General features: G+C 36.4%; 2 protein-coding genes, 2 non-coding genes and 1 pseudogene across 5 annotated transcripts in view; 4 read left to right on the forward strand and 1 right to left on the reverse strand.

The window, feature by feature from the left end:
- The window catches only part of CRB1 (crumbs cell polarity complex component 1), a 312,251-nt gene extending 253,674 nt beyond the window's left edge, over positions 1-58,577 (forward strand). The window contains exons 7-12 of the mRNA XM_044003104.1: positions 2,946-3,493; positions 5,655-5,820; positions 9,559-10,465; positions 14,515-14,643; positions 17,796-17,922; positions 57,769-58,577. Coding sequence (XP_043859039.1) covers positions 2,946-3,493; positions 5,655-5,820; positions 9,559-10,465; positions 14,515-14,643; positions 17,796-17,922; positions 57,769-57,984 — 2,093 coding nt within the window. The 3' untranslated portion in view covers positions 57,985-58,577. The remainder of the gene's footprint in view (positions 1-2,945; positions 3,494-5,654; positions 5,821-9,558; positions 10,466-14,514; positions 14,644-17,795; positions 17,923-57,768) is intronic.
- A 45,893-nt stretch (positions 58,578-104,470) lies between these two features.
- On the reverse strand, positions 104,471-432,314 carry DENND1B (DENN domain containing 1B). Of its 2 annotated transcripts, XM_043962752.1 has the most exons (23): positions 432,126-432,314; positions 429,373-429,437; positions 351,946-351,989; positions 314,713-314,762; positions 299,223-299,342; positions 263,040-263,109; positions 257,477-257,557; positions 233,564-233,623; positions 231,883-231,936; positions 227,633-227,743; positions 206,507-206,607; positions 191,274-191,319; positions 185,536-185,637; positions 172,946-173,071; positions 164,127-164,228; positions 139,895-139,985; positions 135,200-135,240; positions 134,433-134,501; positions 132,565-132,621; positions 131,603-131,710; positions 113,148-113,227; positions 111,652-111,868; positions 104,471-110,895 (listed from the first exon to the last, which is right to left on the reverse strand). In XM_043962752.1, exons 1-23 carry the CDS (start codon positions 432,140-432,142, stop codon positions 110,350-110,352), a joined length of 2,358 nt encoding a protein of 785 aa, XP_043818687.1. In that variant the 5' UTR covers positions 432,143-432,314; the 3' UTR covers positions 104,471-110,349. The 2 variants fall into 2 exon arrangements, with proteins under 2 accessions (XP_043818687.1, XP_043818688.1); XM_043962753.1 differs by lacking the exon at positions 233,564-233,623.
- Positions 230,978-231,084, forward strand: LOC122726873. The gene has a single exon (XR_006352866.1). It is a non-coding gene; the product is annotated as a U6 spliceosomal RNA (small nuclear RNA).
- Positions 270,379-270,841, forward strand: LOC122753386 (annotated as a pseudogene).
- Positions 432,315-499,766: 67,452 nt separating the features above from the next.
- Positions 499,767-499,870, forward strand: LOC122726924. Its single transcript, XR_006352915.1, has one exon. It is a non-coding gene; the product is annotated as a U6 spliceosomal RNA (small nuclear RNA).
- The last annotated feature ends 55,547 nt before the right edge of the window (positions 499,871-555,417 follow it).

The raw sequence follows: 555,417 nt of genomic DNA on the forward strand, positions 1-555,417 counted from the left end.
TCTCTTTAGAAGCAGTGATTTTAGACTTTATGGGGCCATCCCTAACCCAATAGGGCCATCAAGATCTATATAGTTGACCACTGTTTTCTGAGCCTCTTTAAAGATAGTTCAGGAGAATTCATTCATTTTCAGATAAGACATCTGAAGCTCCTGAATTTTCTTTATATTCAACCACTGTGTTTGAAAGGAAGCCTGGAATAGCTTTGGGCTCAGAATCAGATGCAGTACCTGCTCGGTCACTACCCGTGAATCTTTGGGGAAACACACTGAGTCCCTCTAGGCTTCCATCTTACAAGTCTCAGCAACACTTTACCCACAAAATCAGTGCTTCCTCCTCCCCTTTGGAAGCTGCCCCTGGCTTCTTAGGGTCAGGGTAGTGGCCCAACTTGAGAACCTCCCCCCCCAACCGTGTTCTCCCAATTTGCACCTGAGGGTCCAGAGAATTCTCCACAGGCTTCACCTTTCTTGTACCCTTCAGCCATGAAAACATCCCTGTTCTAAGACCCCAAGGTCCTGTGTGATGACATCCTAATTAGAGTTTGAGCTCTTTGAGAGTAGAGACTGTTTTGGGGTGGGTTTTTTTGCCCTTTTTTCATATCTCCAGCTCTGAGCACAGTGCCTGGCACATAATCAATGCTTAATAAATGCTAGTTGTGGGGCAGCTAGGTGGCACAATAGATAAAGCACTGGCCCTGGATTCAGGAGGACCTGGGTTCAAGTCTAGCCTCAGACACTTGACACCGTGTGACCCTTGGCAAGTCACTTAACCCTCATTGCCCCACCAAAAAACCACAACAAAACAAAACATCCGAGTTGGCTGACTAGCTCGCTAGTCCTATTAGGCAATTCAAAATAAGGTGTTAATGTTGGAGCATGGTTGAATTGTCTTACCTTTCCTGGGTAACATTTGCATTTTTACATGGGCCTTCAGTGTCTTAGCTCAAAGGCCTGAGTCGTGTGGGAACTTCATGTAGTATTCAGGGTCAACAAGATATGGAGGTCTTCTGCTGCCTCAAAAGTCACATCACACAGACACCTCTCATTGCCTATAGAATGGTGGAGAAGCCCAGGAAAGCTTCCTAAGGGGGGAAAAAACCTGCTACGTCGTCTCTCTTCTAATTTGTTTCTGGAAAATGTTGCTGCAGGCATCCTAAGGTGATGGGCAAAGACCCCTGCCACCCCTGAGGTTGAGTGTTTCTGTGCCAACCCTCAAATCCCTGAAGCTCCAAGAGCCAACTTGTCTTAATAAAGATATTCTTTCCTATAAAAATACTGCAATGTATTTGGCGTTGTTGCCCTTCTCAAAGAGGTTATTTCATCTAACAATATGCTTTGAAAGCTACCCGTGGTTGCCTCAAGCAGGTGGTCTCCAAATGCAGATTCAAAATGCCTTCCCTGTAGAAAATCAAACTAGTGCTCTGGAAACGGAGCCTTTTAGGCAGGTGGTTTTCAAAACCAGATGACGGCTTAAACAGGTTTACTGCCGTTCAGTTATAAGAGAAATGATCCAGATCTTTGTCCAAATTTTGACTAGAGCATAAGAGATTTCCCCAATTTGGAAAAAGGGCATATTTTTTTAAAAAAATAGCAATTCAATTTGAATAACATTCATGAAATACTAGCATTGTGATAGGTGCTAGGAGACCCTGGGAAAGTCACTTCTTGGGGCCTTCGTTTCCACAACTGTAAAATGAGAGGTTGAACTACATGACCTTTAAGATCCCTTTTCGCTCCAAACCTGTGATCACATGAAATACAAAGGCCAATAAGACACAATTCCTACCCTCATGGAGTTTTGATTAAATAGGCAAGACAAGACACATATAACATGGACATTATTGTTGTTTGTTCTTCATTCTTGAAAAGGACTGTGGCATTAGAGTGATGTCATGACTTGCAATGAATTGGATTTAAGTGAGGGAGGGCTGTGCAAGGTCACCAACCTCACTCTCTCCTCCAGGGCCATCTGGGTCCAGTGGAAAGATATACATCAGGATGACTGGAGATGGCCCTGGATGTTTAAGGCTAGTAAGTGCCTGGGGGGAGATTTGAATTTAGGTCATCCAAACTTCAAGGCCAGTGCTCTATCCTCTGTGCCACTAGATGCCCCTCATTTTGCATATGGGAAAGCTGAGGCCCAGAGAGGTGATATAGTCTGATCAAAGTCAAACGACTAGTAAGTGGCAAAACCAGGATTCAAACTATCATCTTCTAACTTTAATTGCAATATGACACTCAGCTTTCCCATATTCAAAATGAGGGTGGTGAACTAGATGATCCTTTATTCCCATTCCATCTTAAGAGTCATGAAATCAATATTGAGTAAGAACATTATTTTAATACTTGGCTGGGATTTCATTTGCATTGAGAATACCTGATGAAGAAAGCAGATCAGCACCTGCTATGTATTCGCTTAGAGAATTGTCTCAAGCTCTGAGAGTTAGGGGAACTTCTCGGGACCATATATATAGCCAATGTGTGTTAGAGGTTGGATTTGAACCCAGGCCTTTCTGTCTCTGAGACCAGCTCCTCTATGGCATGCAGCCTCTCTAAAAAACAGCATTAGCTCTTTTAAAATAATAATGAAATAATAATAGTAATAAGAGTTGGCATTTAGGTCATGCTTTAAGGCTTGCAAAGTGCTTTAAAAATGTCATCTTATTTGCTACTCACAGTAACCCTGGGAGGTAGGTGCTATTATTATCCCCATTTTTACAGATCAGGAAAACTGAGGCAGAGAAAGGGACTTGTACAGGGCCACACAGCTAGAGTCTGAGGCCAGAGTTGATCTCAACTCTTCCTAAATCCAGATCTATTGCTCTAACCACTATACTACCCAGCTGCCAACTATTATTTTCTTCTCCCATCCATTCTTTTTTTACCCAAGTCCTAAGATGTTTCTTTGTTTCTCTTCCTCTATCCCCATTGTCCCCAAATTCCTCAAGAGTATACAGCTGGCAGATTTGGACAGGATGACTCCACAGGCTATGCTCTCTTCAGACTTGAAAACAACCAAGAGGATATCATCACTCTCTCAATGTTTGTCCGAACCCGCAAGTCGTCTGGCTTTCTCCTAGCCTTGAAGAACAGTACTTTCCATTTTATTAACGTTTGGTTGGAACATGGAAGACCAGCGCTATTGACTCCAACTTCTCCCAAGTTAATTGGAAGAACTCTTCTAAACGATGGAAACAGTCACTTGATATCTTTGAAAATGGAACCAAATAAAATCCACCTCTACCAGTCTTCCCAAAACCTAGGATATGTTTCTATTCCCCCAAGGAAAATTCAAAGTGGAGACCTTCTCTACATTGGAGGCCTACCAGATAAAAAAGAAACTGAATTCCGGGGCGGGTACTTCAAAGGATGTATCCAGGACATAAGATTAAATAGTCATAGACTGGAGTTATTCCCACTTACAAAAGGAAGTTCGCTTCTCAATCAGACTCTTGTCAATGTGACACCTGGCTGCACTGGGGATAACCTTTGCAAGGTAGGATTTTCCATAGTACCAACCCTTACAGTAAAGGTTGACACATCCATTTTGATTTGTTGTTGTTGTTCAGTCATTTCAGTCCTGTTCAATTCTTTGTGTCCCCATTTGGGGTTTTCTTGGCAAAGATACTGGAGTGGTTTGCCATTTCCTTCTCCAACTCATTTTACAGAGTAGGAAAATGAAAGCAAACAGTTAAGTAACTTGCCCAGGTCACACAGCTAGTAAGTGTCTGAGGCTGGATTTGAACTCAGATCTTCCTGACAGCTCCTGATAGAGCTCCTTGCTCTATCCATCCATTTTGATACTGCTTATGTAAAGTTCTGATGTATATCGAGGATGCTACAAACATATCATTGGTAAAGCCCAAGCTGTAAGTTGTTTTATTTTTTTTTCCACTACTGGTAATCTCTGGCATGGCCCTCTGGTAACCAACAACAAACTAGTGCAAGGTATTTAACTGGCTAGGATTAAGGATTTCAGAAAACTCACCATGGAACAAACATCATTTTGAACTTATTTAGCACCATGCACCAATCACATGTGATGACAGGCCACCAAAACAAAAGACTAAAAAGACTAAAACCCTAACAGCAACCACCTCTCTTCCCAGAGGAGTCAGCGAACTATGGTCCATAGACCAAATCCAGCTGACCTGCTTTTGGAGGGGGAGTGACCTAAGGATTTTTTTAATATTTTTAAATAAAGTTTTATTGTATTTACATTTTTTTTGGTGAGGCAAGTGGGGGCTAAGTGACTTGCCCAGGGTCATACAGCTAGTAAGTGTTAAGTGTCTGAGGCCGGATTTGAACTCAGGTACTCCTTACTCCAGGGCCAGAGCTCTATCCATTGTGCCACCTAGCTGCCCCCGTATTTACATTTTTAAGCCATTTTAGCTCTATGGCCATGCTGAAACAAAGTGATAGGTTGGATTTGAACCTCAAGTAGTAGCTTACAATGCCTAGATAAGAAATAGGGACACGATTCATGATTTCATTAGTATAAGAAACTCCCAGGTGAGGAAACCCCTTCTCCCAATGCAAGTCAGCATCCTCTCTGCAATTTATAGAGAGCTGCCTGGAATACTAACAGGCAAATGACTTGCTCAGGATCACACAGACAGTACACGTCAGCAGCTAGACTTGAATCCAGATCTTCCTGGTTTCAAAGTAGGCATTGTATCCACTACAGCACACTGTCTTCTTAAGACTGTGAGAGGGATTTCTTTCCTAAGCTCTTATTGCCATTTTATGGGTTTAATTAAGTCAACATTGGTACTGAAGCAACCAAACAAACCGCACCCACTAGAAAGTTCATATTTCTGAAAAAGTCAGCTAGGAAATGAGTTGGAAGGAAAGTAGTTATTTTATATTACTGCATTTTCCTATGAACATTCATGAAATATTATTTTACAAACCAAGTTATTTTTCTACTACTGTGCTCCTGAAGAGAAGCAGGGTGGAGTGGCAATAGAAAGGGTTGGTTGGAATCAGGACAACCTAAGGGTCAAGGCCTGGCTCTGACTAGGTTTGTGACCATGGACAAGTCACTTAACACTTCAGAGCCCCCAGAAACTCTCCAAGATAAGGAGGCATCATACCAGGGGCTTCTCTACATTGATAAAACCACAACTCTAAACAATAGCAACAACAACAAAGAGAAATGTTCCATAGGCTTACCAGACCCCTCCCTCCCCCCAAATTATATAAACCTGTCTATTGAGTATGGAGTGCCACAGATAAAACTTTTAAAAGGCACTTACATACATGTGGAATCACTAAAACTCCCATTTCATTGGAAATGCTTTGGAAGCACTATCTAAAACTAATATGGTAGTTACCATGTCTCCTGATTGGGAAGGTTCCCCCTCATGGAAAAGCCTTTTGGAATGCACCAAAAGACACTCAATAAAGTCACCCTTGCTCCTTTGACATCTAAACACACACACACACACACACACACAAATGAGGAAAAATCCTTGAAAATGTTGAGCATGTCAGCCCCAGCTTTTCTTCTTTTTCTTAGCACAGAGCAGATCTGGGAAAGGATAAGGTGCAGGGGGGAAGAGAGAAACAGGTACTTTTTATATAAGTAGTCTTACTTGCTTCCATTCCACCTCTATCTGATAATATTATTTTTGCTTTTCATTTCTTTCTTCTAGTACAACCCTTGCCACAATGGAGGTGTTTGCTATTCCATCTGGGATGACTTCACCTGCTCGTGTCCCCCAAACACAGCAGGAAAAGCCTGTGAGGAAGTCAAGTGGTGTGAACTCAGCCCATGCCCACTTGAATCCCAATGTCAGCTGGTACCACGAGGCTATGATTGTAGGTATAATTAAAAGATACCATCTTCTCTAATTAACTGTAAAGAGACAGCCACATGGAAAATACTGCAGATCAAATTACCTGCCTGCTCAAAAACGAGGTGCCCCAATTTGAGTACTAGGAAAAGAGTCTTGAGTTAATCCCAAAGCCCCTTTTCTCCTTCCTGCTTCTTTCAAGATCCTGCTAACTTCAAGTGGAAGTCAGATGGTCCCCTTCTTTGGCTGCCTCTCCTGTCTCTTGATAATCCTGATGAGATGTGGAGCAATCCTAGTTCTAACTCTTCTGATGAATGAAGGCAATCAATCTTCTGTATTTTGCAGCTCCCCCAAGTAAAATGCAGCCCAGGAAGCCCTAGGCTACAATCTCCCTGCATTACTGGGGAAAAGTGATCCTGGAGTCTGAAAGATTTCTCACCCCACCTTTAACCCCATTAGATAAATATAATGGAGTTTTGAGACTAGGAGGAGGTATAGCCAAGGGATTAAGAGGGATAGCTAGCATTCTCTGAACCCTTCCTGCTTCTATTGAGTAGCCCCTGTGCCTGAAGAATAAAATGGAACTCAATTCTGCCACTTACTACAGGTGCGACCTTGGTTAAGTTTCTTTTTGGGGGGGGGCAATGAGAGTTAATTGACTTGCTCAGGGTCACACAGCTAGTAAGTGTCAAGTGACTGAGGCTGGATTTGAACCTCCTGAATCCAGGGCCAGTGCTTTATCCACTGTGCCACCTAGCTGTCCCCTTGGTTAAGTTTCTTAACCTCTATTGGCCTCAGTTTCCTCATACATAAAATAAATTTGTCAGTTAATGAGTATTTATTATCTATATTACTATCTATGTGCCAGGCACTGTGCTAAGGATACAGAGAGGAAGGCAAACTAAGGGAGAAAAGCAAGAGAACCTCATAGGTCCATTCTTAGTTCTAGAGCTATTTAATACCATAGTCCCAGTTTTGCTGCCCCATTTTCTGGACAGATCCATGTCACACCACTTCCTCTCCTGCCTCCCCCCCCCCACTGCCTGCCATTGTATGAATGAGAAAATTAATGCTCAGAGTTAATTCAACTTTACCAAGATGGCTCTGGTAGTCAGGAGCAGAGTAAGACTCAGACTCAGGACTCTTACTTCCATGCCACTGCTGCCTCTCTTAATTATTATTATTATTATTATTATTATTATTATTACTAATAATAATAATAATACATCCTAATCTCTGCTTTTGAGAAACAGTGTTCTAAAGCTCATTCCAAACCTGGGTTTCTACCTCTGCTTGGGGCCTATCCCAGGATAAAAATTTAGTTTGCTTTGGGCTCATTTGGGAAGTAATGCTTATACTCACCAACAAATGGGATGAGGCTAAAGATTAAAACAGGTTTCTCTGAAGTAACATTTCTCTTAATTTATTCATTGGGCTATGTCTGTCTGGTTCAGGCTATAAAATAGTCTGGCTATCACCCTGCCAGTGCTTCAGTAAACTGCTTCTCTTACCCTGTAGCAAGAGGGTTAATTTGAGGATGTTCTCTTTCATTTTGGAATGAATGCTATTGGTATCTTGGTTCTCTTTTCTTAAGTGAAACATCTTAATGATAAAACTTAAGTCCCTAATCCCAACAGCATGTTACAGAAAATCCAAGTCTCTCTAATGTTATCTTTGCAAAAAGCACAAGATTTCTGAGACTGAAAGCCCCAAACTAATGACCATCATTCAGCCCATATCATTTCTCCCTGTTCCTCTCACCCACTAAAGTGGAATGCAGAAAGCCACCTAAGATTCAGGTAATGCAATCCCCAGAAAAAATGCCCTTTGAAAATAGAGGTTTGGTTGGTGTTTGGGGTTCTTTCCCATTGATAGTTAAGGAGGGTCAACATATGTAAAATGTGAGAGAAACAGCTAAAATGTCTGGATGTCAACTAGACAAAAATGTCTAAGTCAAAAGGTTTTATATATAGCTTAACTCGGAGAAGAGAGAGAATGTAATTGGAGAGATATGATGCCATTTTCCTTTGAGAGAAGTGAAGGGGTCACTTAGAGCAAATGCTAGAGTTCACTTTTTCTACTTTCTAAGATCAAATTGTACAAGATGTTATGATCCAATCATTGTAGGCTTTTTAAAAAATTAAACTACATTGAGATTAGGTCTAATAGTTCAGTTCATATACCACCATGGATTTGATTCACCCATTGTAATTTTATTCAGGCTCTAATGTATATTTCCTTAATTTTAAACCAGAGATTTTTAAAGCATGAAGTTGTGAGACAAACAATCAAAGGATTTTCTGTGAGGGGAGTGATTTGTAAACTATGAGACAAGGGTTGCAGCTGGAGAGTCAGGGGCAGAGTCAGCAAGACCTGAGTTCAAGGACCACCCCAGGCAGATGTTGGTTGTGTGAGCCAGCTCCTAACTCAGCCCAAGTGCCCCAGGCTGCTCTAGAAGATTACAAGTGGTAGAACAGATGCCATTCTAAATTGGCTATAATGGCTACGTTATAGCCATCCCACCTCCACTGCAACAAAGCTATTGTTATTATGATAAACTCAATGTGTGCCAAGTGGCTTGAATAAGAAGGAAAAACATGCCATGGAAGACTGTATCTGATAAGAGGAGTTCGTAGAATCACAGATTTAGACATAAAGGAGACCTCAAAGGTCATCTTAAGAAGCCAACCTCACATTTTAGAAACAAGGAAACTGAGGTCCTCAGAACTGGACACTTGTCTGCAGTCACACATGGATGAAGTAGCATGGGTACCCAGGTCCTCTGACGACCATGAGCATTGTGGTTATTACCCAAATCATGGGTTGTGATCATGACATTTTCAAAAGTGCTAGTTTCTGACTGAACTTTAAAATGAATCATTCATTTACTGCCAGAAATATTGGGGGAATTTTTTTTGTAGTCTTCCTCTGACTGGACAATCTCCTCAGCAGGTATCATGTGATGTCCAGTAGTCTCTACTCCTCCCTGTATAATATCCACCCAGGGCTGTGCTGCAGCCAGCCCAAACCATCTCTTGATAGATTGTTAAGTTTCAGCAGTATTTATACCTCATTACAAATCAGTATGCGATTGTTTTGTTGATTGGACTCAAGAAAGTAATAGAAAAATGTAATAATAATGAAGATAAAACAGGTGTTTGGGGGTTACTTTTTCTGAGAGCTACTGTTAAACATTTACCAGCACACCCCTCAGTCTCTTCCAAATGCAGGTACCTTTGTGCCCTTGCCTAGGAATGGTTTCTTTTAAGTGCAAAAAGCCCTAGTTATGGTTCTATAAAATGAAGACAATCCATTTTGTTGCATTGAGCTGTAGTGCACAAAACTAGAGTTCTAATAAATACCACAGTACTTGGAGGACTTCATAATAATTCCTGGGATTTCATTCCTTTTCTACTTAAAATTAAAAAACAAGCAAACAATACAAAATGGTCGTCAAGGTAACAATCAGAGGTATAAACCATGAGTTTCTTTTGTAAGTTATTTGTATTCCTATCACAGGGCTTGTACATTTAGGGCTCAATGAGACCTTAGAAGTCATCTAATCCAATTCTTTCATTTTAAATATAATAAAAAGGGAGTGTTGAGACTTTAAGTGAATTGCCTAAGATCAAAAAGTATTAGGACAGCTGGATTTGAACTCAAGATCCTATGACTTTCCATTATATGATGCTTAATGACTCCTTCTTGATTAATTGACTGAAAAAACCTAGATCATCTCACTGGTATCATTTTCTCTCCTTAGGTATTGCCAATGCCATGTTCAGTGGGCAGGAGAGTGCCCTATTTTTCAGAAGCAATGGAAAGATCACAAGGGAACTCACCAATGTTACATTTGGCTTTCGAACCAGGGACTCCGATGTCATCTTGCTGTATGCAGAGAAAGAACCAGAATTTATTACTATAAGCATTCAGAATTCTAGATTAGTATTTCAACTACAAAGTGGCAATAGCTTTTATATGCTAAGCCTGAGGAGCATGCAGCCAGTGAGTGATGGAATATGGCACCAGGTGTTTCTTTCCATGACGGAACCGTCGGCCCAGTCCTCTCGATGGCGAATGGAGGTAGATGACCAAACAACCACTGTGACGAGCCTAGTAGCCACTGGAAACCTCAACTTTCTAAAGGAAGACACGAATATTTATCTGGGTGATAAGCCTTTTGACAATCTGGATGGTCTTCGAGGATGTCTGAGCTCAGTAGAAATCGGTGGCATTTATCTCTCTTACTTTGAAAATGCTGATGGCCACAATAAAAAGCCCCAGGAAGAGCAATTTCTCAAAATATCTACAAATCCAGTGGTCACCGGCTGTTCTCAGGTAGATGCCTGCAATTCTAATCCCTGTTTGCATAATGGAAACTGTGAAGACTTCTATAACTCTTATGGCTGTGTGTGTCCCATGGGGTGGACAGGGACACACTGTGAAATCAACATTGACGAATGTTTTTCCAAACCTTGTATCCATGGCAACTGCTCTGATAGGATTGCAGGCTACACTTGCAGGTGTAATCCTGGCTACACCGGTGTGAATTGTGAAACAAACATTGATGACTGCGAGAACCACCAGTGTGCCAATGGAGCTACTTGCATTGATGGCATCAATGGCTATTCCTGTTTGTGTTCTGGTAACTATACAGGCAAATTGTGCAGGTAAGTACTTCCACTGGAGGACCCTTTGGCTTTAGAACATACTTTACTCCTTTCTTTTTTAGAATGAGAAAACTTGAATACCTGGGGCATACAATGGCTTCCTCACTTGGTTATGACTTCAACCAAACTACCAAGGAAGAATATGTCTCTAGTTATCTTTATTAGGCTATGAGAACTCATCAACAAGAGTCCAGAAGGTCTTCTAGCATTGAGGCACCTAGAATATCTCTCCACATCAAAATTGACTCCCAGGATATCAGGAAAACTAGGAAAAACATGCTCCCTGTAACAAGAGCTGGAGAGAAGGGATTCATAAAAGTATTTCTCAGCTTACCTAGAATATTAGAAAAACCTGAAGAAACCCCTAGGCCAAAATTCAATACTGGTAATAACCTCCAAGTCAATTCATCAGGCATTTATTAAGTTCCAACTATATGCCAAAAGCGGTGCTAAACTGTAGGAATACAAAGAAAGGTAAAAACAAAACAAAAACGCTTCATTTTTTTTGGTATTTTATATACATGGTCTAAGAATGACTTTTTTCCCAAAAAAATATATATTGCTTCAAGATTTCCATTCAAGGAAATCATTATTATCTCCTAGGTTTTACATGTTTTAAAATGTCTGAAGTAGTAAAGGTATCTGTTTTTTTATTTATTGAGTATTTACAATATTTAAAGAGGAGGGATAAGATATTCCTTGCCCTCAAGAAACTTACAATCTATTTCTATGTTTTGGCTCATATTTGAAAATAAATCTATTTTTAAATGGGCACACCAAAATGCCCAAATGGATTATACTTATTTATAATCAACCACAGCAATGGCCCTTTCATGGGAGCTATTTCATTCTCCCTGTCTCTCTTAACAGGCTGTAAAGGTAGCATAAGATATAATAAGCTTGAGGCTAAGAATTAGGCCTACATTCAATTCAATTAAACAAAAATCTATAAAGTGCCTACTATGTAACAGCCAATCATTATGTAAGGCACATGGGACACACACACACACACACACACACACACACACACACACACACACAGGCTTTTGCCCTCAGGAAGTTTCCATTCCACTGGTGCATCCATCATGGACACAAATAAACATATACTAGCTAGTCATAATATGAATGCAAAGTAACTGGGGACAGGTGGCACTGGTAACAGCAGTGATGTTGGGACAGGAATTAGGGAAGCCTCTTTAGAGGGGTTCCAAGAATCAGGGGTAAAGAGAAGAAAATCTGTCTTCTACAAGAAGCCTTTCCTAGAGGCCCCTATCCCCTATTCTCAGTAGAAATATAGAACGTACTGAAATACAGAAATATATTGCCTGAAATATAGAAAGTTCTGGACTCATGCTTGTTGGTTGACTCATTATCATTATCATTAATAACAGTAACAACAACTGCTACTACCATTTACATAATACTTACTATGTTCCACACACTTTGCTAAGCACTTTGCAATGATTATTTAATTTGATCCTCACAACAACCCTCAGAGGTAGGTGCTATTGATATTCCCATCATATACAATGAGGAAACTGAGGCAAATAGAGCTTAAGTGGCTTGCCCAGAGTCACATAGCTAGCAAGTCTCAAAGGATGGATTTGAGTGGAGATCTTCCTCATTCTAGGCCCAGTGTTCTACTCACTCTACCACCAGGCTTCCTGATTAAGGGGTTATCTCACCATTTGCAAAGGTATAAAGGTGGGAGATAAATTCTTATTTACAGGGAACAGGAAGTAGGCCAGTTTGGCTAGAATATAGCATACACGGGGTTGGGGGGGGTAGGGAATAATATATAATTAGCCTGGAAAGATAGGGTGGAGCTGGGTTATGAAGGGTTTTATATACCCAAAAGAGGAAATTCTATTTTATCCTAAAGCAGTAAGGTGCTTATGAAACTGCCTGGCTTTTCCACTTACTAGATATATGACTTTGGGCAAGTTACTTCATCAAGATCCTTAGTTTTTAGGTCTGTGAAATGGGAAATCAATGTCTATCTTACTTCTTGGGTTTGTTGTGAGATACATCAAATAAAACTGGATGGAAAAACACTTGGGAAATTGGTAATACAAATAAAAGTTTTTGTTGAAGAGTCACTTTAACATAGTCCTAGAGTCAGGAAAAACTACATTAAAATCCCATCCATCTCTGTTACTAATTGATAATACAACCATTATAGCCTCTCTCCAAGACTTTAATCTTAAATTATAAATGGGTGACTTGCGGTGTGTGCCCATTCACTAATGAAATCACACATCCTATATGTTAGTCAACATTCATTCATCCAGAAGTTACTATGGGCTAGACACTCTGCTAAGCTCTGGGAATACAAAGAAAGGCAAAATATTATCCCTGCCCTCAAAATGCTGACATTCTAGTGGGGTAGACAACATATAAATAATGAGGTACATACAAGATATGATGTAGTAGATGGAAGGTAATCCCAGAGAAAAGCAGCAGGGGATGGATGGGAGAAGGGACCAGGGAAGACTCTAGCAGAAAGAAGGATTTGAGCCCAATCTTAAAGGAAGCAAGGTGGGAAGGAAGGAAGGAGAGAGGAAGGGAGGAAGAGCATTCTAGGTACGGAGGACAGCAAAAGCAATGTCACCAAGACAGGAGATGGAGCGTCACATACAATAAGCAAGTGGTCCAGTGGCTGGATCAACGAGCATGTGGAAGGTGGAAATGTACAAGGGGCCAGGTTGTGAAAGGTTTTGAATGCCAAAATACTTTCTATTTGATCCTAGCCATAGTAGAAAGCTTCTCAAAAGGCCCCACAAAATGTACTTTGTATTAATATACACACGTACAAATATTAAGGTTTACATGCATGTATATACATGTGTATGCATTTACATCCATGTATGCAAAGATAGCTTCATTTTTGTCTTCATTATCTCCATCACCTAGAACTGTGCCTTGTGCGTGAGAAAATGATTATTCCACAAGACAACCGCCTCTGGTACAATTAAAAGCACCAGCTTTTAAATCATCTGGAATCCAAGGACTGAGCTCAAATTCCTAATTCTAATTTCTAAATTCTAATTCAAATTAGCACCTTATAAACTGTGTGACCCCAGACAACTTCACAACCTCCCCAGATTTCAGCTCACTCATCTGTAAAATGAGGGTCTTAGATGAGATGGCCTCCCAAGGTCCTCTCCAACTCCAGGTCTATGAGACTGTGATCTCATCTTCAAATGGATTGGTTTCTGTGCATGGGCCACATCCTCCCCTCCCCACCCCTTCCGCGTAAGCTTCCCTAGCATTTGCACATATGGTCTAGAGACTGAACAAGCATCTATAACACACAGGGCTGTACAGGGTAAGATTTCATTTAAAAACAAAAAACAAAAACAGCGATAGACGGAAACTTCAGCTCATCGTTACTGTGAAGCTTGTGTGTATATTCTGTAATCTTCTATGGATTCCATCATGTATACAGCCCGATCACTATCCAAAATGGCCACACTCTAGGTCCAGGAGCAGTTCCCATTCTGTTCTCTATATACAAACGTCTTGGAGAGAATTTGGCCCGAGTTCTGCTTCACTATGAGTTATTAGATAGGGAGCAACAAGGCCTGGCAGGGCAAGGAGAGGTCAATTCTGAAAGCCCACGGCCAAGTCACATGGGTGATTTTGTACCAGACTGCTGTCCTGGTTTTCTTGGCCTTTGAGAGTCAAGATTTTTTTTTTCCTATTGCTTTGGTTGATTTATTAGGCAGGCAGCGGCAAATATAGTAAGTTCCTTTCCGATCCCAAATTTATAGCCACACCATGGCATAGATCTTGTCTCCTACAAGAAAACCCTGTAGACATGGAAGATGTATGATTGCTCCTGCTGCAGCCCCCTGCCGTGCCTCATTTAGAGGGGAAAGTAACTCATGTGTAATACTGAGCATTTAAACATTTGGCGCTAAGTCAGCCTGTGTTCTTAATTAGCCAGGCAACCGCTCCACGTCGGAACTTTTTTTGGGGGGAAAAAGTTTTCTTGAATGAAATGAACAAGATGAACAGCTGTGACTGTCACTCTTATCTCTCTCTAGACAAACCAGATTACCCATGACAGTTTGTGGGAACGAGAGAAGAAACCTCACTTGCTACAATCACAGCAACTGCACAGAGCTCCAGGGCGATTTAAAATGCGTGTGCCGGCCAGGTTTTACTGGAGAATGGTGAGCCACCTCAGGAGTTGAGGAAAATTCATGATGGAGGAAAGAATTCTAGTAGATGATCCAAGTTTCTTCCTGCTCCAATGCTCCCCTTCCCCCTTCCCCCTTCCCATCCTCAGGGAATTTTTTTCCTTATCTTAATCCCCAAAAGAAAAATCTATATGGATGTAGGCATTTAAAATTATAGAATTTTAACATGGTTCAGTGAGAGACAAAGACAGAGACAGGATGGCCTATAATGTAAACACAAAGGAATTAGAGTCTGTTAGTCAGGAACCTTAATAGGAAAATGTAACTGATACAAATTCCAAAGGTTATTATCCCCACCTCCATGATACCAATATTTCTGGCTCCTCCCTCAACACATAAATGCTCCTGGCTCCATGGGACTATCACAAGAATTCCAAACATGGCAAAAATGAGGTTTCTATCAATTTAAAATTAAACAGCACATAAGGAAGAAGGGCTAAACCACCAGCTTGCCAAGATATCCAGAAGCCCAGCAATAACATCCTCCACTTTTATTCTCCCTTCACCCCAGAGCTGCTATCTAAGGCCCTCAACCATTCCTCATCTAGTGGTCGCAGAGGCAGACAGATGAATACAATCACTTATTGGGAAATATTAGAACAACCATCATCTGCCAATCCCATACAGCTAGCTCCAAAGTTGGATTGGGATCGCCTAGGCTCCCTACCCACTCCTGTGCATTACAAAGAAATTCAAGTACACATGACTCGCATATCCAAGCTGTGCCCACATGCATAATGGGGGCACAGCTTGGATATAATTTTTGTTTAAAGTTAATTGAATAGTTATTGAGTAAATGTGTTCAGTAGGCTTGGGGTGGGGGTGTATGTAACACAAACTAGTTTGCCTGCATTTTTTTTTTTACTTTTCAACCAATTACTCTGGCCCAGACACAGCCATAATGTCCTTATTTCTGCTTAACAGTAGGCAGACTGGGGGCATTCTTTTATTTTGGCTGGTTGGGTCCCTTAGGGGTAAATCTAGCCTTTGCCACATAACACAGCTTCTGTTGATGTTGCTAGGCACAGGCATCCATCCGCTTCCTGAGCACAGATGCATGGATAGAGCAGGCTATGGCCCTAAGCCACATTCCTACTTTCCATAGTTTTTGTTACTCAGTTTAGTCATTCTGTACACACCAATCAATGTCACACATCACATTAAGTGCTAGAGACTGCTCAGCTGGCCTCCAACTTATTATAGCTCCCAAATGCTGCAACTAGTCCTCTGCTCTAAGTTTTCTATCATCTTCTTAACTATCTTTGAGCTCTTTCTTCTTACATGGCAGTCCAGTCGGCTTCTGGTTTCATGACATGCTTTTTAAAGACTAGCTATGCATCCAAAGCTTTGGGGTATGCTGTTTCTACTCCCTTTCCTCACACATTGTGCGTATTTAATAGAAAGGGGTCCTTTTAAAATCTCCTACATTTATTCATTCAAAGGAATTCAGGACTGAAAGTTGAATTTTTAACATGAAAAATAGCTAGGGGCAGGGACTCTGAGGTTTTCCTTTGGCTGGGAGAGGGAAAGTAATGGGGAAAATAGAGGGATCATCTAGGTAAACTTCCTCTCTGCAAACTGATTTCTAAACCAGCAAGCACTTACTTAATACTTTCCACATTTCCAAAGCCCTTTCCCATCATTAGTTAATTCGCCAGATGCTAATAGATTTATTTATTTTCATTTCCACCTACTAGTTAACCTCTAATGAACACTCAAGTGACTTCAGTGCTGGCATCCTCTGTGTTGTTCGGCTCTGTCTCCATTAAAATAGCAACATAAGGAAAGGGGGGATTGGGGTGGGGGGTTAAAGAAAGAAGCTAGAGAAATCCAAGGAAATGTTAGCAGTGTCCCAAGGCCGAATGGATATAACTTATAAAGCTCCCAAAGATGTTGAAAAACTTTCAACTAAAAATGTGTCTCCTCTGTTGACTGGTTAAATCCCATACTTGACAAAATCGCCCCAGCAGGTTGTGAATGATGGATGAAATGGAACACTCCTGCCCACCCGGTACAGAGAGTGCTTTGGCAGACTCTGATAAGTTGTAAAATTTAGCTCAGATCTAATCAGAGAAGACTCCTTCCAGCCCAGAAGCCTAGGCCAAAAAAAGGAAAACAAAATTTCTCAAGCATGTTAGGTATCTGTGGGGGTAAGGGTATGTTTTTCTTGGAAGATACTGACTTTTCCTTCCTCCTCCTCCCTTACCTACCACCCTATTCATCAAGAGTTCTGTTAGGCCACTGGACAAACCAGGCTTCTCTGTTATTCAAGAGATAAGCATCTTTCTCACCTAAAATGCTAAACCCCATTTAAGTGGGATTTGATGTGAATTTCAAAATAGTACAATTTGGCACCATTTAGAATTTTCTAAGTTCATGGACAAGTTGCTGGCTAAAGACAAAACAAATTAGCAGTGTTATCTTGTCAGCAGAACTACAAAGAAAAGGTTCTCTTCTGGGCATTATGCTCTTGAAAGGCAGGGAAACTTCCTGAAATGCTGAAGAAGGTCCTAAGTCCCTGAAGCACAGCTGAATTCCTAGGTAGAGCCCACTCCCAATCTACTTTGCCTTCTTCTCTGGGGTACAGAGTGAAACCAGAATCCCAAACCTTCTAAAAATGGACCTTTCCAATGTTTTGGTTGGATATCCCCCTTAGCACGCTAGCACCCTCTCAGATGATTTAAATGGGGGCAATGTTGGCTAGAGTATTGGCTGTATTCATTCAGCTGCCTCTGATATGCAAAGTCTTGGATGGCAACACTACCCCCTCTCTCATGGTTCTCACCCGTCCCTAATAAACTCAACTTTTATAAGGTGGGAAAAACACACGAATACTCTCCAGGGAGAAACTAGGTTTTACAGTGCCCCAGCTTCTCAGTTGGATTCCAAAGACATACACCTGTTTTATTCATTCGAGCTAAGTGAAGACAATTTTTTTTAGGATATCATTTCTTTACCTTGAGCAAAAGGTTTGATAGATGAATTTTAAAGGGTGTTCTCCCCACAATGCGTGGCAGCTGGTGGATGAGATTTTGTTCTGAGTCCCGATGAAATACTCAAATCACTGTTTCTCAGTAAGCTCATTCAACAAGTTGGGGATGGGATGTCTCTGTTTGTTCTTTGAGGTGTGAAAAGGACATCAATGAGTGTGACTCTGACCCCTGCCTAAATGGAGGCCTGTGCCAGGACCTGCTTAACACGTTTCGGTGCAACTGCGATGGAAACTTTGCAGGACAGCGCTGTGAGCTCGATGTAAGCGACCTCTCCTTCCATGTCTCTCTCTTATTGTGGCAGAATCTCTTTCAGCTTCTCTCTTACCTCATACTGCGAATGGACGATGATCCAGTTGTTGAGTGGGGTGAACAGGAAGACTACTAAGAGTATCAATCAACTCTCTCTAATTTATGAGCCATTGAAACTTAACGACAGCTGCCTTCCTTTTGTGGGAAAGTCAGCTTTAGAACTTAAAAAAAAATAGCAATCCAAGTTTTCAAATAATCCCAAAGACAGTTTTGAAGCTTATGGCTAGTATTTCATATGCACAGAATGCATTTCCTTGTGATGGATTTAAGCCTCCATAGCACAAAATCCTTTAGCATTTAGAAGGTTTTCACACAAGTGGGCAGGGCCTAGCTGCCATTATGAATCAAGTAATGATGGATTGTTCTGTGTGACAGTCAGAAAAAGGGCCCCTGCTCTCCTATCCATTTCTGTAGCTAAATTTATATTGTGATTTGCCTGCATTCACTGCTCTTCTGCTGTCTTTTATGTTACTTCACTAGGGTCTATCCTTTCTGACAGGATGGTCCAAATTTGCAAGTTAATGATTGAACTACCTTTGTCTCCCATCCATGTGGTTATGCAGAGCTTCTAAACTGTCCTACCTCACCATGATAGGATGTGCATATATATTCATGTATGTGTATATATAAATAGCATAATCTATCTATATACACATATATGAGAGGTATGTGTGTATTTGTGTGTGTGTGTGTGTGTGTGTGTGTATGAGAGAGAGAAAATATAAATAAGAATGAAAATGATTAAGAACCAGACACTAACACTAGAAAATGTTAAGTCACTGAAAATTTGGTAAGTGAATTATTGGATACAATTAGTTTCGATAGGTCAAATTATACCTAATACAGTTTTATTCCTGATCTACAAAACATTCCTCATTTAAACAAAAAGTCAGGCTAAGTCTCCCCATACCTCCTGCCTTACTATTTCAAAGAGAATACCTCTCCCTTGGATTTATGTATTTTGGGGGTCATTAAGAGATCTCTCAATGAGCCTCAGGTTACAAACCAAAACATATATTAGTACTATATAATGCTTATATACGAGACAGGGGTCAAATAGTATTCCAGATAATTAAATCTTTTTTGACCTGGTTTTTGCAATCTTTTACAAAGAAATTTGTTCTATAGAGCCAATTCTTTGAAAGCACATAAGAGATAGAGATCTTCCAACCATCAAAATATATTTGTAGCTCTGAACATAACTATACATATATACACATAACCAACCACCATGACACCAATTAGATTTCCATTAGAAAATTATGGTCCATACAATACATATAAAAATAAGATATTATAATACCAGTGTGTCCTGCTTAATAAAATATTTTACAGTATATAAAAACAGTCATTGGAGGAAATTTTATTCACTATGATTTTTGTAATTCCCATTGGCCTGGCAATTTTTGCTCTGCAGTAGGTAAGAGGCAACATTTATATAGCACTTTGAGAATTGCAAAGTGCTATTTTCTCATTGGATCTTTACAAAAGCTCAGTGAGGTAGCTGCTATTATTATCCTTATTTTATAGCTGAGAAAGGTGAGGCTGCAAGAGGTTAGGTGACTTGCCGGGGTCACACATCCAGCAAGTGTCTGAGATCAGATTCAAACTCATTTTCCTGACCCCAAATCCAGGGGTTTATGCACTGCACCAATGAATCAATCAGTAAGAGTTTATGAAACATTTACTCTATTCTGGAACTGTGATAAGTGTTGGGAATGCAAAAAACAAAAACAAAAACAGTCCCTTTATCAAAGAATTTTCCTCCTAATGGGAAGAGACTGCATGGACATAAATTGGTGCATACATGACACATTCAGAGTATATGAAAAGTAGCCTTAAAAAAAGACACTAATAGGGGCAGCTAGATGGCGCAGTGGATAGAACACCGGCCCTAGAGTCAGGAGTACCTGAGTTTGGATCCGGCCTCAGACACTTAACACTTACTAGCTGTGTGACCCCGGGCAAGTCACTTAACCCCAACTGCCTCACTAAAAAAAAAAAAAAAGACACTAATAGCTAACACAAATATCTGTGTATATTTAAAAACAAGCCTTTTTTTATTTCAATCCTGTGACAATAAGCAAATACATTCTTAATTTAGATGCTAAAGTAACAAGAGCATGAAAAAAATTTTTAGCATATGCCCATGCATCCTCTGGTTTGAAAACATGAGAGTAATAAATGAGCTAGGCAATTCTTAACATTTGTATAACTAAATATGTGTTTTAAATGTTATGCAAATGGTCAGGGTAAATCTTGACACATCTCTCTATACAATATCCTTCACAAATAAACGTGGCATGAATCCCTCTCTTGGGACATTTAACAAAGGTACTTCCAGAAGATGATATCCACATAAAAGCCCCTCTGTCCAAGGGGCTAATTTTAATTGGAACCAACTTGAGATAAAGACAGATAACTTTATTTTTATATAGAAATTAGAAGATTTCATACTGCAAATGTGTCATCGTAGAGACATGTCAGTTATTTCATTGGGGCAGAGGGCAGCCAATCTCAAAGTCCTTCCTTTCTCAGGGATTTCCCCAAGTAACCACTTTCCCCAGTTGCCACACTGCTGTCTCAGAGGATTTCTTCTGATACTTTATGACAAGGGAGGTGGGATAAAGACACTTCCTATCAACCATTCCAGTATAATTTTGCACTAGATAAAATACTGGCCAAAGCTGAAGACTATTCAAATATGTAAAGATTTCACCCATACAGCAAACATTAATGGAAAATCTATTATGTAAAAGTAGTATATTAGATCACATGCCATATAATCCAGTTTAGGACATTTAAAACATGCTGCAATTAAAAGATGGTCACTCATGCTTTCTTTGCATGTACAACACTGATGCCATTATCTTCACCGTTCTTGTAAATTGCTTTCCTTATTTTGAAAAGCTTTGTCATCCTAAAACATCCAACTTTTTTTCCTTTATATCTCTGTATTTTCTACCATGTTATTTGTGATCATAGATTTCACACTTCTTTACATTAAATAAACCTTTGCCTTTGTCTCTACCGTGTCTTCTACTTCTCACTTCTATGCTGATGGCTTTGTCTTCATTTGCTTTAAATGTGCCATTCTCCAAAAGAACCCACCAAGCACAACATATCACATTGATGCATGAAGCTTTGTCCTTCTGTCCTCCACATTCTTTTTCTACAGGCAAGTGTCAGTAAGGAAGCACCCAAGGACACCAGGACTATTTTGGTCTGTTAGGATGTTGTGTTCATTCCCTTTATCCTTCTATTTTTCTCCTTTCTCTCCCTCTCTGGAGACATTTTAGGATGCATCAGATTCTTGTCTTTTCTGATCATTAACTTACTTGTACTTTATTAAAACCATCCATCCTATTATCCCTCTCACCACTCAAAACACAGATATATTCTGAAAACCTTCCCCAATCCTTTTCTTTACTAAAGTTCCAGAATTTCCTCTTATAGCACAAGGATACATTTCATTCTGTTCACATTTCAACTACCACATGCAATCTCCATATGGATTTGTTTGTATCTATGCCTCCTTAGTTTATTAGTTTGGAGGGCATCATCACCATTGCTGAAAAATAAACAGGTGGGAAATCTGAGTCAGGGAACAAAGAGATATGGCAGCAAATGGTTTGACATTCTAAAGGAATTAGTATTTCCTCACCATTCAAAATTCCTTAGTAGGTTCTTTTTTAATTGGAGTTATTTTTTTGAAATGTCAACTCAAATTTCTTTAATTGAGAGATTTGGTAGCCTGAGAAAAGACATATTTTTTTTTTTCTTGAAAGGGTGAAAGAGAAGAGTCTGAGACAGCAAAGATATGGGTTAGAAGTGAATGGAGAAAATATAGCCATCCTTCTTAACAGCTAATTTTGTCACTGGCATAGATTTATTACTACCAAGCATGAATTTAAGCTTTTAGAAAGGTCACATACAACTCTCTGATATTTACTTAGAGCCCATGTTAGAGCCCATGGAATTTGCAAATGAATAACTACTTCAGGAATGTGATCCTCCTCTGGAAAAGTCTGATTCTGTCTGAAAAATGGATCCTTTTGTTTTGGGGAGTAGAGAGGTGGGGAAAGGCTAAGAGACTTCTCATGTTTCTTTTTTGAAAAAATAGTCTTATGAGTCAATGAATTTTTATTAATCCTTTGACAAATATTTTAAGTTTCCATTGTGTGCAGTATACTATGCTAGGTATTATGAGAGAGACATAGCTCAACTAAGACTTCTTGCCTTCAAGGAGCTTGCTATCTGTGAAAAAGGGTAAAACACCAACACATGAAGCTATAATGCACAGTGTTGTATGCTAAGTACCTTAAAGAGGTACAAAAACAAATTGGTGTGTGAAGTCTGAGCTGAAAAGTTTCTTACTGATGGAGGTTGGGATCATGAAGGAGTGTCATGGAAGAGGTCTCTACAGGAGTTGCACTCTAAAGGATGATTAGGAATTCAACAGGTGAAGGGAAAGAATGAGGATATTCTAGGGAAAGGAAAAAGCATGAGCAAAAGCAGAGACAAGAAAACATGGGATATGATAGGGGAGCAGAGAATGGCTGTTTTTAATTCATGAAGATAATTTAAATGGTTTTTTTTCATATCTTACTTTAGTCCTAAGTAAGAGATTAATTTTTTACTTCTGTCAGATGGGGGAGACTGGCTTCTTTAGGTATGTCTGTCCTTTGGTTTAGCTTCTCAAGGAGAAGGTTCCCTGAGTTACCCCCGAACACTTCTGAGGTACCCCAGGCCCATAACATTGCTATTAATATACACAGAGTGGAGAAATCTGAATGGATTGAAGGTATAACTAGGTGGATCCATAACTGGTTTATGCCCATTCCCAAAGAATGTTAGTTAATAGACCAAATTCAGACTGGAGGAAAGCGTCTAGTGGTAATGCTATAAGCCTGTAGTCACTAGTAAAAAACTGTTCAAAAATGTCATCCTGCCTTGTATGAAGACGTTAATAAAATCTACAAATGGTACAAAGCTGAGAAAGATAGCCATTAGGTGAGAGAATAAGGATTTAAGGAAATCTTGTTAGCTGGAATTATGGGCTGAATCTAACAAGATGAATTTTTAAAAAGATAAATATGTAAAATGAGAAAATCAACTGTATGAGTACAGGATTAAAGATCTCTGACTTGATAGCCTTTGGAATGGCAATAGACCTGGAACTTTTAATAGAATGAGCCAAAGTGTAATCCTGTAGCCCCCAAAAGCTAACACAACTGTACAATTAGACTGTATCAAGAATAAGAGTTTGTAGACAAGAGAGGACAAGTTTCATTGTACTGTTTTTGGAACCAAATGAGAACTGATTTTGTAAACCTCAAAATACTGCACAAGTGAGTAGGTGTAGTTGCTACTGCTGCCATTATTAGTCAGATCACCTCTAGGACAATGTGATCATTTCTAGGTGCCACATTTTAAAAGGGTTATTGTTAAAGAAAGGTTTGTTGAGAGGGCAGAGACAAGAATGGTGTGGGTTTGACGGTCATTCCACGTGGGGAATGGGTAAAGGGAATGGGAAGAGAAATGAGCTAAAGGACTTTACATTTGTAGAGCACTTTCCTTGTGCTCATAACATTATTTCATCCCTTTACAGATGAAGAAACTGATGCTTAGAGAAATCAAAAAATGTCTCTAGTAAATGACTTGTTTGAGATTTGAGCCCAACTCTCTCTTGTCTCTAAGTCCAACACACTTTATACCACGTGGTGCTGTAGGAGCGCTCTGTGGAAAAACCTTGTTCAGCTAGGTCCTAATTCAAGCTTTGTTGATAATTAGCTGTGGAATATAGGGCAGTTCCACACTGACTATATAGAAGGCAATGATAGTCATTGGAGGCACAAAAACAAAACAGTGCCTCCCCTCCAAGAGTTTACCTACTATTGGACAAGCCCTTTAGTTTCTTTGGGGTTTTTCCCTTGTTTGTAAAATAAGAGACTAGGACTAGAACTCAAAGGACCTTTGCAACTCAACAAAGTCCATGATCTTAACCTTTTCTAATCAGGACATGCATGAGAGAGAGAGAGAGACAGAGACAGACAGAGAGAATACACATGTAAATGCATAATATAAAGAGGCAAATCTCTAAGACTTGCTGAGTCCGTAGAGGGAGGGGGAATTAACAGAATAGCTTTGAGCTCTATAAAAGGAAATACTATTTGAGGATTAGCAGAATGGACTCTTCACAAATTAAGGAGCTTTACATTACTAGAAGTGTTTGTTACCCCAAGAATGGGTAACTATCAGGAATGCTATTGAAGTACTCCTCGATTAGGTAGCAAGATACACTAGATGTTCCCTAATGTCCCTTCTAAAGCTAAGATTATATTATAGTTAATATGGAATCCTAAAGCACTCTGTGTTTGTAAAAATGTCTTGTGATTATTTCATCTGTTATTCTTTGCAGCATTCCTTACCAAAAAAAAGACAGATAACGGCATCAAGATCACAGTGAGTGATATGATTTGGCCAAGATTACCCAATGACTTAGTGGAAAATTAAAATGAGACAGGATTGATCAGGAGCGATCATTAACACTCTGAACCACACTTTATAATGAAGAAATGTTTGAGAATGAGAAATTTTCCTAAGAATGTATTTTTAGATGCACTGATTTATCATGCTGCTTTCTCAGGAAAGGAAAACCTAACACAATCAACTCTGCCCTACTTAGCATCTGAAGGGCATCTTTATCATGGAGAACAAGGTTGGGTTTGCTCTCTCTCACTCTTGGAATTTATAATGCAGGCTCAGGCAAACCTTGATATGGGTACTTCACAACCTATTACACAGTTGGTGTCCAAATATTTCAGGGCATCTTGGGATATCTTATTCAAATGCAATGGTACATTTTTTTTCTTAAATTAGGTGGGAAAATGTCATCGATTAGGAAAATACTCTAAACTAAACAGAACTAGGTCAACAAATTTCCATTAAGGTCATTGTATTGAATTACAGTGTTTCATGTTTTTCTGGAAGCCGGACTCTAGAACCAAGACTTGGTTTTTGCACTTATGCTAGTGGCTGGCATAATGGATAAAGTGTTGCACCTGGAGTTAGGAAGGAGGGAGTTTGGATTATGCTTAACACTCACAAGCTCCCTAACTGTGGGCAAATCACATAACCCTGTGAATCTTGGACTTCTCATTTTAGAGGTAGCTGGTTGGTGCCCTGCCTGCAATCAGAAAGACCTCAATTTAAATCCAGCTTCAGACACTTAGTGACTACGTGACCCTGGGCAAATCATTTAACCCCTGCCTGCCTCAGTTTCCTTAACCGGAAAATGGAAATAATAATAACCTACCTTCTGAAAGTTGTTGTGAAGATAAAATGTTTGTAAAGCATTTAGTATGGTAATATATAGTGAGTATTTAATAAATGCTTGTTCCCTTCTCCCCCTCCCTTCCTTATAAACTGGGGGAGTAACACCCACCTGACAGGGTGGTTGCAGAACTCAAATAAGATGATATATGTAAAACAGTCATCAAACCTTAAAACAAATTCATAGAGCTTATATTAAGAGCTGCTGGCCTGGAATCTTCTCAGTATTAGTCATTTATGATGCATAATACAGTTTACTCTCATTTATTTATCAATCAGAAAGCATTTCTTAAGCACTGACTACATTCTGTGCAATGTGCTAAGGGCTGCAGTTACAAAAAAATATTAAACATACTTGACAGTAAATAGTAATAGTAAAAACCAGTCCCTACCCTCAAGTAGTGTTGTTGTTGCTGTTTGTCCTTCGTTCTCAAAGATGACCATGAAATCAGGAAGTCATGTCTTGACTTGCACTCATTTGGATTTAAGTAAGGGAGGGCTTTTCAAGGTCACCAAACTTACTCTCTCTTCCAGAGCCATCTGGGTCCAGTGGCAAATATATATAAAATCTCAGGATGACTAGAGATGGACCTGGATGTTTAAGGCAATTTGGGTTAAGTGACTTGCCCAGGGTCACACAGCTAGTATGTGCCTGAGGTGAGATTTGAACTCAGGTCCCCAAGGAGCTCAATACAGTGGGGATCAAAAGTGTAATGTGAATGCCAGTCTTCCTGCCTCTGAGGCCCATTCTCTGTCCATGCCTTGGCTACTTTCCAGAACACCAAGACTATATTTAAACAAAATTTCATCTTTCTGTAATTTTTCAGAAAATATTTCAAGATTTTTCTGGTGAATCCAGAGCATCATCATTATATATTAAAATGAAGAGCTGATATCAGACCCTCCTCCCAACCTAGGGCTAATTATTAATCTTCATCCCAGACCAAATTTTGCATTGCTTTAACAATAATTTAGAAGGGCCATTCTTACCTTATCAAGATCCCTAAAAGTTTACAGCTGTGACCAGGGCCTAGGAGAGTATCTTATCTCATAGGTTTATAACTCTAATCAGGACCAAGGAGAAAGTAGACTTTATTTTATCAAGAAGGACTTTGGAATGGGGGGAAGTCAGGATTAAATCTCCAAGATATTAATTAAAAGAATCATTTCTCAAAGAACCAAACACTCAACAAGGATTTACTAAATACCTTCTGTGTGCCAGGCACCGTGCTAGGAACTCTGGATACAAACTATCTATAATAGTAATCACAACCTATTCATGACGAAATAGATAAACCTTCAAGGGTCACACAACTAATAACTGTGAGAGGTAAAATTTGAACCCAGATCTTTCCATTCTGTTTCCAAAATTCCATCTATTATCTCAGGCTGCCTCAATCTGTCTATTACAGGGCTTTATCTCATTAATAAGACAATCTGGGATTTTTCTAACCTTGAAAGTTGACATCAAGGACAGTGATGTCTCTCTCATGGCATGTGCCTTGAGGGGCTTGTTAGCAAAAGAATACTGGGCTGGACAGACCTAAGTTCCTGTGGTCTTTGCCTGTAGCAGAATGACATAGAATGATGAATCCTCTTCAGCTTGCATTGAATGCACTGTCACTCATTACCTTGTCCAAGCTCCTCCCAATTTGTTTTTAAGAAGTATGCTAAAAGCCAGAATTAAACTTTGGTGTTTAAAAAAAAAAAGAGAAAATTGTTCTAAACTGTAAGTATTCATACAAAACTCATTCACTGAAAATAGTAATTGGTCAAGTCATATTCCTTTGCTATTTTTCATGTCAAGTACTTATATTCATTGTATTATAGACTTCATAAATTTTATGATTCAGATTTGCAATTTCTTGGAACATTCTTTTCAGTGTGTTCAAAATATCTACTGAGACCTAAGCCAGTACCTATGTAGGGCTATTATTTTCACTTAGCAGATTAAATTTAAAAGATCATAGATTCAGAGCTGGAAGGAATGTTAGAAATCTTCTAATCAAACCTCAATGAGAACCAGAGGCCCAGAGAGGTTTTATGACTTGGCCAAAATGGCACAGCTAGTAAGTAACCAAGCTGGTATTTGAATCCAGGGTTGACCCCAAATCCAGCACTTAGACAAACTAACTAAAATCATTTAGTTTTATTGGTTTCATGCAGATTTCATTTCCCTTTGAATGGCTTTTATTAACAAAATACCGGGCTGAACGGTTGGTGATTTTTAGATTGTCGGGTAAGGAAAGAGCTAGGTGAAGACATTACATAGAAGGCACTATACCACTATGCCTTGGGAACTCAAAGACACAATAAAGAATTACTGTCCTCAAGGAGTTTACATCCATTCATTACATGACATCATTCATTACATTGCATACATTCATATATTACATCCATTCATACTTCCTCTATGGTGATCATCCCTTTTGAAAAAATATTTTCAAAAATTATTAGACTCTATATATCCCCAAGTCTCTGGGAGTATTATAAGAAATAAATCATGATCGGTTGAAATGACAAAATACTTTGGAATAAAGTTGTAATAATATATTGTGGTTGTGACCCTGGAAAATGTATCCTGTTCAACTTGACACATTCCTATTTGCCACAAAATTGAGTGATATACTCTTTAAGACCATCTCAGAATTCAGTGCTATGCATCTAGCAAAAAAAATTTAACAAAACAGGTTATTGAGTTATTTATTAAAAAGAATTTAACAAAACCTGAATAACATATCTTTCTTGGTTAAATTCAGGAGGAATTTGACTCAGCTAGGACTTTAAAGGAGACATTACCATTGACTATCTTTTCCATTCCCTGTAGATAGAAATATGCTTTGCCCTAAGCAACTCTGGACACTGCCAGGGTGAAAATGATAACACAATGAGCAGAAATTTCTAGTTTTACACTAATTTAGCTAAATGTGCTATTGCATGAATTATTTATTCTTATTGATATGCATTTTGGTATTCCTATTTGATATACAGGCATCCGACTGCAGATCATGGAACACTTTTGCCTATCCATTCTTGGGAGGGCAATAGGAATCCATCAATAAGGATTTACTGGGGGCAGCTAGGTGGTGCAGTGGATAAAGCACCAGCCCTGGATTTAGGAGTACCTGAGTTCAAATCCCGCCTCAGACACTGACTGACACTTACTAGCTGTGTGACCTTGGGAAAGTCACTTAACCCTCATTGCCCTTCAAACCCCCCCCCCAAAACAAAAACAAAACAAAACAAAACAAATAAGCATTTACTAAGCAACTGCTAAGTGTCAGGCACTGTACTAAGTGTTGGAAATACAAAGAAAAACAGAAGACAAAACTTCCAAAAATCTCACACCATCTACTAGAAACAAGATGGAAATTACTATGTACAAGGTATATGCAGGATAAATGAGAGTTAATCAAGAGAGGGAAGATACTAGCATTAAGGAGGATCACTAATATGAAAAGTTGAATTGAACCAATTTTTAAAATTTTATTCAATTCAATCAACATTTATTAAGCACTTACTAAATTGAAGGCACTATACCAAGCATTGGTTAGTCAAACATTAATAAACAGATCCTGTTCTCAAGGAGCATATATCCTAGTTAAAACTTCTATACTTCCCAATATGAATCCAGGCACTATGAATCTGATATAGCATTTGCAAAAATGGAATGGTCTGCCTCAAGAGGTATGTAACAGATGTTTAATAGGAGGCCTTGAAGCAAATGCTCGATGACTACTTTTTAGATGGTCACTGGGGCCACTTCGTACTCTAAAATTCTCCAATACTGTGTTAGCAACAAGTTGTTGTCTTAATAACAACTGCTATTACTGAAAAAATTTTTCCAAGGAGAATATACTAGGAGCTATTCACCACTTTAGAGAAAACACTTAGAAAACACTGAACCAAATATGATGTGTGTGTGTGTATATATATGTATGTGTGTATTTATAAACATTTACACACACATATATACACACATACAACTGTTCAATTCTCCATGAACTTAATTATCTAGAAACAGCATCTATGATCGTTTCATTGTATCCATGAATACAAATTATTTCATCCCACTCTTCCACAATTCCTTAAAATGTTTTAAATGAGTTCAAATATTCAATAAGAGTAAAGTGAAAGCAAGTCTGAATTGAAAAGGAAAGATCATAAAGTATTTGAATATTTGGGGGTAAATAGAAACATCTTATATCATAGATCCCAACCAAGTGAACAAATAGCTTCATGCTAGTCCCATTCTATATGGGAATTCAACCCAAGACAAAAGAAGCTCTCAAGAATGATGTGCTAATGACACAAACACAAATAATTTTAGTAACAAAGAAAATGGGTACAATCAAGAGCCTGATATGGATGCACAGGGAACCAATAGAGGAAATAGGTGGTTTAGTGGATAGAATTCTGGGCCTGCAGACAGGAAAGCAGAAGGTAAAATCCCAGCCTGAGATACCTATTACCTGTGTGGTCCTGGGCAAGTCTGTCTGTGTCAGGTTCCTCATTTATAAAATTGAGTTAATAATTATAAGTGCCCAGAATGGAGACTGACCGGTGTTTCATACAACAATTGTTCCCTCCTCCCCCCACAGTAGATCAACTTTTTTTTTTTAATGCAAATTTAAATTATGCATAATGAATACAAAAGTGCAACATGGAGTGCTAAATTTCAGACTGGGCTAGGATTAGCAGCTTCAAAAGATGTGTGGTTTTTTTTTTTTAATGTATTGAGGAAAAGACAAAGATCAGAAGGAAAGGTGACTTACTTCTCGAGATGGAGAGAACAATGATAAATGATGACAGAGGAAACCAAAGCTGCCTATTTCTCATACTTTTGTTTTGTCTATGAAGCAGAACGATTTTCAGAGCAGGAAGGATTCAACGTAGGTCGGTAACAAGTTAAATTCAAGAAAATCAAAGGGATCTCATGATAGTAGCTATCCTCCTGAATGAACAACAACCCCAAGTACTAAAACAACTGGCAGACAGGACTACTGAGGTGCTGCCAGCAAATACTAAAAAAATAACATAACTGGAGAATGTAAAAGGTACTTGAGGACCCGAGATGGTCAAAAAATTAAAAAGAGGGTAGAATCCTCAAAGTATAGGTCAGTGATCTGGGAATCCTATAACATTTTTAAAGGGATTTATGCTATGTAAAGATAAAAGAAAAATTTCCAAACAAAGCGGAAGGAAAGCAACAAAAGGAAAGTATGGGGAGGTAGCAGTTGAACTGGGTTTTAAAGGATGGATAAGGTTTTAATGAGGAGAGGAGGGATTATTTTTATATCAAAACCAGCAAGTATACTCATTTGGATCAAAAGTGGATTACTACGAAGGAGTAATGTGAAATCAGTGTGGAAAGATATGCTAAGGCAGGTTGTGAAGGACTTTAAATACTAAAAGGAAAGATTTATAGATTTTTATCCTGCAGGCAAAATGATGTCTGGAGCTTCTTGAATAGGGCAAGGATGTGGTCATTGTTCTTCCTTTTCACTGCTTCTTGATGTTTTATGAGGTGAGATTGGTCATAATTGGCCTCCCACCAATTATTGAGTTTGTACAGGGATTGTATCCATAGATTCAATTCCACCAGCACTGTTCTAGAGGCTAGGGATACAAAGACACAAATAATAGTCTGTTTCTGCAGAGAGTTTACATTCTACTGTATGGAAACATCATGTATAGAAATTCAAAAGTGGATACCAAATAACTTCAATATGGAGAAATGCTAATGACTGTGGGAGTAGAAGCAGGGAGAGGGGAGATCAGAATATATCTCTTGTAGAAAATTGCACTTGACCTGGGCTTTGAAGGAAGCTAGGAGGTGATATTTCTATAAGGTCTATCAGACTTTGATCTTTCACATCTCTTCTTCCCAAATAATGTTTTCCAATATATTTTACACTGTCCTTTGCAATGAAGTCACTGATCATTAAAGTACATGTTGAACTAATTTGTAAGGTCTTAGCAAGTTTTTCATAGAATTTCTTAATCTTATCTTCTAAGTGGAGTACTTTAAAAATGACCTATATAGAGACTAAAAAAAAAACCTTTAAGCCCACAAAATCATAATAATTATTAGCAATTATATAATTAACAATTGTATATAGTTAACAATTATTAATATAACAATTATTCACTATATTAACCAATTTGAGTCCTTGCCCCCCTCCCATTTTTTGTTGCGTGATCTTGAGCAAGTCACTTAACTTCTCTAGGTGCTAGTTTCCTTATATGTACAATGAAGAGGTTAAACTTAATGACTTCTAATTTCCATTTAGTATCTAATCCTGAAAGTTATCTTTGGCTCTTCTCTCTCCCTCACCTGTCATATCTAAACCATTATTAGGTCCTGCTAATTCAGCTTCAGAACATGTATAATATAGCTCTCCTTTCTAGTCCCACTGCTACCATGCTAATACAAGTCCTCATTGTTGTTGTTCAGTCATTTCAGCCATATCCAACTTATCATGACCCCATTTGAGGTTTTCTTGGCAAAGACACTGGAGTGGTTTGCCATTTCCTTCTCCAGCTCATTTTACAGATGGGGAAACTGAAGCAAATAGGGTTAAGTGACTTGCCCAGGGTCACACAGCTTGTAAGTATCTGAGGCTGGATTTGAATTCATGAAGATAAATCTTCCTAACTTCACATCCAGTGCTCTGTACATTGTGGCCCCTGGCTGCCCTACAGGTCCTCATTACCATTCCCTGAATTATTGCAGTAAAGTGCTGACAAGTTATTCTATCTTTTCACCCTACTTTAATCTATCCTTTGTAAGGTTGACAGAATAACATTTCTTACCCATAGATATATTCACGTCATTGTTCTGAAGGCAGCTAGGTGACATTGGATAGAGTGCTGAGCCTGGAGTCAAGAAGACCTAAGTTCAAATCTAGACTCACACACTTCCTAGGTATGTGACTATGGGAAAGTCACTCAACCTCTGTCTCAGATTCCTCAAATGTAAAATGGGGTGATAAAAAGCACCCACCTCAAGGGTAGTTGTGAGGAGTAAATGAGATAATATTTTTGAAGCTCTTGGACCAGTGACTGCCATAGTACATGCTTAATAAATGCTTTTTTTTCCTTCTGCCCTCTACTCAAAAATTTTCAATGGCTCCTTGTTTCCTTTCAAGTAGAGTTTCAATTCCTTTCCCTAGCATTCAGACCTCTGGACAGCCTGGAGCCGCTCTACCTTTCCTGTTGATTTCACATGACTTCCCTCCATGCTCTAACCAAACTGTACCACATTCTGTCCTCCTGAACATGTGCTTCATATACACTCCTTCATGACTTTGCTTAGGGTATTCTGTGTGCCTAGAATGTTGTCTTTCCCTATGTTCCTTTGTTGAACTTCTTTCCATATTTAAAAACCGACTTAAATGCCTCTTTCTCTAACAAGCTCTCCCTGATTGTCTTGATTAGTAACAACCTTTCCCCTCAAAGCTCACATAGCACTTAGTTTTGTGACTCTTGAATAGCCCCAATTAGCACAAATAACAAATTCTCTGAAATAGTCATATGTATTAAGATTCAGACTATTGACTGATAAGAAGGTCAATTGAAATCAGATGATGGGAAGACTTTAATACCAGGACAAGAAGTTGGCATTTGGAAATTATAAACTACTGGAAGTTTTTGAGTAGAGAAGCAATGCAATGCAATACAAATGAACCTGTGGATTAGAAAGATGACAACTGCATGAGAGTGTATTGGAGAGGCACAAGCTGGAGATGGGAAGGCCAGTTAGAAAGTGAGTACAGTGGTACAGACAAGAGATCATAAAGGTCTAAACAAGGACAGTGTCAAAGGACACATGTGAGGGATGAAATTAAGATGGAATTAAAAGGGCTGCCCAACTAATTAGAAAGAATAAGAAGGAAGAAAGAGTGAAAGACAACATCTATGTTTCCAAGCTTGGTGATTAGAAGGATGGTGATGCTTTTAAGAGAACTAGGGAATTTAGGAAGAGGGGCACATTTAGTAAGGGAAATGAACTAAAATTCTCTGTCTCACACACAGATTAAGATGTAGTAGGGCATCTAGGTGGAGATGTGGAACTGAAGCTCAGGGGTGACATCAGGAATAAAAATGGAGATTTGGGAGTCAAATGTGTCAATGATAATACCTGATGTTTATATGGCATGTTTTCAAACTGCTCTACATTTTATTGGATCCTTATAATAATCCTATCAGATTAGTACTACAGATGTTTTTCCCCATTGTACAGATAAGGTTTAAATCCGTTAAATCACTTATTCATGGTCACTTAACCAATAAGTATCTTATGTGGGTATTGTTGTAAAAACCAGATGAGATAATGTAAATGAAACTGATTTGTAATAAATAGTAAGCACTTTATAAAGGTTTTGTGTAAAAGTGGGAGCAAAATAAAAAGGTAGAAATTTGGACTGATTCATCATCATCCTGATGAATCCCTACGCAATATTTGTATCTGCACCCATCCTCAGTCTTGGTTATTTAATAATTACTCTTTGTATAACTTTATTTCATTTGCTAGTAAAGTCTGGAAAAAGTAAAGCTGGGAAATAACCAGCCAAGCCTTCACCCTTCTTTGGGGATCACTGAAAAAACTAGAAGACATGAGAGAGGGAAGGAAATTTATGGCACTGGCCCAAAAAGATAATAAACATCAGACAGATTGTTGAAGAGGTCCCAAGAAATGGTACGGGGAATTGTAAGGAGGAGGAGGAAAACCAAAAGAGGCCAGAAGAAAAGGTATTTTCAGGAAACAACCAAAATAGTTCATGATTAGAAAGACCCTTTAAGTAGCCTGAAGACCTAAGGGATACAGGTGAAGATTTCAGAATTTGCCCCAAGGGCCTTATTAATCCAACCAATGCTTATTTTTTGCATAAATCAAATGTAGATATCTACTTATAATTTCCAAAAATTCCTCATATCAACAAAAATTAAACAGGACATAAAGGGTTTATTCTGTCCACTCACATCTTACCAGAACCATAATTTCTTCCTCCTTAGCCAACCATATTTTCATTAATGGTTCTCTGTTGTATAAGTCAACATTCTGAGCCTCCAAGCAAAAATTCCATAAGTACCCCTTAAATTTTATTCAGCACAAAATATCCAACAGAGAGGAGGTGGCCCTTCTTTTAATGAAGGCCTTTGCATAATGTGGGCAGTACTTGACCCTCTGACTAAGCTCCTATGCCATGACTACACAATGCAAGCATTTATTTGCCAGTCATTGAGTCAATAAGTGCTTATTGAGCACCCACATTGCAGTCACTGACACACTAGGTACTGAGGAGAAAACAAAAAGTATAAGGCATGGCCCTCGCCCTAACAGAGTTTACAAACTTGTTGAGTAGAGAACATGGATAAAATAACAAATGAACAATAATATGCTAAATTGTGTGAGACTAACCATGTCTAATAAAAATCCCAAGAAAGGAGACATCCCTGCAATACCTTCAAAAAGAGGAGGTGAGAATGGATCTAGACCTTTAAAGATTATTTCAGATTGGAGAAGAACATGAACAAAGTGAATAGGCCATGAACAAATGAGGAGAATGGAACAGGAGAGTACATGACTAATGTTGAGGAGTGGTTGAGGAGCAGTGGGAAATAAATTTGGATAGACCAAGGTGTTCCCAGATTAGAGATCAAATTACTCAAGGATTTCTTTGGGAGTACTTCTCCAATGTTCCAACACTCCAGGGGATCTATGATTTCATCTATGTGGGGCATTCCCTCCAGTCACTCACATATTAAGAATTTACTATGTGCTAGATAGTGTATACCAAGTGCTGATGATACAAAGACAAAAGTGAAATAGTCACTGCCCTCAAAGAGTTTACAGTCTAATAGGAAAGGCAACATAATACAGAATGTATGCCACATGAATGCATAGAGTTGACAAGGGATATAGTTTGTTGTTCAGCTGTTTTTCAGTCATGTCCAACCCTTTGTGACCCCATTTTGGGGTTTATTGGCAGATACTGGAATGGTTTGCTATTTCCTTCTCCAGCTCATTTTACAGATGAGGAACTGAGGCAAACAGGGTTAAGACAGACTTGCCCAGAGTTATGTAGCTAATAAGTGTCTGAGGCTGGATTTGAACTCATGAAAATGAGTCTTCCTCATTCTAAGGTCAATGCTCTATCCACTTCGACACATAGCTACCCCTGCAGATATGCCAGCAGCTGGGGAAAACTAAAAATTCTTGGTTTAGAAGGTGGTACTTGGACTGAGATGTAAAGGAAAACAACAACAACAAAAAATTCTAAAATGCAGAGATGAAAAGAGAGTAAACTCCAGACAGAGGACAGGAAGTAACAAAAGCATTGATACAAGCGATGCAATAGTCTGGGCTCAGGATACAGAGGACATCAGTATTGCTAAATGGTGGAGTACAAGGAAGGAAGTAAAAGCTAAGAGACTGGCTAGGTAGGAAGGTGCCAGGTTGTGAAGTGATTTTTATGCCAAACAGATGAGTTAGCATTTGGTCCATATTCCAATCCATCCATGCCTACCTAGGTTCTGAGTCTCTCCTTCATATCCTCTCCATTCACATCCTCCCATTCATATCATAACTTCACCATAGGCAGTCCACTTTAATGTTCTAGAGACCTTCCTTAAGTTCTCCCCATATCATTAGAACACCAATAGAACATGCCCATCAATCATCCCTCACTCTCACCTTGTATCCAAACATCATCTTTCTTGATCATACATCTCTTTGACAACCATATTTTGTGTACTCCATTTTTCTTTATTTGTTGTGAGCTGAAGGCTGCTCACAGTCACCCTTTATGGCTCTATTACCCTTTGAGTGGGATATTCAATTTCAATTCAATTCTACTGACTGTTGTGTTCCATGATGTATATAGCCTTATCGTAGCACTGAGATGTGTAACTTACCAGCACCATAGCAGGCCCATACAGAAAAGCCAGAGGATGTTATACATAAGACCACCTTTTTTTCTCATAGGTTGTAAATGTTCAGACCCATACTTACTGTCATTTCTCTACTACAGTAGCTAATCTCCTTGACAACAACAGCTAAATACGATTTGAAGCATTTCATTAATGAGGATTCCCAAACAATATTCTCAGTATTATCAACTCTTGGGATAATTTCATAATTAATATTGCCCCTTCCCCCTCCCCCTCAATTAGAAATGTTGGTGTTACAGAGGAGCTTTTACTTGAGGAGAATTCATGGTTTTTAAAGTAATAATTGGCTTATTTCCTACATAAATGCTTTAATCCAATCTTTCTGACACATCTTGATTCCTGCTAATTAAAGATTTTCCTCCAGCATGGCTTTGAGATGAGGTCTCAAGTTAAAATGCACTTGGTGCTTCATTTGAATCTATTTGCAGTTCATCTGCAGTCTTATAGATTGGAAGGCACTTGGTGATTCTCTAGGCAGCGAATGTTGGATCCTAGTGGAAAGAGTGCTGCTTAGGTTCAGAACACCAGGGTTCAGCTTCCAGCCATTAGACATTGGCACTTCACCTCTCCAGGGAACAGTTTCCTTATATTGTGATTATTATTATTATTATTATTATTATTATTATTATTAACATAGTGCTTTAAGGTTTGTAAAGTGCTTTATAAATATTATTTCATATATTATTATTTTACCTGTTGGGCTCAGTGATCTTTTAGCACTCTTCTAGCTCTAACATTTGTCAATCAGTAAACATTTATGAAATGCCTAATATGTGTCAGGCATTATGCTAAGTGCTAAGAATACAAAGAGAAGCTCAGTTGAATAGGAAAAAAACAATATGCAGATGATTATCTACTAAAAACAGTATACAGGATAAACGGGAAATAACCAATAGAGGGAAAGCACTAGCAGTAAGAGGGATCTGGAAAGGCTTTCTACAGTGTCTTTTTTTTTCTCTTAAGGAAATAAAGGCAGCCATTGCTCTAGTTTGGATGAAGTTAAGAGTTAGTTGACCTCTATGTGAAGGCTAAGGGGGTGGGGGGGGGGAAGAGAGTCCCTCTGAGTTTAGAACACACAAATGTATTTCCTGGGGCAATAGAGTACAGTCCCAACAACAAAACCAAATAAAACATGTTACAAGATGTAATAGACATTTGGGGAAATAACTTAAATATCCCTTGAAGCAGCTGGACCATAAAATAATAGCAGTGAGCTTGTTTCATATTTGGGTGGAAAGGGGGACCATTTAGTGTGCCAGGTTAGCATGGCATGAGTCAGGAGAAAGCTTGGTGTGAATCCCCTCTCTGACACTTGCTAGTAATGTATGACCATGAACAACTCACCTAACTTCTGCAAGGCTATTATCTTTAAAATGGGCATCATAATCCCTGTACTAGGAACTTCACAAGGATTTTGTATGAACCAAATAATATCTGTCAAGTGCTTTTCAACTTCAAAACATAATAAAAATGTCAGCTGTTAGTACACCAGATGAAACCCCAAAATTGTAAAGAGAGATTACTTAACAGTAATGGATTGGGAATTAGGAGACCTAGGTCCTACTTCAAGCTTTGTTGATAATTAGCTGTGGAATATTGGGCAGTTCCACATTGACTATATAGAAGGCAATGATAGTCATTGGAGGCACAAAAACAAAACAGTGCCTCCCTTCCAAGAGTTTACCTACTATTGGACAAGCCCTTTAGTTTCTTTGGGGTTTTTCCCTTGTTTGTAAAGTAAGAGACTAGGACTAGAACTCAAAGGACCTTTGCAACTCAACAAAGTCCATGATCTTAACCTTTTCTAATCAGGACATGCATGAGAGAGAGAGACAGAGAGAGACAGAGAGAGACAGAGAGACAGAGACAGACAGAGACAGACAGAGAGACAGAGAGAGAGAGTAAATGCATAATATAAAGAGGCAAATCTCTAAGACTATAAACTGTAAAGAAAGTGCTAACCTCCAATGTTAGAAGATTTCTTATCCAAGAATTCCCTGTACTGATGAAATCATAGGTCCAATCTCTATCCTTTGTATATGTATACTTATAAATACATATGCAGATAGTTATATAAATGCCTTGGTTTTGCACAAAATAGGATATCAAAGGCCCTGCATCCTTTGTTTGGATGGCTATTGATTGAAGTAAGGGAAGGAGAAGAGGTAGAAATTGGAAAGAGAAGAGAAACTCGTTCTTTTTTTTAAACCACTGAACCTTCTGAACGTTAAAAATAATTACATTTGGCAATATGTAAATTATTCTAATTTGACGCTTTTGAGGTTAAAGTTTGTTTGTGTTTGGGTTGGGATAACTAAATCAATAGTTAATTGCCATTATAAATGTTTTGAAATTACAGAAACCAACATAAGCTCCTTGCATTTTAAAGTGTATTTGCAAAATCCGATGCAACATTAATGAGTTTTACATTAACCCCATGAGACCAGCTACATGTAGGGGGGCCAGTTCTATGTAATTGTGCACAATTAATCCTCTGCCTCATATTTCAGAAGGATTTCACCACATAGGAACAGATGCTTGGAGGGACCTGCCTTACTTTTATTGAATGGAGAAAATGAATGCTTTTCTCATCTAATATTGGTGCTTTGGGGTTGAGTATGGCCCGGGTGAGTTACATGAACAGGGAAAGCATAGGATAGCAACACACACACACACACACACACACACACACACACACACACACACACATAGACAGAGAGAGAGAGAAAGAGAGGAAATGGAAGACTTGGGTTCTGGTCTTAGTTCTTTTATTTACTTTTTTTTTTTGCTGTGGGGCAATGGGGGTTAAGTGACTTGCCCAGGGTCACACAGCTAGTCTTTTATTTACTATTATCATGGGCAAGTCTCTTTCTCTCTTATGGTTTCAGTTCTTTCACCTGTAAAACGAGAGGCATGGACCAAACAATCTCTAAGGTCCCATCCAGCTCTAAACCTCTGATCTTATGAAATGAGTGTGGAATACAGAGGGAATTGAGCTGACAGTTACAGATGTGCAAGGATATACTAAGCAACTCATCACTTTTACTCACTCAGACCTAAGGTCAAGGACTCAAGTATTAAGATATGTGCTCATTGAACCATATGCTGGATGGATATTTGTCCTGGAGGAACTGGGGAGAAGTGAAAGGGGTGGGGAGAGATAAGAGATGGGCACTCAGATTCCATAGAAGCACAGAGGAGATATTTTCAGAATTCAGGGGGGTGTGTGTGTGTGTGTGTGTGTGTGTGTGTGTGTGTGTGTGTGTATACGCGCGTGCATTTATTTTTTGGTTGATATATTCCTAATTTATTTTTCTTCCAAGTATTGATCCTTCTGAGTATTAGAATTTTTTTAAAAATTATATGTCATACCATTAATCGGGGGAGACGATCTCAGGGAATATACCAATTACTATTTTCCTACACAAATCATAGGTTATAATAGGATTGATCTGGATTAAGTCCTCCACTAAAATGTAAGTGATCTAGGTTTCTCAATGTCTATGCCTGCAGAGTAAATACTCTTGCAGGTCCTACCAAGTCATAGAGGCTTCCTGAATCTCTTTCACCTGGAGAGCAGTCTAGTTAAATTCAGACAGACTCGGTACCAGGCTGGTCACAGGGTAATGAATTTTTCAACCACAATAACTCTCAAAGACCATCTACCCAGTTGAAAAGGGGTGTCAATCTGCACCAATGGAGGGAATATCCACACTGATGAAATCATGATTCATTGAAGTGCTAAAGTACCAATCAATCAAGAAGAATTTATTAAGCACCAGCTATGTTCCAGGGACCAAGGTAGGTGCTTTGGACACAGAAAATGAAACAAGCCTGCTATTATAAAACAGAATGACCTTCTTGGTATGAAATGTAAATTTGTGTCATTGTTAACTGTTTTGAACATGAACATTTTCACTGAAAGGAAGCACAGCATAATGAAAAGTGTGGTAGATTTGGAATAAAAGGACCAAAGCTTTCATTCTAGCTCTGCCACTTACTAGCTGTGTGACTTTGGACGAGTCACATAACTTTCTGGGCTTCACTTTTCTCATCTGTAATATAAGAATTTTAGCCTAGATAGCCTCTAAGGTCTGTCCTTTCCAGGTCTAAATTTATGATCTGGTGATTTTAAAAAAAAGATAACAATATAATGAGGCAGTGGGGCTTCAGCATTGTTTCATAGTGTGCCATGGTTTCATCCATTAATGTTTATTGAGTACATGCTATATTTAAGGTGATTATGGGCAAACATGAGTGCCAATGCTTTGGTACATGAATACAACTGCAATCTCAGTGATGTGGAGCCTTTCTCTAATATGTAGATCAGAGTGTCAAATATGCCTCCTCCTGAGTATGACCTGAACCAGATTAAAATGTAATCAGGAGGGGCAGCTAGGTGGCGCAGTGGATAAAGCACTGACCTTGGACTCGGGAGGACCTGAGTTCAGATTTGACCTCAGACACTTGACATGCACGAGCTGTGTGACCCTGGGCAAGTCAAAGTCACTTAACCCCAACTGCCTCACAAAAAAAATAAAAATGTAATAGGGAAATATTTAACAAAATAAATAAAAATGCAATGAAATATAGATAAGATTACATTTCAAAACTATATTAACATGTGACCCCCCAGGGATATTTAAGTATGGATTATTAGCCCCTGTTTCTAGTTAAGTTTGACACCCCTAGTTTAGATCACTGCCTATCCATTCCAAAGCTATAAACAGGGAAATTTTCCTCAGGAGCAAAAACAACTATTGAAGAGGATAGATTGTATTGGTGCAGCAGAAGACTGAAGGCACAGTTATGCTGAGAGAGGGGGTTAGCCTACCTTTACCCTGACAGGGTTAGAGGGGAAAGGGAAACAAATTCTACAAGAGGGACACTCCCACCATAGTTATGGGGCTCACTGGAGCAGGGACAGGCCAGCAGAATATGCTAGTTGTTCTGCTTGGCAACTGGGGTTAAATGGAGGGCTTTAAGGCAAGGCATAGGGACAGGGTCACCTTGAGAAATCAATATACCTACGTGAGAATGGGGGTCAAAACACCATTTGTCCTAAGTCAGATACAGCCCTAATCCCTGCCTTCTAGTCTGTCCCTGTATTCCCATAAATCTTCCATAGGGCACCAAAATACTAGGTACTTTCCTCTGTATCTGCTAACATTTCATAGATACAAATGAAGTATTTATTCATGGTACACACACACACACACACACACACACACACACACACACACACACACCCACCACCACCACCACCACCACTAACAATACCACCAACAGTTCACACTTGTGTTATAGAGTTCACCCTATTATTATTAGTCACTTTACATGCATTATCCCATTTGCCCCTCCCAATAACCATGTAAAGAAGGAAAAGCAAGGGTCATTCCATTTAACATATAAGATAAGTGAGGCTTGGAGGAGTGAAATGACTCAAGAATAACAGGTAGCATGCAGCCCTTTGAGGTTTCCAGGGTACCTACATGACTTCATTTTGATCCTCAACATAAAACATTGTGAAAGCTTAGTGCTACAGGTGCATTATGATCCCCATTTTATAGATGAGGACACTGAGGCGGAGAGAGATTAAATGCTTTACCCAGGGCAACACAGCTTGTAGGTGTCAGAATTAGCATTTGAAATCTGGTCTTCCTGATTCCAAGTTCAGCACTACCCACCACTATGCTATTTGCCCAAGGCTCTTCAACAAGTACTAAAATCTAGAGCTCCAAAGTGGATCTTCTACATAAGCAGAGGTTGAGAAATGATAGTTGGTGAGAGAGATTAGCTTTATAAGGCAAAAAATTAAGTTACTTTTCATGAAAAGTTACAAGACATCAAATTCCATCACATTGGAAATGGGCTAAAAGTGAAATCCTTTCTCTGTTTCCTAACCACCCACAATTTTTTTAAAAAATCACACCGGGAAATCTGAAAGCCAGTTGCTGGCCTCCAGTGCCAAGGAACCATTTGGCATCAGGTACAGAACTATGGGATCCAAAGAAGATAAACCTACATCAAGTGAATGTACAGTTTTCAAATATGCATAAATTTCCAACTTTCCATCAAAGTCAAATTGTGCTGATGTTAGCTATGCCTTATCCAGGCATTGATCCAAGAAACTGCTGATGGGGTAAAAAATACACAGAAACTTGTTAACAAGAAGTACAATTATCTACATCTCAGCAAATAATGGCAGAGTGTCATGTAATATGCTGAGCTCAGGCAGTATAGTAGCCAATGAAGAGCTCTTTCCTCCCCCCTCCCAATCCCCTCCATCATTAATATTTACAGTTGGAAGTAATATATGGCTGCAATCTAAGTGCTGCACCTAAAAGGGGAGTTGTTGACTTGATACCTTGTTGTTTGACAGTGTGAAACACTTAAATAGCTACCTTCTTAATCAGCGCCTGATAACATGCCTTACAGCATGGTTTTTTGACAGAAGCAACAACCCAGGAGGTGTTCCAGCATTGTTTAGTTGTTTTGTCTTTTGACTGACAGACACATGCTGGGGTGTTTAACATCAAGGAATCCTGGCTGGGAATTCAGGGTCCTTTTCTTTGTTCTCTATGATTTTCCCTGTTGATTCCAAGCGCTTCTTGCATAGACTGGGGGAATACTCTCCCTCCTCACCTCTGCCCACTGGAATCTGGAGCTTCCTCTAAGGCTTAACTCACACTCCCCCTCCTAACTCTAGCTTTCATGATCCACCCCTCTCTCTTCCCAGCTGATGGTGACACTCCTCTCCACCCCATCCTCCAGTTACTTTATTAGTTTATTTATTTTTCAACCCCAAACTGTGATTTCATCAGGAAAGGACACTGAGTGTCTAAGGCAGGACTTGAAGCATGTTTTTCTGGCCTCCGTAGATGCCTGACCTTCTAATAATAGACCCCATGCAGTCTTTTATTTTATATGTATTTTTTGTTGATTATCCATGAACATATTGTTTCCACCAGAAGAATATAAGACACTCGAAGGCAGGATCTGTTGTGGGTTTGGGTTGGTTTTATGTTTGTTTGGGGTTTTTTTTGCATTTGCATCTACACCCAGTACTTAGCAGTACCTGCCACATAGTACATACTAATACATGCTTGAGGAATGAACAAATTAATTAATACAAGTCAGGCACCCCCATCTGCTAGACACCTTATTAGGTCCTGCAAAATATAAACCATCTTCTACCTCTCTTCTAAGATCTTTATGTGTGTGTGTGTGTGTGTGTCTGTGTGTGTGTGTGTGTGTGTGTGTGTGTGTGTAGTCTTCAACATATTGAACAAATGTCCTTAGAACATGGGCTTATCTGAACAAATAAATAAGTCCATTAAATAGCAAGAAACTTGGGAGTCATAATGTTGAGTATAACTATCTATCAGCTATAGAAATATGACACATAGGGTCATGTTAGGTACTTTTCTCAACCACTATGGTATCAATTGGGGAATGGGAATCAGGAGAGGGTTAGGCCCTCACAGTACAGACCTGTGATTTCAGCCCTACAAGGAACTCATAGTGTGGAAAACTTCCATAAATACAGGTGGAAAAACACATCTATAAATTCTAGTCCTAAAGAGTTGCCAGGGGTGTATGACTTGCCTATCTATGGTCACACAGCTGGTCTATATCAGAGGCAAGTCAATCAATCAATAGACATTATTAAGCACCTACTATGTGACAGGCTCTGGGGAAACACAAAACAAAACTGAATGAGTCCCTGCTCTCTCTTCCATTCCATCCTATTCAATTCACAGGGCCATAGACATAGTCCTGGAAAGGACCTCAGAAACCAATGAGTTCAATTCCCTTATCGTACAGGTGAGGAAACTGAGATAATAAGTGGTCACAAAAGAATTATTAGAGTTGGGAAGTGAACCAGTCTTCTTACTACAGAAACAGTGTACTTCCCATTGTACCAAGATGAATCCCACCATTTACTGGATGCCTACTATGTGCTGGATACTGTGGAAAGTGCTAGAACACAAACAAACAATTCCTACCTCTAGGAGGGGTTTGAAAGGGTCAAGAATGACAAGATGTATACAGATAAGTCAACATAAAATAAACAAGGCAAATACAATAATTTGATAAGAGTGCTAGCAGCTGGAGTCAGGGCAGCGAGGATGGGAAAGGATCAGAAAGATGGAGGAAATATTAACTGGGTTGTGCTTCGATGGAAGGAATTCTACAAGGCAGGAGGGCATTCTATGTACTTAATTTCTACAGCTGAAATTATTAGGACATGGGTTTAGCACTGCATCTCTTTAGCCTTTTACTTTTCCAAAATGTTTTCTCTAATCAAGGCCATTTTGGAAAATGGGCTAGTTTTGAGGATGAAAGCCCTGGAGACCATATGAAGAATGCTCCAAAATCTTGGTTTGCAATAACACCATTATTTAGATCAAGACTAGGAATTGGGTACTAAAGAGAATGTTGGCAAGGTCACTTCAATGAGAACAATGCATATTCTAAGTAGAATTATTGCCTGAAAAAAAGCAATCTAGGTACCTATCTTGTGGTAGTCCTCAGTTACCAGAAAATGATCTGCCCCATGCACAAAGAGGCTGGCTCTTGAAGTGGCAGGGGCAGTGACGATGGCGATTTCCTTCCTCCCTTCCCTTGTTGAAGTCATAGCCGTGCCTCGTGTTTTTCACTCACTCACAGCAGATGGCTAACTTTTACACCAGACGCTGTCAGTGGAATGTAAATGCATCTCCTCACAACACTGAAAATCTTGAGGCTGCATGTTTTAATCTGTGCCTTACAAGCAGGGTGACCCTGAAAAGAACATGAGCACGTTTGTAAAATTGGCAGCCGTCCTCATAAACAGGCTGGGGAGGATTCTTCAAGCCCAGGGGATAAGCATGGTTTGCTTCCCTGGGCTCCCGACCCTGCCATCTCCCAGAGGAACAACAATCTAAGTGGAAGTTGAATAGAAAAGTTATAGACCACGAGGGAAGTATTAACAGGAAAGGGGTTATTCCAGGGTATGGGAAAAAAGGGAGGCAGTTGGGCTTCAACAGCGCAGAGCAGGGAAAGCCACAACCTGGGTTTCCTTCCCAAGTCCCTGCTTATTTGGGAACTGGGGAAATCCTTATTATTCCAGGTGAGTTAATAGGAATTGTATTTAAGCATTATGAACTTTGAAATGAAGAAAAGGGGCAGAAAGTGACTGCTAGCGTTAGCACAATGCCAGAAATGATGAGAAAAATTATTTTTATAAAAGTTACTTGGGGGGAAACATGCAGAAATGTATTATATAAATCCTGTAATTATTAACATTACAAATGATATGTTAAATTAGTCTCTAGCAACTTCAACCATAGCTCATTAACTTTCACAATGTCCCTAGCAAAAGGATAGGACACAAGCTCTATCTCCATTTCACCAAAATGGGATCCAACCTTTAATCAGTGGCAGCCAGAGAGAAGGTTGAATCTGTGTGTTTCTTTGTGTCAACTGTATTAAGGCAGGGTCATTATGATATGAGGAAAAATGACACTTATGGAGCACTTTAAAGAGTACAAAACACTTCCTTATTCATTACCTTATTGGAGCCTTTGGCACCCTGTGATATAATTACTACAAATATTATTATTCCCGGGGTAAAAAAAACCACTAATATTCATGAACCAGATAGGAAATAATTCCTATCAGAAAAGATCTGATTGGCAGAATGACACATTTTATAAAATGGATACTGTGTTTATTGATATAGATTAATACAGTCAAGTCAACAAACATGTATTAAGAGATTACTAAGTGTCAGGCATTGTGTTAAATACTAGGGATATAAAGAAAGGCAAAAACACTGACCCAGCCCTTTGGCAACTTATGTTCCAATAGGTTAAACAATGCACAAACAGCTATGTACATATAAGTTATATATGGGTAGATGGGAGGTAATCTCTGGGGGAAGGAATAGGATTGGGGATGAGGGCAGGAATAGAGGGATTGGAAAAGCCTTTTGAAGGAAGTAGGATTTGAGCTCAGTCTCGAAGGAAGACAGGAAGCTAAACTTATCCAAGGTCATAATGGCATTACCCTGACTGCAAATTCAGACCTCTTTCCTTAGTATCATATAATTGATGGGGTGGGGTGGGAGAGAGAGACGCAGTGGAAGGCTGCAAGGTGTGAGAATGCTAGAAGTCAAACCAAAACACTGATTTCAATTTTGAATTCCAGGCTTCTGAAAGAACAAATTCTGCCACTCGTCAAAAACTAAGCTTCATTTGCAAATCCTTATAGAGAAACTATTATAACTTTTGTGGATTAGATGATGATGGTGATGAGGGTTAAAAAATAGCATCTGGTATTTATGGCACAGAAGTCTTTAAGGCTTGCAGATCATTTTGTGACGTAGGTATTATTTTACAGCTGAGGAAAATGAGATGGAAGAAGGTTAAATGACTTGCCCAGGGTCCCATAGCTAGAAATGTCAGAAGCAGGATTGAAACCCCCATTTTTCTGAATCCAGGTCCAGCAGTCTATCCACTATATCCATTTTGTGAAATATTTAAGGCAGCTCAGGGTTAGGGGTTATGTGTACCATGGTCCTGATCAAGCATCCTTGTGTCAGAGGCGTGCTCTCTACTTGAGACACACTGAGTAACAAACTAATGGGAAGAGAGAAGGCTTTGAAGTGACAGGGGTCCCAATCAAGCCAGGAAATACCTTGGCCAGGAACTGCAACTAAATGATTGCCTGATGATTAGATATGAGCTGACAGTGATGATGGCAAATTGTTGTTTCTGAGATGGTCTTAGAGACGGTACAGGGGACAGAGATTCATCAGTGGAAGACAAAAGAGAAGTTTTAAAACACGGATAGAATAAAGGGTCCAGTAGATTAAACAAACGAAGGTCTCAATGACAGGCGCTCTTAATTAAAGTCATATATTATACATGGGTGACTTTAAGCTACATTTTATCACCTTTAGAAGGGAAAGACAATTTGGGGCTGGTGGACAAAATAAAAGTCATCAACTCCAGCCCAGAGAAAAGGCGACAAAAACATGGCTTTGGGTTTCAGCTAGAGAGGTTAGGTGTTGGCATTTCTGCCATCTGCAATGCTCTGAATCCTCGAATAGAAATACTCCTCCATTTCCCAAAAGGAAACTAGTTGCCATCTATCTCACAGTGAAGGGGAGAAATCCTGCTAGTCCCCCCTCATGCCTGGGTAATATGATCCAGGTTTAAGTCCTAGGCGGGTCTGGTTATTCACACACCGTATGGATTTACGGCATTTTCCCCACTGCTGAAAATTAAACATGTGCTGCCTGTTAGAGGTTGCTGGGGTATCTCATTATAGGGGATTCTTTCTTCAGGGGTTTAATGTTTTGCTGAATTACTGAAGGACTTATTTGAATGCAGACTTGGACCAAATAATTTTCTGATAAGAGGGCTATAAATCCTCTACAAAATAAACTTGGTGTTCTCAGCATATCTATTGGCTTTTTGATCATTTTTTATGGCTTCCCTTTAGCTAGTCAAATTATCCCCGTACACTCCTAAAGCTTCTCTGACATGGATTAAGCCTGCCCAAACCAATCAGCCGTCATTACTTAACCAACTGGTTTTGATTTGGGGGGCAGTAAATACGATGGCATGGACTCGATGCCCTTCACCAGAGTGAAGTGTGAATGAAAATGAGATGTTAGGGATTTTTCTTGGGGGGGGGGCGGTCTTCCTTTTGGGATTTATTTAAGAGGAAAATGAAGTCTTCAGTTGCTTCAAATTGTGGCAGCCACTCAAAAATTTGAAGCATGTGGGAAGTGAGGATGATTAAGAACCAAGTTGGACCAATGCAGGGAAAGGTTTAGCTCAAGCAAAGTAATTTCATTTGTTATTAATGGCAATAATTGACATGTGTATCACATTTTAAAATTTGCCAAATGCTTGACATCCATTATCTAATTTGAGCCTCACCCCAATGCCATGATGGAGTTACTATAGACATTAGTATCTCTATTCTATAAGTGAGGAAACAAAGGCTTTGAAAGTGTATAGTAACCTGAACATTTTCATACAGCTGAGTAATTTCAGAGAAGATTTAAACTGAGGTCTTCCTAACTCTAACTACAACTCCATATGATGTCATCATTTCTCTCAATTAAGCAAACAACAAGTATTTATTAAACATCTATGACAGCTTTTCACTTTATTTTGTCCAGAACCAGACTTTCACATCATTTCCTGGCTATTTCCAAACCATACCATCATACTGATGACTTCTCTCCTTCTAGTGGTTCTAGTTTCTTCAAGGCTAGATACTATCGTGCTTATATTTGTATCCCCAGAGCTTACTTAGCACAGTATCTGACACCTATTAGTAACCACTTACTACTTTTTTCCCATGTATTTATGTGCTCAAATTGTGTGGTTTATGCGAAGTCTAAGACATCCTCTCTGCCCTTAAGGAGTTTATACTTGTAGAAGACTACAAGTCAGGATATAATTATTTTAAATTAAGGGATGTGAACAAAAATGCTCTAGGAGTTGAGGAGGTAGGAATTAATATAAACTGGGGTAATTGAAAAAAGCTTCTTTGAGGTGAGACTTGGGCATTGAGATTTGGCTTTTTTCCTCTTGGGAATGTAAGAAAACTGACTTCTGGTGTCCAGTTATAAATATGTGCATAAGTACAAGGAAGAATAATCCAAATATTTACCCCATTTTACCCAGAAAAATCAACCTTTTAAATACCTATGTGCAAAGTATATAAGACACTCAATAGCCTCAAGAAATTTCTAATAAATTTGGAGAAATGAGCTGCATAAATTTAAAGATAATACTAGAAAGCATTAAATAATTGTCATTAACCAACAACAAAATTTTCATTGGCTCCTTACTGCCCCTAGACTAAAAATGCTCATGCTGGCATTTAAAGCATTCCACAGTATTTCTAAGTTGATATTAATTCTTTAAGGACTACTTTTTGGATCCTGGTCAAATCAGGTAGTCAGTAAGCAAGCATTTAGTAAGCACTCACAGAAAGCCAGACTGAGAACACAAAAGTGAAAATAGGCCTAGCTCTCAAGAAATTTGCATTTTAACAGGAGAAATAAGATGGATATAATTAAGCATCTACAAGATATTTAGACGATAGATATAAGGTAATCTTCGAAGGGAAGGCTTTAACAGCTGAGAGGACCAGGAAGATAGATTTCTATTAATAATTAAGTGTGTGTGTGTGTGTGTGTGTGTGTGTGTGTGTGTGTGTGTGTGTGTGTATGTTGGCCATTGCTGTTTTGCAAGTTAGTTCTGAAGGATTGGAAGTTTTTAGTGTTTTTAAGGTGGTGTGACCTGGAGAGATGTGTCACTGCTCTCTGGTCCTTATCCAGGAAGGGCTCCTGATCCTTTGGGACTAAAATTGATATGGCACCTTAGGGCTACTTTTTCCTTGGGACCAAAAATGATCCCTCAGGGTCCCTGATCCCTTGGGGTCTGAAATGATGCTGCCTCTCAGGGCTTACTCTCCTTCTTGACAAAAAGTGTTCCTTCCTGCCTTTGAACAATGACCCAGAAGTGGGTATAGGAAATGGAGTTGCCAAACAGAATTTGTTTGTGTCCAGTGCTAGCACAGAGCTATCCTGTAATCTCTTTTTTTTTTTTTTGACCAATTACCTGGTGCCCTTACCGTCTCTAACTTGAAGTTCCTAAAGCTGCTGCTGCTTCTGTCACTACCATCCATCCCTATTGTTTTGCTCACACAGGGTCTAGGTCTGCATCCTCTCCCATGTTACAGGTCTCTCTGACCTCTTATGTTGTCCTTGGCTGGAAACATGTCTGAATCTGCCCTTTTATTGGTTCTGTCACTCTAGAATTCAATTTTAGGTATTATTTTAAAGTTGTTTGGAAGGAAATATGGGGAGAGCTTGAGCGCTTCTCGACTCTGCCACTTTGGTTCCACTTCCCTCTGCCATCTTTGTTTTGTTGTATTTATGTGTTAAATATTTCCCAATTACATTTTAAGTTGGTTCAGGCCCCACTCTGGAGTGGTTGTATGTTGTGCCACATGCACATTTGTCTGACACTTCTGTTAGAGGGACCTTCTACCATGTAAATGGTTTTAGGGTCATTATTGGACAGCCCTAATCTCTTTACTCTTGGTAGCCTCCTACCTTTCCAGTCTTCTACCTTACTCACCTTCACATACTCTGTAATCCCAGTGACACTAGCCCCCTTGCTGTTCCTCAAATTAGATCCTTCTCCTGACTGCATTTTCACTATCTATCCCCTCTGTCTGGAATTTTGTCTCTCCATTCCCACCCTCCAGGCTTTAGCTAAAATCCCATTTTCTGTAAGAAGTTTTTCCTCAGTCCTTCTTACCATCCGTGCTCACCCCCACCTCCCATTTCTCTGGTAAAAATTCTGTTTGTACATGGTTGTTTGCATGTTGCTTCCCCATTTAGACTGTGAGCTCCTTGAGAGCAGGGATTGTTTTTGTCTTTATTCCCAGTGTTTAGCCCACTACCTGTCACATAGTAGAAACCGAATAAATGTTTGTTGACTTGTCTGGCATAGGAGATACCAGAGGGAAAAAAGCTAAAGCACAAATAAGAATAAGCAAAAGAAACAAAAATACAAAACATTTAATGACTCCCAAAGGAGTTACCACAAGTGGAAGAGAACGAATACCAGAAATCATAAGGTTTGCCTCCCCATTTTAAAAGGTTAGTATACAGATTTCAAAAAATCTGGTCTATATTGTGGGAGATGCTAAATCTTTTAAGTTTACAGTGGGTTTCCTGATGTAAGTTCATAATGCTGAGCAGGAACAGCCTTAGGACCATCAGAGTTACATGACTGTACCAGTGGTGAATCCTTTTCCTCAGGTCAAGGTCATCTGGATCTCTTGAATGCAACTTGTACCAGGATATGAGTTGCCACCCAGGCTCTCAAAAAGCTCTATTCTTTGGCCTACTTGCAAAAACCTCTTGCTCTCAGGAACTCCATTGGGGGATGATACAAAACATTTGCCTCTTTAGAGGCCTCTTATGAAGGGTTTCTCTCCATATCCACAAAGATTAAATAAGGACTATCTCATCTTTAATTAGGGACTCAGGTCTGTCACCAAGTCTGGGGATCCCATTTCTTCCATGTAAATTCAGTCATCATAGTTATATAGAGACAATTTCATCTCCCTCGTGTCATTAAAAAGAAAGGTACCTTCCAATAATTCCACTTCATGATCCCCCAAATCCTTAAGGGAAAGTCATTGTACAAACCATTCTAGGAAAAAGGAGACCTGCCAATTAAGTTAGACCTGAAGGTCACCTGTTTACCCAGATAATTTTGGAGACCTTTCCCCACACCCTTAGTTCAAGGGAACCAGAACCAAAGTTCCAAAAACTGGGTGACCATGTGGAAGGACCAGAACAAGGAAGGACCTGAAAGGGTCAAACAGAACTACATCCAAAAGCAGTTCTTCTTTCTCAGGTAAGTCTTCCTGGAGGCTTCCAGGACAGCATTGCTTATAAAGGTCTCAGCTTCTGAAAGGTGAGACTCCCATCTATGCTAGTAAAGAGATATGATGATGAAGTTGTTTTGAGAGCCCATTGTGGCATTCAACAACACCAGCTGTCTCCGGATCAAATGGGAGGCAGAAAACCCAGCCCACATGATGGCGGCCTGTCCAATCTTATCCCTCCTTTGTACTGAAATGAGTTCATTGATGACAATAATTCAGGGAGACCAATTAGAAAGATATATCTTCTATGATGGCTTTTGTGGTGGCTGCTACCATGGAAGACTTGAATGACATAATAATGCTGCAGCTCAAATAGTATCAACTACAGGAAAGGCTAAGTTCTTCCCTTTGATGAGACGGGGGCTAATATAATTCACCTGCCATTTGGAGACAGATCAGGAACAACACTGGCCATATCGGTTTTTCACAAGCGGACATTCTAACATGAGGGATTCTTTGGGGCAGAAATAGCTGCTTCATCCTTAATTAGAAGAATCCTAATGTTCCATGTTCATCACATTATATCACAGGCCACATATCCAAATTGCATCAAACCCACTCTTCAACCTCTGCTTGGCTTCTGAGGCCATATTATGTCTCTGGTGGGTATTGAATGTTCCACAAACAATTGTAGATAGGGGGAGGCATCAGAAAAATTCTCCATTAGGCCTGAGCCTATAGAGGAAAACCTTTGTTTACTCCTATTGGCCAGGTCATGGCTCCTACCCAGTAATTGGTATAGATTATCTTAACTGTCCCATCTCTCAAAGCTTTCACAAACACCAGCCACATGGCCAGTACCTCATCCCACTGCAAGGCCTTTCCAGGCTCCCTATTCTCCAAGGTATCACGTTAATGAATTAATGGCCACAGAAGTCCGTTTGCACATTCATCTCATATTGGGATGGCTCTCAGAGCCATCCATGAATCAGGCAAACTGTTCCTCAGGAGAATTACCTGATCCTGCTCTCCTCATTTGGAGAGGTGCAATATGAGGTAAAACCTAAGTTTAAGCTGAACTGCACTTCTTATTATCCTCTACTCATACCCTAAACTTCTACCCTTTCTTCATATTATCCTTTAGTTCAAGAAAGCATTGCTTTACCTCCTGTTGAATTCCCATGTATTCTTTAAAGTTCAAATCATAGAATGGCAGATCAGACATCTAATCCAACCTGTAATTAAGTGGGAATCCCCTCTCTAGACTCCCCAACAAATGAAGTAAGGCTAGAAAGAATAGCCCTAGCTTAGAAGCTTGAATATAACTCAGGAAACAATAGCCTAAGTGAGAGAACCAATTCATTTCAATTTAACTAACATTTATTATAAGCACCTACTCTGTGCTAAGCATCAAGGCTACAAATAATAATTTGCAATAAAAAATTTTGGCTAATTTCCCCCCTCTTATTCTATCATAACCCTTCCCAAAACATTTCTTAAGCCTTCATAACATTCTTCTCTTTTCCCTTCTCTTCTTTCTCTTTTTCTCACTAACTATAAAGTACACAGTGTATCTATGGTTGAAAATTGACTACTGGAGAAACAGGAACTTTAAAAAGAAAAATCTGGCACTCATTCAATATTACTATGGAAACAGCTATTCCCAGCAATACACTGGCATGATATAGTTCAAGGATTTAGGTCTGTGTGGGAGGTTTTTGCCATACATTAAATCAATGATCCACTCTTTATAACAAAAGTCTCCAGACAGTCATTCATAAAAACCTTTCTCCTTGGACTTGCAAAAGAAACTTTTGCCTTTACTTTCATGAACATAGCATAGTGGATGAAGAACCTGACTGACTCAGAGTCAAGAAGATCTGGGTTCAAATCCAGTCTCTGAAGGGTGCTGACTGCATGACCCCAGGAAATCATTTAACCTTTCAGTTCCCCAGGCAATTTTATAAGACTATAAATCACAGACAAGGTACTGATTTATATTGGTTGAGGAAATTCCTCACCAGGAACTCCCAAAACAGATGAAATGAAAGGTTGGGTCTGAAAAAAAAAAGTACCTATTTTCTTTGTTTCTTTCTTTTAAGACTGGGTCTCCCTACCTTGCCCACACTGGGGCTTCTCACTATTGATCAGCCCAGGAGATTTTACCTGTTCCATTTCCTCCCTAGGCCAGTTTGCTCCTTTTTAGGTAACTTGGTGGCCCCCTGCTCCTGGAGTTTCACCAGAGAGATCCCAGATGGTGTAGAAACTTGACTGGCTTAATCCACTCTAGCTCAGAATTCCTGAGCCAGACTCAGACTCCCTGGTAGGGAAGGGCTTGATTATAAGCATCCATCACCATGCTTGACATTTTGTTTCTTTACCTCCACAGTTAGAAAACAAGCCGCCTCAATAGCTGAAAACATCACTTGTTTCATTAATCACTTGCATAATAGTGATACATAAGTAAGTATGCTCTGTCCTTCACAGTAGGACCATAGTTTGAAAACCTCATAAGACATTCAGACTGCCACAGGAGCTGTAATGAGCAGGCAGATTCAGAAGGCCTAATTCTCCATCCTGAGATCCTTCCAACCTGGGGATTTCTCTAGTGAAAGTGTTTCAAGCACAGACACTCAGCTCTGTTGGAGGCAAAGAGCCGGGAATATTCTGCTGTTGCTGCTGCTGCTGCTGCTGGGATAGATAGACAGTGAGGAGTGGTGATGGGTGATAGCTGGAGCTAGGCATCCAACCCCACCCCAACTCCCCTTTTTGAATCTCCAGGCTTGAAATGAAACCCTTTACATTTCCACACCCTTTCATTCAAAATGTTTAATTATTTCCCAATAAGACAAACAAAGCTTGGTTGTTGTTGGGTTTTTTCCCCTAGGAGCAATTTCTTATGTGTTTATGGTTTTCCCATTCTTCCAAGTGCTGTCATCAGTCCCAAATATTATGACAGGCAGCTCTGGATGGTTAGGATAGAAATGATCTCATCCTCCTCTCCACCCCCTACGCCTTGCAGACAAACCAGTTCATGTTATGTTTTCCAAATTAGATTAACTGTTCCACAATCAATTAGCGAAGAAACAGTTGATCCTAATGGGACCAGACTGAAGAACCTGCTGGCATCTCCACTTCAGTTCCCTAAAAGTGCTAATGGGGCAAACTCCCCACACTGAACTGGAACACCGTTCAGAGTGCCAATGGTCCAAAAGGATGGGCCACGACCCTCGAGAATTCTAAAATGCAGCAGAACAGGACAAATGGGCCAGGGATAGGCAACTCCATAAAACTGAAAGAAAAAATTAGAAACTCTATACAGTCTTCCTCAGAATGAGCTCCATATGAAAACCTCTTTGAGGGAAGGAAGCAAAAGTCCGCAACTTTCTCAAAGGTGTGCAGGATGGAAATGAGCTGCTTTAACAAATTTTAGCTCTCAGAATAGTTGTTACTCCTCTTTGCTCAATATAGGCCACTTTCCATCCAAGAATAATTACTAGAGTGAGCCAGTACTTGGGGAAAAAACCCTAATAACTTGGTTTTAGGATGCAAAGCCAGAGTGTAAAATGATCAGGCTAAAATATTATTAAGATATAAAACATAAATTAAATGAGATGATGGGAAAAGGGATGACCAATAAGCAAACTCAGCAAGTCTTCTGTGATTTATAGTTTTAGTCCATGGCCCAGGGTGTGATTTCCTAGCTAGAATATGTCAGAGGCAAGATTTGAATCCAGGTGTTTCTGCCTCCAAGGGAAGGATCCACTATCCACTATTTTAAGCTGCTTCTCAAATAAGACCACAGTAGTATAAAAATCCCTGAAGGGTTGGGGGTCAACAATTTCTCAATTTTTAAAAATCGCTGCATGCCATTTATAATTAATTTGGGACTTTATTTTCTGGAACACCTTGCTTAAGAATTCACATGTCAAAAGTAAGAACTTTTTACAAAGTTTCACCTTTATTTCTGGTCCAGATCTGTAATTTCACCAGCATGCATGGTATGAGAAATCTCTTCACCTATGCAAATCTACAACTTTGAAAGTTGCCTGCGTCACTAAGTGGTTAAGGGACATGCCTAAGGTCATGTAGCTAGTATTTGCCAGAGACAGGAATCAAACTCTGATTTATCTCAATTCCAAGGCTACACCTCATTGACATGTGTCTTGTTTCATGCACCTCTTATTCTTTATAGAAGGTCGATGTAGAACAGGTGCCTTATTTGGAAGGTTCTTTTCTCTACTTTTCTTTACAGGCTCAATTTATCTGGAAACCATTTTATAACTGTGTCTTTTAAGTCCAGTTGAATAACAGAATAGCAAGAAAGGTTCTGGAGCTATCAGAATTGCAAGCAACTGATTCTCAAGTCAAAATATCAAAAGCACCATCATTCAACTTTGCTCAAGGCTTAACAATGCCCTACTAGAGATAGTTAAGTGACCTGTTTCATTAGAAATAAAACCCGAGGTTTGGTATTGTGCATAAATTGCTATTACAACTAGGTGACTGCGTACCCCATGGAGAGTTGTAAATGAAATTTTGAAATCATCATTAGCAAGTGGTCATCCCAAAGGTTTATGGTAAGTATCACATGGTTAATAGATGGCAATCTGTTGTGATGTAGAATTATTCATGACACAGGTCTGCCTTGACTCCAACAGCAGAATTTTCTTACTTGATAAATCATACAATTGAAGGATAGGCTCACCCATAGCGTAGCAATGAGGACAAGAGGACAAAACAACAACAACAACTCCAGGTGTTGTACTAATCCAATCATGACTAAGACCAATGGAGATAGCCCAGGAAAACAACCCACTTGATTACAAATTCCCACGAGGATTCTTAAAAGCAGGGGTTTTGGAACCAGCTCCAAATCAGCTGTTGAATTTGTAGTATGAATATTGACACTTCAGAAACAAGCAAGCACTATAAATCTGGGCCTGTTTGATTGTTTTGATGATTTTCTATATGTTACAAAGTAAGGGAGAAAATGTTAGTAATGAAGATGAAATTGAAAATTGTATGTAGGTACATATTTTATTTCAGAGAATTGGTTGTTAAACATTTATAAGCTTACCCCTGCCTAAAAGGAATTTTGTGTGTATGCACTTTTAACAGAAAAGAAACTTATTTTTACAAAGTGGAGGGGTGAGGAAGGGTAGGAAGAGTAATTGAAAAAGCAAAATGGGGACATGCATATTCTATAAACACCAGAAAGGAATTTGATTATAACCTCTTATTGCTAGCACAGAACATTTCTATTCAAAGAAATTCCAATCACGTGTCATTTGCTCTGGGTTCTATACCGCTGGAGTTCAAATGGCTTGAGAAGTGCTTGACTGATTTCTCAGCTGTCAGGATGAAACATGAAACAAATTATTCTGTGCATGCAATACCCTATAACCAGCTCTTCCCAATAGGGCTACCTGTGGTTTTTGATTTCTAAATATTTGGGTTCTGCCTTGAGCACATGTGCTTTTTAGAACTATTCAATTGTCACTTCAAATCTCAATCAGTGATGATTGAGAAATCTTCCTGCAAGATGAGGGCTTCCCTCATCAAAGATGCTTTTCCAGGATGCCCAACTGATTTCCTATATCTCCCTTCCAAATAAGCACCCAGAAAACAAGCTTCCCCATAACTCCAACCCCAAAGTCAAGAAATTGAGGCCCAGCTGGAGGGGTAGATTTAAGGGAAAGACACACTATGTATATAAAAATTAATGGTCAATCTGTTTCTCCATATAGACTCTACATTTGATGTCACAAATACAAACTGTCATTTGCTGCAATTGAAACAGCAATGAGTAAATGAATTAGTCTGTTTCACAGCAAATTCTGACAATAGGACAGCCCTGTACATTAGGAAATATATTATAAAAACATGTTCACCTCCACTTGGTTCCCTAATAGGGAAAGTTTCATTCCCTTCAGCTGCCGAGTCTCTTGCCTAAACTATATATGCTCTCTGGTAAATGTTTCTTTGAAATATTATTCTGGATGGTTCTCATCCTATGGTAGTTTGTTCACATACATTTGTTTTTGTTCCCTAAATAATATGGTGATCTTTTCAATCCTTCCAGCTGACAGACAACTTGATCTCGGACATTTTCACTGCCATTGGCTCAATCACATTAGCTGTGTTACTGATCCTCTTTCTGGCAGTGGTTGCTTCCTTCATAGCTTCCAACAAACGGGCAAACCAGGGGACCTATAGTCCCAGTCGTCAGGAAAAGGAGGGTTCACGTGTGGAGATGTGGAACATGGTGCAGCCTCCGCCGATGGAGAGACTGATTTAGAAGAATCCAGTCCCTTCAAGGAAAACCCTGGGCTAAATAAATTGTAAATATCATGTCTCCTTTGGAGATTGGGGGGAGGGGGAGGGTTGGGATGGGAGTGGAAAGGATGTTCCAAGAGCTATTCATCTCACAAATGTGACGACCTAGGAATTGTGGAACATTTTTCCTTTGATCACCTTACAGTCCTTAATGCATGAATTTGGCACCTTAACTCATCCTGGGCTAAACAATCATACAACTGTTTTTCTGTGCTAGTAATTTCAGCCTGGGTAATGTGCAGAAATGTCTTACAGAATTCAGAGGCTTCTAGGAGAAGCACCAGTGCCTGTCATTTAGATGTTTTTGAACTGCAGACCCCTTTGGGGTTCACCCTTTAAATGGGCAGACATCATTATTGCAGAAAATCACTACAGAAGAAGTGAAATAAATGTTTCTAATGAGCTCACCTTAGTCATATTGTGGAAAGGTGTTAATTGTGAACACTATGTTGTGTATGCTTCCATTCTTTAATCTATTCTTTAACCATTGAATCAAAGGAAGTTATGCGAACAACCATGGCAACAAATAAAGATTAAAGTGTCATTCTCTCTTAATGTTCTTTCTTTGTTTTATTAATGACAATAATAATAGCTAGTATTTATATAGTGCTTTAAGGCTTGCAAAGACATGTCATCTCATTTGATCTTCACATCTCTATGAAGTAGGTGCTATTACCATCATCTCTATTTTGCAGATGTTAAGTAGCTTACCCAAGCTTACCAGGGTCTAAGGCAAGATTCCAATTCCAGTCTTCCTAATTCCAAGTCCAACACTCTCTCCTAACTGCCTAATTACTAATTATAAATAGGGATATGATTTGCTTCTTAGACATGAACCTATTCTCTACTTATATCAGTCTTCTTATCCAAAGAATTTTAAACTTGTTGTATCTGTGTCTACTATCCTTAAATTATTATGATGTTAATGTTAAGTTATTTCTCTAAGGTGGGAGTGCCTTGGTGGCTGACCCTGGAGTCAAGGTGGCCTGGTTTTAAGTCTTGCCACTGGGCAAGTCATTTACTCTCCTGGTACCCCAGGCAACTCTCTAATCATCACCACCATAAGAACAACATAGCCAGTATTTATATAGCACTTAAAATTGTTCAAAGTACTTTAAAATAATATCTCGTTTTATCCTTACAACCATCTTGAAAGGTAGGTACAATATTTTTATCCCCATTTTATATATGAGGTAACTGAGTCAGACAAAGGTTAAGTGACTTTAGCAGGGTCACAGAGCTGGCAAATATCTGAGGCTGGATTTGAACTCAGATCTTTTTGACTCCAGATCCAATCTTCTACTACACCACCTAGCTGCCATTCCTTTTGATTTACTTCCCCCTCAAGCCTTCCACTTCGTAATTTCTTGTAGTTAACAGAAAAGACCATGGGTCTTTAATTAAGGAACAATAATTAAGCTTGTGTACATTTGCCCAAACTTGCAAATTTATCAGTGTATGGAACTTCCCTACAAGAATGGAGATGTATAACTCTTACCACAATTTATAGTCTTAGAAAGGAATGAAGGAAAGCAATTAAGTTCTTATTATTCACCAGGCATTGTGCTAAGTGCTGGGGATACAAACACAAGCAAGTAGAAAGCCACTCCCTGCCCTCCAAGAACTTACATTCTTGTTTGTTTTTTGTTTTTTGGTATTTTTTTGTGGGGCAATGGGGGTTAAGTGACTTGCCCAGGGTCACACAGCTAGTAAGTGTCAAGTGTCTGAGGTCAAATTTGAACTCAGGCCTTCCTGAATCCAGGGCCAGTGCTTTCTCCACTGTGCCACCTAGCTGCACCCTCTCCCCAAGAGCTTATATTCTACTGAGGGAACAATAATAGACAAAACAAAGCTGACTGAATGAAGATGGTGAGCAGCCTCTGAAAGCTTCTCATTGACAGAATGATGCTAAAAAACACAGCCCAGAGAAATCATCTCTCTATACCGCCTAGATCATGTGAATACTCTGTTTCCAAGACCAGGAAAGGCTTAAGATTGGATAAAGCCACTGGAATATGTCTGTAAAATATTAATTAAGAAAGATCTGCATTACGTCCCCTCTTTAATCTACACTTCTCTGTGAAACCCAATTAATCTTCCTTATATACCTGAGAGTTCCTAGTGATTATTAGCACTATGATCATGTCACTTCTCTAGTTAAAAATGTTTGGTTTCCCCACCATTGCTAATCAATGGAGCTGTAACTAAATTCAGAACTTTCTCCCAGGGCACCAAAATTTAGAGTATAACAACAACAGGTTAAAAAAAACAACCACTGAGCTTAGTAAAAATAACTGAACTGGTGAGAAAAATTGGGTTAACAAATATAATTAGACATAATAGGAAGGTATCAGATTGAATGCTTCATCCCCTGGCAACACTCCTCTCCAATTTTCCTTTGTGCTAATCTTTACTGTGATGACAGCTTCCCCAGAAACAAAGGGGCTCAAAGTATTTATGGAAGAAAGTGCCTCGGTATCTCTCACTTCCCTGCCCAACCCCTGCCAGTCTTGTATTCCAAAGTCTTACATGGTAATGTCAACCCTCAACCCCCAACTGATATACAGATGGTACAGATAACAAGAAATGTCAGTGAACTCAGTATCTAGCTCTCTCTATATAACTTCCAAAGCTTCAAAATTTATTAAAGGGAAACTTTCATGCTGCTTATCCTGGGCATATTTTGTTGTGCTTGCCCCGGGCACTAGAATGAGCTTTCTGCCTATGAAATAAAACTTAAACTTGACAATTAAATCCCTCTAAACCTACCCATCCAACCTTAGATCATACTGCTTTTTTAACACCTTCACAGTCTCTACTCCTGCCAAAGTGGACCCATATTTTCATTCTATCCTTTTACTGCTGTGCTTTTTTTGATGACACTATCCCTCCTACCTGGAAGTCTCCATCTGTTAAAAGGCCAAGAAAATAGACATTTATTTAGTACCTATTATGTGCCAAGCACTTTATAAATATTATTTCATTTAATCCTCAAAACTCGTGGGGAGTGGTGTCAGTGCTGCTACTACTACTATTATTATTATTTGCATTTTATAATTGAAGAAAGTGAGACAAAAAGACATTAAGTGACTTGCCCAGGATCACACAGCTAGAAAGTGTTTAAGACCAAATTTGAACCCAATCTTCCTGATTCCAGACCCAGCACTCTATTTCCTGCACCACTTAGCTGTCCCAAAGCAAAATCCCTCACTTGCTTCCAGGCCTAGCTCAGATGTCTCTTCCTACATGAAGGCTTCCCTGATGTGATAGGAGCAATATACTAACTATTTCTCACCCTACCCCCTCAACTAAATTTGGCTAAATTTTCCTTAAGATATATTGAAACCAGGGGGCAGCTAGGCGGCACAGTGAATAAAGCACTGGCCTTGGATTCAGGAGGACCTGAGTTCAAATCCAGCCTTAGACAGTTGACACTTAATAGCTGTGTGACCTTGAGCAAGTCACTTAACCCTCATTGCCCCGCAAAAAAAAAAAAAAAAAAAAAAAAAAGATGTATTGAAACCATCTTTGAAACTTGATTGGCTCAGGACTCTAAAGGAACTTTTACTGGTTCCCTAAGTACAAAATAGCCATGGGGAGCCCCAGGCCTTCTCTGATGATTGGTGAGGGGATATGTCAGGTGCCCACGAGTGGCAAGGCACTCTGAGGGAGAAATAGAAGGCAGTAAGTGACAGGCAATTCAAACTCACCACCACCACCACCACCTAGATTACCACGTACCTTCAGACCTCTCATCCTAGGAATACAAAGCCCAAGTCCCTGGGGATAGCTGTGCTTCCTACCTGGCCTCTAAAAAATGGCAAGACCTGTTTCCAGCCTGAACCCCTGCAGCCGTTATTGAGGGAAGAAATTATTGCCGAGAAGGGGCCCACCTTCCTCACCTTCCATTACTAACAACAGCTTAGTACCCAATTAATACCAAAATAAGCACAAGAGCCCTGTCCATGGCAGCCCATGCCCTCACCACCATCATGCAACTCCTGGGGCAGAGGCCAGCCATTCCACTAAATACCCAGCAGATACCACCCACAGGGTGGGCAAAGAGCCTACCTGAAGGTGCAAGTCGCCCCAGGGACAGACGGCAGCAGATGCCAGGGAAAGCAAACCACCACTACCACCTTGAAAATTGTTTCCCCTCAGATCTCCATGATGATGGCCCAGGACCTGAACCCGAGAGCCTTTGAAGTAGCAAAGCTTCCAGCCCAAGGCCTGAAGCCCTCATGTTGAGATTCAAGCCTCATGGCCATTCAACCTGGCTTCTGCTCCTACAGGAGCTAGAGTCATGCCTCATCTAAATCCAGAAAACAAAGTCCTTGGTACCAAAGTCCTTGGCACTGTCAACTGGTTCGACATCAGAGATCAATAGTATTTTTATCAGTGGACACAAGCATTAACATCTGCTTTGCCACTGTACCCTAAGGACCAAGGGACCTTTTTGTTGGATTTGCAGCTAAATCTTCCATATGTCTCCATTAGGATGTGAAACTGCTTTACTTTTTATTTCTACTCTCAGCATTTAGCACAGTGCTTATAAGCGCCCAGTAAGTGCCTTTTTCATTCACTCATTCAACAAGTGAAACACTACACTTTCTCTCCATTCTTACTTCAGATAGAAATCTCTTCATCCTCAGATTTCTCACAGTATATTTACCTGTCTCTTTGCTTTACACTTATTTTAATTTCCCCTGTCTGGGGGATGTGTGGGGGTGGGAGTGGATTCAATCTACACAGTAGATTGAACATTATTTGAGAGGAGAGCCTATGTTGTATTTATATTTGTATATTCACCATTTAGTATAGTGCCTTGCACAAACAAAGTGCCTGGTGAAGGTTCGTTGAACTGAATTACAATTGGTGACTCCAGTTGGGTGACTGATCTGCCACAGAAGGACCAAGTAGCCCACCTCGATCATGCATAAACTAGGATATGCATCTCCCACTCCAAAACCCTGACCAAGCTTTGCTAAGAGACAAAACTGGAAACCAGCAGCCAAGGCAGCGCTCCTCTTCATGATGCAAACAATTACAAGGTATTTAAGGGAGCCCGTTTCCTCTATCCATCATTCACCTCTGAGGAATGAATGGCAATGAAAATCAGTTAAGCCTAGACACCTCTGCAGATAGCACTGACAATGAAGAAGAGATCCTGGGAAGCTGTTTGCACACTCCAGAGGAGAAAAGTGGAGACAGATGTCCCACTTGCTGACACATGTTGCAACAGAGCAAAAAAGCAGAATTTGTAAAATGACACATCTGGTATGCATTTGCTAGGAGCAATATGGGGTCCAGCTCCAATAAGGCCGGTGTGAGTCTTATGTCTGCATCTGCTCTAGTCGAAGGGCAGGGCATACTAGGAAAGGTGAGGGGAACCTAATGACCGTAAGTGAAATCACCTGTCAAATCTGCCCCAAATCTCAACTCCTGAATATGCTGCTGTGTGACTGGCCTGCCTTAACTGCCAAAAAGGATAAAAAGAAAATTCCTGTTCTGTAACACAGGCAAGCCAATGATGGATGTTAACATTTTTTTAACCTTCTAACTATATAAAGTGAATAGTATCTCTGAATCCCAGCCCCAGAACTTATTCATTGTGTGTGTGGCCTTGGCAAGTCATTTACCCATGAGCCTCAGTTTCCACACCCATAAAATGGAGCCAATAATAATAATGGCATTACCAGGTATTTGTGAGGGTACAAGTTAGAGTGTGAATAATATGCAAAGTACTTTGTTACTATCTAAATGTTGTTCCACAATGTTCATCTCTAGTAAAGGATTTTCTTCTTTCCTGTATTACCCAAACCCTGCCAAGATTTCAGCCCAGAGAATTGTGGGAAATATTTCAAGCTGCAAGAGCCATTTGAATTGTAGGTACCTCTTATGAATGAAATTATAAAACAATGACAGCAATGTCACACTGCTCTTAATTACAGCCAAACAAAAAAAAAGATCATAGGAGGAGTAGCTAGGTGGCACTAGCCCTGGATTCAGGAGGACTCGAGTTCAAATTTGGCCTCAGACACTTGACACTTACTAGCTTTGTGACCCTGGGCAAGTCACTTAACCCTCGTTACCCCACAAAAAATATATAAATAAATAAAATAAAAAGGATCATAGGATTGGAATTGACCTTAAGAAGTCATTTAGTTCAACCCTTTACATACAAGAAAACATAGAGGTGAAGTGGCTTGCTCAAAGTCATATAGGTAATAAATAACAGAGCCAGGATTTCAACCTGAGTTTGCAGACTCCAATTCTAGTATTCTCTATCTAGAAAGAGAAAGTCCAAATGGCAGGGCTAAAGACCACTTTCATAATGAGAAGAGTGCAATTGTAGTGAGGCCAATGTGGTGAGAGCTGTTGTGGGGTTTGAAGGGAGGCAGAACAGGACCCATTCTCCCCCCAACCCTTCTCCAAGAAGGACATTCATTTCTTCCAGGAGGAGGAGCAAGAAGTTGGGTCCAGAGGTCCCTCTCCTCTCCTCAGAGTCAGAGAGGGGCTATCAGGCTAGAATTAAATTGATCTCCAGTTTAGTTATTGTTAGTCCAGAGGACATGATCAGGTTCAAGTTAACTTCAGATCACTTTATTTTGGGGGGAGGAGACCCCAAGCTCTCTATCCAAGGCTTGACCTCTTTCTCACCAAATATCAGTTCCACACACATAGCAAATAGCAAAGCAACCAATTTACCCAAAATTAGCAAGAGAGAAATCAGAGAAGGTTGACAGAAAAACACAGGAGCGAGATAGATCAGTTAACCAAGATAGGCCTTGATCTCACCCAAGGGAACACTCCCCACAGTTTCTAGAGTAGCAAGCTAGGAACAGTGGCATTATGGAGATCGCCAGCTCCACTCTTGTCATCTCAGAGTCTTTTCTGTCACTAACCTAAAGTAGGGTTAGCCTCTTCTATTTTCCTTCTTCAACTGGAAGTCAAAAGCTATTCAATGCTTGAAAACTAAGGACTGATGAAGGCTGGAGCTTTGCCGCTCTCACTAACTATGCCCTGCTCTTCACCCAGGGCAGGGCATGCATCTCCACCAATAAGGAGAAAGTCCAATATCAATGGACAGGAGTTACATTCACTTTATTGGTGGTGACACCAGAGGTGTCAATCAATTGACCCTGGCTCCTGAGTGAAGGAACCAGATTAAAATGTAATTGGGAAATATTTAATTAAAAATACAATAGAACATAGCGTCAATATGCGATTTTCTATATCTGTATGCCACCTGCAGAGATCCTTATGTACAGTTTTGTGCTCCACCCATCCATTGCTATTTGGATTTGATACCACTGGACTACACCATGCTGCTGCCTGGGCCTCTGACTTTCAGGTTAATTTAGTTTTCCAAAGATGGCTTTTATTTTTCCCATTGTCATCCATAGGAGTCCTCCTGGAAAAAAAAAAAAGCAATGCCTGATATCATAACCTTTCTCTGGCCCCCAATCAGAAGGCAGCTACAGGTATCTAGATCTTGACTTCATTTAAAGCTATTTGATTAGAATCAACTACCTGCCCTTCAGTTGGTTTAACCTTCTTTAATAGGATTGTTCAAAGTCAGATATTTTCCCCTGAGTTCAGGAGTGCATATGACCTTTCAAATTTCAACCTGCTTCCACCAGAAGTGCCATTTTAACTGGAGTGAGCTGTAATGAACAGTGATGACAAAAATGCATGTTTCCAATTTAAACCCACTCCCTGAGGATTTGGCACCTGTGCTGAACTACAGTTGCTTGCAGAAACAGGGGTGCACTATCCATTGAAATGGTTTGAATCAGTGAATCCATCAATCAACCAATCAGCATTTATTAAGTGCCTACCATGTGCCAAGCACTGTGCTATGCCATGAAGACAAAAATGAAATTGACCTTGTTCAAGGGATAACTTCATGAACCAGACATTGGGTCAACTATGAAGTTGGCCAACTGCTTTGTTTGGGATGGGGTGGGGTGGGGGAACAATTCCATCTCATTCAGTTTGATATGTGAAGTAAATCTGTGACTGGTTGTTAATGCATGCAGCTTACAACATAGAACTCCCAGTGTCAATGACTGATTTCAAGTGGGATTGAAGCAAACCAAAATTCCATTGAAAGCAAAGTATAGGTCATTAGAAGAGTAAAATTTGCATGTTAAAGCACAACTCATTATCTCATGCATTTTTATCTAAAACATTAGTCAAAATATACTGTCTCAAATATAACAACTTTACAAAATCACAGAATTTTATTTCAGTTGGAAGTTACCAATGGACCATCTAGTCTAATTTATAGCTAATAATAATAACAATAATAATAATAATAATAAAATTCCTTTTACAATATACTTTTGTCATCATCCAGACTTTTTCTGAAGAACCTCCAGTAAGGAGTACCAGACCCCACTACCTCCCAAGGTAGCTCATATGACTTTGAGATAGCTCACATTGATAAGAGTTTTTTCCTTACATTGACTTAATTAGCTACAAAAGTGACTTTCACTCATTTATTCCTAGTTCTGCACTGTGGCCAAGCAAAACAAATTTAATCCCTCTTTTACTTGATGGCCCTTCAAATACTAGAAAACAAGGAAGCACATCAGTCTTAAATCTTTTCTACAGTACCTTCAACTGATCCTTACATGAAATGAAATAATAATAATAATATAATTAGCATTTATATAGTTCAAGGTTTGTAAAGTGCTTTACAAATATCTTACTCTATCCTACTTCCTAGGAAAGTAGGTGCTACTACTATCTTTATTTTACAGGTAAGGAAAATGAGGCAGAAAAAGGTTTCCTCACTGTCACATAGGAAACATCTAATACTGGATTTGAACTCAAGTTTTCTTGACTCCAGCCCTAGTGCTCTAATTCACCATCTAACTGCTTCTAAGCTTGAGACCCTTCACCATCTAGATATTATCTAATTTATGTTCTTCCTAAACTGTGGCACTAATAACTAAACCAGATGTGCTTTGATCATAAAAGAGAAGAATGGGACTCACCATATTTAGGGAAGCTATGCCCATCTTTATATAACCTAAGGCCATATTAGCTTTTTTTGGCCACCATGTCCCATAAATGATTAATTTCCAGCTTTTAGTCTATTAAAACTCTCACATCATTTTCCCCCAAAGAACTACTATATAGGTATAGCTATCCCATTCTCAGATATTATTCCAGGACATATTACTGGCAAATAGAGGGAGAAGAAATGGAAGCAGTGACAGATTTTATATTCTTGGGCTCAAAGATCACTGTAGAGATCAACTGCAGCCATGAAATTACTCTTTGGAAGGGAAAGTATGGTAAATCTTGACAGCATATTAAAAAACAGAGATATCACCTTGCTGACAAAAGTCTCTCTACACTTTTAAGTTCTATGGTTAAAATAAGAAGCATGAATACCACTACTTTGGTCTGTATCCAAAAAGAGAAAAAACAAAAAGGAAAAGGACCTATAGGCATAAAAATACTTATAGCAGCTCTTTTCTAGTGGCAAAGAATTGGAAATTGAGGGGATGCCTGTCAATTGGGGAATGGTTGAAGAAATTGTGGAATGGGGGCAGCTAGGTGGCACAATGGATAGTACACTGGCCCTGGAGTCAGGAAGACCTGAGTTCAAATCTGGTCTCAGACACTTGACACTTATTAGCTGTTCAACCCTGGGAAAGTCATTTAACCCCAAATTGCCTCACCAACCCCCCCCCCCCCCGCAAAAGAAATTGCGTTCAATTATAAGGAAATAGTATTGTGTTATAAGACATGATGAGCAGGATGCTCTCAGAAAAAACTGGAAAGGCTTACATGAGCTGATGCAAAGTGAAATGTACCATGTACAAAGTATCAGCAATATTGTATGATGATCAGCTGTGCATGACTTGCCTATTCTTGGAAATACAATGATCCAAGACATCTCTGAAGGACTTATGATGAAAATGCTATCTATGCCCAAAAAAGAACTAATGGTGACTGAATATAGATTGAAGCATAGGGTTTTTTTACTTTTTAAATTTTTCTTGAGGTTTTTTTGGTCTGTTTTCTTTCACAACCTAATATTTTCCATGTTTTGCATGAATACACATGTATAACCTATATTGCATTGCTTGCCTTCTCGAAGGGTGGGGGATAGGAGAGAGAATTTGGAACTCAAAGTTTTTAAAATGGAAGTTAAAATTTGTTTTTACTTGTAATTGGGGAAAATAAAATACTAAAAAAAAAAGGGGGGGAAGCATGCCTCTACTCACCATAACCATTCTCTAGAAGAGCAAATCCTGGGTAGAGGTGGCCTGCCATTTCTGACACTACCATCAGCACCAACTTCTGACCAATAGCTACTGACAGGAAGATAAGACCAAAAGCCCCCAAAACAGGGGCAGACAGCTTCCCCAGCTCCCACTGGCTCTCCCAACTGCCCACACTCACAACTGTTATCCAGGGAAGCAATCCTTGTGGACTTGAAACCTGGCAATGATGGGGCAAGAGGGAAGGAAGGAAAGAAACAAGCATTATCAAACAACTACTCAGTGCCAGGTACTGTGCTAAGCACTTTATGAATATTATCTCATTTCATTCTCATAGCAACCCTGGGAGATGGATGCTATTATTATCCCTAGTTTACAGTTTAGGAAATGGAGGCAGACAGAGGCTAAGTGGCTTGCCCAAGGTAATAATTTCTGAGGTGGATTTGAACTCAGGTCTTTCTGACTCCAGGATCAGTGTTCTACACCACCTAGCTGTCTCTGCAATTGCTTCTGCAGGTGTTAAAAAGTCCCTACTTCCTCAGTAGCCAGAGATACCGAAGACCTGGAAAAGAAAGTTCTCATTGACAAAGTCCTTGGCATCTTCAAATTATTCAACATCAGAAACTGATATGATTTTGTAAGTGTAAATTACATTAAAGGAAATTTCATCACTATCTTCCTTGTCACTGTACCCTAAGCACCATAAGTCTTTCCATATCTCCCATATGAGTAATCTCTCCTATTAGAATATGAGCTGTTGTAGGGGGCAGCTAGGTGGCGCAGTGGATAAAGCACTGGCCCTGGATTCAGGAGGACCTGAGTTCAAATCTGACCTCAGACACTTGACACTTACTAGCTGTGTGATCCTGGGTAAGTAACTTAACCCTCATTGCCCCGCAAAAAAAAAAAAGAAAGAAAGATAGATAGAATATGAGCTGCTTAAAGACAGGGGATGTCAGGCTTTTCTACCTGCATAAACACTTCATTTAATTCATTCAGGCCAAAGTATTCTTTGCTTTGATGCTCTGAAACAGAACAACAACAAGAACATTTGTGCCCACTGTGACTGACCATCACAAAGGAATATTTAGGGTCAAGGGCAGAAAGAATACATTCAGTTGGGGATGTTTTTTATGTGAGTCAAGTGAGGAGATCATCTTGCATCAGATGCTAGAGTTCTCTCCCTCCTTAGCTTGTCTTGCATCAAATTTATCTGTGTTATGCTGTAAATGTAAGCTTCTTGAGAGTAGGTATAGTTTTGTGTTGGTCTTTGCAATAATCTGCCTTCTATATAAGGGCTTAATAAGTGTTTGTTGAATTTGGATCCATGATATGAAATGAAATAATAGTTAATGTTCATCAACTTCTGCCTTGATAATAGCCAAACACATAGAGAAAATAAGTCTCATTAATATGGATTTCATTGGGTTTCAATAACCATAGCACCATTTTAGTACTTCACATTTTTTCAAAGAACTTTCATTTGATCCTTAAGAGGACAGCTGGGTCTGGATTCTTATCCTCATGTGACAGACTGAGAAACAGAGAGGTTAAGTGAAATGTGTAAAAATGTACATTTGCATAAGCAACAGCGCCAGGACTAGACACTAGTTCTCCTGATTTCACAGCATAAGGTTTGGGGTATCAACATTCTTCTACTCAACCAAGTTAGGACCTTTAGTATCATCTTTGACCCTTCCCTCTCTCTCACCCCTTGTATCCAATCAATTTTCAAGTCTTGTTAATCATCTTCAACATCATTTTTATCTGTCCTTATCTCTGCACTCAAACGACTAACCTAATTTATTCCCTCCTCACAACTTGCCTAGAATACTGTCATAGTTTCCTAGTGAGTGTATCCACTTTCATTCTTTCCCTTGTCCATCAATCCTCCAATTAGCTGCCAAAATTAGTGGACAAAAATTAAGCTAAGGCACGGATATCACCATATCCCTCACATCTAATAATTTCTGAAGAGGGGAAAAAAATTAAAACTGTGATGTCACTTAAAATCACATAATAGAAACTTCAAAAATTCTGCTCAATGACTCAATTTTTAAAAAGAAGTGTTCATACTTAGATGACCATGTTAGAAAAACTCTTGGTTTAGACCCATTTCACCAAAAATGGAGTAATTTTTAAAAGTTGGTATATGTTGTAAAAACATCATGCATCCTCTCCACAATATCTGATAAAAATGTATAAACATCTCAGGAATTAGGTATAGTACTACCTGCAGCAGCTGTTGCCATGGTACAAAGAATTGGAGGAAAGGCAGAACTATCCGTGTCAAACACTATCAGGGTAAAAGTGATTTTAAAGGATTATAAAAGATCTATGAAAAGGGACCGGAAAATTTGAATGTTTAGAAATATAGATAGAAATGCAATAGAACGTTAGAAAAAGGGATCTCCACACCACCCAATTAAAGGCAACAAAAAGTACACATAAAGAACAAAAATCCAGCCAAGAAAAGTATCAGAAATTTTAGGTCTTCTTAACCAGTAATTAAAAGCAAAATATTAAGGCAATACAAGGAGTCAAAGCAATGGAAAGAAAAAAATCTAATAATTCAACATCAATCAAAACTTTACTAATGATACTTGAGAATTTAAAAATTAGAGGAGAAAATAAACCCAAGAATAAGAAGATGTGAAAAATTTCTGGTCCTCTATATGGTCACAAGAAGCTCAATACAACAAAAGCACAAGCTGGATCAAACAATAAACAGAAAGCTCATGCACAATCAGTATCATGAATGGCAGGAGTTTTTGCCAAGTGTTATGATTGAAATCAGCTTCTTTGCAAGATGAGAAATTGGTAGGGTTGAATAATAACCATAACTGTTGGCTCAAATACTTCCCAGTGATATAAACAGCAAGCAAATACTTTACCATCTTTCTCTCAGACTCAAGACTGATGCTATCTCTTTCTTGGAAGAAGGCATCACATTTATTCTCAAAGGATGATCCCTCTAAATATGGCCCAATTACTTGATTATATACTTTTTATTTTATTTTTATTCACAGCCTATATCACACAAAAATCCAAATCTACAAACAAAACATTGGATAAGGAAGAAAAAGAGGCTGCAACAAAAAATTCCAGGTATATAAAGCATAACTTTTACCTATTCTGTAATTATATTGAACAAGTTACCTGAAAGCACTATAACATTTACATTGTATCTACTGATTACTGAAGAGCTTAAGAATCATTTCCATACTCATGGCTTGTTCACATTCTAGCAATGCACAAATCAGACCCAACCATAAGTCAGCATACCACAGTATCTTGATGCCTTTATGAAAAACTGAACTTATTTTAAATCGTCACCAACTCAATGTCAAAAACATTCCTGTAGAAACATGAAATGTTTCTTCTTAATATTAAATCCATGATCATTTCTCCTAAACTAAACATGGCCTCCAAATTAAAAAGGTTGACATCTTATTAATCTCATTAATCATTTGATGAGCTATACAGCTTCACTGGAAAATCATATTAGATAGCTTCTTCATGATGTAGAATCTTTATCCAGTGATATAAAAGTTACCTTTATATTTGATAAATGTTAATGTAGCCAAGGAAAGATAGATATCGATGACCTTGAGCATGAAAACACATTGAAAATAAACCATCAAGAAGAAAGCTATGCCTGATACATTAAGAGACTTAGGCATGCTGAAATAAAAGATTAATTGGAATAACATTTAAAACAATTATCACTGATGCAACACCAGTCTTAATATATATTTTCAAAAAATGTAATATTGGGGGGGGCAGCTAGGTGGCACAGTGGATAAATCACTGGCCCTGGATTTGGGAGGACCCAAGTTCAAACCCGACCTCAGACACTTGACATTTACTAGCTGTGTGACCCTGGGCAAGTCACTTAAGCCTCATTGCCCCACCAAAAAAAAAAGTAATATTGACCATTTGGATGGGGTGTTAACAAAAACCAATACAATACTAACTAAACACAGGGTTTACCATTCTAAAGCAGATGTATTCTTTTTCAAAAAGGCAGATGAGGATTGATAGACATTTCCTAAAGCACATGATTAACATGTCATAAGCATACAGAAATACTTTTGAAACAAGGACAAATCACTTCACCAAGTAATAGTTATTAATCCTGATAAAAAGGAAGTTGAGAGTTGAATCTGATAGGGGAGTAGAGCTGTAGTAGGGACAGATGGAAGTAGGCTACTGGACTTCTCCAGGCATCTCTGAAATTAGATTACAAATAGTAGCTGTACTCACCTCATCAAGGAGTAGGGGAAGGTCCTTAAAACAGTCTGTTCTTTTCCTAACTTCAGTTTATACTTTTCCAATAATAGGGATTGTAATATATTCTACCTACTTCTTTTATCTAGATGTTTCCTGAATCCTGATCATCCCTCACATTTTAGAGAGAACCAAACTTCTGCCTGACTATTAGAACTTTTCTTAACCAGGACTCTAGGTTAGTGTGATTGTCTTAATAACTTTCATCTGATATAACCTTCATAAAAGAGGAGAGGAGTGGGCCACATGGACTTAGGGGCCATCATATGGCTAATTGCTTTATATAAGATGTAGCTGATTAAATCTCCAGAGACAATCCAGCATTGGAAGGAGAGAGCAGACCCTGAAGAAAAGATTACACTCTTCAGGGGTTTGTGAACTATATATAGAGAGTCCATGGGCCAAATCTTCCTAGTTACCTGTTTTTGCACAGACCCTGAGCTAAGAATTTTTTTTTTTACATTTTTAAAACAAAATTTTATTGATTTTTAAAATGCAAAAAGAAATGTTTAGCTTACTAGGCCGACAAAACAGGCAAAGGACCCAGCTGCTGTAGATTATTGATCCCTGCCAGGGAGAAGATAGGAAAAGCCTGGGAAAGATCCACACCATACATATCTAGTAAGGAGAAAGGAGTAGAAAAGATTGAGTATACCTTTTCAACTCTATCCTTCACAGTGATACCCAGTAGTGTTATACATGGGGAAAAAACCTTGAAATTAACTGATACAAATAAATGACAAACAAGAGAACAGCAAGAAGTATAAATCTATATCCCTGACTTCCCATATATGTAACTTTTTTCTTGTTGGTTTTTTTGTTTGTTTTGGTGAGGCAATTGGGGTTAAGTGACTTTCCCAGGGTCACACAGCTAGTCAAGTGATTGAGGCCAGATTATAACTCAGGTCATCCTGACTCCAGAGCCAGTACTCTATCCATTGTATCATCTAGCTGCTCCTTGCGTAACATTTTAAAGAGGCTAATCTAAAAATGCATTTAATGTATCCTTAATAAGGACACCGATTTAAAGTGATATCACACAATAAGAGTCCTTTGTACTTAATGCCTATTGATCATTCAGTTTTGGTAGAGGAAAACTCTGGAGAGGTGTCTTTCAAATATTCCTCAAAATTATCCAAGATTCCTTAAAAAACATAACAATAGAAAATAATCTAGGTTGATTGTCCTCTGATCATTAGGACCAGACAAGATACCAGGGGCACCTAGGTGTCACGGTGGATAAAACACCAGCCCTAGATTCAGAAAGACCTGAGTTCAAATCCAACTTCAGACACTTGACACTCGCTGTGTGACCCTGGGCAAGTCACTTAAACCTCATTATCCCCCCCCCAAAAAAAAAGATAAAACCAAGAAGATATATACTTGCCAAAGTTGATCACCGTTATCATGGAGAAGATCCAGCACAGACTCTAAGAGAAGATTGAAGAGATTCTCTATAGATGGTAATGTTCTCTAGACACTCTTGTTTATAGCATCATTTTGTTAACTTTGTGAACAAGGATATCCTGTTATCTGTACTTATTAGCTATTGTTTGTGAACCCGTGTGGAGAATCTTGAAGCCTAATTTTAATTACTGACTCCTTTCTTAGGTTTTGTATCCTGAGAACTCCTAAATGTCTTTACTATTTTTTGTACCTTATATCTCATCCTTATGGTATCTAGTTTGATAGGCCTATGCCTATCAAAATAGGTAATTTCTTCCTGATCCCCTTTCTAATTTAAAGTCCTTTTGATTAGATTTTAAAGATTCCAGCTATATACATTGCCATTAGCCCTTGTTAGGTACATGCATCTGTAATCCTGTAATCCTTATAAATCAGACTAGAAATTAAAATCCCATTCTCAGATACCATCTTCTTAACCAATTCTTTATATAAAATCTACAGTTCTCTTCTGCAAGCTTTTGCTTTTAATGGGCAGCAGTTGTGATATGCCATCTGTGCCCCACTAAGGTTTTCAATTGTTTTTCTCCCAGGATTTTGCCATATTTAGTAATGCTTCCTAACTTCCTTTTGGAGGTATCCTTTGTGTCCATTAACTCACCAAAAGTGGGTAGTAATTATTTAGTTTTATAAAACTTGGGATATTTTTTCATGTGTTGAAAACATGTCTTAAACATCACAAATTCACTGTTATCAGGCCATTGCTGCAGTAGCTCTTAGCATGGAGTTATCAATATTCAGTCAGTAAGTCAGTCAATAAACATTTATTAAGGGTCAGTTACTCTTCCACACACTGGGGATACAAAGAAAAGCAAAAGACAGTCCTGCTCTCAAGAAGCTTACTATGGAATAAGAGAGAGAACATGAAAACAACTGTGTAAAACAAGCTATATAGAAGAGAAATTGTTAATAAACTAAAGAGTGTTTGGGAAAAGCTTCCTGTGTAAGGTGGGATTTTAGCTGAGATGAAGAAATCCAGGGAAACTAGGAAGAGGAGGGTGAGATTCCAGGTTTGGGGGGCAGCCAGTGAAAATGCAGGGGGCCAGGAGATGGACTATTTTGTTGAAGGATGACCAGTCATTGTACTGCAGAGTACATGATGTGTGTGGGCAGGGGGCTGGGGGGGGCATTGGGGAGGGGTGTAAGGTATAAGAATGCTGGATTAATGGGGGGACAGGTTATAAAAGGCTTTGTATACTAAATGGGCAATTTATATTTTATCCTAGAGGTAATAGGGAGCCACTGGAGTTTATTAAGTAGAAGGGCAACATGTTCACACCCGCAAATTAGGAAAATCACTGACAGCTAAGGGAAGATGGACTGAAGTGGAGAGAGACTTGGGGCAAGACCCAACAGCAGGCTTTGTAGCCATCCAAGAATACGTAATGAGGAAAGAGGACATTTTGTTCACATTCATCCAATGAGTCCCTTATATCCTGTCAGGATTCCCATTTTTTTCCTTTTCCTTGTTTTCTTTTTAAACAAACTTAATTCTTCCTGAAAACCTCAAGGATAGGATAAGCATTCAAGTCCCTTTATTTTCTCTTCTAGATACACAGCACAGATAGAAGTCACTAGATAGAATGTCATACAGTCGGCTTAGGTGGGGCAGTGAATAGAGACCTAGATCTTAAGACCTGAGTTAGAATTTGGCCTTAGCACTTACTACCTGTGACTCCGGAAAGGTCACTTAATTTCCCTCAGCCTCAGTTTTCTCATCTGTTAAATGGGGAAAATAATAGAGTTGTGAGGACCAAATGAGATATTTGCAAAGTGCTTTGAAAATCATAAAAGTGCTGTATACATGCTAGTTATTATGACCAATGAAAATTCTCCTGCTTTCCAGGCTTGCTGAAAGTAAGATCTTCAGTCCTTATTGTTCTTTTAGTTCCCCTGCAGAACTAATCTGACAAACTGCCTGTAAAGGTTTTCAGTCATAGAGTTGCCTCTCTTATCTCATGTTAACACCTTGACAGATTTGCTAAGCTTCCTTTTTCTTTTATTATCCTTTTACTTTCTTACCAACTTCTTACCAACTACCTTATCTTTTTCCTGTGTCCTCTTCTTCCTTTTACTTCTCTTGCTCTTTAAGAACTTCTCCTTCTGACCAAGTGTTTCCTTTACACACATGTGTATATACATATATATGTGTGTGTACACACACACACACACACACACACACACACACACACAGAGTCAGTCTCTCCCTCTGGTTCTTCATCAGTTAAGTGTGGGTAACAATAGTGTTGTGCAGACTAAATAAGATATTTGCAAAGTGCTTTGCAAATCATAAAAGCATATTATATACATCATATATATGTATATATTAGGGGTGTGTATATACATATATGTGTGTATGTATATTTGTGTGTGTGTGTGTGTATACATAGAGAAAGAGAGGGAGAAATAGGCTGAATTAGAAAGTCATAACCAATATAAGTAGGTTAACTCCTCCATGAGACTATTCCCAGTAGCTTTATTCTATTAGCCACCAGCGATTTTAAGTTTTCCTTGAACTGGCCTTTGGAGAAGCAATTATTAAAAATTTTAGTTTGATCACACCTTGGAAACTGGCAAATCAGGGCTTATCACATACTTACATGCATTCTATGATCCAGGAAAAGCAAGCAATTTGCCTTTGCCCTATCATTTCTGCTCAATGTTTTTTCCCCCAGCACCTAGCATAGTGCCTCACACCTAAGGAAGGAGCATAGGATCCTAGTTTTTGACCTTAGAAACCAGCTAGTTAAAGCCTTTCTTTATTTTGGGGGGGGGGTGAGGCAATTGGGGTAAGTGACTTGCCCAGGGTCACACAGCTAGTAAGTGTCAAGTGTCTGAGGCCGAATTTGAACTTAGGTCCTCCTGAAACCAAGGCCCATGCTCTATCCAATGTGCCACCTACCTGCCCCCAAGCCTTTCATTTTACATATGATAACCCTGAGGCCCAGAAAAGGCTTGCACAAGGTCATCCAACTAGAAAGTATTTGAGGTCTTCCTGACTCCAGATCCAGCACTCTCTCCACTGTGCTACTGAAGTACTTAACAAATACCCTTCTTTAATCATTTGTGCCTTTTGTCACAGCCCTCAGGAAAGTTAACAATTGGCAAATATCGCCCCACCCCCAACTCTGTCATATTTACAAGGGAAATGTTGGACATGAAGAGTGTTGAACGGATTCAATGAACTTGTAAGACTATAAGAATCTGCCTCAACTCAAAGTAGCTGAAGTCCCAGATAAAACTTTCATGCATTGGGTGAAGTGAGTAATGGGGTTGTGGGAGAAGAGATGAAATGAGAAAGAAGCCAATTACACAAATACTGAACTGCTGACATTTAAAATGAGACAAGGATGAGCACAGAGATAGGAAGGGGGAAAAATTCAGCCAGCAACCAAAGCCACCCCAGACAAATCACAAAATAGGATGCAACTAATTAGGCTGAAATGCCAACATTGTTCAGGATAGTGCTCAAAGTATCCATAGTGTCAGAACAACGCCATGACCCCCTTTAGAATATGCCAGGGGGCAAATCTATTCAGGATTTATCAAATACTTTAAATACAAATATACCTGAAAATGACATTTTAATTCTTGCTTACTTTGTTAGCATTTTCGGAATCATTAGATGGCTATGTAGAGGGCTCCCTGGAACACACCAAATGTCAGGTGCTTGTCTGGATTATTCAATCTAACCCTTCAAATACACTGAGCTCTCCTAACGGGCAGCATTATATCAAGAAAGGGGGAATTCTTGAATACAAAAGTTTACATTCCAATTCCTCATGCCAGAAAGTCCTGAGAAAGGCCAGAGAGATCCTGGCCACAGATCCTTCAGTCACTGCAGTCCCTCAGGTTTTACAGGGGGTGGGAGTGGGGAGAATTCCCTGGGAAGGAGAATTTCTGCATACTTGATTCCAAGAGCAGCTGCTCCTAGGGATCTGCAAGCTTTTTGAAGAAGTTCCTAGGATTTTGTCTGATGAAAAAAATCACAAGCCAATTTGTCTTTGCCCAAACTGAGTCACTCACCAGCAGCCTCCCATTATCACTTCAGGCTTTGCTTGGGTCTTTGGCTGTTATTGTCACTTGTCACATCAGATCAAAACAAATCTGGAATCCCAGAAGCTTCAGTGGATTTGTTTCCTCCTTGCCCCCACCCTGGCCCCACTACTGTTAGGATGGTTTAAGGAACTTTTATTGGCAGAAGAGCTCCAGTGCTTTTCAGAGAAAGACTGTATGTATCCCATGTTAGCTGTGAATGAATGCAAGGGCAGTGAGGGGCGGGGATGGGACCTTGAAGAAGGTACAGATAGTCACTGATGGGGAAGACAGTTTATCCCCTACCCTCAAAAATAACCCAAGTTAGGGAGCTGTGTTGAAGAGGAGAATTGGGGGCTGTGAAGGGAATATGTTGTGTAGATTTTGGTGGCTTCAGATGATAAGAAAGATCAAGTTGTCTGGCACAACTAGAGACTCTGATAGGTAATAGGAAGTCACTGCAACCTGGATAATATGTCCCCTTCTTCCTCCTGCTCCTGATGAGTGCACATTATTTGGAAACCCAGATAAGCAAAAAAAAAAAAAAAAAACCCTCAAAAAACAAAAACCAATCCTACCTCCAGGTATTTCAGGCAATACTGTAAGAATTAAGCTACAGAGAGACAAGGAGATTCCCCTCCATTCAGACTAAGGGATTGGAAGAATCCAGTGAAGGGTAGGGTTTCTGAATGTCTGCCAAACCAAGTTAGTAGCAAGATTTTCATCTTGTGGGAATATTCTCCTTCATTTGCCCCACAAGCTCCTAAGACATAAGAGAGCATTGGCTTTGAGCCTGTGCAAATGAATTCAAATCCTAACCCTACCACTAACCACCTGAGAGACCTGAGGCAAGTGACTTCACATTCCCCATTCTGAAAAATGAGCAAGTCAGACAAAATAGGTCCTTGCAGCTCCCTGAGAGCAATATCCATCCTGTTATAAATCTTTAGAGTCTCAAAAAAGGTACATGAGTCAATGCTGCCTAGCCGTTGCCTACCTTTGGCTTCACACCCAAGTACCCACACACAAGTTTAGGTGGGGTAACTGAGAAACCAGAGATGGAACCAGTTCCCATGCTTTTCCAAAGTTGTAGAGTTGGGGCAGCAGATAAGGCACCAGCCTTGGATTCAGGAGGACCTGAGTTCAAACCCAGCCTCAGACACTTACTAGCTGTGTGACCCTGGGCAAGTCACTTAACCCCCATTGCCCTGAATTGAAAGAAAGAAAGAAAGAAAGAAAGAAAGAAAGAAAGAAAGAAAGAAAGAAAGAAAGAAAGAAAGAAAGAAAGAAAAACTTCAGGTGGGGCTCGAGCTGTTCCTAAATTTGGGGCAGCTAGGTGGCGCAGTGGATAGAGCACCGGCCCTGGATTCAGGAGGACCTGAGTTCAAATCTGGCCTCAGACACTTAACACTTACTAGCTGTGTGACTCTGGGCAAGTCACTTAACCCCAATTGCCTCACGAAAAAACAAAACAAAGTTGTAGAGTTTAGAGATGATTTAGATACCAAACCTATGTGGGGATGTATTGAAGCATTGGCACTAACACTTCTACTCCCTTAGGATGGTGACATAGTAAAACACTAACCTGTCACTCTCAAGAATGACTGAGTGGTTACCTAAGATTTTAAGTTCAATCCTAAAACTTGTGACTGTGTTGGATCCTCATGACTAGCACAGAGCCCCACACACAACTGACACTTACTATACATCTTTTTGTGAATAACAGTGCATGAAGTGGACATTTTTGTGAATTACAGAGCATGGTCATTGACATTTAACATAATCTGATCTAAACCAACAAACAGTTGTTAAAAACCTACTACATATCATATACCATACTAAGTGTTACAGATAAAATGACAAAAGAAAAAAAGTTCCGGCCTTCAAGAAGCTCACATTCCCCTAGAAGGATGTCATATAAACAGATGATAAGTATGTACACAAAACAATAATAGCTAGAGGGATCAGGATGTGAAATAAAATGTCTCCAGTGTTTTCCCTCAGTACAAAAGAGATTGGAAGATGGGGCCTTTTAACATGTTACAGAAGGAAGTTAAGGTTTCTTTAAGCCAAGCCAAGCACCTTCTTGAATCATGAGATGAAATATATTCTCTCCATTTAAATGTAAAGAAATGTGGCATGGAGTTGATTCTTTAACATATGCTACACAATCTCTTAAAGGAGGAACAGGCATTAGTTTCTCAATAAGAGAGCTGGATTAACACTACAAACTGTTTCATGAAATTGTGTTTTGGGAATTTCTGTGTAATAGATACTCCCAACTCAAATACCCAGTACACAACTAATCTCATCTTTGTACTTACTATTGAGAGACCCATAAACCAATGTGGAAGTCTTATCTCTGGATGCCACAATTTAGAGGGGTACTCTGAGGGCATAAAAAACAACTGAACTTAGCAGCTTTAAAAATGAAATTTAATTGGGGTAGGGAGTTCCTTGGGATAACTCCCTCTACCAATGCATGGAAGCATTTTCTCTTGTATTTATTATCTTGGAGAGTTGTCTTGGGAACTGAGAGGAGAAGTAACTTGTTCAGAGTAACAGACCATATGTGCAGAAATAGGACTGGACCCCAAGGATTTCTGGCTCCCAAGACAGCTCTTTATCCATTACATCAGGTGAGTTCCTACCTGGTCAAGATTTAACCTATTCAATCAATCATCTTCCATAAACATCCTTCCCATGACCCAGGGACTCTATTACCTATTTCCCCAATAAATTGAGGGCATATTTCATGCATTTTGCCCTAACCATGTTCTATGCCATTTGCCTCAGATACAAAAATTGTAAGTAATTGTTTTGATAAGAGATGAGTGGTCATTAATACTAGGACAATATATATATATATATACACACATATACATACATATATATATTTATATATATATATATATATATAATTACAAAATTATGGTCTTAACCTTTATGCTTTATGTCAGCCCTGATTAGATTAAAAGACCTCTATTTTCTCTTCTTCCTGGTGTGGTGGAAAGAGCTCTGGGCTAAGAGTCAGGAAACTTAGGTTCTAGTCCTAGTTCTGTCACTAATCACCTGGGTAAGCTTAGACCAGTCATGCCCTGGGCCTCAATGTCCTCATCTATAAAATGTAGTGGTTGCACTACATGTCCTTCCAGCTATGTCCTCTTGTTAAGGGGTAAAATTCTAGCTAGTCTGTCTAAAATATCTAATGAGTGGTCGCCAATAAATTATAAGCTTTAGCAAGAGTTAGACTTTTAAGCATTTATTAAGGAGAATAAGAATTTGGTAAAGAGAGAAGGAAAGGCCTAGATTCCTATCTATTAAAGGGAGAGCACATTTCTAGCTCCCTTCTCCACCAGCGTCCTCAGGAAAAAGCCAGAATCAGAGCGCCAGCTCCCCCTTCCTCCTCCCGCCAGCCAACGTCACTTCCTGATGCCAAAGAAAAGACTCCTGGTCTTGCCCTCAAAGACCTTCGCTTCATGGGCGGAACTCTTGTACAGTAAGTCTCCAGCAGGTGGCGTCATTCCAATCGTTACACTCTGCAACTTGAAATCTTGAAAAGGTGCTACATTTTAACAAGGTTTTTTGGGGGGAGGAATTTTTTTGTATATTATAACCTTGCATTTTTGTTTGTTTGTTTGTTTTAGTGAGGCAATTGGGGTTAAGTGACTTGCCCAAGGTCACACAGCTAGTGTTAAGTGTCTGAGGCCGGATTTGAACTCAGGTCCTCCTGACTCCAGGGCCAGTGCTCTATCCACTGCACCACCTAGCTGCCCTATAACCTTGCAATTTATAATGATTAACACATTTGAGCCTAGGAGGCAATAATATGACCCCTCAGGTCCATGAGGGTTCCTTTTCTTCAGCTTTAGGATGTTTCTATTCGAAGAAAAATTGTAAGTTCAATTTGCACTTGCTGTATTCCCCAGGTTAGGCAAGTTCCTAACATTTGGGCAGTGGTTAGGTTGCTTCTCTACCTAACTTTACATTTAGATCTATTTCTAGTTAATTCATGGATTCTTTGTGGTTGAAGCAAAATTTAGATCTCTAGAAATTTTGGTGTAATGAAAGAGAATATTACATTATAGTATCTCTGTATGAGCAGGCATTAGGAAGAAAAGGTGGGTAAAGGGTTACCCTCTTCTCAAGACATCCTCCAACTAATCTCTCCTGCCCTTTGTGGCTAAACTTCTGGAAAATCCTATGGATAATAGGTGCCTCCACTTTCCTCTCACTCTCTTAATTCCTTGTAATCTGGATTCTAACCTCAACATTCCACTGCACTGCTCTCCCCAAAGGACCAATGATCTCTTAGTTATCAAATCCAGTGGTCTTTTCTCAATCCTCATTCTCCTCAACCTCTCTGCCATCATTGACACTGCTGATTGCCCTCTTCTCCTGGATAGTCTTTTCTCTCTAGGTTTTCTGGATATCACTCTCTCCTCATTCTCCTCCTATTGGAACATTCAATCCCCTTTGCTCAATCTTCATGCAGGTGATACCCCCTAACCAATGGAGTCCCACATAATTCTCTCTGGGACCTTCTTCTGTTCTCCCTCATTACATGGTAATCTCATCAGCTCTCATGGGTTTAATAAATGCCATGGATATAATGGCAATTCTCAAATATACCTATGTTGGCCCAACTTTTCTGTTAACCTCCTGTCTTACATTTCCAACTGCTTTTCAGACACCTCAAACTAGCTGTCCAGTAGACATCTTAAACTCAATATAAACAAAGCAGAATTCATTATCACTCATTCTTAAAATTTGGGTTGAGGGCAGAGCCAAGATGGTGGAGAGGAATCAGCAAGCTGCCTGAGCTCTCCTTCTGTTCCTTCTGTTCCGCCACAGCGGAACAACTGAGGCCCCTGGAACCTGGCTCAAAAATCTGGTGGCCCAGTAGGACAATGGAAAAACCTACCTGCACCAGCTGAGAGGGCAAGTTGCCAGCTGTAGGGCCACGAACAGGACAGGCTCATTGATCTAGTGCGCTCAGACAGGAAGTGCAGGGGGGCGAACTGCACACACTATAAAGGCAGCAGAGTAAAAAGCCGGTCACACAGCACCTACACCCCTGCACAAGAAGCCCAAAACAGGGACCCTGGTGCCCCCAGAGCAGACCTCAACTTAAAAAATAAATAAATAACTGCAATAATGAGTAAGAAGCAAAAAAGAGCCCTCTCCATTGAGAGCTTCTATATCAAAAGGAGGAACCAAACACAAACTCAGATGAGGACAATACCCTCAAATTGCCTACATGTGAAGCCTCACAAGGGAAGGTGAATTGGTCTCAAGAACAAAAAGCCTTCCTGGAAGAGCTCAAAAAGGATTTTAAAAATCAATTGAGAGGGGCAGCTAGGTGGCACAGTGGATAAAGCACCAGCCCTGGATTCAGGAGGACCTGAGTTCAAATCCAGCCTCAGACCCTTGACACTTACTAGCTGTGTGACCCTGGGCAAGTCACTTAACCCCAATCGCCTCACCAAAAAACAAAAACAAAACAAAACAAAACAAAAAATCAATTGAGAGAGGTAGAAGAAAAAAATGGGGAGAGAAATGAAAGCAAAACAAGAAAACTATGAAAAAAGAATCAACAGTTTGGAAAAGAAAGCACAAAGATTGACTGCCGAAAACAATTCCTTAAAAAATTCATCTGGCCATATGGAAAAATAGGTACATAATTTCACTGAAGAAAACAATGCCTTAAAAAATTCATTTGGGCAAATGGAAAAAAAGATGCATAATTTCATTGAAGAAAACAATGCCTTAAAAATTAAAATTGGACAATTGGAAGATAAGGAATCCATGAGACACCAGGAATCAGTCAAGCAGAATCAAAAGAATGAAAAAATAGAAGAAAATGTGAAATGCCTCATTGGAAAGACAACTGATCTGGAAAAAAGATCCAGGAGAAACAATTTGAGAATCATTGGACTGCCTGAAAGCCATGACCAGAAAAAGAATCTAGACACCATATTCCAGGAAATTATTAAGGATAAATGCCCTGATATCATAGAATCAGAGGATAAAATCATCATTGAAAAAATCCACCGATCACCTCCTGAAAGAGACCCCAAAAGGAAAACTCCAAGGAATATTGTACCCAAATTCCAGAATTATCAGGTGAAGGAGAAAATACTCCAAGCAGCCAGAAAGAAGCAATTTAAATATCATGGAGCTACAGTCAGGATTGCTCAGGACCTGGCAGCTTCAACATTAAAGGACCAGAAGGCTTGGAATACTATATTCTGAAAGGCAAAGGAGCTTGGATTGCAGCCAAGAATCTATTACCCAACAAAAATGTGCATTCTCTTTCAGGGGAAAAGATGGACATTCAATGACATTGAGGACTTTCAACATTTCCTGATGAAAAGACCAGAACTGAATAGAACATTCGATCTTAACATATAAGACTCAAGAGAAGCTTAAAAAGGTAAACAGAAGGAAAAAAAGTTACTCAATTAGGTTAAACTGTTTACATCCCTACACGGGAAGATAATACTCATAACTTTTAAGAATTGTAAATGTATTTGGGCAGAGAGAAGGACTTTACACAGAGGGTATAAATATAAATTGTCTTTGATGTGATGATACAAAGAAAATTAAGGGGTTAAAAAGGGACTCTATGGGGAGGAGAGGAAAGGGGATGTGGAATGGGGTGAATTATATCATATAAAGAAGAAGAAAAAAAACTATTACAATAGAGGGAAAGAAAGGAGGGGTGAACATTGTTTCAACCCTACTCTCATTAGATTTGATTCAAAGAGGGAATAACATATACATTCATTGGGATAAAGAAACTTAGCTCATTCTTTAGGGAAGCAAAAGGGGAAGGGAAAGGTTGGGGGGACTGTTAGAGGGGAGGACAAAAGCAAGGAAGAAAAGGGTAAAGAAAAGACAGGGGGATGATAAAAAGTGAGGGCAGATTGGGGGAGGCAGGGGTAAGAAGTAAAATGTCGGTGAGGAGGAATAGGGTGAAAGAAGGGGGAAAAAGTACAAAGGGGGTAAATAGAATGGAGGGGAATAGACAGTAATAATAACTGTGAATGTGAATGGGATGAACTCTGCTATAAAATGGAAGCGAATTGCAGAGTGGATTAAAAACCAGAATCCTACAATATGCTGTTTACAAGAAACACATTTGAAACAGAGAAATACACACAGAGTGTATATTATGCTTCAGCTAAAGTAAAAAAAGCAGGGGTAGCAATCCTTATCTCAGACAAATTGCAGGCAAAAATAGATCTCATTAAAAGAGATAAGGAAGGAAACTACATCTTGCTAAAAGGTACTATAGATAATGAAGTAATATCAATATTAAATATGTATGTGCCAAGTGGTATAGCATCTAAATTCTTAGAGGAGAAGTTAAATGAGTTACAAGAGGAATTAGACAGTAATACTATACTAGTGGGGGATCTGAATCTCCCCCTCTCAGAATTAGATAAATCTAGCCAAAAAATAAATAAGAAAGAAATGAAAGAGGTGAATAGATTACTAGTAAAGTTAGACATGATAGATATCTGGAGAAAATTGAATGGAGATAGAAAGGAATATATCTTTTTCTCAGGAGTACATGGCACATTTTCAAAAACTGACCATGTATTAGGGCACAAAAACATCATAGTCAAATGTAGAAAGGCAGAAATAGTAAATACATCCTTCTCAGATCATGATGCAATAAAAATTACATGTAAGAAAGAGCCAGGGAAAAGTAGAATGAAAATCAATTGGAAATGAAGTAATTTCATTCTAAAGAATGAATGGGCCAAACAACAAATCATAGAAACAATCAATAACTATGTCCAAGAGAATGACAATAATGAGACAACATACCAAAATCTATGGGATGCAGCCAAAGCAGTGCTTAGGGGAAAATTTATAGCTCTAAATGCTCACATGAATAAAAAAGAGAAAGAGGAGATTAATGAATTGGGCATGCAACTTAAAAAGCTAGAAGAAGAACAAATTAGAAATCCCCAATTAGATACTAAACTAGAGATCTTGAAAATTAATGGAGAAATTAATAAGACTGAAAGCAAAAAACTATAGAATTAATCAATAAAACTAAGCTGGTTTTATGAAAATCCAATAAAATAGATAAAATATTGGTTAATTTTATTTAAAAAAAAAGAAAGAAAACCAAATTACCAGTATCAAAAATGAAAAGGGTGATGTTACCACCAATGAAGTGGAAATTAAATCAATAATTAGGAATTATTTTGCCCAACTGTGTGCCAATAAATTTGACAATCTAAATGAAATGGATGAATATTTACAAAAATACAAACGGTCCAGGTTAACTGAAGAGGAAATAAAATCCCTAAATAAACCCATATTAGAAAAAGAAATTGAACAAGCCAATAATGAACTCCCTAAGAAAAAATCACCAGGCCCAGATGAGTTTACAGGTGAATTTTACCAAACATTTAAAGAACAATTAATTCCAATATTATACAAATTATTTGGAAAAATAGGTGAAGAAGGAGTTCTACCAAATTCATTTTATGACACAAATATGGTGGTGATACCAAAACCAGGCAAAGCAAAAACAGAGAAAGAAAATTATAGACCAATTTCCCTAATGAATATTGATGCTAAAATCTTAAATAAGATATTAGCAAGGTGATTACAGCAAGTGATCACCACTATGACCAGGTGGGATTTATACCAGGAATGTGGGGCTGGTTCAAGAAAACTAACCAAAATCATATGAAAGCTTTTGACAAAATACAGCACCCATTTCTAATAAAAACACTAGAGAGTTTAGGAATAGGTGGAGCTTTCCTTAAAATAATAAACAGTATCTACCTAAAACCATCAGCAAGGATTATATGCAATGGACATAAATTAGAGGCCTTCCCAATAAGATCAGTGGTAAAACAGGTATGTCCATTATCACCCCTGTTATTTAATATTGTCCTAGAAATGTTAGCTTTAGCAATCAGAGAAGAAAAAGTAATCAAAGGAATTAGAATAGGCAAGGAAGAAACAAAACTATCACTCTTTGCAGATGATATGATGGTATACTTAAAGAATCCTAGAGAATCAACTCTAAAATTACTGGAAACAATTAACAACTTTAGCAAAGTAGCAGAATATAAAATAAATCCACATAAATCATCAGTGTTTCTATACATGACCAACAAAGTCCTGCAGCAAGAGATAGAAAGAGAAATTTCGTTTAAAGTAACGGTCGATAATATAAAATACTTGGAAGTCTACTTGCCAAGACAAACCCAGGAACTCTATGAACACAACTACCAACACTCCACACAAATCAAATCAGATCTAAATAATTGGAAAGATATCAATTGCTCATGGATAGGCAGAGCTAATATAGTAAAAATGACATGCTGCCTAAATTAATTTACTTATTCAGTGCCATACCAATCAGACTACCTAAAAATTATTTTATACAGCTAGAAAAATATCAAAATTCATCTGGAAAAACAAAAAATCAAGAATATTCAGGGAAATAATGAAAAAAATTCACAGGAAGATGGGTTAGTGGTACCAAACCTGGAGCTTTACTATATAGCGGTAGTTGTCAAAACTATCTGGTACTGGCTAAGAAATAGAGTGGAGGATCAGTGGAATAGGCTAGGTCCAGGAAACACAGCAGTAAATTACACTAGTAATGTAGTGCATGATAAACCCCAAGACTCCAGCTTCTGGGATAGGAACTCAGTATTTGACAAAAAACTGCTGGGAAAACTGGAAGATAGTATGGCAGAAATTTGGCATAGACCAACATCTTACACCTTATACTAAAATAAGGTCAAAATGGATACATGATTTAGACATAAGAGGTGATACCATAGGTAAATTAGGAGAGAAAGGAATAGTGTACCTTTCAGATCTTTGGAAAGGAAAACAGTTTTTGACCAAACAAGAGATAGAGTATATTATAAAATGCAAAATGGATGACTTTGATTATATTAAATTAAAAAATTTTTGTACAAACAGAAGCAATGCATCCAAAATTAGAAGGGAGGCAGAAAGCTGGGAAACAATTTTTATGGCCAGTACTTCTGATAAAGGCCTCATTTCTAAAATATATAGGGAACTAAATCAAATTTATAAGAATCCAAGTCATTCCCCAGTTGAGAAATGGTCAAAGGATATGAACAGGCAGTTTTCTGATGAAGAAACCAAAGCTATCTATTCCCATATGAAAAAATGCTCTAAATCTCTAATGATTAGAGAGATGCAAATTAAAACAACTCTGAGGTACCACCTGACACCTATCAGATTGGCTAAAATGACAAAAAAGGAAGATAATAAATGTTGGAGAGGCTGTGGGAAAATTGGAACACTAATGCATTGTTGGTGGAGCTGTGAGCTGATCCAACCATTCTGGAGAGCAATTTGGAATTATGCCCAAAGGGCGATAAAGCTGTGCATACCCTTTGACCCAGCAATACCACTTTTGGGTCATTTTCCCAAGGAGATCATGGAAAGGGGAGAGGGACCCACATGTAGAAAAATATTTATAGCTGCTCTGTACATGGTGGCAAGGAATTGGAAGTTGAGGGGATGCCCATCAATTGGGGAATGGCTGGACAAGTTGTGGTATATGAATGCAATGGAATACTATTGTGCTGTAAGAAATGATGAGCAGGAGGAGTTCAGAGAAACCTGGAGGGTCTTGCGTGGGCTGATGATGAGTGGGATGAGCAGAACCAGAAGAACATTGTACACAGTATCTATCATCAACATTGTGTGTTGATTCACTGTGATGGACTATATCCTTCTCACCAATGCAGTAGTACAGAAGAGTTCCAGGAAACTCATGATAGAAGAGGATCTCCAAATCCAGGGAAAAAAAAAAAAGAACTGTGGAGTATAGATGCTGAATGAACCATACTATTTCTTTTGGTTTTGGTGCTGTTGTTTTTCTATTTTGAGGTTTTTTTGTCATTGCTCTGGTTTTTCTCTTATAACATGACTAATGCAGAAATATGTTTAATGTTATTATGTATATACACACACACACACACACACACACACACACATATATATATATATAAACCTAAATCAGATTGCCTGCTGTCTAGGGGAGGGGGGAGGGAGGGGAGGGAGGGAGAAAAATTTGAAATTGGAAATCTTGTATAAATAAAAGTTGAGAACTATCTTTACATGTAACAGGAAAATAATAAAATACTTTATTAAAAAAATTGGGGTCACAGGTAAATTACTTGGACAAGAATTGTAAAACAGGGCTAGGCCTACAGCTCTATTACTCTGATCCTAGAGTAAGATCCTAGATTTAGCTCCCGGTAATGATGTCCTTCTGACTCTGGAACAGGATCACAAATTTAGCCCCCATGCTTAAACCAAGGGTAGGCCAGCAGCACTGTAGCTCTTACTTGAGAGCAAGATAAAAAATTCAGACTAGAAGCAGGCCAGCATCTGTCCATTAGGAGATTCACCCATGGCAAGTATACAGTTATATTGCTTAGTCCCTAATCAGAGTCTGAAGCCTGGAAAATACTAGGATAGCAGTGATCACACTATGCCTTTGATCAAATTGCTTGGGGTTCACTGAAAGTTTAAGCTCCTGACTCAAGACAACCTGTGATCTTTGAAGAACACAAGACTAAATACCATAAGGACATAATGACAGGTCTCAAGATATTATAGACCAGAACCATAAAAGGTCATTGCAGTCCCACCAGAAAAGTGCAGAGTCTGCTACAACACAAAGTCCCAAGGAAGTAGGCTGAAAGAATGATTAAACAAAACACAACAACAAAAAAATAACAAAACAAAACAGATTTCCACTATAAAGAATATTGTGACAGGGTCACAAAAACACCCCAAACCAGAAAAAAATAACTCCAAAATGCCTACAAGCAAATTCTCAAAGAAAAACAGGGCTTGCCCCAAAGAATCAATTAAAAAAGACATGAAGCAACAGTTTTTAAAAAGTTTTAAATGATATTATACATGAAATGAAAACACTAAAGGAGAGAACTGGAAAATAAATGAGGTGTGAATGAAATACTTAGAAGGAGAATTAACAGTTTATCACAAGAGATACAAAACTTTACTTAATTAACACACTCCTTGAGAATTAGAATATGCAAAACAGAAGTTTATGACTCCATAAAAAAGAAATATAAAAATAAAGTGAAAAGTTGGGGAAAATTGAAGGAAATGTAAATTACCTCATATTTAAAATACTGATCCAGGAAAAATGGAGATATAATTTAATTCGATTGAGCCACATGAATGATTTGTACAATAAAAACATAGTAAAAACAACCATCTTTGAAAGACTTCAGAACTCTGATCAGTGTAATGATGGACCATGATTCCAGAGTGCTGATGATAATTTGGTGTCTGGAAGTATGTTTATGCTCTCGACAGCAATAAAGAAGTCCTTAAGAGAGGGTTTGGAAGGAAAGCTAATGATGTTTTGTACATGTTGAGTTTCATGTATCTACAGAATATTCAGCTCAAAATGTTTCATATGCAGTTAGGAATGGCACACTAGAGCTAAGACAAGAGACTAAACCTGAAGAGATTTGTTGTGGGGATCAAATGAAATAACACAAGTATAGCATTTTGTAACATGCTTAGCACAACATCTGGCATACAGGTGCTTTTCCTTCCTTTCTAGGCAGATGATTCCCAGATCTATGTAATAATAATCATAATAAATAGCAGGTATATAGTACTTTATATATACTGCTTTGTGATTATCTTATTTGATCCTCATCACAATGCTTGCATGTAGGTGCTATTATTTATAGTTGAAGAAACTGAGGCAAAGATTGACTTGCCCAGTGTCATGTAATTAATGTCTGAGGCCTCATTTGAACTCAGGTCTTCCTGACTCCAGGTCCAGCCCTCTTATCTACCATGCTTCTTAGCCTCATGGAGATGAAAACTGAATCCATGAAAGCTGATATGCCACCAAGTGGATGGTAGAGAGAGAAGAGGACTTAGGAGAAGGCCTAGAGGTATGGATACCCATAGTGAATTGTGGTGATGTGTGAAAAGCTTTGTAAATCTTAAAATGCTACATGCCTCAGTTATTATTAATCAAGTAAATTAATCACCTATATTTGTCGAGTGCTTTAAGGTTTATAAAGTGGTTTTTTTATAACACCCCTGGTCATGGAGGCAATGGAAGTATTATCCTTGTTTTACACATGAGGAATTTTAGTCTGAGTGGTTAAATGAGTCATCCCATGGTCTCATAGCTACTAAGTATTTAAAACAGGATTCACAACTAGATATTTTAATTCAAAGGTCAGCACTCATTAATTCTTTCTAAGTTGTCTATTCACTGAAGTCCCATTCTCAATGTCTGTTTAGTTCTTGGCAAAAAATAATACGTCTCCTGACTTTGGATCTTCACTATCTGTCCTTCACACCTGGCATTCCCTTCCTCATGTCTGCCTCTGAGCTTCCATGGATGCCTTCAAGTCCCAGCTAAAATCTCACCTTCTGCAAGAAGGTTTTCCTGACTTCCCTTTATGCTAGTGTCTGCCCTCTGTTGATTTTCTTTAATTTATCCCGAATAGAGTTTGTACATTATTGCTTGAATGTTTCTCCCCCATTAGACGGAGCTTCTTGAAAGCAGTGACTACCTTTTTCCTTTGTATCTCCAGAGCTTAACACAGTGCTTGGCATATAGCATCACTTGATAAATGCTGATAGAATGCTTATTGACTGATTTGACTTTCTTTGTTCAGACTACAAGCTTCATTGCTCAGCTGTCTACAGAGTTAACAGTGATCTCTTAATTGCCGGGTTTTTGTCTTCATCATTCTTGACCTTTCTGCAGCTTTGACACTGATCACCTTCTCCTGTATTCTTTTTTTCCTGTGTCTTGGTTTTCCTCCTACCTGCTTCTTCTCAATCTCTTTGTTGATTTTTCACCCATATCATGCCTATTAATCATTAGACTGTGAGCTCCTTGAAAGGAGGGACTTTCTTTTGCATCCTTTTTTATCTCCAGAGTTTAGCACAGTGCCTGGCAGTAGTAAGTACTTGGTAAATGTTGATTGAATTATTATCCATATCTCCCAAGATTCTGCCCTGGGCCCTCCTCTTTTCACCCTATATTCGGTAACATTCACTCCAAAGGATTGAATTATCATATCTATGCAGATGATTCCTACATCTATACATGCTAAAATGGTGTCTCTCTTGAACTTCAATCCCTCTTTGCCAGTTACCTATTTGTCATCTCAAATAGGATTTCACATAGGCAATTCAAAGTCAGCATATCCAAACCAGATAACCCTTAATCCCTTTTCCAAACATTTCTATTACAATAGAAGGTACCAGTTAACTAACCTCAGTGTCAGGCTTTATTCCTCACTCTAACCCTACAAATCTAACCTCTATCCAAATCTTATTTCTACATTTACATTTCTAGTATATGTTCCCTTCTTTCTATTTACACAGTCACAACCCTAGGTCAGGCTCTCCTCATCTCTCCTCTGAACAATTATAATAGCCTTCTAACTGGTCTCATGCCTCAAATCTCTCCCCATTCCAATCCTTCCTTCACTCAGCTGCCAATGTGATTTTTCTCAGATTTATGTCTGACCACATCACCCTTTTCCTCAATGAGCTCCAGTAGTTCCCTATACCCTTCAGGGTCAAATATAAACTGTTTGACATTTAAAGCTCTTCATAACCTGACATTGCCTTTCCCATCTGATGTATTACTACTCCCCACACGTTCTATGATCCAGCTATATTGGTCTCTTTGTAATTCCTTGAATAGGATATTCCATCTCTCATCTTTGTCACATTGTACAAATTGTTCTCTCTGCCTTTTAAGGTCCTTCCCATGATTTCCTCCTTCTTGGTTTCTCTGCCCTCTTCAAGACTCAGTGCAAGTCACACCTCTTCCAGGAAGCCTTTTCTGGTTTTTCCTACTCTATGTGTATTGGGTTTACCTAGGAATTTACATATTATCTTCCCTCATTAGCATGTGGGTTCCTTGAAGGCAGGTTCTCTTTTTATCTTTGTTTCTCCAGAATTCAGTATAAGGGGTATGAACACTTGGTCAGCCTTTTTCAGGGCTGCTCATCCACCTTTCCTGTCTACCTGCCACCCAACTCTCACCTGTGGCTCCAAGAAGCTGAAGCATGTGCATCAGCTACACCCTGGTAAAGTGTCATAGGATTCAGCTTCAATCAGTTTGAGAGTAATCCACAGGCCTCAAACTAGTTGGTGAGTTAGAGGGATGTTGGCTCCAAGGGTGTGAAGCCTTCCCCCAGTAGAATCTGTGGATGAAAACAGTTTGTTTCAGTGCCCATGGAGGGGATTGAGGCAGGTGCTGTGAAGCACTTAGAGCGCTATCAGACATCCCAAACTCTCTTAGTTGGTTTTGATTTTAGGATGAAATGAGGTGCTTGTAAGTCAGACACTGAACAAAAAGTTTTACTTTGCTCTAACAGTGAGGATATGCGATAAGGATACAGTGGCATTTAACTCCTCTAGACAAGTCCCCAGTCTCTCCTCATCTCCATATGGAACCTGGTTATGGTGAGTCTTGTGATCTCAGGCATCAACCAAGTCTGAGAGGCCTAGATTCCATATGGCCAGGACTTTTTATGCTCCTACATGACTAGGCAATCAGGGAAGCTGGGAACAATCAGATTCTGGGGATAGATTTATTTTCTTTTAGGTGAAAGATTATTATATGTGATCATATGTTACAAGACCAGCATTTCCCTGTTACAGCTTCTTCCCCATGTATGAGTAAGAGGAAAGAAGCTGTAATAGGGAAATGCTGGTCCTATCATACACCTAAAGAATTGTATGAATTGATGCAGAGTGAAATCATCAGAACAACTTATATTACCATATATAATAGCATGAGGCAACACACCTTTGAAAGACCTCAGAACTAACTAAGCAGTGACCAATAAGGACCTCAAAAGACCAATTAATCATTCACCTCTTGGCAGTGGGGTGAGACTCAGAGGTACAAAAGCAGACACACATTCTTATATATGGCCAAAGTTTTAAATTATTACAAGGAAGAGCTTCTACTGGTAGTGGGGGTGGGTGGGTTAGTGGATAGAGAATTTTAAAAAATGGATCATGATTAACATTTTAAATGTTACAAAAAGGGGACACAGAGCAATTTCTTATTACCACATTAAACTATGCTCTATAGGTATATACATATATTTAAACAAAGAAAAAAACCCTCAACACTGGCATTTTATTCCCCATACCAGAAATGTACCTTCTCCATATTAATGTCTATTGAAATCTTGTCTTCTACCATGAAGCTTCCACAGATTAAATTTCATCTTATTACACTTATATTAATAATAAAAATTATGAGGATTTACATAGTGCTTTGAGATTGTACAAAGCACTTTACATATGTCATCTTAGTTGATCTTCACAACAACCTTGTGACATAGGCACTATTATTATCCCCTTTTTACAGTTGAGGAAACTGAAGCAGACAGAAGCTAACAGGTTCACATAGCCAGTGGGTATCTAAAAGTAGAATTTTAATTCAGATTTTCCTGATTACAAGTTCAAAATGATCTACTATGCCACTTCGCTTTCTTGTTTGATTGAGACAGATGTTTTAAATAAGATGAATTTTTTTTAGCAGGGTAGGATACTGACCTGCAGCTGCTGACACAGTGGATAGTATGTTGAATTTGGAGTCAGGAAGACTTGAGTTCAAATCTAGCCTCAGATAATTACTAGTTGTATGACCCTGAACAAGTCACTTAGCTTCTGTTTGTCTTGGTTTCCTCAACTGTAAAATAGGAATAATAGCACCTGTTTTGTAGGGCTGTTGTGAGGATCAAATTAAATAAAATTTGTAAAAGCATTTAGCACAGTACCTGGCACATAGTAGGTACTATATAAATGCTTATTCTCTCCCCACCCCTCATCTTCTACCTTCCTATTTTTTTCAAATTTAATAAGTCTTTATCAAAGTTATAAGTTAAGCAGTTCAGATATCTGGGGGCATTTCACTAGAGTCCTCCCTCCAAGTTAATACTGAGCATTCAAATGGTTTTTCTAACATGAATTCATTTCTCATTTGAAAAGAATTCCTTGGATTTTTGGTGAAGTTGAGACAAGGCTTCTCATAACAGTCTTGTGGGCAAGATGGAGAGATATGGATTAGATAATTACATTGGATTTAGAATTGAGTTACTTAACAAAACCAAAAGACTGTTAATTGGTGGAGGCAGTGTACTGTGATAAAAGTCCTGAAATTAGAGTCAGAGGATGAAATTTTATTTCCCAAGTTTGCCACTTACTTACCTTTGTGACCTTAGGAAAGTTCTTTCCTGGCCTCTTTTTCTTTGTAAAATTATTACTTTAGACTGGATAAATACTAAGGAACTTTCCTATTCCAAATCTATCATCTATGAAGAGACTGATGTCAACCTGGAGTAATCCTTATTTAGGATGCCAGTTTTAAGAACTGCTCTTTTCAACATTTTATTATTGACTTAGATGGTCATAGAAAGCATGATTATTTATCTATAGATGACAGGAAGTTGGGAGTGATAGCTAATATATTAGCTAATAATTAGTATCCATATATATTCTGATAGCCTGGAGTAATTTGCTGATGCTAATTGGGTGAAATTTAATAGAGGCAGCTAGGTGGCATAGTAAATAAAACCATGTACTTTGGACATAATAGCTGAGTTTGAATCCTGCCTCAGACACTAGCTATTTGATCCTGAACAAGTCACTTAACTTCTTTCATCCTCAGTTTCCTCAACCTGCAAAATGGGAATAATAATGGCATCTACTCGTTGGGGTTATTATGAAGTTCACATAATATATATATAAAGATCATTATACATTTTAAAGTAATACATAAATATTACTTATTATTGGTTTAAAAAGAGCTATAAAAATACAGGACAGAAGTTAACTAGCTAGTCATTCTTATCTTTTTGGCAACTCATATGGGAAAAAAAAAGATCTATGATGAACTAGTCATATTTAGCACAAGAATCTTAAAACTACAAAGACCTTACAGAGGAGGAAACGGAAACCAGAAGTAAAATGACTTAACATGATTGCACAGCAACATAAACAAATGACTTTTAGATAAATTTTCGATTTTAGTAATTATTTTTAAAGTAACTCAGGGATTCTAGCTCTATTCTCTTAATGATCTGTTAATTTTTAAAAATTTTTTTTGGTGAAGCAATTTGGGTTAAGTGAATTGCCCAGGGTCACACAGCTAGTAAGTGGTAAGTGTCTGAGGCCATTTGAACTCAGGTCCTCCTGAATCCAGGGCCGGTGCTCTATCCACTGTGCCACCTAGCTGCCCCAGTGATCTGTCAATTAATCATGTCCCTCTATGTATCATCTATTTCACATGATGGCATTCTTTTAAACAAGGATGTTCACTGTCACCAATATTGTTCAGATTGTATTGGAAATCCTAGCAATGGCAATAAGAGAGGAAAAAGAAGGACTCAGAATGTGGAATGAAGTAAAACTATCTCTTTTTGCAGACAATATGATAACACACCTGGAAAATTCCAAACACTCAACAAAAGTTAGTTGAATCAATTAATAATTTTAGAAAAGTAGCAGGATATAAAGTATATCCCCATAAATCATCAGCATTCCTATACATCACAAACAAAACCCTGCAAGAAGAGATGGTAAGAGACACCCTATTTAAAATAATTCAAAATATAAAATACTTGGGAGTATACCTGCCAAAACAAACCCAGGAACTATATGAACAAAATTATTTTAAAAAACTTTTTATACAAATAAAATACAATTTAAATAACTGATAAATATTCATTGTTCAGGGATAGGCAGGACCAATAAACTAAAAATTACAATGTTACCTAAACTAATTGATATATCAATGCCATCCCAATTAAATTACCAAAAATATTTTACTGATTTAGAAAAAAATAACAAAATTCATTAGGGAGAGCAAAAAGTCAAGAATATCAAAGGAACTAATGAAAAGAATGTAAAGGAAAGAAATTTAGTAATACCAGATCTTAAACTATATTATAAGGCTGTAATTATCAAAACTATCTGGTGCTGGACAAGAAATAGTTCAATCCATAGAAAAGAGTAGACATACAACTTACAGCAGCAAATAAACATAGTAATCTTGTGTTTGACAAGCATAAGCATAGACAAATTTGGGAGATAAGAATTCATTATTTGGTAAAAATTGTTGGGAAAACTGGAAAGCAGTCTGGCAGAAATTGGACATAGACCACTATCTTACACTACTTATCAAGATCAAAATGGATACATGACCTAGATAAAAAGAGAGAAATTACAAGAACATGGAATATATTACCTATCAGACTTATGGATAGGCAAACAATTTATGAATAAATAAGAGAGATCAGTGTGATGTGTAAAATGGATAATTTCAATCACATTAAATTAAAAGGCTTTTGTACAAATAAAATAAATGTGGCCAAGATCAGAAGGAAAGCAGAAAATTGAGGGAAAATTTTATATAGAGATTCTCAGATAAATTATTCATATTTCAAATATATAATGAACTTTGTCAAATTTATAAGTCATTCCCCAATTGATAAATAATCAAAGATATGAACAGATAGTTTTCCAATAAATAAATCAAAACCACTTATAGTAATATAAAAATGCTCCAAATCATTATTGATTAGAGAAATACAAATTAAAACAACCTTGAAATATTATTTTATACCTATAAAGCTTAGCTAAAATGATTGAAGGTGAAATAGACCAATGTTGGAGGGGATATGGAAAAACTGGGAAACTAATTCACTGTTGGTGGTACTGTGAACTGATCCAAACATTTTGGAGAGCAATCTGGAATTAGGCCCCAAAAGGTAAACTACCTATACTCTTTGACCCAGCAATACCACTGCTTGGTTTATTTCCAAAAATGCTTAGAGGGAAAGGAAAAGAACCTATACATTCTAAAATATTTATAGCAGCTCTCTTTGTGATAGCAAAGAACTGGAAATTGAGTGGATGCCCATCAATTGGGGAATTGCTGAACAAGTTGTGGTATATGTTTGTGATAGGATACTATTCTACTATAAGAAATTATGAGCTCAAGGATCTTAGAGAAACATGAATAGACTTGCACAAATATGAAGAGACCAAGAGAACATTGTATTCAGTAAGAACAATATTGTTTTATTTATTTATTTATTTATTTTTGCTCAGGGCAATGAAGAGTAAGTGACTTGCCCAAGGTCACACAGCTAGTGAATGTCAAGTGTCTGAGGCTGGATTTGAACTCAGGTTCTTCTGAATCCAGGGCCAGTGCTTTACGTAGCTGCCCCCAACAATATTGTTTTCAGAACTTTGGTGTAAGTGATTTTGACTATCATAAATACCCAAATTAACTACAAAGGACAGATGGAGGAAGACACTATCTGCATCCAGAGAAAGAAATGAAAAATAGAAATATATATATGTTTTATGTAAATACAGACATTTGTGTCTAATGGTAGCCATCTCAAGGGTGGGCGTGGGGGGAGGAAGAAAAAAGGGGGAAAAGGGAAAACATTACATAACTATGATATATTTAAAAGGAACCGTGAACAGTACATAATAGATTTATAGTTTCATGTATAATCACCTTTTTCTATTCTACTATGTTACAGAAATGCTTATTTTATTTAGTTCAGAAGAAAATAAAATATAAAAGAACATGATGGAAAAATGTTGATATTGCATATTAAACTGAAATGTGAAAAAAAAACATGATGGCATTTTTGAAAAGTGGGTTTCCCCAAAATAAACAATACAAATAAGTCTATGAAACTAAGTTAAATCTTATTGCAAAAGATAACATGAATCACAGTGAAGACAAAAGCTTAATAAGATGTTGAATTCACATTGTTAGAATATGTAATATGCCCTTTAAAGGAACTGACTTTTTGTAAGCAAAGTAAAAAATTATTTAGGAATTAGCTAATTTTGTAATCCTTGCATTGAAGACTCATTTTAGAAATGAATATCAAGGATATATAGCAGGAGACTTAAAAGCTTTGAGTAAGAAAGAGTGAGAGGAGTCAGAGAGGAGAGGCAGCATGAGGAAAGATGTTACAGGAGCTGAGCAGCTGCATCATGGGGATTAATCAGGTCCCTGGGGACACTGTGCAGTATGTAATCCAGGACTAGACTGGGCATAGAAGACTAGTTTCACAGGCAACCTCTGCTTTAGGAATCAAAAAGACTTTCAGGTAAGTTTGCTGAGTGATAACACTCCTAAGAACTGCAGAAAAAAGTCTTTTTTGCTGCTTCACCTCCTTTCTCTCTCCTTTAGGTAGATGCAACATGGTCCCTGGTGTCTGATTTGTTTCTTTGCAATGCTTTAAATTGATTTGGTTTCCCTTCACATAAAACCATATTTCAAACTTGAAATGTGGTAAATGGCTTTGTGCATGAGTGGAATATAGACAGAATTAAAGGAAAACACAGTAGCTATCTGAAATCTACGGGGTATAAAATAGGGTAGAGATTATAGTCTCTGATCAATGGTTAGAAGAAACTTCTCTAACCAGAGAGCTCAAGCTAGAATTTCATTAAGACCAAATGTGTATGTTGATAAGATATCTATATCAGCAGAATGAACATTGCCCTGAAGTTGGGGGGACCTGAGTTCAAATCTCTCCTCAGACTTACTAGCTGTGTGTCCCTGGGCAAGTCACTTAACCCCAATCGCTTTAAATATCTGGGGCCATCTCTACTTGTCCTGATGTATATCTTGCTACTGGACCCAGAAGGCTCTGGAGGAGAGAGGGAGGTTGGTGACCTTGCACAGCCCTCCCTCACCTAACTCCAATTCACTTCAAGTCATGACATAACCCTGATGTCATGGTCCTCATCAAGAAAGAACGACAAACATCAACAATATCAACAGAGGAAGGAATCTCTATGGTTCTCAGGCACATCACTCCTGGTGAAAAACCATGATCTTATCTAGTTGATATTTGCTAGTACAGATTACTTTAAACAAGGAAATCTTGGGGCAGTCTCACTCCTTCACAAAGGGAGGGGACAGCCTAGGTAGAGATTAGAAGTCCCACCTCTGAGTTGACTTCAGTAGATGGAGACAAGCATGATCTGGGAATATTTTGTTCCTACTAATTGAGACAAGTAATAACAAACTTGCTTGCTAGCCAGGTAGTTTTGGTTCCCATAGTGACCTCTAGGGTTTATATATATATACAATAGGCACGCTACATACTTTGCACATTTTCATTAAGTTAAATATAAGGATTCTCAAGCTTATAATAGTTTATTTAAAAACTGGATTAAATTGGGGGCAGCTAGGTGGCACAGTGGATAAAGCACAGGCCCTGGATTCAGGAGGACCTGAGTTCAAATATGGCCTCAGACACTTGACACTCACTAGCCGTGTGACCCTGGGCAAGTCACTTAACCCCCACTGTCCCACCCTCTCCCTCCAAAAAAGGGGGGATTACATTTCCCAAAATAAAGTAAGAAATAGCAGTTAGTTTATTGTTCCCAGTATCGGCCACAGAAACCTAGTTAAGCCACAAAAATAATTGAAATATTGCATATAAACACACAAGATAACCTGAACCTGAATTAACTGCTCTGGGAATTATGAAACAAAAAGAGAATCACATGTGCATAATACCCTCAAGGGGAGGAGAAGAAGCAGTTAGCTCAAATAGACATCTCACACTACTCAGGGTGGTGTTGTTGGCCAGGATAACTTTGTGACTAGACCAGTCAGAATGAGCTCAAGACATGGCTTAACCTTTAGGTGAAAAGTGGCATGAACAACAAGTCATTTGTAGGTATGAGACATTCCTTTACATTTCTGGAATGTTTTGAGTTGAAGGCTCTGTATGCAGGACTTATAAAATTATTTTGACAAAGGAAACATTTATTAAGTGCCTCTTATGGTAGGTACTGTGTGCCTATCTTGTGAGGAAGGTGTTATATTGTTTAGTGAAGTAGGTGCTATTATTATTCCTATTTTATTGCTATGACAATTGAGGCTGCAGAGGTTAAACGACTTGCCCAGGGTCAAGCTAAGTAGATGAGGCCAGATTTGAACTCATCTCCTGGACTCCAGGCTCAGAGATCAATAGACTGTGACACCTAGATGCTCCTCCAATAATAGACATTTCAAAATTTCCTAACACTGAAAGTAGATACAGAGAGATGAGAGCAGGAATACAAGAAAAAAAGGAAGTTGAGCTGGAAATAGGGAGACAATAAAGAGAGATGTGAATGTAGATAGTAAATGAATGACCTTAATCCCAATACCATTAGACATTCATTAGCTTTTCTACACCTCCCAAAGTGCACAGGACAGTGCTATGCATATATGCATTCTCAAGAAAAACATTTAGAATGAATTTTCACCAGTAAGATAGGAGACAAATACAGCCTTTCAAATAAGAATTTGAAAATTAGACCAATAGTTTAAATGACTGGCCCAAAAAAAGGGTAGAGTTTGAAATGGGTGTCATACCACTGAACTCATATTTATGATACTTGATCTAACACACCACTAGAATGTTTCATGTCATGTTTTTATGGGGGTAGGAAGGTTGAAGGGGATGGGAATAAGGAATTGGGAGGTAGGAGGTGGGGGTAGGGAATGGAATTTGGATGATGAGCTACAGGGGTTCAGAATCATTTGACTGTTAAAGATACGACCAGGTGTGAGAATTTCATCATTGAGTGGAGGGCACCACTCTGTTTCCCAAAGGAGGCTGGATATTGGGCTGGAGACAAGTGAAGTAAGAGATGGAAGGCCCAGAGTCAGATCCTCAGAAGCAGGGTCCTACTTCAAACCTTCTGGAGATTAGTCAGGGAAAGGGTGCAGCAGGCAATGGAAGCTGAACCTGCATAGCAGGAGAGAGAAGCCCCATTTACCACCAACTTTTCTCTTCTTTCCCCTTCCTGTTCCCTCAAGGAATAGGAAGAATAGGAGATGGAAGGCCTGAGGTCAAAGGCAACATGGCTTCTCTTTGTACCACAGGTTGTAGATATCCCTTTTGGGAGATCAGGCTGGTAGCAGGAGTTACATTGTGCTGAACAGATGGGAAATCGCTGTTTTGGGGCACACGAAAGAGCCATGGCCTGGCCCCTTGCTACCTCCCCTCAAGGGACACACTGTCCCCAGCAGGAAACAGAAGGCACAAGTTACAAGGTCAGAGGGTCTGGCTTTTATCACATGAGAAGGCTGGAAATCAGAAGGCAGCAGGAAACAAAGAAAGGTACAAAGATATAGAGAAAGGCAAAAACAATCCCTGTTCTCAGAGCTCCCCTAATGATGGAAATGACATGCAAACTGATATATACACATGTGACAGGATAAACTGAGTGTAATCTTAGGGGAAAAGTTTCTTGAACAAAGTGGGAAGCTAGGAGTCAGAGATGAGGGACAGAATTCTGGGTATAGGGGACAGCCAGTGAAAATGCATGGAGTTTGGGGGCAGCTAGGTGGCACAGTGGATAAAGCATGGGCCCTGGATTCAGGAGGACCTGAGTTCAAATCCAGTCTCAGATACTTGACACTTACTAGCTGTGTGACCCTGGGAAAGTCACTTAACCCCCATTGCCCCACAAAAAAAAAATGCCTGGACTTAGGAGATGGAAGGTGGTGTGTGAAGAACTCAAATAGAAACTCAAATAGAAAGGGAGTCCACTAAACCATACATAAAAGATCCCTGCAGTCTGCACAGACAGCTTTAAAACATAATATTATCTATGTTTGATTGTACTTTTACTTATTTTGTTACATATTTTCCAATTATGACATTGTATTCTGGTTTGGGGCACCCCCAGAAACTTGTTGGCCACATGTGATCATACGTCTGAAATCTCTGTTGAAGAGTATGGGGGGGGGGTAAGGTATAAAAACATTGGAAAGATATAAAGGTATCAGGTTGTGAGGGACTTTAAAAGCCAGAGGATTATATATTTGATCTTGGTTGTAATAGGAAGCTACTGTAATTTATTGAGTAGGGGATGGCAAGGTGGGGCTTATACTTTAGGAAGATCACTTGGGTAGCTGAATGGAAATTGGGCTTGAGTGATGAGAAAATTGGAGGCAGGGAGACCAACCACAATGCTACTGCTATAGTTGAGAAATGAAATGGTTAGGACCATTACCAGGGTTATGGCTGTGTCAAAGGACAGAGGCTGGCAGATATGAGAGATGTTGCAAAGATAAAATTGACAGGACTTGGCAAATGATTGGACATGGGGGATATGAGAGTGAGGTATTGAGTATTACACCTAAGTTGAGAGCCTAGGTAACTGGGAGGATGGTGGTGTCCTATAGGGAAGTTAGGAAGAGATGAGTTCAATATTGGTCATATTGAGTTTAAGATGTCTATTGGACACTCAGTTCAATATATTTAACAGACAATTAGAGATGTAAGACTGGAGGTCAGGAGGGAGTTTATGTATGGATAAAGAGATCTGAGAATAATCTACCTATGCAGATGATAACTGAATCCATGGGAGCTGTTACCAACACATGAAATAGTATAATTAGAAGGCTTAGGACAGAGCCTTGAGCGACACCCAAGTGTGCTCTCCCATGGTCCTCACAAATACTTAAAAGGCCAATTTGATCCTGGATTAGATCTCACATGTAACATAGGTTGATTTTTGTCCTCACTGTAAACCAGCTCTGTTATATTCCTGTCCCTCCCACTACCCTCTCCCCTACCCTAAACCAGGGTTCTCTTCTCTGCCACTGGTTTGAACCAAATATGGTCCTCATTTTAGGGTCCAAATAACTAGCATCTATCTAATCACTTAGCACTGGATTAGTTTTTATGAAACATTTACTTCAAAACATAGCAAAAACAAACATACAAACTTTCCCCCAACATATTGGGGATATATTCCCTCTTTATTCCACTTTAGTGTCTGAGGAGGGAGATTAGGTTTAGTTTAAATCAGTTCCTGCCAAGCATTAGTCTCACCAGCTTCAAGTCCAAAGTCCCCTGGGAGTGGATCCTTGCTCCCTAGGGCTTCTCTACTGGGCTGGCTACAATACTTGTCCTGGATTCCTGGAACCCTGGATGCCCATGACTGAAGATCATACATTGGAGACTCCACTCCTTTCACTAAGAATAGAAAAAGATTAAAGAAAAGACCAAAACCCCAAACCCATTTCTTGGGTCCATGTGGCCTAAAAGGTGAAGGAAAGAGGTGTGACCCTTTACCTTATGATGTGAGTTACATGAGTCACACATGGCGGCAGTATTCTGAAACAGTTGGTTTGTTGGTTGCAGGCTGTATCTGTATGGCTTCCCATGGGTTCCAAGAGCCACACTACCCAGGGACAGAAGTAGTAGAATCTTTGTGATAGTTATTCATGTTGATAGGAATAATCAAATTTACTTATTAGAAGCTTTATCACCCAAAGTTTTAACATGGACAAATTTTATTTTATGTTACAGTGTTGGGGCACTTTATGGCAAGGCAGAGTTCACCCAAAATTTGCATTTACACTTTAAATTCCACAGCAGTCTCATATATGTGTGTGTGGTGTGTATACACATGGCATCTATATATGCATAGATATATACACATATATGAAGTCTCTTATCTCTGTATACATACATATATGCATATACAGACAGATAGACATTTTCTATTATGTATGTATATGTATGCACACATTGTACTCCAGGTCTGGTTTGCAACTTTGGAGATGATTTATACTGTAGTCTAGAGGATGCAATAGCAATGAATCAGATCTTAATGCTAGGGGCAAATTTTCATAAATATCTTTGAGTTAACTATAGGTCAAGGGAGTGTGCAGATGTTATTTTATTTTTAAAGTTTATTCAAAACAGTTCTACTTCTAAATAAAAAGCTACAGAACCATTCAAATTTATACCTATAATTCAGTTCTCCACAATGGTTCTATTCCAATGCCTCATAGTATGAAGATAACAACCCTGGATTCTCAAAAGTTACTGATTGTGAGGTCCAGTTTCTGGTGGTCTATAAAGTCTTCAAGAAGTGAGTAAGACCAGTGTGCCTGGCATTCTGGAGGACCAGCTTATTGAAGATCAAACTGATTTATGATTATGGCTCATCACCAGAAGGCTGGTCAGATATAATAAATATTTTAGCCAAGCAACTCACAAGAGATGAGACACAGAGGGGTTAATATATGCTTTAGTGTAGATAGTACCTATGTTCAGGAAATCTTAGATCCTACAAAGTATCAAATAACTGTAACAAACATATTTGTTACATAATGAAGTCTTGCTTCCTACAATGCTAGGGGACTTATAGGCAATTAATATTTATTTGCATTTTTAGCAATGGTGTAGCAGAATAATATGCCCATATATATTATATGACTATGAATGACTTTTAAAGCAGACTAATAGTGTATTGTGATGTGGGAGTACAACATATATTCACTGCATTTTCTAGGCACATGTTTATATTGTTGTCTTGTTCTAAGCTTAGAGTCACTCTGTCTGGAACTTGAGTGAACTTAAATCATTACTGTAGGACTACTGTGGTAACACAGGCTATAAATGAGGTCCAATGTTAAGATTCACTATTTGCAATAATTCATCACTGAAGTTTTAAAAATTATCATTTAAACAATAAAAGACTTTTTTAAACTAAATATATTTTACACATAGCTTCTTGAATGCAAAACATTCAATTGAAACAAAAAAAGATTATCTTAATTATACAGTACCTGATTTGGTTTTTTGGTGTATTTGCATATTGCATCCAAAACTACAGATTTTCCACAGTGCTTTTTTGCCTTATTCAAGTATAATAAAAGTAGGAATCTATAGAAGCTTTAGGGTTAAACAAACTGTACATACATACAAGAAAAATTCACCTAATTTACAGATAATCAAAAAGTATAAGCAATGCCCTTTATGAACCTTAGCAAAGACTTATCACAATAAGGGATGTCACAATGTGTTCACCAACATAAAAAAAACTATGTAATTTAGATGGTGCAGAAATGAATAATTTGCTTAGGAATTACCTGACAAATACAGCAACTAGAATCCTAAATGTACAATTTGAATATCCATATTAGTTACCAAGTACAATACTTTTGATTCATGGTACCAAATCTATTAATCTTAGGTACAGCATTTTCTTATTGCATATTTTTCTGTTGCTAAGATCATTATGACACTACAATGTGACGTTCATATTAATTTTAAATAAATGAAAACACATCTGTTCACCAACAATGTACATCACATACGTTTCTATAATCACAATGAACAATGCTACATATATTTTTATACAACTGAAAAATATGACCTTTATCTGCTAGAAAACAGATCTACATATTTGTGTCAACTAAATTATTCATGAAAAAATATTGCACAAAATCCTATTAATTTTAAAATCTAATACACCCCTATAAATCCACATAATTCTCTAGTTACAACTGGACCAAAATGTTAATTAATTTGCTCAAGAAAGCAACATCACTTCTTAAAATAAAAAAATACAGTAACATCATTATTGGAATCTAGATGGGAAAGGTGTCAATACTGATATAAAGATTTTTTGAAAGTATTTCCTACTAAAAGTGTGTGTGGGGTGTCGGAAGGTTCCTTTGTTTTATGCAATAAGACTTGGGAATTTAATTAACAGTCTTGAATTTATTTTCTGATTTATCAAGAAGCAGGGTGTTTCATATGAACAACCATTATAGCTGACTTTATAGTAGCTAATTTGTTTAGAAGAAGAATAAAACATCTTTTTTTTTTTTTAAGTGAGGCAATTGGGGTTAAGTGACTTGCCCAGGGTCACACAGCTAGTAAGTGTTAAGTGTCTGAGGCCGGATTTGAACTCAGGTACTCCTGACTCCAGGGCCATTGCTCTATCCACTGCACCACCTAGCTGCCCCCAGAATAAAATATCTTTAAAAAGTCACAAATTTATAGTCTCTCTCTCTCTCTTTCTCTCTCTCTCTGTAAATATAGTCTCAGCTTTCCCCACTTTGTTATGTATCTATCCAACTCTCTAAAAGAGCCATGCAATTCAATGAAGGTATATAATAAGGCTACTATAGTAATAACTAAAAATTATGCAGTAGATACAGGGATGAATGTGTCTTCACAAGTAGACTAACAGGCAATCCATAAAATAAATGGATCCTCTATCAATTTATCATATTGACTTAAGAGAATTATCTAGACATTTTTTTTGGTGGGGTCTCTTTTTCTTGATTAAACACTTATAATAGTGTAATACAATGTGCTAAAATGGCATTCTCATTCACATTATAAAAGGAGTCTGGTAATAGCCTTTAAATGCCAGTATTGGAAGTCCACATTATAATAATTAGCATATTATACCAAAGAGAAACCTTAAAACTGGAAATACCTTCTAAAAATCTTTAGTCACAGGGTTCTTTAGCTTGATCAGATACAGAAGCCTTTTCCTCTTCTTTCTGAGAAAATTTTGGCCCTCTCAGTGATTTCTAAGCAAAATACAAGTTTTTTTAATTGATGGTCACACTTATTAGATAATTAATGCTTATTAGATTGAATTAATACTACCTTAAGGATGTGAAATTTCCATTTTATGTTAGATTGCAAATTCCTTGAGGGCAGGAACGGTCATTAATACATCTTTATAAATTCTCCACAGTCTAATACAGTACCTTACACATACCTGGTACTTAAATAAATATTTACTGAATGACTGAAATGTTAATTATTCAACCAGAAAAGAAAATCCTGTTCTATATTTATGGCTTTACATTTATTCAAAAAGGCAATCATTAAATATGCCACTTTTTGTTTAAACAAAATTACACTAAGTCTACATTTTCCTGTTTCTAACTTTCCTTTTCTTTCTTCTTCCTTCTAAATAGAGTATATATGATACACAGGACAACTGGATCAAAGTCTGAAGCATACGGGACACTTTGTTGATAAGAATTAGATAATGGACAATACTGTTGAAGAAGAATAGCAAAATCAAAAGGGAGTTCTAATTAGGCAATAAAATTCCAATTCATCTAAAATTCTTTCATGATAATTTTCTTCAATAGAAGAGACAAATTTATAAATTCAATTTCTGTTCCATCATCACTTATCAATACTCTTAGAAAAGGAAGAAAAAGGAAGAAATTAAGAATAATTTAATTCTTAGACTATTCTTAGTAGACTACTTAGAGCACTATGAAGACTACTGATTATATGAATATAGGTATATATTAATGGCTTGAAATACCAGTGTTGGCTACTCTTTTGGCAGTAACAAAGTATTTAAAAAATATGGACAACTACCACCAATTTTATATGTTTAAGTAAGGCACAATTAATAGCCTTTAAAATATGATTGAAACTAAAAAAATAACTTACACAATCTTAAAAATGTTTCTTAAATCACTAAATCAAATATGTAACTTAGACATTTATGGCAAAACATTTTTAAGCAAAATGATTACATTTGTATAATAACCCATCTTATACACTGTCTGAAAGATTTAGGAGGCAAACATAGGCCATGGAATACACTTATGGTTCAAGCAATTAAACAAATGGATGAAAATGAATTTTACCTATCCTATGTTTCAGTTATTTTTCAAAATTCAGAAATGTGAATGATTCCTAAAGCAATTATTTGTCAAATTGATTTTTATGGACTATCTCAGTTAATTGTTTTTGCAAATAGTAAAATGGTACTTGCCAACTAAATTAGGTGATATAATTTACTTTTCAGAGTTAATTACAATTTTTTTCTATTACTTAGAACAATACTCACAAAATAAATTCTTTTTATTGCATATAACCTTAATAAATTGTAATGGAAATTTGGAGTGAGCAGGTTAAGGCAATATTTGATAAAGCCTTGAGTTTTTGTATTATAAAAAGTTATTTCAAAATTTTTTCTTCACAAAAGGTACACAGTGTACACATTATTTTCTCCATTTGGAACCTAAACGGATGTGAAAATGTCTATTGCAATATTGGAGTGCAAACAGGAAAAAAACAATTCTTGCTTAGCTCAAATATTTTAAAGACAAATGGTACCATTTTTTTCTATTTTTAAAAAAGATTTTTGGCAACTAAAAAGTACTTAGGAAACCAAACATATATGGAAAAATTATATTCCCTTGGTATATATTTCATAGTGAAGGTCTAATGTTCATTGGCCTGCCTCTCAAAACCTTCCAGGTATACTGTTTGATTATCTTTTCCTAAGAATACTGTCCATTTTTTTGTTTCTAATGATATAGTTGTGTAAAATACAGAAAAGTTGCAGAATCTAATTAAAATGTAACATTTCACTGCTTCTTCAAGCTGTACTTTTGGATCTATCCTATACCACTATGAAATAGTTCATTATTCCTTTCTAAAATCCAGGAAGATGTTAAACCTAATTCCAAATTTCAAAATCCAGAAAGATGTTAAAATTAAAAGTAAATGGTATTTCAAAAGATTAGTTCATAAAAATAAAATTAATCTTATCAATGTAGTCTATGAATTCAGTTCATACCATATTTCCCTTTCTCAAGACTCCTAGATAGTAGAGATGGACCTGGGGACAGTAGAAACTATTTAAAGTGTCTCAGTTGTAAACAGAAGTTCATTGACTTCACATTATGTTTCAGCACTTCATATGCTGGGTAAAAGGTGAGCTCGTACCTTTCAAATTTTTGGAAGACATGGCCTTATTTTCTTTCTATAAATCATATGCAACATTTCTATGCAATTCTTTTCATTTAGAAAAAGTGCTTTTGGCCCTTGACTCAATGCATAAAAGTCATTATTGCTCTTCAGAACCTTTGCCTTCCGAGACAATTAAGTATAGTCCCATAAATCACTCATGATCATTGTGTAATTTTTAATATAGGCTTAAGATTAAGGCAATTTGCTGATCAGTATTTTAAGAGTTCAGGCTCATTTTATAACAAGTTGTTCAGCTCATGCTCAACCAAGTGGATGCAGTACTAATTGGTTATCTGAAAGTTATATGTTTCCCTCTGGATAAATGAAATGGATGACATTAAGCACCATATTCCAGGGGTAACCATGTTAAATATGTAGACTCAACAAACTAGTACCTAATCTAAGAGCACAACAGCATAGCTGGATTTATCTTTAAGACTCTGAATAAACAAATCAACAGATGATATAGCCATTAAATTACTGAATAGGCAAAATTCACGTACCAAACCAAAGTATTTCAAAATTATAAGAGTTATGATTCCTACAAAATCTGTTTAACATATAACTTGAAAGTCCAAGAGAATTCCTTATGAACCTGTGAAGGAAGTGATGTCCCCTCTGACAATCAACTTAAGCTTTATTTCCACTGCTGTTATCCTCTGAAATGTTTAAACCATGATGGAAAGTAGATGTCATATGACATAATGTCACCACTTCATGAAGTAGTCCAGCATCTTCAGAAGTTTCCTTTGCTTCATCCCCACCTTTTTCCCAGGGAACTAGAGTAGATAGATGACGTCTAAGGCTGAGATTAAGTTGATCATCTGAGGTATGGCTTAGTGTTTCATTATTTTCAGTTTTTCCCTGGAAAGGACTATCTGTTTGTGAATTTTCTGAAGAATCAAGTTGTAAAACTGATTCTACAGGAGAAGTTGAATTGACCACCATCCTTGGGCAATTCACATTGTTGGCACTGAGGTGTTTTTCACTGTTTTCCTCTTTCAGAATGAAGAGCGATTCTGTCAAACCAGCAGAAGCAGCATGTTTCCTTGGGGATGGTGGGAGATGTTTCCCATGGAGAGCACTATCATCCTGACCAAGATTCCATTCAGCTTGATCACTAGAACTGCTACAAAGTACAGCCAGATTACTCTCACTAGGTGCATTGGATTTGTTCTGAAAGAATATACAATTTAAGACATAAATTATTTTTAAGAAAACTTCATAGCTTTTCCTTGACATTTTAAAATTTCAAAATAAATGTTCAAGTCCATTAAGAATGTGACCAAAGGTATTAACTAAATTCTCCCAAATTTCTCTAGTGGTACCAAGAGGAATGCAGAAGTTTAGCTTCTATGCCCACACCACTTTTGGACTTCTTACTCTGGAACTTATACATTCAAGGAAATATGGGGTATATATTTGTTTTTCTCTGGTAACAAAACTAAAGTCATAATCTTATCATGTCTATTAGTTATTTTATAATGCAGTATGCAGACTATTATTAATCTTTAAGCCAATGAAATGGGAAATTATTTATAAATAAATGTCAAAATCTATGTGTGTTAATATTTCTGGGAACTCTGGAGTAACATACTTCATTTAAATGTTTTCCCAAAGAAGACAAGTATAAAATGGATTGAAAGCTAATGCTTTTTGCTTGACAGAAAGAAGTCTAATTAGTGACAGCAGTGACTTGAACCAGGGAACCTACAGGGAAATATTAGCATTTGATAACAAAGTATAATTTGAAGTAATAAAATGGTAATACATTTTCTGAAGTACTGGCATTTACCTAACATTGTAACATAAAATGACTTTAATCTACAGATTTTATCATAGGCCCAGAAAATCACAGAAAATTAAAAGTAGTATCAGTCTGCAAGTTGAAACATCAAATTGTAAAAGTAAAAAAAAAAAGTAAAGACTAACCGTAGGCTTGTAATCAATATCATCCATTGATCTAAAAAAATCCAGGCTCTTTGCTGCTGATAGCTTTCCTTGATCTGAGCTATGTGTACTCAAAGTATCAAGGATTTCTCCTAGTAAGTCCATTTCACCTGGGTAATGAGTCTTTACTCTAGCTTCAACAGAATCATCACTTTCATAAAAATAAGCTGAAGCTTCCTCACTGTCTTCTGATGATAACCTAAAGAAAAAAGAAAGGCCAAACTGAAGGTAGGCAAAAAGATAGTTTCAATGTTGCAAAATGTGCATGTAAACAACTTTTGATCAATTTTAATATTCATAATTGGATTTTGAATCGAACAGTATGTTTCAATTGAACCAAAAGAGAGGAAAAATACGTGATGTACTTCACACCCAAAGTTTTTGAAGAACAGGGACCTTAATTTTCATAGCAATTCAACTTTTGTTGATTTTAATGAAAAACAAAATAGAAAGAAGTTATCCTAAGGTATCACCAATTTTGGTTTGAGAATAAATACAAAATCTTCAACTATAATAAATCACTAAGTATTTATTAAGCACCAACCACTATAATAAAAAAAAGATATAAAGACAAGAATGAAATAATTACTGCCCTCAAGGAACAAACATTCCATAGGGAGAGACAAAATGTAAACATTTAAGAATAAACAAAATAAATAGAGGAGCATCAGCAGTTGTGGAGGAGGGATCAGAAAATACCCCTTGAAGAAGGTAGCATTTGAGCTGTGCTTTAATATTAACTAGGGTATTTAAAAGGTAAAAATAAGGAGGAAATGAGTTCCAGAAAATGTGGCATTCCTGTGCAAAGGGAGATGGAATAGTGTGTAAGGAACAGAGAGGCCAGTCATTCACCCTAAGATCTGGTCGGTCTGCCTACCTTCCTTCCTTCCTATCTTGCCTTTTTTTATTTTAAATCTTCACTTTCTCTATCTTGCCCAGGCTTGAAGTATAGTAGCTGCTATGGCCTCATCCTGCTATTAATTGGCCCTTTAACCTGTTTCAGTTCCTGCTTTTTGAGCTAGTGCAGTGCCCTTCCCCCTTTCCAGCCGAGAGGAGGTTGGGAGCTTACCATATTAATGCCCTTAGTGAAGATACTTGATTGGCTCTTGCCCTACTGTAACTTAGAAGTCCCAATCTTAAGAAAACCACCAGCTTCAATCTCTCCTAACAGAAATTACAGCTGTGCATGTGCCTGGAAGGTCTAGTTGTTTATAAGATTGTCCTATACTACATTATGGTTTTGAAATATCCACTGAGGTCCAAAACATCATCGGTTGCTTTAAAACCTCAGGTTTTGGGGCAGCTAGGTGGCACAGTGGATAGAGCACTGGCCCTGGAGTCAGGAGGACCTGAGTTCAAATCTGGCCTCAGACACTTTACACTTACTAGCTGAGTGACCTTGGGCAAGTCACTTAACCCCAATTGCCTCACCGAAACAAACAAAAACCTCAGGTTTACTCAACAAGTAATTTACTCACTTGCTTGCTCTGTCCATGTCATCATCTTCATCTTCAAACAGGCCACAGTCAGTGCTTTTAATTGGTCTTTTTAAGCGTGCCTAAAAGTTATGATTAATAATAGATAATCTCAGTTTATATGAAATTTTAGAACAATACTGCTTTGAGAAGAGCTGAAAGGAAATATCCATTTAAAGTCATTTATCAAGTAGTTATTGTTTAATAACTAGTCAAGATTAGAGAAATGGTCAATTTCATCATAAAAATCCCCAAACACCTCCTCTCCAACCAAATTTACATATATGTCCACGTGTGTATATATGTGTGTATTGTGTATTTTTGTATATATATTTCATTCCTAACTTATAAATAGGACTTGCATATCTACAACTAAACAAAAATAAGTATTAAAAATCTAACCCTCTGCCTGAAGCACCATTGGAGGGTAACTGCCCTTTGTTCCTCAATTCAGAACCACTGGGAAGAGTCCAATGAAGAAAATTAATAAGCAACTGGAAACCATGAATATCCAGGATCCTGACTAGTGAGTTATATCTCCACTTCCAAGATAGATACATAAAGAAGCATTTATTTATTTATTTACAATGTATAAGCACTGTGTTGATCTGGGAATACAAATAACAAGCAAAGAATGTCTCAGAGAGGTGACATTCTAATGGGAGAGGACAATAAAGGGGGCTGGAAAGTGGGGTTAGAAGGGGTATGGTGAGAAGATGGCTTTGAAGTGGCATGGAGGTCTTGGCAACTGGAAGATAGGGTAAATGCTTGCCTATCAGAACCCAAAGACCTGGGAGCAGAATACAACATTCTGATGGGATGGAGATGAGGATGATGGTCAGAGAACTGATGGTATGTTCAAGAGATGGTCAGAAGTCTCTAAGAATGGAGCTTGATAATTCATGCCATTGATTCATATTGATTCATTGATTCAAGCATCTATTTCATCCTAATTACATTATGTGAAGCACGGTAGATAGAGAAACAAAACAAAAAATTCTAGCTCTCAAGTGCCTTACATTGTACTAGCAGAACACAGCTATACACAGATAAACAGAAAAATAATTTGAGGAGAAAGAGTGCTAACAATAAGGGGGATGAGGACAAGTTTTCTGTCCCTAAACTGGATCTTGAAGGAAGCTAGAGGTTCTAAGAGGAGAGAAGATGTGAGAGAGCATTCTAAATATCCTGGTTTAAAGGAACAGGGGCACATATGGAGAAATGTGAAGAAGGTAGACTTCCTGGAGGAGAGAGGGTAAGAAGAGGAGAAGTGAGGAGAGAAGGGGAGGGAGGTAGGGAGAGAAGGAGGGATGGAGGGAGTGAGTGAGAGACAGAGACACAGAGAGAGAGACAGAGAAGGGAACTAGATTGTAAATGGCTGGAAATGCAAAATCGAGTCATCTGAATTTCATTCTTAAGGCAACATGGAGTCTTATTAAGCAGGGAAGTGACATGGTCAGATCTGTCCTTTACAAATGAAAACACGGCAGCTGGGTGAAAGATGAATTATAGAGGAAAGATAATGAATTGAAGAAGCCAGGTAGAAAACTGCAACAGTCCAGGTAAGAGGTAGGTGATGAAGGACTATGGTGGTTGTGGTGTGAACAGAGAGAAGGAGAAATATTTGATAATTATTGAGGAGATGGAATGGACAAGATTTGGCAAATAATTGGATATGGGGGTGAGAGAAAGTTAAGAGTTGAGGCTGAATCCTAGGTTGTGAACCTGAGTAACTGGAAGGATGGTAGATCCTTTAATAGAAATAGGGAAGGTAAATGGAAGAGGAGGTTTAGGGGGAAAGAGAATTGGTTCTGAATTTGAGACAACTTTGGGACACCCAAGTAGAGATGTCAAATAGGAAACTGGAGTTGTGGGGCAGGAGCTCAAGAAAGGTAAGGATTAAATATGTACATTTGGGATTCATCTGCATAGAGATGAATGATAGATTACTCTGAGAGAGCTGAAGAAATCCCATGGATACAAGAGAACCCACAGCAGAACCCTGTGGTATGCTCATGGATAGAGAGTAGGTCATAGATCATGACTCAAAGGAGACTCAAAAGTATCAATTGAACAGGTAGCAAGAAAACAATAGTGTAGTGTCAAGAAAACCAGGGAAGAGAAAGTATCAGAGTAAAGAGAACTAAGTTTCAAACCCTGCAAAGAAGATATTAAAGAGGTGGACTGAAGAAAGGCCAGTGTATTTATCAATGTCAGGAAGGGAATGTCTATGGCAGGATAGACTAATTAAATTATGGGTTCTGTTTTCACTTAAATTGTCAACTCTGACCATTTGTTTGGCTAGTATCCTGACTTTATTAGAACCACTGATGTCTGACATTAATAGACGATGAGTTTGAATTTCACAAGTATGTTTGAATTTTATGTTTTTGTCAGTGTACAGTGTAACTAGTCTAGCAATCAATACATAATGTTGAAAAAAGTAATTGGTCTTTACAAAAGAATTAGAAATAAATGAATGGATATACTGTTGTACCTTTTGTACTATCATTCTCTTACAACTTAATTTTGATAGACTCTATAAACACAATTAAAATGATGTAATTATAATTTAATATTTGATCCATTAAACATTTAATAGACATCTACACGGCACCAAAGATCTTGGAGAAATCAGTTGCCAATTTTAAAACAATATCTATTTTAACATTTAAATATTAAAGAATGTGTTTTAGTCATATGCACACTGTAGTAAGAACAACTGTTAGATCTGTTAAGGAATTTTCAGAAGGTAAGAGTATTTGCTTTCTATTAATTAACCAAGTGAATAGAAAACTACCAAATAATGAATGGGGCGGGGGAGGGGGGGGCAGAACATAGGTTTAATGAACAAAAACAACTTCTGAATAAGAATGATAAAATTAACTGCCAAAAAATTTTGCCTCTCTAAATTGTGTGACATTTTTGTCCAATACACAAATTAGCAGAAGTGTTTTCTATGAAAATTTTCAATTCATATTATTATCAGACTATTATTTCTGGCAAATTATAGGGGAGACAATACACTATGGTAGAAAGAGCCTCGGTTTTGTAGTCTGAGGACTTGGGTTTAAATCCTGCTCCTGACTGGTGTCACTCTCTGTGTCATGGTGGGCAAGTCCTTAGCTTCCCTGGGCCTCAGTTTCCTTATCTGAAAAATAAGGTTATGTTACAGGGTCTCTAATATCACTTCGCCTCTAAATCTATAATCCTATTATGTGTGGCACCAAAAAAGTTACATATATTAAGGTGAAATAATATACTAGAACATTATACTAGAAAATACAATTGGAAAATGACTCAAGTTATAACTTTAAAAATAGAGGTCAGCATAAAACTGGAATAGAATTAACATTATAGAAAATTAACTGCATGTGGAGCTGCACATGTAAAACATGAACAAGAATAACAAACACTTGCTAATCTAGCTTTCTTCAATAATTTTACAATCTACATTAAAGAAGTCATGAGTTCAAATACAACTCTATAAATGAGGGGAATGACAATCTCAAAAATTACAATAAGGGAAGAAAAAGTTTCATTTATTTGTGTTGTCTATGTGGAGAAAAACTAGGTTCAGGTATCAAAGAAATGAGTTCTATATTAACAGAGATCACATTTAAAAATAATTTTATTACAGATACAGACAAAAATCTCAAATTAATGTGTATTATGATCTTTCTGAGGGTAAACACTTTCACCATAAAATATCAACTAGAGATTCTTGGACTACTGACAGCTACTCAAAACACAGTAGAGCATACATTGGTGAACAGGTAGCTTTTCTTTTAGAGTGCTAATAAAACAGACAAGAAGGAGGGACAGGCACAAATTGTTTAGTAAAAAAAAAAGAGGAAAAGAAAAAAAGGAAAAATTCTTAAATTTCAAAAGGAACACTATAAATATTTTTAAAGTTCTGCTAGATGTTCTGACATAATACACACAACTGAAAAATCTGTCAGACATTTAGACAAACCTTCCATTGCCCTGCTGTTTGCAGTTATTTAAGCTTTTACTTTGTCTCTTCTGTATTGTGAAGTGTCCTATTTTTTTCCATAAATTTTATGAAAAGATAGCCTGTTTCCCTTCTGATCTGACTTATACTAACCTCTTTGCTTAAATTTATTACCAAAAGAAACAAAACCCCAACATCCCTTTTTGTTCCTCTATAATAGTATAGTATTAATAGAGTATAATGATATCAGTTGTATATTCATAAAATCAGCAATTATAAAATTCATTATTATGAGAAAGTATATTATACTGATTTTTTTCTTCCTTTGGTGAGGTATTCCGGGTTAAGTGACTTGCCCAGGGTCACACAGCTAGTAAGTGTCAAGCGTCTGAGGCTGGATTTGAACTCCGATACTCCTGACTCCAGGGCTGGTGCTCTATCCACTGAGCCACCTAGCTACCCCTATACTGAAATTATTATTTTTTTTTGCTTTTTTTGCAGGGCAATTGGTGTTAAGTGACTTGCCCACGGTCACACAGCTAGTAAGTGTTAAGTGTCTGAGGCCGGATTTGAACTCAGGTACTCCTGAATCCAGGGCCGGTGCTCTATCCACTGTGCCACCTAGCTGCCCCACCCCTATACTGATTTTTTTTTCAGTTTATATATAAGGTATTTTATTTTTTCCATTACATGTAAAGATAGTTCTCAACTTTTGTTTATACAAGCTTTACAATTTCATATTTTTTTCCCTCCCTCCCCTCCCTCCCCCCTCCCCTAGACAGCAGGTAATCTGATATAGGTTATATCTATATATCTATATACATATACATATAGATATATATATATATATACATAATAACATTAATCCTATTTCTGCATTAATCCTGTTACAAGAGTAAAAATCAGAGCAGTGATGCAAAACCTCAAAATAGAAAAAAAAAAAAAACAACAGCACCCAAAACAAAAGAAATATTATGGTTCAATCAGCATCTATACTCCACAGTTCTTTTTTTTTTTTCCTGGATTTGGAGATCCTCTTCTATCATGAGTTCCCTGGAACTCTTCTGTACCACTGCATTGGTGAGAAGAATATAGTCCATCACAGTAAATCAACACACAATGTTGATGATACTGTGAACAATGTTCTTCTGGTTCTGCTCATCTCACTCATCATCAGCTAACGTAAGACCCTCCAGGTTTCTCTGAACTCCTCCTGCTCATCATTTCTTACAGCACAATAGTATTCCATTGTATTCATATACCACAACTTGTCCAGCCATTCCCCAATTGATGGGCATCCCCTCAACTTCCAATTCCTTGCCACCACAAAAAGAGCAGCTATAAATATTTTTGTACATGTGGGTCCCTTTCCCCCTTCCATGATTTCTTTGGGCAAAAGACCTAAAAGTGGAATTGCTGGGTCAAAGGGTAAGATGTTGGTCTATGCCTAATTTCTGCCATACTATCTTCCAGTTTTCCCAGCAGTTTTTGTCAAATACTGAGTTCCTATCCCAGAAGCTGGAGTCTTTGGGTTTATCAAACACTACATTACTAGTGTCATTTACTATTGCATTTCCTGAGCCTAGCCTATTCCATTGATCTACCACTCTATTTTTTAGCCAGTACCAGATAGTTTTGATGACTGCCGCTTTATAGTAAAGCTCCAGGTTTGGTACTGCTAACCCACCTTCCTGTGAATTTTTTTTCATTATTTCCCTGGATATTCTTGATTTTTTGTTTTTCCAGATGAATTTTGTTATTATTTTTTCTAGCTGTATAAAATACTTTTTAGGTAGTTTGATTGGTATGGCACTGAATAAGTAAATCAATTTAGGCAGTATTGTCATTTTTACTATATTAGCTCTGCCTATCCATGAGCAATTGATATCTTTCCAATTATTTAGATCTGATTTGATTTGTGTGAAGAGTGTTTGGTAGTTGTGTTCATAGAGTTCCTGGGTTTGTCTTGGCAAGTAGACTCCCAAGTATTTTATATTATCTACCGTTACTTTAAATGGAATTTCTCTTTCTATCTCTTGCTGCTGGACTTTGTTGGTCATGCCTATACTGATTTTTAATGCTAACAAACTTCATTTTTTAAGAGTATAAAGTAGTCAGATCCTAGTTATAAAGTCACAAAATCCCTGGGACTAAGAATATCATATGTTCTATTCTTGAACTTGCCACATGTTTGTGTGACTTTATAAATATCTTTCTTAAGTTCTCTATTGAATGGGGAAAATAATTAATCATTAACTGTTTTGGTAGATTAATGAGTTTTTGAAATATTATGAGATATGCTGAAGAATATGACATAGAATGTGTACACATTATTTCTACTAATATTATAGATTATAACCTTTCACCTCAACCAGAATTTTTCACATTTTCTTGAGGCAGGTAGGTGATATAATAGCCAGAGTGCTAGACATGAAGTTGGGAAAACTTGAATTTAAATCTCGTCTTAAAATTATAAGGTATATGGTAATGGGAAAGTCACTTAATCTGTCTCAGTCTTAGTTTCTTCATCTGTAAAATGGGGATGATAATGGCACTTCCCTCATAGGGTGGTTGTGAGGATCAAATGAAGTAACAAGTACTTTTCAAACCTTAAAGCAATGTGTATATGTCAGCTATTATTACTAATGTTATGATGATGTGAAACTGGGTTTTCTGAAACATTCTAAGAGGTTAAGTGAAGAAGGAAACTGCTACAATGGTAGACAAGCACACAGAAAATCCATCTGTTGAGTTGTTTCCTGATGCTTTTGTACATGGTGTGTTTTACTAAGTAATGAAGAAAAAGTACTAGAGAGTGGTACAAATTATCCTGTTACCTGAAATTGTGTATGTCCAATAACGTATTACATAACTGACTGATTGTGGGTTTGTCTTGTTATTACTTGTTATAGGGATTAGACTTATGATTTCGTTGGTATAGGGGACTCTACCAGTACAGGTCAATATATGCTCTACAACTTATAGTCTTAAGGAGTTTCTAAGACCATCAGCGATTAAGTAGGTGATCTGTACAGGATCACATAGACAGCATATATCAGATGCGGAACTCAAACCCAAGAATTTCGGGTGCTGAGGATAGCTCTATGCATTATAATATGGCTTCCTCTAATATTGGTAGAACACAAAGAATAATTAATGTCATTTAATCACTCTGGTTAAAAATGTATATGTAAGGGGAGCAAGAACCATTGATCCTTAAGGCAGGATCATAGGACAAAAGTCACCAGTTCCATCTTTCTTCCTATCTCCAGCATTAAACACTATTTTGATGCTTACTGAAGCTTCAAGGCAGCCTGTATGACCCAAGTGCAAGATGATAGAGACAAAGCAGGAACTGAAAGGGTTAAGAAAAGAGGCCAGCTATGGAAAACACTTAGGAGGAGGCATTCATTTTAACTATGTAATCCTATGAAGAATCCTAAGGAAACCTTCACTGCTGACATAAAACTATATTTTGTTTAACATGTAAGCATATTCTCCAATAACTAATATTTTTGCATGATAAACTAGACTACTAGAAAACCTGAAATTCTTCCACTGGAAGTAATCTGAACATAGTGTCTACACCATTCATGCCAAATAGTGTTGTTTAAGAGAGCATGCAGATTGGAGTCAAGAAGACTTGAGTTCAAATCTTGATTCTTACACTTATAAGCTATGTGAAAATGGCAAATTATAACTTCTTTGTGTTGGTTTCTGAATCAATTAAATGGGGATAAGTGGAATGATGAATATACTTTAAAGCACCATATAAATACTTTGTAATTTAAAATTCTAAAAGTGGCTTCTAATCTGTTCCTCCCTCCAGTTTTGGGGGGAAACTTACTAAAATCACTGATAAACAAGTTTAGAAATTTTTAAGGGATTATTGAAAGATAGTAGAAGAAAGAAAAAGATTGAGAAGAGATTTCTTATAACCTGACAATCCTAGCCTTCCTAATCTCCCACTTCTGAAGTTCCCTGCCACCATCCTGATGTCTTGCAACCAAAGAGGAAGCACAGTCCCACCAGTGTACTCTTCCTCCTTTGTGTCCTCCTCCCAGAAATGGGAGGCTCCTCAAGTTGATTGGCTGGTAGCCTTGATAGACAGTACCCACGAGCAAATGCCACTTCCTGACACTAAGGACCTTGACTGCATGGCTTGCCCTCAGAGGCCTTCTCCTCATGGCAGAGCTTTTCTATAGTAAGTCTCCAGCAGGTGGCATCATTCAAATCATTCCAATACCAAATATTATTATGACAACTTATCCTAGGACTATCTTCTATTATTGTTTCTGTTTTTCTATTTTATGTTTTTACAACTAGACTGTCAAGTTTTTAAAGGCAAGAACCATGTCTTAGACCTCTTTGATGCTTTGTATCACATAGCCAATTGAGATATATTAATGAAGATAAGGATAGTGGTTAATAGATATATTAATGAAGATAAGGATAGTGGTTAAAAAGTAGAAAGGAAGAAATTGATGAGACACTAAAGAAGATTCTATTGGATTTATAGTTGATTTGCTATATTGAATAAATGGTAATTAGTTCCAAGTTGAGGAGTATCATTTCAGGTAAAAAAATTAGATTGGTTTTCAATATTTCAAATTGCAATATGCATGAAATTGAGGAAAGAAGTACTAATGGTATTAAACAGTTATATATGACACAACTTCATATATAAAGTTCTTGTACATACACACACACAGAACATAGCAACGCTGTTGGGCATATAGCAGGAGTTTAATAAAAGCTTGCTGAGGTTTTTCTTAAAAGTTATAGCAGTGGGGGGCAACTAGGTGGCGCAGTGGATAGAGCACTGGCCCTGGAGTCAGGAGGACCTGAGTTCAAATCTGACATCAGACACTTGACACTAGCTGAGTGACCCTAGACAAGTTACTTAATCCTTATTACCCGGCAAAAAACCAAAACCAAAACCAAAGACAAAAACAAAAGCGAAACCCTTATAGCATCATTATTTAAATCAAGGAAAGATTTTTCTAATGTCTAAAACGTTGAAATTTGTTCTGGAAACTTATACATATTAATTACCAAATATTTTTTTTTAATTCTGACTAAAAATCTTATTATATTGGAGACTAAAGGTAAAAATATTAGCAACAACTTCCAAGTCGGATGATGGAAGAAGGTATGTATACTAAAACTTTAACTTTAGTTGAAATCTCTGTGCAGGAAGCACTGCTTTCATGCAACAGATAAATGGTTTAGATTCCTTACTTTGTTGATGTCAATTCTTTAGAAAATTAAAAAAACAAATGTATTCAAAGACAGTAACTGTGATAGGAATAGAAACAATTCTTTTAGATGAAATGGAATATTAAGTGGCTCCAGAAAAGTGGTTATCCTGAGGATCCCAACGAAATGTAATTAATTTTGACTTATTTTCTTCATTACAGTTTGACTTTTGGTTCACTGTTTAATTGTCCTGGAAGAATTTTTAGTTGCAACTCTTAAACTTACTTACAAACCGTGATTCACATCAAGGGAAGAGAGAGCAAAAATTGTTACCTTTCCATAAAATCCCTTACAATTGATGATGGATAATGAGTCTTAGACTAGATCTATTTTATATCAAACCAAGAAGGTGGCTGAACATTTAAGCTTTCTCAAGAATACAGATTTCTTATACTCAGTTTCCTGCAGATATCACAGACTAATGAGTTTAACCAATGACATGCTATGGTATGGCACTTTAATAAGTATTGTAGCCTTTCTTTCTTCAGACCATATCCTATTAAGTTAGAAAGAATTTTACATGGTACTGTCAAGTGTTATCACGTCTCCTGAATATTCTGGTGGTAAACTGGTTAACTTGCAAAGCACCTAAAACCTACTGTTTTAAGTAGTAATGATCTAAAAATATAAGTAGTATGCAATTTCAAAACTGCTATTTTGTCATGAATGTTAATGGTTGAGATGTCAGTTTTTACTAAAGCATTCCAAAGAACAACTTGCAAGGCCTCAGTCATTATTGATCAGTGTTCATAGAGTTAGTTTAACAAGGATATTGGATAAAGTGTCCTCAAAGTAAAAAAAAAAATCACATAACCCTTTGATAAATGGCAAGATATTTGCAATTTCACTTTTACTGACAGCATTTCAATATTTCAGCATTTTAAAAGGTTTCAAAACTCATCTGCTGCATTTTAAATAAAATCTGAAGTTTCCCTTCTACTTAACAGTTTGAATATGCCTCTTCAAGGATTTAAGGATTAAGGTAATTAAAAGCCTATAAAGATTAAACTATGTTTCTTTCAATAGACTTCTATAATTAGGGAGCAGCTAGGTGGTGCAGTAGATAAAGCACCAGCCCTGGAGTCAGGAGTACCTGAGTAAAAATCCGACCTCAGACACTCAACACTCACTAGCTGTGTGACCCTGGGCAAGTCACTTAACCCTCATTGTACCACAAAACAAACAAATAAATAAATAAACTTCTATAATTAAAATTTACTGTCACATCACCTAGAAAGATAAATATTTCACTTATATAATATTCAAAGTTTAGTACCAGTTAAACTATTGAATATAAATGCACAAAACTGAAAAGGTTATTAGAGACCATATAGTAGACTACCTTCATTTAAAACATGAAGAAACTGAAGCCAAAGCCCTAAAATGCCTTGCCTAAGGATCTCATAGGTAGCAAACCAAAGTGTTGGGCTTGAACTTAAGTATTCTGATGCAAAGAAAAACCCATCCATCATTTCTGGATACAATGAGGTCTTAAAAATCTTTCGAAAACTGTTTGTAGTCTCTTACTATTAAAACACACACACACACACACACACACGGGAAATATCTGCCTTCCTTCAGTCCTAAAGTACCTCTTCTGTTTCCTACAATGCTTGAAATATCACTAGAAATGGCTCAATAATCGTATCTGCTAATTCTTTTAGCACCTATGGGTGTCTAAAAACCAAAGTAATTTATGCTCTTTTACTATTGCCTTATTTATATTGGCACTAATGACCAGGTATCTTTTTTTTTAATCTGGCATTATCGGTATAAAACAAGAACTGCGTCGACACCAACTATCAAGATGGGAAACACTGGTCATCTTCCTTTTTCTCAGTTTTCAGTGTCTATCTGAAGATAATTATCTGGTCTGTCGCTTGAGCAATGATCACTCCTCTGACCTCCAGATCCACTTCTCCAACTGTCTTACAGGTTATCTCTACTTTAGGTTCCCCACCTATACTTTAAAATAAACTTGCACAAAATCCATTATATTATGTTTCTAATTTGTTCCTTCTGATGTCAGAATTTCAGGTAGTGGCACTATCATTCATCCAGTCTCCCTAGATAATGTAAAAACAAAATAAATTTTGAAATATTCTTTTGACTGAATAATGTTTCTGAAAAAATTATGGCAATGTAAGTATTCAACTGTTTATCCCACTTTGTTTCTAAAAGATTTTACGTTGAAAGGTGTTTAAATTTTGCTATGATCTTCTTTCATATAAAACAAGTTTAATATAATGCCCACCAGAGGGCAGTCTAGTAACCTACAAGGTGAATTTTTTGCAATTTTTCTCCCAATTTAATTAAAAGGAAATTCAACATTTGAGAACAGATATCTGAACAACAGAGAAAAAATAACTTGCCTTCAAGAAAAAAAATAAAATACTAATATTTTGCCATCCATATTCTTTAAACTAAGTTCATTTTTAAAAAAAGAATTAGAATTAGTTTAAAATAAACTGAAAATATACTTTGTGAAAGCTTCAAGTTTCATGCTAAAATGTTGCCTGTTTTAGGACTGCTAATGAACTATATAAGGTTCATATTTACTATTAGTGGACATGATGTGGCATTCAATACTGTCATTCATTTTACTTTGTGAAAAACTCTTTTAAGCCCTTCATTGGATTTTTACATCACATTAGGCTAACATTTTACTCATAACAGTAGTTCCTCAGTACACAGCCAAATTAAGCAAAACACTGAGAATTTATGCTTCTGAAATCAGTAAGGGCTGATATAACCTGGTTTTACTCCTATTCAATATTTATAATGAACATTCCACTTTCTAATTATCTTCTTTCCCCTTTGTCCTCTTTAACCTTGGTTCTGCTTTAGTACTTGGTACCCACACACCTTCTTCTTGACCAGAGCTGGTAATCAGCTAACCTTTCTTGGCAGATGATGACTAAATATACTTTATTCTTGACTAAATGAATGGAAAATATTCTTTTATGAGAAGTATTTCTCAAAAGAACACAAATATATGGTGGCCTTTTCTGGGAGCTGCTTCGTCTCCTTAGCAAGTATGATTCTCTCTATTCATTTTATTCCAATAATATACTCAATTTCTAAGAAGAAAATTATATAACATGCATTAAAAACAAGAACATATTTCAAAATTTCTCTTACCTACCACAATCCCTGAAACATGGAGATTTAGGCAATCTGTATTATCTTCACAGGAACATTTCATGTATAGCACCTTAAAATATGATATTCTTATAGACCATAAAAGTTAGTGCAAATGCTTAGTTTTCTTGCTTAATTTGTTTGTTGGATTCCTTACAAATATCCATTCACAACTAAAATTTATGTCTAAAACATACCTCATTAACATATTCCTTTTTTTAACATATTCCTATAAGTGGTTACTCAAAGGTACCATAATTACTTATATCTCTTTAGAGAAAAAGGAACATTATTAGATTATAAAACCAATTCATATTTATTATGCTATACTTAGACTATCCATTGCAATGATTTGTAAAGTCACTAAAACATTAGGACTACTAAAAGATAATAGTTCAGTTTTAGTTTACACTATTACTCTGTGTAGAGGTTTTACATTAAAAAATATTAAAAAATTATATTTTATGATAAAAAGATGCATGTTGTTGGATTTGCCTTGGATAATTGGAATTTTGTGCATATATGTGTATATTCATATGTGTGCATATGGTAAGGTAAGCAAAACAGCATTAAACAGATTGTTCTCTTGTTTGTGTATTGAAATATAAAGCTATCATCTATGGTTAGAAAGGGAAAAAGTAAAACAGAATTATTACACGTTCACTATTATAATGTTATCTTGATTTATTTTAATTTTTCTATGCTCTTCCTGCTTGTAAACATAAGTAAATAGGTATATGTATGATGCAAACTGCTACAGTTTTCAACATGCATAGTGTTTATCATATAATAAAAGAGAACATAATCTACCATTCATAATTCCTTATACTTGTTTTGTATATTTAATTCATTGGAAATTGAGTTAAAACTGGAAAAAGGAGTGAATTTTATTAGTCCAAGAAATGAAATAGTTAACAGCAATGTACATGCCAAGGTTTAATAAGGTTTAACAATAAAAAGCTTCAATCCTCTACTTTCACTAGATTTTGCTGTGGTTTTCCCTTGCTTAGGGCAATCCATCTGTTAATGTTGATTTGCAGTTCAGTTAAGCTTCCTTGCTTACTCACACTAACATGCTCTTCTTACACACACACACACACACACACACACACACACACACACACACACACACACACACACACACACACACACTTACAAACCACCTCCTATCCCCACAAGAACTGGAGTATTTAATATTAGATTAAGATTAATTGTATACATAAGAGGGAATTTCCTTTCCGGAAAATGTATTTTCCATGTGCAAATTAAAAAGTAAATATACTCAAACCATTATTTCGCATAAAAAATTGCCTTTAGATTAGGTTTCACAGATAACTGTATATCATGATTTGTTTTAATTCACTGTTCATTTTTAAACATCTAGAGCAGATTTTTTTAAAAAAGAAATTTATGAAAGAAGTAGTATATTAGTAAATAATAACTGTTAAAAACTACTCTACTCTATAACCAATGGCAATATTATCACTGGGCCCAAACGGCCCTATTTTCAGTAAAAGTAGAGGAAGATCCTTTCCCTGGAGTCCTGTTAGGCTGGGGCTACAGTTGGAACTGTCATCTTTGCAAGAAAAAGAAAAGGGCTGGGTTTTACAAATGTGAAGCCTAATTGGAAAATCTTCATGGCTGTCCCCTTGACATTTATTTAAGCCTCATCAACAAAATGGAAAATAACTGTACTAATTAGCAGACCAGCACACAAATTACTATTTGTTGGAGTAGAATGTATATTATTCACATTCTGTTCTATAGATAAGCCAGTAATAAAAGAGAATTTTAAGACAAGACACATTTAGCTGTTTTGAGGTATTTTATAATTCTCAATTTATAAAATTTCCAAAACGTATTTAGCTTTAAAATATTTTATGGTTTTAAATTATCATACTGTAGTTTTTTCTAAAATAGAAATAAAAAATAATCGATTGACAAACCTCAAAGAAATGTTGATAAGTTATCTATATGGACTCTAAACACACTTCTTAAATGACTGGCTACATAAGCTATAAAAGTGGATGAAGCAGGTCAAAGTTATTTCTTGGAGTAAAAGGATATCATTAACAAAAAAATACATATCGTAGTATGGTTTATAAAGTATTTCAGAATTTAGAAAATCTTTGCTTTCCCTAGTGTGGAAACTGCTTCCATTACTGCAGATGGCAAACTCTTTACATCTTGGAGGGTAGTCTTTGTAGTGCTGTGATGAAATAAGTAATTAGTTGGACCATCTTTCTCGTATTTATTAAAATACAGTAAACTATACTATTATTATGTATATTTATAATATTATATATATGGAAAACTCTAAAAGGAAAGTCTAGTAATAGAGCAAAGAGAAATTAATTTGGATTGAATGTACCTGAATTGATCATTACTCTGCTTTTCACTAACCAAGTGAACTTGAACAAGTCAACCTCTCCACAACTTATTTTACTCATTGGTATAATGAAAAGGCTGAGCTAGATCAGATGTCAACTATATGGCCTACATGAGACCCATCCATAACATTCCCAAATGTGGCCAAACCAGGTTGAAATGTTATTAGGAAATATTTAACAAGAAAAATAAAAATACAATAAAACAGATGATATTACATTTTAAAACTAAATCAATATGTGCCCTGCAGTGATCCCGTTTTAGAATTAGTGGCCCTTACTTTGATTTGAGTTTGATGCCACTGGGCTAGATGATTTCTAAAGTCCCTTCCTGCTCTTGAACTTATTATTTTATAGTCTAGACTTTCCTTAGGGAAGTTTAGTTACCAAAAGATCTTTAGGGTGGGATCTACAGCATGGATTTTAAGGATAGAATTGTAGCGAGATTGGTGTATTCATTCATTCACCATTTATTAGAAGGTAATGGTATTTTCCTAATTCAGTCAGATTCGTGTGAGCAAGATGAGACCAGAGTCTCAAATTTATAATACTAAAGAATACACTTGTTGTTGTTTTTGAAACACACATTTTCTTATCAGTCAATTACTTACGTACAAAGAGATGAAAGCCAGCCATGGTAGATTGTCTTTACAGCCCACCAAGCTATCTTTGAGGTAGATCAACTTTTTTTTGGGGGGGGGTGGGGCAATGGGGGTTAAGTGACTTGCCCAGGGTCACACAGCCAGTAAATGTCAAGTGTCTGAGGCCGGATTTGAACTCAGGAACTTCTGAATCCAGGGCTGGTGCCTTATCCACTGTGCCACCTAGCCGCCCCCAACTTTTAACTTCATAGGACAAACAAAATAAAGAATGCTAAGCGCTCATGTTTCAATAGTCAAGCATTAAAGTAATACACAAATCACTAAAACCTGACATAGTTAGCCTAGTATCTGAATATTTAGTGCTTTTAGTAAACCAAATATCTGACAATTTTAGTCAGCTAAGGTTCAGGAACAGGGCCTTCCTAGGGGAAGGAGGAAGATATTCTTCTTTCCCTAGTGTTATCTTTCACTCACTCTACTTTGTAACAGTCACTTCACTATCTACAATCATAGCCATGTTCTCATGTGTTTTCTTTCTTTCTTTTTTTTTTTTTTTTTGTGGGGCAATGGGGGTTAAGTGGCTTTCCCAGGGTCACACAGCTAGTAAGTATCAAATGTCTGAGGCAGAATTTGAACTCAGGTCCTCCTGAATCTAAAGCTGGTGCTTTATCCACTGTGCCACCTAGCTGCCCTCTCATGGGTTTTCACTTTCATTGCTTCTTCCAAGACTACCCAGGTATTTAGTAGATATAGTCTATCTCATGTGACTAAAGCCTAGGTCTTCATGTTAACTCTGAGGAAATAGGAGTGAGAGGGCTGGCACTCCAAAATGTAGGTGACACCTTATGGAAGTGGAGCTCTTTGGCTTGTAGAAAAAAAGACTCAGAGCTCATGAGAGTTGCACAAGTCTTTGAAAAGTTGTCATGTATTAGAAAGATTAGACTTATTTTGAGACCCTGAAGTGAGAACTAGGAAAACTGGGTGGAAATTGTAAAGGGGAAAATTTAGTACTCATGTCAGAAAGAAATAGATCTTGTAAACTAGAGCTTTCCAAGAGTGGAATCTTAAATAAGGTGTTACTTTTTAATTTATTTACTAGTAATAGATGCAATCTGAGCTATAACATGTTATCACATGATACAAAATCATCAGAGATTCAGACTAGATATGAAAAAATAATTTGTAGTATGCAACCCAATTTTATTTTCTCTGTCATAGCACTTTTGAAAAGCTAGAAGATATAGACTAGAAGACATAAAGCAGTAATCTGATTTTACATTTACATTGTTATAAAAATATGAAATAAGAAGATAATAACTATATGATATTTTGGTGACAAAGGAGTAACTTTTTTATTTAAAATTTTTTATTTCTAACATATTTCTCTGCATTTAATTCTTTTAATTGTAGACCCCTTTGAGGGTTACAAAGAAAATTTGTTCTTCACATTTAAGTGATCTTGTTAAAAGGAATAATTTAAAACTTATTAATCACATTGCAGACTAGATCAGTGGCATCAAATTCAAATAAAAATGGGAGCCCCTACATTATACATGAGGATTCCTGCAGGTCACATATTGACTTAAGTTTTAAAGTGTGGTATTATCTATGCTTTATTGTATTTTTATTTATTTTGTTAAGTATTTTCCAGTGACATTTTAATCTAGTTTGGGGCACTTGGAAGTGTCATAGGCTGTGTGTTTGACAGCTCTGGACTAGGCCATCCCGAAAGGAAATCCATTTTCTCTACTTCTAATTACTTAAGACCCATTAAATTTTTTGGGAAAATGGACTTTAAAATCCTTTTCTATCCTCATTAGGTTATATTACAGTCATGACTAAATGTACAAATTTCTGTTTTGTCCTTTTATAGAATATGTTTCCCATTCTAAAAAGTCTCTTCATAAATGTGTATATATAGATAAGCACATACACTTATTTTAAAGACAATATGTATAATCAATCAAAATGCAATTATTAAGTGTCTATTATGTGCCAGGTACTAGTCTAGCAGTTTTTGTTGTTGTTGTTTGTCCTTCATTTTTGATGAGGACCATGACATCAGGGTGATGTCATGACTTACAGTGAATTGGATTTAGATGAGGGAGGGCTATGCAAGGTCACCAACTTCATTCTCTCCTCCAGAGCCATCTGGGTTCAGTAGCAAAATACATCAGGACAACTGGAAATGGTTCCTGATGTTTAAGACAGGTAGGGTTAAGTGACTTGCCCAAGGGTCACACAACTAGTAAAAGTGTCTGAGGTAAGATTTAAACTCGGCTCCTCCTAACTTCCGGGCCAGTGTTCTATCTATTGCACCACCTAGCTGTCCTAAGCCCAGCATTAAGGATAGAAAGACAAAAACAAAACAATCTCAGCCTTCAAAAAAATTTACCTGCTAATTGGGGAAACATATGCACCTAAGTAAAAATAAAGTATATTTACAAGGTAATGGGGGGCATCCGCAAGTGATGAGATCAGGAAATGCTCAGATTAAGAGTTGTGCTTTGGCTGAGTTTTAAAGGAAGTCACATATTCTAAGAAGCAAATAAAATGATGGAGCAAATTCTAGGCAGAGGTGGGAGCCTGTACAAAGGCACACGTAAAGGAAATAGAATGCTATATAACCCAGCACTTTCTTGACTATAAACAGTACTATATAAAAGTGAAACATTTGTGGGGGCAGCTAGGTGGTGCAGTGGATAAAACACCAGCCCTGGATTGAGGAGGATCTGAGTTCAAATTTGGCCCCAGACACTTAACACTTACTAGCTGTGTGACCCTGAGCAAGTCACTTAACCCTCATTGCCCTGCCAAAAAAAAAAAAAAAAAGAAAAGAAGTATTTGTTACCTGGTCAAAAAGTGAACAATAGGGGCAGCTAGGTGGCCTAGTGGATGAATCATTGGCTATGGATTCAAGAGAACCCGAGTTCAAATCCAGTTTCAGACACTTCATACTTACTGGCTATGTGACCCTGGGCAAGTCACCTAACCATTGCTGCCCAGCCCCACCCCCCGAAAAAAAAAGTGAACAATAAATCATTCTAAAACAATATAAAAATGAAGACAAATTATGTGTTTTTAAAAATTTCAAGTAAATATTCTAAGCCTTACCTGTGCTAGTTTATGCTTTTCCAGCTTCCCACTTTTTTCACTGTGCAATGTGTAAAGTGGTGTATACTGTACAGAACCAGAGCAAGATCCATAGTCTTCTTCATTTTCCTATAGAAAGAGATAGTTTTACTGCTTATTTTACATATTAACCTATTTTTTTTTTAAAAAGGGATGAAAAGGTAGGACCTACAATGAATATAACTACTATAAAACTGGCTGAAAAAAATTACAGGATTTTTCCAGTAAAAAACCGAAATGCATTTTTCATGAAGGCAACAGGTTTCAAAGTGAGTTTTGTAAATGTTTAATAATTTAAGTAAATTTTATTTTAAACATAACATGTTCACCTTTATCTCTAATAACAGGGAAAATATTAAACAGTACTAACAGTGTTTCCCTTCTGAACAGAGTAGAAATTTAGAGAATACAGTAATCTAAGAAACTGTTCAGAATATATAAAATTAATTCTGCCTTTGGAAAATTGAAAGCATTGCCCAGCTTAACATAACTAACTCTGTAAAGGCGATGTAAGAGCAAATATATCTGAGTTAATCCTAAACCAAAGACCCTTACCTTTTAAACTCTCAGCTTGAAGCAAAAACTTCTATTGTGATATCAAGACAGTCAACTTTATGAAAACATACATGCCTTAAAGTAACTTTAAAAACCTCTGTTGTCCAATGATAAAACGTGCAAACAATAAAGAGATTATTCAGTAAATGCATATAGAATGACACTTAGCTGCCTGAGGGCTTGTTATGAAAATGTATTATTGAACAAAGGGTTAAGCATATTTCAAAAGTCATTAAAAACACAAATCTCATGTGATTTGTATAAGCTTCAAACTAATGTATAATGTATATGTATAATGTAATGTAAAATATGTATAATATAATGTAAAAGTATAAGCTTCAAACTAATGCAAATGCAAGGTTAGATGAAAGAAAAACTCTATGACATACCCTGTGTTTTAGTTTACTCTTTACTTCTTTTATTCCTTGTTTAGCATGATTCTTTGCCTAGAGAATAAAAAAGGTCTATTTTAGTTCCATTCAAAGAGTGAGTCATGAAAAAAATGAAAATTATATATTAAGTAGATGGACTGTGAACTCAAATTTCAGGCATGTAACACAATTTGTCCAAGTTATATATATATATATATATATATATATATATATATATATCCAAGACATATATAGTATGTTAGTATATGTATAATATGTTTGTATAATGCTCCATTAGACTGTGAGCTCCTTCAGGGCAAGAACTTCCTTTTTTCTCTTTTTGTATCCTCAGCATTTCACACAATGCGAAGCACAGATTAGGTGTTTAATAAATGTTCGCTGACTGACTAACTAATAAGTGAGTAGTTTTACTCTATTCGGATATAAATTTCAGCAATGGCAACATTTAACTTGCTTAGGCTTTCATACTGGAGAACACAATTAAGTGTTCTTTCTATATTTCTGACCTGGACTATTGCAGCAGCCTCATCACTGGGCTCCTGATTTTGCTGGGGAGTACAATAAATAGAACAGTGGGCCTGGAATGAGGAAGACCTGAGGTCAAATTCAGCCTTAGGCACTAGCTGTGTGACCCTGGACAAGTCACTTAAATTCTGTTTTTCTCAGTTTTCTAAACTGTTGGGTACAACAACAGCACCTACCTTGCAGGAATGTCATGAGGATAAAATGAAATATTTGTAAAGTGATTATAGCATACTGCCTGATATGTAGTAGACACTGTAGAAATGCTTATTCTCTTCTTGCTCTTCCCCTTTCCTGTATTAAAATATTTATTTCCAAAAATGACATTAGCCAATATCTCATATTGGCTAATATGATGAGTCAAATAAAAATATCACTATAATTAGGTAGAGAGGAAAAATAAGTATATGGCAAAACAACTGCTAGAAAGGTTTCTGAGGCAGTTAGACAACAAGAATCTATTAAGTGTTTAATTATGTGTAGGCACTGCATTAAGAACTGGGAATTTTTTTTAAGGCATTATAATGGGAGACACAATATGTAAATTACTAGATACATATAAGATACAGAATAGATAAAAGGTAAGCTCACAGAAGGCATTAGCAAGTGGGAGGACTGGGAAAAGCATCCTGTAGAAAGTATGATTTCAGCTGAGTCTTTAAGGAGGCCAGGAAAACTAAGAGGCAAAGTTGAGGGAAAAGATCATGCCAGGAAAGACAGATAGCCAGTGTAAAGGCATAGGAATAGAAGATGGAAGATCTTGTCTGAGGAAGAGCAAGAGGCCAGAGTAGCTAGACTGAAGAATACATGGAGGAATTAGAAATAAAAGCAAGGGTAATTTCTTATAAAAATGAGCCTTAACTGAATTTTAAATTTTATGTGAGAAGAATTAAATTATGTGTTTACTTATTTCTATACATTAATGTTACATGATTTTTCAAATGGTATAAAACTTAGTTATTTCATAACTTTTATTTAAAACTGACAGACATTGACCCATTAGGTTTCACCATATCTAATATGAATGAATCAATGTAACATGGTGAAAATACAACTAGAGTTCTAGTATGGTCCTGGTTTTTGACCCTAGACAATTCAGTAAACATATACATTCTTCCTGATCTGGCAGGAGAAAACCAATCTAGAATGAATTTCTGTTAAGTTCCAAAACTCTTATGCTTAAAAAATTCAAATATCATTTAGGCTGAGAATTATGACGAAAATTTTAGTAAGGTTAACTTTCTTATTAGTTAATATAAAAATTTATTTTAAAAATATTGTTTTTTCACCAGTTTCTTACTTATGAATTAATTTTTTAATTTTAAGAAATGAAAAGAGCTTACAAATTTATATGCTGTTCGTACGGCAGGGGTTGCTTTGGTCACTGCTGTATTAAATAATGCACTTCCCTTCTGTAACAACAACAAAAACCATATAAAAACATGATAAGATTTAGATATCATAATTAAAAAGGCAAATAGGCCCTGAATCAGTTAATAATCACATACATGAAATATAAACAATTTATAATTATATTTCATTTACAAACGAGACAAGATATACATATATGTGTATATCAATATCAGCACATACATATATATCAGTATATACTTAAGTGGCATAATGGATTATGGTTATTATATTTCAAATGTTTATAAAATTAAACACTACCATTATCAACTATTTTAATATTATACAAGAAATCCTCTGTTAGGTTCAAGTTAGTCTATTATAAAAACATTTACCTGCTTGCTACCAGTGATAAATATTGAATCTCACTGTAATATCTAACCCACATTTATGGGATTACGCAGCATGACAAAGTTAGAGAACTCCTTGGCCAAACTGGGAGACATAATATGTTTTTCAAAATGCATTCATTCTGTGTATAAAAACACTTTAAATGTAAAAGTATCTATATAAATATTAGGAAACAAAAGATATGCTGAAGTGTACTGATTTGCAAAATAATTCTTTTGAAAGAAAAGCAATTATATATTTCAAACTTCATAGATATATGGAACTGATTATCCCTAATTTTCCTTTAAACATCCCCAAAACATTTTAAATGTGTGTATATATATATATATATATATATATATATTATTACCTTGACTGTGTGCATCCATTGCTGGTAAGATCTTGAGTTTCCTAGAATATAAAAGGATGAATCATTAATTATATTTTACCACAAATCCTAGATCCAAGCAATTATGGAGTATAATTTCTAGGATTTTAATAGGTAAATCCTATTTATCTACAGTAGTAATTGTATACACTGGGGTAGCCAAATAAATTCTTTAATTTTTAACAATTTCAGAATTTTTTTTTTGCTCCCTTCAAGCAATGGTCGAATTTTTGTTCTTTCAGAACCACTTATTATGAACCTCACATAAATGAACATGCACATATATATCCATCATATTTCTTTCAGAAATTTGTTTCTGAAAGAAAAAAATGTTCATTTGAAAACTAAATATAAGCAGTGAGAAAACAGCTGTTACAATAGCTGTTACTAAACACATGCACATGTTTGTTGGTGGTAGTCATATGACAATTTCTAAGGCTAAAATCTTGTGACATAAAATTGTATACAAATTAAGGATGCAGATATCAATAGGCTTCATAATCTAGTTTCTCTTACATGTCTTTTCTAAAAGCATAACAAAGGGAAGGGATAAAAGTACCTAGCGACTCCTAAGTAATATTTTGAGAAGAGACAGCTACCAGCTAATAGTGGTTCACTAAAAGTAGTCAACAACTCTAAGTGACTTTATTTACTGATAAAGCTGGGTTTTTAAAAGGATTACAGTATTTATAAACACATTTATACATTACCACAATTTTCTCTCCACATAAAACACCTCTTAAATCCTTATTTTAATATAATTACAATTTATTAATACAAGAAGAGATTAATTTATTTTGAATTGTTTGCCTAAATAATCGCTTACAAAAATTTCATGAGAGTTGTCCCAGTAAATGTTCATGAGCTTTATACATGTCACTAAAAGATTAAGATTAGCTTACACTCCTTTAAACTTTGGCACATTAGTTAATAAATAAAATGTGGGGGAAAAAAACAACAAATCTAAAAGAAATAATGAGGGAAAAATCATGTCATAAAGAAAAATCTGTGGCTAGGTAAAATGATATGAAATTTAACTGAAAATATATCTTTATTCTAAAGCTAAGAATGAATAATATACTTAGATGTAAGAGTATTACTTTTTGTTTGTTTGTTTTGTTGTTGTTGTTGTTGTTGTTTTTTGCGGGGCAATGGGGTTGGTCTTGGACTTGCCCAGGGTCACAAAGCCAGCAAGTGTCAAGTGTCTGAGGCTGGACTTGAACCCAGGCACTCCTGAATCCAGGGCCGGTGCTTTATCCACTGTGCCACCTAGCCGCCCCCAGAGTATTACTTTTTTTATAAACATTACCATATTAGGCATTTTATATAAAAAGACTAAAGTAAAAAAAAAAGAAAATGCAAAGTAGCATGCTTCAGTCTGTGTTCATTCAATATCAGTTCTTTCTCTGGAGAGTATTACTTTTAATGATAATTTTAAGTGAAAAAATATGTTTCCAGTTGCACAATATGACAATTACCTTTTCTGACTATGATATGTCTTGTCATATCTTTTATATAGCCAAACTGTGGTGTGGTTTTTTTCACTTTGGTTTTCTGCTATCTTTTTTTATCACTCTCAACTTTCCAATGAGGACTCATTCCATTAATTTCTACCTGGGATAATTCTAATCATAACTACTTTTCAAGAGTTCTTTAATTTGTATATTCCTAATATCCATTTAAACAACATTTAAATTACATTTGTATATGACACTAAGCTAGGGTGAGGTTAACATATGACAAATTTGTTTTCCTTCAGTTGATTTATGACTAAAGCCAGATCAGATATAGAGTTGTACAGTGGGCTTCACAAGTGCTTATAAAGAATAAGGCCAATGATCACTTTTTAAAGTGAGGAGAAGCCCTACATTTGCAAAGAAAGGCTTTTGGCTTTGTAATTCTATACTCAAGTATGAATATTCTCTCCTCTGTCATATTAAGGAATGAATTAAAATAATTAGAATCATAATAAGAAGACCTATTTACATTTTATTTTTATTTGCATTTTCCTAGATAAAGGAGCATTAAAATCAAGAACAATGAAAGAATATGTTTTCAAAGGTGAGGAAAAGGAGAAATAGCTGCTATCCTAAATTTTCTTAAGCAGCAACTAATTGTTTCTTTAGATTTAGTGAATATTTACATCAATAGTACAGGTATTCATAGAAACAATTTGCTTGAATTTAAATATTTAGGATAATAGTCTAAGGAAGCAGCAATTATTGTTTGATGACCAACTACTAACTTCCCTTGTTTCCTAAATGAATGATTTATCTTGGAAAAGTCAACGTAAAGACAAATCTGACTCCCTTATGGCATATGATTTTAAATAGCACCTCTTCCATGTTTAACACGGCCATTTAAAACAATGACTGAAATTTATAAAATCAACTGCTATATAAGTCTATTATGTTTAACGCTCTAAATCACCTCTTTACTTAACCTATTTCATGATAGCTCCTTCTTATAAGAGGGCTAACAAAGTTTTCAAGCTTGAATGTTTTGGAACTACATGCAAGGTTCTCAAAAAAGCATCCTTGTCTTTTAATTTTTATGGACAAAAATGGTCTAGAAAGATCCAATTCATTATCAGAATTGTTCAGTTTAAAAAAAATTGATAGCAATTAAACTCGTTTTGCCTCTTTTTAAGAGTAGAAATAATTCAGGCATGATATTTAAAATGTTTTGTTCTGCACCCTTAATTTCTTGCTTAACAAATATTCTTTTTTCTGACTACTATGAATAAAATCCAAATCCAAATTATTTTCTTTTTTATAAAGAATAATAGATTATTTTAGACTGGATTACACTTAAGACACAGATTTACCCAATTCATATATTAGTTAATACTTTTATTTTTCAATAATAACAAATTTACTTAAAAGTTTTAGTGATCTCTCTGAAAGCATCTATTACAGAGGACTATGGACCAATAATAAAATCGATAGGCTTAAACTATAAAAAGGATCATAGTTCTACCACATTACTGTCACAAGATGTCATTTTCAATTCCACACACTCTGCCAACCCCACAGGTCATAATGATAATGAGACAGCAGTTATGTAAATACTGAATATATGCCTTCAGCAATTTGTCCACGAGCTGACAAAATTCAGCTTGTCTGAGTTGAAAAGTAGAAAAGCCACATTTTAACACACAATTTCCATTGAAGCTAAATCTTTACTTATGAATATAGACTGGCAAGATGATACTACATTCATCACTGCTGAGTCAAGGAAACTAACTTTGCCCTCCAAGTTCAATGTTGCCAATATGATATTCTAATTGTAATGGAGAAAAGTCCTTTAAGATTTAGATTAATTTGCCAAATCCATCTCAGTGGTCACATTATTTCAACATTTTCATGGCCCAGAGAATATCTCAAGGGCCTAAAGAAAACAAAGTTATGTGCAACTATGTGATTAATACATACTGAAACTTGTATTTATGTGATAAATTTTACTTCAGGATGATTAAACTATTGGGGGCAGCTGGGTGGTACAGTGGATAAAGCACCAGCCCAGGATTCAGGAGGACAGGAGTTCAAACCTGGCCTGAGACACTTAACACTAACTGTGTGACCCTGGGCAAGTCACTTAACCCTCATTGCCCCCCCCCACCCCCCAAAAAAAGATGATTAAACTATTTACATGTATAATCTCATCAAGAATAATATTCAGCTTTCTATTAAATTAATGGCTGCAATTCTTTCAAAAGAACAAGCAACAGTATGTTATTATGTATAGCTTAATAAATCTTTTAACCTGCTATAATGTTCTGAAAATTCTGAAGACTGTTATGATACTGGCTAAAATATAATCTTTTGAGTTACCCCTAGCTTATGCTAGATAATCCTTAAACTCTTTTTTGGGGGAGAGGGGGGCAGTTCAATGAGGGTTAAGTGATTTGCCCAGGGTCACACAGCTAGTAAGTGTCAAGTATCTGAGGCTGGATTAGAACTCAGGTCCTCCTGACGCCAGGGCTGATGCTTTATCCACTGTGCCACCTAGGTGCCCCTCCTTAAACTCTCAAGATTAAAGAATACATATAAAATTGCTATTGCTGTTCAGTCATTTCAGTTGTATTCCGCTCTTCATGACTCCATTTGGAGTCTTGTTGGCAAAGAGTGGCTTACCATTTCCTTCTCCAGCTCATTTTATAAATGAGAAAACTAAGCCAAATAGGGTTAAGTGATTTGTCAGGGTCACACAGCTAATAAGTGTCTAAGGCCAGATTTGAACTCACAAAGAGGAGTCTTCCTGAGTCCAGGCCCTGGCAGCCCTATGTAAAATTGCATTGTTATTTTGTATAGGTTTTGGTAATTCGCAAAGGAATTCTTCATAAAATTAAGTTCATTGTAAATGCAACTAAAACAAATTATTTTGGGATGAAATAGATGATAGCCCATGGAATTTAGAGTTGAAAGGGAACATACAAATCATTGAAATAACTCTTTCTTATATAAAATTTGGAGAAACCAAGATTTATAGAAGTGAAATTAAGTGCCCTAAGTCATGCAATTGGTAAAGTCAGAGAATCTAGACACCAGTCAAAATAAATATTACTCTTTTAAGAACGCCAGTGTCATAAAGTGCTTGTGAAATAGAATTTTTAAAAGTTAAAAATTTAAAAATAAAATAACTTTAAGTAAATAATTATTCCAAATTCATCTATACCTCCACAGAAGCCACCTGAAGTGATCTCTTCTTCAAATACATCAGAGAACCCTCTTCCTGCATTTAGCTTTGCCAGTCGACCATCAATAAACTGGAACAGAAAAACATGCGTGTCATGTTCATTATTTACTGTTAATTGTACAATATTAAAATATGATCCAATATGATCCAATACAGAAATACAAGGCAGTGGGTTCTGTATTCCAGCTCTGCCTTTAAGTGGCATATGATGTCAGTCAAGTGCCTTTTATGCACTACATGAGCTTCATTTGTAAAATAAGGATAATACTGTGTTTATAACCTATTTCACACAATTGTGGTCAGCAGAGTGCTGTGTAAAGTATCAAGTCTATGTAAAACTATTGCTATTATTAACAAATATAACATAATAAGAAACTTAGCAAACATAGGGACAGAAACATTGTAGGTGCTTGATAAATGTGTAATTAATTGTGATGCAGAGGTACAACAAAAAGCAAATTTCAACTATTAACCATCAAGAAATCATGACTTTTATGAAGGGTGGCATGGGCCCCCAAATAACTAATTATTTAATAATGAAAACCATTCTAATGGTAGCCACTTTGTTACTTCATAAAGATAGAAAACTGTTCTTAAAAACATAACTATAGTGGGGCAGCTAGGTGGCGCAATGGATAGAGCACTGGCCCTGGAATCAGGAGTACCTGAGTTCAAATTCAGCCTCAGACACTTAACACTTACTAGCTGTGTGACCCTGGGCAAGTCACTTAACCCCAACTGCCTCACTAAAAGAAAAAACAAAACACAAAAAACCATAACTATAGTGTAGATAAGAATGTATATTGAACTGACAATGATGGGGCTATCTAAAATATAAGAATATATATGCGCATATATATATATATATATATATATATCAGAAAGTGAGCTGTAACTTTTTAATATGGTCATATTATAGAACAGTTGAGGAAGCATACTAAAAAACTCCTTTTAGTTCTACTGAAAATAATGAGAAATAATCATTTCTCTAGCCTAAAACCCTTTTTAGACTTTTCCCTTTAGGAAAGTAAATAGAACAAAGTCTAAGGTAGCAGGAAATCAAAGGTTATAATCAAACTTATCTTCTTTAGGTAAGATCATTACTTCTCCACTCCCCCAAAGTGACTGGCACTGAGACATAAATAATGGGAGATGGGGAATCCTTTTTTGCATTCAATGTTAAAATATTTCTTTCTTTCTTTTAATTAATTTTTTTTTGTGGGGCAATGGGGGTTAAGTGACTTGCCCAAGGTCACACAGCTAGTAAGTGTCAAGTGTCTGAGGCTGGATTTGAACTCAGGAACTCCTGAATCCAGGGCCGGTGCTTTATCCACTGTGCCACCTAGCCGCCCCAATGTTAAAATATTGATCACAGGAAGAAAGCTTTTTCAGTTCCTGAGGGGAGAGGTCAAGGATGGAACTGAGTAGTGACTATTGTAGAACATTAAGCCAATTCTGTATTTTATCACATTATGACCATCCTTCAAGTTGCCTATAAATGTTACTTCAAATCATCTTGAGGAGAGAAATGTCTAAGAGCATGGAAGTTAGGGCAGAAGAATATGTTGCTTTAGACATCTAGAGAGTAGAGTATTATTTTTTTTCTTTGACATAATGCAAGTTTTCAAGCTGTTATTCTGGTAGTTCATTAACAAGATTTCCAGGGTCCTTTCTGTGAGAAACAGAAAAGAGTCTACATTACAGGTCAAAAATTATTTTATCCAAGCTGAATAAATGATTTGGTTATTTAAAAAATATATTCTTCTTCCACAATGAGGCACTGCATCACAATCACCTTTTATTTTACTAAAAATGCAAAACATAATTTTGTTAAAATTGACAAACCAGTTTGGCTTTTCTTCTGTAATACCAAAGTAAAAAGTATATACACATACCCATAAAGGCTAAAAGTTGAAAATCACTAGGAGATAACATAAAGGCCAACATTCCACCATGCAGTTCTTTGTAAAGGTAAATTAATGGCTGTATAAACATAACAGTTTTACTTGGTGACTTTGACATAAGGTGTTTACTTGCACAATTCTCAGCTATAGTTACGTATCCACAGCTCGGGAGGTAGGAGCAATGAATTGGCTATTTTCAACATGTAGAAGGGTCTACCAATAATAAATGTTTATTTGTTACTGAAAATATCCTTTGCTGAGATAAAAATTTTTTCATAAAACATTTGATTTCATAATTCCATATCACATATTCTGAAATGATTTATGACATATTTATCTGAAGTATAAGAGATTACACAACATGCATTTAGACTAAGAAATCACTGTAATTAATGAAAACATTTTTAAATACAAGATTGACTAAAAAGACAATCAAATATTTTTAGCTTCTGCAATAAATAATAAACTGTGAATTTAAAAATCAGATTTACACCAAGTCTGTCTTATACATATTTTAAATACAAAGTAAGAAACCAAAACCTGAAGGTGATGTAAGTAGACAGAGAAAGGGAAAGGGAAGGGAATAAGAATTCATTAAGTGTCTACTGTGTGCCAGGCACTGTGCTAAGCATTTTACAATTATTACCTCATTTGATCTTCACAACAACCCTGGGATGTAGGTGCTATTACTATAATCCCCATTTTACAATTGAAAAAACCGAGGCACACAGAGGCTAAATATCAAACCACAAACAACACACATATATTAATCACCTACTATGAATCATGCATGGGAATACAAATAAATCAAAGCCAACCTTCGTAAAAAAGTGCTAAATATTTTGAAAGAAAAGGAAAGTTAAGGTAAATTGATACATTTTAAATGATGCGTTCCAGTTTTCTAGGACAAAAGAAAAAATCCTTTTAAATTACTTAATATGTCAAGAGATAAAGGTCATGAAATTTTCAAAAAGGCTTTCATTTATAGTGTTTTTACTAGAAAAAACCCATCCATTTTAGTTTGAATAGAACAGCTGATAACTAAGGAGAGATGTATTCAGAGGGTATTTACTGATTATGCATTTTCCAGCATGAATTACTATTTTGCGTTGCTAAAACAGTACACTGGAATAAAAAAAAATCATCATTTGGGCTGTGTCACATATTATCATCCTATCTGCAAACAATTGTCGGTAGCAATCTGACATCTGTCAATTTACAAAATGAATGAAAAGGCTAGTTCTTAAAAATATGCCACAAATGAATAAATTGAGAACTAGTAACAATGGACAAGAATGTTTATATAATTGCTTCCTGTTTATTTTTTCTTGGCTAAACTTCTTTCCCTTCATTTTTGCATTCAAAATTAGTATTTTATCCCTATTCCAAATTGAGTTATTATACTGGTCTGGCCATGAACTATCACTGGATTTTTTCACAGTAAAAGAGATAAGCTCATCTTAAGCTACTGCTGTGTAGAAAACTGTCTTTGAACTAAAAGACATTATCTCTTTTGGAACAGTTATGAATTTGCTACATGACATAACCTGACACCTGATTAATGGTAGCCCTCATCATTTGGCAAAAACATACTCATAGATAATTGGAACAGTGGATTTCAGTTCCCAGCTTGCGGATTATTAGAGTTAAGACATTTAGATGTAAGTAATGCCAAGTATGACTGTTAATAACAACAATGGTAGCAACAGAGATCAAGTAAAACATTGTAGATTGATAGTGCTTTATCAAAGAGTTTCCTGTTTTAAGATTAGGGTAATGACATTAATCAATACCTATCAAGCAGTCTATTCAATTATTTAAGGACAAGGACAGTATTTTACTAAATTCTGTAGCACTCACAATTACCAGCAGTATGTCTGGACTTTAATAGGAGCTCATTTGTTGAATGAATAATCATTCTTTTCCTAAAGTGAAATCCAGGAACTCAAAGTAGATAACAAAGAGTGTGCTACAAGATAACGAAAACAGAACATAGCTACAGGAACATACATTTATGAAAAAGTTAAGAAAAAATGATTTATGTAAGGAGTATATATTTTCAAGATGATTACTAAAAATAGAAGCAACAATTTTAATTTAAATCTAAAATGATCCTGAATTTGTCTATAATCATGACATATGGGATACCTATGTGATAGTGTATAAAGAGTACCTTTTCAAGCATTACAAAATGCTTCCTTATATCCTAGTATGACATACATGCGACACAGTTTCTTATCACAGAAAGTTGCTGCTTTTTATTCTAGTGCATTTAATAGTTATCAATGTTTCAAGTTTCATATAGTAATATGAATAGCAATTAGAGAGCTGATATAAGTACTTTGCAAACTTTAAAGGAGCTAAATTAATGCTATTAATAATAATAAAAGTATTTTCAGTTTTAGCTGGTCTGCAGTTGATTATATTGTCAAGTAAAAACAGTAACTGCCATTTAAATTATACTTTTAAAATGGAGAACTTTAAACTGCAAAAGAATATCAAGTGTGAAACTACTGTACAACTTCCTAGATGGTGGGAAAACATGTTCTTATTATATCTTCCAGTTAAACTGGATGGGAATGCAAATTTTTAGTTTACATTACACCTTTCTCCTAAAAGAGGAAACCTGTGCTTCCTCATAGTTCTTAGGCATTCTAACTTTTCTATCTAAAAAGCAACACAAAGTAGTAGATAGGTACCTACCTGGCTGTGAAGCCTTCAGCTTTGAATTCCAGCATCTGATACATACTGGCTGTGTGAACATGGGCAAGTCATTTAACCTTCTCAGTAGTGCTCTAGCAAATTCTAATATAGAATTTGAATAGAAAAGGCCATCTTGCTGACAGAGTTTCCTAGTAATGAATTTCTATCAATGAAATCATACATGCAGACCCTAATTTTATTCCTATTCCCTGTTTAAAAGTTATTTCCAGCAATTCACAGTCATGAAATCCATTTAATACAGTTATTTTTGCTTAATCTGAAAGCATCTAATAGCATAAAATAAATTAATTCCATTGGTAGAAAAAATAACTGAAGTTAGGCATTTTGATTAAAAGAAGTATGAGTAATATCAATATGATTAAAAAAAAACCCAGCCCATTTGAAAGGAATTTTTTACAAGGATAAAAAGCCGGTATAAAGATACCATATTCAGTATTAAGATGCCAGGCTGAAGGCCAAAGCAAAGGAGCAGAGGCATTGAAGTAACACAGCCATCAAATCTACAAACTGAAATCTTATTTTTAGCCTGAAGGAAAAATTGTCATATCTAAAATATTTATTTAAAACAAGAACCCCTTCTTGGGTACAAAGACAGCTGTCTCAACTAATGAAATTAATCTTCTTGGGAGCTGAAGAAAAAAGGTAAAGATTCATTTAAAAAATGTAAAACTTCATTTGAGGACAACTATTAAAACACTACCAAGTTTCTCTGGGTTAGAACATTTTTATTTCAATATATACTGTGGGAAAACAAATATATAGTTCATTCAAAGTTCTTCCTCCTAAAAAAAAATTCTCAGTAAAAATTTAACAATATGATGCCATGTCTTGTCCCTAAAGTTTGAAGGAAGATGTTTTATTTTGATAAATTTAGAGCTGAATCTCTATCTATATGGTGGTATGTACAAACACATACATTCAATTTGCTGATTTTTTTTCCTGGCACATTAACCATTTTTCTGAATGGGAGAATGTGTGAGGAAAGGAAAAGTAGGGTATGAGAACAGTACAGTGGTGGAGTCAGTAAGAATATAACTCTCAGATCAACAATGACTTCAGTAAATTGGAAAGCATTTAGGTACACACCACAGGTGGTGGCAGATATTATGGGAGGAAGAGTTAGTGTAGAGTGTTAGAACATGAGAGTGAAATCATCTGCCTGGGAGAGGAACTCATACTTTGGCAGGGGAAAGAAATATCTAGTGAGGAAGCCATGGGGACCTTTATAGGGCTGACAATTAATCTAGGTACCAGGCAGAAGAAGCAATATAAATACTAAGCTTGAGTCAGCTACTATAACTATGGGTCAACAAGAAATAGAAAGGACAGGATTACTCTCCTGGTATAGGTACTTTAAGTATTTTCACTTTCCAGATAAGAAGACTGAGGCTCAGAGTGACTAAATGACTTGGACATAGTCATATAGCTAATAAGTGTCAGAGGTAAGATTTAAACCCAGATCTTTACTGACTCCTAGTCCAACACTATTATGCCACACTGTTGGAAAGCAGTTAGGGTGAAAACTACATGACCTACAAAATGGAACTGCGTATGTTCTAACAGACAGAAAATGACTATTTGTCACTGTGGGACTTATTTTCAAATCAACTGTCCATGTTTAATCAAATTAACAAATTAACTAGAACACTGGTCGCAACATCAAATTAGAAGAAAGGAAGAAAAATGAAAAGGCCTCAACCTGAACTATTTAAACAAACAAATTAATTAATCCAATAAACATTTATAAATAGTCTACTATGTGGTTAGGTCTGGAACATGTGATCAACAAGATGACAAACTAGATATTTTCTCTAATCCTCATGACCTCTCATAGCTCTCCAAAAAAGAAATTATGTTCCAAATATAAAACAGCTTCAGCTATTTCCATAATCTAGGGCACGCAGAATCTAAAAGAAGGCAAAGCAAAACAAAGCACAGGTACTGATGCTTACTCAGCACCCCTCTACTACCTCACAGGCTGCCAACAGTGAGGCTGCACTAGCAGACCCGAGGACTTGACACAGGTTTGCATCCAAACCTATTCCTATATCCTAGTCACCCTCCCTCTTTCCAGGGTGATAAAGCCTTAGCTCCAGGCCCTGGAAGTTTCTTCAAGGCTCAATAGCCAGCTTGGCCATAGCATTTCAGGAGCAAAAGCCTGCTAGGGGCTGAAACCTGAAGCACCAATGCTTATGTTGGAGAAAGCAGCCTCTGACAGTACCAGAAAAGGGAGGCTCTGAAGTGCCAGTGCCAAGCCAGAGAACTAAGGAACAGAGGGGGTGGGACAGGTCACCAAGACAGCACATTGTGAGTGTGGGGAGCTGTGTAGCATTTCAGTAAGTATGAAGGAAGAGCACAGCATTCAGCAGGCGTCAATTCTGACCACCCAAAAGTTACTTGGGGCAGAGACCTAGGCTGGTGATCTGTGAATTGTCCAGTGTGGGAGGGGGGGCTGAGATATTTTAAGATATATCTCTCCCCCAGTGTCCCCCCTACCAAGGAAACTACAATTACAAGGGAGGGAGTCAGAAATGAGCAATAAGGGATTTGGGGGGGGGGACTGAAAGTACTAAAGATTCCAGAAAGAAAAAAAAATCTCAAAGATCTTAAACATAAACAGATAAATCAACAGGAAAGCAGTTACGATAGAAGGAAACATAAACTCCAAATAAAGAAGAGAAGCAAATAACCAGAATAGTAAAAGAAAATATATAAAAAAATTTTAAAAGAAAATATATTCACTACGAAAACAAAACTTAGGGATCTCAAAGACAGTATGAGAAGAAACAACCTAAGGATCATACATCTACAAGTAGATCATGAGAGGACAAAACCCTTTATACTTACTATTACAATGAAAGAAATAATAGAAGAGATCTGCCCAGAACTTCTGAACACAGAAAATGGGAATAGAAAGGAGTGAGAAATGAGCTGGGGTCAAATCAAGGACTCACAATGAGAAGTATGGTCTCATAAAGAGAAGTGACTAGAGGGAGTGGGTGAGGAAGAACAGAGAATGAAAAGGGGAAGAAAGGAAGCAGGTCTTATTTTGCAGGTGGGAAGAGGTTCCACTGCTGAGTGCTCCTAGAATGAAGGGACATGAGGAATTTACACAGGATGACTTTACATAGGGGATTTTGGTGCCTGATAAATATATTTACCTGGAGAAGGGGATAGTTGGAGAGCATGGACAAAGGGAGCAAAATTCTAGGCAAATGCAAGGGGGACAAGAATCACATGATCATTAGGGGAGGGGAAGTGCCTTGCCATACAGCAGTGTCCTCTCTGACACTTGCAATACTAGGCTTTGTTCTGAGAGTGAGATACAACGGAAAAGGCAACAGCAGAAAGGGCCTATAGGACAGAGTCTAGAAGCTTTGATTATATGAAGAATACAGAGAAAAGGGATAAATCAGACAATTATAGGGGTCATAAATCAGAGAATGAGGATCTAGAGTAAACAAAAAGAGGAGATGGATAATAAAGAGAGTGATAGAAAATCTTTTTGGAAAGGAGCACAATGAAAAGGTATTTTAAAAAACAATGAATAGGAGTACCTGAAAAGGGGGGCTGTCTACCTGACTGGGAGGGAAATAAAGGAGGGGGTGGGGAGAAGAAATATATAAAGAGATAAAAACAGGAGAGAATAAGCAATAAACAAAATCTCAAAGGAAAAGGGGTAAAAATAAGAAGGGATCAAGGAAGAGGAGAAAAGAGCCAGTGAGAATAGAGCAACTTAAAACAAAGACATAGACAAAATAAAACTGAGGGGATGGGGAAAAAATTTGCTATGTATCAGTTAACTTCAAAAAGAGAAGTGTGCCATCATATCAGACAAAGTTAACACAAACATTCAAAAAATAAACAGGGATAAACAAGGAAATTGAATTATGCTGAAAGGAACCATAGACAACAAAGCAATACATTTAATATGCTCCAACTGCCTTTGCATCCAAATTCATAAAGAAAATATCATCTGAACTATAGGCAATAACCAAATATTGACAGAAGACTTCAATATCCCTGTATCAGTTTATGATACATCTAGCAGAATGATAAACAAAAGGGAAACTATGGAATTGAACAAATTTCTAAAGAAACTAGAATTTTAAAAAACTTATAACACCTTCCAAATAGGAAAGCAAAAAGAATATATATATATATATACATATATATATATATATATGTCTCTATACCACATGGAACTTTTATTAAAAAAATGACCATGTACTAGGACGAGAGATATTACAAATAAATGTAAAAAGGCAGAAATTGTCACTTTATCCTTTATAGACCACAATGGAGTAAGGTTGGAAATTGGTACAGAGATCACAACAAAAGATTCAGATAAATGGAGACTCAATAAAATCTTAAATAATTAGTGGGTAAAAGAACAAATCATAGAAATAATTAATATGTAAAAGGAAATTATAATGGGGAAAAATATACCAAAATTTCTGGGACGTGACTGAAGTGGCCCTCAGAGAAAGAGAATCATACATTAGCAAAACAGAAAAAGAAATTAATGAACTGAATATACATTTAAAAATTATAAAATAAACAAACCTAAAGTAAGTATAAAAGAGGCAATACTAAAAATTATAGAGGAAATAACCTAGAAACAAAAAATAGAAACAACAAATAAAAATAAAAACCAGTTCTTTGAAATACCTAGTAAAATTGATAAACCCTTAGCTAAACTACTTTAAAAAAAACAGAAATGAAAACCAAATCAATAAACTGGCAAATGAGCAAGGTGAAATTGCAGTAAAATAAAAATAATAATCATAATATATTATGCACAGTTAAATGCCCCCAAATTGTTGTTCATCCTTTGTTTTCTAAGAGGAACAATAAAATTCATTATTTCTTTTTATTTATTTATTATTTTATTATGCAAAAAACCTATTGAACACAAAAGAAATAGAAGAATATCTTCAAAAGTTTTAACTATCTGAGCTATCAGAAGACCAGATAGAGATCTTAAATAATCTGATCTCAGAAAAGGAAACACATATAGCTGGAAAGAAACTACTAAAGAAAAAACTCCTGGACCTGATTCAGAGGAAAAAGTATATCAAACTTTTAAAGAACAGTCAATACTTATATTTCACAAATTACTCTAAAACTTATAAAAGAAACATAACAATCCTCTTATGAGACACATAATCTAATAACTAAACCAAGGAAAGATATAGCCTAGAAAGAAACTATACGCCAAAATCAGTAATAGTTGATTCAAAAAAAAAATTTTTTAATCCTATCACACAGATTGCAGCAATTTATCCAAGAAATCATTCATTATGACCAAGTGAAATTTACAGCAGGAATGTAAAGATGGTTCAACATTAGGAAAACAATCCATATAAATAATTATATTAAAAATCAAAACATCCAAAAACACAAGATCATCTCAATAGACACAGAAAAAGCTTTTGACAAAGTACAACACTTTGATGCTAAAAATCCTATAAAGTATAAGTACAGGGGAACATTTTTTAATATCATAAAAAGTATCTAACTAAAACCAAAAGGAAGTATCGCATGCAATGGGGATATACTAGGAATTAAGAAGTATTAAAAACATCCTTTACTGGCTACTGTGCAATAAAATAATTTAAAAGAAAGGCATTTGAATAAAGGATTAAAATTAATTGGAGATTCATTAATTTAAGCATAAAGAATTGGTGGGTAAATGAGCAATTCAGAGAAACAACTGAAAGTTTAATTAAAGAAAATGACGATGAAATAATATCATAAAACTTTTAAGCAATCCTCAATTTATCTCTAGATGCTTTCATCAACAAAATGTAGAGGTGATCCATGAATTCAATATGTAACTAAAAGCGCAACAAAACAAAAAATCTCAACTATTCACTACAGTAGAAATTCTGAAAACATAAAGAAGAAATTAAAAGAATTGAATACAAAAACCTCATCAAACAGATAGTAAAACTATTAGCTCTCTTTCCTGAAAAAAAAATTGACCATTTTTAAGAGGGAGAAGGAAATTAATTTTTTGGTGTCAAAAATGAAAAAAGGAAATTTCACAATTTAAAAAAATTACAAACTATTGTAAACTACTCAAATATATGCCAACAAAAGCACCAATTTAAATTTAATGAATGACTACTTAACAAAAAATTAAAATGGATTAACAGAAAGAGAAAGATTATTTAAATAAATCAATTAAAAAAAAAACAAAACAAACTGAATAAGCCATTAATGAACTTTCCCAGTAAAGAAAACCCAGGATGAGACAGATTTACAAATAAATTTAAATAATCAAACATTATTACAACAAACTTTTATTCTATGATATGGTGAAATAATAATTAATTTAACATAAACTGTTAACAAAAGTAGAAGAAATGCTTCTAAGTTCCTTCTTTGACATAAATTTAGTCTTGATATCTAAATGAGGGAAAAAACCAAACAGAACAGAAAACAACAGATAAATAACACAGACACTGACACAAAAATGTCAAATAAAATACTAGCAAAGAGGCTGCAACAATATACTAAGAAAATTATATACCAAGTTGGATTTATACCAGGAATACAACATTGGCTCAGTAGGACAATGTAGCATTACAGGAAGAGAACTCAGGGAGAGCAGTCACATGAAAACCTAGAGAGAAGAAAATATCAAGGAAAAGAGGGTGATAAAGAGTGTCAAAAGCTGAAGAGAAGTCAAGAAGAATAAGCAATGAGTAAAGGACATTAGATCTGGCAATCAAGAGATCATTAATAACTACAGAGAGAGCACTTTTAGTTGAATGATGAGTTCAGAAGCCAGACTGTAAAGAGTTAAGAAGATAGTGAGAGGAAAGGAAGCACCCATTAAATATGGTTTCTCAAGGAGTTTCACCACAAAAGTTAGTAGTGATATAGGACAAAAGGTAGCAAGGATAGGAAGGTCAAGTGAAGCTTTTTTGAAAATGGGTAAAACATAATAAGCTTGTTTGTAGGCAATTAGGAAGCAGTCAGTAGACAGGGAGTGACTGCATAGGAGAAAGAAAGTAGGAATGGAGATGACAAAATGGAGTGTGCTCCCTAGTCCAGGTGGAGGGCTTTGCCTTAGCAAGGAACTTCATGAGACAAGAATGAAGGAGAAGAAAGTGGCAGAAATCATTAGAGTTCTGTGAGATAAAGAAGAGGGAAGAGGAAGGAACTCTTTGTGAATAGCCTCATTTTTTCCACAAAATGTGAAAATATGCTTCTCAAATGAGAGGGGAAGGGGTAGCTGTGGGAGGCTTGAAGAAGAATTTAAAGATTCGAAAAAGACACTGTAGTGAACAGGATGGTAAATTTGATTAGGGATGTATAAAAGGATTGCCTTAACATATTGAGAGCCCAGTAAACCTCACATAACATAAACTTATAGGAGAGCCAGGCAGCATGGTTTCCTCATTTTATCCAGCTTTACTCTGCAAAGCAGAGGGAGAGGTAGAATGCCAACAGATTATGATTAGTGTGGTTGAAAACTATGACCATCTCTGTGTAGCTATGACTGGGTGCAAGAGTTGGTCATGGGCAATGAGAAAGTTGAGGAATTGGAAAATTAAAAGATTTAAGGAAGTAGGAATATGTATACTGAAATGTCCTCACATGAGGGCAGAAGTATGGGAGGAGAGAAAGACTGTGAACCAGGTACTGAACTCAACAAGGAAAAAAGGAGAGTACCACTACAGGTCTGTAGAGAGCAGCTATCAGAATTTTAATTGGGTGGTACATATGGATTGAGTAAACCTCAAAAGAGGAGAGGGTTCTGAGTGATGGTGGTATAGTGAGAGACTGGAAATTACAAAGGGAAACTCGGAATACTCCAGCTCTCCCACCACAAACAGTGAGTCTGGGTGAATGAGTTGAAATCTAACCTTGGAAAGAATAGCCAGAAAAATAGTGTCATCAGAAGAGAGCCAAGTTTCAGTGAGTAAAAGAAGATGGAGAGGGCAAGAAAAGACAAGGTTTAAGATGAAATCGAGTCACCTTTTATGAGAAAACGGCACCACCTAGCAAAATAATCTTATACATTGAAGGTGTATATGTTCATTGAATAAATGAATGGATCACTAAGAATCTATGGAATAGTATATTATTTTCTGTAACACTACTTTTATTTCCAGAACTATTTTAAAGATATTTCTAAATAGATACCATGATACATGATTTGAAACTCAAGTATATATAGGACACAGAAAAGTATCTTTGTAGAAGAAATCTAGAGAACATTTTATTTTGTCTCCTATCTTCCTTCCAAGACTTAGCCATTAATCTTTGATGTAGAACAATGTCAAATGCTTTTTAAAAAATCAAAGTACACTATATCCATTGAATTTCCCTTATCTATCATGGCAGCATATCTCCAAAGAAGTCTAGCAGATTAGTTAAGCATGACCTCCCCTGCCTGAATCCATTCTGGATAGCCTTAATCAAATCATGGGTTCCCAGGTGTTCTCTCAATACAACCCATAATACAGTTTCCCAAGGTCTGCCAAGATTCCAAGTAAAAGTTACTGTAATTCAATTTTCTACTCTGCCTTTATCAGTTTTTTAAGAAACTGAAATGATTTGTTTCAATTTCAAATCAAAGAAATTTTCCTTCAATATAATTAAATTTTAAAAGTTAAACAACTTTTAACTTACTGTGCTATTTATTTTAAGTATAGGTTATAAAGATTTTATTCTAGTAAATTCTATCACATTGTGGAATAATAAATGTGCTATATTTTTGTTCCTATTTCTCTATTAACTGTATAATTCCTGGGTCACTTGTGAAGAAGTTGATTTTTTTAAAAATTTATGTCTTCTACATCTATAAGTATTCTACTTACTTTGAATATATATTAAAGGATCATATAATTTAAAGCTGGAGAGGTTAAGGGACTAGCTAAAGGTCTCACAGATGTTAAGGATTAGTATGGAATTAAAATCCATGTCCTCTTACTCCAAATTCTTCATATTTTGACAATATTGTGTCCCCAACATCAATTCTCACCTTGCTCTCCAATACTACTTCCAGGTTCCTTTTCTACATCCATCATTCTATAACCTTTCTCTTTTCCTTTGAGGTTCATGCAATTCATATCTATCACCCAATCAAAATCCTGCTAACTGTTGTCTATAAACCTCAAAGTCACTTCCCCTTCCTTCCACAATGAGTTCAGTACCTGGTTTACAAATTCTCTCAACTCAATCTCACACAAAGATAGTCATAACCTTCATTAGTCATACATCATGCACAAGTTTAATAACTCCATGTTCAAGAAATATGAAATCCTTTTATCTGACCATTATCTATTATTGGCTTTCCACCTCTTCCTCTGTCTTCCCCTACCAAATCCTATTCTTTGTCCACACTGTGATCACCAATCCCTCTACCTCACAGTTCTGACCCAGGCCATCTCCTTTGTCCTAGCCACACTCTCTCCTCTTTCCCCCATCTTCATACCTTGATGAACCAGTTTGACTCTACACTGTCCTCTTCTTTTAAGTCCCTTACCCTCTTATCAGCCTTGAATAATTTTTATCATCTGTTGCCTTTGCTCCTACATACATCTTGCTGAATGAAGGTAGAGAAAGTCATGCAACCATTATGACTGGGTGCATAAGAATTTATGCTAGACAATCTCAAGTGGGCCCTCATTGCTGCTAGGCAATCCTACACCTCTCTTATTACTCACTATCTCACTCTCTACAATATCTCTTCCAAAACTTTTCACCTCCCCTCTCCCCTTATCCTCTTGGCTGAGAACGTTCCCTCATCTTTTAGATAAAAACTTGTGGCCATTCACTGTGAATTCTGTCTTCTCTCCTCTTCTTCATCTCATCACTCGCATGTCTTCTGCCACAATCTCCTCCTTCGCTCTATCTCACATGATGAGGTGGCTGTATTCCTTAACAAGACTAATCCCTCTACATGCACAGTCAATTTTACTTCATCTTATTTCCTCCAACAGGTTGTTCCTCTGTAATCCATACTCTATCATTTATCTTCAATCCCTCTCCATTTTCTTACTGGCTCACACCCTACTGCATTCAAACATGCCCATGTCTCTCATCCCACGAAATACTTGACTTGATTCTTCCATCCCTGTTAACTATCATGCTATCGCTTCTGCCTTTTGTGGATAAACTCCTTGAAAAGGCCACTTAAAATTTAGGAATCCAATTTCTATCCACTTACTCTCTTCTTAACCCCTTAAAATCCAGATTCTGATCTTATTCCACTAAAATTCTCTCTCCAAAGTTACGAGTGATCTCTTAAATGCCAAATCGAATGGCCTTTTCTCGATCCTCATTCCTCTTGACACTGCTCATTAGCCTCCTCCTTGATAGTATCCTTTCTTTAGGTGTTTGGGACACCACTCTCTCCTGTTTCTCCTCCTACCTATATGACCACTCCTCAGTCTCTTTTGCTGGATCCTCGCCTAGATCACACCATCTAACCATAATGTTTCACAAAGTTCTGTCCTAGGCCCTCTCTTCTTCTTCCTCTCTACTACTTCACTTGGTGATTTTATCAGTTCCAATGGATTTAATTACTATCTTTTAAATAAATGGTCAAAGGTTATGAATAGGCTGTTTTCAGATGAAGAAACTGAAGCTATTTATACTCATATGAAAAAAATGCTCTAAGTCACTACTGATTAAAGAAATGCAAATTAAAACAATTCTGAAGTACCACCTCATACCTATCAGATTGGCTAATATGATGGAAAAGGAAAATGATAAATATTGGAGAAGATGTAGGAAAACTGGGACACTGATGCATTGCTGTTAGAGTTTTGAACTGATCTAACTATTCTGGAGAGCAATTTGGAAATATGCCCAAAGGGCAATCAAACTGTGCATACCCTGTGACTCAGTAATACCACTACTAGGTCTATATCCCAAAGAGATCATAAAAAAGGGAAAAGGACCCACATGTACAAAAATATTTATAGCTGCTTTTTTGTGGTGAAAAAGAATTGGTAATTGAGGGGATGCCCATCAACACGTGAATGGCTAAGCAAGTCATGGTACATTAATACATGGTATGTGAATATATGTCTATATGTATATGGAATACTATTGTGCTATATGAAATGAGCTGACAGATTTCAGAAAAACCTGGAGAGATTTACATGAATTGATAATAAGAGAATTGAGCAAAACCAGAGGAACACTGTACATAGTAACAGCAACACTGTGCAATGATCAACTATGATAGACTTAGCTCTTCTCAGCATCACATTTTTCCAAGACAATTCCAAAAGACTCATGTTGTCCACATCCAAAGAAAGAACTATGGAATCTGAATGCAAACAAAGCATACTATTTTCACGTTGGGTTTTTTTTCATCATTTTCCCCTTTTGTTTCTTCTTTTACAACATGACTAATGTGGAATTATATTTAACATGACTACAGATATATAACCTATATCAGATTGCTTGTTATCTTGGGGGTGGGGGAGGAGAGGGAGAGAAATTTGGAACTGAAAATCTTATAAAAATGAATCCATCTTTATATGTAATTGGAAAAAATAAAATTCTATTAAATTATCTTTATGCTGCTGCATCTCAATTCAATCTATCCTGCCCCAACCTTTCTGGTGACTTCCAATCTCTTTCAAAAATCTCAAACTTGGATGTCTTGTAGACATCTTAAATTCATTATCTCCAGAACCAAATTCATTATTTCTCTTCCCTATTACTATGGAGGGTGACACCATCCTAGTCCCTCAGGCTCAAAACCTTAGTGATATCTTTAACTGAACACTTAACAAATATTTATTGATTGACTGGACCTCAACATGGTCTCAGGCTTCTCTTGATCTGGGGGATTTACTTTTGCCCAGGTGCAGTTTCTGTCCCAAGTGAATTTTTGGGAAACAGGACTTGTCCCAACTGTATGCCAGTTTTTATTAGGTCTGGTGCAAACCATTTGCATACTATCAGAATTCCTTTTGACATTTAGTCCTGTTTAGTATAATCTCTCCACGTAGAGCATGGTTCCACCATCCTAAACCATAGCCTCTTTCAAAAGTGGTTAGGCAGACTTGTAGTCTGCTTCTTTGTTGCCACGAAATGGTGGGCTGAGGTAAGGGGTAGGGAGTGCTGTCAGCAACGATAGCAGTATCAAGAAAACTGCTAAATACATCCTAATCAGGTTGTGTGGGTCTTTCTAGTGCAAGAAGGCTTAGGTAGAGAGTGAAGAGTGAGAGCATAAGGATTAGTGTTCTTAGCTGATAATTCAAAAGGCTGTTAAATAGTTAGGTATCTTGGTGTCTTTAACTATGGAGATGGTGGGAATTGCTCTACCTCTGGCTCACAAATCCTATTTTGGATGATTTTTGAGAGTTAGTTAAGACTGGAGAAAATGTCTACACTTTCATCTTGTGGGTCAAATAACTCCCTAGTGATATCTTAATTTTTAAACCAAATGGCCTTTTCACAATCCTGAATCTTCCTGACCTTTCTGTAACCTTTGAGATTGTTGACCAACTTCTCTCCTGGATTGACTCTCTTCTCTGGGTCTTTGTGAAACTGCTTTTGCTGAGCCTTCTACCTATCTGATAGTTTCTTTTTAGTCTCTTTTGATGGAACTTCATCCATTTCATGTCCACTAACTGCAGGCATACCCCTAAGCTCTATCCTGAGTTTTCTTATCTTTTACTTCCTATACCTCCATTGTTTGGTGATATCATTAACTCACAAAGTTCCAATTATTAGCTCTCTTCAGTTAATTTCTAGGTCTATATACTAGTCTTTTTCCTAAGCTCCAATTCCATTTAATTATTAGATATTTTGAACTCAATATGCCATAGGTCTCCTTTTGAACTTCACTAACTTTCTGCAATATGTCACTATCCTTCCAATCACGCAAATACAAACTGGGTATTAACCTCAACATCTCACTTTCAGTCACTTTTCCTATTCAAACAGTTGCTAAATCTTGTTATTTCTATCTTGATAACATTTCTTATACACATTCCCTACTTAACTCACAAAGGGTCTTTATCACATTTTCCCTAGACTAAGGCAAGAGTCTTCTAAATGATCTTCCTAGCTCAATTCTCTCCTCCCTATAATCCATCCTCTGAACAGCTGCCAAAATAATTGTCCTAAAGCATAGGACTGACTATACTATTGTCAACCCAAAATGCATACTCAACAAACTTCCTAATTACTTCTTGGAAAAAAATAGAAAATTCTTTAGTTGTGACTGAAAGCTCTTCACAACCTAGCCTCTACCTATCTTTCTAACCTTCTTATGTTTCTCTCTTCCACATTTCAGTAGTCCAGCTATACTTTCCTAGTTGCTATTCCTCAAACATGACATTCTATATCTTTAATGCTTTTTCCTCTTTACTAGAAGCTCTTAGAATTCATGGCTTCCTTTAAGACTCAGCTCTAAAATACTACCTTCTAAAGCCTGTTCCCATCCCTGCCCAGAGGCTAGTGCCTTCCTCTCTACATACCTTGACTTATGTATCTTCTATATACCTACTTATATACATGTCTCCTCTCCCTCCCTTCCTCTCCCTCTCCGGAACATAGGCTACTTGAGACAGAACTGTCTTATTTTTTGCCTTGTAGTCCCCAAACTTAGTACAGAACATTGCACATATTAATAACTTATAAGGGCTTATTGATTGAATGGTAGAGAATTTCCCTGGGGCATTGAGAGTTTAAGTGATTTATTCAAAGAGATTGTTAAAGAACTCAGATCTTTGTTACTCCAGAGTTGGCTCTCTCATCCACTTTACCTATGTTGCACCTTTTATATTTGCTTCTTGTTGTTCAGTCATGTCTGATGCTTCATGAACCCATTTTGGGGGTTTTCTTGGCAAAGATACAGGAGTGATTTGGCATGTCCTTTTTCCAGTTCATTTTACAAGTGAGGAAACTGAGGTAAACAAGGTTAAGTCACTTGCCCTGGGTCACAAGTGTGTGGGTCAGATTTGAATTCACAAAGAGGAATCTTCCTGACTTCAGGCCAAGCATTTGATCCAGTGTGTCACCTAGCTGACCCTTTTATATTTAGTACTTGAAGGTAAATACTAAATCTTAAGAATACTTGTCTTTATGGAAGTTGTCAGTCAGTTAGCAAGCATTTTTAAGGACTTATGTGCTAGGTGGCAAAGAGTTGCAAATGACTAGGAAATGATTCAACAACAAAAAGGTGCTGGGCACTGTGCTAAGCACTGTAATATAATGAGAAAAGGAAGTTAAATTTGATATGGACATTCTAAAATTTTAAATCAACAAATACGTATAACTATTATGCTTTTCTGTTACTCTAACAGTAAAGAAAGCTGAGAAATGGATCTCATCTTGCAAAATATGTCATATCTCAGAATGTATGGATCTAAAGAACTATTTTTGGAATTCTATGTAAATCTATTATGATGATGATGAAGAAGAGAATAATCTATCTAAATGAACTACCATCCATCTAAATTGTGCCCTTTTCCTCATTTTATTTCTTTGTTGATTTGCTTAGCTTTCAGTAGTCCAGCTATACTTTCCTAGCAGTAAATTTACCATACCTTCATAACACTAAACCCCTTCATAAAGATTTATAATTTTCAATAAAGTTTCAGTGGTTTTTAAAAGTCAACAGTAGTGAGACTTGTTTACATCAATGATTTTAGTTACAGAATTATAGAAATATAGAACTGGAAAGCATCTGAAGTATCATCTAGTACCTTCACCCTGCTGTTTACTTTCAATTTATCTATTATTTACTTATTTATTTGTTATTTATTTATTTATTTCGGTGTATGTTCAGAGAAGACTAGTATCTCTGTTGTGAGGGCTCTGAGCCCTTTTCAGGACTGCTTTCCATCTTTGGTGGCTACCTGATCTGCCTAACTCTCACCTGTGGCTCCAAGAAGCTGTAGCATGCACAATGGCCACACCCCAGTAAACTGTTTTGGCAGATAGGCTAAACCAAGTTGAGACTAATCAAGGGGGTCTCAAAGCCCAAGCATGTAAAGATTGTCCCCGGTGGAATGGGCAAATGAGAACAATTTGTTCCAACTGCCATGGAGGCAACTGAAGCAGTCACCTCGGAGCGCTTAGAGCTTGGTTAGACAGGGAAGTCATCCACTATATCTCAAGCCATTACCAGTTATCTTGATTTTTGTCCTGCCACTGCACTGTGATGACTCTGGAAGAAAGAGTGAGGCCAATTACTTCCTGCCACTCTTCCTCACTTAAATCCCATTTATGCATGAATCAAAAGACGTCACCCATACTATTTTACCATTTTTGCTATCTCAAAGTCCTGTGGTGACAGGCAAATGATAAAGCAGCAGGTGCGGATATACTAGGATCTAGAGTGTATCTCATGACATTCTCATCACCAACACAGTCTTCTGTTTACCTAAATGCAATAAAACTTTGTGGATACACGCTTACAGCAAACATTGTTATTTAATAGACCATGTCACTGTAGGGAGGAGACAGACAGAGAATGTGAGAATGATGAAGGTGATGTGTTGCACAGAGTGTTGTACTGATCCTCTCCAAGCTAAATATTTTCATTCAATAAAAGCAGCAGTGCCCAGGCAAAATGACTACTAGAAGACTTATTGTCAACAGATTAGAGCTCTTCTCTGAGTGGGAAGTTTATTGTTAACTTGGAGAGAAAGTTGAGCCAACACACAACAACAGAGGAGCAGAAAAGGAGTGGGCAGCTTTCAGAGATTTGGTGTACAGTACTGCATTTAATCCTCTGGGCCAGAACATTTGCAAACATCAAGACTGGTTTGACAAAAATGATGGGGAAATTCAGAAGTTGCTAAATGAAAAAGCCAGGAACAACACCACAGGGTTTACCAGCAGGATAGTTCATCTGTCTCTAAAAAGGCAACATTTAACTCTATCAAAAGTAAAATACAAGTAAAGCTTAGAGAGATGCAGGATGCTCAGTAAGAACGCAAATGAAATTCAGTTTTACACAGATGGTAACAATCCAAAATGCTTTTATGATACCCTGAAGGCTATTTGTGGACCTAAGACTTATGTTGCATCTCAACTACTCAGTGATGATGGAGCCACACTGATTAGCATTATTGATAAGGACATGATGCTAAAGAGATGGCCTGAACAGACCATCATCAATCAATGTTGAAGCCATTAACTGTTTACCTCAGGTTGAAGTCCATCCCTCTAGCCAAATTTCTAACAGAAGAAGAGGTTTTAAGTGCCATTAAGTGTCTCTCCTGTGGCAAAGCACCTGGTACTGACTCTCTTCCAGCTGAGATTTACGAGATGGAGGGTCCATTGCTCATACAAAAGCTAACTGAAATTTTCCAGCTTATATGGCAAGAGGAGGTTATCCCCCAGGAGTTCAAGGATGTCTCCATGGTCCATCTCTATAAAGGTAAAGGAAATATTGTCTTGTGACAATCATGGTGATGGGTGTGTCTCTCTCTTAGTCACTGCTGGCAAGATTCTTGCCAAAGTCTTCCAGGCTTCACCTGGAAGATGGTCATCTACCTGAGAGCCACTATAGTTTCAGAAAGAGCTGAGGAATGGTTGATATGGTGTTTTCCACCCAACAATTCCAGGAAAAATGCCAGGAGCAGAACAGAGGTCTGTGCACAGCATTTGTTGATCTGACCAAGGCCTTTGATACTGTCAATCATGAGGGCTTATGGAAAATTATGTGGAAATTTGGTTGCCTGGAGAAGTTCATGAATATTGAATGTCAATTTCATCATGGCATGCTTGCCCAGGTTCTAGATAATAGATGAGGTTCTTGAGCTTTCCCAGTCACCAATGTAGTGAAACAAGGCTGTGTTCTTGCTCTCATACTTTTTATTTTTAGCATGTTGTTTTCAGCAATGTTGTCAGATACTTTTTTCTTTCTTTCTTTCTTTCTTTCTTTCTTTGTAGGGAAATGGGGTTTAAGTGATTTGCTGGTGCTTTATCCACTTCACCACCTAGCTGCCCCCCAAATTAAAGGGTTTTCTTCTTTTTATTTTCAGGGAAATGAGGATTAAGTGACTTATTCAGGGTTACAGAGTTAGTAAGTGTCTGAGGCTGGATTTGAACTCAGGTCCTTCTGAATCCAGGGCCGGCGCTACCTAGCTGCCCCCAAAATTAAAGGGTTTTCTTCTTTTTTTTTTCCAGGGCAATGAGGGTTAAGTGACTTACCCAGGGTTATACAGTTAGTAAGTGTCAAGTGTCTGAGGCTGGATTTGAACTCAGGTCCTCCTGAATCCAAGGCCAGTGTTACCTACCTACCCCCAGATACTTTCAATGAGGACAAAAACGGTGTCAAGCTCAGCTACTGCACTGATGCTAAGTTATTTAACCTGAAAAGGCTACAAACCAACACTAAAATGTAGGGAGAGTTGGTGCGTGATTTTTTTTGTTCACATATGATTGTACACCCATTGCAGTCTCTGAAGCTGAGATGCAACAAAGTATGTATTGATTCTCTGCTACTTGTGCTAATTTTGGCTTAACAACTAACACTAAGAAAACAAAGGTGCTCTACCATCTAGCACCACACTATCAGACATGGAACCACTGCTTATAGCAAATGGAGAAGTTCTAAATACTTACCTTGGCAGTATATTTTCAGGGATGTACACCTTGATAATGAGGTTGACACATACATTGCCATAGCTAGCTCAGTGTTTGGGAAGCTCCAAAGGAAAGTATGGGAGAGAGGGGGTATTAGACTGACTACCAAACCAAAATTTTAAAGAGCTGTTATGCTGACTTCATTGTTATATGTCTGTGAAACCTGAACTTATGCCAGTGTCATGCCAGGAAATGGAATTTGCTTTCATTTGAATTGTCTTAGCAAGATTCTGAAGATCACTTGGCAGAATAAGGTACCAGACAATGAAGTGCTTTCTTGAACTAAATTGCCAAACTCTACTGCAGAGAGCATAACTCTGATGGGTAGGCCATGTTGTTCAAATGCCAAATGTACATTTTCTTAAAAGACTATTTTACAGAGAACTCACACAAGGCAAGCGCTCACATGGTGGTCAGAAAAACAACACAAACCTACTCTCAAGGTCTCTCTGAAGAACTTTGGAATTGATTTAATGACATGGCAGAGACAGGTACAGGACCACCCAGCCTGGTGTGTCATCATCAAAGAGGGTGCTGTGCTCTGTGAGCAAAACAGGATTGAAGTAGCTCAAATGAAACATGAGATGTGAAAATTTAGAGAATGCACCCCAAATGTTCACATGGACTATTTATGCCTGACCTGTGGTAGAGTTTTCTGAGCTTGTATTGGTCTGATCAGCCACAATCAGAAACACTGTACCTTAACTCTAACATAGTGATGTCGTTTTGGTCCTCTTTGAGAACAAAGGACAACAATGAACCATATAGCTTGTTTGTACATAGTTGGTAGTATGTTGTATCCCCCATTAAACTATAGGCAACTTGAAAGCAGTAACTACATTTTACCTTTCTTTGTATTCCCAGGGCTTAGCTGACACTGAGAAGGCACTAAATGAATGTTTATTGACTGAGTTTCTTTGTCATACTATGCTGCTCTAGCATTAGACTCTTAAAATACAATAAGGTATACACAGTATCGTCAACATTGTGTGTTGATCTACTGTGATGGACTATATTCTTCTCACCAATGCAATGGTACAGAAGAGTTCCAGGGAACTCATGATAGAAGAAGATCTCCAAATCCAGAAAAAAAAAGAACTGTAGAGTATAGATGCTGAATGAACCATAATATTTCTTTTGTTTTTGGTGCTGTTGTTTTTCTATTTTGAGGTTTTTTGTCATTGCTCTGATTTTTCTCTTATAACATGACTAATGCAGAAATATGTTTAATGTTATTATGTGTATGTGTGTGTGGATAGATAGATAGATAGATAGATAGATAGATAGATAGATAGATAGATAGATAGATAGATAGATATAACCTATATCAGATTACCTGCTGTCTAGGGGAGGGGGGAGGGAGGGAGAAAAATCTGAAATTGGAAAGCTTGTATAAACAAAAGTTGAGAACTATCTTTACACGTAACGGGAAAAAAATAAAACACTTTATTATAAAAAAATACAATAAGGTATATTGCCTTATACTGGGGGTCCTCAGAAGATCATAACAATTAAAATTTAGTAAACATCAATTTTTTGTAGCATTAATTCTTAAAATATAAAATTTGCAGAGAGTAATTGGAGAGGGAGCACAGGGTAGTAGACTGATAGCTCAATTTGAAAGATCTAGGTTCAATTTTGCCTCAGCCTCTGACCCAGGGCAAGTTAATGAACTTATCATTGCCCCAGGTAACTCTTTAAGACAGCAGAACAGTTGGTAGTGGTAGTAGTGGTGGTGGAGAAAAAGAGTTTGGAGAATATAAGGTACAGATTTCACAATTGGAGTTTCCTTTTAAGTCTGCACAAAAATGGCTACAATACACAAAACTGAAGGGGAGGGGGAACATCTCATCTGGCAATAAAATAAACAGGTTAATTATTCCTAGAAAAGACCAAGCTTTAGCAGGGCTTACACATAGCTCAAAATAATTTTTAAAAAGTATTACAGTGATAACTGCATGGCAGAGAAGTAAATTAAAATTGTCCACACTTACCTGCTTGAAAAGTTGAAGATTCACTGCAGTTTCCAAAAACTGCTTCATTAAGCTGGAACGATGCTTGACAAAACTATCCTCACAAAAAGTGATGGGCTCTCCCTAGATTTAAATAGAGATTTGTAAAGGCATCAGTAAACAAGCATGAAGACACTATCTAGTTATGGAGTACTTAATGTACTCCATACACATATGTGTATATATACATACATATGCATATGATCTTGGGCCCTTATATGGGCCTCCCTTCATGGAACTTAAAGAATAATGAGAGTGGCATATTATTCAGATCTTATAACAGAAAGGATTGTAATTAGTCAAGAAATATGGTTCTCCTAATTAGTTTCTGCTAAGTACTATACATTTTTAATTAAAAACAGATAAGTTAGGACCCCTGATAAGTATATAGTCATGCTTAATTGCTATTTCCCTCAAAATGGAAGTGAGCCAGGTGTAAGTAAGAGAAACACTCAAGCCTTGATACTCCAAAAATCACAGAATCAACAAAGGCTTCACAGGCCTATTGTTAGATTTAAAATAAGCTTGTCATGGCTAATATAGAAATGTTTTACATGATTTCATGAGTATAATTATTTCCTTCCCTTCTCAATAGGTATGGGAGAAATAGGAGAGAGGGTGAGAATTTGGAATTAAATTTAAAAAGAAAAAATGCTAAAAATAAATAATAAAACATGCATATTAGCAAATGCACAACAAATACTAATTTCATTACTATATTTACATATTTCATTGGCTGTAAAATTCTGATTACTTGGTATTCTGACTAAAAATTTGAATAATATATTTATGATAAACTTAATTTTTTCATGAATTTGCTCTTAACTTGAAAGTTTTATCTTCATGGTTACAAACACAATTCCAAATAGATATTTGTTGCCTATATCTGCCTTTACATTTTACTCCATTAGTCTATTATTATTTTTTGCATTTGCTTTACACTAGAACTAGTAGTCTTCCAAATCGACAAAGCTTCAGTGGTAAATATAAACTATGCAAATTTTATCTGGGTCTATCATTGCTTACCATTCATGTACTTCAAAATTTATCACACAATTCTGACACTGGGAGATCCCTCACTATCTGTAGACTTTTTCCTTAAGTAGACCCTTGATCATCCAACATTTATAAATAGATGTAGTAGATTTTTAATAAAACTGCTGAAATGTAAAACAATGATTAATGAATCTGACAATCCACATTTCAGTGTAAATAGGAAAGAAAAAATCTAGTCGGTTATACTTAGAAAACTTAAAAAGTACTATTTATGGAGCCATGGAATATAGACAGAAAGACTAAATTCAAACTCCTTAGGTAAGGAGGTTATTTGGAAGAATAAGTCTGATACATAGTAAGATAGGTATAAGGAAGTAGTAAAAATCAGGCTGATTTGTGTCAGGACATGGTGGCCTTGATTACTACTTGGTACTTATAAAAAATACTGTAGAGTAATACTGGGCCTTCACTCTTGCTAGGAAACCCTTCTGTATCTGCCTTATCAACTCACTATCTCACTTTCCAAAAGCTCTTCTAAACCTTTTTATCCTTTTTCAGACCTCCACTTCCCTTACCTTCTTAGCTGAGAATCTTTCCTCATATTTTACAGAAAAATTGAGGCCACTGTCAGTGACTTCCCTCTTCTCTCCTCTTCCTTATCGCCTACTTTTCAGATGCCTTTTGCTACTATCTCCTCCTTCACCCCTTTCTCACATATTGATTGTAAAGTACTCCTTCCCATTTTAGCAATCAGATTCCATCCTGTCTCCTCCAACAGGCTGGCCCCTCTGTAATCCTTATTCTATGACTTATTTGCAATCCCTCCTTGTCTACAGGCTCATTCCTTACTGCCTACAAATAAGACCATGTCTATCCCACCCTCAAAAACCCTCCCTTTATCCTTCCATCCCCACTATCATCCAATATCTCTTCTACCTTTGTTGGTAAGCTCCTTGAAAAGGTCATCAATAATAAATGATGCCTCTACTTTCTTTCACTCTCTTTATTCTCTTCTGGGTCCATTTCTCTGCTCCCACTATACTATTTCACTTGGTGATCTCAGCAACTGCCATGGATTTGTTTGACGTTTCTATGCTGATGATTCTCAAATCTACCTATCCTGCCTCAAGCTTTCTGTTGACCTACAGTCTCATATCTCTTTCAGATATCTCAAAATGGATGTAATGTAGACATCTTAAACTAAACATGTCTGAAACCAAACTCATTATCTCCCCCGGCCCAAGCACCAGCCCCTCCTACTTTCCCTGTTACTGTAGAGGGAACATCATGCTCTCAGTCCCTCAGGCTCATAACCTCCCCTTCTCTCCTATGACACTGACAACACTCTGCTACAGGCTCTCATCACCTCATGTCTGGGTTATTGCAATAGCCTTCTGGTCAGTCTTCCTGCCTCAAGTCTCTCCCCATCCTCTTTTTGGCCAGTAAAGTGATTTTCCTAAAGCAAAGGTTCAATTGTCACCCCAATCCCCACCCTGATTCAATAAACTCCAGGGCCTCTCTGTCCTCTCCAGGATCAAATACAAAACCTCTGTTTGAACTTTAAAGTCCATCTTCATCCAGAGTCCCTCCTATTTTTCCAGCCTTATTACATTTGGCTCCTTGACACACACTCTTCAATCTAGTGGCATTGGCTTCTTGTCTGTTCCATGAACTAAACCCATTGCATCTCTTGGTTCTGGGCATTTTCTTTGGCTGTCCCCAATGCCTGGGACTGTTCTCCTTTCTCATCTCCGCTTACTAGCTTCTCTGGTTTCCTTTAAGTTTCAATTAAAATGCCATTTTCTATAGGAATCGTTTACCAACCCCTCCTAATTCTAGTGCCTTCCCTCTTTTAATTATTTCTTATTTATCTTGCATGTAATTTGTACATATTTGTTTGCTTCTTGTCTCCCCCATTAGATTGTGAGCTCCCTGAGGACTGGGATTATCTTTTGCCTCTTTTTGTACCCCGGCATTTAACACAGTTCTTGGCACTTAACAAATGTTTACTGATTGACCCCTTAGGAATCTACTGCAATTGATTTGCTGAGATAATTCTCATTAGGGTGGAGTCCAAAATTTCTCCACCATGTCCCAGGAAACTTCATCCTGGAAGATTACTTCAGCATAGGAATTCACAACTCTCAAGTATCCTTAACTTCTTTGGCCCCTCCCTCTTACTGGATGGCTGCTCTTGGAATGTCCATGTAAAGAGGGGGCCCAGGCCAGATATTTCTTCATTTCTAATCAGCCTCCAATTTCTACTACTCTTTTTTCCTGTGCTGGATACCTTCAACAACCACCTCCAGTCCTACTTTTCACTTCCTTTTTATGTGTTGTCTTTCCTCATTAGAATGAAGGAAAGTATAGTTCTTTTTGTTTGTATTTGTATTCCCAGCTCTTAGCATAGTACATGACATATTCTAAATTCTTAATAGATGATAGTGGAAAGAACAATTTAATAAGGATCTGAATACAGGTGAGTGCAATAAGGATGGGGATAAAGGATTTATATACGATCTTTTGGAGGTAAACTGACAGGATTGACTGATAGAGACAATAGGAATTAAAGAGAATTCAAGAGGTTTCTGGCATCACTGAGGAGAAGAAAGGCTGCCAAAAATGGTAATTAAGAAGTGAAATTAGTTTGGATATAATGGTGATGAACCTGGTTTGGGCCTGTTGAGTTTGTGATAATGTTGGGATATCTGGGTGGAGATGTCTACTGTTCTGGCAGAAAATATGTAAGTGGAGCTTGGGATGAAAGCCAGGACTAAAGAAAATTTTAATAGACATTCCAGTAAGGTTTTAAATTTGTAAAATGGCTTACATACTTTATCTTAATTCGATGTCCACAACAACTCTGTGGAAGGTAGTATGATCATCTAAATTTTTTTTTTTTTAAACAAATGAGAGAACTGAGATTTGGAGAAGTTAAGTGTCCATTGTCGAAAAGCCAGTGCCAGATGAATGATTTGAACCCAGGTCTTCCTGACCGTAAGTACAATACTCTAATCACTATGAAATCATTGCCTGGGAGACCACAGTATGGAACTAACTGTTGTTGCCCCAGGGTAGATAAGATTGTCTAGGAAGGGAGAAAAGAGAGAGAAGAAATGAGATCCACCACCTTAAGGAATACCACCATTTAAGAAACTATGGGGGCAGCTAGGAGGCACAGTGGATAGAGCATTGGCCATGGATTCAGGAGGACCTGAGTTCAAATTTGATCTCAGACACTTGACACTTACTAGCTGTATGACCCCGGGCAAGTCACTTAACCCTCATTGCCCTGCAATGGCTATTTCCCAGCATCTAATTTGCACATGACAGAAATGAGCACTTTAGTGTGGGACATTGTGGCCTGCTATGATTTGGCTGGTAGAAATATAATTACTATTTTCTCATAAGGCAGTGATGAATATTTCACACAAGAGAATGTACTAGATAGAAACAGAGTTGGTCAAGAACATATCTCAAGAGAGATTTCTGAGAAGAACCCTCAAAAGTAAAACTAGCAGAGACCTTTGCTCAAATCTGAGAACAGACCTCAAAGGTAAGGTGAAGCATAGCTGGTGTCCCTTCCAAAATGGTGATCATGGAGATCACAAATAAGGAAAGGAGGGCTCCAGGGCAGAAGTTTCCCCAGGGGCAATGCAGCAAAGGAGGAGAAGTAAAGTCTGGAGAGATGAGAGGTAAGAGTAAGGTATTTAAAAACTGATGGGAATTCTTCCTACTGAATGAATGCCTTCACAGTAAGTCTTTCAGCAGGATTTTAAAATGACTTTTCAAACACCATCAGGATATGGTACAGTGGAAAGAGCTACAGAATGGAAACAGAGTTATTATGAGACCCTAGTTCTTTTACTTTCATATTTACTTCTAATGATCTCTGTGACCCAGGGCAAGTTTTTGGAGCTCTTCGGTTCTGTTTCTACCAGCCTGAAATAAATGGGGTTTGTAGATAACCTTAAATTCTTTCTCAGGTTAAAAAAAAGTACAGTTAGATAGTGGTCTAATGGGGGAAATTGGTGGTGGGGGTCCTTAGGTATTCCTCTTTAAAGAATTACATCCTCTTGCACATAAATCCAATTAGAATAAAATAGTCTTTTATTTAGGCACTAGAGAAGGGAACCAAGAGAGATTGACTCTCATGGGGAGAAAACGGTTGAGAGACACGATTTTCTGAAATGCATTTCTCCTTGTACAAAAGAAAGTCAAAAGCTTTTATAGATGGCAGATGGGGCAGATGGATAGGGTGACCACCTGAAAATGGAAAGTTCCTTTTGGGGGTGGGGAAAGCTTAAGTGAGGGGTGGTGGTCACCATTTCTGGAGTTATCTCTGTCCCTTGGCACCAATCAGGCAGCAGCCATGCCTAATGGGCTTATCTCCCTTATTTCTCAAGATGTGTCAGTCCTTTAGCTAGGAGGCTAGTTTAAACTTTAATAGTCCTAAATTCCTTGATATGTCGTCCCAACCCCATATCAGTGGCATGTATGTAGTTTCTTTATTTAGAGGCTGGTCTATTCTACTGAGTGCAAGGTTCTGTGCTAGACATTAGGAATGCAAAGACAAAGCAAAAAAATCCCTGCCTTCAATCAAGGATTATTAAACTGAGTGGAAAGAACATGTCAATGGGTAAGTATATATTAAACTATCTGAGTAGGGAGAGATCATTAACAAGTGGAAGATCAGAGAAGGCCTCCCACAGGATGTTTCCCATGATTTTAACTTTGGGTCATGCTAGGGACTGCAAGAGACACATGAGGAAAGAGTATATTTCAGGTATACAGTCAAGAGATAGAATACTGAGTTTATTAAATAAACCTGGAAAGGTGGGCTGAAATTAAATTGTTAAGAGATTCGGGATGCTGAGCTGCTAGAATGGTTTTCCTAATATGAAATTCTTATAAGAATCCATCCCAAGGGGCAGCTAGGTGGTGCGGTGGATAGAGCACCAGCCCTGCATTCAGGAGTACCTGAGTTCAAATCCGGCCTCAGATACTTAAGACTTACTAGCTGTGTGACCCTGGGCAAGTCACTTAAACCCAATTGCTTCACTAAAAAAAACAACAACAACAGCAACAAAAAATAAGAATCCATCCCCAAATTAAATCAAAAACCTTCAAAAACTCTCCAAAGCCTACCAAATACAACTCTGCATTTAAGAACTGCCATAATGTATTTGACATTTTTTCCAAACTTCTCTCACATTATGTTTCTTCTTGACTATACATTGCATCCAAATTTTACTACTACTATTCCTCACTGTTCCCAATTTCTATGCCTTTCTTCATGCTGTTTCCTAAACCAAGAACGACTTCTTCCCATATCTTTGCCAAGTGAAACCCTATCAAACAAGGCTAAATTTAAATGGCATCTCTTCCATTATAAACTTCTCCTAGTCACTCTCCATCAGAAGTGATTTTATTCTTATTTAGTACTATTGCACTTTATCCATACTTTTCATCTTCTCATATAGTAGTTAAGTACATTTCATTTTTCATGCCAGATTTTAAGATCCTTGAGGGCAGGGATTATTTCTTTTTCGTTGTTATATCCTTCATTCACACTGAGTTTTATACCAATATGTCACCTCAAAGGCTATACAAACAGAGCATAAACTCTGGCATGGCTTCTGGAAAGGCTTCCACCACATCTCAAAGAACAGATTACATCTGTATTGCAAGGATCAAAATAATTAAGTAGGGAGATACTAATCACTAAGTAGGCTGGTTATTTGGTAATGAATTGCTTGGCTATGTCAAATCTCTTGAAACAAAGAAAAATGCAAATTGGCACTCAGTTCTCTGATGCCTTCAGTAAGTGATACTGGCAGAGCAGCAAAAAAGGGGGCAAAGGAGGCAGGTAATCATAGAGTTTTTAAGACCATCTATAAACATTAACTGTTTGTAACATAAATATGAGCTTACTAGCTAGTGACCAGATAGATATTATATTGGAGGAAGTGAATATTATGAAACTAAACCTTCTCTTTATAAAGAAAACTAGAAGTTGAAACTAAATAAAGAGATAGCACATTGATTCTCCTTTGGAGAGGCAAATAAAGGATTTGGCATAGTCTGTTTTGTCTTCAAAGTTAACAAGAAACATCATGTTTTTGCATTGTAGTACTCATTATACTTATTTGCAAAAAGACCACTGTGAAGATGGCTTCAGTCTAAAACATGGAGAGGATTAAGAAGTACAGAAATTATATGCAGAATATAGCCCTTCAAATTCAATCAAGATATACTTTTTAATACTTGGTGCTTTCAGTGAAAAGTTGAACATAGGAAAGTAGCAAAAAAAAAAAGTATGTTTGAAAACATAGTTGAGAAGCAAGAAATGAAAGCAGCTAAGTGCTTACAGACAGAAGTTTTACAACAATATATCATGTGTAGGCTTCATACTTATACATATCATTCTCTTCAAAAAGGGGGAGGTTTTGAACAGTGAATATCAACTCACAATAACGTGATAAAAATGAAATATATTTAAACAGACATGAAATGACTTGTTGGAGGAATAATAAACATCTATACCAAGCATTTTATTAAGCTTTACTATGGCACTGTGCTAAGTGTTGTACAAAGAAAAAGCAAAAACCATTCTGACCCTCAAGGAACTTTATATAAATGTACATATACACAAAACATACAAAGTAGATGGAATGTAGCCCTTAGAGGAGTAGGCACTAGCACTTCTAGGGAATAGAAAAGGCATCCTGAAGAAGTAGTGATTGAGCTGAATAAAAGTAAGATATGGCACATAATTAAAATAAGTCCAATCTGACTTATTTAAGCAAGCTACTGATACCAAGAAATAGAAAATTGGTAAAAAGAATAGATGACAACATCAGCTATTACCATTATCTCTAAGGAAGTTTAACCAATGTAAATCAATCACTAAAATGAAGAGAACAAAAGGACCAACTACATACTTAACTAAAAGCATAAATACAAAGTCAGAACTTTACTGAACTAAAAGTAGTTTATTGCATTTGGCCACTTACTCTCCTCTGCACATGCCAAGTATTATTTTAATTGATACAAACTAAACTCAATTCCACAAATACTTATTAAGCTATTACTAATGAATGTGCATGTTCTGTTGCAAAATATATGATATAATGCTAACTTGTACACCTGACCACATAATATCATTAGATTACAGTATCTGATACTCTCTATCAAGGAGACAGAACTAAGATGCAATATATTTCATTCTCTATTCATTGAAAAAAGATGAAAATGTTATGAGTATTTGTAATGTGTACTTTTTAAAAAGACAAATTAGACATGCAAAATAAGCTAAGAATAATGTACTTTTGGATGTTATAATGTATCACAGAGAACAAGAATATCAGTAATGTGAAATATTTCAACTTATAATATTTTATATAAAATGTTTTTCTATTATTTTCATCTATTATATTTTTAGAACTTGATAATCTTTTAAGTCCAATTGTCATTTACTTTCATTTCTCTATTTTAATGAGAATTGGCATTTTAAAAAATAAATCAATACAACTCATAATTCAGTTGTGTCACATTTTTAGGAATAATGAAAATGAAGAGAAATGCTAATTAAAGACTAAATAATGAAGTACTGAGAAAGTGCTTAACATGTATAAAAAACAAATTAATTTTAGGACCCATAATAAATGGAAAAAAGGGAGTGAAAATGACCTTTCTTTAAAAACACAACATAAATACTCCCATCCCCAAATATTTTTCGGGTGTGAATAGGGTTCATCCTTTTCCCCATTTCAAAGAAATTCAAATAATGGAGAAATGCTTACAGGTTTGTATCTCAATGCATCTCTGTAGGATCCAAACAAAGCAGCCTGAGCCCTAAGAAAGGCCCGAGCTACTCCATCACCCGTAGCTGTAGACTGCTTCTTCAGTTTATTTTTCAAGGCCGAGACCTGTGTGACAGAGAGGAACAGTTAAATTAACACCTCAGAAATTGGTACAGCAAGGTATGAACCCAATCAGCAGGCAAACCACAGTGTCTGCAGGTCAGCCAAAAAATCATCCTCCTCTTTGATAGCTTATCTTTTTAACTGTAGAGAGCACCTGCTGGTCCGTTAATTGAAAGGAAAGCAGGAGATGATAGTAAAGTGCTAATGCAAATTGGTTTATGCTCTCTCTTTTTTTTCCCAAGGCCTCTTGACATAAATAATCTTTAATTATTTTACAGTAAACTGCTTGTGAGCCTCTTTTCAGAAAGATTTTAACAATCATAACATGTGTCTACTTGTTTGAGATGAAGCCAGTTGGGTATGTTTCATTTATGTATGTAAGGTTATTTGTGAAGGGCCCCCAAGGTTTACTTACCATTTACTTGATTTTAAGTTTTGGTTTTTCTTTAAATACCTTATTAGCATGTACAATTTCTACCCATGCATTTGGTCAACCATTATTTGTTGCTTAAGAAGGATGGGTGGTTGTTCAATATAATTGTCTTTATGGCATTTCTCAATACTAGAATGGCTAAAAACAAACAAAATGCTTTTATTTTCAAAATATCCCTTATAAGAAAAAACAATACCTATTTTTTGGGCCTGATTTCTAGTTTTACCTATTTGAGAAGATATTTATGATACATACACTAGTAGCCCTTACTTGACATGAAACTTTAGATTAAGTAAAATTTCTGACTTAAACATAATAAAAAAATGAAATATGAGGAGATGGGTTTGTTCACCTTCCAAATTCATTCAATCCTCTTCATTTCAAATTAGGCAATGTTAAAATAGTTAGAAACCATGAGAATTTAGGCTTGTTCACTTGGAAAATATATTCATTCATATTCAATTACTCATCATTACCTACCAGAGAAATAATTAAGGTGGCACAAAGTATTTTTAAATTAATAGAAAAAATGCACAAAATCAAGTTCAGCTGTTATTGGTATTTTTAAAAATAGAGTGTGTATTCTTGCCCTCATGAGCCTATCCTATAGACAAAATAGTTTCATTCCTTCCTTTTGAAGATATATAGGAAAAATTTTGGTTTTTTTTTCATGCAAGCAAGTCATGACTGCTCTTGTAGATGATGACTGTAATTAAAGTGTCAATCTAATTAACAACTAAACTTTGAATAATGCTAATGAGAAAGGAACACAGCATCAGAGAAAAGACTGGCTCTACAGGTGATAAACCTTCACAGTAGTGACATTTTCCAGTGTAAAGTCACAGTTACTGTGATCTGATCAAAGAAAGAGACCCCCATTGGGTCCAATTATAACCGTAGTTTTGAAAAAATTATTGAGTTATGATGTTCATAATCTATGCAAAAAGGCCTTTACAGTATAGGTCTCCTCATAGCTGTGATCTTTTCAATTTATATCCAAGCTCCATAGATTCAGATAAAAGTTTAGAGCCTGATTCCATTTAGCCCATGGAGTGCATATACTAGCATTCATTTAAGAGCTTTTTAAAAAAGCATTAAAATATATCTCAAAAGAAAACAAAATATCTTTTAAAAAGATTATTAGCACAAAATAGTTGACGCATTTAAATGTTTAAAAATACTTGTAATATGATAGTTTTTTCCTGTATTTTATTTAAATCTGAAAATACATTTTCATTTGAAAAATATCTAATAAGTATCAAGTAACAATGATTATATTTTTAATCAGTTAATGCAATAAAGGAAATAAAATTTCCTTCTATGCTCATGTCATGACCATACTTTGAATTTGATAAAAAATTACATACAGTAAACAAAGGGAAGGGAGAGGCCATTTTCTAATGAAAAAAAAAAGAGAGCCAAGACCCTCATGATCTGATCATAAATGTATCTTACTCTATTTCCAAATTAGACCTGCAAAAGTTATTGACATATCTGTTAGCATGGAGAGACACAAAAGAGACAGGAAGCTTAGTATTTGGCCTAAAGAAGATACCTAAATTCACACAAAAACTATGACAGAAACACAAGAAACCTTAACAAGAATAATACCAGGTATTTACTCATATTTTTTTCTAATACATTATTTTCCACCCCACTCCAATGTTAGCATAGAGCCAAAGGTATTCTTCTCTCCATATAATTTTTCATGCTGAATGGGCTCCCATCAGCAGCATACAAGAATAGATTTGAAGTCATTCCTACATTTCTTTGTCAGAGAAAAGAACAGTAATAGTTTAGTGCTCCTTTGTGCTAAGGTCAGTATCTAAAAGAAAATCTGTAGGAAGAAAAAAAATTTTTTAAATCATGCTATTTTTGATGTGAACATATCAGAGTCTGACTAAACAATGTTGTTAACTGTGTTCTTACCCTGAGCTATATGCTATCACTGTCCACCATAATTTTCTTTAGCTCTGCAGCAGTTTAAATTTATATATGTATGCATATAATACACATATTTATAATTTATGGTCTTCTTCACAGTGTCAGCTGTTTGTTTTTCAAATTTATTTTTGAAATAGTTTTTTTCTAAAACTTTACCATATTTAATAATTCTGCTTGGAAAATGAGTAGTTTTTACTTCACACAGGTATTATTTCAAAATTATTTTGACGTTCACAAGATGATTGACTTATTTTATAGTTTAATAGGCATTTTATAATGCCTAAAAGTTCCAATTAGAACTTAAATTCATTTGTTTTGAGACTTTAAAAAGCCTTTTCCCCCCTTTTTTGGTCTAAGTGGATCTTCTGAGTGGGAGGAACACTTCAGCAACATATGGGTTAACAAATATTCATGCCTTTTCAACTGCTTTTATAAAATTGTAAAGTCTATTCATCCCAAAGCAGAAGCAACTTGAGAGGGAAATAATGACCTTGGTTGTGAAACTGTAAGGGTTCATAGAGTTCAATTAAAAATATACAATGCTAAATTAAGAGGACTTACACCTGAGAGAAAACTGGAAGATGTTTTACTCTAACATTTTCAATCAATCAATAAACATTTATTAAGTGCCTACTATGTGGCCAGGCACTGTGCTAATCAGTGGAAGTACAAAAAAAGTTGTGAAACACAATCCCTGCCCTCTTGGAACTCACAATTTAATGGAAGAGATAACAATGAAACAAATATATACAAACAAGTTATATAAAGGATAAATAGGAAACAATTAACAGAAGGAAGGCACTAGAATTAAGAGATGTTTCATTTTATGGATGGAAACTGAGTTCTAGAAAAGTGGGGGTGACTTGCCCAATGTTACATAGTGGCAATGCAAGTAATTGAAACAAGGTCCTTTAATATTAAATCCAAGTACTTTCACATTACATCACATTTCCTCATTTACTGCTGTTATACTCAGCAAATTTCCCTTTATCACCATTTTGGCATTATGATGTCCGTGGAGAAAATGTAATTGAAATCAAATAAACCATTACTTAAGTGCCTTTTAGATATGCAATTGTTAGGCACCAAAGACACAATGAAAAAGAAATCCAGCATAACTGCCACTGCTTTCAAGGACCTTATATTGTATTACAAAGAAATCATGTGAATAAACAATACTACTATAACACCCAGATAACTCAGTGGATGGAGTGCTGAGCCTGGAGTCAGGAAGAACTGATTTCCAGTCTGGCATCAGACACTTACTAGCTATGTGACCTTGGGCAAACCACTCCAGTATCTTTGCCAAGAAAACACCATGGAAAGTACTGATGTTCTATGGTGCACATGGTAACAGTTGGACATGAATAAACAACAGCACCTTACATTATAGAATGGCTTAAGATTTAGAAAGCACTTCCCTCACAACAAACCTGTGAGGAAGCTACTGTAATTATTATTAGTCATATCTTATACATAAGGAAAGAGAAGCCTAAAAAGCCCAAGTATTTGCCCAGGCTCATAGTGTCACATAAAGGATTAAAAATTTCTCCTTGTATTTCGGTATTGCATTTTCTCTCAACAAACAAGTAAATATCAATGAATATTAGACAAAGGTTCATAGTAATGAAGTCAACCTGGGTAAATATGGTTGATCAGGAAAAAAAAAAAAAGACTGGACTGCACTACTGACTAAATGAGAGCGAAAGGCATTTTCTATTAGATAATAGGGGAAAATGACCTACTGAAAATGCTTGTTTATATAACTTGCCTAATAAAATCTAAATGTTTTTCAATACTAAAAAGCTAGAGAAAGAATAAAGAGACTAAGCAGTGGCTTACCTATTATAATAAACTTCAGTTTTCCACAAGCCTGTGGTTTTTTTCTATTTCTTTCTTAAGTATCAAGTCTGTACACTTGCTCAAAGCTGATCATGTTAAACAAACATCTTCATTTGTCCTTAAATTTAAAAAAAGCAAAACCTTCTATGCTACTCTAAAAAAAGATCTGATTTTTGTGACACAGAAGTTGACTTCATACTATTACATAATTTTCAGGTTCTCATATAGAGTAATTTATTTTTCTCAAAATCAAGCAATTAGAAAGTATGTATTGAACAATTTCTACTGGCCCAATTACTACATTCAATCTTAAGTCTACAATAAAATCTAGGATACATTTCCCTGACGAATTATTTAGTCCAATTCAACAAATATTATAAATGACTAATTATGTGCAAGGCAAAGTGTTAGACAATGAGAAGAGATATACAAAGACTATATAGTCCTGACTTCAAGGAACTTAAATCCTACAGGGAGAATCCAAAAAGCACACGAATAAAGAGGAAGAGGTCAAAAATAGCTGCAGCAGAATGAGGAACATAGGGTTACAGTTTTAGAGTTGGAAGGGAACCCAGAGGACTTCTAAATCAACCCTTTGATTTTACAGATGAAGAAAGCAAGGTCCAGGGAAAGTAAGTGACTTGCCCAGGGTCACACAGGTATTAAGAATCAGATTCTGGATTTGAATCAGGCCCTCTGAGCACTTCTACAACACTTGGTTATAGGAAGCAGCTCCCAAGTTGAGCTTTGATGGAAGATGTGGTGATAAAAAGGGAAAAATTTCAGGCAATGGAAAAGTTTGTCCAAATTATGTTATTATGTTAATTACAGGGAAATGAGTAGTTATGGAGTTTGCTCAAAATAAAGAGTATATGAAAAGGTACATTATGGAATCTGATTAGAAAAATTATTAGAAGCCAGACTGTGGAAGGCCTTCAGTACCAAAAAAATGAGTTTGTATTTTATTCTAGAGGCAATCAATGAACATTTATTAAGTGTTTACTAAATGCTAGGCACTGTGCTAAGGGATACAAAGGAAGGCAAAAGACAATCTCTGCTTCCAAGGAATTCCCAGTCAAACCGGGGGTGGGCGAGGGAGACAACGTGCAAACAAATATATACAAACAAGATGTATGTAGGATAAATTGGAAATAATCAAGAAAGAGAAGGGTAAAATGAAAGGGTAACAGCAAAGGTTTCCTATAGAAGGCAGGGTTTTTGCTGAAGGAAGCTAAGGAAACTTAGCTATGAGGCAGAGATGAAGAGGGAGAGACTGATCTAGGCAGGTCACTGTCACTGCATCATAGAGATAATGGGGAGTGTAAGGTGTAAGAAGATAGGAAGCTACTGAAGAATTTTTTTTTTTTTTGCAGGGCAATGGGGGTTAAGTGACTTGCCCAGGGTCACAAAGCTAGTAAGTGTCAAGTGTCTGAGGCCAGATTTGAACTCAGGTACTCCTGAATCCAGGGCCGGTGCTTTATTCACTGCGCCACCTAGCCGCCCCTGCTACTGAAGAATCTTGAGCAGAAGAGTGACAGAGTTAGACCCCTACTTTGGGAAGATTGTTTTGGCATGTCTATGGAGGATAAATTGGACAAGGGAGAGACTGGCAGGAGAGAAATGAATTAGTAGACTATTAAAGTAATTTAGACAGAGGTGATAAGGCTTGAATTTTGCTGGTAGCTTTGTGACGGGAGAAAAAGAGACAGATGTAAGAGTTGTTATGGAGAATTTTTGTGGAGTTTGAAAGAAAAAGACTTGACAACTGATTTAAAAATGAAGGCTGAAAGAAAGAGAAGAGCCAAGGATGATCCCAGAGTTCATCACTATTTACTTCTTTTATGTTATTTTAGGCAGGATCGAATTAACCAATTGGGTGATTTCAAGTGGCTTAATTTACAACAGTTGAACTGTGATATATTTCTTAGCTCACAGAATAATTACTTATTTAAATTTCCAGATTAGGAAATAGAGAGATAAAAAGAAAGTAGAAAATTTACTGCTCAATCTTGAAAATGAAAATTAAAAATCCAATGTAAAAATCTGCTCAATAAGTTCTAAAGTCTAGGCAGTTAGCTCCAAAATGGTATCTGCTCAAGCACAAATAATGGTGTGTTCTCTGCCACAATGCTAAACATTTCATCAATTTTCACATCTACCTTCAAAGATTCTAAAGGATATTTATGGCTTCACACAAAATGAATGAATGCCTTAAAATGGTTTTGGTTACTGAGATTGCTAACTTTGAGAGTTTAGAAGTTTATAGCAGGAAATCAGGATCATTGCTTTTACAGAGTTTTGTGAAATAAAATTTCTAAGTCTTAAGAAAAAAAATGTTGGATTATATAACTCATAAGATTATAGTATGGACCAGGTAAAATTAATTCACATGAAAAGTGCCACTATGTGTGTGTGTGTGTGTGTGTGTGTGTGTGTGTGTGTATACATGAGAATCTCTGAAAATCCTATAACAGAGAATGAAGCATTAAATGGCAGGAAAGAAATCTGGAACAAAATGTCATTTACAAATCTTGTTTTAATAGTCAAAGCAAGGCTTTTTTTCTATTTCTAAACACACACACACACAAATCCTAAAATGTAAGTAAATAACACTGAAAGCATAATTTCCAGCTTTCTTCAGTTTCATTGGTATCAAAGTCAGATTAAAAAGCTCCTTAAAAATGTTGCTGATTATAAAATTGATTATCAATTTAAAAGTAATTATTATGCATGGACATAATAGAAACTACCTGAGAAATAGAATAACCATCTCTGTATGAATTATCTTCAAGAGCTAAATAGAATATTCCCTCAATTACATTGAAATCTGAATCTTATTTTTCATCTGACCTGATCATTTCTTGAGAAGGTCATTTCAAAAACTTCAAAACACTAAAAAGCAAAGGCAACAAAGGCAAAGATATGACAAAACTGCAACTAATATAAAATTTTTCAGGTCTTTTTTCTGTCATAACCCATATTATAAAGGATTCTACTGTTGTATGTATACTGTATGTATGGAAAGTTAGCAAGAATAAAATTCAATCTAATTTGTGAAAACATGGATTACATATGATTTTGAGTCATGAAATATAAAACAATTTGCTTGATAACTTCAAAATTTAAAAATTTATTTAAAAACCTCAAAGGTAAACTATTTTGTTTTAAAAGCACAGGACATTAACTTAGGAATCGGTTATAAATAAGTAATTGTCTTGAAGGTAGCTATTTAAAATGAGTGGGGATGGCCAGAATTTCCCCAATTTTTTGCATTATTTGAATTTTGGTTGTTTTTTTTTTTTAGAAAACAATGTAAACAATTACAATTTTTTTCTTTTTCTATCCTATTCTTGTTGTCCAATCATTTCAGTCGTGTCTGAGTCTTTATGAGCCCATTTAGGGTTTTCTTGATAAACATACTAAAGTAGTTTGCCATTTCCTTCTCCAGATCATTTTTTACAGATGAGGAAATGAGGCACACAGAGATGAATGACTTGCCCAGGGTCACACAACTTAGTAAGTGTCTGAGGTTAGATTTGAACTCACAGAGTCTTTCTGACTCCAGGCCCAGCACTCAATCCACTGATGCTGACTATCCTAATAGCACCATTAAAGTTGTTGATCCCCATGAAAGTCTCCTAATAACCCTAACCATCTCCTGTCAAGGCTTGTATATATTTTTACAGGTGATATTCCTTTATAATGAGGTCTTTTGAGAAGTTTAGTAACTTAATCCCCATTTGGTAATGTCAATGGAATCACTTTCAACCACATTTTGATCTAAGGTGAATTTTGGGAAAGTGAGGTTTCAGTACCTTCCTATCAGAAAGAGGGCATTACACTGTCAGGGGAATTTATATCCAGAAACAAAGGCACCGAATCGCCAATGACTCAGTACTAAATAAAGATAGAAAGATTATGGTACTTTAAAGAGATGAAAAGCCTGACAGATCATATTAACTCTTTTTTACAATGAAGCTGGAATTATAAAAATTGGGATGGTGATCAAATCTTTAAGAAATGTTTTCAATATGCAGCTTATTTTCATGATTTAAGAAGAAAAACATGTTACAGTGACCAGAAAATAAATATATAAAAGGCAATGGATATCAATTCATCCTTTTATTCTACCACTAATGCTATACTTTTTTCAGGGTCAATAATACTGTCCTATCTTATAGGATGTACTAATTAATTCTTGGTAAAAATAGGATGAAAATGTGTTGATTTGTTCCGAAGTTTAGTAATAATGATTTTCTTACATATACAATACTATCATATGTAAATTTCTTATACAGAGTATATAGCTTACTTTTTGATTGTGTATTTACATCATCATATATATCAAAAGAAAATAGAATTAGAGCAGAAAAGAACATGAGAAGCTATGAAACCCAACCCAAACACTTTACAGAAGAGGAAATTGAGTAAAAGAGTGGTTAAGTGACTTCCACAGGATCACACAGATAGTAAGTAAAATGGAATTTGAACCTAGGCCTTTATGACTCAAGTCCATCACTCTATCTACTACTCTACATTGGACACAGATTTGCTAGAAAAAATATTTTAATTTCTCCTTAAATAAATTCTAACACTTACTTTCCAGACTTGATAATCCCAAGTTTAAATATTCAAACTTTCCAATGAATTATGTCATTTCCTACTTTGCACTCTATTGAATTAAAAATAATTTAATGGGGGCAGCTAGATGGCACAGTGGATAGAGCACTGGCCTTGGAGTCAGGAGTACCTGAGTTCAAATCCAGCCTCAGACACTTAACACTTACTAGCTGTGTGACCCTGGGCAAGTCACTTAACCCCAATTGCCTCACTAAAACAACAACAACAACAACAACAAAAACATAATAATAATAATAATAATAATAATAATAATAATAATTTAACGGAGATATTTCAATAGAATCTATTTTTAGAATGCACATTTTGAAATACTTATGAAAAATATTTCCAATTTAGTGTTCCAACTTTCTTCCCTATTACACCATGAGCCTTTTTTCATATCCCAGCTCTTAGCACAGTGTCTGGCGCAAAGGTGGCACTTAATCAATGTTTATTGACTATTTGTAGCAAAACTTTAGAAATTAAACATGTCAATGAAGGAAACAATTGCTTTCTTTTTTCACAAAGTTAGTATGTAAAGACAAAATGAAAGGTCAATTAAATATGTTTTCCTAAACTAAAATTACCCCATATTCAATATATGTATCATATTTTTATAATGCACAGGTAAAGAGATACAAAATCATTTTACATAACCAAGTACATGTTGATAAAATGTAATGTAACATATACTAATAACAAATGAATATTTGCTTCAAAATAAGAAATATTTTCCATTCGAATTAAAAACCTTCAAATATTTGGATATAGTTACATTTATTTCATAATGATTTTTAAATTCAAATCACTAGGTTTGCAACCAATAGCAACTTCACAAACATATTTTAAAAGCATAATTTACTTTGAATATGCACTAAGTCATTTATTTTAAAATTCATTCTCAATAAAGTACCTGTTTATTTTTTTTAATGATCCAAATCTACAACGAAATGATGAAATCTAAAAACAAGTGTTCTTGTCAGAAGACAGGAAACAGTTTTTTCCCCCTCCTTAAGGAAAACAAAGGATTCCTGAAAGCCTTGCCCTGATTTATTTTTCCAATTTGAAATAACCTTAGGAGTAGCGGAACTGCTACTGGCATGGTAGTATTTCTAACAGTCAATAAATCTAAAATATTATGTGTGAATATTGGAATGAAGCCATTAAGAAGATTACAGCATGCAACACAGCAGAGGGTCCACAGGAAAAAAGGACTGGTAATTCAGGACAACTGTGACCACTGACCTTTGAACAGTCAAGACCACTGGTCAATCTGACACAATAATAGAGTTCACATGCATAGAAAGTCATCTACCCTGTAAGTATTATTTAATGCTTTGGTGAATGATTTTAAAAGGACCCATTGAAAATCTCAGTTAATTTATTATACATCAGACAATACCAATAATAATCATTTTCAGGTTTTTGTTATCCTTCATTAATAGGAAAATCTAGTAACATCTTATATTTTTATTAGATAAACATTTATGATTAATTTTAAATATTTTGCCATTGTACAAATCAAGATGCAATGCTTTTTATCACATGTCCTCTAGGACTATAATAGGTAGTCCGGGAATAGTGATGAAAATTTTCGTTCACACAACTGCCTGAATTATTTTTTCAAGAACAAGTGATAAATAAGCTTTCCTTAGACTTCAGTAGATTATTCTAATTTCACATTATAGTTTTTGCTATTTATGAAATATTCAAGAGACTTTTCTATAACTTTGTGGGACATATCTCTAGGTATCTAAATGGATTACATTTTCATTTTTTGTGTGTGTGGTAAATCTCTTGACCCAAATTTATGATATTTTAATTCTATCTAGTAAAACTTTTATATTTAAACAAAATTTCTTATCAATGAAAAATAAGTTACATATACTCAGAACCTTACTTTTGTGGTGTTTTAGTCCTAATGTTTACACGAATGCTTTTAATAAACAAATTAGTTCCACCAAGAATGAAGTTTTTATTCTTTCTACCTTGGTAGGAAAGAACAGCAAAACATAATTCTCAAAGGAAATATCATCTATCACTAAAGTGACTATAATAATTTTAATAATAAACATAAAAAACAACTTCATTTTTTTTACAAAGTACCCATATTCTCTCCTGAGGGCAGTACAATGGAAAATGTTTACACAAACTATATATTCCCAAATGTTGAGATTGAATTTTCACTCATAATTGTCTCCATTTAGAGAAGACTACTTTGATGGATTTCTAATGAAAAAACTAATCATCTCTAGCAGTTTCTACAAAATTTTTGAGAGTCTAGATGTTAGAAACTAAAAAGATAACTGTTCATTGGGTCAGATTTGGATATATTCAACATGAATTTTATTGCAATGAAATGAACTGGTTTAGTTTTCATTTATTGCAAGTCAGCTAACATTAACATGATATTTATTTATTAGTAGCTTAGATTTGACTTTGAATGTTTCACTCCCTATTATACTAGATGAATAATAATTATCAGTATTCTAGTATGTCCAAAATCTAGTCAAGCTATTTCAGTGTATTTCAAAGTCCAAATAATATTATATTACATTAAAAAGAAATGCCCCCAAACCATTATAAAATACCAATTTCATATACTCTTGAAAAATATTAAGTTCTATACCAAAGCAATGTATTATTATATTGTACTATTACCATTCCATTCTAAGACAAGTAATCCAGCACATATAAATATGGAAGAAATGCCAGGATACTTTTTAGTCCCAGGCTAGAGAAGAGTAAAGTGAAATGCACTTTTAGAGACTATTTAACATGAAATACAGAATATGTTCCATTATGAGCTGCAGACAAAAAAACCTCTGCAAGATCAAAGACCAGAAAAAAACTGGCACTTAATTTATCAGCCTTTACAGACAAAAGACAGTTTTCGTCATTTCAAAAGGATCAGATGTCTTTTATGACAAACTGGGTTTGCAGTTTAATTTACAAATAGAATTCTAAGTAAGCAGTCTTTGCTCTTCCAAAGTATATGACAAATAGTGTAGGTTTTCATTCATGCAGCCCTCAGCTGGATAGAAAAGATTAAAATAAAACTGAAATAATTTAGAGAAAACAAATAAATGTTTCAGAAAGTTGAGAGAGATCAAAGCCAGAATTTTCTGACCCCAACTGTACAAGCATTTCTTATTATATTGACCAGTGCCATCAGATCATTAATTAAAAGGAAAAGCACTGGCAGGTGGCAGGGAAGCAAAAGCCGATAATTGGCCCCCTTCTTCTTCTTGCCTTCAAAAAACTCTCTCGTTCTTTTGCAAGACATGCCACTAGGCAGACAGAAATGCCTACTTTGTAATATAATGATTAAGATGAGATGAAGAGACTTATGTCTAAAGCAGCTATGCCTAATGAATGCAGCTAGCTTTGTAATTATGATCTTGCTTTTAAAATAAGTAATGTGATGTTCCATTCAATGTTTCCTCAACTGTCAAAAAGGGGAAAATAATCTTAAATATGGATTTTAAAGCTAATGCTTTTTCCTTTACCCCACCCATAATAATTTTGCTTTTATATCAGGTAGAAAAAAGGGGGAAAATAGCTACTAATAATGCAAAGACCCTGACGAAAGCATACATACCCATTATGAAATAGCCTTCAGACTTACCACTTCACTTGGTAGGTTGTTCAGGTCATTAAATGGTGTTTCTAAAGTGTTTGTGTCAACATTTAACATAACCACGTCCTCCAATGATTTATTTTTCACTCTCTGTTCAAAAAACACATACACCCATGAATAAATACATTTTCTTTTACTTATCACAATCTGAATCTGGAGAGAAATTATCTTTATTAAATTATGTATCAAGGTAATACAATTAGCTGAACTTGATTATATTTTTTTCAATTCCTAAAATCCTCTTTTCCACCTAAGAATGCTTTAAAAAATTATGATTTGGTAAGAATTTTGTTCTAAGATTCATTTATGCATTTAACAAAATGTTCTGGTTCAAGGAATACTGTATTATTTTGATGTAGCAGTTGTTAAATTAGAAATGATAATATAGCTTTATAAAACAGATATGCATAAACCATTATGCAGAAACATCAAGGACTTTAAACTTTAATGGAAAAATATAATACAAGCATTTCTTTCCTCTTTGCAAATGACTGAATGAAAATGTGAAACAGACGGTTCTTAAAATGAGGCCTATGCATTTTTCTAAGCTGATAACTGTATATAATATAATTGCTTTCCTTTATAATCATATTTATTTTATGCATTTAAAAACAAACATTAAATATCTGTAGGTTTCACCAGAATGCCAAAGAGGGTCCACTATACCCTCATATGTCCATACATACACATGTATTAAGAACTCCTAATCTAGGGAAATTTACAAAAACACAACTGAATTGAAAATAAAAATCATCATAGGACTTTGAGCAATATCTAAAGAACAGTCATACTTTGGTAAGAGTAATATCAAGCTGCTAAAGTTTTAAATATTCATAAATATGTCCTACCATAAACTTCTACATAAAACAATAAATTTCACTTTGCTACAATCTTAGGTACTGTAATTTGGGGGGATAATTTTAAAATGTAGAAACATTTGATATTTTTCTCTTCCTTTGCATTGGATTAATTTCAAATAATTAAAAAGTAACTGTTGAGTAATCAACAAATTAATAGATTAAGTACACAGTGATTAGGTAAGTATCTTGAAGATGAGAAATAAAATAGTAGGAAGAGGGCTATGGGAAGAGAAATGAACATAAAACTCATGGTTAGTTATAAAATTCAGGGGTATTGCAATAAAATATTTTTGCATGGGTTTATCTGATTGACCTTTGGGGAAGATATTTGTTAAAATGGTCCAACTGGTTGAGCCTTTGGGCAAAAACTTTAATTTACAATTTCATATGATTCTTTTATTTCTTCCCTTACTATAAGTAAGGTTAATACTATATTTTCCTACTAAATTAAACCATTCTGTCATCTTGCTAAAATTGTAGCAATGAATTCTACTTCTTAGTGCAGCTAAGGAATACTTTTTTTCAGCATTTCAGAGTATAAACAGCCTTTAGTCAACTAGAAATCTTACACATTTTCACAAGAGATTAAAATAAAACTGTTAACTAATTAATTCAATGTTTCATACAATAAACTGATTGGGCAATTAAAAAAAGTTAAGTCAAGAACAAATCTTTCAAAGGAAAATGCTAAGCTTATCTTAAAATAAAGATAAAATAAAGATCACTCTTTTGCACCAAGTTCTCAGTGGCCAGATTTCTGGGGTAAGAGCTAAAGTGTACTTGCTGACATTTTCCTACTACACTGTCAATAATTTTTAAAATAGTTTCTTTAACAGAACAATATCATGAAATTAAGACACTCTTCTCTCAGTCAGTATCAGTCAGTAAAGATGTGAAATTTATGGTAGCAATGCTACTTAGCAAGAACATAATTACCAGTATTTTGATATGTCCAAATATACTTAGAGATATTAAAAATTGTCATATTTGAAAAAATATTGAAGAAAACAATTTTATTTTTAATATTAGTATACATAAATATCATTTAAAATGTATTTTATGAAATTTTATATACTTTTTTTAAAAGTTTAAAACTGGAAGTTCTAAAAAGTATACAGAAATTATGAACAGAAGAATTATATCAAAGAGTTCTGAAAAAATGAAAATGGTGTAAAGAAATAGAAAATGCAAGGAAGGAGACAATATTCTTTGGAATCTTATTTGACTAGTTCCTATAAGCTATCCAATGAAACTGAAGGACTCACAAATGAAAACAAAAGTACAAGTACCTCAAGATAGCTATTTTCTGCTAACATAAAGGAATTTAAAGGAAATATAGATAAATTATTTTTGTTTCTTTTTTTAAATAAAATCTGAGTTTAAATCATTTTTGGTATCTGTATTTCATCTGGCTTGATCCATAATCACTCTTACCATCTTTCAAAGGAAATGGGAACATAGAGACCTTTTCACATAAAGCTCTTAGATAGTGAAACAAATTTGTATCACAGTAAACCAATGAACTTACATGACTAAGAGAAGGAAAAGTGATCAGATACAAGGCATGGAAAAGAAAGGGTTACCTTTTTAAGAAATAGTGGATGAATATATACCAGGAAAGCATGTAAAAGAATGCTTTTGGAGGAAGGAACCTCAAGTATTTAAGTTGGTAGTTTTTCCTCCCACATAATCTAAGGCATAATGCTTCCATAAAATGTTGCTGTAAATATGTCTCTGCAAACATGCCTTAAAATAGCAATAAATGACAAAAGGGCAGTAATCACCTGTCCTTTTGAAAACAGGCCAACTTTCCCCTTTATAGTTGCTTGTTTATTAATATGGAATGAGAAAGATGAACCTACACCTTTGTAGCATCTGTTTATATACTGCCAATCTCACCACTGTCTTTCTGAATTTGCTCTGTTTTCCCTAGTCTTGTTTTTAGGGGCAAAGCAAATATATGAAGCCCACATTTTAGTTTTATTTTGGAAGCAAATTTGTATAAAGATGTAAAAACACAGTCTTCTTTTCCCCATAATTACATATAAAATAATCAAAGGAAAGATTTATAAAGGGCTACATTAATTTCATGTTTCTGTGAGTAACCAGGTTTAGATGTCTCTAGAAAAATGGTGAGATAAGTTAGAGCTAATCTGAGGAAAGGAAAGCTTATGAGAGTGATTTTCTTCATCAAAAAAGGCTATTATTGCAGCCAAAAGCAAGGAAATATACCAAGCCAAAGAATATTGTATTTGTAAATAGCAGTATCCATAACTCAATTTCTGATACGATTTATTTGGTTCTTGTGTTTTTTTATACTGTTATATTGTTCTAAGGGAAACATCAGGCATATCCTATCATGTGATAAATAAAATGTGAAGACTTTATATTAAGATTGACATGATAGAAAGCATATATTTCAGGACATAATACCATTATATCAATCAAGAAGTTAACATCCCATAAGTGGCCAGAAAAAATTCCTGAATCTACAAATGTACCTTCAGTAACTCTATTCATATCACAACAAAATAAGGTTACATTTATTTTACAAGACTAAACTAATGTCACACAAGATTCTGAATCCTGAGTCAGTCATTTCTTGAAACAATCTAAAAGAAATGTATTAGAGCTCTTTCCTACCTGTTTATGTTTTGATTCACAAAATTTTTCTTGACATTCTTTTTCACAAGTTGGATAATTATTTTTTTAACTCAATATAAAATAATAAAAAATTCAAGACATTGTATATGGTATTATTTTAAGCTTTATAAAAGTGTATTATTTTATGTTAAATTGGGGAAAGATGATAATTATGTCATGAAATATTACTATAAAATTCAATGCAGCTACATTGCAAAGCAGAGCTCCAGACTTGGAATTAGGAATACCTGAATTCAAATCCTACTCCAGACACTTACCAGCTCTGTGACACTGCCCAAATCAATTAAACTCTCTAAGCCTCATTTACCCGATCTGTAAAATGGGGCAACAGTATACCAACACCTATCTCTGAAGGATATTATGAGGAACAAATGAGATAAAATATATAAATCACTCTGCAAAACTTAAGTGTTGTATGTAGATACATACACAGCAATATGTGTGTGTATGTGTGTGTATGTATTGTGTATGTGTGTATGTGTGTATGTATGTGTGTATGTATGTGTGTATGTATGTATGTATGTATGTATGTATGTATGTATGTATGTATGTATGTATGTATGTATGTATGTATATGTATACAGGCAACTAGGTGGTCCACTAGATAAAATGCTGGGCCTGGAGTCAAAAAGATTCATCTTCATGAGTCCAAATCTAGCCTTAGACATTTACTAGTTGTGTAACCCTGGGCAAGCCACTTAACCCTATTTGCCTCAGTTTCATCATCTTTCAAAATGAGCTGGAAAAAGAAATGGCAAGCCACTCCAGTATCTCTCCCAAGAAAACCCCAAACAGGATAACAGAGTCAGACATAACTGAACAACAATAATATAAACATATAAATTCAAGCTGTTATTAAGATAATATTTATTATAAATATATTTCTGTATCATAACATACATTTCAGGCCTTGCATTATGTCCCAAAAGAAAAAAAATAACAAAAAGACCTACATTGTACTAGAACTGAGCAATCAGCAAATTTCATAAGCCAGGACTTCCACTGCAAGAATTGCCAAATGGAACTTTGGAATAAGCAAGGATTTCTGGATTCATCTAAACTGAGGAATGGGATGCACAGGAAGAGAACATGAAACTATAAGTAAATTGAAATTATAATGGATTAAATTAATTTTTAAAGTTGAGTAGAATTATGTTAGGCCATTTGGGGAAGGATTTAATTTGCAGGATATTAACTCATATCCACACTTGATAAATTCCAGGGGATATGTCTTAGGCTCTGGAATCAAAAACAGAATAAGAAAACACAGTGATAAAGTGCTCTCTTCCCTCCTCCCTTTATTATGCTAATGTTGAAAGAAGTCTCATAGATAAGAAGCCAAGTGTTTCACTACAAAAGTGACTCAAATAAGTAGTTTTCATGTTCTTTCTATTAAGAAATATAGTACAGAATTATAACATTCCCCCCACCCCAATAAAAAGAACCAACACATTTCACATTGAGACAATAAGAAAAGTTCCCACATTTAAATAGCAAGGTTGTATAATAAAACAATAAAACAGCTGGTAGGACAGGGAATAGAGTGCTAGGCCTGGAGTAAGGAAAGCTCATCTTCCTAAATTCAAATTGACCCTCAGATCCTTACTAGCTGTGTGACCCTAGGGAAATCACTCAACCCTGTTTGCCTCAATTTCTTCATCTGTGAAATGAGCTGGAGAAGGAAATGGCAAACCACTCCAGTATCTTTGCCAAGAAAACCTCAAATGGGGTCACAAAGAGTTGGACATGATGTAAAAACAACATAATAAAACAAAGGATAATAAAATACATATTCAAAAAGAAAACTTCTAAAAAGGATTATATTACAGGGCACCAAGTAAGAAATGTATTGAATATGCTATTGAGGCATAGGGCACCATGTGTCCTATTTGGAAAGATCAATTCAAATATAAAATATAAAAGATATCAAGTCACCCCAAAGAAACAATAAAAACCTGAAAATCCCTTCAGTAAAGATGAAAAATTCAAAATGTCAAATCATATAACTTTAATGCAAGATATTTTAATATTCATGTACTTCGGATTTTGTATTGAAACAACATCACAAAAATTATTATGCAGACACTCCAAATGCAGGAGCTGAAACTATTTCAAAACTGGCTGAAGATCTTTTTTCCAAGAAAATACAATAATTATGATTGTAATTTTTAGGATTTAGTTTAAGGAAGAAAAAATACTTACCTCTATGAGGCTGGAGTGAACTCCAATCAGGTATGGCATTGGGGCACTAAATTGAAATATACACATATACACCATATTAAAACCCAAATCACAGTGTAACTAAGAAATTGTAGAAACATCTATTAAAATGCTCTTTTATATCTGTATTTTAAATATACTCAAAAATATTTTGAAATGTTAAAAAAACCAAAGTTAAATTCTATGAACTACGTTTCATTAAACCAAGGGTTTTAGGAAACACATGAAGGAAGAGCAAACATTCCATTTTTACATTTTAAACATTCCATTTTTAAAAACTGAAACATTTACTGACAATATAATCACTGGGCCACAACCTGAATTGAATTATTTTCTATAAAATGCCCATCAGAGCCCAAGAATAATTTTCTGTACAATGCATATTATCATAGCGCAATGAACCAACAAATGTCATTTCCTTTTTTTGACTACCTTTTCCATTCAATTTATATAGACTGTTTAAAGCATATATACCATATGTATACTTTGTAAACTAGAAAGTTTTATACACATGTGAAGTATGATTAATAAATGTTTACTCTTGTTAGTGATGGTGTAGGTACATTATAATCTGCCCTAATAGAGGGAGTTATTTGCTCCAATAAGATAACAGACTTAATGTCTTATATTAATTGCTTCCATTGATTCCTATCGGTTGTCATTACTTTATCTCTGCACTGTAGTCTCTCTCCTCTTTCTAACTTTTAAATCATTTTATCTCAGGCTTCCTCTTGATGTCAATGTTATTTCTGTGGTGAAAAATTATTCAGATTTTTAAAAAATGCTTGAAATAATCATGTTAGTGGGTATGAGTTTAACCTTAAATTAAATCTAAAGCACCAATATTTAATATGAAATACAAAAATGAAATTTAATTTTACATTTTAAAAACAATACGTTATACACATTATATAGTATGGCTATTTGAGAAAAGGTAGGTTTTTACATATGGACTGTAACAAATGCAAACAATTCTTATTTACAAAAATAATTACGGACAAGTATATTTCAAAGAATTCTTGAATCCTGTTTGATGTAAACCCTTCATTCAAAATGGGGTAGGGGGTGGAGTTTTCCTTTTCTCAAGCAATTTACACAATCATTCCTAAAATAATTTTCATTATCAAAATAACATAGCTTTTCAAGCCTATTTTCTTTTTCTTTAAATCATAAAAGTATCTTATTATTTTCCAGCTACGTGTAAAGATAGTTTTCAACATTTGTTTTCATAAGATTTTTAGTTCCAAATTTTTCTCCCTCCCTCCTTTCCCTACCCCCTCCCCAAGACAGAAAGCAATCTGATATAGGTTATATATGTACAATCACATTAAGCATATTTCTGCATTAGTCATATTGTGAAAGAAGAATCAGAACACAAGGGAAAAAACAAAAACAAAAGTAGCAACAGTATGGTTCAATCTGCATTCAGAATCCACAGTTCTTTTTTCTGGATGTCGAGAAAGTTTTCCATCATGAGTTCTTTGGAATTGTCTTGGATCATTGCACTGCTGAGAAGAGCCAAGTCTATGAAAGTTGATCATCACACAAGGTTCTGTTTACTGTGTACAATGTTCTCCTGGTTCTGCTCACTTCACTCAGAATCAGTCCACTTAAGTCTTTCCAGGTTTTTCTTAAATTTGCTTGATCATCATTTCTTATAGCATAATAGTATTCCATTACATTCGTATAACACAACTAGTTCAGCCATACCCGAATTGATGGGCATTCCCTCAATTTCCAATTTTTTGCTACCACAATGAGAGCAGCTATCAATATTTTTGTACATGTGGGTCCTTTTCCCTTTTTTATGATCTCTTTGGGATACAGACCTAGTAATGGTTACTAGGTCAAAGGATATGCACAGTCCTATAGGCCTTTGGGCATAGTTCCTAGTCTTTCTTCAGAATGGGTGGATCAATTCACAGCTTCACCAACAATGCATCAGTTTTCCAATTTTTCCACAGCGTCTCCAACATTTATTATTTTCCTTTTTTTGGTCATATTAGGCCAATCATTTTTTTTGGGGGGGTGGCAATGAGGCTTAAGTGACTTGCCCAGGGTCACACAGCTAGTAAGTATCAAGGGTCTGAGACTGGATTTGAACTCAGGTCCTCGTGAATCCAGGGCCGGTGCTTTATCCACTGGGCCACCCAGCTGCCTCCTCTATTAGCAAATTTCATAGGTGTGAGGTGGTACCTCAGAGTTATTTTAATTTGTATTTCTCTAATCAATAGTGATTTAGAGCATTTTTTCATATGGCAATAGATAACTTTGATTTCTTCATCTGAAAACTGTCTGTTCTTATCCTTTGACCATTTATCAATTGTGGAATGACTTACATTCTTATAAATTTGATTTAGTTGCCTATATATTTTAGAAATGAGGCCTTTATCAGAAACACTGGCTATAATAATTGTTTCCCAGCTTTCTGCTTCCATTTTAATTTTGGCTGCATTGTTTCTCTTTATGCAAAACCTTTTTAAATTTAATAGACTCAAAATCATCCATTTTACAGTTCATAATATTCTCTATCTCTTGTTTGGTCATAAATTGTTCTCCTCTCCATAGATCTGAGAGGTAAACTATTCCTTCCTCTCCTAATTTACCTATGGCATCACCTCTTATGTCTAAATCATGTACCCATTTGACCTTATTTTAGTATATGGTGTAAGATGCTGGTCTATGCCTAGTTTCTGTCATACTATCTTCCAGCTTTCCCAGCACTTTTTGTCAAATACTGAGTTCCTATCCCAGAAGTTGGAATCTTTGGGTTTATCAAACAGTAGATTACTATAGTGATTTACTACTGTGTCTCCTGTGCCTAACTTATTCCATTGATCCACCACTCTATGACTTAGCCAGTACCAAATTGTTTTGATGACTGCTGCTTTATAGTATAGCTTCAGATTTGTTACGGCTAGCCCGCCTTCCTGTGCATTTTTTTTTCATTAGGTCCCTTCATGTTCTTGACATTTTATTCTTCTAGATGAATTTTGTTATTTGTTCTAGAGCTATAAAATAATTTTAGGTAGTCTGATTGGTATGATACTGAATAAATACATTAATTTATGTAGAATTATTATTTTTATTATATTAGCTTGACCTGTCCATGAGGAATTGATATTTTTCCAATTATTTAGATCTGATTTGATTTGTGTGAAGTGTATTTTGTAATTGCATTCACAGAGTTCCTGGATTTGTCTTGGCAGGTAGACTCCTAAGTATTGTCTACAGTTACTTTAAATTTAATTTCTCTTTCTGTCTCTTGTTGATGAGCTTTGTTGGTTATGTATAGAAATGCTGATGATTGATGTGGATTTACTTTATATCCTGCAACTTCATTAAAATTGTTAATTGTTTCAAATAATTTTTTAGTTGATTCTCTAGGATTCTCCAAGTATACCATCTTATCATCTGCAAAGTGATAATTTTGTTTCCTCCTTGCCTATTCTAAATTCTTTAATTCCTTTTCCTTCTCTTCTTGCTAAAGGTAACATTTCTAGTACAATATTAAATAACAGAGGTGATAATGGACTTCCCTGTTTCACCCTTGATCTTATTCGGAATGTCTCTAACTTATCTCCATTACATATAATGTTTGCTGATGGTTTTAGGTAGATACTGTGTCAAGCCTCTTTTCTTCAGTTCTTTACCCCAAATCCCAATTGCTAGAACCTTCTCCTCTTGGATTACCTTCCAACTACTAACTGTAAATGTTGTACATATCTATTATTTGTGAGTTGTCTCCCCCATTAGAACCTTTTTAGGACAGGGACTGTTTTTTGTCTTTCCTTATATTTCCTATGCTTAGCATAGTGCCTAGCATATAACTAAGCTCTTAATAAATGTTTGTTGACCAAAGAATTTAAAGAAAACGGTCTTGTGAAAAGTGAACTTAACTCTTTAACCCATGAGCTACAGTCAAAAAACCAAAAACAACAACAACAACAACAAAATAAAACCTGGAAATGTCTACTACTGAACTGTCTCTAAATTGCCTAAACCTATCTTATTTTTACTTTTTCCCCTTAATTTTCATGAAAAAGACCATTTTCCACAGATAAATGTTTAGTATGTTTTCTTTGGTTAAAATAAACCCTTGAAAGTTGATGACCTCATCTTTACTGAAGAAGGGTACCAAGGGTGTGAAACACTACATAAAATGTTAAACATTTTCAATTTGCTATTTTTTAGACCTTTTCCTTTCCCTCTTTTTTATTTTTTGCTAGAAGGGATTGCTTTGTTGGGAGGGAAAAAAGGAAGGGAGGGATTGTTTGGGAAATGAAAATGACAAAAAATATATTATGCTACAATTTTTTTTTTAAATGAAAGCAAGGGGCAGGTAAGTGGCACAGTGGATAGAGCACTGGCCCTGGAGTCAGGAGGACCTGAGTTCAAATCCAGCCTCAGACACTTAACACTTGTTGGCTGTGTGACCCTAGGCAAGTCACTTAACCCCAATTGCCTCACCAAAAAAAAAAAAAAAGAAAGAAAGTTGAAGGATCCCATGTTGTATTGATATTCTGGACAGTGGCATAATGGAATACTCTGAATATAGCAAGGAATAATGGGTATTAATCTGTATCAGTCTTCTGCTTTAAATAGGAATAACTCGTAATCTTTCTAGCCTCAGTTCTCAAATTAATATTCTATCTGGAACTTACAGGAAAGGGGATAAAGTATAAAAGATAAGCATTTTTTACTCTCTGGGGCCACATTTAGACAATTTCCACAAAGCAAGACAGGCAAAATTCCATGATCTTCAGTGTCTCAGGACATTGCTAATTCTTCCTCACTGCTTAGAAAAATATGAAGATGAAAAATATACGTTACTGTACATATCACCATGAAAGTGCCAAATTTCCCTGTGAGATGGATAACTTCACCAAACAAATGAATAATGAATACTGTCAATCCTATTATAATACTCTCTGTGCATTCTGTCTAAATATCTTTCATATTCTTCTGGGAGAATGTAAACTCCTATAAGCAGAGATTGTTTTGCCTTCATCTTTTTATCCTAGGTGTCTAGCATACTGTCATAAACACCTAATGAATTTTGAACTGAATTTGCTGACATAAGAAATCAATTATTCTCATGGTATAAATATGGTAGAATGGAACATCATAGAAAATTTAAATGGGCTGACAAAAATGAATAATAATAAGAGTAACATATTTAATTAACTAATATTAGTTTTGGACAGCTAGGTGGCACAATGGATATAAGTGTTCAGGCCTGGAGTCAGAAAGACTCATCTTACTAAGTTCAAATCTGGCCTTAGACACTTACTAGCTATATGACCCTGGGCAAGTCACTTAACCCTGTTTGCCTCGGTTTCTCGTCTGTGAAAATGAGCTGGAGAAGGAAATGGCAAACCACTCCAGTATCTTTGCCAAGAAAATTCCAAATGGGGTCACAAAGCATTGGACAAGACTGAATAATGGCTGAACAACAAATACCAGTTTACAAAGCGTTTTCTGGGGGGGCAGCTAAGTAGCACAGTGGATAGAGCACCAGCCTTGGAGTCAGGAGTACCTGAGTTCAAATCTGGCCTCAGACACTTAACACTTACTAGCTGTGTGACCCTGGGCAAGTCACTTAACCCCAGTTGCCTCACTAAAACAAACAAACAAACAAAAAAAAACAAAAACAAAAACAAAAACAAAGCGTTTTCTGCATACAAATGCTATGAACTGAATAGCATAATCAAAAAGTACCTATTAACCACCTTCTATGCCAGGGACTATGTATTAGGGATATAATACAAAAGTCACTAACTTCCAATAAAGGATTTTCACTCATAAAATAGTATCATTTTCATATTACATGTGAGGATCTTGGGCTTAGTTCAAACGACTTGCTCAAAGGCATGAAGATTAGGCAATATCAGGACTGAGAAAAAACAAGCTATTTTTGGCTTTTTTCATTATAGCCTCCTAGGTTGGAGAAGTGTTAGGAATATAATATTTGTGCAGATACTGTAAACTACTTAATGATTTCAAAGACGATAAGCAGAACCACTGCAGATTAAATATCCAAATAATATGTAAGAAGCTCTGAAACTCTACAGTTCTGGGTTCTAGAAACTATTAACTAGAAACCATCAACCCTAGGCAAGTCACTTAACCCCCATTGCCCCGCAAAAAAAAAAAAAAAAAGAAACCATCAGCATTAATAATCTAATGCCCTTACCTTTGTGGAAATTCAAATGTTTTGATTATATATAAACCATACTGCAATGAAAAGAACATTAGTAACAGAACCAAAAGATCTGGGATCAGGTCCCTGTTTCAGTTCTTCCTATGTGACCGTAGGCTAAGTTATTTAACTTCTGAGTCTCAGTTTCTTCATCAATAAACAGATTGGTAACATGCACACTACCCAAGTCATAGTTTTGTTGTGAGACAATGCATGACTCTGTGAATTGTAAAACACTTTATAAATGAGGTTTCTCATACTAGTGCATATATAGGAATATATTCACTTCGTCTTACAGCATTAAGCCTAGAGGTACTCACAGTATAGAAAGACTACTCATTTATTAGCTTTGTCTTGCAAGTCATACATTCTGTTGACATCTGAGACATAAACAACTACTACTGGATTTTATAACATACTTGACCATGGTTGTACTATTCAGTCCAATAAATATTAAGTGCCTACTATAATGTTACAATTAATAAAAGGAAGACAATATTATAGAGTAAAGTTTTATTTTAAGAAATTGAATTTTATTAGAAACAACTATGTGTCCTTTGAAAGTATTAACAATAAATGTTATGGACAGGTCAATTAAAAAAAAATTGACACAGACCTCCTGAATAGGTCACAAGATCCTGAAAACTAAATCTGGTAAAGGAAAATATAAAAACTTAAATAATGAAAAAAATGGGTGCCTCTACATGTTTTTTTCTCACTAATTTCTCACAAAATTCAAAACATATGCATATTAGTACTATAACCATAATTAATCTAGAGCATCATTTTCTAAAATAATTACCATGCTTTGCAGAACATAAAGTTAATTGAAAAATAATTATTTCTTTCTCACGAAAAGAGGATTGTGTATATCCTAATGTGAAATTGACTAAATCACATAAAAAGTAATTTTGCAACCCTAGCTGGAATTTCCTAATTAGATTATAGTGTTAATAAGTCAGAAGGATATCCTTGGTAAAACAGATGCTTTATCATCAATATGCAAAACTGTCCTGCACTTTTCTTTCAATGAAGTTATTTGCCAAAATTGGATGCAGAAGGCATTATGTGGCTGCTTTTTGAGAAGGGTTTTTTTTTTTTGGTAGCAATTAATCTTTATTCAAATATAATTACTATGTGAACAGCAAAAAAGGATGATGGGTATGTTTTGGTTTTTAGGAAGATGGGGCTCTTAAAAGGGGGCCACCCAGGTAGAATACAATCCCATTAACAGTCTATTTTTTGGTGTGAATTATAACATAATCTATATCATCTTCTTTTTTAAAAACTCTATGCTCTGAATGATAGAGACTAGTTTATCTCCCTGTGAATGGAGGACAACCAGTTGGATAGCCATAGTATAGTCCAAATAGAATTATGTGAAGAATAGGATAGAAAATTATTATCTCCTTAAGAACATTAAGTTGAGTATTTTTATATAGTCACTCCTCTCATTTCTTGGAGCTACATCACCTCGAGAGAGTAGGTAGACTGCGGTAAGTCAAAAGTATTTAGCAAGAATATCAAAACACTCACTAGCTTAGAGTACTGCCACTCTAAAAAAAATTTGTCATTGGAAGAAAGGTGCTGGTTGTATTGCTCCTACACCTGTGGGGTAAATAATTTTCTCTTGATATACAAGGGTGATGGCTACTAAGAAAAGCCTCAAGATGGTGTCATGAATTTATATGCTAATACCTCAGGGGTCTGAGGGAAAGATACTATTACTTAGGAGAGGGAAAGATACTATTACTTAGGAGTAGAATTCTCACAGAAATTGCAGGAGGGTTCTAATCAAATTAGTAGAATTAGAAAGAATACTTATGCTGATTTGAAACTATGCCCAAAGGGCAATAAAACTGTATACCCTTTGACCTAGCAATAGCACTATTAAGTCATTATCCCAAAGAGATCAAAAAATAGGGCAAAGAACCCACACGTACAAAAAATATTTATAACTGCTCTCTTTGTGGTGACAAAGAATTGGAAATCATGGGAATGCCCATCAATTGGGGAATGGCTGAACAAGTTGTGATATATGAACGTAATGGAATACCATTGTGCTTTAAGAAATGATGAGCAGGCAGATTTAAGAAAAACTTGGAACGACTTAAGTGGACTGATGGTGAGTGAAATGAGCAGAACCAGAACACTGTACACACAGTATCAACAACATTGAGGGAGGATCAATTGTGATAGACTTAACTCTTCTCAGCAATACAATGATCCTAGACAATTCCAAAGGACTTGATGGAAAATCCTCTCCACATCCAGAAAAAAGAACTGTGGAGTTTGGATGCAGATTGAACTATACTGTTTCTACTTTTTTTGTTTTTTTTTCTTTTTTGAGGTTTTCCCCATTTGTTCTGATTATCCTTTGACAACATGACTAAGGCAGAAATATTCTTAATGTGACTGTACATATATAATCTATATCAGATTGCTTGCAGTCTTGGGGAGGAGGGAGGAAAAGAAGGGAGGAAGAAAAAATTGGCACTAGAATTCTTATAAAAACAAATGTTGAAAACTATCTCTACAGGTAACTAGAAAATAATAAAATACTTCTCTCTCTCTCTCTCTCTCTCTTTTTTTTTTTTTTAGTGAGGCAATTGGGGCTAAGTGACTTGCCCAGGGTCACACAGCTAGTAAGTGTTAAGTGTTTGAGGCCGGATTTGAACCCAGGTACTCCTGACACCAGGGCCAGTGCTCCATCCACTGTGCCACCTAGCTGCCCCCTTTTCTCTTTTTTTTTATAAAATACTTTTATGATTAAAAAAAGAACACACATGCTTCCACAATGAGCTTTTTTTAGTGTTGTGACAAAAAAAAAACTGCAAAAGAGAAACAGAAGCAAAAAAGTTCTGAGCAGGTTTGATTTATTAGCAAAGCTAGCAATTGCCAATAAATGGGGCCAAAGGGTCCTCAGTAACCATGGACATATGTAACAATCAAGACAGCTCTTTTATAGACATACAGATTAACTCAAAAATAGACAGTAACATCAATTTGGATTAGCAAAAGTTTATCTCTCTTCTGACTAGGCAGTACCAAGGTTGCTAACAACAAATTACATCAGTTTATCAGAAGGTGAACTAAGATCTTCTGGAAAGGTCAGTGATTGGCAATTTCTGAGAAAGAACAGGGACCTAGCAATTTACACGTAAAAGATTTAAAAACAATTTTTTCAAAAAAATTTTATTTAGAATTTTAATTTTCTCACAATTACATGTAAAAATAATTTTAATGCCCATTTTTAAAAACTTTGTGTTCTCTCCCAGCCCCCCTTAAGAATGTAAGTAATTCAATATAAGTTATACATGTGTAGTCATGCAAAACATTTCCACATTAGTCAGGTTGTAAAAGAAAACAGACAAAAAAAACTTAAGAAAAAGAAACTAGGGGCAGCTATGTGGCACAGCGGATAAAGCACCAGCCCTGGATTCAGGAGGACCTGAGTTCAAATTCAGCCTCAGAAACTTGACATTTAACTAGCTGTGTGACCATGGGAAAGTCATTTAACCCTCATTGCTCTACAAAAAAACAAACAAAAACAAAAACAAAACTAAACTAAAAAACTATGCTTCGATATGTATTCAGACACCATCCGTTCTTTCTTTGGAGATGGATCACATTTTTCATAAGTCCTTCAGAATTGTCTTGGATCACTGTATTGCTGAGAATAGCTAAGTCATTCACAGGTGATCATCTTACAATATTGCTGTTACTATGTACACAGTACATTTCAGTTCATGTAAGTCTTTTCAGGTTTTTCTAATAGCATCCTGCTCATCCATTCTTTTTTCCATAAAAGTATTTTATTATTTTACAGTTACATGTAGAGACAGTTTCCAACATTTGTTATTATAAGATTTCTATTTTCAAATTTTTCTCCCTCGCATAAGTAATCTGAAATTGGTTATATATGTATGATCATATTAAACATATTTCTGCATTAGTCGTGCTGTGAAAGAAGAATCAGAGAAAAAAAAGGAAAAACCTCAAAAAAGAAAAACAACAACAAAAACAATAGAAATAGTATGATTCAATCTGCATCTAGATTCTACAGTTCTTTTTTTCTGCATTTGGAGACACGCATTGTCTCACAACTATCTTAGACCATTGTATTGCTGAAAAGAATCAAGTCTATTACAGTTGATCAACTCATAATGTCGTTGATATGGTGTACAATGTTCTCCTGGTTCTGCTCATCTCACTCAGCATCAGTTCATGTAAGTCCTTCCAGGTTTCTCTGAAATTTGCCTGCACATTGTTTCTTTAGCACAATAGTATTCCATTATGTTCATATGCCACAATTTGTTTAGCCATTCCCCAATTGATGGGCAACCCCTCAATTTCCAATTCCTTGCCACCACAAAAAGAGCAGCTATAAATATTTTTGTACATGTGGGTCCTTTTCCCTTTTTTATGATCTCTTTGGGAAAAAGCCCTAATAGTGGTATTGCTGGGTAAAAGGGCATGTACAGCTTTATAGCCCTTTGGGCATAATTCCCTGCTCATCATTTCTTATAGCACAATAGCGTTCCATAATTTCATCCCACAATTTGTTCAGCCATTCCCCAACTGATGGGCATCTCCTCGATTTTGAATTCTTTGCACCAGAAAAGGTCTGCCAAAAATATTTTTGTACATATAGGTCCTTTAACTTTTTGTTTTTTATCTCTTTTTGGATATTGACTTAGTAGTGGTATTACTAGGCCAAAGAGTATGCATGATTTTATAGCCCGTTGGCAATAGTTCCAAATTGCCCTACAGAATGTTTGAATGAGTTTTCACATTAGTGATGTTTGATTGAAATTTTGTGGCTAGAAAGTTCTGAGAAAAGGGAAAATTTAATGTGTGGAGGGTTGACTATGTCACAAGCAGGGAATTCAACAGCTATAGGCTTAAGGAGTTCAGAAGGAGTTCAAGTTCACACACAACAGAGAGTGATTAATAGGTAACAGTTTGTTCATAAATACAAAGTAAATTAAGCCTTAACAAAACAATACAAAATAAAGTGGGATATCAATTTTCAATTCATGTCAAGAAGTTTCTGAAGTGAGTATATGAAAAATATTTTTCATGTCCCCAAAAGCCAAAGGCAAAAAAAATTTTTAAATAAATAAAGCAAAAAACAAACAAAAAATAAAACTGAAAAAACAAACCAAAATAATACAAAATAAAATTTAAATAAATATATTTAAAAGAGTCAAGGGCTTAATATGTGTGTAGTACAAAAGGGTTTTTCCCTCTCTATTTGCCCCAACATAGCACAACTATACTCAGTAAAAAAAGAGAAAGAGCTGGGTTTCACTCAAGAATTTCTTTAATCAATCAACAAGCATTTATTAAGTACCTATTATGTGTTAGGAATACTATTCATCTAAAAATAGTGAAAGAATATATCTGAAAATACATTCTCATTTAATCCTCACAACTACATTGTGAGGTGGGTGCATTTATTATATACCCCTCTCCCCCTATTTTACTAATTAGGAAACCATGCCTCAAAGAGGTTAATCCACCTATGGTTATGAGGCCTAATTTGTTGTACATCTCTTCTGACTCCAAGTTCAGCACTTTTTCACTGTACCACACTGACTCTACCTAACTTTTTTATTAAAAGAATTAAGCCAAGAATACTTGAACTTCCCTCTTACCTAAGTTGGTCACAAGGAGAGAGGCCATGCACATTCACATATGAGCACACAGGCAGGCAGACAAACTCACACACACACACACACACACACACACACAGATTTGGTTACAAAAAAAATTACCTTTCACCTTAAGGGAAATAAGAGGGAAAGAGGGAAGGTTAGATTAAGGGAGAGATGAGTCCTAAGCAAAACAAACCCTAAGGATGTTACAACATAATACAATAGGGGGCAGCTAGGTGGCACAGTGGATAAAGCACTGGCCCTGGATTCAGAGGACCTGAGTTCAAATCCGACCTCAGACACTTGACACTTGCTACCAGTGTGACCCTGGACAAGTCACTTAACCTCCATTGCCCCACAAAACAAACAAACAAAAAACCCCAAACAACAAATATAATAAAAATACAAATATATTTATAGTTCTTTTTGAGGTATCAAAGAATGGGAATCTGAGGGGTGCCCATAAACTGGGAAATGGATGACAAAGTCATGGTATATAAATGAGATGGCATAATATTGTCCTGAATTCTTAAAAGGGTAATGAGCCACCAGGATTCCAGAGGACACATGATTGGAACATGCTAACCACCTGCTGATAGAGGGGAAAGACCGGAGTACAGAATTTGATCAATTTTTTTGGACATGGCCAATGAGAAAATTTATTTTTATTGACTGTATGTATTTGTAATAAGTTTTGTTTATCTTGTGTTCTCAATTTGAGGGGTGAGAAGGAAGTTGAGAAGACAGATCTTGGCTGATTAAAACAAAAAAATGTTCTTTTTATTTGTTTTATATTGCCTTTATTGTGTGCAGGTGACACTTTGTAGGTATAGCATGAAACACAGGAGAGATTGAAGTAACAGTGATGACCCAAATTGTCTGCCTACCTTAAGTCTTCTGAAAAGCAGTGTGTCACTATGTTAATTATCCAACAAGGGAGTTCAATATGAGTTCTCTTTCTAGTGCTACTCTCTCTCTTTTTAAAAAAATTTTAAGAGGAAAAAAAAAAAAAACTAAGTCAAAATCTTTGACAGCCTCTAGAGCATGGCACGTTACCAAAATCTGGAGTATACTATGTGTCTACTACAGGGCTATGTCTGAATTCAACAATATCTCAAAGTTCAGAGACTACTTCTCTAAGACCCCAATTAGGGAGGCTGTCTGGCGTGAGGTCAGTGCTTGAAGTGATTCTAAGAGGCAGCTAGGTGGTGAAGTGGACAAAGACCCAGACCTGAAGTAAAGGAAATCTGAGTTCAAATTAGACCTCAGATACTTATTAGCTGTGTGACCTGGAGTTGTGCTCATATAGAACTCTCAGATTTTCTTTATGTAGAGGAAGGCTCTCAGTAATGATGATTTTTGCATTTTAAGTTAGAAATTCTCTAAGTCTGTAACTGTTCAGTGAATTGTCTAAATCAGAAAAATATTACCTTTCCTCTTAAGAGTTTAGAGCATGTATGAAGAAAATTTAAGGTGATACTGAGGTTGACTGTTGTTGTCTATTACTCTAAATATTAAGGTCTGTTCATTTGTTAGAGTTATGTTCTTGAAGGTATATATTTAGAAAACTAGGCTATGTAAAAAAGGCTTTTTCAATTGAATATTTAAATAAAGCCCAATTAACAAATAATTACTAAACATCCACTAAATGCAAATTAATATAAGAGGTTCTTTGAGTGATAAAAATATTTTGTAAGCTAAGTTCTTTATTACAAAAAATTTTATACTCTAGCAGGTATGAAGTTAGCTTACAAAATAATGAGAAGAGTTCTAAATTAAGAATTAAAAGAAGGCTGTTTCTAGACTTGGCTTTACTGCTAATTAGCTACATGACTATTCACAAAGTTGTTAACCTACAACACAGTGGTCAATTGCTAACTTTAAAAGGATGCCAGAAATGCCCTGCCAACTGCCTCTATTTTTCCCACTGATGAAAAGTCAGTGTAGTACTGGGAGGCCACTGGGCACCATTACAGAGTGCTGTACCTCCATCTACTTGTGGAGGTAAAGCTGCGGAAAGCTTCTGCTTGAACCTCTTAACCTTGGTTTGACTGAAAAGTTTTGATAATAAAGTATTTATCCCAAATGTTATGCTATATACATGATCTGTTTCCTTTGAGGTTGAATATTTATACAACTAATCAGAAAAATTAATTCAACAGAAAAATAATCAAACACAGTATAAGAAGGTAAATCATTTTAAATATCTTTTCTATAAATTAAAAAATTCTAAGATTAAAAATTAAGTCTCTGCCATTACTTTTTAAAAGTATTTTTTACAATTAAACATAATTTTAAGAGCTAAAAGAACAAATTATAAATGTCTATTGTTTGTTTTAAAAGATAGTTTAAAAAATCAACTACCAGACTTCTTTAGTACAGATACTCCATATGTACAGCTTTAAGCTGTATCTATGAAAAGTAAAGATGTTATAAAGATAGTATTCAATCTTATAGTCATGGTGAAGGATGTAAGAAAACATTTGGTCAAAATAGTCCTGAAATAAATCCTGTAATTCCAGACAATCCCCCGGTATTTCAGAATTAAACTAGAGCCCTAAGAACTTGAACAAGCATCTTAACCTTTATGGGTCTCAGTTTCCTCAATGAAAAATGAAGGGGGGGGTGCAGCTAGGTGGTGCAGTGGATAAAGCACCAGCCCTGGATTCAGGAGGACCGGAGTTCAAATCAGACCTCAGACACATAATACTCACTAGCTGTGTGATCCTGGCCAAGTCACTTAACCCTCATTGCCCCGCAAAAAAACCCCAAATAAATAAATAATTTAATTTTTTTTTTAAATGAAGGGGTTAGACTAGAATATCCCAAGGGTCCCAACCATGCTAAAACCTATACTCCAAAAACAATTACCTAGACCTTCCTCTTTCCACCCTTCCAATACACAAAACCTATTTAAGAGTCCTTGGTCTGAAGCAAATTCTAATTGGGAATGATCTTCTCTACTATATCTTTAGGATCAAGCTGACTGTAGGACAGAATGTTATGTCTATAGTCTTCCACTGGTATCCTATATCCAGACTAGTTAGTCCAGGCCCACTGTCAAACACATGCTATGCCTAAAACCTCCCTGCCTCCTTTCATGGGTGGACAGTGGGAATGATATCTATGTCCTGGTAGGAAAATATTATTTTATATATGGAAGAATAAAATTAAATGTCTAAGGCTTCTTCTTCCTAAGTATACATCATTTACAAACCTCTTATAAACACAAAGCATGGGAATGCACACTTCACAATTATCGGAGATATTCAAAAATTAAAAAAAAAAAACAAGAGACCTGTAAACTTTTAGATAGTAGAAGATATAAATATATATTATATCACCTAACTTACCAGCAGTAGTCCAGGAGATGTGGTGGAAGCACTGGGATATATATATGTTGCCAGTACATTGGATATAACAGTGCAGCAGATCCATGAAGGCAAGCGGTTAACTAAAAAATTTTTAAAAGGATGATAATGAATAACTACTTTTAAAATAAAAAAGTCAAGCTCAAAATTTTACATGAATACTAGCAATTATAAAACTAAGTATAATAAATAGAAAGTAATGTACCTCATTAGTTCACTTCATGAAGAAAATTAAATGATCATATTTACAATCTAAGGTCAATGTATATTTTAGACATACCTTTTTATAAAATATAGATTTAATCAATTTTCTACTAAATCTTGAGCAGCTTTATCCACTTAAACACGCAGATACAGGTAAAAATTTCAATGACATATAAACATAAATAATATTTGGACGAGTATCTTTTAAAAATAACACAAAAATAAAATGTATGCATCACAGTTTGCTCATCACTCAGATTAATATAGCACGATTAAATATGGAAAAGAAGAAGGTCTGAAAGCTCCTGAGGGATATCATTAGGGCAAATTGCCAAAGAATGAAACATGAGCCAGTCAGGAGAGTCTGGAAACTGCAATAATACCAAGGGACTTGATTGTTCGACAGTTGGAGCTTCAGTAATGTGTGAACTGCAGGTTATGGTATCAAGAGACTCTGTTCACTGACACAGAGAATGTCACTATTGACCAGCGAACTGCCCAAGCTTGACAGCTATACTACAGGAAGCCAAGTATATCATAATTTCGTATTTAAACTGCTCATTCCAGATTAACATTTTGTATCCTATTTTTATGTCACAACAGCTGCAATTATATTGTTCCTACTTTAAAGGTAAATGGCATTTTAATTATTGTTTTCTTGTACCGCAAGTCATTAATTGTTTTTGAATGCTTAACAAAAGAATATCTCCTCCCTGGCCCACAGTCTATCATCACAGTTCTTTCAAAAATTGCTTTAATTTTCATTGTAAATAAGGTATATCTACTTATATATAAAAATCATTATTTTCAAGTATGTATTGAAATGATTAAATAAATAATTCCCAATCATTTAGTTGTGCAATATCAAACCTACTAATCAAACTATTTTATTTATATGAAATGAACCACAGAATTTTATAAAGTATTACCTACAAATATTCTGCAAATTCAATTACTTAAAATCTGATATTTTAGAATAGGAATGTATTATTACAAAGAGATCAATAAAGTTTAATACATTAAAATTTAAAACTACCTTGCACATGTAAAGCAATCAGTTATTACTAATAATTTTTGGTTCATGTATAAAATATTTAGTTGATCATTTGTTAAATTAACATATGGGAAGAATTTTTTATCATTTAGCTCAGCATTTATCTATAATTTATACTGACTTGAATTTGAATATTTTTTGCATCTCAATGTATTTTTTTATTTCATTTGCCAATAATAACATTAATGCTTTTAGTATTTATGCCACAGCATTAGAAGCTTTAGTGTTTTAATTTATTATATTCTTTTATCAAATATTCTTTTTAAAATACCATTATAATTAGAGAAAGCACCACTAGGAGGCATTCAAATACTTTTGTGTAACTATTACAGATCATGAAATTACTTATGTTCTCTCCACTTGAAGTATATAAAAGTCAGGTTTAGCTGTGATTCTGAACTTCTAATTTCTGATTCATTGTATCAAATCCACATATTCCTTAAGCCCTCTCTCAGTTTTTAATTAGGCATCTATGGAAGCTAAACTAATGCTTTCTGTTCTATAGATTATTTTAGCCAATCACTATAGGGGGGTGCTATTATGAGTGGATTAGTATAACTTCCAAAGGTCCCCCACCTTTCCTAATTTTTCAAAATAAGTGAACTGCTAAAAACAGGTATCATTTAAAAATCATAGTTAATACACAAAAGCTCAATCTTCTCATTTGCATTAACTTCCTACTCAGTGAAAAATGCCTATCTGCTAGACACTTTAGTAAAATGCTTACCACTCTACTAAATATTATCCAGACATTGACATTATTCTGCTACCTTAAAGGAAGATGATGCCCATATTAGTCATTAATTCCAAACAAAATATCAGATTTTTACTCTGATTTCTAACAGATATGTAAAGAAATGGCCAAAAATGAAGTTATACTGATAGAACTAACATTAACATAGAATTATCTCCATTAATAAGAGCCATAACATATAACCTCATTCATTCATCATAGCCTACTATTGCTTTAGCCATCAAAAGTATGGTTAAGGACCAAGAAAATTATTTTACTAAAATTATCTGGCAGAATGTTTGGAAAAATAAGGGTACACACTGACAAAATGTTAATTTTCACAAATCCAACTTAATAACTGCCAAAAGCAATTGTTTTATGATGAGACTTTATGAATGGCTGGGGGGGGGGGGAATGATAATAGTAAATTTCTTGTCAGAAGAAGAGAGAAGAGGCCTCACAAATAATCTGAAATACTAGTGAAAGGAAAGTAACAAATTAATTTGGATATTACATTTGTAATAAAAACAACAAAGCATATTTCAAATATTAATTTAACTGCTCACTAGGGATTTTTCTGATCTTAGCAAACTAGGACATATAAATTATTCTCAAGGGGATACTTACTTGAAAATTTTCCCTTGATAATTCACCCTGGAATACTCTTTAAACATGTCAAATATTTACTACCAATTTGTTTAGGGATCTGAAATTGCTTTATAAAAGTCACACATCAGTTAAGAAGACTCTCTGTACTAAGCATTTTACATAGAAGTCTTCCATCTTCTGGTTTATATTCATAGCCATTTACCAAGTATTTCTGAGAAATTACTGCAAATGGGAAAACAGCTGTGCCTATTTTAGACCTATAGTATATAATACTAAGGCATTACATAATTTATATATTTAAATCAGTATCATTATTTTATAATTGGGTTTGTTTTGAAAATAGCACTTAAATTTTGAAAAAGCCTATAAATATGAATTATATCTTTTATATTAGTATGGACAACACAACTGGCTTGGACAAAACAAGAAAAAACAATAAAGTTGGGTCCTGAACTAATAAATATGATAAAAGCAGGATAATATGCCTTCAGATAATTGCAAAGCTCTTTTATGATTCCCAACATGCCCCTGCAAACAAAGGCATGTCTTTTTTGTTTTTTGTTTTTTTGTTTTTGCAGGGCAATGAGGGTTAAGTAACTTGCCCAGGGTCACACAGCTAGTTAAGTGTCAAGTGTCTAGGGCTGGATTTGAACTCAGGTCCTCCTGAATTCAAGGCCAGTGCTTTATCCACTGCGCCACCTAGCTGCCCGAAAGGCATGTCTTTTAACACCAGCATACAACCATTGTTGCTATACTTCAGACAGCAAAACAATCTCCAAAACTTAAAAATTAATAACATACTGAAGGCAACAGGGAGGTTCAGTGTATATAATCAATGAAAAACTGCAAAGAGAAAAAATGTAATAAAATACAACTTCAAGACTGGTCACATGACAAGGGATGATAGGTGGACAACCAGAGTGATTGGCTGTCATCTTTCTCCTCGAAGAGGACCAAAATGACATCACCAGTGATATTGGTTTCATCTTGGGTCAGTAGAAATGGAAGAACGCCTCCAGAATGTTGGATGGGCCAACTGTGGTCAACTGGCTGTAATCTGTACTATTAGAGGGAACTTTCAGAGATACCATAGGCAGCTATGCTGGCTTTCCATTCCACAAAAATCATGGGAAAGCTGATCACCTGAAATCTTATCACCATACAGAGTGACTTAGCATCCCAGAACCCTCAGATGCTTCTTCTCTCTGATTGGAGGATTCAAGGACAGAGTAATAAATGCCTCAAATCTGCCATTAAAGGGTTCAGAATTTTCTAAGTAAATCATTTCCCAAATCTGCTTGCGTTTAACTTCATGAAAATGATGCCCTTTTGGTGGGGACTCCCTGCTTTCCCCCTTTACAGCTTCTTTTTGTGTATTGTCTTCCCCCATTTTATATATATAAAATATTATATATATAAAATTATATTATATTATATATCATATATTATATAATATATAATTATAATTATATATTATATATATTATATTATATATATTCCTACCCTCATGGAAGTGATTATATATATATATATATATATATATATATATATATATATATATATATATATATATATAATCACTTCCATGAGGGTAGGAACTACCATTCTTTTTCTTATTTGTAAGCTCAGCACTTAGCATAGTGACTAGCTGGCTCATAGGAGGTGCTTAATAAATGTTAACTGAATTGAAAAAAGGGATGAAATTACTCATGTATGTGCATATTAGTATTAGTAAGAGTATGTCAAATCTTATACTTTAACTCTAAACCAAACCAATTTCACATAGCACCTATTCTGACACTTAAAACAGTAATTAAATGCTAGTTGCTATTATTGTTGTTATGATTATCATTATTGCCTACATTCTAAATTTTGTGGCACCAGCTGACAATGGATTTGGTGTGAAGAAGAACTGAGTCCAAATCCTGCCTCCAATGTCTACTGTGTGACCCTGGACAAGTCACTTAACCTCCGTCTACCTCAGTTTCCTCATCTACAAATGGTAATAGTAATAGCATCAATTTCTCAGGGTAATTTTGAAGATAAAATAAATTAATGTACATAAAGTGCTCTATGAACCTTAAAGCATTATATAAACATAAGCTATTATTGTTATGGCTGCTGTTATAATAGTAGTAAACACAGAGCTGGCACACAGTCATCCATTGTAGTCGTCATTATCATCAACACCCCATCATCATCAGTATTTATATGGCACTTTAAAATTTGCAAAGTGCTTTAAAATATTTACTTATTTTATCCTCACAACATCCCCAAGAGGTCAGTGCTATTATTTGTTTCTTTTACAGATGAGGAAAATGAAACCCAGTGTAATTAAGTCAGTTTTCTGAGACTTACATACACAGTTTACAGCAAATTAAAAGTTAAGTTTCCTGACTCTCAGTACTGTATTTCTTTCACCATGACTACCATACATGTTTTTTCATGAAAAGAGAAAATGTTCTCTAGTCCAAATTTTAAGGTATAAATTGAGGAGGAACTAGAAAAAAGGGAGCATTTGTGAATGGATTAAGGATTAGATGATTTTGAAGTAGTTTCTAAATCATTTCTAAAAGGAATCATTTCTAAATATGAATAAGTATAAATGATATAAAAAGAGGAGTTAGGTTTGAGAGAAAAAATTCCTTTAATATAATTAGGGGAAATGGTTTATAAAAATGAAACCTTTCTATAGACATATACCAGCAAGGAGGCTTATTCAATAAGTGGAAAAATGCATTGGAAAAAAGGTGACTGTAAAGCAAAACTTTCTACAGGGACTCCCTCTCCTAGTGACTCCTAGTATTAAAAAGAAGCTAGATGACTATATGTGATATTTTTTCATTTTTTTAGATGACTGTATGAAATAGAATTGTGTTGGAAGGGAAAGCAACCACAATTTGTTAATAGAACCTAAGTTCCAAGATATGTATTGCACAATTTCCTATGGTCTGTAGGAATTTTATCCTGACAAAACTGTCAAGCAGAGAAGTTAAATTTCTAAAATGATTAGTATTCAAGGAATCTACCTCTTATAACACCAATTCTGGAAGCTTAAAAACAAATGTCATTATCACTAGATAGATGTATTAATGTTTTTAATGTTGAATAAAGAATGTTATTATGACTAGAAATAAATGAAACATCTTACTTTTTGAATACACTATGGGGGGGGGGGGCGGGCAATGAGGGTTAAGTGAATTGCCCAGGGTCACACAGCTAGTAAGTGAGTGTCATGTGCTGAGGCTAGATTTGCTTTATCTACTGTGCCACCTAACTGCCCCAGAATACACTAATTCAATAGCATTAAAGTTCTCATACATAAGAAGATAAGTAATGGCCATTGTATAACAAAATGAACTCCAAGAAAAGTGAGTTATTCATTTTAGTCAGATATATATCTTATAAAACTTTTGCTTAGGCCTAAGATTTACAGTTTCATTAGGATGCCCACAAAGCAGACTTCTAAAATAAAGGCTAAGCCTTCAAAAAAACCCCAACAGAATAAACATTCTATAAACTGTGGTTTAAATTTGTGTATGTCTTCATGATAAAATTAAAACATTCACTCTGCTCTTTATGATGCAAAATCCAATGTGTCCTTCAAACTGAAGAAGAAAAAAAACTACCGGCATTACAATGTTTTTGAGCTAAATAAAAAGTGCCTCCATTTCATTTAAAGTAGAAAAGTATATATTCTGAATACCACAGAGTGATGCATCAGATTCTTCTACAATCAGGAGATAAGGTAAGAAAAGCAGATGCTATTAAGAATACACACTATGAAAACACTATCAAAATATTAATCAGCATACATCATAATCAGAAATTTCACATTTTACCAATACAGCAAGTATAATTAATGCTACTCTTTAATATTAGTAACCTCTTGCCAATCTGTATCTTCAGATAATCATGCAGAAATCCCACTGACTTCAACATGTATGACAAGGCAGATTTTTGCCCTCTAAGAATGTATTATGTATGTCAAGTTCAATGATACAAGGTTAAGAATATTTATCCAGCATTTAACTAGTATACTCTGTCAGCACTTTAGCCAATGCACAAATGAGACATTTAAGCACCAAAAAAACCTTGCAACTATAGAGAATAAACTGCTGCAGATGGAAGAGTGATAAATAACCATATGGTTTAAAAATAAACACTTAATTTACACTCATATTAAAGGACAGGAAGAATAGCAAAGCATTAAAAAGAAAATTATAAAACTACTACATCATTATTGCAAAAAAATACAAAATTGTAAAAGTATGACACATTTTCAAAATAACTTTTTGATAAGTCACATTTTTGTAAATGAAATGTCACTATTTGGTTATGCTATACATATACATACAAACACACATATATACATACATATACATATCTGTAATAATATTCTTTGCCTCTGTCTCTATCTCCATATACATATATGTACACACATAGAAACCAAATTTTTTTCCAATTTCTTGTTTGCCTTCATTGTACTAAATTGACAACTAGTATGTATTTATTTTATTCATTCTTCCTCACAATTATGGAAATATGCACCCTTTCTTCAAATCTACAACATTCTCTTGGTCAGTTTTTGTTAATTTTTTTTTGAACTTTTTAGTTTACTAGTTCCTCCTGCACTCTCTCTTCTAACCAATCCTAAAATGTATTTCCCAAAACATTTCTTACCTACTATTGCATTAGTTTTTACTTTCAATGTCCATCATCTGGCCTCTTCCCACATATCAATTTACCTAGGAGACCTCACTCTGTATTTACCATGCCATCTCCTTCCTTTCAAAAAAGAATACAGAATCAATAAATTCAAAATTTGGAATATCAAAAAGCAATACTTTTATAGCAGAGGCTCTTGACTTGGAGTTCAGAGAAGCCTAAAGGTTCTGTAGATAAATTTCAAGCAGTCTATGAACTCAGTAATTTTGATATTTTGTTAACTATATTTCAGTATATTTTGTTTCCTTGGAAATTATATTTTAAGCATTTAAAAACATTATTATGAGGACACCACAGATTTCAACAAAATGCCAAAGGGATCCAGGTCAGGGGAAAAAAAAGTTAAGACCCTCTTACAACTGATGGGATTTTCAATTTTTACACAAATTTTAAAACTATCAGCAAAAGCAGACAGATACATAAAATAAGGAATAAATTCTTTCATAAAACCTTTATCATTTAACAAGGTAGAAATAAGTTAATAAATAATAACAAGAAAAATAGTTGTTTATCCAAAATTATTGTTTTTTGTTCTGTGAACCCTGTTAGGTCTAGCTGGAATTCTACTAACTTTCTTTTTTCCCCTTAGTTTCTACTCAAATAGCCAATATATAAATAAAGATTTATAGTCTCTTCAAGTCAGAAAGTCCTTTATGGTTTTAAAATCCTTTAAAGTTGAGTGGTTAGGACAAGAAGGCAACAGAAGTTTCCACAAGCCCCAAGAAGTCCATCATCTCTCTATCCACTCTGTACCTGATTGTAGGCTGCAGAGAAAAGCATTGGAAATCCAGTTTCTGGACTGATGTTTCTAAGGTAGCCCTTATATTTTGGACTTCCTGAGGAATTAGGTTGAACATATATCAAAGGGATGAATTACAATCATATAACCACAGGCTGGGTGACAATGACTATGTCACAGTGCCAGCAACAGTTATGTCCTTAACAACACATTTTGAGCCCTAACCTATTTTCTTAGAAGTAATGAAAATCCAACAAAGGAAACTAAGAAGTGACTATTAAAATAGTCATATCTACTCCTTTCTTGTCTCCCCACCCATTCCAACCCCCAGCATGGGATCTTTTCAAAGTAAGGCTCTCTCCTGCCCCACTTCTGTTTTCAGAACTATGATCTCTATCTGCTCTCCCTCTGTCTTCTCTCATAGGAAGGAGAAGACAATACTGGCTAATGCTGAACTTTGAGTCAGAAAATCCTGGGTCCAAATTCTACTACTGACATTTATTAGTTCTGTGATCTTAGACAAGCAACTTAATGTCAGTGAACTATCTATTCAGCCTTTTTACAACTATTAAGCACATATGATGATATGTGAATTGTTGTTTTACTTTGGACAAACATTTTGATATGGTTTCATTTTGTGAAAGTAGTTGTCATGCATGTATGCTTCTATTGACACTTGATTCAAAGCATCTGAGGTTACAAATATGAAACTGGATAGAACTGGTTTCATTTTATGAATGTACTTGCATGTTTCATTAATTTTTTGTTGTGTTTTTAATTCTGTGATTTTTCAGGTTGGATATTATTCCAAGGAAACATGATAGCTATAGTTCATAAAAAGCATACTGCATTGACTATTACTGATATCACAGTGAAAGCTTATTAAATTTATTTAAGAGATGGAGGTAAACATGCTTAAGTGGCATGGAATTTGCCTTATCTAAACCTCAATAAAAATCAATGGCATATAATCAAGCTAGACTTGGAAAAAATGGATTGTTAAAGGTATGTGTAATATTCAATGTGATGAAGGGATGTTTTCATGATGAATTATAGAATGTGTGTCAAGATCTTATGAACTCAAGGCATATTGCATACGAAATAAGTGATCACAGCAAAAAGAAAGCATATTGCATAAAATTCTTAAGGTGTAAAAAGTTGCAAGCTTTAGTGTATATCAACAAATTTAATTATTTTACTTTGTCCCAGTTAATTTCTATGTTATAATAGATTATTTCCCTCCTTTAACTATACTTAAACCCACAAATTTTGTCTTCAAATATTTATTTAATTGATTTGATTTACAAAATGCCCTTCTTTTCCATAGCTCTGGTAAGTATATGATTTCTTTTGCAAGTTTTTAATAATGATTTTTAAGATCCATGAACACATGAACAGATCTGTACTCTAGGAAAATTACTTTGGCAGTAGTGTATAAGATGGATGGGAGTGGGAAGAGAATTGAGGCAAGGAGAGACCAATTCGGAGACTGTTACATTAACCTAAGCATCTTCATAGGAAGAGAGGAAGGAGCCAGTAGAAAGGGAGGGAGGGAGGGAGGGAGAGAGAGAGGGGGGGGGAGGAGGGGGGGAAGGGAGGGAGGAAGGGAGGGAGGGAGGAGGAGAGAGAGGGGGGGGAGGAGGGGAAGGGAGGGAGGAAGGGAGGGAGGGAGGGGGATAAAGCAAAAAGGGTTTCTTCATTCTCAGAGACTGGAAGGAAGAAAAAATGGCCCTTCAAAATTCAAAATCTGTAGTGGACCTAATCATCCAACTTAAAAAATAACTTAAGCAAAATTAATCTGATTATAAGTGGGAATGGAAAAGTTTGATGATAGAGCTAATAGTGAGAATTAGCAGTGTAGAAATAGAGGGTCTGGTGTTTCAGAGATTCAATATGATAGAAAAGTACTGTGTTGAAACGTGAAATCACTGAGAATGAGATTAGGTGGGGAGGGAACTGAGGCTAGAACATGGATTATGGGCTGTGAAAATAGAAGTGGATCAGGGAATTGGGCATAATAAGATTAAGGAGAAGGTTTAAGTAGGAGGAGAATAGGACTTTTTAGTGAGCGGGATTTTATGTAAATCTGGGGAAATACTGCTTATTTTTTAAAATTCAATTTAAAATAAACTTCAGACATCTAGTATAATCTGTTGACAAGATATACATTCAAAGTACTAAATAGTACCCTATTGGCTTGAAAGAATTAATGCAATTCACAAAGATGTCTAATTCACAACTAAATGTATTGAATTTTAATATAGATTTTTAATTAAAAAAACGTTATGTACCCACTTATCCTTGATTGTCTATCCATTATTATTCACACTTCCTTTATTAGATGTAATTTAACTAATTTTTCATCAATTAATTCTTAAATTTACTCATAAAGCAACCAGCAGTACAATAATAAGGAATACTTTGATAAAATAGTGGTGACATATAAGAATTTTGTTTAAATCTTAGTAACCTAGGTAATTTTATAATTCCTAAATATAGTTTGAGAAACTTGTAACATGCAGGTATGGATAATCCAAAGCAACAAATATCTATGAGGATTTATGAGGTAGTACCTGTAAAATATTAAAGAATAATAATGAAACTTGGAATTTCTAGTCATTTCCTTGTTGTGGAATTGATGGGGTTTTGTTCTGAAAATATGAAGTTCCCTTAAATAAATGAGGACAAATATAGAAACAACTTTTAAAATGATAGATGGTCTACTACAGAATTTAGAAATGTACAGTCTACACTAGCTGTATTAGATACAGGCTATCTAGGATAAAACATAAATTCCTCTATTTAGCTTTTAAAGCCCTGTACAACTTGACCCCACCCTATATTTCCAGCTGCTAAACATTTTTTCTCCTCAGTAATCCAGTTGAACTGGCTTTCTCTATGTATAAGAAAAAAGATGGGAACTGCTATTTTCCATTACTTTAGGATCCCTCCCCTCCCCAATGAGGGTTTGACATTCTACCATCTGGTTTACTCTACAACTTGCACTTTAATAAAATGTGCTTCGTATCTCACACCTATGCTAACTTCCTTGCTGCTATCCCACTTCTCCCCACCTGGAACTATATCTTCCAGAGCAGACCTCTGGAACTCTTGACTCTTCAACCCAGTCCCTTGCAATATTGCCTGGGATTCAACTGGCCCTGGCTGTGGCAAAGCTAGAAATCTCGAGCCAAATGGTAACTTTTGAATATTGCTCATTACTTGGTGCTGACACACAGGCAAGTAGAGTTAGGAGAGAGGCTTGGCACTGGTATTACATGACAGCATCACCAGCATACAAAAACATCCAGAAAAAGGACCTCTTTGATTCTTGCCATTGAGGCTGCTAAAGAAAGCAATGAGATTTCTTGACTGTTTCTTTATACATGTATGTACCCTATATCTGTCTGTCTGTCAGTCTCTCTCCTTCTCTCTTTTCTCTCCTTCCCCCCATCAGATCTTACAGGTTCAACAATTCTATTCACTTCAATATATATGCATACATCTCCCATCTATTTATTCCCAACATTCAGCCTTTCATCACTAACTTTGTCTTTTGGATGTCTCCAAAGCATCTTGGTATCTCTAACTTAACATGACCAAAACAGAACGTATTATCTTTCCCTCTAAGTCCTACTTCATAATTAATTACATCATTGCCATCGACAGTGCCACCATTCTTCTTTTTTTTTTAAACAATGAGTTCTCTCATTATTTATTTATTTATTCATTTATTTGCAGGGTAATGGGGGTTAAGTGACTTGCCCAGGGTCACACAGCTAGTAAGTGTCAAGCATTTGAGGCTGGATTTGAACTCAGGTACTCCTGAATCCAGGGTCGGGGTTTTATCCACTGCACCACCTAGCTGCCCCCATTCTTCTAAATAAACTAAGTTAACAACCCAGAAGTTGTTCTCAACTCCCCTCTACCCCTTAATTATTATGTACAATTATTTGCCAAGTCTATCTTGGTGTAGTCTCCCGCATATTCTTCCTCCCTCAAAAGTGTCTTGCTCCACAAAGTTGCTAAAGCAATATTCCTAAAGCATAATTCTGGTCATATAACTCTGCTACCTAAGAAATACCTGTACCTTCCTATTGTCTCTACAATAAGATGTAAACTCTTTTAATGGCCTATTTGGAACTTATAATCCTGGGTTATCTCCATCAGAGTTTGAGGGGTGATGGTAGTGCTGCTTTGATTGGCTTGTCATATGTAGCCTCCTCTCAAGGTGCCTTGGTTCGATAGCTAGGATGGTTTGCTTGGTGGCAGTTAGTTGGAAGTTGATGGGGTCGTGGATGGCCCCTACTCCACAGGAGGTGCTTCTTTGAATATTGGCTAGAAGGATTGGACTGGAAGCAGGAATAGTGGTCTCAGGGTGCTTCCATTCCAAGGGCTTCTGTGTTTATCTGCTGGTAGCAGTTGATCAGATGCTGTTGCTGGAAGTGGTAATTATGGTGATCCCTTTCTCTAAAATTAATTATCTCCTTAATTATGGCTTCAAGACCTGGTGTAGAAACAGGTCTACTTTGGAGGTGGGGGTGGGAGCGAAGGCCTGGTATTCCAAAGGCGATTCAGGGTCCCGAGAAGCCTCCATCAGTCTAAGGGGGAGATTTGTGTTTAAAGTGGTGGTAGTGGTTTGATTTGGCTGACAAATGCTGCCTCCTGTCTCTCCCTATTAACTTTATTAATCATTTATTACCATATTGTAAATTACTTAATTAGGATGTTTTCCTAACATCTAGCTGAAACTGCTGCTTTCACTGAAGGAATTAAAGTTTTGATTGGGGGTATGGTTTAGTAAAAAGAGACTGGGTTCAAATTCTGGATCTCTTATTAACTCTGGGTATGATCTTGAAAATGATTTCCAAGCCCCAATTCCCTTCTCTCTACTATGAGAGAGTTAGACTAAATGATCATCAGGTATAAATGATAAATAGCTTTAATTCCTCTGTGGTGTTTGCATTTTAATAGGAAGCTTGTTAACTCAATGAATCAATGTTGGAGTGCAAAGAAATGGTCTTAACAGGGAGCCTTCACTAGGCCCCTTGCCTCCTCAAATGCCCTTCAAAATAATTTACTAAAATAGCTAGTAAATAAAAAGTCAGTCAGAACCAAGACAAAATGTAATATGGATAAATGGAAAGCTCTGTATGGTACTTGGATTCATTCGATTTCACAAAGATGAAGTAGATATGGTGAAATACTACAGTTTCTTTACAGCAAACAGCTACCAGGATACCGAGTATGCAATACAAGGAACTGTGCGGGTTATTATGAGCAATTAAAAAAAATCTATTTTTTGAAAGGTTTTTGACCTCCATGTGGTAAGAGATATGGCCTGTTTACAGACAATTATAATGTAAGGCAATGTATGATAAGTGGTCAACCATTAACATAGCCAAGAAGACATTTTATCCCTCTTAGTCTCAGCTTCCCCATCCTTAAAGCAGAAATCCTTATCCTTATCACAGCAGTGATAATGAGCAAAGGGGCTTTGCAAAATCTTAGTGCTGTATATAAGTGTGATTGAAGTTATCTTTGCTGTTGTTAGTAGCAGTACAAATATCTAGAACATGACTTTGCTTTGCATTGTACACAATGTGAATACTTTGTTGTGAACAGATTATGTTCAAAAGTTTTGTTCTGCAATAAACAACCGTTTTTTGCTGTATTTCTTTTAGAAGACAAACTGACAAAACTATTAAAATCACTAAAACCATTTCACAGAGCTACTGCCCTGTGAAAGGACCCTTGTTGGCTTCATGAGAGTGAAGAGATAAATTCTCAGTATTTTCTGAGGTTGGAAGTTTCCTCACATCATCTCTTTATACATCTCTGAATTAATCTATCTATTCCACCCTGCCCCCATTAAAGAAATTTAGTACAAACCCTGAAAAGTCCATGGTGATAGACTACTTCAGTTACATTCTTGCAGTATCAAATGTAGAGCACAATAAACTTCAAGGAGCAGATCAAATTAATAGAATGATACAGCTATTATGTGAAATTATAATGTTCGACTTCAAGTTGTTATTATAGCCTTAAGGTTTAAAGTCTAGGTTGAAAAAGTTAAAAGAAATTAAATGTGGGTAACACACTACTCCCTAGAAAATCTCATATACAATTTGTGTCAAAGTGTTATGCCCTTTAGGACCGGGGTTCCTAAAGTGGGGGGGCATGAACTTGCTTTTAAAAGATATTGTATTGAATTTCAACATAACTGGTTTCCTTTGTAAACCTGTATATTTTATTATTTTAAAAATATTCTGAGACAGTAGTCTATACCCTTCAGCAGACTGTGCCCTTACGCATGCGCGCAGGCTTACTCTCTCTCTCTCTCTCTCTCTCTCTCTCTCTCTCTCTCTCTCTCTCTCTCTCACTCACACACACACACACACACACACACACACACACACACACACACACGAGACAAGAAATCTGTTCTTACGTCCAAGGTAATTTTTGTCCTTCTGTCAATGAAGATTGCCTGAAAACAATTCTTAGGTTTCAGGTTAAATACTGGTATTCTGACTAGGTGAACCAAGAAGATAACTCAGAGTGAGCAAAATCCTTGAGATTCTCCTCTTTGGGCTGGCTAATATATGTTTTAAGGACAAATTTTTCTGGGGTTGTTGGGGCCTTTCTTAATAAATATATATACTTGACAGAATTAATGAGTTAAGAAGAAATGTATAAGCTTATGTGCTTTGAGACAGAAATAACAATTAAAAAAAAAAAGAAATTACAGCTTATTAACACAAAATCCACTACTGACAACATATAACTTATTCAAAATACTCTAGGATGACCTCATATGTTAACCAACCAAATCCCTGTAACTAACATGCTTACAGACTTAGGGAGATGAGATTTGCCAAACAAGTATCGGTCCAAATAGGAGCTAACATTTAGACATCTGCTTTAAAGTGAGGCATCCCTTCCACTCGCCATTACAGGCCACAAAAGATTCACTCTAGTTAACATATTACTGACAGGATGATGAGAAAGCTCCTGTCAAATGCTGGTCAGCCGGGTGTTTGAGACAAAATGCACAGCCCCAGCTGACTAGTTAGTGAAAGCCTGGTGAGGTACAATTATAGAGGGATATGACAAGCCTTCATGCTTGACTGACTTGAGAACCAATGACATGGTTTTAAACAGCAATCCTCCTTACCTCTGGTCACAAAACAGCAATAAGTCAACAGATGCACTGTTGTAAAATCATGATTTATTCCTTTGCTTTGAATGCATGAGAGTACAGTATGATGTTCTGGAAGGCTACCACAGAAAGTTCACTTGGGGCTTACACATCTAGGGCCTGCCTACAGCATGCATAAAATCAGTGTTGTAGGTCAGGTTTACCAGCCTATTCTTTTACATATTCTTAATTTATACTGCAATTGAATTTTTAAGAAGTGATTTTTGTCTCAAGTCACTGAAACCAACCAATTATAAATATAACAGTATATACTGAAATATGTTCACATAATAATATTATATAAACATTGTCAGAACAAAATCAAAATGTTGTTTACTTTTAAGAATATTTAATTTCATTTACTTTCCTTAAAGATTTTAAATCACTCTAAAATTTCCTTACTTTTAAGTTTATCACTGAAAATGCTGAAACTTATAACTGTACTACAGAAAAGCCTACTACAGAATGTGATCCTCTGGCAAACTGAATCTTTAACTATTGTAACACTAAAGCCCCAAGCAAGCTCTAAGTTTAATGAAAATCACATTATGATATTCACTGGAATGCAATTCTAGAAAAAGAATCAACATCCCAGTAAAATAATGTCCCTGAAGCTAGAATAGATTTAAGTATGTAGAGGAATTTTCAACTATGTCAATACATAAAAATCTAGTGGTAGATTCTTTAAAAAAAGAGAGAGAGAGACTCCATTTGCTCTTAAAGTGTGTAAAAGTGAAGTTTTCTTGTATTAAAATTAGATACATAATTATTTATCTTGGTTAATATATGAAATAATGCATTAATTCATTTGCCAATTGAAAATGTTAAGTCAATTCATTGTGACCCTTCCCACCTTTCTAAGGAGGCTATATCTAAATATCAAATATATCCCAAGAGAGTATTTTTGTTCTATACAACAGTACCAGTCAGCCCTTGACCTTTAATATGACCAAAGCATAAAATTTATAGCGGTTAAATGGTGCAATTAAAGGAATTTTCAAAGATAAATTTAAGTAATTCAGTATCTGCCACATAAAAAGGGCTTCGAGTTAGGAAACAAGGAACTAAGTAATCATTCTTTATTAATTTTATTGTCCTATAATAGTGAAATATAGTTTATAATTTAAGAGGTAAAATCATAGCCAAATCTTAACGAACTGTCATAAATACTTGGTATTCAATTCATTTCCATGATAGAAGGCAATTCCCTTAACAATATCAACAGCTGAATTAAGAAATTTTAAGGTCAAATATCCTTTTAAATAAAATCTATTGATCATGAATGTGATGGCAATATTTTCTAAAATCCTTTTTGTTTTTTTAAAAATGTTTCACATAATAAAAGTATAAAGTTATAGACATACAAACATATAATACACATCAGTCTATTCTAATGAAATAGTTAGCTATACTTAAAAATAAACACTAGCTTGAAAATTTGATTTTTTTTAGTCTTTACTTGTCCTAAAGAAAACAAATGTAAATCATTTGGGGAGAGGAAGGATTTTTTTTTTCAAAGTCAAGCTAAAAATGTTTGCAAAAACATCAGGATCTTATATGCCAATTCAAAAAAGTAAATGATTTATCAAATTTTAAAGATTATTAGAATAATTGGAGAATCTCAGAGCTGTAAGAGACAAAAAAGGCCATCTAATCGAACTCATTTGATGTAAGAATCACAATAAAGAAGTAAATAACATTTAAAAAGAATTAATTCTATACTAGATTGATTAAGTGTTAAGGAATTACTCAAGAAAGCATTCTTACAATGAAGTAAGACTAATAAAAATTAAATAATCTAGAATTGACTTTTGCCAAGAACATGGTGGACGTTTTTCAAAATATGAAAATATAATTAAAACAGAGATTACAAAGTTAAAGGCTAAGTCTTCAGAAGTAATTCCAATATAATCTATAAATAATTATAGCTATAGAAACTTCATAAGCTAAGACATCTGTGACACACAAAGTTGTGACTAAGTAACTTAAGTCTTCATAATTTATCAATAATCATTTAAAAAATTTGTGAATCCAGTTTTTGAATTTGTGAATCAAATATGACCTAATGACACCAAAACTGAAATAGGAGGCATCTTATTTGAGATCAGTACTGTTATTGCCATTAATTAATTTTGGAAACTTGAATGAGTCACGTCATTGGTTGGTTGTGAAGTGAAATATATATAGAAGTACTTTTAAATTTATAAAGCTTTATAAAAATGTAAGATAATGATATAATCTTATCATTCAGATTACTGTCATGACTAAAATAAATAAATCTTAGAAGTCATCCAACAATACTAATAGTACTCTAAGAAATTTAATAAAACTATTTCCTTTCACTCAAATGTACTCTAGATGCATATAGATATATATGTATCTATACTTACACATTATCCCTACCTCTCACTGTCTGACAGTGAATAATTTTTAAAACAAAAACTAAAACCCTCTTAACATATATTCATAGTCCATTGAAATAAATTCCCTTTTTGGCCATATTTTTAAAATATGTCCCCTGAATTGGGGGGGGGGGAATAGGGATTAAGTGACTTGCCCAGGGTCACACAGCTGGTAAGTGTCAAGTGTCTGAGGCCAGATTTGAACTCAGGTACTCCTGAATCCAGGGCCGGTGCTTTATCCACTGCGCCACCTAGACGCCCCCTGTCCCCTGAATGTTAAGTCCATTACTTCTCTGTCAAGGGATGGGTATCATGTTTAAGCTTCAGTTCTTTAGATTAGTGGTTTATGATTATCAATGCATTTATCAGAGTTCTAAAAACTATCAAAGTTGTTTTTCTCCATAATGCTGTTGTTATGTAAACGGGTATCCTAGTTCTGTTCATGTCACTGCATTAGTTCATAAAGGTCTTCCCAGTTTCCTCTAAAATTGTCCATTTTGTCAATAATATTCCAATTATATTCAGGTAACAATATTTATTTAGCCATTTTGCATTTGATAGGTACCCTCTTGGTTTCAAGTCTGGGGCTACCATAAAAAAGAGCTGCTGCAAAATTTTCTGTACATAGGTCTTTTTTTCTTTTGTTGATCTCTTTGAGGCCTAAGCTTAGTAATGGTACAGTTGGGTCAAAGGATATGCAAAGTTTAGTTAACTTTTAAGCATAGTTCTAAACTGCTCTTTTGAATAGTTAAACCAATTCATGGCTCCACTAAAAGCACAAAAGTTGGCAGGTTTTCTCAGAACCCCTCTAATATAAAATGTATTGTTTTTAACAACACTGTCTTATGCCTAAATTATTATTTTTTGTTAAAATATTTTTATATAAAATAATACAACTTTTAAATGTGAGAAATACTCAATAAAATACATTTTTCATATCTGAAAACTTCATATTCAGATTTTTTTTCTTTATGCCTGCAAATCAAGCTATTATAACTACTTACATGTCCTTCCCTCAAAAAACTTCTTAGCATCATGGTATGTGTGAGAAGTGAATCAGGAATCCAGAGTACTTGGTTCTAAGTTCCAGTTCTACCAGTGTCACAACTTCTCTGTGTTTACAGAGGAACAGAAAATGGGAGAATTTATAGAGAGATTTTGAGCAATGAAACAGGGAGATGGGGGTGAAAGAACCTCATGTACGGTGGCCTTGACATTCAGTCAAGAAGCATTTTTTAAATGCCTATTATGTACCAAGTGTTATGCTGAAATCTGGAGACACAAAAAAGAGGCCAAAAAATGCCCTGCTCTGAAGCAGCTTATAGCTAATGGGAGACAACATGCAAACAATTATGAACAAGCAAAACAAAGACAATAAACTGGAGATAGTCTCAGAGTGTAGGCACTAAAGTTATGTCGGTCTACGAAAGGGTTCTTACAGAAGGTGGAATTTCAGCTGAGACTTGAAGGAAGACACAAAGGAAGCCAGGAGGTAAAGAGCCAATGAAAATGCTAAAAGTTGGTAGGTGGAGTGTCTTGTATGAAAAACAGCAAGGAAGCTGATAAAAGGGAAGTCAGGAAGAAGAAAGGGTTTGGGGAGAGGGGAAAATGAATTCCATTTTTAACATGTTAAGTTTAAGATGTCTATGTTCCATCCAGTTCCAGATATTCAATAGTCAACAGAAGATATAAGACTGAAGGTCAGAACAGAGCTTAGGGTAGGATAAATAGACTGAGGAATCATCCTTATAGAGATGATGACTGAAAGTCAAATTTTCCACAGGAGCTGATGAAGTCCCTTAATTCATCCATCCTCACTATCGTCCCATATATCTCTCCTTTTTTGTGGCTAAACCTCCTTGAGAAGGCCATCTACAATAGCTACTTCCTCTTCCTTTCCTATAACTCTACTAACTCTTTTTTTTTTTTAAGTGAGGCAATGGGGATTAAGTGACCTGCCCAGGGTCACACAGCTAATAAGTGTCAAGTGTCTGAGGCCGGATTTGAACTCAGGAACTCCTGACTCCAGGGCCGGTGCTCTATCCACTGCGCCATCTAGCTGCCCCGACTCTACTAACTCTTTAAAGCCTAGTTTCTGATCTCAACTGAAACTGCTTTCTCCAAGGTTATTAATAATCTTTTAACTGTCAAATCCAATGGCCTTTTCTCAATTCTCATTCTTCTTTACTTCTCTGTAGTTTGACACTATCACTGTCTTCTTGATGTTCTCTTCTCTCTAGGTTTTCAGAATACTACTCTATTCAGGTTTTCCTGCCTGTGTCACAAGTCCTTTACTGTCTCCTTGGCTGAATTGTCACCTAGGACAAATTTCCTGACTATGGATGCTGCTCAGGGCTCTATTCTGTGAAAATTCTTTTCTCCCTTTATATTATTTTATTTGGTTACTTAGTATATAAATAATATAGAGAGGGAAAAGGGGAAATAGTATAAAGGGAAAGTCCAAAACAGAGTCCTGGGAGATACCCACTCTGGATTACAATCCAACAAAGGAAACTGAAGAGCAGTCCAACAGATGAATAAAGAGGTTGGTCTAAGGTAATTTCCAACTCAAAATTCTATAAAATGAGAAATTTTTTTACTCTATGAAATAAAATTACAAAAAATTGTTAAGTGCTTATACAAGTAGTGATGAATATTATATAAAACGACCACAGCTTTAAAAGGGGAAACATGTAATTAAACAATGAGTCTTAATAAATATTTGTCAAGTAAATTATTTTAAAACATCAGTCTAGATAATAAAATTACAATGTTAACTCTACCACCATTTTTAACAGTTCAAATAAAAACTAAGGTGCATATCAAAATACTAATCGACATTTTCAAACAATATAAAATTCTGATATTTAAACAGTCTATGCTAAAAAAGAAAGGCTTCCACAAAGACCATTTTAGGAAGGAAAGTAGCATAAAATCTGTAATAAAAATGCTTTTGAGTTGTAAGTTATTATCAGTTTGAAGAGCTCCTCCAAATCAGAGCTATTACACTCCCAAAGCACTACTCTGGAACAAAGATGAATCTACCTATTACCAGGTTAGTATAGTAGCTATTATCATGGCCCCTTGATTTCTTTCAAGTAGCTCCAATGGAAAAAGCCACAAGTGAATAATAAAGATCTCATAATAGCTCTTAAGAATTCTTTACAAGGTAGGAGGCACTGAAATGAACTCTGGAGAGTTAAAGAAGTCTCATCTCCTGATAAGAAAAAAATAATTAACCTGATTTAATGTATCTGAGTAGGCCTTATATAAATCAGACTTTTGTACTTCAAGAGCCAGATTAAAACCATATATCAAAAAAGTATGTAGATATTGTCTTGTAAGTACACATGGAACATATCTAAATCTTCAGACTCTGTAGGTCTTTGTGAAAAGCTCAATATAGCCTACTTAAAAGGAGATGTGTGAAGTACTTACAGTGCTTAATTTGCTAGCAGTAATGATGATGCGTCTCTCATGTAGCATACTGGCATACAGTTGCAGCATATTATTCACATCCACAGCAACAAAGTATTCTGTAAGATTTCTCTGGATGAGTAAAAAAAATACATAGTTACATGTTAATAGGGGATATGAAGTATATTTAGTATATTTGTGTAAAAAATCATTTTTTAAAAAAGTACTCAAGAACAAATAGATATTCATCAAAGTAATGCTATATAATATTACTTTACTGAGCATGTCAATTTAGGAAGATTATACTCCTATTATACACACACAAACACTTTATAATATAGTGGGAAGTTTTCCTAGACTGATGTTTAAGGGAGAATCTTTTGCATATTAATGCTACCTAATTTACTAATGAGGATTTCACTAACAAAAATCCCTTGGATTCAAAGTATGAAATCTGCCTTAGATTAAATTCTACAGTAATATCAAGCAAGACTTTAGGAAAGTTCCAATTATTTTCCATAATTATGTAAAAATTCAGCCCCCAAAATAAAAAAAATTAATATGAATATATTTCAACATAAAGAGGTCTTTCTGATGCCCACCTTCACTAATGTGAAATTTCTTCCCTAAAGGTATTAAAAATTTAAAGCATGACAAATATTCTTTTTACATTAAAAAAGTCCTAAATTTAAGCAAAAAGCAGAAAGTGAAGAAGAAACTGGCTATGTAGTAAAGAAGCAACATGATAGGGGCATCTAGGTGGCACAGTGGATAAAGCACGGGCCCTGGATTCAGGAGTACCTGAGATCAAATCTGGCCTCAGACACTTGACACTTACTAGCTGTGTGACCCTGGGCAAGTCACTTAACCCCCACTGCCGAAGAAGAAGAAAGAAGGAAGAAAGAAGAAAGAAGAAGAAAGAAGAAGAAGAAGAAGAAGAAGAAGCAGCAGCAACATAACAACAGCAGCATCCTACAGTGAGTTTTGACTTATACACTGTTTAGTTAAATCAGAAAATAAGGCAGTTAAATATGCTGTTGTCAATTACTATCCCCCTCCTAAGCCCCACAGAGCTATATAGTTTACCAGCACAATCTAGCAGTATTAGCAATCATGAGAAAAGAGACCCAAGCTTCTGTTGTATGAAATACTTTATATCTGAAGAGGCAGGGGTGAACCAATGAAGATGACTGTGATTATCTTTGACAACCACAAAGGGTAAATGCAAATAAATAAATAGATAGCTAGGATAGCTAGGATAGCTAGGATAGATAGGTAGATAGATAGATAGATAGATAGATAGATAGATAGATAGATAGATAGATAGATAGATAGATAGATAGATAGATAGATAGATAATCATTTTCTAGAATCATATAGCACTTTATACTTGGAAGGTGCCACAGATTTAATCTAGTGTTACCCCTTCATTTACAGATGAGGAAATGGTTTCAAAAAGTGATAGTCACATATCTAGCTTCAGATGAGGAATTAGAACCCAGGTCTTCTGATTCCTTATTTAATATAGCACACTGTCTTTGAGTTTTCTGCATTTAAATCCACTACATCTTCCAACACAACTAGTCCATTCTCAAAGCTCTTATGACTTTCCATTTTGTGCACCACCAATGTCAGATAGAGTGATAATTAACAAATACTAATTATTTAACTTGCATTAAAAAAAATTTCTACCATAATCTAATTTCTACTATAATCCATAATTTCTACCATAATCTAAATGTTAAACTGAAATCTACAAAATATCAAAAGACTTAGAAGAAGTTTTCCTAGTACTTGAGTAGAAACTCTTATGGAGAAGCTATGAAAGGACATGATCAAGTATTACACAGGACAGAACAAGATGAAACACTGGTGAAAAGAGTAACCAATTGTTAAGATAATGGTTTATGTAAATATCAAAGTATTAAATGGGAAATTAGTTTGCATACTGGAGTCATATTTATTTGCTTGTCCTTTTTTCATTCTTTTTTTTTTTTGTGTCTGAGGCAATTGGGGTTAAGTGACTTGCCTAGGGTCACACAGCTAATAAGTGTTAAGTTTCTGAGGCTGGATTTGACCTCAGGTCCTCCTGAATCCAGGGCCCGTGCTCTATCCAGTGCACCACCTAGCTGTCCCCCTTTTTTCATTCATACTCTTCTTATTCATATATAACTAAAACACATAATTTATTGTGTTTTAAATAAAAAATAAATTATTACAAATGTGAAGGTATATATTCTCTTGTTATATTTGCTATAGTTTTTGTTTGTCTTAAAGTTCCAGAAAAGTAGCCTTTGTAGTGGGGTGGGGTGCAATAATCTAAATAGCTGAATCAAGTAATTAGCCTTCCCAGCCATACATTTATTTGTGAGCAAAGGGGAAGGAAGGGGTTGGGGGAGGGTAGTAACTAGCATCCGCCATTTGTAACAGAGAAGCACACAGCAATGAAGGGGCCAGGGTGTATAAGTTGAAGTATTGTCAGTCAGTCTCAAGGGAAAATGTAACAGGCAGTAACTGGCCCATGATACACAGTACGAGAGGGTTCAGAAACTATTAAGGGATTTAAGGGCTTTGATGGGCTGTCTCAGACCTACTATAAGAATACTTGGATCTCTAGGCAGTTTGCTACACAGGTTTTACAGATGGGTTATTTGGGTATGGCAGATACTAAAACTAACACATTATGATTCTGCTATTTTTTGCCTTGGCATTAATAAACTGCCAACTATAAAATATTACTTATAATAATTTTTCTATCAGTTCAATAATGTCATCCAGCCACAACAAATTTAATTGGACAGTGGAGAAAGAAATTTGTTAGACTGGATATATATTTTTTAAAGAACAGAAAAACAAAGGAAAATCTAAATATATAATATAGTATTTATTACTGCGATGTTTTCCTTCAGTTATGTTTCCATTTATCTATTTTTGTTATGACTATTTTTCACTTTCAGACAAATGGAAAATTATGCAAAAGTCAGAGGAAAAGTTTCTTTTCTTCCTTCCAATTATCCCAAAATAGACCCCCATATGCAATAAGCCCTTTGTAAAATTTACTTTATAACCTGAAAACACCATGGGATAAGCACAACATTTCATATTTGAAGAAGCATGAGCCAGGAAAAGAAATGAAAAAGCAATAGCCATGCAAAGTATTATTCCATATACAAAAAGCTATAAGTATTACAAGTCCTAATATTTTAAAAAATATTGTAGTACTATAAAAGTTTCCTAGTTTGTCTTCATTTTAAATGTTAGCATTTTATGTTTTATTTCATTTAAGTCATTATATCTTGCATTGCCTTACAAAATTCAATATCTACAAAAAAGCTTCTTCTTTAAGATTAAGAAGAGGGAAATCATGTGCTCTCTTCAGCAGCACATATACTAAAATTGGAATGATACAGAGAAGATTAGCATGGCCCCTGCGCAAGGATGACACACAAATTCGTGAAGCGTTCCATATTTAAAAAAAAAAGAAGAGGGAAATCATGTCACAGAACATGAAAGATTTAAACAGTTCAACGTAGACATTAAAAAATGTGGTGGACAGTGTCAAAAAATGCAAATTCATTTTCTATCTTATTCTTTTAACTTCTGTATTCATTCCTATACATTAGAAATAAAAGCTATATACATAGTAGAAGGAATCTAATCTTATTGATGAAAAGAGACATTAGGAAATAAAGAAAAAATAAGCATTACTGCTCACCTGTCCTAAATAAGTGGAAAGTAAATCCTTTTTATACCCTTAACCAGATTCAGACATACCTAGTTAATGGGAAAAGGAAAAGAGAATTGAAAAGAAGGGACAAAAGCCCCAGAGATAGAACCAAGCTTCTTAGCTTATGAAGAAAGCATCTCTTCCTTGAGTATTATGTCTCCTTGAAATATCTTACAATGTTTTATCAATCCCTGTATATTAAATTCCATTTCAAGCATTGTCAGGACTAAGGTTAGGCAAATAAGATTGCTGAGTACCATGCAATGTATAGTGGGGCACATCTGATGGAGGAAATTATTATTATTCATTTTAATAAAAGCACATATTCTTTTTAATGTCAGGAAATTCTACTCTGCAACATATGTAAGTATTTACTTTGTGATAAATCGAGTTGCATATGTTACAGTGAAAGCTCAAAGCCTTTAGTAGACATATAAGGAACATAATTTTCAAACTTTGCCTAGGGCACAAAAATGCCTTCTCTAAGCTCTGTTCACAAAATTTCCAAGAAAAAAAATTTATTTCAAAATACTAAAATACTTACACTTTCAGGTATTGTTGGTAGTCCAGTTAAATCAGGGGCAATGAAGTAAGACTGCTAATCAATAAAAAAAAAATGTCAGTAAGAACAAAACAGTGAATGCATTTAATATAGTATAGTATTAGATACAATGGAGTGGATGAAATCAAAGAAATTACCCACCAAATTAACAAAATACTACACAGATTTCACTGAAATTAAGTCATTCTTACATGGCACAGCAAAGTTGAGAGTGAGAAGTAACAGTAAGTCTCCAGTATAAAGGATTAGGTGTTAGTGATAAATCAGTTCACACTTTAAAAGCAATTAAAATCAACCAAAATAAACCGAAAGAAGGAAATAATTCTGACAGGAGAAAAGTTTATTAAGGGAAAAAGTATAAGATTCTCATAAGTTGATAAAACACATTAACTTTGGAAAGGCTCACAAAATAAGAATGGTGACCCATTAAGACATTAAGATCTTTTAAAATTTTGTCCAAAGGCAATTCATAAGAAATGATGAATAACTATATATGATACATACATGCATGTGTATATAGATGCACATGTATATAAATACATTACAAATAATTATTTAAATAGCAATAAAACAGTTTTAACCAATTAAAGTTTGATTTCTGTTATCAGAAAGGTTTTATTGCTCATTTTTTTCCCCTGCAAGCCTCTAATTCTAACAGTTTGGAGAAAAGGAAGTATAGTTTATCACTGTAATGTTTTCTTTTTTATATAGAATGTAGCACAAAATTTTCTTAACTTTAAAACATTTACCACATCATACTTTATTTCTGAAATAACTTTAAATGTAAACCATCAGGTTTTTGTTATTTTAAAACTTCTTAGGACTTGTAATTAAATTTTGAATGAGAATATCAGATATTAAAGTAACTTTTTACCAAAAAATTCATTCTTCAACAAATGTTAACTACCTACTCTAAAGCAAGGTTCTGTTTTTCTCAACAATTACAAGACAAATAGCAATTTTTATAAAAATAGTCATTACAAATATTGACATACAAGTAGTACCACCACCATCAAAAATTATAACCTAAAAAGAGATTATACTATAATTAGCAGAAAAATTATTTTCTGTTCATTTTCATCTACAATATTAAATCCTATTTTTTATATAAGGACACAATGTTTAAAACAAACTCTTTACTACTGGAAAAAAAGCTTGATAGTGAGGACAGTACTACAGGTCTATCAGATAATAAATAACATTCATAAGTTATTATTTTCTAATGAGAAGGAATAATCCAAAGTATTATAAATCATCAAAAGATCTCTCATACTGTTACAGGAGATCTCAAGATAGAAATATAACATGAGTCATTAGTAATTATGTTTACTCCTCTTTAAAAGGTAGAACTGAATATAAATATGACCTTCTAGTTAGTTTGATTTTACTTTAAAGATTATAGAATTAAATTTCCTAAAAACTACTTTTAAAGACAACACATAAACAGAAAATATTTTAATTATCATTAGTCTTTTTTAGAGGAAGGATTAAAAATTGCCACTTCTAAAAGGACAGGTAAAAATACTTTGTAATTTTCTTTAAATCAACAGATTTTCAAATCAATAAATATTTACAGAGCACCTCTTATATACAAGGTGTTGTACAGCATGTAATTTATTTTCAACCGAAATTGTAATTTCCTTTTATTGTCCTTTTAACTCACCATTACTGGGGAAGGCAGATCTTTCAGAACTTGTTCATTGGCAATAAATCTCTCTTGGTTCTTATGTAATGCATGAGAAAAAATAATTTCATTTTGGTATACTAAGTTAAAATCACAATTGTATCACTGAGACAAGTCCATTTCAATATATTTATCACAGAATTTTATTTGGAAGGGACATCAATGGCAATGCAACTACACACATTTAACAAAAAACATACAAGAGGTGAGTGACAATTAAAAAAACATATTATGTATATATATATAAATTTGGTTAAATGCTATAAAAAAGCACTTTCACAGAAAGAAAAAAAAGGTTTAGAATATGCCTTTGATATTCTATACTGAGTTTTATGAACATTCTATGAAGTAGAATTAGTTAAAATAGATTTGGAAGCTAACTTTTCAGCATTAACCAAATAAATTTCTTCTCTATTATGCATTCAAGAAGCACCTATTAAGTGTCTACTATGCAGAAGGCATTGTGCTACAGGTAATGGAAATAGAAAGGTAAAAAAAGAAAAATAAAACAAATCGTTCCTGGTACTCAAGGGTTCTACCATGGAGGATGGATGGATGGGTGGGTGTGTGTGGGGGGGTGTAATGATGGGTCTCCTGTAGAACACAGTATTTGAACTAGTACTGAAGTAAGCTTGGGATTGTATAAGACAGAAAGGAGACTGAATTACAGCCATGGATAACAGCCTAGGCAGGGAGAAAGACAGGAGATGTAATAGGCACGTTCAAAGAACAATAAATGGATTTGTTTAGATTTAACACAATGCACAGAGAGAAATGTGCAACATTCCGGGAGAAGTAGGATGAAGTCAGAACATGATGGGTTTTAAATGTCAAACAAAAGAGTTTGGTTTTTATCCTATCCTCAAGAACCAATCAAGGTTCTTGAACAAGGGACTGACATTGTCAGAACTGTGTTTATGAACAACAATTCGGCAGTTACATGGAAAATGAACTGGAAAGGTGAGAAGTTGAAGATGCTATTTCCTTAATCTGATGTAGCCCTTGCAAGCTGAGGAATCCTCTCCAAACTTGGCCCCATTAATGAGTAGTTCTTCAAGCTGGCTATATCTCCACCCTTGGGGTTTTAAAAGCAGCCCTGGGGGGTGAAGGGTGATTCTATAATGCCACAGACATGAGTCCCCACCAGTGTACAAACCTCCCCAAATTATCTGTTGAGAATTAACGTAGTTAGCCAGACTTAAGAAGCCTTTAGAGATATTTTTCTAAGGTGGTACATTAAAGCATAGTTTGTACAAAACTTCTTGCAAAAATTCTCTGTGTGACAAACTTTCCCTCAAATACAAAATCCAGAGGAAAGAGGCCTCAAGCTTAGAGATCACACTGCCAAAAGAATAACTTACAGCCCCTGATTACTTAAAGCCCTTTTCTCCACAAGTAGAATTCTTAAAAAATTCCCTTTAGGCAAAGTGTGGTTTCTTTGCTGGGTCCCTTTTAGATGTGCTCCTGGTGGACACCCAGCTGATCTAGGAATGCCATTTAGAACACTGATGGGAAAACTGCAAGCCTAACATCCTCCAGACCCTTTGAAGCTGAAAAGTCTTCCTCTAGTCAAATAGGGATTGAGAGACCTCGCCAAGGACCCTCCTTCCACCCCATGGAGGTTCCTTCTCAGGAATAAACTAGAAAGCCAAATGTTTAATTTTCTGGGAAAATTACTACCTTTCTCAATTTTTGATACTTTACAGATGATCTCTGTGACTTGGTCAAGTGTCCCTGTACTATCATAACATGACTAATTCTAGTTGAAAGTCTTTTTATATTTAGTGTAAGAACTTTTGATTGATTGATTTACTGAGATGAGTTCTCTCATCCAGTTAGTTAAGGGTTATCAAGAGGTAGGGTGGTTTCAATATGACCCTTATACTCTCCTCCAAGTTTTAATATTTTCTGCCCAGTGCAAATCTCCTAGAATTGGTTTGGCAAAGGTAAAATCGGAGATAGTTCTTCAGTGACTTTGGGAAGGTCTGATGTTCTTTGTTTTTGGATTTCTTCCCCACTGCTTTGTGCTAAAGAGTCTCAAGAAAAGTATATTTGACACAATTCCTAATCAAACCTTATAATAAACATACTTCTATACTTCCAGATAAGTTATACAAATGAACAAACATTTTTTTACAATGTTCTAGCAGTTGATTCTATCTTGTTTGCCAAAAAAAAACCTTTCCCAACATAAAACAACAAAGGAAATAAAGCAAAAGGGAAGACAAAATAGGCCTACTTTCTCAGAGAGAAAGTCTAGGTTTCCAACAGAATTTCAAGAACAGCTGGGCCTCTCCCCACAGGGAAGAAGTCACCGCTTCACTCTTAGGTAAGAAACGAAACTGTCTTAGGTAAAAAAAAGTTTCCAAATATTGCAAGGATCTGAATAAAGATGAATTTTTTTTAAAGTTTAAAAAATTTCCATTATTTCCATAACATATAAGATCATCCTAACTGGAGTCTAGACAAAATTCTCCATGTATGCCATTCTATAGCGGGCACACCAAAATTTTTCTATGAGTCCCCAATAATTTTGAGATTCTGGCAATTTTCTTCTGGGTCCTTAGACCAAAGGGCATCTGAAGTTTATCCTAAAGGATCCTTCCACTGAAGGCAATCCTCCTGGAATTCCAAACTCATTCAATAATAGAGCAAGCAGTCCCAGTTAGAAACTAAGTAAAATAAGATCAAATAACTCCAAACAACTGTGGGGCTCCCAAGATAAGGAATTAAGCACTTTAGGATAGATGACTCAGGAGTTTCTAGGCAACCAAGCCTTTTTATACTATGGACCTATATACAGTACAAAAGGATCTCAGACAAACCACCTGGATTCATGTCACTAGGCAAGCAATAAAACTGCTTAAAACTAAAAGGCTAAGAAAAATATATAAACTATCTTATGCTTTAAGTAAACTAGGTACCAGTATGTATCTTAGGAATATAAACTTCATATTTCTCATATTTGCCTCAACATCAATATCTACTATACAGGTTCCAATAATACAGCAACCCCTCAAGGAATATACAACTACTGAAGTCTATAAAAACTGTCTCAAAAGGAACTGGTGTGACTTTTATGGCAACTCTAAAAACTGACTGTTCACAATTGCAATTTAAAACTAGAAGAAAAAAATGAAACTTTCTTTTCTAGTGGATTTATAATAATCAAGATTTAAAGCCCAGGGTAGAAGGTCTCTCCAATGGCTTCCTGAAAATTCAATTGGCCTCACATTTATCCCAAATGAACTCCTGCATGTAGCCCACATAAACTTTGCTCTCCAATTCTCATGGGAAGAGAGTCATTCAAACTTTGAATTTGCTGTACAGAGGACTTGGCTTTCCTTCTGAAATGAGAAGTTTGGTTGTCTTTTCCTTTGGACTTACTATATGATTAAGATGAATCTGTGAATATAGGTGTAAAGTAAGGAGAAGACAACACTAATGGAAAAAGGAGAGGGTACAATATCCCAGCCTCCCAAGAGGCAGAATTAGTTTTCAAGCTCCAAGTGAAATTGGTTTGTTTTTTCACCCAAGTATAAAGGGATGACTTCCAGTTGACAGCAGGTACCAAGTCTCTTCAAGAAGAACTCAATGTGGTATGGAATGTTCTGTATGATAAATTGTCTTCCAAGACAGAAAGCCAATTTTCTTTGCCTTTTCTCTTCTTTATTGCTTTTGAGATGACAAAGGGCATTTTACACCAAGGCAGATAGATGCTGAATACTAAGCAAGGACTAAACTTTGTGAAATAGTCTTTGCTGAATCTGTGTAACATTTTATTTGGAGATAACTTTAATTATCATCTGCAAATGTATGTGAGACTGTATTAGATCTTGCCACATTGACTATTTTGAAACTCTGTGTGGCACTGGAAAATCAAGTGACAGGACAATGCTTATACATCCCTGAGACCCCAGAGTATATTCTGGATTAGAGACATGGAGAATGCATTTAAAAGGTACCCAGCTCATTTTCTTAGAATGGCACATTTTTTAAAAATTAAATGAGGGATTGTAACCGACTGGCTAAGGAGCTGAGCCCTTATAAGCATTTATTAGCATACTCTGTTAATGCAATTCCCCACATGCAAGGGGTTGGGGAACCTGATTAACATACAATAAGAGGGCTTTGGAGAGATCTGAAGTATGCCACAGACATTCTCCAACTGGCACTAGTTTGGTAAGCAAATACATCATGAGGAATAACTTCTCAGAATGGCTTCAGAGCCAGAACTGGGGGATTATTCAAAAGACGTAAACCAACTAAGTTAATTTTGTCCTTTTCTGCTAACTTTCTCCTGCCTGTTGGTGTTCTAATGAGAGGAAACATTGGGGAGAAAATTTGGGTCCTCTTCATCCAAGCCCAACATACAGCCCATGAATACAGGCCTCCATTTTTGCCTTGGTTGTTATTCTTTTGTTTTGGGCTAAGGAGATCAATTCTATAAATTCCCAAAAGGCTTTAAATCATGTCCACTCCAAGTTGTTCTTTTAGTAGTTTCAGTTTTAAGGCCCAGGGGAACAACCTTTGGATCCAGCTCAATAGTAACTGAGACAAGGACTCATTTGCACATGAACTTAGTGGGGACAAGACTATAGAAACTGTTAAGTCTGAGTTTACTCTCTTGACTGAAAGAGATGGAACATGGGAAAGTGTACCCCCAAAAGATTTAGGGTGGATTTTGTGTTCTCTTCTTGCCATATCTTTAAAAAATTTCCCCTACCCTGTCCCTTTAAACTGCTGAGTACTGGCTGTTTTTTCCCTTTAAATTTTCAAATGGGTTTTTTCAACTCCCTAAATACCCTGTTTCTGATTTTACTCTGTTTAACCAGACAAATAAGATCATGTTAATGCTTTGTTTTTGTAGATTTTCTATTTTTATTTTTGTTAGAAGAGCCAGCAAGGTGCTCACACAAGGGTGCTCCCCCTCTCCCAGCCATGCTTTTTCAGAGAAACCTCTGATTTCTGCAGCTTGTCCCTACAACTTGAATGTAACCTCTTTTGGGGGGAAGGGCTATTTTCTTTTTGTCAATGTTAACACAGTGCCAAGAACAGTGCCTGCCCCTACCAGGCACATTAAAAGGTTTTGTTGAATTAATGAATAAAATGATTGCATGCTGGTGGAAGATGGGACATCAAACTCAAGGAATGTCTGTCTAGTCTACCAGTTTGCTTGGAACATGATGTATATATATGTGAAATTAACAAAAAAGAATTCTACAAAGTAGGGTCTAAGCACAATTGTGAAAGACTGTAAATGGGGCATTGAACGATCACTTTACTTATTATGTCATAGCTGTGTGACCCTGGGCAAGTCACTTAACCCTCACTGCCCCCCCCCAAAATAATAATAATCCACTGATCACCTCTGGAAAGAGATCCCAAAATGAAAATTTCCAGGAATATTATAACAAAATTCCAGAACTTCCAGGTCAAGGAGAAAATACCTCAAGTAGTCAGAAAGAAACAATTCAAGTTTGGTGAAGCCACAGTCAGGATAACCCAAGATCCAGAATCTTCTACATTAAAGGACTGGAGGGTTTTGTAAGATGATATTCTGGAGGGCAAAGGAACTGGGATTATAACCAAGAATCACTTACCCAGTAAAACAGTATAATCGTTCGGGGGGAAATGGGAATTCAATGAAAGAGAGGACTTTCAGGCATTAATGATGAAAAGACCTGAACTGAATAAAAAAATTGACTTTCAAATACAAGACCTTAGAGAAGCATAAAAATGGCAACTGAATGGAGTATATTTAGATAGAAGGCACAGGTCTGAGTTGAATATGAAGGGATGATATCTTTTAAAAAATAAAATTAAGGGGTTAGAGGAATGCACTGGGAGAAAGGGAAAGGGAGAAATGGAATGGGGTAAGGTATTACATAAAAGAAGTAAGAAATAGCTTATGGTATGGAGGGGAAGATGGGGGAGGTGCAATGGAGTGAGTGAGCCTTACTCTCATCAGAACTGGCTCAAAGAGGGAATAACATACACACTCAATTGGGTAGAGTAATCTCTCTTACACTGCAGGAAAGTAGGAGGGGAAGGAGATAAGGGGGGAGGAGTGAAAGAAAAGAGGACAGATTGGGGGAGGGGGCAGTCAGAAGCAAAACACTTTTGAGGAGGGATAAGGTGAAAGAAGACAGAAAACAGAAAATATCATGGAGAAGGAATAGGATGGAGAGAAATACAGTTAGTAATAGTAAATAAACTGTAAATAACTGAAAAAATTTGAAGCAGAGGCAAGAGCTATGCAAGAATGATGATGATGATGATTGAAGAGGAAGAGGGTTGATTGATGAGGAGGAGGGCTGAGGATTGATTGATGGTGGTGGTGAGGATTGATTGAGGATGATTGCAAGGATTGATTGAGGATGATAAAATGCATGGTACCTACTTTGCTGGGCTATTGGGAAGAAAATTCTTTGTCAGCTATAAGGTACTATATAAATGTTATCTATTGCTGTTTCTGCAATAATCAACCTCATGGGTTTATTGTAGGAAAATCTCTATTTAAAGTACTGAATAAATGTAGTTTACTATAAAAAAATGATGAGCAGGATGCTATCCTGAAAAAGACTTACATGAGCTGATGCAAAGTGAAATGCACTGTATACCAAATAACAGCAACATTGTAAAATGATCTGCTGTCAATGACTTAGTTATTTTCAGCAATATAATGAGCCAAGACAACTTAGGACTTAGGAAAAATGCAATCCATCTACAGAGAGAACTGATGGCATCAGAATACAGATTGAAGCATAATTCTTTTATTAGTTCTTTTTTCTGAAGTTTTTTTTTGTCTGTTTTATTTCACAACTTGACTTCTGTGGAAATGTTTTGCATGACTACACATGTGTAACTTATACTGAATTCCTTGAGTTCTTAAGGTGGGGTGGGGAGGGAGGGAGGAAGAGAACCTGGAACATGAAGTTTTTTTTTTAATTGATGTTAAATTTGTTTTTACATGTAATTGGGGAAAATAAAATTCTTTTTTTTCCAGGGCAATGAGGGTTAAGTGACTTGCCCAGGGTCACACAGCTAGTTAAGTGTCAAGTGTCTGAGGCTGGGTTTGAACTCAGGTCCTCCTGAATCCAAGGCCAGTGCTTTATCAACTGAAGCACCTAGCTGCCCCTCTGAAGTCTTTTTTTTTTTGGTGGGGGGGAAATAAAATTCAAAATAAATAAATAGATATTTTTAAAAAGACTATGTTTAAGCGGTCTAGATAAATGATAATGAGGGCCTGAATTATTGGAAATAGATTTAATATGACCCAAGAACTGATCAAGTATAGGATAAGGGGTGAAGGAAAGCGAAGAGTCAAGGATGATTTCAAAGTTACAAACCTGGATGATCAGGAGAATAGTGCCCTCAAAAGAAACAGAAAATTTTAAAGGAACGGCAAATCAAAGGGAAAAGATGATGTCTATAGTTCATAAATCTAAGCCACCAAATTAAACTCCTTAAGTCAACAATTTAGTCACAAAAATAAAAATTACCCATGAAAATATAGCTAATAATACAAGACAGTATGAAAAGACTTTTTTAAAAACTAGATTGATGAATAATGTATAATGCCATAACTATGATATATCTTGATTTTTTTAACAAATCAGACAGAATATTTCAAAGTATCCTTATAGAAAAGAGAGAAACCTTAATGACAATGTAATTAGATACATATTTTACTTTGAAGCAGCTAGGTGGAACTGTGCACAGAGTGCTAGTCCTGGAGTAAGGCACATCTGAGCTTAAATTCAGCCACAGATACTTACTAATTGTGTGATTCTGGGAAAGTTACTTAACCTCATTTTGCCTCTGCTACCTTAACCATAAAATTGGGACAAAAATAGCATCTATCTTCCAGGTTTGTGAATCAAATGAGATATTTGTAAAATCCTCGACACAGTGCCTAGCACATAGTAGGTGCTTAATGAATTCTTGTCCTTTTTCCTTCCTTATCCCTATTTCACTAATTGACTATACCCATGTCTAATATAGACGGAGGTCATGACTAGAATGTCATGAGGTTCAACAAACAATGGAGGAAGACAGAGAAGGCTTTCTTGTTGAATCTGTAGGTAACAAATTCCTCTCTGGTTTCCACTCCTGATTCTATGGACTTTTTCTACCATGCTATATAGTAGCTTTTTTATCCTGGAAGTTCACCCCTTACCACCTCCAACAGCTTTTCACCTTCCTTATATGTGTGGTCTTTTCCTATTAGATTATAAGTTCCTTAAGGGCAAGGAGTATCTCCTTCATCTTGTATTTGTATTCTCTACAGTTAGTACTGTTCCTGGCAAAGAATAAGTGCTTAATACTTATTGACTGGACTGAAAGCTGTAAGGTATAGCTAATAAAATGTATGGTTGAATTTAAATATTTTTGAAAGGTAAATAAGCTAGAATAATGGGCCAAATTTAGCAAAATGATATATAACAAACAAATTTAAAATTCAGCATTTGTCATAATTTTGCACTCCAGAGTATAGCTGGGTGGCGCAGTGAATAAAGCACTAGTGCTGTAATCAACAGGATCTGAATTCAAATCTCACCTCAGACACTTATTAGCTATGTGACCCTGGGCAAGTCACTTAACCCTAATTAAATATTCAGGGCCATCTCCAGTCATCCTGATATCTATCTTGCCACTGGACCCAGATGCTCTGGAGTAGACAGTGAGGTTGTTGACCTTGCACAGCCCTCCCTGACTTGAATTCAATTCAGTGCAGGTCATGACATCACCCAGATGTCATGGTCCTCTTTGAGAATGAAGGAAAAACAACAACAACAATAACAGCACTCCAGAGGGATATAGAAAGATCTAAACCCCCTTCTCTAAGATGAAATACAGAATGAATGATATCTCCATTGACAATAATTTATGTGAAAGGAAAAAAAAGCCTGAGAGTCTTAGATGACAAGTAGAATAATTCAAAGGTGTGACAGAGGTACAAGAAAAGCTAATTTTATCCTGGACTAGGATAGCTAAAGCACAAATCAACGGGGATCCCTAGTACACTGCACTGGTCAGATAAACCAAAGCTATAATACTATGTTCTGGTCTGGACAACATATTTTAAGAGACCCTATTGAAAAAGTCTGATGTGATCAAAGGAAGGCAATCATAATGGGTGAGGAAACCTCATTTGGCAACTGGTTGAAATGACTGGTAATATTTGACATAAAGAGGATGAAATGGGAAGAGGGAGGTGGAGAAATGCAAGCTAGCTGTCTTCAAATATTTAAAGGATTAGCATGTAGATTTAAAATTCTAGTTAGCTCCAAAAGGTAGAATGGTAGAATTTCCAAGAAGGCCCATTTGGGAATCAGTATAGGAAATAACAGGAATTATTATTTCTGTCTAAAAATGGAATGGGCTTCTGGAAAGCAGTTTAAAGCCATGCAAAGAGAGTGATTAAAATGGCTTTCCCTTTGACCCAGAGATTCTACTTCCAGTCAGATGCATGGAGATTAATAAAAAATGAGAAGCTCCACATACACCAAAATATTTGTAGCATAACTTTATATATAGCCATTGGAAACAAAGTAGATGCTTAGCTATTGGGAATGACTAAACAAGTTGTGTAATATAAATTTAGTAGAATATTATAGTGCTTTAAGAAAGAATGAATATGGTGAATATAGCAAAGCATGAAAAGATTTATAAAAATAGATATGAAGTGAAGTAAACAAACAGAAAAGCAATATGCGCAATATGCACAATATGCACAATGACTACAGCAATGTAAACAAAAAGAACAACTAAACAAATGAACCTGAAGGCTAGAAAACTTGCATCACCAATCTCAACTCCAAAGAAGAGATATATGTATGATAATGTACCTTTACCCACTTCTTTACAAGGATGGGGAATTGGGGGTTTGGAACAATAAAAATGGAAGGTTTTATGGGAATATTAGTTTTACTAAACTGCTTCTACTCTCTCCCCCGTTTTCCTCCTTTGTAATAAAGGATAAGGAGATGATAATAATAGCAGCTAGCATTTATATTAGCATTATAAGGTTGGAAAAGCCCTTTTATAATTATTATCTCATTTTATTCTCACAACAACCTTAGAAAGGGGTACTATTGCATCATCTCCATTTTAATGATGAGAAAATTGTGACAGAGTTAATTGCCCAAAGTCACACAGCTAGAAAGGGTCTAAATCAGAGTTTGAACTCAGAACTTCCTGGTTCTAGGTCCAGTACTTTAACTTCTGCTACCTAGCAGCTTCTAGGTAGCTAGGCAGATGCAGCCAACATGGCACAGATGATAAAGACCTGGGTTAAAGTCTTATTTCTGATACCTACTGGAAATGTGACCCTGAGAAAGTCACTTGACTTCTTAGTGCTCCAGGAAACTCTTTAAGACTAAGACTATAAATTGCAAAGAAAATGCCTAACAGCACTGAGAGGCAATTTTCTCACTTAGGAGTTCTCTATACCAATGAAATCACAAGTCTAATCCCTATACCCAAAAGGGAGAGCTCTCTGAAAAGGTGACAGAAAAGAGATATATTGTGAAATATAATAACAAGCATCAGCAAAAAATATGAAATTTGGAATTGCTGCTTAATAACATCATGAATTCCTCAACTCAGGTATTCATGCAGAGACTGGTGACACTCTCAGAATTGAACTGAAACAGTTGTTGCATAGGAACATGACTAAAAGAACCACTAAGCACCTTTCTATAAGATTCTATACAGCTATAAATGCCAAATAAGTGTACAGATAATATATGCTACTGAAGTTTAGAGAAGAGAAATAAGTTCAGAGAAGGAAAAGATTATTTCAGGGTGGAAAACAGGCTCAACAAAGAAGGTACGTCTTGGAAAAGCACTAGTTTTCAGGTTAAGTGAAGAAAGGCAGGGGGGAGCAAAGTGGAATACTGCATGATCCAGGATATGCAAGTGTTGAAGCAATCATATTTGTTCACAGAACAAGGTAAAGTTTTGCCAGAATGATAGGTTCATGTAGCAAATTTACAGGAGATAATATAGGAAGAAGGCTAATGGAAAACTAATGAATTATAAGCAGGAAAATAATAAAATATAAAATGTGAAGTTTAAAAAAATTAATTTACAGACTGGAAAAGAATGAGATTGGAGGATGAAATAATCAATTAATCATCAAGCATTTATAAGCACCTGCTATGTGCCAGACACAGACACAGACACACAGAGACACAAAGACAGACAGAACACACACACACACACACACACACACACACACACACACACACACACACACACACACACACTGCTAGATTATGAGCTGAACGGTTAAAGGAAAAGAAAACTGTTAATATTCTCAAGTACTTTCCTATAATAAAGAGGAAGTATTATTGGCTATCCACTTAGAAAGCTGAATCACCTCTCCCCACCCCACTACAAAGGGGTGGTGGTGGTAATTAGGAAATGCTTTAATTATGAAGTTATATCTAGAGTGATTTATACTGAAGTTACATTTTACCCAAGTTAGTCTTAAGAAACTCCAGTCTTAAAGATTGATTTTTGCCATAAGGGTTGAAAAAGAAAGAGATTATCTGCCATTCTGGAGGTTTATAGCTATAATATGGTACTTCATTAGATTCTGATGACTGCATTTGTACATCAGGGTGGATTTTAAGCTGTTTTTGAGAAAGAAAAATACTAGTAGAAAAGACTGTTGAGTAAAAATCTTTTATGTGTTTTTTTTAGAAGGCCTGATAAATTTTTATTTGCTAGCTAATTTATTGCAACAACTTGAAAGTATTGATCACAATTATGTCAAGACCTACTGTGATTAATGAGACTTTGCTATTTGAGGTGAAACCCTTTGGGACTCTAAATAGTCCTTTTGAGCTTTGTTTTCAAGTGTGTTATGTCTTTGGGCCAATGTGCCACCACTTCAAGAAAAATACAGCTCAAAGGAGTGATATCTGAGATCTAAGGCTAGTGAATAAGTTTGAGAGGGCAATCTTGGAAAGGCTAAAATTTGGACCCACCTAATTCATCTTCCCATATAGAAATCTCACCACCTGGTTAGTTCTGAGCCTAGCTATGTATCTTGCCATATACTTGGCTGCTTATGCTATTCTTATACATGTGTTCAGTCATTCTGAGCCCTTGAGCTTAGGCCTGAAGGACTAGTACTAATGATATTATATTCATGTCCCTGCTTCTTCCTTTTTTGGCAAATCTCTCTAACCAGAGAAAGTTAAGCTGTGAATTTTAAAATGAATCTTGCTGCAACAATACCTTAGTACCTCTTACTATTTTCAATCTAAAACCATATCCTGAACAACTAAGTAAAGAGTATTTGGGCTTGTCATCTACCTGTTGAGCTATATATCTGGTATAAAATAAGGTCCTTAAATATTTCAAAATGATGTAAGAATAACAGGGCATCGACACAACTGGTCCATAAACTGGACCAAGTGTTTATTCTATTCATTATTAAGCTTAAAGTAGAAACATCTTCAGTTTGGGGGGTTGTATGTATATGTGCAAACATACAAAGATGCATATATGTATTTTGTACATACACACATATACACACAAATATGAGGCAGAAACGAGTAAGGAGTACATTCCAGGCAGGCAAAGGGGACAATCAGTGCTAGACAAGAGATGAATCTTCATGTACACAAAATGGCAAAGAGACTGGTATGGTTGTACTACTAAGTTAAGTGGAAAATGAAGGCTAGGTTGCAGAAAGAGTTCACTTGAGGTGGAAGGTGAGGAAGAAGGGACAGAGGCAGGCCTGGGCTTTATGGAAAAAAGGATAAAGGCCTTAAATAGCATAATGCTAATAGAATAGAAATGCCTTATGTCAACCTCAAATCATGGGGCACATCCTATATGGGAAAAAATAATTTCAAAAAATTATACTTTGGGGAAAACACCAATTGAAAGCAGGTTAGTATCAAGAAAACTTTGTTTTGAGTATGAGAGAAATATGGAAAGAACTAGTTTTCAGTACTAGCTTTTTCACTTACTAGTTATATAACCTTGGGCAAGCCATTAATCTCGTCAAAAAGCATTTATTAAGTGCTTTCTATGTGGCAGGCACTATGTTAAACGCTAGGAAATATATTATGACAGCCAAGAGGATAAAACAAAACTCACAAGTGGCAGAAGACAAAGGTTGAAAAAATTTAGATAGGGGAGCCAGGTAACAGCTGATGGAAGTCCAATGATGGTCCTCTATTATATTTCAAGATTATTCTCGCTGACCCCTCCTTTTACCTTACTCCTTCCCTTCTCAACCATTTTTTATTCTTTATTGATGAAGCTCTCTGGGACGGGGATAGAGAAGAAATATAGGTAATATAAAAACAACCCTGTTAACACTAGTTTATGTTTAGAATTATCTACCCTTATTATTTCTATAATCATCTTATCTCAAGTACTACAAATGCAAACAATATGAACCCATGAAAAAGCTTCACCTCAGAGCCACTAAACATCAATACAAGAAAGGCTTTCCTCAAGGAAATCCTAGGAATGCTAAACTTGCAGTGAACAACTAATTTACTAATTAGGATGTGAAAGAAAAAGCAAAAATAAGCTAATATGTAGGACTGTTTTCAGGATAGTTCTGTCAATGATATTGTAATGAGGATAAACAACAATAAATGAAGATATGCTGAGCCATTAGTTGAAGAATTTGGAAAAAGAATGAATGAGGTCCAGTATCTAAAATATTACGAAAAAGGATGCATAGAGAAAATATATGTTATTAAGTATACAGCCTTAAATTTCTGTTAGGAGGGATTATAGCTATATATTTTGTGATGAAAACTTGTTTCTGAGCTGTGTGGGCCAATAAATACTTAGCTAAATACAGATTTTCTATATTACTGTGTGAAAGACAACCCAAACCAAAAAAGCTCTAGTTTCAGTTACCTTTCTGAAAGTATAGCTTGGTTCCAATTGTGAAGTGGTCACATTATTTGATTTCACACTATATGAAATTATAGCTTTATGTAAAGTATCGTAAGTATCAAGAACAATGGAAATATAAAACAAAAAATTAAATAAGCTTTTATTTGTTTATTAATATCGGCAAAGAATAAGAAAAATCTATTTCTGATTCAAGTTTATTAGAAAATAATAAAGTAGTTACAGACAGAAAAAACAATTAATTTACTGAATATCATATGTAAAGATAAGCCTAACTAATTATATGATGAAAAACATTATTATTACTGCTTAAAATATTTAGCAGACTAGAATGAACTATGTTCTTTCTTTAAATCTTCATGTAAATGCAGAGTTTATCCACATCTCTGATAATTTTCAGGGGGGAGCAAAGTGGAATACTGCATGATCCAGGATATGCAAGTGTTGAAGCAATCATATTTGTTCACAGAACAAATATGTTTAAAAAAAAAAAAACAAGACCAAATAAATACCAAAATGTGCTTCAGGAGGTATTTAGCATTTTTCATGAGTATTTGGAATTGTCATGGATCAAAATATCGATCAGAGATGCTAAGTCACAATTGATTATCATTACAATCTTGCCATTACTATTTATCTGTTCTAGTTCTGCTCATTTTACTTTGTACCAATTCATATAAATTTTCCCAGGATTTTCTGAAACTATCCCCTTTATCATTTATTTTAGCACAATCACCTGTACTCATATCCTCTAACCATTTATCAGTTAGGGAATGACTCTTATTTTTATATATCTGGCTCAATTCCTATATATTTGAGAATTGAGACCTTTATCAAAGAAATTTGCTATAATTTTTTTTCCTTGTTCCTGCTTTTCTTCTAATTTTGGCTAAATTTGTTTTGTTTGTACAAAATATTTTTATTTTAATATAATTAAAGTTATCCATTTTACCTCCTATGAGTCTACTTTTTGTTTGGTAATGAACTCTTGTATTCATAGATGTGACAGATAACTTTTTTCCTGTGGTTCCCTTTATATTTAAGTCATGTACCTATTTTGAGTTTATCTTAGTATATACAGTGTGAGATCTTCGTCTATGCTTAGCTTCTGCCTGAATACTTTCCAGTTTTCCTAGAAGTTTTGTCAAATAACAGGTAGGATCTTTGGGTTTAACAAAAAATAGGTTACCATGCTCATTTGCTTCTATAATTGTGTACCTAATCTATTCCATTGATCAATAACTCTATTTGTTATCCAGTACCAAAATATCTTGATGATTATCACTTTGTAGAATAGTCTGAGATCTGGTATTACTAGGTTACCAGCCTTCACAAATTTATTTTCATTGATTCCCTTGATACTCTTGATCTTTTGTTTCTCCAGAGAAATTTTGTTATTTTTTTTCTAGCTCTATTAAGTAATCTTTTAATAGTTTGATTGTATGGCACTGAATCAGTAACATTAGGTGGTTCTGTTATTTTTATTGTATTAGATAAGGCTAACTATGAACAATTAATATTGCTCCAGTTGTATAATCTATATTTGTGTAGTGTGTTATAATTGTGTTTATATACTGTCTGTGTGTATCTTAGCAAGCATGCATCCAATTATCTTACATTGCCTAGAATTAATTTAAACCATTTTTTTTCTATCTCTTCTTGCTGGGTTTTGTTGGCAAAATGTAGTCCATGATTTGTGTGGGCTTGTTTTGTATCCTTTAACTTTACTAAAGGTTACTTGTTTCTATTAGTTTTTTAATTGATTTCCTAGAGTTCCCTAACCATATCATCTGCAAAAGTTATAGTTTTGTTTCCTCACTGTCTATGCTTATCCCTTTAATTTTTTTTTTCTTTCAACACAATGAGGGTTAAGTTACTTACCCAGGGTCACACAGCTAGTACATGTCAAGTGTCTGAGGCCGGATATGAATTCAGGTCCTCCTGAATCCAGAGCCAGTGCTTTATTTATTGAGGCACCTAGCTGCCCCTCTTTCATTTGTTTTTATTTTCTTACTGCTATAAGTAGCATTTCCAGTACAACATACTGAATAATAATGATGATAATGGACACCCTTCCTCCAACTGCTGATCTTATAACGGCTTCTAAGTTTATTTCTTTTACAAATAATGCTTGCTCTTGGTTTTAGATAGATACTACTTTTCATTTTAAGAAGAGTTCCATTCATTCCCATATTTTCTAGTGGTTTTGATTTGAATGTCATGTTTGTCAAAAGCTTTTTCTACATCTATTAATATAATCACATTTTTGTTGTTTTTGTTATAGTTAATTATGCTTATAGTTTTCTTAATACTGAATAAGCCCTGCATTCCTGATATAAATCCAGCCTGGTTATAGTGTGTAATCTTTTTGGCATAGTTCTGAAATCCCTTTGTTAATACCTTATTTAAAATTTTTTACACCAATATTCATTACGGAAATTTGTCTACACTTTTATTTCTCTACTGTTGCTTGCTCTGATTTAGGTATCAAAACCATATTTGTGTCAGAGAAGTAATTTGGTAGAACTCCTTGCATACTAACATTCTCATACAATAAACCAAGTATAGTTATATGATTTGGTGTATTATCTAAATTCAGTAATTTTTATATACAATATTGTTGTCTTTGCAATATTTTTCAACAGATAAGCTTAAATAATTTGAAAACAATCTTTAAAAATAGCTTTAACCATTCATTCTTTTATTTGCCAGCTGGTTGTAGCCTCTCAAGAGGATTTAGTGTGCGGCCCTTGGGCTCGCAACACTGAGCTGTGCCACAGGGGAGGCCATGGTGGAACCAGGGCAAGCCCAGGCCTAAGCTCCAACCCAAACCCAGGCCCAAGTTTAGGCTCCGCAGTCCCAGAGCGTGCAGCATCCAGCTCTGGCTCTGGCTCTGGCTCTGGCTCTGGCTCTGGCTCTGGCCCCGGCCCCAGCCCCAGCCCCAGCCCCTGCCAGCCAGAGGAAGGCACAGCTGCCCCCTGCCAAGAAGCTGGAGAAGCTTGGGGTCTTCTCGGCCTGCAAGGCTAATGATGCTTGCAAGTGTAATGGCTGGAAGAACCCCAAGCCTCCCACCACTCCCCAAATGGACCTACAACAGCCTGCAACCAACCTAAGTGAGGCCTGCCAGAGCTAAGAACATTTCCTGGCTGACACCACCTGAAGGAAGTGTCTGAGGATGAGATCAACAAGCTGTTGGGGATGGTGGTGGATGTAGAGAATCTCTTCATGTCTGTGCACAAGGAAGAAGACACAGACACCAAGCAGGTTTACTTCTACCTCTTCAAGCTTTTGAGAAAATGCATCCTACAGGTGACATATCCAGTAGTAGAGGGGTCACTGGGAAGTCCCCTCTTTGAGAAGCCCAATATTGAGCAGGGTGTACTGAATTTCATGCGGTTTAAGTTCAGCCACCTGGCCCCAAGGGAGCAGCAGACAGCGTTTGAGCTCTCAAAGATGTTCCTGCTCTGCCTTAACTACTGGAAGCTGGAGATTCCTGCCCAGTTCCAGCAGAGGTCACAGGGTGAAGATGTAGCCACCTAAAAGGTCAATTATACCAGGTGGCTGTGTTACTGCCGTGTCCCACAAAGCTGTGACAGCCTGCCCTGCTATGAGACAACTCATGTCTTCAGATGCAGCCTCCTGTGGTCCATCTTTACTGTTACCCGACGATAGCTGCTGGAGAAGTTTCGAGTGGAGAAGTACAAATTGGTGTCTGAGAAGAGGACACTTATCCTTACCCATTCCCCCAAGTTCCTGTACATTTTGGAGGAAGAAATCTATGGGGAAGTTCCCCTATCTGGGAATCAGGGTTCACCATGCCTGCCTCAGAGGAGCCATAGTTAGTTCCCTGGCAAGCCACTTTAAGTGCTGCAGCTGTGCCATGTGCCTCGTTATTCACCCAAAGCCTGGGTGGCAGCAGCAGCAGCTCCCTTGACCTTTGCCCTGGAGCGGCAAAGCCCATGCTGGGGGAGAAGAGCGTCATGGGATCATCGAGTTACATGTCATAGGAAATTCACTGGCACCAAAGGCCAGTCAGCATGTACCACTCTGGCTGGTTGAGCTGCAGAATGTTTTTTCTCATCAGCTCCCCCGAATACCCAAAGAGTACATTTCCAGGTTTGTGTTTGACTGGAAGCACAAGACATTGGCCTTCATCAAAGATGGATGGGTCATTGGGGGAATCTGCTTCTGAATGTTCCCCACCCAGGACTTCACAGAAATTGTCTTCTGTGCAGTCACTTCCAACAAGCAAGTCAAGGGATATGGGACTCACCCCATGAACCACCTGAAGGAGTATCATATCAAGCACAAAATCCTCTACTTCCTCACCTACACAGATGAGTATGCCATCAGCTACTTGAAAAAGCAGGGATTCTCCAAGGACATCAAGGTTCCCAAAAGTTGCTACCTGGGTTAAATCAAGGATTATGAGGGGGCCAGGATTCCCTATACTGAGCTTTCCCATATAATCAAGAAGCAGGAGATAATCAAGAAACTGATTGAATGCAAACAGGCTCAGATTAGGAAGGTGTACCCAGGTCTTAGGTGCTTCAAGGAGGGTGTAAGGCAGATCCCTGTGGAGAGTCACTGGCATCTGTGAGACGGGATGGAAGCCTTTGGGAAAGGAGAAGGGGAACGAGCTCAAGGACCCTGACCAGCTCTATACAGCCCTCAAAAACCTGTTGGCACAGATCAAGACCCACCCCAGTGCCTGGCCCTTCATGAAGCCTGTGAAGAAGGCAGAGGCTCCAGACTATTATGAGGTCATCCACTTCCCCATCGACCTGAAGACCATGACAGAGTGTCTCAGGAGCCATTATTATGTGACTTGGAAGCTCTTTGTGGACAACCTCCAGCGGGAGATCACCAACCGCCATGAGTACAACCCCCCAGACAGCGAGTACTGCCGCTGTGCCAGCGCCCTGGAGAAGTTCTTTTATTTCAAGCTAAAAGAAGGGGAGCTTATTGACAAGTAGGGGGACCCCTGCTGGGCTCTGTGACCTGCCTGCTACTTCCCAGCCCCCAGCCTTGGGGCTCGTTAACAAGTTAGGGAACCACCAGAGGGCTCTCCGACCTGTCCCCTGACCTGGGGGGGGGCTCAATGACAACTAGAGAGACTCTACCAGGCTCCCCAACCTGCTTCTTCTTCAGCCTCTTTACTTTGGGGGCTCATTGCCAAGTAGGGAACCTCCCACTGGGCTCCCTGACTTTGAGGGCTCATCTACAAGTAGGGGGCTTCCAGTCTTTCTCAGTCTTTTCTCCTCCACCTTTAATTTCTGGAGTCAGACTCCTCCCAGACCCTTCCTGCATCCTTTCCACCTCATCAAAATATACTTCTAAAAGTTATAGCTATCAACTTATGTTGCCAAGGTGGCAGAATGAAGCAGGAACTCCTTGGAATCCTCCCAAATTCCCCTCTAAAAATCATCTCACAACTGATTTAGGAGCAAGGAAGCAGCTTACTAGCTCAGCAGGGAAGGTTTTTCTCACTGGGGTGGGAAGGGAACAAGGTCCAGGCACAAACTTAGAAGTACAGAGCAGTGTCAAAATAAAACTAGAACCTGGTTTTATTAAAAAAAAAAGAAAGAAAGAAAAGATGAGCCATTGGTTAATTTGATTTAAATGAGGGAAAATAAAAGCAAATTATAGTACCAAAAAGGAAAGTGGTGACTCTACCACCAATGTAGAGAAACTGAAGAAATAATTAGAAGCTATTTTACCCAATTAAATGTAAATAAATTGGACAATCTTGAAATGAATGAATATTTACAAAAATATAAATTTTTCAGATTAACAGAAATGACCCAATCTTTGAAAAAAGGAATTGAGCAAGCCATTAATGAACTTCCTAAGAAAAAATACCCAGAGCCAGGTGGATTCAAAAGTGAATTCTACCAAACATTTAAAAGAACAATTAATTCCAATACTATACAAGCTAATTGGAAAAATAGGCAAAGAAGGAATTCTACCAAATTCCTTTTATGACATAAATGATACCTAAACAAGAGCTAAAACAGGGAAAGAAAATCATAAAACAATTTCCCTAATGAATATTAATACAAAAGTTTTAAGTAAAATACCAACAAGAAGATTACAGCCATATATCACAAGGTTCCTATATTATGACCAAATGGGATTTATACAAGGAATGCAGGGCTGATTCAAAATTAGGAAATCTATCAGCATAATTGACCACATCACCAAAACCAATAGGAACCATATGATATGATGAAAAAAACCAGTTGAAATAGTTAACAACTTTAGCAAAGTTGTGGGATACCAAATAATCCCACATAAATCATCAATATTTCTATGTATTACCAACAAAGCCCAGCTGCAAGAGATAAAAAGAGAAATTCCATTTATAATAACTAGACAAAACAAAATACTTGGAAGTCTTCCTGCCAAGACAAACCCAAGAACTACATAAACTTTTCACACAAAGTCAGACCTAAACAAATGGAAAAATATTAATTGCTTATGGGTGGGCTGAACCAATATAATAAAAATGACAATTCTGCCTAAATTAATTTATTTCTCCAATGTTGTATCAAACTACCAAAAATTGTTTTATAGGACTAGAACAAATAACAACAAAATTAAGCTGGAAGAATAAAAGGTCAAGTAAATCGAGGGAATCCAAGAAAAAAAAATTAAGGGGATCTAGGTACACCAGATCTCAAACTGTATTATAAAGTGATAATTACCAAAAATAACTCTTGTACTGGCTAAGAAATAGTGGTAGATCAGTGGAATAGATTAGGTACATAATACCATGTAGTAAATGACCACAGTATTCTAGTATATGATAAACTCAAAGATCTAAGCTTTTGGAACAAAAATTCAACATCTGAAAAAACTTCTGGGAAAACTAAAAAGCAGTATGACAGAAACTAGATACAGACCAACATCTCGCACTGTATGCCAAGATAAAGTCAAAATAAATGCATAATTTGCATATAAAGTGTGATACCATAAGCAAATTAGGAAAGCATGCAATAGGGTTTACCTGTCATATCTATGGATCAGGGAAGTATTTAGAACAAACAAGATATAGAGAGCATTAAAAAATGTAAAGATAGATAATTTTGATTAAATAAAGACCTCATTTCTCAAATATAAGAAGAACTGAGTGACATTTACAAGTACTTCCCCAATTAATGAATGGTCAAAGGATATGAATAGGCAGTTTTCAGACAAAGAAATCAAAGCTATCTATAGTCATGAAAAAATATTCTAAATCAAAACTTCTTTAACTGTGGGTCATGACCCCACATGGGGTCATGTAACTGAATGTGGGGGTCACAAAAAATTTGTAACCATAAAATTCTACACATACCTATTTATATCTCTGTGGTCATGTAAAAATTTCTTGGGAAAAAAGGGAATGTGAGTGGACAAAGTTTAGAAAAATGCTAATTAAAACAACTCTGATGTACCGCCTCACACCTATAAGAATGGCTAATATAACAAAAAAGGAAATTGATAAATGTTGGAGGGGATGGGGGAAAACTGACACATTAATGCAATATTGGTGGAATTGTGAAGGGATCCAACCATTCTGGAGAACAATTTGGAACTATGTTCAAAGAGCTATAAAATTACACATACCCTTTGGTCCAGAAATGCCCTACCTAGGTCTATATCCCAAAGAGGAAAAAAAAAAAGAAGGAAGGAAGGAAGGAAGGAAGGAAGGAAGGAAGGAAGGAAGGAAGGAAGGAAGGAAGGAAGGAAGGAAGGAAGGAAGGAAGGAAGGAAGGAAGGAAGGAAGGAAGGAAGGAAGGAAGGAGGGAGGAAGAGAGGGTGGGAGGGAGGGAGGAGCTATTCTTAGCAATACAATGATCCAAGAAAATCCCAAAGGAACCTTGATGAAACATCCTATCTGCCTACAGAGAAAGAACTGCTATTATCTGAATGCAAACTGAAGCATACTATTTTTCTCTTTCTTTTTTCCATTTTCATTTTGTTCAAATATTATTGTGTGAAATAACTAATATAGAAATGTTTTACATTACTGCACATGTATAACTCACATCAGATTGCTAACTGTACCAGAGAGGGGAGGGTAGAAGAGAAGAAGGGACAGAGAGATATAATTTGGAAATCAAAACTTTAAAAAAGTTTAAGAATTGTTTTAACAAGTAACTGGGGAAAAATAAAATATTATTTAAAAAAAGAAATAATGGATTAAAAATAAATAAAAGGTAGAGCCATAATTCATGTGACATTATTATTTTGAAAGAAATAAAATCACAAGAACTCAAAGAGCAATGGAAAAATCCATGGTGCACTTAGGCTATAGTCAAGAGATGTAGCAGAATACAAAGATTAAACTTACTAGACACTGTTAAAAAACTAGAAAAGGAACGTCAAATCATGTTTTTATAAATATATTTGCATTGGGTTTTTTTTCCCTTTGGGTTCATCAGTGTTTTGGGTTTGAGTTGGGTTTTTTTGTTTGTTTGTTTGGTTGGTTTTTGTGCAATATTTCTAGGATAAATAAATCTCTCAACCACAGGCTTCCATTACTAAATTATCATTCTTTCTGTTTTAGAGTTGCCAGAAACACAGACAGCTTCAATGACTTGCCCAGTATCACAGAGGCAGTATGTGCCAGGGGTGGAATTTAAACACAATTCTTCCTGTTTTTGAGGTTAGTTTTCTATCCATTATACTATGTTTCCTTCTCTCTAAGGCCTAGGTTCAAGTTCCATCTCTGATATGTACTGCTTATGTGACCCTTGACAAGTTCCTTAATCCTTAATGCTCTAGGTAACTACTTAAAACTATAAGTTGCAGAGAAAGTGTCACTTGAATTGGTGGAAAATATGCCCTTACCTGAGAGTTTCCTATAACAATAAAATGGCAGGTCCAGTCTCCACCTTTCTTCTTTATTTCAATACAGCAAAAACAATCTTATATATCTTTGATTTTTAAAGGCATTGTTTTCAATGTAGGAAATTTAATTTTTATTTTATATTTCTTTTGCACTGGCCTAAAGTAAAGCTAAGCTTTCTAAAATGGGAAAATGTCCTCACAGATCTCAGAGATTTGCTCATTCTAACTGGCAAATTTACAAGTATGAGTCATAAGGGAATTTTTAGAATGGCCACTGGATAATCTACATTTCAAAGATAAGTTATGTGATTTCACAACCACCAAAACACAGATCCCACATAGCAAATTATGATAGTTAAAGGTTGTGGAAAAATTGTCAACAATGTCATCTAGGAATAATTGAGAACCACCCCCAAGATTTTCCTGGAAGAAAAATGTCAAAAGGGAAATTTTTGTATTAAAATTTAATGTGAAATTACTATGGTTCTAATTAAACAAACAAGCATTTATGAAGTACCTACACTATATGTGCAACCCTAGTGTTGTGCTAGGGATACAACTAGATACATGAGCCTAGAACTTTGAGAAGCTTATACTCTCATAGCAGGATACCATCTGTTTTACAAATAAATAAATAAACAATACATACAAGATAAATACATGGTGACTAGACAGGAATGGGAATCCCTAAGGAAATCAGGAATGGTATCTTGAAAGAGGTAGAGAATTCCAACTGAGTTTTGAAAAGAGCTAGGAGTGCCATGAAGATGAGAAGGAAGAAAATGCTAGCACAGGGAGGAGGGGCAAGAGTGCAAGCCTGTGCATAAATACAGAGGCAGGTAATGAAATGACATGTAAACATGACATTGGCCAATTTGACTGGATCTTCAAATGTGTGATGGAAAATAATGTGCTATCTGTCTGGAAGAGAGCCTGGAACAAGATTATGAAGGGCTCTCAAATGTCAAACAGAGGAGTTTATATTTTATTCCAAAGGCAATGACAAGAGGTACTAGGAGATATAATGGCCTGAGAAAGTAGGACGGAATATAGTGACTACAGGCCTTAAGAACAGTGAGACCTGGGAAGAGCTGGAAGGAAAGAGGTTATAATCACTTATAAGAATATTTTTAAAATACAGGTAATACTTACCACATTCAAACTGACAGAAGTGTTTGCCTTTGGGACAGGGTGGCTGTATAGTGATTTTAACATATCATTCAACTCATTTTCCTGAGGAGGAAAAAACGGGACACAAGTCCATTTTATGAACTGATAATATTTCAAATTGATATATTTTTTAAACAAAATTACTTATCAGGACCAATTTCAAGCACATTTAATTTAATAAAAATCGTCAGTTCCTATGTATTTCTGATGTACATATTCTCTTTATATTTTCTTACAACCACAAAACTTGTAATTCCAATAAATACAAACTCTACTTTTGGAAATGCCTGTCTCTGGGAAATGGTAGCAGCAATATTTGTTTAATAAAATATTTCTTCTAAAAAATCTGTTTATTTTCTTTTCCATGAAAAGCATACAGCTGTAATAGAAGGTACCTCAAAAAAAGATAAAGGTAGATTTATATTAATAAATCACACTTTCCTCTCTGAGGAAGAAGCTGAGTTTTTAAAAGAGCAGCAGAATTTTAATGTGATGAGCAGATTATCCACACTCAAATCCATACTCTACTAAAATACGCAAGTAGAAGTTAATCTAATGGATTCCTTCCTTGCTGATTACTGCTGTCTGATATTTAAGCTGTGCTGGTCTTTAAGCAAAAGATATAATACTTTATTTTCTATGAATATCTACTACAAAGTACTATGCATCATACAATTAAAATGTGCACATAAATAAACAAGCAAACAAGTACATATGACATATGCATAAAGCCAACATGAATATATAGAACCTTTATATTTTTTTCCTTAGCTTTTCTTCGTTTGGAGGGAGTTTTTTTCAGGGCAATAAGGGTTAAGTGACTGGCCCAGGGTCACCCATCTAGTAAATGTCAAGTGTCTAAGGCTGCATTTGAACTCAGGTCCTCCTGAATCCAGGGCTGGTGCTTTATCCATTGCACCAAATAGCTGCCCCCTTTCCTTTGTTTTTTGTTTGTTTGTTTGTTTTTTGGTTTGTTTTTTTGTTTTGGTTTGGTTTGGGTTTTTTTGCTGGGCAATTGGGGTTAAGTGACTTGCCCAGGGTCACACAGCTAGTAAGTGTCAATTGTCTGAGGCTGGATTTGAACTCAGGTACTCCTGAATTCAGGGCCGGTGCTTTATCCACTGCGCCACCTAACTGCCTCCTTTTCTTTGTTTTTAAATAACATTTAACTAAGATACTATATAATTAAAAAGGCAAAGATGTGCTAGACATTTGGGGAAATGCAAAAAGAGCATTTAAAGAAACTAGATAATAAAAATTTTACACATTTCTCTAGTACTTTATATTTACAAAAGACTTTCTTCATAAACCTAGAAGCTAAGTAGTTAAAATATTATTTTTACATTTTATAGATAAGGAAACCCATTCTATTATTGTTATTATTAATGTATAGCAATTTAAAGTTGCAAAAGCTTTACAATACTTTATCATATTTGTGAACCTGTGAAGCAATGCAATAGTTATTATTATCCCCATTATTTAGATCCGAAAATTGTGCCTTAGAGATGTTAAGTGGTTTATCTGTCATTTTTAATCCATATCCTTTTAACTCACTCTATTCCCCGTGCCCTGTTTCTACCATACTGGGCTGCTTCTAAGAATATGGCTAATTATGTGTTTTCTCTTGGCTTTCACAATCCAGTTACCTAAACTGAGTCTTAAAGGGTGACTCTCAAAGCATATACATACATAAATTTGATATTGATTATACCTGAATAAGTTAATTTGTAGCCAAGGCATTTTCTTCTTGATCATTCAATGAGTTTATAGAGTATTATAGAAAATAGTGTATGATTTTCATAAATTTATTAATAAGTTTGTTTTCACCATTATGGATTTATTATTAACATGTATATGAATGTATAGGCATTGACTTTGATAAATTAGGTGGGTTTTTTTTTCCATTTTTAAACAATTAAATAAATTTTATCCTCAAGGTAAGGAAGGGCCAATTTTCTTGATAATACCAATTTATATTATTGCTAACCATGAAATATAAGTTATATTTCAAGATATCAAAACTTAACAAAAAATCTAACTTCAACAACAAAACTAAAGAAAAATTTGTTAAATATTTTAACATTCCAGAGATTGAACATATCAGCCTCATAGAGTGATGTATAATATTTGGACAGCTATTAATCTGTAAATATGAAATTAAGGAATAGAATTAAATCATTTAGAATTCATATTAATAACTCTAATTCTATATGTAGATAAACAAAAATAAACTTTATGAAACAATCAAGGAAATATGATTCTAAGCTCCATTTCTGTGTTTTCTAAAATATTCATTACAACTATTGACACATTATTGTTTCTGAGGATTTTCTTGGGAACATGAATGACTTTGGAATAGGAAATTTATACATGAAAGACGAAACTTTGAATTTCACAGAGTAGGGTACATAAAATATGTATGTATATATGCATATACATACAAACATAAAAATCATACAGTAATACCTATATGGGGGGGGCAGGGCAATGAGGATTAAGTGACTTGCCCAGGGTCACACAGCTAGTAAATGTCAAGTGTCTGAAGCCCGGTTTGAACTCACGTCCTCCTGAATCCAGGGCCAGTGCTTATCTACCGCACCACCTAGCTACCCCAACACTTGGATTTTTAACAAACACTGGAATGTATATGATGTAACAGTATGTACTTTAACCTTAAGTCATTTGGCTAGTAAATTGGGGGTCATTATTAAGTATTTTATTCCTTTCTCTCTCTTTGATTTAATTCAGTGAACCTTTGACCTTAATTTTGAAAAATATAATTCAACTAAGGGGTAGAGGAGAAGAACCAGCCCTGTGATTTCACTAGTAGGAGGAACTCCCAGGTGAGAAAATTCTCTGGAATGATGTAGACTGAGCACCTTCTCTACAACTAAAAGCTTCAGAGTTGTTTGGAAATCTGAGAGAAAAAAGTGATTTTTGCAGGTCACATAGCCAGTAAAACTAAAACCTAGATAAAAAGAATCAAATATTGTCATTTCAATTATCAGTGAGTGAATTATGAAATAAGTTATTGTTTCTGGCATATTTTAAATTACAGGTGGAGTACTTGACATCCTTTGGAAATAGCAAAATCCATATTTGCAGTTAGTTTGTGATCAAAGGATTCCAATTAAGTTTAACATTAATTTAATTACATTATTATTATTATTATTCAGTTTCCAAAAAGGCAAGCAAATTCAAAGTCAAATAGAGATGACTTTTGGTTTATCTACTGTTGTACACTCTAAAGGCAGCTGGGTCACTCACTCAGTGGATAGAGCACTGGGCCTAGTATCCCGAAGACCTGAGTTCAAACCTGACCTCAGACATGCACTAGCTGTGTGATCCTGGGCAAGTCACTTAATCTCCATTTGCCTTAATCCACTGGAGAAGGAAATGGCCAATCATTCCAGGATCTTTGCCAAGATCAGGAAGGGTCATGAAGAGTTGGATATGAGTTAACGACAACAACAATATGCACACTACAAATTTTCCCCTTGGGAATTATTAGTGCTGGAAGACAAGCATTCTTTCCTAATATCCTTATCTAAAGATTTTCTCCTGGTCAGCTATTTTACATATTTATAGATTTTCGTAAATCAAGCTCCTAAGTAGTTTTGTCCCCTGAAATGCACATAACCATTTTGTGTGATTAACTCCTTAAAATATTAAGTGGGGAAGAGGGGTCCTCAAATACAATTATTATAATTTAGCCTTATTCTATTTATTACTTTTAATGGGAGGTGGGAGAATAAGCCAGATATTTATTCATTCATTCATTTATTTTTGAGATTGGTTTTCCAGATCTCAGATCTCATCTAGGCTGGAGTGAAAGGACTCGTTCATGAGTAGGGGTATCATACCACTACTGATCAGCACAGGAGCTCTAATCTGCTGCTTATAATCTGAATCTGTTTACCCTTTTAAGCAATCTCATCACCTCCCCAGAGACTCACCACATTCATACCATATCAGTGAAGACACCTGATTGGCAAGCCTACTGCATGCAGCTTTGCTTACAGTGCTTAAGCAATCTACTAGCCTTAGCCTCCTGGCAGGTGGGCTTTTCAAGCATGCATCACCACCACACCCAAAATGTCAAATATTTTTAAAGTAACTCAAATACTCATTTTGAGTCAAAAGCCCCTGAAAAGAGAAATAGTCAGCAGCTTCATCTAAAATCAACCTGCCACCTTTTCCAGTTTAGTGAAATTTACTTTAGATAATTAACCAAAAAGTATGATTATTATTATCATTATATGAGAGGAGAAAGGAGGTGTAACGATTGGAATGACGCCACCTACTGGAGATTTACTGTAGAAGAGCTCCGCCCATGAGGTGAAGGTCTTTGAGGGCAAGACCATGCGTCTTTTCTTTGGCATTAGGAAGTGAGGTTTGCTTGTGGGAGGAAGAAGGGGGAGCCTGGCACTCTGACTGGGGCTCTTCTCCTGGGGACTCTGGGGGAGAGCAGAGCTAGAATGTGCTCTCCCTTTAATAGATAGATGAATGTAGGTCTTTCTCTCTCTCTTTACCAAATTCTTATTCTCCTTAATAAATGCTTAAAAGTCTAACTCTTGGTAAAGCTTATAATTTATTGGTGACCACTCATTAGATATTTTAGACAGTCTAGCTAGAATTTTAGCCTTTAACAGAGGGAAAGAAATTAAAATAGACATGATGTAGTTTGTTCAAGTTTACATAAACACTGGAAAAAACTAATCATTGGGGGGAAAACTATACTTGGAAAAAAAGCTATATAACTATAAAAATGATAATAGCACACTTCTGAAACCGACTCCTTACTAATAAAACTGAAAAACTGTAACAATAGTTTGATGGTGCAAAAGTTGTCGTCTGCAATTCAAGTGACAGTAAGTAAAAACTCATCACTTCAAAATAGAAAATTTGAAGTTTAGGAATTGAAACAAGGAAAAACAAATAAAAGCAACCACTTTGTACATCTATGAAAAAGAAAAAATTAATAGGGAAAATTCATCAAATTATTTATTCTCTAGGCATATGCCGAAACTTAATCAAAATAATTCAATTGATCTATGTCAGAAAATCCCATCAAGAATTTTACATTTTACCAAATGTCAGAAAAGATTTCCCTATTATCTTCAAGCATTTTAATCTGAGAAGATCTGGCTGGTCATTGTCTTTTTTTATTCTATAACTAGATAAAACACTAACAATTAAATAAGTGGTTAATACTAATGAGACAAAGACAAAGTAAATATTTTTCTTCATTACCCTGAAGAAAGATGAACTATTCATGAAAATCTAAATTTTTGTTTTGTTATTTAAATTAAATGATACAAGTAGTTTTATTTTTAAGAGGACAATGAAGTAAAGTAGTAATGGACTAATTCTGAGTCAACATAATTTATCTCTAAACTCTCTCTTACTAGAAATGACAATGAAAAGGAGAAATTTTCCCTCTTCTCCATTCAAGTAGAATAGTTAATGCTGCTGTTACTGAATCATTGTGAATGTAAAACTTTTTAAATACTCCCCAACCAAAGGAAAAAAGAGTATTGCTTACCAGTTCCTTAGCCAAATAATCTGCTAAAGTATTTAAAAGTTTGTAGTACACCTCAAACCATGGAAGGTAGCTGAAAAAAAATTTAAATATGTTTATAGAAAGAATCGAAAATTCAGATGGCAATCAAAAAAGAATATAAACAAATTTAAAACATTCACAGTGATCTGAGACACAATAAATAAACTGATTAAATTAATGAATGAATATAATATCCTGTTCCAGGCACATAATTTTTCCTGACTGCAAAATACAGTGGTCTCCATATTATTTGCAAGTTTTACTATTATCTTAATTAGATTTTATGCAATATTTCTATAATATGCCAAGTTTTCTTAATTACTTAATTGTAATCTATGATATTCATCAAAAAAGTTAAAGATAAACATAAATTACCACAACATAGGCACTAACCTGATTTAAGAAAGTAAAATCATATTGTTTTTAATTCAAAAGGTGCTTGTGAAAATAAGATTTTTCATACAGCATGGTATATCTGGATTAGATACATCATTTGTACAATCACACTACATATGTTTATATTAATAACTTTTCTGTAAATTAATTTTAATTTGTGCTTCTGTGTGCCACTACCTTAAATGCCCCCCCCCAAAAAAGGTATAATAAAAGTATCAAGAAGTCAGTAACAAATTTTTGGTCAACATTATTCAAAACTAAGGCCAAATATTATCAAAAGCAGCTTTATTATCTTTCTTTGGAGGTACCTATCTTTAGACTTTTAAGAAAGCCAATAGAGATAAGTTAAACACACAAAAGCATATTTAGCATGTAAAGAATTGTTATTTGAGGTTTTTATGCCTCTGTGCACACTGGCCTGGGGCTCCACAAACCCCACGGTGCTCCACCCGCTGGTTGTAGCCCTTGCCAGGGCTCTGGCACCTCACATCATCACCACTCACCAACTCCTATATGGGCCTGGCAAAATTATAATGATTGTAATCCTAGTGAGGGCAGTCATGTGACTGTCAGAGCGGCCATCTCATTGGCTGGGGCTGTGTGGGGGTGTTTCTAGGTTTGGGGGAGGAGAATTGGGCATTCTAGGTGGAAGCTGGAAAGGGACAGGCATTTTGCTGCGTATTTTCAGCTGATTCCTGGGCGGTGGTATTTTTTCAGGTATTATAATTTCCCTTTCCCCATTTTATTTCCTTTCCCTTGATCCTACTGATCCTGTTTGTGGTTTTTTTTTTTTTAAGTTCGTTCTTGTTAAATAAATCTTTTTCTGTTTTGAGGGAGGCTGTCGGTCACCTTCCTTGCTCCAATATTGTGGCCAGCTGCTTAGCTAGCACTCCCCAATTAAAAACTGGTCCCCACAAGCATAAATTCATCATAAAATAGTTGAAAATCAGTCTAAAACTGTGTTTTATTTAAATTTATCAATTTCCAATAAAGAATATTTCATACACTATTTCAAATTTGAGAATAAAAGTATTGTAGATATAAGTGAGCTAATAAAATATGTTTTGCTCTTTCCAAAATCAAATTATTTCAATTTCAGAAACTTTTATAAAAGAAAATGGTAAAATATTCATTCAGTTAAAAATGCACTGCCTTAAATAAATCTTACCAAGATTAAACACAGGGGGCAGCTAGATGGCGCAGTGGATAGAGCACCGGCCCTGAAGTCAGGAGTACCTGAGTTCAAATCCGGACTCAGACACTTAACACTTACTAGCTGTGTGACCCTGGGCAAGTCACTTAACCCCAACTGCCTCACTTAAAAAAAAAAAAAGATTAAACACAGACTAAAGTAATAAAATTTGAGGAAACAGTATCTATCTGCATTTATTCCCATTGAGAGATGTACAATATAAATTATCTTATAATGATACTTTCTCATATCAAATGCATCTAATTTTAAAACATTTTTTTTTCTTACAGAAAATTTTCAGGAAAAAAAACCCACCCTAATTAATAAAAGATGACATAGGGTGAACTCCAACCTAGGACTACACACACTGTTTTCATCCTTTATCCCTACTTAATTGCTACTGAAAAAAAGGAATGAAGCTGGAGGAAATCATGGAAATGGACTGACTTGAGTATATTACAAATTTATATTATTTGGCTTTGACTGGGCCCTCACTATAGTAAAGAATTTTTTTTTTTACTCCTCCCTAATTGTTTCTCTATTACGTTCCCCAGAGGCTAATTCCAGTTTTTCTCCTCCCTCATCAAGTCTTCCACATCATTCCTTCTCTCCTCCCCCTTACATGAAGAGCTCACCACATACATTACTAAGAAAACAGACATTGCTCATAATCTCCTTATTGCGCCCTTTTCTACATTTACTCCTCATGCTTTTTTTCTTTTATTGCAACCTCAGATAAAAAGGTGACACTTTTGCTCAACAAGGCTAATTAATCAACCTTTCTATATATACCTATTCCAACAACCCTTCCTATTATCTCCATCAGAATGATCCCACAATAAGTCCTTCTCAGTAATCCTGAATATCCTGGTTCCTTCACCAACTACTACTCATCCTGAAATATCCCTGACTAGACTCTATCATTCCACCGAAGCTGTTATACTATCACTTTCTTCCTTTTTGCATCCAAACTCCTAGGAAAAGCTATTTGTAATTGTTTCCACTGGCTCACCTCTCATTAACGTCTCAACCATTTACAACCAGACTTTAGAAATGGTAATTCAACTAAAACTGCTCTCTTCAAAGTTACCAATGATCTCTCTCTTTTTTTGTTTTTAACATATAAGGTATTTTATTTTTTCCATTACATGTAAAGATAGTTCTCAACTTTTGTTTATACAAGCTTTACAATTTCAGATTTTTTTCCCTCCCTCCCCTCCCTCCCCCAGACAGCAGGTAATCTGATATAGGTTATATCTATATATCTATATATCATATCCATATCCATATAGATAGATAGATACACACACACACACATATATATATATACACACATAATAACATTAATCCTATTTCTGCATTAATCCTGTTACAAGAGAAAAAATCAGAGCAGTGATGCAAAACCTCAAAATAGAAAAAAAAAAAACAGCACTCAAAACAAAAGAAATAGTATGGTTCAATCAGCATCTATACTCCACAGTTCTTTCTTTCTTTTTTTTTCTTGGATTTGGAGATCCTCTTCTATCATGAGTTCCCTGGAACTCTTCTGTACCATTGCATTGGTGAGAAGAATATAGTCCATCACAGTAGGTCAACACTCAATGTTGATGATACTGTGTACAATGTTCTTCTGGTTCTGCTCATCTCACTCATCATCAGCTCATGTAAGACCCTCCAGGTTTCTCTGAACTCCTCCTGCTCATCATTTCTTACAGCACAATAGTATTCCATTGTATTCATATACCACAACTTGTCCAGCCATTCCCCAACTGATGGGCATCCCCTCAACTTCCAATTCCTTGCTACCACGTAAAGAGCAGCTATAAATATTTTTGTACATGTGGGTCCCTTTCCCCCTTCCATGATTTCTTTGGGCAAAAGACCTAAAAGTGGAATTGCTGGGTCAAAGGGTATGCACAGCTTTATAGCCCTTTGGGCATAATTCCAAATTGCTCTCCAGAATGGTTGGATCAGTTCACAGCTCCACCAACAATGAATTAGTGTTCCAATTTTCCCACAGCTTCTCCAACATTTATTATCTTCCTTTTTTGTCATTTTAGCCAATCTGATAGGTGTCAGGTGGTACCTCAGAGTTGTTTTAATTTGCATCTCTCTAATCATTAGAGATTTAGAGCATTTTTTCATATGGGAATAGATAGCTTTGGTTTCTTCATCAGAAAACTGCCTGTTCATATCCTTTGACCATTTCTCAATTGGGGAATGACTTGGATTCCTATAAATTTGATTTAGTTCCCTATATATTTTAGAGATGAGGCCTTTATCAGAAGTACTGGCCTCAAAAATTGTTTCCCAGCTTTCTGCCTCCCTTCTAATTTTGGATGCATTGCTTCTGTTTGTACAAAATTTTTTTAATTTAATATAATCAAAATCATTCATTTTGCATTTTATAATATACTCTATCTCTTGTTTGGTCAAAAACTGTTCTCCTTTCCAAAGATCTGATAGGTACACTATTCCTTTCTCTCCTAATTTACCTATGGTATCACCTCTTATGTCTAAATCGTGTATCCATTTTCACCTTATTTTAGTATAAGGTGTAAGATGTTGGTCTATGCCTAATTTCTGCCATACTATCTTCCAGTTTTCCCAGCAGTTTTTGTCAAATACTGAGTTCCTATCCCAGAAGCTGGAGTCTTTGGGTTTATCAAACACTACATTACTAGTGTCATTTACTACTGCATTTCCGGAGCCTAGCCTATTCCACTGATCTACCACTCTATTTTTTAGCCAGTACCAGATAGTTTTGATGACTGCCGCTTTATAGTAAAGCTCCAGGTTTGGTACCGCTAACCCACCTTCCTGTGAATTTTTTTTCATTATTTCCCTGGATATTCTTGATTTTTTGTTTTTCCAGATGAATTTTGTTATTATTTTTTCTAGCTGTATAAAATAATTTTTAGGTAGTCTGATTGGTATGGCACTGAATAAGTAAATCAATTTAGGCAGTATTGTCATTTTTACTATATTAGCTCTGCCTATCCATGAGCAATTGATATCTTTCCAATTATTTAGATCTGATTTGATTTGTGTGAAGAGTGTTTGGTAGTTGTGTTGATAGAGTTCCTGGGTTTGTCTTGGCAAGTAGACTCCCAAGTATTTTATATTATCTACCGTTACTTTAAATGGAATTTCTCTTTCTATCTCTTGCTGCTGGACTTTGTTGGTCATGTATAGAAATGCTGATGATTTATGTGGATTTATTTTATATCCTGCTACTTTGCTAAAGTTGTTAATTGTTTCAAGTAATTTTTGACTTGATTCTCTAGGATTCCTTAAGTATAGCATCATATCATCTGCAAAGAGTGATAGTTTTGTTTCCTCCTTGCCTATTCTAATTCCTTTAATTCCCTTCTCTTCTCTGATTGCTAAAGCTAACATTTCTAGGACATTATTAAATAATAGGGGTGATAATGGACATCCCTGTTTCACCCCTGATCTTATTGGGAAGGCCTCTAATTTATCTCCATTGCATATAATACTTGCTGATGGCTTTAGGTAGATACTGTTTATTATTCTAAGGAAAGCTCCCCCTATTCCTAAACTCTCTAGTGTTTTTATTAGTAATGGGTGTTGTACTTTGTCAAAAGCTTTCTCTGCATCTATTGAGATAATCATATGATTTTGGTTGGTTTTCTTATTGATGTGGTTGATTATGTTAATAGTTTTTCTAATGTTGAACCATCCCTGCATTCCTGGTATAAATCCCACCTGGTCATAGTGTATTATCCTGGTGATCACTTGCTGTAATCTCCTTGCTAATATCTTATTTAAGATTTTAGCATCAATATTCATTAGGGAAATTGGTCTATAATTTTCTTTCTCTGTTTTTGCTTTGCCTGGTTTTGGTATCACCACCATATTTGTGTCATAAAATGAATTTGGTAGAACTCCTTCTTCACCTATTTTTCCAAATAATTTGTATAATATTGGAATTAATTGTTCTTTAAATGTTTGGTAAAATTCACCCGTAAACCCATCTGGCCACCAATGATCTCTTAAGGGCCAATGTTGTGCCTTTTTCTCAATCCTTCCTGACCTATCTGCAATATTTAACACTGTTGACATCTCTATCCCAAGGGTTTTCCTGATATTGCTTTCTCTCATTTCTGCTCTTCTCTTCTCAATCATCTTTGTTGGTTCACCTTCCATTTCATGCTCCCTAAATATGAGTATAAGCCATAGCTGTATCATGAGCCCCCTTTCAATATTTCAATTCTCTTCTACCTAGTGACTTCAGCAGCTCTCATGAGTTTAATGATCATCTTTATGCAGATTACTACTATATCTATATATCCATCCCTATTCTCTCCCATAAGCCTCAGTAATGCATTACCATCTTCTATATATTTCAAACTAAAAGATATCCTCAAGGGCAACTCAATCTCAAGATGACCTTGGCTGATCCCCTAAACACATTGTAATTCTGAAATTCCTATCTCTGCTGAGAGTCCTTCCAGTCACCTATGTTCACAACCCAATCATCATCTTTGACCTCTCACTCTCCCTTGACCCATGTATCTGGTTTATTGCTAAATCCTAAAAAGAAAATAACTTTTTAAAATGCAACAAGTTATCATTGAAATTGCCTTTACAAAATTAGTGTCCATTTTGAGATTATTTTTTTTTATTTTTATTTTTTGCAAGGCAATGAGGGTGAAGTGACTTGCCCAGGTCACCCAGCTAGTAAGCATCAAGTGTCTGAGGCTAGACTTGAATTCAGGTCCTCCTGAATCCAGGGTTATGCTTTATCTACTGCGCCACCTAACTGTCCGAGAATTTTTTTTTAAAGCTTTTTTCTTACTCATTCAAATGCTGATAGTTTCACTAAATGAAGTAGCCAAATTCCCCACACATAACATTTTCTTGACAAGAAAACTTGCAACTACTATAAAGCATTTTAAATTCTCATAAAAATCTATCACATTGTGTATTAAACTCAAAAACTTATTATTAGAAAATGTGATTTTAGTATAATGTATTAAAATGTTTCTTGACTTTGTTTTTTTAAAGGTCCAGCAACTACAGTGACTTCAAAATCTACTTTACAATCTGTCATTTCTACCTGAACAGTATCTCTTGAAGATATCACCAGTTCTCTATTCAAGCCCTTATCAACTCTTCCCTATATCACTGTGATAAGCTCCTCATAAGTATTCCTTAAGTCACACTAGTCCATTTCATCAGCCAAAAATCACGCAAGACAATTTTCTTAAGTGTAGGTTATGATCATGTCACTCCCCTACTCAGTAAAAGCAAATAGGTTTTATTTTAATAAAATATAAACTTCTCTGGTTACTTTTTAAAGTACTTCACAATCTGGCCTCAGGGGGCTTCTCAAACCTTAATATATTCTACAGTATAGTTAAATAAGCCTTCTTGACACATAATACTCCGATTCCCATCTCCAAAAATTTTACCTCATATATGTTTCGCATACACTTATTTAATAACATATGTACATGGTGTCTCTTCTAAAAGAATCATTGATGGTCCTTGATGGCAAGGACTGTTTCACTTGTCTACAGTACTTAAGAGGCCCCCATCTTTGGCAGTGCACAGTCGAGAGGTTTGAAAGTGATAGTGGAATCAGATCCCATGGAAATTACCTTCCAAAGGTCCTTACACATTCAGAAGCTAAAAGACTGAGATGTCACAAAGTAGGATATCCAGCAGTGGATGCAAAAGCAGTCAAAGATCATTAAAGCCCCCAGAATGGGCAGTGACCTGGATGCACAGTGGCAGGAGATGCCACGCGTGTTCCTGTGCTCTACCTTTCAGCAGTCCCTGGGGGACTCCATGAGCTGTCTCAGCTAATGTTTACATGGATAAGGAACAGAAGCTATCCGCCTCCCCTCAAAAAAATGAATATGGTTGCATGATTGAGACTTTGAGTTGTAATGGATGTTCACTGAATATTGGCCAAATATATGGATGTACACCCAGACATCTTGATTATAAGTGAAACTTGTTTTGTTTCAATGTTTCATCAGTTGATGGCTACATTCTAGGTTCTGCTGAAAATGAAGCTGTGCCTGAAACAGAAGAGCCTATAACTCTTGATAAACAAGATGTAATAGAAAGTATTTTAAAGAAGCTACAAGTTATCATGCATGGATTAGAGCTACGGGTGTCCCTGGTTGAATCAGTTGTTTTAAGTCTTTGTGATACAACATGAAAAACATTTCACCTTTTTTATTACTACTTTTCCCCCTTCTGTATGTATTGTAATTTGTTGGTGTACCATTTTAGCAGGAGTTATATGTGTTCAATGCAATTTTATCCCCCAGTTATATTTAAATGAAAAGAGCTTAATCAGTTTTATAACTACTGATGTTATTTTATAACTGTTAATTATGGGATTAAAATTTTTATTTTTTTAATTATGATGCTAAAATTATGTTTATAAAATATCACTTCCAGGAACTCTATAAAAGTGTGGGATTCAAGAGTATATTATAAATTCCTCAACTCTCTTTTCTCCCTTGTATCATTTTTATATTCCTTGACCACATCTTCCTTACACTTTTTGTTGTCTATTCATCATGACAGCCTGATTGGAGAATGGGGAGTGGGGAAGCATGTTATAGAAAAATCAAGTCTGAACAAATAAATAACGTATGATATAGTACTTAGGACATTCATTCTTCATCCTTTGTTTTCAAAGAGGACCAATGACATCAGAGTTGATGTCTTGACATGTGCATGAATTGGATTTAAGCAAGATAGAGTTGTATAAAGTCATCAGTCTTGCTCTGTCTTCCTGAATCATCAGAGTCCAGTGGCAGGACACTGACGATAGCCCAGGCATTTCAGAAATCTGACCAGCCTCTAAGCACTACACAGTATCTGCTTCACTCACCTTCATAAGGCTATTGGAACAAATTATTCTCATCCATTTGCCTATTCTGCCAGGAAAATTCTTCACATGCATGAGTTAGACATCCTCCTAATAATTCACTGACAGGTTTGAGAGCTGCTTGTTACCTTCAACATGGTTTAGCCCGTTTGCTAAGACAGTTTACCCAGGCATGGCCACTATGTATGCTACAGATTCTTAGAGCCACAAGTGAGAGTTGGGTTAATGTGGACACCACAGTAGGTAATTAATAAATGTCTATTAATTGACTGATAGCTTGATAAAATGAAATTCTTCCATGTTATAATTCCTATATTAAGAAAATACTTTATATAATTAGTAAAATATTTAATAGATTGTTTTCAGTGTCTCAAAGAGAAAATAATTTTTCAAAAAATGCAGCAAATTATCACTGGAAGTGCTTTGGCAATACAAGTGTTTATTCTGAAAAAAAAAATGTAATGCTTTTTTTCTTAATCATCCCAATTCTGATAGTTTAAGTAAATGAAGTGGCCAAATGCCCCACATATGACATTTTTCTGACAAGGAAATTTGTAACTTTTATAAAACATTTTAAAATATTCTCATAAAAATCTATCAACTAGTACATTAAACTCACCAACAGTATCAGAAAATATTATTTTGTGATAATGTTTTGCTTATTAAAATATATCATGCTCTCATTGCTTTAAAAAAAAAAGTCTAGCAGCTATAGTGACTTCAGAATCTTCACAGCAGGGTTGTAATTTGGACTGAAGTAATTATTTTTTCAAAAGCTCAGTGATAAAAGCCCCCTGTAAGAAACCAGTAAGTCTATATACACCAAACTCTGCCAACCTATTCTTTGAGTGACAGAGATACTCTAAAATAGGTTTGCTTATTTTTTACAGTTTAGTTGTGTGTCTTAAAAGACTGAGGTGACATTCCTCATCTGCTTATTTACATGCCTGTTTTTTTCTAAAAATTCCTGGTACATCACTTTATCAACACCAATGATGGGGAATTATGGTGTTATATTGTGTTATTCCTTTTTTCCCTTATAAATAAATCTGAAGACAAAGTGCATGACATCTGAATTTAGTCATTCAATAAATATGTAGTGGCAAGTAATCTAGTTTGGCTTTTAATTATAAAATGGAGAGGAATCATGTAAAATGGCTCTGAAAATGTAAATGAGACCAAAATGTTAAAAATCTTAAATGCCAAGTTAAGAAGTAGAAGTGGGATGGCTTCAAGCCCAGCCTGGGAAAGATAATTATGGAGGTAAGGATATTCTTAATTTCTCTTAATAAATTCAAGTCACCTGTCCTAGGTGAATTATATTTTCAGGTACTAAGAGAAAAGGTTGATGTAATTGTAGAACCATCTTAAGTTACACGTGAAAGATTTGAGTCAATTTTAAGAGGTAACGCAAGATCAGAGAAAGACAAATGTTCTTATTTAAACAAAATATTAGAGAATAGATGAAGCAAATTATAGAATAGTGAGTTTGACTTTGATTACTGGAAAAATTCTAGCAATAATTGATGGAGACCTGAAACCAGAGTAACTTCTTCAAGAATAGCCAAACAAAAACTTCCTATGGACAGGCTAATATTAAGGCAGTACTATCAAAGTACATGTTGATTTAATTTGGAGAGGATTGCCAAATTCCTCATAGAATTTCTCTACCTCTTCATTCTCTGCAGCAATACCAACTTGCAACATATTTATGGTATGAACATTGCCCTAGGTTTTAGGAAATTATTTAATTATTTCCTGCTATTCTTATGGGAAAGAGTGGGTTACAAGATAGTACAATTAGGTGCATTTGGAACTGCTTGAATGGCTAGACACAAAGAATAGGCAGTAATAGCTTTATGTTTACTTGGGAGGAAACCTCCAATGTAGTACCTGAATTATTTGTGCTTGACTCTGTGCTGTTTAACATTTTAATCAATGATTTCTATAAATGCATAGGCACCATGTTTATCAAATGTGCAGATGAAGCAAAAGATAAATACTAGCACTGGCAGTTGAGATGCAAAAAAATCTTAATGACTAGAACACTGAATTAATAAGCAATGTAAACTACAAAAGATAAATGTAAAGTCCTTCTTTAGTTCCATTTATAGTGAGAACACAAAGAGTGAGTCAATTCCTCCAACAGTATGTTCACTCACTGATCATTAGACAAAGATCTCACATTTAGAGCATTCCCAGATAACATGCTGTTTACATACTGGCTAAAAGCCTTGTGATTCTTGTGGGATCCCTCTGACTTTTTGCCATTCTTAAACTAGGAATGAAGAATTAGAAAGGGGATGATCCACAAGACTGACAGCCACTTTATATTTTTCTATTATCTCATGGGTCACATAAAGAATCCATCGCCAAGTGGCCAGCCAGCTGGTGATGACCCCTTCCTTCCTTAGTATGGCCTTGATTTCTCAAGAACCAGAAAGCCAAGTCATCTGTTGAGAGAGCAGAGGATGGTGTAAAAATATTTTTAGCTAACTTGGGGGAACTAATCTGACTGGGGGGCCCAGTCTGGGGACTTTTGACTGGCTGGCTATCTGACTGCTATTAATTCCCTAAGCCTTTTAAATTAGGGCCTTTTAAAAATTTCTCCACACTACTCCACTCCCAAATTGATAACCAAAGGATTAAGAAGCCTCTTACTAAATAATCAAAGCAGGGTTTATTTATAAAAATAAATGTAAGAGGTAAGAAATGCAAAGTTATAGGAGACCTGACTGCTTTTAATATAATAAGGGCCATTGCCACCTCTTGCCTGAGGGTATGCTGTTTGGACCTGTTCACTTCCAGTCCTCTCCAATTTTCACTCTTTTTCTCCTTCACTCCAGCTTCCCTGCTTTGCTTTCACTGCTTAGCTCCTTTCTTCTAACTCCAAGCCCCTTTCACTTTGTCGACCCCACTTAACCATCTAACTTTCCTCTCTGTACTGCCCCGCTGCACCCCTGAATCTCTCTCTCACAGACCTCCTTGCATTCTCTTAGTTCGACAGCGTCCTCTTTCTGTCCATCCTTCCTCAGCATCTCTACCTTCTTTTTCATTGACCTCCTTCTTCTCTCTTAGTCTTCTAGCATTCCTCCTTCTGTCCATCCCCCAGTGTCCTCTCTCTGTCCGTCCTCTCTTACTGTCTGTCCCCCTTCTGTCTAACTCCCTGGTATATATGTTCCTTCTTTCCCCTCAAACCTCTGGCTCCCTGTGCCCCCGTACACACCAAGCTAATCTGCCAGCTGCGCTAAGGCTGTGGCTGGGGGGGGGGGGGGGCGCGGGGCTCAAGTGTCCCATGCATACCATACCCAGGGCTTGAGGAGACCATATCCCCTGCTGCATTCCCAGGGCCTTGCAGGACAACTCTGGGATCTCCAGGACCACTCCCCTCAGGGCAGAGGGAGCTGGGGCTTTCTCCAGCTGTTTGCCAAGCCAGCGTTCTCTAAGGCCCATGGGCTTCTCCGCTGGGCTGAAGCAGAGGGGAAGGGGCACAAGCTCCTCTTACACAGAGAACCCCTGAGGGTCTAAGGCTTTTTAATCTCAGTCCAAAGGCAGGGTCCCCAAATCACAATAAATTCCCATAATGGTAATGAATTTTGGTATTTGAGTGGAGAATGGGTTTTGAAAGGCAGCTAAGGAATATTATTAGGAAGTCAATAAGAAATACATCAAAGGACTGCTGTAGCAGTGAGGGTCCAATTAATGTTATATAAAATGAGTTTCGATGGGACCCTGTCTGTACCAGTCTATGTCATCCATTGAATAGTTTCAATGACAAGAAGCAAGAATTCCACCCTATTTTGTCTTACTAGATGGACTATAATTCCCATGTAATCACTAAATCAATGAGCATATATTAAATGCTTGCTATGTGCCAGGCAATTTTTTAGGAGAGACAAATAAAATTTATGAAAAAAAATCTCTATTTGTGAGGTACAGACATTATGAGAGTGGAAACAAGTGCATATGTAAAAATATACAGAAAAACATAATAAAAGTAATTGTAAAAAGAATGTAACAAAATACAAGGCACTTTATGAGGTAAGGCACTAGCACTTGGGGGCAATTAGGTGTCACAGTGGATAGAGTGCCAGGCCTGAAGTCAGGAAAACCCATCTTCCTGAGTTCAAATCTGGCCTCAGACACTTACTAGCTGTGTGACCCTTTTTGTCCCATTTTCTTCATCTGTAAATTGAGCTTGAGAAGGAAATGGCAAACCACTCCAATACCTTTGCCAAGAAAATCCCAAATGGGGTCACAAAGACTTGTACACAACTTAACTATCTGAACAATGACAAACCTATCTATCAATCAATCAATCTATCAATCTATCTATCTATCTATCATTTATTCAATGAACTGTTATGTAGCTGAAGCTACAAAGAAAAAAGTATTGTCCTTGTCTTCAGTTAGTTTAATATTCCACTATAAGATTTTTTATTATAATTCTATGTATATGTTATTTCCCTGCCAATAGAATGTAAGCTTTTGGAAGGAAGAGACAATTTTTCATTGTGTCCTTTTAACAGCTATAGCACCTTGCACAGTGCTTGTCTAATAAATGTTGGCCTCAATCAAAATGAAAGTGGGTTACATTGCTCTGCAGGTAATTTTGCCCTTTTTACCCTTCTCATGTGTTGACACAGTTGTTGTTAAAAAATCATTTACTGTTATTCAACCTTTCAGTATTGGACCTCTCCTTACTCAATTTAACAAAAATGGGCTTTCAAATTCTTAGTAACTTCTGGAATTTGCATTTTAAAACCTTTAGAAACTATAGATCATACAATAAAAGCTAAAGAGAAATTCCACCTAAATTTAGTATAAAATACTTGAAATTCTATCTGCCAACACACATACATAGGACCACAAGTACAAAACACTCTTTACAAAAATAAAAAATAGACCTAAATAATTGGAGAAATATTAATTGTTCATGGGTAGGCTGAGTCAATGCAAGAAAAAGGGTAATATTATATAAATTAATTTAATTATTCAATACCATAGTATTCAAACTATTAAAGGATTACTTTAGAGAACTAGGAAAGGGATAATGAAATTCATCTGTAGGAACAGCAGGTCAAGAATCTCAAGGGGGGGAAACGGAAAAAAGTGAGAAGGAAGGAACCTAGCAAAACAAGATCTAAAACTGTACTACGAAGCAGTAATCTATAAAATGATTAGATTTAAGAAATAAAGAGAAAGGCTGAGGAGTGAAACAAATGAGATATGAAACATAAAGACAAAAGAAGAAAGTCAAGTGTTTGATAAACCCAAAGGCACAAACTAGTGAGGTAAGAACTAAAAAAAAGCTGGAAAAACTGTAAAGCAGTCATATAGAAACTAGGTATAAACCCATATTTCCCATACTATACCAAGAAAAATGCTAAATATATTAATAAATTATACATAAAAGGTAACATTATAAATGGAATAGAAGAGCAGGGAAAATTACTTTTCAAATTTCTGAATAAAGAGTTCATGACCAAACAAAGGACCTTCACAAGATGAAATGGAGAATTATGCATGCATAAAATTAAATGTTTTGCACAAACAAAACCAGTAAGAAAAGAACATAAATGGGGGAAAAATCTGTGCAGCAGATAATGGTCTCATTTCCAAGGTATATAAAGGATAGTTTCCAGCTTATTAGAAGGGCATTCTTTAATTGATAAACAGTAAAAGGAAATCAAGTGAGCCAACAAGAATTTATTAAACATTAACTATGTGCCATAGGTACAATGGGATAAGCACTAGGGTTACAAAAAAAGACAACAACAAAATGTTCTCAAGGAATTCACAATATAACGGGGAAGACAATATGCAAACAACTATGTACAAATAAGATATATACATGATAAATTGTAGACAATCTTAAAGGGAAGGTACTAGCCTTAACTGCGGCAAGGAAAGGTTTATTGAAGATGGTAAGATCTCAGCTGGAACCTAAAAGCCTCCAAGGAAACCAGGAAATAGAAAAGAGGAGGGATAGAATTCCAGGCCTAGGAAACAGTCTGTAAAAACTGCTGGAGTTGGGAGATGAAGGGTCTTGTGTGATGAGCAGCAGTAAGACCAGTGTCACTAGGTCCCAGAGTATATGGAGTCCAGTTATGAAGTTTTGGAAAACAAACAGAAGATTTTGTATTTAATCCTGGAGGTAATAAGGAGTCAGTAGAACTGACTGAATAGCAGGGTGACTTGGTAAGTCCTGCGCTTTAAACAGGCAACAGCTATTCTCAATAGTCAAAAGGAAAAATATTCCAATTTGCTAAGAATTAAGAAATGCATATTAAGGTAACACTGAGTAACATTAAAGTAACTACATATAGATTGACAAAGTTGACAAAAAAACTCAAAAATTACAAATATTGGAGGGGCTTCAGCAAAACAGGCATACTGCCAGAGGACCTCTGAATTGAGACAGCCATTACTGAAACAATTTAGAACTAAGTTACAAAAGTTAATAAACCATGCATACCCTTTGACCCAGTGATACTATTAGTAGGCCTTTTCATCAGAAATTTAAAAACAATGAAAAGAAACTATAAATACAAGATCTTTTAGCAGCTATTTTTTATGGTAAAAAAAAATGGAACCATAAGGACTACCAGACAACTAGGGAATGGCTGGACAAATTATGGAATATAATGGAATACTTTTGTCATTTACAGAAAAATAAAGGGGAAATTTTCAGAGAAACCTGGGAAGACATGAATAGAACTGATTCAGAGTGAAGTAAGCACAACCAAGAGAAACAATTTAAACAATAATAACAAGGTGAAGATAAATAATTTAGAAAGACAGAACCCAGAACAATGCAATGACTAACCATAATTCCACAGGATCACACGATGAAGCATGCTACCCACCTCCTGAAACACATATAAACTCAGGGTGTAGAATGAGGCATATATGTTTTGGACATGCCAATTTAAGAGATGTGTTTTATTTTGCTATGAACATTATGGGAGTTTTGTTTTTCTTTACTTTAAAATGGGGGGAGGAGAGAAAATCAGTTTTTGTTCATTGAAGATAATTAATTATTTTGGGGGGGGTTGGGGTTTTTTGCAGGGCAATGGAGGATAAGTGACTTGCCCAGGGTCACACAGCTAGTAAGTGTCAAGTGTGAGGCCAGATAATGAATTATTTTTTAAAAATCTAGTGCCACAAAAATAAATTGAAGTGTTGGTGAAAGGCATTCATGGGGCATGGTAGAGGTCATTTTTTTAAAAAGGAATTAAACAAAAGGGATTTTTCTTATGTAATGGCATAAAACTTAGTATTTGATTTAAAATATCCACCACATACACTAAATAATGGAGATTTTATTGACAGTAAATTTTCTATAAATAGAAACTATAACAAACTTTTTTAGGGTTGAAGGAAGTCAATTTAAACATTCATTTTCTTATAAGTTTTTAAGTAAGATTCAAATAATTTAATAAACACTAATGAAGATATGGCACATAGTGTGATAGTGAATAGTAGTGGATTTAGATTGAGGAAATCTGAACTCATAATATAATTATGGCACACAGTAGATATATAATATGGTCATGGAAAAATCATTGCACCTCTCTGATCTTCAAGAAACTTTCTCAAGATTGTAAGTTGTAGAATGGTTGCCATCTATATGGGTAGAAATAGTTCCTACACCTTTACAAGCTAATGTAGACAAAATAATCAAGTTTTAATACACACTGGTTTAGAAACTGTCATCTGCAAGACCCCTCAAATACCTTCAAATAATGCCATAAGACAATTCCTGAAACAGCAGAACCCACAAAAAGACAGAGTGAAATAATTTCCCAACCAAAGACACCTTAGAAGTTTGGCGGGAAAGGTCCATTGTATTGTGGTGAGAGTGGAGCACAGGAAAGAGCATGCTGTGCCAGCCCCAGCAAACCAGGAACAGGCCTTGGGAGCCTCTGAATCAGAAGTGGCAGCAACTGTTTCTGGAACTCTGCTCACTGACGGTAAGGGGGTCAAACAATTGGCCAGAAGGAAATTACAAGGATTTTTTTTTTTTTTTGCTAGAACTGAGGCAGGACTCTGTTGTTTTGCCCATACTCTGATCCAGATCACAATCTTGGTGGCTGTCCTAGGCAGAAGAGGAGGACAAGCACACCAGAGCTTGCAGCCACAGTGGAGGAGGGCTCTGTTCACAGTGTCAGGGCAGAGAAGTAGGCCTGTGGATGCTTGCCAACCACAGCACAGGCCAGGAGAGTAATAAAGATAGAAGAACTAAAAACTTACAAATTCCTAGAAGTATCTCTGAAAACATCTACACAAACCCCCTGAATATTGGCACAGTGCTCCCTCTACCCTGGAAGCAATGCCCCACTTTAACAAAGAGTTAAAAGTCAAGAAATAGGCTGGGAAAGGAGCAAACAGAAAAAAATGGTGACCCTAGAAAGTTTCTATGGTGACAAGGAAGATCAAAATACACCCACAGAAGAAAATAACAAAGTCAAAGCTCCTACATCCAAAGCATCTAAGCAAAATATGAACTGGTCTCAGGCCATAGAAAGACTCCAAAAGGACTCTGAAAATAAAGTAAGAGAAATAGAGGGAAAAAATGGAAAAAGAAATGAGAATGGTACAAGAAAATTATGGAAGAAAAGTCAATAGCTTGGTAAAGAAGACACCAAAAAAATACTGAAGAAAATAACACCTTAAAAAACAGACTAGGCAAAGTGGTAAAAGAGGTACAAAAAGCTAATGAGGAAAAGAATGCCTTGAAAAGCCAAATTAGCCAAATGGAAAAGGAAGTACAAAAGCTCTCTGAAGAAAATAACTCCTTAAAAGTTAGGATTGAGAAAATGCAATCTAATGACTTTTTGAGAAATCAAGAAACAATAAAGAAAACCAAAAGAATGAAAAATAGAAGGCAATGTGAGACGTCTCATTGGAAAAAAACTCACTTGGAAAATAAATTCAGGAGAGATAATTTGAAAATTACTGGACTAGGAGGCAGCTAGGTGGCACAGTGGATAAAGTACTGTCCCTGGATTCAGGGGCACCTGAGTTCAAATCCAAACTCAGACACTTGAAACTTACTAGCTATGTGACCCTGAGCAAGTCACTTAACCCTCAATACCCAGAAAAAAGGGGAAAAAATGAAATGAAAATTACTGGACTACCTGAAAGCCATTATCAAAATAAAAAGAGCTTAGATGTCATCTTCCAAGAAACTATCAGGGAAAATTGCCCTGGTATTCTTGAAGCAGAAAGTAAAATAGAAAGAATCTACCAGTACCTCATAAAGAGAGATCCTAAAGTGAAAACTCCCAGGAAAATTATAGCCTAATTCCAGAGCTCCCAGGTCAGGAGAAAATATTGCAAGCAACCAGAAAGAAACAATGCAAGTATTGCTGAGCCACGGTGTGGATAACACAAGATTTAGCAGCTTCTACATAAAGGATCAGAGGGCTTTGAATATGATATTCCAGAAGGCATAGGAACTGTGATTACAACCAAGAATCACCTACCCAGCAAAACTGAGTATAATCCTTCAGGGGAAAAATGGGAATTCAATGAAAAGACTTACAGGCATTCTTGATGAAAAGACCTGATCTGAATAGAAAATTTTACTTTCAAATGCAAGAAGCACAAAAAAGTAAACAGGAAAAAGAAATAATAAGGGATATTAAAAGGTTTACATTCCTACATGGGAAGATGATACTTGTAATTCATAAGAACATTCTCATTCTTAGGGCAGCTGGGTGGAGTATATTTAGACAGAGGTCACACGTGTGACTTGAATATGAAGGAATGATATCTTTTTAAAAAAATTAAAGGGTGAGAGAAGAATGCACTGAGGGAAAGGGAAAGGGAGAGGTGAAATGGAGTAAAGTATCTCACATAAAAGAAGCAAGAAAAAGTTTATACAGTGGAGGAGAAGATAGGAGAGGTACTGGGGAATGAGTAAACCTTACTGTCATCAGAATTGGCTCAAAAAGGGAATAACATACACATTCAACTGAGTCTAGTAATCTATCTATCCTTGCAGGAAAATAGAAGGGGAAGGAGATGAGGGGGGATAGAAGGGAGGACAGATTGGGGGAGGGGACAGTCATAAGCAAAACATCTTTGAGGAGGGAAAGGGTAAAAGGAGATAGAAAAGAGAGTAAATGACATGGGGAGGGAGTAGGATGGAGGGAAATTCAGTTAGCAATAGTAACTGAAATGATGAGCAGGATGCTCCAAGAAAAACCAGGAAATACTTACATTTGCTGATGCAAAGTGAGATGTACTATATACAAAGTAACAGTAATATTCTAAGATGATCACCTGTGAATGACTTGGCTATTCTCAGCAATTCAATGATCCAGGACAGCTCTGAAAGACTTAGGAAAAAAATGTGATCCATCTCCAGAGAAAGAACTAAGTGTCTACATACAGATGAAAGCATATTTTTTTGTTTCTTTTTTTCTGTTTTCTTTTACAACCTGACTAATGTGGAAATCTTTTGCATGACTATAAATGTAACTTATATTGAAATGCTTGAATTCTTAAGGGGGGAGGGGGAAGAGGGAGGGAGAAATAGAAAGAGAATTTGGACCACAAAGTCTTAAAAATGCCCAGAGGGCAAAGGAATTGGGTTTACAACCAAAAATCATCTATCCAGCAAAACTGCGTATAATCTTTCAGGGGGAAAATGGTACTTCAATGAAAAAGAGGACTTGAAGGTATTCACAATGAAAATACCTGAAATGAATATAAAATTTGACTTTCAAATGCAAGAGCCTAGAGAAGCATAAAAAGATAAACAGGAAAAAGAAATCATGAGAGATGCTAAAAGGTTAAACTGTTTACATTCCTACATGGGAAGATGATATGTTTAAATCATAAGAGCCTTCTGAGTATTCGGGAAGATGATAGGAATAAATTTAGACAGAGGGCACAGGTGGGAACTGATTATGAAGGGATGATACCTATAAAGGATTTAATTGGGGGGGGGCAGTCTAGGTTGATGAGAATCTTGTATCCGAGCCCGAATGTTGCCTCCAGTGTGGCTGCTTTGTCCACTGTGTTACCTAGCTGCCCCATGATGACATCTCTGGGGTAAAATTGAGGGGAGAAAGGAATACACTAGGGGAGGGGATAGGAGAGTAACAGAGTGGTGTGAAATATCACATGAAGTAAGCAGGAAGGGGTGTATGGAGTGGGGGATGTGGAAAAGTGAAGGAGCCTTATACACATCAGAATTAGCTCAAAGACCTTAATCTCATCAGAGTTGGCTCACAGAGGTAATGACATACACACCCAACTGGGTGGAGTAATCTATCTGACCCTGAAGGAAAGTAGGAGGGGAAGGGTATAAGGAGGGAAGGGTGAAAGAAGGGAGGGCATAGCAGTGGAGGAGGCAGTAAGAAGCAAAACACTTTTGAGGAGGAATAGGGTAGAAGAAGATAGAAAATAGATTAAATATGGGAAGGGAATAGGATGGAGGGAAACAGTTATGATGACTAATTATAATGGCAAAAAGTATGGTACTTACTTTGCTGGGCTATTGTGAAGAAAATTCTTTGTCAAGATTAAGATATTACATAAAAGTTATGATGAATGGGATGCTATCAAAAAACCTGGAAAGACCTACATGAAATGAAGAAGAGTGAAATATAATATATACAAAATAACAGCAATAGTGTAGGATGATCTGCTGTGTAGGACATGGCTATTTTCAGCAATACAATGAACCAACGTAACTGTGAAGGACTTATAAAAATTGCAATCCATCTACAGAGAAAAAACTTATGGTATCTGAAAACAGATTGAAGCATATTTTTTGATAGTTCCTTAATCTGAAATTTTGTTTTTGTCTGTTTTCTTTTACAACCTGACTAAAGTGGAGATGTTTTGCATGACTACTGATGTATAACTTATATTAAATTGCTTGAATTCTTGGGGGTGGGGGTGGGGGGTGGAGTGGGAGGCGGAGAAGTTGGAACACAAAGTTTTAAAAATATTGATGCCAAAATTTTTACATGTAATTTGTAAAATAAAATTCTAAAAATAAAATTTTTTAAATGGACACTAAAATTGTTTTACATGTAATTGGGGGGAATAAAATTCTCAATAAATTTTTTTAAAAAGTAACAGTCATGGGGCAGCTAGGTGGCGCAGTGAATAGAGCACCGGCCCTTAAGTCAGGATTACCTGAGTTCAAATCTGGCCTCAGACACTTAGCACTTACTAGCTGTGTGACCCTGGGCAAGTCATTTAATCCCAATTGCCTCACTTGAAAAAAAAAAAAGTAACTGTCAGAAGGATTAAGGTTTTTAAAATAAGACCAAATACAATCTACTCAAAGTTAAAGTCTGACTACTCAAATTCAAATCAGGCTTTCTTGTTCTAGTCAATTTACAAATCTCCACAATGAAGCAAATTTATTTTTTAAATGGCAACATACAGAGTAGTGATTTAATAACAATGCAATTACTTTAGTGAATTTTAAAAAGAAACAATCTTGTTTATAAAAAACAACTTCAGTGTTATGACTTCCTCAGGCTACAAAAAAAGATAAAATTAATGCATCATGACCAATAATTTTAAATGCTAGAAGGGAAATGTTTTATGGTTCATTACAAGATTATTTTCTTCATGTAGTTTTAAGAAATATAAGGCATAAGAAAAGGCCTATACTCAAATTTTGTTATTTTAAGAAAGCATCCAACTCACCAGAGTTTCCATTATAGCTCAGATAAAAGCTTTACATTCATAAGTCAAAGGTTAAATAAAGGAAAGGAAATGTTTTCTGTCAAATAGTCAAGTAACCACTAACAGTCCTAAACTATCAGCAGGAATCTAACTTATAGTAATCAAATAAAACTAAGGAAACTGCCTTTCCGTAGCTAAACATCTAATGTCTACAGGCTCCTTTTCTGTCTGGAAAACTGACACAAAATGTGTAAAACTGAAACATTCTGCTTATAAGGGATTTGCCTAAAGGAAGTATGTAAAAACTGCAAGTTTAAGCTAAGCTTTAAAAAAAAACACCCTAGAAAAGTTTTCTACATAAATCTATGTTCCTTCTTATAGCATTTAACTTAGATTTATAGGTGACAGTTTTATAGTTGTAGAATTATATTAATCAAGGAAAGAAAATGTTTTGTATTTTATAAAAGCAAGAAAGAGATTTTAAATCAATAGTATCTTCATATCTGTGGTAAAAAAATATATATATTATATATAATATGGACTAGATGACCCTTAAGGTCCATTTCTAGGTCTAAATCTGTGGTCCACATGGAAAGCTAAATAAAATGTACCTATATAATTGAGTAGAATTCACAATGGAAAAATCAACATTTATATATAAAAAAATTAAATCTTAATATGATAAAAACAAATATGCCATAGTAATGAGACTGAACCAAAATCTAAGGAAATATCTACTCAAAAAACATTTCATTCTTACTGTTACATGAAACAAAAACAAGATAAGAAAACACTGATGATAACAAGAAGTTGTGTTGTTTCATTCTCAGCAAAATATTTTTATATTGTTTTGGAATTCAAAGATTAAATACATAGAGAATTTGAACATGTAGCCTTGCTGTTGAAAATCTCATTAATTTATTTTTGTTTAATCTTTTCCTAAAATTGTCAATTTAAACATTTTTTGTCATTGAGGTTGACTTAAAAATAACTTTAAAATATTTCAATTTATTTAATTATTTGATTTTTTAAAAAATCATAGACAATCCATAATATTTTTTTCCCTTTCTACAAAGTAAATTTTAAGCCTAGAGGAGATTCTCAAAAAATCAAATTAAGCACCAAAGAGATTCATGGTGCTATTAGTGTTCTTTGATGGGGAACCATAACTATTTCAGAAAATTTTATATATTTTATAAAGCTTCAGGATATACTAAAAAAGATGTGCATTCTATCCTACCTGGATTCAATTCATATAATACAAAGAAAAAACCCTGAATGGTAAAGGGCATTACTGATTAATAATATAACTTAAAGAAGATGCTTCACTGTCCTTATTACATAACAGTTGTCGAATTTTTAAGAAAGTTTGTTACTGGAATAATAATCAACTAAAGATGTTTACTTTCAAAGATACAAGAATTTTATCCTTTAGGATAATAAATTTCCTTCCTCATTCTAATTCTATGTTACACACACACACACACACACACACACACAGAAGAAAACTGCAATCTCCATCTACAAATGAAATTAAAGAAATACATATTTCTCTAAGAATGAAACAATTATAATCTTAGAAAGTTTATAGGATACATTAATCGATTTCAAATTTAAAGCCCCAAAATATTTCAAAGTGGTTTTTCCTTATAAAGGTATCATTTTATAAACTGCTCTATTTCTGTTCATTTCTTTCTTCATTGATTCCTAAACATCTTCCCAGTTTCTTCCAAATTATGCATTTATTCATTTCACATGGCACAGTAATAGTCCATTATATTAATATACCACAATTTGTTTAGCTATTCCTAAATAAAACATACCTTTAGTTTCCAAGTTTTCGCTACAAGGAAAAGAAGTGTTACAAATATTTTTCTTTCATTGATTTCTTTGGGGGTACAGGCCTTGTCATGGAATAGCTGGGTTAAAGAGTACACACAGTTTGGTAACTTTCTAGGTATATTTCCAAATTGTACTGTAGAATGACAAAACTAATTTTGTCTGTTTTCCTTCAGCTATCCCAACATTTGAATATTCGTTTTTTGTCAATTTTTCCAGTGTCATTTCCAACAGATTTGAGTTGGGACATCAGAATTGCTTTAATATGCATCTTTCTTTTTTTTTAATTTTTAAATTTATTTATTTATTTTTAATTTTTAAGTGATAAGCATTTTTATTTATGGTTTTGGTTTCCAGTTTTTATCCCTCCTTCCCTCCCTCTCCTCACCCCTCCCTGAAGCAGTAAGCAATCTGTTATGGGCTACATATGTATAATTATGTAACACATTACCATATTAGACATTTTGTATAAGAAAACTAGAAGAAAAAATGAAAGAAAGTGAAAAATAGCATGCTTCGGTCTGTGTTCTTTCAATGCCTGTTTTTTCTTTAAAGATGGATAGTATGTTTCATTGACAGTCCTTTGGGATTGTCTTTGTAAGGGTCAAATTTAATATGCGGAGTGTTAATCAGGCAGCGCGCCTTAATATTGGGGTAAGAAAGGAGATTAACAGCCTCTTTCAAAAACAAAGCAGGGTTTATTAATGGCAACAAATTTAAAATACAAGTAAGGTTAATAGAACTAGGAACAAAGGAAAAGGGAATAGGGGAAGGAAAAAAATATGACCTGCAATCACATCACCACCCGGACTCAGCAGGTCCCAAAGAGGAGCAGCTGTGCCACGTCTGACTCTCTCAGCTGCACCCACCAGAATGAATTGACTCCTCCCTTCTCTTTATCCCAAAAGCCCCCTCTCTCACAGACCACACACATACATAGCCCCAAGCTAATTGGCTGGCAGCCCTGACTGACAGAAATAAAAAATGGCTCTACAAATGCCAGCCCCCCAGCTTCCAGACGCTGAAGATCACCTGACTGCCCTCACCAGGCTTCCCATCATTATAATTTGGCCAGGCACACAGGTGTCTGGTGTGAGCTAGCGCACACGGGCATGCCAGGGCCTCCAATCTCAGTCAAAGATGGGGTCACAGAAACCTCAAATCACAACCAATTCCTTACATTGAAAAAAAAAGGAAAAGGTGAAAAATAGCATGCTTCAGTCTGTGTTCTATCAATGTCAGTTTTTTCTTTGGAGATGGATACTATGTTTCATTGATAGTCCTTTGGGATTGTCTTGGATCATTGTATTGTTGAGAATAGTTAGGTCATTCACAGAACTTCATTAGACAATACTGTGTGTCTGTGCACAATGTTCTCTTGGTTCTGCTCACTTCATTATACATCAGTTCATACAAATCTTTCCAGGACTTTGTGAAATCATCCTGCTTGTCATATCTTATAGCAAAATAAGATTCCATCACCATCATATACCACAGCTTGTTTAGCCATGCACAAAATGATGGGCATTCCTTTGATTTCCAATTCTTAGCCACAGCACAAAGAGCTAATATGAATTTTTCTAATTATTAATGATTTAGAGCTTTTTATATAACTGTTGATAACTTTGATGTCTTATTCATATCCTTTAGCCATTTATCTTTGGAGGAATGGTTCTTCATTTTATAAATCTTAGTCAGTTCAATATATATCTTGAAAATGAGACCTTTAGCAGAGAAATTTGTGTTTTTTTAGATGTAAACTATTGTGTCTTTAATTACACTAGCATCAAAACCCCTAAAGAAACACATTATAATAGACAAATTGTTTCCTTGAGGGAACACATTATAATAACAACCCATTTATAGAGGGGCCAAAGTTGTGGCAATATCAACACTTTAGAATATAGCCTTTACCCTGGGAATAAATTAAAGAGTCCTGAACTGCTGAAATGTCTGTCAGAAGGCCTCTGCATTAGATAAACTTCTTGATTTACTCTATTTGATAAGTCCCTCACACTTTCACTCAAAGGTAATTTACTCTATTTTTAAATCATAAAAGTATTTTATTATTTTCCAGTTACATGTAAAGATAGTTTTCAACATTTGTTTTCATAATATTTTTAGTTCCAAGGTTTTCTCCCTCCCATCCTTCCCTCCCCACTCCCCAAGACAGAAAGCAATCCGATATAGGTTATATATGTACAATCACATCAAACAGGAGGCAGCTAGGTGGCACAGTGGATAAAGCACTGGCCCTGGATTCAGGAGGACCTAAGTTCAAATCCAGCCTCAGACACTTGACACTTACTGCTGTGGGACCCTGGGCAAGTCACTTAACCTTCACTGCCCCGCCCAAAAATTTTTTTTAATCATATCAAACATATTTCTGCATTAGTCATGTTATGAAAGAAGAATCAGAACAAAAGGGGAAAACCTCAAAAAAGAAATAACAAAAACGAAAGCAGAAACATTATGGTTCAATCTGCATTCAGAATCCACTGTTCTTTTTTCTGGATGTTGAGAACATTTTTCATCAAGAGTTCTTTGGAACTGTCTTGGATCATTTATTGCACTGCTAAGAAGAGCTAAGTCTATCATGGTTGATCATCACACAATGTTACTGTTACTGTGTACAATATTCTTCTGGTTCTAGAAGAGAAACTTGTTGCAAAGATGTTTCCTAGTTAGACATTTCTCTTCTAATTTTCACCACATTTAACTAGATGCAACACTGATTTGTTTGTGTTGGAACTTTTAAGATTTTATATGATCGAAATTGTCCATTTTATCTTATGTGATTCTATCATTTCTTTAGTCTCCTATCAATGGATCCAAATGCTAATTTCTTCCTTGCTCTTCTAATTTGCTCCTGATGTGACCTTTTATATGTCTCTATTTGGAGTTTTTCATGGAGTATGGCATGAGGTGTAGATATAAACCCAATATTTGCCAGATTGCTGTCCTATTTTTCCAACAGGTCTTTTTTTTCAGATAGTGAGTCCTTCCAGCAAATATTATCAGTGAGTTTAACACTATGCTCTTATGTTTGATTCTATATGTTGCATACCTAATCTATTCACTGACTGACACTCTTTGTCTCTTTCTGTCTCTGTCTCTCCCACCCTTTCTCTTTTCATCCCTCCCAATATCAAATTGTTTCAATGATTATTGCTTTGTAATACAGTTAGAGATAAAGTCCGATAAATCCCCCTTCCACTTTTTTTTTAGTGTCACATAAAATTCTTAACTTTTTCATCCTCCAATTGAATTCTATTATTCCTTTTTCTCACTCTATAAAATATTATTTTGGGCAGTGCATTGAGTAAATAAATTAATTTAGGTAGTATTGTTATTGTATTTTCTTTTCCTATCTATGAACAATTAATGTATCTCTGATTATTTAGGTCTATCTTTATTTCTTGTATTTTGCAGGGCAATGAGAGTGTGAGAACCAGGGCCCCACCCTCGGCTGAGAAAGCATGAGATGACCTTTCTGAGGTTTCTAAGGTCAAATTTGCATTCCAGAAGTTCATGGACCACCCTTAAGTCATGTCAATCAATGGACTTGAATGTGACCAGCCAATTGGCTTGGAATTGTGTGTGGGGACTATCCCATTTCCTGTTCCACAGAGAGCTTCTGGTGGAACAGACTGAGACTCTTTCTCTTAGGGAGAGCGGCTAGGTGAAGGAGCTCACTCACTCTCTCTCTCTCTCTGTATCTAGCATAGATCTGAGTTAGGTTTTTTTGCCATTCTTTCAGAGACGTGCTCGCGCTCGCTCGCGCTCTCTCTCTCTCTCTCTCTCTCTCTCTCTCTCTCTCTCTCTCTCTCTCTCTCTCTCTCTCTCTCTCTTAATTTCTAATATACTTTAATAATTTTTTTGCCTCCTTTACCAAGCTCTTTACTTTTTTAAATGACTTTATTGCATCACTCCCATTGTTTTCCATCCTCCACTACTCTGATTTTTAAAACTTTTTTTGAGCTCTTCCAGAGCCTAAAGCTAATTCATTTTTCTTTGAGGCTTTGCATGTAGCAGTTTTGACTTCACTGCCTTCTGAGTTAGTATTTTGCTCTTTTTTTTTTTTTTGGTCACTACAGTAACTTTCTATGGTCAGATGTTCTTTTTGGTTGTTTGCTCATTTTCCAGCCTATTTCTTAACTTTTAACTTTATGTTAAAGTTGGGCTCTGCTCCTAGGGTGGAGGAGACATTGTTCCAAGCCTCAGGTTTTTTGTGCTACTGTTTTCAGAGCTAGTTATGGGGAGGGAAGATCTTTAAATTAGTTCTTGAAAGGTTGTTTAATCTGAAAATAGGTGTGGTCCCTGCTCTCCAGACCTGAGTTCTGATTTATGAGTGACCACAGGTACTCTTTTCCACCCTGGAATCAGGGTCTAAGTGCTTCTTAGTGCTATTCCTCACCATGGGACTGTGACCCAGAACTGCATATGGGCAATTCAATAGAGTTCTGATCTTGATGCCAGCAAAAGATCTCTTATATTGTCCTTCTGACCAGTTCTATGACCCCTTACTATCTGTGGGCTGAGAGCTCTGGAAGCTGAAGCTGCTGAGGCACATGCACATTTATACCTCTTTCTGTCCCAGGCCTGCTGCTGGCTTTTCAGGAATGGTGTGCATTGGACTGTGCCTCTCGTCTCACCCTAGTGAGATGGACCTTCCTTGCTGAATTTCTAAGTTGTATTGGGCTGAAAAATTATTTCACTTCATCCTTTTATTGGTTCTGCCATTCCACAATTTCTTTTGAGGGGAATTTAGGAAAGTTCAGGTGAGTCCCTGTCTTTACTCTACCATTTTGGTTCTACCTTGTTCTAGACAGAATAATACAAGGAACCAATATTACCTCCTGAGGTATGCATAGTCTAATAATTCATATACAAAGTTTCAATCTGGGGGAAAAGGCTGGAAATATAAATAAGTGTCCTCAAAAATACCCATAATAAAGGGTTGGTATGGAACACCAAAAACAGTGAGGAAAAAATTCCAAAACATAAAAAAGTAGAACTTCAAAGAAAAACACAGCATGGTCATAAAAGGTCAATGAGGAGGAAGCAAGAGCATTTCAAATAAAGTATAAGCAATATTATGAATTAAATGAGAACTCTGAAGGAACAAACTAGAAAAGAAATAAGAATGACTGAAGAAATGATAGCTTCAAAGAAGTACTTAACACAAGAGGTTCAAAATGCTACCTAAGTAACAGACTACATGAAAATTAGAATGTATCAAAATTAATTATTCCATGTCATAAGAAATATTAAAACTAAATAAAAAACTAAAAGTTAGAAACAAATTTAATGTATTAGAAAAACCAAGTTGAAAAACAGCTGATATAGAAAATAAACCAAAGAGAGATCATTTAAAAATCATCATATTATTTTGAAAACCATCAACAGCAATAACAACAACAACAAAAGAGGCTGAATATGAGATTTCAAGACATAACTCAGGAAAACTTTTAGACCTACTAGTACCAGGGGATAAAGTGAAAAATAGAAAGAATCCACTGGTCAGCTCCTAAAAGAAACCCCACAAAGAATACTCCCAGTAACATTATTAGTTAAAATCCAAAACTTCCAGGTTAAAAAAAAATAATGCAAGCCACTTGAAAAAGTTAAAGTAAAGAGGAATTCACAATCAGCATTACATAAGATTTGGCATTTACAAACATAAAGGAAAGGAGTTCTTGAATTATTGTGTTCCAAAAGACACAGGATAACAAGCAAGAATAACTTAGCAAAAATGAGTATAACCCACAAGGGATTTAACAAAATAGACTACTATTGAAAAAGAAGACTGCAAATAATTCCTGAGGAAAAGATCAAAGCTAAGTAGACACTTGAAAATATAAACAGAAATGAGAAGAAAAAGGATAAGATAAGTTCTATTTTTGAACATATTGAGTTTGAGATGACTGTAGATTGAAAGAATTCAGCACATTCAGTAGACCACTGGTGATGTATGCATAGAGGTCAGGAGAGAGAATAGGGTTGAATATGAAGATCTGAGAGTTATCTACATAGAGATGATAATTAAATCTATGGAGAAAATCATGAAACCTGACTGGATCCACTAGAAATTTAAATTACATAATTACCAGTGGAGTTTCATTGCAGCAAGACAATGATCTGTTAAAAATCTATAATCAATTTCTATCTCATTCACTGCCAGATCTTTTCCAAATCTGTTTATCCCAACTTAATCTACCATTGTTTTCTTTCCCTCCCCCTACCTGTCAACCGAGAACCCCACCAAATATTTCTTTTTTTTCAAATATTTCACTAAAAAAATTCAGTTCAATAAAAAATAGTTCCTCCCTCTTCTCCCTTCTTCTGCACCTCTCATCTCTTAAACATCTCCTACTATCTCATTTACCCTTGTTTCACATGAAGAAGCAGCCTTTCTCCTTAGCAAAGAAAGCCTTTCTACATGCACATGATCCTATTCCATCTTCTCCAGTAGATTGCCCACATTATCATTCCCACTGTTTCACTAATCTTCAGTCTCTCCCTGTCTACTTCTCTGATTCTACAAAAATACTCAAGTCTCCTTCATCTTCAAACACCTTCTTGAACTGTTCATCACTGCTAGCTATCATCCTTTTTCTCTACCATTTGGTAACTAAAGTTCTGGAGAAAGTCATCTATAATTTAAGCCTCTACTTCCTTTCTTCTCACTCTCTTATTAACTCTCTACAATGTGAATTCCACCTTCATTCAATTAAAACTGCCGTCTTCAAAGTTACTAATGACCTCTCAATTGCCAATCTAATGACCTTTTCTCAATCTTCATCATTCTTTACTTTTCTGCAGCCTCAGACACTGTCAATAACTCTCTTCATGACACTGTTGTCCACACAGGTTATTTGTGATAATTCTCTCTCTGTTCTCTTCTTATCTAAACATTCCTTTCTTAGTGTCTGGAGGTGAGGGGAAGGGGGCAGGGGTTGGAATCAAGAAGCCAGGAGCATTAAATGGGATTGGGAAATGCCTCTTGACAAAGGTGGGAATATAAAGGAAGCTAGGAAGCATAGGTAGGCAAGAGGGCATTCCAGGTATGTGAGGCTCAGTGACAATTCACTTAGTCAGGAAATATGTATTAGAAACAGAAGCCTATATATACATATACACATACATGCTTCTGTTTATATATATATATATATATATATATACCTAAATACATACCAATACATATACCTTTCTTTTTCCTCTCCCTCTAATTCTCTCAAGATATGTGTATGTGTATGTGTGTACATAGTTTTTTTTTTGTCTCCTCCATTAGAATGAGCTCTAAGAGCTAAGATGCTTTTTTGCCTTTCTTTGAACTCCCATCATTCAATACAGTACTTAGCACATAGTAGATGCTTAATAAATGTTTGCTAATTGATGAGATCATCAAGAGGGTATAAAGGGAAAAGAAAAGAGGGTTCAGGACAGAGCCTTAGTAGCCAGAGTTAATGGATGTAACATTGATGAATGACCAGCAAAGGTGAAAGGAGACTGACTAAGGAGAAGTCAGAGAGGCAAGAATTCAACCAATATAGAACAATGGCATAAAAATTCAGAAGAGAGACTAGTTAGAACAAGAAGGTGGTCAACAATGTCAAAATAAAATTCCATCAAACATGGCCTAAAATTCATGCTCTCATTACCTCTAACTTGGACTATTCCAATGGAATCCTAATTGATATCCCTACCTTCTGTCTCTCCCCTCTCAAATCTGTCTTCCATACACCCGCCAAAGTAATGTTGCTAAGGAAAAGAACTGACCACATCATTCTACTGCTCAAAAAGGTCATGTAATTCCCTATATTCTCTAGAATAAAATACAAACTCCTCCATTTGGAATGTAAGGTCCTTAACTACTTTGTTTTAGACTGCCTCTTCAGGATTTTTGAAAATATGCTTCCTTCAGCCAAACTGAACTAATTGTCCAACCACATTTTCTCATATCCAGAAAGCACTGCTTCTTTACCTATTTTTAGAATCACTAGCTTTCCATAAGAACTGATAAAAGTGGTAAGTTTAAAGAAACCTGGGGAGACTTGTATGAACTAATGCAAAGTGAAGTAAGCAGAGCCAGGAGAAGAAATCATACAATACAACATTATAAAGACAAAAAACTATGAAAGAAAACATTTTTGATCACTGAATTGACTAATCATGAGGGACTGATGATGATCTGTTACTCACCTCCAAACAGAGAAGTGATAGATTCAACATGCAAAATGAGATATAGAGTAGCTGGAGTTTTTGGCTTCACCAAAACTATGCTACTATGTTTCTTTTTGTGGATCAGCTAAGCTGATAAATTGTGTGTTTATTTTATATCCCTCAACTTTAATAAAGTTATTGCTTTAGGGTGGAGCCAAGATGGCAGAAGAAAGGCAGTGACTTACCTGAGCTGTCCCTAAGACCCCTCCAAATACCTTCAAATAATGACATAAGACAATTCCTGAAGCAGCAGAACCCACAAAAAGACAGGGTGAAATAATTTCCCAGCCAAAGACACCTTAGAAGTTTGGCGGGGAAGGTCCATTGTACTGTGGTGAGAGTGGAGCACAGAAAAGAGCATGCTGTGCCGGTGTAGACCCAGCCCCAGCAAACCTGGAACAGGCCTTGGGAGCCTCTGAATCAGCAGTGGCAGCAACTGTTTCTGGAACTCTGCATACTGATGGTAAGGGGGCCAAACAATTGACCAGAAAGAGATTACAGGGATCTCTTTGCTAGAACTGAGGCAGGACTCTGTTGTTTTGCCCATACTCTAATCCAGGTCACAGTCTTGGTGGCTGTCATAGGCAGGGGAGGAGCACAAGCACACCAGAACTTGCAGCCACAGTGGAGGAGGGCTCTGTTCATAGTGTCAGGGCAGAGAAGCAGGCCTGTGGATGCTTGCCGACCAGAGCACAGGCCAGGAGAGTAGTAAACATACCTCTCCTTAAATCATAGCACATTGGAAGAACTAAAAATTTACATATTCCTAGAAGTATCTCTGAAAACATCTACACAAACCCCCTGAATATTGGCACAGTGCTCCCTCCACTCTGGAAGCAGTGTCTCACTTTAACAAGGAGTTAAAAATCAAGAAATAGGCTGGGAAAGGAGCAAACAGAAAAAAATGGTGACCCTAGAAAGTTTCTATGGTGACAAGGAAGATCAAAATACACCCTCAGAAGAAGATAACAAAGTCAAAGCTCCTACATCCAAAGCGTCCAAGCAAAATATGAATTTGTCTCACGCCATAGAAAGACTCCAAAAGGACTCTGAAAATAAAGTAAGAGAAGTAAAGGAAAAAAATGGAAAAATAAATGAGCGGTACAAGAAAATTATGAAAAAATTAATTGCTTTAATTAAGTGTAGTTTAATTACAAGGTTATCTAAAAAGACCATTATACTTATAAAAAGCAATAGATTTGTTTCCTTTGCCTACAATTAATGATCCTCAGTTTCAGAGTTACTGAAGAAACCTGTTATACACTCTGAAAGGCCAAGCAATCTGGGGCGCTTCCTTATCATTATTCTGAAATGGTTGTTTTAAAGGTCATCAATGACATCCTAAATACCAAATTCATTGAGCTTTTTCTCAGTCTTCAGTTTGTTCACTTCTATGTAACACAGAATGTTTTTCAAACTTTTGAATTCCTTGACACAAACTATTATTTTTCCTATCCCTCTAACTTATTTTTCTCAATTCCTACTCTTGTTTTCCTCAAAAATATACATATTTTCTCAGGGTTTTCTCCTTAGCTTTCTCCTCTCTATGCTCAATTTTTTTTCATCTCATCTCTTTTAAGTTTATGTAGTATTAAGTTTATGTAGATGACTCAAACTGTAACTACAAGTCTGGCCATTTCCTAAGCATATGGCCTACACTCCCAGCTGTCTCCTGGGTGGATGCCCTACCTTATGATCCAAACTTATTATAAATAAAACCAAACATTACATCTTTCCCCCAAAATCTACTTTCTCTTCCTAGTTTCTTCATTTTAATTGATGATACTACCAATACAAAGTTTCCCTGACACCAAATCTAAGAGTTATCTTTGACTGATAAGGCCATATATCTAGAATTCAGTACCCAGGAAAGTTTGTGGTGTTATGGACTATAAAATGATGGCATATAGGGCAAGTATGTGAGAGTGAAACTTTGGGTAGATACTTCCTCAACAGAAGAGTCCCCATGGGAGGAGAAAAAACTTTAGGAAACAACCCTGAGGAGAGAGCAAGCAGAAACCCTTATATACCCCGAGGAAGGCAGGGAACTAACTGGGAAGGGAGCCAGAGGAAGCTGAGCCAAAGAGATATATGTCTAGAAAAGAATGGTACAGACCAAAACCCACCCACAGGGTTTTATCCCATGCAATTCTTGTTCATTTTTTCCTATAAATCTTCACAGGAGACTCACCCAACATGTTTAGAGCTACTTTCTTGATCTCTTGATATTACACAGGTACTAATCCAATAGGCAGGATGTGCAACTATTATCCATCACTCTTATTACATCAATGGCCCAGTGATACATCTCTTTGGAAATATTTGACTCCACCTTGTACACATAAGTGACTGTTTGATTTAAATTTATTAAGTGTGTACTATGTTCCAGACACTTTACAAAGTACTAGGGATAAAAATAAAGGCAATAGCTCAATGGATAATGCACTGTTCCTGGAGTCAAGAAGACCCAAGTTCAAATCTCACCTCAGACACTTACTAGCTGTGTGACCCTAGGCAAGTCACTTAACCCCAACTGCCTTAAACATACAGGGCTATCTCCAGCCATCCTAATGTATATCTTTCCAGATGGCTCTGGAGGAAAGAGTGAGGTTGGTGAACTTGCACAGCCCTCCCACTTTTAAATCCAATTTAATGAAAGTCATGGCATCACCTTGATGTCATGGTCCTCCTCCAGAATGAAGGACAAACAACAACAAGGGCTAAAAATACTAAAAGCAAGGCAGTCCCTGCCCTTGAAGAGCTTATAATAGAGGAATATAAAACATATAAGAGAGTGATTTTGTTTTGGTTAAAAACAGTCACAGGAATGGTGATTTTAGTAAAATTATTTACAGCAACAATGTGTCTTTCTAGTCCTGGGTTTGCAAAACCCAGGTTAGATTCCTTGGAGACTTTTGTTTCATAAAAATAAGTCTATCTACAGAAAGTGAATGCAACCCAACTGCTCCATATCATCCCCCAAACATTTAAGAATTAAACTGAAAGGCAGATAAACAAATGAAATATGGAAAAAGCTGTCAAGATTTCTATAAATAAGTGGAAATAACACTAAAGAAAAGCTACATCAAACCAAATCTATACTGTGTAGATTGGTGCTAGAGGAAATATCATTTGAGGAGCACTACACTAAGGGATAAGTTCTCAAAATATCTGAAAGAAGTAACTTTGAATTAAAAGATTGTGGAGAGGGCAGCTAGATGGCGCAGTGGTTAAAGCACCGGCCCTGGAGTCAGGAGTACCTGAGTTCAAATCCGGCCTCAGACACTTAACACTTACTAGCTGTGTGACCCTGGGCAAGTCACTTAACCCCCATTGCCCCGCCAAAAAAAAAAAAAAAAAAGATTGTGGAGATGGCAGGATTATTATATGAAGAAACAGACAGCAAGAATATAGAACTGCTGTCCAGTATGTTTACTTTTTCATAGACTTTATAGGACTGATATCTCTCTTTATTTCTATCTCTATCTTTACCTATAATTATACCTATATCAAAGGCATCCTTAGTGAAAATATGAGAAAAGGCAAGATTTTATAAATGCCCTTCCACAGAAGACTACATTTTTAGTCATAAAATTAACTGAAAACAGATGACTCAAGATATCCCAATGTGCATAAAATGTGTGGACCAGGAAAAAGCATTTTAATGAGTAGAGTAAAATGAAGTCTTAAATACTCTTCTCAAGCAGATATTTCCCATGCATCTATAAAGATTACAAATAGTTCATTTGTAGATACAAGAGCCAAGATAAGTTTGTATGATTAACAGTTGATTATCAATATCAAACAAAGCATAAAACGGAGAGTGATGCTTGACAAAGCTGCTTATCAACATCAAGGGAGTACAGCCAGTATACAATAAAAATTGAGGAGTTCCCTATAGACAGTGGGATCTTCTAGAAGCCCCTATAGATGAGGCAAAGCCTCCTATGTAAAATCCATAATCATTCAAAAGAGTTCAGCCTAATTATCCATTGTGAGGAAATGGGTAATGGTCTCCCCTCAATAAGGATATAAGCATCACCATTCAAATTACATTCCTCCAGACCTGGCAAACAGATAACATGGTTCAAGTAGCCCTGAGCTGGTCTCAATGAGGTCCTCTTCTGAGCTGTATCCATAAAAGGTAAGACTGAAGAAATATCCCTGTGTCACCTCCCCCATTGGCTGAGAACCCAAAGAATAATTATGGAAATTAGGGTTAAGAATACTACATTCTGGTAAGCAAGCTTTCGTGTGTACATTGTAACACTTAAGTAATTGGTCAATGATGAAAAAGGGAAGGGTCCATTTTTAGTTAGAGACTAGGGATTAAAAAGGGGTCTGTGGGGGCAGCTGGATGGCGCAGTGGATAGAGCACTGGCCCTGGAGTCAGGAATACCTGAGTTCAAATGTGGCCTCAGACACTTACACATACTAGCTGTGTGACCCTGGGCAAGTCACTTAACCCCAACTGCCTCACTAAAAAAAAATAATAATAATAAAAAAGGGGGTCTGTGAGCCCTTACTCTCTATACTTGCTGGCTATAGTACTTATTTGCAAGTGTCCATTCTCACGAGAATAAAAATAAATGAGTCTTTGACACATTGCCACTGAGTTCTAGAAAATTACTGATCAGGTGTCACTTTTCTCTCATCTATATAGGAAAAGCCAAATGGATGATGATTATTGTCAAGAATATGATAGTCAGCTGAATGCAGAACACATAGAGTTGATCCCAGAATTGAGGAGGAGAAAGAAAAAGGAGCTAAATTACATTTATGAAGTTTCATTGGTCTTTCAATGATTTCAAACTTCTGGAAAGGGGAAAAAAAACTATATTTTAATATCAATGTTTCTCAATTCTCAATAAGATATGGTTATGAATTGTTGAAATGAACATAATATGCAGTAATTGTAAATAAGAAAAAACAGCATGACTAGTAGCATAATTGCTTTACTACAAGTACTCACCTAAGGATGCATAAACAAATTTTGCCTCCTGATGTTAAACGACAGAATCCAAATCTCTGCTTACTTTCAATATCGGTTAGCACAAAGGTAAAGTGCTGTCCAACTTGATTTTGGGAAACCCTAAAAAACAGCAAAAGTATGAAATATTAAGTCATACAATAGCCATAAAAAAAAGATGCCAAAAATTCCATATATACTGAGGATTTCTTTTAACTAATAATTAAAGATATATTTCATCCTTAATGCTGCCTATTTTCTAAAATCTGATATGTTTAAAATACTGAAATATTTTATGGTCAATATAAGGGCAGTTATTATATACCTGCTTTTATTAAATACAAATCTCATGTCAAATTTTAATATCTACAGCTGTTAATGAAATTACCTAAGTTTTAGTTTTGTGTGTGATCGGTGGATTCTTTCCATTTCTATTTTAGCCCCTGGTTCCATAATATTGAGGCAGTTTTCCTTTATAATTTCTTAAAAGATTATGTCTAGGTTCTTTCTTTGATCATGACTTTCAAGAGGACTAGCATCTTTAGTGTGAAGACTTGCTGAGCCCTTTTCAGGGCTGCTCTCCCACCTCTGGTGCCCACCTTCACTAAACTCTCACTTACTGGCTGTGGCTCCAAGAAGGTACAGTATGAATAGTGGCCACATCCCAGTTAAACCTCTCAGCAAACAGGTTAAACCAGGTAAAGGTAACCAACAGGCCTCAAAGCTACTGGTGAGTTAGGTAATGTCTACTGCATGCATGTGAAAACTTTCCCCATGGGAATGGAAAGGCGAAAACACTTTGTTCCAATAGCCATAAAGGTAGACGAAACAGACACTATGGAGTGCTTAAAGCTTGGTCAGAAATCAAAGACAACAAGGTCATCTCCTGCACCCTGGGCCATCACAAGTCATCTTGACTTTTGTCTTGGTACTGGAGTTTCATGACTCAGGAAGAAAGAGATTGACAACTTTGTGCAACTCTGCCCCCACTTAAATCCAATTCACATGGAAGTCAAGACATCATCCATGATGAACAACATTACATATATATACAGATATGTGTGTGTGTGTGTTTAAGTCTATGTCTATGTCTATGTCTATGTCTATATACATATATATAAGAAATACTTTAAGAATTAAAGGGGGGCAGCTAGGTGGTGCAGTGGATGAAGCGCAGGCCCTGGATTCAGGAGTACCTGAGTTCAGGTTCGACCTCGGACACTTGACACTTAGTAGCTGTGTGACCCTGGGCAGGTCACTTGACCCCCATTGCCCCACCAAAAAAAAAAAAAAAAGAAAGAAAGAAAGCTGGGGGCAGCTAGGTGGCGCAGTGGATAAAGCACCAGTACTGGATTCAGGAGGACCTGAATTCAAATGCTACCTCAGACACTTGACACTTACTAGCTATGTGACCTTGGGCAAGTCACTTAACCCTCATTGCCCCACCCAAAAAAAAAATTAAAAAAAAAAAGAATTAAGGAAAACTACCAGATTAAAAAAACCCAAAAGATAAATGTCATGTCTACAAAGTATTTTCCCAAACTACTATCATAAAGTATGAGCAGTGGTAATCAGGGAAAAATTAACTCACTGATGTTAATGGAATTTCATATTATATGTGCGTGCACATATTATCCTTGTTGTTGATATTATTGGGAAAAACAAAAACAAACAGATCTGACTTTTCATTTCTTTTTTTGTGGCTGACCATGATCTTGGAATTATTGATAAATGTGTCCACAAAAAGAAATATTTCTTAAAAAGCAAAGCTTTGGAAAGAAATGAGAAGGAAATCCATGAAAACATTTCATTCTGATAAAAACTATTGTTATTAAGAATATTTAAAATTTTCTCTATGAATATTGCAATGGATAGAATAATCATCTGTTCTACAGTAGAATCCTGTAATGATCACTAAAAAATAATAGGCCCCCTGCTTTCTAAATCATTTCTTTGGATCACAAAATCCTGTTTGCCATTCAAAGTCCTTCACAAACTAGCCCTCTCCTACCTTTTCAATCTTCTTATACCTTACTCCCTATATACTTGATAAAGACAATTTACTGAAAACTGACTGATCTCCACCTACTCCACATTCCCAGGCCAATGAACTGCTTGGGGTTAACCAATCTTTGTCTATTTCAGACTCTTGATAGATCTCCCCCAAACAAACTATCACTCTCAAAGATTCCCCACCTTCCTAGACTTTAGGTTATTATGCAGAAGAATCTATTTACATTAAGCAGTTTCTATTTAGAGTTAAGTAGCTTCTATACAAGGACAGTCTTATAATTCCCTTAGTTAAAGGTTCATTTACATTAAGTAGTTAACTAGTTTCTATTTGTGAGAAACTTACCTAACCCAAGGGCAGTCTCATAGGTCCCTTTGTTCTGTTACCACAGTCCCCTGTCCCCAGTCCCCATCTGTGGGTATTCCGAGTATCTTGCTTTGTAATACCTCAAGTTATAGATCTTTTGCCCCAATTAAAGACCTTAGATCCAATAACACAGACACCCTTACTGTTAATTAGACACTCCATCTCACAGCTCCAGGAATTTTCTCTGATTGCAGCCCATGCCTGAAATTCTCCCTCTCTACTGGCTTCCTTCAAGTCACAATTAAAATCCCATACTCTATAAGATGTCTTTTTCAATCCTCTTAATTCTGGCACCTTCATTCTTTTAATTATTCCCTGTTTTTCCTGTATATAGCATGTTTATATATATTTTGCTTGTTTGCCTCTCCATTAGACAGTGAGCTTGTTGAGGGCAGAGATTGACTTTCAATATTTTTAGTACAGTGCTAGGTCCATAGTAAACAATTAACCAATATTGACTGATTAAACATTTTTTTTTAATGCATCCCTGTAGAAGTGCTCAGCTGCACAGTGATTGATTATTGTTGCTACTGTTATTGAGTCATTTCAGCCATGTACAACTCTTTGTGATCCCATGTGGGGTTTTCTTGTAAAAGATACTGGAGTAGTTTGCCATTTCCTTCTCCAGTTTATTTTACAGATAAGGAACTGAGGCAAACAGAGTTAAATACTTTGCCCAGAGTCAGATGGCAAGTAAGTATCTGAAGCCAGATTTGAAGTCAGGAAGATGAGGCTTCCTGATTCCCAGTCCAATGCTGTATCCACAGTACCACCTAAGTACTCTGCATAGAGATAAAGTTAATAATTTTCCATTTATATATTTAACTACTCATTATACCTTTATGTTGAAAAACAATCAAAAATATAAGCAGAAAATTCAGAAGCAAATATTCATAGTTTTCAAAAGTGTAACAGCAATATTTATAATTTTTTGATAGCATGTATGAGAAATTCCACTGTATATTTAATGTCAAGACTACAAGTCCACATTTGTATGATTTCAGTGTTGAAACACTAATAGAGGCAGAAACCCAAGTTGAATTTAGCATTTTAGTTGAATTATCTTAGAATTTTCTAAGATAAATCTTAGTGCAGAAAGATCAAATAATTTGCTCATGTTCATATAAGTAATAAATTTTAGAAACACCATTAGAACTCAGGTCTTCTTGATTTCAAATCAGAGGTTTGGAATAAGATATTCCTACCTCTTAGGCCAAAATGTTTCTGATTTGTTATAATCTCAAGAAGAGGATAATAACTAAAATCACTGACAATAATCCAATGCACTAGATCTCATGGTATACAAAAACCATATGAATACTAGTGATTCATCTCCCTCCCTTTTCCATTTGTGTTCATTAGAGTTAGGCCCAGCAGTAGACTTAATGTTCTTTACTAAGTATAATCTAACCATTTAGGTAGCTAGGTGCCACAGTGGACAGAACACTGAGCTTGGAATCAAGCTACAAAAGGAAATGGCAAACCACAGTATCTCTGCCAAGAAAACTCCAAACGGAGTCACAAAGAGTTGGACATGACTAAAATGACTCACCACCAACAACAGACCATCTACATTCCTATGGTAATCAAACTCTCTCCTTTTCTACAATATCCCTGTCTAGATGAAAATTCCTTTTCCTTATTGCTCTTTCACTCTATCATCCCTATTCCAATTCACACTTACTCTTCTTGTACCCTTATATATTACACTACCTTCAGCATGGTTCTGAAATGTCTTTCTATAACTACTTCACAGAATGTCACCTAACTTCTGACTCTCTGCATGCTTAGCTTTCATCAAAGCACAGCTCTGGGGAATTCTGGCCAAGATGGATTCCTGAGCAGAAGGCAATCTTCCCAACTTCCACATACTTATTACAGCAATTAAAATTCTAAAGTTCAGGGCAAATCAAATAATGAGAAATCCAATGAGAAAATTATAGAGCATAACTTCTTTCACTCCTAAACTATGCGAAAAGTCACCCTAAAATTCAAGTGCAGTAAGAAAGAGGGGCTCTTAAGGAAATCCAGAGTAGGACAACAGCATGAAAAAAGATAGGGACTCCTATAGCCCTGAAGTTCACTGGTCAGGGAAAGCAAGCATGGCAGGCTCTGCTATGAAAATCCTAAGGGAAGGTAATAGGATGGAGGGTAATACAGTGAGCAATAGGAACTGTGAAAGAAATGATGAGCAGGATGCGATCAGAAGGATGCATGAAAAATGCAAAGCATCAACAGAGAAAGAACTGATGGTATCTGAATAGAGATTGAAGTATAATTGCAATTGTTAGTTCTTCTTTCTAAAGTTATTTTGTCTATTTTCTTTCACAACCTGACTGATGTGAAGATGTTTTACATGACTTATATTGAACTGCTTGATTTCCTAGGGAGGGTTGAGGAGGGAGGGAGGAAGAAAATTTGGAACACAAAGTTTTAAAAAATCAATGTGAAAAAAATGTTGTTGTTTTTTACATGTAACTTGGGGAAAATTCTAAATTAAAAAAAGAGAAAAGGGGGCAGCTAGATGGTGCAGTGGTTAAAGCACCAGCCCTGAATTCAGGAGTACCTGAGTTCAAATCCGGCCTCAGACACTTGACACTTACTAGCTGTGTGACCTTGGGCAAGGCACTTAACCCTCCAAAAACAAAAACAAAATCTTAAGGTACTCAGAAGACCCCAGAATGGGTACCTAAGGGAGCAAGGGCACACATTAAGTAATGACCAGTGACCAGCCTGCTGCTACAGTGTTCAGATCAAGAAAGTTCAGCCCCAGGGTTTCTGTTATCAGATATACTATTCTCTGAGTTCCAAAGAGCATTCGGAAGATCCATGCCTCTAAAGCTCAAGGATTCAGTACAGCCTTACTGCAGAAAGTGGAAGTCAGCAGAAGAACCCAGGGGAACTTGGGACAAGACGAAAAAGTGTTTACAATCTCATATAATAGAGCAACAAGGGGTAGAGCCTGTCCTTGGTATAAAGTCCCAGGTGCAATTCAGGAACTAAAGCTAGAGACATGAATAAATCAAAGAAGACCCTGACAATTAAGTATCCAAAAATTTGGTAAATGTAACTCTATGACAAATGCAAGCAGACTCAAAGAGGGAAAAATGGATTTTCCACAAAGACTATATGAATATCCCAAAAAAGGGAAAAAGTTTTTCTTTAAAATGATCTAAAAAGGTTCTGAATAAAAGAACCAAATGGAAAAAAGCTTAGAAGAAAAACTGCTAAACTTTAACCAAAACATGGAATCTGTGGGGGGAAAAAAGAATTAAAAAAAACAAAAACAAAAAACATGGACTCCATCAGAAAGCTAGAAATATTAGAAATAGGTGAAAATGTGAGATATTTTATATCAAAAACATATGAAATGGAAAACAGGTCAAGGACACTCATTTACAAATCATAGACTCCCTGTAAATTATGATTAAACAAAAAAATTGGGGAACTATATATCAAGAAGTCATAAATGAAAATTACCCATATGTTTTAGAACCTCAGTATAAATGTAACAACAGAAAGAAACCACTAATCCCCTTCTGAAAGGAACTCCAAAAGGAAGTTTCAAAATACATGATGGATGGATGGATGGATGGATGGATGGATGGATGGATGGATGGATGGATGGATGGATGGGTAGATGGATAGATGATAGATAAATTTTTAAAAGCATCCAAAAATAAATAATTCAACTACCAAGGAACAATAGTAAGGATAACAATAAAACCTGGCAGCTTCAACTCTAAATGGGATTTTATCTTGGAATGTAATATTTCAAAAGGTGAGAGAGGTTTACGACCCAGAAAAAAAGTTATGCTACAAAGCTAAATTTAAGTCTACAAGAGGAAAACTGACCTTTCTTGAAATTGAAATAAAGGAATGTCAAGAATTTCTGATAAAAAAAAAAGATAGAAAGGAACTGAGAAATACAAAGACAAGATTCCAGAGAAACCTGAAAAGATAAATGTATTTGGACAAATGGAAGATGTATGAATAAGTGTCCCTTCAGAACCTTAGCATATTCAAACAGTATTGAGGAAGTTTAACTAAGAAAGAGGTTCTGAATGTGCTCAGTTATAAGGGTTTAAAGAAGGGAAAGAGAATGGAGGAAAATGGGGTGAAATAGCCATTCTTTCCTAATTATAATTTATAAGAAGAAAATACAAATGTGACAAAATGGACAGGGGGAATTGGCAGAAGATGAACCTCACTCCTATCTGAAATGAAAAGGAAAAAAAGGTTGAACATACACAGTTTAAAGTAGAGACACATGGAATGCTCAGAAAAACAAAACAGGATGAGAGAGGGAGGAAGGGAATAAGATAACACCAGGAATGAAATAGCTGAAAGCAAATCAATCTTCCGAATCTTTAAGAGAATGGGGGGGGGGGGGCTAAGTGGCACAGTGGATAAAGCACTGGCCCTGGATTCAGGAGGACCTGAGTTCAAATCTGGCCTAGTGACACTTGACACTTACTAGCTATGTGACCCTTGGCAAGTCATTTAACCCTCTCTGTCCAGAGAGAGAGAGAGAGAGAGAGAGAGAGAAGGAGAACAAACACGGGGGAAGAGAAGAACAAAGAATTAGATTCTACAAAGGTGCCCTAAATTACTTCTTAGACAACTAAAGTGATAAATGGCTGAACAAATTGCCTGATCCTCTGCCTCTCAGGGAAATGGAAAAACACCATTCCTTCTCACATCTGCCTCCTCCTCTGGGGATAAGAAGAAAAATGTGATTCAATCATAGCCAGGGTCACCAGTTTGGTGTCTTTTGGTAGAAGGAGAAAAATATCATTTCTTCAGCTTGCCCGTCTCCTCACTTCCTCACGTGAGCTAATAGGCACTGAGAGAACTCTTTTTAGAGGAAATCAGTAATTCCCTTGGGATGTTGATAATTACTTGAAATTATTCCTCAATGATTATAAAACTACCACCAGGTTCATACTCTCCCCTTCCTAGGGGACTCTGAACCCCCATCTATAATCATTCAAATTCTGTCCTCTACCTCCCACTACCTATCCTTTATGCCCAAGCTGTTGACTTTTTTTCAAGACCCTCCTTCATCACTCTCATTTCTTTTTCCATTTTTTCCTCTACCTCTTATTTTTCCCACTGCCTCTCTTACTTTATCTTCAAAGTCCCTTTTGAACATTTCTATGGCCTGAGACCAATTCATATTTTTCTTGGAATCTTTGGGTGTAGGAGCCCTAACATTGCTATCCTCTTCTGAGCGTGTAGCTCAATCTTCCTTGTCACTAAAGAAACTTTCTATGGTCCACATCTTTCTCTGTCTGATCATCTTGCCCCTCTTTTACTTGACTTTTAACTCCTTCTTAAAGTGGGGCATTGCTTCCAGGATGTACTGTCCAAAGCATCAGGGGGTCTAAGGTGGTATGATTTAAGGAAGGGTAGGTTCTTCACTCCCTGGTCCATAGATAACCACAGGCCAACTTGCTAATTAACCAGGCAGCAAAATTTTGTGTGCTGTAGTTGTTAGCTACAATAAGCCTGCTCCCCTCCCCCACCTGTGCCACCACCACTCAAGCCTACTTCCTGGTTCCCAGCAGGGGTGAAACACCCAAGTTCTGCCTCGAGACCAGCAGAGACCCCTATAATGTCCCCCTGGCCATCCACTCAGTCCTCTCACCAGACCCTAAGCTTAGTTCCAGATGAAACTGGGGCTACAGCTGATTCAGAGTCTCTGGGGATCTCTTTCTCTGGCTCAGCCTGCCTGGGACTGGATCTGTGTCAGTGTGACTATGGAGTGGGGCTGCACTTCTGCCCCGGTACAGCAGCCCCATCCTGACAACCTTCTAGGCTGTCTTTGGCTTCAGGTAAGATTTGAGTAGAGGCCACTCCACAGTATTGAGTAATAATTCAAGTAAATATCTTTGCAAATTACTTCCCTAAGAAATTGCTTAGGTCACTGACAGGTTAAGTGATTTGTCCAGGGTCATGTAGCCAATAAATACCTAAAGTGGGATTTCTTAGCCGTAAGGCTAACTCTACACTACAGAATACTTCTTCTCAACAAATGATAAGTAGAATAAGTAAATCACATCAATAGGAGATAAGTAGTTACATATAACATACTTGTTGATTTGAATTAATTAGGCACATGTGACACTATCTGTAGATTTGAACATATTTTCTTGAAATAGACCAACAATCTACAATATTTTTTTATATTTGTTTTCAGGTAGTTATCTGATTTTTAGTTTCTCTTTGACTTGTTTTCTCAGTCAGTTTTGTTGTTTTTTAGTAGGATACACTTTACATGTTCTTCTATTTTTAAATTTTGTTTATTTTCCACTAGTATTTCTTGCTGTTTCTGAATTCATTGACTTCTTTTGGGTCCATTCAATTTTTAGGATGCCTGTTATTCTTGAATAAATCTGTAAAAGAAAATGTCTAGTCTGCCATCTTATTGCTCATGTGATCTAAAAGCCCTCTGGAATCAAATTGATCACAGTGTGAATTCTCAGAATCCAAATGCTTGAAAGTGTGTTTTATTCAAATATAAGTGAAAAGGTATGTTCAAATGTTAACATAAGTACAAAAATACATTTCAAATCTTATGCAAATTCCTTCTGGCTGCACAACAATCTTTTCCTTTCAGAATATGACCATCCTTTTTTCCTTTTTAATTATTGATTTCTTTGATGAAATCATTTACCATTCAATTCCACATATGGGAGGTAACTAGAAAAAAAAGCAGTCAGAAAATACAACATGTTGTTTAAGAGACAGCAAGAAGGCCAGTATCACTGGATAATAAAGTACTTAGAAGGTAATAAGGTGTAAGACTGGAAAGGTAGGAAGGAGCTAGGTCACAAAGGGCTTTCAAAACCAAACAATGGATTTTATATTTGGCCATAGAGTTAACTGGAGCCTACTGAGGAGGGCAGTGACAAGACCAGATCTATGCTTTAGAAAGATCACTTTTGTAATCTTAACAGTATTTAATTTTTTCCAATTACAAGTAAAGATAGTTTTTAACATTTGTTTCTATAAGATTTGGATTTCTGCATTTTTCTCCTTCCATTGCTCCCTTCCCTCCCCCATCCCCAAGACAGAAAGCAATCTAATATAGGTTATATATGTACATTCACATTAAACCTATTTCCACATTAGTCATGTTGTGAAAGAAGACTCAGAACAAAAGGGAAAAACCTCAAAAAAAAAGTAGAAATAGTATGGTGCAAACTGCATTCAAATTCTACAGCTCTTTTTTCTGCATGTGGAGAGCATTTTCCATCATGCATCCTTTGGAACTGTCTTGGATCATTATATTGCTGAGAAGAACTAAGTCTATCACAGTTGATAATCATACAGTGTTGCTGGTACTGTGTACAATGTTTTCCTTGTTCTGCTCACTTCACTCAGAATCAGTCCACTTAAGTCTTAGAAAGATCACTTTGATAGTTGAGTGAAGGATGGATTAGAGGGAAGAAAAACTAAACCGGGAGACCAAATAAATTATTATTGCAATAGAACTGACATCAGATCATGAGGGAGCTATGGTTGTGCCAGTGTCAAAAGAGAAAAGTGGACATACGCAGAAGATGTTGCAAATGTAGAATTAACTCCTCTTGACAACAGATTGGCAAGGAGTGGGAGGGAATGAAAGGTCAAAGACATGTAGATTAAGAACCTGAGTGAGTAACTGGAAAGGTGGTAGTACCCTCAATAGTAACAGAGAAATTAGGAAGAGGGGAGGTATTTTTTTTTCTTTGGGGGGGGGGGCCGGGGGCGGATAATGAATTCCGTTTTTAGACATGTTAAATATAAGATGTGCATGGAACATCCAATTTGAGATGTTCAATAGGCATACAGCGATGTGAGACTGGAGGTCAGGAGATAGATTAGGGCTAGACAAATATGAGAATCATCTGCATAAAGCTGATGATTAAATCCATAGGAATTCATGAAATCACCAAGCAAGGGAGTATAGTAAAGAAAAGAAAAGGGCCTAGGAAACAGCTCTTGGGGTACCCAAAGTTATTGGTCATGATCTGGATGAAGATCCAGAAAAAAAAAAAGACTAAGAAGGAGCTATCACATAAATAGGAGGAGAACCAAGAAAGAGCAATGCTTCAAAAACCTAGATGGAGTCGAGCAATAAGAAGAGGGTGCCTGACAGTGTCAAAGGATACAAAGAGGACAAGCAGAATGAAGACTGAAAAAAAGGCCATTAGATTTTGTAATTAAGAGGTCACTTGAAATTTAGAGAGAACAATTTTGACTGAAAGATAAGATTATAAATAATACTTTAGAATTTTAAAACAAGGGAAGTAGAAGCTGATTGTAAACAATCCTCTTGAGAGGATTACAAAAGGGAGTAGAAATATAGGATGATGGCTAGAGAAGATGAACCAATCAAGCAAGTGGCTTTTAAGGATGAAGAGACATGGATTTATGTTCATAAGCAACAAGAAGCAGTACACAGAAGACCTTGCAGATTAGTGAAAGAAAGAAAATAAGAGTAATAGATCTGCTAAAGTAGAGAGGATAGAATGTGATTACTTGTGTTTGTACAGGGGCTTGGAAACATGAAGGGTTAACTATTCATGTGAGACAGGAGGGGAATATATCTAAGTAATGTGAGATGAAGAGGAGGGGAAAGTAGATCTAATTGAATTTTTAAGTGTGTTATCATTTCTTTTTTTTTAGTGTAATAATTATCAAGTTTCTCTGCGAGACAATTGTGGGGTGGAGGAGCCATGTGATGTCTGAGGAGGGATGGAAAATTCCGAAAAAGCCACTGTGGTAAGTAGAATTGATTAGGGAGATTAAAAACATCACAGTGAGGACACAGTGGAGATTATGTATATACAAAGGTAGAGGACCCAGAAAGCAGGAGTGTTCTGAAGCCAGTTCAAACTGGCTCATAAAAGCTGAATGTTAAATAGTTAATGTGAGCAGTTACACCTCTGAAATTGGCAAATGCTATGAGTACATAAATTGTTATGTTGATTGTCTAGATTTGACAGTGATGAAAAAATAATAATACAGATTAAACTTTAAAATATATATGTACATATAAAAGCTAGTTGTTAAACATTTGCTAGCACACTCCTGCAATCAGTACAGTTTAATAATTTTCTCTAGCTTCAATCAGTTTCATGTGAAGAAGAGTAAAGGCAGCCAATGGTGAGAGTAATCTATGGTGGGGACATGGTAAAGCAAGATCAGCTATAAGATAAAGGTGCAAAGGATTCAAGAGAAGAGGACAGTTAGAGCTGAACTGGTTCACTAAGGGGTCAAGATGAGGAAAAATAGTGTAGTTTATGCAGAGGTGATGGTATAGGAAAGAACTGAGGGGTAGAAATACTGGTTGAAGAGGCAAGGTTGATGAAGAAGTTTAGGAAGGAAAAATGGAGTGATAAAAATGATTGTCAGATAAATACATTTCAGAGATCATGACATAAAAATAGAACATGTAGATGATTATAAGATAAGAGGTCTGACTCATTTTTCTGTGTATAACATAGGGTGAAGGAGTAAATGAGTAATTTGAGGAAAGGGGAAATTAAGAGTGATGGAATATCAATATATGAGGGCATAAACTGGAAGCTGATGTTCCATGAATTGCAGCCATATAACACCACTAGTACAGGTATTAAAAATATGCGCCTTTGTTTAATTGCAAATTCTGGGGCCATTAAAGGAGTTTTCTAATTTCCCAAAAGCAACCTAGATAGCTCTCAAGAGCCTCTTTAATACTGGGCACAATTCATTTATAAGGGCAAGATTTCCCTTCTCCCAATCAGATGCTTCGTGAATTAATCATTCAATGTTCACAAAAAGACTTTTTTTTCCAGCCCATCTCCTCTATGTATACAATATCCATGTTGACCACCCCCTTTTTATTCTTTTTAATGTCATTTCAACTTTCCTTACAAGCATATCTGGGACCATAAAGTTAGAGTCCAAATGTGATAGTTCTCCTTCAAGGAGAAAAGAGTTCATCCTAACAATCTTTGCAGGTCTTTTCTATCTCCTGTTTCTCAACCTCATTCTAGTTTCATCCTTAAATGAACTCAGCATGACTTTTCTTATTTGGATCTCACTAAGCTTTTTTATAAGTGATTTTACCTTCTATCATTTGCTTCTGTTTTATAGGGCTCTTTATTTTTCACCATCTTTCTCTGAAAGATTTGATCCATTAGTGCATATCCTAAAAAATATTGAAGCAGTTGGTAGTTCAGTGGATAAAGGGCTAGGTCTAGAGTCAGAAAGAACTGAGTTAAAATTTGGCCTCAGGGGCAGCTAGGTGGCAAAGTAGATAAAGCACCAGCCCTGGATTCAGGAGGACCTGAGTTCAAATCCGGCCAGAGACACTTGACACTTACTGCTGTATGACCCTGGGCAAGTCACTTAACCCCCATTGCCCCACCAAAAAAAAAAATGGCCTCAGACAATTACTAGCTATATGAACCTAAGGAAGTCACTCTATCCTGTCTGTCTCAGTTCATCTATAAACTGTTAGCTATAGAAGGAAATGGCAAACCACTCCAGTATCTTTGCCAAGGAAACCCCAAATGGGGTCATGAAGAGTTGGACATCCTTGAAATGACTGAACAACAAAAGAGTAGCAATCTTTCAGAGTTACTGTGAAGATCCAATAAGATTAGATTTATCAAATTGATTAACACAGTGCCTGGCACATAGGAGACAATATATATATATATGCTTATTTCCTTCCCCTTATTCTCCTAAAATTGGTATAGTCTTTGGCTGTCATCTCTTTCCACATGGCATACAAATCAGAGCCCTGTATATATTAGGAAATTAATAAATGCTTGTTGAATTGAATCAGGAAATAGTATGTGGTTTAAAACAATAAAACTAAATTGGAACTAAAATAATGTCAAGCATGTGCTCTGCTGGCAGTATACTAACAGCACAATTCTCATTTATGAAAGAAGTATATTTAAAGCTTAGGATTCTTCCTATTCAATGGCAAGTGTTTCTGTATTTGTTGGGGGTTTTTTATTGTTGTTTGCTTGCTTTTTGCTACTTTTACTTCTATTTCTATCCTGAACACAAAGCCAAGCAAGTGGATTTTAGGTTTTCTACAACTTTAATTTTTCATTTACTATTATACCAATAATGATCACAATATTGGTACTTGAAACCTTTCCAATTAAATAGTACTCAAGAGAACTGTAGGTTTCTTGGAGTGGTCTTTAAGAACCCTCGGTGACCTCCATGCCCTAAAGAGGCATCAGAATAAAACTTTATTCAAGTTTAGGCCTAATGATGTACTGTATGTTTAGTGTCCAAGGACAAGTCTAGGTTTGTTTTTTTTTTAAAGACATCAAAAGTTTGGGATGGCAGGGGAATATTTTCTCATAGAAATAATGCAATTCACATTTATAGAAAGAGTAGCAGCACTGATCAATTTAGAGATTTTTGAAGCATTGATTCAATAGTCATTTAACTCATCCAAATCCTTAATTCATCAGTGACCAATGGAATATTCCATTTCTAGCTGAATTTCTATAGCCTTCCTTTATATCTAGTGCATGAAGAGTTCAAAGGAATACTGCTTTTTATTTCATTAAGACCTCAGTAACTATAGAAAGAAAACTTATCAATTTTAAAAAGCATAATTGCTTCTTTTGACACAAAAAAAAATCCTGTAAAAATCTAATCTACTAAAACCAACAACTGGAAACTGTAATCAGCATATTAAAAAAAAATTTACAGTTACTTCTATGTTACTGGTTACTGCTATATTACAGATGTCTAAAAATAAAGTAAATGTATTTTGTACAGAAAATTAAGTTAATTATGAAGCTAATACATAAGATAAATTACATAATTATATGCATAATAAGTAGCTAAGCTTATTATATCAAAGGTACAATATAAAATTCTATTTTGTGTCACATATAATAAATGCATATATGTGTGTAGTGTTATCTGTAACACACACTAACTCTCTCTCTCTCTCTCTCTCTCTCTCACACACACACACACACACACACACACACACACACACCTGCATTCTTGCCACTGGAGGGCAGTAATAGAACCTTACCTGACTTCATATTCCAAAACTGAATGCCCATGGCACTTGAATTTTGGTTTTGAAGTACTTAAATTAATTCTAAAAGGGAATGATATCACTATTGATACAACCGTGATCTTGAATGGTTTAAATTATATAAGCAAAGCCTGTACACTGTAAGGTTAAATACTGCCAATACCACAGAATAAGAAATAATACTATTATCTGAATTTTAAAAGTTAAATAAACAACTTCATTAAAGACAATGTATATCTAATTTCCACAGCTTCATTTCATAGATTTCTCTTTAAATTTTTCTATGATATTTCTTGATCAAGAGAACTTCTTAAGAACCCATTTCATTTCTTAAAGATATTAATATAAGGCTTTATCATTAATATCTCAAATCTTCAAAATCCAAGTGGCTTAATAATCTATCATCACTTCACTAAAATATAATGTTGATTTCTGAAAAACTTGATAACAGTGTATGCAAGTCACAAAGAAACTAATAAATGATATGCTTTTTATTTACGGAACTATGGTACACTCAGAAGAAATTCTAACCTGATACTTATCTAATACTTAAGCTACTATTTGATCAGTGAACAGCAAACATGAGATTTTGCAAACCTGTTAAATTTTTTCCCCCTAGTATAATGCACAGTTTCCATAAAGCTACTCTCAGGAAACTACTATATTCAAGCTTTATATTATACAGATGGTGTTTTCAATTATGTACAAGTGAGACAGAAACTAGATATTTAGATCTGTATTAAAAGATAATTCTAAGGTTTTAATCAAGAGTATATTAAAATGCTTCTGCTAGACTTTACAACAGGTTCCTGAAGAACAAAGGGAGGAAATGAGAGAAACTGATAACTAACAATTCCACACTGGTTTGTGGAGAAGGAAGAGACAGAATATTGGATAGTTTAATAAGTGCTTTAATCCATAATACTGATTATTTCATTTAAAAGTTTTGTTGAGTAAATACTAAATAGAAACATAATTTTTTTTACTAAAAAAATGCAGTAAATATCCTTTAAGACATGACCATAAGGTTAAAATTACTTCAATTAATTATACTGTACCTTTCAATGTCAAAAGGGAAACAGAACTTTGGCACACTCTGTAGCACTTCCTATAAATGCAAATAAAAACAATTTTAAATCACTTTTTTTTTCAAATTTTTCAATTAACATTTTCTTCTAAGATGTTTTCTATAAAAAAGTTTAACATATACATACAGACCCCCCCCCAAGAACAACAGCACAAATTCCTAGCCTAAAATAATTGATTATTAAAAAGGAATTATGTTTGTGCTTTGGCAGATTGCAAAGACAATGCCACGGAAGCCCCAGGAGGGAAAGGCCTGGCCTGAAGGGTATTAACACCCTTCACATCCCCGCTGGGATTCCCTTCAACAAGGCCATATGGATTTTACAAGAAGCACCGCACCATATGGGTAAGCCACGTCTGCTGCTACTTGTACCACAGACTAGCCACAGGGACTTCTGACAGATCCTGGCTCAAAAATATAAATGTTGTTTCAATTAAAATGCAGGCAGAGAAAGGGGAATGAAGTTGGCAGCAGAATGAATTACTGAGAGGTAGAACAACTCTACATGTTTCCCAGTCAAATGTTTAAAAAAGATCTTCCAAGGCTTTAAAAAAAAGCATTTACATAGTTAACCCCTTGCTACAGCTCAACAACAGTAACACTAAGTTTCTTTACAAATCTCACTCTTAGAAAAGAAGTCATAATTCAGACAAATGAATTAAATAGTAAAGTATTTCTATCTTGTGTATGTTTGTTTCTGATGCTTAGAAGCAAATTAAAGATATTTTCATTAACATGAAGAAAATAGCCTCATTAGATAAAAACTACAAAAATAAGAATTAAAGATAAGGAAAAAAGTCCATTAGGCAAATGCAGCAAAATACAAATAATTCTCAATAAAATGGCAATATGAAAAAGAGGAATATTTCCATATTTCCTAATAAAATACCTAAAAATTAATTCACATTTTAAAAACAAAGATAGAACAGAAAGAAAACAAAAAACACCTCTATCTCTAAATGTATCTTTAAACATCCTTTCCGGACTACATATTAATCTAGAGCCAAGTATTGAGTTTTTAAGGTTTCAATAATGCAAAAAATAAAAAAAAAATCTGTATGTACTAATACTGAAAACAATCTATTTTCAACTGCTTTATCAATAAAGTTTGTATTTGTTTTGAATTACAAAATCAAGTTTATTTTAAAAGAGAATATTTCAAGATATTACCAGAAAGTTACACCTTATTCTGGTACCTAGGAGATTATATCAAAACTTATTAAGAAAGAATAAGATATGGTAAAAGCCAATATGCCACTTTTGTAGCAGGATATTGGTCTTACTTGTGAAAATCCCTTTATAGGAGGAACAAAGACAAAACATATCTTTAGAGAACCCGGCTAGTAGTTTTGCCAAATAAAACAGTATAAATAATGAAATAAATCAAACGAACAATCAAAACAAACACTAGACTTGCGCAAAAATTGCTAGTGCAGTAAAATATCATTTCAATCACTAGTTATTATACTTACTCTCAACAAAATGAAAATTGCATTTTTCATTTTGTTAATCATTCTTATTTATAGACTGTTTAACAAAGCAACTACAAAAATCATATTTGACACATTGGGAAGATTTAACTAGAAGTGAACATTGTATATTATTTATCTATTCAACATGAAGTTATGATACACGGTTTAAAAACCCATGAGTATTTAAAATTCTACACTCTAATAAAAATATATACAAATTATAATACATCATGTATCAGTTTTTGAAACTCAAACTCCATTGCTTCCCCATTCATTACTCAAACTCCCACCCCTCCCCCTTTTTATCTTCATCCCAAGTAACACACATGCACATAACTTCTGCGAAACAGCCTCAGCTCGCTTCCCAACTGGCAGGAGCATCCCTCAGGGGACAAGTCTTTAAACCTCCGCACTCTTTAAAATTCAACCAGCCAGCAGGTCTATAGACTGGTGTATAAACAGTATAGACAAAAAAATCCTCCCTCAGCTTATGTCAGTGACAAAGCAGCTCAGCAGTTGACTGTTTCTCCCTTGACAGTGTAAGCTGGGTTTACACAGATCAATAGCTGGAAGTCCTACCTAGCCCCCATGGCTCAGTTTTCTTCCTTAATTACAGGTAATATTTAAACTGAAATATTTTATAATGCAGAGGATAAGAGGCATTTAAATTTCTTTTTTTATTATGTCCTTTCAGCAGCAATAGTTCATTGAAAATAGAATATGCAAATGCATAAGAAAGTATTAATAGAGGTGTAAAATTGGCATTTAGATATAATATGCTTTGAAACAATCCCTCTTCCTACTAGCTTGCCTTTCATAAACCACACTTAAAATTGTAAACTATATATTCTTTAGCAATCATCAATTTCCTTTTTGTCTATGATTTATAAATGAATATTTCATGTAAATCACAATAAATAAGGTTTATTTATTCTGAAACTTGTAACCACTTGGTCATTATTTAATTTTTCCTAAACATCTTGATTCTTATACACACAAAAAAATTATTAATCAAGACTAAATATGATTTACCTGCAGAAAAAGCAAGATAAAGTAAAACTGAAAGCTGAAAAGAATAAAATTATGAATAACAATAGCTTATAAGTACTTTTTTACTACATGACAAAAAACTTTTCCCTAGAAAATGTTCCCCAGAAAAAAATAAAAGAAAAAAAGCTGGAAGTAATAATTTGAGGATACATAGACTCTCCATCTACATCACCAAATAATAACCAACAAATAAGCAAAATAGGAAAAAAGAACAGGGTCTACAACAAAGCTCAGAGAAATATATATCCTAAGGTCATGAGAAAGATTAAGGAAAAGTAGACAAGTAGAAAGAGAACTAGGAAACCAATGTACCAGAAATCTTGGTAGGAAAGAATACCCAGGGCAACAACTGAAAAAACTTCAGATAGTATTGCTGAGTCTTCAACTTTCTTGACCTATAAGATTTAATGATTAACAGATCACAAACACTAAATAATAATATTTTCCTTAAATAACATGTTTTCAAATTTACAGAAAGGATTAAAAATTGATAGCAAGAAAATATACATGTCAAAATTGAATTTGTAATTATTCTTTTTACATTTTATTATAATTCCATAGTTTCATAAAGAATACTTGATGAAGTGATATATATGCATATATAATCATCTTCCTCCACATACATTTCATAATAGTGGAGAGTTTCTTCATCAATTTGCATTCATAATCTACTTCTGTTTATAATTTTTGCTGCAATAAGAAACTGTTGCTATAAATATTTTGGTATATTATTCTATCTTTTCTTTTTGTCAAGGACCTCTTTGGGGTATAAGCCCAACAATGGAATCTCTGACTCAAAGGGAATTGACATATTAGCCATTTTATTTGCAAAATTTCAAATTGCTTTCCAGAATATCTGTACTAATTCACAACTTCACCAACAATATATTAGTCTGTTTGTATTTCCGTAACCCATTACAACATTAACTATTGTTATCTTTGGCAATTTGCTGGGTATAAGGTGAAACCTCAGAGTTGTACTAATTTTCATTTCTCCTATTATTACATATTTGGAACGTGTTTTCATATGGTAGTAAATCATTTGTAATTCTTATTTTGAGTAGTTTGTTTATAGTCTTTGATCATTATTATTACCAGTAAAATAATTACCAACATTTATGTCGAAACCATTTGTATAACATTTTTATGAGAATAATCTACACAAATGGAGAGCATGGTTGATAATAGTATTAGAGGAAAACTGATAGAAGAAAAAAATAAGTGATAACCCACAAAAGACCACAGCTGTACTATCACACGATCAACTGAAAGATGTTGATCATACAAGATCATAGATAAGAGATAGAGAATTGAAAGAAACCTCAGAGACCATAAATTCCTACCCTTCATGCTAGTAATGGGATCTTAACTCAGGTCTTCTGACTCCAAAACCAGTCCTCTTTCTGTTATAAATGACTGCTTTATCCCCACCCCCTACAAAGCTAATTATATATTAGCTACAAAAAAGCATTTTATTCCATAAGGAAATGTCACATTAAAAGAACTCTTTCAACAAGGAATATCCCATATACATATATTTTTTTTTTCAAAGCTAACCAAAATTTTTTGAAAGATATGACATGAGATTTAACCTTATGAGATAGCCACTTCATTATCAATATGAAGCCAGGCATGGAACAGGGCATATATTTGCCAGTGTCACAGGAAATCCAGCATAGAGTCCAGGCTGAAAAGGAACTTCCTATAAACAAATGGGTCTTCCAAATCTTCCTAAGTGCAGCTAAAATTGTACTGATTTCATAAAGTCTCAGAGCACTTTAGAGCCTCCTAGCTGAGATTCATAATCACTCAAAATAATTTTGTCTAAATTATCCACAGGGATACCCCCAAGTGTTCACACTGTAAACAGACATGGCAAATAGACAATACACTGAGTAAGAAATAATCATCTAACATTTATACGGTATTTACTATGTGCCAGTTATTATAACAAGTGCCTTCCAATTATTATCTCATCAGATTCTCACAATAACCCTGGGAGGTAGGTGCTAGTAATATCATCTCTATTTTATAGTAGAGGAAACTGAAGCAAAGAGAAGTTAAGTGACTTGCCCAGAGTCACACAGTAAGTGTCTGAGGCTATATTTGAACTCAGTTTCTCCTCCCTTACTAGAACAAAAGGAGGGCAGGGCAGGATACCTTTGGGAAATGATTTAAAGTTCTTTTACTGACTGATGCTTTGCTCTGAGATTCTGGCACTTTTTTTTTGGGGGGGGGCAGGGCAATGAGGGTTAAGTGACTTGCCCAGGGTCACACAGGTAATAAGTGTCAAGTGTCTGAGGTCACATTTGAACTCAGGTCCTCTTGAATCCAGGGCCAGTGCTTTATCCACTGCGCCACCTAGCGGCCCTGGAACATTTTTTTAATACCAACATTCTCCTCCTGATGTATGAACTGAACAGGTCAGGATAAGATGCCAGGCACTGTGCAAAGTGCTAGGGATACAAAGAAAGCGCACACACACACACACACACACACACACAAAAGTAAAATAAAATAAAAAACAAAAACAAAACAGTTTCTGCTCTCAAGGAACTCACAGTCTAATGGGGAAAACATGCAAACTACTTTGCACAAACTACTAGGCACAGGCCTCAGTTTCCTCTTCTGTGAAATGGGGATAATGATCTGTAATAATATGTAATAGTAATTACGTGATGTATGTAAAGCACTTTTAAACATTAAAGTATCTTATAAATGGAAAACATTATTCTCAATAATTAACTTCTTATCAATTCCCTATTATGTGCTATCTTCCCTCCTTAGGAAGGAAGCTCCTTTAGGAGTATCCTGTCTTTCTTTTTGCTGTTATTTGTATTCCCAGGACTTAGTCAATAGTCAGTTCATAAATATTAAGCACCTACCACTTGCCAGACACTATGCTAAGTACTAGGGATACGAAAAGAGTCAAAAGACAGTCTTTGACCTCAAGAAACTCACAATCTAATGGGCGAGGACAATAAAATATACACCCACATATATCATATGTGTGTATACGTATATATATGTATATGTACATATAATAAATATACATACACAAAATAAGCTATAATCAAAATAAATAGGAATTTTAAAGTGTGAAGGCACTAGAATTAAGAGATGTTAAGAAAAACTTCCCATAGAATATGGAATTTTAGTTGAGTGTTAAATGAAGCCATTGACTTCAATCAGCAGAGATGAAGAGGGAGAAAATTCTGGGCACAATCAGAGAAAATGCCCAGAAACAAGAAATGGAGTAAAAGCAAGGAGACCAGAATCGCTAGATCAAAGAGGAAGGTTCCAAAATGTAAGAAGACTGGAATTGTGAAAGGGGCCTAAGTTATGAATGGCTTTGATTGCCAAAGGTTTTTGGAAGTTTGTATTTGATCTTAGAGATGAAATGGGAGGGGGAGTGACATGGTCAGACTTGTATTTTAGGAAAATCACTGGCACCTAAATGGAGGATGAACCTACCTATTGGCTGGATACTGCAGCAATCCAGGGATGAATTGATGAGGACCTATGCCAGAGTGACGGCAGTGTCAGACAAAAAAGAAGGGGGCACATTTGAGAGACACTGCCTGCAAAGGTAAAATCAATAGGCCTTGCCAACAAATTGGATAAGAAGGGTTAGAGTGTGAAGTTGAGGATGTCAACCAGGCTGGCTGCAAACCTGAGGGATTAAAAGGATGGTATTATTCTCAACAGTAATAAAGAAATAAAGACAGTGGGGGAAAATAAGCAGCTGAATTTTGGACATGAAGAGTTTAAATGTCTATGTGAGACTGAATGACATCAGGAAATTTAGGGCAAGACAGGATTTGAGAATCATCAGCCGAGAGATGATAATTAAATCTGGGGGAGCCAAAAAAGCCCATCAAATGAAATAATATAAAGGGAGAAGAGAAGAGGGCCCAGGAAAGAATCCTATGGGATACTCATATCACTTAGAGGAAGTGATAAGGATAAGAATCCACCAGAAGAGCCTGAGAAGAATTGGTCCATAGGAAGTCCACATAGAAGGAGAAACAGGAGATAGTTATATCATGAAAACCTAGAGAAAAGAGATTATCAAGGAAAAGAAAGTACTCAACAATGTCAAAGTTCGTGGAGAGGTCAAGGAAAATGAGGACAGAGAAAAGGATTTTGGAATTGGTAATTAAGAGATCATTGGTAACTCTGAAAAAAGTAGTTGTGGTTAAATAAAGAAGGCACTGATTGTAGATGTCCTTTTCTAGGAGTTTAGTCATAAAAGGCAAAAGAGATATACGATGATAATTAGCAGAGATGAAAGGATCATGTGAGGGTTTTCTGAAGATGGGAAGACATAAGATGTTTGTAGGCAGTAGGAAAGGATCTAGTAGACAGGGAAAGATTGAAAATAACTGATAGAGTGCGAATAGGGAGGCATTCTAGTGGAGCAGACAGGATGGAATGAAATCATTTGTGCAGGCAATAAAGAGTATACTTCATGGGCAGCTAGATGGCACAGTAGATAGAGCACTAGTCCTGGAGTCAGGAGTACCTGAGTTCAAATCCAGCCTCAGACACTTAACACTCACTAGCTGTGTGACCCTGGGCAAGTCACTTAACCCCAATCGCCTCACAAAAAAAAAAAAAGAGTATACTTCATGTGAGAGAGGGGTGAAGGAGATAAGTGGCAAGGAGCATATGAGTGATATGAGATAAGAAAGAAAAGAGGGAGATCATGGAGAACCTTCTCAATTTTTCCTATAAAATATGAAGCAAGGTACTCAGCTGAAAAGGCAGGGGTAAAGGGAGGTTTCCTTCTTGTTGGGGTGGGGGGAAAACAGTTTTGAAGGGTCACTGTAGAGAGAGGGATAGTGAGTTGATAAGCGAGTGAGATTGCCTAGCAGCAGTGAGGGCCCAGTTGAGGTTGTGTAATAGAAATCTTTAGTAGACCAAATCAGACAGAATGGTTGCATAATTTTCTTCACCATTTTTCAGCAATATGTGCATAAGAGTGAAAGTGGTAGATGCTGGGAGTCACCTAAGGCTGAAGCTTAGCAGGGCAAAATCAAAATTATAATAATGGGGCTATGGATTCAAGAAAAGAGATACTGTAGAATTGAACTGATTTGCCATGGGGTCAATATGGCAAAAGGAGGAGAAAGTGGCTACTGCAAAAGTGCTGACCTGAGAAAGAACTGAGAGGTTGAGAGAATGAAGGTATACTGTCAACAAAGCAGGGTCTGGTCAAGGGAAGGCAGGGGCAAAAGTGGAAATAGATTATGGTTGGATTATGGTTGGATAAGAACATTTCACAATACTTGAACATAGAGGTGGTACCTTTATGGGTGATGGCAATATCAAGGGTATCAGTATCTTTTTGTGTGGCTAAGGTGGGGTAGAAGAATAGTTCATGGGAAATGAGTAAGTTGAGAAGAGTGGTTAGGGTGTTTGAAGATTAGTTAATATGTATTGTTAAAGTCCGCAAGTATGGGAACAGAAGTTCAAGAGGGGAGACAAAGTTTTTCCTTCAAAGTTTAGCTCAAATGCTACCAAATATGTAAAGAATTTCCTGATATTAAGAGCAGCAGTTGCCTATACCTTTCCCTACATCAATTACCTTGCATTTATTTTGATTGTGTAGATGTTGTTTCCCCAAAAGCATGTAAATTCCTTGAGGGCAAAGATTTTAATTTTTTGCTCTGTACTCCCAGCATAAGTAACAGGAGCTTAATAAATGGTTGTTGATTAGTTCTTCTTCCATTTTCTTATTCAGAGAAAACTAGGAAGATATGTAAGATGAGGCAGAATAAATTATCAGAACCAGAACAATTTAGACTATGTCCACAATAATGCAAATTCTCCCGAAGGAATCTGTGAAGGATATATAAATAAATTAGCATTGGAAAGATTTTACTAAATTTGAACATCAGAAAAATACTGCCAGTAGACTGACAATCTGGGGTTTGGTTTGGTTTTGGGTTGGTTTGGGGTGGGGGGTTGGCCGCTGGCAACCTATAAAACAAAGATATTTCATAATGACTGTTGTTCAGTTGTTTTGGAGTCGCATCTGACTATTTGTGACCCCATTTAAGGTTTTCTTGGCAGAGATACTAGAGTGGTTTACCATTTCCTTCTCCAGATCATTTTACAGATGAGGAAACTGAAACAAACAGGGTTAAGTGACTTGCCCAGGGTCACAAAGCTAGTAAGTGTCTGCGAACAGATTTGATTTCAGGAAGATGAGCCTTCTAGTTCAAATCTCAGATATTTCAGTAGCCTATGCCTAAAGTGATGACAGGCTTAGATAGTGTAGTTCTCTAAAAATGAAATGTTATGAAGGTAGAAATGATAGCACTTCAAAACTGTATGGATTGGGTATGTGGAAGAAGGCTGTGGTATCCATAATAGTAATGGGGAAATTAGGGAAGGAGTTTTGGAAGGAAGATAATGTGTTCTGGTTTGGAGATGTTAAGTGTAAGATACCTACAGGATATCTAATTCTAGATGCCCAATAAACAGTTGGAGATATGAAACGGGAGGTCAGAATAGAAACTGGGGCTAGACAAATACATACGAAAATCACCTGCATAAAGATGATAATTAATGAGATCACCAAGCAAAATAGTATAGATGGAAGAGTTACACTTAATTGTGTGTGTGTGTGTGTGTGTGTGTGTGTGTATTTTCCTCTTTCTTTGATCTCTTTGGAGTTATATACCTATTAGTGGTATCAAAGGTTATGCATAGTTTAGTGACTTTTGGGATATAGTTTCAAATTGCTTTCTGGAATAGATGTTCCAATTCGTTATCAGTGCATTGAAGTGTCTAGTTTCTTGTAGTCTCTCCAACAACCATCATCTTTTTTGGTTATTTTTGCCAATGTAATGGATGTGAGGAGGAACTGCAAAGTTGTTTCCCTTTGCATTTATGTAATTATTAGTGCATTTGAGCATTTTCTTGTCATATGGTTACAGATAGTTTGGTTTTTGTGCTTTGACACTGCCTGGTTCATATCCTTTGATTCTTTATTAGAGAATAACTATTTTTTTATTAGTTTGAATCAATTTCTTACACAAAATATTCCAAAAGTGAAGGTTTAATGGCATAAAACTGCATTTGGACTTTTCTAGCATACTGTATATCTTGAATGGGAGACCTTTATCTGGTAAATTTTCTGCAAAGAATTTTCCCAGTTTATTATTTATCATCTCATTTTAACTGCAATGATTTTATTTGTGAAAAATTTTTCATTTTTTGTAATCACAATTACACATATTATTATCTTATATCCTCCTTATTCCTTGTTAGATCTTTATTCTTTCTCTATAGTTAAGAATGGTGATTTTTGAATTGTCAGTTTGTTCATGATCATGTTCATTTAAATAAAAATCATGTGTCCATTTGATGCTTATCTTCATATTTGGTGTAAAATGTTGGATAATACCTACCTTCTGCTAGTCTGTTTTCAAGTTTTCCAAACATTTTTTTAAACACTTTATCCTGGGAGCTTATGTCTTTGATGTTATAAAATACTATACTACTGTTTGTTTAAATGTGCATATTTTGTTCCACTGATCAACCTCCCAATTTTTATCCAATACAAGAAATATTTGTGACTAATATTTTGTAGTTTAACTTGAGATCTGATACTTCTCTGGTTCCCTTTCTTCCCATTTTTTTCATGATTTCTTTTGAGATTCTTGACCTTTTGTTCTTCCACATGAATTTCATTATAATGTTATCCCCTCAGTAAAGTAATACTTTGGTAGTTTGATTGATATGGCATTGAATAAGTAAAGAAATTTAGGAAATAATTGTCATTTTTATTATATTGACATAGTGTCCTCATAAACAATTATTTATCTTATTATTCAGATCTATCTTCTGTAAAGAGTGTTTTATAGTTTTGTCATAGACTTCCTTTAAGTGTCTTCATAGATTCCAAAATATTTCATTTGTACTCATTTCAGCTAGAATTTCTTTTTTTATCTCTTTATTCTGGATTTTGTTACTAATATATAGAAATGTTAAGGATTAGCATAGATTTTATATCTTAAACATTTATCAAACTTATTAATTTTGGGGGGGGGGACAGGGAAATGGGGGTTAAGTGACTTGCCCAGGGTCACACAGCCAGTAAGTGTCAAGTGTCTGAGGCCGGATTTGAACTCAGGAACTCCTGAATCCAGGGCCGGTGCTTTATCCACTGCGCCACCTAGCCGCCCCCAAACTTATTAATTTTTAAACTTTAGTTGATTTTTAAATTTTCTCCAGATGGACCATTATATTATTTGCAAAAAAGCAATCATTTTGCCTTCTTTTTTTCTATCGATCCCACCTCCTTTTAAAAATACTGCTACAGGTAGTATTTCCAGAACTTATCAATAGTAACAATCATAATGGCTATCCTTGCTTTAGCCTTTATCTTATTGGAATGGAACCTGTACCTTTTCCATTACCATAGAAGGTTGGCTCTCACTTTTGGATTCCTTCGTCTCAGATCACATCCCACATTCTCAAAGATATTTTCTCCTATTCTTCTTAATCTTAATGCCTTCTCACAGAAATTATTTATCCTATCCAGTTTACCTATGATTAGTTTTTGTCACATAGTTATTTGTATGTCACCTTCCCATTAGACTCTAAGTTCCTTAAAAGCCAGGATTATCTTCTGTTTTTCTTTGTATCTAAAGAACTTAGCACAGAGTGTGGCACATGACAGGCACATAATAAATGGCTGACTGACAGAAAATTTTTTTGCATATTAAGTAGTACCTGATCTTAGTCTTCAAAGACAGTAGAAATTCTAAGAAACAAAAGGGAGAATAAAGTGCAACCAACAAAAGAGGGACAGACAATGAAAAGGCACAAAATGGTAACATAATAACTCTAGCAAATTGTTAGTAACCCAGTTTAGATGGAAAGTGAAGGTGAGTAGTAAGAGATAAATCTAGAAAGATAGGCTGTAATCAGATTATAAAAGATTTTCATGGCCAGGATTAAGTTCTTATATCTTATCCTAAAAATGATAAATGTATAAAAGAATTATAATGAGGTTTAAGTTGATGTACGACTAGATGAATTCCAAGGTCCCTCCCAACATGAAACTTATATGAGTCTAATATAAAACAACAACAACAACAACAACAAGGGCATGTCAACAGATAAACACTGATCATCAGTATTTAAGTAAAGCAAAATGCATTCCTACATGACTGTTGGCTCCACAATGGGAAAAAATAAGTCTTATTTGTCTCTGATTACATCCCAGACCATAGCATAATACTTCTGACATATTTAAAGCTTAATAAAGTGAAGTAAATCCCCTGAAGAGTTCAGAAAATATAGTACAATATCCTGAAGTTAAACAGGCCATTTCATTCTTTGGGTGATATTGTTCATACACAGACACAAATATATGCATATGTGTATATGAATATATGTGTATAGATATAGTATATATGTTTCTATGCTATTTAGGTATATATCTATTTATTAAAATGCCTACTATGTGGCAGTAATTGCGCTAGAAACCAGAGATTATAGGAATAAAGATTAAATAATCAATCATTTATTGCACTTCTTATATTAATGTAAATATATTTAAGGGTAGTTAATAATTACCTGGCAACTTTGTCTAATTCAGAATCTTTTTTAATATAATCATGTAAAGTGATAAAAACAAACAAGAGTAATATAAAGAAAATGGATTTACACATTTAAATCAATTACTATTTTATTAGTTTAAAATTAATTTCAGTAGTGCTTAAATTAATAGCCTAGACATATTTAGTAGTCTATTATCTCTGGTTGTTGACATGTCGTGTTTTCAGGTATTAATATTGAGCACCACAAGCTAAAAGTAAATTTGTGTAAAGTCCAACAAGAAGTCATGGGTCAACAACAAGGTTAGTCCAATTAGAAGAATAAAAGGTACAAAGTAAAATAGGATAGCATAAGTAGCCTCCTTGAAGAAGGACCTTTCATATTATTTATTAATATTTAATTTAAAGAATATGCATAATACATCTAAAAGATAAAAATTTCCATAGGAATTTATCAAACAATTATGTATTTAGCCTTTGCTTAATGAGTAATAATCCCTTTCACGATTCAGAAAAGAAACTCAGAAAATTGGTCGAGGTGTTTCCATTTTTAGTCACTTACAGAAAAATGAACGAGACCAGAAGTGCTCAAAATTATTTGATGGTTTCCTTTTTTTTTTTTAAAGAAATTGTGGTTTTATTTTAATATCAATTGGGAAGGGCTTTCCATTATAAAAAATGAAATTACAATTGACACCTTAACTCAGTAATCACAATATAAGGGCCCCCATAGTGTGAACTGGCCTTTTATTTCTGGAGGGGTATTCCATTATGAATGGGTCAGTATAAGCCTGTTGAACAGCCCACACTTTCAATTAAAACCTTAAAAATAAAGCATTTACACAAGAAAAACTTGACAAATTTCAAATTCAAAAGGAGTAGAAGTCTATTAAAAATAAAAAGCATGTAATTGTGTTTTTTCAAACGCTATGTTTATAAATTAGTGATAAATTAAAATTGTGAGACAAAGTCTGGGTACTTGTACAGTAGCTGAAATCTGTGTCCTGATTTACTGATTCAAGATTGATCACTCATTGTGTCATTGGCTATATTTTATTTCCTGAATCAACTGTTGCCTTTTACTTAATTGTTCTGCTAGTTCAATTTTTAATAACTTCCATAAAATATTCTAAAAATATTCCACGGTTTTCAATTCTTTGAGAAAAAATAATTTTCCTTAACTTCCTCCAGATATTGATAAAAATTATGATGCAAGCTAAAGTTATAAAAGTTTTTAAAAATAAGCAACTTTAAAGATTATATATTAAGGGATAGATCCAAGATGGAAGAGTAAATGGAGCATTCAAGCTGAACTCTACTAATCTCCCCCCTCTAAACAACTTTAAAAGAAACACATATCAAATTCAAATTATTTTTTTAAAAAGATTGAGACAGCAAACTCCTTGATATTTGCCTTTGTTTAAATTCTTGGTTAATGGCTGGCATATACATATTTTTCCCCTTATGCAAAATTTTCACAAAATAAAATTACATACACTTTAAGGGAAACCCTAATGAGCATAATAAAAATGAAAACGTGAGCATTGAAAAGGACATCCCCTGTGTAACCCTGGGCAAGTCACTTAACCCCCATTGCCCCGCAAAAAAAAAAAAAAAAGAAAGAAAAGGACATCCCCAGAAGACTGGGTAGACATCTTGTGACTAATTTACAGGAGAATATTAATAAGTCACAAAGAATGAACATTCATATAGAGGTTTTAATTTGCATCACTGCTAAGAGTGTCCCCATAAATGAGATCATGGATCTTTTGACATTTATGTATCTGATAAAAGTAGATCCAAAAAGGGATGGCCTGCTGAATGAGGGAAATGTCCTTGGAAAATGAGGTGACAAAACTGCAAGATATTAAAAATATTTTAAAAGATATTAACAAGCTAAAATAATGAATCAAGCCTAATACTTAGGGGTACTGGCACCATGGCTCATTAGTTCAGTAGTATTCCTTGATGATCCATCATACCTGGAGTCAGACTCTGAATAATAATAGTGAACACTCCCATAATGTCTTTAAATATCAAGTTCCAGTAATCAGTACTGCAAGTGAATTCACTTCTCAAAGATCATACCTAAATAGCAAACATTAACTATGCTTGAACTTTGTTAAGCAGATGCTTTTCATCCATAAGTTAGTACTACACAAATGACTTTTGCTTTAAGATGCTTAATAACAACCAACAAAAGAGTTGGGATAAGTGTAAATGATCCCAGATTGCATATAGAGAACAGATTAGAAAAATGTTTCACATAACAGTATATAGTTTCAGTTATTATTAACCATGTAATCATAAACATAGGATACTGCCTAAAGAATGCCTTAAAATATTGAAACATCTCTAAGGTGACTCAATTCGTTTTCATGCAGTTCCATACATGTTCTAATTCCAGATTAAATAACAAATATAGGTAAACTCAGATTTCCCATTTTAAGAGAACATTTTTTAAAACTTGAAACAAAACTAATTAATTACCAATGACGTGTTCTTTTTTTAATTTTTAATTTATTTTTTAATATTTTTGCAGGGCAATGAGGGTTAAGTGACTTGCTCAGGGTCACACAGCTAGTGTCAAGTGTCTGAGGCCAGATTTGAACTCAGGTCCTCCTGAATCCAGGGCTGGTGCTTTATCCACTGCACCACCTAGCTGCCCCCCAATCACATGTTCTTAATTCAGTTGCATGTGCTTTTGCTCTATACTTTATATTATGAAAAATGATATGAAAATAATTCATAAAACATTTACTGTATGTAAGGACCTTACAATCACATGGTCCCCAAAACTGTGTGGAGTATGTTCTATCATTATGCCTTATGAGACAATAAATTGAACATTTTAATTTCTAAGGCCTAGTACTCTGCATTTGGAAAAGAAAAATATTATCATTCATAAATTCATATAACATATTTGATAACGTGGTGACAGTTTCCCAGCTATGTAAAAATTTGTTTCCTCCTCTTCTCAAAGGAACTCTACTCTTACCTTACAATTGGGTATATAAATTCATCTTATCCAACAGGGAAGAGGATAATAGAAAGTTTGGGTGGAGTAATAAATAAGTATGATGGCAAATTAAATTAAATGTCAAATAATAAAAGTCCATAATAGAAAGAAAAGATAAATAATGAAGAAAATGGGACAAAGAAATACTTTTTTAGAAAAATATAAAGAAAAAACTTTAAAAAAAAACTAAAGAACACAAGTTGAAGTTGAGAACAGGACAAGGCATTGTATTTGACTACTTTTCTGTGTTGGGGAAAAATGAGAAGAAAGAAAAAATTAGATAAAAGAAAGAAAAAAATTAAGCAAAACTAGAAAAAAGGATTTTTTAAAAAGTATATGCTTGGGGCAGCTAGGTGGCACAGTGGATAAAGCACTGGCCCTGGATTCAGAAAGACCTAAGTTCAAATCCGAACTCAAGCACTTGACACTTACTAGTTGTGTGACCCTGGGCAAGTCACTTAACCCCAACTGCCTCACCAAAAAAAAAAAAAAAAAAAAAAAGGTATATGCTTGATGGGGACAGCTAGGTGGTGCAATGGATAAAGCACAAGACCTGGATTGAGCAGGACCTGAGTTCAAATCTGCCCCAGACACTTACTAGCTGTGTGACCCTGGGCAAGTCACTTTACCCTCATTGCCACGTCAAAAAAAAAAATAATTATATGCTTGATGTATAACCTACATCTGATTGCTAACCTCCTCATGGAGGAGGGAGGGGAGGAAGAAAAGGAGGGATAGAATTTGGAATGTTTATTATTCTTTTTTTTTAAGTATGAGCTTGAGGGTAAAAGGAAGAGAGCCTATGGGAAAAGAAAACCCTTAAAGTAGATTAAGCTAAAATTACTGAAAAGACAAATTACTTTATTTATAGAGGATAATTATTTGTAAGTGTTTCACCCCACTCTATTGTAATCTCCGTAAGAGCAATGACTTATTTTTTCCTTCAATCTATTGCTAGCAGTTGCCATAATACCATGAAGATATTAATAAATATTTGTTAAATTGGATTTTTAATTCTTAAGGACAGGCATAGGTATCCTACAACTTTACAACCTTCACAATACTTAGTGTAATAAATCGTCATGGAGCCAATGTGGTGTAGATAGAGTCCTGCACTTGGAATACAAAGAGATGTGGGTTTAGTCCAAGCTCTATCAATGGCTAGAAGTGTGACTACCAGCAAGACATTTCATCTCTCTGAGCCTCAAAAAAGAAAAAAAAAAAACCTGTATTTCCTATCTAAGCATTATCGAAAATCTCAAATGAGGCACATAACATAGATAAAGTGCTTTGAAAACCTTAAAGTGTTGCAAAAATATAAGCTGTTATTTAATATACAATAAAATTTTTAAATATGTTTTACATAATTTGATAACTATGTAGGGAACTCATCTTAATGGACACATTTTAATAGATTCTGCCACTGAGAACAAAATTAAAATTCCCCAGCAGCTACAATCAAAGGTGGAGTAGTGACATCATTCTGTATCAGAAATGAGTAGAAAGTTGAAGTGGACAGGGTTGGAAGTAAAGAGGAACCTAGAAGCTAGAAGTTAGAAGAATGAGAAAGAGCATGTTTAATACCAGTACTGTACTCATAATAAGCAATGGCAAAAAAAGTTCACCATGAAGATAATTGCTTGGAAACACTGAGTGGACATGGTTAGAAGGAATGAAGATTATTTTGTAAAGCCCTGGATACTGAATCAGGAGGGATGGGCGTCAATCCTGAGACTACCACATACTGCTTTGTAATCTTAAACCAATCACTTGAACTAAATGATCTTTTATATTCTCCCCATCTCTAAATTCTGTGAGTCTTTAATCCAATTTTTAAAATGAAAATACATAGGAAAGTATTATTAATATGATATGATACCATACCATATCACATACACAGGTACAGGCAACATGGCATAATGAATAAATTCCTATGGTTGAAGTCACAAAGAACAAAGCTAAAATCCCATCTCTGAAACTAGTTGTGTGACTTTGGTCAAATCATTTAACCTCTATGGGCCTGAGGTAATTCCCTAGGACTTACCTACTAAATCATAAAAGGATTTTTGGTATGCATCAATATAAGAAGTTCTCATACAAGGAATTTCCTATATTGTGCCAGAAATCTGTATGCTTGAATATATATGTCTCAAAGACTAATCAGAAAAATAAGGAATTTGTACATGTGCTTTACAGGAAAGGCCAATATATATTGCTTATTAGGCAGCATATACCAACAAAATGTCTATTACAAATAGTTTATTGGGTTCTAAAGATAAGAAAATGTAATTTTTTAAAAACCTCCATATTCAACTACATCTTATTATCTATACTTCATTAGCTTATAAAAATTAAAAGAAACAGAAACTATATATCTACCCAATTATTTTTCAGAAAATAAAGAATGCAATCATAAATTAGCTATTTTAGATATTTAAATGGATAAAATATATACAGAAATAAACATTTTGCACTTAATGATGGAGGTAGCAATACTTATTCTGAATTTTTTAGGTTGAGCTATAGGTACAGGAGAGTATTAAACAAATAATATTATTTGGATAAGCATATAACATCTATGAAATATAGCATTCAGTATTACATCTGCAGAAGTCTAAAAAGGCTAATGTAAGTATACAGTCTATTAAAATGCACATAATTTATCTAACTCAAAATGAAAACATATCTAACAACTAAAACCATTCATCTGGTTCCTTTTTGCTCTGCCTTAAGATATACAAATGCATGCCTTTTCACCAGAACACAGCAGCTGGGAATGAAAGGAAAAGATTTCAAATGATCATTTTCACATCATATTCCATCGTCTTTTCATCAGTTTCTCCTAGTCTTTCTTTGAGCCTCATTCTATTACAAGAGAGCTCTTTTTAGATCAATTCATATTTCCATAATCCACACTGCTGTTTTTCCCTCTTCTCCCCAGGGTGGACTAACCCCTACATCTAGAACTATGGCTTACAACTGTCATTAATACCTATAACAATAACAAGATAACAAAAGAGCTGGTGGAGATGAGACTGGCTAGTACCATATGTTGATCAAGTTCAACATTTTTAACTCAAAGAGAAAATTTTGAAACTTCACAATTTAAATACTATGGGGTTATAGTCCCTGTCCCCCCAAACTATAAATTGGTATTAATTCATAAATATAAGTACTACAACCTTTCTTCTAGAGATCTGATCTGCTATGAAAAGTATGCAAAGGGAAAACAGAAAGAAAAAGAAAATTTAGTAACATTTGTCATATTAAAGTAAATACAAGTTCCAGCATCTTAATTATTACCAAAAAATTGCCTAAAATATTTTATAAGAAGAATATATAAATATACTGAACCAGCCTATTTAAAAGTAACATATTTCCCACCCACATATTATAAATTTATGGAATTGTTTTTACTTGATTTTATGCCACTATTACTAAATATATGGGGATTATTTTTGAAATCTCATTAAAGGAAAAAATACCTGTTGTTCCCCATTTTCTTTCATATAACTAACTTAATTTTAAGATTAAATATGTTAAGAAAACCTACAAATAGAAAAAAAATACTTGAGACATTGAAATTGCTTGCTCATATTACTTTATGTGAAAAATCACAAGACCCTGGGTTTTTCTAATTAATTATTTTTGGTTATTCAGTCTAACTTCTTTAGAATTTAAGATAAGTAGTATTTGTAGTCTGGGTATTATCAAAGGTTCCAAGTTGTTTTTAAAAATAAAGAAATAGAGAGCTGAACTCCTAATCAACTAATCATAGTTCAGTATAAAGACAAATTTTTCAAAAATCAAATTCAGTCCTATAAAATCAATCTTACCTAGCTATTTAATCTCAAAAGATAATATTGTAAGGCTAGACAGGAAGTACAAACCAATCTAAGATAGTTAAATATTAGAATGGTATAATCTTAGAGTTTCAAAAGTGGATATGAAAACTTCACCTAAGGAACACACTAGAACAATATCTGTTCGTGGTCTTTGACAGATAACCTTCAAATAAAATATTATATCCTAAAATCCATTTTGAAAAAATACTCATTCCCAAAAAAGTATTTTAGGTAGGTTTCTCTTTACACTATTATCCTCCCAAAATATTTCAGTACCAAAAAGCAAACATTGTAAGATATAGTCTATTCTTTCAAACTTTACTATGCATTACGGTAAGAATTTAAATTTTTAACTTTAGAAAATGAGAAGAACTTAGGATATATAAGAATGCAGGAATGGAAGACAAGATTTTTTAAAAAGATAAAATACCACCTTCAGTTTTATATTTAACTATACATCTGTGACAAAAGCACATCTAGCAAAGTGTCAATTGTTTTTACTGTATAAATATAATTTAACCAATTTTTACCCTAACACTGGTGTTTTTCTTAATTTTTTTCTTTATATGTATGTCTTATTTATATGGTTATATGGCTTATTTAGATGATTATGTACATATACATGGCTTACTTATGCTATTAAGTTTATAATTATGTTACCTAAACTTATTTTTTGTACTTTTCTATGTAAATCTTCTATCTTTTGCTCAAAATGGTTAATTATCTTTTCAAAGAAATTGGAATATAAAAATTGAAATAACAATTGTATGTGTCAAGTCCACATTAAATAGCCTGGTCTGAGACATTTAATGTGCTAATTAAGATTATTATTAACTGCTAATGACTAAATTTATTGTTAATACAAATAATAGTGATATAATATCTAAGAAGTGTGAGTATGAGATGAGCCATTTCAAAATTACAAGTATTATCATCTAGAACTTAAATGCAGCATCATTTATAAGAACTTATTTTACTTTTTAATTGAAGAAAAAATAATTTTTAGAAATGCTTATGCATGAATACTACATCATATGTCTACAGGAGATAAAGAACTATAATGCATGAATAAATTAACACAAATAAAAAACTGATTCAGATCATCAGTTTACCTTCCATCTGAAACAAATCAATTGAAACACATTTTCACTGATACCATCTATAAAATAGTAATTCAATGTGACATTATTTAGAATAGAAAAATAACATTTAAAAAAATTAATTCCCAAGGCTAATATAAAAATATTCCTAAATTTATGACTCCTTAATATTCTCTTGTTTTAAAGACTTGTTTTAAAAACTCTAAGATGAAATAAAATTCTACTGTATAGAAACAATGTAAGGAACCAAAAAAGTATTCAACATCAATTTTAGATCATGAAATAATTACAATATTTTGACTGAACCACTTATAAAGGAAAACTATAAAAAATTTCAGAAAGTAACGCTTTACTAATGGATTACTGTTATAACATTATAGATAATATTCCTCTAAAACAGACAGAAGAGTTAGACAGAATATGTCACTGAATCTGAAAGAAAATATGGATATGTTTGTGCATGAGTGTACATATATACAGACAGTATTAAATGTGTTTGTTTTGTCAGCTCACTAACAGTCTGCCTCAAACTAAAAGAAACATTATGTGTAATATGTTTATTTAATCCTGATTATTCATTTTACATGATCATGATAACATGAGTATAATAATCAGGATGCATTTTTAATAAAATTAAATTGGCTAAAAGACAAAGGATATTTAATTTTTTTCAAAGCTTCTTTTCTTAGAAGTATGATTTCTTTTCTTTTATAACTACTCTAGAAAATATAGGCACTTTAAATGTACCACAAGTTACCTACTATGGGTCATTTTGATCTCATAGTCTTCTAAGTAAGATTTATGAAATTTACAGAATGTTCTCATTAAGTATTTACTATGAGTAATAATGTAAAAGACATTTTCAAACTTATTTAACTCCATATCACTATTTTTAAGTATGCAAGTCAACAATTAATAAAAAATGCCAAATTATCAGTGTTGCCTTTTATAGCAGCAAAAAACGAAGTAATTGCAGCCAAACGAATTGTGGTATGGGAATGTAATGAAATATTATTGGACAATCAGAAGTAATAGATATGGAGAATTTGGAGAAACATAGGAAAACTTGTATAAAATTATGGAGAATGGATTAAGTAGTACCAGGAGCACAAAAAGGCAGTAATTACAGTTTTAAAATGAAAAGAATACTTAAAGGTAACCAAACAAACTCAAATGACCAATCATCAAACTACAATGACTAATCTTTGTTTCAGAAGATAAGATAGTAAAACACAAGCATCTTCTCAGTAAAGAAACAGTACACTATGGGTACAAAATGTTGCATACTCTATTAGAGAGTTATTGTATACACTGTTTTGGCTTCACAGTTTTTCTACTGAAAGTGGAGAGTGTGATGACAAACCACCCCCACTCCCACCCCTTCTCTTTTCCATACTTTGTCTCTCTTTGTCTCCACTCACAACTGCAGGTTGGAGGCTCCTAGAGAGGATTGTTGCAACTTACTCTCAAAGTTCTAGGAGTGACCCTATTGAGGAAAATTCCTATGCCCGTACACGATAACTCCTTATCTCCCCATTGGTTGGCTTTTCATTTAATAAATCAGCAATGTTAACATCATTAACTCAATTAGATACCAAACTGAAGGCAAAGAATAATTAAAACATAACATTCTATCTACAAGCCTGAAATACTCTCTGCTACTAATGAACAAACTGTTTATGGGGGGGGGGGGAGAAACATTGCAGAGATATATGTGAGTCCAGAATATATGTGCCTGGGGCAACTAACAACTCAAGACCTCTGACCTTGATGTTCTTTGTCTTCCTCAGAGGCAGTGTGCAAAACAATTCACTGATAGGCAGAAAGCCCACTCCTCTTCTGGGCCTCTCAGCTTCACTTCTGTTGAGGGCCAACTCTGTGCTGGATAACCTTCTGACTGGCTAAAAAAGCAGTGTTAAGCCTTCACCAAAAGCAGGTTGAGGTTCTACAGATAACTTTTATGGGCTCTAAGAGGCTTCTCTCTCTCAATAATCAAGCGGCAGTACAGACTCTGAGTTCTATTTCCATGCCTGACTATAATGATCTTATAATGACCTTAAGCTTTGCTTAGTCATGTCCTAGCAGCAAGTGGTAAACCTTCCTCCAGACAACTTTTCCAAGTAGTAGATGGCATTGCAGGATATGACGTCTATTCCTAGACTTGACCAGAGATTTCTTCTGGTCCCAGTGCTGAGAATTCTTCTCAGACGTGGCTCTGGAGTCTCTTCTGGCCCACTGAGAGGTCTGGTCTTGAAACAAACCTACTGCTCCAAAGCAGGGTCTCTTCTGTGAAATGACTCACTTCTTTTATAATCCTATTGTTATATGTTATGAATTTAAAATATTATTTTTAGGTCTAGAGGCATCACCTGAATGTCAAAGAGGTTCATGACACATGCAAAAAAGTGAAAAACTCCTATTCTATAAGCTACATTTCTAAATATTACTCTCACAAGTATCCTTAAAAGGGCATGTGGGAAGCAGGGAAGGAGGGAGAAGAGTGTTATTTGGAATTGCAATATAAAAATCCCAAAGCATCAATAAAAGATTTTTAATTTTTAAAAATTAATCATCATAAAACACAGTGATATTCCAACAGCTGAAAAGCTAAGAATAAGGAAAAATAAAAACAGGGGTAAAGAGCAGGGTAGATGGCAAAACAGTGCTCTGGTATTGCAGACTCCTTGAGAAGAGTGGGTGCAGAGGTAAATTGCTAAAGACAATCTATTGTCCTGCTTAAAGTCATACTGTCCTAAATACAATTCAGTCCCGTAATACAGGCAGAACCTGCAGAGTCTTAGCAGTTGTTCATATTCAACTAAAGCAGGAAAGTGCCTTCTATATAAAATGTCCTAGAATTAAGTAGTACTTCCTAACACTACCCATGGGCTACCTACTCTGTTAATAGAACTGGTCTCTGGGCTTCTCATAAAGTCTTAAATAAGATATATCAAAGATATAGAATTTTTCTGATTAAATTTCAGGCTTCTAGAACTCTATTTCCTTATTTTAATGAGAATTTTTACACATTTTTCCAATTTTGGGGGGTCTATTGTTCTCCCTTTCCATCTTCAAATACCCTCAGGATGAATGCTTATACTTGGTTGTCTCACTGTTTCCCTTAATTCCTTTTTTTTTATCTTCTGCATATCTTTGTTTCATGAGGGAACTTTTGTAATAATCTTCCAATATCCTTCTCCATACTATTTTACAAGTGAATTGTATTCTCAAAAGGTGTTGCCCTTGATTGTCATCTTTCTCTGCCTGGCAAGCATGTCAAGTTTTTGTTGACTGAAGCATGATTTTAGTCTCTTTTGGTCTCTTGACTATGACAATTGATGTTCATTAAAATAATTTCATATATAAGTCTAAGCAGTCAGTGTCAATGTTCTTTCTTCCACCCATATTGAATTTTTTATTATTTTTCTAAAAATATTTTATTTGCTTTGATCATCTGAGATACATCATCTCACATGCACATCCTAGCTTCCTCCCCCCCCACCATGGAGAACACATGAAAATCAAAACTCATTACAAATATACATATATACACATATATATATACACACACACACATATATATATATATACATATATATATAGTCAAACAAAACAAATTTCCACATTGTCTACATCCAAAACATTTTTCTTTCATTCTGCATTCTTGGTTCTTCTCCTCTCTATCAAGAGGTGGGCATGTTTCATGATTAGTCTTCTAGAATCCTGGTGGGTCATTACTCTGATAAGAGTTCAACACAAGTATTACCTCACATTTATATGGCATAACTTATTTATCAGTTCCCCAGTTTATGTACCCTTCTTTCTTTCTCCCCAACAGATTCCCATTCTGTGACACCTCAAAAAGAGCTATGAATATTTTTGTATATCTATAGTTTGTTTTTCTTAAAACTAATCCCTCCCTTAATTTGCCCTCTCTTTAATCCCCTCTATGTCCTTTTCTCCTTTCCTCTTATTTCCCTGTTGAATGAAATGTATTTCTCTGTGTGTGTGTGTATATTCTTCCTTCTTTTGACTAATTCAAATGGAGAATGAGGTTTATGTCAGTAGCTTCTCTCTTCCCTCTCCTCTTTGTTTGTATAGATGTATACTTATATTTACCTCAATTATGTGAGATAATTTTCCCTAACCTTCCTTTCCCTTTCCCCACCACACTTGTGTATTCCTCTTTCCCTTTCTTCCCATTCTTTTCTTAAGATCATTAAGACATAACAAATATTCCCAGGGGGCAGCTAGGTGGTGCAGAGGATAGAGCACTGGCCCTGGATTCAGGAAGACCTGAGTTCAAATACAGCCTCAGATACTTAACACTTACTAGCTGTGTGACCCTGGGCAAGTCACTTAACCCCAACTGCCTCGCAAAAAACAAAAACAAATACTCCCAGGCCTTGTCTAACTGCACTACTTCTATGATCCCACATGATGACAGAGTTCAAAGGGAATACATGTATTATCTCCCCATATCTGAATGTAAGCAGTTTATCCTTGTTTAATCCTGTATCATTGTTTATTCGTGTTAAACTTTTTATGCTGATTTTATTCCTGTGTTTGGACTTCAAAGTTTTTAATAGTCCCAATCTTTTCATCAGAAATGCTTGAAAGTCTTATATTTCATTTAAGATCCAAGTCTCCCCCATATCATTATACTCAGTTCTGCTGGGTAAATTTTTCTTGGCTGTAAAGCGATATCCCCTTTGACTTCTGAAATATCATATTCCAAATTCTCCATTCCTTTTATAGTAGTGGCTGCTAAACTGTGTGGGATCCTGATTGTGGCTCCTCAGTACTTGAACTCTTTCTTTTTGGCTTATAATATTTCTTCTTTGACCTGGAAGCTCTAGATTTTGGCTATGATGCTCCTGGGAATTTTCATTTTGGAGCTGGGGTGTGTTTTTTTTAGAATGTGATTGGTAGATTCTGTTACCAATTTGCCCTCAGTTCTAAGAGATCCAGGCAGTTTTCTGTCAAGATGTATTAAGATATGCCAACAATTTTATGAGCCATGGTGTTCAGATAGTATCCAATTATTCTTTTTTAAAATCAATGTATTTCTAATTATTTATTTTTGGGTATCTTTTGAGTTCCAAGTTGTCTTTCTTTCACCCCTACCAACCCTGCATTTAGAGAAGGCCAACATGTGACACAGATATACATGTGGAACCTTACCATACATACTTCCATATTAGGGATGGGTTCTGCCATACCTCTGGAGGAAAGATCTTGGACAGTCTGTTATTGCTTTCTTAGCATATTGAGTGTTGTGTTATACTAGACTCTCTAGGACAGGCTAGAGAGAACTACAAGATTTCAGTGCTTCCCAAGTGGTCTGATCCAGGGTAAAGTCTGATTGCTTTTCCCTACCTCTGGTTTGAACTCTTCAAGTTCTTTACCTCGGTTTGAATCTGTACAAGAGTAGATGGCTGCTGGGCTGCTCCCTCATCTGCCAACTGTCAAACTCCTTTTGTTAGAGTGACAGAATTGTAGACATTTGGTCTGCATTTCCTGCCTTCCTTATTCCTCTGAAGGCTCAGCTAGATGCTAGAAGTGAGATCCTGTTCTGAGCCCAAAGTCTGACCCATACTTCTGCTGGTTATTTTTCACTTTTTCCTTTCACCATATACTTCCCAGGCCCTCCCTATCCAGGAATCCCCCTGCACATTTCCCCTTCTCAGTCCACCATGGATCTGTGACCTGAAACTAGGTAACAGGTGACAGAGCTTCCAGTTCACATTTGTCCCCATTGCAGTACCCCAGCACGGTTCTAGGTATGGCCCAATCTGTCTCTGGTACCTCCTCTTGCCCTGGTGCACAGCTTCTCCCTAAATGTTACAGTGCTCTAAAATCAGGATATTACTATCTCAACTCTGTCCTTGGTGTCTCCAAAACTTCCTGTCTGTTACCCTATGCCAAGCTGAGCTAGAGAAATGACTAGTGACTTTTTCTGGATTTCCTCATCAGAATTTGGTCTGGTGCATTTTCAAGAAGCATTTGGAGAAGCTTATGAACAGGATTTCATCACACTGATTCCTACTATTCTACTATCTTGGTTCTGTACCTTCTGAATGTTGCATTATTAATAACTTAAATAAATGAGGTAGAAACTAACTTAATTGTACACTATATCATTTTCTTATTTTAAAAAAATCTTGCTAGTTTGATCTTTATTTTGGCAACAGTTCCTGATCTCTTTTCATGTAGTTATCAACCTTTTATAATCTGGTTTCTAAGACTCATCACTCAAATAAAACTGTTCTGTACAAAGGTACCATTTTTCTCTAAAATGTCTAATGGCTTTTCTAGGCCTTAATCCTTCTTGAGTTCTCTGGAGTATTTAATATTGTTGATCACCTTCTCCCCTTGGATATACTCTCCTCTCTGGGTTTTTCTGACCCTGTTGTCTTAGTTCTCCTATCTCCCTAACCATTCCTTTTCTTTACTTTTCTTTTTTGCGGGGCAATGAGGGTTAAGTGACTTGCCCAGGGTCACACAGCTAGTAAGTGTCAAGTGTCTGAGGCCAGATTTGAACTCCTGAATCCAAGGCCAGTGCTTTATCCACTGCACCACCTAGCTGCCCCTAACCATTCCTTTTCAATCTCTTCCTACTTCATCATCTATACTGCATCACTGGCACATCATAGGCACTTGGTTGTTGAATAGACTGTTTGGTTGTTATATATAGACATGGAGATTCTGTACACTCTATACATTTTTGGTCTTTCTTATTCCTTATTCCTGATCATTTTTTTTAAGTGAGGCAATTGGGACTAAGCGACTTGCCCAGGGTCACACAGCTAGTAAGTGTTAAGTGTCTGAGGCCGGATTTGAACTCAGGTACTCCTGAATCCAGGGCCAGTGCTCTATCCCCTGTGCCATCTAGCTGCCCCTGATTATTATTTTCTAATATATGTTTTCACTATCCTTGCCTATTTTCCATATGCCTATATCCTGCTTCTTGGAGCTTCTAAATGGGGACAAAACCACTTTCTGCCTCTTCCCCTCACTAGGTTTCCAACTAAATAATGAGGCTAAGACCAGAACATCAATAGATGTACCCCAATTCATAGCAATTCTGCAAGTCTAGCAGTTTGTATTAACACAAATCATCAACTTTCTGATCACCTAATTCATCAGCAAACTTCATTGTGACTCTGGACATGTTTCCCAATGGTTAATATACTCATATTCTCTCCTATTTTCCCCATCCTGTGATACTAATGCCCTGATTGCTAAAGAATAAATTCCCCTTCCCAACCTCAAATATCCACTTTATCATTTCCATTTCCCTCAACCCTACCTACTCATTCCCAATTCCCTACTCCAGATTTGTCCAAAAAAACCTCTCAAAACCATGTTCCATAATTTCTCCCTTTCTCACTTCTTCCATCTTTTGGCATTAAGAACTGGCTTCTTCCTAATACTATCTCCCTTTACAACCTTCTATTGTACTGATTATACTTTCGCTCATACTTCCCAAGTAGAATGGTTGTGGTGGTGGATTTAGATTAATCCTTATTCCCCATTTCCATTTCTAGGCTCACCCCTTACCATTATCACTCTTCGATCACTCCTGCTTTGGGGTTCATTCAATCCAAATTTATGCCACAGTCCAAATTCTGGCAGCTATTATGCACCAATCCAAATACAATTCTCCCTCCTTTCTCAATAAGTTCAGTGCCTACCTCATAGTCTTCCTCTCCACCACAACCTTCTCTCAGTCTAGGGGATACCAACATAAATGTCAATATTTCCTCAATTCTTCAATTTACTCTTTTTCCATAATATACTCCTCTTTCCATCTCAACTACACACAGAATGGTCATACCTTTGATCTTGTGATATCCTAATTTCTTTCCTTATATGTCCGGTTCCCTCCATTCACATATCAGATACTCCTATACAAAGACCTAATTTCCTCTCATCACTTGGGCAATTACAAAAATTCTCAAAAATCTTCTCCAGCATCACAATTTGCCCCACCTCCTGCTTTAAGAACTCTAAATTTCACTTATATGATCATATACTTTAATTTTTCTGTTTCCCAATCTTGATCCTTTGATGATAGTTACTTACAACATTATCCTCTCCTCCTCAATTCTTTGTTTCTTGTCCTGTTTACACCCATACCTTGAAAAAAAATAACCCTGTATTATTCCCACCATCTACCTCATTTGCTCCTATTCACATGTTTAGTGCCTAGGTTCATTATAAATTTATACTAGCTAATTTCTTGTTTTAGTATATTTTCATTTATTTTGTTAAATATTTCCCAGTTACATGTAAAACAATAACATTAGTTTTTAATTAGGTTTCTTTGCCTAATGTTTCCTTTACCAATCTTATTTGATTTTAAAAATAAGTTTTAGTCTTCCAGAAATTCTTTTTGGGGTTATATCTATTTCACATTTTCCTTTCAAGTTTTTCTTGTCATTGTTTTGACTTCATTATTTTCTGGGTTTGTGGCTTGATCATCCCTGTCATCATGGTTACTTTTCATGATCAGGTTCTTTTTGTTGCCGTTGTTTGTTCATTTTACCACCCTATTTCTTAGCTTTGAATTTATTTTAAAATAGGGTTCTGTTGCCTTCATGGGGGTACCCAGCTTCTCAAAGGCTGGCAAAGTCAATGGCTACAGGGAAGAGGGCTAGAACTCAAGAATTCACTCACCTTAGGATGTTACATCAGTGAATTTTTTATATAAATAATTTCACAAATGTGAAATAATAGCAAAACATAACCTTATAAGATAAGACATGTGAGAAACTAAAATGGCTGGTAGAGATGTCTAAGTTTTGTGCATTGCTACATGAGTGTTTGCTGCTTTCTTATGAATGAAACTGCATAAGCAAACCTGAAATTTGTGTTATGCTGCAATTGTTCCCTAAGATATCAACCACATTGGAATAAATTTGCATTTTCAAAATAAACATTAATAGAACTATTTCAAACTCAATATATCCAAATGAGAACTCATTATTATTGTAGTCATCTGTGTTAGTTTACAAAGTTGGTGTCATCCTGGGCTCCTCTTTCACTCACCACCCCACATAGCCAAGTTGACAGATCTTGTCATTACTTTCCTTATATATCCTGTTCCCTCCATTCATATATCAAATACTCTTGTACAAGACCTAATTTCCTCTCATTACTTGGGCTACTGCAAAAATTCTCAGAAGTCATCTCCAGCATCACAATTCACAAGCATCAATTCTGCAGTGCTCAGGTTTCCTTATATAGTCATCCCTTCCACATCACAGGGGTCAGGGGCATGGTGCCCCTATAACTAACCCCCAAAACGTAGAAAATCTGTGTAAAAATATTTGGCCTTCCCATTATACCAGAGAAGATGCCTGAATTATTATGGTATTAAAAGACAAAATACATTGATATTATATAATACTAGGCATATATTTTAGGCATTTCTGAGTTTCTAAACTTTTTCTGTCCTCTGCTGGCCTTCATGTATCATCTGTGGCTTCTGCAAAACTCCCCCAAAATTTCCATTTAATTTCTCATACCAACCCACGATATATCAAAACTACAATGGGGAAAGTTGCAATGTGGAAAGGATACCTGTAGTCCAATTCTCACAGCCATACATCGAAACTGGAAAGACCAAGGCTTTGATTATGTGGACCTTTGTCTGCAAGGTGATGTCTCTGCTTTCTAGTATGCTGTTCAGACTTTCCATACTTTCCTCCCAAGGAAGAAATATCTTTTAATTTCATGGCTGTAGCTGCAGTCTGCAATGATCTTTGATTCCAAGAATATAAAACCTTCTCCCTCTATTTGTATTAAAAGAGGCATGGTATCAAAACAAGCGTAGGTAACCCAGTGCACAGCACAGGGGAAACTGTCCATCATCAAACAAGCATTTACATTTATTAAGCACTTAATACATTCCAGACACTGTGCTAAGTATTTGGGATACTAAGAAAGCCCTGCTCCCCAAAAAAGTCATTATCCACATGGAACTTTAACATTCTAAAGGATAGGATGATGTGCAAATAACTACTTACATACAAAATATATTATGAGTAGATAAAAACAACTAGGTGGCACAGTGGATTGACCAGCAGCCCTAGAGTCAGGAAGACTAGAGTTAAAACCTTGCCTAAGAGGTCACACTAGCTGTGTGACCCTGAGAAAGTCACTTAACTCCAACTGCCTCCCCAAAAAAAGTGGATAAAAGGCCATTAGAGAGGGAACACCATAAGCAGAATATTTTATATTCTAATTTACAGAGAAAATAGAGTCCATCTCCATCAGTCAATAAGTATTTATTAAGAGCTTAATATGTACCAATAATATTGCTAAGTTCAAGGGATATAAAGAAAGGCAAAAAAGGCATCTACCCTCAAAAAGCTTACTCTTCATTGGGGAGACTATATGTAAATAACTAGGCACATAAAAGATATATACAAAGTACATGAAAGACAATCAGAGAGGGACAGGCACTAGCAGCTAGGCAGACTGTAAAGGGCAATTCTTCAAAGATGGAATTTGAGTGGGTCTTGAAGGAAGCTAGGAGTTAAAGGTGGGAAGAGAATGTATTTTAGGCACAAGGGGCATTCAGAAGGAAAAGCACAACAGGCCAGTGTAGTTAAATCTTAAAATGTGTAAAGTAGAATAAAGTAAAAGAAGACTAGAAAGGTTGGGTCTATCTCCATAGCTATTATCCCATATCTTTTCTAGAATTTGTGGCTAAACTCTGACTGGTAGCCTTGATAGACAGTACCCACGAGCAAACATCACTTCCTGACGCTAAGGACCTTGACTACATGGCTTGCCCTCAGAGGCCTTCACCTCATGGCAGAGCTTTTCTACAGTAAATCTCCAGCAGGTGGCATCATTCCAATCATTACAACTCATTGGGAAAGCAATGTATAATGGTCTTCCTCTCTGCACATCCTCTACTCTCATTGTCTTCTTAACTCTGTCCAGTCGGGTATGTTACCTCATCATTGAAATAAAACTGCTTTTTCTAAAATTACTAACAATCCTTAATTGCCAAATCTAATGTCATTTTCTTAATCTTCATCCTTCTTAACCCCTCTCCAGTCTTTCACACAATCTATTAGCCCTTTCCTCCTTGATACTATCTTCATGTTTTGGGGATACTATTTTCTCCTGGTTTTACTCCTACCTTTCTGACCCACTCCTTTTCGGACTCCTTTGCTTATTCTTCATTGAGGTCTATCCTAGACCCTCTTTTCTTCCTCTCTTCTACTTCAGTTGGTGATTTCATGAGCTCCCATGGATTCAATTATCTTATTGCTGTTAATTAACAAATCCACCTATCCAGTCCTAACCTCTCCCATAACATCTAGACTCACATGTAAGACTGTATAGCCATCCCAAACTGGATATCTCACAGACATTTTAAACTCGACATGTCCAAAACAAGCCTCATTATTATTCCTCTCAAAACCTCCCCCTTCTAAACTTTCCCAGTGCTTTCAACAACATCATCAACCAGGAGGCTCACAACCTAGGTATCCTCCTTGAATCCTCACTCTCTCTTTTCCCTCATATCCAATCTGTTTCCAAGGCTTGTTGGATTTTCCCTTCATAACATCTCTCTGACTAATGAGGAAATATGTTTAACATGACAGCAATGGTAGATCAGATTGCTTGCTGGCTTTGGAAGGTGGGGAGGGAAGGAGGGAAGGAAAATTTGAAACTAGAAAAATATCATTACATAATACCTCTCAAGTAAGGCCCCTACTTTCCTCTAATACTGCCATCACTCTGGTGCAAGCCCTCATCACATCACGCCTGGATTACTGTAACAGCCTGCTTATTGGTCTCCCTGCCCCAATTCTTTCTCCACTCCAGTCTATCCTTCATTTAGCTGCTAAAGTAAAAATATAAGTCTATGTCACCACCCTCCCGCTTAAATTAACAAACTTCAGAAGCTCCCTATGACCTTCAGGAACAAATATAAAACTCTGGCATTCAAAGTCCTTCATAACCGCCCCCCATATACCTTCCCAATCTTGTTACTCCTTATACTCCCCCTCCTTTCCTCTCCCCTGCCCCTGCTACATACTCTGCAATCCACACTATGTCCAGAATCTACTTTCTACCTTTATTATCCATTCATCCATAAAGCAATATACATAGAATATCTAAAATACGTAAGACACTGTGATGGGCACCAAAAACAACCTTGCTTTTTAATATACAATTGCTTCCGTGAGCAACTGTATACTTCAAACTATACAAGTACCACAAAGAATCAACACACTAAGTGGCCAGGACATTTTCTTCACATGAAGAAATGGAAGTGAGTACTCTCTTGGAAATGAAGCAATTTAAATCCTTCCATGTACCAAAGTATACTTTGGTCATAAAGTGCTTTAGCTGAGTCAAACAGATTAGCTTTACTAAACTAAAATAAAAACACAAGAAATAATAAGCACATGAATAAACAAATATGTGTATCTAATATGTCTAAGCTGTTGGGCTATATATTATGGTAAATACTGGATACAGAAGTATAATAAATACTTCTTTAAATAAGAATTTAAATAACACTACAACAATATTACTTACTTTAGTAAGGTATTTTGGTATAACAGATAAAGCACTGGGCTTAAGACTGAGAAGGGTTAAAGTCCCAGTTTCATCATAAAAGATTGTGTGATCTTGGGTTTAGCTGAATGCTTCATCATGGCATGGATTCTCGAAGGATAGACTAATAGAACATAAGCTGTGCTAGGTCCCAACAAGCTAGGAAGGCTTTGAGTATAAGCCCTGTTATGGAATTTATGCCTTAACTTAGGAAATGCTCATCATCATGTTGGCTTGCAAATGAAAACTATTTTAGTCACAACTGCTCTCAAAAATTTACTTACTGGGAGCACTTAGGTAGCACAGTGGATAAAACACTGACCCTGGATTCAGGAGGACCTGAGTTCAAAACTGGCCTCAGACACTCGACATTTACTAGCTGTGTGACCCTGGGCAAATCACTTAAACCCAATTGCATCACCGAAAAAAATTACTTACTAAGTTATAGCAGAGATGCTATATGGAACAGCAGAAGAAATAACCACCCTGATGAAATCATAGAGCCTAAAGGATTGAAGTAACTTTGGTAAGTCTCTTCACATTGAGGCTTCAGGAGCCTCATCTATGAAACAAAGAATATGGAATACATGATTTCTAAAGTCCCTTACAACTCTAAAAAATTGTATGATTTCTAATCATAAGAAAATCAGGCAATATATTTTGCAACATAGATAATTAAGTGCCAAATAGAGAAAATATACAATAAATGTTATGAATGAGCTCATTATGGAAAAGATTACTCTGAGGCTGGGAGTCTTGAGGAATGTGTACAATTTAGACAGGCAAAGAGTAGAAGGCAACATTCTCCAGATGGGCTGAACATCATGAGCAAAGAAGTACTGTCCTAGAAGCCATAGAAGTTTGTTACTATTATATAGTTCTAATGACTAAAAAGTATAATGAACATTTTAATGATTTTGAAGGTAGAGTCAAAATTTAGCATCCCTAAGAAAGCTCTAAACATGACTTTAGAATCTGAATTGCGATGGGCTATTCAATATGACTGACTCTCTAATTACAGGTAGTCCCATACCCTCTTATGTTTGTAGGGACAACTCACAGGGACTTTAAAGTCTTTAGGTTCTCTCAGAGTTGCCCCACAAAGAGAAGCCTAAAACTGCTCATAAAGTCTATAGGGAGATCAGCAAATCAGAAAGAATAGTAGAAATTAAAGTAAAGCCCTAAGAACTATTAGAATTATTTAGCCTCTTGATAAAAAGGGCTGACACTAGGCTCTTAAAACTATGACAACAAAGCACAAGTTCTTGCAGATTCCAACAAGTATTACTTGAAGTACCAAAGTACTCAAGAGAACAAGGATAAAATTGGTCAACAAACCATGTGACATAAGAATAATCTAACTTTGGGGGCAGCTAGGTGGTGCAGTGGATAGAGCACCGGCCCTGGAGTCAGGAGGACCTGAGTTCATATCCGGCCTCAGACACTTAACACTTACTAGCTGTGTGACCCTGGGCAAGTCACTTAACCCCAATTGCCTCACTTAAAAAAAAAAAAAAAAAGAATAATCTAACTTCATTTTAAGCTTCACCTTTCCAAGTCATTCTTCCTCTGTAGATCCTCTTTCATAGCCTTAAGTCAGAAACATTTCCATCCATATATCATATGTTTATCTTTTCGCTAAAAGGCTGAAAATATATAACAAAATAAATACAGCTACTTATTTTGCTTTGGAATTTAAAACAAGAGTTGTGCTAGAAATAATTAAGCACAATCATTTAACTTATTTTCCAGCACACTCAAAAGAGTTAACCAAATCTTGGGTTTTTTTTTAACTCCACTTTAAATACTTCCCTTTATCTTAACTCTCAAAACCAGAGTTCGAACTCAAGCCTCTTAAGTGGATCTACCTGACTGAAGAATATCTCCAATCCATCTTCCACAAAGTGGAAAAAATTATCTTCCTAAAGAACTGGCCTGACCTATATGCAATAAAATCCAGTAGCTCCCTCTTACCTTTTGGATCAAATAAAACTCCTCTGTCTGCCACTTCAAGTTTTACATAATCTGGCCCCTTTGTATCTTTCCAGTCATCTTACACACTATTTCCTTTACAAACATCAATGATCCAGATATACCACTCAGTAGTCCTCACATACAACAATCTATCTCCCCTCTTCATGCTTTTTCACTGGTTGTCCCTCACACCTAGAATGCTATCCTTCCTTACCTCCATCTCTTAGACTCTCTGGCTTCTTTTAAGACTCAGCTCAAAAGCCACACTCTGTAGGAGTCTTTCCCAGTATCCCTTCCCCTCCAAGGTTACCTTACACCTACTCTGTACATATCTCCTATGTATCTATTCATGTACATGTTGTTTCTCATATTAGAATGTAAACTCCTTGATAGTTTTTATGTTGTAATTCAAGCACTTAAATAGTGATTGCTGCATAATAAGGAGGAGGAAATTAGGTGGTTCAGTGGATAAAGTGCTTGTTCTGAAGTTAAGAAGATTCAAGTTCAAATGCAACCTCAGACACCTACTAGTTATGTGACCCTGGGCAAGTCACTTAACCTCTGTTTGCCTTAATTCACTGGAAAAGGAAATGGCAAACCACTCTAATATCTTTGCCCAGATAATCCTATGGATAATACTGGCTGTCATGAAGAATCAAACATGAATGAACAACAACATAGTAAGAGCTTAATAAATCCTTGCTAATTACCTAGTTGACTAGCATTTCTACCCTAGACAATTCCCTAGTTTCCATTTTGAGCTATATATTTATAATACCTGATAATATCCTGTAAAAAAAGATGGGCTTGTCAAGCAACAAGAGTGAAGAAAAGTCCACATATTCCACTGGTATCCATGAAATCACAAAAGAATGCTAATAAGCCCCCCAGTATCATATAGTGAATTTATGGAAGTAATCATAAAAATCATAAAATTTAAGAGTTGAAAGGAATCTTGGCAGCCATATAGTCAACCCAAACACAAAAGGGATTTTCAAAATACACAACAATTAGGCACTTAGCCTCTGCTTGAAAACCTCCAAAGAAGAACCCACCACCTCTGGAGGCAGCCCATTATACTTCTGGGGAGCTTTCATTGCTGAAAGTTTTTCTTGACATCAATTTTAAATTGTCCACTCTATTTCCAAGTAACAAAGCTCACTCTGCCAGGATTGGAGGAGAGAGAATGAAGGTATAGGACAAACAGAGTAAGTCTAAACTCTCTTCTAGCTGTGTGACCCTGGACAAATCACTTAACCCCAACTGCCTTAAAAAAAACAAAACCATCAGGGGCCATCTCCAGTAATCCTGATATATATCTTGCCACTGGACCCAGATGGTTCTGGAGGAGAGAGTAAGGTTTGTGACCTCCCACTTCTTCCTCACTTAAATCCAATTCAGTGGAAGTCATGACATCACCTAGATGATATGGTCCTCTTTGAGAACAAAGGACAAACAGCAAACTCTCTTCCACCTGAAAGCCCTTCAAATACCTAAAGATTGCTCTTATGTACCATCTGAGTTTCCCCTCCTGCAGGCTAACCATGTTCAGTTCCTTAAACGGATCTCCATATGACATAAACTCAAGGGCCTTCACCATCCTAGCTTCCCTCCTCTTAATATTCAATAGACAGGCTCAGAAATATGACTGCCTACTCATTATGACTATTTTCTACTACCATAGTTTAGATTCAGATAAGTTGCACAGTGCCTCAAGAAGGGCAAACAGGCTATAACATATGTTCATTTGCTCTTTTTCTGCATTAACTGTTTTAAACATGAACTCTTACTAACTGGCCAATCTTTTAATTTATCAAAACCATCATGCATAGGTGTTTAATATATGAAAAACAAACTATCCCAAGTTTATATTATTTAATATTGATAATGATTAAAATGACAATGCATTTATGTAAAAGCTGAAGTAATTCAATGTCTCCATTAGTTATCTCTTCTATTATTTTCAAGTCTCCCTTTTTCATTGTCAGGGAACTAAAACTTAACTATAGGTAAAATGTTGACTGCATTTATAATTTAAAATTTGTTTTCAACATAATTGGCACAAATAGTATCAAAATTCAGTTTGTATCCACTAAAAATGATATCATTTCTGCAGCTGACTAAAGTTTAAATGATTAAAACAAGTGATCCTACACTGTCATCATATCATATCCCTTTAAAGATAAATACATAACAACACATATTTAATGATTCAATTTTGATATAATTTCTTTGGATTAAAAATACATAGAAACAAATATTTATATTTTTTGTATTATCTAAGTCAGCTAAATGGTAGTTTTTTAACAAAATATAAAATACTGCCAATTTTAAAGGAAGAGAATTATTTTTTAAACTTTTTATTTTTATATTCATATCTAAAATTATATTCAATATAAAACATTAAAAAGTGCTTTAGTCGCATCATGCATAATTGTTACTTAAGTACCTACTCATAAAGTCTTTTGTCCCTCATCCTCCCACTCTAAAAAATTTGAATAGAAGTATTATTGTTAGTAATCATTAGAAGTAGTACCCATAAAAACTAGCATTAAAAACAGAATTTTTTTCCAACCTGGTCTCCAAAGTCCTCTGGGAACTTCCATAGTACTACTGGTTCTGTAAATAATTGACAAGTAACATTAATCAGAAACAAAGAATAGGATATTACTGTCAAAGTACATTAATAGTAAAACAGTTATCTTAGGCTCAGGATCTTAATTGTACCAAAGTTAACAAATAGTTTTCTAAATAAATACTTACAAAGCAAATAATATCTTTACATCTATGAAAGTATAATTCTACATTATTTCAATTCCCCAATTTTTCTAACTTTTACTTATCAAGTTAAATGTTTTAACTAAGAATTTCAATGGGCTCTTGAACATTAAAAAAAACACTTTATATGAAATTGATAAGTTATTTCACTTATCAGATGATAATAACCAGAAAAAAATAAAAAAGAGAGAAAGATGTAAGTTAAAATATATAATGCATATTGGGAATGTAATGATATTTTAGCATTGCTTATGGTTCATATATTTATCATGATATACCAATTTACTTACTTCAACTTGTAAAAGAGACTAAAAGTGAAGCAATCATGAGTAAATCTAGTATTTTTTTTCAGTAAACAGTCCAAAGATACTAAATATCTCTCAGCTTAAAAATAACAATTTTATATTGGGATGTAACTAAGGCTTAAATTACATTAAAAGTTCACTCATATAATTTTATGTTTGTACTTCTACAAACAATTCTATAAAGTAACTACCAGAAATTAACAACTTAATTCATCCCTGCTCCTCATTTAGAATCTAAATTTATAGGTCTTTAAAATCTGATTCTTCCACTTATATAACGGAAAGATAAAGTCCTAAAATTTTAACCAGCATTAGAAAATTTCTCTAGTTACTTACCTTCAATTTTTATCTTTCTAAAACAAATTTCAAAGAACTCAAAGTATGTTTCAATGAGGTTAACAAAGGTTAATAAGTTACTTATGAAATGCCTTCAAAACTCTAAGATATAACCAACAGTTATATCAAAAAACACTGATGGACTCCACCTACAAGTTTAGCACCATTCACAGAAAAAAAACATTGAAGAGTCAGAAATATATCTGGACATATAAAGAATAAAAAGAAATGTAATTCTAACCCCTAATTTTCCAAACATAACATTATTTTTTACATGCTCTACACACTGAATTGTAGAATGTTTTAGTTTGTTGTTGTTCTTTTGTCCTATGGATACATGGATTTTCTACATGATGATAAAAAAAGAGTTGGTCCCAGATGATCTATATTATTAGATACAATATTCAAAAAATATTTCAAACATTTCAACATGTAAAAAAGCCTTCTTTGATCCTTTTTTCTCATCTTAATAAGAAGTCATATAAAGTTCATATTAGTAATTAATAACATAGACATCTTAAGAACAATTAAGATAAATTTTCCAAATAATATGATAGCCAAGTGCTATTCAACTGCTTTATTTCTTATTAATTTGGTATGATAAAATTTTAAAGTACATTTCTTGAATTTAAAAAAGAAATAATAATTTCTTACATATGTGACATCTTCCTATATTAATGAAAGATGAGTTGACTGTCTAGAATACAATATCTTTTAGGAGACGTTTATTTGACTTAGGTATAAAATCACATCAGTCTAAGATTATAAATTTTTACAAAATGAGAGCTATTAAAACCAATCTTTGCAAAATTAAGTTAAACAAATGTATAAGAAATATTAAACGTGTATTATCTTTAGAAACTAAACTGAAAAACTAAAAGACATTCTAAACAAATCACCAATTCAATACAATAAGCTTATCACTTATGTCTATTATATGAATTAATCTTCTCCAACCTGAATCTTTAAAATACCGCTTTAGTTCCACCTGATATTCACAACATTTTAGAATATCCTTCAAAACAAATTTCCTCAAATTAAAATTCCCTTAAAACTATTTTCAAGATATTCCATTTCCTTCCTGGGCTTGGGTTTTGTGTGTTTAAATTCCAACTTTTGCCTCTTTTTAACAGAATTGGAGTCGATTTGTAGGATTGTCTTAATGTATCACATACTCTGTTCTCTATTTTTTATACTTCCTATTCTTAAAAAATCATATGACTATAAATACAAAAAAAGCCTGTTAGAAATACAATTTAGTCAAATAAATGCATATATTTCTCTCCTTATTAAAATAAACTTTTCCTTCTTTACCCACCCAAACAAAAATTATGACACAATCATCTGGGTCCATATTTTTAAACAGATTATGTTTGTTAGAGCCTCTGGGGGTTAGATTCAGATAGCATCTGACATCTTTGTGGCAACTTCTCACAAATACTGCAAAGGAAGAAACAAAAGGGTACTAAATCCAAAAAAGGAGGAATAATCCGATTCTGCAACTTTATGCACTTTATTGAGATTTACAAAGACTGAATTTTTTCCCCCTGAGGATTACTTTCCAGACTCTCCATCTGATCTCCCAATGTTAGGTCAATTTTATGCTGATTTTATGGGTGAGAGGATGAGAATTGCTGGAAGAAATAGCTGTTGCCAGTGATGACTGAAGTATACAAGATTTCTCGAATATCCTATGTCTAATAGTGCTTCAAGGATATATATGTCATTATCTTAATTATTAAAAAAAATTCTCATGAATAGTATGGAAAGCAAACTGAAAATATGAAAAGACAGTATAAATTTGTTTTTAGGAAAAATTAAATTGTGCCATTCATAACTAAAATAAGTAATCAAGGAAAATATTCAAATTTATGTCTCTGCATCAAAACATGCATTTTAACTCAACAATGCTTTTAAAATATTCATTTAAGTGGAAATAAACAAGCTGATACAAAGATGTTTCACACATTATCAGAATTTATAAAGAAAATCAATGACAAAAATCAGCTTTTTACATGAACTCAGATCATTTTTGTAATTTGGAAGAGGGTGAGATGGAAAATATATTTCAATGAAGGAAATGGGCATCTTCCACTAGATAATTTTCTAATAAATGTTATTCTATCTTAAATTTCTAAAAGATATTCTCATGTATTTTCTTGTAATGAATTATAGGAATAAAAAGGGTTGGATGAGAGAAATTTCTGAGATTCCTTTCAACTTTGAGATTGTGTGATTTTATTTCTTTTCATAGCAAACAGTTCATTAATATTCCTCAAATAAATACAAAAGCAACAATGAGCTTAAAATATTTTTGTGACTTAATGGTATTACAGCCTCAAGGAAAGGATTTGTTTGCAGAAAGAGTAAGAATTACTTAATTTTAGAGGATATATTATATATTACTAAATGGAATGAACGTTTTTTCAAGTATGATGCAATTATAACTATGGCTGGAGAATATAGTTTGGAAAAAACAGAATTCACTAGGGAAAAAAATTATCCCACAAGATGACCATTATTTCCATTTGTCTATATAACATTTCTGAATTCAAGATGTACATATATGTACACACACACACATATATATGTATATACACATGTATGTGTGTAACATTAAATGTTTCTATAACATATACATGGTGAAACTTGTGTATACATATGTGTATATGTATATTATAAAAGAATCACATAATTTAGAAAATAAAAGGAACTTTAAAGATTATCCAACAACATCCTCATTTTATCTGAGAGAAGACTGAAGCCCAGAAAAATACTCCTTAGCCCAAGTTAACAGAGATAATTAATGTAAAAGATCTAATTTGATGACCTTATATTGTGGGTCAGCAGGATTAGGATTTGTGTCCTCCTCAGAGGTTGGGAGGTTAAATGACTTATCCAAAGTCACAAAGGTAGTAAGGGAAAACCAAGAGTGCCCAATATGACTTTAATAACTTATTCTCTATAAAGAGGATAAAAAAGACTACTGTGTTTCCTCTTTTTCAGACTAAAAAGAAACTGCCAGATTAGAAAAATGCTACCAATATAATACACCTAAGTTTCAACAAGGTATTTAAACTTTAAAGTCCCTCCAAATACCCTGGAACAAGAGATTGAGAAAGGTGAACTAGAGGATAGCACAATTAGGAACTTGTTAGTAAGTTTGGGCTAGGTGGATAACCAACCAAAAGGAGTACTAATTAATAAATAAGGGTCCACGTGTATAGCTCCATCCTCAACTTGGTCCTGTTGAATATTTTTATTAATGATTTACATAAAAGATTAAATGACAGGCTAATCAAATTTGCCAAAGACAAGAAGAAAACAGTGCATATCCACAAAATCTTAGCAGGCTGCAACAATGGGCCACATGATGATATTTAATAAGTATCAATGCAAAGTCCTGAACTTGGCTTCAGACAGTTAAGTGAGGAGCTAATTGATTTATTTATTTTTATATATTTAGATTTTTTGAGAGTTAATTGAAAGTTAACTGAAATAATGAAGTGAGCAGAAACAAGAGAATATTGTACAGAGACAGCAATGTTGTTTGATGAACTGTGAATGACTTAACTATTCTCAACAATACAATGATCTAAGACAATCGCAAAGTACTATTGATGAAATGTACTATCCACCTCCAGAGAAAGAACTGATATTGATGGAACACTGACTGAAGCATGTTATTTTTTGCCTTCTTTCATTTTTTATTCAAGTTTTCTTATACAAAATTACTAATATGGCACAGTTTTACATAATCATAAAAAAGAAAATTAACTGAAAAGATGTCACTAGAAAAAAAAAATCTAAGGAAAGAGATTCCAGGTTTTTGGCAGACTGAAATCTCCATACAAATTAATATTGTGACCTGAAAGCCAAGAAGCTAAAGAGATGATAGAAGCATTTTCTCTGGAAAGGAGGTGATAGGTCACTGATTTTTGTGTCCTGATCATATCCCATCTGAAATACTGTGTCTAGTTCTAGGCATCACATTTTACAAAGCCACTAATAAATAGGAAGAACATGTCTTCAAACATGAAAAGCAATGTCATGCAGAAGGATTAAACTTGTTTTTCTTGGACTCACTAGGATGAATGGATAGAGGTTATGAAGGCAGATTTGCATTCTATATTGAATATAAAGGTGATACGTTTGCAATGATTAAATACAACTGTCCAAAAATAGAATAGGCTATCTCTGGCGGTAGCAAATTCCACATCACTAGTATAAATTGAATTCCTGTTTAGGTATAGGTTAAAATAGATGGCACACTAAGTCTCTTCCAACTTAATGGCTATAACTGCATGGACTAAACTAGTTGGATAAGGCTGCAGCAGGTCCTATGAAATCCCCTACATCAGATAAATTTTCAGGTATTATACAGAGAAAGAAATTTTGAGAAGAGCCTGTAATCTATGGATATGACCCACAGTGGATCTCTGAACTGAAATCATTTCCTTCCTTAAATCCAATGTACATATTATTCTATGGGGGTTGGGGGGACTGGAAGGAGGAACTGCATCATATTATCCTATCTTCTCCATAGAAATTTAGCACATGACTTTCTTAATCAAAAAGCTAAAATTGAAATATGGGAATGAAAAAATATTTTAAAATCAGTAGCAATAATTAATGCCATCACTTTCCATACCTTCTTCCAAGATAGATCAGTTTCTTCCTAGAAAAAATGTGAAGATTCCCAAGATAGATCACATCTAGCTAGGGGTGGAGATACTGCTTTTTTATTGATTATTCTTGAAGCAGAGCTTCAAGGGGTGAATCCCCTTGAATCTCCTTCATCCCCTTCATGAATAATCCATTCCTTAGGGAAGACTTTCAATTTTTTTTAAGATAACTGTTTAAATTATTCATACTTCTTCACTGAAATGACACACAATCCCTTCTTTTCCCTTTAAAATGGCTATATACACATAAAATGTTACAACAGAAGGGTACCTATTTACAGGTCATTTAATTCTATTCCCTTAATTGTAGCAGGAAGTATGAAATGAATTGTATCTCAAAGTCACATCTTGCTAGTGGCAGAGCTATGACTGGAAATCAGATTTCTAAATTCTTATTCTAATGCTCATTCCTTTATGTATTACTTAAGTAAATCCCAAACTAGTTACAATAAAAAAACACACAGGCACCAAAATATTAAATACTGTCTTTAAGTCATAAGAAGTAAGTCATGTCCCACCTTCAACACTAGTTGAATAACCCTGGACACATCAACAGAAATTGGAGTATGAGTATAAACTCTCTTTATACCTAGATGTAGAATCAATTAAAAGAGAAAATTCTGGGAAGATGGATGAAGTAGGACAATGGAAAGGCATACAATGGGTCAAAATAGGCAAGGGAATATTTTCAACAATGACATGTATAAGGAGGAACATAAAAAACACCAAACACATATCTAACCAGTTAAGGAGGTTAAACAGTCATGTTGCCAAGGAAAAATCAGATAAGCAGCTCAAGAGTTCCAATTTTATCCATTGGATGACCATATGGATCCATTTGGATATCCATTGGATATCCATAGTCAAAGATTCAGAGAATAGTCTTCAAAGAATTGGGTAGATCTCTAAGATTTGTTGAACATTGTCAAGAACTGCACACAATGAGAGGAATGAATAGACTGTGATCTGTAGCTGGATAATCCATCCAAGTTATCAGTCACCTAAATATAATATACTTTTCCAGTCTAATAGGTGTTGTAGTTGTTTCTTAAAGATCAAAGTATCAGTGGCTTATTACTCAGAAGACAATGAAAACATACATCATGCGGATTTTATTTTTAAAATAATGCCAAAATCATCATAAAGAGGCATTTTAGTGCCTATAAGGTTTAAAATACTTTGTTGAGATTTTTTATAGGTTTAAGATACTACTCTGCCCCTCTGCTCTATTTCTTCCAGGCTGATTCTTTGACTCAAGAACTAAATAATCAAAAAATAGAATAATGTAAATTTAAAATAACTATTTTCACTACAATCCATTTAAAAAAAAACACATAGCTAAGACATTGCAGTCTAAAGACCCCTAAACCCCTATAATGGAATAAAAAATTCCAGCAAATCTATCTGATCAAATCACCTGAAGAAATGCCCATCCCTTTAAAAAATCCAAAAAAATATTATGAAATAAAAAAGAATGAAACTGTTTTTGATGAGATAATAGTAAGAGATTCTGCTTGTTAATTATTCGTTCATATTATAATTTTAAAAGACTGTATCTACTACAACATTAACCCAAAAAAAGGGAGGGAAATAAAATGTTAAAGAATACATTTACAAAAATATGTATATGTGCTTTTTCAAGCTTTCTTTCTTTGTAACAGAAAGCACACACATGTGCTCTTTTTATCCTATGTCCAAAGAAGACTCTCACTACCAATCAATTCTCTTCCCAGGCAATTAGGATATATCTTATATCATAGCATTAATACAAAATAAAGCAAGAGATTAGAAGCAGTGTCATGCTGTGAAATGAATTTTGCATTAGGAGTCAAAGGACCTGGATTCAAGTTTTAGTTCTCTAATTTGCCATCTGTGCCTCGGTTTCCTCATCTCTAAAACTAACAAGACTAGATAAAAGGTTCTTAACTTTTTTCATCATGAATCCCTTTGGCAATCTAATATATTCTATTGACCCCTTCTCAGAATAATTTTTCATTTTTTAAAATTCTTAATTGAAGGAAATGTTAAATGTGTTATAGGTTAGTAAAACTAAAAAGGTAATATTTTCCATCCAAGTTCACAAACTCCCTGAAATCTACCTATGCACCCCAAGTTAAGAATCCCTGGAATAGATGGAATCTGAGGTGTCTTCAAGTTCAAAATCTAAACTACTACTTTATTCATCTCTAAATTTGTAGCATCTCAGTAGAATGTTACTGGATGATAGTTTCAATAATTTCAAACTCTAATCATTTCCTCAAAATTGTTTTCTTCTGTAAAATACCTAATGCAAATACACATATAGAAAATTATTAATTTAGGAGGGGATTTTTAAAACATTTACAGATTAAATGCTTATGCATTAATATGCATAGATGCAAAAATAAAGAAAATTATTTTCATCACAATTAAGACCAAGAAATGTTATCTAGAGATCTGTAAATGACATGTTCTTTTATTTAATTTTTTTGATCATTTTACTCGGGCAAATCCCCTTCAGGAAAACAGAAACAAAACACAATGCAGATGATTCTAGTTATTTTTATAGCCAACTGCAAAAATGACAATAATAACTTTCTATTTTTTGCCTACATGTGTGTATATGTGTCTCATATACATGTTTAAGTGTGCATTACACACACACACACACACACACACACACACACATATGCATGCCCAAAATGCCAAAGATAAGTTTCTCAGTCTGGAACTTTGCATGTCCCTAAAATTTCACTATTATGAGAGGCTTAAATAACAATTTATTACCTACTGCTAAATTATGGCTGTTACTTCGAAACTTAAGTCACAACTGGGTAAGGGTTTTAATGGAGAATTCTAGCTTTTCTTCCTTCTTTTTCTGTCAACAACTAATTTGTTAAAATCAGGTCCACATAACCAAATAGTTGAGTTTTTGCTTGTATCTTTGTAATTTCTAGCTAAGGAACATGATAATAAAACAGCTTCAAAGACCCTTTTTAAAAATAAGTAGTAGGGTTTGTATAGCTGTTTTCTTCTACATCTTTTCCCATTAAATAAGACCTATTATAATAAAGAGGGGGAAAAAAACCTCATCAATCACCTGATGGAGTAATTCAAAACTTAACCAAACAAGGCTAATGGGTGAGAATTGAATTGAAAACACCTTGACAAAGAAAGCAATTTCTTTTCTTCGCACTCTTCTGAAGCTGTGGGTGATCACGGTAATCGAACCATCAACAGTGAGGGGCCATCTGTCCCAAGGGCCTTCCATGGAAGTTTAAAAAAAAAAACAGGAGTGAGGGAGGAGGAGAGAAAGAAATGCTGTACCACAGATGTTCAGTCTTGATTGAGCTATGACAGCAAGCTTACAACTGAGAATCAATGTTTTGACATTTTTCAGATAGCAATCTTTGAAAGTCAACACAAAAGTTATGATAAGAACAGGAAAGGAAAATAGGTTAATAGGTTGTAAGTAGGAAGATCACTATTTTTTTTTCTGAAACCACTGATAGTCCTTTTAGTCAGCTGATAGCATCAACATATCTTAGACTGGATTATACTTCAAATAAAAGGTACAGAGGAAAACAAAACCATATTGGAATTAGCTCTGAGGCTGCCTCATGCTAAGTATTAAGACTGGTACAATTTACTTTTTCCTGTTCATGCACCACCAGTTATTTTCCATTTATCCGAACTATAAGTATATTGTCCCATCAAAAGAAATTATTTAGTTTTTTGAATACTTTATGAGTAAAGCTTAACTCCATGAAAAAAAAAACAGTAACAAAAACATAAGCAACATAAAAGCTTATAAAATATTAAAATTGCTTAAAATAATTGTCTGATTATTTAACTTTTAATGGAAATTTTGACAATAAATGATATCTTTTCATCAATTTAAACTTACTAAACTTACTGGGTTTCATATCAAGTTAGTTTCAAAGATTAACCACAATAATGGCTATGTACATTTTAAAGTTAAAATTCACAGAGAACAATTAAGGACAATGGAAAAAATTTTTAAATCTTACTTTAAAAAAACTAGTTTGTAGTACAATAAAATATATACAACTAAACATAATACCTACTGACAAATAATACTAGAATATGAAAGAAAAAGGTCAAAGAAACTAATTCAGAAGTAGCAGGAATGATTAAATGCTAGCTATTGTATTTAATGTCAGATTCCAGAAGCAGAGAGAAGAATGTTCACTTAAATTTAAGGGAAGAGACTATTTAACAATTATGTGATAAAGAAAATGTTTTCCAAAGGAAGAATCTATTAAAAAATTACAAATCTTTCAAATTTTCTTTTACCATACAGAATTCTATGAAATATTATTGTACATAACAACAATTTTACAATGATCATATACATACTGCATAACCCCTTAACCCCTGCTAATCTTTTCTTTGAAGTACAACACTAGCATTTGCTTTATAGGTTACTATACTGTATTGGATTTTTAAAGAATATAGTTTTTTATCCCAAAGGAACATAGTCTTTGTATCATGTTGTACAAAAATCTAAGTAATAATAATAATAGTATTAATAAGCAATGTTATGGGGGCAGCTAGATGGCACAGTGGATAGAGCACCGGCCCTGGAGTCAGGAGTACCTGAGTTCAAATCCGGCCTCAGACACTTAACACTTACTAGCTGTGTGACCCTAGGCAAGTCACTTAACCCCAATTGCCTCACTAAAAAAAAAAAAAAAAAAGCAGTGTTATAATGAGAATCTACAGTATCCAGTAATCCAGAACTAAAATTGAGATTAAGCAGTTATTAGCTATTAACAGCAGCAGCAGCTAAGAAAAGAAAAGGCACAGAGACAAAAAGCTCTTTAAAGAATGCAGACTAGATAAAGGAAAGTGAAATGGGAAAAAGAAAGGAAGAATAATACTCTGCTCCTCAACACTGAGCAGGTCAGGTCTAGGAATACACTGTGATTGAAAGTGAAATGGAAGAGATGGGCTAAAAAAAATATTTCTACCACCAATTTCTCACACTAAATCAGAGAAATTCTAAACTTTCCAAATGCCAATTCAGACTTGTTGATTCTTAAATATTAGCCAATAGATAATAACTAATAGCTTTACATGGGAATGTGTGTGAGTACACATGCATTAAGAGCTGGCCTAGTACAGAGAGAGGCAGCGGGTAGCACAGTGGATAGAGTGATGGGCCAGAAGTCAAGAAGACCTACATTCAAATTTGGCCTAAGACACTTACTAGCTGGGTGAAGCTGGGCAAGTCACTTTATCTCTGTCTGACTCAGTATTCTGAGTAAAAATGGGGATGATAATAATACCACCTATTATTAGGATAGTTTTGTTTACATTCTCTTTATCTTTCTTGAGTCTACTTCTTTAGGTTTTCCTTACCAATCCTCCATATTCCTTTAAGTCCACCTAAACTGTCCTCCACCTTGCTTCCCTTACTTCAAAGAAGTAGAATCTGGACCTGGAGATTGTTTCCCAAATTACCTTCAGTTTGTCCCAAACTTTGCTCTTAGGGTTTTGAGGATGAAGTAAGATAATAATTACAAAAACCACCTTGTATAGGGCTTGGCACATAGTAAAGTTAAGCCAATTGATAAGAATGGCAAATTGGTGAAACAAATAGTAAATTTATCCAAGACTGAAGAGGTGAGTGTAGCTGTAGCTATGGAGTTGTCGAGACAATAGGAAGGTAATTTGAATGAAGTAATCAAGGTATTAAGATATAATAATTAAGGGGCAGCTAGGTGGCATAGTGGATAAAGCACCGGCCCTGGATTCAGGAGTACCTGAGTTCAAAGCCGGCCTCAGACACTTAACACTTACTGGCTGTGTGACCCTGGGCAAGTCATTTAACCCCTAATTGCCTCTCAAAAACAAACAAAAACAAAAAAATATATAATAATTAGTTGTAAAAAGTTTTAACCAAGTATTTAAGGTTCAAGTATAAACATCACTGGGAGATGCCCAAAAATAAAATTCTAAAGACCCAGAGAGGGAAACAATTCCAATTAGGAGGGGGGAATGTGGTTTGTCTTAAGAGCCCAATCTGGATTTTAAACCAACTTACTTTATCTCACCCTACCATGTATTGCCACTTTATGAAGGTTTTGGTTTAGATGTCCATTTTAAAGGCATAAAAAAATTCTAGAATGTACTGATTCATTCATTTGAAAATGTATTAAACAGCTAGTTTCCATGGAAGACGGTTGCTGGAGATGTGGCAAGTGAAGAAAATTTTAAGCCAATTAAAAAAGAAAAAAATGGAAACAACTTGGAAAAATTTGGACTAGTAAAGTAGTTAAAAGTTTCATTTGGACAGGATATTTTAAGCAATTTCAATAAATAAGGATGGAAATCTCAACCATTATGGAGAAGGGGAAACTGTGCATTGACTTGCATCTAAAGGGTAATCTTTATGTTTCTGCAATAGCCAACTTAGCTAGTAAAGGCTGATCTCCCTTAGAGATGAGAAGGTAAAAAGACTCAAAGAATACCTGTCAACATTCTAAGTTGTTAGGGAGAATGAAGAGCTCTCTAAAGAAAACAGATGTGAGACATACATCAGTGAGAAAAGCTAGAACTTTAAGTAGAGGAAAGACTAGCACTGAAGTGTTACACAAAGGAGAAAGGAAAGGAAAAGGATAGTTGTGCTATTAGAGCTTAAAAATAAATTTAAAGTTCTTCCTGAATAGAAAAGAAATCGAATCTCTGAGAAGAAAGAAGCTTCTTGTCTTCCCAAGTATGTTAATAATAGATCCACAGACGCTACCAGGTAGAGATCATCCACTAAGGGGAAGAAGAAGAAAAGAGCAATAATTTGTTGTTCAGTCCTTTTTCAGTTGTGTAAAATTCTCCAAGAACCTATTTGGGGTTTTCTTGGCAAAGATACGTGGGGACCAATTTTTAATTGGGGAGAGTTAGCTAAGCAGCTCGCCGCAATATTGGGGGCAAGGAAGGAGACCTCAGTCTCCCTCAAAACAGAACAGGATTTATTTTAACAAGAACGAACTTAAAAAAACACACACACAAACAGAATCAGTAGGATCAAGGGGAAGGAAAAAAAATGGGGAAAGGGAAATTATATAACCTGAAAAAATACCACCGCCCAGGAATCAGCTGAGAATACACAGCAGAACTCCTGTCGCCTTCCAGCGTCCAGCTAGAATGTCCAATTCTCCTCCCCCAATCCCAGAAAAACCCCACACAGCCCCAGCCAATGGGATGGCTGCTCTGACAGTCACACGACTGCCTTCACTAGGCTTCCGATCATTAGAATTTTGCCAGGCCCATGTAGGCATCAGGGAGTGGTGATGATGTGAGGTGCCAGTGCCATGGCAACAGTTACAATCAGTGGGTGGAGCACCGTGTGGTTTGCGGAGCCCCAGGCCAGTGCATGCCAAGGCATAAAAAACTCAAATAAAAATTAATTCTTTACAGATACTGGAGTGGTTTGCCATTTCCTTCTCCAGCTTATTTTACAGATGAAGACACTAAGGCAACAGGATTAAGTCACTGTTCAGAATCTCACAGCTAGTTAAATGTCTAAGGTCAAATATGAACTCAGGCAAAGCTTTTTTACTCCAGGCACTGCACCAACCAGATGACCAGAGCAATAATAATATGAGATAATTCTCTCACCAGGGGTATAGAGGTAGCTATTTGTCTGTCTGATAACAAAAACAGAGATATTTGTTGTCTTCCTCAAGCTTATATGCAAAACATAAAGGACAGACCAAAATTTATCTAAATGGATTTACAGCTATCCACTTTTGGTGAGTCAAGAGCCAATTGTTTTGCAAATCTAATTTGCAGGGGAATTTCAACTAAAAGGGATGGGAGAGCAAAAAAGATTGTACCCCCAAAGTTAGATACTATACCCTCAAAGAAGGAAGAATAACAGCTAAGACATCCAGAAATTCATAGGAAATTAAACCCAAGAAAATAACCAAACCCATGTTTTTTACTGAAGTAGTAAAACCTAAGACTTCAAGTGTCTATACATAAATTCCCAAAGTGTAGGCAAACAACAGGAAGAATAGGTCCTAACACAAGGGAGCAAATTTGACCTCATAGCCATCACTGATTTGGTTGGGTGAAGGTCATGACTGGGCTGTAGCTCTGAATGGGTATAACTTATTCAAAAGAAATAAAATGGGTAAAGTTAAAGATGGAGAATAGCATTCTATATTAAAAGGATATACTCATGCAAGAAAATCTAGGCATGGAAAGTATTTGCGTGATAATCAAGTGAGGGAGAAAGATAAGTGATTCTGTCTCTGGAGTATTACTATACATCTCAATAGAAAGAAGAAATAGATGAGTTTAAGAAACAGATCATAAACCTGGCACAAAGGCATAATTAGGTAGTGATAAGTAATTTCAATTTTCTAGACATCTGCTGTATCTCTCTATTTTGGGTGTGATTCTTACTAACAGATAAAGAAGGCTTAGAGAAGTAACTTGCCCAAGCTCAGAAAGGCAACGAGGAATAGAGTCAGAATGGGAATCAAGGTCCTCGGACTCTAATATCATATTTCTATATACCATGCTCTTATATATGTGTTGTGTGCATCACCTTCATAGTTCTCTCTCTATAGAGATAAAAGATGAAATAAGCTTAATTTGATTCAAATATTTATTAAGCACATAAAAAGAAAATAATGTGTTATGTAACAGACACAAAGGTGGAAAATAAGATAGCCCTTGCCTTCAAAACAGGCATTTTTAAATTTGTCCTAATATACATATAGCATTTAATAAATTATTGAAATGAATTCTACAAGGAAGAATATAACACAAGCACAAATAAAATGTGTCTAAAACCTCTTAGTACAATTTTAATAACTTTAATAGTTTAAAACAACAAAAAATGGGACATCCTATATAATACAAAACAAAGTGTGGCATTGAGAGAGGAAGATATAGCAAAAAATGCAACAGCAAATTTGAGGGGAGTAAAAATATTCAACTGGGAGGCATAGGGCAATGTGGTTACGGGGAAGCTTCTGTAAGGATGAAACACCACCTGAGAAGCTGGATATTGAAAGAAGCTAAGACCTCCGAAAGATGAGGGTATGCATTCTAGGCATGGGGAACAGCCTGCTCAGATACATACTAATGACAAAAAGAAAGGCCCCATATATACCAAAATATTTATAGCATCACTTTTTGTAATAGCAAAGAACTGGAAACAAATAGATTGCAAAAAGACTAAACAAACTGGATCACATGAGTGTAAAATGGTGTACTCTGCTGTAACAATAGTGAATATGATGGATACATGAGCATTGAAAGACATATCAATTGATGCAAAGTGAAGTAAACAAAACCAGGAAAACAGTCTACATGATGCCTACTACAACACAAAAGGTAAGAGCAACAATAACAACAAAATGAATGAATGTTATTTAATTATAAAGACTAACCTTGGCACCAAAAAAATAAGAAAACATCCCATCCCACTTCTTTCCAGAGATGGAGGATTATAGATGTGGAACACTGTATATAACATCAGAGTTTTTCAATATGTTGGTTAATTTTGCTGACGTTTTTTCCTTCCTTTTCTAATCTTTATTATAAAGGTTGGCTCTCTAGGAGTAGTTGAGAAAAAGTCAGTAGGAAATGTAAATGAAATAAAAAGATGATATTTTTAAAAGAGTAAGGAAAATTCTGTCATAAAGAATTTAAAACATTAATCATATTATGAATTTCATACATACAAACTAATTATTTTCCCTGCCTACAACCATCACCATTAGAGGCCAGCTCAGTCACTAGTTATTAATATCAGTCACTACTTCCATAATCCTGCCACTACTAGAGCCCCTAACTCTGCCAATTACTGCAAAAAAAAATCTACCTCTTCCAGAGCACCTATCCCTAGTACAATTCCCACTGCCACTGGTCCCACATCTACCACTAACAAAGCTCTACCCCAACTGAAACCACTGGCCTCATCATTACGGAGATTTCCACTGTTGGGCCCCAGAAATTCTCTCCCGCACTTCTACCTCCAACTGCCAGGACATGAGATGAGAGGGTTAGATTTCCCTCTTTCAAATCCTCTAATCCTCTCTCCATAGGAGCCTGCTAACACCTGCCCCTGTAAGGATGCCAGGGCAGAGAAAGATGTTGTTCCCATAATTCCAATGTTACTACACTCAGGAAGACTGAACAATTGATCTGTGAAAAAGGAAGGCAACAGATGTTACCAATAACTCTAATGAGAGCATTAAACTCCCTCCCTACTCTAGGGCTTCTTATAACCAGCCTATAAAAGCTAGACTAATCCAGGTTTCTTGGTTAGTGGTTCTAAATTGGCCCTCGTGTTCCAACACTGTGTTTTAGGAAGGAAAGCAAGAGATCCAAAGAAGACCTTTGTGGGGCAAAATAGAGTCAAGTTATCATGTTTTCATTTCTCTGTGCTTTGTGTACCCCTGGGGAAAGCTTTCTGCAACATGCTCAATGTTTTAAAGTAAGGCATACCCCAAAGGGCTTTGGAAATGATGAGGCTGCATTACACAAAGGCATCAAAAGCCGTGTCCAAGAAAACATCTTCCCATTCTCCTGAGCATGCCTATTCCAAAGGTCACAAAACAGTGACAACAATAGCATACAAAAGAAACTGTTCTTCTTTGCCCTCTAACCCTAGAAGACCTGATGAAGGCCACACATGAAACAGGTGAAGAGCTGAAAGGAGGAGATGGTTGACTAAGGACTAGAGGAACTCTTTGACTAACTCGTGGTACATGTAGTAAGAATGTTCCCTAAGATGACAATGATGGTTCTACCCGTGCCCCATTTGTAGTGGCTTTGTTGCTGCTTGAAGTTACTATTGTTTCTCCATTTGTGTTCAAGGAAGAGAAACTGGCCTTCAGTTTTCAGACAAGAAATCAAAGCTACCTATAATCATATGAAAAAATGCTCTAGATCACTATTGATCAGAGAAATACAAATCAAAATAACTCTGAGGTATCACCTCACACCTATCAGAGTAGCAATTATGACAAAAAAGGAAAATATTAGATGTTGCAGGGGATGTGGGAAAACAGGGACTCTAATACACTGTTGGTGGGGTTGTGAAAAGATCCAACCATTCTGGAGAGCAATTTTGAACTATGCCAAAAGGGCTACACAACTGTGCATATCCTTTGATCCAGTAATACCAATCCTAGGTTTATATCCCAAAGACATACTAAAAAAAGAGAAAAAGACCTATTTGTACAAAAATATTTACAATAACTTTCTGTAGTGGCTAAGAATTGGAAATCAAGGGAATGCCCATCAATTGGGGAATGGCTAAATAAGCTTTGGTATATGATGGTGATGGAATATTATTGTGCTATAAGAAATGACAAGCAGGATAATTTCAGAAAAGCCTGGAAAGACTTGCAACCAAGAAAACATTGTGCACAGGGACAGCAATATTGTTTGAAGAACTGTGGATGACAACGATTCTCAGCAATACAAGAATCCAAGACAATCCCAAAGGACTAACGATGAAGCCTACTATCTGCCTGAAAAGAAAGAACTAATATTGAATGAACACAAACTGAAGCATTCTATTTTTCACTTTCTTTCATTTTTTTCTTTTATTCAAATTTTCTCCCTGAGCAGAGCTTCAGCTGCCCCTCTCACTCCACTTCAGCTGCAGGGGCCTCTGAGCCAGGCTAAGCTGCACAGACCAAAAACCCTGAGCCATGGGTGTGGCACGGCACAGCCCACACGCACAGCAGAAAGGCCCATGAAAATCCTCAGGGATGCCTGGGTCTGTTTTGCCCAGTCCCAGCTCACAGTGCGTGCAACACTGGGGTCGACCAGCCCAGGGGCGGCCAGCCCAAGTTTCACCTGAGAGAACAAGGTTAATAAAAAGGGATGCTAGAAAGTGAGAGGGCGGGCAAACAGAAAAAGGAGGTCAGTGAGAGAAGAGACAATGGGGGTTCGCAACAGGACAGAGTTAGGGGTTTTTCAGTTTGTCTCTATGGTGCTGAGAGGGAAGTTAGATAGAAAGGGGGAACGCTAGAAGAAGTTCGGTTGGTACGGAAATGGAGGAGAACGCTAAGAAAGTTCTGGGCAAGGAGAACATGTCCAAGCAGCAGCAGCGGCCAGCATACCAATAGGAGAGAGGTGGCAGAAAGTTTAAAAAATTGACAGGTTGTATTTTAATTTTGTTATCCTTTTTTCTACATTTAACTCTGTTTATTCACCTAAATAAACCCCATATTTACTTTAATTAAAAGAGGCATTTTAATCCTTTTTTTTCCCCTTATCAGTCTGAGAGGAAGTTGGGGAAGGAATGGTCCATATTATATTAATAGCAGTCAGATAGCCAGCCAGTCAAAAGTCTCCAGATTAGGCCCCAGCAAGTCAGTTATTCTTACATTATACAAAATGACTAATATGGTAAGGTTTTACATAATTGCACATGGATAACCTACATCTGACTGCTTACCATCTCAGAGAGAGGGGAGGGGAGGGAGGGAAAGAGACATAAAATTTAGAACTCAAAACTATAAACAAAATGTCTATTATTTTTTAAAAAAAGAAATCAGTCTTCCAAAGTCAGTATAAACTAGCATTTAAGCACAAGGGTAAACCCAATTTAGGGGAAATCATGGGAAGGGTGGCTCTAGATTAGGCAACTCCTCTGCTGGTGCAGGGGAGGTAACTGCTGGGTAATCATCAATATTCAAAAGAGGATTTACAACTCTTTTGGAGGATCAATTGGGCCCTATTTCCCCATATAAAAAGTGAGGGGGTGTTGACCAGATGAACTCTAAGTTCCCTTCCACATCTCATTCTATTGTCCTAGATCCCAGGGAAAAGACGATGATGGCAGTCACACCCTGGCTGCAACCAAGGCAGGGAGATGCAACTTTGGTAGCTTATACTAATAAATTCTGCCAAGTGGGACCCATTTTAGACTGGAAAGAGGTAATATTGAATAAAGTACTTAATGCAGGACTTTGAAACACTGCCTTCTACTTTTCCAGCATATTTACACTTTAATTTACCACCATCACCACCACCTCTGCCTGTGGAATCTTTGATCCAGCGGCACTGGCTTCCTTGATGTTCCTCACTCTATCTCCTGTCCACAGACATTTTCACTGGCTCTTCTCTATGCCTGGAATTCTCTCCTATGTCAGACAATGCAGTCCCCAAAGATGTGGCAGTTATGGAAATCTATGCTACCAGTGTAGTATCTCTGATCTTTTAGCCTGGTAGCATCAGTAAGCCTAGAATGGAATAAAAGACCTTTAGAAAAGCAAAGAAGCTCTAAGATTAGAGTCTTCCAAAATAGAGTAGCCTAAACAAGTATTAAAAAGAAGAAGCAAGAAACTCAAGAAGTTTCGGGGTGTTACAGTAAGGGCTTCCCTCACATAATGTTTCAGGTAATATTTACTTGGAATCAGGCAGGAATGAGCTCTAATTGATTCTGGAATTGGTGCTGGTGCTGGTAAAATCATGTGTCCATTCCAAAGAAAAACTCCAAGAAAGAATACCTAAAGTAAAAGGAGACCTCTTGGCCAGAAACCATTCCAGGCAGGCAAGAGTTTACTCAGAGCTGGTCATTTTAAGTCGGACACATTGACCCAGGGGAAGGCTCAGTTTCTAACTAAATTGAAGATGAGTTCAATGTGTCTTCCCAGACCTCAGCCCTGAATCCATCTTAAATCCACTAATCTTGGATCAGCTAAAGTCTTGGGTCAAGGTAACCCTGTTAAGAGGAACCCAACTAACAGTCTTCACATCACACAAATGGTAATTTAAAAAACTGATTAACAAGAGTAAGGGGAAGGTCCCTGTAGACTACATTTTTTAAGTTAAGATTATGCCTCAAGCAGGAAAGCCAAATTAAGAAAGGAAAAATGCAAAGGTCTAGCCCTACTAGCAGGACACTAAAAATACAAATGAGGTAGAGATTATAAATATATTTTTCATTAATATTAACCAGCAGTTCAAGAGAAAGACAAGAATGATGAGCAAAGGAAAGAGTGTTCGTCATGGCAACAGTGATGTATGTGGTAGAGGCTTGTAGTTCTATAGAAAAATTAACTGTAGGAACAGTGGCCATTCAAAAACAGGCAATTCTAAAGACCACAGCATTCACACAGAAATTAAGGAAAGATATCTCTGTCTTTGTTAATTGCCTTCCCTACTCCCCAAGTACAGAAAAGGAGGCCAAATCACCCAACTTCTATCAGGGAAAGTGAAAGGGTAGGATGGGTCTTAAAGGATATTGTTACCACAATGAGGAAGTTAAAGTAATTGATCTGTGGAGGAGGAAGGCAAAGGAGTTGACAATTACTCTGGAAGCATTTAAACATGTAAAAGTAAGCTTCTAGAAAGAGACCAAAGATTAGACAAAATCATGTGGGAACAGGATGACATACATATCATCCCCTACTAGGGTTGCACCAAGGACATATTTAGTTAACTTAAAAGATAAAATTACATCTTAATATTTTATTCAACTGTATAAAATTATTTTATTTACCTATGCAATAGTTCCACAGAACAGTAAATATTAAAAAAGTAGAAGAATAGCTATGTCTCCCAGAGCCATCTCTATCTAAATTCCATCAAACAAGATAAAAAGAACAATTTCCTGTAACAAAAATAATAATAGTTTTATACCACTTTAAAGTTTGCAAAATGCTTTACATAACTGATCTACTTCAGGCTCACAACAATCCTGTCTGGTAGGCACTACAAGAGATATGATCCCCATTTTAGAGATGAACAGATTCAGAGAGATTAAGCCACCTGGCTGTGGGCATACAGCTTACAATTGTCAAAGGTAAGATATGAATTCAGGTCTACCTAACTTGTAGTCTAACATTATGTTTAATATATCATACTGTCTCTCCAAAGAACACTATATCCAGCATCTAAAAATATTTAAATGAAGACAATATTAAACCTCAGGTCAACTACTAACTTGTTAAAGTTAAAGCACTTGCAAAACCCTTTCAACAAATAGAGATCTAAATAACTGGAGAAATAAAATCTCATGAATAGAACATGTCTATAATAAAAATGACAATATTACCTAAATCAATTTACTTATTCTGTGCCACACTAATCAGACTACCAATTAATTACTTTGTAGAGCTGGGGAGGAAATTCATCTGGAGAAATAAAAGATTAAGAATATCGAGGGAATCAAACTGTGCATACCCTTTGATCTATCAATACCATGCTAAGTCTGTAGCCCAGAGATAATAAAAAGAGAAAAGGACCTACACATACAAAAATATTTGTAGCAGCTATTTTTGTGGTGGCAAAGAATTGAAAACTGAGGGGATACCCATCAAATGGGGAATGGCTGTTTATCCTTACAACAAACCTATGAAGCTAAAAGAAACTGAGGGTCAGAGAAGTGAAGTAACTTGCCCCGGTCACACTTTTGTCAGAAGTGATATTTAAACTCAGGTCTTATATAACTATGTGTTCACTATTCCCTTATATTACATAGCTTCTAATTTAAATGCGTCTACAAGTTAATACAAATTGAAGGCATTTTGGATGGTAAGCATTTATAGAGATAAGATCAAAAGAGAATAAGGGATTAGCTCATTCCAACGAAACTTATCAAATTTTATTTGTATTTCACAATGCTGTATATTCAATTTTATGTTTCAATGTAAGGAACAAAGGCAAAGAGAATATAATTTTATTCTAGAAATGGCTAAAATCAAAAACTGTATTAAACTATAACAAATAATAAAACAAGAACTCAAAGCATTAAATAAAGTAAGTCCTCTTGAGGGATAAAATACTTTCTTGACCATCCTAATTGTTAGTGTTCTTTACTCCTCAAATTGTCTTATTTTATTTATTTTAGTAAATATTGTATTTCCCCCTCCTCACCCATCAGAATGAAACCTTGAGGTTAGGAGCTTTTTCATTGTCATTGTAGCTCCCCCCTTCAGCACCTAGGACAGTGCTTTGCACATATTACAATGTTAATAATGTTTGACCAATGAACTGAGTGAGGAAAGTAATGACACTTTGGGCTCAAAATAAATCATAAATCATAAAAATTAGCAAAATCGGAAGCCATGAAAAAATAAAGAAATAGAGATGACTTTAGCCAAGTTGACAAAAGTGCTGACTAATCACTTCCCTTCATATGAAAGTGATGCATGAATATGGACCATGATGATCTTTCTATAATTCATACTTGCAAGCTAACTAACAACAAAAAAAAGAAGATTCCTGCCCAGTTTATTATGCAAACAGTGATGAGAGCTACAAAGAAGGACTGATAGGAAAATTATACATTGTTTAATTTATTATCATTAGTTCACAGAGAATATACTATTTATTTTCATTGTCTTCATCAGTGGGTCTCCTCCCTCCAATCCACTGATACTCTGCCCTGGACTCATTCCCCAATAGATAGCAAATTCCTTTCTCTTCATTCTCTCAATTCCTTAATGCTGAATTATCCCAATCTACCCCAACACTATACTCCCTTAGTGTCCACTCCCTACAATGGTTGAATAGAGAGAAGGGGAAAGATATGAGAAATAGTCATACCTCAGCACTCCTTGACTTTGAAACCCTTGGAATTCGATATCTGATGCATTTCAATGACAAACAAATGCTTCAGCACTTGATGCTTGCTCTGCACTCATCACACTTGCTAAAACCGGTATGAGTCAAAACATTGCCTACATCCCATTTCTCCAGAAGAAACAATGACCCGTGTGTTAATTTCATAGTAGCTTGTGTTCATTGCAGAGCACCACATATTTTACTGTGTACTTTCTTGTGCTTTTCTCATTTTCCCAAAATTGGAAAAATTCCAGATCACAACACCAAGTCCTAGGAATATAATCATCCCCTCCTTTCCCACTTGGGCTTGGATTTGCTTCTGAACAGACTTTTTTCACTTTAGATGTTCATTGAATCACTATGGGAAAATCTAGTTTTACTCTGTGACATTGGAGACAATAACTTCTGAGTAGTCAAATGTCATGATTAAAAACTCTTGTCGGGCAGCTAGGTGGCACAGTGGACAAAGCACCGGCCTTGGATTCAGGAGGATCTGAGTTCAAATCCAGCCTCAAACACTTCCTAGTTGTGTGACCCTGGGCAAATCACTTAACCCTCAATGCCCCACCAAAAAAAAAACCTCTCTTGTTCATCCCTGAGTACACTGGTTTGGCCCTTCTGTTGCCTGAGGAATATGAGATTTCTGGGATTTGGTTAGTGTCTTTTAGTGTGCAAGTCGTAACAAAACATTAGATTGAAAGTGGAGCCCAATTAGGCTCATGGAGATCCAAGCCCATAGGAAAGGGCTGGCACACCCCAAATGAGAACCAAGATGGTGAGTTGGCATCAGGAACAAAGGAAGCAGGGTTCCCCGCACTACCTCACAGGCCCAATTCCCCACCAGCTATCTGCAGTGATGCAGAGAAGTTAGGGGGAAGTGGAGAAGGATCAGAAAACAAGTGGTCTAGTCATGGCTGAAGTTCTACTCTCCCTGAAAACAAGCAAGAGGCAACAGACACAGCCCAAGCTGCTGTCAGTCACCCAGGGAACTTTCTGAAGCCCTCCTCCTACTCTTCACAGCTGCTATAGCCTGCCAGTTTTACACTCTTCTCTTTCACCCTCACCAAGAGGCTTCTTAGTTCTTCACTTTCTGCCAACAGAGTGGTATTGTCTGCATATCTGAGATTGTTATTATTTCTCCCAGCAACCTTAATTCTGGCTTTTGATTCATCCAGCCTGGCATTTCACATAATATATCCTGCATATAAGTTAAATAAATAAGATGACAATATACAGCCTTGTCATACCCCTTGTCCAACCTTAAACCAATCACTTGTTCCATGTTCGATTGTAACTGTTGCTTCTTGGCCCACATACAAGTTCCTCAGATAACATGTAAGATGATCTGGTACTCCCATATCTTTGAGGACTTCCCACATTTTGTTGTGATCCACAAAGTCAAAGGCTTTAGTGTAATCAATGAAACAGAAGCAGAATTTTTTTCTGGAATTCCCTTGCTTTCTCCATAATCCAACAATTGCTGACTCTTTGAAAACCAGCGTGCTCTTCTGATGATTCTTGGTCCACATAATGTTGAAACCTAACTTGCAAAAAACTTAAGCATAACCTTGCTGGTTTATGAAATGAACACAAATGTTTGGTAATTTGAACATTCTTTGGCATTGCCCTTCTTTAAGATTAGATGTAACCTCATATTTTCAAATCCATTGGCCACTGTTGAGGTTTCCAAATTTGCTGGCATATTGACTGCAGCACTTTAACAGTATCCTCTTTTAGGATTTTAAATAGCTCACCTGGAATTCTAGCACTGCCACTAGCCCTACTATTAGCAATGCTTCCTAAGACCCACTTTAGTTCATCTTCCAGGATGTCTGGCTCTAGATCAGAAATCACACCATTATAGTAATCAGTGATGTCAAGATCTTTCTGTTATAGTTCTTCTGAATATTCTTGCCACCTCTTCTTAATCTCTACTATTTCTGTTAATCTCTACCATTTTTATCTTTTATCATGCCTATTTTTGTATGAATTATTCCCTTGATATATCTAATATACTTGAAGAGATCTCTTGTCTTTCCCATTCTATTGGGTTTTTTCCATTTATTTGCATTGTTCATTTAAGAAAATCTTAAATCTACTTGCAATTTTCTGGTATTCTGCATTCAGCTGGGTATATCTTTCCCTTTCTCCTTTCCCTTTGCTTTCCTCATTTCCTCATTTTTATGTATAATCTCATAAGGCAGCCATTTTGCTTTCTTGTTCTTTTTCTTTGGAATTCTATTTGTTGATGCCTCCTTTATAATACTGTGAACCTCTGTTCATAATTCTTCAGGCACTCTATCTACTAGATTCAATCCCTTAAATGTATTCCCACTTCATATTTATAAGGATGTTATTTAAATCATACCTATGCTAATTCTGATTTTTCCCTTTCTTCAGTTTTAAGTCTGAATTTTGCAATAAAAAGCTCATGATCTGGGTTAGTGATCTCCAAGTCTTGTTTTCACTGACTATACAGAGCTTCTCCACCTTTTACTGAAGAGTATATAGTCAATTTCATTTCAATATTGACCACCTGGTAATATCCATATTGAGTTGCCTTTTGGGTTGCTGAAAAAGATTTACTATGATGAGCAAATTTTCTTAAAAACTTCTATTAGTCTCCACATTGCTTCATTTTATACTCTAGGTCAAACTTTACTTGTTATTCCAATTATCTTTTGATTAACTACTTTAGCATTCCAATTCCCTATGAGGAATATGACATCTTTTTTGATATTATTTCTAGAAGATGTAGGTCTTCATTAAACTGATGGTTTCTTTGGCATCAGTGGGTGGAACACAGACTTGTATAACAGTATGCCTTGGATATGAACAGATATCATTTTATCATTTTTTATATTACACCTCAGTACTTTTTCCTCACCATTTTATTGACTATGAGGGTTACTCCACTTTTTCTTTTTCTTTTCTTTCTTTTTTTTGCAGGGCAACGAGGGTTAAGTGACTTGGCCAGGGTCACACAGCTAGTAAGTGTCAAGTGTCTGAGGCTGGTTTTGAACTCGGGTCCTCCTGAATCCAGGGCCTGAATCCTGCGCCACCTAGTTGCCCCCACTACTCCACTTTTAAGGTATTCATGCAACCTCTAGTATTTGTAATGATCAAATGAAATAAATTCATCCATTCCCATACATTTAATTTAACTGACGTCCAGATGTCAATGTTTAATCTTTCTATCTCCAGTCTGACCATATCCAACTTACTTTGATTCATACATCTAAGGTAATAAATCTAAGTAAATGAAAGGATAGTGATAAAGTAATATCTTACTGAACACAAAAAGGGGTGAGGGAGGGGAAGGAAGACTTCTTTCATTCAGAAATACAGAGCCAATCAAGGGGTGCAGAGGCAGCCATGAGATGAGGCATGTAAAGAAGGTGAAACCTTCTAGATGGCAACTGCACAGATGGCAGTACATGAGTAGAGGTGAGGTTATAACTGCCTTGAGAGATATAAGTAGAGGCAGAAGGGATGAGGGTAGGGACTTACACAGATATAAGATGTGGTGCATGGGAAGCACTGGACAATAATGAATGAAAGGGGTGGTATGACTGTAATAGAAACAGACACAGTAATTGGCTTTTATAAGGAGGGTGAGATGTGACACATTCCTACCCCTATGTTGGTTGATGACATATTCTTGGGGTCATGACATAGGACTTCACTTTGAGAACCGATAATTTAGGGAACCACCTCAGTACACAATCTTCTCTATCAATCACTTGCTCCCTTATCCTATTAACAATTATCCCTCCCATATCATGACTTTCCCCATCACAGCTTCAATATAGCACGACTTGGCATATGAAATTAGATGAGAATTTGAACGGAGTTTTGTGGAAGATGCAGAGTTCACTTAGAGGCCAGCAGACAACACAGAACCTGTGGCCAAATACTTAACCCAAATTTTACAATAAGGTGCTATAGGGGCAGTTAGGTGGCACAGTGGATAAAGCACCAGCCCTGGATTCAGGAGAACCTGAGTTCAAATCCGACCTCAGACACTTGACACTTACTAGCTGTGTGACCCTGGGCAAGTCACTTAACCCTCATTGCCCTGCCACAACAACAACAACAACAACAACAACAACAACAAGAATAAGGTACTGTAAACACCCCATAAATGAAAACCAAAAAAAAAAAAATTGAGACTTCTTCGCTGGTACAAAGGGAGGGCCAAAAAATTTTATAAGGATTTTCCAGATCATGGGGGCACCGCGTCCCTAACCCCTGCAATGTAGAAGGGATAACTGTAGATTTATACCTTGCCAGAACTCAACCCTGGATTACTCCCACAAAACACCTTCTCTGACCTTATTCACATACTGCTGTATGGAGATGGAGAAAGTCACAGTACTGAAATGAGTGACTACACTACAAATATATGCTAATGAACAATAATTGGATCCTCCCTACTACAATCCTTTTACTCCAGCCTAAATGATTGTCTCCACAATAGCTGTTTGAAACCTCTTCTCTCTTCAAGGATAGCACTTCTTCCCCCTCATTCTTTCACCTGAAAAAAATCAAAGCTATTCACTTAGATCTCTGTCTTCCCTCCTGTCACAATTCCTTGCCATCCATCATCCATCCCCTATTTGTCTTTTACTTTAGTACCTAATGAAGTAGTTGACCAATATAAATCTCTCTACATCCTAGAATGAATCCCCCTGCATATTTCTCAGATTGCCTCTGTCTCTCTCTCTCCCTCCCCTGCCCCCTCCCTTCCCCTTCCCCTCTCCCTCTCTTCCTCCCCTTTTCCCTCCCTCCTTCTCTCCCTCTCTCTGTGTTCTTCAAAGCCTCTGTCATAGGTCTTCTCTCTTCACTGAACTGTCTCCCTCTCTCCCTCCCCTTCCCTTCCCTCCCTCCCCCCACCCTTATCAACTGCTACCTTTACACAAATCTATATAACCAGCCCTAATTTCTCAGAAGCTCCAGTTCTTCATCAATGCTTATTGGACATTTCTAACTGGATATCCCACAGGCAACTCCAAATTAATATTTCCAAAATAGAACTTGACATACTTCTCTTAAAGTATATAGCAATGATGATGATTTCACTTGAATTGAATAAAGGAGGTTTGGAGGGAGGGAGAGGAAGAGAAGGGAATTAAGAAGGGGCATAGTTTGGGTAAGAGACAGATGAAAACAAACTCTAACTTCTGGGGTAGAACATGAAGGAGGGGGAGAAAGGGGAGAAAAAGTATAACAACCAGTGATTGGGGAGCCAGGCAAAGGAAAGAGAAGTTTCAGAAGAAATTAACATAGAAGCAAGATTCCATCAAATATTGATTGCTAGTGTTTCATGCACTCTACTCTCAACACCCTCTTCTTTGTCAATAGAAGAGAGGGAAAACTATAACAGAATAGAAAGAGAGGAAAATATACAATATATGACCAAAATTGTGAATGCGAATTGGGTGAACTCATCCATAGAAGAGGATAGTATTAGAATGGATTAGAAAGCATTATCTAAACATTTATTATTTACCAGAAACACACTTGAAACTGAAAAATGCAGAGTTCAAAGGAGCTGGGTCAAGACCTATTATGCCTCCAATGAATTCAAAAAAAGGACGAGTAATAATCATGAACTCAGAAAAGGTACCAATAAAAACCGACTGGATTAAAAGACATAAACAAGAAAACTACATTATGTTTAAAGGCACCATAAGCAATGAATGTCAATACTTAATATATATGCACTAAATGACATACACTAAATATTTAAAGGAACATTTAAATAATTTAGAGTTAGTAAATCTATAAGGTGTGCAACTCAATGTAGCCCTCTCTGACATACTGTCAAAAAAAAATTAAACTGTATCTATTAGATATTCAAGATAATATATACTTATATACAAAATAATATATATATATATATACAAAAATAAATGTATGTATGTGCATTAAACCAAATAGAGTTAGAATAGAATAGAAGGAAATTAAGGAGTGGGTAGTTTGGGAGAGAGATTGGCCAAAACAAACTCCACCTTCTGGAATGAGCCTGAGTGTGTGTATACATGCATGCATATATATATACACATATATGTACATATACACATATCTGTCTATACACAGACAGTGTACACAGAAATAGACAGATAGTTGTTGTTTAGTCATTTTCAGTTATGTCTGACTGTGTAACCCAGATTTGAACTTAGATAGAGGAGCCTTCCTGGCTCCAATGCCAGCACTCTATCCGCTGCACCACTTAGCTGAACATACATAGATATATACATACATACATACATACATACATACATACATACATACATACATACATACATACATACATACATACACACACACATACAAAAAATATACATACACAGAGGAGGTAAGTGAAACTATGGAGAAGTTCTATGATTAAGAAGAATCACTCTAATATTGGTAGCTAAGTCAGTTCTGATAAGAAATATGACACTCTGACATAACCCCTCCTACCACTAAGTCACACCTTACAACCATACATTTTTATTGCATTTTAAGGTTTAACAAAACACCTTCCTCACAAAGACCAAGTGAAGTAAATAATTCAACTATTATTATTCCCAGAAAACTAAGACAACTGCCTTCTTGATAACCCATAGTGTTAACTTACATAATTCCAAGGTGGGTTCACCCTCTTTATAGGTCTTCAAGGATAGCATAGACTTGTGACAGACTTTAAAATTGGGATTCTTTTCAGGTATGAGTTGTATTAGATGGCTCCTAAGGTCCCTTCCAGCTCTCAAATTTTGCAATTCTTGATCGGATTATGAAAAAATTTCAATACTGAAAATTCCAAAATTGACAAAATAAAAAGTCTCCAGTCTCCTTATACCAGAACTGAGAACACACGCTCATTCATTCATTTGTTCTCTCTCTCTCTCTCTCTCTCTCTCTCTCTCTCTCTCTCTCACTCTCTCACTCTCTCTCTCACTCTCTCACTCTCTCACTCTCTCACTCTTTCTCTCCTGTACAACAGCAGCAATCACCCAAAACCTAATAGCATTAAAGAAATATCTTAAGTCCTAATGATCTAATGTGAGTTACAATATGCACAGAAATATATGTTTCTTTAAACTTAATCTTTGCAAGGATAAAATTTCATATACAAAAATGCTGTTGAAAGAAGAAAACCAAGGGAAAAAAGATTTAAAGTATTTCCAATGTTTCTCTTAGCACAATCAAATTGTCTATTAATTTTCTTATTGGGTAGGAGTAAAAGGAAAAATTTCAGTTGCTCCTATAATGACCTCTAGTTATTTTTGCCAGTAAACTAGATATGAGATAGATTTAAGATAATACTGATATCTACAAATATTAAATTAAAAAAACAAACACATACATTTGTTTTATTACAATTTCTGAAAATCATATGCTCTGAGCTCTTTTGGAATGAAAAAAGTATATATATATATATATAGTCCTAGACTTTTTTCTTCTCTCCCCTCCCCAATATCACCTTCCTCTCCTCCCCCCTTCTTCTATCTCTTCTGTCTCTTCTCTTCTATTTCCCCTTCCCTTCCCCCCTCATTCCCTCTCTCTCTCTTTTACTCCCTTCCTAGCTATCCTCATTCTTCCTCTCTCCATCCCCCCTACCTTATTTTCTGGTCAGAGGTTAAACTGCTAACCCTTCACCTTCCAGGCAAGATTTTTTCCCCTCTCATAAAAGGTTTTTCACAGTATGCAGCAGTCAGATTTGCCCCCTCCTCTTAAACAAAAGCCATGTCTTTGTACTGGTGTTTGGGGCATGGAGTCTGTACATCAGAGGAAGCTGCTCTTACTTAACATTCACAATAACTATATTGTGAGGCCCCACTAAAGTCTAGCTTCTCAGTGTCTAGACTTTCACCCAACCAGCCAGCCAAAGAGAAAATCCTGTCAAGCACTCAGCTGAAAATTAACTAAGGTATCCTGTTGTGAACCTGATGAAGATGTCATTTGACCATACGGTAAAACTTTCCATTGTTTAATAAAAAGATAAGAGAAAAACTTTTAAAGCTCAAAGCTTTAACAATCATGGGTACCAATTCAAGCATGGGTCAGTAAATGTATTTTGCTAACATACAAGCCTTTCCTTTATGCACTCTCTTAACATAATGAAAAGCTTATTAAATAACATGCAAACCTCCAGCACTTAGAGCTCTACTCAATTTAAATAACTAAAGGACAGATTCAAAAAATTACAATGCATTGTTTCAAAAACAAGTAGAATTAAAAAGACTGCAACAGAGAGATACACATTCAAAAATTTACTGACTGTCTTTATATTAATTGATAAAAAAGACTCCAGTCAAAATACAGGGATGAAAAGAAGTGATTAAATCTTTTCATATGAATCTTTTTTCCTCTTTATTCCTTTCCTGATGCCCAGTCATGGAATGAAAGTGACCCTCAGTTATTATAATGAAGCACCACTTTCCTAAAGCTAGAAATTCTTGGAATATATGCTCAAAGACAAAATGTTTGTTATCTCAGAACCAGTCTAGTTTGGAGAGACTCAGTAACAATAGAAAGAGTTGTTATTGTTGTCATTATCATTGGATTCAACAATGTCTTCTGAGACATGGTGAAAGAATTATAATCTGAATCAATGAACAACAGTCATTCAACAAACAGTTATTAAATGACAAATTAATGCAGTTGGTCAATACAAATAGTTACTATTCACCTACTATGTGCCAGGCACTGTGCTAGTGTTTGGGGATACAAAGAAAAGCAAAACCTAGTGACTGCCCACACAAATGAAATCACAATTTTTTTTTCAAGTAGTGAAGTCTATATTGTAATTATGTCAAAAATTTAAAGAACAACCTTTTTAAATATATATTTAAAATAACTAAAAACATAGCTATAATATTGAAGGTAACAGTACAAAGCAAAGGAGTAGTTAAGACAGAAGTCAAAAAGGACAGAGAAGAGACTATCTCTCCCAAATATATGCTCCAGCAGTGATCTTAAAAAAGGCACCAGATTGAAAAATGATAAAAATAAAACAAAACAAAACAAAACAAAACAAAAGCATATATATAACTGGACAAAAGGACAGTCAGAAGCTATAGCACTGGAAGAGAAGTCTTGCTAGCACAGCCAGCAAGGGCTCAAATGAACAAGCTGAGGAGGTAAGGTCCAAAAGAAGTTGAAGGGGTGAAAGAAGATAAAAGGAAGGAAATGAAAAGGATAGAAAACTGTGGCAGTAACCTAAAGATAAGGCCCATTAGAGAAAGGAAGACCACAGCCACACCCTGACAACAGACAGCCAACCAAAAATCTCAACAGGAGATACTGAAGCTAGCAAAACTTGGGTCCTAGATATAGCAAAGGAGGTGAAAATAAGCAGCAGAAGCCCAGGAAATGAATCTCAAGACCAAAAAGGGCCTAACCAAAACATCCAACAATGTGAGATTAAGCACAAAGCCCCAAATCAAGAACTGAGACTAACGAGGAAATATGAATAAACAGAAGAAACCACCAAAAAACTATGAGAAAATGTTATAGATTGAAAGATGCTCAAAAGAAAAATCTATAAAGATAAAGTAACTCTACAACAAATACAGGCAGAGCTTCAGGAGGGGGGAAACTGCACGGCTAAAAGGAGAAGCAAGAATAACTAAAAGAAACTAAACAAGAGCTATGACAAAATAAAAACCGACGATGATGATGATGATGATGATGAAATAATATAGAATAAAAGACAAAAAACATACCCAAGTAGCAGAGTCCTGAACATTAGAGAAGACCAAAAATAAATCAATAGCTTCATGAAATAAAAATAATTAGAACAAAGTCAAAATTGGGGGGGGGGGTGTAAAATTTTTAGCTAGCTAGCTAGCTGGCTAGCTGTCTGTGGGGCTATAGGTTGTTAGCTGGCTATTATCTGCCTAAGCCAGTCTGTAAGGGCTGTTTTAAAAAATCCCCAACTGCTTCTTCCAGACTGATAAGAGAAAGCCTTTTTTTCAATATCACAAAATAGGATTTATTGATAAGGAACAAACTTAGAAATAAAAGCAAGAAATATACAACCTGTGAACTTCAGTATACCAGACTCACTCTGTCTTTTAACTTTCTCTCCTGCTGCCATAGCAGCCATGCCTCACTAGGACCAGTTCGCCTCCCTCCCTCCCTCTATATCCCTCCCCTCTTAACAGAAAGCTGCCCTCATTCAACTCACAGGAAACCCCTTCTTCTTTTCTCATCAGCAGCTTCTTTCCTTCTCAGCTCCCCTGCAACTGCCACTCCTCCCTTCTCCACTCCCCTGTGCTTCTCCTACCTTCTAGGGTCTCTACCCCCCAGGCTATATATCCCTTCTCTCTCTCAGAAACCTCAGGCCCCTCAAGCTAATTCACTGGCCACACCCAGGAAAGGTGTCCAGGACCAGCAGGGGCACTAAGCCCCTGTGCTGGGCGTGCCTGGAGCTGGGGGGTTGAGCTGAGAAAGCCAGGTCAGGCCTGCATGTCCCTGCTGAGCAGGGTGTGGGCTGGGCTTACATGCCTGGGGTGGTTTCAGGAAGAGCAATTGCACTGGGGGAGGGGCGGCCTGTTCAGGGCACCCTAGGCTCATTTTAGCTGCTTACAAGGGGGAAAGAAAAGTAACTATCAAAAATAACTGACCTAGAAAACAGGTATAGGGAGATAATTTTAGAATCAAATTCCATGAAAACCTTAATCAATTTTTCTTCAAATACCTGAGTACCATATTTCAAGAAAGCATAAATGAAAACCACCCAAATTAACTGGAAGCAGAGGGCAAAATAAAAATTGAAAATATCTACTAATAATCATAAGAAAAACCCACAAATGAAAATACATAAATTATAGCAAAAATTAAGAAGTACTTAGATATGCATATATTTATGAAGATGTATAATAATAAACTATCAAGAAATGAGAACTATCAAGAAAAAAATCTTGAAATTATTTTTAAAACAATGCATTCTAATTTTCTGAATGTAAATGCTAAAGATATGCATGTTTAATAAGCTATGCAATTTGTTAAGAGAGTGAATAAAGGAAAGATATGTATGTCATCAAAATACATTTACTGTCATTGTATGTATATGTGTGTGTTGCAAGAAGCCAGAAAGAAAGACTTCAAGTACCAACAAATCACAGTTGGAATCATAAAAGACTTGACAACTGCTATCCAGGAAAAAAAAAAACATCTTGAAATGCAGTCTTCCAAAAAGCAAAACATAAAAGCCTACAACCAAGAATAACTTATTTTACAAGGCTGAGTATAATCCTAACCAGAAAACAAATCGAAGAGGACATTTTAGCATTACCAATGAAAATACAAAAACCTGGGAAGAAACTATGAAACAAACGCAGCAACCAGAAGAAACACAGAAAAGTAAATCTATTTGAGCATTTGTAAGGGGTTAAACAATGTCAAAATGATTATATTCTAACAGGAAGAGAAGAAATGAGTGGCCCTTCTTAATGTCACCAAGCATCCAGAAAGAGAATTAAGACAAAACAAGGAACTGGGGGTGATTGTGCTTTGTGTTGATGATCTTAAGAGTATGTGTAGGATAGAGGACCAGCCCTGGAGGATCTGAGTTCAAATCCAGCCTCAGACACTTGACACTTTCTAGCTGTGTGACCCGGGACAAGTCACTTAACCCTAATGGCCTCAGCCAAAAAAGAAAAAAAAAAAAAGGAACATATGTAAAATGGACAAGCTAAAGGATAATGGAAAGGCTTCGATTTTGGCAGAATTAAGTTTGAGATCCAGAGAAGACATTCATCTAGAAAAGACAAATTAATGGTGATGTGTGTGATCAGAGCTGATGAAACAAATTTATATATGTGGATTTAGGAGACTTCTTCATAGATATACTGAACCCATTATAAATGATGAGATTGTCAGAAGGGTGACTAAAAAGAGACAAGTTGTTCCAGGCCAGAGACATGTGGAACAAATATGTTCAGGGAAACATGGTAGGGGATAGAGGATGATTCAGAACAAGAGAATGAAACAAGACATCTTAATATTGACTTCTGGGGTGAAGCCAAGATGACGGAGGAAAAGTAGTGAGCTCTCAAACTCATGACACAATTGCTTCAAAAAACATCAAAATAATGCCATAGGACAATGCCTGGAGTCGCAAAACCTACAGAAGAATGTGCTGAAATCATCTTCTAACCAAGAACGACTTGGAATGTCAGGAGGAGGGAGCTGCTGTGCTAATACAGGAGTCGAGCCCAACCCCACAGTCACCCTGACACAGATCTAGTCCCAGGAAGGCCTCACCAGAGAAGGAGACCCCCAGAGCCTCTGAATCCGCTGAAGCACCAGTGTCATCTAGAACTAAGCTCACAGTCTGGTGAGAGGGCTGAGCCCTTGGCAGGGGGAAGACTACAGGGGTCTCTGCTGGTGCTGAGGTGGTACTTGGGTTTTTCACACCTCCTAGGAACCAGGAGGTAGGCTTGAGTAGCAGTGGCCCAGGTAGGGGAGGGGCACAGGCTCATCGGAGCTGACAACCACAACACATAAAGCTGGTTGATTAACAAGTTGGTCTGGGATCATCTAAGGACCAGGGAAGAAGCCAGGAGAGTGAAGAACCTGATCCTCCTTAATTCATACCACCTGGGACCTTCTGAAGCTTGGGATACTGCAGCCTGGAAACAGTGCCCCATGTTAAGAAACTGAAAGTCAAGTAAAGGCAAGATGAGCGGACAGGGAAAGGTGAAGACCATAGAAAGTTTCTTCAGTGACAAGGAAGATCGAGGTGCACCCTCAGAGGAAGATATCAACGTCAGGGCCCCTATATCTAAAGCTTCCAAGAAAAATATTAATTGGTCTCAGGCCATAAAGGTGCTCAAAAAGGACTTTGAAGATAAAGTTAAAGAAGTAGAGTTAGAAATGGAAAGAGAAATGAGGGTGATGCAGGAAAGACATGAGAAAAAAGTCAACAGCTTGAAAAGTCAAATTGGCCAAATGGAAAAGGAGACACAAAAGCTCTCTGATGAAAATAATTGCCTAAGAATTAGGATTGAACAAATGGAAGCTAGTGACTTTATGAGAAACCAAGACACAATAAAGTAAATCCAAATGAATAAAAAAATAGAAGGCAATGTGAAATATCTTCTTAGAAAAACTGCTGACCTGGAAAATAGGTCCAGGAGAAATAATTTGAAAATTATTGGTCTACCTGAAAACCATGATCAAGGAAAGAGCTTAGACATCATCTTCCAAGAAATTCTCAGGGAAAATTGCCCTGATATTCTAGAAGCAGAAAGTAAAATAGAAATTGAAAGAATCCACTGATCACATCCAGAAAGAGATCCCAAAAGGAAAACTCCTAGGAAGCCAAATAGCCAAATTCCAGAGCTCTCAGATCAAGGAGAAAATATTGCAAGCTGCCAAAAAGAAAGAATTCAAGTACTGTGGAGTCCCAGTCAGGATAGCACAAGATCTAGCAGCTTCTACATTAAAGGACCAGAGGGCATGGAGTATGATATTCCAGAGGGCAAAGGAATTGGGATTACAACTGTAATGATTGGAATGACACCACCTGCTGGAGACTTACTGTAGAAAAGCTCCACCATGAGAAGACCTCTGAGGGCAAGCCACACAGTCAAGGTCCTTGGTGTCAGTAAGTGATGTTTGCTCATGGGTACTGTCTATCAAGGCTACCAGCCAATCAACTTGAGGAGCCTCCCATATCTGGGAGGAGGACATGAAGTAGGAAGCAGACACTGGCAGAGGGGTTCTGTCTCTTTTGGTTCCTGACCTCACCATGGTGGGTTGGATGATAGGGTCTCTTAGAAATAGTTAGATTTTTACCTTTCTCTCTGATCCTAATGCTCTTTAATAAATACTTAAACACTTAAATACTCTTGCTAAAGCTTATAATTTATTGGCGACCACTCATTAGATTTTAGAGTAGCCAAATAGCACTTGTGGTCTCAAGGAATCAGGGGCCCTTCCTGGGTAATATTTTTTAAAAATAATAAAAGCAAAGATCAGTAGAGCAATGACCATATCTCTCTCTAGATCACACCTCCTTGAAGCACTGAAAACTTTCAAACCACCAGAATTATCTCTGTAAACAACAGCATGAAAAAGCCTAAAGTCTGGAAAGGTGTTCCTCCTTACCTACAACCCATTCCTGGGGACAAAACCCAACTTTAATATGAGGTAAAAAAATCAAGAAATACACTATAAAAATTAATAAACAACAAAAAGGAACCTGACTATAAAAACTATTATGGTCACAGGGAAGATCAAGACATAAATTCAGACAAGGACAACTATGTCAAAACAGTTATAAGCTAAGCCTAAAAGAAAAATGTGAATTGACAACAGCCCAATGTTCTCAAAAAAACAAAACTGGTGGGTGAGACAGGAATGGGAGAAGAAGGAAGGGAGAAAAAGATGAATGGGGATAATCATTTCAGCTAAAACAGACACACAAGGAAGTCTTTTTACAGTTGAAGGGGAACATGGTAGGCGTTGTAACACTTGCATCTCAATCTCATCAAAATTGTTACGGGGCAGGGAGGAAGAGCAGGAGAGAGAGAGGGAGGGGTGGGAGAGACAGAGACAGGGAAGGAGGAAGAGAGAAGGAGGAAAGGGGGAGAGGGGAAGGGAGAGAGGGAGGGAGGGAGGGGGAGAGAGAGAGAGAGAGAGAGAGAGAGAGAGAGGAAGGAAGGAAGGAAGGAAGGAAGGAAGGAAGGAAGGAAGGAAGGAAGGAAGGAAGGAAGGAAGGAAGGAAGGAAGGAAGGAAGGAAGGAAGGAAGGAAGGAAGGAAGGAAGGAAGGAAGGAAGGAAGGAAGGAAGGAAGGAAGAAAGAAAGAAAGAAAGAAAGAAAGAAAGAAAGAAAGAAAGAAAGAAAGAAAGAAAGAAAGAAAGAAAGAAAGAAAGAGTCAGGTAAAGAAATTTGTCTTATCCAACAGGGAAGTAAGAAGGGAAGGGGATAAGAGAAAGGAGAATAAGTGATAAAAAGGGTAGGCAGATTAAGGGAAGAAATGGTGACAAGAAGCTGGAGTAGAATCTATTATGCTTCAGCTGGAGTTAAAGAAGGAAAGAGTAGCAATCATGTTAGACAAAGCAAAAACAGACCTAATTAAAAGAGATAAGCAGGGCAGCTAGGTGGCAAAGTGGATAAAGCATCAGCCCTGAATTCAGGAGGACCTGAGTTCAAATCCAGCCTCAGACACTTGACACTTAGTAGTTGTGTAACCCCGGGCAAGTCACTTAACCCTCACTGCCCTGCAAAAAAAAAAAAAAAAGAGATAAGCAAGGAAAAAACATCTTGCTAAAAGGAACCATATAGCATGAATATCACTATTCACCATATATGCACCGAGTGACATAGTACCCAAATTCTTAAAGGAAAACTTTAATGTTACAGGAGGAAATAGAAAATAAAGCTATACAAGTAGGTGATAAACACTTTCCCCTCTCAGAGATCCATATATCTAACAGTAAAAATAAATATGAAAAATGAAGAGAATCTTAGAAAAGTGAGATTTAGTAGAGAACTCTGAAGAAAACTGAAAGGGAGTAGAAAGGGTCATATCTTTTTCTCAGGTGCACATAGAACAAAAAACTAAGCATGTATTATGGCACAAAAACCTCACAACCAAATTCAGAAAAGCAGAAGCATTAAATGAACCCTTTTATTACATGATGTAATAAAAATTGCTTTCAGTAAAGAGCCATGAAAGCATAGATTAAAAATTGATTGAAAATTAGAATATTTATTGTCATCCTAAAAAAGGAGTGGGTAAAAGAATGAATCATAGAAGCAATAAATAATTTTATCAAAGAGAATGGCAACAATGATTCAACATACCAAAATTTTGGGGATGCAGCCAAAGCAGTACTTAAGGGAAAATGTATATTTCTAAATATATATGTTGATAAAAGAAACAGCAGATAAGTAAATTGAGCATGCAACTAAGAAACTAGAAAAAGAACAAATTAAAAATCTTAAATTGAACATCAAAAAGAAAATCTTGAAAATCAAAGTAGAAATTAATAAAATTAAATTTTCTTTAAATCACTTAAGTAATAAATGAAAATAGGAACTGGTTTTATGAAATAAAATGAAAAAAGTAGGTCATTGGTTAATATGATTAAAAAGAAAAGAAAACCAAATTACCAGTATAAAAAATGAAAAGGGTGAATATAGCACCAATTAAAAGGGAATTAAAGCAACTATTAGGAGTTATTTTGCCCAATTTTATGTATATCTAAATATATACACACATACTCCCAGAAAGCTGATAATCTAAGCGAAATGGATGAATTATCTGTTGTCATTATTTAGTCATTCAGTCATGTCCAGCTTTTTATGACCCTGTGGACCATACTGTCCATGGGATTTTCTTGGCAAAAATATTGGAGTGGTTTGCCATTCCCTTCTCCAGTAGACTTAGGTAAACAGACTTTAAGTGACTTGCCCAAAGTCATAAAACCAGTAAGTGTCTAAGGCCAGATTTGACTTAATTTATATTTTTGTAAACATTTATTGGAAGAACAGGCTGAATATTTACAGAAATACATACTGCACAGATTAACAAATGAAGAAATAGAAAACTTAAATAAGCAAATCTTAGAAAAAGAAATTTAACAAGCCATAAATGAGCATCCTATGAAAACATTATCAGGACCAGATAGATTTACAAATGAATTTTATCAAACATTTAAGGCACAATTGATCTCAATACTAAATAAACTATTTGGAAAAATACTTAAAGGACTTCAACCAAATTCCTTTTTGTCAGAAATGTGATTTTGATACCTAAACCAGGGAGAACAAAAATAAAGAAAACTATAGGCCAATTTCCCTAATGAAAATTGATATGAAGATTTTAAATTAATTAGCAAGGAGATTACAGCAACATATTAGAAAGATCATACACTATGACCAGATGGGATTTATACCAAAAATGCAAAGCTGATACAATATTTTTAAAGCTGTCAGTATAACTAACCATAGTAATAACAAAAAAATCATATGTTTATAGTGATAGATGCAGAAAAAGTCTTAGAAAAAAATGAAAGCAAAGAAATAAATAGAGCCCTTTTTTTTTTTTTTAGTGAGGCAATTGGGGTTAAGTGACTTGCCCAGGGTCACACAGCTAGTAAGTATGTGTTAAGTGTCTGAGGCCGGATTTGAACTCAGGTACTCCTGACTCCAGGGCCGGTGCTCTAGCCACTGCGCCACCTAGCTGCCCCCCATTAGAGCCTTTCTTAAAACATTAGGTAGTATCTATCTAAAATCAGGAGCAAGGATTATCTCTAATAAAGATAAACTAGAAGCCTTCCCAATAATATCATGGATGAAGCAAAGATGTCTATTATCACTTTTATTCAATATTATACTAGACGGGCAGCTAGGTGGCACAGTGGATAATGCACCGGCCCTGAATTCAGGAAGACCTGAGTTCAAATCCGGCCTCAGACACTTAACACTTACTAGCTGTGTGACCCTGGGCAAGTCACTTAACCCCAATTTCCTCACCAAAAAAAAAAAAAATATATATATATATATACTAGAAATGTTAGCTATAGCAATAAGACATGAAAAAACTGAAGGAATAAAAATAGGTGAGGAGGAAACAGAACTATTAGTCTTGGCAGTGATATGAGGGTATATTTAGAGAATACTAATGAAATCAACTCAAAAACTAATTGAAATAATTAACTTTAACAAAAGTGCAGGATATAAAATAAACCCACACAAATCATCATCATTTCTATATGCTACTGACAAAATCCAGCAGGAAATGATAAAAAGAGAAATTCCATTTAAAATAATTGCTAGGTAGTGCAGTGGATAAGGCACCAGCCCTGGATGCAGGAGGATCTGAGTTCAAGTCTGACCCCACACTTGACACTTACTAGCTGAGTGACCCTGGGCAAGTCACTTAACCCTCATTACCACAAAATAATAATAATAATAATAAATAATAAATAAATGTTTGAATGGAACTCCTAAAAATGTCAAAAAATCATAAAATAAAATAAAATTACTGCAGACAATATAAAATACTTGGGAGTCTACCTTCCAAGTCAAACTCAGGGACTATAATAACACAATTAATAAACATTTCACACAAATAAAGACCTAAACAATGGGAGAGATATTAATTATTCATGGATAGGCCAAGCCAGTATGGTAAAAATGACAATTCTGCCTAAGTAAAGTTACTTTATTTAGTGCCCTACCAAAGAATTACTTTATAGAGAGAGAAAAAAATAGTAACAAAATTCATCTAGAAAAACAAAAGGTCAAGAATATCAGAGAAATCTATGAAAAATGTGAAGGAAGGCAGCCTATGAGTTTCAGAGTTTAAATTATATTGCCCAGTGGTAATCATCAAAACAATCTGGTACTGGCTAAGAAACAGAGTGCTAGATCAGCAGAACAGATTAAGTACACAAGTGTTTGTTGTACTTTGTTTTCTAAAAGGACCAAAATGAAATCACTATATTAGAGTCATTACACCGTGCTTGACTGTGGTAGATCAGACTAAAACAAGTTCGGAATGCTCTACCACAGATCAGTCACAAATAGTCCATGTGTACATTTGGGGTAGATTCTCCAAATATGCACATCTTGTGTTTCTTTTGAGCTAAATCAATCATCTTTGCTCTCTACAATCAGCGCCCTCTTTAATCAGGGCATGCCCATTGCTGGGAGGTCTTGTACCAGTCTTACCCATGTCACAAAATCTATTCCAAAGTTCTTCAGAGAGGACTTCAGAATGTCCTTGTATCACTTCTTCTGACCACCACGAGAATGCTTCTGAGAGTTCTCTGTAAAATTGTCTTTTAGGCAAGTGTTTAGGCATTTGAACAACATGGTCAGTCAATCAGAGTTGTGCTCTCTCCAGTAGAGTTTGAAGGCTTTGTAGGTTAGTCCAAGAAAGGACCTGTGTCTGGTACCTTATCCTGCCAGGTGATCTTCAGAATCTTCAATTAAAATGGGAGAAATTCAATTCCCTGGAATGACCCTGGTACACCATTCAGATTTCAAAAGGATACAAGAATGAGTTCAACACAATGGCTCTGTAGACCTTCAGTTTGGTTGTCTAATAACTCTTCATTCCCATAATTTCCTTTAGAGCCTCAGAAACAATGAGCTGGCTCTGCTAATGCATGTATCAACCTCATTATCAAAGTGTATATCCCTGGAAAGTATACTACCAAAGTAAGTAAACTGCTCAACAGTATTCACAACTTCTCTATTTGGTATAACTGATGATTCCACATATGGATGGTGTGCTGCTGGCTGGTGGAGCAACTGTGTTTTCTTGGTGTTCCTTGTTAAGACAAAATTAGCACAAGTAGCATACTTTGCTGCATCTCAGCTTCAGAGGCTGCATTGAGTACACAATCATCTCTGAACAAAAAACCATGCACCAACTGTCCCTACACCTTAATCTTGGCTTGCAGACTTTTTGAGAACAAAAGATGAACAATACGGTAAACAAGCGGGATTTATACCATAACAGAGGGAAGTTTCAACATAAGGAAAACTATTAATATAATTGATTATATCAACAACAAAAGCAACAAAACCATATGATTTTATCAATAGATGCAGAAAAAACTTTGGACAAAATACAATATACATTCTTATTAAAAACACTTGAAAGCATAGGTATAAATGAATTTTTCCTTAAAATGATAAGAAGCATCTAACTAAAATCATCACCAAGTATTATTTGTTTGTTTTGGTTTTTTGGGTTTTTTTGCAGGGCAATGGGGGTTAAGTGACTTGCCCGGGGTCACACAGCTAGTAAGTGTCAAGTGTCTGAGGCCAGATTTGAACTCAGGTACTCCTGAATCCAGGGCCAGTGCTTTATCCACTGCGCCACCTAGCCGCCCCACCAAGTATTATTTGTAACAGGGATGAGCTAGAAGCCTTCCCAGTAAGATCAGGAATGAAACAAGAATGCCCATTATCACCAACATTAATCAGTATCATATTAGAAATGCTAGTTACAGCAAAATATTATATTCTATAAAATTTGAAGATATACTAATCCTAGAAATTCAACTAAAAATTTAATTGAAATAATTTTTGCAAAGTAGAAGGATAAGAAATAAACCTAAATAAATCATCTGTATTTCTATATATCACCAGCAAAACTCTGCAAGAAGAGGTAGTAAGAGATACTCCATTTAAAATAACTGTAGACTGTATAAAATACCTGGAAGCATATCAAACAAGACAAACCCAGAAACTACATGAAAATAACCATAAAACACTTTTTATACAAATAAAGTCAGATTTATATAAGTGGAAAAATACTATTTATTCATGGGCAGGCAAAGCCAATATAATAAAAATGACAACTCTCCCTAAACAAATCTATATATCCAATATCATCCCAACTCACCAAAAAAAAATTGTTGAGCTAAAAATAATTTTTAAATTCATTTGTAAGGAAAAAGGTCAAGAACATTAAAGGAATTAATGGGAAAAATATTAAGGAAGGAAATTTAGCAGTACCAGATCTTAAACTACATTATAAGACAGTAAATATTAAAATTATGCACTACTGGCTAAGAAATAGAAAGATGGATCAGTAGAACAGAGTAGACATGCAATACACAGTAGTAAATTATTATAGTAACCTTATTTTTGACAATGTAAAGATTTAAGCTTTTGGGATAAGTATACATTACTTGGCAAAATATAGTTTGGAGGGGGCAGCTAGGTGGCGCAATGGATAGAGCACCAGCCCTGGAGTCAGGAGGACCTGAGTTCAAATCCTGCCTGAGACATTTGACACTTACTAGCTGTGTGACCTTAGGCAAATCACTTAACCCCAATTGCCTCACCAAAAAAACCCAAAATATATATATAGTTTGGAAAACTGGAAAGAAGTTTGGCAGAATTTGGGTATAAACCAAGAGATGGTCAAAACGTATACATGACCTAGATATAACAAAAGATAACATAAGAAAATTAGAAGAACATGGAATACATTATATATTAGACTTATGTTAAGGAAAATAATTTATAAATAAATAAGAGAAATGGATAAGTTTGATAATATTAAATTTAATAGGTTTTGCATAAATGAAACCAATGTAGCGAAGATTAGAAGGAAAGCAGAAAACTGGGGAGGGAGGTGGGATTTATAGACAGTTTCTTAGATAAAGGTCTCCAACCTCAAATACATAAAGAACTTTATCAAGTTTATAAAAATGTAAGTCATTCCACAATTGATAAATGGTCAAAGGATATGAACACACAGTTTTCTGGGGGGTTTTTTGGGGTTTTTTTGCAGGGCAATGAGGGTTAAGTGACTTGCCCAGGGTCACACAGCTAGTAAGAGTCAAGTGTCTGAGGCTGGATTTGAACTCAGGTCCTCCTGACTCCAGGGCCAGTGCTGCACCACCTAGCTGCCCCAACACACAGTTTTTTGGGTTTTTTGGATTTTTTTAGTGAGGCAATTGCGGTTAAGTGACTTGCCCAGGGTCACACAGCTAGTCAGTGTTAAGTGTCTGAGGCCAAATTTGAACTCGGGTACTCCTGACTCCAGGGCCAGTGCTCTATCCATTGCACCACCTAGCCACCCCAACACGCAGTTTTTTTGTTTTGTTTTTTTTATGATGAAATCAAAACTATATACAATCATATGAAAAAATGCTTGTTCCCAATCAGTTTACCCTTGGTTTGTGGAAAATATATTAATTCTGTATTCACAAATCATGTATCCACTATTTTGTGGAATCTAGTGGAAAGTATATTGGACTTCAAATCAGGAGATCTCTCAGAAGCCTCTATTTCTTTACAATAATAATATTTATAGGGGCAGCTAGGTGGCGCAGTGGATAGAGCACCAGCCCTGGATTCAGGAGGACCTGAGTTCAAATCCGGCCTCAGACCCTTGACACTTACTAGCTGTGTGACCCTGGGCAAGTCACTTAACCCCAATTGCCTCACAAAAATATATGTATTATAATAATAATATTTATACTAACTACCTCATTAACTATACTAGGGGAAGAACTTTGCAAACCTTAAATCACCTCATGGATGTTAATTATTATTATTACTTCAGTACTTCAAGCATTCATGGATATAATCAGGCATTACCTCTACTAATAAAATGCATACAAATGGTCTTTATGAGTTGCTATGGTTAACCTTCCAGTGATGAGACCCTCTTCACTTAGGTAGTCTAATTACAGCTTACAGTTTGTCATTTAAAATCTTTCCAACTTGGTAGGACTTGCCAGAGCCATTAAGGTCATTAGGCACAGACTTTGATAACACAGTGCAACTATTCAATGATGAGGCACTAGAGTAAGACATAATGGAAGTAAATGCACATTAAAATGTCAAAATTAATCAATAACAAACATTTAATAAGAGCCTACAGTGTGCCAGGTACTGGGAACATAAAGACAAAAAAATAAAACAATCTCTACTCTCAAGAAGCTTATATTCTCTCAAGGGAAGCAACATGTACATATGTAAATATAAGTGGAATGAATATGAAATAAACATGGTAGTTAAATACAAAGGCATTAGGGAAGAAACTAGTAGTTGAGGGGAAGGGAAAACCAGAAAAAATATGCAGAAATTGGTGCTTGTGGAGCAGCTAGGTGGCGCAGTGGATAAAGCACTGGCCCTGGATTCAGGAGTACCTGAGTTCAAATCTGGCCTCAGACACTTGACACTTACTAGCTGTGTGACCCTGGGCAAGTTACTTAACCCCCATTGCCCTGCAAAAAAAAAAAAAAAGAAAAGAAAAGAAAAGAAATTGGTGCTTGGGTTGCGTCTTGAAGTTAGGGTTTCTTAGGGAGGAGGGGGGAATGTATTCCAGGCAAGGATAATGAACAGTGCAAAGGCATGTATGCAGCAGATAGAATGACTTGTGTGGGGAACAGAGAAAAGACTAATTTGACAGGACCATAAAGTCAGAGAAGAGCAGTGATGCATAATAAGGTTAGAAAGATACATTGGGTCCAAATTCTAAAGGGCTTTAAAAGACAAAGGAATTCATAATGTATCCTAGAGGTAATAGGGAACCACTAGAGTTTACTGCATAAAAGACTGACACAATCAGAACTATCCTTAAGGAAAACAACCTTAGCAACTATGTGGAGGATAAATTGGGTTAGGAAGGGCTTAAGCAGGAAGATCAATAGTTAAGTGATTGAAAAAATCCAAATTAAGAAGAGATGATGGGGGCAGCTAGGTGGTGCAATGGATAGAGTACCAGCCCTGGAGTCAATTGCCTCACAAAAAAAAAAAAAAAGAAGAGATGATGATGGCCTGAATCAGAGTAACAGTCATGTCAGATGGAAGGAGACAGAATTGAGAGATGTTAAAGAAGCCAAAACAGCAAGATTTGGAAATTGTTTTAATTTCTGGGGTTAGTGAGATTAAGAAGTATAACAAGATTGCAAATCTACCAGACTGAAAGAATGGTCATGCTCCTGAAGGAAATAGGGGAACGCAGGAGGCAAGGAAACCCTAAAGAGAGAAGAGATCTGGAATATTATCAGTGAGGAATGGGATAGGGAATCAATTATAGAGTAAAAAGATTACAATGATAAATTGAGGGCCCAATTGAAATTAGATAACAGAAACTTGTGAGATTTTCTCTACTTCAGTTCAGCATGACTAAGATCTGAGGAGATAGACTGTACAAGTTGGCATCAGGAATTTGGGGGTTTTAAAGTCACATTGCCAACAAAGTCCAGCAGCAAGAAACAGAAAGAGAAATTTCCAAAACAAACCCAGGAATTATATAAACCCAATTACAAAACACTTTTCACACATATAAAGTCAGATCTAAAGAATTGGAGAAATATTCATTGCTTATGGGTTAAACTAAGCCAATATAATAAAAATAATAATCTGCCTAAATTAATCTATTTATTCAGTGCATGACGATCAAACTACCAATAATTATTTTATAGAGCTAGAAAAAAATGATAAAATTCATCTGAAAGAAAATTTGGTCAAGAATATCAAGAGAATCAATGAAAAAAATTATGCAGGAAGGTGGTCTAGCCATACCAGATATCAAACCATATGATAAAATATTAATTATCCAAACAATTGGTGGAATAAATTAGATACACAATACACTGAATTAAATGATCATAGTAATCTAGTGTGTGATAAACCCAAAGAGTCAAGCTTTGGGGACAAAAACTGCTGGGAAAATGGGAAAACAGTATGGCAGAAACTGGGTATAGACCAACATCTTATTCTATATACCAAGATAAGGTCAAAATGGGTACATGACTTACACATAAAGGGTGACAGGTAATAGCATAAGCAAATTAGGAGAGGAAGGAATAGTTTACAGGTCAGATCTATAGATAAGGGAAAAACTTAGGACCAAACAAGATATACAGAGCATTACAAAATATAAAATGAATAATTCTGATTATATACAATTTAAATTTTTGAACAAACAAAACTAATGCAACAAAAATAAGAAGGAAAGCAGAAAAGTGGGGAGAAAATATATGGTATCTCTGATAAAGGCCACATTTCTCAAATATATAGAGAACTGAGTTGAATTTATAAGAACTCAAGTCATTCCCCAACTCATACATAGTCAAATGATAAGAACTGGCAGTTTTCAGGCAAAGAAATCAAAGTTATCTAAAGTCATATTTTTTAAAATGCTCTAAATCACTACTGGCTAGAGAAATGAAAATTAAAACAACTCTGAGATACCACCTCATACCTATCAAACTTGCTAACATGACAAAAAAGGAAAATGATTAATGTTGAAAGGGATGTGGGAAAACTGGTACATTAATGCACTGTTGGTAGAGTTGTGAACTGATCCAACCATTCTGGAGAGTAATTTGGAACTATGCCCAAAGGGCTATAAAACTGTGCATAACTTTTAATCCAGAAATACCACTACTATCTGTATATCTGGGATACTATCTGTATCCCAAAGAGATTTTTTTAAAAAGGGGAAAAAAGCTATTTGTACAAATATATTTATAGTAGCTCTTTTTGGCATAGCTAAGAATTGGAAATTAGGAGAGATGCCCATCAACTGGGGAATACCTGAACAAGTTGTGGTATAGAATCATAATGGAATATTTTTGTGCTATAAGAAATGACAAGCAGGATGATTTTAGAAAAACCTGACAAGACTTAAATGAACTTACACAGTAAAGTAAGCAGAACCAGGAGAACACTGTACACAGTAACAGAAATAATGTACTATGAAGAACTGTGAATGACTTAGCTATTCTCAGCAATACAATGATCTAAATACTCCCAAAGGACTCATGATGAAAAATGCTATCCACCTCGAGTGAAAAAAAAAAAACCTGATATCTCTGAATATAGACTGAAGCACACTACTTTTTACTTTCTTATTTTTGTTTGTTTGAGACTTCTTGCACAAAATGACTAATACTGAAAGGTTTTACATAACTGCACATGTATAACCTATATCAGATTGCTTATTGTCTCAGAGAAAGGGGAAGGGAGGGAAAGAGGAAGAGAATTTGGAAGTCGAAATTAAGTTTCAAAAATCAACATTTGTTGTCTATTGAGCAAAATGGAGAATAGTCTTATAGTTCAACATCCATAAAGGAGAACTTGGGCCTGAATGACAAAACTTTCTAAGTACATTTAAAAAAAAAACTTCCATGATATGGGGAGAGTTGGCTCAAACTTATAAAGCATATTGGCTAAAGGGTAAATATAACTCCTGGTTACTGGAAATCCCTTCCCCTCTTTGAGAAGTACTCATGAAGCTCCCTTTAGGTATAGGCCTCTGCGGGTCTCCACATATTCCTTTGTAGAGTCCCAAAGCTGGCTTTTCTTGATGTGTCAGTTTATCCTCATTATGTCTGTGAGCACTTAATGAAGAAGCCATCGTTAATTACTGATGCTACACCAGTTATGATAGTCACTACAGATCTTCTGACTTTTTTAAGTCCATAGGAGTGGGGACTGAGAGGAGAGAGATTAACTTTTTCCTCTTTCCACCAATGTCAATTCCCAGCAGTCCTTCAATGCTAAATTCAATCACCAGTGGACTGGTCTGATGTTAGAACACACAATTTAATAACAACAACAACAACAATAATGTAGCTAGGTTTTATATAGCACTTACTACCTGCCAGGCACTTTGCTAAGCACTTAATATTATTTCATTTTATCCTCACTGTGAGGAAGGTGCCATTATTATCCCCATTTTATAGTTGAAGAAACTAAGGCAAACAGAGATTAGGTGACTTGTCCAGGGTCCCACAGTTAATAAGTGTCTAAAACTAGATTTGAATTCCAAACTTCCTGACTGTATTATAAGCCAAAGAAAGCTATATCTGATTTTTTCAGTCACTGAACATGACATTTCCTAAGTGACATGATCTTTCTTCATCCAATGATCAAAGCACTTTACCTCTTCCAAACTGATTAAGCACTTGTTTACACCTTTGACTGAATAATTCAATTCAGCATTCTAAGCCTTCTGTTATGACATTGACTGAGGTGGGGAAAACATTCATTCTTAAAATAGTATATAAATATTATAGAGTACAAAAAGCCAAGGAAAACTGCTCAGTATGTGGAGCAATTTTTCCCTTTCAATGTTAAGCAAAACTTTAACTTAGGCATTTGGTGATTTTAGTACAAAATCATCAATTAATATCAGATTTCATAGTACTATTATTATTTCAGAGTAATAGAGCTTGGCTTCTGTCCAAGTACCTCCTGATCCGGGATGCCTGGACTTCTCAAACAACAAATTCAAGTAACATTAACTAAATAGGATGCACTGTGCTCTATAAAGGGTAAAAGATGGTATATATAGAAATGAGTATAAAACAAGATAGAATGGAAAGGGGAAATGGGAGGAGCTAGACTTGGGGTTAACTTAGGCACCCACTTGGTTAGGAAAAAATTATATCTTTATTGCAATATAATTGGTTTTCTCTGTAATCATATGTATTTTACTTTAGGTACTTAAAAACATTCTGAGAAAGGATTCACAGGATTCACTAGACGACCACAGGAGTTCATGACACAAAAATGGTTATGAACCTCTGGTCCAGACAAAGTAAGGGCTATAACAAATATGAGGAGAGTCAGAAGCTGAGAGAATATGAAGAAAGGCACTCCAGTGACTATGTAACTGCATGGCTGTGCCTTATACACTATAACCATAAGTCACAAGTTTTACTCAAGGAGAAATGTCACCATACCTCAGTTACCTGGTCTGATAAGTGAATCTAATTCCATTACTCATTTACATGGGACAAAGAATTTTCTGTAAATAAAAAGCATTCCAAAGAATTTGACACAAAGACCGCATTTTTCCTCCTAACAAAAAGACACTATTCCCCGGCATTCTTCAAGACTATAAATAAACAACAAGTAAATTATTGTACAGTGTGATTATTAGGAGACCCAGTTTCACTTGAAAAAGTACATGTAACAGTAACTAATGTAAAACACTACTACAAGCCACAATACTAGTGGCACTTCAATTAACAAATGATAGGTTAAATTAGGTCATAAAATATATACAATGATCATTCCTACAATTTTTTTAAATATTTTCAATTAAGTTTAAAAATACCAAGTTGATTCAAGATGTTTCAAATCTCAATACACAAACATCCAATAATCAACACTATAAAAATTGTAATCTTTTCACTAATTCTAATGTACCACAATAAAACAGTTCAGCTTTCTGAAGCAGTACTAGGTCAATAAGGGTGTGGTTTATCAAGAAATTGGCTGTCAACTAGGCAATTACTTTTTTCAGCCTAAACAAATCATGAAACAGTTTACTAAGTTGTGAAGGTTCTGTGATCAGAATTGGTAGAACTATTCTCACCAGGTATATTCACTAAATAAAGGACTAAACATGCATTAAGATATTTGGGAGCACTGCCCTAGTTAGGGTTTAGACTAAATCAGAAGGTATCACTCATCCAAATACTAGTTACAGGGGCAGCTAGGTGGGGCAGTGGATAAAGCATTGGCCCTGGATTCAGGAGTACATGAGTTCAAATCCAGCCTCAGACACTTGACACTTACTAGCTGTGTGACCCTGGGCAAGTCACTTAACCCCCATTGCCCCGCAAAAAAACAAAAACAAAAACAAAAAAAAACCTAATTACTACTTAGCTTTAAATCAGGTACCTTCCCTTGTTTGTACATGGCTATTTACATGTGGTCTTCCCTACTAGACAGTGAGTTCCCTGAGAGCAGAAATTATCTTTTACCTTTCTTTGACTCCCAATGCTTAGTACAGAGCCTGGGACATATTAGGTACTTTATTAGCTGACTAAGATTTTTATATGTACCATAACTTTCTGGTACTTCATATCATTTTCCTTCACACACTCTCAATTTTGGACAAATTTGGCTTATCCTTCACAGATTAGGTTAAACTTAAAATTGTCCCGTAGATGTTATTTTCTAGATACACCTTCAACTTAATGGCTAAGACTACAATATAATTTTTGTTATTATAATAAGCAAAAAAAATCCTCAAATGACATGGAATAACTTGGAAAATCTTATTGTTGGTAGTATTTAATGTCACAGTATATATATAACAGGTCTCTAAAAAAATCTGTACTCTAATGTTTAAATTCAATATTTTAAACAAATATTTTCCCATAAACTAAAAGCACGTATAAAATGGTATGATAAGGGCCACTTATTGTCATTTTTGACCAGGGTAATAATGGGAAGAAGGAAGTGGAGTAACTGTTAGAGCATTAATGTCTAGAATATCACTATACTTAATGAAGTTTTCATCTCATATTAATTTGATTATGCAATTTTTCACTTAAATGACACTTGCCTGATTCTACAGTGGAAAAGAACAAACAGAATGGGGATAAAGAACAACATCAAAAAGAATCCTGACAAGATTCTTCATATTTATTTAATGTTATTTAAGTGAAAAAACTGTTCATTTATATGTATGTATGCATACACACATCTATTTCATATGTCATAAATATATGTATGGAAATATCACACATGGAAATCTTAAAAGAAATATACTATAATGATACATTATATATTGAGCAACAACAAAAGGCAATTTCTTAGCTTCACTTTGACCAACTAATTTTCATAGATGTTTTTAAATTCCTGATGACATTCAAACACAGTGATGAGCATATACTATTTGTATATGTAGCATTTCTTCACTATACACAATAGACTGTCTCTGTCTTGTGTTCTGTCTCTCACTCCAAATTAAACAACTAATGGGAAAGGGTAACCTGGGCTGTAACTAACTTAGAACATTAAGGAACTTTCGGACTTTTCAGACTTTCCTGAGCTCTAACTGAAGGACACAACTCATTCACATACAAGTTACTTAAATTTTTATGTGCCCCATAATGACTTCTGATACTTCATATAACTCTCTTTCATACCCTCTACATTCCAGACAAACTGGCCTATTCGTTGTCCTCTGAACTCAGTATTTCATCTCCATTCTCATTGCCTTTGTACAAGCCATCCTCTGTCCTTGGAATGCACTCCTTCTTAACCTCTACCTCTTAGAATTGCTTTCTTCAAAGTGCAGCTTAAGTACCAACCACTAAGCAAAGACTTTTGTGATGCCCCTAGTTGTTAGTGTGCTAGTATGCACTCACTCACTCTCTGTCTCTCTCTCTGTCTCTCTGTCTGTCTCTCTCTCTCTCTCACACACACACACACACATTTTGTTTACTTACCTGTGTACATGTTGTTAAACATAATCTCCTTGAAAGCAAAGCCTGTTTTTTTCTCTGCATCCTCAAAACCAATCACAGTGTTGTACCCATAGTAGGAGACTCATAAGTATTAATGAATTTAACCACATTACCCATGTAGGATGAGCTTACATAAAGATTACATAAAGATTCCAAAAATTACATTCAACAAAATGGTTTGAACAACAAATGACGTAAAGTATGGTGTTTTCCTCTGTGCAAATACTAATTTTCATGACACCTTATTAGCTTTACATGAAGTCTTCAAAAGCAGCTGGACCGGTTCTTTATTACCCATTTTAGTCTAAGGATAGTAATAACAGGAAATAAGTGAATAAAACAAATTAAGCAAACCTAAAGGGGAAAATCATGTGTTTTCATCACTCTAATGCATAAAATAATTTCTGAATTTAATTACCATTTTACTAAAAACATATATTATGGACTTTAAATTTTCTTTTTTGAACAACAATTATAAAAAGAAAATGAATGATGCTTTTATAAGTATATAGAATAGGATTTTCCGTTAGCTGAGTTATTAGTAGCATATCTTCATTGCCTCTGGCAATATATATGCTTTTGACTTAGAATAATTCACATTAGTAATGGCATTAATATGTGTTCTGTATATTCCTGTAAACATAAATGCTGTCTCTCCCAACTAGATTATAAATTCCTCAAGGGTAAACTTTCACTTTTGTCTTTATATCCACAGCATGTAGCAGAGTATCTGAATGTAGTAGGTACTTAAGAAATGCTTATTGATTAATAATTCAAGATGAAGTAAAATAATGCTAGAAAAGTAGGTTTTGAGTCACTTTAGAGGTCCTCAAATTTCAAGCTGAAAAATATAAATTTTATTCTAGAAGTAAGACAATAGCACAAGAAATTGACATACTCAGATCTGTGCTTATTTTTTTTTTGAGAGTTGAATTGGCTGTGAATTAGAGAGAAGAGATACTAGAATCAGGGTGACCCATTGCAAATTTATTATAAAAAAAAGGTGATTAATATTTGAACTAGGGTGATGGTGAGTATATAAAAGAGGATAGATGTAATATATATATATATATATATATATATATATATATATATATATATATATATATATGTAGTGTAATACAGGTCTAGCACTGTGCAAAGCACAAAAAAGAAACAAACATTTCCTGGGTTCAAGTATCTTATATTTCAATTTTTTTACATTACACCTTTTTTTTTGGTGTGTGTGTGTTGTTTTGTTTTTCAGGCTACCTCATCTTTACTATATCATGGTTTTGGCCAAAAAAAAAAAAAAATCAAGCTGGAACAGGATTTATTACTTTGGATTAATGTTTGGGGGGTTGGGGTTGTTTTTTTTTTTTTTTGGTGAGGCAATTGGGGTTAAGTGATTTTCCCAGGGTCACACAGCTAGTAAGTGTCAAGTATCTGAGGCTGGATTTGAACTCAGGTCCTCCTGACTCCAGGGCCGGTGCTCTATCCGCTGCGCCACCTACCTGCTCCATTGGATTAATGTATTAACTGGGTTTCTGTTCAAAAAAATAGGGAGTTCTCTTTAAATAATGATCATCTCACACTCTGGGTAGTCCAAGAGGAAATTAAAAGAAGTTAGTGTATCCAAGAAAGAGTCATCAATTAGGCATGAAGCTCAAAGGGAACTGAATTGGGACTGACAACTGACACCTTTTTACTCAGGACTTAGCCTGACCCCAAGGTTCAGCAAATACCGAGTCCCTTGTATTCCTGATTTCCATCTAGCAAGGAGCCCTAAAGAGAGTGGGATAGAATGTGTAATCTCCAAGGAGGCCCTCTGTGCACAAGAGGGAACCCCAAGACCCTCTAAAAGCATGAGTTAGAAATACAAGGGAGCAAAGCCAAGCAGTCATTTGTATGATTTCTCCCCAGCTAAACAGTCTTTATTCTCCCTCCACCAGCCTTAGGCATTGCAGGCTCATAATAAAAAACCACAACAAAGTGGTGGGGACATAAAAGGAAAGTGTAGGAGTATGAACAGGTATGACACCCCAAAAGGGATGGGAATGGAAAAGATGGAACTCTTGAGGGCATGGCACCACCCAATGTTAAGGTCACATTGTAAGTCCATACTAGTCTTCACATCTGGAAAGATATTAGAGTGGTGACGGAATGTGGGTAGGAGCTGGAAGGGGACCCTGAGGTGATGAGTTCAAGCTACCCTCCCAGGCCTGGAAGATAGAGATACACAAACACACAGAGAGATGTGAGGTAACACCAGAGGGGAAGGCACTAGCAGTTGGGTTCTAGTGTAGTTGTACCAGTGATTTCTGGAGGGAAGTAATGTACAAGAAAACTAGAAAGGAAGGAAGGTCTAAATTGTGAAGAGTTTCCGTTTGATTCTAGAGGCAATATGGAGCTCACCAGAGTTTTCAGAGTGAGAGGTGGGGGTAAGGTAACATTATCAGATCTGTAATTTAAGAAAGTGACTGATGGTTGTATGGAAGAAGGATGAGAATGGGAAAGATTTGAAGCAAGGAAACCAATTAAGAGGCTAATTCATAGAGCACTGGCCCTGGATTCAGGAGGACCTGAGTTCAAATCCGGTCTCAGACACTTAACAATTACTAGCTGTGTGACCCTAAGCAAGTCACTTAACCCCAATTGCCTCACCAAAAAAAACCAAAAACAAAAACAAACAAACAAAAAAGAGGCTAATTCAACAATCCAGGCAAAAGTTACTGAGAGTCTGAAATAGAGTGGTTGTTATAAGAATGGAGAGAGGAGAATACAAACAAAAAGATGCTGCAGATTTAAAAATACATTTAACCTCCTGGTGTTCCGTAACTTGAAGAACCGCCAGTTTGCACTGATGGAAGAAGTTTCCTTGTTGGAAGTTCCTAATGAAATCACAAGATCAGGTGTGTGTGTGTGTGTGTGTGTGTGTGTGTGTGCGCGCGCGCGCGCGCACGCACGTGCTCACGTGCATGTGTTTTACTATATGACTTCAAGTCATAATACAAAGTTGAAATTGAAAATCACAATGAGGTAATGAAGCAGCTCATGATAAGTAAGAGCTGGCCACAACACAAGAAGAAAGAACAAAAACAGTAGTATGTCACCAGGAAAATGAATGATAAGAAGAGATGAGCTGGTCAGTTCCTCCCAGAACCACCATTTTAAGGATAGTCCCCAGGTCAGCCACATCGTCTGAGGCCAAATTTGAACTCAGGTACTCCCGACTCCAAGGCCGGTGCTCTATCCACTGCACCATCTAGCTGCCCCTGTAGTCTTTTAAAAATGAAATAGTTCATGACAGATGGCCTCAATTTTGTCAGTTAAAAAAAAGCTAAGTAGAGGCAGCTAGGTGGCGCAGTGGATAAAGCAACAGCCCTGAATTCAGGAGTACCTGAGTTCAAATCCGGCCTCAGACACTTGACACTTACTAGCTGTGTGACCCTGGGCAAATCACTTAATCCCCATTGCCCCACGCAAAAAAAAAAAAAAAAAAAAAAAAGCTAAGTTATCTGCGGTTTGGGGGTTGTTGCTTTGGGGTGGGTGGGAGGATAGACAGGGAAAGAGAAAAGTCAGGTTTTTATTAGCAATAGAAAAAAAAATGCATGAAATGAAGAGACCTAAGAAGGGTAATTTCTTAACAATAGACATTCCCGAGGGAATATGGGCAAAAGTAAATATGGCCTCTGAAAGAACAATACTGAGAAAGAAATGAGAGTTCAGGGACAGGCATCCAGAGAAAAGGCTTTTTGCTTCAGGATCTCTGAATCAGCATCACTGAGGATGTAGCTTGGCATAAAGTAGGCTTAATAAATGCTAGTTCCCTGATTTGAATCACAAGGGGAAAATGGTAATAGAATGTTGCAGTTTTCCAATTATAAGATACAGAAAATGTCAACTGATTGGAGCCCCTACTCTCCAATATCCTGTGGAGATATCTTCAGGACAGGGGAAATTTTGTCACTCCAAACACTGAGCAGCTACAGTTCTAGATGGCAGGAATCATATTAGGTACCATTTCCCTAAACTGTACTGAATTTACATTCAATGCCATCAGCTCCCTAAAATTATCATAGATTAGTAGAAGCTGAGGCACATTCAAAAGATAAACTAAAACAGAGCAAAACTTTGGATCCTAATAAACAAAACCAAAGAAGCATAAACTTTCTAGGACCTATATCAAGGGATCTCTAGATATATAGGAGTACCTTTCTACAAAGGTCCTCTACTTCCACTAAATGATTTTCATTCATTCTAGGTACCATAATGTACATTTACATAGCACTCTGCTGTTCACAATGTGTTTTCACACACTTATCACCTCATATATTCTTCTTAATATCTCCATGATATAGGTAGGATAGATATATCCATTTGACTGATGAGGAAATAGGTTCAAAGACGATAGGTGATTAGCCAAGGTCATATTTCAAATGGTGAATAAAACAAGGATTACACCACAAATTTGACATATGTCTTATGAAAAGCTTCTTAATCTATGGGTCATGACCCCATATGGGGTTGAGTCATTGAATATGGAGGTCGCAAAAAATTTGTTTCATTTTGTATACCTATTTAATATACCTATACACCCAGGGTCAAATAAAAATTTCTCAGGCAAAAAGGGGTTAGAAATGGGAAAAGTTTAAGAAGTCCTGGTCCCAACCATTCTGGAAAGCAATTTGAAACTATGCCCAAAGGGCTATAGAAGTGTGTATACCCTTTAATCCAGCAATACCACTGCTAAGTTTATATCCCAAAGACATACCCAAAAAGAGAAAAAGACCGATTTGTACAAAAATATTTGTAGCAGGTTTTTTGTTGTTGTTGTTGTTTTTTGTGGTGGCTAAGAATCAGAAATCAAAAGAATATCCATCAATTGGGTAATGGCTAAACAAGCTGTGGCATATGATGGTGATGGAATATTATTGTGCTATAAGAAATGACAAGCAAAATGACTTCAGAAAGGCCTGGAAAGACATGAATGAAATGATGTATAATGAAGCAAGCAGAACCAAGAGAACATTGTGCACAGAGACAACAATATTGTTTGATGAAGAACTGTGAATGACTTGACCATGTTCAACAATACAATGATCCAAGACAATCCCAAAGGATTTTTGATGAAACATACTATCCACCTCCAAGGAAAGAACTGATAATGATGGAACAGACTGAAGCATACTATTTTTCACTTTCTTTCACTTTTTTCTTTTAAGCAAGTTTTCTTATACAAAATAACAAATATGTTTTACATAATCATACATGTATAACCCATATCTGATTGTTTGCTACCTCAAGGAGGGGGAAGGAGAGGAAGGGAAAGAGGGATAAAAATTGGAACCAAAACTATAAATAAAAATGTTTATTACAGAAAAAAATAAAAGAATGTTGAATTTGAAAAAAGAAAAAGCAGCCCTGGTCTAGTGAATACTCTTTATAGTATACAATGTTGCCAGTCAGGAGCAGTTTCTTCTGGGGATAACCTCTACTGAACTCAGAGAAGCCGAAAATCTTATTAAACAAATTAAACTCTTTATTGACAAAATGTAACTGTATAGCATATACCTATACACACATATTTATATACATACATATATGTGTGTATATATAAATACATACACACACTCATGTACCCATACACATTACCATACAGAATAATGGTATTAAGGAACAAAAATTTTGATGCGTTAATAATTTAATCAATCCTTACTTTTAATTAGTTCAACAAACATTTATTAAGCCTCTATTATACTTCCAGACATGCTGAAATGTTGTTCTAATTCCTTTCCTTTAGAATCAGGAATCCCCCTTTTCTCAGCTCCATCAGTGTTATATCCACTAGCAGATTTGAGGATAAATGACTTCAAGGTAAAAGTTTTAGAAATATATCTGGTAGAGAAAAAAAAAAGAAAGAAATATATCTGGCCTTTTTTTCAACTCTGGTAAAAATGACCTTATATTCCTGCTTACTCCCTTTAGACATTAAATCTTAAATTAAATTCTGTGAGGGCCAAAATTTGATATGCGGAGTGTTATTTGGATGACTCGCCTTAAATATTGGGGTCCCAGAAATATGAGGGACCTTTTAAGTTCTACCTCCCCTCTGAACTGCCCTATTTAGGTATTTCTCCCAGGCCAATAAGAAAGGAGCCTCTAAGCTTTAATTCACAAAAGGATCAGATTTTATTACTTGGGAATTAATTAAACAACAAAGGTGAAACTAATAAAAATCAAAGATAAGGAAATAGGAAAATAGAAATACAGATAAATATTCTTAATTCTAAGATTAACCTATTCACTGCCCAGACCGTTCCCAATTAAGCTAGTTCAAAGGAATTTAGGGTCTTCCATAATTAGCTCACCAAACCTGAAAGTCTACAGTTGCTCACGCTGCCAGAACAGCTAACACACCACCGCAAGGGGAGTTGCCAGACAGAGAGAGCAAACACGCCACCAGCACAAGGGCCAAGAAGGAAAAAGACTGAGTTCCAGAAGACACCTAGCCTTCTGGAAGCAGCCAGCCTCCCTTCAGGGAGCATTCAATCTCCCCTCCCCTCAAAGGGGAGGTCCTTCAAAAGCTGCCTATGGAGAGTTCTCCTTCTAACCTCAGTAGCATAAGTAACCTTGGGGTGGGCCAGGTGTGGCCCCTCCCAAATGATTCAGCTAAAACTGTGATATTAATCTTTACCACAAATAATTTTTACCGCAATTCCCAGGTTACCCCAATAACCAGTTATCACTCACTTCAGGATACTGATAATACATATTTTGTCCCCTCCTCTGTCAAGTATGTTTTTCAAACTGAAAATAAATCACATACTTCAAAGATGATGGCTTCCTTTCCCCTTGGGGAAAGCTTCTCTATACCCTCAAAAAAAAAGGAATGCCATGTTTTGGGGGATGTTGTTTTTTACATAAACCCTTTGCCTTCTTCCTAGATATGTAATGATGCTTAATCTAACTAAAATAAAATGGGTCAACCTAATGACATTTTTCAGTGAACAATGTATAAACTAAATAATACTACTACCAATTAGCTTATTGGTTTTTATAGCTTGCAAAATGTTTTCTAGTTTATTATCACATTTAACCATCACAAAAATCCTAGGCCAGAACCAAAATAGATATGATTATCCCTTATGTTCTGATGAGGAAATTGATGTTCATTGTTTTTAAAAGATTTCTCAGTCACATGACTAGTCAGTGATTCCATTACACTTTACTTCTGCTTACTGCCTTTTCTATAAACATTAACTTTTTTTTCCACAGGCATACATATACTTCAGACCTCAGAAGATAAGCATAGTTTAGTATCAAAATCACTGTCCTTTATTCATTTTCTAATTAGAGTGAGTTATCTACATTTAATAATCTATTTCTTCTGCTCTAAGAGTTCCTGCCAGCAGTTAGAGTTTTCTAAAGTTATTTCTCCCAGCTTCCTTGCCTTTTCTATCCAAGTTATAAAAGAGAAGGAGGAAGTGAAGAGAGGCTAGGAGAATGTCAAAGCATATCTCTTTATTTTTTATGGGAAGAAGATGCCTGTGAATGACTTTTTCCAAATAAAAAATATTTCGTGCCTGTATATATGTGTGCACATACACATACAGCTATATTATAAGCATATGTGTGTACATATATATGCATATGCATATACATACAGAGCAGCTAGGAGGACCTCAGTGGATAGAGTGCTGGCCCTGGAGTCAAAAGGACCTGAGTTCAAATCTCATCACAGACACTTATTAGCTGTGTGACCCTGGTCAAGTCACTTAAACACAACTGCCTTAAAAGATCCAGGGCAGTCTCTAGCTGTCCTAATATATATCTTGCCACTGGAGAAGAGAATGAGGTTGGTGACCTTACATAGCCCTCCCTCACTTAAATCCAATTCAGTGCAAGTCATAACATAACATCACCCCTATGTCACGGTCCTCTTCAAGAATGAAGGAAAAACAACAACAATAACAATATGTGCTCGCACGTGTGTGTGTCTGTCTGTCTGTCTGTCTGAAAATGAAAAAGGCAAACCCTCTAGATCAACATTATGAGTCATAGTTAGAACTTCACAGAGGATCTACTTCAGTCCCATCATTTTACTGATTAGGAAACTACAGCACAGAGAATCTAAATGAAATTTGCCCAAGATCACCCAAGTAGTAAACAGCAGAGCTGGGAATCATACCAAATCTACTGACTCAGGGGAGAAGCCTAATGCCAGATCTACTATTAAACAATATGAGAAAAGATGCTAGACTTAGAGTGAACAAACCTGCATTTGAAACTGAGTTCTACTACTTAACTAGATATGGGATCTTGAACATTTAACCTTGACAATCCTCAGTTTATTTATTTGTAAAATGAGATTGAATTACATGATGTTTAAGGTTCCTTTCTGTTCTAAATCCCATTACCCCTGTGGCTCTTGATGTCGAATTTTCTTTTTTCTTTTTCTTTTTTTTGGGGGGAGGTGAGGCAATTGGGGTTAAGTGACTTGCCCGGGGTCACACAGCTAGTAACTGTCAAGTGTCTGAGTCTGGATTTGAACTCAGGTCCTCTTAAATCCAGGGCCAGTGCTTTATCTACTGTGCCACCTAGCTGTCCCAGAAACTTATTTTTGGTTTTGTTTGTTTGTTTAGCGGAGCAATGAGGGTTAAGTGACTTGCCCAGGGTCACACAGCTAGTAAGTGTCAAGTGTCTGAGGCCAGATTTGAACTCAGGTCCTCCTGAATCCAGGGCTGGTACTTTATCCACTGTGCCACCTAGCTGCCCCCTTGACGTAGCTTTTTCTCTCCAATATCACAGATAGCAAATATTATTATATCGTAAATCTAGAATTGTGATAATTTAATAAAGAAAAATTGATTTGGGTTTTCAACCTCCTTGCCTCTGCCTCTGCACTTCTTTATTATGCCTTTGTGGTAAAAAGTTTTAACAGTCGGTTAGCGATAATGGAGAGATGCAATGTCTTACAGACTGCTTACGTGCATTAAGTGCTCATCCCCTGTCCTTTGTGGAATCCTCAACTTTACTTCTTGGGATGGGATAGTGTTCCATGACTCACAGCTATACAATATCACTGGTAGAATATCAGCATTAAAAGTATAGCTCTTTGTTTCAAGAAGAACCTTGATGCCATTATGTCATCTCCCAAAGGCAATCTACCCCATGCATCCAGTGCCTGGCTTTTTGTACATTTGGAAATACAAGAAATACACACATAAATGAGCACTATCGGTTGCCCATCAACCTATATATTTGGGACTGGACAATAGGTATTTTCATCTTATTGCTTTTTCAAATGCGGATTGTAATGACAAATTCTTGGAAGATTGTGGCTCTCATTTAGGATGCTTGGCAATGTTCCAAAGCTTGATACAATCGGCACAGTGTTATTCAGAAACAATAGTCTCTGGAGGACCTCATCATCTATAGGGAATCCCTCTTCAAACTGAACTCAGTGCAGAATAATCTCCATGACAGAAGCAAAAAATTCTCGGCAAGCATATGTCTCCCTGTTTTATCCCTAGTAACCAGACAATTCTCAAACAAAACTCTCCTTTACAAATTTCAAGAAATCTCATATAATTTTGATGTACACTTGAGAGATACCTCATTAGAGAAGAGCCTTTTAGGGTAGAATTTTGCTCTACCAAAATAATGGTTGTTTTTTTTTTTTAATTCAACAATAATTAGAATAAAAGCTTATATTTATTTTGTGCTTTAAAGTTTGCAAAGTTTTACCATTTTATCTCATCTGATTCTCACAACCATGCTGGAAGGTAGGTAGTATTATTATCTCCATTTTACCAATGAGCAACTGAGGGAAACAGAAGTTAAGTGACTTGCCCAGGGACAGACAACTACTAAGTGTCTGAGGCCAGATTTGAACTTGGGTCTTCGGTGACTCTAGGTCTTGTAATCTACCTAATCTACATATATTCACATTGTCACCACCCCAACTACTATCATACCTTCCTAAATTTTCTTGCCTTCTATAATCTAATTTTTACAAAATTGCCAAAATAATCTCCTAATTTACATCTCTGAGTCTCTCACTCAAGGAATCAAAAATCTTCAGGGTCCCATTGTCTATAGGACAAACTCCTTAGCCTGTAATATATGCCCTTCTTTTTTCAATATACCTTTCCATTCTTATTTTACTCTCCTCTCTTTGTGATAATATTGTCAAACTGAACTACTTAACCTCTCCTGCTTCTATATTTCCTTCCCAGCAGCCACTTCCCTCTTCTCTTCCACCTACTAGAATTCTCCTCTATCTTCAAGACCCAACTCAGATGTTAAAATCTCTATGAAGCCCTCCCTGATTCCTGTACCCCACATTAAGATGTTGTGTAGATCCCTCCTTCTTCACCCTTACTATAATATTTTACATATTATTCTGTAACATATTCATTTCTATGAATGTATTCACAGTATTGGACAGTAAATTCCTCAAAGGAAAAATCTGTGCTGTCTTACCATCTCTGTAACTCCAGCACTTAGACAAGAACTCCTACATACTTCAATATTTCCCCAGATGTTTGATTTCATCAAAATGTATACTATCTCCAAGGATGCAGATTACAACCATTCTTCATCTTCTGACTGCCTGATGTTAGCCCATGTTCTTTAATAAAACCTCCACAGGGAATACAATCAATTTGTTAGGTGGATCTTTGCTTCCTAATATCTTTTGCTATCCCACAGACACCAATGGAGCACAAGAGCCACCTGCTTACCCCTTTTAATGATCAAACATCTGATTGATAACTCTGTGACATCCTTTACTCCATTACTTTGGTATAATTCTTCATTAAAAAAACAATGCAGCCCACTCATACCCACCATATACCTCTCCATTATCTTTTGAGTATCTTTAATTCTTCCGAAACTGTAGTATTAAATGACTTGCCAATATACACTATCATGGAAAAAATATGGGTATGAAAACACAGGCCTTTATTTCAAGTACGAGTTAGGGTCATTAAAATCCCTACATAATTTCCCAAATGTAATCCAAGGACTCCTCTTCACCAATTTAATGCTAAACCCAGCTCATTGTCAAATTACACTTTCTTTCCAACATAAGGATGTACTGACAGATAAGCTCCACAGTTTGTCCCACAATGCACATGAACATTCTTCACATGCATTTGGTTTTTCCTGTGTAGATAGTAAGGGTAAACTCTTTAATAAGTATATATCTTATTTAGGAAGTTCTGTAATTTGCCCAAGTTTGATTAAATAAGTAATACGTAATCTGTAAACATGAACTTTTAGGCAAGTTCATCAACTATAGGCAATCTCTCCCATTTAAATTCTATCCTGGAGATCCTCTATGACAATAATAAACACCTTTGGCAAGCAAAGGTCCCTATTTTCAGTTATTTAGTAGTAGTAGTAATAGTAACAATATTACTATTATTAGTAATAGTAGTAATATAAAAATAAAGCTAAAAAATTCTCTTCAGTTCTATCTTTCAAGGAATCATCTATGATTTTGATCTAAAAAAGGGAAACACATTGTTGGCAAACAACCTCGAAGTCAGATTTTTTTTTCTACTTTATCATATGCTTTTTTATCATCGACAAACTTATAAATGCAATGGGATCTTGTTTTCTCTACAAATTTCATTCAACTGTGTAACTGTAAACTGCTTTCTGCCATTCTCATATCTTTATCAGGTATGTCTTCAATATGTGTGTAAATTAATCTCACGAAGATTTTTGAGATTATGATACAAATATGATCCTGATACTTGAACTACAGAAAGATAAAGCAAATATAGAAAAATAAAGAATAGTATCACTGATCAATATTGATTTTTAAATATTTAATAAAACCATAAGAAAAAGACTATAACGATATGTAAATCATTTACTATGACCAAATTGGATTTATACCAGAATGTAAGAATGTTAAGGAAACAATCAACATAATGATCATATAAACAATGCAGTACAATGGAAAGAGTTCTGGATTTGTAGTCAGAGCATCTAACTTGGTGAAATGACTTAAAGCTCTGCACTTTAGTCTCCTCATCTGAAAAATGATGGGGCTAGATTAGACAAATTCTGAGGTTCCTTTCATTTTTAAATCTATTAATTAAAACTATGTGATTAAATATTATAGACCCAGAAAAGGTCTTTGGAAAGGTTCAGAACTCATTTATCTATTTTTTAAAAACTAAGCTAAAAAGCATAGCTATGGAAGGCCTTTTTTTTCCAATATGATAAAAATGTACCTAAAACCAAGCAAAAACATTGTTGACAAAGGAGAAATACTGGAAATTTTCCCAGTAAATACCTGAATGAAAGAAAGCTGCCCCTTCCTCCCCTTGTTATAGAATAGTTACAAAAATGCTAGCAATAAAAAAAAGACAAGGGAAAGAAACTAAAAGAATAAATACTAGCAAAGAATAAAATTATCCCTATTACACAGAGCCTGGTGAATTGCTTAGATTACAAAACCCAAGGAATTAGCAAGGAAACTACAACAGTTCAATAAATTGAGATGGATTAAAGTAATGCTAGACAAATCTACAGAATAATCTACATTTCTATATAATAACAAAAACCATAACACATAGGAAATTAGTGAAAATACAGAGCAGGAATAATTCTTGAAAAAGTGGTTGAAAGATGTGGACAGCTTCAAAAAGAACTATAAACTATTGATCACCATATGAATGATTTTTTCCAAATAATTTATGTTGGGGCGGCTAGTAGTGGATAAAACACCAAGCCCTGAATTCAGGAGGACCTGAGTTCAAATCCAGTTTCAGGCATTTGACCCAAATAGCTGTATGACCCTGGGCAAGTTACTTAACCCTCATTGCCTTGCCAAAAAAAAAAAAAAAATACATATCCAAATAATTTACGCTAAGGAAATTAGAAGAACATAAAACATATTACTTATCAGACTTATGGATAGCTGAACAATTTATGTATAAACAAGAAATAGAAAGCAAAGGTAGTATAAAATTGATAATATCAATTATATTTAATAAAAAAATGTTTTATAGGATCGAACTATTCTAGAAAGCAATTTGGAACTGTGTCCAAAGGGCTATATAAAACTGTACATACACTTTAATCTAGCAATACTTCAGACAGGTTTATATCCCAAAGATATCCCCAAAAAGAGAAAAAAACCTATTTGTACAAAAATATTTATAGCAGCTCTTTTGTGGTGGCTAAGAATTGGAAAACAAAGGAATGCCCATCAATTGGGGAATGGCTAAATAAACTGTGGTATACGATTGTGATAGAATATTATTGTGCTACAAGAAATGACAAACAAGACAATTTCAGAAAGGCCTGGAAAGACTTACACAAACTATAGTAGAGTTAGCAGAACCAGGAGAACACTGTGCACAGTTACAGCAATATTGCTTGATGAAGAACTGTGAACAACTTGACTATTCTCAGTAATGCAATGATCCAAGACAATCCCAAAAAACTAATGATGAAACATACCATCCACCTCCAAAGAACTGATATTGACTTCAGATAGAAGCATGTTGTTTTTCACTTTCTTTCATTTCTTTCCTTTTATTCAAGTTTTCTTATGCAAAATGACTAATATGGTAATGTTTTACATAACTGCATATGGACAACCATTTTTTTGCTTACTGCCTCAGGGAGGGGGGAGGGAAGAAAGGGAAGGAAGGATAGAACTTGGAACTCAAAACTTTAAATAAAAATATTTATTATTTTTAAAGGTTTTATACAAATAAAAGCAATGTAGCCAAGATTAAAAGGAAAGCAGATAAGGGGGATTTTATAGACAGTTTATCAGATAAAGGTCTCATAACAAATATATATATATACATATATATATGATATATAGACATATATATCATATATGTATCTATATATCATATATATAAAATAAAAAAATTTAAAGAACTTTGTCAAATCTATGAGAATATGAGTCATTTCCCAACTGATAAATGATCAAAGGCTATGAACAGGAAGTTTTCCAAAGAAGGAATCAAAACAATTTATAGTCATATGAAAAACTGCTCTAAATCAATACTGATTAGAGAAATGTAAATGAAAACAACCTTAAGATATCATTTTACACCTATCAGATTGGCTAAAATGATAGAAGGGAAAAATGACAAATGTAATAAGTGATGTGAAAAAATGAGTTATTAATACACTGTTGGTGAAACTGTGAATTGATCAAATCACTCTGGAGAACAATCTGGAATTATGCCCAAAGAGTTTTAAAACTGTATAACCTTTGACCCAGTAATACCACTATTAGGGCTGTTTCCCAAGGTGACCAAGAGAAAAGGAAAAGGAAAAGAACCTATAAACTCTAAAATATTTTTAGCAGCTCTTTTTGTGGTCACAAAGAACTAGAAACTAAGGGGATGCTCATCAACTGGGAAATGGCTAAATGGTATTATATGATTGTGCTGGAATACTACTGTGTTGTAAGAAATGATGACCTGGCTGATTTTAGAAAAATATGGAAAGACTCACATGAACTAATGAAAAGTTAAATGAGCACAACCAAGAGAAAGTTGTATTCAGTAACAGTAATACTGTTCAAAAAACAACTGCTAAGTTATTTTGAATATTATAAATACTCAAATTAACTTTTACAAAGGACCTCTGAAGGAAGATACTATTCGCCTCCAAGGAAAGAACTGATAGATAAAAAAAATGAATAGTATGGGTGTGTGTGTGTGGGTGTGTGTGTGTGTGTGGGTGTGTGTGTGTGTGTGTGTGTGTGTGTGAGAGAGAGAGAGAGAGAGAGAGAGAGAGATTGAGTGAGAGAGAGACAGAGACAGACAGAGAGAGATGGTGGCCTCCTCTAGTGAAGGGTGGAGAAGGAAGCAGCCAGTTCGGAACTTAAAATGTAACAAAAAAAATAAATTAATTTTTTAAAAGATCATATAATACATAAATTATAGGATCAAGGAAGGAAATATCTACCAAAATTATGGATTAAAAACTTCATGACCAAACAAGAAATAGAGAGTAGCCCAAAAGAGAAAGTGGATAATTCAATAAAATTGAAGTTTTTACAAAACAAAATTAAATCATGTAAAATTAGAAGGGAAACAATTAATTGACCAAAAAGTATCTGTATAAAGTTTCTCAGATAAAAAGCTTATATCAAAAATACATATGGAAATTATTCAAATTTACAAGAACAAAAGTTATTCCCTAATAGATAAACATATGGTCAAAGGATATAAACAATTCTCAAAGGAGGAAATACAGGCTATCAAAAAACCATGTGGAAAAAAATACTCCAAATCACAAATAACTAAGAAAATGCAAATTAAACCAACTCTGAGATTCTACATAATACTTTTTTCCCAGTCTGTATGTATGAAATGAAACCTCAGAATTGTTTTAATGCAGATTGGCAAAAATGACAATTGCTAGAAGGGCCATGGGAAATCAGGTATACTAATATATTGCTGGTACAATGATGAATTTGTCCAGCCATTCTGGAATTTGGAACTATGCACAAAAAGTTATTACTCTATGACCAACTGATATCATTTTTAGGTCAATATCCCAAGAGATCAAAGAAAAAGGAAATGATATGCCAAAAATATCCTGCCCAAAGACATAACAAAATGGATGGTTCCTGACAATTCTGAGAAGATATATAAAATGATCCAGATAAAGTAAGTAGAACCCAGAGTCAATTTACATAATAATGGCCTTGTAAAAGAAAAACAACTATGAAAAATTAAGAACTGTGTTATATGTAATAACCAACCACAATTCCAACTTAAGGGCTAGTGATGAAACATGCCTATTTCCTAATAAAATGATGATGAACTAAATGTACAAACTGAGAATTATATTTTGGGATGTGGCCAATGTGGAGCTTTGTTTTGCTTGAATATGCAAATCGAATAGAAGGGTTTGGTTTGGTTTGGTTTTCCTCCTTTGAATTTGGTGGGGAGTAGAAAGGGAGAAAGGGCATATGAATTTAACAATTATCAAACAGAAAAAAGAAGAAAATTTTTAAAAGAGGGTCAATGAAGCATTTTTAAAATTTTTCAAAAGGTCAGTAAATATAGACAAACAGGTCAGCTTTGAAAAGAGTATGTTAAATTATATACTTAAAAAGAAAAGCAAGTTTATATAATACAGATTTGTAATTTCTTGTATAATCCTTTATTTTTATTCTAATTTATATTTGAAAATTTCATCTCATTTGATATCTGATAAATTTCAGAATAAAAAACAAACAAATAAAAAAGAGAATAAACATCCTGTATGAAATGAAGCAGAGTGAAATAAACAGAATCTGGAAAACAATAATGGATATGAAAAGAACAGCCCCAGTCTAAGTAATCATAATGATCAATCTTGGTGCAGAGAACAAATAATGACTGTATAAATATGTTCAAGCCACTTAATTTCTTTGAGCCTTAGTTTCCTCATCTGTAAAATGGAAATAATTAATACCTACCTAGAAGGATGGTGGTGGTGATACTGTGAAGATCAAATGTATAATAAGTACTTTGTAAAACTGAAAGTACTCTATATCAACAAATTATCCAAAAAATTGTCTCACTCACAAGGTCAAGCACAATGCCATATACACAGTAGGCACCTAGTAAATGTCTTTTAGATATCACTGAATGACCCCTTCATCTTACAGATGAAAAAATAAGGTCTCAATTGTTACTTGCCCCAAATCATCATAGTTAGTTAGCTACTGAAGTTAGATTAAGTGTGGTTAGAAGCCAAATATCAGGACTCCCAGGTCAGTGTTTTTGATTCTTGGATCCTCCCCGTCCCTTGTTTCTTCATTTCACAACCTTTCCACTTATTAGACCTGTCCCCTGATTTATTCTTGTCTTTATTTTTCCCCGTCTTTATTTCTGCTGCCATCTAGATCATGTCACCCAAAGGTGGCTGGGAAAAGATGGATATTAGAATCGAGACTGTGGAAAGAATACAGATATATCATGAGATATGGGTGTAACAACTGAATACAAAACACTATATGTGGCACTAAAGCTATAATGAATTAAACAAAATTATGCTATACTTTCAAAATATCAGAGGTGGAAAAGGATTCAGCTGAACTTCTAGTTACATGGGCAGCAAGCATTTTTGCTTCCACTTATAGGAGTTCTCAGAAGTCTGCTCCAGAAAGAAAATTTCCTTTATTCTGACCAGTTAACATTTAACAGATATTCATGAATAAGAATTTTAATTTAAGGATGAAGGAAGAAAGAAGTAATTTAGGAGAATGAGGCCTTTCTTGATTCCCTCCTAGTTGTTAACATCCTCTCTCTATGGAAATTACTCTGTATTATTTTACAGATGCTTTGTATTTTTTTCTGTTTATTGACCTCACCCCTAAAACAATTTGAGCTCTTTGGGAGTAGACACTATTTTGTTTTCAACTTTTGCTTCCCTACCTCCCAAGCACAATACAAATATAGGGAGGTGATCCATAAGTTTTAGTACACCTTTAAGCCACTAAAAATGCACTAAGACTTTTGAGACACCCTGTGTAATAAGAATTTACACATCTGTTGAACTGAATGAAATGGGGCATTTGAGATAGGTCAGGGAGTATAAGAGGAGGAATTTGGGAGAAGAAAGCGCCAGAAGGTAAAGGGAGTACAGAAAGTGAAACAGGAGGGTCACTAATGCAAACCACTTGAAAAACTAATTAAATGGTCCCTAAAATCTCTACCAACACTAAAAAAAAAAATTCTATTTCGCATTTTGGCTAGTGCCTGGTGGCAAAAGCCTTTATAATGTCATTAAAAATCAACAGCCATCCTTAGCATGTTGTTGTTAGGTCAATTCCTAACATACCATGGATATAGAAAGCAGGAAACTACTTTGAAATGTTAATTCTATCATTACACAAAAGACAATAATTCAAAAATTGTCTAATGAAGAGAACAACCTAGCAGATAAAATAAACTTAACTGCATCATCATGACAAAACTACCAATAGGGGGAAACAACGCTGCTGGAGTTTCTCTTTGCTACACTAATTCATTCCCACACCCAGAAAGTCTCATTTAAAGGGGTTTTCCTCCGACTATAATAGCAAGTCCCTAGAGTAGGAAGTAGTATTACTACCCTAGAGTAGGAAGAAATTCTCAGCAATAAAAAAGACTATTTCCAAGAAGGAATTCCTTTGGGAACATGGAGACAGATCACCAATAAGATTCCTTTGGCATAATTCTAGTAATTTGAATAAATATCTATTGTCTTATCATTTCCATTTGCTTTGTTTTCATTCCAAAATTTCAAAGTCATTTACACTGTAGCCAAGAAAAGTTGGCTATTATATTTCTTTGTTTGGTTGGTTTTTTGTTTTTGTTTTTGCAGGGCAATGAGGGTTAAGTGACTTGCCCAGGGTCACACAAGCTAGCAAGTGTCAAGTGTCTGAGGCTGTATTTGAACTGGGTCCTCCTGAATTCAGGACTGGTGCTTTACCCACTGCGTCACCTAGCTGCCCCTGCCATTTTTGTTTTTTATTATATTTCAAAGGATTCTAAAAAATTTATGAAAACAAGCGTTTCTGTGCTCTGGCCAATAAGTGGGTTTTTTTTAAGTGTGTCATTCAAAAAAGAAAATTCTGACTAGACAATCCTATAAAGGGTTTTAGTTTTCTTTGGAGGGTATAGGGAAAGGAGGGGAAAGAAAAAAAAATAATGTGAAAATATAAATTCTGCAACATTTATACATTACTATTGCTGTTTTACACTCATAAAAGCCAAGATAAGGAGTTTTTTTGGTTTTTGTTTTGTTTTGTTTTGTTTTTTTAGTGAGGTAATTGGGGTTAAGTGACTTGCCCAGGGTCACACAGCTAGTAAGTGTTAAGTGTCTGAGGCCGAATTTGAACTCAGGTACTCCTGACTCCAGGGCCGGATCCACTGTGCCACCTAGCTGCCCCAAGATAAGGAGTTTTGACACCTGATCTACAATTACTCTTAACAGGCAGTTATATATAAAAGATGTTGCATATTAAACCTCAATGTAAAAATGCAATAGCACTATTTGAATTTTTTTAAAGACCTAAAATGGCATGCCCCAAAACTTATATTCTAAAAAACTAAATGAAAAAAATTCCCTGAGAAAAAAAATAATTTTAAACATATCAGTTTCCTCTCTTCTTTGTGGGAAAAAAGTGCTATTTTGGATATCCCAGAAATAATTTGTAATTACAGTAACATTCAATTACATCTGGAACAAAAGGGGCAGAGGGAAAAAGCAATTTAATTTACAGTGCTGTTTTCAACAACTTAGCATGAAAATTTTATTTTTCAGTGTTTATAAATTCATCAACAAAACAATTATCCCATTTCTAACCAACACTACTTTATAGTATGTAGCATGACTCAACAAAGCTATTCTTAAGTTTTCATTCTACACTGCAAAACTGTAGTCCCACAAACAAAACTACATAAATGTATAAAGAACCTATACAAATCTTGTTATGCTTGGGTGGTATAGAGGAGGTTCCTGAAGGCTCAGGTACTAGGGACTGTGAGCTCCTTTGAAGATAGGTACTGTCTTACCTTTCTTTGTATTCCCAGTGTTCAGCAGACAGAGTGCCTGACACACAGGAGGTGTTTAATAAATGTATATTGACTGACTGACTGAAAGGAAAAAAAGACAGATGGAGGACTTCACCTTACCAAAATTAATAGCAGCTATACACCAAATCAATAAGCCTTTTTAGATCTAAAGACATTTTGAGTAATTTTTTTGTATATTATGCTCCTAAAAAATTAAGGAAGTGGCAACCTTGAATATAAAAAAATATATTCAAATTCATTCAGATAAGTGAAAGGATTTATATGAACTCTAACAATCTTAGCTTCTTTCAATGCTTAGCTAAAGTGCTAAATCCAAAACAAGACCTATATTAATAACACCAGTTGCTATTACTACCCTCAGAAACTACTCTGCATTTTTTTATTTAATATTTTAGCTGTGCATATATTGTTCCATGACACCAAACAGAATGTAATTTTGGCAAGAACTGTTTGATTTTTGTCTTTGCTTCTCGAGGGCCTAGAAGAGTAACCAGGCCATAATATGTATTTAATAAATTCTTGTTGAATAAAGAAAAACATTGTGAAGCACACAATAAATGTTAGAAGTGTTACACCAACTCACATAAAAATATCAATTTAATTAACTCCATGAAGAAATTAGGTCTACAGAGAATAATAGATTTCACACTTAATATCTGATCAAAGGGTTTATCAACAACAAAATCAATCAAAAAGATAATACAGTTATCCCTTCCACACAGCGACTTTCCCCATCAGAGTTTGGAAATATTGCTGGTCAGCATTAGAAATTAAAAAGAAATCTTTTGTGAGTTTTGCTGAATCTGCAGATAACACACACTGGTCAACAGATAACACAGAAAAAGTTCAGAAACTCAGAAATGCATAAAATAAATGTATAGTATTGTATAATATCAACAGTTTATTTTTAATATCATAATAAGTCAGACTTCTCTAGTATGAAGGGAGGGCCAAACATTTTAGATTTTCCAGATTGCAGGGGTACCATGTCCCTAACCCCTGTGATGTGGAAGGGAACTGTAACGATCTCTTACCTTGTATTCTTGTTTAGTACCAACACCTCAAAAATTTCATTAATAACAATTTAAATAGTGATATAGCAAATGTATCTTACTGCAAACAAACTACATAAGTCCTATCAAAACAAATACAAAAAAAAAACATGTTTAAAGAAAAAACTATTCAAACAGCTTTCTGTCTTTGAAGGACTTTATTATTCATTACTCAAATGAAATATGAAAAAATTATGAAACATTGAAATCACAATAATTAGCTTTTTAGCCCACTTAATTGATATTATTTGCAAAAAAAAAACTTTTTAAGTAAAAAAATTACCTCAACAGAAAGACATTGGGCCACTATTATTGAAATTAAATTAAGTAGCTTCTTTTAAAACTATGAAAAGTGATCCATCCATACTAATGGCCAGAATAAATCATTGAGATCAACAGGTAATCCCAAATTTACATATTAACCATTAGTTTGACCTCCAACATTATCATTTGAAACGGACAATGGATGAATTGCTAATAAGACTTACCAAAAATATTAAAAGGGTAGGAAGAAAAGCAGCAAAAAAGAGACATGCTGAAAAATAATAATCAGCTAGGCTTTCTTCCCTGAAGTATGGAATAAATTATAAATAGTAAGGCTTTGTTAAAAAATACTCTGAATCTCAGTGGGAAAATAAAAACACAGAGAAAGAGTACTGGCTGCATGTTCACTCATACCCCTTACTCACTGGTTATGGTGGAAGACTTGGAAGACTCCTTCCTCCTCCTTGCCACTTCCAGATTAGTCTTCTTACCATCACCACTGAGAAACCACTCCTGTGAGATTCATTCAATCTAAATGTATCATTCACTAAAAATGCTGGTAGCCATTATCCATTGTTCCTCAGAGCATTCTCCTTTCTACCTTAATGAGTTAAACACTTGACTCACAACATTTCTTTCCACCACAACTTCTACCCTCAGACAAAGAGACATGAACATACATACTGATGATTCCTCAACAATCTCCCAAATTCTCCAACACAATGACCCCATATCATCTCTACTTTCTCTCTTACCTCCAATCTCTCCTTATCTTTGGTCTTCTTCCCTGCTACCTACAAATCCACCTATATCTCCCCATCCTTAAAAAAATCCTCACTTGATCCAACCATCTCTTCTAGATATTGTCCTAGCTCTCTCCTCCCCATTTCTCAGCTGAAATGGAAAAAAGCTATCTAGACTAGTGTCATGGGAGGATTATGGGCCCCGGTCACCCCAACAATTCTCTGGGGGGTTCAAGGAACCTTTTCCTTGAAACCTCAGGGGTTTTCCCTTGAAATCAAGTAGGCCTCTCCTTGAACACAATCAAGGACACACACACCCACCTAACGGAGATAAGCGGCACAGATTGAACTGAGCATGCTCCAGGACCATCACCCCACATTCCAGTCCTCCTAAGCATCTGGATGAGGTAATCCAGGAGAAGACATCAGCAGACTGCTTAGACCCATCAGGACAAAGTTGACACCCACCACCAGATCTCTCACGAGGGATTCTTCCTACCACAGCGCGACTCGGGAAGACCACCAGCCCCTCACCCAATAAGAGACTCTTAACCACCCCCCATCTAAACCCTATAAAATGGCACCCCACAAGTCAGTTGGGGGGGAAAGCGTTTTGTTCTGGCAAAACCTTCCTCCCGGCCGGTTTCTCTTGTACCCCAATAAACCTGTTCTCTTATTCCTGATTAGGTCTTGTGCGAGAGTGTAATTCTTTACAGAGGAATCCTAAGGACCCACGTGCTTTCTCCTATCGGTTTCCCCATATCACTAGGTACCTCCACCTGTCTCTTCTTACTGGCATCTAAACCCTTTGCAATATGACTTTTAACCTCATCATTCAACTGAAACTGCTTTCCTCAAAATTAAAAATAATCTTTTTGGGGCAGCTAGGTGGTGCAGTGGATAGAGCACCAGCCCTGGAGTCAGGAGCACCTGAGTTCAAATCCGGCCTCAGACACTTAACACTTACTAGCTATGTGACCCTGGGCAAGTCACTTAACCCCAATTGCCTCACTAAAAAAAAAAAAAAATCTTTTAATTGCTAAGTCTAGGGGTCTTTCTTCAATCCTAAACTTTTCTGACCTAAAGCTTCCTGGTATTTGAAACTGTCCATGACCCTCTCTTCCTGGATACCCTCTCCTCTCCTGACTTAAACACCTCTTTCCTTATTTTTCTCCTAAATATCTGAGGGCTACTTCTCCAGGTTTTTTTCTGGATCACACAGAAGGTATCTCCCAAGACCCTATTCTTGTCCACCTTTTCTATCCCTCTACTATCTCAATGTATCATCAAGTGTCATGGGTTAAATGATAATAACTATGCAGATAATTCCCAGATCAAGTTGGCCTAAATCTTTCTCCTCAGTTAAGTTTCAGTCTCATATCACAACTTCCTTTTGTACACCTCAAATTGGATATCCTTATTTAACATGTATAAAATAAAACTCATTTAGCTTTCCAAAAAAAAAACCCTACCCCTTTCTCCCCAACTTTACTATTACTAACAAAGTGACCTATATTCTCCCAATCACCCAGGATTGCAACCTCAGTGTCTTCCTCTATTTACTAACACTCAACCTACACATCCATTCTATTGCCAAGTCATATCATTTTACCTTTACAACATTTCATACCCATCCCTTATGTCCACTCAAAAAGTCACCACCCTGATGTAGGCCTTTATCACCCCCTACCTATACTATTGCAGTAACCTCATTAATCTCTTGCTCAAGCCTCTCTGATTCCCATTCCATCCTCCACTCAGCTGAAAAGTCATTCTCCTAAAGCTCAGGCCTGGCCATCTCATGCCTATTTCCTCCAGGATCACATATGAAGTCCTCTGTTTAGCATTTAAACCATACACAACGTGCTTCTTTCCTGACTCTCCAGTCTTCTTACACTTTATTCACCTCTACAGACCTTAAAATCCAGCTATATTGTCCTACTGACTACTACTTCTCACAGGCCACTCCTCCTAATTTCATCTATCCCCCATGCCTGGAATATTCTCCCTCCATACCTCTCACTTCTAATAACCCAAGTTTCTTCAAGATTCAGTTTAACACTCACCTTGAGCAAGAGGTCAGGTCACTTGCCCAGTCCTTTCTTCTCCCATAGTTCCCTCCCTCTAAGATTACCTTCAATTTATCCTGTATTTATCTTGCATGGACATAGTTATTATATGTTGTCTTCTCCATTAGAATGTGAATTCTTTGAGAATGGAGACCCTGTTTTTGTCTCTTTGTATCCACAGTGCCTGGCACATAGTAAGTGCTTACTAAATGTTTGATGACAGACTGACAAAAAAAGGATTGTGATATACAGGTTAAACATAATTTTACAATAAATAACTTTACCCTATATTTCAAAAGTTTTTTGCATTGTATCTTCCCCCAAAGTATATTTTAGAAATCTTACTTGTGAGTACCACTTCACTCACCAGAATCAATTATTTAGCAAAGTGTCCTTGAGACTCTGGACCAAAAGTCACAATATAATAGTTTAGTATTTCAAACTGGGTTGGGAAGAGAAAGAGAGGAGGGAATGGTATGTCCAGCTGAATCTAGAGAATGAACTTAGGTGGTCATGAGAAAAGTGAAAATGAACGACTGCCATAAAGACTGGATAAAACTACATAATACTTTGAAACACAATCTGCTAGTAGGCAAGCTTTTTTTCCACTCAAATGGCTTGATTAAGTAAGATATGTCATGGAGCACAGAGCCATGCTAAGATTTTAAGATATGAAGGCAAGCCCAGTTCCCCAATGCGCCATCCAGTTCCTCTTCTATAATATAAGCGGTTCCAGCAATTTAGGAGCATGATACCACCAACCTGCTCCTCTCAAATCTCATCTGCTGCTGAGTTTGGTATCTAAAGCTAAAAGAAATAGTCCTAGACTTTTCACCAAAGAGTCCACCTGAATGCTACAGAATTCTATACCCAACCAAAATGCTAATAAAGATCCATTTAGGAACTGATAATCTTCCACATGAATAACAAATCTGTCAATTTCACAAAAATCATGCTAGCTTAAAAGGGAATAAGGAAGAGAAATTGCTTCTTTCTCCCATTAAACCAAAGATGTCAGAACAAGTGATAAGATTCACAAATAACAGCTGACACATAAATAATTACAATGCACTTTTTCATGCATAATTTCATTGGAGCCTTTCAACAATCTTGTGAGAGAAGAACTACAGGTATTATACCCAATTTGCAGATTAATAACACAAGACTAAGGAAGGTTCAGTGATCATACCATTAGTAAATGCCAGAGACATGATTTGAATCTAAGTCTCTCCAGATTCCAAATCTAGCACTCATCAAACCATACTATAATGTCTCTCTCCTCAATTATTTTCATTACTGGCTGTAAAAAAACTGAATAATGACATTTCTCAAATTCATCTAACTTTAAAACTGCTATGGAGCAGAAGCAAAGTAAATTTTAAAATCTATTTCTTTGTTGTTATTTTTTAAGCCAGATCCATATAGGAAGCTCCCAGTGAGGAACATCCTCTAAAAATGCATAAGAGCACCTTCACAGCAACTTATAGTTTTAGAGAATTGCCTGAGGCACTGAGAGGTCAGGTCACTTGCCCAAGATCACACAGTCAGTACGTCAGAAGAGGTACCTGGATCCAACTCTTCTTGACAGTAAGACCAGCTTTCTACCCTATACCACATGAGAAGAAGCATTAGGGTAAAAGTGGTGGAATTTCGATTGGTATTGCAAGATATAATGAAAGATCTGGAAAGATCTTCTGCAAAGATCATGGGAGATCTGACCAAAAAAAAGCATTTACTGGGATGGAAGAAAAGAAGATGAGAGTACACCTATTGAAATTACTAAATAAACTAAAAGAAAATCAAGCTATACAGAAACTATTTGTTTATTTCACAGTATTTTGCTAACAGTAACCTGAGACAGCTGTAGAGCACATATTTGCCACTCATTGTTGGTATTATCATGTTTCAAACTCAACATTAATATGTGTAGTAACAGAAAAAAATCTCAAGAAAATACAAGTACCTTCATTCTCAATAGCATGACATTTCACCTTCAATACCAAGTCGAATGTTCTTTCTGGATTTTCTCTATAAGGAAAAGAACTCAATTAAATTTATGCAGAAAGACAATAATTTTTCAAAGTTGTTAAATTTTTAATAGTAAAATAATGTTTTTCATCTTCTCAGCTTACTCCACAAAATTACATATTTTAGTTACCAGCTTTCATCCTCACTGACTTCTTAAAATTGCTTTACTTCACCTTATAAAAAGGAAATCTACCAAAAGGGACTCACTAATCCTTCAAAGAGTTGACAATCTAAGGAAACAAAAAAAATTTAAAGGCCAAATCTGATCTGTAGAAACTGTTTCACTAAGTCACAAAACTTTACAGCAAAAGTTAGACATTATTTATTATTAGATTATCTGATAAGAGGCTTTAGGACTATGACAAAATAATCTATTTTATATTAATTATCCTTTAGGGAAAATAATTGTTGGGTTTTTGCTTTTGTTTTTGTTTTTGTTTTTCTGGCCATATACCTAAGAATTTGATTCATCTAAGAAAGAAATTTATAAAAACACACTAAGGTCTTTTTGAGAGACTCCATAGTGGTTATTCATCTCCTTTTCTGATAGAACAGAAAAGATTAAACCACTTCTGTTCACAAAGATTCCAAGACTGTTAATATCTTGATACTTTGATACTTTGTTTTTAAATTGTTCATACTTCCTTTCAGAAGTTAATCCTACATAGAAATTAGGGGGGGGAAAGCTTGTGAATTACAAAATCTCTATTGTCACAGAACACTCAGAAAGTGACAAATCACAGATTTTTAGATTAAGCAATTTTTCCCTGCTCATTCACTCCCAATTTATTTCAAGGGGACAATTCTGAAAGATTCTACACTCCCACAGTATTAGTGGGGGTGGGGGGGGGGAGGGAGGGGAGAGGAAAAAGGTGATTAGTGTCAGGATCATTTCCTCCAGTCTTTGAAAAGCTTTCTAGTAGAAAGTCAGTCATTACTTAAGCATAAATAAAGGACCAAAGAAAACTTCTTACAAATTATATAATTCTAAATTATTATTATTATTTACCAGTTCACATTCAAAGCCTTCTACTAGAGGATCAATCATTACCTAAGCATAAATACAGGCCATAAAAAACTTTCATATAATTTTAAATCATTTCACTGCTCACATTCACAGGTTGACACATAAAAATTGCTCAATATCTCTCAAATTTTAGAATTAAATTTCATTTAAACATAACATTTAAAGTGAAAAGGAGGCAGTTTCACCAAATGTAAATGTCATTTTGAAAGAGTTAAAGAGAAAGGAAGAAAGAAGTAACCCTTTCCAAAATTAGTTGACAAAATATTAGCATTTAGTATTATTGTAAGGCTTGCAAAGCACTTTACATGTTGTGTCATTTGGTCCTGAACAACTTTATTAAGAAAATGTAGAAGCTTTTTTAGGACCAATGAGATAATGTACAATGCTTTGAAAACCTAAAAGTGCGAGGTAAATGCTCGCTATTATTGTTGTTGTCTTATTTACATAATGTTATAATTCCCAGAAATAAACCTGCCATGCCCAGTTATCCTTATTGCCAAATTAAACAACATTGTATCACTAGCCATAGCAATGTGAAGACAGCATATACAGCGCTTTGTAAACTTTAAAGCGCTATATAAATGCTAGTTATTATTTTGTCTTATTTACACAATGTTTTAATTCCCAGGAAAAGGCTTGTCATGCCCAATTATCTTTATGTGCCAAATTAAACAATTGTCATATCACTAGCAATAGCACTGTGAAGATAACATGTTCAGCACTTTGCAAACTTTAAAATGCTGTACGAATGTTAGGTATTATTATTGTCTTATTACAATGTTATAATTTCCAGAAACATATCTATCATTCCCATTAAGTAATCATTAAGTAATCCTCAAGTACCAAAGTAAACAATATTAAATCACAAGCCACAGCATTGTGAAGAAAGGAGTACCCCCTGGTACTTAAACATCCAAATTCTGCTAGATAACTTTGGGAATACCTTGTGGACAGAGTCTCTATATCAAGAAATAAAGAACACCCCCACCCACCCAATCAAGTCATCCTAGGCATCAACCCTTAGTGCTTCTATCTCGAGGACAGGAAAACCTTCAGAACAATAAGCGATGAAGTGACACCTTTGAGACCACACACCACACACACATTAAGTCTGACACACAAGATAAAGAAAAAGAAACCCCAGCGGGGCGGGGGAGGGTGGGGAAGGATGTCAAAAGGCTAGAAGCCGAGCCTCCCTCCCCTCACCCCCCACCCCATCACCGCACACAGCCCTCGGGGGATGAGGTTTCCAAGCCTGGGTGTATCCATCCTGGAGGTACTCCCCACTTCCTTCCCCAATGGAAGGACCGGAACGTCCCGGACGGGGGCAGTCGCAGCTGCAGCCGCTGCAGGACGGGACGCCCTTGGCTTGCTCCAGCAGCTCGGTCCCCACCGCCCAGAGCGGGAGACGCGGAGTCCCGGGGAGGAAGGCTTTGAGGCCTAGTTCCCTCCCCAGGGGGCGGGCGGAGGGACCGAAGCTGCCGCCCCGGGAGTTCTCCCCGGGAGTCGCCCCCTCCCCCAAACCCCACAGAGGTGACTTCTCCGTCTTACCGCCCCCCCGCCCCTGGAGCTAAGTCGGGCAGGGAGCGGACCCGAGGGTCCGAGGAGAAAGCGGGACCCTAGGGTCCTAAGAGGAAACTGGACCCCGGTCCCTCACTCACTTGGTCCGGCAGTCCATGATTACATGTCGAGTCCGAGCTTGGCCCGCCCCGATGCTCGCCTAGACCCACGCAGGCGGCCCCGGGAGTGGGCCCCTCCAGGAGGTGCAACTCCGTCACGGCCGGGGCTCGCGGTCTCGGCCGGAGGTGTTGGCGGCTGCGCGGAGCCCAGCTCACTGCGCGGGGGGCTGCGGAGCCATGGCCCGCGGCGGCGGCGGCGGCGGCGGCTGCGTCCCCCGTAGCGGGTCCCTCAGCCCAGCCCGGCTCGGCCCGGCCCTGGCCACTGCGCCTCTCTCTGACAGCGGCGCCGCCCCCGCCGGCTCCAGCTGCTGCCCAAAGCTCCGGCCCCTCAGTTCCTGTGAGGGAGGGCGGCCGCCGCGGCGCCGGCACCTTCGGCAAACCAGGAAGTGCCGAGGAGCGGGGGATGGGGGCAGCCACGGACGCCTCTCCCGGTGGCTACACCTGGTCCTCGGGCCCTCAGGCTGCAGCCCTGGGCGAGGCCCGGGAGAAGGGAGCGCGCCCCGGGTGGGGGAGAGGGGGGAAGGACGGCACGGGACTGGGGGAGGAGGGGGAGGAGAGCCCGTGCTGCCCGGGGAACCTGGGCACGCGCCCCTTCGTGACTCAGCCCGAGGGCCCGCCAGGTGCCTGGCCCTACACACCCCCGCCCGCGCGCGCGCATACACTCACACACACACGCACACTCACACACGCACACACGCCCCGCCGCGGCCGCCCTAGTGGTCAAGACCCCTGGGGACCACGCTGTCCCTGGTGGGATTATCACACTCTGAACCTGCACTATTTCCCACACTCCCTGTGAGATGAGGAGTCATTGACTGGGGACGGCGACTAACTGGTCAGGCCCTGGCACCACAGGCTGCCAGAGTTTGAGTTTGGAGCTCGGACTGAACCGACCTTTTTCCTGTGAGCCCGCGGTGGCCCAGCTCTCGGGAACTCTGCAGTCCAGAACCGCGCACCTGCCAGCTTCAGGGAATAGGTGCACAAGTACTGTAGTCATCAGACTCTTGTCAGCACTAGGACTCTTAGGGGTATTTCCCCTCGGTTGCATGTAACCTGCCAGCTCAAGTCCTCGGCCCTCTTAATTTTATGTACCTCCTATTTCTGGGGCATCCGTTATTAGTGCAAAAAAGTAAATAGAACTCTGATTCATAACATCAATAATTTGCACCTCCAGTGATATTCACTTCAGTAAACATATACATATACATAAAATCTGCATATTATTTGTCTGCCTCTTGGCTTCCTTCAAGTATCAGCCAAAATCCCACCTTTTGCCACAAATCTTTCCGGATTCCTCCCTAATACTAATGCCTTCCTTTAGAGACTATCTCCAATTTATCGCGCGCGCGCGCGCGTGTGTGTGTGTGTGTGTGTGTGTGTGTGTGTGTGTGTGTGTGTGTGTGTGTGTGTGAGAGAGAGAGAGAGAGAGAGACAGAGACAGAGACAGAGAGAAACAGAGAGAGAGTTTGTGCATATTTCTTTTCATCTTTTCTCCCCCACTATATATTGAGTTCTTTGAAGGTAGGAACTGTTTTTGCTTCTCTTTGTTATGACCAGTGTTTACTTAGCAGGGTGCCTGGCACTTACTAAAAAGTACTTATTCAATACTTGACTTGAATTGACATTCATACACTTGCCTTTACTTATATAATATGGACATTTGAGGACCAAAGCCTTTTATCTTAGGATATACTACCAGAAGATCAACACTGTTCACTGTCAATGGAGAAGAATTCAAAGGGGTGGGAGGAGTTGTAATACCAACTTCTCACAGACTTTCCCTTGAAAGGATGGCAGTGGTCTTCTCACTAGCCTGCTTTGCCACATGACAGAGCAGAGAACTAGATTATAGGAGTCAGGAAAAAAATCTTAAAGACCATCTAGTTCGATCCTTCTCATTTTACAAATAAGAAAACTTCAGGCCATGATTTTTTTCCTTCAAGTAAGTTTTTCTTCAGAGCTGGTCCACAAAAATGGCAGAGAGATGACACAAAATGTGACATTATTTTAGTGTTAGATATATTAATGTCATACTAGACATCTATCTCCAGAATCTGATCATGAGAATTAAAAGGTTATTTTTCCAATACTGGACCTGCTTTCTAGCCATACTGCACGTTGTGTGACCATCACCCCATTGTGTTTAAAATGTAACATTACCAAGGACCAATCAGGAGAGAGACAGAGACAGAGTAACAGAATAAAACACATGAATTATTGAAGACATAATGTGGTTTTTGTTCCAAACAGTGTATTTTTGGACAGGGCCTTTTACCTAAGTTTCTCAGTTGCCTTATTTGTAAAAATAGGAATTGTTAACTTGTATTTCACACTAAGATATAAGAGGTTCAGATGAATATTACTAAAGTTTTTAAGGTTCTTTGAAAAATTATTCCACAAATTTCAAAGCATTCTCATTAATTACACATACTGCATATATTCTATTACAATTACCATTCTTTTTACAGAAATTACTAAGCTTCACGTTGCTCTCTGAAGTGAAAACCACTTCCTCTCTATACACGACTGAATTTGTGGAACTTCTTCTTTCGTTATAATTAAGTCTTCCCTATGGCAAACAGCTTTGCCAACTCCCTGCATCAGCAGTTTGAGGTTAAGATGGGGGGATGGGGAAGGATGAGTACAGTAAAGCAATAATACTTGACCCTTTACCCCTCTATTTCCCAGATTATTCAAATAAGTGCTTATTAAACCCAACAAAATTTAAAATAATTATTCAAATTTGGTTGTGTTATAGAGGAAATGCAATATATACACAATGTCTCTATTGTCTCTTTAATACTCCAGTGAATCTGTAATCTCATCAATGTGACTACTCCAACAATTCCAACCTCTCCATGTTTGTCTTATCCTGCCCATGCTCTTCCATGAATCCACCACCCAACATGCTGGAGACTTCTCCATCTCTGGGTATTGGGAGCATACAAATGTATCATTTGACATGTATTTCTGTTATCTTTTCCTTTTGTAAATGATAGACCTCACTTTTTTCTTCCAATCCTACATTTCTTTGATGATATCCTTGACATAATTTGCCTTATTTTTCATTGGCAATGTGCTGTAAGCTTACTTACACCCTCCACATACCTTTTCATTTACCTCTTAGTGGTCCTCAACTTCAATTCTTCAAAGGCTATATGGTATGACTTGCAGCCATACAGCATCCCTAAAAATATTGATGCTAAAGATATGGGCCTTTGTTTCAGGGAGAAATTTATGGTCATTAAGAGCACTAAGCAATTTCCCAAAAGCCATTCAACCTGTGGGCCTCCTTATTTTCTAATCTGGACTCAGATCATTGTCCATTTACAATGTCTTCCTAAGAAAAATGTACAAATCGATAAGCTCTGTAATTGTCCAGATAACTGTACATAGTCGTCTAGAAATTAGACCTTCTTCACACACTGAGGGTTTTTTTTCTCTTTTTAGAAAGAGTTATAATGTCATAAGACATAAATATGACGGAATCAAAGAAATGGGGGAAAACTTGTATGAACTGATGCAAAGAAAAGTGAGTGGAACCTGGAGACTATGTACACAATGATCACAGTAATGTAAAGGAAAACAATTCTGAATCACAAGACTTCTCATCAATGCAATGATCAATCATAATAACCTCAGAAAAATGATGATAACACATGCCTCCTGCCTCTTGGCAGAGGTGTAATGGATTATAAGTATAAAATGAGGCATACTTTTCTTACCATGACCAATGTAGTGTTGATTTGTTTTGCTAGACTGTATTTATTGGTTACCAGGGAGGGTTTCTATTGAGGAAGAGTGGGTGGGTAGAGACAGATGTTTCAAAATAAAAGACAAAAACTAAAATGAAACATTTTTAAAAGACGAGAGTAGAAAGAAGTTCAGAAGGAGATAAACAGAATAGTTTCATTACTTCTGTGTTAAATTTAATATACAATTGAAAACAACCTATATAACAAAAGTTGAAGGTTTCAAAACTTTGAATGATAAAGTGATCATTTTGTTATATACCTACATATGCATATATATTTTTTAATTTTAAAAGGAAATTAATTTGAACTTGTTTAAGTGATAATGGATCTCATTTAGGAGGCTTTACAATGTTCAGTGGCTTGTAATCAGCATGATGTCATCCACAAACAGAAGCACTTAAAGAATCAAACTTTAGGGAAACCCTATTCCATTTGGATTCTGCACTGAACATATTCCATGGCAGTAGCAAACATCTTTGGCAAGCATGTCTTCCTGATTTATGCATTGCTTAATATTAAAAACCAGAAGATCACCAAAGAAATCTTTGCTGCCACTTCATTCATGATGATTTTGATTTTGACAGGTGCATGGGAAATACCTTGTTAAAGAAAAGCCTTGAAGGCTATATCTTGTTCACCCGGTCCATTGCTTTTTGGAGGGGGTGGGGCAATGGGGGTTAAGTGACTTGCACACAGCTAGTAATTGTCAAGTGTCTGAGGCCAGATTTGAACTCAGGTCCTCCTGAATCCAGGGCCAGTGCTTTATCCACTGTGCTACCTAACTGCCCCCCCATTGCTTTTTTTTTTTTTGTGAGGCAATTGGGGTTAAGTGACTTGCCCAGGGTCACACAGCTGGTAAGTGTGTGTTAAGTGTCTGAGGCCGGATTTGAACTCAGGTACTCCTGACTCCAGGGCCGGTGCTCTATCCACTGCACCACCTAGCTGCCCCCCCCCCATTGCTTTTTAATAGTCAAAAAAATAGTCAGCACAGTTGGATTTTGTATTCTCTTTCAGTCAATCATTTATTTGACTATTGACTAGGTGTAAAATAAAAATTCCTTAGAGTGGCATTTAAGGCTCTCTACAATATGGCTTCAGACTACTTTTCCATATTTCACATTACTTTCCTTCACTATAGATCCTAACAAAACTGGACTACTAGTTGTTGCTCTCTTCTGTTCCACCAGCCCCTCTCCATTAATTTATGTAGCTCTATGCCTGCACTTGACTCCTTCCATCCTTACCTGGTGAAATCCTTCTTTTCTGTCCAGGCCTGGGACAGGTGTTGCCTTTTCCATGTAAACTTACCTAATCTTCCCTCCACAGGAAGTAAAAAAAGACTCAAGTTTCTTCATAACCTCTCTCTGAAATATCCCTTGTAATTTGAGGAACAAAGGTGATCGATTCTGAAACCTTCAAACACCATATGGGAAAGAAGTATTCAATACTCTCTATAAGATACTACCATCTCTCAATTAAGCAATCAACAAGTATTTGATTGGTATGATTGGTGAAAATGGGTCAGATGCAATGAGGTAAAAGCAGCAAGATTTGTCATTCTGTTATGTATATGGGGTCAGAAAAAAGAGCTGAGGAAAACAACTCCCAGGTTTTAAACCTAGGACACTGTCCCACTTCAAAGTTTCCTAGTATTCTTTTCCTGGATCTGTTCTTTGCCTTATTGCATACCACTCTGTGTCATGATTATTTGTATAAATGATTGTTAAACATTTTCCAGTGGTTGAAAACCTAATTTTGGACATTATTGTTATAATAAGTATGCCCTCTATTCTGATATAAGAAACTGGACAAAAATAAAAAAAATTTCAAAACAAAAACTTGGAAGTTGTACCTGAGAGAGTGTCAGGAAGAAGCAAAGGAACTGTTGAAAATGACAAGGAAAAAACTAAGGAGAAAAAGGAAAAGAACTAAGAGTGCAAAAAATGTCACAGAAACTGAGGTAGGAAAGAGCACCAAAGAGAGAATGGTCAAAAAGATGACTGAAAAGAAAAAGTTTCCTGGATTTTGAAATTTTAAGTCAATAGATACCTTAGAACAGTTTTATTAAAATGAAGAGGCAGAGACCATGTGCTTGACAAAGAAAAAGGCTGCCTCATCTTCTGAGGCTAAAGGAATGAGTAGAGGACAGGGGAGGCCATAGAAAGATTCTGAAGTGTGAAGGAGAAATAAGGGAAGTGTTTCCTCTATTGTGCTATTTCTAGGTTTCTGTATCTCAATGTCCCAGACTAAGTTGCAGAGCAGGTGCTGATCTGCATTGGGACAGGAAGTTCCTCACTAAGTGCTCCCTATATAAGAGTGATTAAAAAAATCTCCATTTCTAATATTGAATCTCCCTTTATTAATAACAAAGATTCTGCTGCAAGACTTTGGTATACTAATCTGACCCTTCATCTAAATAGAAATGATATTCCTATTTCCACTTATCCCAACAGAATGAATTGAATAGGAGATATATTAATATATTAAATATTAATATATTAACTCTTCCAACTGAGTTAGGAACAGGCAAGATTGTAACATCAGGGATTGTTGGGTTTTTTTGGGGGGGGGTTGGTGAGGCTTTCGGGGTTAAGTGACTTGCCCTGGGTAAGTGTCAAGTGTCTGAAGCGGATTTTGAACTCAGTTCCTCCTGAATCCAGGGCCAGTGCTTTATCCACTGCGCCACCTACTAACACTGACATCAGGGATTGTTAAGAAGAGGTGACATACAGCACTTTGGTGTTTACAAATCATACATTCTCATTTGAATGGATATATAAAACCAATTCCAGCATGACCACAGTACATGTATGAAGAAACAAGCTCCTTAAAGCAGGATACAAGAAAGTTTCGGGTAGGCAAGCTGAAGGTTGATATTAAAAATTTTTAGTAGAGGACAGTTCAAGGCTTGGTTAGGGACCCAGAAATGGAAGTAGCCAGGAAAGAAGACAGCAACAATGTAGCGAAAGGATTTCCTAGTTTGGAGCATCCTAGGAAACAAGTAGACAACTGTTCTTTGTTTCTCTGTTCTAAAATGTCCATTTTACTTGGATATTAGGACTATTCACAACTACCTGGTCGCTAGAGGAAGCTAGTCTGCTCTCTCACCCCCAACTCCGGCACTATTTTGGCTCTTCTCTCCCCAGCCCCTGTAGTGGAAGTGGTGCTGAGGGGGAAGGATGGATTCCTAGCTTCTGCAGTTAGAACTCAAGCTGAAATTTCTCATAGAAACAATGTTTTAAGTTGAACTAATACTATTAGTTCTGTACTTCATGTACACTATGGGCTGAACTGATAATCTAGTCAATATTTATAACATTGTTTCTACAGAAAAAAAAAATGTGTTCCAAGTTCCAAACAACTCACTTGCAAATAACCTTTGGAAAACAACCCCTTGAATTGGGAACCACCTCTAAGTTGTACGCTCCCTATACTGTTAAGGGTCCTGAAACATGGAGATCATTTTTTTCAACACTTTTCTTTGCCAGTGAAATCTTGCCTAAGTCAACTGGTAACTATTATAATATTATTTCCTATGGTTTTGAAAGGCAGCCCCAAGTAAAGAATAAGGATTCTAGTTTAAAGTCAAAAGGTCAAATGTTATTTTATGTCTACATTGCAAAATCTGGAAAAAAAAAAACAATTTATTCCCCAATCTATCAATCAATGAGCAAACAACTGATTAAGTACCTAATATGTACCAGGCTCTGTGCTGGTAATATATAAATACATATGTACATATATACATGCATATATATGTACATATTATGTATATATATACATAAACACACACATATACATATATACATACATAGTCATCCAATGAACATTTATTAAACCCACTATGTGCCAGGCACTGTGCTAAGTAAGCACAGGACTTCCAAAGAAGGGTAAAAGACAGTCCTTACTCTCAAGGAGTTCAGAGCCCAATGGGAGAGACAACTATGTACAAATAAGCTGTATACAGGATATTTAAGGAATAATTGACAGAGGGGAAATGCACTAGTGTTAAGAGAGATTAGGAATAAGGGGAAGACACTAGAATGTAGGCATCTTCTAAAAGGCATCACATAGGAGGCAGAGATGAAGAAGGAGAGCATACATGCATATATATAATTTATATATGGTATGTATATGTAATATGTATATATGTGTATACATATATAAGTGTATCATATTTTTTGTCCTGAAGAATGTGGAGGTCTCTTTATTGCTTTTTTGACAAAGGGCAGCTAAATTTTCTCAATAATCATCTCCTTGCCCAACTCTCCAGCATAATTTGTGTGTGTGTGTGTGTGTGTGTGTGTGTGTGTGTGTGTGTGTGTGTGTGTGTGTGTAAGCAACTGGGGTTAAGTGACTTGCCCAGGTCACACAGCTAGTAAGTGTCAAGTGCCTGAGACCAGATTTGAACTCAGGTCTTCCTGACTCCAGGGCTGGTGCTCTATCCACTGTACCACCTAGCTGCCCCTCCAGCATTGTTTTTGTCAACTGAAATATATTTCTACTAGTACACTCCCACTTTTACTTCTTAGTCTCCTAGACATTGGAAACTGGAATGTCTTTGAATCAAAAAGAAAGAAGATATGAAACAGAATATTTCCAGCAGACTGAAATCAAGAAGGAAACCAAGTTCCTTCAGAGCTTTTCTCAGAAGCCACCCTTTTACCCTGAACAACAAGGATATTGGATCTTTGAATCTTAGGGTACCACTTGGCAAAGAATTACAATACCACCACCAAGATACACCTTGCAAGCCAGCAGTAAATATATTTTTAAGATAACTGTGTAGGGTCAGAATTTCCCATATGGATGACGATGATACTGACCACATGACTAGCCCTGGGCAAAATAGTGAAGAAGGTGTTTGTCTTTGGTCTTTCTACAGACTCCACCATTTTTGCCCAATTAGCAGGCAGCACAATGAGTGTGCACATCATTAAACATAGTACAGAATAATTATGTTGCAAATTTCTTTTGATTAAAACATTAAGCCCCATATAGATGCTTAGTATACATAGTTATGTTTTTCTCTTCCTTACTTAAAAATAAAATAGAACCAGCCCAAGGCCTCTGTTTTTCAAAGTGCCACCAAAGTATAGACCAAAATCTACCAGGACTTGGTAGACGAGAGTGGTTGGTCTTCCTGACTTCTGCCCCTAAAAAGTTAATGATTCAATTCCAACCTATCTATTGTCCCTCAAACGATCCATTACAGAACATTTAACCCTGATTTAAACCACATCTTTCTTGCACCCAGTTATATTTTCATCCTGCCACCTCTTGGTGGTAAGCTCTGAGAAAGCTCAGAAGGAACTTGGGTCTTACCTGATTTCAGTCTGCTGGAAATATTCTGTTTCATCTCTTCATTCTTTTTTATTCAACGTCTTATTTCAAGAGTCCTAATGTCCCAGAGACTGAAAAGTAAAGATAAAATTTTGCATTTGTGTTATGGAGCTCAATAAATACTCTAAGAGGTAGTTAGAGGGTGATAATAATAAAACTCAAAATAATAAAACAATCATCTCCTTTCCCCTCTTTCAGTGGTTTATCCAACTTATTAGAATTATTTTTTTTTACATACTGGAGATAAGATTCTACTAGTTCAGGGCTATCTTTACTTATCCCCATGCACACTGGCACTGATTTAATCAGGTTCCTCAGAGGTCTGACTACTAGCTACATCTCCCCTTCCATCTCCCCTTCAGGGTTCTAAAAGAACTCTTGATGGGTTATAGAGTTCTTTAATGCTCCTATTCAGGTATATTCTCCCCCAGTGTCAATTTTCTTTTTTTATTCATTTTGAATTTAAATACATAAAGACAAAAAAGAAAACATGTCCATTTATACAGCATAACCTAAAAAGAGGATTCACTATAAAACCATGAATTTACATTTCATAATGTTTACTTAAGGGGCAGCTAGGTTGCACAGTGGATAGAGCACCAGCCCTGGAGTCAGGAGTACCTGAGTTCAAATCCGGCCTCAGACACTTAACACTTACTAGCTGTGTGACCCTGGGCAAGTCACTTAACTCCAATTGTCTCACTAAAAAAAAAACCCACCATAATGTTTACTTAAAAATATATGCATATTATTTAAAATATATGCACTTATATACTACTTGTCATTTTCAAAGCTACCTTGTTTTCTATGCTTCCTTCTACATTTTCTTTTATTCTCTGATGTGAACTATTTATATTTTCCCTCCCTCCCCCTTCCTCCACCCTAAAGATAGCTACAATCAGATACAATTATGTACATGTCTACATGCATATATCTATATCTATCTGTATCTATATATGTACTTCTATTCATTAGTTCTTTTCTGAAGGCACTTAGCATCTTCCTTCATAGGTCCTTAGTCCCCCAAAGTTGTTCCTAAAACTATATTGCTGTTACTATATACAACATTCTCCAATTTTAATTTTCAATTTAATAAACATCTGTTAAGTGTCTACGATGTGCCAGGCACTATGCTAAGCACTGGGAATACAAAAAGAGGAAAAAGACAGTCCCTGCTCTCATGGAGCTTACAATCTAATGGGGGAGACAACATGCAAACAATTATACACAAAGCAAGCTATATACAAGATAAATTGGAAATAATTAAAAGAGGGAAAGCACTGGCATTAATATGGGTTATGGAAGGCTTCCTGTGGAAAGTAGCATTTTAGTTGGGACTTCAAGGAACCCAGGAAGGTCAGTAGTTGGAGTGGAGGAGCAAGAGAGTTCCAGACATCGGAGACAGCCAAAGAAAATGCCTAAAACCAAGAGATGGAGAGTCTTGTTTATGGAATAACCAGGAGGCCGGTGTAATTGGATCAAAGAGCATATATATTGGGGAGTGCAATGATTCGAATGACGCCACCTGCTGGAGACTTACTATAGAAAAGCTCCACCATGAGGAGAAGGCCTCTGAGGGCAAGCCATGTGGTCAAGGTCCTTAGCGTCAGGAAGTGACGTTTGCTCATGGGTACTGTCTATCAAGGCTACCAGCCAATCAACTTGAGGAGCCTCCCATTTCTGGAAGGAGGACACTAAGTAGGAAGTGGATGCTGGTGGAGGGTTTCTCTCTCTTTTTGGTTCCTGACCTCTCCATGGTGGGTCAGATGATAGGGTCTCTTAGAAATAGTTAGATTTTTACCTTTCTTTCTGATCCTAATGATCTTTAATAAATCCTTAAACATTTAAATACTCTTGCTAAAGCTTATAATTTATTGGCAACCACTCATTAGATTTTAGATAGTATAGCTAGGTATAAGAAGACTGGAAAGGTAGTTAGTTTTTCCAATATATCATTATTATCCTCAGTATTATTCAACCAATAAACATCAATTAACTTTTTTTTTTTTTTTAGTGAGGCAATTGGGGTTAAGTGACTTGCCCAGGGTCACACAGCTAGTAAGTGTTAAGTGTCTGAGGCCGGATTTGAACTCAGGTACTCCTGACTCCAGGGCCGGTGCTCTATCTACTTCGCCATCTAGCTGCCCCCATCAATTAACTTTTACAGAGGGATATTTACTGAAAAGATACAGCAAGAACAGAAGTTTAACGCCTGGGGATATCCCCTCCCTATAACACCTATATTTGTGGGGAATATGGGCTCAAATTTAAAGAAATTGATACAAAGCACTAGCCCCCAGGAAGTTCATTTCCTAATGTGACATAGCTGTTGGAAGAGACACTCCTTGGCTTCCTTCAATCTGCTACAACACTAGGTTATAGAGATTATTCATGGTTTTGCTTTTTAGCAGGAAAAGCTTGACAACTTGTTCTTTGAACCTTTCAAAGCTAAGAAAGACCCAGCCTAATCTCCAATATTTTTGTTAATATTTATTTTTGCTTAAGATTGGAAAGAATAGACAACAGCAGAGACAGCCAAAACAGCTGGCCTGGTTTCATGGCCCTGGGACAGTAAGCTGGTGCTGTCTCTCCTTACCAAGTTATTATGGTAGTACTTGCCTCCTCACTTAAACACAGCCAGCCATCTGGTTTTTGACTGGTTAATACCTTTTGAATGCACATCTGAGTCTAGATCAGCAGTAATATAAGAATCATTTATTCACAACATGGTAACAGATTAGAAATAATTGGAGAGTACCTCCCCATGCTCTGACATGACGAGCAGAGCCCCCTGTTCCATATTATCAGGCACTGGTAGGAGCAGGCTCACCAAACATGTATGCACCCAGGACTGAGCCTTCATTGGCCAGTATCTTATTACAGATGTCATATTGTAGGGATTTGGGGGTGGGTGAGGAATAGATTGAATTAAATGGTCTCTCAGGTCCTTTCCCACCCTCAAATTCTATGAAATCAATTTTAGAGCCTTTTAAGGATTTTATCCTAAAAAATCTATCCTTAGGCCTCCTAGGTCTCACTACACTACACAGTGTTTAGTTCTCAGCAAGAGAGATAAATGTTTGTTTTTTCCAGGAGCAGTGTTGAGGACTGGTAATTTGGAGAGGAGTATATGATTAGTCACAATATCCTTTATTTTCCTTCCTATTCACGTTTCTCATCTCTCTTCCTTTGCCAATAAAATACTTGCACACTGTTCTGAGGGATAATCCACATTTTAAAACTCTTTTAGGTGGGATAGGGGCTAGCCTTGGAAAAATGCTCAATGGTCGAGATGGGGTTTGCCTTCCTGGTTTGATAAAGTTGCCCTGTTGCCCTACCCTTCTGACCAAGTCACTTAACTACTCTTCCAACCCTCCTGAGACTTTCCCAAAAGTTGGGCTCCTCTGGGATGGGCTGGCTTCTGAACCAGAAAGCTCAGTTTGAGATGTGATTTGATTGGATGGAGGATTAGGGACACGTTGAGTCATTAATTATTATGTCCACTTTTTATCCTAATTATGTCATTGTGATTACTCTGTACAGTTACTCAATAGGAACTAAGTTTAATTCTATAATGCAAGGGATGAAAGTCACTGCCATGGGTCCTATTTCCTCCTATGATTTTTCACACAAACATGCAATACACCCCTGTAAATGAGCAGGTACACATTTTTAGGCAATGAGATCACAGAGAGTGGACTAATGTTGTGATTGGGAGGAAGATTTTTTTTTAACCAGTGCCTACTATTGTTAGTAATAGCTCACTTGAGCAGCAAAACTGTGTTTTGTCCAATTCAAGAAAACATAAAAAAAAGGTTGTGACTCAACTTGTTTTATGCACATAAGGCCATATCCATGGCAGAAAGTCAAGCTTTACCACATATGCATTATCCTTTTTATAGGTGTTGCAATGCTGCCAAGTACTTTACACTCTCTTTTTATTAGCTGGATATCTCAACAATCTTGAGGTATAGATTAGCAGGTAATATAGGTATCGTGCATGGATGATGCAGGAAGCAAAGTCTCTAGGGACTCTTTATCCTAAGAATACATGGATAGAAAAGGGTGCTTTTCACTGTTAACCCAAAGCACCAAGAAACAGAACCCAGGCAACATCGAATATCTTGTTGCTTTTTAAAAGATTTTTTTCTTCAAATTAAGTAATAAAGTCTAAAGTGAGTCTACATTTCAATTCATGCTTATTTTCTACCATATGGCATCTCTATCCTGATGTGCCTTTAAAATACATTGAAATTTTATTCAAATTTATTTAATATTATATTATGTTTTTGCCCTGCCCTAAAAGTACCTTCTTTCAACCCTGCTCCCCCTTCAGTACGGTATAGTGGGAAAAGGAATGAAACTGGAGTCAGAAATATCTGAATTTTAATCCTTGTCCTGATACCATGTGACTGTCATTCTTTTGCTGAAAGACATTTACTGACATTAGAGATCAAATTATAGTATTTGTAGAAGGAAGGAAGCAGGATAAAGTTGTTATTGTTCTCAGCGATGACTCCTTTGTCCCTCCTGCAGGACTCTAACTTCTGTTTGCTAGGAGTCCTATTCTTGCCCCTAACATATTTCCCTCTGACTTGTTTAGTTTTCATGAAACCTAACAATTAACTTTGTTATAGCTGGCTTGATCCTTTGCTATTGATCTAGGCTAACATCTAAGATTAGTTTCATTAGAGGGCATATGGCTTTAAGAAAGAAAATTATCTAATAATTTCTTTCTTTATTGAACTACCAACTACTTTTATTACAGCTTAAAGAAAAAAAAGGCTGAGGCTGAATGAGACTAGTTAAGACTCTTGCTTATGGTCTCAATATTTATCTTTATGTCCATGGATGAGCCCAGAGTAGAAACCAGCTCTTGACTTTTAAAAGAGGACAACCAAAATGGTAATATCCTTTTTCTTTTTTTTTACTTTTTAAAAAATTTCATGACTTTTAAAATTTTTTTCATTATAAAAGTATTTTTTTAATTTTCCAGTTACATGTGTAGTTTCAACATTTGTTTTTATAAGATTCCTAGTTTCAAATTTTTCTCCCTCCCCCCCCAAGAGAACAAGTAATCTGAGTAATATCCTTTTTCTATCCTTATTTGCAGTAAAAATTTAAATGTTTGTGTTGTTTTCAGGATACTAAGTATTTTCCTTTATCAGAGTTTACCCTTCTTGTATTTTCTATTTGGCTTCTTTCAAGTCCTAGCTAACATCCTACCTTCCCAATCCCTCTTAATGCTATTGATTATCTCTTTTGATTATCTCTAATTTATCTTGACTATATTTTGCTTTTATATCATTATCTGCATATTGTCTCCCCCATTAGATTGTGAACTCCTTGAGAGCAGGGACTTTCCCCCCCCTTTCTTTGTATCCCCAACATTTATCACAGTGCCATATATAGTAAGTGCTTAAAAAATAATTGTTGCCTTGACTTAATTGATAACAATTTAATTTTCTGTCTAGCTTCAGAAATGCCTTTTCGTGACCTCAACTAGTAATTTTAATGTCATTAATTTGAAATTGCATTAACTGGGGTTTTAAAAAGTTTTATAAAAATTAATGAAATCTATGCGTTTTAAATGAACAGTAAAAGCTTAGACAATTTTTTCCTCATGTAAAACAATCTCATCTAATGAGAATATATATATTTATATAGTTTTCTTGAAGATTTTGTGAGGGATAGAAGGCAGTAAAGAGTGGGATAGAAGATAAATTGCATGCTTATTCCAAATACATGTGCTAAGGGAAAGGATGCTTAAAAAAAAAAAAAAACCTACTCAAATTTCTGGACCATCACAGTTTTGGATTGGCACCATTTGCAAGGTTGTGCATCAATCCCTCCTTCAACCTCTTTCTTCTTGTAAGAGGTACCATTCATTCTCTGAAACCAAACTAAAATATGATTCCATTTGCAGCCTGCACTGACACTTTTTCTATAACTAGAGGTGTCTATGGCTTTGGATTTCAAAAACCCCACTCTCTCCCCTAAGTAATTTTCTCTAACGTATTTTGTTTAAAACAGGTTCACTGGCTGATTGTTAAGTCTGGTTCTAACATTTGGTGTGGTTTACCAGCATCTTCACCTATTGTTTCAAGTTAATCTTGTCTCTGTAAAGGTTATTGGCTTTGATAGAGTTCACCATTTAATAATCACATGTATTTCCACTATATCTATAGCATCCATAGACTTTTGTACCTCTTAGGACATTTTCACATTTTAACCCATTTTATGGTTATTTGTGTACATGATATCTCAAATTTGACTAGTAGGAAGTAAAACATCTAGTCAAGAGCAGAGAAACACATACAAAAAACAAACAGAAAGCCTCCTGAGAAAGGCAAAAATCTCTCTTCTCTTACATCTTATCTTGTTTTTTAGTCATTTTTCTTTTTTTTTTTTTTTTAGTGAGGCAATTGGGGTTAAGTGACTTGCCCAGGGTCACACAGCTAGTAAGTGTTAAGTTCTGAAGCCGGATTTGAACTCAGGTACTACTGACTCCAGGGCCAGTGCTCTATCCACTGCGCCACCTAGCTGCCCCTTTTCAGTCATTTTTAACTCTTTTTGATCCCATTAGGGATTTTCTTGGCAAAGGTACTGGAGTGGTTTTCCATTTTCTTCCCCAGCTGATTTTACAGATGAGGAAACTGAGGCAAACAGGGTTACACAGCTATTAAGTATATGAAGCTGGATTTGAACTCAGGAAGAGTGGTCTTCCTGACTCCAGGCTCAGAATTTTATCCACCGCACTACCCAACTGCCTTATACAACAAGGTAAGAGATAAAAGAACAGAGATTTTACTTCTTTAGTTCTCAAGAGGTCTTCTGTTTGTTTATCTAGAAGGTGACAAATGTGCTGATGCCCTGGGGTGGACTTGAAGAGGAAGCCTTGATATACTGTATCCCACCCAGGCCATGGAGACTTATGAGCACATAACCACCTCTGTCTCTATTTCTTTCCTTTCTCTGTATTTCTTTCTTACTCTTTTCTGATATTAGACAAATATTTCAAAGTAGACATGGCCATGCAGCAACATTATGAGTTTGCAAGATCAAGAGATCCCCTCCAAGTTCCACCAGTGACAGGAGTTGGTAACTGTAACGATTGGAATAACGCCACCTGCTGGATACTAACTGTAGAAGAGTTCTGCCCATGAAGCGAAGGTCTTTGAGGGCAAGACCAGGAGTCTTTTCTTCAGGAGTCAGGAAGTGACGCGGACTAGTGGGAGGGGGAAGGAAGAGACTGGCGCTGAGTCTCGCTCGCTCTTTCCTCTGGACTCTGGCGGAGAAGGGAGCTAGAAATGTGCTCTCCCTTTAATAGATAGGAATCTAGGCCTTTCTCTCTCTCTTTACCAAATTCTTATTCTCCTTAATAAATGCTTAAAAGTCTAACTCTTGCTAAAGCTTATAATTTATTGGCGACCACTCATTAGATATTTTAGACAGTTTAGCTAGAATTTTAACCCTTAACAGATGGCTGACCACGAAGAGGAAAGCTAACCCTCAGTCTTCTGATCTGCTGGTTGGGTAAGAAATTTCCCCTCCCTCTCCCTTTAACTGCTAAGTACTGGCGCACTGGCTGTGTTTTCCTTTAAATTTTTTCGAATGGACCTTTTAAACTCCCTAATTACCCTATTTTTGATTTTAGTCTGTTTAACCAGACAAATGGGAGATAAGATCATGTTAATGCTTTGTTTTTGTGGATTTTCTATTTTTCTTTTTATTTTTGTTAAAAGAGCCAGCAACTTACTCACACAAGGAAATATCTCTCCCCCTCCCAACCATGCTTTTTCAGAGAAACCTGAAGAGATTCCTGCAGCTTTTCCCAGTTCTAACACTAATTGTTGCTTTAATTTTGCATGCCTGGAGGCAATGACCCACCCTCTAGAAGCTTTTAATCCCCTAGCACCTGGAGGCCAAGTGGGGGAAGAGGAATCCAGGCCTGAGTTCAAAATCAAGTCTGATTCTAATTGCTCTGGTCCCTCCCCTCCTCTCCAAACCCCACCCTCTACTCCTCCCATGGCCAAGCCCATTGCTTCCCTGGCCCGGGAAGTCCAAAGATCTAATGCGCATGCTCAACTTTCTCTAACTGCATTTGCAGCTTCAGGCTCACCCCTTCCCCAGCCTGGCTGTGCTTCTGAGACAACTTTAGAAAACCCTTTAAATTCCAGATATGCTCGTTTTGTTCATAATTTTGCTAACCTGCTTTTGTCTTTAATTAGTAATCTTATAAAGCATTTGTATGGTGAAAAGGCTGACAGACAATATAGAGGGGTTAAAGAAGAAAAACTTAAGCCGAATAAGAATGACAATCATCAACATAGTTCAAGACTCCGATTCTTTTGCCATGGAAGGGTATATATTTTACAGAAATGTAGAAGTAAGCAGCAAGGTATTGATATGAGTATTGGGGATTTTAGATATCGGAATCAAAAGTGTTCTGAATTCACTCAGAGTAATAGTATCAGTTCAGAGGTTACATAGGATTTCTGTGCTATTATATATACATTTTGAAATTAATGATATGGGTTTATTTTCATAGAGATTTTCATGCTTTTGAGATTGTGTCTTATACTTAGTTTCTAAAACAAGGAGAATATTTGTAAAAGCTTTTTATAGTCATGTGATCAAGTTTATATTTTATAATACTCTTATTGATATTAAGTTCATATTCATTTAGATTTCCTTAGTTTGAATTTCACTGTATTTTATTGTTCCATGTGTATTTTCTTCTATTCATTTGTCTATCTAATTTTGAAACATTGCAAGATGGTTTTGATTTTATTATACAATGTTAATTCTAGGAGTATTGTGCTCCCATATTCTGAGTTGTTTGTTTTTGTTATTTTTTCTCAACTGATTATTTGATCAAACTCTTTAAAGCATTTCCCTGGCAAATTGTTTGCCATGGCAAGTGTAAATTGATTCTAGAAGTATTATTTTTGATAAGCATATTCCAAAAAAAAAAAAAAAAGAGGGGAACATTTGTAAAAGTTTTCTTTTTTCAAAAAAAAAAAGTTCTTTGAGATTCTGTTATGCTTTAACTTGTATTTAAATATATTCAGATTTTTCACAAAAGTAATTGTATACTAAGTTTTTAAAAAAGGGGTATTATTTGAAATTGTTGCATAATTATATATTGTGTTCTGAGTCAAGATGTATTCACATTTTTTGCAATCATTTATTATCCTCAATTTTTAAATACATATGAGACTTGAATTATGGGAACTTATCATTTAAGACATTAATTGCCTTTATTCTGAGTTATCAGATGCCAGTTGGCCAAGATGCCATCCAATCACAAGAGGAATACACGCAAGAGCAGACACTGAACTGTCACATGAGGGGAGACATGCACGAAGTTAAGGTATGGCCGAGGGAACGGCTTTTGACAAATGTTGAGGTTGGATTCTCTTGGTTTAATATTTTATTTTATTTTTCCCCACAATATTGTACAGATGGCTGGAAGTATTCATCCCACCCATCTCACTTCTACACCTGGCTTCCATGCTCCCTCCTATATGCCTGATGCCATGGACATCTCAGTCCCATGCATCTGATTAAGTCTGACTCAGTTTCTTCCAATATGTTCGGTGGCATGGACATATATTCCATCCACCTATTTTAAGCCTGGCATACTGTATGGGCAGTACATACTGCTCAAGTGTGGGAATGCTCATATCCCATCATTTCTCTGTTCTTTTATGGTAACCCCCATAATTATCTCAGGTGTCATGATAAATACAGTGTTGAATTTGGCCTTGACATCTGTTACCAATTATATTAGATTTTTTAATTTCTCATAATGGCATGAGGATAATTAGGCAGATGATGCAAAAAGTGATGAAACAAAGATAAAAAATTATTTTTAATAATTAATATCGCAGCAATTGTCTTCTCAATTACCCTCCATAAGGGGGGGACTATAGTAATATTATAATTTTAAAGAATGGTTCAATTTTTGTTTTATTATATGTTTCATGTGTAACAACTAAGATTCTGAATTCCCTTAGACATGTTTTTGAGAACTTTCATTGTTTGATTTGATTATTGACAAAGCTATTTTAAAGTTGTGTTAAGCTCAATTTTGTAGGAAATTTCCTGGCTGATTACCAGTATCCACACATCAACCCCTGAAAAGACTTCCATTCCACGACTACACCTAGAGGACATCTAAGAAAAGACTTTCAGAGACTTTAAATGAACAGTTTTGATTTGTTGTTTTTGTTTTTGTTTTTTTTTTCTCTTTCTGTTATAATATACACCATCTGTAATATGTACTCTCTGCAGAGGCCCTCCCTTTGCAAGACTAATGTCAAAGCGTCGGTTCATGAGGACAAAAAAAAAAATCGCCCCTCTGGACAAAACTTTCCTCTCTTCCTTTTCTATATTGTTGTTCACATATTATTAGTTAGCAATAGTTATTATATTCTTTTTACTGTTCCGTCAAGGAAACATTTTGTTTCTTGAGGAACAACAGGGGGGACTGTAACGATTGGAATAACGCCACCTGCTGGATACTAACTGTAGAAGAGTTCTGCCCATGAAGCGAAGGTCTTTGAGGGCAAGACCAGGAGTCTTTTCTTCAGGAGTCAGGAAGTGACGCGGACTAGTGGGAGGGGGAAGGAAGAGACTGGCGCTCAGTCTCGCGCTTTTTCCTCTGGACTCTGGCGGAGAAGGGAGCTAGAAATGTGCTCTCCCTTTAATAGATAGGAATCTAGGCCTTTCTCTCTCTCTTTACCAAATTCTTATTCTCCTTAATAAATGCTTAAAAGTCTAACTCTTGCTAAAGCTTATAATTTATTGGCGACCACTCATTAGATATTTTAGACAGTTTAGCTAGAATTTTAACCCTTAACATAACAGAGTCCCCAGAAGCCAGTAGAAATGGCTTCTGAAGTAGTAGGGACAATGATAGAGGAAGTCTATCCCCAAAGAGGGACACACAAAGGGAGTTACTGAAAGATAGTGATACCTTTAGTGAATAAACCTCTCTCTAGGGGAGAGAGAAGTGCTTGCTGCAGATTCAGCAGAGGCACAGACCCTTTGGGCCTAGCTGGTCAGTATAGTCTTTTGAGAAAGACACTTAAAAGGAATTTAGCTGTAGGCAGGTAGGTAGCCCAGGAGATAGAAACAGAGGTATCAATGAATCAAAGAGAATGCATGCCTTAGTGACCCTTTGGGCAGAGTTCCCAACAGTTTTCCAGAATGACTGGACAGATTCCTATTTCCGCCAACATTACATTAATTTGCCCCCTCCCAACCCCTCCAATATTTTTCATTTTCCTTTTTTTCAGATGTATCATCTTTGTCAATCAGGTGAGTGTTAGGTAGAACCTGAGAGCTACTTTAATTTGCATTTCTCTAATTATCATTGATGTAGAATATTTTTAATATGTCTGTTGATATCCTGGATGTCTTCCTTTGAGAAGTTCCTATTCATATCCTCTGACCAATTAGGAAGTGGCTCTTATTCTTACCAACTTAAATGAATTCCTTATATAATTTTGAAATTATATTTCTATTAGAAGAAACTTTTAGTCTAGGAACTTATTAGAAAAAGACTTTTATTAAAGAAACTTTCAGCAAAAATTTTATCACTAGTTAACAATTTCCCTTATACTTAAATTTACTTATTTATTTAATGCTTTAAAAAATCGAATTCTGAATTATCTCCCTTCCTTCCAGCCCTCCTCCACCCACTGTGAAGGCAATAAATGTGATATCAATTATACCTGTGAAATAATACAAAACATATTTCCATATTGGCAATGTTACCAAAAACAAAGCTTGCTTTCAATCAAGTGAATCAAATCAAGTGAAAAAAGTATGCTTCAATCTTCATTCAGATTCCATTAGATCTTTCTTTGGGGGTGGATATTGTTTTTCATCATAAGTCCTTCAGAATTATATTGGATCATTTTATTGCTCAGAATGGCTAAGTTGTTCACAGTTAGTCATCACACAATATTGCTATTACTATGTACAATGTTCTTCTAGCTCTGCTCATTTCACTTTGCATGAGCTCATATAGATCTTTCCAGGTTTTTCTGAAACCATCCTGTTCATCATTTCTTTCTTTTTTTTTTTTTAGTGAGGCAATTGGGGTTAAGTGATTTGCCCAGGGTCACACAGCTAGTAAGTGTTAAGTGTCTGTGGCCGGATTTGAACTCAGGTACTCCTGACTCCAAGGCCAGTGCTCTATCCACTGTGCCACCTAGCTGCCCCCCTGTTCATCATTTCTTATTGCACAATAGTATTCCATAACAGTCATATAATACAATTTGTTCAGTCATTTCTCAATTGATGGACACCCCCTCAATTTCCAATTCTTTGCCAACACAAAACCCTTCTATTTTAAAATGTATTAGTTTTGTGTTTACATTCCTACATGGGAAGATACTACTTGTAACTCATAAGATCTTTATCAGTATTAGGACATCTGAAAGGAATATACTTAGACAGAGGGCACAGGAGTGAATTGAATATGAAGGGATGATATATGTAAAGCATTTATTTTTTTGTTTATCCTTGTTTTTTATGGGGCAGGCAGGGTGGAGTGGCTTATGTCTAGGGCTGGATATGGGCTCGGGCCTCCTGGGTCCAGGGCTGGTGCTTGTCCACTGTGTCACCTAGCTGACCCATGATGACATCTTCAAAATAAAGTTAAGGGGTAAGAGGAATGCACTGGAAGAAAGGTAAAGGGAGAGGTGAACTGGGGAAAACTAGCTCACATAAAAGAAACAAGAAAAAGCTTATGGAGTGGAGGGGAAGATGGGGAAGGAGAAGGGGAATAAGTGTACCTTACTCTCATCAGAATTGGCTCAAAGAGGGAATAACATACACACTCAAGTGGGTATGGTAATATATTTTGTCCTGAGGGAAAGTGGGAGGGGAAGGAGATGGGGGGGGCGGGAATGAAGGAAGGAAGGGCAGATTGGGGGAGGGGGCAGTAAAAAGAAAAACACTTTCGAGGAGGGATAGGGTGAAGGAAGATAGAAAATAGAGTAAATATCAAGGGGTGGGAATAAGATGGGGGTAATACAGTTAGCAATAGTAACTGTGAAAGAAATGATGAGCAGGTTGATAACAGAAGGACGTGTGAAAAATGCAAACAATCAACAGAGAAAGAACTGATGGTATCTGAATACAGATTGAAGTATAATTTTATTTGTTAGCTCCTCTTTCTAAAGGTATTTTGTCTATTTTCTTTCACAACCTTACTAATGAGAAGATGTTTCGTATAACTGCACATATATGACTTATATTGAATTGCTAGATTTCATAGGAAGGGATGAGGAGGGAGGGAGGAAGAAAATTTCAAACACAATGTTTTAAAAAATCAATGGGAAAAGTAATGACAAGCAGGAGGAGTTCAGAGAAACCTGGAAGGACTTACATGAACTGATGGTGCTGATTAAGAGGAGCAGAACCAGGAGAACATTGTACACAGTAACAACAACATTGTGTGATAGACTTGGCTCTTTTTAGCAATGCAATGGTCCAAAATAATTTCAAAGAACTTCATAATAGAAAATGTTCTCAACATCCAGAAAAAAGAACTGTGGTTTATGAATGCAGATTGAACCATACTGTTGCTACTTTGGGGCTGTTATTTTTCCTTCTCTTTTGAGGTTTTTCCCTTGTGCTCTGACTCTTCTTTCACAATATGACTAATGCAGAAATATGTTTGATGTGATTGAACATATATAACCTATATTAGATTGCTTTCTGTCTTGGGAAGGAGGGAGGGAAGGGAGGGTCGGAGAAAAATTTGGAACTAAAAATCCTATAAAAACAAATGCCCTGTTGAAAACTATCCTTATATGTAACTGGAAAATAATAAAATGCTGAACTATCAAGAAAAAAAGGTATTATTTTTGATTGTGCAAAATTTTTCTAATTTAATATAGTCAAAACAGTCCATCTTATTCTCTGTGATCCTAAATGAAGCGGATGAAATGTACAAAAATATAAAATGCCCAGATTAATAGAACAAAAAAAACCCAGATAATTTAAATAACCCAATCTCAGCAAAAGAAATTGAACAAACCACAAAGGAACATCCAAAGGAAAAGAAAGCCCAAGTGATTTTACAAGTGGATTCCATCAGATATTCAAAGAACAATTCATTGAACCGTTACACAAGTTGTTTGAAAATATAGGAAGAGAATCCTATCAAATTTCTTCTACAATACAAATAAGTTCTTGATAACTAAACTAGGAAAAGATAAAACAGGAAACAAAATGATAGCTCAATATCCAAAGGAAAAATGACAAAATCACATTTTTAAAATATTGACCAAGACACTACAGCAACACATCAAAAAAAAGATTATAGCAGGATTGGATTTGTACCAGCAATGCAATTATTAGCATAACAGACCATAATAATGTCAGTTATTATTTTACTATCTTTCTTCTCATCACCAAAAATCTCTCAGAATGAATAAATGTGAATGAATAAAAAAGAACTTATTAAATGTAAAATATGTGCTAGACACTATGCTAAAATGGATTAGACATGAAGCATGGTCTAGGGGTCTGGAGCCACTGAGATATAATGGGCTAGTTAAGTTTGTACTTAGTCATCAGTGAAAACGGTTTACTGGGATGCAGCTCTAAATCTGAGTGAATTGACTTTCTCTGGGATTTGGAGTTAATATTCTGGTACTATAGTCCAGAATCTATAAGTCCAGGTAAAGAGAAGTAGGGCAACAGCAGTAGTATAGATAGCAAGATGCCTTGAGCAGATAGTTGGATAACTATGCAGCAAAGGTGTCTGTTTTCCCTGGCTTTATGTCTAAAATCCCTGCAATATGATTTCTACTTCAAATAATTCCTTGAAACTGCTCTCCCAAAGTTCCCGAGTGATCTCTTAATGACTAAATCTACTGGCCTTTTTCTTTAGTCTTGCTTGATGTTTTTATGGCATTTGAAATTCTTTTCTCCCTTGATTCCCAAGTTATTCTACTTTACTAGTTCTCTCATCTTCACTGTCTCTTTCAAAGGCTTCTTTTCTTCCTTTTGCCTCTTAAATCTTGCATTCTCTAGGAATCTCATCCTGACCCTCTCTCTCTATTTTCTCCCATGATGATCTCATTTATTTGCAAAGCTTCAGTGATCATGACTATGCAGAAGACTCCAAAATCCAAATCTCTAACCATGATTTCCTCCTCCTCTTTGGATGGGAACTTAATCTTAGTCCTTCCAAAGATGTCTCAAGCAGGGAACTTAAAGATATTAGAAACTAGCAATAAAAAGATCAAAGAATTACAGAATTTCAGTGTTTGAGACTACTTCCAAGGCCATCTAGTTCGATCTATGATTGACTGAAAAATACAACATCACCAGCAAAATGTGGTCATTTCATTACCTTGAAAAGGGGTGCAGGAAGAAGTTTGATTAATTTATTATATCAAGATTTTTTCCCTCTTCTTTACAATCTATCCTTACACAGCTGCCAAAATGATATCTCTTAAATACCTTTCTGGCCATTTAAATCTTCTACCCAAAAAATCTCCAGTGGCTTCTTATGCTGCTAGGAAAAGATACATACAAAGTACTTACTCTAGAATCTAAAGTGTTCTATAATCTGGTCCCCACCTACATTACCAGTCTTTTTCACAGTATTTCCCTTTAACTATTTTCCTTTGCATTCAAACTAGCCTTCTATCTGCTACCCCATACATGAAATTTCATCTCTTTCCTCTCAACTCCATATCTTTGACCAAGTGGTCCCCTTTCACTGGAATATAGTCCATGCTCACCCCATCTCTTGGGGTTCCTAGATTCATTCAAGACAGTTCATGTCACATCCTTTCCAAGGTCTTTTTCCAGATCCCTCTACTTATTAAAGCTCTCTCCTTCCTTAAAGTACTTTATATTTACTTTGGAAATACTTTTTCTTCTTGTTTTTCAGCTGTTTTTTCTCAGTTGTGGCTGACTCTTTGTGACCCTGTTTGAAGTTTTCTTGGCAAAGATACTTGAGTGGTTTGCCATTTCCTTCTCCAGCTCATTTTATAGATGAGGAAACTGAGGTAAACAGGGTTAAGTGACTTGTCCAGGGTCAAAGCCAATAAGTGTCTGAAGCCAGATTTGAACTCAGAAAAAGGGATTTTCCTGACTCCAGGACCCACACTCTATCTACTGTGCCATCTACCTGCCCCACTTTTTGTTAGGAGAGATAGTGTTGCATAGGGGATAGAGTGCTAGTATTAGAGTAAAGGAGACCCAACTTCAAATCCTTGACACATACTAAATGGGAAAATCACTTGACCTCTCGGTGTCCCAAGCAATGCCTGGTATATAGCAAGCACTACATAAATTTTTATTGACTGACTGACTAAAAGTTGCTGATCTGCATCAGTGGAGGGAATTTCCTCACTGGGAAAACCACAGGCCTACACATACAAAAAAAGGGATGAAAAGAAAAGATAACACTTTGCATATCCTTATCTCTAAACATGAAGCATTCACCCAGTAGAATTTATGTTCTTCAAGGGCAGGACTATTGGATTTTTATCTTTGTATCTCTGGAGGCTAGCACATAGTAGGGACTTTTGTCTGCTTAATTGCTGAATTCTAAAGAATCTTTGAAAATATCTTTTTATTAGCTCTAATTAGCTGTATTCCTTCCTTGATCAGGAGCTTTTCATTCCTATTTCTTAAGCCTTGATGCTAAAATCTGTATCCTGCTTTAAAGCACCATCTTCTCCACCAGTTCTTTGTTTCCCAGTTCCATCCTTCTCTGAATCCCCTGGGCTTTCAGTGAGCTGCAGTAATGAAAATACCATCTGTCCTTCTAAGGTCTTCAAATTTTTGTTCAGAACTTCATAATCCTTAGCAATACTGTCCAGGTTCTTCCTGCTAGTATGGTTTTTTCCTGCATGAATTACCAGGAGTGAAAATAGATGCTAAGTTTGACAAAATTTCAGGAGGTTCTTAGTCTTATCTCAGATACATGCTTCCAAAAGTTATCAGACTTTTATACTGTTTAAGTCAAGTCAATGAAAATTGCCTTAAGACCCCTCAACAGGAAGTAAACAACCACCATTACTCATTTTTTCTTTTTCTAACTATTTTTAGATTACCTCTATTATGAGCTAGGGTCAACTCGGGCCAGTCCTCTGATGGTTTAGGTTCCATATGGGAACAAAATGAGACACTCATAAGTCATTCAACTGTTAACAAAGGAAATTTACTTAGCCAGAGAAAAGAAGATATTCAACAAGGATATGTATTGACAACTCCTTGAGGTGATTCAGCTAAGTTCTGAGCATTGTAAAGTCTTTTCCCAGTCCACAGGTTTTCATGACTGTCTTATACTCAAGAGATGAGGGAAGCACTTTAATAATCTTAGCCCTTAGTCCTCTGAGGAACCAAGTCTCAATACCTTTTAAGGAAAAAGTAACCTAACTTTCACAGTGGGGAGGGATTAACATATCACTCCTATTACAGCCACAAACATAATAGCATCTGTGGATCTATTTCTTCAGTCACTAAGTCAGTCAACATGCACTTATTAGGCACTTCTGATATGCTAGGCACTGTACCCACTGTGGTAGTGAGGGAGACAGCTGGTACAAAAATACAAAGAATGGAGATGGAGTGTCCTATTTGAGGAAGAGGACATAATCTGGTATAGCTGAATCACAAGTTCATGGAAGTAAAGTATGAGAAGACTGAAAAGAAGGAGCCAGGTTATGAAGAGCTTTAAATGCCAAACAAAAGAGTTTATTTTTTATTCTGGAGGTAATAATGAGCCATTAGAGCTCATTGAACAAGGGAGTGATATGACCCTACCTGCACTTAAAAAAAATCACCTTGGAACTAAACAGAAAATGGATTAGCAACTAGTATCTAAGGCTGAAACTAAATTCAGGTCTTCCTAACTCCAGGCCCACTGCTCTGTCTACTCTGCCCCTTATCTGCCACAAGGAAAACAAAACAAAACAAAAAGAATGCAGGACAGAGTATTGGAAGATACCCAAGATAAGTAGGCATAACATGAATGAAGACCCAGCAAAGAAACAATTGGACAGATAGGAGGAAAAACACACATAGGGGCTTTTTTTCTTTTTTCCTTAGAACCCAGGAAGCTACTTCTTCCTGAGATGTTCGAGCTTTCTCCCATAGGAAAAGCTTTATTCCTATTATATGGCTAACAAGGTATAGAGCTCTTTCTCTTTATCGCATCCTTCTACTCTTCATCCTGTTGATAACCTTTTTAATCCAATGTGTCAACACTAACTTTCACATACACCCTAGACTCCAGTCACAATCTTGTTGGAAGAGATAAAACTAAGATGCCTAAAGTATGCATCTTTTACTTACCACCTGCAAGACCTTATGCAAATCACTTAACTTCTCTGGCCCTCAGTTTACTAGCATTTAGTCTAATGGTTGGTCTTCGATAACTTCTGAGGTCTCTTCCAAGTCTAGTTCTTTGATTGTATGATTGAAAGAATCACATGCTAAATTGTAATCCTGGCTACAAGGGTCACTGGGACCCAAGATGGTCAGAATGGGAGAAGATGAGCTGGGCTCTGAAGAATGGGTAGACTTTAGGGAGCAGCTAGGTGGTGCAGTGGATAAAACACGGGCCCTGGATTCAGGAGGACCTGAGTTCAAATCCGCCCTCAGACACTTGACACTAGCTGTGTGACCCTGGGCAAGTCACTTAACCCTCATTGCCCCACAAAACAAACAAACAAACAAAAAAGAATGAGTGGGCTTTGGACAATTATAGGAGAAGGGGAAAAGACATTTCAGACATGGAAAAATTGCTTGAGAAAAGGCATGAAGGCAAAGATGATCATGGTATATACCGGAGACACTGATGAGACCTGCCGATTAAAGGAGAGGGGAATAGTGGAAAATTAAAATAGTGGTAGGAATGTTGGGACAAAATCTTGTAAGACTTTGAAAGGGATGTAGAATTGTTTAGAATTGATGCTGTAGGTAACAGAGAACTATGGTGGGTCCTGAGCAGGGGAATAATGAGATGAAAATAGTGTCTTAGAAAGAGATTAATAATCTTCTCCTGGAGGCAATAGTATAGTAAATAGAGTGCTGATTAGAATCAGGAAGACCTAGGTTATGCTGGCCGAATTGTTTAACTTTTATGTGCCTTGAGCATCTCCCTACCACTTACTTATTTTCTAAGCATAAAAGAGTTGCGAGTTGACAAAAATCACTGACCCTTCCCTAGGTGCTGTACTTAGCAATTAATAAATTAGCAAGCATTTATTAAGGATCTACTCTGTGACAGGAACAGTGTTAAATACTGGATTACAAGGACAAAAATTAAACTGTCTTCCCTCAAGGTGCTTACATTACATTAGCAAGACAACATGTGCCATTATAAACATATACAAAATATATACTTTGCACTGGATTCTCAATGTTTCTATAGAAACATCCGTCCAATAAAATTAGGTCATGTCACAATGACATCAGAATAACATTTTTAAATTTTACTGTGCTTCTTGTTTTTTCAGTTAGCTTAACATGGTATGTTGTGGAAATAAACTGGCAGACCAAAAAAAAGGATACATTTAGGCCCTTAGCACTAGCAACCATGGGAAAGGGTCATGGTCAAGTAAGCAACAGGTTGTGTAGTAACTCCTATTACCTTGAAAGAGTGGTAGGAGAAGGGACAGGTGTGATCAAGTCTTTTATTGTAAGGGGATTAATTTAGGTCACAAATGTTCCTGTGCCTGGAGCAGGTGTGCTGGGATATATTAATTGACTGATTAAATCAACTCATAGAAATGTGGACTGCTGGTTGGCTTCTTGCTGTTGTTAGAACACAAATAAGATGTTGAAAAGGGAAAATATTATTGCATTAGTTAAGGGCTTAATAGCTTCAGAGATCCTCCCTTTGCCTCCCCTGCGAACAGGTAACTGCTTGGTAGTGATGCAGTAGTACATTGTATGTTATAGCTATACCATATTCCTTTCTTCCTTCTTTCAGTTCAGTAATTCAATTCACCAAACGTTTATTAAGGCCCTGCTGAGGGCCTCTGCACACAGCATCCCAGTGGCAAGTGTTAGGTGAGAGAGAAAGTTTAGATGAGATAGAAGAACCATCATGGAGGTAACAGTTTAGCAGGGGGTATCACACATACACAAATAACTGTAATGAAAAATATAAATCATAAGTGCAGGAGAGATGTGCAAAATGATATGTGAAGTACCAGGGGAAATCTTCATAGAGGAGCTAACATTTGAATTAAGCTTTAAAGACAGACTTTAAACAGAGAGAATGAGGGAGAGACAGGCAGGTAAGGCATTCCAGAAAGAAGGAAGAGTGTGAGCAAAGACACTGTGGTCAGATTTATTAAATACCTATTATGTGTAAGTAGCTATATAAGTGCTATGGTGGAGTAAGGAGGTGGGGATTTTATAGAAGAATAAAGCATGGTCCCTACATTTGTGGAATTTAAAATTTCATAGGGAAAATCATATATGTAACAATTATAAAACAAGATATAATGTGAAAGTACAATGAGAAAAGTTGGAAAAATAACCTCAGGTTGGAGGGATCACAAAAGACATCATGAAGGAGATGGGATTTCAGTCAGACCTTGAAAGATGGGTAGTAATTGGATAGACACCACTGAATGGGAGGAAAGGAGAAGACACTCCAGGATCATGGTGCTCAATAAATTCTTGTCAACCAACTCATTCAATTAATTTAAACAATTATTAATTGCTTACTATGTACCAGGCCCTGTGTTGATTGGTGCTTATTTAAAGAATCTCATGTAAACATGAGAGCCATAAGGTAAGGCAAAATCAATGGTCTTCTTCAGAATCAGTGCCCTTCAGCATTCACCAAAAGGAGCTGAAATGTTTCTTCAAAGGATGCTTTTCACTCTTTGTCTAGTATCAGTTGGAGGCTGTCTAGATAACCTTCTCGTTTATTATAAGACCTTATTCTACAGCTGTTTAGATTGACTTATACAAATGGAATTTGAGATTAAGAAAAACAACCCCCAAAACAGGAACAATCATAACTGCTTAAGTATAGAATTCAACTTTAAAGGGGACTTCCCATAGAGAAACTGAAAGTTTACCAATTTGAAATTGCCTAGATACTGTGAGGGTGCAGGTAATAAAGTGTTTAATAAATGCTTTTTATTATGTTAATGATATCTAGAGGGATAAGAGTTCCCAGAGCTCATCTCATAATAATAAGACAATTTTAGTTTTCCCAAGAGATAAACCACCTCTATATCATTCAAAGGTCTGTGGCTCCCAGATTTCTCTCCTAGCTTACCCAAATTTGCCTAATCCAATCTTCTGTTTTCAATTCCTTTTTCTCTCTAATTTCAAAAAACATTTCCTAGTGTCTTAATGAGGAACAAATCACTAAGTACAAGCACAGTGTAAATGCCACCCCCCTTTTTAAAGAAAATAGTTCAACTTAGATTGAAAATATCTTCTCCATATTTGCACGAAGTAAAAAATCTTGAGGTTTCCACCATCATAGTTCACTTCACAATTGCCCTTTGGCTATCACATCTGGCTCTTCTGCCTGATGAATTATTTCATAGCAGATGCTGAAAACTCAGAGGTAGAGCTGTCATAAGCATTTTCTATGTTAACTAGTGGGGATTCCTCCTGTTGGCCCCATTGCTTGGCTGCCTTCTTTCAAACTGCTGGTAATAAAATTGAGTTTCCTGTCACATGGTCATCTGAACTTGAAACAGCCACTGCTTCATATTTCCTCACTAATAGTTACAAATCCCAATAAAACAATTTACTGATGTATTGGCAGGGCTTGTGCTGAAAGTTTCTGTTTGTTATTTTGGAAATTTTAACAAATATCTTAATGAAACTTTTGCAAAAAAAAAAAAACACCACTCAAAAAACCCTCCACAATGGTAAGGCATTTTTCCGAGCAGCAGAAGTGTCTTCATGGCTCTTTGGGCAAAATAAAATCAAAACCTTCTCCTGCTATTAAATGTGCCCAAAAAAAGGACATTGCCTTCAATATTTTCTTCCCTGAGTTACAAATCCAGGCCTATTATTCTCCCCTACAGCAAAACAGCAAGGATACAACAATCAGCATCTCTCACCATGGGCTTACTATAGCCAGTCAATCAATTAACACATCCCTAGAACACCTGTTACCTATAGTGCTTAGAATCTAAATTTAAAACCCCTGGCTAATATACTCTTCTATTAGACAGTTCCTGTGCAGTTAGTCTGGGGCAACATCTGTTCACAAATTGACAAGATAAGTACCACCTTTCTTCCTACCACCAGGCAGGCAAATTGCACACAAACAAATAATGTCAGACTCCTTATACTTCTCTGTAAAGATTTCTTATAATAACACTTTGAGGTCAGAGACACAAAGCCAGGTCCAATGTTTTTCAAAATTGTCATAGCTTCACCTTTTCTGGTGGCAAATAACTGGAAACAAAGGGAATTCCACATTCTATATCTACTGCGAAATGGTTGAATAAACTGTGATACGTAGAATCACAGAGTTAAAACTGAAAAAAGATTTTAGAGGTCATGTAGTCTAACCCCCTAATTTTGCAGAAAAGGAAACTGAAGGCCATAGTGGTTAAGTGACTTGCCTAAGGCCAGAGAGGTAAGTAGTAACTGAGCCAGGAATTGAAACCAGGCCTTCTGACTCAGCTGTACACAAAACTGGTATAGAGTAGAACAAAAATCCACCCCACAACAATGTAAGTGAAGAAGGCTTAAAAAGAAGCTGAACTCAGAATGAAAAACTAAGAATAATAAGGAAGAATAGAAAATAAAACATTGTCCTCTCCTGTTTGCAAAGAAAGCTCTGCTAGGGTAAAATGTCAAATCTGCTTTCAGATGGAGTCAATTGTTTGGTATTTTTGCTTAATTATTTCATTGTTACAAAGGCTTGTTCAATGTCTAGTTGGAAGGAGAGTATTCAAAGAACTGACTGTGATGTGAAAACAAAAGACATCAATAATTATTTATTTTTTAAAAATGCAACTACTGAAAAGCAATGTTTATATTGTTTGTTAATTCAGCAAGTAATTATTGAATGCCTCCTATATTTAAAACTGTGCTATCAAAACTACAACTCACAATTCCAAAGTACAAAGCTTATATTTTTAAAGGGGATCTGTCTAAATTATAACAACATCATATATTTAGAGATGGAAAGAGATTAGAGAAGTCATGTAGTCCAACCTCCTTGTTTTTCAGAAAAGGAAACTGAGGGGCAGCTAGGTGGTGCAGTGGACAAAATACCAGCCCTGGATTCAGGAGGACCTGAGTTCAAATCTGACCTCAGACACTTGACACTTACTAGCTGTGTGACCCTGGGCAAGTCACTTAACTCTCATTGCCCCGCAAAAAAGAAAAAAAGGAAAGAAAAGGAAAGGAAACTGAGTTCCAGATGCTGTTCAGTATTAAAACTCAAGTCATTTGATTCCAGAACCAGCATTCCTGGATAAATAAATGAAAAAGCATTTATTTAGTAAGTGCTAACTATAAGTCAGACACTGTGCTAAGTGACACAAGAACATGTGCACTATAGTCCCTGTTCTAAAAGACCTTGCATTCTTTTGTTATTTTTTATTTTATTTATTTTTAGTGAGGCAATTGGGGTTAAGTGACTTGCCCAGGATCACACAGCTAGTAAGTGTTAAGTGTCAGGGGCTGGATTTAAACTCAGGTATTCCTGACTCCAGGGCCAGTGTTCTATCCACTGCACCACCTAGCTGCCCCAAGACCTTGCATTCTAATAGAGGATATGATACATTAGTGGCCTCATCATTTTTTTTTTTTTTTTTGGTGAGGCAATTGGGGTTAAGTGACTTGCCCAGGGTCACACAGCTAGTTAAGTGTCAAGTGTCTGAGGCCGGATTTGAACTCAGGTCCTCCTGAATCCAAGGCCCATGCTCTATCTACTGCGCCACCTAGCTGCCCCGCCTCATCATTCTTAAACCCTCTGCAACCTTTTATACTGTGCCTCACACTTTCCTTCTTGATATTCTCTCCTTTCTAGTTTTTCATGACGCTACTCTTTCCGGTTCTCATTCTATTAGTCTGACCATTCCTTCTCAGTCTCCTTTGCTTGATCTTCATTCAGGTCATTTCTGTAGCTCTGCCCTGTGCTCTCTTCTCTTTTTCCTCTATACTGTCTTATTTAGTGGTTTCGTCAGCTCCCGTTGGTTTCATCATCATCTCTATATAGATGATTCTCAGATGTACATATCAAGTCCTAGAGTCTCTTCCAATCTACAGTCATGCATTACAAACTGACTCTTGGATTTCTCAAACTGGGTATCCCATAGGCATTTAAAGGCCTACATGTCCAAAACAGAGCTGATTATATTTCTCTTCAGCCATTCCATTCTTCCCATCTTTTGTGTTATTGTCAGGGTACCACTATCCTGCAAGTTACCCAACATGGCAACCTTTGTTCCATCCTTTACTCTCAATCCCACTCTACATATGCAGTTGGTTGCCAAGTCTTGTCCTTTCTACCTTTGCAATATCTCTTATATGTGTTCACTTCTTTCCACTCACACAGCTATTACCCTGCCACAGATCCTTATTATTTCTTTTCTTTCTTTCTTTCTTTCTTTCTTTCTTTCTTTCTTTCTTTCTTTCTTTCTTTCTTTCTTTCTTTCTTTCTTTCTTTCTTTCTTTCTTTCTTTCTTTCTTTCTTTTTTTTCGTGAGGCAATTGGGGTTAAGTGACTTGCCCAGGGTCAAACAGCTAGTAAGTATTAAGTGTCTGAGGCCGGATTTGAACTCAGGTACTCCTGACTCCAGGGCCAGTGCTCTATCCACTGCGCCATCTAGCTGCCCCTCCTTATTATTTCTTACCTAGATTGTTGCAATAGTCTATTTTACTATGCTTGCTGCAAGTCCCTCCCAATCCAATCCACCCTCCACTTAGCCACCAAAGTGATTGTCCTAAAGTACAAGTCCAACCATGTCACTCCCCTTCTTAATAAAGTACTGTAGCTCCCTATCATCTCCAGTGTCAAATAAAAAATCCTTTGATATTCAAAACCCTTTTTAACCCATTGTTCTCCACCACCACTTTTCTAGTGTTCTTATGCCTTACTCCCTTCCCCCATGTATACTTGGATTCAGTGACATTGGCTTCCTTTCTCCTTACTCTAGGCATTTTCAGTGGCTATTCCTCGTTCATAGAATGCTCTCTCTCCTCATTTCCAACTCCTGGTTTCCATTAGCTTTCTTGGACAATCAGCTGAAATCCCACCTTTCCTTTTGTAGTAACTTCCCTCTGTTGTTTTTCTCTTCCTTATATTCTCCCTACTATATTCCTATGTATATCTATATATAGATATCTAGATATAGCTTGTTTGTACATATTTATTAGCATATTTTTCTCTCCCATTATATTATGAGCTCCTGGAGGGCAGTGACTGTCTTTTGTCTTTTTATATAACCTCATGCTTAATACAGTACCAGGCACATAGCAGGAACTTAATAAATGTTTATTGACTGACCAACAATAGCCTTTCAAATTATCTCTCTCTTCTTAACTACCAAAGTGATTTTATTAAAGCTCAGGTCTGACCCTGCCACCCCCCTCCTCAGTAAACTCAGTAAACTCCAAGATCAAAAATAAATTCTGTTGGGTACTTAAAGCTCTTCACAACCTGGATCCTTCCTATCTTTTCAGTCTTTCACTTTGTTTCAGCTTTGGACAGCTTTGGATAGACTGAACTCCTACGCCCCTGAGAGGTTTTGGAGAGGGCCAAAGGTGGTATAACTAGTGATGATTACACTGTTTGTACCAAAGCTTCTTAAATTATGGGTAACTGAAGATGGCGGAGAGGAAGCAGCAAGCTGCCTGAGCTCTCCTTCTGTTCCCTCAAAACGAACATTAAATCAAGCCTCTGGACGATTCTGAAACTACAGAACCTGCAAAGAGACAGAGAAACACAGTCCTCCAACCAGAGATAATTTAGAAGACTTCAGGAAAAGGTCGGTCTGACTCTGGCAAAAGGGAGGCCCAGCGCAGGGCAGCAACCTAGCGCCGAGGGGGTCGGGGCAAGTCAGCACGAGCTGCGGGCCACAGCCGGACAACTGAGGCTCCCGGAACCTGGTTCAAAAATCTGGTGGCCAAGAAGGACAGTGGAAAAACCTACCTGCACCGGCCGGGAGGGAGACGAACGGGTCAGGTGGGATCAGATGCCGGGGTCTGGCGCCTGGCTGGCCGAGCGCAATCAGACAGGAAGTGCAGGGCGGGGGATCTCCACACACCATAAAGGCCTCAGAGTAAAAGCCCGGCCACACAGCACCTATACCCCGGCACAAGAAGCCCAAAACAGGGACCCTGGTGCCCCCAGAGCAGACCTCAACTTAAAGAATAAATAAATAAGCTGCAATAATGAGTAAGAAGCAAAAAAGAGCCCTCTCCATTGAGAGCTTCTGTATCAATAGGGAAGAAGCCAACACAAACTCAGATGAGGACAATAGCCTCAAATTGTCTACATCTGAAGCCTCACAAGGGAAGGTGAATTGGTCGCAAGAACAAAAAGCCTTCCTGGAAGAGCTCAAAAAGGATTTTAAAAATCAATTGCAAGAGGTAGAAGAAAAAATGGGGAGAGAAATGAAAGCAAAACAAGAAAACTATGAAAAAAGAATCAGCAGCTTGGAAAAGGAAGCTGAAGAAAACAAAGCCTTAAAAAATTCATTTGGCCAAATGGAAAAAAAGCTGCATAATCTCACTGAAGAAAACAATACCTTAAAAAATTCACTTGGCCAAATGGAAAAAAAGGTGCATAATCTCACTGAAGAAAACAATGCCTTAAAAAATAAAGTGGGACAGTTGGAAGATAAGGAATCCATGAGACACCAGGAATCAGTCAAGCAGAATAAAAAAAATGAAAAAATAGAAGAAAATGTGAAATACCTCATCGGAAAGACAACTGATCTGGAAAACAGATCGAGGAGAGACAATTTGAGAATCATTGGACTGCCTGAAAGCCATGACCAGAAAAAGAATCTAGACACCATATTCCAGGAAATTATTAAGGAGAACTGCCCTGATATCATAGAATCAGAGGATAAAATCATCATTGAAAGAATCCACCGATCACCTCCTGAAAGAGACCCCAAAAGGAAAACTCCAAGGAATATTGTAGCCAAATTCCAGAATTATCAGGTGAAGGAGAAGATACTCCAAGCAGCCTGAAAGAAGCAATTTAAATATCATGGAGCCACAGTCAGGATTGCTCAGGACCTGGCAGCTTCAACATTAAAGGACCGCAAGGCTTGGAATATGATATTCCGGAAGGCAAAGGAGCTTGGATTGCAGCCGAGAATCTATTACCCAGCAAAAATGTGCATTTTCTTTCAGGGGAAAAGATGGACATTTAATGACATTGGGGACTTTCAATCTTTCCTGGTGAAAAGACCAGAACTGAATAGAAAATTTGATCTCAATATATAAGACTCAAGAGAAGCTTAAAAAGGTAAACAGAGGGGGAAAAAAAAAGTTACCCTATTAGGTTAAACTGTTTATATCCCTACACAGGAAGATAATACTCATAACTCTTAAGAACTGTAAATGTATTTGGGCAGAGAGAAGGACTTTATATAGAGGGTATAAATATAAATTGTCTTTGATGTGATGATACAAAAGAATTAAGGGGTTAAAAAGGGAGTCTATGGGGAGGAGAGGAAAGGGGAGGTGGAATGGGATGAATTATATCATATGAAGAGGTGGAAAAAAAACCTATTACAATAGAGGGAAAGAAAGGAGGGGGGAACATGGTTTCAACCCTATTCTCATTAGATTTGACTCAAAGAGGGAATAACATATACGTTCATTGGGATAAAGAAACTTAACTCATTCTTTAGGGAAACAAAAGGGGAAGGGAAAGGGGGGGACTGATAGAAGGGAGGACAAAAGCAAGGGAGAAAAGGGTAAAGAAAAGAGAGGGGGGTGATAAAAAGGGAGGGCAGATCGGGGGAGGCAGGGGTAAGAAGTAAAACGTCAGTGAGGAGGAATAGGGTGAAAGAAGGGGGGAAAAGTACAAAGGGGGTAAATAGAATGGAGGGGAATAGACAGTCAGTAATAATAACTGTGAATGTGAATGGGATGAACTCTGCTATAAAACGGAAGCGAATTGCAGAGTGGATTAAAAACCAGAACCCTACAATATGCTGTTTACAAGAAACACATTTGAAACAGAGAGATACACACAGAGTAAAGGTAAAAGGCTGGAGCAGAATATATTATGCCTCAGCTAAAGTAAAAAAGGCAGGGGTAGCAATCCTTATCTCAGACAAAGTGCAGGCAAAAATAGATCTCATTAAAAGAGATAAGGGGGCAGCTAGATGGCGCAGTGGATAGAGCACCGGCCCTGGAGTCAGGAGTACCTGAGTTCAAATCCGGCCTCAGACACTTAATACTTACTAGCTGTGTGACCCTAGGCAAGTCACTTAACCCCAATTGCCTCACTAAAAAAAAACACAACCCCCCCCCCCAAAAAAACAAAAGAGATAAGGAAGGAAATTACATCTTACTTAAAGGTACTATAGATAATGAAGTAATATCAATATTAAATATGTATGCGCCAAGTGGTATAGCATCCAAGTTCTTAGAGGAGAAGTTAAATGAGTTACAAGAGGAATTAGACAGTAATACTATACTAGTGGGGGATCTGAATCTCCCCCTCTCAGAATTAGATAAATCTAGCCAAAAAATAAATAAGAAAGAAGTGAAAGAGGTGAATAGATTACTAGAAAAGTTAGACATGATAGATGTCTGGAGAAAATTGAATGGGGATAGAAAGGAATATACCTTTTTCTCAGTAGTACATGGCACATTTTCAAAAATTGACCATGTATTAGGGCACAAAAACATCCTAGTCAAATGTAGAAAGGCAGAAATAGTAAATGCATCCTTCTCAGATCATGATGCAATAAAAATTACATGTAAGAAAGAGCCAGGGAAAAGTAGAAAGAAAATCAATTGGAAACTAAATAATTTCATTCTAAAGAATGAATGGGCCAAACAAGAAATCATAGAAACAATCAATAACTTTATCCAAGAGAATGACAATAATGAGACAACATACCAAAATCTATGGGATGCAGCCAAAGCAGTGCTTAGGGGAAAATTTATAGCTCTAAATGCTTACATGAATAAGAAAGAGAAAGAGGAGATTAATGAATTGGGCATGCAACTTTAAAAGCTAGAAAAAGAACAAATTAGAAATCCCCAATTAGACACTAAATTAGAGATCCTGAAAATTAAAGGAGAAATTAATAAGATTGAAAGCAAAAAAACTATAGAATTAATCAATAAAACTAAGAGATGGTTTTATGAAAAAACCAATAAAATAGATAAAATATTGGTTAATTTGATTTAAAAAAAGAAAGAAGAAAACCAAATTACCAGTATCAAAAATGAAAAGGGTGATGTTACCACCAATGAAGTGGAAATTAAAGCAATAATTAGGAAATATTTTGCCCAACTGTATGCCAATAAATTTGACAATCTAAATGAAATGGATGAATATTTACAAAAATACAAACTGCCCAGGTTAACTGAAGAGGAAATAAAATCCTTAAATAAACCCATATTAGAAAAAGAAATTGAACAAGCTATTAATGAACTCCCTAAGAAAAAATCCCCAGGGCCAGATGGGTTTACGGGTGAATTTTACCAAACATTTAAAGAACAATTAATTCCAATATTATACAAATTATTTGGAAAAATAGGTGAAGAAGGAGTTCTACCAAATTCGTTTTATGACACAAATATGGTGGTGATACCAAAACCAGGCAAAGCAAAAACAGAGAAAGAAAATTATAGACCAATTTCCCTAATGAATATTGATGCTAAAATCTTAAATAAGATATTAGCAAGGAGATTACAGCAAGTGATCACCAGGATAATACACTATGACCAGGTGGGATTTATACCAGGAATGCAGGGATGGTTCAACATTAGGAAAACTATTAACATAATCAACCACATCAATAAGAAAACCAACCAAAATCATATGATTATCTCAATAGATGCAGAGAAAGCTTTTGACAAAGTACAGCACCCATTCCTAATAAAAACACTAGAGAGTTTAGGAATAGGGGGAGCTTTCCTTAGAATAATAAACAGTATCTACCTAAAGCCATCAGCAAGTAATATATGCAATGGAGATAAATTAGCAGCCTTCCCAATAAGATCAGGGGTGAAACAGGGATGTCCATTATCACCCCTATTATTTAATATTGTCCTAGAAATGTTAGCTTTAGCAATCAGAGAAGAGAAAGGAATTAAAGGAATTAGAATAGGCAAGGAGGAAACAAAACTATCACTCTTTGCAGATGATATGATGGTATACTTAAGGAATCCTCGAGAATCAAGTCAAAAATTACTTGAAACAATTAACAACTTTAGCAAAGTAGCAGGATATAAAATAAATCCACATAAATCATCAGCATTTCTATACATGACCAACAAAGTCCAGCAGCAAGAGATAGAAAGAGAAATTCCATTTAAAGTAACGGTAGATAATATAAAATACTTGGGAGTCTACTTGCCAAGACAAATCCAGGAACTCTATGAACACAACTACCAAACACTCTTCACACAAATCAAATCGGATCTAAATAATTGGAAAGATATCAATTGCTCATGGATAGGCAGAGCTAATATAGTAAAAATGACAATACTGCCTAAATTGATTTACTTATTCAGTGCCATACCAGACTACCTAAAAATTATTTTATACAGCTAGAAAAAATAATAACAAAATTCATCTGGAAAAACAAAAAATCAAGAATATCCAGGGAAATAATGAAAAAAAATTCACAGGAAGGTAGGTTAGCGGTACCAAACCTGGAGCTTTACTATAAAGCAGCGGTCATCAAAACTATCTGGTACTGGCTAAAAAATAGAGTGGTAGATCAATGGAATAGGCTAGGCTTGGGAAATGCAGTAGTAAATGACACTAGTAATGTAGTGTTTGATAAACCCAAAGACTCCAGCTTCTGGGATAGGAACTCAGTATTTGACAAAAACTGCTGGGAAAACTGGAAGATAGTATGGCAGAAATTAGGCATAGACCAACATCTGACACCTTATACTAAAATAAGGTCAAAATGGATACATGATTTAGACATAAGAGGTGATACCATAGGTAAATTAGGAGAGAAAGGAATAGTCTACCTTTCAGATCTTTGGAAAGGAGAACAGTTTTTGACCAAACAAGAGATAGAGTATATTATAAAATGCAAAATGGATGATTTTGATTATATTAAATTAAAAAATTTTTGTACAAACAGAAGCAATGCATCCAAAATTGGAAGGGAGGCAGAAAACTGGGAAACAATTTTTGAGGCCAGTGCTTCTGATAAAGGCCTCATCTCTAAAATATATAGGGAATTAAATCAAATTTATAAGAATCCAAGTCATTCCCCAATTGAGAAATGGTCAAAGGATATGAACAGGCAGTTTTCTGATGAAGAAACCAAAGCTATCTATTCCCATATGAAAAAAATGCTCTAAATCTCTAATGATTAGAGAGATGCAAATTAAAACAACTCTGAGGTACCACCTGACACCTATCAGATTGGCTAAAATCACAAAAAAGGAAGATAATAAATGTTGGAGAGGCTGTGGGAAAATTGGAACACTAATGCATTGTTGGTGGAGCTGTGAGCTGATCCAACCATTCTGGAGAGCAATTTGGAATTATTCCCAAAGGGCAATAAAGCTGTGCATACCCTTTGACCCAGCAATTCCACTTTTAGGTCTTTTGCCCAAAGAAATCATGGAAGGGGGAAAGGGACCCACATGTACAAAAATATTTATAGCTGCTCTTTACGTGGTAGCAAGGAATTGGAAGTTGAGGGGGTGCCCATCAATTGGGGAATGGCTGGACAAGTTGTGGTATATGAATACAATGGAATACTATTGTGCTGTAAGAAATGATGAGCAGGAGGAGTTCAGAGAAACCTGGAGGGTCTTACGTGAGCTGATGATGAGTGAGATGAGCAGAACCAGAAGAACATTGTACACAGTATCATCAACATTGAGTGTTGACCTACTGTGATGGACTATATTCTTCTCACCAATGCAATGGTACAGAAGAGTTCCAGGGAACTCATGATAGAAGAGGATCTCCAAATCCAAGAAAAAAAAAAAAAGAACTGTGGAGTATAGATGCTGATTGAACCATATTATTTCTTTTGTTTTGGGTGCTGTTGTTTTTTTTTCTATTTTGAGGTTTTGCATCACTGCTCTGATTTTTTCTCTTGTAACAGGATTAATGCAGAAATAGGATTAATGTTATTATGCGTATATATATGTGTGTGTATATATCTCTATCTATATCTATATGTATAGAGATATATATATATAACCTATATCAGATTACCTGCTGTCTAGGGGAGGGGTGAGGGAGGGGAGGGAGGGAGAAAAATCTGAAATTGTAAAGCTTGTATAAACAGAAGTTGAGAACTATCTTTACATGTAACGGAAAAAATAAAATACCTTATACATTAAAAAAAAATTATGGGTAACTGAATGTGGGGGTCATGAAAAAAATTGACAACACTAAAATGTTTTGTATACCTATTTTATATACCTATATACCTGGGGTCATGTAAAAATTTCTTGGGAGAAAAGGAGTTGAGAGTGGAAAAAATTTAAGAGGCCCTAGTTTATGCCGCCTGCCTCACAGGGCTGCTATAGGAAAAACACTTTGTAAACTGCAATGTTAGAAATGTGAGTTATTATTATTATTATTATTATTATTATTATTACATGTGTAATGGGGAAGTATATTAGGAAGCTTGACTGATTTACTTCCCCACATAGAAGATGAAAAGTCTGCTCTGTAATGTGGCTTGGAAGTGCTTTGGAGAGATTGTAGAGCATTTGTAAATATTCTTTAACTGCTTGTGGTCTGCTAACCACATGCTGCACAGCAATTTCTTTGACTAGAGCTGCAGCACAAGTACTGGGGGCACCTTTAAAAGGCTTTAGTCAGCCTTGGACACTCAGTCTCTTTGGCCCCTCTATCTTGGTTTGACTCAGATGATGGCTTCCAGTGAGAAACCTTAGGCCTTCTTCCCTCTGAGGCCAAGATGTGGCCCCATGAAAACAATCCAGAGTTCCTTTGCCTCACTGAGTGTTCTTTTCTCTTTTAGAGGAAGTATTTTAACTTATAGACTCTGAACTCATGAGTTTCTAAAGGAGTCCTCCGGGAAGCTAGGAGTCTGGTAGTCTGAGTCCATACTAAGTTTTGTAGCTAGCTGGAGAAGGAAATGGTAAACCACCCCAGTAACTTTGCCAAGAAAAGTCCAAATGGGGTTTTCACAAAGAGTCACACATGACTCAAATGACTGAACAACAGTGTCAATCCCTGGAGGTATGAGGAGTGACTTTCAATACCCAGCCCAGCAGTAGCTTAGGCAAGAACTCATCTGGCAGTCATGACATATATGGATGTGGACTTGGTGGGGGACCAATGTTATGTAGAGACTATGCTAAGTCTACTCACTCTTCCCAGAGACCAAGATAGTGAGACTGTATTCATGAGGTATTAAGGGGAAATATTTATATTTTTGGTTTTGCTACATATTTAAAATAAATATCCTTTTGTAAAAGCTAATTAATGTAAGGTGGATAAATGGAACTGGTCAATAGTCACTGGTGACAATCAGTGTAAGAGAGAGAGGTAAGTTGTGGCAAAACACAACTGGTTGGAGCTTAAGTCAATAGCATTAGAGAATAGATGCCCTAATCCCTCAGGGTACCCCTAGGGCAGTAAAAGGGAAGTATAGCAACCTGATTCTGGGCTAGTGAGCCCAGACCATGTTTGGTACATATATAAATCATTTTACAAACTGAAAGCACTATGTGAATGTAAACTGTTTACAGAGAAGGGTGGTACAAAGGAAAGAGTGTGGGATTTGGAATCAGAGGACTTAGATTCAAATAGTGACTCTGTAGCTTACTTGTGTGACCCTGAACAAGTTACTTAAACTCTTAGACCCTCATTTCCCTCATCTGCAAGGATCAATCAATGAAAATTTATTAGGCATGTGATATGTGCCAGCTAGTGTGCTAAACTCTGGATATACAAAAAGAGGCACAAGACAATCCCTGCCCTCAAGGAATTTACAGTCTAAAGAGGAAGGTAGAATATAAAACTTTCAGTTCTAAATCTATGGACCTAATAAAGTATAACCAGATAGACGGCAAGATCTGTGTGCCTCTGCCACTGCCTCCTCCACATCTTTGGAGGGGAAAAAAAAGATGATTTCTTTCATAATCTTCCCATAATTCCTACTAAATACAGTGCTCTACACACAGTAGGCAGTGCTCAAGGAATGCTATTGCCTGGTTAAAAATTTAGTATTTTAATTGACTTGGTCTTTGGAGGCGTTATGAGTATTGGGGATGGAGAGAAATGTGGAAATCAAATAATTAAGCAACAAGTATTTATTTATGTATTTATTTTTTAGTGAGGCAATTGGGGTTAAGTGACTTGTCCAGGGTCACACAGCTAGTAAGTGTTAAGTGTCTGAGGCTGGATTTGAACTCAGGTATTCCTGACTCCAGGGCTGGTACTCTATCCACTGCGCCACCTAGCTGCCCCACAACAAGCATTTATTAAGTGCTTATTATGCATCAGTCACTATGCTAAGCACAGAGGATGAAAGAGAAAAGTAAAGCAGTCCTTATCCTCAAGGGGTTTATTCACACTCTAATGAAATAGATAAAATGTGCATAAATTGGTTCATATTAGATATATACACAGTAGATAGAAAGTAATCTCTTTTGGGGGGTGGGGGGTAGGGCAATGAAGGTTAAGTGACTTGCCCAAGGTCACACAGCTAGTAAGTATCAAGTGTCTGAGGCCAGATTTGAACTCTGGTCCTCCTGAATCCAGGGCCAGTGCTTTATCTACTGCCCCTGGAAAGTAATCTTAGAGGGGAAGGCACTAGCAGCTAGAGGGATCAAGAAAGTCATCTTGAGAAGGTGGCATTTAAACCGGAGTTTGAAGGAAACTGGGAATTCCAAGGGATGAAGATGAGGATGGAGAGCATTCTAGACACAAAGGATAACTGATACAAAAGCACTGAGATGAGAGCTGGAGCCTTTTGTGTGAGGAACAGGAAGTAAGCCAGCATAGCTTGTCCATAGAGTACACAGAGGGAATTAATATGTAAATAGAATGGGAAGATTAAGAAGGATCCAAGTTGTAAAGAGTTTCCATTGACAAACGGGGTGTTTCCATTTGATCCCACAGGTAATAGGAAACCATTGGTATTTACTGAATAGGGGGCCATTGCAGTTTACTGAGTAGAGGGACAATGTAAATCACTTAAAGCTGCTGAGTGGAAAATGGATTGGAGAAGAAAGAAAGTTGAAGCAGGGTGACCAATTAGAAGGCTGCTGCAATAGTCCAAGTGTGAAGTTATAAGAGCTTGAACTAGAGTAGAGGTTGAATGGTTAGAAGGGACTTAAGGAGAGATGTGGAGAAAGAAATGACATTTGGCAACTGATTAGATTATGGAGTAAGAGTGCAGAGTCTAAGATGACACCTAGATTTCCTGCCTGGGTGACTGGAAGGGGAGTTATTTTTCCAGCTAAAGAAAAAAGCCTTCATTAAATTTATAAACTGCCAACTCCTTCTGTCCCCAAGGCAAACAAAGGTCTTAAGAAATAAAGGTTTCCTGGCCCTATTCCAAACTACAACTGTCTCTAAGGCACACAGCCTATATTGGATCAAACTACCCAGAAAGTTCCTGTATTCAGTGTCCTGAGAGCCTGAAAATTCAGGTAGACTTGTCACCCAAGAAGACTCTCTTTAAAATTGAGGGCATGGATGGGGGGGGGGGGATCGTACAAAAGAAGACAAAGTAAGTGGAATTTATATGTATGAAAGAGCTAGCAAAGAAAAAAAAGAAAATACAAAAGAGAGTAAAGTCAAAGGAAGTGTAACCTATATTCTCATCATACTGTTTTGTTTTGTTTTTTAAACTCACTTGGGCAGCTATGTGGCACAGTGGATAAAGCACCAGCCCTGGATTCAAGAGGATCTGAGTTCAAATCTGCCCTCAGATACTTGACACTTACTAGCTGCGTGACCTTGGGCAAGTCACTTAACCCTCGTTGCCCCACCCAAAAAACAAAAAAAAAGACCCTCAAATAGACATGTGTATATAGTTCTGTAGGACAATAATTAGCTATAGTTGCACATATTTCTTTTAGAAATATTCTTATTTGTTTTACATAGGTGTCTGTTATCTTCTTCTCTCAATTTAAATTCAATGGGACAGCTAGATAGTGCAGTGGATAGAACACTGGAACTAGAATCAGGACAACCTGAATTAAAGTGCAGCCTCAGACACTTATTAGCTGTGTGACCCTAGGCGAGTAACTTAACCTCTGTTTGCCTTAGTTTTCTCATCAGTAAAATGGGAATAATAATAGCACTTACCTCCTAAGGTTATTATGAGCATCAAAAGAGATAATACTTATAAAGTGTATAGCATAGTGCCTGGTGAATAGTAAGTGCTATATAAGTGTTAGCTATTATTGGGATTAGCATTAGTATTATTAGCATTTAAATTCCCTAAAGACAGAAATCATATCTACAATTTTTTTCGGCTGATATGAGTGTTCAAAATTTTTTACTAATCAAAAGATTGAGTTGGACTAAACTTTATAGTGAACTTTTACAATAAGACTTAGAAATACTTTGAAGTTCCCCCACCTTCACTCAGTTCTTTTCCAAAGTGGGTCAGGACTAGTTTTAATTTTTCATGATAAATCAGACATGATTATTATTATCTACAGACGTATTAGGTGTTGTCCTGTTGTTTTCAAAAAGCATGCAAAAAGTGAGTAAAAAAAAAATAAACTATGCTAGGATGTACAGAGCTCAGATGGAGAGATTGTGTTAACTCTTTCAAGACATATTAGAATCCACTGCTGTGGTCAGAGCTGAGTAAAACCGCTAGTCTAGGGGGCAGCTAGGTGGTGCAGTGGATAAAGCACCAGCCCTGGATTCAGGAGGACATCAGTTCAAATCCACCCTCAGACACTTGACACTTACTAGCTGTGTGAGCTTGGGCAAGTCACTTAACCCTCATTGCCCTGCAAAAAAAAAAAAAAAAACCAAAACCAACCAAACAAACAAAAAACCCCTCTAATTTACCTACTCAAAGTTAAAAGCAGACTAGATTTCTGGCCTCCTGATTCCCAACCAAGGGTTCTTCCCAAGGCTATGGTTATTTCCTCATTTGAAAGATGCAAGCCCTTGATAATAATATCCTCTTGGTGGTTAGAGTTCTTTCCCTTCCCCCTTGGATTACCTTGTTTTTAACTTATTTGTGTATACATTGGACCTACCCAGTAGAATGGAAGATTATAGATGGCAGAACTACTTTTAATTTTGTCTTTGTCTCAGTAGTGCCTGATGGAGGACCTTGATTAAAGCAGGTGCTCAACAAGTGTGTGTTAATATCAATAACAATGTTTAATAAATAAGCTTCTTTTTAGGGGAGCAGGGTTTTTTACTCTTTTTTTTAACTTTAGGATGACCTTGCTTGGAGGGGAGAGGAATCTCCTCTACTCTAGACTTCTTCCTTTGCAAAGGGAGAAGATTATGCTACCAACTCTGATTAGTTTTTTTTTTTAGTTAATTGTCTCTTTAGAAGCAATAGAAAGCCTGGCCCCAAGTGAATTAGATACAGGGCAGATCAGTATCAAACCCCAGAACCCAGCTGGAAGTGATCTCTACTCTCCTGGGAGCTTTCAAAGCAATAGTTCAGTGTTTGTGGGTCTCTTACTGAACTCACTCTATTCTATTTTGGATTAGTATTATCTGTGTACTTGTTTTTATCTCTCCTAATAGACTATAAAGTAGGGATTCTGTCTTATCTTTGTCTGTCTTTGTATCTGCCCCAGTCAGTAGCAGTGCCTGGTGGCTTCTAGTATTTGAATATTGGGAGCAAACATGAGAGAGACAGATAGAATAGAGGGAAAGAACTACAAGGGAGAATGTGCTGCCAAAAGGGAGCAAAGGATCACTTCCCTTTTCTTCCACCAACCATGCCCCCTTCCCAAACCGTTTATAGTCTAAGACTAGTTCTGATTCTGGATAAAAAATAGCACATAGTTAACTATAAATGAAATGATATATTTTCTCAAGTCTTCCTATGTGTATATGTGAGCACGTATTCATATCTATTGAGACTTTATAACCCACCAGCTTCCAAAAGAATGAGGGACGACTTACAAAATTAAATATACAATAACACAAGATAATTAGAGACAAAAAAAAGGATAGTTTCACAAGCAGGTATCCTTATAGGAGCTAGAACAAGAAGGGACCTCAGAGATCATCTTGTCCAACCAACCACCTCTTTTTATAGATGAGGAAATTGAGTACTAGGGAGGCTTAAGTGATCTGCCCAAGGCCACATAAATAGTTGCAGGTCTGGGCTGGGATTGGGACCCAGAGCCTTAGACACTACATCCAAAGACTCCATTTGTATATAATTTCTCTGCAGGAGGTCTTCACGTGGGTTCATCCAGATCCTAGTGATTTCCCTTCTGATATTACCTTCCATCACTTTCTACCTATCTGCATGTGCCTACTCAGTTTCATATTTGTCTCCCCTATTAGAGTGTAAGCTCCTTGAGGCCAGGGTGATTTTTGCCTTTATTTGTATCTCTAGTGCTTAGCAAAGTCTCTGACAACAGTAAGTACTTAATAAAGGCTTGTTAACTGCCTGGGCAACTTGACCCTTTTTTTTTTCTAATACATTACATCGCCTTTGCAGTTAATGTATTATCTGGAGTAGAGCAATTAAGCTAAAAAATAATAGCCTATGCTTACTTCACTCAGCATCAAAACAAACAAATCTTCTCATGTTTCCCTGAATTTCTTACATTTGTTTCTTTTGGGGGGTGAGGCAATTGGGGTTAAGTGACTTGCCTAAGGTCACACAGCTAAGTAAGTGTTAAGTGTCTGAGGCGGGATTTGAACTCAGGTCTTCCTGACTCCAGTGCTGGTGCTCTACCCATTGCGCCGCCTAGCTGCCCCTCTTATATTTGTTTCTTACTCCATTATATTTATATAGAATAATATGATCTGATATTCTCCAGTTTCTGGGTACTTACTTCATTTCCAATTTTTTTTTCTACTCCAAAAAGTACTGGTATGAATTTTCTGTAATGTATGAGTTCTTTCTTTAAATCTTTGATCTCCTTGGGGGCAGCTAGGTGGCTCAGTGGATAAAGCACTGACCCTGGATCCAGGAGGACCTGAGTTCAAATCTAGCCTCAGACACTTAACACTTACTAGCTGTGTGACCTTGGGCAAGTCACTTAACCCTCATTGCCCCGCCCCTCCCCCATTGTTTGTCTCCTTGTGGGTATATGCAAAATAATGGGATTGGTGGTTCAGAGGGTTTGAACATATGCTAATTTCTCTTATATAATTAAAATTGTTTTCTAGAATGTTTAGATTAATTAACAGCTCTTAGCTGTAGTGTATTAATGTACTTATTTTACTATAGCCTTTCCAACATAGATTATTTCTGTATTTCATTCAATCATTCAAAAAGCATTTATTAAGTACTAACTTAATGCCAAACACTGTATTAGGTGGTAAGGATTTAAATACAAGCCAAAAGTAAGAGAGACTTTGCCTCAAGGAGTTTACATTTTAATGAGAGAAGGCACATAAAGGAGAGTGGAAAGCAGATGGGGAGTAGTCAGAAAGAGCATCATGTCTAAGTGGGGAGAATGAGGGACGGCTGATCTGGGACCTTTCCCCAAAATGGAGGTGCTGGGAAAAACTTACCAATGGGAGAAGAAGCTTGCAGGAGCAGAGCCAGGAGGCAGCTGAGGCATGGTAATTAAGTCCAGAGAATTTTTTTTTTTATCATCTTTGTTGATTGGAAGGATGTAATGTGAAACCTTAGAGGAGTAATTTGCATTTCTCTTATTAGTGATTTGGATTAGTGATTAATTAAAAAACCAATTTCATGTGGTTATCATTTGATTGCATTTCTTCTATTAAAAACTTTGTGTTTACATCCTTTTCCCACTAAGATAAATTTTTTAAAATGGAGAATCAGAGCATCCCCAACTGCCAGGTGAACAATTCCCCTTAGATTTCCCATAAAATCTCATATCCAATATGGCCCAAACTGAACTCATATCTTTCCCAATAAACTTGCCTCTCCTTCCAGATTTCATTTTGTTGTGGGCATTATCACCTTAATTTTATCATCTCAGAGTCATAGTAGTTTTTTCTCTTTCATTTTCCCCCTTACTTTTCCCACCATATACAATCAGTTGCCAAGTCCTGTCAATTCCCATCAGTCCAATTTTTCTTGCATCTATCCTCTTTCTATTCACACAGACAAGACCCTAGTTCAGGCCTTCAATCCTTCTGTCTGTACTATTATAACAACCTCCTAACTAGTCATTTATTTAAACTTGATATTCAACAATCTATCTTCAACATTCCTGTCTTAAGGCACAGTTCATACTGTTACTTTTCTGGCCAATAAACTTCAATGGCTCCCTATTGCTTGCAGAATTATATACAAACTTGTCAGTCTGGAATATAAAGCTTTCCGTGATCTTGACCTTTGAAGCTTCTGCCAATGAAACATGGGCTTTTCATTGATTATCTCTTCACAACTTCTCTTCTCCACTTCACAGTTTATCAACATTTTTATTCTGGACATACAACCATACATATTCCAGACATCACAACCTTCACACCACTTCTCTTGCATTCTTCCTCATTTGTAATGTGTTTCAGCCAGTTCACATCCATTTTTTTTTCTGTATCACCCTTTGAGTGTATCTTAACTCTTCTTCTTCAGACTGTGGTATTCCATGATTCTCAGCCACATAATATTACTAGAAGAATGATAGTATTCATGTTTTTTTATAAAATTATCTTTATTGTTCTTTGTATGCTAAAATATTCATGACTATTGATGATTGTGAATTTCATAAAAAGAAATAATATTCAAATTGAATTTTTTTGATGTTATAAAAATGGGACTTTGAAGCTTGAGGTCATTAAAGCACTCATCAATTTTCCAAAGGCAATACTGTGATGGTTCTTCTCCTATTCAATTCTGAGTCGAAATTGTTATTTATTTCTTGTCTGACCAAGAGATAGATACTGATGGACAAGTCTTATAGGTTGTACATTCAATTTCATATCATAATTTGGACAATAGATATTTTCCATCCACATTCTGTATGAATTGTTAGTGCAAACTCTCCTAAGTGTTCTGATGACTCACAATCAGTACAATATCAGTAAGCAAACATACCCAATCTCAAACTGTATTATAAAGCAGTAATTATCAAAAAAAATTTCATTCTGGCTAAGAAATAGAGTGATGGATGAGTGGGATTGAGCAGGTACACAATACATCGTAGTAAATGACCACAGTAATCTAGTGTTTGATAGACCCAAAGATCCAAGGTCTGCCCCCCCATAAATAGATGTCATAAATATTTTTGTGCATGTAAGTCCTTTTCTTTATTCATTTATCTCTTTTGGGAAGCACACCTGGTAGTGGCATAGCTAAGTCAAAAGGTATTCACAGTTTTATAGCACTTTGGGCATAATTTCAAATTGTTCTCCAGAGTGGTTGGATCAATTCACAACTCCATTAATAGTGCATTAGTGTCCCAATATTTCTATATACCCTCCAACATTTGTCATTTTCCCTTTCTGTCATATTATTTAATCTGATAGGTGTGAGGTGGTACTTCAGAATTCTTCTAGTATGCATTTTTCTAATTAATAATATTTTTAAACTTTTTTAATATAGAGAACTTTGATTTCTTCTTCTGAAAACTACCTCTTCATATCTTTTGACCATTTATGAGTTGGGTAATGACTCATATTCTTCTTCTTTTTTTTTTTTTTTTGCAGGGCAATGAGAGCTGAGTAACTTGCCTAGGGTCACAGAGCCAGCAAGTGTCAAGTGTCTGAGGTCGGATCTGAACTCAGGTCCTCCTGAATCCAGGGCCAGCACTCCATCCACTGTGCCACCTAGCTGCCCCAATGACTCATATTCTTTTTTTTTTTTTTTTGCGGGGCAGTGGGGGTTACGTGACTTGCCCAGGGTCACACAGCTAGTAAGTGTCAAGTGTCTGAGGCCGGATTTGAACTCAGGTACTCCTGAATCCAGGGCCAGTGCTTTATCCACTGCACCACCTAGCTGCCCCAATGACTCATATTCTTAAAAATTTGACCCAGTTCTCTAAATATTTGAGAAATGAGGCCTTTATCAGAAAAATTTGCATAAAATGTTTCCCCTAGTTTTGTTTTTCTTCTAATCTTAGATACATTGGTTTTGTTTGTGCAAACCCTTTTTAATATAAGGGAATCAAAAGAATTCATTTTACATACTGGACTGCTCTCTATCTCCTGTTTGGTTACAAATTCTTCCCTTATCCATAGATCTGACAGGTAAACTATTTCACACTCCTTTAATTTGCTTACATCACCCTTTATATCTAAATCGTATACCCATTTTTACCTTCTCTTGGTATACGATGTAAAATGTTGGTCTATACCTAGTTTCTGCCCTACTGTTTTCTAGTATGCCTAGCATTTTTTTTTTTGTCAAATACTGAGTTCCTCTCCCAAAAGTTTGGATCTTTAAGTTTATGAAACACTAGGTTCTTATGGCCATTTACTACTGTGTATTATGTACCTAATTTATTCCACTGATCCACCACTCTATTTCTTAGCCAGTACCAGATTGTTTGGATAATTACCAATTTGTAATATAGCTTGAAATCTGGAATTTCTAGGCCACCTTCCTTCACATTTTTTCATTGATTCCCTTGATATCTACAACCTTTTGTTCTTCTAAATGAATTTTGTTATTATTTTTTTCTGGCTCTACACAATAATTTTTTTGGTAGCTTGATTAGTGTAGCACTGAATAAGTAAAGTAATTTATGTAGATTTTTTATTTCATTGTATTGGCTTGGCTAATCCATAAGTAACTGATATTTCTTCCATTGTTTAGATTTGACTTTATTTGTGTGAAAAGTGTTTTGTAATTGTTCTCATATAGTTCCTGGCTTTATCTTGGCAGATAGACTCCCAAGTATTTAATATTGTCCACAGTTTTGCTTTTCAACCCCCCTCCCCCCAATCCAACCTTTCTTTTCTAATCCTTCTGTCTATTATCCCCCTCCCCTCTTACTTCCTTGTAGGGCAAGATAGATTTTTATACCCAACTGAGTATATAGTTATTCCCTCTTTGAGCCAATATCAATGAAAGTAAGGTTCAAACATTGCCTGCCACCCTCCCCCATCTTCTTTTTTTTTACTCTAAAAGCTTTTCTTGTTGCTCTTCTTCTTATACCTTTCTTCCCCCTTCTTCCAATGCATTCTTCTTTCTTTCACCCCTTAATTATATTTTTAAGAAATCATCCCACCATAGTCGACTCATACCCATGCCCCCTTTCTAACTGCCTTAATAATGATTAAGTTCTTAAGACTTACATGTATCATTTTCCCATGTATGAATGTAAACAGTTTAACCTTGTTGAATCTCTTGTGATGTATCTTTCCTCTTTACCTTTTTATGCTTCTCCTGAGTCTTAGATTTCAAAATCAAATTTTCTATTCAATTCTTGTCTTTTCATCAGGAATTCTTGAAAGTCCTTTATTCCACTAAATATCCATCTCTTTCCCTGATGGATTATACACAGTTTTGCTGGGTAAGTGATTCTTGGTTGTAATCCTAACTCCTTTGCCCTCTGGAATATTTTATTCCCAGGTCTCTGATCCTTTAATGTAGAGGCTGCTAAATCTTGGGTTATCCTGGCTATAGCTCCATGATAATTGAATTGTTTCTCTCTGACTGCTTATAATATTTTCTCCTTGACTTTGGCAGTTTGGGGATGTAACTATAATAATAGCCCTTGGAGTTTTCATTTTGGGTCTTCCTTCAGGAGGTGATTGATGGATTCTTTCAATTTCCATTTTACCCTCTGGTTCTAAGATATCAAGGTAGTTTTCCTTGATAATTTCATGAAATATGAAGTCTAGCTTTTTTTTATCATGTCTTTCATGTAGTTCAGTAACTCTTAAATGATCTCTCCTCAATCTATTTTCCAGGTCAATTGTTTTTCCAATGAGATATTTAACATTTCCATTTTTTTCATTAATTTGATTTTGTTTTATTGGGTTTTTTTCCAGATCTCATACAGTCATTTGCTTCCACTTGCCCAATTCTAATTTTTAAGGAATTATTTTCTTCAGTGAGTTTTTGTAGCCTCTTTTCTATTCAGCCAATTCTGCTTTTTAAGGAGTTCTCTTCAGTGGATTTTTGTTCCTCTTTTATCATTTAGCTAACTCTATTTTTTAAAGTGTTATTTTCTTCAACATTTATTTGTGTCTCTTTTGTCAAACTATAGACTCTTTTTCATAATTTTATTGCATCACACTAATTTCTTTTCTCAATTTCTTTTGATCTCTCTTATTTGAATTGTAAAATGTTTCAAGATCTTCCAGTAATTCTTTTTGGGCCTCTGCCCAATTCACATTTTCTTTGAAGCTTTACGCATTACTGTTTTGACTTTGTTGTCTTCTAGGTTTGTATTGTGATCTTCCCTGTCACCATAGTTATTTCTTATGGTCAGATCCTTTCATTTATTTATTTGTTTGTCGGTTGGTTTGTTTATTTACTTCTTCATCCATATATCTGTTTATGTATTCATTCATTCGTTTGTTTATTTATTCATTCATTCATTCATTTATTGTTTGTTTGTTTGTTTGCTCAATTTTACAACCTATTTATTGACTTTTAACTTTATGTTAAAGTTGGGCTCTGTTCCTGGTGTGAAGAGCACATTGTCCCAAGCTTCACAGTTTTCATGCTTCTGTTTTCAGAGCTAGTTCTGAGGGTCTATAAGTTTTTGGTTCTTCTAAGGAAATATGGTCTAAAGAGAGGTATGGTCACTGTTCTCCTGTGCTCTGGTCTGTGAGTGACCACAAGTATTTTTCTCTACCCTGGAACTATGACTCGGGCTCCTGCTCTTCTGTGGCTGCAAATGCTTCCACTCCTTATGACCCTGGTATCATGAATCTGGCTCCTGCTTTTCTGTGTTTGCAAGCATTAGTGCTCCTTTCTGCCTTGAACCTGAGACTAGGGCTCCTGATCCACTGTGAGCACTCTACTCCATCCTAGAACTATAACCAGGTTCCCTGCTTTCCTGCCACTGAAATAGCTAGTGAGCTCATGTTCCTCCTTGCCCTGGGACTGTGACCTGGAACTGCATATGGGCAGTGCACCAGTGTCCTGCACCCAGTACCAGGAAAGGTTAGACTAGTTGTCCAATTCCCTCACTATCTATAGGCTGGGTGCTCCCAAAGCCCCCATTACTGATGGAGCCATTCTCAAAGCCTGCTTCTGACTTGCCAGGCCATGACCTGTGCTTTACTGAGCTCCAGTTGGGACTACCACCCTGGTGAGACTGACCTTTCCCAGTGACCTCCTAAATTGTCTCAAGCCAGAAAATTGTTTCAACCTGACCTTTTGTTGATTCTGCTGCTCCAGAATTTTATTTGAAGCATTATTTGCAAGTTGTTTGGAGGGGAATTTGGGAGAGCTCAGGGTAGTCTTTGCCTTTACTCAGTCATCTTAGAGGGCTCTGCCCTCTATTATATCTGTCAAGGTATAATAATCTTCTATGATTTTGCCAGAGGTATGTGGGACCCCTTGTTGGAGAAAAACCTTGAAGGCAGCATTTTGTTGGCCTAATCTAATACTATTTTGTTGTGCTCAAACAATAAACACTTTGGGATTTTGTATTCTTTACACCTTTCAGTTAACTGTGTTCAGAGCAGGTGTAGTAGTTGAATAAATAATATGTTTCATTCTACCCATTTTGATTTTTTATACACTCTTGTCTACTCTGCACATGGAACAACACATTTTTATTAACATTTCTAAAAATGTTGTTTGTTGAACCTTTGTTACACTATAAATTACCTCATAGTCCCTAGAGAGGATTTAGTTTCCAGGAGATTAAATCCTACACAAAACGGCAGATTCAGATAATCCCCACCCAGATGCTACCATGTGCTGCTGTGTGGTTTGGGACTGAGCCCAGGGCGCTATGGCCATATTCCAATGTCGGTAACTACGTTCTGCCAACCGAAAATTTCCCTTGGACTTTTAGTTTGTTCAAGTATCTTTATTTCTGGTCCTAATCCATTGCTAGGATGGGCTAATGGGGACTTTTTCTGTTAAGTGAAATGCTAATAGCATATCAATGAAAAGCAATCAGAAAATGGCACGCAAAATCCCTCTTTAAAGCAGAATATTAGCATCTTTTCTAGCTTCTCTCCTTGTGCTTTGCCTGAGTTCAGGCTGGCATCCAAAGAGGTTTTTGCCAAGTTTAAACAAAAAAACAACTGAAACAACCCAAAACCTATTATTAGAATTAAAATCAGGAGTTGCAAGATCCGTGCAAATAGAGATTTTTAATCCTAGGTAGTGTCTTTGTTCTTATTCTACTGACTCATTTATAAAGTTTTAAGAGAAATGGATGAAAAAAGGAAGAGGTTAAACAGGTATTCATTCCTCTCCGTCATCCCCAAAACCACTGGTTTCTTCCCACTATTAAGCCTAGAAAACAAAAACTTGCTCCTTACAGCAAAGGGATTGCTCTAATAATTCAGACTGAGTGACTAAAAAATAAGTCAAAAATTTATGGTTGAAAGGGACTATCTCATCTAACCCCCTCATTTTACAGATGAGGAAAATGAGTGTCAGAGAGGGTAACTTGGTCAAGTAAGTATTAGAGCTACTTTGACATGAGGTCCTTTGAGTGTTCTTTGTATTAAACAGACATATTTAGGGGAAAGAGAAATAAGGTTATATATAGCTAACACACATACATACATATACATGTATTCACACATATGCATATGTATACTTATATACATATATACGTGTGCGTATATATATCTATATCTATACATATATTTATATAGTTTTGTGGTTTGCAAAGTACTTTTCATGTTATATCATTGGATCCTCACAAATCTGAGAAGTAGATACTATTATTATCCCCATTTTATAATGAAGAAAATGAGGCTGATACATATTAAGTGACTTGCCCGTGGTCACATAGCTAGTAAATGTCTGAGGCCAGGTTTGAACTCGGGTGTTCCTGTTTTCATGTTCACTGATTTATCCATTGTTCTACATAACTGTCTAAATAAGATAGCTCTAGAGGATAGAGGATACCATAAAGAATATGTATGGGGTTAAAACTTGAGTAAGAAATTTGAGTTGCAAGGGGATAAACTAGGGGTGTGGTGCAGCCAGGTTGGACATGCTCAAACATTTAAAAATTTTCAGTGGGAACATTTACACCTTAGAAATCTATAAACACTACATATCAAGGTTGTCTTCATGGTTTTGTTGATTTTCTAGACTTAAGAAAGTGATGGAGACCTGCAGGTTAAACCTAAAAGTGTGTCCTGTTTACCTTTTTCTTCTCTGGAGAGCTGGTAGTTAAACATTTCCATAATACCCTTGCTTTTAAAGTTTTTTTGTCATAGATCCCTTTTTTCACTGCCCCCCCCAGGGCTTTATTTATGTATTGCTGCTCTAAACTTAGGAAAGTGATGGATAAAATGTTAATAATACAGATTAAATTTAAAAGAATGTCAAGAATACATTTCACCCCTGGAGAGTTGGTTGTTAACCAATTACCAGGATACCCTGGGTGGCAGAGATAGTTACCCTGTCTAATCTGGTTCCGAAACATGTATTTCTAGCTCCTCTAATGTGGGCCTTGCTATTGGCTGGTCATTAACTACCCACAGGCATTGAGGACCATTCTTACCACTGCTATGGATTGACAATACGGTAGAACAGAATAAGCATTTAATTCAGGAAAACCTGGGATCTGGCCCTGGTTCTATCACTAACCAGTCATATGGCTCTGAAGAAGCTATCAATTAACTAACAAGTATTTATTAAACACTTATGCTAAGCACTGTATGAGTCCCTTCTTCTGGGTCTCACATTCTTCATCAGTCAAATGGATCTGGTGCAGTCTACGGTCCCCTCCTGAGAATGTTTGTAAATGCATAAAATAAAATACATAAGATTATGAAGGATGCCAATTATATTTAAACAAATTTGTGCTTTTTTTCTATCCAAGTTCACAAATTCCCTGATATCTATCCATGGACACTCTTGGGGTCTATGAATTGTAGGTTAACAATCCCTGGACTAAAATATTTGAAATCAGCATAGTTTGGTACTTAAGGATCTCTGATTCCATTAATGTCCATAATCTGTTCACCAATACAGATCACAGTCCCTCTGTAACTTAATAGATGTTCTGCAGAGTTGTCATGGCTAAAAATGTCATCATGAGGAGGTCAACAGTGATGAATCTCTTCAAAATGAATTAGGCTAGTCTTTAGATGATACACAACAGACCACTGGGTTTCTATTAAAACCATTCTAGCCTGACATGGCTTGTCAGAATTTGAACTTCATTGATGTATCCTTCAAGAACTTAGGCTCATTACCACCTCAGGGATGGGGGAGGGGAGGGAGGGAAAGAGGGATAAAAATTGAAACCCAAAACTATAAATAAAAATGTTTATTACTTTAAAAAAAGAATATAGGCTCACCTCCACACTGAAATAAGGCTCAATCAACAGAATGTTTTAATTTCTATGCAATGAAATAGATATGCCTAATCCACAAAAAGAAGTGATTTTAAATAAAGAGAAATAGGGGGTTTGCATCAAAAAATAACAATTTAAAAGAAAACATATTTCAAACAGAACACAGTAGGTATGTTGGTTTTCTTAAATGAACATGGTACAAAATGAAACTATTGCCTTTAAAATAAGACTTTAAAATAAACCATTTGATTCAGACTTGTCATTGTACTTATTTAAAGTCATTATGAACCCTATAAAACCCTAATGCATTTCCCAAAACAAACTTGTTTTTCTTAAAATTTAAAGGAGTATAAAGCAGAAAATTTCTCTATACTACTAAAATATAAGTGACTGCCGAAGTTTGTTGACGTTTTAGATCCATTTTCATTAGTTCAAATTTCATGCTTTTTACACAAAAGGAATGTAACAAACAACCATCAAGCATTACATGTTTTTATCCATAGCAAATTACATTGCAAACAAAATGCTGGCATTTGGGGGGATTCTAACTACTCAAAAAAGGCCAGGAAACATTATGTTGGAAAACATATGTTCTGACTCGGGGTCTATAAAGGTTACTGTAATCTAAATAGTAAAAGGAGAAGATAACTTTTCTATTATAAGAACCCAAATGACTTAAACATGTGCTATTTCTGCAACTCAAGATATGGCATCTAAGACATTTGTGTACATTTCTACCTACTATGTGGTAACTTTATGGGTCATAAATGCTTTAACCAAAGTTCCACTTGTTTACTTGTGCCCTGTTGTTTTTTTTTTTTTAAATAAGCTCTCATATACCAGTATACGTCAGAGAGATTTGCCTAAAGTACTTTGTAGATATGTCTTAGAAAGCCATCTGACTCATAAGAGATTATGTGATGGGGCAGCTAGGTGGCGCAGTGGATAGAGCACCGGCCCTGGAGTCAGGAGTACCTGAGTTCAAATCCGGCCTCAGACACTTAACACTTAACACTTACTAGCTGTGTGACCCTGGGCAAGTCACTTAACCCCAACTGCCTCACTAAAAAAAAAAAAAAGATTATGTGATATGCCCAGGGTCATACAGTGAATGTTGGAGGAGATATTTGAACCTAGGTCTTTCTGACTCCAAGCCCTAGCATTCTACCATGTATCATTGCCTCTGTCCCTAGGCACAGGAAGAACAATTTAGGGGTAAGAGATGCAGATAAAGAATAAATTCCACTTTATTCGGTCAGATGGACATGTTTATATTTGTGGATAGAGTTGATGTTGTAAGAAGGGAGACAGCTGTAAGATTCTAGAAAAAAATATATATACAGTAATAGGTTCTAAATAATTCATGTTAGTTTAAATCTTTATCATTTGACTTCCCTAAGACTCTGTATTGTCATCTGTAAAATGAGGAACATTTATATAGATAGCCTCTAAGGTCTCTTCTAGCTTTAAATCTATAATATTATGATATTGATATATTAATAAGGGAGCCAAAATAGGTCCAAAGTAGGAATTATCAATTGTCTATTGAACACTGGCTTCTCTGCTGTTCCTCATACATGATACTCCATCTCCCAATTCTGGGCATTTTCAGTGACTGTACCCCATATCTGAAATGCTCTCTCTATTCAGCTCAACTTCCTAACTTCTCTGATTTCCTTCAAAACTCTGCTAAAGTTCTAACTTCCATATGTAATCTGAAAATGTTTACAATATAAAAAACAAAATACAACAATAAAGCTTTGAGAGAGACAGAGACACAGAGATGCAGAGAGAGACAGAGACACAGAGACACAGAGACGCAGAGACAGAGAGACTAACTTGTCAAATGACTTGCCCAAGGTCTTACACCCAGAATGTGTCAGTCAAGACCTTGAGCCCTGACTACAAGGCTGGCATTCTCTTTATCCACAACTGCCACACTGTCTCTCTTGTCTCATCCTTATCTTTCCCCTTTTATGCTCTGTTTCCCTACTCCATCCCTACCCTCCAGAGCTAAAGCATGTGAGTCAGACAACCTGTTCATGACTACATTTCTGACTCACTATTTCTCCCTCAGGAAGCCACTTTCTCTCAGTGCATGAGCTTCTCCGTTCATAAAATATGAATCCTAACATTGGCTACCTTAATGCTTCCCAGAATGGTTATGATGATAATGAATATAGAACAATATTACTATTCTTCTTGCTCTTTTCCCTTCATAGAATAGAGCTATAATTTATCAGGCAAGGTATGACTAAGCTTCCGTAAAGCTTCCAGTGCTGTCTCTCGGGTGTCTAACACTGTGACTTACTGTAGCAGTGGTTATGGCAAAAAGGCTATTCAGCTATGATGAATGAGAGCGATGTAAATTTCAATTCAGTTATTGGGCCCAACTCCTATACTTTACCACCAGATAATCATTATAGCTCACATTTATATAGGACTTTACATCTTAGGTAGCACTGTCCTCACAGCAACACTGTGATGTTGAGAGTAGGTCACACTTTTCTTGGAAGGTGGACCTTTGCTTTCATCAGTATAGGAAATTCCCATTCTGTAAACTCCTTCCATATTTGCAAATTACTAAGAGAGTTGCCTGGGACCCTGAGAGGTGGTCACACAGCTAGTTTGTGTCAGACACATCTGCCTAACGCCAAGATTGGGCTTCTATCTTCTATGAGACTGTTTTTCAAGAAAGACCAAAGCAAATCATTACCTGAAATTTTTCTATTTTGTTATAGCTATTTCTCAGCTGATTTTTTAAATCATTGCTATTTGTTCCTAATTAATTTAGGATCTTACTTTCTGTAATAATTGATTAAGAGTTCTAATGTTAATTAGCATAAGCAGCACTTATATAATACTTTAACATTTGCAAAGCACTTCTACAAATATTATCTCTGATCCTTATAACAACCCTGAGAGGTAGATGCTATTATTATCCATGTTTAGCAGATGAGGAAACTGAGGCAGATATTAAGCCACTTGTCCAAGGTTACACAGCTAGTATCTGAAAATGGATTTGAACTCAAGTCCTCCTCATTCCAATTCCAATATTCTGTTCATTGTACCATATAGCCATGAACTTAAAAGTAAGAACTTTCTTACTAGGTCTTGTCTTTTGGGGGAATAGGTGACAGAGTCTCTGGATCAATTATTTCATCAGTGAAGGTAGCTTCCTGATATTAGGACTTTTGTTTCCAAGGCAGAGAGCAACTTGTTTGTAACCTAATTACAGAGAATTTTCTAAAGCACTGAGAGGTTATATCACTTGTCCCTGTTATGGATAGCTGTATATATCAGAAGCAGGGGGTGAACCCAGGTTTTTCTGTTTCCAGGATCAGCCTCCTAGAAATTTACTAGCTTATACTACCTCTCCAGATAGGTACAAGAATTATTCATATTCATTTTACAGATGGGTAAGTTAAGAAAGGGTAAAAGCAAATTATCCAGGGTTATAAGGCTAGTAAGTGGTAAAACAGGGTTTTTCTGACTCCAAAACAAACAAACAAACAAACAAAAACAGGTCAGAGGGCAAGAAGGCCTGTGGTGGCTTGTAGACCAGAGCACAGACCAGGAGAGTGGTAAATGTGGCTCTCCTTAAATTGTACCAACTGGAACCCACTGAAGCTTGGGACAGTGTGTCCTGGCAGCAGTGACCCACTTTAAGAAGCAGTTAAAAGTCAATAAATAGGCTGACAAAGTGAGCAGACAGAAAAAAGTGTGGACCCTAGAAAGTTTCTTTGGTGACAAGGAAAATCAAAACATGCCCTCAGAAGATAACAAAATCAGAGCTCCTACATTCAAAGCTCCTAAGAAAAATATGAATTGGTCTCAGGCCATAGAAGTGCTCAAAAAGGGCTTTAAAGATAAGGTAAGAGAGGAAGAGGAAAAAATGGAAAGAGAAATGAAAGTGAAGCAGGAGGGTCATAAAAAAAGCCAACGATTTGAAAAGCCAAAATGGCCAAATGGAAAAGGAGATACAAAAGCTCTCTGAAGAAAATAATTGCTTAAAAAGGAGAATTGAGCAAATAGAAGCTAATGACTTTATGAGAAATCAAAATACAATAAAGTAAAACCAAAAGAAGGAAAAAATCGAGGGCAATGTGAAATATCTCCCTGGAAAAACAACTGACCTGGAAAATAGATCCAGGAGAGATAATTTGAACATTTTTGGACTATTTGAAAGCCATAATCAGAAAAAGAACTTAGACATCATCTTCAAAGAAATTGTCAGGGAAAATTGCCCTAATATTCTAGAAACAGAAGGTAAAATAGAAATTGAAAGAATACACTAAACACCTCCTGAAAGAGATCTCAAAAGGAAAACCTCCAGGAATATTATAGCCACATCCCAGAACTCCCAGGTCAAGGAGAAAATATTGTAAGCAGCCAAAAAGAAACAATTCAAGTGTGGTGGAGCCACAGTCAGGATAACACAAGATCAAGCAGCTTCTATATTAAAGGATTGGAGGGCTTGTAATATGATATTCCGGAGGGCAAAGGAACTAGGATCACAACCAAGAATCACCTACCCAGCAAAACTGAGTATAATCTTTCAGGGGAAAAATGGAAAGTCAATGAAAGGAAGGACTTTCAGGCCTTCGTGATAAAAGACCTAAGCTGAATAGAAATTTGACTTTCAAATACAAGACCCTAGAGAAACAAAAAAAGGTAAACAGGAAAAAGAAATCATAAGGGATATTAAAAGATTAAACTGTTTACATTACTACATGAGAAGATGATAGTGGTAACTCATAAGAACTATCTCATTATTAGGGCAACTGAATGAAGTATATTTAGACAGAGAACATAGGTGTGAGTTGAATATGAAAGGATATCTTTTAAAAAATAAAATTAAGGGGTGAGAAGAATGCACTGAGAGAAAGGGAAAGGGAGAGGTGGAATGGGATAAAGTATCTCATAAAAGAAACAAGAAAAAGATTATGGAATGAAGGGGAAGATGGGCAGGTATGGGGGTATAAGTGAGCCTTACTATCATCAGAATTGGCTCAAAGAGGGAATAACATACACACTCAATTGGGTATACTAATATATCTTATCCTGCAGGAAAGTAGGAGGAGAGGGGATAAGGGGAGGGGTTGAAAGAAGGGAGAGCAGGTTCGGGGAGGGGACAGTCAGAAGAAAAACACTTTTGAGGAGGGATAGGGGTAAAAGAAGATAGGAAATAGAGTAAATATCATGGGGAGGGAATAAGGATGAAGGGAAACACAGTTAACAATAGTAACTGAAAAAATTTGAAGCATAAGCAAGAGCAACAGAAGAAGAAGAAGAAGAAGAAGAAGAAGAAGAAGATGATGATGATGATGATGATGATGATGAAATGTATGGTGCTTACTTTGTTGGGCTATGGTGAAGAAAATTCTTTGTCAGTATAAGGTACTATATAAATGTGGTATAAGGTGTAGTATTATACAAATGTTATCTATTATTGTTGTTGCAATAGTCAACATCATTGGTTTATGATAAGGAAATCTCTCTTTAAAATAATTTATTAATGTAGTTTACTATAAAAAAAAATGATGAGAAGGGTGCTATCAGAAAAACCTGGAAAGACTTACATAAGCCGATGCAAAGTGAAATGCACTGTATACCAAAAACAAAACAAAACAAAACAAAAAAACCCCAACCCAGCAATATTGTTGTATATCTTTTTTTTTTTTGGTGAGGCAATTGGGGTTAAGTCACTTGCCCATGGTCACACAGCTAGTGTCAAGTGTCTGAGGCCAGATTTGAACTCAGGTCCTCCTGAATCCAAGGCTGGTGCTCTATACACTGTGCCACGTAGATACCCCCCCAAACAGCAATATTGTAAGATGATATGCTGTAAATTACTTATGTATTTTCAGCAATACAATGATGCAAGACAACTCTGAAGGACTTGTGAAAAACGCAATCCATCTACAGAGAAAGAACTGATGGTATTTGAATACAGATTGAAGCATACTTTTTGTTAGTTCTTTTTTCTAAAGTTTTTTTTGTCTGTTTTCTTTCACAAGCTGACTGATGTGGAAGTGTTTTGCATGTATATAACTTATATTGAATTGCTTGAGTTCTTAAGGGGTGGTGAGGAGGGAGGTAGGAAGAGAATTTGGAACACAAAGTTTATTTATTTATTTATTTGTTTTTAGACTTTTATTTTCCAAATTACGTGTAAAAGCAAATTTTTACATCAATTTTTTGAAAAAACTTTTTATTCCAACTTCTCTTCCTCCCTCCCCTCCCACCCCCACACCAAGAACTCAAACAATTCAACATAAATTATACATGAATAGCCATGGAAAACAATTCTACATTATCTACGTTGTGAGAGAAAACAGATAAAAACAAAACTTCATATTAAGGAATTGTCAAAAAGAAAATGTGTTTCAGTCTGTTTTCAGATACCATCAGTTCCTTCTCTGTAGATGGACTGCAATTTTCATAAGTGCTTCAGAGTTATATTGGCTCATTGCATTGCTGAAAATAACCACGTGCTTCCCAGCAGATCATCTTACACTAATGCTGTTATTTTGTATACAGTACATTTCACTCTGTTTCAGTTCATGTGGGTCTTTCCAGGTTTTTCTGATAGCATCCTGTTCATCATTTTTATATAGTACCTTGAACTTGACAGAGAATTTTCTTCACAATAGCCCAGCAGAGTAGGTACAATACATTTTTTTTTTTTTTGGTAAGGCAATTGGGGTTAAGGGACTTGCCCAGGGTCACACAGATAGTAAGTGTCTGAGGCCGGATTTGAACTCAGGTCCACCTGACTCCAGGGCCGGTGCTCTATCCACTGCGCCACCTAGCTGCCCCGGTACCATACATTTTAACATTGTAGTCAATCATCATAACTATGTCCCTCCATCCCATTCCCTTCCAATGATATTTATTCTATTGTCTATCTTATTTTGCTTTAATCCTCCTCAAAAGTGTTTTGCTACTGACTGTTCCCTCCCCCGTTCTACCCTCCCTTCATTCACCCTTCCCTCCTTATCTTCTTCCCCTCCTACTTTCCTGTAGGGTTAAATAGATCATTCTTCCCAATTGGGTATGTGTGTTATTCCCTCCTTGAGCCCACTCTAATGAGGTTAAGGCCTTTGAGTTAATTCTGTTTTCTAGATTTTTCTTCCTCCCTTCCTCCTCAACTCTCCCTATGAAATCAAGAAATTCAATATATGTCATACATGTGGTGTTATGCAGAACATCTTCGCCTTCCTCGAAAGTGTTTTGCTTTTTACAGCTCCATCCCCAATCTTCTCTTCCCACCTTCCCCTCTTCTCCCCACCCCACCATCTCCTTCTCCTCCCACTTTTTCTCAGGGCAAAAATATATTACTATACCCTCTTGAGTACATATGTTATTCCCTCTTTGAGCCAATTCTGATGATAGTGAGGTTCACTCACTCTCCCACTCCTTCCCCCTCTTCCCTTCCCCTCCATAGGCTTTTTTCTTGTTTCCTTCATATGAGCTACCTCTCCCCATTCCACCTCTCCCCTCTCCCCTCCCCCAGTCTATTCCTCCTACCCCTCACCCCTATTTTAAAGATGTCATGATGGGTTAGCTAGATGGCATAGTGGACAAAGCACCAGCCCTGGGCCCAGGAGGCCCAGAGCCCAAATCTGGCCCAAGACACCAGACAACCCACCCTGTTTGCTCCACAAAGGACAAGGATACACAAAAAATAACTGCTTTACAAATACCATCCCTTCATATTCACTTCAGATCTGTATCCTCTGTGTATTCCTTACTGAAAAAGTTCTTATGAGTTGAAGTATTATTTTCTCATGTATGACTGTAAACAGTTTAACCTTTTAATGTCCCTCATGATTTCTTTTCCCTGTTTACCTTTTTATGATTCTCCAGGATCTTATGTTTGAAAGTCAAATTTTCTATTCAATTCAGGCCTTTTCATCACAAATGCCTGAAAGTCCTCTTTTTCACTGAAGTCCCATTTTTTCCTCTGAAAGTTTACACTAAGTTTTGCTGGGTATGTGATTTTTGGCTGTAATCCCAGTTCCTTTGCCCTCTGAAATATCATATTTCATGCCTTTCAGTCCTTTAATGTAGAAGCTGCTAGATCTTGCTTTATCCTTATTGGAGCTCCACAGTATTTGAATAACTTTTTTTAGCTGCTTGAAATATTTTTCCTTAACCTGGGAGTTCTGGAATTTGGCCATAATATTCCTGGAGGTTTTCCTTTAGGGATCTCTTTCAAGCGGTGATTGGTGGATCCTTTCAATTTCTATTTTAGCTTCTGCTTCTAGAATATCAGGGCAATTTTCCCTCACAATCTCTTGGAGGATGGTGTCTGAGCTCTTGTTTTGGTCATGGTTTTCAGGTAGTCCAATGATTTTCAAATGATCTCTCCTGGATTTATTTTCCAGGTTAGCTGTTTTTCCAAGGAGATATTTCACATTGCCCTCTATTTTTTCATTCAACTGGATTTGCTTTACCGTGTCTTGGTTTCTCATAAGGTCACTAGCTTCCATTTTTTCAATCCTGATTCTTAGGCAATTATTTTCATCAGACAGTTTGTTTATCTCCTTTTCTATTTGGCTTTTCAAACTGTTGACTTTTTTCTCATGACTCTGCTTCATCGCTCTCATTTCTTTTTCCATTCTTTCCTCCCTCTCTCTACATCTTCCTTCTATCTCTCCTACTTTCTCTTCAAAGTCCCTTTTGAGAGCTTCCATGGCCTGAGACCAGTTCATATTTTTCATGGAAGCTTTGGATGTAGGGGCCCTGTGGCTGATTTCCTCATCTGATGGTGCCCCTTGATCTTCCTTGTCACTGAAGAAGCTTTCTATAATTCTGAACTTTCTTTGCTTTCTCATCTTTTACTTGACTTTAAACTCTCCACTGGGGGGGCCCTGCTTTTTGGTTCCACTACTGTTCCCAGCTTCAGAGGGTCCCAGGTGTTTTGGTTTGAGGGAGGGCAGGTTTTACTTTTGCCTGGTTATCTTGAAGATAACCTCAAGCCTACTTACTAAACAACCAACCAGCTTTCTGTGGTGTGGTTCTTAGCTTTGACGAGCCTGTGCCCCTCTCCCACCTGGACCTCCCACCACTCAGGACTTCTTCCTGGTTCCCCGTTGGGGTGGGACAGCTGAATTCCTCCCCAGGTTATGCTGATACCCCTGCTCTTCCCCCCAGCAAGCTGTTCAGCCCTCTCACCCAACGGCATGTTCAGTTCTAGAAGATGCTGGTGCTGTAGCTGATTCAGAGGCTCTGTGGTAAATTCCTCCAGTGACATGGATGGGGTCTCTGTTGGCATGATCGCAAGGTTGGACTTTACTCATAGCCCAGCATGGCCCCCAGTAATCTATCTATAGCTGGAGAATAATCTCAGCCTGTATTTTTGTGTGTTTTTCTGCTCCAGGGATTCTTTTATTGCTATTTTGGGGGTAATTGTATCAGGATCTCTGTGTGTTTAATGTCTTTCCTCCACCATCTTGGCTCCACCCCTCCCCCTCCCCCCCCCTGAACACAAGGTTTTTAAAAATCAATGTTAAAATTTGTTTTTACATGTAATTTGGGAAAAATAAAATTCTAAATAAAACGAAATCATTACACCATAGAAAACTGAATTCCAGTTTATATTCTTTAACATCATAGCATTTAAATATCTATTTTTACATCTGAGCAAGAGCATAAAAGATAGGAAGTCCCAAGTAAAAAGGTAAGAAAACTCATATTTGGGGTATCTTCTCTCACTGATGGGCTTCCTCTCTCCAACCTGAGACCCAGTACCCCAGGTAGGAGATGATCTAAGGGTCAGCACCCACTCAAAACTGGTATTAAGAATAAAATTGTGCTCGCTTCAGCAGCACATATACTAAAATTGGAACGATACAGAGATTAGCATGGCCCCTGCACAAGGATGACTTGCAAATTCATGAAGCATTCCATATTTTAAAAAAATAATAATAAAATAAAAAGAGGGGGCAGCTAGGTGGTGCAGTGGATAAAGCACTGGCCCTGGATTCAGGAGTACCTGAGTTCAAATCCAACCTCAGACACTTGACATTTACTAGCTGTGTGAGCCTGGGCAAGTCACTTAACCCTCATTGCCCCCTGCAAAAAAAAAAAAAAAGAATAAAATCAAGCAGTGGTGGCTATCAGCAGACTGCCACGTGGCTGAGTATTGAGGCAGTGGTGTTTAGGGAGATTTACTATCTTCTTAGCATGCATACCTGAGATGTGGCAAAATATCTCCCAAGACCTGAGGGTAAATGATTGCACCAGAATGAACCTATAAAGTTTGGCTAGGGATTATGAAGTTCTGGCAAGAAGTTGAAGATTTTGTAGGCGTGGGTGGTATTTTCATCACCACAAAGATAGGAACTTCAGAAGAAGAAAAGGCAGCCTTGGGAAATTAACAGTTGATCAAGTCTGAAAATGAAACTGATTTTTGGACTATTGGTTTTTTAAATAATAAATGTTTTTATTTAAAGTTTTGAGTTCCAAATCCTATCCCTCCCTCCCTCCTTCCACTGTCCCCTCCCAGAGGCTGTAAGCAATCAGATATAGGTTATGCATGCACAATTATGTAAAACATTACCACATTAGTCTTTTGTATAAGAAAACTTGAATAAAAGAAAAAAAATTAAAGAAATAAAGTGGGGGCAGCTAGATGGCGCAGTGGTTAAAAGCACCAGCCCTGGATTCAGGGTACCTGAGTTCAAATCCAGCCTCAGACACTTGACACTTACTAGCTGTGTGACCCTTAAGTCACTTAACCCCTATTGCCTAAAAAAAAGAAAAAGAAATAAAGTGAAAAATATCATGCCTCAGTCTGTATTCAATCAATATCAGATCTTTTGGGGGGATTGTCTTGGATCATTGTATTGCTGAGAATAGTTGTCATTCATAGTTCTTCATCAAATAATATTGCTGTCTCTGTGTACAATGTTCTCCTGGTTCTGCTCACTTCACTATATGTCAGTTCATACAAGTATTTCCAGGCCTTTCTGAAATTTTCCTGCTTGTCATTTCTTATAGCACAATAATATTCCATTTCAATCATGTAACACAGCTTGTTTAACCATTCTCCAATGGATGGGCATTCCTTTCCAATTCTTAGCCACCACAAAAAGAGCTTCTATAAATACTTTTGTACAGATAGATTTTTTCCTATTTTTTAGGTGTCTTCGAGGTATAAATATAGCAGTGGTATTGCTGGATTATTATTTAAAATGAAAGAATCATGGGCTCTTGGTCAGGGATGGAATATATCTCATTTAGGTCAGTAAAAATATGTTTTTATGAAAATTTTCAAATCCAATAGGACTTTAAACTAGAGGAAGAAAACTGCCCACATAAATTCACAAAGTCAAACATCATAGGGAATGATGTCTTCTCTAGTCTCTTCTTAAAACATCATATGAGACTAGACGCTCTTGGTTGGTTCTAGGGTCCCTTTTGTAATTATTGGAATGATGCCACCTGCTGGAGACTTACTGTAGGAAAGCTCCAACATGAGGAGAGGGCCTCTGAGGACAGGACCATGCGGCTTTTCTTTGGCGTCAGGAAGTGATGTTGGCTGGTGGGAGGAAGAAGGGGGAGACTGGCACTCTGACTCACTCTTTTTTCTCCTGAGGACTCTGGTGGAGAAGGGAGCTAGAAATGTGCTCTCCCTTTAGATGAATCTAGGCCTTTCTCTCTCTCTTTACCAAATTCTTATTCTCCTTAATAAATGTTTAAAAGTCTAACTCTTGCTAAAGCTTATAATTTATTAGTGACCACTCATTAGATATTTTAGACAATATAGCTAGAATTTTAGTCCTTACACTTTGATGGGAAGAAGGGGTGGTGGTGATGGCTTCGAGCATGTGCTTGGACCACTTCAATGACACATGTTCTGGTTTCTTGCTAGGACACAAGGAGGCTCCTGGTTTGTCCCTTGGCCCTTGTGGAGGGAAGAGAAGGTTTATGAAAGGAGGTGTATTGCAAAGATGGTTGACAACTGAATAAAAAAGGCCATCAACTCAGTGGGCTCAAAAAAGAGGAAGAAAATCTACTTTTGCTTGTTCTTCTCTTTTGAATGTATGGTTTGAGACTTCAACATTATCAGTCAAATAGCTGAAGAGAACCAGGAGAAAACAGCTCCATGGAAACTAAGGGAAGAGACAATACCTAGAAGAAAGGTTTGGACTTAGTGTCAAATGCTACAGAAATACCCACGTATGAAGACTAAGAAAGGGCTATTTGGCCAGCAAGTTCTTTGGTGACCTTGAAGAAAGAGTGATGGGAATAGAAGTCAGATTACAGTAGGGTCATGAGTTGATAAGGAAGAAATGGGGTCAAACAAATATTCCAGGGATTTGTTCTTGGCTCTGTATTATTCTTATTTTTATCACTGATTTGGATACAGGCATAGATGACTTCCTCATCACTTTTTACAGATGGCACAAAGATGGGAGACATACAATTGAGTTCTCCACAGGATAGAGAACAGAGCTAAATCCAAGATAAATTTTTTTTTTGCCAGGCAATGGGGTAACCCCAGGGTCACACGGCTAGTAAGTGTCAAGCGTCTGAATCTGGATTTGAACTCAGGTCCTCCTGAATCCAGGGCCAGTTGCTTTATGCTCTGGGCCACCTAGCTGCCCTGCAAGATTAATCTCAAAAGAAAAAAAAAGTCTTAGGTTTGGGTACACAAAGTCACTTTAACAAAAATGAAGTTGGGGAGGCATGTAGTTGTTCTGAAAGAAAGATCTAGGGGTTTTAGTAAGCCAGAAGCTCACTATGAGTTGGAAGGGTGATTGTGGCATGTAAAAAAAAAACTAGTATAATTCTGGTTTATATTAACTGAGATATAGTTTCCAGGAGTAAGGTAACCGTTCCACTGTGCTCTGCTCTCATCACACCTTATATGTAGTATTATGTTTAGTTCTGAATGACAGAATTTAAGATAGATATGCAAAGACATTGATATGATTGATATTAAGTGTCCAGAGGAGGGCAACCAGAATTTGAAGATCTGTAAGTCCAAGTTATATGATAATTGGTTGAAGGAATTGGGGATATTTAGCATGAAGAAGAGAAGACTCATGGAGACCATGAGAGCTGTCTTCAAGTAATCAAAGGGCTGTTGTGTGAAGGAAAGATAAGACTTACTGTTTGGCCTCAGAGGGCAGAAGCAGGAGCAATAAGTGGAAAATGGGGGGAAAGACAATTTTGGATGGATTTTAGTAAAAAAACAAATTCCTAGCAGTCCAAAAATGAAATGGGCTTCCTGGAAAGGAGATGGGTGCCTCTCCTCAGAGGTTTTCAGCAGAGGTTGGATGACCATTTGTCGGATATATTATTGTGAGAATTTCTTTTGTGAATGACTAGATGGCAGTTGAGGTTCTTTTCCACTCTCAAATTTTGTAATTCTGTAGGTATATTTATTCTTTAGCAGCAAAGAACATATCCAAATCCAGTCTGGTATCCCCCTATAATGAGTCTCACCAATAATCTAATAGTGAAAAAAACTGGATTAGGAATTAGATTTCCTGATCTCCACCCCCAGGTTCTGCCATTTTCAATATGAGTTGTGTCAAATGGGAAGCAGTGGGGAAAGTACTGAACTTGGAATTAGGACTCTGGTCCTGGCTTTGCCACTAATAAGAGGTGTGATTGTGAACAATCCAAGTAATTTAGACTAAATGATTTCTTTTTTTTCTAGGCACTTTTTAAAAATTTTCTTTTCTTTTTTTCCTTTTTTCTTTATTTTATTTTATTTCGTGGGGCAATGAGGGTTAAGTGACTTGCCCAGGGTCACACAGCTAGTAAGTGTCAAGTGTCTGAGGCTGGATTTGAACTCAGGTTCTCCTGAATCCGGGGCCAGTGCTTTATCTGCTGTGCCACCTAGCTGCCCCCTTTTCTATGCACTTTTATTTGATATCTGCCATACTCCCCATTAATAGAGTTATAATTGCTACTTGACTAACTCAGCAAAGTATTGTTAGGATATATGCAACTCCACGAAACTTTTAAATCCTTAGACTTTGTAAAAAGTAAACTTAGAGTATTGCTTTGGTTGGTTATTCAAACTACAGGTCATCACACAAGCCTGAATTTTTTGTTAGCTTTTAAAGGGAAATGTTCAGTGAACTTATTATGCAAAGGAAGAGATGATTTCACTATGGAGTAGAATTCATTTTGAAATAGGTTCCTCTCAGGGCAGCTAGGTGGCGCAGTGGATAGAGCACCGGCCCTGGAGTCAGGAATACCTGAGTTCAAATCCAGCCTCAGACACTTGACACTTACTAGCTGTGTGACCCTGGGCAAGTCACTTAACCCCAATTGCCTCACTAAAAAAAAAAAAAAAAAAGAAATAGGTTCCTCTCAAATAGCTTTAGAGTAATGGAAAGAGCAATGGATTTAGTAAGACCTGTGTTTGAATTCTGCATCTGATACTTGAGTTCAGTACCTTGAATAAGGGGTCAGCTAGGTTTCTTAGTGGATAGCGTGCTCTGCCTGGAATCAGTAAGACTCATCTTCCTGAGTTCAAATTTGGCCTCAGACACTTATTAGCTGCGTGACCCTGGGCAAGTTACTTAACCCTGTTTGCCTCAGTTTCTTCATCTGTAAAATGTGTTGGAGAAAGAAATAGCAAACCACTCCAGCATCTTTGCCAAGAAAACACCTAATGGGATGACAAAGAGTCATACATGACTGAAAACAACTGAACAAAACCAAACATTGGATAATAGCCTTAACCTCCAGGCCTCATTTTCTCTATGTATAAAAGAAGGGAACTGAACAAAAAAAATTTAAGAGCCTTCCTTCAATAGAAGATGATCAAAATATATGAATAAGAAGTTTTCAAAGGAAGAAATCCAGGTTATCAGCAATCATCTAAAATGCTCTAAATCACTAATAATTAAAGAAATGCAAACTAAAGCAAATTCTGAGGTTCCACCTCACGCCTATGAGACTGGTAAAGATGACACAAGAGGAAGAAAACGAAATTTTGTAGCGGCCTTTGGAAACAGGGACAATAGTGCACTATTGGTGGAGCTATGAATTGATCCAGTCATTCTAGAAAGCAATTTGGAACTATGCACAGAAAGTTACCAAATTGCACACCCTTTGACCCAACCATACTGCTATTAGACCTAAACTCGAAGGAAATCAAAGAGGAAAAGGACCCATAGAGGCTAAAATATTTTCAGCAGCAGTTTTTGTGGTAACCCAAACTGGAAATTAAAGATAAGTGTTCCTATTGGAGAATGGCTAAGTAAATTGTGGTATAAGAATTTTATTAAATATCATTGTACAATAAGAAATGATGAAATGGATAATTTCAAAGGAAATTGGAAAGATATTTATGAATTAGTGCATGGCACAGGAAGCAGAAATAGGAGGACAATTTATACAGTGATATAGAAAAAAAAAACTTTGAAAGATTTTAGAATTTGGGTCAACACAATGATAAAGCTTATGTCCAAAAGACTGAAAACCTAAGGCTGACCTCCTGACCGAGAGGCTATGAACTTAAAATGCAGAAAGAAGCCAAATACAGGCTTAATATGGTCATTTGTTTTGTTGGATTATGTAGATCTGTATTGAGGGATTTGTTTGTCAAGGGTTTTTGGTTTTTTTCCCAATTGTTCAATAGGAGGAAGGTAGCTGTGAGAAGGACAGACTATCAAAAAATGTAACTGTAAAAATAAAGGTTCTAAGGTCCCTATTAAAAGATTCTAAGGGGGATGAAAAAGACCCATCTAAGGGGGTTTAATTAGCCAAGGAGCAACAAGATATTTTTGCCATGATTTTTTTCTGTTGGTGATTTGTCAAATAGCAATTATTCAATAGTTAATAATAATGGCTTTAGATAGTGCTTCTGTTTCCGGCACTGTGCTAAGTACTTTACAAATATTATCACATCTGATCCTCTCAACAATTGCAGAACATAGATGCTATTATTAGATGAGGAAAAAGGTGAACAGAGGTTAAGTGACTTGGCCAAGATCACACAGCTAAGTGAGTAACTGAGGCTGGATTTGAAGTAAGGTTTTCTTTACTTCAGGCCCAATATTCTGTCTTCTGAGTCACCTAGATTCCTACTAAAGAGTAGCATTTAGATTAAATCACAAGGGCTAAAACATATCAAGAGACTCTGGCCATCACTAGGTGTTAAGGTCACTTTTTCTATCTCTTGGAAACATTACATGAAGTGCTCTATTTTATTTTATCTTTTAAAAAAATTAAAATGAGAAAAAATGATTCTGTTTAAAATCTTTAACCGCAGATTATGTTCGACACAGGCTAGAATATTTTAGAACATGAAAAATGCAGTGATGTTCCTTTAAAAACTCAAAGAATTAATATTAAAAAATCTTACTGTCATCATGAGTCAAGGATGTACACAAGAGTAATCCTCATACAGTACAGGAGTTTGGCAAAAGAAAAAAAAACACTGCTTCTTTGTTCCAGGTGGAGATTCTGGACTATCCTTATTCGGAGTAATAACTGCCAAGTTGCAGGGTCGTTTTCCAAGAAATTTACATTTCTTGGACTCAGTGTTCCAGCTGGTGTATTGATTTTACAGTGTTCTGTTCCAAATCTAAGTTCCAACTCATTGATGGTTCTTTCTAGCATGGAGTACAAGGGATGGTTTATTCCAGGAACTAGTGGGGGTGGAGAAGGAGTTGAAATCCTTCTTCACTTTGAAGAGTCATGTGTTGACCTGCATTTTTGGGGTGACAGAGTCATTTAGACATGCTGATAGTCTACAAATCCTCCCTGCTTCTGGGTTTTTCTCTCCAGGGGGAGGCAAGCTGTTTCTTCAATAACCTTTCCTGCTCCTGCCCACACTGATGGCTCAATTCCATGTTCTAAATCATTGTCTTCATAAGATTTAAGTAAATCCTCCTTCAAATTTTCTCCTAACTCAGTGGCATGCTATAAATCACATACAGGCTATTTCTCCTGCCTTGGCACAGCATTGAAGCTCTTTGGCTATTTCCTTTAAAAGGACCAGATTTATGACACCACTTTGGCTAAAATTTCTGCAACATTTGCCACGTTTAGAATTTTAACTTTGCAAACTTCCATTAACTTAAGTGGTAGCTTACTGGCTGATTCTTCACGCATACTGAATAATGACTTAGTTTAATTAGGTGTAGGAGTATTGTTCCAATCCAATCCAATAAGCGTTTATTAATCACAAGTCACTATTTGGCATCTAGGGGATACAGACAAAAAGAAAGGAAATACTCTCAAATTCCTTATCCTTCTATTCAAAATCCACCATTATCGGACTTTACCTACCTAACCTTATCTCCCGTATTTACCAATGCATGTAGCCTCTACTCTTGTCATGCCACTCTCTTCAATACCCTACACCAATATATCATGTATGATTCCATTATTTTGCTCATGTGAATCCCCTTAGTACCTTGAAATGTCTTTCCCATTCCTCTACACTTATCCAAAACTTATCCATCCTTCACTGGTCTCAACATGCCCCACAACTCTAGCTCTCACTGATTTCTCCCTTTCCTGACTTCACATTAGGAATAGGAATAGGAATAGGAATAGGAATAGGAATAGGAATAGGAATAGGAATAGGAATAGGAATAGGAAATTGGGTAAGATTTTATTTGGGATATCGTGCAGCACATTCAATGACCATCAAAGCACAGCATTTCAGTGATCGTATAGTTGGAATAAATCCTCAGAGTTCTTTGATAGGGATAGTGACTGGACTGGATATCAATTGAGGTCATTTCCTGGTGAGAAGCATTCTCCACTAACGCAGGCCAACATTTTCTTTTCATTTAAAGCCTTAAAGAACCTGCCTAGAGCACTGAGAAACTGGTTCATAAAGTATGTGTCAGTCTTAGGATTTGAACTAAATCTACCTGGATGGAAGGACACCTCTATCTACTACTAACAAGTGCCTCTTCTAACACTTTGAACTCATGCTATATCATTGAGTTCATGGTAGCATAGCAAGATCCACAGCTTACTATCTAGGTTCAGGTCAGAAATTGTATCGGGAACATGTAATTAAGAGGGAATTAAGGATAAAGAATCTTCCAGAACTAAATAGATAGCTGAGTCTAAGAAAAAATTTTATTTTGTCTCTAGTTAGTCTTACAATCAGAATAGAGAAACTTGTTTCACTCTGAAGTTAACTTTTTAAGTGGAGCTGGGCAAAATGTTTTTCTCTGGCATAAACCCAAATTATGAAAAATGTACAGGACTGTTCATTTTGCCTAAAATGGTTGCTGGTTCATGTCCAGTGTGAAGTGAGACCTGAAGTCCTTCTCTCTGGGTCTCCACAATAGGACTTTTCCTTCAAATGAATAGAACTACTCAAGTTCACTTATTTATTTTAATTCCTGCATTCAATAGTAAATACCTCTCCAAATGAGTGACCCTGTGATATATCAGTATTTATATTGGGGACCAGGAAAGAGAGAATCCCTTCCCCCAATAAAACCTCATAGATTTAAGTGAGATTTATTTAAGGATATTCTTTATAGCTGTTGAAGATTTAGGGATGAAACTATAAATCTCCAAGAATGTGTCCATAGGAAGGGGGAGGGGGGACCTGGGGGCAGGATGGAGGGTTGGATGGAACAAGGTATTAACTTGCAAAAATGATTTCCCAGGGACAGCTAGGTGGTGCAGTGGATAAAGCACCAGCCCTGGATTCAGGAGGACCTGAGTTCAAATCCAGCTTCAGACGCTTGACACCCAAAAAAAAAAAAAAAAAGATTTCCCAACTTTCCCCTTTTGTACAAGAAAGATCCCATCTCCAATGTGTGTTAGTTTTCCTTCTTTCCCGTGGGCATTCAGGCCATTGATGGATGGATAAGCAAGATGTTACCTCTTATATGAGCATTATATACCTGGTGAAGGAAAGAGAGAGCTGAGTGACAGTCTTAGTCAACCCATGGCTGATATTGGGACTATTCTCATAGAGAGCAGCTTATTCTTCTTCACCTTAGCCAGGCTCTGAGAAATTTTTTCACAGCCTGGAGGTTATCCTTCCAAAATATGGCCATGAGTTTATAAGTAGAGGTATGGTGAAACAAGGAACAAATGTGACATAGATCCTAAGTAGAGAGCTGAAAGGTCATCTGGCCCAATCTCTTCCTTTTTCAAATAGGGAAACTGAGATCCAGGTAGCTTAAGTGGCTTACCCAAGGTCACACAGATAAGTAGCATCAGAGGTGAATTTCTTATTTAACTCTTTTTTTGTTTGTTTGTTTTTTGCAGGGCAATGAAGGTTAAGTGACTTGCCCAGGGTCGCACAGCTAATAAGTGTCAAGTGTCTAAGGCCGGATTTGAACTCAGGTCCTCCTGAATCCAGGGCCAGTGCTTTATCCACTGCACCACCTAGCTGCCTGTTATTTAACTCTTTACTCACCTGAGTCAGTCTCCAGATTCTAAAGTATGCTGTAGATACCATAAATAGGCTAACATTCACTCAGATATGTAGTTATCTCATCATGCCAATAAGCTCCTTTAACTTAAAACTTCATATATGAGGTTATTACACATATAATTTATATATATGTAAACACATATATATCTATGTATATATGTGTGTATACATATACATATTTATATGAAGGGCCAGCTAGCAATTATAGGTGAACTGAAATCCTATAGGCTTTAACATACCAGATAAATATATACTTGGAAAAAAACCTGAACTATAGTCATCTATCCATCCTTTACTTGAAGGGCTTCCATAAGGGGAAATCTCACCACATCCCAAGGTAAACCATTTCAATTTGGGTAGATTGGATTATTAACAATTTACCCTGATGTCATGATCTCAAGCTGTTCCCTGTTGCAAAAGTCTATCTTTTCATTACCAATATTCTCCCAGAAAAGTTACATGATTTTGGATCAAGGAGCACCATGATTTTAGAACAGATACAATTATAGGTAAACTGCAGGGCAATTCCATGGATATAAGCTAGTTATATCATATTACCAACAAAATGATTTATATATGAGAAATGGCATAAAATATATTATCAAAGAATGAATGATTGTAAAAGAATGTGGACCTGTTGAGGATCTAAAGTGAGATATAATAATAACTAGCACTTATATTTCATTTTAAGGTTTACAAAGTACTTCTACAAATATCTCATTTGATCTTCACAACAACTCTGGGATCTAGGTGCTATTTTATCTCCATTTTACAGATGAGGAAATTGAGGCAGATGGAGGTTAAGTGATCTGCTCATGGTCACATAGATTCTAAGTGTCTGAGGCTAGATTTGAATGTAGATCTTTCTGACTCCAGGTCCAGCAATCTATCCATAGCACCACCTGGCTGCCTCAGATTAAATAGTCGATGTACTACACTATTAGGAGGAAGAGGAAGAGAAGGAGAAGGAGATGACATCCTAACAATGTCTACAAAAAATACTGGACAATTTGCTTTCTCTTTACATCAGTCCCCTTTGTTCCCTAACAGAGAAGCGGGTTCGTGGGTTTCATGTAAATACAGGAGGGCATGCTTAAAGAGGTACAATTAACCCAGTAACATTATGATTCTGACTTGACCTCCTGGACAGGGTCTGCAGTTCTCTGAATAAATCTCCACCTGGTGACAACCATTGTTGCTTGCAGGTTGCATCACCAGTGGACGCCCTTCATTTTCTTTTCACCAGCTGCCCACTGCTTTTGTTTCATTTGTGTGGAGTGCCCACAAGAAGCACTTCATCTTTTCGTCTTTTTCAGGTTCCCAACTCCAAGTGAATAAATGGAATTGCTGGTACCTTGCCAGATATGTGTGCTCTGTCTGAAAGGAAGACAGTAAGCAATCGCTTTTGTTTGAAAAGACAGAATTCTGAGATTACTGGCCTGACAGGTTAGGTTAAAGACTCTCTCCCTTTTTCCTTTGCCTCATCCCCCTTTCTGCTTAATCTTCCTTTGATAGCAGACTGTGTTGACTTAGAGTACCTTTGCTAATTAGAATCCAGTTGAATTGGATGTGGGGGTGGGACAATTTTTTTTCTAAACCTTCAAAACTGTAAACTCTGAGCAGCTAGCTCCTAAATCATCACTATCCCTACATCGAGTCTAGTGTCACTGGCCCTGTTAGATAGGCATTTTTCTTTGTCATAAATAATTCCTGGCCAGTTAATTTCAAAGTATTGGTATATAGCTGCTTCCATTTCATCCCCATATGCACCGTACATACAATTTTACTTTAAGCAGTGCCCCCCCCCTCCGAATACTCCTCTATCTCTTCTTAGTGCTATTCCAAACATATGGCACTCATCTCCTCACTCTGAAGAGGAGAGAGCAGACTATCAGATACCAACAGAGGGATGCCCAGAGTATCCCTAAATAGGCTCACACACAGAGGAGGGTGAATCGCACACTGAACATATTTGTACTGCATTTTTATTTGTAACCATGAGTCTTGTGTATTGCTCCAGTTAGAAGGGTATGGTTGATGCCTGTTGGGTAGGTTCCAGGAATCTAGTCATGTATGGGCAGCAATTCTCCCACAGACACTGAAGACATATTCCTGTGCTTTCTTCTAAGTGGTATGAGAAAAATCTTTTGCTTATGTCCCATCTACTGCAGAAAGTCTTTCCTGGCTCCCCTTCCTCCCCCTTAGTCATTAGGGCTCGCTCTCTTTTCTCTTCAAATTATCGTGCATATCATATGTATGTCTCTATACACACACATATATGTATATGTATACACACATACATATTTTCTTTTTTTAATTATGAAAGTATTTTATTATCTTCCAGTTACATGTAGAGATAGTTTTCAACATTTGTTTTTATAGGATTTCTAGTTTCAAATTTTTTTCCCTCCCTCCCCTGCCTGTCCCCCCTCCCCAAGACAGCAAGTAATCTGACATAGGTTATATAACATACATATCTTCTTACATGTTGTTCCTTATCCTCCTTTCCCCAATAAAATGTAAGCTCCTTGCAGATAGGATTATTTGTCATCTGGGATTTATATTTTCCATACAGTGTCTTGCACATAGTAAATGCTTAATAAATTGCTTTGGATTGGATTGTATTCTCTCCTTAAGTGAATCTGAGAGGTGGGGCAGGAAGAAGTTTTTTTTTTTTACTTCTCTAGTTAGGAAGCTGATTATCTGGATACAGAAGAGACCCAGGCTAAACTTGAAGTAAGAAAATGAGATTAGAAAGCTCCAGCAGCATTAATTTGCCAAAGATAAAATAAGATTAAATAATTAATCCAAAGACTCATTTGTAAAGCATTATTCACCCTAATGGCCAAGCTCACAAACATGCTTCAAATACTTATGACACACAAATACAAATATATACTTTTTAGAATCTATTTTTCTGGAGTGGAGTTCCTAGGCACTATGGAATTGTGCTCATTAAGAGCCAGGAGTTCATATAGTACCAAATAGGTGAAATGATAGGGAAAGGGAGGAAGAGAGAGGGAAAAATTATTTTTATTTTTTTAAACAATTATAGTTGTTTTTTAAAAAATAGTCTATAAAAAGCCTCCATTGCATACCATAAATAGAAAACATCGCTCTATATTTAAAATTCAGTGATTCAGCATTAAGATACAGTGAGGTAAATTTGCCAGCTTCGAGCCTGTGGCTCCCCACTGCCTCCTAATCATACATGTCTGACACTTTTAGTTTTGCCCCCTGCTAGAGTCCCCAAACTCTTCCTTAGATGCTCACACGAAACTAGCCAGGGCCAATGAACTGGGAACTCATTCTCCACCTAACCTTAAACAAATAACTCTTTTTAAACACCGTACCTTGGTTTAGCAGTTGATTAGGAGCTAAATTCCCTTTCCAATTACTCACACCCAACTCCCAGAATGAATGAATGTGGGACTTAACAAGACTAGTTAACAAAGGACAGAGTTTGGTCCATGGGACACAGTGTACCTGGATATTACATATACTATATATGTGAAGTCAGCATGTGTGTGTATCATGAGTCATTAGCATGGACAGTGCTTTGAGGGCTCACCAGAGAGGTATTTTGGTTAACTGACCACATCTCTAGATACTTACCCAGCAACATCGCTTTAGAAAATGAAAACATCTGGTCTATTGTAAAAGAATGCTGAGCACGAGTCTAGATTATTTCCAACTTCATGCTCCTTAGGATGATTTAAACATCTTTTTCACCACTCAGAAAACGCGTCTTTTCTTTCCACAACACATACACACACACACACACACACACTCATTAGTAAATATTAAACTCTGTGAAAGTTCTCCTAGGTGACCACTCACAAAGGGCATGGGGTGAGTGGGCCATCTTCCGAAGCAAGCTAATTAAAAAGAAAACAATACCAGCCAGAGGCAGAGGAAAATTTCCCACATCCCTGGGAAGACTTCATGCTTGATAGCTTTTGGTATAAAAGCTCTTTCTGGACCCTAGAGTTTTTGTGGCTTATTTGGTGTTTGACCATTTATTCTTGATATCAGCTAAAGAGAATGAGAAGAGCCTTTGACATTCTATCAACCCAAAGATATAACTGAGATACCAGTGTATGACTCTATAGGAGTAAGCAAAAGGTCTATCAGTCAGGGTAGTCACCAGAATGATATAAATACATTTTCCCAAGCCAATTGTTACTCATTTTCCCTTCAAACTTCAGTTGTGAAGCAAGCTTGCAAGCTATTAAAAACAGTATCACCATTTAATATCACCTTCTGTGTTCTCTGATTTTTTCCATAAGCATGATAAAGCTATATGGAGAACGGGGATTCTGTAACTCAAAATATCTAAGGAAATACTACAAAGAAGAAAGGTTTTAGTACACTCCCACCTTCTAAAAATTCAAATTTAATTTTATTCTATTATGGGAGATAGTTACAAAGCAATAACAAGAAATATTCCCTGGCTGTGTGACCTTGGGCAAGTCACTTAACCCTCATTGCCCTGCAAAAAATAAAAAATAAATATTCCATGAACCATGCCATAAAATATGTTTCTGAAATATGAATTCATTTGATAAATATTTGCTACCTACTATGTGCAAGACTCTGTAGGAGTAAAGCACACAGGATGTAACAGAAAACCACTGGGCTTGCTACCACCTTTGAAGAAATCTTTGTAGGCATACTTCTGGAATGGTTCCAGGATTGAACTGACAAAAACATGACATGGAAAATAGCTATAATAACAGCTGTTAAAGGGACTTATTTATGTTGTTCTTTGTATTCTCAGCACTTAGTATGGTACCTGCCATAGTGAAAGTACTTAATAAATGCTTGTTGACTGACTAAAGAAATTTCCAAGTGGTACTCATTGTTTGTTTTAATGTGTTTAGTCTGGTCCATAGGAATGGATATTCTTTTGTTTTGTTTTTTTTTGTTTTTAGCAGGTCAATGAGGGTCAAGTGACTTTCCCAGGGTAACACAGCTAGGAAGTGTCAAGTGTTTGAGGCTGGATTTGAACTCAGGCCCTTCTGAATCCAAGGCCAGTGCTTTATCCACTGCGCCACCTAGCTGCCCCAGGAATGGATATTCTATATAAGAAAAGTACCTTTTTCATTGTTCCCGAATTTAATTTAATAAACATTTATTAAATATCTTCTTTGTGCCAGGAGCTATACTGGGATCTGGGAATGCAAAAAATGCATACAACAACACAGTCTCGTCCCTTAAGAAGTTTACATGCTGGGGAGCAGGGATGCAATGCAAGTAAGCAAATACAAAGTTTATATGAAATAATACTAAACAATTACAAGGGGGAGAGAGAACTGATGCTGGTGTGCATGCGTGTGTGTGTGTGTGTGTGTGTGTGTGTGTGTGTGTGTGTTGTGAAGGATATCTGGAAGGGTATCAGCTCACATAGGAGGGCATCTGAGCTGTGCTTCAAAGGAAGCTGGGAATTCTATAAGGGAGTTCTATACTCTAAACGACATATGCAAAGGTATAGAGTCACTCTATAAACTCCTTAGGGACAGAGTTTTGGATCATTTAGTATAATTTCTTGATCTCTTGCTTTTCATAACCCCCATAGAACCAAGTACAATGCCTTACAAGTAGCAAATGTTCTATAAATGCATGAATAAATGAATGAATTTATTCTCTTTCCCCCCAAAAAAACCTCTTACTACCCCCTTCCAAACTTCCTTGTTACTGTCAAGGAAGTCATCATACTTTTAGTTGCCCAATATTCTCAACTTCAGTGTTATCCTAAGCTCCCCACTCTTAATCACCTCACCCATAGGTGAGTTGCCAAATCTTGTCCTTTCTCCACAACATTTCTCCCATAGGTCCCATCTCTTCCCTGACATAATTCAAACCTTCATGACCTCTTGCCTGGCCTATTGTAACAGCCTCTTAATGGATCTCCCTGCCTCACATCTTCATTCCAATCCATCCTCAAGGGAGCCAATAAGGTGATTTCCCCAGAACATAGGTCTGATCACCTCCCTCCATCCCTCCCTCCCTCCCTCCTTCCCTCTCTCTCTCTCTCTCTCTCTCTCTCTCTCTCTCTCTCTCTCTCTCTCTCTCACACACACACACACACACACCTTCCAACAAATGCTAATGACTCCCTATTAGTTCCATAATAAAATTTCTACTCCTCCGTTTGGCTTTTAAAGCTTTTCGTGACCTGGCCCCAACTTACTTTTCCTGGTTGATTCCACACTACTCTCCTACAGTCAAACTATACTGCACCCTTTGCTATTCCTCAAACACAATGATCCATCTTCCATCTCTGATGGTGCTACCTTTGCACACTTGGTATCTCCAATACTGTAATACTCTCCTTCTTCACCTCTACTTTTTAATCCCTGGTTGACTTCAGGACTCAATTCAAAAGCCACCTTCTGTAGGAGCCCTTTCCTCATAATTCCATCAATTAGTGCCTTTTCCTCTAAAGGATAACTTCCATCTATTCTGTATGGCTCTTACATGAAACTAATCATTAACACGACTCTCCTATTAGAATGAATTCCTTGAGGGCAAGAACTATTTTTTGCTTTTTTCTTTTTATTTCCCAGGTCTCAGCACGGTGTCTGGCACACAGTAGGGACTTAAATGTTTCATGATTGATTGAGTGAAATGACTGAAATCACAAAGTGTCCATTTCTCTTGTCGTCATATAGAAAGGAAGGAAACAAGCATTTGTTAAGTACCTACTGTGGTTCTGATACTGTGCTAAGCACTTTACAAATATTATCTCATATTTTCCTCACAATCACCCTGGGAGGTAGGTGATGTTATTATCCCCATTTAACAGCTAAGGAAATTGAGGCAGACTAAGGTTAAGTGACTTGTCCAGGGTCACATGACTGGTAAGTATATAATGCTAGATTTGAACTCAGGTCTTCCTGACTTTGGGCCCAATGCTTTATACACTGTGGCACCTCACTGCAAATATAGCCATTTACAATAGACATGACTGTCTAGAGACCTCTCTACCTTTTCTCTATCACTTGTTACGTCTTCATGTTCGTATTTTTCAAAACACCAAAGCTCTTTATTTCTTAAGATTCAGAGGTGGAAGGGACTTTAGATTTTATCTAGGTAAATTCCCTCATTTTTAAAACAGGAGCACTAAGATAGGGAGAAATTAAGCGACTTGCCCAGGGTCACATTAGTAGTAAGTGGCAGAGATGAGATTTGGATGAGATCTTGTGATTCTGGACCTAGTACTCATCCTAAATGTGACAACCTATGTAAAGTGTTGTGCAAACTTTCAAGTGCTTTATAAATGTGAGCACTTATTATTATTTCCAGGGTCTCCAGATCCTTACATCTGAATTAATAATGAACCAGAAGAAGATTTTTTGTTAGAAAGACTATCAGAAAAATGGTAATAAAAGGAAGATGGGAGACTTCTACTAAATCACATTTGAAAGGGTATTGTCATCTCACTTGGGTCTTACCCTAGGGATCAGAATCCTCTTCCTAAGGATGCTGTTTTGCTCATGAGTCACAAAGCATAGCAGAATATAAATCTGGAACTTTGCTCTATTGACTGACACTAAAGTGCAATAACACAGCCCTGCTCTTAGTGAATGCTGAAACCCCAGGCAGAAATGTATTCTGCAGATAAATCTCCAGTGTAATTTAAATTGAAGAAATCAATGCACCTTAACCTCTCAGATTCATGCTGTGCAACTAGACAGAGTATGAAGAAAATATTGCATGAGAAATACCTTTCTGAAATGATAATGAAAGAAATGAACAATTAGGTACTTTGTGTAACAGCTTTCATTAAGAAGGGAAGAGTAAGAAAAAAAAAGAAAAAAGGGAAGAGTAAGAAGAGTGTGATATTACATGCAAGAATAGAAGCTGGAAATGCCTGATAATCTTAGTTCTGGAAGAAATTCTCTTCCTGGCCTCATACAATTTACTTAGTCTTTCAGTCTTTTCATTTGTAAAATACCACTTCCCAGCTTCCTAAGGTTCTTCTGAAAATTAATTAGGGAAAACAGTATTTACCTCCAGTCCCTGTGAATACTTGATTTACAAAACAACTTAAATAGGAAATAGCCTCCTGCCCCATGCTGCCAGAGTCTTGCTCCCACTTTTAGAGCTGTCCACCCCCCCAACCCCCATTGCTCTGCTGCCAACTAAGTTGTCCAACCCTAGAACCACCAATCAATGCTTCCAGTGAGGCCTTACCATAAGGTTCAGATTTGATAGGCTTGGGGCTGGAGCCTACCATGGCTACTATAACTCAGCCACATAATAGGTGTAACAGAAGTCCTGCTCAATTCAGGAATCCCTTGTTATAGCAGGTTCACTGTGGGGTGTTTTGGAGTAATCATAATTATGTGTGGTAGGCATGGTACTGTGGAAAGATTAATATTCCACTTTAGCCAAGTCACTTACCCTCCTTGGGCCTTGACCTCCCCATTTGAAAAATGAGAGGGTTGAACTAGATGTCCTATGTGGTCCCTTCCAGTTCTGATTCTATGTATGATCCTTGAATCATAAGTCAAATAGCGAGGCGTTTAATTAGGAATGAATGGGGCAGCTAGGTGGCACAGTGGATAGAGCACTGGCCCTGGATTCAGGAGTACCTGAGTTCAAATCTGGCCTCAGACACTTAACACTTACTAGCTGTGTGACCCTGGGCAAGTCACTTAACCCCAATTGCCTCACTTAAAAAAAAAAAAAAGAAGGAATGAATAAGAAAGGAAATAACAAAGGCTGATCAAGTAGTCAGATCATTCTTTGCTCTCCCATGGATGTGAGAGAGAATACTCAGTAGTCAACTCAATACCACAGGGTGGCATTGTGTCTATGCCACCTCTCATGGCTGTTTCTTGGTAACCAAGCTTCCCTCAGTTCTTTTCTTCTCTGCCCCCCAAGGCTGTTGTTCCCTCTTCTTCCACTGTGCTGAAGCCATCATCTGCTCTACCTGTCATCTTTCCCTATCATTGGGTTAGGGAGAGGGAGTTCCTTTCAACTCCTATCATGCCCCTCTCATCTAATGCTCATAACTGCAAATTACCCTGTAACTTAAATCATCCTCAAAGAAACATGTAACATCCTTACCATCATGAGAAGGAAAGAACTTTTGTTTGTTTCTTTCTTGCTTGCTCTCACATTTAGATCTCTCCCCCCACAAACCCCATTGCTCTGCTGCCAACTGAGTTGTCCAATGCTAGAACCACTTGACACTTCCTAGCTGTGTGACCCTGGGCAAGTCACTTAACCTTCATTGCCCCGCAAACAAACAAAAACAAATGAAATATTAATACTTTTATCTAGGGGCAGCTAGGTGGCGCAAAGGATAGAGCACAGACGCTGGAGTCAGTAGTACCTGAGTTCAAATCCAGCCTCAGATACTTAACACTCATTAGCTGTGTGACCCTAGGCAAGTCACTTAACCCCAATTGCCTCACCAAAACAAAACAAAACAAACAAACAAAAAAACCCAAAAAATACTTTTATCTAAAGAACTTTTAGCCTCAGAATCAGACACCTGATTTCACTGTAATAACTTCTGAGTTATCTGTGTAAAATCACAATTAACAAGTTGTTTTCTGAAAGCATTTGCAATAGGACTTGAAAGCAATGGGCAAACCCGTATTTAATATTAAAGTTTCCAAGGGGTTAGGGAAGTAGTATGATGTTCATTCCACAAATAGCTCCTGTCATCCAAGAAAGCCTCATGGGAATATTTACAAAGCAAGTGCATAAGGCTGATGGTGGACCTCATGATTTCTGACTCAGAATCCCCAAACCTTATCACTGACTAACACTCTTTTGCTCTCAAACCAAGGATATCTCTTTTTAGAAGTACCCTATTCCATTACCCTTGATTTTGCTTTAAGATAGATAATTAAAAAAAAAAGATAGATAATTTTTTTAAAAAAGATTAGATGGAGTTGTTGAGAAAGATCTTTTATTTTTAACGCAAAAAATCCTTTTACTTTAAATGATACAAAAATATTGAAGGTCATTCACAATGTGGCTGCAGACTACCTCTCTAAATATTACATATTACTCCCATGCATGTACTCTATGTTCCATCAATACCTCCCATCTCCAATGATGCATTTGCATAGGCTACGTCTGTACTTGTATAACTTTGGGGTGCACACTCATTCAGAAGGCTTTTCTAGCTGGAATCTAGCTGACCACATGGCCTAGCTTGGAGTTTGGTTGCTTCCAGCTAGCCATGTGTAACTTGGAGCTGAGAGGCACTTTGGGGTTGAGAAAGCAAACCCATTACTGGCCATGGAGCAGTGCTAGCCAAAGACTTGGTAGACCTTTATCATAAAAGTATTTTATTATTTTCTAGTTACATGTAAAGATCATTTTCAACATTTGTTTTTATAAGACTTCTAGTTTCAAATTTTTCTCCCTCCCTCTCCCCTCCCCAAGACAGCAAGCAATCTGATATAGGTTATATATGTACAATCACATTAAAAGTGATCTATCTTCAGGAGCCTTCCAGCCATCTCCTGTGAAGGCTGGGGTTGGTGGGAGGTGGGGGAGGGGAGGAGAAATAGCTCACCATTTCCCCCCGCCTTGCTTCCCCATAGCAGTGAGCACATCCCTACTAAAGAACGCGTTGTGACACAATCTGGAGCCCAAGACCAGATCTCAGGGCCCCAGTTGCCTCCCTTAGGTTGTGTTTCTTTTCTTAACATTAAACTCAAGACGAACATATCCAGGCAACTGGCAACTTCAAGAAAGTCACAAGATCCAGAGGTCTTGGATCACTTGATTGGAGCTGGTAGCAGGGTGAACTATAACAAAGACTATTCAGTAGTCTGGCAAATTCCTTAATGTTCTGATGAGGTTTAATTCTCAATCTCTTAGAAGAGTGAGTTCAGCAGTAGTGATAAGGTATTGAATCTTAGTTTAAATCCTCTCAAGCAATGATTGTGAGTGCTTTGTGTTTGGCATTTCTTTTATGTATAGAAAGCGAATATCTGGGGCCATCTCCAGTCATCCTGATGTATATCTTACCAATGGACCCGTATGGCTCTGGAGGAGTGAGTGAGGCTGGTGACCTTGCACAGCCCTCCCTCACTTAAATCCAATTCAGTGCAAGTCATGATATAACTTCCTTATGTTAGGGTCCTCTTTGAGAATGAAGGACAAACAATAACAACAGAAAGCAGATACCAGTGCCATAGCTAATTTACAATATAAATACTTTTAGTCCTTTTCTGCTTTTCCTCTTGGGTAGACCCTAACTGTGATCTTATGACTAAGCCTTCAGTGATTTATCCATGGGATGCCAGGGTAGAGGGTGTCCAAAACTGTGAGAAAAGAAACCTCTTTTACGGGTTCAGATTCCCCAAAACTGAACCCAGTATAGAGCAGATGAGCAGATGAGTAGAGCAGGAAAGAATACAGTTCTCCGCTCACCCTAAGCCCAGTAGCACTTCTTAATTGTTTGGCTTGAAATGAATTCATCCTCATCTTCTCTTATAGAATAGTTAGAATCGTAGAATCCCAGGTGCCACCTCCTGTGGGAAATTTTTCCTGATCCCCTTATTCCACCCTCTCCTCAAATTACTGTACTTTTGTTTGTGTATATGTTATACTCCACACTCCAGAGAATTGTAACCTTCCTGAGGGCAGGGACTAAATGAATGAGTACAAAAGGATTATTTAGCACTTAGGCTATGTACCAAGCACTGTGCTAAGTGTGGAGGATAAAAACACCAAATCAAAAACAATCTTTGTCCTCAAAGACCTTACATTCTAATAGAGTAAAAGTGACACATAAAGGGAAAATGGTGGCAAGGAAAGAGTATTTTGATTTGAAAAGTTGCAAAGATGAAGAATGGAGAGAAAGGAAGGAAGGAAGCAAAAAAGGAAAGAAGGAAGAAAAAGGCATTTATTAAGTGCCCGTCTCGTGCCAGGCACTGTGCTAAGTGCTTTGAAAATATCTCATTTTATCATCTCAACAATCTTAGGAGGTAGGTGCTATTATTATTGTTATTTTACAGTTGAAGAAACTGAGGCAGACAACAGTTAAATGATTTGTCTGTGGTATAAAAAAAAGCCTTTTGGGGTTTATGATGTTTCCCTTAGGAAGGAAAAGTATCTCATATAACAAATACTATTTTTATACTTAAGTCACTTACTCTCTGGTGTTCCTTCGCATATACACTTCGAGAGTTAACCCTGAGGAAAAATCAGGAGTCGGAGTCCCTTAGGCAGTTGGATGTTGGACATCACATCCCTCTGGCAACTCCTGCAGTGGCACTGGTGCCAAACTGTATTGGCTCTGCTTCTCCTTTGGATCCACGAATATCACGGAGAGGGAAAACCTGCTGCATGGGCAACAGCTTGTTTTCCAATTCATCCACCCAGGTCAGCGCCCTGGAGAGGACACTCCAGCTACTCCTCATGGAGTAGATACAACACGGATGTGGCAGTTACTGGTTATAAGTCACTCAGGAGCTGCGGCTCCTGTATCGGACTGCACAGCCACACTGTGGCCTGTGGCTCTTGCAAGCGCTGATCCATGGTCGTCTGCGACTGATGGAGGCCTACACTACACTACACTTCCCCAAATGTAATTATCTGAGACTGGATTTGAGTTCAGTTGTTCCTGACTCCAGACTCAAATCTCTATCTGCTACCCCACCTAGCTTCTCCATAGGGCAGTAAAGTGACAAACTATTTTTAACAGTATTTATCTGATTATGGTTCTAGAACTAGACAGCAAGGACAAGGAGGAGGGGGTGAAGAAGTACATAAGAAAGAGAGTATGCCCCCAGCAGTCAGGTAGGTGGATATATTGCCAGAGACTAAAATGAAACATGATTTGAGCTGACCTGCCCAGATATCATAAGGCACCTAAGGCACTCACCAATCAGGACAGCAAGGCCCCAGGGCAGGATTTTGGAGATGAAAGATTAAGTTAAATCCTCCTAGGCATGTTCTTTGATCTCAGTAGCAAGACAGCTGTCAAGGAGGTGGGCAGGGATTACAATGACTGTCTTATTTTTGTATCCTCAATGTCTAGCATAGCACTTATAGTAGGGACTTAATAATGTTTGTTGAATTGAATGGATCGGTTAAAACAGTAAACATTTATTGAGTACCTACTGTTTCCCCTATGTTAGGTTCTGGAAATGCAAAAAGAGTAGCTTAGAAACTAATTGGAGAGAAAAGGCATATGGGAAACTCCTAAAGAATACAAGACAGATTATAATTAAGTGCTGGCTCGGATAGAGCAGATCATGTGCTATAGAAACTCAAAGCAAACAAAGATCACAGTAGGCTCAAACAGGGGTTAGGAGTTGAGCAGAGAGATTTCTGACAGAGACATTTTCATTTCAAATCCTTGACGGAGATGACCAAAATTGTGAATGAGAACAGCCACATGAAACCTTCTCATCAAACACATTAAGGGCATGCCATGAGCCTCCATGGAGAGTACTGGGTTTCTCTTTAATCCTGACATTTTTCCCCCCTCCCCATTTTTAGAAAGAGGGTCACCTTGCCTTAGCACACCATTTCCAACCCAGTCCTTTGTTCTGAGGTTAGAGAAGTGTTCCATTTTTTACTGTGATCACTCTGTCTCCTTCCTCACATACCCTTCCTAATGCTGTGATCTTTTTCCATCGGTACTCATGCCTATCTGTGCTCCAAGAGGTAAAATTCTCATCTTAGGGCACAAGAATCATATTTTTTTCTTTTTCTGTGTTCTTTTCTCTTTTTAACTGCACATTTGAGTTAAAAACCTGTCAACATGCTCTTGAGAGGAACTGTCACTTTAAAAGCCTATAAATTGTTTATATACTCACGTTATTGAATGAGATCACAGATTTTAATCTGATGTCCTTTCCGTCCTCATTTCTGGTGATTTGTGGTGAATTTCAGTTTAACAATAACGATGATGCTGATGATACTGATGCTGATAACGACAAGGGTAAAGCTAATAAGGAGTATAATGGGGTTTACTGATTGCTTTACATGCATTAATTTGTTTGATCTTAACAAATACTAATTAACTGGTTAGACTTCACTAGAACCTAGCTGGTTTGTCTACTCCAAGCACTTGAAAACTTTCTCTTTCAGAATAGGGAGGGGGATGAGAACATTTTGTTCCAACTGTCACGAAGGTATCTGAAGCAGGTGCTGTGGAACACCTGGAGCTTGGTCAGATATCAAAGATGCCAAGGTCATCCATTGCATCCTGGGCCATTGCCAGTCATCTTGACTTTTGTCCTATCACTGGACTTTGATGACTCAGGAAGAGAGAGTGAGGCTGACCTGCCTCACTTAATCCCAATTCACCTTCAAGGCAAGACATCATCCCATGGTGTCAACAGTCTTCAAAAACAGAGAATAAACAATAACAGCTAGAGCCTCAGTGAGGTTTAGCAAATATTCTTATTCCCATTTAAGGATGAAATCCTGAGGATTATGGAGGTAAAGTGAAGTATTTGTCCACAGTGACACATCTTGTAGTATCAGAAACCAAATTCCAACCAAAGGCTGAGAAATTTGAGGGTCACTTTTAGGTGGGAGATCAACGTAGGCTTCACAAAAAAGGTGGCACCTGACTTAGATCTTAAAAGAATAGACAAAGATGGCAAAGACCCAAGGGGCAGGGAATAGTGTGGAAGGGAGGAGATATTCCTGACATGGAATAAGTTATGCACCAAAGGACAGATGGAAGCAGGAAAGAGTAGGATGAGAGAAGGAAACAGAGAATCACATGCCAAGATAAGGAGTTATTCTGTATCAGCAAACAAATATGCAGCCACTAAGTTGAGAAGTGACTTGGTTAGAGTGGTGCCTTCAGATGAAGAGCTCCTTTATTCCCATTACACCTTCCTGTGTCATATTTAGCTGCAGATATCTTGTATCCCTCTCCCAGGGGGATGTAAACTCCTGGTGGTCAGAAACTGTCATTGTCTTGTTTAACCCTTGTATCTCCAGCACCCACTGGTGCCTTGCAAAGAGTAAGTGCTTAATAAATGTCTGTTGAATTGTTATTGCCCCAGCAGCCTTGGAGAACCCCAGAGGGCCTGAAGGATGAAAAAGGCTACAAGGGATATCAGGTTATTGTAGCCAACAACTTAATAAGAAATTTTATAGATTGTCAGAGAAACCTAAAGTTCCATCAAACACTGCTTACAACAGAGTATGCACTTCAGCAAAATCCTGTAAGCCTACAAGAATTACCTGCTAAAAATCAATTACTCAATTTATAGCAGATTAGTTATCCAGGTGGCTTAGTCTATATGAAAAAAATGCAAAAGATAACTGAGTCTGAGACAGACTCACACCAAAGAAAATAGTTCCTGTTGGGCATCTTCTTTCCCTTTCTTCATGGCTATAAATATTGCTTGATATATTTCTGTATTAAAAAGGGAATAGGAGAACTGCTTATTTTACTTTTTTTTTACATCATCATAATTTTCCCCAAGAAGGAAAGCCATCCCATATAACAAATAGTAATTTTAAATACAAAAAAGACAAGGACAAAGAGGAGGGAAAAAATCAGCAAAACCTATATATACACATTGAAAAAGTCTGAAAACATATGCAGTGTACAACTTTTGGATCTCCCACCTCTGCAAAGGACAGGGGTGGTAGTATCTTATAATATTACTTCTTTTGATCCATGCTTGTCTTTATAATATGGTAGTATTCACTTTTGATTTTTTTAGTGGTTGCTCTTTTCATTTACATTGTTATAGTCATATTATATGTGTGTATATATTTATGCATACACACACATATAGAGATTATTTTCCTAGCTCTGCTTAATTTATTCTGCATCAGTTCATGTAGATCTTTACAATGCTTCTCTGTATTCATCACATTATGCCGTTTCTTATAATACAGTAATATTCCATTCCATTTACATATCTCAATATGTTTAACCATTCCCCCATGGATGGGCATCTGTTTTGTTTACAATTCTTTGCTATCACAAAAAGTGTTCTCATATATTTTTGGTGTACACAGGGATTTTTCTTATCAATGGCCTCCTTGGGGTAGAGAATGGTTTATTTTGTAAATAATGTGTAAATAGTATAAGGCAACTCTTTCTGAAATTTATTCCGATCCTCTCAAATCTTTAGAAGCTTCCACAGAAATTTACACTGTTGCCAACTATGAGGAAAATGAGAATATAATTTCCCCCTACAAAGATGAATTTTAATTAGACATGTCTAAAAGAGAGAGAGTCAGAAAGAAGAAACAAAGAAAAGAAAAGAAAAGAAAAGAAAAGAAAAGAAAAGAAAAGAAAAGAAAAGAAAAGAAGAGAAGAGAAAAGAAAAGAAAAGAAAAGAAAAGAAAAGAAAAGAAAAGAAAAGAAAAGAAAAGAAAAGAAAAGAACATTCTGTGAAATACTCTTTAATGCAATGCTGAATGGGGGTGGAGGTAGAGGAAAACTTCAGACAACTTCCTGCTACTTTATTTCCAGAAAAAAGGAACCAACAGGGTGAGGAATTGGAAGACATGATGTGTTCTGACTACTAAAGTATCCCCAGGGAATTATAACTAGAGATAAGTATGTATGGTATTAATGATATTATGTTCTAATGTCTGGTTTCTCACATATTATTTTACGTAGATATTACTTAGCATTCTCATTAACACATCTTTTTCTGAACCCCAGAAGCCATACTTTTAGGTTGTTACAATAATTAGAAATAGTTGAATCACAAAATTACAACATCTCAGAATTTAGAGAAGGAACCTTAGAGATTATTTTATTTAAATTCTATATTATACAGATGAAAGAACTGAGGCTTGGAGAGGTCACACAACTAGTTAGTGACAACTGGGCTAGGGTCTTGAGCATATAACTTCCTGCCTGGAGCTGACTGGGTTATAGCAGGGCTTCTTAAACTTTTTCCATTCTTGACCCCTTTTCACCTGACAAATTTTTACGTGACCCAGGTATATAGGTATATTAAATAGGTATACATAACCTTTTATTATTGCCATATGGGGTCAAGACCCACAGTTTAAGAAACTTTGAGCTTTAGGACAATCTTTCACCTGGCCAAATGCTCGATCAGGCTTTGTCATGGAAAGTTTACAAGTGGATCAACATTTTTTTCCTCCATGGTCACAGGAACTCCTAATCATATTACATCTGACATATTTACAAAACCATTCAACTTCTCAGTGAAAAGAAAATTATATAGACATTTAATGTGTACAATGGTCAGTGCCAGCATTTCCTCAGTCCAACCCTACAACCACCCTAGGAGGTAGGACCATGGGTATTATTAGTTCCGTTTTATAGATTAGGAAACTGAAGTTCAGAGAGGTTGTGTTTTGACCCATTCCCAAAGCTTCTCTGAGGCAGTTATTTGTAGCTTTCCTGTCTCCAAGGCTAGTGACATAGCCAGACTACTTTAATATAAGATTAATTTCTTTTGTTTCATATTTGAAACAAATTATACCTTATCTTTTTTTCCCTCTATTTCCAACTAGTCACTATTGATTCAGTATTTCCACAAAATGTATGTTTTCCAAGTTCTTTACCATTATTCATTAGTTTTTACTTCAAATCAATGAAGCAGATCAGTATGAAAAGCATATTCCAAGTTTTACAATCAATATCATGACCTGGCCTCATAGCATTTTGTCTGGTTACTTCCATTTGGTGTAAGACCTATAGGTAGGAGCAGTAGTACTTGTTTGAATCTGCTGTACATTTTTTGAATGTAGCAGAGTAATTGACATTTTGGCATTCTCTGAAAGACAGTTGTGTTTTCACCTAAATCGGCTGGGAATTTAAAAAAAACCACAACACTGCATTTGTAATTTGCATATTCCGATGTAATGTCCTGGATTTTGTGAATCTGTTAGTGAAAATGATGCCAGGAATTTGGGCAGTTTCTTAATTGGTATATAAAAAAGGGCAAATTCATTACTTTTATTATTGTAGTTTTCTCCAGAGAGAAATCCTAACATGGCTGAAACAGTAAAAGTATTCAAAGGTTAACCTGTACTTTTATAAACCACTGAACAAAAGTAAAATTATTTCAGAGAAGTGTATTCTATAGGCAAATGATTACACTATGTAAACTCTCTAAACTGATAAGTCTTTAATTTAACTAATGAGTATATGACACAGCAAAACCCAAACAATAAATTTGAAAATCAATTAAAGATGACATAAATATTGTACCAATAGAATCTATTTTGAAATAGAAATAAGAAGAGGTGATACAATGGTGGGAGCATTGGATCTGGAGTCAGGAATAACTAAGTTCAAATTCAGCTTCAGATACTTACTAGATCTGTGACCCTGGGCAAGTTACTTAACCTCTATTTGCCTCCATTTCCTTAACTCAAACCAATAAAATGGCACTAATACTAGCTCCTACCTCCCAGAGTTGTTGTGGAGATTAAATAAAATAATATTTGCGAAGTGCTTTGCAAACCTTAAAGCATTATATAAATGATAGTTATTATTAGTGGCATAATAAGTACAATTAAGCATAGAGACTTGTAAATTAAGAAACTCAGCAAACCAGTTGTCCAATGTAGTTTTTCTGAGTCACTTCAGTGTCTAATTCAGTTGATAGTGACACTGAGAATTGCCAGACTTTGTAAAAGATTAATTTACAACCAAATAGCTGGATCTAATTCAGAATCCTGATCTCTTTTTTAAAAATCATTTTTATTATTACTAATCATCAAATAATAAAAATTCTACTTTTAGTTTGTTTTAAATATCATTATGGTAGTGTTCTGGAAAGTAGGATAAAGCAAAGGATCCTGAACCTGGAGTCATAAAGTCTTGGATTCATATCCTCTGATACTTCCTACCTGTGTGACCCTAAGCAAGTCAGTTAATTTCTATGAGTTTCAGTTGCTTCATTTGTAAAATGCAGCTAATAGTGTTTTCTCTATCTACCTCCCATGGCTGTGAAGGGTAGCACTTTGTAAACCTTCATAGCAATTTGAATTATTATTTCACAAGTTCCCTATTCTAATGGGTTTATGATATTACTGATCGGTTTATTCCCTCAAATCATACAGACTGCAACCTATGCATGCCTTCTCATCCTATTTGACTCTCATCCTCATTTCCATAGGTCATTCTTTTCATTTAACCCTAATCATTAAAAAAAATAGGATAAGGAAAACCTCTAGACAACAAGCAGATATTAGATTAGATATTAGAAACATTTCTTTTTTTTGGTTTTGGTTTTTTGTGGGGCAATGGGGGTTAAGTGACTTGCCCAGGGTCACACAGCTAGTAAGTGTCAAGTGTCTGTGGCCGGATTTGAACCCAGGTCCTCCTGAATCCAGGGCTGGTGTTCTATCCACTGCACCACCTAGCCCCCCAGAAACATTTCTGACACAAAAAACCTACCTTTTAAAATTACTATTCTGCCAATGATGCAGAATGACTCTAAACTGTAGAATGATACAAGCTCTGAAAAAATCAAAATAGTAGAAGATCTGTAAGGCAATACATCTACTTCTTTGAGGGGAAAGAAAAGAAAGTAGAAGTGGAGAAGTAGTAGAAGAGAGCAAGAAAAAAGAGATTAGGAATGGAAACTAGGAGGGAAAAGCAAGAGTAATATTCCCTAACAGCTTGTACTTTCTTGGAAATAGGGTTATAAGCTAGAAATTTGTTTTTTTTAAATCATTTCACCTTCTTTTCCCTTTATCTCAATCACTGTCTATTTCACTGGCACTTGTTGCTAGGTAGCTCAAAGGTTAGAGTTAATGAGACCATAAACATAGAAAGTGTGGGACTCAAATCAAGGAAGAACTGAGTTCAGGTTCTCCCTCTAATACACACTGGATGTGGGATCCTGGGCAAGTCACAACATCTCAATGCTCTAGGAAACTCTCTAAGACTCTAAATAGCAGAGGAAATGTGAACCTGTATTAGTAGAGGGAGTTTTCTCATCTGGAGAGATGAGAAAATCATATACTAGGGGAATTATAGGTCTATTCACTATCTCTATTCCTAAGAGTTGTTTTATTCCATAGCCATAAAAATATGCTCTCTCTCTAATTCATGGTTCCAAAGAAAACATTGTTGAAGAGTAACAACAATTCTATCCCAATTGCCAGAAAAACAAAACCATAGGAGCTTTACCTACAAAGGTCATTGATTAAAATGCCTGTAAACAGTATTCAAGAGAACTAGAATTAATCAATCAATCAATCAATCAATACACTTTTATTAAGCATCTACTATGTGCTAGATCCTAGCTTCTTAAACTGTGGGTTAAGACCTCATATGGGATAGAGTTACTGAATGTGGTGGTTATGAAAAATTTGGTAACAGTAAAAGGTTATGGGGGCAGCTAGGTGGCGCAGTGGATAGAGCACTGGCCCTGGAGTCATGAGTACCTGAGTTCAAATCCAGCCTCAGACACTTAACACTTACTAGCTGTGTGACCCTGGGCAAGTCACTTAACCCCCATTTGCCTCACTAAAAAAAAAAAAAAGTTATGTATTCCTATTTTATATACCTATATACCTAGGGCTTTGTAAAAATTTACAACAGAGTACGCAGGAGAAAAGGAGTCACAAGTGGAAAACGTTTAAGAAGCCCTGTGCTAGACACTGTGCTAAGTGCTGAGTGAATCAAGGGTCATCTTGCTCTAAGTGATGTCATATCACAGGGTCATTTCCAAAGACAATAAGGGTATGCAAGAAGGAGACAGATCTCTTCCCTATTACAGACCTGTACCCTTAAGTGCCAGGCCTAGTTTGTGTGGGATAATGGGGTTGTGTCACAATAAATGTAGCAATGGACTTGGAGTCAGGAAGACCCAAAATTCAATTGCATCCTCAGATATTTACTAGCTGTTTTACCTTTGGCAACTCATTTAACCTCTTTCTGTCTCAATTTCCTCATTTGTAAAATGAGAATAATAATAGATCTTACCTCTCAGGATTGTTGTGAGGATTAAGTCAGATATTTGTAAAGTACTATATAAACTTTAAAGGACTATATAAGTACTTATTATTATTATTGTTATTATTAAAATTTAGGGGCAGCTAGGTGGCGCAGTGGATAGAGCACTGGCCCTGGATTCAGGATGACCTGAGCTCAAACACCACCTCAGACACTTGAGACTTACTAGCTGTGTGACCCTGGGCAAGTCACTTAACTCCCATTGCCCCTCAAAGAAAAAACTAAAGGCACCAAGGTAACACCAAATACAGGAAGAGTAGAGGAGAAGCTAAAGTTGTAACAGAAGGAAGGAAAGAGGAGGGGAAACCATAGGTAGAGAGAATTAATGGCAACCTCTAGAATAATTACCCTGTTTTTCTCTGTCTAGAAATTATTTCACTGTGGTGATAAAGGCCATTACTCCTACAAAGATAGTTCAAACTAAGGAAAGGGGTGCTTAGAGTTATAAAATATTAGAGATGGAAAGAAACTGCTCACAATCACAACTAGTTAGTTGGTTAATAAAAAACCCAATGCATTTCTAGATCCCAGACCTCCTTTTATATTCCATTTCTCTTTGTACTTTCCTATACTGCCCCTTTCTTAGACATGGTATCTACAAATATGAACCTAATGTAAGAATTCTAAGAACATAAGGTCCAAACACAAAAGAGTAGAAGAATAGTGAGACACCTGCATTTGAATCCTGCCTCTGATATTTGCTACCAGTGTGACCCTGAGTAATCTCTCTGACTCCCAGTTTCATCACCTGTGGCATGAGGAGAATGACACTTGTAATAACTACTTATAGGACTTTTGTAAGAATCAAATAAGACAGTGTTATGTATAACTGGCATTTGAAACTGCTTGGGTTCCCTGTCCTGAGAGTCCTTGGACCTGTTAGGTGCCACACAAGGATAGAAAATGAAGGGTACTGGGAATATGAAATATTCTGAATCCAAGTTACATTTGTAAAGCACTTTGCACACCTTAAATCACCATATAAATATTATCTATTATTATATTAGCCTTCATTATTATTTGTCAAATTGTTCTTAATGGTGATCATCTGTCTATGATGATTCAATATCCTTGAGGACCTAGCTCGGTGGAGATACATAGAGAAAAGGATTCAAATTAAATGACACAGAATTTTAAAATTGGGACCATAAAGATTATCTAATACAAATTTCTCATTTTACAGATATAGAAACCAAGGCACAGAGAGGTAAAATAATTTGCCAAAGGTCACATAACAAATCAGTGATAGTGCTAGTACCTAAGACAATGTGGTAGGTCAAAAAGAGTACCATCTTGGAGCCAGGAGGCTAGGGATCTTCCCTCAGATATTTATTGTGTATTTGACCATGGACAAAGCACTTCCTTTTCCTAAGTCCTACTCTTTTCATTTATAGAATCTGGATGCTACTATTCCTAGGGTTTGGAGTCAAGTTCTCCTGAAGTACCATGCAAACATAATGGCTTGCTGTTGTAGAGTTCAAGTCTCCTCTGTAGGCTCCTCTTTCACTCCAACACATTGATGAAGACAGAACAAGGAGCTGGTGATGAACATCTGATGTATTTCAAAGACTTTTCAGAGATGTTATAATTGTGTTAGCTTTCTCTCTCTATTACCATGTGCTTTTTTTTTCCTGATGACACTGAAGGTGTTTTAAATTTTTAGTCTTTTGTGTTATCAGTTTAAACACAAACTTTTTTGTCCCTCCTTCTCAATGATTGGTGGTAGGAATATAAATTACTCTTGCTACAGAAATTTGGATTGTATTATTGTTAAATCCCTTTTATGTTGCTAAATGATTTGCATACTTGTGGAGTCAAGAGGTCATAGAGGGCCACTCCTTGGCCCCTCCTTCTCAAGGTCTCCCACTTTTCATTACCCAGTGATTTCATGATTATATCCTTAGAACCAACAGAACTATTCACTTCTGTCTTACATTTAAGAACTGGAATGATTTAGCACCATAATTTAAAACTCCTAAACACTAAAAATAAAGACTCCTAAAGAGGAAGTAGCCACAGGAGGTGATTATGGAGTTTTTGTTCACTCCATTTTACAAAGACACAAATCTTGCTGAATTGTAATTATCCAGGAAATTTTATCCGACATTAATAGTAGACTTTCCCCCTCCATTTTTGAAAGTAGCAAAGAGATTAAATGAACCTATTTTATTCAGAGTAACTAGTTCTCCTGCCACCATCTGTCACATTCTAAAGACATTTCCTAACTCACAGTGTCCCCAGTACTAGTTTTCTTTGAACTGATTTAATAATTCATAAACTTGAATCAATTGAAGAAAACTCCTCTGTCACTTTCATTTTTAAAAGATTTTAACTTTAAAATTTTCTAAAAATAAATGTTTTACATGTTTTTTATATGAGGATGTTCTCATACAAACTGACATTTACATTTGCATTTTGGATTTCTGGGTTACTACAAAGTAGACAAATACCTTTCAAACAGGTCTAATTGTTTAATTGGCTTTTAAAAAGTATTTGCTTTTAAAGCCCCATAAGGAGGGTGGGCTGATTTAAGACAAAGGTAATGGGATTTAAGGTGGACTTTTAATACAAACTAATTAGCTGAGCAGCTTCTTTGCCTCTATAATGACTTGATGATTTTAGAATTTTAGAATCATTTTAGAATCACAGAATGTTACAGCTAAGAAGAATTTAGAGAGCATCTATCTCAAACATCTGATTTCACTACTTATTTTCAACTAATTCCTTTTCAAAACTATTAAGATTTGGAAAGTGCAATGCCCATCTTCTAAACTGATTCTTGGAGCCATCTCTGGGGTATCATACAATGGGGACTAATCTTCCCCTCCCCCTGATGTGTTATGGGAATTATTGACTGGCTAGTTTGAGGCAACATCTGTTAAATTAGGCATAAGAAGCAGCAGGATTGTTTAGCAGACAGGGAAGCAGCAATCACCAGCAACATCATCAGGAATACATCATGCTAAAATAACCATAACTTTCCTGGCATGGTTCCTATGCCCCAAACTACTGGGTAGAGATCAGGGTAATGCTACAGTCTTAGAATACTTAGATGTCCATAAATTATTCCACAAAGTCTCATTCCATTCTTGTCGGGTTTTGTCCTTCATTCTCAAAGAGGACCATAACATGGGGAGGTGACATCATGACTTGTAGTGAACTGGATTTAAGTGAGGGAAGGCTGTGCAAAGTCACCAGCCTCACCCTCTCCTCCAGAGCCATATGGGTCCAATGGCAAGATATATATTAGGATGACTGAAGACGTTTAAGGCAATTGGGATGAAATGACTTGCTCTGAATTACAGAGCTAGTAAGTGTCTAAGGTGAGATTTGAACTCAGGTCCTCCCAACTTTAGGGTCAATTCTCTATCCACTGCATCTTCCAGCTGCCCCTTCCATTCTTGTAGATAAGACAGAGAGATATGAGCCAGATGATAGAATATTTACCAAGTTTGTAGAAGACAGAAAACTGGGAATGATGATGATGAGGGTGACAATGACAAAAAGGAGAATTAATAATAATAACTAGTGTTTTACAATTATCTCATTTTATGGCTCACATCAATCTTGGGAAGAGAACACCAAGGCAGACATAAGTTGCTCATTCTATAAACATTTCTTAAGCATCTGCTAAGTTCCAGGCACTGTGTTAAGTATTGGGGATACAAAGAAAGGCAAAACACAGTCCCCGATGTCAAAGAGCTCACAGTCTAACAAAGGAGACAACATCAAAGCAACTATGTACAAGCAAGATATTGGACATAAGCAACAGAGGAAAGGTCCTAGAATTATGGGGGATCAGTTAAGGCTTCTTGTAAAAAGTGGGATTTCAGGTGGGACTTAAGGGAAGAAGCCAGAGAAAGCAAGATATGAAGATAACTGTATTGTTCAGGGGCACACAGCTAGTAAATGTTTAAGGATGGACTTGAACTCAGGCCTTCCTAAATCTAGGTGTCACTCAGCTACCTGTGAAAGTGATTTTAGGGAGTGCAAAAACCAACTGGATAAGTACAAAATGGGGTTTATGTTTATAAAACAATTTATGTGAAAAATATATGGTGGTTGAAAATTCAATTACAAAAGTATAAGAAGTCAGTCAAAAAATAGCTAACATCGGGGCAGTTAGGTGGCGCAGTGGATAGAGCACCGGCCCTGGAGTCAGGAGTACCTGAGTTCAAATATGGCCTCAGACACTTAACACTTACTAGCTGTGTGACCCTGGGCAAGTCACTTAACCCCAATTGCCTCACTTAAAAATAAAAAAAAAATAATAAAACAATTTAAAAAAAATAGCTAACATAGCCTTAGTCCTCATTGACAGAGGTAAAGAGCTCAGAATAAATAGTAATAGCAAGGTGATACGGTATGATACTTTCACTGGTCAGAACACATTTGTAATATCACGTTGAATTCTGGGGGCCACATTTTAGAAGTGATATTGACATACTAGAGTGGGTAAAGCAAAGTGCAACCAGGGTGGTTAGAGGATTGGAAACATGAGAAATGATGAATGAGACATTCAGAGAAAAATGGGAAGATTTATACGAATTAATACAAATTGAAATGAGTAGGACCCCGAGAACAACGTATGCAATGACAATACTATGAAGAAAAACAACTTTGAAAGTCCTCAAAACTCTGATCAAAGCATGAAATAATAATGACTTCAAAAGACTGATGATGAAACTTATTTCCCATCTCTTAAAAGAGGGGAAATGGACTCAAGATGCAGAATGTGATAAACATCCTCAGATAGGGCCAATATGTTGACTTTTTTTTTCTATACATTTTTTTTATTCTAATTTCTACTGAGTGGAGTGATAGATGTAGACAAAGGTGACAAACATGGCCCCCCAAAAATCAATAAACCAATTTTTTAAAGGCACAGAAGAAACAACAAGCAACTTTTTTTTCTGTGTTGAATTAAAATTTTAAAAACAAACTATACAGTAAAAGTTTGCAGTTTCTAATAAAAGTTGCTATCTTTTTCTTTTTTGCAGATCAAAATGTTTCTATTTATGGTTGATTGTTAAATCTGCAATAAAAAGAAAATTTTTAAATGCAAAGCACATGAGATTTGGTCAAAAGAACTGGGAAGGTTCAGCTTAGGGAGGGGCATGCTAGTTGTCTTTAAGTATTTGTTTTTCTGGGTTGTTTTATTTTGGTTTTTTGTGGAAAAGGTATTAGATTTGTTCTGTTTGACCTAATAATGGGCAAAAACTGGCAAAAGTAAGTTTTTAGCTTGACATCAGAAAGAACTTCCTAATGATTAGAGTTGCCCCCGATGATGTGCATGGTCTCCTGGCATGGGACTTTGTGGACCCCAGGTTAATAACCCCTACTGGGAAGCCCAGACCTTCTAGTACAATTGGGGTTTAAAGGTTATAAAGCAGTTTACATACACTATCTTATCTGAGTCTAATAACAGGCCAGTGATATGGGTAGGACAAGTATTATTAATTTTTTTTGGACCAGAAACCAGTTCAGAGGCTAAATGACTTGTCCAAGGTCAAATGGCTACTTTAAGTGTCAAAAGCTGGATTCACATGCAGAGATCTTTCTTAACTCCATGTCTAGTACACCTTCCACCACACCAGACCATGCTTCCTTGGGATGCTAGTGATACAAAAATTACCACATGAGATCATGAGGTCCTCTCCTTAAAGGATGGAAGGAAATAACCACTTTCTATGTGCCAGTCATTGTGCCAAGCACAGTACAAATATTATCTCACTTTATCCCCACGACATTCCTTATTACCTCCATTTCACAGATGAGGAAACTGAGGTAGACAGAGGTTAAGTGATTTGTCTAGAGTCAGACAACTAGTAATGGCCTGAGGCTGGATTTGAACTCAGGTCTTCTTGACTCCAGATTCAACCCTCTATCCATTGCACCATTTAGATACCTCCTTAGAAAGGACTATTGTTTTTGGTCTTTTTGTATAGCACAGTGCCTAGAACACAGTAAGTGTTTAATAAATGATTGTTGATTGATTTGACAATGAAAGAAACTCTGTTCCAAGACTTTATCCTCAATAATCTAACTTGAGTTTTCATGCTACTTGACAGGTTAGAAACTAAAGAGTATACATGTTATCCCTGTAATTGGACAGATAATTCAGTTCAATACAATGCAATTCAATAAATATTTATTGAGCATCTACTATGTGCCAGGCACTCTGTTAAGGTCTGGATAAGAAATGTTGGTTAAGAGATTAAGTGTCTTGCCCACAGCCACATGACTGGTAAGTGTCAGGGCTGAGACTCGGACTTCAGGTTTTCTAAATCCAATCGGTTTCCCACTATTACCATACTATCTCTAAGTCATCTATAAGACTCTGCTCCCTGTTGAAACAAGAAGGTGTGGAAGAAGAAAATAGAAGGAACAGCAAACCCTAGACTCATTAAAACATTTCTTATTGTTTGTTAGTTGCATCACTTTCTATCATAAATAGATTTAGCCTGAAAAGACAGAGATGAAGTAAAATATTTTTGTTGTCCTAACAAATACTTAGTGTTGGTCTAGAGATGAGGTAGGGAAAAAAAAGTTATTATGATGAATGAAAATATTTTATTAAATTTGTACAACTTCTTCAGTCATTGATTATGGGTTCCAAAGCATCCTAAATCAGAAGTAACCAAAGTTGTAACCATAGCAGACTCTCAACATTCTCAGGGGATATAGTCTTTAATATTAATTTTTTATATAAAATTTTTGAGTTCCAAATTTTTCCTTCCCTCCATCTTTTGTCCCCACCCTAAGATGGTAAACAATCTGATATAGGTTATATATGTTCAATCACATAAAACATATATCCATATCAGGCATATTGTGAAAGAACGAAAGAAAAAAATACAAAAAATAAAGTGAAAACAGTATGCTGCAATCTGTATTCAGACTCCATTAGTTCTTTTTCTGGACGTAGATAGCATTTTCCATCAAGAGTCTTTTGGACTTGTCTTGAATTATTATATTGCTGAGAAGAACTAAGTCAATCATAGCTGATCATCGCACAATGTTGCTGTTATTATATATAATGTTCTGGTTCTGCTCACTATGTTTTTCATCAGTGCATATAAGTCTTTCCAGGTTTTTCTGAAATCTGCCCACTCCTTATTTCTTTTTTCTTTTTCTTTTTGGTGAGGCAATTGGGGTTAAGCCACTTGCCCAGGGTCACACAGCTAGTAAGTATTAAGTGTTTGAAGCTGGATTTGAACTCAGGTCTTCTTGACTCCAGGGCCAGTACTCTATCCACTGCGCCACCTAGCTGCCCCTCCTCATTTCTTTTGACATCTATGTTCTATTACATTCATATACCACAACTTGTTTATCCATTCCCCAAATTGATGGGCATTGAGGGGATATATTCTAAACAACATACAAATAAGGACATTGTATGAATACAATGCTATATTGAAGTATGTGTATATGTGTGTATAAGAGACAGACAAGTATATAGAGAAAAAGTTGTTGGGGAGGAGTTAGTGTATATGCATTTCTCTTAGGGTTTCTCTTCTTCCCTTTCTTTCGGTGAGGAAAGGTAAGTAATTGCTTCTGGAGGATACTATGGGGAATTGAAGAGACTGAAGCAGTTAGTAAAGTTGGAAACAGGGTTGAACTGGGAAGAGCTGAGATAATATATAAAGCACTTTACTGACCTTAAAATCTATATAAATTTTAGCCATTATTATTTTATTATGTGGTTATTAATTTGTAAACTCCAAACTCGACCCAATATCTTACCTTTGTGAGAAAATTATTAATAATGGGGTGTTTTCGGGGACTCAGAGACCCCACCCCACCCCCACCCCACCCCCACAAACAGAAGAACTCTGGCTGGTTTTGCAGGGCCAGCCCAGAGTCAGTAAAGTTGGACTCTTAATAGAAACAATAGAGATTAAAACCACACCTACCTGAAAGCCTTCCCCTCCCCTGCTCCAGGGTCTGTGCTCTGGACTCTGACCTCAGCACATACTTCTCATTGACCACCCTCAAGTCTAGTAAACCAATAGATTTGAATGATGCTAGCCAATTAGCTTTGAGCAGTGTGTAAGGGTAGCCTCTCCTCCACACCACGGGGAGTTTACGTTCTCTCTCAGCTCTCTTGGTCTGGGGGTTGAAGGAGGCAGAGACCCAACTCACTCTTTCTACCCTCGGGCTTCTGAACTTTTTGGAGTCATGTGCTCTCTCTCTTTACTAATTTTTAATATGAATTAATAAATGCTTAATGACCAAAACTGATGCTAAAGCCTCTAATTTGTAAGTAGCAATATATCAGAAGTTCCCTAATATAATTTTAAACAACATACCTTACACATAATCTACCTACAGTAGTGACTTCCTGGGGCCCATAAGCTGCCCCTAAGACCTTAGAGAGAATTGAAGAGTAAGCAATTATTACATTTAGAATTCACTTCCTAAACCCTTGCTTCTTCTCCTAGTGGCCTCATGCTTCCCCCTGTCTGTCCAATGCCTTCTACCCACAGATATCTTTCCTCCCTCACCAAAATTTCCCTTTCTCCCTTTTTGTCCTAATGAAAATACTTATTCCTTCAGTGCTGCTGCTATGCTTTAGGCCTTGTTTGATTAGTTGATTAAAATAATTCTCACTAAAATGTGAATGAGGTTTAACCCTACCAAGAGGATACTTGGTCCTCTGTCATTGGAGGGAGAAGGTCACTTCCATTTTTCCTTGATCTCTGAGTCATCCTCAAATTGTGACACTCACTTTGTTGTTTGCCAGAGGAGTAAATTGCCTGAATCAGCATTGTAGTCCCTCAACATTCTCCCTCCCTCATTTTTTTTTAAGTGAGGCAATTGGGGTTAAGTGACTTGCCCAGGGTCACACAGCTAGTAAGTGTTAAGTGTCTGAGGCTGAATTTGAACTCAGGTACTCCTGACTCCAGGGCTGGTGCTCTGTACACTGCGCCACCTAGCTGCCTCCCTCCCTCATTTTTAAAAACAATACCCTTGAATATTTAAGGAAGTGTGGGCTTATATGTGAAATCTTGGACCCCCAGTGCAGGGGTATTCTAAAATGAAAACATAATGACTAGTGAGTGACCCAGAAGAAAATCCCTTGAGAAGTATCTTAAAATTATAAAATCATACTAGTCCCAATCACTGTATAAAAAGGAAGGATTACGCTGGTTCTTTCTCCTCTCTTGTTGAGCTATCCATGATTGGGAAGGGTCCAATAGGCAAGATACTATGGCAGGACAACAGGCAATATAATATAGGAAAGCCTCATGCCACATCTATTCTTAGCCTGTTCTCAACCTCTCCAGATGACACTTTTCAGCATCATTCAACTTTTTCAAAGTGCAAGCACTAATAATAAAGTGCCCACACTTAAGGAGGTCACAAAAATGTGTTTTTCACTCCCCACCAGTGTCAAATCAACAAATCTTACGTGTTTTCAATCTGCCAATTTAACAATTTATCTAGATGCATTGAAGGAAGGTTTCTTGATCTTCAGTCTGTGAACTTAAAAAAAATACTGGTAACTATATTTCAATATAATTGGTTTCCTTTATATTTATTTCCTGTATTTAAAGACAACATTCTTGGACAGGGTCCATAGGCTTCACTAGAGTGACAAAGGGGCCATGATACAAAAAAGGTTATTAGAGCTGAACTCTTGCACAAATCACCATAATACTCTGAAGTACCCTCATGCTGTGTGGGGGTGTGCATTTTTGCCCCTGCCTTTTTTGTTATTCTCACAATGGATCACAAATGGAAGTGATCATTGAAATTTCTCAAATTTGGAGTCGTGCTTGGACTTGGAATCAGGAAGAATTAAATTTGAATCTTGCCTCAGATCCTTCTAGCTCTGTGACCCTGGGCAAATCACCTCTCTCGCCTTCAGTTTCCTCATTGGTGAAATATGGATAAAAATAGCATCTGCTCCACAGGGTTGTGAAGATCAAATGAGGTAGCTTATAAAGTGCCTTGCAGACCTAAAAGCCTATATAACTTGTAGCTATTGTAATTATTTACTGAGGTTCTGACACATGTTCTCCAAGGGTAGGTTAGATTAAGTGGACGCCAAGGTCATTTTTGACTCTCAAAATCTGTGATTCTAAACATTAGGTCAAGAGCTAAGCATTAGTTTAACACCTGGATTTTCATGGAGGAGGGCAGCCTCAGAAGCTGCTTTTCTATCTATAATTCCTGGAAAACCTTTTTAGACCTTCACAGAGTAGAGTACTTCTAAAACTTTATACCAAAAGCTATTCAAATTCTTAAAAAGATTAATACTGGGGCAGCTAGGTGGCACAGTGGATAAAGCACCGGCCCTGGATTCAGGAGGATTCAAATCCGGCCTCAGACACTTGACACTTACTAGCTGTGTGACCCTGGACAAGTCACTTAACCCCCATTGCCCTGCAAAAACAAAACAAAAACAAAAACAAACAAAAAGATTAATACTACACAATTAGGTGAATATTTTATAAAAGTCATTCATCAACATGTAGCTGTTAAGCAACTTGGCTAAATCAGAATCACTCAGGGCTAAATCTAAGAATTCCAAGTTCATCAAAAAATGAAACTGTTCAATAATTTAAGATTAAATCATAGAACCTAGAGCTTAGGTTTAATTTAGTGAGGCCCTCTCGCTGTTCAGATGAAGAGCCCGAGGTGTTTCAAGATTTCTGCCAGCATTCTTAAAAAGTAAAGCATGGGGGGCAGCTAGGTGGCGCAGTGGATAAAGCTCTGGCCCTGAATTCAGGAGTACCTGAGTTCAAATCCAGCCTCAGACACTTGACACTTACTAGCTGTGTGACCCTGGGCAAGTCACTTAACCCCCATTGTCCTGCAAAAAAAAAAAAAAAAAGTAAAGCATGGCAATATGGCCCCCATGTCAGGGCAGTAAGAGGGCCCAATTGATCTACAATTCAAACAAATCAGCACCTGGGTTGAGTTCCTGGCTGTACTGAATATAAGCTATATGATCTTGGGTAATTCAATTAAACTTTGAGCCTCAGTTTCTTTACCTGTAAAATGGGTGTAACATTTTTATTGCTTTCTTCACAGGGTGTTGTAAGGAAATCGCCCTATGTTAGGGGATCCTAACCTTTTCTGTGTCATGGACCCGTTTGGTAGTCTGGTGAAGCCTATAGATCCCTTCTTAGAATAACATTTTTAAATGCATAGGAATACAAAGGAAACTGATTATTTTGAAATAAAGGTATATTTTTCTCAGCTAGGGTCACAGATCTCTTGAAATCTATAGGTTCATGAACCCCAGATTAGGAGCACCTGATCTGTATAAATGTGAATGAATAGCTTATTTTGGAAAGGTTGGTCATGTGAGGGTCAAATAAGATATCTTTAAAACCCCTGACAACTTTATAAATATAACACATTAGAGAGTTAGAAAGGACCTTGTAAGTCACCTAAACTAATTTAGGCTTAATCCAAACTATTTGGGACAAATGGGTTATTTTTTTTCCTTAACCCCTCATGAAGTTTTCCCTAACTACCTTTGCTTTTAGGATCACTCCTTCCACTAAACTTTGGCACTTACTACTTCCTTCACACATTTGACACAGTTCCTTTCTTGGATATTTATTTATCTTTTTATGGACATATTTAGTCATCTCAGTTGGATTGTAAATTCTTTGAGGGCAGAGATCTTGTCTTAAAGCTCTTTGTATTACCGATGCCTAGTACAGTATCCTTTACATAGAATGTACTCAATAGATCATGGTCATCCCTAGAGGGATATTTTTCTTCTATATAAACTAAATCCCTCCTATTGCAATGCTAACTTCCTAAGAATCTTTTTAAAATATTTAAAAAGTTACTAGAATAAAAAATCACACAGCCACTGATGTCAGTTACATCCCAGGTAAACAGCACCTGAAACCCTGGGGGCAGCTAGGTGGCCCTGGAGGCAGGAGGATCTGAGTTCAAATATCACCTCAGACACTTATTAGCTGTGTGACTCTGGGCAAGTCAATTGTCCCCCAATTGCCTTAAAGATCCGGGGCCATCTCCAGTGGCCCTGATGTATATCCATCTTGGACCCAGGTGGCTCTGGAGGAAAGAATGAGGGTGGTGAATTTGCACAACCCTGCCTCATTTAAATCCAATTCATTGCAAGTCATGGCATCTGTCATGGTCCTCCTCAAGAAAGAAGGACAAACAACAAATGGAAACCCTAAAGTAAGTAGGTCCATGGTGAACAAAGTTTTAACCTTGGGAGATATACCAAGCTTTCCAGAAGATCTGAAGATTTGGGTTAATAAACTGCCAGGCTGATGTCTTCAAACAAAAGAAAAAAGTTTCAGAAGTCATGGACATTGAATTCTAGCAATGATATCACTGGATGAAAAGTTATCAGTTTTTGACATATTGCTCCCCCAAATGTTTGCATATCTTCAGTTCTGTGAGCAATTAGCTAAAGTACCTGTTGCTTCATAGTCCTCCCAATTTCAGATATTACCATGTGGGGGTATTTGAGGCATTCTAATAGATTAAAGTGCTTTTTAAAAATTTGTCTTGAATTCATTTATTTGATCACTAGGGAACTAGAGCATCCTTTCATGTAATTATTAAAAACTTTTATTCTCCCCTTTGTGAATTTTCTGTTGATGTGCTTTTTTTTTTTTAGTGAGGCAATTGGGGTTAAGTGACTTGCCCAAGGTCACACAGCTAGTGAGTATTAAGTGTCTGAGGCTGGTTTGAACTCAGGTACTCCTGACTCCAGGGCCGGTGCCCTATCCACTGCTCCACCTAACTGCCCCTGTTGATGTGCTTTTGACCATTGCTCCACTATGGAGTGCATATTAATTTAGAGATATTAGTCAGATTCTTTTAGATTTGGGATGTCAGACCTCTAGCTGCTATACTTATTGTAAATTCTTTCCCCCAGTCTGTTTCTTTTCATTTAAAATATATTACTTTTAGGGCAGCTAGGTGGCGCAGTGGACAAAGCACCAGCCCTGGATTCAGGAGTACCTGAATTCAAATCTGGCCTCGGACACTTGACACTTACTAGCTGTGTGACCCTGGGCAAGTCACTTACCCCTCACTGCCCCACCAAAAAAAAAAAAATAAATAAATAAATATATATATATATATATATATATATATATATTACTTTTGGTGAAAAAATTATTAAATCATGCCTGCCAAATTTGTCCAAGGATTATTTCCTTTTGTTTGATTGGTAAAAAAAGTTTCTCCTCTATGTAGTCGCAACACATGTTTTATCCTCTTTCTCCCTTCCTTTTATGATTAAAAAAAAAAAGTTAGAGTTTGTTGTGGTGTCTAGTGTGAGATTTGGCTCCAAATTAATTTTTGGTTCATTTTTAAGCAAAATTTTTTGTGAGTCTATTCCCTCATGATTTAAAATATAGATTTATTATACACTAATCTTTTATATTCATTGGGTTCTGTTTCTGAGTTTGCTATTCTGTTCCATTGATCTATTTTTCTTATTCTCTTTCTAAGACCAAAACATTTTTATTCTTATTATTTCATAGTACATTTTGTTTTGTTATTGTTAGTGGTCTTAAGTAATTATAATATTCTAATAAAATTGAAATAATTTTATTAAATGATTAACAGAAATGGATCATTAAAGGTATCAAATATGAAGACCAAAAGAAAGTATCATAAATCTGGAAATCTGTGGGTTTTAAAAAGTTTAATTGAAACTACTACTTATTCATCCCATTACTTTTCATTTGTTTGGGGTTTTTTTTGTTTTTGTTTTGTTTTGTTTTTTGCTGAGGATTAAGTGACTTGCCCTGGTTCACACAGCTAGTAAGTGTCAAGTGTCTGAGGCTGGATTTGAACTCAGGTCTTCCTGAATCCAGGGCCGGTGCTTTATCCACTGCACCACCTAGCTGCCCCAATCCTATTACTTTTCATTCTGACTTCACTTTTGTGATATTATAGAATTCCTTGGTAGGACAAATTCTCTACTAAGAACTGATTTAATGTTTTACTCTTTTAAAAAATTATTAATCCAAAAAGATCTTGATAGGCATTGGGCTAAATGTAATATATAACATAATATATTACATAATAGAATAGAATATATTACATAATATAATAATAAGATGAATCCAAGAGGGGAAGTGTAAAGTCTTGCACTTGGATGTAAAAAAATCACCTTCACAAGTACAAGATGGGGGAGACACTCTTAGATAGCAAACTTTTGGAAATGTTCTGGGGGTTTTAGTGGAATGGAAGCTCAATGTGAGTCAGAAGTGTGATTGTGGTCACAAAAAACAAACAAAAAAAAAGTAGTCTTGGACTGTATATTACAAGAGGCATCTTTTACAGGAATAAGAAAGTGGGGATCCCTCAGTAATCTATCCTCAGCAGATGTCATCAGAAATATTCTATTCAATGTTGAGTACCACAGTTTAAGAATATTGATTTTCTCCATTTAGGATTTAAAAAAAAAAAAAGTTGAAGCATGTTCCCCAGAGGGAAACAACCAGGATTCTGAAAGCCTTGAAAGCATAGTGTAAGAGGGTTTGTTGAAGGAACTGGGGGTGTTTTTGCTTTTTATTTGCATTTGTAATCCTCAGCACAGAGTCAGATACACAGGAAGTACTTAAGTGATGTTTGATTGATTAATTGATGTTTAACCTGGAGATAAGGAGCCTAAGGGAATCTTGAGAGCTGGCATCAAGTAAATGAAGAACTGTCAGGTGAAAGAGAGTCTACATTTGTCTTGTTTGGGCCCTTAAGACAGAAGTTAAAAAGAGAACAATTCCAGCTTGAAGTCAAGAAAATCTTGCTAAGAATTAAAGTTGCCCAAATGTGGAATGGGCTTCCTCTGAGAAATGGTGGGTCCCCCTTCCTTGGAGGTCTTTAAATAGAGGCACAGTAGGGGCAATTAGGTGGCACAGTGGATAAAGCACTGGCTTTGGATTCAGGAGAACCTCAGTTCAAATCCAGCCTCAGACACTTGACACTTACTGGCTTTGTTACCTTGGACAAGTCACTTGACTCTCATTGCCCCACAAAAATTTTTTTTTTTTTTAAATAGAGGCGGGGGCAGCTAGGTGGCACAGTGGATAGAGCACCGGCCCTGAAGTCAGGAGTACCTGAGTTCAAATCTGGCCTCAGACACTTAACACTTACTAGCTGTGTGACCCTGGGCAAGTCGCTTAACCCCAATTGCCTCACTAAAAAAAAAAAAAAAAAAAAAAATAGAGGCATGGTGGACTGCTAGTCACATGTGTTATAATAGTAGAGGACCTATCCACAGAGTGCTGAACTGGAAGTCAGGAGGGCCTGTGTTATAATCCTGCCTCAAGCACTACTAGCTTGTATGACCCAGGAGCAAGTCACTTAAGCTTTCAGCCCAAATTTCCTCATTTGTAAAATGTAGATAATAATAGCATCAACCCCACAGGGCAGTCAGGAGGCATAAATGAGATGTGTTATGGACAGTGTTCTGCAAACCTCAGATATTAATAATTATAAATAAATATTATATAAATAAACATAATATATAGTATATGTATATATATATTAGTTATTACAAGAAGGTCACTACTCTTTCTTTCAATTTTCATATTCTTTGATTTTGTGAGTGTACCCATTCTGTAGAGGTAAAGACATACTCAAATCCTCCCTATCTTGAACCCCGCTATGATGAAATATATGAGCCCCACCAATGATCTAATGATGAAAAGAGTATGGGACTAGGAATGAGTTGGGTCAAATAAGAAGCAGTATAGTGTCATGTAGAAAGAAAAGCACTGGACTCTAATCATGGCGGCTGGTGTCACTTCTGGCTCTTCACCTCTGACTGTGAAAATGCTGCTTTGGAAATCTTTGGATGGCTCTTTTTTACTGTTTTACATAACAGTTTTGGAGTGTGTTCATAACAATTGGGTCAGAGGTTATGATTTTTATTTTTTTTGCGGGGCTATAGGGGGTTAAGTGACTTGCCCAGGGTCACACAGCCAGTAAGTGTCAGGCTGGATTTGAACTCAGGTACTCCTGAATCCAGGGCCAGTGCTTTATCCATGCACCACCTAGCTGCCCCCGGTTATGATTATTTTTTTTTTTAATTTCCTTCATGATGACAGACTCCACTCCAAAAATATTCTACAGGTTTTCAGTTGTACCAACAATGAGTATACCTGTTTCTCCATAACCCCCATAAATACTGCAATTTGTTTCTTGTAACTATTTCTGACAATTTGGTAGACGTGAAATGGTATCTTGAAGTTATAATTAACATCTCTATTCATTATTAATGAGGCTGATCATTTTTTCCATGTGATTATTCACCATTTGTTTCTTCTTTTGAAAACTGTCCATTAATAGGTTTTATTCAATTCATACAATGCAGACTGAAGATTACCATTGTGATTTTATAGCTATTCCTTATGTAATTTAGATGTCATTTTCTCATCGAGAGTACCAATGAAATCCCAGATCAAAAAAAAAAAGCCACGTTTGCCAGTTTTCTGGGTGTGAGGTGAAACTTCAAAACTATTATAATTTGCAGGTCTCCTATTATTTTACCACAGAAAGAAGAATATAAGAAGATTCCTTTTTGAGGTAGCCAGATTCAAGGTTTTCTTGTCAGGAAGTAGTTGCTTCTTCTATTCTGTTAGATTTGCCTGGCTTTGACCTACTGTTCTACCTTGGTCTCTGGCTTCTGTGCATCCCTGAGGTCTTGACTGTCTCCTTAATTTACTCCTGTTTGTCATTCTCAGTCTTAGCCTTGTCTCTCCTGGGCCTGACTTATAGCCTTGCCTCCCTTGTCCATGGCTAAGACAATGATTTACTAAATACAACTTCTGAACCATGTAACTATTTCCCTCCAATAACTTCTTAAAGTCCTTGTTAAATTTGTTACAGAACTGCAATTTTAAGCCAATGGGGAGAAAAGCAATTCAACAGCCTGAATTTATTCTGTTAGTTAAAAGATTCAAAGCAAAGTTTCTTAACTTGGGGTCTGTTAACGTCTTAACAATTTTTTTCAATAGCTGTACTTTAATGTAATTGATTTTCTTTGCAATACTATACTATGCATTTTATATATGTGAAAACATTATTCTGAGAAATTGCCATAGGCTTTACTAGACAACCAAAGGTGTCTGGCAATTAGGATTGTAAAATGTTTATCCCTTCCTCCTTAAACTTGATTTTTTTGGGCAGGGCAATGAGGGTCAAGTGACTTGCCCATGGTCACACAGCTAGTGTCAAGTGTCTGAGGCTGGATTTGAACTCAGATCCTTCTGAATCCAGGGCCAGTGCTTTATCCACTGCACCACCTAGCTGCCCCTTTGATTTTTTTAAACAAATATTTTCCAAATGCACTTGTAGGTGACATTTTCTAGATTGTTATGTTTGAAATCAGGTGGTTTTCTTTTTAATGTCTGATTTATTGTTGAATTTTTCTACCTTCTGCCTGTAGCTAACCTTCTTTTAATGTGTGTGGACACTAGCTTATGGCCTGGCAAAGTACTAAATTTCTATATTTCAAGGAGGCCAAAGACAGGAGTTTGGAGGTCCCTGACACTATGCCCTGAGCTGAAAGAGAAGAATGTGAAGATCTAGCACTCTGAATCTCAAAGATGCTGGGGAAGTCTAACCTGGGGAATTAAAGTTTATCACAAGAATGCAGAGCACTGAAGGCAAGGCCAAGAAGTACTGACAAGCCCACTCCAAAGCAGGGAGCAGAGTCTAGTCCTGGTATAAAGTCCCAATTCAGGAACTAAAGATGGAGAGATAAGTAAATCAAAGAAAATGCTGACCAAAAAAAAAGTATTTCAAATATTATCCTCATCACTTCATTCTCCCCCCTACCCCTGCCACCATATACAATCTATTGCCAAAGCCTGTTAGTTTTACCTTTGTAACATCTCTCCCATATGTCTCTTCTCTTCTCTGACATTGTCATCATGATGGTGCAGGTCCTTAACATCTCATACCTAGACTATTACAATAGCTTCTTGAATAGTCTGCCTGCCATAAGTCTTTCCCAATGTCAGTGTACCCTCCACTCAGATAGATGTTAAAGTCATTTTTTTTGGTAGGGCAATGAGGATTAAGTGATTTGCCCAAGGTCACACAGCTAGTAAGTGCCAAGTGCCTGAGGTCGGATTTGAACTCAGGTCCTGATTCCAGGGCCGGTGCTTTATCCACTGCGCCACCTAGCTGCCCCCTAAAGTGATCTTCTTAAATTAAGTATAAGTCTCTCCTCCTCCTGCCCTTCTCCCTCACTCAATAAACTCCAGTAGTTCTTTATCATCTATAAGATCAAATATAAAATCCTCTTTGGGGTATTTAAAGCTCTTCAGCACCTTACTTCCCACCTTTCCAGTCTTTTTATACTTTACCCCCCACCACAAAATCTTCATTCCTGTGAGTGGCACTGGACTCCTTGCCATTCCATAAATAAAATACTCTTATGTTCTAACTCCAGGCATCATCACCAGCTGTCACCAAAGCATGGAACGTTCTCCTTTATCTCCCTTTCCCGCCTTCCCTAGTTTCCTACAAGTCCTAGCTAAAATCCCACCTTCCACAGGAAGCCTTTCCTGATCACTCCTGGCCCCAAGAAAGATTAATGAAAGAAAACTCACAGTCTTCCTCTCTACTTCCATTCCCTGGTATAATTCTTGGTCAATATATCCATTTCAGACACTCTCAGAGATCCTATACACCCAAGGTCTCTAACTCTTAAATTTGACACATAATTCCCTTACTACAAAAAAAAAGCTTTAATAGTTCGCCCTTACCTGCAGGGTAACGCATTAAACTCTTCAATTGACATTCAAGGCTCTGCACCATCTGAACCCTAATGCTGCTTTCCAAAGTTACTTCATAGTTCTCCCTAAGAGGCAGTAGGTAGCACAGTAGATAGAGCTCTGGGCCTGGAGTCAGGAAGCCCTGCGTTAAAATTTGAACTCAGACACTTAGCTGTGTGACCCTGAGTAAGTCACTTAACTTCTAGTTGCTTCAGTTTCCTCATAGTATCTACCTTGCAGGGTTGTTGTGATGATCCACTGAGATAATATTTGCTACAAGTGCTTTGCACAGTAGTGCTAAAAGTGCTTGGCACATAGTAGGTATTATATAAATGCTTATTCCTTTCCCTTCCCCTTTCCTCACAATTTGGAACTTCCATTCTAGCCAGACTGTTTTACTTACATTACTTTAATTTTTTTTTTTTTTTAGTGAGGCAATTGGGGTTAAGTGACTTGCCCAGGGTCACACAGCTAGTAAGTGTTAAGTGTCTGAGGCTGGATTTGAACTCAGGTACTCCTGACTCCAGGGCCAGTGCTCTATCCACTGCGCCACCTACCTGCCCCTACTTACATTACTTTAAAAAGTCATGAGGAATTCATCTTCCAAGCCATTAAACCTTCCCGAAATGTTCACCTTTCTAAGCCTATCAAGCCCTAACTGAAATAGCACCTCTTCCATAAATTTCCTTGACCACTCAAACTCAAAGCTGTCTTATCTGCTGTTAATTTGTGTTCAACAGCAGAAAAGTCCAAACATGTCTATGCATACAGTCATAAATTCTATAAATCACAGCCAACATACCCCACATGGTTGGCAAACATTCTACAGAGGAGTTGCCCCTTCCATCTATAGTCAATCATGTTTTAGCAGCTATAAAACCCAACATAAGAAGCTTCTCCATGTTTGTTATCTGACCTACCTACTTTTTAGCTGTGCTGGGGGAATAATTTGCACAGATATTATCTGTGAGTAACCAAATTTCTTTATGATCCATTTTGCTAAGCAACTCTACCTCCTGGAACTTTTTATGGCCAAGCCCCTATTCCTTTGTTGTCAGTGTATATGTTTCCTTCCAAGCTAGTACCATCAGGCACTTATCTAAGTCAAATGCGCCTTATCTTCTTTGTTCTAAAAAAGATAAAAATCTCAACAAAAATGTATGATATAGTGGGATTCCTTTCATGTATGGGTCAGACTAGATAGTGTTGACATCCCTTTTTGACTCTCAAATTCTGTGATTCTATAATTCTGAACTGGGGAAATGTAAAGCAATGTGATAGAAAATGGGGTTAGACAAACATCATATACTATGTATCATAATAATTTTCTTTTTTCTTTTTTCCTTTTGTTTTTTTGTGGGGCAGTGAGGGTTAAGTGACTTGCCCAGGGTCACATAGCTAGTAAGTGTCAAGTGTCTGAGGCCAGATTTGAACTCAGGTCCTCCTGAATCCAGGGCTGGTGCTTTATCCACTGTGCCACCTAGCTGCCCCCTATCATAATAATTTTCAAATGGCTAAGAGATCTAAATGTAGAAAGTCACATAGTTTTAGAATTAAACTGTGAAAGCACCTTGAAGAGCTTTGACTAAAGGGAGAATTCAAAATCAAGACCTAGAAGTTACAAAAGAAAAAATAGACAATTTCAAATAAAAAATTTAAGTTGTTGCATGAACAAAGATCAATGTAAATGGAAAAGTAACTATTTATTAGAGGGAAAATATATTTGTGTCAAATATCTCTAATGAGGACCCATCCAAGAAATTTAGGGAATTGCTACAGATGTATAAGACCAAGAGCAATTTTCCCATAGTTAAGAGGTAAAAGGATATAAATATATAGTTTTCAAAAGAATTGCAAACTATCAACAATATGTAAAAATGCTTCAAATCACGAAGAAGAAAAATTCAAATTAAAACAATTTTGAGGTTTTGCCTCAAAACCATTCATTTGGAAAATATCACAGGATCATAGATTTAGAGATGTACCTAAGTCCCATCATTTCAGTTGAGGAAACTGAAACGGAGAGCTTAAATGACTTGCCCAGGATCACACAGGTAGATGATAAAGAACAGAAATGAAGTAGGAGAGGTTGTGGGAAGATGCACAATGCACTGTGAAAGGAGTCAGTTATTCAGGAGACACTTTGGAATTATGCAAGAAAAGTGACTACCCTTTTTATATCCTTTATACTAGTGATCCTTCTATTGCGCAGGTATCCTCAAGTTGGTCTACAACAGAAAGACCCCAAATATAATATATTATTCATGGCAGCACTTTCGTATTGTAGCCCTAAAAACAGAGACAAGATAGATGAACAAACTGTAGCGATGGAATGTAATGAACTATCGCATTAGCTGGGTGGTGAAGTTGATAGGGTACTGAATTGAAAACAGAAATATCTGAATTCAAATATTGCCTCAGCTACTTAATAGATATAGCCTTGGACACATCATGTTTTAGCCTCTATCAGCCTTAGTTTCCCTGTCTTTAAGATGGAGATAATGAAAGCACCTAACTCACAAGGTTGCTATGAGGATCAAATGTGATAACATATATAAAGTACTTTGCAAATCTTAAAATGATATATAATATCTGTCAATAATATAATATGCAAATATTAAGTTGCAATATGATAACAAATATTAGCAAATAAATTATTATTATACCATAAACAAAGACAAATATGAGGAATACACAGAAACCTGGGAAGTATAATATAAACTGATTGAAATTAAAGAAAGAAGGGGAGCACTAGGTGACAGAGTGAATAAAGCACTGGCCCTGGATTCAGGAGGAGCTGAGTTCAAATTCTATCTCAGACACTTGACACTTACTAGCTATGTGACCTTGGGCAAGTCACTTAACCCTCATTGCCCAGAGGGAAAAAAATAAATTTAAGAAAGAAGAACTAAGAGAACAACAATTATAATTAATAGAATACTTTAAATTAAAACAACTCAAAAAGTGGGTAAATTATAAGCAAAAATTAGGTAAATTACAGGCAATGACTAATGTTAATTTCAAAGGATGGATGATTAAATATATCTCTCTTCCATTTAGACAGAGAGATGAGGCTAGGAGTACTACTGTGTGCATTGCCAAATGAATGTGATGTTAATTGGTTTTATTTAACCGATTTTATTTTTAGACAAGAAATTGTTCTAGGAGGGGATGGACAATATTGGGAAATTATTATGCTATTAAAAACAAAAAGCAGAAAATAAATTTTTTTAAAAGATAAAACTTCTGGTGAATACCCACTGATCTCTGTGGGGGATGAGAGATTAGGTCATAGGTCTAGAGCTGGCCAACTTTAGGGGTTATAGCTACTGGTGAGAGTTGGCTTCTTGATAGTATAGATGTCTAAGAATAAATGCTAAGGCCCACCTATATTTAGCAGTAGAAACAAGTACCAAAGAAAATATAATAGCTTCATACACTTATTTACAACATGATTTTTCACCATATAAATTTTTATTTACTTATGCCTTTACTTATCATTTGAACATCCATTTCTTATATCCATGTCTTTACGCAAGTGGTACTGAATCTGGAATGCATTCTTTCTTTAGCTCCAACTCTTAGAATCCTGAAACTTTTTTCAAAGCACAGCTCAGTTGCCACTTCCTATGAAAGGCTTTTATTGATCCCTTCAATTGCAATGCCCTCTTCCTCTGTAATAACAAACATTTATCAAGAATTACTACATGGAAGTCATATCTATAACCACCCCCCCCCAAAAAAAAAAAGTAGAAAGTTTCCTGAGAGCAGGAACTCTTCCATTAGTCTTTGTAATCCCTGGGCCTGGAAAATCTTGTCTTTCAAAGGAGAGCTGCTAGCAGCCAGTAATCACCATATCCTTAATGGGCCTTCTCCAGTCATCCTGATGTATATATTGCCACTGGACCCAGATGGCTCTGGAGGAGAGAGTTTGGTGACTTTGCACAGCCCTACCTCACTTCAGTTCATTGCAAATCATGATATCACCCCAATGTCATGGTATTCTCTGAGAACAAAGGACAAACAACAACAACAACAACAACATAATCCCTGGGCCTAGTTTGATACCTTGTACATAGTAGTGAGTTAAGAAATGTTGAATTAAATTGAATTTTACATTTCACTTGGGACTTAGAATCCACAAACTGGAGAGTCAAAAGAGAGCTTAGACCTCATCTATCCCAATACCCTCATTTTAAACATGAGAAAACTTAGGCCCAGAAAGGGTAAATAATTTTCTCAATATAATACATTTATTTAGTGGACAGAGCCAGGACAAGGACCCAGGTCTAACTCTCAATTCAGTTTTCTTTCATATTTGGGAGATATCTTAAAGAACAAAACCTCTGGAAATCAAATGCCAAGGAATTTTCATAAATCAAGGAAAATAATGTTGACACATGTCATACTCCCTAACACTGATGCTCCCATTAAACTGCCACTGTGTTCATGGACAAATAAAAGTAAACATCATGGGGAAAATGACACAGTCTCTGAAAAGTATAATCTTTATCCTCAGTTTTCCCCTCCTTCATTTTCTCCCCTAGATATCTTCCTTCCCTACTCTATCTGTTCAGGTGCCCAATGTAGTCCTGCTCTTTAATTCCTTTTTCCTCTATTAAAATGGGAAAGTACCTTGTTAACATTTACATTTCTTGACACATTGATTCTACATCTGTGTGAATGAGTTTCAGTCAATGCTATTTTAAAATAGAGCATTTGCATTCTAAGCCTTTTCTCTCTAATTGTGGAGGGAGAGGCCTTGTCCCTTATTAAAGAAGACAGAAAAGAGATTGATCTAACCACCAACACTGAAAAACAAAGTGGATGAAAAACATATTCACCAGTCTAAGACATCTGATTGAGCAAGATCTTTATATGAATTAGATAGATGTATCTTGAATAGGTGCTATATAGATGGATAATGAGCCAGTGAGATAGGGCAAAATTGAGTAAGAAGAGATTGAGTTAATTCATATTTGGGAAACTGCACAGTGTTTTTAACATTTGTTGCAAAAGCCCAATACCAATTCTCTAAAACCAATGTTTTCCCAGCGATATTATTTGGCTGCAAATTATGAAACCACCTAGAGACAAAAGACTATATCAGGGATAATGCCCTATTTTGAAGAAGCTCACTAGCTCTCCCTCCTGCCAGGGAGTACAAACAGCTTTGCAACAATAGAATGGACTAGTCTACTACCTGGCCAGAAATTTCTGCATCTTCCTGGTTTCATCTGCTGCCTCTTAGCATATTCTAAGTGGGAGGGAAGCTGGTGCAGTTTTCATACCTAATGCCTAGAGCTGCTGTTTTTCTGCACACATATTTCATCTGCCTTGGCTTCTTTACCATGGTAATACATTATTGTAGTCTTTTCTCAGTGACTTTAGCAAGCTCTTACCCAATTTTAATGATCAAAGCTGGTATGCAGATCAAGCTAAGTAAAACATTCAAGCAAAGCTTTGGGGGCAGAAAGAACTAAAAGTGAGAGGAACAAATACTTAGAAAAAATACTTTAGATTGAAGTAACATGAAATTATTCAAAACACCATTTCCCAAAGATGTCACAGCATCAATCACTCTAACAAGCATGGAGTAATGGACAAAGCATTTTCTCTCTCTCTTTTTTTTGTTGTTAATACTCACTCACCTAATAATCACTTGTTTACTCACTATAATTCTACAGTATAAGATGAATTGAAGATCTACATTTCCATCAACACTGCCTCAGATGTCTTAGGCCATCAAACAAATATAACTTGGTAAAGCACCTACTGTTGATGTCATTGAGAAATTCCCAGTCATAATGCTGATCCAAGAAACCTAGCCAACATAGAGGTTAGAGGCCTTTAGAAAATGCTTATGACATGAAAATGCTTATTTCATAAGCTTTGAACTATTTCTTTTTCTTGCCTTGCATCTCCTTTGCTTATACAGCCCAGATATAATAGTACTGGACTCCTTAGCTATGAGTGGGCATACCCTGATGTTTATCTATGCTGCAGTGATGGATCCCTATTGAACCATGAGTACTTGTTATATACATTGATGCTTGTGGTGAGTCATGCTGATTACTGTCTAAAAATCTCCACCAGCATTCATTTTAGAGCTGTTCAAGTTTAGGCTCATGGGTCCTAAACCCAAATCACATTAGGCATTTTCTAATTGGTTAAAAACTCCCAAAGTAGGGGCAGCTAGGTGGAGCAGGGGATAGAGCACCGGCCCTGGAGTCAGGAGGACCTGAGTTCAAATCCGGCCTCAGACACTTAACACTTACTGGCTGTGTGACCCTGGGCAAGTCACTTAACCCCAATTGCCTCACCAAAAAACCAAAACAAAACAAAACAAAACAAAAACTCCCAAAGTATCCATGAAACTGAACATCTCAGAATTCTG

This window comes from Dromiciops gliroides, chromosome 4 (genome assembly GCF_019393635.1).
Source record: "Dromiciops gliroides isolate mDroGli1 chromosome 4, mDroGli1.pri, whole genome shotgun sequence".
Taxonomy (NCBI): domain Eukaryota; kingdom Metazoa; phylum Chordata; class Mammalia; order Microbiotheria; family Microbiotheriidae; genus Dromiciops; species Dromiciops gliroides.

Coding starts and splice junctions, on each gene's coding strand:
- DENND1B (XM_043962752.1), bottom strand. Junction 185,638..191,273: donor TTCACTCCAGCCTCATAGAG/GTAAGTATTTTT, acceptor TTTTTTGAACAG/AGAGTGAAAAATAAATCATT. Junction 131,711..132,564: donor AGAGTAAACTAAAACACAGG/GTATGTCATAGA, acceptor CTCTTTCTATAG/GAAAATGAAGAAGACTATGG.